This window comes from Homo sapiens, chromosome 10 (assembly GCF_000001405.40).
Source record: "Homo sapiens chromosome 10, GRCh38.p14 Primary Assembly".
Classification (NCBI taxonomy): domain Eukaryota; kingdom Metazoa; phylum Chordata; class Mammalia; order Primates; family Hominidae; genus Homo; species Homo sapiens.
Window position 1 is genome coordinate 28,004,279 of NC_000010.11, and position 418,925 is coordinate 28,423,203.

General features: G+C 39.4%; 1 protein-coding gene, 1 long non-coding RNA gene, 3 other non-coding genes and 2 pseudogenes across 23 annotated transcripts, besides 8 other annotated features; 2 read left to right on the top strand and 5 right to left on the bottom strand.

The window, feature by feature from the left end:
• On the top strand, positions 388-657 carry MRPS21P5 (mitochondrial ribosomal protein S21 pseudogene 5; annotated as a pseudogene).
• On the bottom strand, positions 46,715-330,925 carry MPP7 (MAGUK p55 scaffold protein 7). Of its 17 annotated transcripts, none has more exons than XM_047424648.1 (19): positions 277,732-277,845; positions 275,822-275,862; positions 250,496-250,598; positions 234,290-234,457; positions 197,881-197,993; positions 145,704-145,781; positions 143,205-143,285; positions 127,282-127,413; positions 120,732-120,813; positions 119,753-119,838; positions 116,316-116,390; positions 115,916-116,112; positions 115,373-115,437; positions 85,393-85,563; positions 65,494-65,574; positions 55,372-55,465; positions 54,217-54,325; positions 52,202-52,345; positions 46,715-49,966 (listed from the first exon to the last, which is right to left on the bottom strand). In XM_047424648.1, the coding sequence occupies exons 4-19, from the start codon at positions 234,324-234,326 to the stop codon at positions 49,787-49,789; spliced, it is 1,725 nt and encodes a 574-aa protein (XP_047280604.1). In that variant the 5' UTR covers positions 234,327-234,457; positions 250,496-250,598; positions 275,822-275,862; positions 277,732-277,845; the 3' UTR covers positions 46,715-49,786. The 17 variants fall into 17 exon arrangements, 14 of the variants coding, with proteins under 14 accessions (XP_047280604.1, NP_775767.2, XP_047280601.1 ...); NM_173496.5 differs by having other exon boundaries at positions 197,875-197,993; XM_047424645.1 differs by lacking the exons at positions 275,822-275,862; positions 277,732-277,845 and adding an exon at positions 298,583-298,786 and having other exon boundaries at positions 197,875-197,993.
• SNORD130 (small nucleolar RNA, C/D box 130) lies at positions 68,959-69,100 on the bottom strand. The gene has a single exon (NR_132973.1). It is a non-coding gene; the product is annotated as a small nucleolar RNA, C/D box 130 (small nucleolar RNA).
• Positions 84,529-85,728: an enhancer, noted in NCBI's record as "MED14-independent group 3 enhancer chr10:28377736-28378935 (GRCh37/hg19 assembly coordinates)". NCBI's record gives its function as "activates an origin of replication core promoter dependent on BRD2, BRD4, P300/CBP and CDK7 cofactors, and independent of MED14, by STARR-seq in HCT116 cells {active_cell/tissue: HCT116}" and the evidence as "EXISTENCE:reporter gene assay evidence [ECO:0000049][PMID:35650434]".
• Positions 114,917-116,116: an enhancer, noted in NCBI's record as "MED14-independent group 3 enhancer chr10:28408124-28409323 (GRCh37/hg19 assembly coordinates)". NCBI's record gives its function as "activates an origin of replication core promoter dependent on BRD2, BRD4, P300/CBP and CDK7 cofactors, and independent of MED14, by STARR-seq in HCT116 cells {active_cell/tissue: HCT116}" and the evidence as "EXISTENCE:reporter gene assay evidence [ECO:0000049][PMID:35650434]".
• Positions 207,400-207,994: an enhancer, noted in NCBI's record as "OCT4-NANOG hESC enhancer chr10:28500607-28501201 (GRCh37/hg19 assembly coordinates)". NCBI's record gives its function as "activates a minimal SCP1, AML or CMV promoter by ChIP-STARR-seq in primed H9 embryonic stem cells {active_cell/tissue: H9 hESC(primed)}" and the evidence as "EXISTENCE:reporter gene assay evidence [ECO:0000049][PMID:30033119]".
• Positions 272,142-272,436: a silencer, noted in NCBI's record as "tiled region #10737; K562 Repressive non-DNase unmatched - State 22:ReprW". NCBI's record gives its function as "represses a minimal TATA promoter and a strong SV40 promoter by Sharpr-MPRA in K562 cells {active_cell/tissue: K562}" and the evidence as "EXISTENCE:reporter gene assay evidence [ECO:0000049][PMID:27701403]".
• Positions 284,980-285,072, bottom strand: MIR8086 (microRNA 8086). Its single transcript, NR_107053.1, has one exon. It is a non-coding gene; the product is annotated as a microRNA 8086 (primary transcript).
• Positions 298,333-298,972: a silencer, noted in NCBI's record as "silent region_2249". NCBI's record gives its function as "represses an Ori minimal core promoter by ATAC-STARR-seq in GM12878 lymphoblastoid cells {active_cell/tissue: GM12878}" and the evidence as "EXISTENCE:reporter gene assay evidence [ECO:0000049][PMID:35858748]".
• Positions 298,891-301,993, top strand: MPP7-DT (MPP7 divergent transcript). Of its 3 annotated transcripts, none has more exons than XR_930772.3 (2): positions 298,891-300,151; positions 301,121-301,993. It is a non-coding gene; the product is annotated as an MPP7 divergent transcript (long non-coding RNA). The 3 variants fall into 3 exon arrangements; XR_930771.3 differs by having other exon boundaries at positions 298,891-299,321; XR_930770.3 differs by having other exon boundaries at positions 298,891-299,190.
• Positions 330,067-330,116: a silencer, noted in NCBI's record as "silent region_2250". NCBI's record gives its function as "represses an Ori minimal core promoter by ATAC-STARR-seq in GM12878 lymphoblastoid cells {active_cell/tissue: GM12878}" and the evidence as "EXISTENCE:reporter gene assay evidence [ECO:0000049][PMID:35858748]".
• Positions 330,762-330,881: an enhancer, noted in NCBI's record as "active region_3190". NCBI's record gives its function as "activates an Ori minimal core promoter by ATAC-STARR-seq in GM12878 lymphoblastoid cells {active_cell/tissue: GM12878}" and the evidence as "EXISTENCE:reporter gene assay evidence [ECO:0000049][PMID:35858748]".
• Positions 331,152-331,201: an enhancer, noted in NCBI's record as "active region_3191". NCBI's record gives its function as "activates an Ori minimal core promoter by ATAC-STARR-seq in GM12878 lymphoblastoid cells {active_cell/tissue: GM12878}" and the evidence as "EXISTENCE:reporter gene assay evidence [ECO:0000049][PMID:35858748]".
• Positions 334,999-336,787, bottom strand: ZNF101P1 (zinc finger protein 101 pseudogene 1; annotated as a pseudogene).
• LOC124902596 (small nucleolar RNA U3) lies at positions 403,761-403,973 on the bottom strand. Its single transcript, XR_007062425.1, has one exon. It is a non-coding gene; the product is annotated as a small nucleolar RNA U3 (small nucleolar RNA).
• Positions 403,974-418,925: the final 14,952 nt, after the last annotated feature.

The following is a 418,925-nucleotide window of genomic DNA, read 5'->3' on the forward strand; positions in this document are numbered from 1 at the left end:
ATCTAGATGGTTTCCTTGGTGGGGGTGATCCTGACCCTCACTGCTGAGTTTCTGGCATCATGCCCTTCTCAGGTGGTGACTACTCTATACCTTTACCATCAAAACTGGGAAAAGACATCCTTACCCCACTTTGCAACAGCAACCTCCCTCTTCCTGATGATCCAGGGCAGTTTCTTCTATTGGGATCATGACTCCTTCACTTGCCTTTTTGTCTCTTGCGTAAAGAGTCCAAAGTTATGAAATAGCCACCATAACTTAAAGTTTTATGTCCCTTGGTGGAACATTCTCCTCTAGGAGCCATGACCTCTAAATGTGCAGAATAGGCTTCAGGTTCACTGGATACTGAGTGCATGGGGCCCTGCAGAGTGTAGACTTAAATCCAAGGTCATGGTAAAACATCTGAAGTTCATTGCCAGGACTATGATGGTACAGGAAGGGCCGTGGAGGGTACAGGACCCTCAAAGGAATCCTCACTGTAGATGGACTCATTGAGGACATTAAGCATCGGGGATACCATCAGGGGTACGATGAGAAGCCATGCCGCTGTTGACAGCAGGAAAGCTATGAAACCTGCCGGCAGTCCTACAGCAAGAAATGACTCGCAAGATCAGATTCCTGATGCAAAAGAATTGGACAGACCTGCGTCAGGACTGCTGAAGCCTTTGGATAGGACTCCCAGCATGAAAACCTTGTCCAGTTTATGTCTCCACCTGTTTTCTTTCTACAACTCTATTTTCTAGTACCTTTCTCTACAATAAACTCAATCACTTATATGCAAGAAGGCCTGCACATAGAGAATGATCCCATTAGCCAGCAGTGCTCCTTTTCTTTTATTAAGTGAAAGAAGAAACTGAGTCCAAAAGTAGTCTAGGAGTACAATGGTGTTTGCCAGGGACTAGGAGAGGGGGCAGTCGGGAGTTATTGTTTAATAAGTACAGAGTTTCAGTTTGGGAAGATGAAAAAGTTCTGGAAATGGATGGTGGTGATGGTTGTGCAAAAATGTGAATGTACTTAATCCCACTGAACTGTAGACTTGAATGGTTAAGATGGTAAATTTTACATTTTTACTACAATAAAAATTTTTTAAATCTTAAGAAAATATAAATGTGCAGAGCCCAGATCTGTGGTGACAGGAAGCACAAATTTTCCCACATGATGGGTAAACTTGGCCACTTATTCCATCTCTTGGTTCTGGAACCCATGCAATTTACCCTTAGGAGTCATAGCCCCATAGAATGGCTGTTGATTTGGGGCATATACTGCAGCCTGTAGGATGGCACCCCACCCTCATGGGGCCCCACTATCAAGCTCGCATTTCAGCCACACCTCCTAAAAGGCTCCATGGCTCTATTAGGGCAGTAGCCAACAGTAGAAACTGGGAAGATCTACTACTTTGGAGTAGACCTAAGTGCCCCTTCACTGAAAGTGTTGAGACCGGATGACCAAATATAAGAAGAGATGTAGAAGGCAACAGGGATGGAGGCTATGCATGGGTCCTTCTTGCTGACACCAGTCTGACCAATGCCACTGATAGTTTCCAGTCCACCAACAGCAGAAACTGACCTTTAATATGGCACCATTCCTGGAGAGACCAACTGGGGCCTGGTAGCAGGTCAATTACATCATATCCCTTCTACCTTGGAGGTGGCAAAAAGCTTCCTCCCTACTAGGGCTGACACGTCTTCCAAATGTGAGTTTGCCTTCTCTGCACACAGTGCCTCCGCCAGCACCACCATCAAAATGTCTGCATCATGGGAGGATCGCTTGAAGTCAGGAGTTTGAGACAATCCTGGACACATAGTGTGACCCCTTCTCTACAAAACATTGTTTAAATAGCTGGGCATGGTGGCACATGTCTGTAGTCCTAGCTATGCAGAAGATTACTTGAGCCCAGGAGTTCAAGGCTACAGTGAGATGTGATTGCACCACCACACTCTAGCCTGGGCAACAGAGCAAGACCCTGTCTTGGGAAAAAAAAAAAAAAGCCTGATTCACCCACATGATTACCTCAGATTCACCACAACAATGTATACCTCAGAAAAAGAGACTCATTTGAGACATCAAAGATGCAACAATGAAAGACATGGAATCAACCCAGATGCCCATCTGAGTTGGATAAAGATGGTTGGATTGGATAAAGAAAATGTGGTACATATACAACATGGGATACTACACAGCCAAAAAGAAGAATGAAATCATGTTCTTTGCAATTGCAGACCATTATTCTAAGTGAATTATTGCATAAACAGAAAACCATATAGCACATGTTCTCACTTATAAATGAGAGCTAAGTATTGGGCACCACAGACACAAACATGAGAACAATAAACACTGGCAATTCAAAAATGGGGAGGGAGGGGGAAAGGGTTAAAAAACTACCTATCAGGTACTGTGTTTACTACTTGGGCAATGGGATTATTAGAAGCCCAAATCTTAGCATCATGCAATGTATCCATGTACCAAACTCTTACATGTACCCTCTGAATCTAAAATAAAACAAACAAAAAGAAAGATACAACAATAGGCTCGTGACTGTGACAGCCACCAGTCTTACCTTGGACCATGTCACCTAGAGACAGTCAGCCTGATAGCACGGAAGAATGACACATTGAGGGCTCAGGTAAGGTGCTAGTATGGCAGAACTCTTTTTAGGGCTGGGTCTCCATCCTCCAAGATGTGGCATATGCTCAGAATTAACAGTGGATATGTGATACGCAGTGCTGTTTTCCTTCATTGTTAGAATTCCTAGGTGTGCAAAACAAGGAGTGAATCTTCTCACCAGAGCTCTCAGTGACCTACCTGCTTAGGGAATTTGAGCTTCCAATTATCACTAACCTTGGGCTCTGCCAGACTAGAAGCTCTACTTGCCATGGGGAGACTCCATCCATCAGGGAATAGATTAAGGGTTCCATTGAACTTAAGGCTGTTACTACCACCTGGCTACATTGGGCTCCTCATGCAAGTAAACCAGCAGGCCAAAAAAAAAAGGGGGGGAGTGGGGGAGTTATTACACCCGTTAGGTCATGATTGGCCATGATTGCATGGGAGCTAGGGTGCTACCATCAGGAAAGAAGATGTTTAGAACCCAGGGACCCTGAGAATTCACTTCATTGCTCCTCCATGGCTTACAGTAACCACAGCATGATCAAGGCAAGGCAGCTAAGGGCTCAAACCCCTCAGAAACAGAGATCTGGGTCATCCCATCAGGCAAGCATCCCAGACCAGACAAAGTGTCAGCCTGAGGGCAAAGGACATTTATAATGTGTGATCACTTTCTTCTTTCTAGCTTGTCTTCACCATTTCCTACCTGGGGGTTCACTCTAACCCTTTGGGTGAAAAAGAACAGGGAAAGAAAAAAAAAAGGAACAAGGAACCTGTTTAATTGTCTGGTCCTGCCATAAGCTAGCTTTGCATTCTCTGAACAAAGCCGAGGCTGGCTGTCCCTCTTGTGGGTATTTTTCTCGGTTCTTCATAAACCTTGCCTGGTTGGTGTCCTTTCCTTTGTGTTTTGCTCCAACCCAGAACAAGCTTCTCTATTCTGGCTGTAGTCTTGGGAATCTGGCAGTTTACTGTCTGCTGAGGTCCTATAGCTGCCATCCCACCTCCATCTCCCCCAACCAGTGAATTTCCCTTCCCCCACCCCAACAGCCTAAATCTGATCCATGGGATGTACTCACACATTATTTGCCCAGCAAATTCTAGCAGTGCAGCTCGATGCCATCACTATAGAAGCTCTCTTGTTCTTTTCCATCAAAGCCACCAGACACAGCCTGTCTCTTAACCCCAAGAATTCTCAGCTGGGAGTCAGACACTTGTCCACTCTGTCCTCCCCGACCCCCAACCACACAGGACATATATTTTGCCCTCTGAGTAGTCCCTTGAAGTCCCTTTTCTCCCTTCCCCTCTGAATTGATGTTGGGGGCCAAGAGGGCAGTGAGTAGAGAGGCAATGCCTTGGATGACTCTCCAAAGAGCTCCTCCCTGGAAATCCACTCATTTCCCTTCTATAACTTCAGTGTGAGTGAGTCAGGTAATTGACTTCCCAGTTATAGCTTTTACAGTTTTGTATCTTAGCCTTGTACCCCACTGTGGAATGAATTGTCTATTGTATCTTGAACCAGCGAAACAATTCTAACATCCTCTTTCTTAGGTATACGTACAAACTGTGGATGGTTACACAACAGATCAATAATGCGTATATATATTGCCTTAGGAAGTGAATGGATGGGGAAGAACTGTTAATTTTTAAATTTATTTTCCTCTTTATCTTTTAACATGTTAAAATGAGCCTATGTTCCTGTAGTAACAAAAATTAGGATGGTATAAGAGACAATGAACGTAGAACCTATGAGTAAATTTAAATTTTATATATAATTAAAATTAGGCCATATATCAAATATCCAAGTATAATAGGTTATTTCATATATATCAAACAAAATGATTTTGGTTCTGAAATAAAGCTGTAGAATTTCCTTAAACATTTTGGCTTGAAGAAACTTCATGAAGAAAAAGTGTTCTCTCCAATCCTTATGTAGTATTTACATGTAATGCAGTTGGCTGGCCTTCTGACTAGGAAACTTGGGCAAGAAAATGATCAAAATGACTGGAATCTCAAATTGAATTTTGGGGGACAGGATAAGGATGTTATGAGCTTCAGTACTCTATTTAAAAAAAAAAAAGGAAATAAATCCAGGAAAGTATATTCTGTACTCGGTTTGGTCAACACCTCTAGAAATGATGAAAGTGGTCATGGGCTCAATGGTGTTTTAAACCCACGTGCAACATTACGAAACTTCCAGTCAAATACAGTTATTGTGCACATCCCAAAAGCCCACTAAAATGACAGTGGGGAAAGAGAATGGGAGGAAGGAAGAAATAGACAAAACATGTCAACAAAATGTGAACAATAGAAAGCAAAAGTATTAAACTAGCTTAGCAGATCAGAGAGAGATGAAACCTAAATGCTCCAAGGGGTAAAAGCCAACAAAAATATGTTTGTGAATCAGACTCTGGGAAGACTTAGAATTTCCAGGCATCTTTTTCTTTTTCCAGTTAACTGCAAATTAAATTTTCTTTGCCCAATCATCAAGTTTGACATAAACAATTTTGATATTTACAAAGATTCTTTCATACAAATCTGTCATAATTTCATATTGCTAGACATTGAGTTTAGTTGGTTTTTATTAGCAATAACCCAGAAATGAGTATATTTATTCTCAAATATTTATTATTATTTGGAAGTATATGATCCTAGAAGTTGAATTGGGTCAAGGGACATAAATACTTCTAAAGTTTTTAATGAATTTCACCAGATTGCTTCTCAGAGTTTTCGTCAATTTGTTCTCTATCTTCAGTGTTGGATATTTTTTTTTCTCACCGTGAACTATCCAGCACTGAAGTAGTCTTCTGAATTTCATAGCTCATTCTTGCTCTAATTTGAATTTATTTGGTTGTATCACTGGTAATTTATAGCATTTCAACGTACTCTTAATTTTAGTATTTTGTCTTCTGTAAATTTTCTGTTCACACTTTTGGGAATCATCTCTTACGGCCAGGATAGAGGTGGGCTGAAAACAGGAAAACTGCTTGAAAGTCTTGTTCAAAGGGTAGCAGAAACCCATTTGTATTCTTTTTCTCATTAGACAAGTTTATAACCCAGGGCACCAGGCACAGCCATGAACACTGTACTAAAACAATGGGCATGCTGAATGCTGAGAGCCCCCTCAACCCCTTCTCCTGGTCACCTTCCTCGCACTAGAAACCCAGTATACATCAGCAGGCAGATCTGAGACTGACCAGCCTGAAAGCAAAGATCTATAGGTGCTCACATATAAGAGTCTTTTCAATCAAATATGCAAGTCTTGGAATAGGGCAAGTGTGTGGGTAGAGTGGGGAAGGAGTGATGGAACAGAATTATACCATCTTCTTCCAGAGTAAGAAGTCAATGATAATCTCTTAAAAAGAAAAATCAGAGCTGGATACAATGGGACATTCCTGTAATCCCAGCACTTAGGGAGGCTAAGGCAAGAGGATTGCTTGAGCCCAGGAGTTCAAGGCTGCAGTGAGCTATGATTGCACCACTGCACTCCAGCCTCGGCAACAGGGCAAAATCTTGTCTCTTAAAAAAAGATTAAAATTAAACAAAATAAAATAAGGAAAACAATGGCAGTTTAAGCATGTAATTTGGAAATGTAGAAATGTTTGAGCAATGCTGAAGACAATGGTAAGAGTTGTCGTCCATCACTATGACTTTCAGGAAAAGAACAATCAGGAGCAAATCAACTTCTCAAGAAGAACCAGCATCAACCACTTTGTAGAAGGCTTGCTCTCCATTATCCAGGCTGGGCTAATCATCACAAAGGCTTAAATAGATTCAGTCCTGATGAACACAGACCGTCAAAGGAGCTGAAGCTTCTGTGAGAGTCAAAGACAGCTACAACAATACTGCATAACAAACTGCCCCAAAACTCAGTGGCATGTGTGTATTTATGCTCACACTCCAGAATCTATAGGACATTTGGAGTTTCAATTGCAGTTTGGCTGATCTAGGCTGGGCCTGACTCAGAGGCTCTGCCTCAGGCTATATTTCTTCTGGGCTTGGTTGCAGGTTGTGAATCTGCTCCACAGGTCTCATTCTGGAACCTAGATTCAGAGGCGTGACTACCAGTGACATGTTCTTATCATGGTGGATCACTTCCATGGACATTCCAAATCTCTGATTGCATCATATCCACTGACATCCCATTGACCAAATCAAGTCATATGTCAAGCCCAAAGTCAAAGTGTGAGGAACTATTATTTGCCAACCATGAAGCCATGGCAAGAGTGTAGAGACATGACATCACTGTGAGAGAGTGAAGAAATCATTGAGACCAACAATTCAATCTGCCAAAGCACCCTTCTTCATCATATCATTCATCATTTATCAAATATGTTCTGATCTTGGTCATCATTTCCATTATATTACCATGGTGGTTTGGTCGCTTTATCCTATTCCAGCCTCTTAGCAAGAATATCTAGGATGAAGAGCAGAATTAATGACTAAGTGTACGAATTTGCTTCTTTTTTATGCAGTTATTTAAAATATTATTTAATATTGTTATAAATCATTGTATTTAAACACTGTTTTATTCTAAGCTCTCTTTTTTATCTAAAAAATAAATAGGAATATATTTTACTCTTTAAAAATGTTTGAACTCATTGTATGTCAAGTGGAACTTTTTCTGGATTTTTTAAAAGTCGAAACACACAGCAAAATATCTTGGAATGTAGGGAAAGTTATTTGATATAGAAAATGTGTAGTCTAGCCAAGAAGTGATTACTCCAGAAAACCTCATGGAGGATAAAGGATTTAATGTGAGACTTGATATTTTGGAAAAACAAACTGAGGATTAATAATATCCGGGTGATGTCTCCCAATAACACCAAAGGAAACACTGAAGACGTCTTAAAAGAATGGCTTCCAGATGCCTAGTAAATCATGTGTCCATATACCAAATGAGAACATGGCTAAGGGAGAATGTTTCTTATTTTGAGAAGGGATGCATTCTTTGGGTGACTAGTAGTATTTTGCACTTCAACTTTGTAATATTATTAAAGAGATAAAAGCCACGGGCATTATCCTTTTCAAATAATGAAATGATGAATAAACTATTTGCAATGAAAATCAGTTTTACCATACAATGTGATTTATTCATAAGAACATAAGTAAATCAGGGTTTATGGTGAGATGATTTGTTTATTTCACTGACTGGAATATAGTTCAAAATCTTGTACAGTGGAAGGAGGATGACTGTAAAAAGGAAGGTAGAACAAGAAAACCGGGATGACGCTTTGCACACAGGAACGTTCTTAGAAAAAATTTTTTGAAAGAACTGGAATTTGGAAATTGATTTCCCGTAAACCATCTTATACCCACATACCCTTTGAAAAAAATTCATGTGTACGTCAGTTTGGAGGCCACTTACTTAGTTCATTGATAGAGTTCCCGTATTTCTATGCCCTTCGAGGTCTTAAGTCATTTCCTCCTACACACTCCATTATAGATTTGCACCAATCAAAATGCACCAGAACCTATTAGCTTTCAGAGCTAGCATCATGAAATGCATTTAGTGAGGTCACTGGCTTTTAGTTTTCTATATTGAAATCTTCCTTTGACTTACTCTGTGGTTAATTTTCACATCTCTTTATTACCTGGCAAGAGTTTGGGCTTGAACAATTCTTCTCTGGGTCTTGTCACTGGATTGAAAAACAACAGCAGCAGCAACAGCAGCAGGAGCAAAACGAGTTTTTAAGGAACACAAACAGATTGTAATCCGATATCGTAGAACAGAAATTCGAATGTGTGCATTCTCTGAGGGATATTTCTCTTAATCAATTAAATTTCCTATAGAGGATATTAAGCACAAATGGACCATTTGGCAATTTCCATGGATATTAAGTGCTTGAAGAAGAAAGAAAAAAACTGGAAGTCTAAATGAACCAAACTAATCTTCTAATTTTCTATTTCCTTCTTAACTGGTAAATCAGCTGAAAGTAGGCGGCAGAGCACAGATTAATAACCATATGCAATATATTGCCAGTTGTCATTTGAGGGAACTATTTTTCTTCTGTCATATTGATTACCTAAGTGTTATAATAATGTCTCAGGAGTACTTTGGGATTAGGAAAGCAATGATGATTTTTTTTCCTTCCTTTGCAAAAGTGTCTACTTCCTTGGCTTCTGGAAACTCACTCTGTATTAATTAAGATTAGGTTCCGGTGTGAGAAACAGACTCTAAAAACAGAGCCTTACAGAAGACAGAAATTGATTACTTACAACAATTGTCTGGAGTTAACAGTTAAGGTCTGCAGCAGTGGCTCGACTCTGCAGAGTCACAAGGGACCTAAGCTCCTCCTCCACTGTGCAAGACCCAAGTTTCCAAGATGTGCTTTGTCTCCAGCCATCATGACTACATTCTAACCAACCAAGAGGAGGGAAGCCTCAAGAGAAGGAGCAAAAGTCCCAAACTGACTTTCTTTCTGGAAATTACCACACCACAATTCTATTTGTATCTCTTTGGCCAAAATGAATCATACAAAATGTTTTTGTTTTTTATATTTTGAATAATTTGAAGCTATGTCTTTTTTTTTTTTTTTTTTTTTTGAGGGAGGATATCACTCTGTCATCCAGACTGGAGTAGAATGAGGCAATGATGCAGCCTCAACCTCCTGAGCTCAAGCAATCCTCCTGCCTCAGCCTCCCCACTAGCTAGGACTACAGGCTTGAGCCATCACATAGAGACAGGGTCTCACTACGTTGCCCAGTCTTGACACTGTATAACAGGTACACAGAAATTTAAATTTGTTATATTTTCCTGGGATTGATCCTCTTATCAACATAAAGTGACCCTATTTTTCTCTAGTAATTATTTTTGCCTGAAAGTCTAATTTTTCTGATTTTAATAGAGGTACACCAGCTTTCTTTTTGGTGTTTTCCAGGTATGTCTTTTCCCATCTTTCACTTTTAACTCCTCCAGAAACTTATATTTTAGACATGTTTATTGTAACAGAATATAGGTGCTTTTAAAAAAAATCTGGCTTGACAATCTTGGTGTTTAATGTTGGCGTTAATTTACTTGCACTAACTGCCATCTTATTATGTGCTATTTGTTCTGCCTTTTGTTTGATTCCTTTTCTCTCCTCTGTTGCCTTCTGTTTAGATTTACTGTTTTTTCTAAATTTTATTTTTTCTGCTACTATTTGGAAGTCACACACTCTGATACTGTTCTTTTAGTGTTTATCGCCAAAATAACATGCATTATTAATTTATCAAAGATTCAAGTTAATCAATACCTACCTACAGAACATTGCCTTCATCCCTACTAGAATTATGTCTCCCTCTGAAATAAGATGCCATTGTGGTCATGCATTTAAATCCTTTTATTTTTTTTACTAGAAACACAAAGATTTCTGTTTTATACAATCATTATATTGTTTGTATTTATCCATATATTCTCCAAATTCTCTGGCCTTCCATTTTTTTAAAAAATAGAATTGTTGAGGCATGAATGACATACAATAAACTGCACATATTTAAATTGTGTAATTTCGTAAGTTTTGACATACGTGAAACAATTGCTACAATCAAGAGAATGATCATATCCTCAACTCCAAAAGATTTCTTAGGTCCTTTTTTAATCCTTCACTTCTGCCACTGCACTCTATTGTTGGTAGTGGTGGTGTTTCAGGCAGAAGCCTAAAGCCAAATCCTGTTACTCCATCTTGGCTATTAGTGAAAGTCCCTCTCCATCAGTTTGTATCTCAGACATTGAATATGAGATCACTTTCTTTGTATCTCTAGTACACTGTTTAGATTTTCCTTTAGCAAAGATCTGCTAATGGCAGACTCCCCTAAGTTTTTGATGGATTTAGAATGTCATCAGTTTGGCTCTATGTACAAAAAAAATGTTTTCTAAGTATGGAGCTTTGGATTGAAGACAGTTTTTCCTTTGCACATGAATATGTTATTCCACTGTCTCTTAGAGGCTTCCCTTGTTGTGGTCAAGAAATGAGCTGTCAGTTTTTTGCTCCTTTGAAGGTAACATATATCCTTTAAGACCTCTTCATCTTTGTGGCTTTCCAGTTTCACTATGATTTCTGTAGCTTTTGCATTTCTTTATATTTATTCTGTCTGATTTTTGCTGTGCTCTTAAATCTAGAAGAATATATTTTTGATCCATTCTGGAAAATTCTGTCATCTTTTCTCAAATATTACCTCTGTCCCCCTTTTCTCTCTCTTTTCCATCTAAAATTTCAATTAGGCACATTTCTACTCTATCCACCATTTTTCTTAGCTCCTCCCTTCCCCCCACCAACATTTTTTGCATCTCATTTCTGTGCAACATTTTGGATAACTTCTTCACACCTCTTTGTCTTTAAGATCACTAATTTTTTCTTCAGCTACATCTGATCTGCTGTCAAGTCCATCCACTGAGATTTTTGTTCATTTTAGTGAATATATTTTTCATTTCTAGGTGCTCTGTTTGGTTCTTTCTCAAATGTGATTGATCATTCTATATGGTTTATTATTCTCTATAAGGATTTTTAAATTTTATTTATATAAACACACTAAACAATTATTTTATCATCTACTTCTCATTATACAATATCTGAAGTATTTTTGTTTCTGTTATTTGTATTCTTGCTGCTTCTTACTCTTTGTACCTTGTTTCCCTATATTTTGAAAGCCTTTTTGACTGTAAGCTGTTCATTTACTTGGAAATTTATTTTTCAAGGAAATTCCTTAAGAACTGAGAAAAATAAGCTGCCTCTAAACAGGATTGGCATTTGCTTCTGCCAGACACTGGGGGCCACTACATATTTAGGACCACTTTAAACTACTGGTGTCATTTTATGTATGTGGTCTGCAATTTTTCGCTTAACAATATATCATGAAATGCTTGTCATTGCAAGTAAATTTATCTACTCATTATTTTGGCTGCATAGAATTCTATAATAAAGATATATTGTAATTGATTTAACCCTTCAACTGTTGATGGACTTTTAAGTCATTTCTAAATTTTCACTATTAAAAACAGACATCGCTTCAAATGTGCATTTCTTCTTACAGACACATACACACATATGTCAGTATAAACATTCCTAAAAGTGGGAGCGCTATGGCAAAGAGAATGTGCATTAAAAAATTTAATTACACACAATTTTTCAAAAAAACTCTATCTTTTTACAGCTCACCAATATATAACCATGTCCTTGAAAGCACTGGATGTCATCAACCTTTACATTTCACTGATCTGATGAGAATCTTACTGTTTTAATCTGCTCATGTCTTACTACCAATAAGGCTGAACATATTTGCATATATCCATAGACCATTTGCTTATCTTCTGTGAAATTGCTGCTCATTCACTGCCCATTTTTATAATTTTTTTTGGACTATTTTCTCGCTAATTTGAACTTTAAACTTAAGAATTATAATATCTTTCTTTTAAACATTTTACTGAGGAATAACTTTTAAAATATAAATATGAGCTAGTATAAATTAGTATTGAAGATTTTTCATAATAGATAATGTTTTAATGCAAAGATAAGCATTGTATAATTGTCTTAAATGGTGCAAATTATAATAATTTCCTCCATTAGTTCTTTGCTATTCTTCTCAAGTTATACAACCGTGCTTTTTGTGACTACTTTTGGAATTGATATTTTAAAAATTCCTGTTTCTGGTCATTACCTAAAATGAGTGCTTTACTTGAAATGTGTGGGTATTCTAGTTGAGGCAAAAAAGCCTACAAGTTAGTAGTGATTGTATATCTTATTGATGAGAAAAATTCAATCTAATTACTTCTTCAATCTTTTTAAAATGTTGGAGATTTGTGTACTAATAATCATAATTAGAGAGATATTTCTAATCAGGTTTCTGTTTTACTAGATGGATACTTATTTTCAAAGAGTTTTTTTTTAATTTCAAGGGCTTAACATATAACTAATTTTCACCAGCTATTTCCATCTTCTTCATTTATCTAGAGCAGTTACATTTATATTTAAAAACTATGCAGGTGGGAGTTAACAGCATTGTTGAAATTTGAAGTTTTACTAATTAATATTTTACTGTTTTAGAAAATGTGTATGACAGTCATATCTGTGGGTTCCGCAGATTCAACCAACTGTGGATCAACCAACTGCAGATTGAAAATATTTTTAAAAAACAGTAAAAAATAACACAAATAAGGTCAGTCACAATGGCTCATGCCTGTAATCCCAGTGCTTTGGGAGGCCAAGGCAGGGAGATTACTTGAGCCCAGGAGTTCGAGGTGAACCTAACCAACATAAACAAGGGCCCATCTCTACAGAAACATGTTTTAAATGAGCTGGGTATGGTGGCGGCATGTACCTGTAGTCCCAGCTACTCAGGAGGCTGAGGCAGGAGGATCACTCAGTCCCAGGGGTTAGAGGTTAGAGTGAGCTATGATTTCATCACTGCACTCCAACCTGTGTAACAGGGCAAGACTCTAGCTCTAGAAAAGAAAATTAATTCAATCTGATCAAGAACCAAAATACTAACTTTTGTTAGTGTAGCTGCAAAAGTTGTATCTGTAAAAGTTGAAGGAGTAGATGTTTCAGTCAACACCACTTTCTATATTTAGAACTGAAAAGTGACATCAACAGCCCTCAGCAACTTATTTATTGTCACATTTTTTATCTCCAAACAAGGCTGTGTAACATATGCACTGAACTTTCAACCCTGAGAACAGAATCCCAAACATTCACTATATACATATGTCTATAATTACTTCTGGCCACAATAAAACCTACAAATAAAAGTGAAAAATAAGAATATAAAAGGTTTGTTTCTCCATGTTGTAATTTTGTTTTATCAGTACACACATACACCTGAACAACAAATTTACAAAGCAGGATGCAAAATTGCATATAGACTATGATTACAACTATGTAAAAATGCATAGGAAAATAAATGGATGGCCAGGAACCAAATAAAATTGTAGTCATGGCTATGTTCGGGTTATAGGACCATGGCTGTTTTGCTTGCCTTTGTCTTGATTTTCCAAATGAAATGCAATGTAGTCAGACTACTATAATGCTGATGCCTACTGGTCCTTTGTCTTTTTGGCTGAGCTCTCTCAAAAGAATTTACTGAAAAAATAAGTTAATGATGAACATGCAAGTTGTTGACAATTTGGTAAGGGAGAAGAGATATTTAACATTATCTTCTGTGGGACAGAAGAGGTGTCCCACATCAGAGAATCTGAAAGCCCCTTTGACAGCCTTTTTCCCAGAATCCCTTCTGTGCTGTAGTGCCATGAAAACCATTCTTTCTTCCCTCCTTTAAGCACCACATCACCACAGGTCCAGATCTTACTCCAGTCTTTGACCTCCAGAATTCCACCTCTCTCTTTGGGTTTCTCTCCCCTGAAATTATTCAAGAAGATTTAACTGTGCTTTAGTTCCTGCCTCTAAACTTGCTTACTGGCCAGGTGCACTGACTCACACCTGTAATCCCAGCACTTTGGGAGGCCGAGGCAGGTTGATTATTTGAGGTCAGGAGTCTGAGACCAGCCTGGCCAACATGGTGAAACCCCATCTCTACTAAAAATACAAAAAAATAAAATAAAATAAATTAGCCGGGCATGGTGGCACATGCCTGTAGTCCCAGCTACTTGGGAGGCTGAAGCAGGAGAATTGCTTAAGCCCAGGAGGCAGAGGTTGCAGTGAGCCAAAATCGCACTCCTGCACTCCAGCCTCGGCGACAGAGCAAGACTCTATCTCAAAAATTAAAATTAAAAAAAAATTAAAAAATTAAAACTTGCTTGCCAAACCAATCTTATAAGGCACTCAGAAAACAAAAGGATTCTGCAATTTCCAGGAACTACTCTCCTTTAAAACTGATTTTAAATAACCAAGCTACACAACTTTAAAAACTAAAAAGAAACAATAATTTTTACAAACACACTTATGTTTGTGTGAGTATAAAATGGCCTAATATGCCACGAATACACTGCACGATATCTACCAAAATGTAAAATGTTTATACCCTTTGACTCTGAAATTCCACTGCTAGAATTTCATCTCATAGAAGTAGTCAAGAAAATTCACTGAAGAAAAATGTTCATAGATATTTACTGCAACCGTGTATGTAAAAGTAAAAAATGAGAAAAATCATAAGTGTTCACCAATATGCCATGAATTTAAACAAATACCTTATATCCAGGTACGTGAAAAACTATTACACAGCCATTTTTTTTTTTTTTTTGAGATGGAGTCTCACTCTGTCACCCAGACTGGAGTACAGTGGTGTGATCTCGGCTCACTGCAACCTCCACCTCCCGGGTTCAAGCAATTCTCGTGCCTCAGCCTCCCGAGTAGCTGGGATTACAGGCATGCATCACCATGCCCGGCTAATTTTGTATTTTTGGTAGAGACGGGGTTTCTCCATGTTGGTCAGGCTGGTCTCGAACTCCTGACCTCATGATCCTCCCACCTCGGCCTCCCAAAGTGCTGGCATTACAGGCATGAACCACCACACCCAGCCTACACAGCTATTTTAAAAGGTGACAGAAATCATATAGACTAATATGGAAAGCTTGTGCATATATATATATATATATATATATATATATATATATATAGTCAAGATTAACAATCTTAAAGTATTTTTAATTTTTCAATTAATTAACTAATTTATTTATTTAGAGACAGGGTCTCACTGTGTCACCCAGGCTGGGGTGCATTGGGTGGGATCATGGCTCACTGAAGCCTTGATCTCCTAGGCTCAAGAAATCCTCCTGTCAGAGCCTCCCAAGTAGCTGGGACTACAAGTGCATGCCACCATGCCCAGCAAATTAAAAAAAAAAAAAATCTGTAGAGACAGGGACTTGCTATGTTTCTCAGGCTGGTCTTGAACTCCTGGCCTCAAGCAATCCTCCCACCTTGACCTCCCAAAGGACTGGGATTACAGGTGTGAGCCACTGGTGAATCTTCAAGCATTTTTTTAGAGGGTGAAGTGCAAACTATCTACTAAATCAAAGACACTAGAGAAAAAAATGGTCTGTGGAGGAATACAGCTGGCCCAAAGGCACAAGTCAATAAGGAAGTCTCTTGGTGCTGAACAATATACAGACTGAAGAGAAAAGCAAGGCTTGTGGGGTCTCCTAGCCTTTTTGGCCCAAGCAGTGTGACCACGTGATCTCCCTTGGGGACAGTAAATAGCATTGGTGGTACAAGTGGCTGATGTGTAGTCACAAAGGTGAGGAAATCCCACACCTGCGGACTGCTCTCTGGCTGCCCTATGGGGACTCACAGAGAGGCACCGTGGCCAGCATGGGAGCAGATTGAGGCCCGCCCGCAGAGAAAGGGTCTGATGAATTCTGCCACGATGTGCACTTTCATTTCTTTGGCGGGCCTTGGACATTCCTGTTTTGTGCAGAGGCCAGATGGGCTTGATTTCTCTGGTGAGTTACCGTAAAACATGTGACCTATGTTCTTCGGTTTCTTTCATTCTATCCCTTTGAGATGGTGAAACATCAACCCTCTATTTTAACAAATAGCACCTGGACTTTCTCATCTTGTTTCTTTCTTAAGCAATCACAAAACACTTTAGTATAAAAGATTTATGACAACTTCTCTGGGTTTTTTTCCATTTTTATACATCTGCTAAATTCCATTTTTTAAACATTATGGAGAAAGCCACTGGTGGAATCACCATGTCTAGAAATGTTAACTTCTCTGTAAAAAATAAGGCCACTCAAATCTTGTTAAACTGATATTGTATTCATTGTGCCTCTTAATGCCCACGTTCATTCCAAAGGACTTATAAAATGAAATCATCATAAACTTCCCAGCTGCACAAGTCTTTTGAAACTGTTCTGTCGTAACGAAGTCTGCGTTCCACATTACAAAAACACGCAAGGAGACTTAAAGATAGTTTAACAAAAGACTAGAAAGGGAGAATATCCAGGTGGCTTTTTAAGTGTGGAACATAATAAAACAGTGTTTGGAAACTATTATGCCAAGATGTAATAACTAGAAAACAAGAAAGTCCATTTATAAGCTGAAGTGCAACTTCAAGTCGTAAATAGAAGAAATATTGAGAATGCAAGGGGGAAAATTATAACATGAGCACTTATGAAACGGGAAACAGACTGAAAACCTTCAGATTTAGAATAGCGACAGGACGATATATTTTGGACCCATCCTTCTGAAGCTCTGTACTAAGCCTTTGCATTATCTACTTATCAGTCAGGGACCTCTCAAGAAAGATAAACCACTTGAGTATTAAAACAGAGGGGTCTGGTGCAGGAAACTGATCACCCAGGAAAAGGAAGAGCTGAAATGCTTAGCAGCAAACAGGGAGAGAACCTAGAGGTAAACACTCCCAGAAAACCACAACCTCCTCTGGGCCAGAGTGAGGAGGCAGAGACTAAGGTCCTTAGATGGGGGCTAGAAGAGACTCAACTATTGCATCAGATGTTGCCAGAAACAGAGAGGGAGTGGGAGAAAAACCCTGGCTTCTCTCTCCAGCCTCCTCCCCCATCTGCCTCTCATGTCTACCTGGGCCATTCCCATCCTGGAAAATAGTCTGCAGTGTTCTTTCCTTGTGCAAGGGGATGGGTGAGGAATGGATCCAAAGGCAAACAGGCCCGGGACCAGCACAAATATTGTCTGCGTGAGCAGAGGCATGACTCTACATTCTGGTGAGGACATCCCCCTGGGAGAGCTTGCATCATACCAGGATGACCACAGGACGCCCTCCTGATGCACAGTGCCTTTGCTCAAAGTAAGTAGATTCAACCCGACTTCTCCTTGTGATCTTGACAGCATTGGTCTGCTGCATTGCTTAAAGTAATAGTTCATTTTGTCTATGCACATTTTTTAAAGGGCCCATCAGGCTGATAGTCTGGGTGTCCTGCTATAATTCATCCACTGGCCTTTGGGCAGAGCAAACTTTATTAACAACATCAGAGACCGGATAAGTGGAAGTCCAGCTGGGCAGTTGTCCATGGTACTAACCTGTGAAGGGCACTGAGAGATCTATGGTGCATTAAGACATCTCTGGAAATGTTTCTAGCTGGCAACAAACAAATTTGCATTTCTTAAAATTCCTCTAAGGGAGATATGCACTTTATCTGGTTGGACTTTTCAATCCACTTTAAGACACTTTCTCCCCACCATGCCCCAAGCCAAAAAACTGCTCTTGTAACTGTTTGGAAACAAACAACCAAATCCAAACAGTGAAGGAAATATGTTGGCTCAGGTAATTTAAAAAGCAAGCATCTGTGTTAACTTCAGGCTGGTCTTAATCCACACTCCAATGATGTCACCAAAGTTCCTGCCTTCTTCATTGTTGGCTTCGTGGTTGTAGGATGGCTCCCAACAGCAAGCCCAGGAGGAGAGAGAGAATGTCTCTTTCCTCAACACTATACCTTGAAGATCACCAATATTTATCAGCCAGGCTTGGAATTCCTTTGGAAATAACACTCCTTTAGAAATTTAGCAATTTCCTCCCTCTGCCATTCATATGGTTACTAATGCATAACCTAAGGATTTTGAAATGAATGTGGGGCATGGAGGCATGAGTGTCTGGCCAAAGTTATTTGCTATTACAGATAACTCCCACCTTTCTGCTTTCTCTAGGACCAACCTTAGTTTGTGAAAGAGAATTAAGCTTTTCCAACCTTGAAAGCCTTCAGATTACTGGATCCCCAGATGCTATGGATGGCCAGCTCCATAAAAAGGTACCTCTTAGTGAAGCCAGAAAGTAGAAACCTCCTACCCAAAGTGGTAGAACTACCTGTTGGTCTATTTAAGTTCAAAGGGAAGCATAAATGAGTAAACATTTTATTTTAACTAATCTCCTATTCACTAATATTTTGGTATGGGACCAGGGCCTTTTCTGTGAGCATGGGTCTTTTTCACATAAACCTTAGCCACAATGCATCAAAGTATCTAAGGTTTCTAGTTTCAGTTTCTTTTTTTAATGAGGAGTGAGAATTTGAAGACCCTTGTGAAATACATGAGAGTAGAATCTTTTTACATTTTCATAATTTCTCTCCAATTTTTATAATTTGAGAGCAATTTTTAAGCAATTGACCTTTATCGAGTCTTTCCAGAGCATTTAATTTAGCTTTCATAGGAAGAAACCTCCTATTTTCATAATCATAGTTCCTTGGTTTTTGTAATATTGTATTAAATTATATAATTATAATAAACATAATTGGCATAAATAAGTTTGGAAACAAAGACAAATAAAGTAGCTAGTTATAAAACTCAGTTTGTGGGAACAGATGTGCTTGGTAGGTTAAAGGTGGTACCCATAGCCAAGAACATCTGAGGACCGTGGGATGTAGTCAGGATATTTTATAGAAGTGTGGAGCACATGAAGTGGCCAAGCAAGTCAGTTCAACAGAGATTGGTTAAGAAAGTAACTATTAAATTAAGTTCCTTTCTGCTTTCAGAAGAGGCACTTGCAGTCTAAATTTGTATTGCTTGTGTAAGACCTAACTCAAAGCCAAAAATTGTATTCAAAATCTCCAAAATCTGATTTTTTTTCCTCTTCCAGATGTCTTTATGCTATAGTCCTGGTAGAAATGTGGTCAGCATTCCAAAGTATGATATAAAAGATTTTAAGCAGCTCTTTTGTTGCAACATACAAAGGTCACCAACTCCCCTGCTTGGAGTAGAGAAAATCATTCTCATTACCTTGCAGCCTACCTTACTAGTTCAGATAAGTACACATTTTAGGATCTATTATTTGTAACATCCTATTTTCTAATAGCAAATTCCCTATGATTATGCTACTTTTGATTGCAAGTAATATAAAAGATCTGACTTAATCAATAAAATGTATTAGCCCGTGTAAAAACTCCAGAGGAGAGCAGGTTTCAAGGCTCAGAGATCCACTGTTTGTTTACATAGATTATGTCCTGCACAGAAGTGCCTGGGCAAGAGGTCAAGTGGGAGCTGAATCTAAGCTTGGGGCTGCATCCAACCCAGAAAACAGGGTACCATTTTAATTACATCAAGGAGCCTCTAATTAATCACAAAGCCATTCTCCCGCAAGATCATTTGCTCAGTTAATGCATCCAAAAGTGACTTATGTTAACAGTGGGAGCCTTTAGCTCAGCAATGTCAGCCAAGAATCAGTTTATTTTCACCTATCTGTTCTGCTTTTCCTTATGTCAGCTACATCCACAGAGAACTGCCTCCATAAATTGGCTCCACTCATGTTCGCCAGAGGGATGGCAGCATCAACCAAGTCTTCCTTTTTCCTGTCCAGTAGGAGACTGGGCTCCCCAGTCAATGAATGGGCTAACCGGCTAACCTCACATTATAACAACCTGAGTCACATGCCCAACGCTAAACCAATCAGTGGCACAGGTCTAGAAATATGCTGATTAACTAAAGTCGAATTTACATCTGCCATCTTGCTACTTGTTTTCTTTCATTGTCTTTCTTTGTTTCTCTGTTCTTCAGTGCTCCCTTCTTTTGTGTAAAATAAATATTTTCTAGCCATTTTAATTTCCTTGTTGCTTCTTTTAGTATATTTTTCTACTTATTTTCCTCTTGATTGCCTTAGGGTTTGCAATTAACATTTAATTTAAAATGATCTCGCTCAGATTAATACCAATTTAATTTCGATAATATCTTAAAAGCTTGTTCTAATATAGTTCTGTGACCTTCCTCTTTGTGCCATTATTATTATATGAATTACATTTTTATACATGATAAACCCATCAACACAGTTCTACTATTGCATTATGTGTTTTTCTTTCTTTTTTTTTCTTTAGTTTTGAGCTAAGCATAGATTCCCATGCAGTTGTAAGAAACAATAATAGAGGTCTCATGTACTGGTTACCCAGCTTTTCCCAGCTTTTCTCATGTACCTGTTACCCAGCTTTTCCTAGCTGTTCCCAGCTTTTCTCATGTACCTGTTACCCAGCTTTCTCCCGCTACCCACCTTCATAACTGTGGTATAATATCACAATCAGGATACTGACATTGACAGTGTCAAGATACAGAATACTCCATCTCCATGAAGATCCTTCTTATTGTCCATGTATAGTCACATGCACTTCCCTCCAATTTCTATCTTCCCCTTAACTTCTGGCAACCATTAATTTGTTCTCTGTTTATACAATTTTGTTATTTCAATAATTTTATATAAATAAAATTTTATGTTATGAAACCATTTAGAATTGGCTTGTTTCACTCAGCAGAAGTCTCTGGAGATTCATCCAGACTGTTGTGTATATTGACAGATTATTCCTTTTTAATGATGCAGAGTAATATCCAATGGTATAGATGTACTTCAGTTTGTTTAACTATGTACCCACTTAAGGACATTAGGGTTGCCTGTAGCTTTTGGCTATTACAAGGAAAACTTTATTATAAACAGTCATATATAGGTTTTTCTGTGGACATAACTCTATTTTTTTCTGAGATAAATGGCCAAGAATGCAGTTTCTCAGAAGTATGGATCTTGCATGTTTACTTTAAAAACTGCCAAACTGTTTTCCAGAATAATTTTGCCATTTTACAATTCCATCAGCAATGTATGGTAACTTATTTTCTCTGCATCCATACCAGTGTTTTGTGTTTGGGCTGCTATAACAAAAATAACCATGGGCCCTCTCTCTGGCTTGCAGACAGCTATCTTCTCACTGTGTCCTCACATGGTGGAGCAAGAACAATCTCTTTCTCTTCCTCTTCTTATAAAGCCACTAATCTCATTATGAGGGTCCCACCTTCGTGATTCATCTAATTCTAATTACCTCCTAAAGGCCCATCTCCAAAGATCATCGCACTGGGGGTCAGGACTTCAACATCTGAATTTAGGGAGACACAATTCATGAAGCACATAGCTTTCTGCACCTGGCCCCTCAAACATCATGCCCCTCTCACAAGCAAAATTCCATCCCAACATCTCCAAAGATCTTAACTCATTCCACCATCAACTCCAAAAGTACAAAATCTACCAAAATATCTAAATCAGACATGGGTAACACTCAAGGTACAAATCATCCTGAAGCAAAATTTCTCCCCATTGGTGAACCTGTGTGAAATCAGACAAGTATGTGCTTCCAAACATAATGGTAGGACAGCTATAAAATAAACATTGCCATTCCAAAGGAGAAAGAAAGAGGTGATGAGTCCCAAGCAAGTCCCACACCTAGCAAGGCAAACTCTGCCTTAAGGTGTGAGACTAATCCTCTTTGCCTTTTTGTCACTTTCCGGACCTACTGAGTTGGTGGTCCCACCTCCTTGGCTCTGCTGGGTGGAGGTCACACCACCAAGGCTCCAGGTGTTCTGCCCCCAAGGTTCTACAGGGTGGTGCTTAAAACAACTGATTTTGTCACCCAAAGTTCCTGGTATACATAAGGGTTCACTCTTGGTGCTGTACATTCTTTGCGTATTGACAAATGTGTAATGTATCTGCAATAATAGTATCACATGTAATTATTTCACTACCCTAAAAGTCTTCTGTGTTCCACCTACTCATCCCTCTCTACCACCAATCATGGATCTTTTTACTATCTCCACACATTTGCCTTTTCTAGAATGTTATGTAGTTGGGATTACACAGTATGTAGTCTTTTCAGACTGACTTCTTTCACTAATAGTATGCATTTAAGGTTCTTCCATGCTATGGTCTGAATGCTTATGTCCCCTCCCAATTTTCATGTTGAAATCCAACCCCCACAGTGATTGCATTAGGAAGTAGGGATTTAGGGAGGTGATTAGGCCATAACGGCTTCAGCCTTTATGAATAGAATTAGTACCCTTATAAAAGAGATTTCAAAGAGCTCGTTCATGAATTCTTCCAGGTGAAGTTATAGAAAAAGATGGTTGTCTAGAAAGTAGGCCTTCACCAGATACCAAACCTGCCAGTGCTTTGATCGTGGACTTTCCAGCCTCTAGAACATGAGAAATAAATTTCTGTTATTTATAAGTTACCCAGTTTATAGGTTTTTTGTTTTTGTTTTTGTTTTTTGTTTTGAGACAGCCTTGCTCTGTCACAGGCTAGAGTGATCTTGGCTCACTGCAACCCCTGGTCCCTGGATTCAAGCAATTCTCCTGCCTCAGCCTCCTGAGTAGCTGGGACTACAGGCAAACGCCACCAGGCCCAGCTAATTTTTGTATTTTTAGTAGAGACGGGGTTTCAGCATGTTGGCCAGGATGGTCTCCATCTCTTGACCTCATGATTTGCCTGCCTCGGCCTCCCAAAGTGCTGGGATTATAGGCATGAGCCACCACGCCCAGCCTATGGTGTTTTTTTATAGCAGCCCAAATAGACTAAGACACTCTATGTCTTTTCATGGCTTGATAGTTCATTCTTTCTCAGTGCAAAAGAATATCCCATTGTCTGCATGTACCATAGTTTATTTACCCATTACTGAAGGATATCTTGGTTGCTTCCAAGTTTTGGCAATAATGAGTAAAGCTGCTATAAGCAATCAGTCTTTCACATGAAGTGTGATGCTGGCTACAGTTTTATGTACATATTCTTTATCATATGAAAAAAGTTCCCCTCTTTTCCCATTTTTCTGAGAGTTTTTTAAAAATTATAAATTTGTGTGAGATTTTATCGAATACTCTTTCTGTATCAATTGATATGATCATGTAATTTTTCTGCTTCAGCCTGTTAATGTGGCAGACACATTGATTGATGTTTTCAATATTAAACCAATCTTGCTTCTTGGAAATAAAGATTTTTAAATAAAGATTTTTAACAAAGTTTTTTAAAAAAACTATCTTTAGTTTTGGTGTCAGTAGAATAATGGCTTAATAAAATAAATTGACAAGGGTTCCCTCCCTTCTGTTTTTCGGAAGACATTGTGTAGAATTCATTTTAATGTTTTATAGTATTCTCTAGTGAAATGATCTGGATATGGAAATTTCTTTCCTGGGAGTTTTTAAATTTGAATTCAGTTTCCTTAATAGTTATAAGGCCACCCTAATTATCCATTTTATAATTCATAAGACTTGTGCTCATTTTTATTTTTCAAAGATTTAGTCCATTTCATCTAAGTTGTCAAATGTATATATTTAGAGTTATTTGGAATATTCCTTCATTATCTTGTAAAATTTGCATGGTTTCTAGTGATAGCCCACTATTTCCTTCTGCATGTTGGTCTTCAGTCTTTTTATCTTTGTCAGTCTTGTTAGAGGTTTGTCAATCTTTTTGATTTTTTTAAAGAACCAGCTCTTTGTTTCTTTGTTTCATTGATTTTTCTTTCTTTTTTCTGTTTTTAATTTCATTGATTTCTGCTCTTAATTTTATTAGTTCCTTCCTTGTGCTTGATTTGGGACTATTTTGCTCTTCGTTTCTTAGTTCTTAAAGTGAGAATTTAGATTATTAATTTCAAACCTTTCCTGTTTTTCTACTGTATGCATTAAGTGCTATGTATTTCCCTCTCTGTACTGTCTTTAGTTGCATTCCACACATTTTGTTATGCTGTATTTTCATCCAGTTTAATGTACTTTTTAAGAAATTGAAGAAGACACCAAAAATTGAAAGATATTACATGTCCATGGATTGAAAGAATCAATATTGTTAAAATGTCCTTACTACCCAAAGCAATCTACACATTTAATGCAATCCCTATCAAAATACCAATCACATTCTTCACAGAAACAGAAAAAGTAATCATAAAATTTATATGGAATGACAAAAGACCCAGAATAGCCAAAGCTATCCTGAGCAAAAAGAACAAAACTAGAAGAATTGCATTACTTAACTTCAAATTATAGTACAGCTATAGGAAGAAAAACAGCACGGTACTGGCATAAAAACGAACATATACACCGATGGAACAGAATAGAGAACACGGAAATGAATCCACACATCTACAATGAACTCATTTTCAACAAAGTTCCAAAGAACATACACTGGGGGAATGGACAGTGTTTTCAATAAATGGTGCTGGAAAAACTGGATACCCGTATACAGAAAAATGAAACTAGACCATCAGTCTAGTTTCTAGAATCATAAGTCATTCTACAAAAATGACACATACATTCGTATGTTTACTGCAGCGCTATTCACAATAGCAAAGTCATGGAATCAATCTAGGTGTCCATCAATGGTGGATTGGATAAAGAAAATGGAATACATATACAACATGGAATACTATGCAACCATAAAAAAGAATGAAATTATGTCCTTTACATCAACGTGGATGCGATGCAACTGGAGGCCATTATCCTAAAAGAATTAACACAAGAACAGAAAACCTGTGTTCTCTCTTATAAGTGGGAGCTAAACATTGGGTACACAAGAACATAAAGATGGGAACAATAGACCCTGGTGACTACCAGAAGTGGGAGAGAGGAAGGGCACCAGGAGCTGAAAAACTACCTGTGGGGTACTATGCTCACTACTTGGGTGATAAGTGATAAGATCATTCATGGTGATAGGTGATAGGATCAAACCTTGGCTTCATGCAATAAACCCATGTAACAAACCTGCACATACACCCTCAAATCTAAAATAAAAGTAGAAAAATTTTTTAAAACTTACATAATATAGTTAACCTTAAAAATTATTTTTGTACACATAAGGTATTAGAATGGTAATTACAAGTGTAGAATTTGTAATAACTCTCATTTTCTAAGTAAAAGTAAAACTTCTGTTCTCTAACATTCACAATGGCCTTTTTCTGAGAGCACGTCTCATGAATTCTAAAACAAGTATTTGGTATCATTCTTGTGCTTTGGAAAAGTTGAATTCATTTTTTTACTCTATAATTTTTTGTTGTTTTCAGTCTGAAAAAAAAGAGAGAAAATACAGACTAGCATAAGAAGAGAAAAGATCATCTCTGAATAATTTCACCACCCAAATTTAGTTATAATTAATATTTTTGTGTTTCCTCCAAGAGAAAAATAATAGGCAAAAGGTCTGAATTGACGTTTCTCAAAAGAAGGCCTACAAATGGCTAACAGTATATGAAAATTTGCTCAATATCATTGACCATCAAAGAAATGCAAATCAAAACCACAATGAGATAACATCTCACTCCAGTTAAAATGGCTTCTATCTAAAAGACTGGCAATAACAAATGATGGCAAGGATGTGGAAAAAGGGGAACCTCCTACACTGTTGGTGGGAACATAAATTAGTACAGCCACTATGGAGAACAATATGGAGGTTTCGGAAAAAACTAAATAAAACTACCATATGATCCAGCAATTCCACTGCCAGGCATATATTCTAAAGAAAGGATATCAGCGTATTGAGAGATATCACCACTCCCATGTTTATTACAGCACTATTACAATAGCAAAGATTTGGAATCAACCTGTGTCCATCAATAAATGAATGGATAAAGAAAGTACGGTATATATACGTAATAGAATATTATTCAGCCATACAAAAGAATGAAATCCTGTCATTTGCAACAACATAGATGAAACTGGAAGATATTATGCTAAATGAAATAACAAGCACAGAAAGACAAATTTCACATGTTTTCACTCATATGTGGGCGCTTAAAAAAACAACTGATCTCATGGAAATACAGAATATAGTGATGGAAAGGGTAGCAGGGAGAAGGAGGTTAAGTTGGGAATGATTAATGATTACAAAAACATAGGTAGATAGAACGAATAAGATACAGTATTTGAAAGCACAAAAGAGTGAGTATAGTCAACAATAATTTATTGTACATTTTTAAATAACTGAAATAGTAGAATTGGAGTATTCCTAACAAAAAAAAGATAAATGCTTGAGAAGATAGATACCCAGATTACTCTAATTTGATTATTACACATTGTAGGCCTGTATCAAAATATCACATGTACCTCATAAATATATTCAATTGTTATGTGCCCATAATAATTAAAAATTTATTTTAAAAAAGGAAAACATTTCAAAAATAAGGTTAAGAAGAAGCAAAAGTAAACTTCGCTCTTACAAATCAGGCTTGTGCTCACTGTGGGCATGAGTAAGTAACTAGAGGGATAGAAAGGGCCTCTGGAAATTGTAATGTTCTAAGCCTTTGTTTAGAGGCTGTGTTCTTGCTATTGTCCGAATGTATCTCTCCAAATTCATGTGTTGGAAACCTAATCCCCAATGCAACAATGTTGAGAGGTGGGGCCTAATGGGAGGTGTTTAGGCCATAAGGGCTCTGCCCTCATGAATGAATTAATTCCACCATGAAGGGCTTGTGGGAGTAGTTTCACCTCCTTCCACCATCAACCATGTGAGGATACAGCCAGTGCCTTGATCTTGGACTTCTCAGCCTCCAAAACTATGAGAAATAAATTTCTGTTCTTTATAACTATATATAGGTATACCTATATATGACTATATATGGTATATTTTAAAATTGTATAATATAATATACAATTAATTATATATAAATACATTAAAATAATTATATTATGTAATTAATGAATATTATATTATACAATATAAAATATGTGATTAATAATCTATCATATATCATATAATTAATACTATATAAAGTAATAATATATAATCAATATTTATTAATAGAGAAATATATAGTTATAAAGAACTATATATAGTCATAACTATATATAGTTATAAAAAACAGTTAATTTATAAAGAACTATATATTAACAGTGAACCGAGTTCTGTTCTCTATAACTACATATAGTTATATATATGTTATATATAGTTATAACTTAAATATAGTTATATATATTAGTTATATATAGTTATAACTTTATATATATATATTTCCCTTTTTATTTCTCTTGAGACTTCATGTTTGATCCATGGCTTATTTAGAAGGACGTCATTTAGTTTCAAGTTTTTGGAGTTCTTAAAACAATGTCTGTTATTGATTTGTAGTTTGATTCCATTGTGTTCAGAGAACACAGCCCTATGATGTCAATTCTGTTCAACTTGTTGAGGTTTTTTGTTTTGTTTTTTTGATAGCTCAGCATGTGACACATCTTGGCCTGTATATTCCACAGCTGCTTAAAAAGAATGTGTATTCTGATGTTATTGGGTGGAGAATTCTCTAAATACGGATTCCATCCTGTTGATTGCTGGTTTTTCAATTCCATAATGGCATATCTTGTGTCTAGTTGTTCTATCAATTGTTGAAGCAGAGGTTTTGTTCTATCAATTGTTGAGACAGAGGTTTTGAAGGTTTCAACTATAATTGTGGAGTTGTTTACTTCTTACATCTGTTTTAGTTTCATATAATTGGAATCCCATTTTTTTGTTTCATGCACACTTATGATTGCTAGATTTTCTTGGTGGATTGATTCTTTCATCATTATACCATTCCTGTCTCTCTTCCTGATAATTTTCTTTGCTCTGAAGTTCATTTGATCTGCTGTTAAGCCACTCTGCTGTCCTTTAATTAATATGTGTTTAATATAATTTTTCTACTCTTTCACTTTCACTGTGTCTGTATCATAATATTGAAGTAAGTTGTTGGTAGACAGAATATTGTTAGATCATCTTTTTCAATCATCTCTGTTCACCTGTCTTTTGATTGGAGCATTTAGATCATTTTCACGTAATATAATTATTGATATGTTTGTAGACCTAAATCTATGATTTTACTTTTTATGTTTTTTATTTCTCTGTCTTCTTTATCTCACTTCCTATGAGTTACTTGAATATGTTTTAGAATTCCATTTTATCTATAAGGTTTTTGAGTATATTTCTTTGCACAGCAGTTTCAGCAGTTGCTGTGTATGTTACATAACTTATGCATAACTTCTCAAAGTCTATGAGTGTCATCAATTTACCAATTTTAGTGAAATTTATCAGTTTTAGTGAAGTATAGAAATTTTTACCTTTCTTTTAACCCCTTTACCTTTCAGATAATTTCATTATCTTAAAAATATTTTTTCTATATACATTTAGGACCACATCAGAGAGCATTACAATTTTTTGAAATGTTAAATAATCTTTGATATTACTCATAAACCACAGAAATGCCTTTCAATAAGTAAAAGGAACCATTTTAGAAACACAGAATTCTAATTAGATTAGCATAAGGCCAAAAATGTAAAGTTGATATTGCTACCTTATTTTCAGCCCTTTCCTTTAAGAGAGGCAAATGAACACAAAACACAGGTGAATCTTGCTTGGTTCTAAGACAGTGAAGGAATTTCTCCAGTATTTAAATGTATTCATATAACCAGTTAAATACATATAAATGTAAAACCAATCTCCAATAGGTTTTAAGATCTCTGTGAACAGTCGAACTTTACAAAATGATCTTTGCTGGCGTTAAGATGAAGCAGAAAGGGCAGACCTGATAGCTTACCTCAAAAAAGCTACTGAGCAATAATTGGCTACTGCCTTATTTATTTCAAAACAGAAATGTCCCATGACTTTTTAATGTGTACCACAATTTAATAGATATCCTACACCAGAATTCAGATCATGAATGACTTACAGAATATTTTTGTTGGGCAGTCCTGATTTAACTAAGACTGGCTTATGGTTAAAAGAATATGTTCAGCTTTTTGAATTTTAATAGCAATTACAATTCGGTAAATGCTATCACTTTTTACACATTCTAAAGATAATTTTTGTTTTGGTCATCAAACATAATTTAGAAAATTCAAAAGGATAAGGAAAGTCTATTTATTTACTCATATTTTTGCTTACTGTGGCATCTCTGTCTTTTTAAAATTCAAAGTTTCCTTCTTTGTTTTTTTTCTATTCAGAGAACTTCCTTCAGCCATTGTTTTAGAGTAGGTCTGCCGGTGACTTCTCTTAGCTTTCCATCATTTCAGAATGTCTTGATTTCCCCTTTATTCCTGGATATTTTTACTGGGTATAATATTTGGACTGACAGTACTTTTTTTGTTATTACTTGGAAAATATTTTGTCACTTTTGGCCTGACAGTTTTGATGAGAAAATGGTTGTTGCTTTGTTTGTTCCTTGTAAGCAAGGTTTTGTTTGTCTCTGGCTGCTTTCAGGATTTTTTCTTTGCCTTTTAGTTTTCAGAACTTTAATTTTGATGTGTATTGGCATGAATTTCTTTGGTATATTCTGTTTGTCATTTGCTTACTTTTGAATTACATCTCTTGCCATATTTAGGAAGTTTTCAGGCATTCTATCTTTGAGTATTTTTTTCAACTCCCCCTTTTTTCTCCCCTCCTTTGGGACTCTGATGAAATACATGTTAACTCTTTTGTTATCACACAGGTCCCTAAAAGGTCTTTTTTTTTTTAACTCTACTTTATCTCTATAGTCTAGATTAATTCATTTTTATTGTCCTATTCTCTAGTTTACTGATTCTATTATCTGTCTCTCCATTCTGCAATAAAGCCCATCAACTTAGCTTCCTACCTGGGTTATTGCATTTTTCGCTTCTAAAATTTCCTTTAGGTTCTTCCTTATATGTTCTATCAGTTTACCGAGACCTTCTATTTCCTTTTTGAGACTTTGTATTTCATTTGTTTCCAGAATGTTTGTATTTGCTGTTGAAGCTTTTAAAAATTATGGTTGCTTTAAAATTCCTGACAGTTAATTCTAACATCTCTGTCATCTTGGTGTTGTTACTCATTGATCAGATTTTTCCATTCAGTTTGAGACTACTCTTTGTTGGTATGATAAACGATTTTTTAAAATTAAAACATGGACATTTTATATTATTTTATAAGACTCTGGATCTATTTTTTAAAACTTCTGTGTTGCCTGGCTTCTCTGACATCACTCCAGCAGGGGATGAAGGTGGCACGGCCTTACTCCTTAGCAATGATGAAAGTCCTGACTTTCCACTAGGTCCCTGAGCAGGGAGGAGAAGCGGTATCTGCCATAGGAGTGAAATTCTAGGCTTCCCTCATGATTCCCACTGACATCACCAGGGACTCATCACTGGGCAGTGGGAATGAGAGTCCTGCATCCTTTGTTGGCCTTCTTTGATACCTCCCCAGCATGGGTGTGGGATACTTCACTTTAGTTTCGGGAGGGTTATAAGTCTAGGTTCTAGCATGGATGGGAGTGGAGCCACAGTTTTTTTTCTAGGATCTTTGGCTGGAATAAAGCAATCATTGTCTTGACTTTTTTTTTTTTTTTTTTTTGTCTTGCTAGGCTGCCCCTATTCTGTTCTTTTGGCAAGTAAGAGCAGGCCTTTGTTAAGGTTTTTTGTTGTTGTTGTTGTTGTTGTTGTTGTCTGCATCCATTGGAGTTTCTGGGTTGCTAGCTTCTTCAGTTCCAATTCTGGGATATATGAGACAAAAAGAAAATACAGGGTTCTCACCACTGTGTCATTTCCCAAGTCCTAAGGTCCCTTGTCAGTCTGTCTTCTTTCCAACTTTTAGAGTCTTGTAATGTTTGTTATGTATGTAACATCTAAGGTTTTTAGTTGTACATAGAGGAACAGGGTAAAATACATCTCCATGTTTCAAGAAGCAGAAGTCTCCAGAATTTTCTTTTAAATTAGACAGGAGAAGAAAAATGTTACAAACAAAAGTATATTTATAGCATCTTTTATATTTCCTTATGCAATTACTTTTATCAGTGCTATTTTTTCATGTGGATTCAAGTTATTGTTTAGTGTACTTAATTTCAGTCTGAAGGATTTCCTTTTCTTTCTCTTGTAGGGCAGTTCTGCTAATATAAAATTATCCAGTTTTATTTATCTAGGAATATCTTAGTTTTTCCTTTTTACTGAATTATAGTTTTACTATATATGGAATTATTGGTTAACATTCTTTTTCTTTGAGCACTTTGACTAAGTTATCCTGCTGCTTCTGGCCTCCATGATTTCTAAGTGAGCTGTGAATCTTATTGAGGCTTCTTCTTTATATAATGGGTCCTTGGCCTCTTCTAACTTTTCAGGTTCTCTCTTTTTAATTTGACAGTTTGATTATAATTTGTCTAGATGTGGATCTTTGAGATTATCCTACTTGGAGTTTGTTGAGCTTTTTAGATATGCATATTAATGATTTTTTTTATCAAATTTGGAAATTTTTCTGCTCCTTTCTGTTGCTCTTCTCATTAATGGACTTTCGTTATGTATGTGTTAATATTCCACAGGTCTCTGAAGTTCTGTTCCTTTTTCTTCACTCTTTTTTAAAAATCTAGCTCTTGGACTGGAAAATTTCAAGTGACCTTCAAGTTTGCCTATTCCTTCTTTTGATAGTTCAAACCTGCAGTTGAGTTCCTGTAATAAATTTTTCATTTCAGTTATTGTATATTTTGATACTTTCTGAATTTCTATCAGGTTATCCCCTATAATTTCTATGTCTTTATTGATATTCTCTACTTCATAAGATGTTGTTCTATACTTTACTTCTTTAGATATAGTATTCTTTAGTTCTTTGAACTTATTTATAATAATTGACTTAAAGTTTTTAATCTAGTAAATCCAATGTCTAGGCTTTCCATAATGCCACATTGGAGAATAAGATTCAACAGGTGTTTTAGAGGCTACAGATATTCAAACCATAGCACTCACACTTATTCTAGCTATGTTGGTCTTCTTGCTATTTCATGATCAATGATGTATGCTCCTACCTCAGGGCGTTTGTACTTGCTGTTTTCTTTGCTTGACACACTTTGCCCCCAATGTCCACATGGCTCACTCCCTCACTTCCTTCACGGCTTGGCTCAAATGCCTCTTATTAGAAAAGTATTCCTCAAGAATTAATTATTTAATTATATTTCACCTTATCAGTGTCTCTCTTTAATATCTCATCTTTCTCTCCTATATCTTCAACTTCTCTCTAAGGAGTCTTTACCCTGAGTATTTTTAAATGCTCAAGTCTTTCTTCTTAAAATAAAGTCTTTTATCCCCATTTTCCCATCTAGTTTACCTTCCTCTCTCTCCTCTACTTCAGACCTTAATTTTTTGAAAGGCTTACACTTAATTCCTAAGAGGTTTTATGCTTACAGCTTCTACCTTCTGAGCTTCCACTCACTTCTTAAGCATCTATAACCTTACATTTTTTGCTCAGCACCTCATTTAAACTCTCAAGATCACTAACAAGCTTCTTGCTGCCAGACGCAATGAATGGTTTTAAAATTTGACCTTTTACCAGCATTTGGCATTGTTGGCCACCTCATCCTTTAAACATTCACTTCAGGAGCTTGAATGATACTATACTCTGCTAGCTCTCCTATGCTTGTTGCTGACCTCCCCGTGTCTCCTTTGCCACACTTACTCTTCTGTCTGTCCCTTAAATTCAGACAACTCTCAGAAGTCCATCCGGGGCTTATCTTTCTTCTCATTCTACACATTATCTGGGTGATTCTCTATCCTTAGATTTCCATTTTCATGCTGATGACTCCCACATGTACAACTCCAAAGAGTTGTAGATCTTGTTATTTCTCCAGGGCTTCAGATCCATATATCCAAGTGTCACCTGGTTCCTACACAGACCCCTGAAACTTAACTATATTTAAACTTGAACTCATCTCTCCCTACCCACTTTAACTTGTTTCACTATCATCCAGGCACCCATGGTAATAACTGCCTTCTCCCCCACCACCTACTCCTCCAAAACACCATGATCTGTTGATTCTAGCCAAGATTCTCCACTATCTATTGAGTTTGCTCCATTTCCATGGCTGCCACCCTAGTTTAGGCCACCATCATTTCTTATCAGCATTATTTCTTTTCTCTTCACTTTTAAAGAGCATGTTAATCTCCACTGAGTTTATGAAGCCTAGCATGATATGACCCTGGCTTATTTCTTTGGTTTCATCTTGTGCTGCAAAACACAAAATCCTGTAAAATCTGTGATCCAGTCATGCTATAAGAAGTCCAGCTTCTGGCTCCTGAACCTTCAACCAGTTGTCCTTACCCTCTGGTTACCTCTGCTGACCATATTCAGATCTTGAGTCAGACTACCTTCCTCCAGGAAACCTTCCCTTACTCCACACATCTGGATTATGTGCCATGTTATTATACAAAGATCTCTGTGAAGTGACCTTAATTGGGGTGGAGAAGTGGTTGTTTTATAGGACTAAAAACCTGATGGGAGTAAATTATAAAAACCCCAATGGAAGGAATTCAGGCCCTATTCCTTAAAATAAAATGTCATCAGCATCTATTCAGGTGGACTGGGGTGGCTATGCCTAAGGTTCATTGGCAGAAAATGGAAAAGAGACTTCAGATTTATGGTCAATGTGAAAACGAAAAATTAACAGGATCAGTAAAGGGACCAGGACACCACGTCTAAGGGCAGAAGGAGCCAATCAGAGAACTAACTGGGAACTACATCGTTCTAGGCACTTGGCTTTTGATTTGAAAATCTAGGGCATGTAAATCTCCTAGATATCCACAAGGAGCTGGACCTCCACCATCACAATAATCAAAATTAAGCCACAGATTCCATGTCCAGATTTGTACTCATTACTAGAACCAACATTCAAACTCAGGTTTTGCGCATGGAATGGTTATCTGTGCATGCCCAGCTCTCCCCTTCTATCCATGCCTTCACGCTCCTGCTGCGTGCCTGACTGGAGAACTCTGCCTTAGTCAGAAAAGGACTCCAACCCTACAGAAGTGTCTCTGGCTACTGGTCCACTGGGAGCTGCTTTATACTTCATTTAGCACCCAATGGTGATGATTTCACTATGGAGATGACAGTAACTTGGATTTTATTTGAAAATTAGGGATTAAATAATAGTATGAGGATGGAAGAAAATCCATTCAAATATGAGTAGAAAATCTGAAGTTAAATTTGTATTAGTTCATCTAGAGTGTGTGTGTGTGTGTGTGTGTGTGTGTGTGTGTGTGTAGAAAGGAGGGCTTGAAAATGCCCATAGATAAGACATAAACTTCTGGAAGTTATTCAGCCAACCAATATATTTTATTTTAGACTGTTACATTAACTTAAAATATGAGGTTGGTGAAATATAAGAAGACACAAATAGTATATATCATGTATAGGAATGTCAACATTTATAATCTAAACAGGAGACTTTTTAAACTGACTTCAAGAGCAGAAATCCACACATCTGGATTTCAACAACAAGAATCTTTTTTTCCCTGTGCTGCCAGCAAGCAGCTTGGAAGAAATCTTCAAAAACTACAGCTGCGAAGAAAGCCACTGTCATGTCATTTGAGTCAGGGAGCTGTGCTTTGTGCTTTGGCACTTCTCATTGACTTCTTTTTTTATTTTTAATTTTTTTATTTCCATAGATTTTGGGGGAATGGGTGGTGTTTGGTTACATAAGTTCTTTAGTGGCGATTTGTGAGATTTTGGTGCACCCATCACCCAAGGAGTATACACTGAACCCAATTTGTAGTCTTCTATCCCTCACCCCCTTCCCACCCTTTTCCCCGAATCCCCAAAGCCCATTGTATCATTCTTATGCCTTTGCATTCTCATAGCCTACCTCCCACTTATGAGTGGGAACATACAATGTTTGGTTTTCCATTCCTGAGTTATTTTACTTAGAATAATAGTCTCCAATAAAATGCAGGTTGCTGCGAATGCCATTAATTCATTCTTTTTATGGCTGAGTAGTATTCCATCATATTAGTCTTCCATATTAGTATTAGTATTCCATATTAGTATTCCATCATGCACTTTAGTCTGACTTCTCCCTTCACCATTTATCTGAAAATGTCCTCATTAGAGTTGCCAATGGGCACCCATGCTGAATCCAAGGGATGCTATTCATCCTTACTTTCCTTAAGTTCTCTGTTGTACTTGACATCATCAGTTATTCCTTTTTTCTCGATGTCTTCTACTCCTGTGGCTTCTGTGGTTCACTCCCTTTCTCTTCACCCTTCTAGCTTTTCCTTGACTGCATCCTTTTATCTCTTCTCCTCTGGGTACCTCATAAAAGTCAGTGCTACCTGGGATCCTGTCTTTAGCAGGTTTTTCTTTTCCTCTTACACTCTCTCCATGGATGATCTCAACCACTCTCATGCCTCCACAAGGACCAGTGTTCCATGGACTTCAGAATCTTGATACCCATGCCAGATCTTCCCCTAAGCTTCAGGCTCATGCAACCAACTGCCTCTGGGACATCGCACTGCTGTTCTATATGTACTTCATGTTCAATATGTCCACAACTGACCTAATAATCCTCCCAACTCCACCAGATCTTCCTTTTATATTTTTTTATTCAATGGGCAACAGCATCCAATCACTCATGTTAGAAACTTGTCTCTTCCCTCTTTTCACCTCTCTAATCAAGCATACATCCTACAGATTTTGCCTACCAAAGAGTTCCAGACTCTGACTTCTCCTGTCCTTCTCCAGCACTAGTTTGGATCATTGTTCCTTTCCCCATGGATTAGGTCTTTCTCCTCCTTTTCAAATCGAGCCCCTTATAAGCCTCCAGAAGGCATAATATGTAAACATAGCAAAAAACAATCCCACCACTTCCCACTATGTTCAGATTTCTTCATTGTCTCCCCATTGCTAACTACAGTGTTTCTCAAATTATCAACCATAGAACATCTGCATCAGGCTCACCTAAGAGTTTGTGACAAAGCTGATTTCTGAAACTTACACCAGTCTTACCAAATCATGATCTTACCAAATCGTCATCTCCAGCTTTCCTAGAAATCTGACTTTCCCATACGTACCTCAGTGACGCACATGTTAAAGTTTTGGACACTCTGTATACAGCAAACCCTCCTGATCTTGGCTCTTGCCTCTCCAATCTCCCTTTGGTTTATTTGTTTGTTTGAGAGAGTTTCTCGTGCTGTTGCTCAGGCTGAACTGTAGTGGTGCAGTCACGACTTAATGCAGCCTCAACCTCCTGGGCTCAAGCAATCCTCCCACCTCAGCCTCCTGAGTAGCTGGAACCCAGCACCACCTAGCTAATTTATTATTGTTGTTATTATTATTTGGTAGAGATGGGGTCTCACAACATTGCCCAGGCTCATCTCAAACTCCTAGACTCAAGCAATCCTGCTGTCTCCACCTCCCAAAGTGCTGGGATTGCAGGATTGAGCCACTGCACCCAGCCCAATCTCATTTTTCTTCTTACTAGTCCCTGACTTTAGCTCCATACTTTGGTAGTCTTAAATGCCTGCATTTTACTATGCTAAGTGCATCTCACTTCCATGACTTGGCTCATGTCTCTATATGAAATACCCCCTGGTTCCTGCCTTTCACCCCCACCCTCCCTTTGCCTGGTAAACTCCTATTTATCCAATGACATTCAGCTCACATCTCCTCTCTTACAACAATCCTTAATTTTCTACCCTCCCACCCCTCTTCTCTCCCACCTCTTATCCCTTTATTCAGTGGGTTAGATCCTCTTTGGAGCTTCCACATGCATATCTCCATTAGTGCTCTTACCACCCAATCTCATTATTCCCAATCTGGGTGCCTATTTCTCCCTTTACAACATGAGCACCTTGAATCAGGGACTGTCTGCTAGTCAGTTCACTAATCCCGGCACAGGCTGGATGTATAGCAGGCACTCAATAAATGTTTCTTCCGTAAATGAAGTATGCATACTTGCTCTATCTATCCTTGTTAGCTGCTTCTTTGCTACAATAGCAAAGACTTGGAACCAATCCAAATGTCCAACAATGATAGACTGAATTAAGAAAATGTGGCACATATACACTATGGAATACTATGCAGCCATAAAAAATGATGAGTTCATGTCCTTTGTAGGGACATGGATGAAGCTGGAAACCATCATTCTCAGCAAACTATCGCAAGGACAAAAAACCAAACACTGCATGTTCTCACTCATAGATGGGAATTGAACAATGAGAACACATGGACACGGGAAGGGGAACATCACACACTGGGGCCTGTTGTGGGGTGGGGGGAGTGGGGAGGGATAGCGTTAGGAGACATACCTAATGTCAAATGACGAGTTAATGGGTGCAGCACACCAACATGGCACATGTATACATATATAACAAACCTGCACATTGTGCACATGTACCCTAAAACTTAAAGTATAATTTAAAAAGAAATGGAAACTTAAAAAAAAATGGAAAACTGTTCATAGTGCAAACAGGCAAAGACACAGAGATAGGTTCCAAATGGTAAGACAGCAAGGAGGAGGTGGAAGGTGAGATTAATAGTGGTGGTGTTTAGGATGAACAGAAGTGTAAGATGCTCAAAAGGAACATTAAGCTCATTGCAGTGGTTGAGGAAAGAAATGATGAACTTTTGCACAAAGGCAGCAGCAGAGAAGGTGGAGAGGAGAGGATGGAGCTAAAAGACTTCTCATAGGACTTGGTGGCTGAATGTTTGCAGTGAGTTAGTGTACTGGTTTTCTACTGCTGTGTAACACATGACCACAAACTTACCAGTTCAGAACAACATTCATTTTTGGCTCACAGTTCTGCAGGTCAGAAGTCTAGGCATGGCATGACTGAGTTCCCTGCTCAGGGTCTCACAAAGCTTAAGTCACGGTATGAGCAGGGCTTACTGCTCATCTCATTTGGAGCTCACGGTCTTCCTCCAAGCTCATGTGGACATTGGCAGAATTCAGTTTCTTGCAGCTGTGGGACTGAGATCCTAGCATTCTTGCTGAATGCCAGCAAGTGGGAGGATAAGGGGGGGTCTCAGCTCCTAGAGGCCACTTGCATTTCTTGCATGTGACCTCCTCCATCTTCAAAGCCAGCAACAGAGACATCTCCCTAACGTCAACTCTCTCTCATGCTTCCAATGTCTTTCTTTAGGAAAAGCCTGACCTCTTTTAAGGTCTCACCTGATTAGGCCAGGTTAATCTCCCTTTCTTAAGGTGGACAAATTTGGAAACTTAATTGCAGATGTAAAATTTCTTCCTAGCAGTATCTAGATTAGCGCTTGGTTAAAGAACTGGGAGAAGGTGTGTGTACATCACAGGAGGAGGATCCTGGAGGTCATCTCAGAATTTTGCAACCAAGGTAAAGGATAGGTAGTGCTTCAGTTAGACTGTGAGTGTTCTAGCTGGACACATTGGAGGGACAATGGAGCCCTTAGCAAAGCTTGAGAATACAGGAAGTGGAAGAGTTCTGGTGGGAAGGTGAGTTAAAATTTAGATTCGTGAAATACAGAGGTACAGAGAAAAAAAAATATTAATTGAGTAATTTTTGTATATAAGAAGTGCCTCTTGGCAGCCTACTTGGTAAGGGCTGAGCTCCAAAAATATTATTTTCAAGAATATAAAGTTATTGGTGGAAAAAAATAAATTGTTAAAGGGAAGTGATCTTTAGGGATATGGGGCTAAAAGAGGTATACTTTATAAAAAATATTTTGCTCAGCTCAGCTATCTAAAAGTTCTCAGGAATATCGTCGAACTCATAATGGGTTGTAAAATGTGCCTGAAAATTGGGGGTCAGATTTTTATTCCCTAATTCTTAAGAGAACCTAGGCCGGGCACGGTGGCTCATGCCTGTAATAACAGCACTTTGGGAGGCCAAGGGGGGCAGATCACCTGAGGTTGGGAGTCCGAGACCCTCCTGGCCAACATGGAGAAACCCCGTCTCTACTAAAAATACAAAATTAGCCGGGCATGGTGGCACATGCCTGTAATCCCAGCTACTTGGGAGGCTGAGGCAGAAGAATTGCTTGAACCTGGGAGGCGGAGGTTGCAGTGAACTGAGATCGCACCACTGCACTCCAGCCTGGGTGACAGAGCAAGACTCCATCTAAAAAAAAAAAAAGAGAGAGAGAGGCTGACCCCAAGTTTTCATTACAGTTGGTATTTCTACCTCATGGCAGGAAATGGCAGCCAGCTGGATAATGGCCTTGCATATTTCCATCCATTGAAGACCTCAACGTGAAAAGTTACAAGGTGATTTTCCTTCTTCCTCAAACCTACCCATAAGTCTAAAATATCAAGGTCACACAGCAGCAGCAGCACTTCCAGACTACTGAATGGTCTTGCATTGTCTAGTTGAATACATTTCCATGATTCCTCCCATGTTTCCATGAATTATCCAATTCCAGGTATTGCAGGCAGGAGAGAGGAAACCAATATAATGAAACATTTTCTGCATTCATCTTGCAGGCATAGAGACGAAAGGAAGATAAAGTTAAGGGCAAATAATTAGATGCAATCTGACCTGAAGCTAATGGAGATATAAATAGGGTGCTGGGGAGCTCCAAGGACAAAGATGAGGCTCAAAATCCTACCAGAGAATGGATTATAAAATATTTTTTAAAATATCAGGTTTGGGTTGTCTTATCTTGTTTTGTTTTGTAGATGTCTGGAAGCCAAACCTCTACATTGTTTTTCCTTTTCTTTTTTTTTTTCAGAATTTTTATCTCATTTAAAAAAACTTCATTAAGGTAAGTTTTGAGTACAAGAAACTTCAAAATATTTATTTTTAATTTTTCTTGAACTCTAGATCCTCATTTCCAAGTGAATCAGATTTCTTTTTTTATATTTTTGGAAACAAGGTCTTGCTCTGTCACCCAGGCTGGAGGACAGTGGCACAATCACAGCTCACTGCAACCTTGAACTCCTGTGCTCAAGCCATGCTCTTGCCTCAGCCTCTTGCACCATGAGTAAAATTCCCTGAAGCCCTCACCAGAAGCAGATGCTGGCACCATTGAAGATGGTATATACACCAGGTGTATATACACCATTAACAATTGGTTTGTACCTTTCCATACCATTTAATATGTATCTTTACACATGAGAATGTAACATCCTTCCACGATTTTTATGTACATTATAATATATATTATATAATATTAATATATAAATATATAATAATATTAACATATTATATATAACACATTACATATAGTGTACATATTGTGTATAATAATATATAATACATATATTTTTGATACATTACTTATAAGTAATATTATATATTGTATTATAATATATAATATTGTATACCTTTTTGCATTATATACCTTTTGCATTTTATATATATACCTTTTTGCATTAATAATATAATGCAAAAAAACCACCCCATATTTTAAAACAGTGATATAGTAGTCAAAACTATATTATACCAGTTTATTATTCCCTCACTTACAAGAGATTGATTTAAATTTTTCCCACAATAAATTCTACTGCGATTAACATTGCTACACAAATATGAGTGTGCATGGAAGCTGTTTGGTTCAGGGGCATGGCATGAGTATTATAACATTTGATGGAACTGCAAAATTGGCTACCAAAAATTATTTAGCAATTTGAAGCCCATCATTGATTATAATAATAGCTAATATCTACTGAACATTTACCCGATGCCAAACACTGTCCTAAGGGCTTTAGGTAGAGTATTTTAGTGAGCCCTATTGTATCAGTCTTATTATTACTTCTGTTTTATAGATTAGGAAATGAAAGTTCAAGAAGGTTAAGTAGTTTGCATTATGTAATAGCTAGGAAGTGGTATAGCAATGATTTGAACGTAAATCCTTCTTATTTAGTATTGTCCTAAGTTTTCCTGATTCTTTTACTTATTTTGCTTTTATTCATGCCTTCTTCATTCATGAATTTATTTTCAATGCTGAAGTGCATCTTTGAGCCTTTTCTTCCAGGAAGAATATAGGGGTGGTAAAAACATCTGAGCTTATTTACTGTTGCTCCTAATGGTAGTCTGAATGGTTACAGAACTCTAGGCTTAGACTTATTTTCCCCACAGTATATGATATGGGTTTTGTCATCTACTATCCTATTGCAGATGAGATGTTTGAGGCCTAGTAGATTTTGTATTTCTTTATAAGTAACATTTCTCTCTCCTCTCTCTCCTCTCCCCACCTCTATAACTATATACATATATATATGTACATACACACATATATATTAGTTCATTCTCACACTGCTATAAAGAAACACCTGAGACTGGGTAATTTATAAAAGAAAGAGGTTTAATTACTCACAGTTCCACAGGCTATACAGGAGGCATGGCTGGGGAGGCCTCAGGAAACTTACAATCATGGTGGAAGGGGAAGCAGGCACATCTTACATGACTGTAGGTGAGAGAGAGAGTGTGTGTGGAAGTGAAGGAGGAAGAGCCCCTTATAAAGCCATCAGATCTCCTGAGAACTCACTCATGATCACAAGAACAGCATGGGGGAAACTGCCCCCATGATCCAATCACCTCCTACCAGGTCTCTCCCTCAACACCTGGGGATTACAATTCAAGATGAGATTTGGGTGAGGACACAAAGCCTATCCATATCACTCTCTCTCTTTCTGTTTCTCTGAGCTTACAGGATTCTCTATTACTGGAGGTCACAAATTCCAGGAAGAAGTGTCTGGATCTTTTTGCAACACTGTAGTTGGTCAGTGAATGGAGATTTTATTTAAGTCTGAAGATGTTATCTTCAATTTAGGGAAATTTACTGTATTGTTCATTTCATGTCTTTAGCTTAACAGGAAATCCTATTAGGTGGACAGTGGGTCTCTTGGATTTACTATCCATGTCTCAACATATTCTCAATCTTCATCCCTTATCTTTTAAAAATTATGTTCTCAAAGAGTCTATCAGTTTAATCTTTTGATCTAATATTTAGGTCTGTGGTAATTTCCATGATTTTATTCAATCGTATTAGATATTTTCTGAAAATATTTTAACTTTACAGTTATTTTCGTCTTTAGCAGTCTGTTCATAGCAGTAGTATGTCCGAGGATACTAATCTATGCTGTTACATATTAATCATCTTAAAATATTAAAACAGGATGAGCCAGTGAACCTCAAAGGGGAAAAATAGATGAGATTTAAATGGCCATATATCTGAAGCAGCGAGACTCCACATAGCCTACACAGGGGTCCCTTTCTGTAAGAGAAATGTTGTAATATTCCTTTTGCTGTCCTGAAATGAAGTTCACTGAAATAATCTACATAATCAACAAGAAACCCCATTGTAATGGAAGAGATAAATAAAAGGAAAACCATTGAAAATATGACATATTTTCGTACATAAAGGCTCAAGCAGCACTGCTGTAGAAGAAAACAGAAATCGAATGGATGTAGTTACTGTGTGTGCCACAGCAAAGGTGTGGACAAATGAGACAGGTCAGTGGAGACTCAAATGCTATGAGTTGTATTGCAACTGGTGACATGATGTTCCAAAATGGTAAAAAACTGTTAGTATTCTGAAAAAAAAATGAAGTACAATCTCCCTTTGATTTACATGGTAGTGCATTCCTGGAAAATTCAGTGTATACAATAACCTAGCCAAAATACAGTACCACTCATGTTATTCTTTCCCGAGTTGCTTGAGCCAATGTTTATTTTTATTTTTTTCTTAGAAAAGTTTTTAAAGCAACGAATTTTCTTGAGCTCAGTTTTACTCAGATTCCATAGATTCTGATTTCAGTGTTATTTTCTGGATAATCTGCAATTTCATTTTTATTTTCTGGATCAGAATACTCTGAATTTTTTATTTCTAGGTCCTTTTTCAGTTTATATTTGCTATTTGCTTCTAGTTCTATTGGACTACGGTCATAAAATGTAATTTGAGATATTTAAATATTTTAGAGTTTTAATGAGGCTTTTCAGTGGCCTACTTTAGAATTTTGTTTTATAAATGCCCGATGAGATGTAATCTCATTTTCAGGACAAAATTCTCTTTCCATAGCTATGACATAGCTATGAAAACGATTCCCTGTGGGACTAAAATTAAATACAAAGAATCTAAAAGAGAATTCATAAAATGCTATGACATCAGCCTGAAGAATTAGGATATTCAGACCCTCTATAACCATTTTTCTTCACGGTCTAAGAGATGTGTTTTACAGATTATCAAGTAATGTGGTTTTGGTGATTATGTTTCTCATGTTTTGTTTTAGGCCTTCAATGCTCTTCTTGTAGTGGCTCATAGCATTAATTACTAAAGAACGACTTTTTGACCCAGTTAATAAGCATTGACTTCAACTCTGGTTTTTTGTTTTGTTTTTTTTGTGCTCTCTGCTTTGTTTGCATCTGCCTGGCATACTGTAGTTAATCTTCTCACTTAAAATCTTTCTCATCTGGAAGCATACAGTTGGTTTCATTTTTCAATGTAGTTGAAACGTTGTCTCAATACATGAATTTATGCCATTTAAATCTCTTATTAGAGATACAGTTGGTCTTGCTTCTGTCATCTCATTTTATGGATTCTCTTTTTGATTCTTCGTATTTAATTATAGTCTCACTGGAAATTGCTTTCAATTTTTTTGTTTTGTTGTTTTTTGAGACAGGGTCTCACTCCATCTCCCAGGCTGGAGTGCAGTGGCGTGATCAGGGCTCGCGGCGGTGACTTCCCAGGCTCAAATGATCCTCCCATCTCAGCTTCCTGAGTAGCTGGGACTACCAGTGCTCACCACCATACCTGGCTTTTTTTTTTCTTTTTTCTTTGTAGATAACGAACGGGGTTTCACCATGTTGCCCAGACCGGTCAAATTCTTAAAAAATAATTACTTAACTGATATTTACGTACATTTATATTGCTTCCTTCCTTCTTCCATCCTCCATTATTGTGACATCATCTAGATTCCTAATAGTAATATATTTTCATAAGTTTTTACTTTATGCTACATTGCATCCCTTTAACATTTACAGCAATAGATGTTTTGTAGCTATATTTTGTAGTTATCCAAATATATTTCTATTTAGAACTTTTCTATGTTTAAGTGAAACTGATTACCACAAACAGCTTATCTACTACTAAGCAGCAATGCCTGGCACAGAGCAAGGGCTTAACAAATGGAACCTTTTGGTATAATTCTTGCCCTAGTCAAATTAAACAATTAAACAAGCATTACTTTGTTTGAAATGGTAGACTCTGCAGTGTTTAGTCAGCCTTTTAATTTATAACATATTTTGAGTGACTAATAGAACACAACCATCATAAATTTGTAAATCCAAAAACATTAAGGAAGAACAACTTTTTTCTGAACTTGAATTTTAAGGTTAAATTGTTATCCATATTGAGCAGGAAAAAGAAATGAAATCTGAGAAAAATAAAATTTAAATGGAACGTCTTGCATTGGACCATTCTATAGAGTGTATTAACACTCAGTAATTGTATCATTGCAGGGTGTGTGACCACTGAGCAAAAGGACAACCTTTGCTAAGTGAAAAGTAGATATTGAGAATGGCCTGAGTTGCTCATGAATACTGTTTCAAATTAGGAGTGCTTTCAGCAGCAAGGAAGCAATGACTTAAACCATCAGAACTTTTTTTTTTTTAATTTAACAGTTAGAGGAAGGAAGTCCCAGGATTGGTTCAGCAGTTCAATATTATGGATTTAGGATCTTTTTCACTCAGTCATCCTTAGTACATTGGCCTTTATCATCCTCTGATGTAGGGTTAGGATTATGGCCGTCATATTGACAAGCACCACAACTGAGCATCTCAAGCAGAAAGATGAGGGCAGGACTATAAAGGATTTTCATTTCATGCAGTTGTTTCTTTACATCAGGGAAATGTGTCTTTCTCATGGCTCCTCCAACAGACACGACCTCAAACTGGTAGCATGACTGGCCCAGATAAATCACTACAAAAAGGAGATTATCATGATTGACTGAGGCCAATCTTGAGTAGGGACTGGAACTCAGGCAGACTTAACAGAAAATTTCATAGTATGCTATCTAAGGTTTTTATACATTTCTGATAATAGCCATTGTTTGAAGAGGAACCCACTTATACAGGCATGGATACATCAAGTTGTATCTGACTAAAGCAACAGTGTTTTGAGAAAATTATTTGCCAACTGCATGTGCATAAGTATGAACAATCATTCCTCTAATTACCCAAATCTTAACCTGTTCCCAGCTTTACCTCAAGTTACAGAAACATGATAAAGCACAATGCAGTGGAAACAGCGTGGAGCTGGAGGATGCCAGACGACATTCCAGCCCTGATTCCACTGCTCATCACCAATGTCACCCTGGGCAAGGTACTCCAGCCCTGCTGCTCAGTTTGCTCCACTGTAAAATATGAAGATAATATCTTCCATGTAAGATAGTTGTGGGATTAAATGAGATCATGTATGGAAATTATAAAGATGTTCTATGATTAATAAGTACAATTTGGCCAGGCAGTGATTAGGCCTGTGTATGTGTATAAGATAGCTGTTACAAAAGTAAAATATTTTCTGTCCTCCAGAAGCTTAAGTGTAACTGAACACGCATTTGGGGATAAAACGGTGGCAGTAGAAGAAATGGCATTAATACAACTAAGGGACATTCCTTTCTAATTGTTATCAGTTACACTGCATACCCAGTGGTTGAAAATAAAAATTGGTTCACTTCCTATTGGGGATTACCTAATTAGTTCCTGATGTGTCACTTGGTAGGAAGCTATGAAATTTTTAAAAAAATGATAAAGCTTCTGGCCAGGCCTGGTGGCTCACGCCTGTAATCCCAGCACTTTGGGAGGCTGAGGCAGGCAGATCACAAGGTCAAGAAATCGAGACCATCCTGGCTAGCAAGGTGAAACCCCATCTCTACTAAAAATACAAAAAATTAGCCGGGCGTGGTGGCGGGCGCCTGTAGTCCCAGCTACTTGGGAGGCTGAGGCAGGAGAATGGCGTGAGCCCGGGAGGCGGAGCTTGCAGTGAGCCAAGATCGCGCCACTGCACTCCAACCTGGGCAACAGAGTGAGACTCCATCTCAAAAAAATAAACAAAAAAAAAAATAAAGCTTCTAAAAAATGATTTATTGTAAACTTCCAGTGGGCTTACTAATAGGAAAACTGTTTATGTAGGGTGATTGAGAATACTTACACAGCTATTTTTAAATTGTGTGATGTGATGATAATGACCATTATACAACAGGAGCTCACAATTACTGAACACTTCTGTCCCAGGTTTTGTTCTAAGTATACATGGATTCTTTCATTTCATGCCCACACCAATCCCATGAGGTAATCACTGTTCTTGTCCCTATTTTTTTCTGATGAGAAAATGAAAAACAGAGAGGTTCAGTGTTTTTCCCAAGGCTGCAGAGCTGGAAACAGGCAAAATCAGAATGTGAACTGAAGAATTCTGACTCCAGATCCCATGCTCTTAAATGCTTTTAAATGCTCTTCAGAGCAACCTTTCTATGGATGCACAGCTGGGGCTAACTGGCTCGAGGACTGAAGCAAGGCCAATGCTAGCTAGTTTGCATAGCAGATGACAATCTGTTCCTATATGCACAGTTGAAAAAGTTGAGTTTCGCCTAACTGGAGCTCAGGAAGAGGATATGTGTGACACTGATTCCTAGTGGGAGGGAGGGAGAGGAGGTGGGGAGTGGGGGAGGTGTGTTCCCATCATTGATGGTCCTAATTCTTCCTTCCCACTAAGGTTCTCCACATTTTTAAATTGCTGGAATGTATGGGTAAGAACAACACTAGTGAATTCCATCTCTCCAACAGCCTCGATGAAAGCAGTGTTTGATTGAAAAAAATATGAAATTTAATTTTAGACATGGCAAGTTCAATTACATCACTTCATATCACAGTAGAAAATATAATTTGTTCTACCATGGGAAATAGTATAATGGAATAGATCACAATAGTAGTATAATAAAATAGAATATCCAAGTGCAAAAACAATTTTCAAGTAAGTACACACACTGTTTGAAGGTACTTTATTAAGATCAAAGATTTTTCATTACATTTATTTATAAATCCTTCCTAGTCAAAATAAAATAATAAAAATCTGTATCTTTAGAAAGAACATAGTTTTGTAAGTCTGAGAAGGTTATGTTTGTCAGTTTCAAATTATTACAGTTTAGATACATTCAATCATTACACAATACCAGGAAGGTCAGCCTTAAAGATACCAAGAACTTCCATATTGGTCAGTAAAATAAGGGTAAAAAATTAAATTTTACTTTCACCTTTTTATGTTTGATTGACTACAGTCAATAATAGGAGTACAGAATTTACTTTTTGGTCTTGATTTTTAAATATATGAATTTTAAAAAGTGAACGTTCCTCTTCTCTTACATAGTGGCTCCAACTTAGGGAGCTGGCTTCTGGAGGGAGGAGTGCTATTCTCCTTGCTGGAGAAGGAGGCTGGGGGAAGAAAGTACAGAATTCAGGGCCTTTTTGCTGCCGTTGTCAATGAACTCTCGGAGTTGGCCCTGCCTTATTAAATTTTAATCAATTATCTTTCTAAGCATCAAGATGGCCATGTAAACACTGTTTTTAAGACCACGTCTACCGGCTGGGCACGGTGGATCATGCCTGTAATCCCAGCACTTTGGGAGGCCAAGGCAGGAGGATTGCTTGAGCCCAGGAGTTCAAGACCAGCCTGAGCAACATGGCAAGACCCTGTCTCAAAAAAAAAAAAAAAAGTATACTACCTGATTTCTAAAATTACCAAAGTGCCCCCTTTTCCCCCCATTATTTAAAAAATATTGTTCTAGCTCTGCGCTTAAGGTCTGGACCTTTCTTTTTTAAAATGTTATATTTTTATAACATCTTATTATTACCACCACCAAAAAAGGACTCAGTTTCTCCCACTTTACACTATATCTCTGTCCCCAAAGTAAATAACTGAAGCAATTATCTGCAATTTTTTTAAAATGTGGGTATTTCAGGGTAAAGAATTTGGACTGCCTAAATTACTCAGGTGATTGCCTGAATTATTACATATGTCCCATCATTCTTTGTACAAGAAGTCTTGATTTATAGAAAATTTCAGACAATGTTCAAAGAAGGAAATATGCTACCCAAACAATCTACTTAAGACTTCAGGTTGGCAACCCTCCCTCTTTCATTTTTTAAAAACAAAATTTTTTGCTATTTAATTAATACACTTAGAACTCACTGTCTGGATCACGTTGTTATATAATACTTAGTCTGATTATCTATTTTGGTGTGACTATGTGTCAAGGCCATTGGAGTGGTTTTTGTCTCTGCTTCTAATATGAACTTGACAAGTATGAAGGAAAACCAGTGAATAATGCTATCAAATGTGCAGTGCACAGATCGCACACTTGGATCTATCTTTGTAAAGCTCAAATATTTACATGGAATGTTGACCATGATTTATAAAACTACTCTTTTAAATTAGGACATCTTGACATACAATCAGTTTATTTTATGAATAGCCCCGTTTGATATTTAAAAAAATATGCCTTTAAAATATTTCATAAATATATAGAATTTTACTACATTCTATTTTTTTTCACATGACATTTAAACTCTCTTTACAAATCAACAAAAAAATAACATTTTTTTTTCCACTTTGAAAGTCACAGATGCAATGATTTTCGACGGGCAGGGCTTCACTGCATGCAAGAACGGCAGGATATGCTCTCTTATAGAACGGATAGACATTTCTAGCATTTTGAATTATATAATTCACTTGCTGAAAATCAGTAGTATCAAAGAAAAGTGAGAGAACCCATCTAAATATTTACAATATAAGAGTCTTTCCTAAACTTCTTTAACAATGGCAAGGTTAGGATGGTGTCTGGACAGTGTTAACAAGCATTTTGATGACAAAGAAATAACATCACATGAAAAGTTTTCTAAAATAAATCTTAGAGCAATTTAAAGAGGGGTGATCTATTGCACATAGATGAAAAATAATCTTTAATTGTATCAGTAATATGTAAAACAGGTTTTACATGTTTTAGAATAGAAATCCTTCTTCTAATTTATTGGAAAAATCCAAAACCAGCTAAAATAACATTTTGGGTGACTTCATAAATTGTCTTCTGAGGAATTACAAATAAAAATATCCTTTGTAATCATTTCTTGCCACAAGGCTACCATTCTTACTTATATTAATCCCAAAGGAAAGGCTTTTCGTTACATATATAATAACTGTTAAAAGTCTACTTTCCCTTATTAAATGTTGTTGAGTCACTGACAGGTACTCAAAAGGACTTCTCAAGCTATATTATGAAGGCCATTCACTCAAGGTAAAATTTCAGTTACTCCTTTAAGAATTATTTTAAAATGCACACACTGTGAACGTATTGCGAATATGTAAGAAAGTCTACACTTTTTGAATAGTAAGAGGACACCTTACTGCCTGCCCGGCTAAATCTGTGATGATCCACCCAGAAACAGCAGAGCTCACCTGTCTGTCTGGAGCTGCTCATGGCTGCTGAATTGATACCTTCAACAGCTAACATTCAAACTCGACAGCAGCAGCCACACCTGAGACCAGCAGAAGCGCTGAACTCCCATACATACTAAGCCTCTAGCTAAGTCTCTCTGAAAATTTCAGCCTCATCTTGGAGATAGAGCGGTATTGAAGACAACGAGAAGGTTTGAGGTTTTGCTTAGAATACAGTACTGTGCATATTTTGATTTCGGATCTTATACTAACACATGGCGTTTGAAATAAGGCTGTAAAAAGATACAAACAAAACCAGCATTCAACTTGAACCAAGATTGTACATCTATGACAGTGATATAGATTTAAAAACCCTACTACCAAAACTGTAATTGATTTCATCATGCACTCTATAGAAAAAGACAATTATGGAAATTTCTCTTAGTTATGAATGTAACCAGCTCACTGGCACCCAATGGGTCTCTGTCTCTAATTTGTCAAAAGTTGTTTTGAGCTCATTGAATGCCACAGTGAGGTCATCATTTATTATAATTTTGTCAAAAAGATGACCATATTGACTTTCCATTATCTGTGCAGATTTAATCATTTCTTGAAAATCTTCTTCCTACAAAAGGAAGTATTAAAAAAATAATTGGTTAACCAGGCCATTACCTCACTTCATATCAATGCAAACATTCTACAATTGGTTTACCTAATGCTGTTCTGTGTTCAGTCTTTCCCCTCAGCCAGAAATAAAAGTCATCCTCTTTAACCACAAGTGCTTCAGAAGCCATAATTTCTAATACTATTTCTATGATTTGCTTGTAACAAAAAACTACTCTGGCAAGAGTCAAAACTCCTGCCTTAACTGAATTGCAGGATAATGAGTCACTAGTCATCATTATGGGGAAATGTCAGTATTAAAATAGCTATTGGAGAAAAGAATTGTTTACTCTGATGTTTTGGCTGCATTATTTATGCTTATTCATAGGAAGGAATTTATAATATAAACTCCTTTTTCAGAGTTGGACAAATTTGTAAAAGGATGATTACCATGTTTTTTGTTTTTTGTTTTGAGATAGAGTCTCACTCTGTCACCCAGGTTGGGGTGCAGTGGTGCAATCCTGGCTCACCGCAACCTCTGCCTCCGGGGTCCTAGCAATTCTCCTGCCTCAGCCTCCCGAGTAGCTGGAATTACAGGAGCGTGCCGCCACACCTGGCTAATTTTTGTATTTTTAGTACAGATGGATTTTCTCCATGTTCACCAGGCTGGTCTGGAACTCCTGACCTCAAGTGATCCCCACCTGCCTCGGCCTCCCAAAGTGCTGGGATTACAGGCATGAGCCACCACGCCCGGCTGATTACCACGTTCCTTCGATGTCTCATTAAAAGTGTTTCAGGAGCCTTCGTGTCTCACATTTTTAAAGCCAGGAAGTATTTTAGTTGGCTATATAACATAAATGTAAGAGAGCCAAATCCTAAGAATATGTGATCCTTTCTTATCTTCGTTGAGAAACCTTTAAAATGTCTAAATAGTACAATAAATCTTTATGTTGCAACATGCTGAAATAATTTGAGTCTGCATTTCATTGTCACATAAGATTTCACAATAACAGAAAATTTAATTTTAGTGTTGATCAAGAGCCTGAGTAACTAACATTGTATGACAGTACCTACTCAGAACGGATATGTACTGTTGGCATGTAAAAAAAGGTATTTATCAAATATACTGGGAATCAGAAATGTGATCTGTATTTTGTAACCACAATGAACAGTTCATAAATTAATATAAACTAAAGTTAATGATGAGCTAATTAAGAGGGGCAAGAAAAAAATAAGCTCTTCACATTTAATTTCTTTGCTTTTGATTTTTGGTCCAAAGGTAGAATATATTAAGATTAAGAAGAAAAACAATAAAAGGTCTTGCCAGAACCCATAATAGTCATGAATATACCACAATCATCATTTCCAATAACACTCATAGAAAATACAAATATTATTGCTGAATAATATTGGTCTACTTATCCTATACCCAAAATAGTGATTTTCTTTTGCTGTGCTAAATATAATTGTTGACACAAGGAGACAAGCAAGGCACATTATTAAATTTTTCATTTGGACTCTTAATGAGTAACAGTTACTGATGGTATTTTTAGCTTTAAAAATAAGGCTGCTCTGAAAATTAATTGGTCTAGATTTTATACAAATGTTCAGCCTACAATAGTATGAAATGTTCACATAATAGTATACAAAATAGTTTTGAGTCAATTGAATATGAAGATCCATTCACCAAAGCACAAGAAGTGTAACTGTTCAAAAGGTATGTACCTAAATACAATTCTTTCACTGATTTTTGTATCTATTATACTCTTCCCAAGTACATGCAGCTGTATATATGTTTTCATATATACAACTGTATCTTACATCTTATCTACTGCTTATATCTTATCTCCAAGCTTTTTGTGGTTGTTGTTGAGACAGGGTCTCACTCTGTCGCCCAGGCTGGAGTGTAGTGGTGTGATCTCAGCTCACTGCACTCTCAGTCTCCTGGGGTCTTGTGATCTTCCCACCTCTGCCTACCAGGCTGGAGTGTAGTAGTGTGATCTCAGCTCACTACACTCTCAGTCTCCTGGGGTCTTATGATCTTCCCACCTCCGCCTCCCAAGTAGCTGGGACTACAGGTGTCCAACCATCATGCCTGGCTAATTTCCATATTTTTTGTAGAGATGGGGTTTCACCACCTTGGCCAGGCTGGTCTTGAACTCCTGGACTCAAATGATCCTCCTGCTTCGGCCTCCCAAAGTGCTGGGATTACAGGTGTGGGCCACCACACCTGGCCCCCAAGCATCATTATACTTACTGTGAAGGGTTTTGCAGCACCTTGGTCATCTCTGCTTGAAATAATCTTTGCATTTTTTCTTGTTTCTCTCAAACGCTCTATTGATGGAGGCTTTATAAATATCACATAGGGCTTAAATTCTAGTGTCCTTAAATGCTTCACTGTCTACAAGGAAGAAAAGAAAGTTTTCTCACATTTCTCCATAGCATCATGAATTACTGAATTTTCTTTCTAGGAGAAAATTCCTCAAAATTATTCTTTAAGGTCAGTAGTCATTTCAATATATTATTATTCAATTAACTGTTGACAATTAAATGTAACAAACACTTCTGAAAAGAAGCTGGGGAATGTAACTTGGCATTTTAAAATGTTCTGAAATACATCATAATTAACATTGAACAGAAGTGACTAAAAATATCACAAAACTGGTTTTTAGATCAAATATTCCAAAGGTGTGATGAGTTAAATAACTTTCTGTCCACAAATGTCTTCCAACCATCCCTTTTAAGCCCCTTTCTGATTTCAGGCAGGAGTTCTCCTCTTTCACCCTATCCTTCAGAGTACCCTACAAGGGCAGCCTCCTGCTCTCCATGATGCCTGTCTAGATTCCTTCATCAAATCTTTGATGTTCTATACTCTATACTTCTGGGGACCTATCTACAGAGGGTGAGAGCTGAAAGTTATTATTCATGAGCTGATACTACACTGTGGGAGTCTGACAGCAACTGGACCTGGGACACCAGCAGAGAGGCTCTGCATAAGCAGGACTGTCCCATTCACTGTTGGTGCCTGATATGGTTTGGATCTGTGTCCACACCCAAATCTCATGTTGTAATGTAATCCCCACTGCTGTAGGTGCAGCCTGTGGGAGGTGACTGGATCATAGGGGCATTTTCCCGGGGTTTAACACCATCCCCCTTGGTGCTGTCATCACAATAGTCAGTTCTCGTGAGACCCTGTTGTTTAAAAGTGTGTGGCACCTCGCTCCTCTCTCTCTCTTCCTCCTGCTCTGGCCATGTGAAGTGCTCAACCCTCCTCCTTTGCTTTCCGCCATGATTGCAAGTTTCCTGAGGCCTCCCCAGAGCTGAGCAGATGCCAGCATCACGCTTCCTGTACAGTCTGCAGAGCAGTGAGCCAATTAAACCTCTTTTTTTTTTTTTTTTTTTTTTTTTTTTTTAGTAAATTACCCAGTTTCAGGTATTTCTTCAGAGCAGTGCAACAAGGGACTAACACAGTGCCCAAGTCAGGAGGCAGCCTTCCTGATTCTTGAAACACTTTTACTCCAGATTCATCTTCCTTTAGAGGTCCAAAGGGCTTCCGCAGGTCATTCTAGCATTTGGAGGTTTTGCACCCCAGGGTACAGCCATCAGTGGAAGGAGAAACCATGGTCCCTGGGGGATGAGGAAAATGCTGTGGGCTGGGGATCTGCTGGAAGATGTATGGTTTGATAGGGAATTGAATGGCCTCATCCACTGAAGTTCTCAGTTCAGAATGTTCATAATGGAGTTTCCAGGATGACAGGTGCAGACATGGCAGTTGCAATGGGGCTTTCATTCAGTACATTTCCTGCAAAATGCCCTTCAGTTCTAGTGGGGGGTTATTTGCTAGGATATATACAGAACCAAAGTCAAAGACTTGGAACCAAAATGTCCATCGTTAAAAATTATAGACACTGTTACTAATACATAACACATAAGAATGCATTATGCATGTAACAATGTGATGTATTTTTTAAAAATACAGAATATGTAGAAACATCTAAGAGTTGCTTTACTTGACAAAAACTGAATATAAATAAGAGTTACAAACACAGGTCTTGGAGCTTCCTCCACTTCTCTTTCTAATAATATTATGGGCTTTTCTTTTTCTCCACCAAAGATGTCTCCAATTATATTTAAATGCTTTTGCCATCTCAGAAAAGCCACATATATGCCAAAAGTGAGTTGACTTCATATTATTTCATACTGAAATGCTCACATGAGGTGCTGTAGATGACATGGGTCAGAAGGGTATTGAATAGCTCATTGTTTACTTACATGAGGCTGAACATCCAACAAACAAACTTTGTTTTTAGCAAGGACAGACCGAACTGAGTCTATACTTGTGCCGTAGTAGTTGTTTTTATATTCTCCATATTCAATAAACCTGTAAAAAATTAAATGCATTGGAATCATTTGTGAATTTAAAACAATTATAGGTGGCAAGATAAAATTCATAGGTAAAAGACGTTTCTGCTGAACACGTAATTTTTTTAAACTGTGTTTAATAATATAAACAGAGCCAAGTATTTCAAAATGTCAGTTTTTAAAAAATCTTTTATTATACATTTTCAAATCAGTAACACTTGCTTAAATTACACTTAAGCAGAAAAAAAGTACTTTAGTCTAGTAGGGCTCTAATGTTTTCCATCACCCCCTTTTTCTTCAGAACTAATGCAATGCAATAAAATGGTGAATAAGCCAAACAATAGAAACTACTGGAATTTCATTGCACGCTACGGAGTAACCCAGCCCAGCTTCAGAACTAGAGGCGCTGGGTGGTGGCTAATGGAGCCAGGGCAGTCGATCATGTGCTATAAAAACACAATCACTGCGCCAAACACGAAAAAAGCATTTCGATGTTTTAATAAAATCCCACAATCCTGCATTAAAACACATATTGCTTCTGATAGCCTAAAATATTTGTGCCTCAGCAGATGGAAAACCTGGGCAGGGGGCACTGGGGTGGGCTTGGAGCTAGCTAGAGAAGACGGTACCAGCAAGTTAATTATCATCATTTCAATTTTTTGAAGAGCCAATGAGAGAATGAGATGCAGGTGTGTGAAGCAGACGCTGGACCTAGTGATATACTACATAGTTGTTGGTTTTTGAAGTAAAATTCTATCCAAATTACATGTTAAGATTCAATTAGTGGGCTGGAAGGAGGTCAGAATAAGACACTTGCAACCTTCCCTCATTCTGCAAAGCAGTGTCTACACATTTTATAGAAATGAAGCAAATCCAGGTTACTAAAAAATTAGAGGTGAAGATTAACAATAATTACCAACCAAATTATTACCTTTTCATCTGTTTCAAATATTATTATGATAATTAAAATACACTTCAAATGGAGAACTCTCAGTTGTCTAAAACGGGACAGGCATGTGCTTATAAAAAACAGTCACATGAAAATTCTCAAAAATGTCCACATACTTGTTATTTTGTACATCTGTCTCAAACAAATGCTTGGAAATGAAAATGTATTCAACACCATCACTCTCCTGGCTTCTTCTTGCTCTGGTGGTATCTATGATTTAATGAAAAGGAGTTTAGAAAAGCCCACATCAGCCACCTTAAGGAAAATACTAAAAAAGAAATCAAGGGTATTTAATTAGTTTTTTCAACAGGATTTAAAAATGTATTTAAAAAGCAAATTAGCTAATAAAATACAGTAAGCTGTTATAAATCCAGATTTTCCACTGTTATTAAAATTATATTGATTTGAAGATGGGTTAAAAAGTTAATTGCATTGTATGTCTCTGCTATTATTTGCTATTTTGAAGGCTCTCTAACCTGATACAAGAGTGCTATTTAAACTCCTGAGGAAAAAAACCTTTTTTTTTTTTTTGCAAATAATATGCTTATTATCTTTATTGATCTTCATTCATTAAAGCAAATCTATTAACCACTAAGTTGTTAGATAAACTCTGAAACTGTTTGACTCTCTTCTTCTCATGGGACATAGTGGGTATGCCATCAAAGTTTTGTTTTACCAGCCAAGTGAAGCCAAATACTTCTGTGTGCTACTCATTCCTCCTTTGCAAAGTCATAAATAGCATCATCTTAGAATACTATTGAACTTCTAACCTTTCAGTAATCTTGCCTAATTATTTATTAACGAACTAAAATGGAGCAGAAAATATAGGATTCATTAAAACGACAACATGAACAAAGCCCAAGGCACTCCAGTGCTGACATGGCAAATGTAAACCCACTACAGGCCATCCTTCCTGCAGATCCCAACTAAAAACTATGGATGCCAAGAAACTACCCGAACACTTTGAAAATAAGTAAAGCAGGTAGACTGTAGAGGGGAGTCAAACTGCACGGGGAGGAGTTTAACTCTATTTTCCTCTTAGCTTTGCCCCAAGGGTGGGAATCCTTCGCAGAGCAGCATGGTAGAATCTGCAGCAAAATGCCAAGAGAAGCCCTAACGTTCTGGTGCAAAGAACTTGGGACGGGGGGTAGAAAAAGTCCTTGTGGGCTGTAAAGTGTGGAGGAAATCCAGGAGAGAAGAAAGCTGGAGAAGAAAATACTTCACTTCTGTGTATGAGTCAACAATAGTCTAAGAATCCTCTCTGTGCTACACACATGTAGTTCAAACTCAAACCAGCACGGCAAAGGCCTTATGAACTGAGAGTGGAATGTACAGGTTTCAGCCTAACCCCTGAAAAAGAGTATCGCAAAACATATCTAAGCCAATGAAGAAAAGGCTTAAAGAACTGAGCTGAGATCTGAACCATGCACACAAGTCTTAGACTAATCCTTGCATCCTAACAGACCCAAATCAATATAACAAAGGTGAGATAAAAGAAGCTGGCAGCTAAAATAAAAACATCAACATTCTCCCGAATATGGTAACAAGACCTAGTGTTAATACAACATTATATTCACAATGTCCAAAATGCAATCTGAAATTATTCAACATGAAAGAACCAAAAACAAAAAAAAACAAAACAAAACAAAAAAAACACCAATTTTCAAGGGGAAAGATAACAGATAGCAACCCTGAATGACCTGGAAGTTAGATTAGACATAAGTCTTTCAAACAGGTACCATAACTAAGCTTGAAAAGGTAAGAGAAAATATACTTGAATTGAACAAAAATATAAATTCTTAGCAGAAGAACAGAAACTATAAAGAAAAAAACAAATAGAAATTGTAGAAATGAAAAATAAAAATATCCAACAGAAACAAATCACTAGATGGGCACAATAACAGAATGACAGAAAGAAAAGCCAGTGAACTTGAAGACAGAACAATAAAATTATATAATCTAAACAACAACAACAACAACAAGATTTAAAAAATATAGATAGAACTCCAGGGACCTATGAGAAAACACATATGTCATAGGAGTACTAGAAGGAGAGGAAAAAAGAGATTGGGGCAGAAAAATATGTTTGAAGAAATAAAGGCCCCAAACTTCTATAATTTGGTGAAATACATAAACTTACCAATTTCAGCAGCTCAGCAAATCCCAAACAGGATACACTCAGAAGGGAAAAATTATGCCTAGACACATTATAATCAAACTATTAAAAGCCAAAGATAAATAAAAAATCTCAAAGCAGCTAGGAAAAAACACTGAACACATAAGTGAATAATGATTTAAACTGTCACAGATTTATTATAAATCATAAAAATAAGAAATCAATGAAATAATATCTTTAAAGCACTAAAGGAAAATACTTAATCAAAATGTGTTTCAAGAATAAAGGCAAAATAAAGACCTCCTCAGATGAAGAGAAACTAACAGAATTCACAGCCGACTGTTCAAAAAAAATATTCAAGGAAGTTTTTTAGGCTGAAGATAAATGATAAAAAGGAAACTTTTATATTCAGGAATGAGGAAAGAACAAATAATTGTGTAAATGTAAACGTCTACTTTTTTCCTGTTAAGTTCATTAAGATATATATGACTATTTTAAAGAAAAGTTATAATATTGTCTGATAGTTTTCAATGTATGCAAATGTAATACATTTGACACCTAAAACAAAAAGATTAGGCTGGGGGAAAGGGTCTTAAATGGCTGCCAGGTTTCTGTATTTTATGTGAAATGACACCAAGTTAAACTGCAAGCAGGTCATGAATGGTTAGATATGCATACATTAATATTCAGAGCAACCAGTAAAAAGCTAATCCAGAGATACCACCAGAGAGTCAACAAGTAGATTAAAATGGAAATTAAAAAACACTAAAATAATCCAAAAGAAGGCAGAAAAAGAAGAAAAATACAATAAAATACAGAAGAGACAAACAGAAAACAAATAATAAAATAGTAGCTTAAATTCAATCATTTCCATAATAGTAAACACACACACACACACACACACACACACACACACACACACACACACACACCAAAGGTTGGCTTTAATATTAGAAAAGCAGTAGAATTCACAGCATTAAGAGAATAATGGCAGACAAAACAATCATCTCAACGTATGCAAAGAAAGCATTTTTTAAAAACTTCGACACCATTCACAACAGTCTCAGCAAACTAGGAGTAACAAGAATGTCCTCAAACTGATAAAGTCAACGTTATATTAATGGTAAAGGATGGAGCTGTTTTCCCCTGAGATCAGGAGCAAGGCAAGTTTGCTAAGTAACAACATGAAAAATAACTCGAAATGGGTCAAGACCTAAATGTAAAACCTAAAACTGTAAAACTTCGAGAAGAAAACAGGAGAATGTCTTTGCAACCTTGAGATAGCAAGGAACTTTTACATAGAACAGAAAAATTACAAAACATAAAAGAAAGATTGATAAATTAGATTTCATCAAAATTAAACACTTTTGCTTTTTAAAAGACACCATTAAAAAAAAAATGAAAAGGTCAGCCACAGACTGGAAGAAAATATGTGTAACACATTTATCAGATGAAGGACATGTATCCAACAGTATGTAAAGAACTCTCAAAACTCAGTCACGAGACAAACAGTCCAGTTTTTAAAAATGGGCCAGGCACAGTGCCTCATACCTGTAATCCCACACTTTGGGAGGCTGAGGCAGGTGGATCACTTGAGGCCAGGAGCTCGAAACCATCCTGGCCAATATGGTGAAACCCCACCTCTACTATAAATATAAAAATTATCCAGGCATGGTGGCACACACACCTGTAATCCCACCTACTCGGGAGGCTGAGGTGGGAGAATCACTTGAACCCAGGAGGTGGAGGTTGGAGTGAGCCAAGATCACACCACTGCACTTCAGCCTGTGTGACAGACCAAGACTCTGTCTCAAAAAAAAAAAAAAAAGTCAAAAGATTTGAACACGCACTTTACCAAAGAAGATCGGGGGTCCCCAATCCCCAGGCCACACCAGTCTGTGGCCTGTTAGGAACCAGGCCACACAGAAGGTGAGCGACAGGCAGGCAAAGGAGCATTACCACCTGAGCTCCTCCTCCTGTCAGATCAGCAGCGGCATTAGGTGCACAAACCGAATTGTGGACTGCACGTGTGAGAGACCTAGATTGGGTACTCCTTATGAGAATCTAATGTCTGATGATCTGAGGTGGAACAGTTTCATCCTGACACCATCCCCTCCTGCCCTGTCTGTGGAAAAACTGTCTTCTGTGGTTCTGTGAAACTGGTCCCTGATGCCAAAAAGTTTGGGGACCGCTGCATAAAATTATGCTAGTCATTAGTTAATGCAAACTGAAGTATGAGATACCACTACGTACTTACTACATTGACAAAAGTTTAGAAGACTGACTACACCAAGTGTTGGCAAGGATGTGAAGCACCTGGAGCTCACATACGCTACTAGAGGTTTGTAAGATGGTATAACCACTTTGGACATCAGTTTAGTAGTTTCTCAAAAAATTAAACCGTATGGCCTCAGCATTCCACTCCTACATAGTTGGCCAAGAGAAACAAAAACATATTTGTCAAAAGACTTGTACAAAAACCTTGTAATAACTTTATTTATAATAGCCAAAAATAGGGGTAGAGGAAGAAACCCCTAAATCCTCATCAACAGGTGCATGGATAGACAAATTGTAGTAGTTCTATACAATGGAATGCTATTCAGCATGAAAAGGGATGAAAAAGAATGAATTATTGATGTAGGAGACAACATGGGTGAATCTTACATTCATTATGCTGAGTGGAAAAAGTCTGGCAAAGAAAAAAGTGGATGCATACTGTATAATCCTATTTAGATAACATACTAAATCATTCCAAATAATCTATTGTGACAGAACGCAGATCAGTGTTGCCTGGGAACAGGGTGGAAGACTGGATTACCAAGGGCACAAGGAAATTTTTTGAGATGGAAACATTCATTATGTTGACTGTGCTGATGTTTTCACATGTGTACGCAGATGCTAAAACTGATGTAATTGCACATTTTAAATATGTGCAGTTTATTCCAATTACATCTTGATGTTATAAAAAAGAATCTGAGAAGTACGGAAAATGTAACTTAATAGAAAAAGTAATGAATTTATAAAATCCAACTAATTTAAGTTATATCCCAAAGCTTAATTCCCTTTTATTTAGTTAGCAAGAATATTTTAATACAATGCTCAGATCTCTTGAAACAGTTTTTCATACCTGTTCTGCAGGTGGTGCACCAAGAGGTAGTGCTAGTCTTTAAAATGAAATGTCACACTCTTTACAGGAATAGCATGAAGTACTGGTGCACTGTCTTCTAAACTGGTACATTGTACTCTATCACAAACACTAAAGTTTTGCAGCAGAAAAATACCCTACTGAGGGTATATAACACGATTAATATCCAAAAACATGAGATATATTAAAATTAGTATAATGCCCTGCTTTGGAGTTTAGGCTTAATATTCATTCATTACTTAATCAGTTGTGTTGTTGCTATTTGCTAGTGTGTTCCTTTAGCAAATAGTAAGCCTAAGTAAAAAGTATTGTTGAAAATCAAATTGAGAATTTTCTGTGCATTGATTTCTTTCTTACGGACAGAGAAAAGATTGTTTTTATTCAATTATGATGGCAGGACACTTTGGTTGAAAATCTGCAACACATGGTTGAAAGATCACTTCCCTGACACACGGCATCCCACAGCAGGGTTAAAATACTTTTAGAACCACATCAAGGGGTAATTGAACAAGACATTTATGACACTGCCACATGCATTTAAAAGGTAATGTGTCTACAACCAAATTGTTTGCTTATCATAATCAACCTGAATTACCTAGGTCTGATGTTATTTTACTGACAAAGAATGTCAGTGCCTAATTGTAATGAGTTCCACAGGAACCTCATGAACTCATTCACAACAAGGAATACTGAATAAGAGATCTGAAATTCTTATGTGAAGGAGATTCCAAGGGAAAGATGTGCATATTACCCACAAGGCAGGCACGACTCCATCACAGCTCACTGAGTACCCACTATGTATACCAGTTAAGGCAAAATAGAAAACAAAATAGGAGCCCTCTTCCCATGTCCCCAAAATATCCCAAAATAGCTGTCCTGGGGAGATACGGAAAAAAAGTTTAAACTGGTACCCTAGTTATAATGCCTTTTTTTTATTTTTAAAGAAAATTCAAGTGAAGTATTGTATGGACAAACAAGTTGTCTAGAACATGGATGCTTTAAAACCTACAAAAACACAAAAACTGCAATATACATCTTTCTGAGAACCACAGAAAGTGATTAATAGATGTGGTTGACTTAGAATGCCCAAATTCTAGACTACAGAGATTTTGGAAGCTATCAAATATTTGATGTCTACCATAATAATTTTTGTTACCTATTTTATTTTAATTTAATGTACAAGAGACCCTTTTGACTGGTTGTATTAATAGTCATTCAGATTTATTGATGATAACCTATACAGCCTTAAAACAATGTTGATGTTGCTTTTCAAGGAGGAAATTTCCCACAGGCTGGGCATGTTGGCTCACAACTATAATCTCAGCACTTTGGGAGGCTGAGGCAGGAGGATCATCTGAGGCCAGGAGTTTGAGATTAGCCTGGGCAACATAGTGAGACTCCATCTCTACAATCAATCAATCAATAAGAAACTTCCCACAGAGGAGCAAAAGACAGAAAGCAAGGGTTTCAGCCACCACTTTCTTGAAAAGCAACTTTGAATGTTTAATATTATTACATGGATAATTTTTAAACATTTCATATAGCTCATTCAGCCACTTTAGCTCGAGTACCTGATTTAGCATCCATTTAAATAATGTTTTTAAATTAAAGTAATTACAAATTCACAAGTAGTTACAAAAATAGTACAGACAGGTCCCATGTAAAATCACTCAGCTTCCTCTTGAAATATTTACATAACTATAGCACTTTAGGAAAACCAGAAAATCAGCAAACTACAGTTAAACTATTATTTCTTTTTAACATTTAAAGCCTGAGTATTATACAATAACTGATATATATACACATAAAAGTGTTTAACACCCCCATGTAGCCAGCACTCTAACAAGAAGCAGAAAATTGCTAGCACTCCAGAATCACCTCTTGAGTTCCTGTTCTAACCCAAATCCTTGAGATTTCTAACAGCACACATGAATGTTGCCTTTATTGCAATTATAAAAATGAAATCACGCTGCCTCATTCATTCTCTTGTGTCTGCCTCCTTTTGTTCAACACATTTGCGGGATTCATTCTTATTGTTGCATGTAGTTGAAGATTGTTCATTCTCATTGCTTTACAGTATTCCATTGTATGCATATACTATACTTTGTATGCATATACTATACTTTACTTCTCCATTTTACTTATTCATTCAAATGATAAGCATTTGAGTAGTTTCCAGTTCTGAGCTCTTATGAATAATGACTAAGAATAGCTCAGTACGTGTCTTTTGGTGAACGTACTTATGCATTTCCATTGGGTGTGCAGTAGGAGCGGAATTGCTGGGTCAAGGGTATGTGTTTGCTCAGCTTTAGTGGATACTGCTACTTAGTTTTCCAAAATGATTGTGTTAATTTACATTCCCATCAGCAATGTGCAGGAGTTCCTTTGCTCCATAACTTTTTCTGGTGGATATGTAATACATGCTTTCAAAAAGAGAATTATAGAAATAAACATCAAACAATACTGGTGGTATAAGCAAAGCAATCATTTTTCTCCAATATTCAAGATTCTGCCCAAAGTATTTTACAAAGCAAAACTACCTGAAATTCTAAAATTACTCTTAAAATATATTCTTCTTTAATTAATTAAATCACGCTGGTTTGATGCGGTATTTTCCAAACATGCTATAAATACAGATACTTGGGCATATCTTTTTATAGAACTCCATGAGAATCTTATCATCAGGCAAGCCAGTGAAACATTACTATATGAAGACATTTTGACATTGATATCTGTCTAAAAGTAAATCAGAGTGAAAAATAACTACTTTGGGGATTTCTTTGGAGAGTCCCAGTCCCACAACCTTTCTGTAATATTGTCAACTTCTATAACAACTTCAGAGGCAAACATTTAAACAGCTGGGTAAATTGAGGCTAAAGTATGTTTGTTGCCCTAGGTCCTTCCATAATATCACATCTCTCATAGGGAGTTACATGGGATAGATTGGCTTATGGATATTTCTCATCTTCAAAAGAAGTCAGTTTTGACTACTTACTGGAATACAACAAAGATAGTCTGTAGTTTTAAAGGATTGCTAGTGTTAATATAGGAGGAAGAACATGAGAACTGGTATCAAAAAAAACTTGGTTTCGAATCCAAGTGCACCTATCATCTATGGAACTCAAGTCAACATATCCTTTCTATCCCTATCTCCTTCTCTGTGAAATAGAGATAATATCAACCATCTTATACTTGACTGGGAAGGCTACAAAAATTAAGACAAACAAAGGAGATGAATACACAGTAGGAAGTTTAAAAATTCGTTTTTTTTTCTTTGTAATCTGTTTTTGCATCTTCTAGGTCTCTTCTATAATTGCTCACCTGTAAGCTTAAAAATTATTTTGTAAAATTTTCTAATAACTTATATATTGCAATTCAGCTTTTGTAATTGAGGTGAATAATTACAGGCAAAAAAAATGTCTAGTTCCACATTTTCATTAACTTTCATCTCTGTTGGTAGAAAGCAGCAGTCCTATAACTTGTGACTGAAAATGATTACAAGCAATAATTTAGAAAAATGTAAAAAGAAGGAACTTGAGGTCACAGAAAACTATAATTTTAAAATAAAGTTGAACTCTTCCAAAACTAGAGAACATCGCTAAGGGCAATATACAAGTAAATTTTTTAAAACAGTACTAAAACTGCTTGAAAAAAGCCAACATTTCAATTTAGCCTTTTAGACAGCTTTCTATTATCAACATATTAAGTAGTCAAATGGCCTTTATTCTGCAGATCAAAATGTTTCAAGCATCACATTTTATTTGTAAGAATGCCTATGAAAACCACTTTTATAAAAATAAATCTAATTCTGTGTACTGAAAAGAAGCTTACCATATTTAAACTATATAGCCATGAAAAGCCCATTTAACATCATCTGCCAATTACTACATATAAAAAGTAATTAAGAAAGGTTTATATTATAATTAAGTCTCCTTCAGCTCTCTGTGATTTGATTCTTCTAATCTTAAAGCTGGTGAAAAACTCTGGAAAACATTAGCACTTATTTTAGGAAACAGAATTGTTAGACTTTTATTTAGAAGAAAATTTGTAAGTAATAATTTGATGTCATATGTGTACTAAAATTCATCATAAAAACCTAAGAGTAGGGAAGCTGTGATTAACAAATATTCTGCCAAAAATCTGTGTAATTTAGCGCAAATCCTTTAACCATTTTTGCCTTGGTTTCCTCCTCTGTAACATGGGGATAATGTCACTATATACTTCTTGGGGCAGCTGGGAGGTCTAGATGAGTGAGTGCTCAGAACAGTGCTTGATACCATACGTGCTTGGTAAGTACTAAGCAATCATTATTAACGAGTACAAAAAGAAAATAGTTACAAAGAATGAAGAAGATCTATTTGATAGCACAACAGGGTCACTATAGTCAATAACAACTTAATTGTATATTTTAAAATAATGAGTGTAATTGAATTGTTTGTAACTTAAAGGATAAATGCTTGAGGGAATGGATACCACATTCTCCATGATGTGCTTATTTCAGCATTTCATGCCTGTATCAAAACACCTTGGCCAGGTGTGATGGTTCACGCCTGTAATCCCAGCACTTTGGGAGGCCGAGGCAGGTGGATCACAAGGTCAAGAGATCAAGACCATCCTGGCCAACATAGTGAAACCCTGTCTCTACTAAAAGTACAAAAAATAAGCTGGGTGTGGTGGCACGTGCCTGTACTCCCAGCTACTTGGGAGGCTGTGGCAGAAGAATTGCTTGAACCCAAGAGGCAGAGGTTGCAGTGAGCTGAGATTGCGCCACTGCACTCCAGCCTGGCAACAGAGTGAGACTCCATCTCAAAAAAACAAAACAAACAAAAAAAAAACTCACATGCCCCATAAATACATATACCTACCATGTACCCAAAAAATTTTAAAAACAAGTTAAAAATTTTTTAAAATAATTTTTTAAAAATTTAAAATTATCGTAAGTGTAGTCATAGGAACACTGAGTAGCGCAGAACTCACGGGGCACTGTCACGCCATAGTGCTGGGTGTCACTGATCAGCAGCTTTCGTTTCAGTTCATTCAGCCCTACTCCCACGGGACCTGAAAAACAGGGTAACAGAAATTCATTATTGGACAAAACACCACATAAACATTTCTGTAACTGACATGAGTCTCTAAGACAGACTGAAAACATGGATCCAGCTTTGCATCCTAAGTAAAGAGATTATTTTCTGTTAACTTGAACTTAAGAAAATGCTAGATTTCTTTTGTTGCTTTTTTACTTTTTCAATTGAAATCCTCACCTTTTCCTCAAAAAGGATAGAAAGATTTATGTTTAAATGAGATATGTTCTAGAGTATTTAGGCTGGATGTGGTGGCTCATGCCTGTAATTCCAGCACTTTGGGAGGCCGAGGTGGGCAGATCACGAGGTCAGGAGATTGAGACCATCCTGGCTAACACGGTGAAACCCCACCTCTACTGAAAATACAAAAAAAATTAGCCAGGCATGGTGGCGGGTGCCTGTAGTCCCAGCTACTCAGGAGGCTGAGGCAGGAGAATGGTGTGAACCCGGGAGGCGGAGCTTGCAGTGAGCCGAGATCGCGCCTCTGCACTCCAGCCTGGGTGACAGAGTGAGACTCCTCAAAAAAAGAGTATTTAAGTATTACCAAATAACAAGCTACCCACAAGAGCCTAAAAACATGTCTACCTAAGAAAATTCAATTGCATAATGCAGATAGTGAAAATGTCAATTTTAAATGTTTTTAAGTGTTAATAAAACAAAACCTTTCACCCTGACTTTATTTGGGATGCAAATTCAGTTACGCATTTTACATCTGCTAAACAATCAGCCACATTTACATGTGCTGAGACCTTTTCCTGTACTATAGACTTCCTTAAGCATTTGAAAACTTGCCTAGACCTTACACACTTTACTCAATCAATGTATACACACTGGACATATATAAGGAGCAAGGCATACAGTAGATTCTGCGGACAACAAAAGATGACAAATTGACTCTGATCTTAAAGGAAGTCACCGGTTAATTATGAGTCCGGGACCAGAAAAACAAAAAACAAAGAGCAGTTTCAAATATGAGTCTGAAATCAAAAGTTAGACAGGCATAAGTCCCCCCTTTCCAGCATTGCTTTCCACCTAAAAGCTTCTCACAATGCTGCCATCAGGGTCCATTTAAGGATGGTGTGGTTCAGCGGGTGACACAAGCTACCACACTGCCCTCAGGTAGAGTCCCATCTCTTCCCATCTGCTATGCCCTCACCTGGTGACACTGGAAGGCAAAGCCAGGGGCGTAATTAGATTTCATTTTATTTCTAAAAGTGTGCCTGTTCCTTTTCCTTCTTGGGCAGAATGAATGAGAACTGAGAACGCATGCACAGTGGCTAGCACAGTGTCCAGGTACTTGACTGTTCACTGCCTTGCCTATGTCTTCTTCCACCCTGAGGAGGTCACAGGAGGCTTTGAAAGAATAAGGTTTTACACCATACAATGGAGAACATGCAGGTGTAAAGAGAAGTAGGGTGGGCATCCCAGGTGGAGGGAAAAGGATGAGCAAAGACAAAGTGGGGGAAGTTGGGGACTGTGCTGTTCTTGCTCTAATGCCATTTCTAGGTCCCTGACCCTTGTATAAAAACACCTGTCCCGAGGTGGTCATTCACTACCACCTTCAACCTTTCTCCACACTGCTGTCCAGTATCAATTCTCTGGCAACTTTCCCTTTTCTGTAAGACAGCAACTCTCAATTCTCCCTCTTATAATAAATATGCCATAATACCCCATTTATATCCTGAAATGGAATTAATTGCTAATATAACTTATCGACATAATTCTCCCTTCCAAATTAATACATTGACCTAACTAAAAATAATATATGAAAGGAGAAAAAATAATTTATAATAAAGCAATATGTATTTCAATATGTAAATTCTTGGCATGACTAGAGCAGAAAACCTAACCAAGTCAGATGTTTGCACCTACTTATAATAAATAAGTTTGGATTTAAAAGATCAGGAGCTATTCTGCACAAGAAAGAACAGGAAAACAAAAGCCCAGTGGTACATGTAAATCCAGGAATAAGAACTAGCATTTGGATAGAAACCACAGATCAGACTTCCTTGAATATGATAAGGAAAGAAGGAAACAACTAAGGATAGCATGTCAAGGCTATCGAAGTGAAGAAAACAATACAAATGACCTGAGCTTACCCAAGAGTAGTATATGGGGCCTGGCGCGGTGGCTCACACATATAATCCCAACACTTTGGGAGGCCGAGGTAGGTAGATCACTTGAGGTCAGGAGTTTGAGACCAACCTGGCCAACATGGTCAAACCTTGTCTCTACTAAAAATACAAAAATTAGCCAGGCATGGTGGCAGGCACCTGTAGTCCCAGCTACTCGGGAGGCTGAGGCAGGAGAATTGCTTGAACCAGGGAGGCGGAGGTTGCAGTAAGCCAAGATTGCACCACTGCACTCCAGCTTGGGCGACAGAGCGAGACTCTGTCTCAAAAATAAAATAAAATAAAGAATAGTATGTGGGATGAGACAGTGCTTCAGTGCACCAGACAGTTTGCTTTTCTAGAAACCCCACCACAGGCTGCATCATCTCCTCAGTCCTTGAAAGTCTAGCACAGCATGTTGAAGTAATGTGGGATGCAGTCAGATCTTTGTTCTATAGAAGGGTCAAGTCTACATCCCTCTACCCATCAGCCATTTTGACATCAAAAAAAGTTCCCTAACAATGTCCATAATGCACCCCAGTGGGCAGTCCTGCCCCTGTGGAAACCACTCTCTATGACTTTAGTACCTGACCCTTGTCATTCTCTGCACCCCAAATCCTGCCATCATCTTGGGTGACATCAATATCCATGTAGAAATTGCTTCCAAATGCAGCCTCTGACTTCCTGATCTCTGGTGACCTCCCTCTCTACTTCACTTCAACCATGACATGGCACGCCTGGCCTTTGCCATCACTAGGAGCTGATTCACTATGAAAATATTAAATCCAAATTCCCCAGTATGGTATCATTCTCTGATCTTCTTGGATCACTCACTCAGTTATTCTTCCCACACCTATGGTCATATAAGGACATTTCACTTCTATGATTTTGTTAATGTCTTCATCTCTCTTACACTTGTCCTTTATCACACTTGCCAATGAAACCACCCATCTAAGACCAACCCAATGGCCTCTCTCCATACCCACTGCTGAGCTGAGTGCAGAAAACCCATGCAGCCCCTGGACAGCAGTAACATCACGCATTCCTGGTCTCCACGCATAAACCAGGACCTTCATGTGCTCCAGCAACCATTTTATGTTTTCCTTATCATCTGGATTTCTTAGATCCCCATGATGGCAATTTCGACTTTTCTCCAGGCTCCTCTCTACCCACACCTGGGAGCCTCCTGGTCACTTCTCTCTTGTATATCCCTAGAATCAACCACCAAAGGCTGCCAATTTCACCTCCTAAACATTCTTCAGATCTATCAGATCTATGCTTCCCCATTGCCACTGCTGCCACAATACCCCTGTTTTGCCTCCTGTCCCGAAACAGCCTTTTATCTGCCTTACATCTGCTGTCCTTCCATATTATCTAGCATCACCTGGCAGCCAGAAAGGTCTTTTCAGGAGTTATTCTGGTCCTGTTGCAACCATGCTTGACATTCTTGGATATGTAGTTTCCAGTGGGTCTCCCAAAAAAGATTAAAATCTTTACATGGAGCTGAGGGGAGTGCCTCACACCTGTAATCCCAGCACTTTGGGAGGCCAAGGCAGGTGGATCATTTGATATCAGGAGTTCGAGACCAGCCTGGCCAACATGTCAAAACCCTGTCTCTATTAAAAATACGAAAATTAGCTGGGCATGGTGGCGGGTTCCTGTAGTCCCAGCTACTTGGGAGGCTGAGGCAAGAGAATCGCTTGAATCTGAGAGGTGGAGGTTGCAGTGGGCCAAGATTGCATCACTGCACTCCAGCCTGGTGACAGAGTGAGACTGCATCTCAAGAAAAAAAAAATATTTTTTTTTTACCTAGTCTACAAGGGTCTGTGTGATCTGAACCCTGCCCTGTCTGCCTGCAACTCTCTCCTTTACTTGAAGCTGAGAGGAATTCTGATCTATCCTTCAGAGCTTGGCTCAAACAGTGCTTCCTCCAGAAAGCCACCCCTGATCCTAGAGGATCAGGGTTCCCACTTTCATGTTCCACAGCATCCTGTACATCTCCTTCATAATACTTAAAAATCATAATCAGACAACTAGCCAAAACACTGTTTAATGGCTGTATCACCCACCAGATAGAGGCACCATGAGGGCAGGAGTATTATATTGTTTACCATCCCCACCAAATAAATCCTTAATAAACATCTGCTGAATGAACAAATAAAACATTTAGTGTTGTTATCACCACCTCATGCTCAGCAGAAGACCTCAACTACTTCAGAAAACATAGAGGCCAACACATGGAAATGTTTTCAAAGTCCTTCCTACAAAGTGATGCATCTAGATCCACCTAGAGCAACCTTTTTTTTTTTTAACTTGCTTATTTTTATTTTTGAGACAGTCTCACTCTGCTTCCCAGGCTGGAGTACAATGGCGTGATCATGGCTCACTGCAACCTCCGCTTCCTGGGTTCAAGCAATTCTCATGCCTCAGGCTCTTGAGTAGCTGGGATTACAGGTGTGCACCACCATACCTGGCTAATTTTTGTAATTTTAGTAGAGGCAGGGTTTCGCAATGTTGGCCAGCTGGTCTCAAACTCCTGGCCTCAAGTGATCCACCCACCTTGGCTTCCCAAAGCGCTGGGATTACAGGCATGAACCACAATGCCCATTCTAAAGCAGCCTTTATCCTTCCTTCCAGCCATATACTCTCACATCTTCTCTTAGAGATTGCTCTCCCTGAATCTTCACTTCTCTTGCTTCTAGCTCCTTTCTATCAGCACTTAAAACTGATAAAGCCTCTCTTACCTTAATACAACAAGAACAACAATAAAAGCTCCACATTTCCCTTAACTCTAAATTCTTCTCCAGCCCTTAATTCAACAGCCCTTCATGTTTCCACTTTCACGGGCCATGGTGTCTTCCACTCTTGCTAATATCTTCAACTCTTTTACACACTGTCCTTTTATCACACATTAGTCTGTTCTCACACTGCTATAAAGAATACCTGAGACTGGGTTATTTATAAGGAAAAGAGGTTTAATTGGCCCACAGTTCCGCAGGCTGCCTGTGAAGCATGATTCTATCCTCTGCTTGGCTTCTGAGGAGGCCTTAGGAAACTTACAGTCATGGGGGAAGGTGAAGGGGGAGTGAGGTGTCTCATATGGCGGGAGCAGGAAGAAGGGGAAGAGGGGAGTGCCACACACATTTAAACAAACAGATCTTGTGAGAACTCACTATCACGACACAGTACCAAGGGGAAAATCTGCCCCCATAATCTAATCGCTTCCCACCAGGCCCCACCTCCGACACTGGGGATTACATTTCAACATGAAATTTGGGTGGGGACACAGATCCAAACCCTATCACGTGCCAAGGAAACATCCCATCTAAGATCAACCCATTGGCCCCTCTCCATACCCACACCTGAACCACAGAGTGCAGAAAACCCACACAGTAGTTCACCCTTCTCTCCACCATCCTGGTTTATGGCCCCGAAACTTCTCACCAGCACCTCCCACTTGTCTTATCCTGTGTCCACAGTCAAGTGTAAATTTTTTTACAGGTTTATATAGATTGCACGACGCAAGTTACTATGATCTCTCCTCTTAATTCTTGCCACTCCTTCCTTGCACTGTACGCTGCAGCGCCATGAAATTTCTCCTGCTTCCTGAAACGTGGCCACTTCTCCTTGTGTTGGGTCTTCATCACGTGCTACTTGCTCTTTTATGCACACTCCTGTCTTCTCACCTGACTAATTCTCGCTTGTTGTTTAAGATTCAGCTCAGATGCACCTTAAGGAAATATTCTCTGACACTTTACATTTGGGTTAGGTTCCCGAGTTCATGTGTTTCCTGTACTTCCACTTCCAAGGAATTATCACACTGCATTGTACTTGCCTGCTTCCTTGTCTTGATTGTCTAACAGACCGTGAGTTCTGTGAAAACAGGAATGCCTTCTGCCTTATTCAACAACGGCTTCCCTAGCTGGCAAATTGAAGGCCCTAGTTAGATTATTTATTTAAATTATACTCAATAATGATGCTATTATGCAGGTGAAACTTTGTTGAATGAACCAAAGGAGTGTGAGAGAAAGTTAAAAAGTATTTGCCCCTAGAACGTGTGGATATGAAAATTAGATAATCTGCTCAAGTTAACCAATAGAAGTTGCTGGAATTCACATCTGAACTTGGCTCTTTATCTTAAGATAAAAGGGGAGGTGATGGATTCACTCTAGGTACAGTGAGTTTACAGAAAGAAAATCTTGCTCCCAAAACTCAGACAAGAGCTGCCATGTAACAGAGAGGACAGGGCTAGGGTTCCATTGTGAATGTATTCACATCAAGGTAAAACCTGAGACTGCATTGACAGGTGAGACTTCTGAGGGAAAGGGCGAAAGACATAAGTGCTTATTGGTTGTCTATAATATGTCAGGCACCATGTAGGGGCTTACATATTTACCTACTTTAAAGGTTCAAAAAGTATTCAGAGTAAGTTCTAAAACTCACTTTTTCAAATAAATAGAGAAAATACAAGGAAAACAAGTGGTGTTGCAATGAAGGTACCTTCTAAGTACAAATAACGCAAACCCAATTATATATGTTCCCACACACATGCGCGCACACACACACACACACAGAAGCAAACACAGCAAAACACTATTATAAAATCCAAATAGAGGCCAGGCCAGGCCCAGTGGCTCACGCCTGTAATCCCAGCACTTTGGGAGGCCAAGACAGGCGGATCACCTGAGGTCAGGAGTTTGAGACCAGCCTGGTCAATATGGTAAAACCCCATCTCTACTAAAAATACAAAAATTAGCTGGGCATGGTGGCACACACCTGTAATCCCAGCTACTTGGGAGGCTGAGGCAGGAGAATTGCTTGAACGTGGGAGGCAGAGGTTACACTGAGCTGAGATGGCGCCATTGCGATCTAGCCTGGGTGACAGAGTAAGACTCCGTCTGAAAAAAAAAAAAAAATGCAAATAGAGTGTCCCAGCCTGCCTTGTCCCTCAAGACAACTAGAACTACAGGAAGGGATGTAAATTCACCATTTCCTTAGAAGGTCTCAGCTCCGGAGTGACTGCTAGAGTGTGAGATACTTTGCCAAGTGAGATAGGTCTAGCACTTCCTTTCTTATTCTTAAAAATCTCTAACTACAAAAAAAAAAAAAAAATCAACTCTCTAGGGAAAAAAAAACTAGGTATATTTGAATTAGTGGGAAAAAATATGCCATCTCTAATGTGATATCCTTAAATTTTGACTATATTCGATTTTGGGCCTAGGTAATATGCTAACTTTATAATCTAACCCTTACAAGCAAGCTCACGACACCCATGTAGGGTGCCAAGAACATTCAGAGGCAAATGACTTTATTTGGAAAATTTTCCCTAAATTAGGTTATTCTAGGTCATCATCTTCAAAGGTAGAAGTATCCTCCCAAGAAAGGTTAAAAATAGAGACATAATTTCAATCATTCTTACTGCCAAATTGTCCAGTGGGCCTACAAACAGCATTTTCCCAGTCAGGCCCTTGGATCAATCTGCCATCCCCACTGGAGAAGTTCTAGAGTCTCCCCTTGACTTTAAAAGACCACAGCTCAGATGCACCATCCTGTCCCGTATCCTCTTTCTAGGGTTAGGCCTAAGTTCACAACATTTTTAGTTGTCTGGTTTGTATTTGGAATACAAAATCTATTTACATTCCAAGCAATTTAGGGATGCAAACTGAGTTAGGTTTATTCATACGCCTCTGCAATAGGATAGCTTCATTTACCCCTTCGATAAAGAAATTTTTATCACAATTGGTGAAATACACTTACACGGGCACATATAAGTAGATTACTCTGTAGTTCGTTTTCAGCTGAGCTTGCTAATGATAAAGCGAAGAAGAGAACAGAATCTAAACAGCCCATCTTTAAATCATAGACAACAGGCTGTGGCATAATTATGATGATGACATAGTGAGTTCTTTTTACATGACAGGCATGTGTGACATGGTTCACATACACTGTTACTCATCCTCAGAACATCCCTGCAAGAAAGGTATCATTATCCTCATTTTACAGATGAGAACACTGAGACAATGAAAGGTGAGGTAATTTCCCAAAGGTCACACATCTGGCATGTGGCTTAGCTGGTGCTCAAAAGCCTGTCTGTCTAACTCAAAAGTCTGCATTCTTTCCACTCTACCTATGATCTTATGAAAAGAATATGCCAATAAAACATGAACTCGGGTAGCTGTTGCTCTGCTGTCTGTTTATGGCTGTGAATTGGAACTTCACGGACTCTCTCATCCCCAGTCCACGCAATCCATACTTCGTGATGACTAATTATGCTCCAGGAATAGGCAGAGATTCAGGCTACAAAAAGTGGCAGAAGTCAAATCTGGTGATCTCAAAGCTCACTCTGTGCAGAATCTCTGAGAAGTCTAATATAAACTGAATGAGGATGATGTGCAGACCAGGCCTGGGCCACAGACACTGGGCATATGTGTTGGATTCTCAATTCAGGACTGAGGAAAATCAAACACAAAGATGATATATGTAAGTAAAAGCCAAAAAGGCACATTAAAAATGATTTTGGAGCTTATTAATCTGGAATTCAGGCAGTAAACTAAAGTTGGTGTGTCTCTTAGCTTTGAAAAGAATGTTTATAGCCAAACCAGAAATGTAAGTAAGTATTTATCTGCTTCATCTAAAAAATATTTCATAAGAATTTATAAAACCATGTTGGAAAGGAAGAATAAAGCTGTGTGTATCAATTTGTATTACGTGAAGGTCTTGGGAAAAATGTGTGTCAATTGGATAATTAAGATAATTAGAAAAGCATAATACTACTTTAAATTCCTTTTTATGCATTTAATTAGTAACTCCTTATTGAAAGTAAGCAAATGTGTTGCATGGTTTTATAAAAAGTTTCATTCATTTTAACCAAAGTTACGTAGCCCATTTAAGGTGTCGATAAAATGTTAATACAATTTCTATTTAAGATTTTAAATTTAAGAAAACAGTCACTGTTAACTACATGCAAAGATTCTTTTATGTTTATCTTAAAAAGGTTAAAAATCTATAGCAAATTCTCAGCTTTAATTTACATAGAAGAAGGTAGACATACATGACACCTTTTCCCCAAATGATCTTGAAATTGGTTGACATTATTGCCTCATTTCATGTAATGTAATTATGAGACGTAGGGTATTTTCATTGTTCTGTTTCAGATTTTCTTTGTATTCCCCAAATATGTTTAGGTGTTTATGATTTGTAACAAATGTTTATGTATAAAAAACAAAAAGTATATTTTGATTAGAATGCTAGCACAGTATACTTTCAAAATTAATTCACAGTTGATGCATACAAGTTTTTCATTCTGTAAACATGGTCTCCCCAAATAATCTACTTTTTTAAATCTGATACAGACATATACCACAAAAAAAAAAAGAAAGAAACAAGCCAGGTGCAGCAGTTTGCACCTGTAATCCCAGTTACTTGGGAGGCTGAGACAGGAAGATCACCTGAGACCAGGAGTTTGAGTCCAGCCTGGGCAACATAGCAAGATCCTCTCTAAAAAACAAAACAAAAACAAACAAAAAATAAAACAAAGCTAAATGAGTAGAAAAAGATTTCAGGCAATAACATCAGCGCCTAGAAGCGCACCCAAAACCATACATGCACTGAAAGAATGATTTGAAATACCAGGTATAATGTTCTTATACTGACAAAAAAACAAAAAACCTGTTAATGGCCATGGTCTCAGGCGTTGTGTTTTGAACCTTCAATTCTGTACTTATTTACATGTTAGTGCACATTCTGAGCGAATGAATAAACATTTACTTGAACAGCAATATGTATTACTATTGTGAAAATAATTACTGAAATCAATGAAATGTGGCACATGTGTATATTTTAAATGACAGTCATAAAGAATAAGCATATGGATGGGCATAATCCTATCACTTAGGAAGGCCGAGGCGGGCGCATCACCTGAGGTCAGGAGTTCCAGACCAGCCTGGCCAACATGGTGAAACTCCATCTCTACTAAAAATTTAAAAATTAGCCAGGTGTGGTGCGGGGTGCCTATAATCCCAGCGGAAGAATGGCTCAAACCCAGAAGGCAGAGGTTGCAGTGAGCCAAGATTGGGAGGGGGAGGGGGAGGGAGGGAGAGGGGAGGGGAAAAGGAAAGGAAAGGAAAGAAAAAGAAAAGAAAGAAGAGAAAAGAAAAGAAGGAAGGAAGGAAAACAAAAGAAAAGTAAAAAGTGGGAAGCTTATTGAAAGAGCACCATTTTTTCCAGGCAGCTATTTACTCTACGCTTATATAGACTGACTAAAATACTCATCTCACTCTACTTCAAAACTATGACAAGAGTGCAATAAAATTAAGAGGTCAAAATAAAATCATCCCTGAGTGTTCCGTGGCTAAGTAGACGGGGGCATGAGAAACTGCCTTACTTCAGAGTTTGCTCAGAATGGGGCCACCAAGCTCCCAATTCAAAATCTATCCTGTCTGTGTCCCCAACTCTCCATTCCCCTTATCCCATTCCACTTTACTTTCTTCCATAGACTTATCGCCTTCTAACAACTGTACAAGTGATTTTATCATTTCTTACTAATTTATTATAAATATGGTTTTGGTCCATCTTCTCCCATTAGAACATAAATGGCACAAGGGCAAAAATGTTTGTGTGCTCAGAACAGTGCCTGGCATAGCTGGTACACCGTAAAACTCAGTTGAATGAACAGATTTGTGGTTTATGCCCAGAAATGAAGTCTGAAAATAAATATTTAAGATTGGCCAACGGCATAAAAAGCCAACTGTGACTCCAGTGAAGATCACATTTACCTTTTACATACAAGGGTTATAATTTTAAATCCATCACATTCTCAGGAATTTCATTATGACTTTCAGTTTTACAGTTATCTATATAAAATCCTCCAGAGCCAACTCTAATTCTACAAGCCTTCCATCAAAGTGCAACAAAAGATATGAGAATTCTAATAAACACACTAACACATTTAGTTTTGAGCACTTACTTTGCACTCTGCTTTATGTGGGAGGCTTTGTGTTATGCCACAGTTTTATGAAAAAATAGTGACAGTCTTATAATAAATGCCTGTTTATTCAAATTACCTCTGCAAGCAGTCTTTGGGCAGCACATAAGATTCAGCACAAAGGAGAGCAGAATAGTACTGATGCTCAAGCTAAAAATGTGAAATATACAGAAAGATTTATTATTAGTTTCTCTTGTACCTCCCAGCCAGACAGAACAAGTCGCAAATTGTCTGAATATCCACAAGATGAATTTTTGCTCTTGTTTTGGCTTAAACGTGAAAAGTGTTTTAGTTGCTTTTTAACACCTAAGTCTTCTCCCTGCTCCCTCCCTCACCCACACACACATTATTTGACTTTATTACTTTACTTTTCAAAAAGTTGGGTTTCACTGAAGATAAGACTTGTCATGTAGGAAAATGTATTAAAAGCCTGACATTTGGTTTCAACATACTTTCTAGAAAATGCTTTTAAATGCAGAAGGAAATTTAACAGAAACTGTCATTGAGATGTTTTGGTGGCTAAAATGAGGCTTAAGAAGAATACATTTTCAAAATGAAGAGAAAATTATAATACTTCTGATCACAGCTCAAAGTCCTCCATTATTGTATTTTTGCCATGGTAACAACTTGGTCTATTATTATTTCTTGATCATTAAATATAAGAATAAAAACCATATAGCATTATGATAATATAGAAAAATAATATTTTGTATTTTCTCAACAATATTTATGAAACGGTTTCAAAGCAAGTGTCACTTTTCCCAATGGCTTTGGAAACACTGGGCAAAAAATTATTCTCTTTTTTTTTTTTTTGAGACAGAGTCTTGCTCTGTCACTCAGTGGCACAGTCTCGGCTCAGTGCAACCTCCAACTCCCAGGTTCAAGTGATTCTCCTGCCTCAGACTCCTAAATACCTGGGACTACAGGTGACTGCCAACACATCTGGCTAATTTTTGTATTTTTAGTAGAGACGGGTTTCACCATGTTGGCCAGGCTGGTCTTGAATTCCTGACCTCAGGTGATCCACCTGCCTCAGCCTCCCAAAAAGTGCTGGGATTACAGGCATGAGCCACTGCACCCAGCCAGAAATTATTTCCAAGGAGGACTATGACACTTATACTTTTTCCATCTTCCTACATAAATACACATTGTAGGAGCCAAGGAAATAAATTCCTATGTATACAACGTTTCTATAATCATAAACTAAACAGTAAACAGTTAATTCAGGAATAACCCAGAATTTCCAAAATTTGTGTCCATGGCTTCATTACCTATTTCAGATGATAAACTTCTAGATAATCTAATAAGTGTTTTAACACTGAGGTTCAAAACCAGTAGAAGCCTACTGATATTTGAACATTTCATGTTTATCTTATTATGTTTAGTTAATATGTAAGTCCTCCTCCTCCTCTTCCTTCTTCTTCCCCTTCTTCTCCTTCTCCTCCTCCTCCTTCTCTCCTTCTCCTCCTTCCTCCTCCTTCCTTATCCTTCCTCCTCCTCCTCCTTCTTCTTTTAGACTCTGTTGCCCAGCCCAGAATGTGCAGTGGTATAACCACAGCTCTCTGTAATCTCTAATTCACTGACTCATGCAATCCTCTCATCTCAGCTTCCCAAGTAGCTGGGACTACAGGCACACACCACCTTGCCTGGCTAATTTTATTTTATTTTGTTTTGTTTTTTATAAAGATGGAGTCTCACTATGTTGCCCAGACTGGGCTTGAACTCCTGGCCTCCAGCACTCTCCCTGCCTCAGCCTCCCTCAGCGCTGGGAATTCAGGTGTGAGTCACTGCGCTCAGTCTCTTTTTTTATTTTTAGAGACGAGGTTTCACTGTATCTAGCTGGTCTTGAGCTCCTGGGCTCAAGTGATCCTTCTGCCTCAGTCTCCCGAACAGCTGAGACCACAGGCATGCACCACTATGCTGGGCAATAAATATTTCTTATTAAAACCATACTAGGTGCATGAATTGGCCTGCATCTTTGCACAGATTATTTTGTTTAACCCTCAAAACAAACCTAGAAAGTAGGTGTTTTTATTATCTCAAATTTTCAGATGAATAACTGAAGCCCAGAGAAAATTTGAATTGTTCCCGTGTCATGTGACTACTGAAGGGCATCACAGGACTGGAAGGCAGCCATCTTGTCCCAGAGGCTCATCTCTCATCTTCTATATTATCCTGCCTCACAGGATATAAAGAGATGGGGATTTCTCCACGTAACAGGCTCTAAGCTTCTGATACTTCCAATGTGCCATACACATAAGCTGAAAGGGTTTCTGAGTAAGGAATACAAAGAAGAAAGCAAATAATAGGGAATACTTCTGAAGGACAGTTACATAAAACCGCCTTGGCCATCACCAGATCCCACTGTACAGTGTCGTGCTGTACACAGGCCACAGTGGGGTAGAGGTGGAATGTTCTGTTAATGACACCAGGGGGCTGAAATTTCCAAGCCTCCAGCTGTACAGGCATTCTTGATTCTGGAAAGTTTCTAGATCTTTTCTTTAGTAGAACTATTACTAAGAAGTTTGCATTAATATACCATGCTTACATGATTTTCTTCCTCTTTTTTTTTTTTTTTTTTTTTTGAGATGGAGCTTCGCTCTTGTTCCCCAAGCTGAAGTGCACTGGCATGATCTCAGCTCACCGCAACCTCTGCCTCCTGGGTTCAAGTGAGTCTCCTGCCTCAGCCTCCCGAGTAGCTGGGATTACAGGCGCCCGACACCACACCTGGCTAATTTTTGTATTTTTAGTAGAGACAGGGTTTCACCATGTTGGCCAGGCTGGTCTCGAACTCCTGACCTCAAGTGATCTGCCTGCCTCGGCCTCCCAGAGTGCTGGGATTACAGGCATCAGCCACCGCACCTGGCCTTTACTCTATTTTTTATATAGAGACACAGGAAATACAATTCGCCTGAAGAGAAAATGTGATCTAACATGACAAAAAGAATAAAATGAATATTCTCCATTAAGTCTGTTCTGTTATAATCCAATTGTCACAGATTTAAGAAATACTGCCTTATACCAGCAATTGCTCCAAAATAGGAAAAGAACGTGTTAGGGGCTAAAGAGTTTCACATAAAGTTAATTTTCCTAGAGGAATTTCAGACTAAAGGCTAATAATCATAACAAATCTGTTGATCAAAACAGACAAGCCAAAACCTGAAATATTGCTGAGCAAATCCTGAACAGCAGAAAGATTAAGAGGAAACCAAAAGTTTCTAAGCCATCATTATAAGGCATACATGAGAAAGCACAAAACTGAAATACAATGCCAAGAAAAGTAGAAAATCAAAATAAATGGCAGCCAATTCACAATCACTAACCAAAGAAGGCAATGGCAACTGAACCCATTCAAACAGAGCAACAAGGCTTCTCCCTGTGTGCACAGCACCAGACCTCACAGCATCTGCATCTGAACCAGCAGCAATAGGGGAAAAGCAAAATGTACCCTAATTAATCAGGCCAGCAGCAACAGCATCATCTGGGAGCTTGTTAGAAATGCAGGCTCTCTGACCCCACCTCAGGCTACCAGATTAGAAACTGCATCTTAACAAGACCTCCAGGTGACCAGAATGCATGTTAAATCTGACAAGCCCTGGAATAGGGTCTGGAGGTCAGAGGAGAAGGGCAGGAGCTCCTCCCTCTGTATATTCTCCAAGACTACCTCTATCTATGGCAATCAAAAAACTATTGAGAGACAATCTCTGAACTCTGAAGGCAGTAGACAGATTATGAATATAACCTTTCGTGGTAAGTGGAAGACTTATCCCAGGTTGACCATGGGAAATGTGAACAAATTTGAGAGGGAAAGACCAGGAAAATCAGCACTTTAGGAATTTATTGAAAAATTTTAAGGAGCAGGGCAGTGAAATAGTAATGACAGGTGCAGTAAGAAACCCTGCCTAGACAGTGTGCAGAATTAGCGTGTAGGAAAGAGAGAGGTGAGCCCACCAAGCCTATTGAACTGACCTAGGGAGACCTACATTGGAAACTCAAGTTGTAGACGTGGGCAGGATTCAAGTGAACATAAACGCTTTCACTAGACTCACATCTAAACTTTCACAAAGCAAGGAGGTATCTGTCAGGAAAATGAATGAACAGTCCTTTAATCAAGGAGATTTTTTAAAAAGTAAGATATTTAGATCCAGCACAGTGTCAAGTACTGCCCTAATTTTAAGATTGGAAGCCATATTCTACAGTAAGATAAGAAGTAGGGTTCTGGTGTCCACCTGCTGGGGTCTGAATCGGTTCTGTAACTTAATGCTTCAGGATCTTAGACAAGTTACCTACTTCTCTCTGTGCTTCAGTTTCTTCATCTGTAAAACAGGGAATAATAAGAGTATTTACCATGTAGTCATGATGAGGACTGAAGGAATACACTCATAGCTCTTAGTTACTGTTATTATATAGCATGGAGGAAGGACAGGACCCTCTTAAAAACAAGTTAAAATTTAAAAACTTGCTTGAGACTGTTTGAAAGGAGTTGGGAACAGCAGAGGGTAGTGAAACATGACAGTTAGATCTTAGTAGCAGAGAAACCTAAGAAGTTCAAACAGATATTTTGGTTGTCATTGAAGCAATGCAATTAATTATTTACTTAAGGCCTGGAAATCTATAGAGAATGAGGAAACACTCATTGGCAGAAGCACCTATCAAAGGCAATATAAACGTTCACTGACTGTGCCACTTGGGAGCATCAGTATTTAGCATCTCCAGTTTAGGACTATGTCGAGGGAATATCCCTGTTGGAAGACAAAGGGGAAATCTCTGAGAATCAGGAATCAAACTTAAGGAATTTCAAACAGGAGACAGAAACAGCAGTCATTGCAATAGGATTGATATCACAGGGCTAGAAAAAAAAGGCTTTAGGATTCTGCTGGGAATTAAAAAATAAAGTGAGAAAAGGGAGGGGACCAACCCAAATACCCATCAATAATACACTGGATAAAGACAATGTGGCACATATACACCATGGAATACTATGCAGCCATAAAAAAGGATGAGTTCATGTCCTTTGCAGAGACATGGATGAAGTTGGAAACCATCATTCTCAGCAAACTAACACAGGAACAGAAAACCAAACACCGCATGTTCTCACTTATAAGTGGAAGTTGAACAATGAGAACACATGGACACAGAGAGGGGAACATCACACATCAGGGCCTGCGGGGTGGGGGCAAGGGGAGGGAGAGCATTAGGACAAATACCTAATACATGCAGGGCTTAAAACCTAGATGACGGGTTGATGGGTGCAGCAAACCACCATATGGCACATGTATACCTATGTAACAAACCTGCATATTCTGTACATGTATCCCAGAATTTAAAGGAAAGTAAAGAAAGAAAGAAGAGAAAACAATGAAAGAAAAAAAGCAAAGCACTTGGCCCCAAAACAGAGTCCACATTCAATTCAGAATTCGGGTACCAGGAACCCAAAGGCCAAAGGGGAAACAGGGCAACTGAAGTGCATACAATTAATCTCTTTACTGATGATTTCAGCCAGATGAATTTTAGTGCAATCAGTGATCACGGATCAGGACAATTAGCATTCAGACAGGAGAAGCGAAAATACCTCAGGTCATTCTATGATTTTTGGCTGACAATAGAATGTGGTGATATATAATTCTGGGAGCATTATTTTGCCTCAAAAGGTAGCTGGAATGATGCTGTGATATTCTTTTGTCCTGACGACCGTTTCAACTGCTGACCAGTAGGGCTGGGGTTCCATTACACAGTTTTGAGGAGGCTGATTAAGGCACACCCATGAAGAAAGGCCAAGTTGTGTCAGAGGAGTTTAAAGCTTCAGAGAGTTCCAGATCCACTATATCGGGGAAAGCCCACCAGAGTCTATCCCCCGCTGAATACAGCCCAAACCTCTGGACAGCGCACAAAAGGCAACAACCTAGGGACTCTGAAAGGCAAACAAAACCAGGCAGAGTGTAGATGGAGTCAAATCTGGAGAGGTGGCCTCCAAGATAATGAAGTTTCCCATTTTATTTTTCCCTCTAGCTATAGTCTCGATGTTTGTCCCCCCAAATTGCGTGTTGAAATTTGATCCCAGCATTGGAAGTGGGGCCCAAGGAGAGGTGTTTGGGTCATAAGAGCAGATCCCTCATGAATAGATTAATGCCCTCCCTGGCGTGAGGCAGTGAGTGAGTTTTCACTCTATTTGTCCCCCAAGAAAGCTGGTTGTTAAAAACAGCCTGACATCCCACCACTCCTGCTTCCTCTCTCTCCACGTGATCTCTGCACACACAGGATTCCCTTCGCCTTCCACAAGTCAAAGCAGCATGAGGCCCTCGCCAGATGCCCAAACTTCCAGCTATTAGAACCATCAGCCAAACAAATCATTTTTCTTTATGAATTACCCAATCTCAGGTATTCCTTTACAGCAACACACAACAGACTAACACATGCCTTTTTTTTTCTTTCTTTCTTTTTTTAATTAGAGAATCTTGCTCTGTTGCCCCGGCTGGAGTACCGTGATGCAATCTCAGCTCACTGCAACCTCTGCCTCCCAGGTTCAAGCAATTCTTGTGCCTCAGCTTCCCAAGAAGCTGGGACTACAGGCGCCTGCCACTACACCTGACTAATTTTTATACTATTAGTAGAGACAGGGTCTTGCCATGTTGGGCAGGCTGGTCTTGAACTCCTGACCTCAAGTGATCCTCCTGGCTTAGCCTCCCAAAGCGCTGGGATTACAGGCATGAGCCACTGCGCCCAGCCTCAATGCCATTTTATTACATGTCTTTCCCCTTGGCTGAGGAGAAGAGGCAACAGGGACAGAAGAGATGTTGCTGTGATCTGTGCTGGTGAAGGAGGCAGCACAGAAGGGACAGTGAGGTGGGAGAGGAGCAGGAGGTCTCAGGTAGCCCCATTGAGCTGGGAAATGCATGTTCTCTCAGCACACCTCTATAAGGATGAGAAGCAGGGCACTGTAAGCTATAAATAAATTCTTCCTCCTCCTCCTTGAGGAGGCTCAGTATAAATGAATTAGGAGATGTGGACATTATTAATAAAGGAAATTTTGAATTTCTTTTGAAGTATGTGAATATGTGTTTCAAAATAATGCAAACAATCTTAATATGTAATGATGCTAGTGTTCACTTCCAGGACCTACAGATGTGAGAAATTGCATCATTTCCCATGAGTCACCCACCATTTCTCAATGAACAGCATGGGTTGTAACCTTTCAAAGGACTCCATCTTACTAAGATGGGGTAATTCTCAGGTTCTCCATTGATTCTCATTTCCATAAGTATCATCACGAGTTTATAAAAGAACAATTAACAAGAGTGATATGGTTTGGCTCTGTGTCCCCACCCAAGTCTCATGTTGAACTGTAATTCTCAATGCTGGGGGAGGGACCTGGTGGGAGGTAGCTAGATCACAGAGGTAGATTTCTCCCATGATATTCCCACGATAATGAGTTCTCAGGAGATCTGATGGTTTAAAAGTATGTGGCACGTCCCCTGTCGCTCTCACTCTCTCTCTCCCCTGCTGCCATGTGAAGCCCGCTCCTGTTTCCCCTTCACCTTCTGCCATGCTTGTTAAGTTTCCTGAGGGCTCCCAGTCATGCTTCCTATATAGCCTGTGGAACTGTGAGTCAATTAAACCTCTTTTCTTCATAAATTACCCAGTCTCAGGTAATTATAGCAGTGTGAGAATGTACTAACACTAAGAGACACCATGCTCTTCTACTCCAAAACTTTTCTAAAATCATTGGCTTTGATCCTGGAAGTTTAAATATCTCTCGCTACATTTTTAAAGAAATGCATTGAGGATGAAGTGAAGATACATGGAGCTTGTGGCTACTCACATCTGTGAAGGGTGCACAAGATAGATGCTAGGATGCAAATCTGAGTCAAGGCAATCGATGTTTGTGAAAATACCCACATTCCTTTATTAACTGCCTTTTTATTTTGAGACAGAGTCTCGCTCTGTCACCCAGGCTGGAGTGCAGTGGCGCGATCTTGGCTCACTGCAACCTCCACCTCCCAGGTTCAAGGGATTCTTCTGCCTCAGCCTCCTGAGTAGCTCGGACTACAGGACTGTGCTACCACGCCTGGCTAATTTTTGTATTTTTGTAGAGATGGGGCTTCAATGTAGAGATGGGGCTTCACTGTAGAGATGGGGCTTCACCATGATGGCCAGGCTGGTCTCAAACTCCTGACCTCAAGTGATCCTCCCACCCTGGCCTCCCAAAGTGCTGGGATTAAAGGTGTGAGCCACGGCACCCAGCCAATTATCAACTTTAAAGCGACTTTGCTGACTCTCTAGCTTGAAATATCCTAGAACTCTGCTGTAATACTTTATTTCACTGAAGGTCTAAATGCCATCTGAAGCTTGTACCATGCTGCTGCCTCAAAATGCTTTGAAACGAACTTGCATTGTGTTCAAAAATATTCACTTCTATTATTTAATTGCCCTGATGTATGCTTCATATATTACAACAGTGTTTGCTATCCCCACTTGACAAAGGTTCCACTAAAACGACAGTACCGTTCTTCAGAAATGTCTTAAAAGTCTCTGCAAGTCAATTACGTACAAAAAACTAAAGATTTTGTTTCAGAGACAAGACAAAAGGTGTTGAAGGGGAGGAGATTTTTAGCTTGAAAACTTCAAGTATGATTCACTTTGAAGAGAAATTCTTACTAGCTCACTCATTTCCTCAGAATTACTCACAGAAACAAGCACTTACCAACCAAGACAACGAGTCTGTATTTTTCATTAGTTTGTCGCCGATACGGTGTCACTTCTTCGTATGTGGGTACGTCAGCTGTGTCGTACTGATCACTCTTCTTGCATTCATACATGGATTTATTTGTTTTCTTATCTTTTCTACTAAGACGAAAACTTTTTCTAAAACCAGCTGCAAATATTAAAATAAATATATTTTTAGTAACATCAACCAAAAAAGAAACCCTCAAAAAAAAAAAACCCTCAGAGTTGGGTTGGATTTTATTTACCATAATATTGGGTTTTTAAAGTTAAAACCCTAATGTTTTAGAGACAGGGTCTCACTCTGTTGCCCAACCTGGAGAGCAGTGGCGCCATCACAGCTTACTGCAGTGTTGAACTCCTGGGCTCAAGCGATCCTCCCACCTCAGGCTCCCAGGCAGGTGGGATTACAGGCACACATCACCACGGCTGGTTAATTTTTAAAATACTTTGTAGAGACAGGGTCTTGCTACGTTGCCCAGGCTGGTTTGAACTGCTGGCCTCAAGCAATCCCCCCAGTTTAGCTTCCCAAAGTGTTGGGATTACAGGCATGAGCCACTGTGCCTGGCCTATTCATCATAATATTGTTAGAAATGCATTCAGTAAGAAAAAAATAATAGTACACAATTTTATAAAAACAATAACTTAGATTTAATATTTATTTATGTAGTTATAATAATGTAAATTTTATTTGGTTTAAACAATAAAGAGCTCTGTTGAAAAATCATTGAGTAAAATAACTATAATAAAGCAAAATAAGTCAAAAATCATAATTTATCAAGAACTGATTGGTAAACACATTTGATATGAAAAAGTTAAAAACACTGTAAAAGCATTTTAAATGTAAACAATAAGTTCTCTCATTCATGAACATGAACAAAGTTTCTATTACATCCTAAGCATAACCTCACAACGTACCCATGGCACAGGCAGCATCTATTGTTAAACAAAAAGAAAACTAAATTAGGGAGTGTGTAGTGTAGCGTGTGCTTATGCGTCAGTCAGGCTGACAGAACAAAGCTCACCCAGTCAACAATTAGTTGATCTTCAGCAAGTCAGTTAACTTTAACTGGACTCCAGGGGATGGAATAAATCATCAAGCCTCAGGTTCTTTTCTCTAATGGAAATTCTATGCTTTCATAATGTGACACATATGAAATTAAGAAATAGAGCCAGCCACGGTGGCTCATGCCTATAATCCCAGCACTTTGGGAAGCCAAGGAAGGAGGGCAGATCGCTTGAGCCCAGGAGTTTAAGACCAGGTGGGGCAACATGGAGAAACCCCATCTCTACTAAAAATACAAAAAAATTAGCTAAGTGGTGGTGCACACATGTAATCTCAGCTACTCGGGAGGCTGAGACAGGAGAATCGCTTGAACTCAGGAGACAGAGGTTGCAGTGAGCCAAGATCGCACCACCGTACTCTAGCCTAGGTGACAGAGTAAGACTCCATTTCAAAAACAAAACAAAACAAAAAAACCCTTATATATATTTTATATCAGCTGCAAAGTTCAAAATAAAATGCAAGTACATTTTAAAGGTATAAAAATACATTCTCTTCAAAAAGAATATTCATCAACTTTGATAAACAGATAACTTTTTTTTTTTTTTTTTGAGATGGAGTTTTGCTCTTGTTGTCCAGGCTAGAGTGCAATGGCATGATCTCGGCTCATTGCAACCTCCGCCTCCTGGGTTGAAGTGATTCCCCTGCCTCAGCTTCCCGAGTAGCTGGGATTACAGGCGCATGCCATCACGCCCGGCTAACTTTTGTATTTTTAGTAGAGACGGGGTTTCACCACATTGGCCAGGCTCATCTCAAACTTCTGACCTCAGGTAATCCGCCCTTCTCAGCCTCCCAAAGTGCTGGGATTACAGGCGTGAGCCACCATGACCAGCCATAGATATCTTTTTTATAAACAGAGGTATTTTGTAACAAAATGAAAAAAATGTAATAACTAATCTGTGTGGATTTTAGTGAATATAGTCAGCTGTCTGAATCTGTGGGTTCCATCCATGTGGATTTAACCAATTATGGACTGAAATTTTTTAACTGTATCTCTATTGAACATGTATTGAGTGTTATTTCATCTGTATTGAGACTTTTGTCCTTGTCATTATTCCCTAAACAATAGAGTATAATAATTTACATAGCATTTACATTGTATTAGGTATTACAAGTAATCTGGAGATGATTTAAAGTATACAGGAGGATGTGCATAGATTACATGCAAGTACACATTTTATATCGGGGCTTGAGCATCTGCAGATTTTGGTATCCAAGGGGGTCTTGGAACCAATCTCCCATGGATATCATAGGATGACTGCATGAAGGAAATGAATAATTGTTACCATTGGGTTTAAGAAATTAACAGGATTCAAAATAAAGGAAATGTGAAACAATTACCAATGACTAACAATGGTTTTATGTGACTCACCTTATGGATTCAGAGTTTGATAAAAATTGATCAAGATATTAAGGACAGAGTGACTAAAGTTTATCTGATAACATGTTTCTGTGGCCCTCTAAGAGTCACTCCGATTTTGAGAAGATATTTGAGTTGAGAGAAAAGGTTATTTATAAAGGATCTAAAACAAGGAAGACAGTTGTTCTAAAGCTCCTTTACAAAGGTAAAGAGGAGAAGAGAATAGGACAAGTTGTAAACACATGGGTGTCTTATAAGACAAGAGATGACATCTGAGGAAAGCTAGAAGGTAAATACATCCCTCTGGCCCTAGGATGAGAAAAAGAGGTGGAATTATAAAATCACACATGCAGAGAGGATTCAAACTTCTATGTAAAGCGCCAGAGAAAAAGTTATTTATTACTTTTTGTTCATCTTGTTTTCTAGGTTGTAGGGAAAGCTTCATAGAACCCAGAAAAGGGACCTTTTTTTTTTTTTGAGACAGGGACTGGCTCTGTTGCCCAGGCTGGAGTGCAGTGGCAGGATCTCGGCTCTCTGAATCCTCTGCCTCCCAGGCTCAAGCCATCTTCCCACCTCAGCCCCCTGAGTAGCTGGGACCACAGGCATGTGCCACCACACCTGGCTCAATTTTTTTTTTTTTTTTTTTTGAAGAGATAAGGTTTCGCCATGTTGCCCAGGTTGGTCTTGAAGCCCTGAGCAAAAATGATCCGCCCACCTCAGCCTCCAAAAGTGCTGGGATTATAGGCATGAGACACTGAACCCAGCCACCTTCCTATCACAGACATAACACACTACACCAGAAGTAGCCAAGGTCTTTACAACTACCCCTTGTGCTTGAGCACAGTGGTTCTCAGACAAGGGTCTCTTTCTAATTGCAGAATTTAGTTATCCCAAACCAACCCCAGCACCTACTCTGTCACGGATGTGTGCTGGCCCAGACTGTAGCCCAGTATTAGCACGGCTTCTGGTTTAGAACAAAGATGATACATGAGCTACTCTAACAACAAAAGTTAGAATGCTGATATTTCACAGCATTCTAATTTCATGTTTCCACAGCTCTTGCCTCATGAGAGGCAATTACAGAATAAGCAGGTAGAACTATAAATTCCTTTATAATTATTCCCTGTATGGAGGGAGGCTTGCTGTCAAGTCTCTACAAACTTTTGGCACAGGAATGGATATAACAAGAACATAAATGCTTCATCCACAGGAAATAACATCCAAAAGTAAAAACCTGACAAATTTCTGATGAGCAAATCACAGCTAAATCTTGAATTTCAATGTGCTTACCTAATTGAGCCTTTAAAATTCACTTAAGTTTTTACTTTCCTTTTTTTTTTTTTTTTTCTTGAGACAGGGTCTCACTTCTGTGGCTCAGGCTGGAGTGCAGTGGTGCAATCTCAGCTCACTGCAGCCTCTGCCTCCCAGGTTCAAGCGATTCTCATGCCTCAGCCTCCTGAGTAGCTGGGACTACAGACGCCTGCCACCACACCTAGCTAATTTTTGTATTTTTAGTAGAGATGGGGTTTCTCCATGTTGGCCAGGCTGGTCTCGAACTCCTGACCTCAGGAGATCCACCCGCCTTGGCCTCCCAAAGTGCTGGGATTACAGGCATGAGCCACCACACCCAGCCAAGTTTTTACTTTCATCATAAACAATGAAGAGTTAGTGAGGAAAAGAGAAGGTAATCAGATCTCTTAAGGTGATGTTGCATGAGTGTCAAAGATGGGGACCATGTTGCATAGATAGTTGGGTGATGTCAGTTGTGCAAGGCTTGCTACAGAACAGTTGCTTGATAAACGTTTACTGAATGGAAGTAATTTTAAAAGGCAGCAACAAAAACCCTACTATTATTCCTGTTTCATCTGCTTCATGTAAATTTCAACAAAGAAAGCATGACACATTAGGCATTTTCTAAGAGTTAAAATTCTAAAAGGTGTCAAAGGCTAACGCTCTGCAAACAAGAAAGCCTTAGAGCTGGAAGAAACTCTGGAGGTCATCTGAGTCTGCTCCCCGCGGGGCAGCCATACGCTGCACTTGTTCACATCGGTTTTTCAGTAGCAACAGCAATCAATTCACACAGGTTATGAAGCTTCAGTGCCTTAATGCACAGGAATTCACACAGGTTATGAAGCTTTAGTGCCTTGAACGATATTTTACAATGCAAAGGAGCAAAGGCAGTGAGGTCGCAACAGGGGTTCCATGGGAGCAGCTGGTCACTGATTGTTACCAAGCAGAGGCTGGCAGAGGATCCGGACCAGTACCTAGGCTCTGCTGACTTACTTCTCCACAAGGCTCATTTCCTCTACTTTAAAATACAGATTATAGTAGTAGCTGCCTCACAAGGTGGTTAAGGATTAAATAATTCATGTAAAGCTTTCGGTCCCATCTGTGGCATATGGTAAGTGCTTTACATGTTAGCTACAGATTCATGCTGCAATGCCTCCAACTACTTAAAAGAACCTTGAAGGCAGGAACATGTATCCCTTGTAGTCCCATAGCATGGTGTCTAGCAAAAATAAAAAAAAGCGGGGTGAGGAGGGGGAGTTAAGAGGCTCACTAATTAGTTTCAAATTGACTAATAGTATAAAACAGATAAAATGTTAAAATTAAAGCCAGATTTAAATATGTTAAATATTGTAGATGCCTAAAGTACCTTATTAAGTATTAAGACATTTTAAATACAACAGAAATAGCCAGATGTGGTGGCACATGCCTATAATCCCAGCTACTTGGGAGGCTGAGGCACGAGAATCACTTGAATCCAGGAGGTGGAGGTTGCAGTGAGCCAACATTCCGCCACTGCACTCCAGCCTGGGCAACAGAGCAAGACCTTATCTCTAAATAAATAAATAAATAAGTTTAAAAAATACAACAGAAAGGTTTAGTATGTATTAACTATTTTTTCATTTGTCTTCATAGATTCTCTTTCTAGGGATATAGTTATTTGTTACCATATTTACATTGAAAGAAAGTATCCTTTCCTTTGGTCTTACTTTTTACTTACTCCCCTGATTCACAAATACATATTAATGCTCATATTTACATACACACATATCTGATATACATACACACATATGCATATATATATATATATATATATATATATACAGAAACATATATACATGTACAGACATATATATGTATACACATGCACAGACAGGGTGAAAAGAAGGAAAAATTGCCAGCCCAGACAACCAATAAAATAGCCAGAACAAAAGATACAGCAAGAGTTATGAAATTCAGAGTATTTATTTGTGATGATTTTTCAGCCTGCCCCATACTCCTAACGGCAATTTTTCTAGATTCTGTCCCCCATGGGTAGTCAGAGGTGATAGCACACTTCACATGTCCTTCAAGGCAGTACAGAGGCTGTAATTTTCCAATTTCAGTAAAATAATGAGCGATGTGTCAGTACACCTTAGTTAAGTCTAAGCTTAAGGGAGAGTAATTCTGTGTCAGAAAAAGGGAGTTAATCGTTTCTTGCCTTCAGATCTTACTTCTCGTATTAAAAGGAAGACCAAAAAATGTGACCTTAAACTGAAAGTACACAGAGGATTCTTTTAGATAAATGTGAACCTGTTTGATTTCAGTTCACTTTCAGTGCAAAAGTTTTAGCAAGAGCTGGCTTTTAAAAAGACGGAAGGGAAAGGGGTACATTAACAAGGAATTTAGAGTAAGGGAACAGTTTTACATAAAAAATATTTTTCCTTACATTTCATGTTTTTGCAATTTATAATTGGCTCAACATTTTTATGGACAGGCTTTTTCCAGGGAGCTTACCCACAGCTGCTAGAGATTTGTGTTTTTGAAAGGAACGGCACGTTTAGTTTATTACAATAGGAAAGTGACTTCAGAGTTAAGACTGCAGCTGCAGGTCAGTCCCTAATCACAGACACCGCTTATCTAATATTTTCCAGTAGAAAATTTATGATGACTTGTTCATTTATCATTTAATTTATAGCTTTGGTGAAAGTTAAAAATTTAACTGTAAAGGGAGAGATCTGAGTTGCTCGTTATTTGCTTCTTAGTTCAATAAGACTGCAATAAACATCCCTTTATCCCATGTCACTGATGACTTCATTAGGGCAAATTGCTAGAAACTAGACAGATCCTGTCCAAATGCTTCTCGGATTGATTAATATCAATATCCATTCCCACCAGCAGTATGTACAGTGGCCCATTTCACCATTCTCTCATCAAAGGACTTCTAATCTCTTCTTTAAAATCTTCAGTGATTTGACAAGTGAAAACTGTACATCACTGTTATTTTAACGGTTAGTGGAGTTGAGGGTATTTTTTTCATGTTTATTACTCACTTGCATTTCTTACTTCTGTAAATTGTTGGTTTATAAATTTTGATCACTTTTGGAGTAGAGTCTTCATAAATACATATACATAGGTATCTTTCAATAAGGTCACGAGCCCTTTGTTCTATTTGTTAAAAAGATGTAAGGTTTTCAATTTTCCTTTTAACTGTCATCATAAAGAAATTTAAACTGTTTACGTGTTTGAATTTATAAATATCTTTCCTTTGTGATTCCTTCCATTGTTTCTATAACTTTTCCATCTTAGTTCTGATAAATATTCACCAATATTTTCTGAAGTGTTAAAAAGTGGGTTGCACAGCTTTACACTTAATTTTTTAATTCCATCTGGAATTACTGACATGTAATCATGATGAAATCAGGCCTGGGAAGTGTGGCTGTAACTTTATATTTTTCTAAATAACTAACCAATGGTCTCAGAAATACTGAACAACCCTTTTACTACTTTATGTTGACATATACATTGTATTGAAATACCAGATGGTACATTATTATGCCATGACAGAAAAAGGTGATTCTTGGTCTAAATTTAGCTTCTCTTTTTATTTTTATTTATTTACTATTTTGAGAAAGAGTCTCATTCTGTCATCCAGGCTGAAGTAAAGTGGTGCGATCACGGCTCAGTGTAGCCTCAAACCCCTGGGCTCCAGCGATCCTCCCACCTCAGCCTCCCAAGCAGCTGGACATACAGGCACACGCCAACACACCTAGTTACTTTTCAAAAACTGTATTTTGTAGAGATGGAGACTCACCAGGTTGCACAGGCTAACCTCAAACTCCTGGCCCCACTTCAGCCTCCCAAAGTACTAGGTTTACAGGCATGAGCCACCATACCTCGCCTTTCATTCTCTTTTTAATAATATCAATAAATTCTCTTTTTAATAATAATATCAAATAATAATAATAATATCAGTATAAGTGGTGGTAGTGGTTGATATTTGTCGGGCACATGTTAGATGACTGGCACTACTCAAAGCACTTTATGTGTGATGAATTTATTTAATTCTCACAGCAACCCTATGAGGTGGGTATAACAATCCATGTGTTTAAGTACACTCTTCAGTGTAATCAACAAAGATGGCCAAAGCTTTGGTTCAAGTATTAAATGATAAAATGAAGTCAAGAAGAAAGTTTCAGACATTACCCTATATACATAGATGCATAATAGAAAAAAAATGAATTTAGTTCATTTCTATTACATTATGTTAGGTATGAAATAATTTAATAGAAAAAATTAACAAAGGACCAACGGTTTAACTTAGGGATTAAAAACATAATTTTTTCCTGATAGAAGACGTTTTCCAAATAAGGAAATAAGGAAACACATTTTAACACTCCCCTGTATTAGAAATACAAAAATATGTAAGGCAGTGTCATTGGCTCCCAACCACTAGGGGACAAAAAACTTATTCTCAAATGCTTGTAATTTAAGGTGTTTTCACAATGCAGGACCATGACTAGAAAATAAAGACTTTTTGCAAGTATTCCAGTCACTCCAATTTCTCTTAAGTAAAAAATTTTAAAACTTGGACAGTTGCAATTTGGTCACTTTCAAAGCTATTTCTCGACATTGCATTTGTAAAACATTATTCACCAATACAGTATTAACCTTAATGCTTACATACATAAATTAAGAATCATTTGTTATTAAAATAAGTTTCATATTATAGATAAATATTATAACTACCTATACTATAATTTCAAATGTTAGCAATATTTTTTAACAATTAAAAAACTTGGAAGTAACCAAGATATGCAGAAGTATGGAAATGATCAATTAACTTATAAAACACCTTCTCAAAGAAATGAAGTTGAAACTATTAAAATTATAAAACTACATAGTACCATAGAAATGCATTTCATACAATAAATGGGAAAAAAAAGACAGGATACAATCATCATACTTACACTATGAGTTTTACTTTTTTTAGTAATATAAAGACTGTTATGGATACAGAAATATAGAAGAAAATATGTTTTTTAAAAAGACAATGGTTGTGTTAGGTAGAGAGGGCTGTGGACAATTACTTGTTCTATTTTTCAAACTTACTGTAATATTATATATGTTTCAAAATTACTAGATTATATAATTATATAAAATTACATAATTTCAAATTTATAATTTTAAAAAGAAAACATAAAAATATATGAACCAACAACAAATGAAATGAACAAACAAATGAAATCCGTATTGGCAGATGTAGTTGTGTGGTTATATCAGCACGTAACACAAAATACATATTGGTTATGTCTCAGAGGCAAGTTCTAATCATCTATATTTTTCAGTGATTATGGTAATAGACCAAATTTGTATATTAACAATAGTTAGGAATAGCCACATAAATTCAAGCATAAAGCAAGCAACAAAAGCAAAAATCATGGAAAAGTATAAAAAATAAGAATATAATATAAGAAGTTAAGAATAAGGGCAAGGAAGAGAGAGAACCAGAAGTCTCACCTAAGTAGTAACGATGAAAAAAAGAAGTACTTACAGTTTCGAAACTTACAACCAAACTAATAAAATGGATAAAAATCCTTTCTAAAATAACAAATTATTATATTCTTTGGCTCTCACAAACACATAATTTCAATGTAAACTTATAATGTACCTATATTTGTAATTTTAATGATCTCACTTTTTAATAAAATATTGACCTTTAAGATGGCATTTTATTAAAAATACATGATCATTTTAGCTACAAACATGGCCATTAACATAAAAGGCCCTCAAGCAAAGTCAAGATAACTCACCACCCATACTAACAGCCTCCAAAAAATCGCACATGTAAATGAGGGGGAAGTGGGACTTGGCTTTCTGTTAACTCAAAGAAAATCAATACTACTACGTTACCACCTGTAATTTTTCAAATGGGACAGTTTAGATCTTTGATTATATTTCTTTTACATAACCAACCTGGTCTAATAACATCAGATAGTATGCATTTCTAATGTTAAAAATAAGCTTTTAATATGTTTAAATTTTATATGTGTTGATAGCATGGGAAAAGAGGTCCTAGTGAAATAGTCTTGACTCATAACAGAGGATTAGAGAAGGAGCCACTCTAAAGTTCCTAAGGTTTAGGCCGGGTGTGGTGGCTCACGCCTGTAATCCCAACCCTCTGGGAGGCCGAGGCGGGTGGATCACCTGAGGTCGGGAGTTCGAGGCTAGCCTGACCAACATGGAGAAACCCCGTCTCTACTAAAAATACAAAAAAATCAGCCGGATGTGGTGGTGCATGCCTGTAATCCCAGCTACTCGGGAGGCTGAGGCAGGAGAATCACTTGAACCCAGGAGGCAGAGGTTGTGGTGAGCCAAGATCGTGCCATTGCACTCCAGCCTGGGCAACAAGAGTGAAACTCCATCTCCCAAAAAAAAAAATAAATAAAAAATAAAGTTCCTAAGGTTTTAAGGAATACATTTGTTTGATACAAACAGTCTAGAAAACTGCTTCATTTTTTCAACGGAGAAAAAAAAACATTTAAATTCTTTTTTTCTCACCTTAAAATTACTAAAATGCATATTTTTTTAATCAGAAGATTTTTTAAAATCATTGTATGAGTTATTTTTTGCATCTTAAAAATCGGATTCATTTGACCAAGCAAATATTTAACTGATTCAATAGGTACCTTAACTACAAGGAAAAAAAAAATTTACTATAAGTGAACTTCTTAAGAAGATTAAAAAAAAAAAAAACACGTAGACATTAATAAAAACTAAGCAGCTGGAAATTATTATATGATATTAGGTTTCTGACAACCAAACATTGAACATTTCTACTAATAAAAACATTTTGAATATAATGCCAATGCTGTTATAATAGTGCAAATCATAACCAACATAGTAACATGATCTTAATAGAAAATTATTATCTAAATGATGCTCTCATTATATGCCAATCATAAAATTATCCCAAAGACTATGGAGGATAATTAAGAACATCTTACAGTAACAAACAAGTAAAAATCTTGGGAGGAGGTTTAAACTGAGAAGAAATGCTAAATCTAGATTTACTGAAGTCTAAAGGGGCTAGGTTAGTCAGCTTCCGTATTGATCTTACAAAACAATGTCAGAAAAAAATCACCAAAGAAAAATGAACATTTTCATGGATTATATTAGCCAATTATACACATGCTAATTTTGTAGATAAAGGGGAAAAAGGCTTTCAAACATACTATTAGAAAATTCATCTCTGCAATGTTGCAGGTTCAAAGTTGCTCTCAGTAAAATGTAAAGAAATGTTCACATGCCATAAACACCCTTGAGTCTTTCAGCTCATCTCAGGCTAAAAATAAAAATAGAAACTCAAAGTACCTAATGAAACCACAAAAGTTAATAAAAGATATCAATTTGCAATTTTCAAAGAAAAATATTACTTAGGTCTTTAAAAGTTTTCCTGATACCACTTACAATTCGTTTTTAAAGTACAGCACAGAACATCACCATAAAAATGGAGAGAGAGAGAAGAAACCATATGAGAATTTAATTTTTTGTAAGCCGGCTAATAAAGAAATAAGCTCTTACTTATACCTTCAAAATTATGAGAAAATACAGTTATGCATATGTAAAATTGTATATAAAAATATGGTTCTGAACAGAGAGAAAAACTGATTTGAAATTTTAATATGTTTTCTCAGTTGAGTCTGTGCAACTTAAAATTCTCCAAACACAAATGGTTTCTTTCTGTCAGAAAAAAATATTTCCAAGTAGTATTCCAGACATGCTGAGATTATGCAGCGTTCTTTCATATTCAAGAAAGAACCTGTGTCACTTCTGAAAGAATACCTCTAAGTGTTCCCTATGCATAAATATAATGTTTAGGAAAAATATTAAGGCAGTATATTTAGACATAGCTGTACTTAATTTGCATGACATTCTTTAATAAAATGATTGAATATTGAATAAATGGAATATTTACTGGATTTATAAAACATGCAGATAACTTGTTGAAGATCAGTGTTGCTTCAACATAGGAGGACAGACAGAAATAAGAAACAGATTAGGAAAAAACACCTAGGAGTAGATGTGGGTAAATAATAACATTTGAAAGAAATAACAACAAATGGACAGTTTCATTTTTATTTAACTTTATGGCAAACCCCTCTTAACTTACATTAAGTCCCCAAACTGATCTTGTTTTAAAAGAATGTATGAAGTACTCCAGAGCAAGGGAAAAGTAGAGAAAGAGTGACTTTTCAGGAAATTATTTGTAAGAAAGTATGTTAGAAAAGAGATGCATGGTAAGTGATGCTTTGTGAATTGATTAGAACAAGTTTTCTATAATGAATTAACCAGAGGAAAACAGTCTGTAAATCTGACCAATGTTACAAAAGAAATTACTCTTCATATGGATTATTTTGTACTGCAGTAGGAAAAAGGAGAATTTTTAATGCTGATGGTTCGACCATCGAGAAGCAATTATACTTTGGAAGCAAACATACTGTTCTGAAAGACCAAAAATAAACTAACTTCTATGCCATCCACCAAAGCTAAGCAAAATTTTCAAAAGCCTATAGGAAGAAATGAATTTTTCCTAATAATTCATATATATGCAAGCATATACATATATAAACATATATGATTTGACAGTCTTTATATACAGGCAGCCCTTGACTTGCGGACATTCAACTTTAAATGGTGTAAATTTCTGCAATTCATGCAATTCATGTTTACAGCATACTAGCAATTCACCTTCATGTTATTATTACAATTTAATTTATTTTTAAGAGATAGGGTTTTGCTCTGTCACCCAGGCTGGAGTGGCATCATTGTAGATCACTGCAGCCTTGAACTCCTGGCCTCAAGTGATCCTCTCGCCTCAGCCTCCGGAGTAGTTGGGATTACAGGTGTGCACCACTGCGCTTGGATTATTACAAAATTTTATGCAAACTACATACAACTTCCATTGCCCAGTGAGCTTTTTCCTTTCTTTTAATAATAACAGCCAAACCTCTTTCATTAATAAACATGCTAACCTCTAAGAAATGAGGTATGTTACAGGTCAGTAAGAATCATACCACATAGTGTACTTTCACACCAGTGATAGCTTATTAAATATGGTTTTAAAGTATAATTCTCATAAAAATTGGCATTTAAATCTTGGAGTGTCATAGATCTCTATTTGGATGTCAACTCAATACGCCTCAAATGGAATCCCTGAACTTTTCCTCAGCCCAACCTACTCCTCTGCAGTCTTTCCCATCTCAGTAAATAGTAACTCCATCTTCATAGTTACTAAATCCAAAAACCATACACCCATCCTTGGTTTGCCACTTTGTAGGGAAATCTCCTCAGTTCTACCATCAAAATATATCCAGAATGGGACATTTTCTCACCACCTCCACAGATAATATCTGCTTCCAGCCACCATCATCATCTGCCTGAATGACTACAGGAGCTCCCTGCTTCTGCTGTTTCTCCCTTACAATCCATTCCCAACAGATCAGCCAGCGTGACCCTTACACACAGAAGGCAGTTCATGTTACGGCTCTGCTTAGAGCCCTTCAATGATCTGGAGTATAAGAGCCAAAGTTCCTCCTCCCACAAACATTCTATTATCTTGACAACCTCAATTCCTATCACTCTCCCCATTCACTCTGCTCTGGTCACTCTGGTCTCTTGACCCATCTTTAGGGCCTTTGCACACACTTGTGCACAATGCGTCCTGTCTCAGGGCCTTTGCACATGCTGTTGGGGGGTCAGACCGTGCACATGCATCCTGTCTCGGGGCCTTTGCACACACTGTGGGGGCCTGTACACATGCATCCTGTCTCAGGGCCTTTGCATACGCTGTCTGGGGCCTGTGCACATGCATCCTGTCTTGGTGCCTTTGAACACACTGTCAGGGGCCTGTACACATGCATCCTGTCTCGGGGCCTTTGTACACGCTGTTGGGGGCCTGTGCACATGGATCCTGTCTTGGGGCCTTTGCACATGCTGTCGGGGCACCTGAACACATGCATCCTGTCTCAGGGCCTTTGCACATGCTTGTACCACTGCTTGGAATGCTTATTCCCAACAAGCTCACTTCAGGTTTTTGCTCAAACGTGGCCTTCTCAAGGAGGCCTTCTTTGACCACCATATTTAAATTTGAAATGCCCATTTCCCCAGCTCCCTCATCACCCCATCTTCATTTCCACCTTACTTTTCTTCTTAGCACTTATTACCATCTAACGAATTATTCAGCAATTTGTCTCCACTCCTACTCCCAACACAAAAGTACTAGAAAAGGAGGATGTTTGTTTTGATTTCTGTTGAAACTCCAGTGCCCAGAACAGCATCTAGAATGTAAAAGGCACTCAAAAATATTGTTATAAAATCCAGAAATAGCATTATAAGAAAGTTATATGCTACAAATACCAGAAGAAAATGGCAACCAGAGCTAAGGTGGTTCTCTCTCGAGAGAAGCCATAGGAATGGGGAGGAGGAGGAGGAAAGGAGACTCCTGCTTTGGGTTGCTGGACTTGCAATACTATTTGACTTTTCAAACAATTTATTAAATGGAACCATGTGAAATTGCTGGCATTGTTATTGGTTTTTGACTGACAAAACAGCAATTTCATCTGCTTCAACCAAATGCATATAGTACTTTGGAGAAAACATATAATTTTAAATTATTTTAAGTAATTTTGGTATGAGGAATACAAAAAGAAAAGAGAAGACAAAAGGGAAGTGATTCACAGATTTGGCTAGGTGAAAAGAAAAATACCTACATGCTCTAAAATTTAGCAAAGAAAAAGTTAAGACACAACCAGAAGACCAGAAGAAAATGTGGGCAACAGAGAAGGGATGAATATTCATAATATAAAAAGAGCTCATCAAATTAACAGAAGACTGATGAATAACCCAACAAGAAAAGGGGGCAAAGAAATGGTTAAGAGGAAAAAACAAGTGGGATTGGGAGGAAAACTACTAAAAAGTCCCACAATTACGATAAGTCACAGAACATTTTAACACGTTTTTTAAATACATATGTTTACCATAGAATAGTTTTGCCATTTATGTTAGCATGTTGCTTATAAGCCTTGTTTTAAAAACACATAAGATCTGTAGGCATTTTTAGGATTTGGCTTTTGGGGGAAAAATAGAATTCCACAAGATAATTTTCTCAAGCTATTTGTAACAAAGTAACTTTTTAGCAATATATTCTTTTTTAAATGAGAGACTATGATCAAACTTGCTTATTCTACAAAAGAACTAACGTCAAATCTTTGGTCATTAGTTGAACAGCTTCCATAAAAGAAGATACTTTTATCAGCAACACTATTCATTTATCTGTCCTATTATTTCACTGTGGAAGGATGTATTCTTTTTAAAAGTCTTTTTATACCGTATGACTCTCTTCTCAGGTACCCTCCTAGGTTTCCTAATCTTGGTGGTATCTCAAGGAACTTCCAGGTGCACTAACCTTGTGGTTGTCTCTTGCACACATTAGAATAAGTATTTAGACCAGGAGGACATAAAGAAATGCTGTCATGGTGCACATATACTAAAACACATTGGTCACATTTCTCCCTTTGCCATACTCAAGGATGGAAATGAAGCTATTTTTTCTAAGACCAAGAGTTGAATGGAGTGAATAGCTGTACTCTATAATCCCAGCTAGTCGGGAGGCTGAGGCAGGAGAATCGCTTAAACCAGGGAGTTGGAGGTTGCAGTGAGCCAAGATCGCGCCACTGCACTCTAGCCTGGCGACAGAGTGAGACTCCATCTCAAAAAAAAAAAAAAAAAAAAAAAAAAGCAAAAACCCTGTCAAAGCCAGGTAGGCAGAAAGACCTTAAGTTATCCATCTGCCAATAAGAATACATTTTGCACAACATCAGCCCTTGAAGAAACATATTGTCTCATTTTTCTAGAAATACTCTTGGGTTACCTTTACTTTCCCATGGTTGAAAATATGGATACAAAGAAATACTTTGCTATTATAGCACAAGCACCAGTACAACTGTTAGGAGAATGGTAACTGACAACCTGTCTCAGAATTGGCAAGTAATGAGGAATGGTGTGGACTGCGATGAACTGAAGTGCTCTTAATCTCTCCATTAAGGAATCAGTTATAATGCAGCTCAGCTAATTATTATTATTTTGAGACAGAATCTGGCTCTGTCACCCAGGCTGGAATGCAATGGCGCGATCTCAGTTCACCGCAATCTCCGCCTCCTAAATTCAAGCAATCCTCCTGCCTCAGCCTCCTGAGTAACTTGGATTACAGGTGTGCGCCACTATGCCCAGCTAATTTTTGTATTTTCAGTAGAGAAGGAGTTTCGTCACATTGGCCAGGCTGGTCTTGAACTCCTGACCTCAGATGATCCACTGGCCTTGGCTTCCCAAAGTGCAAGTGCTGGGATTACAGGCATGAGTCACCACGCTCTGCCTCAGCTAATTATTAACATCGGGAAATGAAGGCCTATTTTGCACAAACCTTTTGTTCTGCCAAATGAGCCAGAAATTTTCATATGAAATTTCTCAGTTTGTAGGTCTAACAAAAAATATGGATCTTTGTCCCAACACAGTCTGCAGAGTGTCTGTGAGCCACCAGTTTGATATGAATTATTACATGATTCATGCTATTCTCATTCTACTTAGATGGTCCCGTTTTCTTCTATAATTGTCTGATGTAGAATGGTCTCTTGGAAGCACAAAGCTCATCACCTTTTCCAAAGAAATAATTTTGCTGGGCCATGGGATATCTGTATGCTTAACTTCACCTGCTAGTGCCAAATTATTTTATCTAAACCCTCCCATAGTCTTAATTCCACCCAATCTAGTCTTATTTGGACTTTTTTCTCTAACGGAATTGATCGCTAAAACTGTGCTTCTAGACTATTACCTCTCGCTACTAAAAGCAGAGAACTTACCAGGATACCTATCTACAGCAGTGGGGAGAAAGTCAGAAGAGAAGTGTAGGTGAAGATAAGATGCCTGTAACAATTTCTAGGTAGTCCTGCTTTTGTTTATATTAATAACATCCCTTGGCATCTCCAAACTGGAGATTTCCTTAGAAAGTTAATCATAAGTTGATTATATTGGGGGCTGTTTAGCCAACGGTTATTTAGAGGGGTTATGGGAATAAGAAGTCATAAGGAAACATAATCAAAAAGATATTTGAAAGAAAAAGTTATTTAGAAGCTTTGAATCATTTACAGTTAACCACAATTATTTCCTTTTTCAGATATTCAATTCTTTACCATTGGCTCGGTCATCTCTGCCTATAAAAATGATCATATTATCCTCTCTCCCACTGGAGCACTCCTATCCTCAACTATAAAAACTGCCTCGGACTCAACGGCAATCCTTCCTCTGCTGTCAACTCTGTCACTCCTTGACACCTTGCAATTTGGCTTCCGGTGAAAATGTTTCTCAGATGTTATCAGTGATTCCGCGTTGCCAAATTCAATGGCATTTTGTCAGAACTCATTGTCTTTATGTGCTCTAAAGAAACCCATATTTCTGATCACCCCTTCCTTTTGCACATCAATGTATAATATAATACATCTACTGATTAAATACTCATTTTACAAAACTCCTAAATGCTAGAAGAGAGACACAGATTTAAAATCCATATTTTGTTCTTTGGACGAAATTTTACACAAAGAATAACACTGAGTACCAAAATCTGGCAAAACTTTAATAAATGTGTCAATTACTTAACCTAAAACTTATGATCTCACCTTATCCAGTACCAAACTAAATTTCCAGGCCCACCATCTACATATCATCGAACTTAAATATGTCCAGTGCTCTTTCCGTGCTATTTTCTTCTATCTTTATCCCCCATGCTACCTGGAATTACAGCTAACCCTTGGTGCCCAGCTCTAATGGCCTCTCTTGTGGGACTGGGTCCCTGGTTGCTTCAGGCTACGATGATCACCACCTTCTCTGAATCACAGCATTTTATGTGACAGTCATCAGATAGTGCTTTATGCCACAGTTTTCTATAATCCCTACTGTCTGATTGACTGAATATAGGCCCTTAAAGTTAGGGAGCAGGTACCATTCTTTCTATTTTTGAGAGAAGCAGAAGCATGCAGTGATGGCCATCCATGTCTTCACACCTCCCTGTATCCAAGCTCTCAGGGGGTCTCCTTCCACAGTAACCCTGGCTTGGCCATGAGACTTGTTTCATCCAATGAGATATTAGCAGATTTGATGCAAGCAGAGGCTTCCTGAGCATTTACATCCTGGAGACTGTTTTCTTTTGCTGTTCTCTGGAACTCTGAAACCACTGCATGGGCTAGCTTTGCGAAAGGTGAAACACTCCATGAAACAGAAACAAGTTCACCCACCTGAGCACCCCCAAACCAACCAGACCCCAACCAAGACCCCAGCCTGAACAGATCCACCAAGCTGACCCAGGCCAGAAGAACCACACTGCTGACCACAGTATCATGAGAATAAATGCTTGCTGTTTAAAGCCATTACAGTTTCTGGTGATGTAGGGGGAGGTGTTAATGGATGTACCGGGTATCTGGCACACTGTATTATTCTGAAATGAGTAAAGAATACAATTTTAATAAAATCTCTCTCATCATCCAATTCTTACTTAGTAGATTTTCTCTAGCCTAGAAATTGAAATACTCCATATGTCTGCAAAGGGTTTTCTAGTTTGTTTTGTAAAATGAAAAATCAAAAGGCAGCAATTGTAAAAGACACAGTACAAATATTCTGTCTCTGCAGATGGGGATGTGACTTCAGGATGCTCCATTTACCATCTTTGAGTCCTCGGGTAAATACTGTAAACTTTCTAGACCTTTGTTTCCTTTTCTTAAAATAAATACAATACCACTAACCTCACAGTATTAGAGAAAATACACAGTAAATACCAAATACAGGCTCTGGTGCATTTCTTCAATAACCAGGAGATATTATCATCATACATAATTATTAATCTTAAAATAAGAGAGCTGAAGCAGCTGATCTCTAAATGTGTTTCTGGTTGGGCACAGTGGCTCATGCCTATAATCTCAGCACTTTGGGAGACCAAGACAGGTGGATCATTAGAGCTCAGGAGTTTGAGACCAGCCTGGGCAACATGGTGAAACCTCATCTCTACCAAAAATACAAAAAAATTAGCTGGCCGTGGTGGTGCAGGCCTGTAGTCCAAGCTACTTGCGAGGCTGAGGTGGGAGGATGGTTTGAGCCTGGGAGGCGGAGGTTGCAGAGAGCCGAGATCATGCCACTGCACTCCATACTGGGTGACAGAGCCAGACCCTGTCTCAAATAATAAAATAAAATAAAATAAAATAATATAAAATAATATAAAATAAAATTCACCATTCATTCCCTCTCACTACTAAAAGTAGAGAGTTTGTCATGATGCCTGGATGTGGCAAGAGTGGGAAAATTTGAAGGTAAAATGTTGGGGAAGATCATTTTAATGCCTTGAGCAATTTCTAAATATTTTCGTGTATAACAACCCTCGGCATCTCCAAACTAGAATTTTTCCCTGCCAGTACAGATTAGAAAGTTGGTCATAAGGCTTAATTATATTTGGGGCTGTTCAGTCAATGTTTACTTAGGAGGAGGCTGTGGGAATAAGAAGTCATAAAAAAGCATAAACAAAAAGTGGCCAGTCTCGGTCGCTCACACCTGTAATCCCAGAATTTTGGGAGGCTGAGGCGGGCAGATCACTTGAGGTCAAGAGTTTGAGACCAGCCTGGCCAACATGGCGAAACCCTGTCTCTACTAAAAATACAAAAATAAGCCAGGCGTGGTGGTGGGTGCCTGTAATCCCAGCTACTCAGGAGGCTGAGGCAGGAGAATCACTTGAACCCCGGAGGCAGAGGTTGCAGTGAGTGGAGACTGTGCCACTGCACTCCAACCTGGGCAACAGAGTGAGACTCCATCTCAAAAACAACAACAACAACAACAAATAAGCAGAAAGTTGTCGGGAAGAAAAAGGTTATTTAGAAGTGTTGATTAATTCACAATTAACTAGGTAATTAGAAAAGTCCAGATGCCATTAATTGTGTAAAATTGCTTAGTGCCAATAGGATGCTTTTCCACCGTCTATCAAAAATTATACAATTATTTTTATCTTATATCAAAAATATAAATTAGATTAATATAAAGATAGGGCATCTGGCAACGTTTCCGGAATATAATAACCAAAGCACACTAGGAAACCCTTTGTGTCCAGCCCATTGAGCCTGTGTAACGTGAAGGTGCATGCCACCCCCACCGAATCTCAGAGCATGCGAGTGCAAATGCGCTCATTTCAGATAAAACGAGGTAATGACTTCGAGGAAAGCAACAGAAAGAAAGAGATCCTCCTCCGTGGCCAAGTGCTCACCTATATAGGTTCCACTGTTGTTACCAGCATAGTCAGCATCTTCTGGATGGAGTGTAAAAGCATACAGAACAAAAGCCAAGAAATAAAGCAGAACAGTTAGAAGGCCAGCCGCAGACGCAAAAAAAAAAAAAAAAAAAAAAAAACACTTAAAACAATTAGGTAAAGCACAGCATAGAACAGCCCTTGCAATGCCACTCTTAAACATAAAACAGTTTGTTTTATATTTAAGTTTAAAGTGATATTTTTAAACATCATGCAGGGTTTTTTTAATTCCTCCAACTTTCTTCAGTGGTTTCTTGATGCAGTTCCAAGAAAATTATACGAGACTTGTCTGAGAGGTTTATATTTTCTTCTTTTTTCTTTTTTCTTTTTTTTTTTGAGATGGAGTCTCACTCTTTTGCCCAGGATGGAGTGCAATGGTGCAATCTCGACTCACTGCAACCTCCGCTCCTGAGTTCAAGCGATTCTCCTGCCTCTGCCTCCTGAGTAGCTGGGATTATAGGCACGCACCACCACACCCGGCTAATTTTTGTACTTTTAGTAGAGACAAGGTTTTGCCATGTTGGCCATGCTGGTCTCGAAATCCTGACCTCAGGTGATCCGCCCACTTTGGCCTCCCAAAGTGCTGGGATTACAGGCGTGAGCCACTACGCCCGACCTATATTTTTAAAGTTAAGAAAATGATGCCACCTGATCCCCCAAAGTACATTTACTTTTGTAAATCAGGCTCTTAGATAATAGGTAAAAATACAGCACTTATTTTGGCTCATTGGATTAGACAGAAAGGTTAAGATGAAAATATGTCCTTTCTATTGATAAGAAGAGATTTCATGTTGGGAGTAACAGGGGAATGAAATATTGGTATTTCTTTTAAAGAACTGATAAAAACATTTGTAAAGTAAGCAATGTGCTAGTATTTTTAAGTCACATGAATACTAGGCTATACATATCTTAAAAACTTTATTTAAGTAGTGGGGTACTTAATATTTTAGGCCTCTTTCTTGTGGAACTAGCAGCATAGACTGCACAGAAATAAATTAATTGAGAAGGTTCCCCTAGATCCTACATCAAAATACGTCTGTCAATACATTTGAATAATACTGTTTATTTCATTCACATTTAAGACTACTGACAGAATAAAAATATAATGTATTATTTCAGATTACATTCTATATTTCTGCTGCATAAAGCAAAAAAATGCATATTTCTTTCTAAAACAAAGTGCAACCACAATTTTTGGTATTGTAACGTCAAGATGGAAGTTTGGATGTACAACAGAGTACATTTGTAAGTTGATTGTTATATTCAATTTAATCCTACATATATGTGCACTAAATAAAATGACTAGACTATGCAGGGTAACTTATTATACATGTACCTTTAATTTCCTCTGAGAAGCACAAAGAAAATGAGAAAGGAAATGATTAAATGTGCAGAAAATGCAATTAGAATAGGAAGATGTTGCACCCAAAGGAAAAAAAAAATCCACCTACCACACTCAACTGTTTCCTCATCTTAGCAAAGCCAAAGGAAAAAACAAATGTATTTTAAATGTTTCAAAATTATCAGTCAACAAATAAATAGAATTTATGAAAAACTACATTTTAGGCTGCACTGCAGCCTTGTTTTAAAAAGAATGCATACACTTAAGTTGTCAAAACATAGTCCTTACATAGCTTATTAAATAACCAAATGGGAAAAATAACCAGAACAAAAACCTTCAGCATTTTTTTCAAAATAATGTCTTTAATAAGGGGATTACATTTATTTTCATAGAACAGTTTTGTTTGTAAATCAATCTGTTCAACACTTAAAAGAAATTTCTCGATAAAAATAGTGGAAAGAAAAAAGGATATTAGAAACAACAAATTTTGTCCTTAACATATCTAAATATCCTGTAAATTTAACAATAACCTGACAATTATCAATGTTATATACATATCAAATGAGTTATGCAGAATCATTTATTTTTATTCTGTCTATATTATCTGATGAAAGGTATTTTAGAAAGTAATCCTAAACAGTTCCTAAATTACTAAGAGGATAGCAATTTAAAAGTTAAATATGACTTCAGAGACTCGCTTTCAGAAGGGTGGAAAAAATACTGGCAATATTACAGAGGCAAATCTAACTATGAGTCAAGGTACAAAGCATTTCACTACAATGACCTCAGAGCAAATAGGAGTGATCAGAACAGTTCTCCCCTCATCCATCCAAGCTACAGAATAGTGGCCAAAGAAAACACTTCCAGGAAGGTGTATACCACTGTATTTTTATTTTTCAAATACCTATGGATCCTTAAACTATGTTGGCTTGGTTTGACCAGTATTAGCAAATATCACAAGCAAATCATTATTATTATTCAGGCTCGTGCTTTGAATCACCCAAGTTGTGACTTTATTTAAGCACATGTCTTAGTAACTCTGACCTGTCATGCGCATCTAAAGCAAACGGTTAGAAAACAAGAAATAAACGATATGATGTGGCTTAGGCAAACAGCTAGGCATGATGGACATCAGATGGGTCACTTTGAAATCTCAGGTACTCCATTATAAAGTGGGTTGTTAAACATAGAGTCTATTTTTTTATAGGACCAATGGGATAGATTAAATACTACACCCTCGATTAAAGACTTAGCGCCATGGAAATCAAATGATAAAAGCCATACCACAAAAACCAACAAAAAATTAAAACACCAATGCCAATCCACAAAAAAATCTGTAATTTATATCACATATAGTACATATTTCACATTTTAATAAAATTTCATGAATATGCTGTATAAATTTGCAAAAGAATGTTTCTCCATAAAATTTTTAAGTAGAGAGAAAATGATATTTTTATATCACTGATATAACCACACACATATATTCAGTAGCAAGTATCATGCTTAATGAACATCCAGTAAGAAAAGGAAACAGAATTTCTCAGACTTAGCAAGTTTGAACAAAGAGGAAAAAATATATAAAACGTTGATCTCAGAAGAGAGTTGGGATAGTCACATGATTATTACTATGTGGAAGGCACTGTTCTGTGTACACTACAATACACAAACTTATTTAATTCCCCAACAATCTATGAGTCCAGTACTATAATCCCCATTTTTTTCAGATAAGAAAGAACCCTATAGTGAATTCTCATAATTTTATGTTGCTTTGGCATCCATTGTGAATGCAGGCTTAACTTTCTCATATCAGAAACAGGGCTTAGTCGCCCTTGACATGGCTTCAAGCTCTCTGCCTCCTCCCACTTCCTCAAGGCAGCCCATCCAGATATCTGCCTTATACAACTGCCTGCTGGTGACCACCTCACTATGGGACATACGGATACAGCCTATTTGACTCACTCCGTGACCTCTACACCCCACGTGGACCATGCAATTATGCTGCAGTGACCACCTCTCAGTCACAGCATAACTCCACGGAACTCATGCCTGCTTTCTTTACACCCACTATTTAGAACTCCCAGAAGGAAAGCTTGCTTGGGTAATGTCCTGGACCCCAGTGAAGGCTTTGGTCCCCCCATCTCTCTTGCTCCCCACACACTGGTTGAGTCTGCATCCCAGACAACTCCCCTCTTCCTGTTGGCCCTGCGAGGTATACTGCTCTCCTCTCTGGGATCTGTGAGTAATACACTACCTCTGCTATTTCATGCACCCCTGCTATTTCACGTTGCCTCCTCTGTGTCTCACCTGCCCAGCACACCTGAATCTACAGTATTTCCTGGTCAGGGCATTCCTAGAGAGTGGCTATCTTGGTAGGAATAAACCGGAAACAGGTCAGACAAGAGCCCCAAGAGTGTCTGTCAATATAATCAAGTCCTTATGAGAGAGGACATCTGGTCACAGGTGGACACTTAGGCATTAGGCCTTCCACCAGAAAGAAGTATCCCAAGAAAGGCACACTGCAGACAGCCACGACCACCTCCCCTGCATCAGAGCAGGGCTAGAGTTTATAGCCACTTTCTAGAGAGAGCTCAAGAACTAATTAGAAAGAAAAAAAAATACAACACACTTGTCCATGTTAAAACTGGGATTTGGACCCATGCCATCTGGCTCGAGTCTGAGTTTTTAATTCAATGCTATGCTAATCATGACAAAATCATGTTTTGATTACTCAAGTCTCAGACTAGAAATGGGCAGGAGAGAGGTCGAGGGACATAAAGTTTCTTACAAGTTTCCTACTGACTTAGCATGACCTCCCATGGCCCGCCATCCCTCCCCAAAGCTTCGGTATTCCAAGGGAGAGTCTCCTGCCAGGAGTGGCCAGGGAGGGCCAGCTCCTCTCTCCAGTGTTATCAAGAGTCCACCATCTGCTATCTTCAAGTACATTAGAGCAGGAGAGGAAAGTTAGAAAAGTGACAAAGGGGAGGCCAAGAAGATCTCAAAAAGATGAATGTGGCTGAGCACAGTGGCTCATGCCTATAATCCCAGCACTTTGGGAGGCCACAGAAGGAGGATCACTTGAAGCCAGCAGTTTGAGATCAGCGTGAACCACATAGTGAGAACCCATCTCTACAGAAAATTTTAAAAATTAGCTGGGGGTGGTGGCGCATGCCTGTAGTCCCAGCTACTCAGGAGGCTGAGACAAGAGGATCACTTGAGCCCAGGAGTTCAAAGCTGCAGTCAGCTATGATGGTGCCACTGCACTCAAGCCTGGGCAACAGAGTGAGAGCCTGTCTCAAAAAAAGGAAAACCTTTTTTTTTTTTAAAGAGAAAGATAAATGTGCTGTCTTAAGAGAATGAACTAGAAAGGTTCTGTGAAAAGCACGTGGTGAGTCCTGCACACTGGGCAGTAGTAAACGTCCCATTCTGCTGGATGTCACTCTGCAAGGGACATGTGTGACACTCCTGACAAGTGGAGAAACTGTGTCTATATTAGTGTGCTATTATTCACATGGGCAAGGTTAAATCCCCATACTAGAAACCACTTTCCTAAATTCCCCACCCCCTACCGCAATCCGTCCTAAAAGTCTGCAATAATCCGCAACCACAGATCAGACCCCTAAGAGTTAACCAATGCTTTCCAACCTGCATGGCATTGAGTCCCCAGGACAAAATACAAGAGACAATAGGGCTGAGAACGCTTCCAATGGAAAGACTAGAAGCATCTACTCTGATAGTGTTTGAGAAGCAACATCTTGGGGAATCCCAGGAGAACACAGTTCACTGAGACTGAGTGTGAGCAGTAACAGTTAGAAGGTTCTTCACCTCAACCATCTTCGATTTAAGTGATCAGATATGAAATTTACAACTTAGTTCATCTACACCTCTTTCCACCCAAACTCTGAACTCTGGCATCTTCCAGATAGTATTAGTATTAGGGGAAAAATACGTTAGGTTTTTTGTTTGTTTGTTTGTTTGTTTTGTTTTTTGTTTTTGTTTTTTTTTGAGATGGAGTTTTACTCTTATTGCCCAGGCTGGAGTGCAATGGCACAATCTCGGCTCACTGCAACCTCTGCCTCCCAGGTTCAAGCGATTCTCCTGCCTCAGCCTCCCGAGTAGCTGGGATTACAGGCATGTGCCACCACGCCTGGCTAATTTTTTTGTATTTTTAGTAGAGACGGGGTTTCACTATGTTGGTTAGGCTGGTTTCGAACTCCTGACCTTGTGATCTGCCTGCCTCGGCCTCCCAAAGTGCTGTGATTACAGGCGTGAGCCGCTGTGCCCGGCCAATGTTAGGTATTTTTTAAAACCCCACGTGTTTCTGTTTATACAAGACCCCACCAATATTAAGAAAATGTTTGACAATGTTTTAGACATACAAACTTCATGTAACAACATAAGCAATGTGTTTGTTTCTGAATTAACTTTATGTATGAAAACAACAAATAAAATTACTTAAGAATCCAGGAAGAAGAAGCTTACTCAACTTGAAAAGCTTTATTACAATGACTTGTAGCATCCTGTGATATATTATTCCTAAGTGTTAAGACATTCCAAAATACCGGTACCGTGTGCAGTGAATTCGTTATTTTACTCAATGCTTAAATTCTTTTTTGCCTATTGTGATTATCAACTGACAAATGTTTGCCTTTGAATGAACTAAGTTACACCTTGCTTAAATGGATACCCTTTGGCTTCAGTTAAATGTTTTCTTTTTACCTGCATAATAATAATCATGACTAGTTAAAACAAATTCTACAATAAAATATTTTGTGTTTTCCTTTCTAATCTTTAAATGGTTGAAAAATTGTACATTCTTGTTTCTTTGACTGCAAGAATTTTTTAAGAGTTATTGTGTAAAACAAAAATTTTGAATTAAGGTTATTCAGTCAGCAATATTAGAAACTTTTAGGTTCTTATATTTTGATAACTAAAAAAAGGAAACAACACTATAAAAACTCACACTTGAATATTCTGTTGTAAAATACACTACCTGAATAACAGCTTTTTCTTACTCCTTTCTGAAGACAATATATACTGGATTTAAATATTTAATATAAATCACATCCTACTGAACTTAAATTAATTTGATGTCATTAGGAAGACAATTCTTAACTTGTATTTAGATTTCAATAGAAAAGCAACAAACAATACCACAAATGAATTCCTATTTCTTTCTTAACGGTTAGGTAGTACATGCAACCAAACTATAAAAATAAGTTTTAGGCAGAAAATTAGAATACTTTAAATTATATTGACACAAGAAATGCAAGCTGCCAAGTTCCTGTCATGCAAAAGTACTCCTACATTCTATCTGAGACATAAGATTCACTTTTACTCATTTCCAGAACACTTAAGCTACATCTTGTATATAATAATCTAAAAGCTGGTCATATAAAAGAAAATCTATCAGACTTTGAGGCCTGCTTTTCTCTCTGCATTACTAATATAAATCCATTATGTGGGAACCTATCATTAGATGATGGAGAGGGAGGGAAACAAATTTCCATTACAAATATCTTTGTTCGGTAAGCAATTCTTCCAAAAAATAGGGGGAGGAGACAAGTCCTTATATCCAGCTACTTAAGACTTAGAAATATTTTAGGTTTAAGAGGTCATGTTTTAGTTTTCAGGAATTTTTTAAGAGGTAAATTATTTTTTTGTTTGAAAAGCCTTTTTATTCTTCTGGGTTTGTATTAGATACACAAAGATTCTTTAGGGGAGGACATAACCAAGCAACAAAGATGAATATGACTTGCACTTATGAATTTTGCATAAGGAGGCTAGTTTCAAAGCCTAAAGAGGTTGTTATTATCATGGCTCCTGATTTTACTTACCTTGGAGCCAAGAACTAGAGCTCTAGCACAAATATAAGTGCAAAAATGCAAAGACAGTAAGATTGGGATGTGCCCTTCCTTATTTATTTCTATGTTGATATTAACTGAAACCCTATAGTTCCAGAACCATCTTCCATGAACTTTTCCCCCATGCAAACTCAAGTTATGGTGATACACTACAAATGAAATAAAAAGCAAAATAAAGATTTAGAAAAGAGTAATACGAGCAATCACTTTGTATAAAAAGTTAACTGGCTAATTTCGTAAATGGTATTATGTGACTAAATTCATTATTTCAAATCCTATATTTGCAATTTCCTCCTAGATGTTAAGTACACTTGTAAAAATTAGTGGATAAAGTTTTTATCACTGTATTTTTAAAATAAATTTATAAACATTGACATGATAGAATTATTCTTCCTTTATAAATTTTAATTGAATCAGAAACTTTTTTTACAACCCTATTCTATTAATATTCAAAATCATAAAAACAAAAGATTTTATACCAACTTGCTGTTTTTCTTCATGGCATTTTCCTATAATTCAACAAAGGGCATGATAACGTAAGTTTCCTATTCCAAAACCCTAAGTACCAAATATTGAAATCCAGAAAGTAGTGGATCAGATGGCCTTTACAAGTTTTAGTTTGGTAAAGAATCATCATCAAAACATAGGTTAAAGTGTTTTTAAATGCCATTTAAAATGTTCAGAATCAATACAATGATTTATGCATAACTTTTAACTTTATGTGAGACAATATTCAAGGAAATTTCAAGTAGAATTTCAATTCTTTGAGAATAAAGACATTAGCTGCCTATTTGTCACAGAAATATATTGTCTCTCTGAACAAGTCCATATCTGTTATATGTTTATGATTTAATAAGGATAATTTTGACCAGATTTATTTGAAAATAAATAACATATATAAAAACAAACAATGCATCTCTCAGTGAATCAAACTCTAGTTTAATAAGAGAGACAGAGAGAGAGGAGAAAGAAAGAGAGGAGGACCAGCAAACATTTCTGAATGGTATTCAAGAGGCAGAAAAAGCAAAAACAAAAACAAAAAAAAACAAAATTAGTCAAATGAGGACATTTCAGTAAAGATAAATGCTAGAATAAATATTTATCAGATCCAAATATTGAAGTATTAACATAAAAAAGAAATCATGCAAATCAACATACAAAAGGACTCCGTTACAATTAATACTTCTACATACACACACAAACAAACACACATACCCCCACACACACCTCACCTTCCTATGCATCTATATAGAAACCAGTTTGAAAGAGCTATTAAAAAGCAAAATATCCCTTTTGTATAGTTCTTTTAAAGAAATACATATACACTTATCAAAAATTTTCAATCAATGAAAATTTATAATAATATCAAACTGTACATTTCTAAGTTGCCTAGGACTGAAAAAGAGTTGAGTATGGATCCAGATTCGAGTATAATTACATTTATTTCATCTTTAAGTGACACATTATCTTATCCCACATATGCCAAATATATTAGAAATGTGTAAGCCTCCTATTTAAAAATCCCTTTGAGAGCCAGTCAGGCAAGGAGCCTCAAAGCTCCTTTCTGTTAGTGAGTTGGCCAGTGAAAAGTCATCACGCTTAAGAACAGTGCAATATTCTCACGAAAGCTTTAAGTTTTCTGATGTCAGAAGACTTGTAGCATTCTGTGACAAGGGTTTTTTTCCTTGTGCCTAGACTTAATGTAGCAAGGACAAGCAGGCTTTTGAATGAGTGCTCCACTTTAAGCATTTGCCTGCTTGTGAGATTTATACTCGACTACAGTTTGGCTCCCTTCTAATGTGATTCCTGGGCTATATGCTTCTGCAAACTGACAGAAATCACAGGAGATGTGAAAAATGCAACAATACTAAAAACAGATGTTGGTGTAAAATTCCAGGGCCATTTATTTGGTCATTTCGCTGTTTAATGTACAGTTTCTATGCTAAAAACAAAGGGTTGGTTTTTTCCTCTTAAAATACCTAGAACCATGAAACATCTAGGCGAGGTGGAACAGGGAATTTATGGGATGCAGACTTGAAGAGCTGGGTGGTGGGAAATAAAGAAAAGCTGACAGAAGATTAGGCTGAAAGAGAAAAAAAAGTATTTAAATGCACACTAAGTTTTTCAGTAGTCATACGGTAGCCATCCTTTGTCTTTCTCTCATTTTCTTTTAATCTAGTCTGGTAATAACTCCAAAGGGATAGGCTAAAGGTCAGAAGTATTATGATCTGGGGATAAGAAAGGAATTAAGAACAATTGGTCTTGAGCACAATTGCTTTTGTACCCAAGAAAATGGTAGATTTTTTTTCTCCCTAATCTTTACCAAGAAATACCTAACCCAAACTTCCTGGCTTTGAAGAAGGAAGAGCTGTATTTTAGGTGACATTTAATAAAATAACTATATTTGGAAATCAAAGACAGTAGTAGTAGTAGTCACTTTCTTAAAGAGTGAGTCATGGATTTATTATTAACAACCTCAACCACCCCTTTCCTCAAAAGATTCATGTTAATATTCCAAATATGAATCTCATATTTGTTTGTTCCTGAGAACTGATGATCCCAAAGTTATTGCTAGGGTAATAGGACCCTTTGTTCTGCCATGAGCACCTGCTTTAATAGTCAAAAATAAACATCAGGGTTTGGTTTCTCTGCATTCTTATTAACAAACTTACATGATTTCCTGTTGGAAACTTTCAGGGGCTGAACCAATATTTCTGGTCGTCTCAAAGCCAATCTCCTGGGAGAAAGAAGGTCAACATACCTATCAATTTTCAGCACAGGTCCGAGGTGAATACAATATCAAAATATTTAGTCTTAAGAAAAAACTTAAAGGTTAGAGAAAAAAATGAATGTAATGCAATAGATTCAAATTAAGAAACAAATCGCCCACTTTCAAATTTTTGTAAATTATCTTCCCTCCCTCCAAAACCACTGGTCTTTTTTTTTTCCACCTTTCATATCAACATGGTTTCAAGATATTAATGTGCTATTTTCCATTTGCTTCATAACAAAAATCTAATATGACCCAGTACTGTCATATTATTTTTGGTCATTCATCATACTTAGTTAGACAAAACAGAAATCCAAACCCACAGGATAAAAAATTCTAAGGCAAGGTTTTATAGCATATTTTATCACATCAATGCCAGAATGATATTTTGCAGAGAACAAAAGGTCAGCTGGAGAAAAGCCATTATTATGTACCAGCAGCTCACCTTTCCTGGAAATGCTTTGAGGGGATCAAGCCTGCCCTGGGGTTGGCATCAGCTTCGTGTTTCGCTTGCCACCAAGTTGCATCATCTTGGCTCATAATCTGAAGAATATCTCCCTTTTTGAAAGAAAGCCCAGCTTCCTTACATGGAATTGCCTTATCCTCATTAGGATTATAGTCAAAGAGGGCTTTGATAAACATCTGGAAGAAAAGTTTCATTAAAGATGAATAAAGATAAAAAATAAATGTGAAATGGCCTATATTCTCCTAACTCCGACTCCAAACATAGTAATTTTAAAACTGGAATATTGAAAGAAATGTGTTGTGACAAAGTGGATATGTGTTGGATGGAAAAACATGACTTCCCTCCCACGCACGAAGAAATGTTTTTAAGCAATAATTACCTTGCCTTCTTTTGATGGTGTCTCCTCTTTGCTGCCGGGTATAATCTTAAATGTAATTGCTCCCTGAGACTGAGCCTGGTAACAGATAAAACAAGGAGTTATAAGAAAACCAGACCCAAGGAAGAATAAGGTAAAATAGGTAGAAAGTGAAATGCATCTGAAAATTTACAAGCTTGGGGCTTCTACTCTTAGATAGACTAAACGGAGGAAACTATTTTTGTAGAAATTCCTGTAATGTGAGAAAGAAAGCTCTGAAGTTTGTAGAATAAGTTAAAAAACATTAACTCCTAAATCCACTTTTACTTCCTGTGTACTTTTAAGCTGTCAAGTAAATACATTCCCATCCAAGTTTCTTCGAAATAGAAACACACAAAATATGCACAACACCTTAAATAAACACAGTATTCAATGACTAGAACAGATAATGTATAAAGGTCTGGGTGCAGTGGCTCGTGTCTGTAATTCCAGTGTTTTGGGAGGCAAGGTGGCAGGATCACCCAAGCCCAGGAGTTCAAGACCAGCAATATAGCAAAACCCCTGTCTCTACAAAAAAAATTTTAAAAATTAGCCAAGCGTGGTGATGAAGCTAAGGCCTCTTGAGCCCAGGAGTTCAAGGCTGCGGTGAGCTGTGATCGCACCACTGCACTCCAGCCTAGGTGACAGAGCAAGAAGCTTTTTTTTTTTTTTTTAAAGAATAATGTACAAGGTTCATACAGTTACATTTAAGTATCAGCATCCATGTTTTGGGGGACAAAACACCTATAATGTCAGTAGTGCAGTTACAAATACATGATTCAATTAGTGGCAATGCCCATCAGAAAAAAAAAATAAAGAACATTCATATCTATTGTATTCTGGTGAGCGAGTAAAATATCCAACGTAATAGATTAATTGAAAGATGAAAAGACTGAGTATCTATTCTAACTTCATTAAAATAAGTACCAGCACCCACAAGTTTTTGTTATCTCAGATAGGATTTCTCTTTAAATATAGTCTCATGTCATTCTCTGTCTCTCTCTTTTTACCATGTATTGTAGCCATATTTAATTATTTATGCCATTATTTCATAAGATATGTTACTCCTGCTAATTTGTAAGCTCCATAAAAGCACTAAATACTTGGCACATTTGAAAGATATGAAAGGAAGGGGGGTAGGGCAAGACATATCTCTGAGTCTCACTATCTGTGGTGCACTGGTAAACCAGGACTCCATTTATTTAAAAAAAAAAAAAGGCTCTGATGTGTACTGTCTGTCAATTTCCATGGTATAAATACTTTCACTATAGTCAATTTCAATTCACCAGCATGAAGTTGCTGAAAGCTGAGTTGGGAAATGGTGCATCACACAGTCAGCTCTGGGCCGAGCCTTAAGAAGGCAGCTCTAGTGCAACACAGCAAGTTAAGTAAAATGGGATTCTGATAGTTTAAATAATAGAATTTTATAAAGGGTTGATTTATTTCAAAATGGTAATATCATTGCTATTGCTTATTGTAGAAGGCGCTCACAAATCTTATAAAGAATTCTCATACTGTAATACTGAATTACATTGGTAGAGAGAAAACAAAAGTCTTTTCTATAATCTCCTCTTATTTTTCTAGTTTGTGTCTGTGTGTTTTTTTTTAAATGGATCTATGGTCCTTACAACAGTGTCATTTAATAAGGACTCAATTGTTATTACTATTACTGCTGAGCCATATAGGTCTATCTCTCGTGATTGCCTCACAATAATCTAGCATATGGATGAATGATTATTTGATCAACGCAACTTTCTTGGTAGTTTCCGAATATTTTTGAAAAATTTTGTTTATACACATTTACCAAATTATTGCTTGAGGATTAATTTCCAACTAAAGGGTATGCACATTTAAAATTTTGATAGTTTCAGATCTCAAAAAGTTCTACTAATAATTTATCCCATCCCCAAATCATATAAATATACCTATTTTCCTATACCCTGACCAACTCTAGGCATTATCAAGCTTTCCAATCTCATATCCTGAAAATGCTTTGAGGGGATCAAGCCTGCCCTGGGCTTGGCATCACCTTCGTGTCTCCAGACATCTATGTTTTCTTTTGTAAAGTATTTGTCCATATGCACTGCTGATTTTTCTGTAAATGTTTTTCTTATTGATTTTTATCATCTCTATATATTTTGAAACATTAGCCTTTTATTATATATACTGAAAATATTTTTCATACAATCTCATTTGTCTTTGATGTTTCTTTATGGCACCTTTTTTCTATAAAGAAAGTTTTGAATTCTAGTAGACACATCTGTTATTTTTCTATTTGACTTTCATATCAAGGTTAAAAAGTCTTTTTCTACCTTATAATTATAGAAATTGTATATTACCTTTTATTGTGCAATTTTTGTTTTTTTTGCACTTATTTAATTTGTTGGGAATTTATTTTTATGTATTGTGTAAAACAAGGATTGACCTTATTTTTTCTGCGCCATTAACCTGATACCATCTATGAAATGTTCCACTGTTTTCCCACTGATTTAAAATGCCACCTTAACCATATACTAAATTTTCATATATACAGAGATCTGTTTTTGAGACACACTCAAACCTCTTCTAGTTGGTATAGGTTTCCAGTATGTTTTCACATATAAAAGAGAGTTTCCCTTCCTTTTATCTTACAAATGAACTTTAGAATTAATATTTCCAAGGCATAAAATAATTTTATTCAAGTGTCAGATTTCAAAAGACATCTAAATTAGTTTGACTAATTTGTATTGCTATGATCTATAGCATGGAATGTGACTGTGTCAATGGGAGGAAGACAAAGATAAATGCATCACCAGCCACAGTGTAGATGCCATCTGCTAAGTATAGACTTGGGACAGGGACAGGTACTAAATTCTTTTTTTTTTTTTTTTTTTTTTTTGAGACAAAGTCTTGCTATGACGCCCAGGCTGGAGTGCAGTGGTGTGATCTCGACTCACTGCAACCTCCATCTCCTGGGTTCAAGCGATTCTCCTGCCTCAGCCTCCCAAGTAGCTAGGACTACAGGTGACTGCCACCACGTGCAGCTAATTTTGTTTTGTATTTTTAGTAGAGACGGGTTTCACCATGTTGGCCAGGCTGGTCTTAAGCTCCTGACCTCAGGTGATCCACCTGTCTCAGCCTCCCAAAGTGCTGGGATTACAGATATAAGCCACCACACTCGGCCCTAAAACTCTTTATATATACTATCTCATTTAATCCTCAAAACACTCCAGATGGATAGTTACCTCTTATTCTCATTTTGCAAATGAAAACACTGAGGCATGAATAGATTAAGATATTTTCCAAGAACACACAGGGATTAAGTGTTCGAACCCTGCACTGCTTAATACAAATCCTGTCTATGTCAAACCAAGTCTAAAAGTCTGAAATACAGTGATTCGATTTTATTTTTATTGTACCTTTAAAAGAAATTTACAGCTTACCAAAATCTGTATTATTTCCTCAGGCCTTTTATCCTCCACTGGTATCCCGTTGACTTCCCTAAGTTCATCACCAACATGAATAAGACCTGAGAAATAGGAGATTTGGTAAATTAGCAGTGTTACCCACAACCAAAACTGTAATTTGCAGCTGTTTCCATAAGTAAAGCATTGTTAGGTTCCCTTAATACACTTAACGAATGGAAAGGAGACCTTCACACATCTCAGGTTTCAGCCTCTATGCCTCTCCATAGCAGTGACTCAAAAACCACAACATAGTAATGCTGGCCAAGAAATGGTAACAGGAGCTTGGTCTTTGTCTAGAAATGCACATTACTGATATCTTATACTAATATACTAATAAAATAATTTTTATTTATCTTAAAGGCTGCATGCTCTTAGCAGTACTTTTCAATTGAGAAATACAGAAGAAACAAGATTTTTTTTTTTTTTTTTTTTTTTTTTTGAGACGGAGTCTCGCTCTGTCACCCAGGCTGGAGTGCAGTGGCACAATCTCGGCTCACCGCAACCTCCGCCTCCCAGGTTCACACCATTCTCCTGCCTCAGCCTTGCAAGTAGCTGATACTACAGGTGCCCGCCACCACACTTGACTAATTTTTTTTTTTTTTGTATTTTTAGTAGAGACAGGGTTTCACCGTGTTAGCCAGGATGGTATTGATCTCCTGACCTCGTGATCCACCCGCCTTGGCCTCCAAAAGTGCTGGGATTACAGGCGTGAGCCACCACGCCCGGCCCACAAGTTTTAAGATAGCTTTGGATGCTTGTGTACAAGAAGACCATAGAGTAATGTTTATCTATCATTTATTTAAATAGGCTCTCACATTTCAACACAGAGAAAAATATCTTATTACTTGTTCTGCTGTATTAGATCCAAAGATGGTTATCCTCTTAGTTATCTACTGGAAATGCTACACACGAAACACGTGATTAGTCTGTACTTGGTTAACATTTAAAGTCTCACCACTTCTATCTGCAGCTCCTCCTCTCATGATTCTGGCCACAATGATCGCCCCGGTCTGTTCATCCTTCTTAATGGTAGCTCCCTTTTAAGACAAAAACAAAAAGCATTTGTGGGTAAATGTGTGTACTAGGTGTTAGAAAAGGAGGAAATAAGGACATTCATCTGAAAAAAGAGAAAACAACTACAAAAACGAAAAAAAAGAAATGAGGCAGGAAAAATAGACATCATGCCATTTGTCTTAGAATGTCTATTCTCATGACTAAATAGAGGAAATTCTATCTACATAGCATCAAAGGGTTTCAGCCCAATTTAAGGATTTTTGAAATCTTCAACCTCTTCAAAACTGTGTAAAATAAACATACCTTCTTTCCATTATAAAAATACCTTGTATTTCAATGCTGTTTGGTTTTTATCCTTTTAAAGCAATTCTTCATTCATTTCATCCTTATAGTACCGCATCAAGAAAGTGGAATAGTGACAATTACACTAATAGACAAAAGATTCTATATGTTAAAAAACTAAAACCCAGATCATTTGACTTTTAGTTAGTTCAGTGATCCTTCTATCACCCTCAGTTATCATAGTAAAAAAATAAAAATTTAAAAATTAAAAAAAACTTGGGCGATAATTATAAAGAAAAAGAAAAAAGTTAAAACCCAGAAATTAGTTATATTTGTTGCCTAAGTCTAAGACAAATGATTAGAAGAAAGAGCTCTTACTCCATGGTTTTAGTGAACTAGGATTGTAACTAGTACAAATAGAACTAAGTATTGGCATAAGATTAGGAAACAGTCTCAAAAAGAAGCCAAAAATTCTTCACTTACAGATACTCAGAAGCAAATTAACTGCTGCCTTGTAAGAACAACAGGCACAAGTGGTTACTTTGAAAGCCTTTCCATGACTTTCCTTTTAAGAATCTGGCATTGGTTTTGCAAAGCCATCCAACATTGCATAATACTGCTAAAAAGGTATGCTTTTCAGTGGCAGCAGAATTCATCCAAAAGAAGTGAAATTTTTCTCCAGTTTGTCAATAAACACATTTATATCATTAAAGAACAGATATGTAAACAAAGTAAAAGTCCATCTGTAATAAGTATCCTTTATCTATAACTATCAGATACATAGCCAATAATAGTAAAAAAGTCAAAGAATTAAGTGACAGGCATTTTACGGCATTTTTCATCACCTGTGCATGTATTCAAGGCCAGAGACTTGAATGAGCATCACTTCATGGTCATAAAGCTTAGACTCACCAACTACTAGTATTTTCTGCTTTTATTTCAATTTCTAACTTGTTTCCAAAATGACTGGAAATGTAATATTCTCAATATAACTAATTAGTTTGATTAAATCAACTTTCATTTTCCTTAATGACATGTCTCAAATTTTCCCACCAAATATGCCCAACGGCAGAAAAGCCTAGTAATCTAAGTTTACTTATCCATAGTTTCTGGATGATAAACTGAATATTAAATGGTCGTAATTTGTCTAAGATCAGATAACTAGTATATGGAAAAATCAGGACTTGTTTAAGGTAATCTGACCAGAGACACAATCATTCATCTCAATCATCATCCAATACTGCTTAACCTCTATCTTCCCATAACCTTTCGTTCATAAGTTCATTCTGTCTATGAGTTCATTACTCTTGGGGGAGATTGTCTCTAAAAGGGGGATCACCAATTCCTTCCCTCCTTGTATGTGCATGCCATATTCCCACATTAAGTGGTAAAAATGGTTTTGAGGCTTCAAAGGCTATAAGAAGATCTGTAGCTGCCACTTGGGCCTCTTGAAACACTTGCTCTATGCGAATCTCACTGCCATGTAAGAAATCATGACCACTGCTATGCTCTGAGGAATCCCAAGCTAGCCAAGTAAAGGTAACAATTAGAGAAAGAGACACTTGGCCAGCCCCCAACCTTCCAGCTCCAAGCCCAGGTAACAGTTGTGTAAATGAAGGAGCCCTCAGTTCACTCCAGCCACCACCATCTGACTGTATGTATGAGGAACTCCAAGTGAGAACCTCCCAGCTGAGCTCATCAACCCCCAAAATAATATTGTTTTCGCCACAACATACAGCCGTGGTTTGCAACATAGAATTAGTTAAGTGGAACCAATCTCTCTCTGTACTATGGACTGTACAGTTTTTCAGTATAGGGCTATCTAACCTGTTTGTTATACTTAATGCTAGTTCCTTTGACTTATTCTGTATTCAATGAAGTTGACCAATGTTTATTGAGAACTTACTCTGTGCAAGGCACCGTTCTAAGGGCTTATAATAAACTGATGAAAAAGAAAAAAATGTCTGCTTTCTCATCCCAATGGGGGAGACAAGACAATAAACAAGAGATGGAATAATTACATACATTATACAGTATGTTAGAGAGTTAGTCTGTTTTCATACTGCTAATAAAGACATGCCTGAGACTGGGCAATTTATGAAAGGAAGGTTTAATGGACTTATAGTTCCATGTGGCTGGGGAGGCCTCGCAATCATGGTGGAAGGCAAGGAGGAGCAAATCACATTTTACATGGATGGCAGCAGGCAAACAGAGAGCTTGTGCAGGGAAACTCCCGTTTTTAAAACCATCAGATCTCGTGAGACTTATTCACTATCACAAGAACAGCATGGGAAAGACCTGACCCGTGATTCAATTATCTCCCACCAGGTCCCTCCCACGACACGTGGTTATTATGGGAGCTACAAGATGAGGTTTGGGTGAGGACACAGAGCCGAACCCTATCAGGTGGTAAACACTGTGGGGGTGTGAGGGGATGTAGGGCAGGAAATAGAAGACCAGGATGCCAGGGCAGGCGGAGGAAAGACAATGTGAAGACACAGGACTCACTGAGAAGATGATGTCTGAGTGAATAAAGACTGGACGGAGGTGAAGAAGTTAGCCAATGGGAAGGAACAGAAGACACAGCCAGTGCAAAGGTGCCAAGGGGAAGGCTGTGAATAAAATGCTCAAGAGCGAGCAAGGCAGCCTGTGTGGCTGGAGCCCAGTAGCAGAGGAGCGGCAAGAGGAGATGAGGTAAAGGCAGAAGGGAGTCAGCTTATGTGCTTTATGAGTCACTGTGAGGACACTGGGCTTTACTCTGAATGAAAGAGGGAACATGCAAGGTTGTGAACAGCAGGAGGGGCACAACCTAGGAGGACCACTCCACCCACTGTGCTAAGAGTGAAGGATGGCAAGGGCTAAAGCAATGAAATTAATGAGAGGTTAATCCCTTGTCTGAAATGCTTAGACCAGAAGTGTTTCAGATTCCAGATTTTCTTTTCAGATTTGGGCACATTTGCATTCTTATTGGTTGAGCATCCCAAATCCAAGAATATGAAATCTAAGAGTCTCCAATGACCATTTCCTTGGAGCTCATGTCTGCACTCAAAATGTTTCAGATTTTGGCACATTTTGGATTTCAGATCTTCAGATTTGGGATGCTCACTCTGCACAGTAATTCAAGGGAAAGATGATGGTGGCATGGATCTGACTGGCAGGAGTAGAGGTGATGAAAGGGGATCTGGCTATATTATTGGTGGAGTCTAAAGGATTTCCCAACAGATTGCCTATGGAATGCAAAAGAAAGAGAGGGATTAAAGATAGGCTCAACTTCTTTTGGCTGAGCAGCTGGAAGGATGGAATTGCCATCAACTAAAAGGGGTTAAGACAAGGGTGGAACAGATTTGGGGACAAAGATCAGCAGTTTATTTTTGGATATGTGAAAATTGAGATGTCTATTAGACCTCCAAATGGAGATAACAAATAGACAGATGGATATACGAATTTAAAGATTAGAAGAAAAGACTGGAAGAGAAATAACCCTGGGAGTCTCTGGCACATAGACGCTTTTTAAAGCCATGGGCAGAATAAAATCACTTTTGGAATGTATAGATAATGCAAAGCACTCCAACGCATAAGGGTCTCATTATAGACAGAGATAAGTGCCCTGATAGAATCTTCTTGCTATCCCCTGATTCTACTTTGCTTGGAGGGTAAACTACAGACTTGAAGAATAATCTCTCACTTTCTACATGATACTACCACTTGAATCAATCTTCACTTTGAACCCTTCATTCTTGAAGACTTCTATTTCCATATTGTTTTCCAAACCTCTCTTACCACAATTGTTTGATGTATTCCCAGTGCAATATATTTCCATGAAAATAAGATCAAATCTCAAAAACACAGAGCACATTACACGTGATACTGTACAAAAGTCATCAATCCTATAGCATAGTCTGCCAACACAAAATAAATTAAAATTGGATCTAATATTTTAAAAATTACTTATTTTCCTACATAATTATTTTGAATTTATTCTATGTGATTTTGTTTTAAAAACAGAGTATGGAGAATTTCAAGTTAGATTGAAAAAATAAATTCTGGTCAGATTTTTCTTAATTATTAATTCTGTAAAATGGTTTATAAAAGGGGACTGCTTACTGGGTTATCATGATTTCCTTAAACAAAAAATTTATCTCCTATAGAATTGCTTGAATCCAGGAAGCGGAGGTTGCAGTGAGCCGAGATCACGCCACTGCACTCCAGCCTGGGCAACAGAGTGAGACTCCGTCTCAAAAAAAAAAAAAAAATTTACTTTATTTATTTCCTATAAACTGCCGTATTGCAAGGTCTCCTCAAGTAGGTGGCACAGTGAATTTCAGATTGAGCCTTTGAAACAAGTGTTTTTGAAGTGTGATCTACCAAAAACTTGCACCAAGAACATCTGAGACGCTTTTTAAAATCAAGATTCCCAGGCACCAAAAAAACCCTCCTGATATAAATCCCTTGGGATTCAGCTCAGAAATCTGCATTGTAAGTAAGCATCTCAGGTCATTCTTCCAATACCAAAATCTGAGAACCACTGTTCTCAAGGAAGCAAGAGGACAGCCGATGCAAGTAACACTGAGAATTTAGGATCGAAATCTACTCACCAACAAACAGAATTTCATTTTCAAGGGATCTTGCCCCTTAAGTAATTACCCTTTTTCCTATCCATTATCTAATACCCACATAACCTGTGTTCACAGCCTGTTCTCTGAGGTAACCATTCTCTCCTTGAGCAGATGCAACCTAGCTTTTATAAGTATTAACTAGAATATAAATTCTAATATCTTTTAAATATTAGATGGAATATATTCTAATATCTTTTAAATATTAGATAGAATATATTCTAATATTTACATAATGTTTGCATAATGCTTCAGAACTCATAAACCATTCCAAACACATTATATCTTAGCTGATGTTCAAAAACACTTGCAAAGAGGTACATTTCCTGATTTTCTGATAAGGAACCTGAGGCTGAGATGGTGAGTGGTTTGCTCTATAGGATACAGGGCAAAGTGACAGGATCCCAACTCCCACTTAGGTCATCCAGTGCAAGCTCAGTGTTCATGTCACCACATTATGGATCCCAATAAACAAAATTGCATTTTTAGATAACACTGGTAACCTATCCCTTGGTTGCCAAACGTTACAGCCTTTCCTCATGAATCACTTGCCAAGCATTTCCTGACCATCCACTTGCTAGAATTTTATTTCAGCTTAGCTTCCAGCACTTTGCCTACTTCTGATTCTCACGACTGGGGCTCATTCTCCTAAAGATATCTTTGACTCTTAATCTTCTCTCTGTGTGTTTTTCATTGCGCTTTGACAGTCTTGTGGCTTCTCCAACAATTCCCCGAACTAACAAATGTCATTTGACTGATGTTAAATAACAAATTTGTTGAAAGTATTTTCTATTCTTCTGGGTAGTGTATTTTTTAAACTTTAAATTTGTTCACACAATAATCTTACTTTACCTTAACAATAATTGCGAAGATAATACACTAATTATATATTTGAATGAGAAAAATTTCAAGACAAGTAATTCTATTCATTTGATTTCATATTCCAATATTTAAAATGACATTTTAAATCTTAATACTTTATTTAAGGAATAGCTAACAAATAATTTTGGAAATTTCTTCATTGCCATTAGAGGTTCTATTTTTCTATATTAAGCTTTTTTTATTTTTAAAAATAGAGCTACTTGGACATAAAATAAAATTAAATTAAACAAATTTAAGTTCCACGCCTCCTGACCAAATAAGATCTTCAAAAGATGTTTAACAAAGAAATTAGATGTTTACTTCACTGAGACTTCTCAAAAGTTTTGTTGGACCTGCTGTAAATTAGTTTAAATTTAAAAAGCAATTGAATTAAGTATATAAAATAACTTAAAGTTGCGTTCCCATAGACAATAGCAATTTTTTTAAGTTGTACCATGTAATCTCAAATCAACCATGCTTGGTACATGTTACGCCTTCTTTCATAAATGTCAACAGGTTACATTTTCAAAATCATTGCTATTTAAATGTAGCCAATAAAATGTCTATTAACCTTCACTTTCATTTTTCAAAAGCATGTTCTTTAGACATCAATGTTCCATTTCTTTTAAAGTTTAAGAACATAGAGGAAGTATATTTTAAAGAGTTATACATGGTATGCACCATCAGATTTGGCCCTATCATGGTATCTACTCATATCTGAGCACCAAAACTCACCAGTGGTTCTCTATTTTTGACCAGACGGATTATTTTTACTGAGTCTTCCTCATCGTCAATATCTTCAGGCATAGGAGGCAACACTGGGTCGTAATTCTTCTGAGCCACAGTATCATGTACAGAGAGCAAAGCCTGTAATATTCAAAGGTTGATTTAAATAAGTAAATATACATACTTATATATTATATGTAATATATATAAAATTTCAAACACATCAAACTATAAGGAAAATCAAAACAGTGTTACGGTTTTGACATAGTAGTGGTAATAAGACAATTACTTGAATAGGTTCCTCTTACAAATGGAATGGGAAACAGTGCTTGTCCAGAGAGCAGATAGCAGCTCTACTTAGCAGCCACCTCTGTCCCCAGTGTCACTGATGTATGTAAAGAATCAACAAATAATCTCCTCTAAGTTGTACATTCTCTGGTTTATCCTTAAAAAGGTAGCAATTTGGGGCAAGAGTGCGGGGGATGTTACTTTTGGGGGAAGGGAGAACATGAGGGCTAAAGATGCAATGTCAAATAGAGTCTGAGAATATTCTATATTTTGTTCTTTCCTACTATTTTTTCTCCTATTAGCAGAAAATACAATGATGATCAATATGACAGATTCTTTTGTCTTTTTCCTCACTTTAATTGTGTGTGTAATTGGTGACTACTATGTGTATAAAAGAATGTAATTCTACACCAAAGATGAAAAGAACACCAGAACTTTGACATGTCACAATTCACTATTTTAGATGAGTGAGTTTTGGACTTTCAACAAACTTGACCCCTAATAAGCAACACCACTATTCATAAATTACTCAAGCCATCCTTGAATCCTCTCCTCTTACTGACATTCTCAATAACCAATATATATTCTATTTTTTAAAAACTTTTTTTTAGACACAAGGTCTTGCTCTGTTACGCTGGCTGGAGTTCAGCGGTGGGATCATAGCTCACTACAACCTCAACGCCTAGGCTCAAGCGATCCTAATTCCTCAGCCTCCTGAGTAGCCAGGATTACAAATGCATGCCCCAATGCCCAGCTATTTTTTTTATTTTTATTTTTTTAAGACAGAGTCTCGCTCTGTCGCCCAGGCTGTAGTGCAGTGGTGCAATCTTGGCTTACCGCAACCTCCACCTCCCAGGTTCAAGCAATTCTCGGCCTCAGCCTCCCAAGTAGCTGGGATTACAGGCGCCCGCCACCACGCCTGGCTAGTTTTTTGTATTTTCAGTAGAGATGGGGTTTCACCATTTTGCCCAGGCTGGTCTTGAACTCCTGACCTCATGATCCACCTGCCTTGGACTCCTAAAGTGCTGAGATTACAGGCATGAGCCACTGCACCTAGTGCATATCCTATTAAATCTGCTTCCAAAATATACCTAAAGGTTTTCTTTTCTCCACTTAGATCAGAGATTGGTAAACTACAACATCTGTTTTTGTAAATCAAGTTTTACTGGAACACAGGCCATGCTCATTCATTTATCCATTGTCTATGGCCGCTGTCATGCTACAGTGGCAAAGTTTAGCAGGTGGAACACACACTTTTTACATAAAAAGCTGTCAGGTCCCTGGTCTAGATTATGGATGCCATCATTTTTTGCCTGGAGCACTCCAGTATCTTTAAATGGTTCAGCAGCATTCAACTCTGGCCCATTTTCAAGTCTGCAATTCACAGTGTAGCCAGAGTGATTATTTTAAAAACTTAAATCACATAACTACCCCTTAATAGCCCTTCTAAAGTTGCCCATCCATTGGGATGACCAAACTCTCCAGGATGTCCTAAAAGTCCTGCATGCCTCTCCAACCTTATCTTACACTGCCCTCCTCCTCATTCAACTTGAATAACTCTTTCTCATAGAGGTCTGGCCAAAACATTACATAAAAGCAGATCCCCTGGTGACTCAATCCCATAGCACCTTGTTCTTTGCCTTCATACATGTCCATAATTTATAATCATATGTGCATTTTTATGTTTATATGGTTTATATTTGCTGTCTACTGAAACAGAAGCTCTAAAATGGCAAATAGTGTCTGTTTTAAATCAAACTTTTGAATTGACTATAACATATATACAAAAAGTACAAATCATAAGTGTATAGTATAAATTTCAAAAATGAATATGCCCAAATAAACACCCCGAAAACAAGAAATACAACATTAACCAAACTCCAGTGGCCCCCACTTATGCTCATTCCTAGTCATCATGCCCTCCATACCCCCCAAAGTGGCGATCTTTCCCTTTATTTGAAAATTATATAATTAGAATTACAAGTGAGTATTCATTTTTCCCTAATATTAAGTTAGTGAAATTCACCCATGCTGTTACTTATGGTAGAAGGAATTCATTTTTCATTGCTATATAGTTTTACAACATATAAATATGTTGCAATTTCTTTACCCATTATGCCTTTGAGGGGCATCTGGGTTGTTTTCCGTTCTTGGCTAGTACAAATAATGCTGCCATAAATGTTTCATATCTTTTGATGCATATATATATGATGTTATTTAAGTATATTTAAGAGTAGAATGTCTGGGTCATAGATATATAGTAAGCCCATTCAAAATTAGTAGCGTTTTTCAATTATACTTCTACTAAAAATGTGAGTTCTAGCTTTCTAACATGATCCCAAACATTTTACATTATTAGTCTAAATTTGGCCATTCCAAGTGTATAGCGGTATCTCCTGTGGTTGAAATGTTCATTTTTCTTAAAATGAATGAGAACGAAACCCATTTGTGTTTATTGGGCATGTGTGTCTCTTGGTGAGATGCCTCCTCAAGATATTTGCATGGTTTTCTATTGCATCTGTCTTTTTCTTATTAATTTGTAAGAACTATTTATAGTATGCTGGACCCAGTCTTTATCAGTTACATGTGCTAGAAATACATTCTCCCTTTTGGTAACTTGCCCTTTCACTCTCCTTCTTGGTTATTTTTGCTCAATAAAGGATTCTAATTTTAATGAGCTCAATAAATGTTTTTTTCCTTTGTGGTTCATGCTTTTTGTATCCAACAAGAGTTTTAATGGGGAAGAAATAAACAACATCAAGATGATAAAATACCTGAGAAGATAATGGCTGCAAATTTTTGAGAAGTGATGAGAGAAAGACTCTAAACGTTCACGAAGCCTGATATATCCTTTAGGAACAAGGAAAGATAAAAAGAAACCTATGCTTAATACATCACAGCAGAAATACAAAATGGCAAAGGCAAAGAGAAGATCCTAAAAGTACTCAGAGCAAAAAAAGATAGATCATGAGAAAGGAAAGAAGAAAACTGATTGACAGCTGATTAACAGCAGCAGTAGACACCAGAAGACAGTTCAAATACCTTCAAAGTGCTTAGAAAAAATAATAGCCAGTCCAGAATTGTGTACCCAGCAAAAGTATCTTTCAAGAATAAAGATGAGGACCAAGATGAGGTTAACAGGAATCCACCTGAAAAAACTAGAAACTAAAAATAAATAAAAATAAAGGATAATGAAACCATAGTTTTCAAAGATGCTGGGTATCAAGCAACAAAGGACAGAGATCACTGAGAGACAGGAAACAATGTGAGCCTATGACTGCCCCAGCATTGCAGCCTAGAGTTTCCAGGCTGTGATGGGGAAAAAGAAACACAGGCAAAACTCAGTCGTCTCCTTGAGTTGGGAAAACAGAGCTGGGAATCCAGAGACGTCAACTGACTAGATTCTCAGGTAAGCCTATAGAAGAGGAAAGGGTGGCAGATACAGAATTTGGGAGATCTGTAGGAGGTCTCCCTTGAGTCCTGAGCAAAGTCCTTAGCCATGGCATGCATATAAGAAAACTACCAGAAAGAATTAGAGCAGTGGCTCTTAACTGAGGGCAATTGTACTCCCTTGGAGCCATTGGCAATATCTGGAGACAATTTTTGATTGTCTTAATTTAAAGGATGTTACTGCCATCTACTGTATTGAGGCCAGGGATGCTCCTAAACATTTGGTCATATACAGGGCAGTCCCCTAAACTCCAGAAATAATTATCCAGCCCATAAATGTCAATAATTCTAAGGTTGAGAAACTGCATTACAAGGAATAATCCCTGAAGTTTGCATAGGGCAGAAATAGTTCTTGTTCTCATCAGTTAGCAGGAAAATCCTCATAATTCATAGGCACTGAGAAGAGTTATGGGATGGGTATTGTCTCAATAGTGGAAAAAATAAGCCCAAGATTTAATGCTATGATCTCACCTAAAAAAAAGCTAAAAATAAGCCTCTGAAAGATCAAAATGTTTCCAAGTAATTTAACTGTATAACAAAATAAAGCTCAAGAATACTATCTATAGCAGGGGTCTTCAACCCCAGGCCACAGACCAGTACCCGCTTATGACCTGTTAGGAACCAGGCCACACAGTAGGAGGTGAGTAGTAGAGACTGAGCAAAGCTTCATCTATATTTATAGCTGTCCCCCATTGCTTGCATTACCACCTGAGCTCTGCCTCCTGTCAGATCAGCAGCAGCATTAGATTCTCATAGGAGCGTGAACCCTATTGTGAACTGAGTATGCGAGGATCTAGGTTGCATGCTTCTTATGAGAATCTAATGCTTGATGATCTGTCGCCGTCTCCCATCACCACTACATGGGATCATCTAGTTGCAGGAAAATAAGCTCAAGGTTCCCACTGATCCTACATTATGGTGATTATGTAATAATAATAGAAATAAAGTACACAACAAATGTAATACACTTGAATCACACTGAAATCACTCCCCAAACCCCCATCTGTGGAAAAACTTGTCTTCCATGAAGCCGATCACTGGTGCCAAAATGGTTGGAGAAGGTTGATCCAAAGAAACACAAAAATACCCAGCATCCAACAAGATAAAACTCACAGTAACTGGTAGTTAATCAAGATAAAACTCACAATGACTCAAAATTACTAGGTATGCAAAGAAAGCAGAAAATACTGCTCATAATGAAGAAAAAAATGAAACAATGAAACCAAATACTGAAATTACACAGATGATAAACTGGATAAAACCAAACCCTAAAATTACACAGATAGCAGACAAGAAAATTAAAAGTTATTATTTAACTGTATTTCAAATGCTCTAAAAAGTTAAAGGAAACACTGAACATGAGAAATAGAATATATAAAAATTACTCAAATCAAACTTCTAGATATGGAAAGTATGAAATAAGAAAAAAGTACACTGAATGAGATTAATATAGATACTGCAGAAGGAAAAGTAATACTGTAGAATAAGCAACATGAGCTGTCCACAATGAAACACAGGGAGAAAATATACTGAGAAATTATGAATAGGACTGAATAGGACTTAGTGATCTGGGCAACTACTTTAAATGGCCTAATATACATGTTAACTGGCATCTCCAAAGAAAGGGGGCAGTTGCTGGAAACTATTTAAAGAAATATGGCAGAAAATAGTCCAAATATGATGAAAAAAGTATAAACCCACATGTTCAAGAAGCTCAATGTACCCAAGCACAAAGAAAACATAAAACACCACCAAAATGCTTAAAACCAGGAAGAAAATATTGAAATCATCCAAAAGATTTAAAAAACACATTATATATAAAACAATAAGGATTAAAAACGACAGCACACTTCTCATCAGAAACAATGTGGGCCACAAAACAATGGAGCAACATCTTTAAAATACTCAAAGAAAAATACTGTTAACTTAGAATTCTATACCCAGCAAAAATATCTTTTAGAAATGAAGGGGTATTGAAAAGTTTTGAAAAATATACACAAGCTGAAAGAATTCACTGCCAGCAGACTTGCATTGCAAGAAATGTTACAGGAAGTCTTTCAGACAGGAGGAAAATGTTGGCAGATGGAAATGTGGGTCCATACAGAGGAATAAAGAACACTGGGAATATCTACTATCTGTGTATCTATGGCATATCTTGCACATAGTAAAACAGAGATAGCTGAATAAAATGTTTTTAAATGAAGCAATTATGATAATTGACAGGCAATATTAAGAACATCAGCTAAATATTTTTTCTACTTAGCTTTGTTCCATGTCTGCATTCCAAAATAATTTCATAGGCATTAAGTTTGTAATTTTTAATAACTTTGTTTTACAAATATTGTTGGATAGCAACATTTTTAATTTTGGACAACTAAAATTTTGCATTCCATTATCCTGTTTTAACTGAGGTGATTTTATTCTTTAATATACAGACTTGCCTTTAAAAAGGCAATACTTAAATGGAAATTGTGTTTCCATATGCCAGAGCCACCAATCACAACTGATGGGTTTACCTGTTGCTCAGAAGAATCTGCAGGAAATTGAACACTAGGCCTTGTAACTCATCAGACTCACAAGCACTCACTGCACTGGAACCCCTGGAGTCAACTTTATGTTCTAAGTATCTGTCAGGTTCACAGAATTAAGTGTCTAGCTTATAAGGATGAGCAACATTGATTTATCCCTCCAGAAGGAGCTTAACTTTTTCCTTCAGCTTGCTTTAATGAAGCTTCATTCATCTTGCATGCTCAGGCAGTGAGTAATTTCTCTTAAGTGAATGTTTGGAAGCTAAAAATTACAACAAATCTTCTTATTTTATTGCCTTTTAAAAAATCTACCAAATTTTCCATGACTGCCTAAATTATAATGCCATATTCTAGAGATGATGTCACTTCACTGTTTTATCAAAAGTGAGCCCCCGGAATGATGACTCATACAGTTTAATTTGCCTTTAATGTGGCAATTTGATGGTTAGAAGTGGTTTTGATTTATTAATGACTATCTCTGCTTCCCCTAGAAACAAAGTCTCTATATAGAACAATATCCCTCCATCAATGCCCCTAAATGCCACCAACATTATTGATTTTGCCTATTTCATCACTGCAGGAAGTATTCACATTCAATTAATCTAGTTAGGCCTTTGGCTACTTACTTTTACATTTTCAGACATCTATTGTTTCTTTTATACTGCATTTATTTTCCTGAACTGGATTTTGTAGACATTATTGACTAATAAGAATAATCTATTTTTCAATATGGCAATTGACTGATCAATTCATTCTGGGTATAATCTTTCAATTTTTGACAGTTCTCCAGTGACACTATTGTTACAGAATGACAAGTCATTTCCTAACTATCAAAGACTTGAGGGCAACAGGTTATACAAGAAAAGTGTTGGCATTCTTCTGAACACAGCAAGAGATTCCTAAAGAGTAAAATGAACAAAATCACAATCTTATACTATTATGAATTAAAGACTATGAAAGAAAAGTTTGAATGTCATATAAATGTACAGAATTATCTTATATGTAGAGACAAAGAAGGCTATAATGGAATAAAAATTCCACCAAACATTTAATAATTTACATTGAATTCCGTTTACTGGGAATCCCAATGTTGCAATCACAGTGCTATGTGCTAGAAACAAAGATAAGAAGACCATCCTGTGTATCATGAAGTGTGGCAGACTGCCACTGTTACTGCCTGAGACCCTCATTACAGCAGTTACCACTGTTACTGCCTGAGACCCTCATTATGAGACTGAATGAAGGGACGAACATAGAAATGATAACAAAAAACAAAAGAAACTATTTTAAGGAAAGGGCCAGGGGAAGAAGAGAGCTCCCCGCTTCTAGTGAGCAAAGGCAGCCCCTGAGCTCCTACCACCCTTTGTATTTATTGGGTAGAAAGAGCATGGAGGAGGTAATGATTGGTCAGCTGCTTAACTGATCACAGGTTCACATCATTGCTAACAGGCTTCAATTATGCCTAATCACCAGAAACACTTGAGCTTGGGGCATGAATGCCCTCAGCATTCCTTCTGGGCAGCGGACATAGTTGTCAGCTTGCCCACATCCTGCATTTATGAGAAGTTTGCTGTTTACTCATATAACCTCCAGTGGTATACTGAGCTGATCATGACCCTCACACTTTCGGCCTCCAACAAATAAGAAAGATATACTTTTGTTCTTTATTAGGTACAGAACACAGAAAATCCCTGAAACACACATACATACACACAAACACACACACACAAACATCTGTTAAAGGTCCAGTTTCGTTTCTGGATACAAGTTTTTGAGCTTTAATTTTCTTAATCTTTAAAAGAGTTAATATTAGTACCTACTTAATAGGGCTTCACAATGATTAAAGAGATAATACATGAAAGTGCACGGCAAAAAGGCTGCTCCATAGTAAAGACTTCGTATTGTTGGCTTATTAGCTATTACAATTAATTTAATGATTATCTTATTTCAGGAACAGTCACATTGTATATTTAACCTTGTCTATAAACTTGTAAAGGACCATATATAAATTTTTTAAAAATCCTTTCCATATAGCTATTCTTTTCCTTCATATATTTGCAAAAGTTGGCCAAACTAGCAAGCAAACATTTTAAACAAATTTTATATTAAAAAGGTTAACAGGTTGTATATTGTGATAAAAATGGGTCAAACTAGAAATTAACATCTGTAAATATAAAAAATGAAACCCAAACAACCTCACAAATTTAAATAAGTCAGGATATTGAAGTTATCAAAATGTATTATAGACAATCAAGAAGTTAATATCAATGCCAATATGACATACACAATGTCCATGGAAGGTGACCAAATTTAAGAGAAAGCCGCATACTCTTAAATGTGTTTGTAATTAAACAAGCGTGACAGCTAAGGAGCCCACTATCTAATCAAAGATAGATATAAAGAAAAAAATCAGACCAGATGCGATGGCTACCGCCTATAATCCTAACACTTTGGTAGGCTGGGGCAGGCGGATCACCAGACGTCAGAAGTTCGACACCAGCCTGGCCAAAATGGTGAAACCCCAATCTCTACTAAAAACACAAAAATTAGCCAGGCGGGTGGCATGTGCCTGTAATCCCAGCTACTTGGGAGGCTGAGGCAGGAGAATTGCTTGAACCCGAGAGGCTGAGGTTGCAGGGAGCTGAGATCGCGCCACTGTACGTCAGCCTGGGCGACAGAGTGAGACTTAGTTTCAAAAAAAAAGAAAAAAAAATAGAATTGATAATAATGAGCCAGTTCTTTTGAGAGATTAGATAATTACTCATTTCTGGTATGCAGAGCAAGAAACTAGAGAAAAATATGTATATTAATAGCACTGAGAAATGGGACAGAACTTTGGATACAAATCAACAGGATAAATTGAACACCATTCCAACATGCTTGAAATCTTAATAAAATGTTAAGTTTCCTAGGAAAAAATAAATAATGAAGTAATTCTGGAAGAGCTTGAAAGCTGGATTAAATCAATAACTACAGAAGAAATTAAAAGCACTATCAAAAAACTTTCCCCAGAGATGGCACTGGAACCAAATGAAGGGTTGTATTAAAGTTTTCTGTGTTATTTACAGAATTCCAACACATAGTAAAATGTAACATTTCTTTTTCAAAGGTCTCACAACCCAAATGTAAAACCTAACCAGAAAGTATAAAAAGATGACAGCACAACTTTGGTCTCAGGATGATTTTTTTTAAATACTAAAGTAAAATATTACAAAATTAGACATAAAAATCTTCTTTTATCAAAAAGAAGTTTTAATCCCAAGAATTTAATGTTTTATCACATAAATATCTGCAGTTATTTATGCTAACAACTAAAAAAGTTTCTATGATCACTTTGATAAGTACCATAAAGTCACTTGACAAAATTTAACATAATTCTGATTTATTTTTTTTAAATGAGACAACAAAACTTTGTAAAATATTCTATCAGAAACCAGCCACAAACATCATACTTATTAATAACAGGAAGCACAGAAGTATCCCCATAAAAGTACAGAAAAACAAAAGCATATCCTGTTTTTACTACAAGTTTTGAGCATTTTTTCCTGCAAGTCATATCAAGGCAATAAGGTAACGGGGGAAATTATCTATAATTACTAAACAGGAAAAGATTTTTAAAAAATCTTGTCAATAACATTGAAAATTAAATGAGATACTTCGGTAAGGTGGTATAAAATAAGTATTATGGAAATTAACATGTTTACTGTATAGAAACAACATACTTGTTAGAAAATACTCAGTAAATAGTATACCATGGGGGAAAATTAATTTATACATATGTGTAGATGTGTGTATACATATAAATATATGCATGCCGGCACACACGCGTACACATCAGGCCTGGGAATAGACTTAGCAGGAAATAGTCCAGGGTTATATAAGGAACAATTTGATCTAAATAAATAAATTGCCACTGTCTCTGGAAAATTTAATTGCATCCCAATGGTTTTTTTTTATGACATAAAAGAGAATTCCAAATTTCTTCTGGGAAAATACATTTGCAAGAATAATGATAGGAATTTGGCCTTAGAAGGTATCATGCTACAATTACTAAAACAATAAGATAACCAAATTAACAGCAATCAAACCAAGAGTTCAAAACAGATTCAGATATATAATAAAGATAAATCAAATTGTGAGAAAATTACCATCCACTTGAATAAAAAAAAACTAGAACCACATCTTATACCATACACCAAATTTTCATACAGAGTGATAATTTCAAACTTCAAAAAATCACATTTTTAAAAAGCCAAAAGAAAATAGGAAAGACAATTTTCGTAAACTCATCATGAAGAATACAAGTCCTTTCCAAGCTAACTCAGTGCCCAGAAGTCATAAAGAAAAAGAATGCCAAATTCTACTATATAAAAGTACATATTTCTACCCAGTCTTAGAAAATGCATGTAAGATTAAAGAAAAATAACTAAGGAGAAATCTATAATAATGATTTTATATTCTTATGTCACTCACAAGTCATTAGGAAAAACACAAAATTTTTACTAATCATTATTTAATCACACAGTACTCAATGAAAGCCTGCTATACACCTGCAATTTTTATTCCCTATTCTCATGTGGCTTATATTCTAGTGGTACTCAACTAGCAAAGCTAAAAAAGAATATTAGTTGGGGCTGTGCATGGTGGCTCACCTCTGTAATCCTAGCACTTTGGGAGGACTAGGTGAGTGGATCACTTGAGGCCAGGAGTTCAAGACCAGCCTGGCCAACATGTCAAAACCCCGAATTGTCAAAAAACACAAGAATTAGCCAGGTGTGGTGGCGTGCACCTGTAGTCCCAGCTAGTTAGGAGGCTGAGGCAGGAGAATCGCTTAAACTTGGGAGGTGGAGGTTACAGTAAGCTGAGATTGTGCCACTGCACGCCAACCTGGGTGACAGAGCGAGACTCTGTCTCAAAAAAAGAGAAAGAATATTAGTCGAAAAGAGCTTATGCAATTAATTGCATATAAATTGCAACAGCATAGGGAAACAGGCCTTCTCATGCACTATACTGCAGGTGCTCGAGAAGGTCTGTCTTAACAACAAGCTGGAAACAATGATCAAAACTGTAAAATGTACAAACATTATGTATGCCCCAATAATTTACTGTCCTAATTAAAGTATATTTTGACAAAATATTCCATAAAATCCTCTAATATACAAAAGATGTGCATCATAGTGTTATTTAAATAGCAGAAAAGCAGAAATAACAAAGGTTCGTCTGTAAGTTAAAATAGGTAATTTTGTTGACACAAAGAGAAGGCTACAAAATGCCAAAAATATTAAAAGAAAAAAAAATCACATTAAGTAGTGCATTCTATGATCCCACAGAATATACTGGGAAAAAACATTTAATATTTATATATACAGAAAGGGTTGAAAGGTAATGCAGCCAGCCAAGAGCAGTTATCCCTAGAGGTATATGAACATGCAATTCACAGAAGAAATAAAAACATATAAGCATAGGAAAAGATATGCATCCGCACTAATAAAGCAATGACGATAGGGGCTTCTACTTTCTTTATAATTTGAATGAAAAATACAATTACGTATTATCAAAAAAGAATATTTCTGTTTCCTTTTAAGTCTTTATCAAGTCACTCTGCAAAAAGTAAAAGTGAACATAATAAATTATCACATCTTATTAAGGACAGATATCATAAATCATGTATATTAATAAATGTTCCTTCTAATCTCACTTATGGATTTTAAAATATTCTTTCCTTTATGGGTGCATGTTTGTGTCTGTATGTGTGTATTCCTATCTTTGTGGATCAAATGCTTTTCTATTCCATGATAACATAACTTACAAATTTTCTTCTAATACATATTTTTTCAATTAAAAATATTCTTATGGTTCAACTTTTTACACTTAAATTTTTAATCTATTTGAAGTTCACTCTAGTGGTGACTTTTCTCATTTTTTCCCAAACTATTTGTTATTCCAAGACCACGTATTACAATTGTCCCTCAAGCTGCCCATCCCCCGTGCTTCCTTCCACCCATCCCACACTCTTTCATTAGGACCTCAATCGTGTGCTGTGTGTGTGTGTGTGTGTGTGTGTGTGTGTGTGTGTGTGTGTGTGTGAGACTGAGTTTCACTCTTTCACCCAGGCTAGAGTGAAGCGGCGTGATCTTAGCTCACTGAAACCTCCATCTCCCAGGTTCAAGTGATTCTCCTGCCTCAGCCTCCCAGGTAGCTGGGATTACAGGCACCTGCCACCGCCACCATACCCGGGATTTTTGTATCTTTAGTAGAGATGGGGTTTCACCATGTTGGCCAGGCTGGTCTCGAACTCCTGACCTCCGGTGATCAGCCCACCTCGGCCTCCCAAAGTGCTAGTGCTCTATGTGAATTATTCCTATAGGCTCCCACTGGCCTTCCTCCATTCAGTATTGCATTTCTCCCATTCTACACCACCCAATGCCTCAAAAGCTTGGTCTGTAGACTACATAGGGAGTGACATGTCACTTCCTGCTTCAGATCCTTTCAATGGCTTTCCACTTTTTTATAAGCTCACGATTTCAGGTGTGGCCATATAATTTATCACCCAAATAGGGAAACAAATGAAAGTGGGAGAAAGGCTATTACTAATAATGCTGGAACTGCAGGCATGAAGCCGACTATCCTGGGCAAACCCTACTCAAAAGGTCGACTCCCCAGCTCCAAACTCTCACCCCTTCTTCCTTCGCAAGCCACTGTTCGCCCGTTCTGAGGCTGCTTTTGCATTTTTACATCTTCAAACTTAAAGTTTTCCTTTATGGGACTTCACATGCTCTTCCCTGTACCTAAATCATTTCTTTTTCACATCCCACCCCCAACCCATCTCCCACTCCTTTGTCCCCTTGCTGATTCCCTCAAACTGCAACGTAAGGTCTCAACTTATATGCCACTTCCTCTGTAAAGTTTTCTTCAATATTCTCCCCCTGCCCAAGTTTGGGTTTAGCGCCATTCCTATGTATCCCATATCATTTCCATACGCTCCCTCTTTTAAATCAGTATTTCTCCTATCACCTTCACTAGTGTACGTATATCCTCTATAATCTGCATCCATAGGGCCTGGCACACACTAGGCATTAGAAGAAAAAAAATCTAAGAATAAATGAATGAATGAAGATCCGTTGCTGGTGACATTTATAAACTGCCAAAGAAAGTTATAAAAATTTTCAGAAAGAATTGGCACACCTCCTGGGTTCACACAATTCTCCTGCCTCAGCCTCCCGAGTAGCTGGGATTACAGGCACACACCACCACACCTGGCTAATTTTTTGTATTTTTAGTAGAGACGGGGTTTCACTAAGTTGGCCAGGCTGGTCTCGAACTTCTGACCTCGTGATCCGCCCGTCACGGCCTCCCAAAGTGCTGGGATTACAGGCTTGAGCCACCGTGCCTGGCCGTATCTGTGTCTTTTTAAAGTTCTATTACTTTGAAGATATATTTCAACTTCCTTTTCAGTCCAATGAATTAAGTATTTAAAATGAAATAGGAAATCTTTAAAAAGTAAGTAACTTCCCTAATCCACTAGAAATTAAATATTCAAATTAACACACTAGAGTTACATTTTTCATATTTTAACTGTCAATTCAACTAACAACCTACATACCTTGCTTCTGTTTAAAAGGAAAACAATCACAAAAAGATTTTAGTTTACTCCCAGGACAAAAATAGATTAACTGATTATATCCTGAAATAGTCTAAAATTTATTTGGGGGCTTAACTTGTTAAAGTAATATGGAAATGAGGTCAAAGCAATGGTAGATAATAAGAATGACTTCAAGAAAAGCAATGTTAAATGTTAGATCAAAAAAGGAAAAAAGATACTTTATTCCCAAGACTAGCTAACTACAAACTGACATTGCCAAACAAAACATCATGTATCCTGGAATATTACCTATTTTCTACACATATGAATATACGTCTTTCATGCTAACTTTACACAATTCTTTAGTCACACTGCTAGATAAAATGAAAAATAACCAAATTATCCACCTAAAATATTTTCCACATAATAAAATTTAACTAATTATTATAAAATTTTATCAAATGGCCCTTCTTAATAACGTCTAAAGTCATACCTCCCTCTTGAGCCAAATACCAGTTCTCATCCAGTATAATATTGCATAATTAGCTATTCCATTTGAAACACTCTTGAACCAAATACCATAATCGGGGATTTTTTTTGTCTGAAACATGCTGCTTTCATTTCTAATACCCTTGAACCAAAACAATAATTTCAAAAAGGAGTTTAACAAGATATTCATAGCTAACCTCACCCTCCCCTGGGTGATACTAACTTCTCAGGTGCAGTCTAAGACCAAATGAAGAAATCTTCAGAACGTTCTGTGGCTAAAAATCTCCTTAACGTTTTTACACACTTTGTATTTAACATCAAGGAACTTTTCTGCTCTAATCTGATCCTTGTTCTTTCAGAACAAAAATTTAATAAACTTCCTAAACCACTACAAATCAATTACCCTCACATCATTAATCATAGCCTGTTTAGCTTTTACAGCAATACATTCATGTACTTACATTTACTTATAGGGATTAGGGTTTATAGTCCACGCATGTTTTTTTTTTGTTTTTTTGTTTTTTTTTTTTTTGAGACGGAGTCTCGCTCTGTCGCCCAGGCTGGAGTGCAGTGGCACGATCTCAGCTCACTGCAAGCTCCGCCTCCCAGGTTCATGCCATTCTCCTGCCTCAGCCTCCCGAGTAGCTGGGACTACAGGCGCCCGCCACATGTTTTTAACCTCATCTTTTATTTAATACCATCTCTCTTTTTATAAAAATAAATTTAAAACCAAGTTTTAAATTCTGAAAGCTATTTCTCAAAAAAAGTAGAAACTAGTTTTTACATCTAGGAAGAAATTTTCATTCAACACTCTACATATGCTCACCAGTAATCATCACAAGCTAAATGATCATTTTAATTATGTAATTATGTAACCTATATGTAATTCTGACTCACAGAACAATATCTGACACATAATTGCCCCAGCGTCAAGTCCAAAATGTATACAGTGCAGGATTTAGTGCAGTAATGACTTCAGAATAATGTAGGAAAATTCTGAAATGCCTGCTGTAAACTGATCACATTTGGAGGAAAAATAAGTGATAAACTTAGGAGGCAATGGAAAGGGAGAATTGAAATCTGTCTGCCAATATTTTATGGGTATTTTACACTGGAAAAGTGCTCTTCTCTGTAAAATGGAATGACATTTTGAAACATAAATTAGTAAAGGGACAGGAAATGGGGAGGTGAAAGGGGAAAGAAAGAGGAATGCTGAAATGACCCTATAGAAAAATAGGTATGTTTGTCAAACATATTGGAATCCCATTAACTACCCAAGTAAAATGGACCTAAACAAAATTACTAGTAGGTTCTGTATAGTGTACTCTTAACTTTACTTAAAACAAAAATGACCTTGAAGCTACATTTGACAGAACTTAAATTCTGAGCTTCCCAATAAGAGTATTTTGCAGTTTCTCATCACATTATAATCAAAAGCTCGCCTCTTTCTCATTAATAGGATTTAGGCTATTAAAATACTGTGCCCTATTCAAAATACATTTACTTGAGAATTGATGCTCGAAACAAAATTCATCTGAAGGCTCAGAAAGTGGCCCTGTTTGAAGGTATTTATTACCGGCGTAACATGTCCTCACCTTCACATTGGGTTTTGACAGTAGTTTCAACAGCTCTCTGATCTCACTGTTTAATGGCTTGTTCTGAAGCTCTTCGGCCAGCTGCAACGGAGATTACATTGACTTAAAGAACATTTAGTAAGAGCATTGTGGGATTGGGTGTGTGACAACTGAGAATCTAACTTGCTCAAGGCTATTACTTTCCAATGTTTAAGGAGAGGTCAGCATAAAAGAAAACAGATCATCAATCATTGCTCTTCTTTTTAGACCTTCGGTAGTCCAGATCCGAGCCCAGGCTCTCAGCTGAGTACAAATCAAGTAATCGTATCAGCCAGATCACCTTCTGATTTATTGCAAGGAGGGCAAACCCCAGCACTTCGTCCATGTGAATGGTCTTTTGCACCTAGACAAAGGACCACTTGTAAGAAGAACTGGATAAAGCTTTGACACTGTAACCTCCCCCAACCCCCACAAAAACAGAGCTTCTGAATGAGGTGGTGAAATCCACAGGGTTTCCAAAAACCCATGGGGATTCCAAAAACCCACAGTAGCTGTGCTGTTTAGAGCTAGGGTAAAAATAATTAGAATGCCCCTAATAGAGCAAATGGCCTGAAACTTTTATTATGTTTACCTATACAGATGAAGAAATCTGTTAAATACCAACCAATCATAGTACCAATTGTAAAATGAGCTATAATGGGTTGACAGCTAGCTACCCTGGTACCAAAAATGCTGACTGTACTCTACTATAATAACCAAGAATTCCCATTTTGGGTTCTACATAAAGAAGGTGTTACAACTTCAAACCTGCCCCATATCTTCCATTAAGAGATATTCCTATCAAAATTCCCATTCAATTTTAGGCTATAGGAAAGATCTCATAATTTTCTTTAAAAAAGCAAGACTCAAACAGGAAAAAAGATTAGAATTATGAAATACGTGGCATATGTATAGATGCATTTTTATTTAAAAACCCGTCTTAAAACCTTGCATGAAATTTCCATTTGCCCCTACTTTTTCTAACAAGCTAAAAATAATTGCTCTTATCTCTGGAAAAGGAATTTTCTCTAAAAGAAGGGCATAATATAAATTGTACACAAAAAATAAAATCATAGAAAATTATACAGTCATTAATTACCTTTCAAACACTGCTTTACTTTTTTGAGGTAATATTTCTACAGCATTTTTAACTTACAAAAAGACATAAAGGTCATTTGCACACTTTAGTCACTTAAAACATAATATATTTTAACATTTAAATATACTGCTCTGACAAATTATAAGATACTATGGTTTATCATATTTATATAGCAGTCTCTAACTTTTTATAAAGGAATATTTTTGCAATATGATTGGGCCACAACAACATTGGTTTATAAACAAATGTTTCCCAAAACTCTGAATAGTAAATGTTTTAAAACTGATTTTTTAAGGCTTTCGTGCCTTACTTGAGCAACTGTATCTACAACTTTATTTGCCTTCATTTAAAAAATTTTGCTTCAATAATGCAGAAGTAAGCTTCCTCATTAAATATATACTGAAACATACTTGTAATCTTTGTAGATAAAAACAAAAAGAAAAATGGGAACTAAACAAATAGCACGCAACTTGCAAATTTATTACATATGTGTTTTTTCTAAATTAGAATGCAAAGTAGTTCAAATAAAATCAACTTCTCAAGATGGCCAATTTTTTAATTATATTATGGCCTGGATATTTTACCACACTGAATTATATAGCTTGTCTTAAAAAATAAAGGAAAGAAATATTAAAAGCAACAAATAAGCTACGGGTTATCACTAAAACCAGCCTTCGCACTAAACATATTTCTCTTCCAGCTTCATGTCCTTTATAGTTTATCCAGGTGTGTTCTCAATTCATCCGAGTCCGAAAGTTAACAGTAAGAATCAGCAAGTTAGTTACCTTCCCCCAAGTTCAAAATAAAATTATAGCTACAGGAAATTAACTACTCCATCAATGCCAACTGCTTCTAAAATTTATTTTTTGGTTATGAAGGTAATTTGGAAAAGTCTAATATCCATAAATCATTACTATGTTTTATAATCCATTATAAAAACAATCCTGTCTTTTTATGTATTTCATATTATTTCATATGCCTCGTTCGTATCCTAGTATCTGTCATTTTTTAGTACTGTCAGCAATAGAGCTATCTCATTTGTCTTTATTTCTCCAAAGCATTCCTCTTGTCTGTGACTTTCTCAGAACACCAACAGCTGACAGCTTCTCTCTCTCCAGAGTTTAAAGCCTAAAATGTCTATTACGAAGTTACGAAAGCAGAACAAGAGAGTAGCTACATGCAAAATTTTTAGAACAGAAAAGTGAATGGAAATCAACATAATATTAACATAAGCTCAGTGATGACAGGACTTTTGGAAACATTTGTAACCTCTTCTGCTTTTCACTCATAGGATCACACGCATCTGTCTGCACTAGGACAGGTTCTGCCTGGGCCAGGTCTGCAGCAGACACATCCCAGTGAGCTCGGAGAGTCACACTTACATCATCGGCCAAGGCCGCCGCACCATGGAGAATGGGCACCGGACTCTGCTTCTCATAGTAGTGTAGTTTTTCATGAATCTGGAAGAAAATCAAATGCATATAAGTTCACCTGCTAGCAAACAATCTCAGATAGCTGCACATTTTTATACTTGAAAAGAGAATCTGAATCCTTGAATATCCTAAAGTTATATGTTTATGACATATTACACACATGTAATATGTTTGTACATGCTAATATAAACCCATAGGTGACACGTATGTGTGCCTAATTCATCTATTACTATGGCCCAGTGTTTACAACATGGAGTCAAATGGAAAAAACAGTCTTAATCAAACAGAACCCACTTGAAAACTAAGTCTTTGTCTTTCCCCTCAATAAGCATGTTAAGTTTTGTGATGTCTATTATATCTAAAATCTATTGCTGCAATATTTCAAGTATCAGTTGCAGCTTATATTCCTGCTAAAAATGTAAATTATGATTAAAGCAAAGCAATAAACTGTCAGCCACATTTTGGCAGGTTGGTATGGAATCACTGTCAAGAGGGAAGGAGCTGGCACTATTTGTGCCTGGGTGCCACATCCAGGAACATCTGCTCAAGCACACTGTTCCTTTTATTATACTTATTCATTCTTTTTTTTTGAAATTGCCAACTTTCCCCCTCAACTTCAAATTTCTAAGAAACGAAGGGATTTTTCATAACTAGTGGCATTTCTTATAATTATTTAGCATAAATGAGATCATTTTTCATATTGTAAAATAATTATAATAATAAATTTTAAAAAATTTAGCCCTTCATTTCCCATTATTGTGACCCAAGAAACACAAAGGCAAGAATCTACATAAATCCCATGTAAGACACACTGAGTTCCTTGAAAAATCTAGCAGAAAGTTGAGAAACAAAAGACGTGTTGACAAACACATAACTGTCAGCACTTAAGTTTCATCTATTTCAGCTCTTGTGTAGGTGTCCTTTCATATTTTATACTTGAAAACTCACTTTAGTCTCTTTTTATTTATAGTTGAAGAAAAATGTCCCCCACCATATACAAAAAACAGTTGCACCTCACAATTTCCTGTCTTTAACAGGTATCAAGTAATACACTCTTTAATTATACTCAAAGCTAACCAAACTCCATTGTAAAAGTCTGGAAGATAAATTTTATTCTGATTAGCCAGATGCTATTGCTAAGAGAGGATTCTATTACCTTTTTGGCAACCCAGTACACAATGTAAAGCTTCAGGGAAAGAATTTTGACACTTATGATATTACCAGAATGATCAGAGCCACATTTTTACTTAACATCTTGGAAATTTTAAAGATGTATCATAACAAGGTAATAAACTTTAAAGACTGTAAGCTATAAAAAGAGTTAGATTTGATTTGAGAAACTATGAACATTTAATTTAAAACAAAAACCAATCATACTGAGCTAAATTCACTTTGTTTAAATAATTATCGAGAATTAAGACATCTCAACATATAGTATCACAGAATACTTAACTTACCCTATCACAAAACTCATCTAACCTGACTGCAGTTACTTGTTTAAATGTCTGCTTCCCTGCTATAATAAACATAGAGACTTATTAAGAACTTACCAGGTGCCTGTACTACCCACCTAATAGGTCAGTAATACTAGTAACATAGTCTTTAATGAGTTTAAAATTTGAATTCCTCAATTCTCACAAGAAAATAAAGAGGTAGACAGCGGGACCATCTCATTTTACAGATAAATAGGAGTTAAACAAGTTGCTATGTTCTTGCAGACAGTAAGAGGCAGAGCTGAGATTTCAAGCTCAAGCCATCTGGCTCAGTGCTGGAGCTCCTAATCACCCACTTTTCCTCTCAGACTGACATCTCATCTGTGTTCTTCACTGCGATCCTTGGCTGCCTAATGAATATGGCCAGTTTGTAGGGCATAGAAAGGAAGGCTGGAAAGATATATAACAAATCGCAGTGACTGCTTCCACTGACTAGAGGATCATCAGTGGTTCCTCTCCATCCCTTATATTTTCTTTCTCATTGGTGGTTCCTCTTCATCCCTTGTGTTTTCTTTCTGATGGCTTCCAATTTTCCCAGGTTAATTTCTATGAATACTCTAATTATAACATAAAATTATGTGCCTCAAATAAACACATTATTTCTCCACTTCATTTGCTTCTTCTGAGCGTCTTTCACAAATAGTCAGTTTCTCTTCCATCATCTTCTCCAGATCCTGACCCAATTGATAGAGTATCCCACCCCTAGCCTGCCCACTCCTGGATTTTGTGCCATATCAAACATTTTTTAAATGTTCTAGAATTTCAAAGTTCTGGTAACCCTGTGTTGCGTATGTGTTTTACTTTACCGCATCATTTTAAAAATTAAGTTGGTAGGGGAGTAAAAATTTACTCTAAATAATTTTGAGCTGTTCACTGTTTCCAAAAATATTGACAGAAATTCTGCTTTTTATTACTATTTATGATAACCAAAAGAAAAAAATGATTTTTCAATTCTAATAAACAGGCAACACATATAGACTTCACCCCAAGGCTATCCAACAGAACTGCCTGTGATGGTGAAAATGTTTTATAGCCGTTTGCCCAATATGGTTAGCCACTGGCCACGTGTGGCTTTTGAGCACTTGAGCTGTGGCTTGACTTGAGGAACTGAATTCTTCATTTTATTTAATTTTATTTACTTTACATTTAAATACCCACATGGAGCCAGTAGCCTTCTTCTTGGAGAACATGACATAACTTTATGCAGTCTATAATTTCTCTTTATATCCCAGAAAAATTTACTCTGATACAGGGTGACAAATTTCCCTAAGTGGGAACATTTGGGGATCTAGTAGACAAATATATAACCAAAGATGTGGCTTCATCATCAATGAGCAATCTAGCATCAATTATTAAGTATCAGGTGTAGCCAAACCTGCAAAACCTCATTTATTTTAACTACACATTTCCCTTTGCAGATTCAAGACATAATAAAAGTACACTTCAGACCGAGTGTGGTGGCTCATGCCTATAATCCCAGCACTTTAGGAGGCCAAGGTGGGCAGATCACTTGAGGTCAGGAGTACAAGACCAGCCTGGCCAACATGGTGAAACCTCATCTCTACTAAAAATATGAAAATCACCCGGCCATGATGGCGCATACCTATAGTCCTAGCTACTCGGGAGGCTGAGGCAGAAGAATGGCTTGAACCCGGAAGGCGGAGGTTGCAGTGAGCCGAGATCTCACCACTGCACTCCAGCCTGGGCTACAGAGCGAGACTCCATCTCAAAAAAGAAAACAAAAAAAAAGTATACTTCATTTTTCTCCCCTGAGCAACTGGAAGAGGAGGAAGCAGAGAAGGAGATGAGGGAGGAAAGGAGTTAGGAGTAAAGAAGTCTGGAGAAAAGGGGAAATCTGGTTAAATTAATTTTATATAACAGTTATTCAAAAACAAGATCCTAAAAGTCAGGACACGCTAAAATATATTAAATGCACTATTAAGAAAAAAGGACATTTCAAAATCTATATACATTATGCTCTATGTATATGTCCATAAGGGTTTTTTTCCTATAATTACATTTGTAATCAGAAAACATCAGTAAAAATAAAAATAATTTTAATATGTAAGCAGTTCTCATAAGGAAGCCATAGTTACCTTCATTTACATACTTCCTAAAAATAAATGTTTAATTTTAGTGAGGAAATCTGTTTTACTTACACATACAATAGAACTTTTAAAAATAAAGCTTCAATAATTAAACTATGAATAAAGTACCCCCCAATGCAGTCATGTGTTTTATACCTGTCAATGATGTACAGACTCCACCATGGTCATCTGCATTACATTACATTAAGTAAACTAAAGCTGTAATCCTTTTATTGGCTTCTATTATGAGTACAAAAAAGTACTGAAAATTACTGCCCAGTAGTTTGACTCTTCAGCATGTTAATTAATGGTACCAGATCTAGAATTAGCACATGCATGCATACACCTATCTACCTCCATATTTTAAATACTGGGGGTGGGGAGAAGATTCTGGGTACTAAAAAAAGAAAATCCATGGGACACGATCCTTTCAGAAACATGTATTTATTTCTGATGCATGACCTTGAAATATCACTGGCCACTTTGCTAACTTTACAATGTAGGACTTGGTGGATAAAACTCTCAAATCCTAAGCCATGGACCAACAAGTCCATGGATGGTTACAAACTCTTAAAGCAGACTTTCTTTTGTTCCTACCTAATCCCAGGAAGAGCCAGACCAGCTTCTTTGTCATCTCCCTAGTAGTTTAAAGTTTTCTCATCTTCCCACTCACTAACAAAGTAGCCCTAGAAAAGTAGCTATTCTGTGTGTGTATATCATAAAGCCTAAAAACTTGGAGGCTGTACCTTTGCTCAAGCTACACAGTCAGAAGTAAAAATGTAAAGAAATAAAGCCTTCCCATAGGAATCGCTGGGAGCAACTGGTACTTTGCCTTCAATTCCAGCCAGGGTGTTTGCAACATCTCTACACAGATGCATAATTCTTATAAGGAACATGTCTATAAAGTCTACAAAATACAAAGCACCAAAAACCGTTTTTAGGCTTAAATTAAATGATTAAAAAGCAACAAACCATCAACATTTTCATTTTGGTTGAAAATGTAGTGATACTATTTGAAACCACTTCTCAGAACATTTTCTACAGATCAAATTCCTTTAGTTCCCAGAATAATGTTCTAGAGAAAGTAGCCAGGGCATTAAACATTTCTTTGGAAAATCTGAGTTAGTTGGGGTGGGGGGTGGTGGGGAAACTTGAATTCTCCAATCCAGAGATATATAATCTGTCCCATTTTGAAACAACCCCAAATTTCTACATACATTTATTTTTCACTCCCCACATATTACAATTATGAGAGCTGCCATTCTTCAAAAATCTGTATTTCAGTAATTGTTTTTTTTTTCCAGTAATTGTTGATGAAGTGGGAACTGTTAAATTTTTGATCAGATAGCTGTTACTGCAGATGATGTCATGGAACTCAGACAGGTTTCAACATACAAGTAGCAATCAATTACCTTGTATACTTGTTTGCAGTTTACATTTTAACAAACATTAAAACTGTAATTACAGCTTAAAACTAGTTTTGTAACAAAAGATGGAATGAACCGTCTTAAAACGTGGCGAGTCTGGGATCTATGGCTAGGAGAGTTCATGTGTGACTCAGTTGATTCATGAACTCCTGAAAACTATATACAATTTGTTTGCATGCATTTTCTAGGAAAATACCCAAATACAGATGGGTGATTTATGCTAAAGGACTTAAGACTTTATTCAGTAAATAAATAAATAGCCATTAAAGGCCAAGTGCGGTGGCTCACACCGGTAAGCCCAGCACTTTGGGAGGCCAAGGCAGGCAGATTGCTTGAGCCCAGGAGTTCAACACCAGCCTGGGTAACATGGTGAAACCCCAACTCTACAAAAAATACAGAAATTGGCCAGGCATGGTAGTGTACACCTGTAGTCCCAGCTACTCGGGAGGCTGAAGTGGGCAGACTGATTGATTGATTGAGCCCAGGAAGTGGAGGTTGCAGTGAGCTCAGATTGTGCCACCACACTCCAGCCTGGGCAACAGAGCCAGACCCTGTCTCCAAAAAAAAAAAGAAAGAAAAAGAAAAAGGCATTAAAGAATAGGAGACCCTTGGGCCAATTTGTGCTTCACTCCATTTTCCTTGGACAGATTTGGGGAGGAAGGGAGGTAGCAGGTAAGACGAGGAACAGAAAACCTGTTAGGAGGATATTGTGCTAGTGGTCAGAAACTTAAAAAAAAAAAACAAAACAAAACAAACAAACTGGTCACTGCTCAGTGCAGATGACTTTGGGGTTCCTCAGGTTTCCCTTTCTTTGCAAACACAATGGACTTAAGCAGTTCCATCTCCTCTCAGCAGCCACCACACTGCCTCTATCCCCAAATCTGTTGTGAAATCAGATGTACTCTTCCAGCTATTGTTTTCCTTGCTGCCTCCAAGATAAACATATAGGCCCATTGTACGTTAGAGATTTAACTGTTATCTCCATAGAGAAAAGGAAAAGCACTAAAAAAAATGAAGAATTTATAGTATTTTCACAGTTTTAAAAGATGAAGTATCAACATAATTTACTGAGAGTCTTGAAGTCAAATACATGAGTTTAAATCCCAATTCCGCCCCTTACTTATGCTTAAGCAACTTATTTAACTTTCTATGCCTTAGTTTTCTCATATTTAAAACAGGATAATAATCGTATCTATTAACTAGGGTTACTGTGAGAATGAAAGTCACCATTAAAAGAGTTTCACGCAAGTTCTGGAAAATAGAAAACACCTAATAAACAGTATTTATTTCCAATTCCCCTGCTCGCTTCCACTGGTGTTCCTAGTAAGAGGAGATTCTCGTCTCCCTTTGACTACACCATGTCGTGTATACATATGATACAATCAAGACCTAAAGATCAACATCAAAGATTAATCGGTATCACCTATATTCAAGAAGAGAATTTCTGAGGTCACGCAACCAAATGCCATCTCTATTGACATTTCTTCAAAAACAGTCCAAGTAAAAAGAGAAGAGGACCTGAACAAAGGGCTAATGGAAGCCTGGATGGACACAGGAAAGGCAGACAGTAACTGTGACCACCAGATACGGACACAGGAAAGGCAGACACTAACTGTGATCACTGCAAGTGGCAAATGATGGAAAGGGTGCAAGACCAAGCTGAGAGTATCATAAGGAGGTTTCCTGGAGGAATGAGGGGTGTGATGAAAAACCTAGATCTACATGTTTATTAACAGGTTCAAAAAGAATCTGTCTGGACGCACCCACAGCTCTAGCTGCCCTGTTCCCAAAGAAGAAAGTTCTATCTTTGGTGAGAAGACAGAATGAAACCCTCACACAAGAAAAAGTGTAACAGTGAGGTGGAAAGATTCTTAGAAAAAGAGTAATCGGCCAGGTGTGGTGGCTCACACCTGTAATCCCAGCACTTTGGGAGGCCGAGGCAAGAGGATCACCTGAGGTCAGGAGTTCGAGACCAGCCTGGTCAACATGGTGAAACCCTGTCTCTACCAAAAATACTAAAATTAGCCAGGTGTGGTGCAGCGTGCCTGTAATCCCAGCTACTCGGGAGGCTGAGACAGGAGAATCGCTTGAACCCGAGAGGCAGAGGTTGCAGTGAGCCGAGATCATGCCATTGCACTTCAGCCTGGGCAGCAGGGCGAGACTTGGTCTCAGAAAGGAAAGGAAAGAAAAGGAAAAGGAAAAGAAAAAGAGTAACCGTCAGAGTCACTTCAAAGACGATACAGGGCTAGCTATCACTGTTGTCAGCTCTCATCTGTCTATCATTTGGGAATCCAAAGACCCTCTGCCCACAAGCCCAAATTCTGTTGAAATTAATAAGGAAGCTCACATAATTTTGAGATGAGCTAGGATCTGGTTAGGGAATGTGGAGTGTATTCCAATGTGACTGTATGGAAAATGACTATTAGACAGGAATCAGACTTTATTCACAATGGAAATACCCAGCAACCATAAACTGGTTGTCACTTCCTTATTTAAGCCCTTTGGTGGCTTGCCATTGCTCTTGAGATGAAGGGCATGCCTGCCAATGCACTTGAAACTCAAGCCTGTTCTGGGGCTCTGCATGCCCTGGACCCTGCAGACTTCCATCTCAAGCCATTCTCCATCAGGTTCCACCCACAGGGACCTTATGTTAGACCCTCAAGCACCCAGAGTCTCTCCTACCTCAAGGCATCCTCTCTGCCTGCAATGTTCCTGAGTCTTGGGGGTACCCACATTCATCTCTGAGTCTTAGCTAAAATGTCACTTACACACAGCTTTTCCCAACAGTCTTACCCAATCAAAACCAGTTCTCCTTCATTATTAGGTCTGATGGCTTCCTATTCTTTTTGTTCACTATCCTTATCAGACTTTGTATTTATAGATTTATCATATTTATCTGTTTACACCCCCATCGGTAAGGAAATTCATAGATCAGGGACAATGTCCCTAGAGTTCACCACCAGATCCCTTGCTCATAACCCAATGCCTCACATAAAATAGATGTTAAAACGTTATTATTAGTTAGTGATAAGTGGACATATAAATCCTCTAATCCTGCACAGTTGGTAACACCCTGGGATCACCGTGGAAGAGGATGATAAATGCAATGATTTTCTTCTTGCCCCAAAACTGATGACTAGTCCCCAAAGCTGAGGAAAAAGAAGTGTTAAGTCTCATGTTCTAAGAAAAACTCCAAACAGCTGAAACATACACTTCTCTAGACTCAAAGAGATGGGTGAAATGTAACCATCAACTATCTTCTATCTGCCACTTCCCAGAATGTGTGTGTGTGAAATTTATATATGAAATATAAATTTCATATATACATACATACATAGGACTACAGAGTGGAAATTGTCTTACGGAAATAGGAAAAGAGGGGACAGCCGGCAGGGGGGCCCACAGCCTAGTGAAGAGTAGAATAATGGAGGTAAGTCTCTGAGACAATCCCTCATAGAGAACAGGGGTACAGAGAAGACGACAGAGGACAAACTCTAGCTCCTATGCAGGCAGCAGACTAGCTGATTTTCCTTTCGTGTTTCTCTAATCAAGGTGACAAGGGAAATGAGGCAGGATGGCAGAACAGAGAGAGGGAACAGTAGAGGCCGACAGTTGCTTGGCCTACAAATGATGCATGAGTTACCTACAGGTCACATGGACCCCACTGAAAGTAGTTGGGCTGGAGCCACCCTGCAGATAATCCAGCCTACAGCACTACAGGAGGTTTTGGGTTACACAAGCCATGCACTGTAAGAGAAATGCAACATTTGAGCACTTCCACAAAGAGTAAGAATGCTGGTCAGTGCTGGCCTGAGAAGAGGCAATAATGTGGCCAACTTCTGTCTCCCTGTCCCAACACAACAGAAGAACTGGATCTCCTTTCAAAAGCAAACCGATCCATCTTGCAAAGGGTATTGGGGGAGTAGGGGTAAAAGGAGAACACACTATCCCCCATCCCCAAGCCAACTCCCCTACCCCTGGCTGACACTAGGGACAGGAGGAGGTGAGACTCAGATCAGAGATGACCACAAAGGAATACTAAATTGAGCTTTTAATAATTGAAAATGTCCTGGAAGCTACAGACTGCCAGAAATTTTGTTAAAAGAGATAGAAAAGTTAGCTTTGATGTAACATATTTTGATGCAGTGATTGGAGAAAATTAAAACTCCCTCTTTGAGCACTGTTTGATTTGTTGTCTAGAACAGTATAGCCCAATAGTTCTCAACTTTTTTGGTCTCAGAACTCGTCTTAGTTTCTTAAAATTCACTGAGTATCTTAAAGAGTTCTATGTGCTTATATCTACTGATAATTTGTAATACTGAAAATAAAACTAAGAATTTTTAAAAATTTATTCACTTAAAATAACAATAAATGTGTTAAAATGACATCTTACCAAAAATCAGTATATTTTCCAAAATAAAAGTTTTTGAAGAGTGGCATTGTTTGACAAATTTGTAAATATCTTTCATTTCTGGCTACAAAGGAAACAGCTGAATTCTCCTATCAGCTCCTGCATCCTATCTACTGGGACACGCTGCTTTGGTTGAAGTTCATGAAGCAAATCATGCCTCCCACAGACTTGCAGTTGGAAGAGAGAGGAATATGTTCAGAGCCTCTTTAGCTAAGTGTAGATACTCACTGATACTACACCAAAACTCTGCAGCTGATACTTTCTTAGAGGTGAGATGCAATGTGGACCCTGCAGCTGCATCACTGGGCTTTCCATATGCCTTTACATTACAATCCTTGTTTTCTCTTGCATTCTACATGGCGCTTACCCATGCATAGTTTCATGATATTATGCATTGATCATTTGGAAAATACTGCTTCACTAAGTTATGCAGATTTTCCAAACATTTACACATTTCATGGTACAACAACAAAAAGCCACACATTAATATCACCACCAATCTCATCAAAAAAAGTTTTTAAGTACTAGAAAGCTGGCAATCTCAGAGTGGCAGAGACAAGTTTTTCAAAATTCTAATACTTGCTCAAAAGCTTGAATTTTATTCATTGGCAACAATACAGTTTGTTGTTGGTTTTTTAATGACAGGCAAACTTTGATCATTAGAAAAAAAAAAAAAAAGTCTTCCAAACACCACAATCTGCATAGACACAGTTTCTAATGGTTTCCTATGAGAAAAAGAAACTAGTTTAGTTCACAATCTCACAATCCTACAGCTACTTGTCCTCTGCTAACCAGAACTCTGGTTTGCAGCCAAGTGCTTTCTGAGTATTCCCCTCTTCCTTCTAGATTAAAAAGACTTGACAGTAAAGAGATGTGTACCATGGTTAAGATTTAATGCAGCCAACTATTCTTGATTGTGAGTGTGCCATGGTGAAGAACATGACAACTCACTAACTAGTACCACTTGGTGCCATGGCCTTGGTTTGTGTGACAGCATGAGCAGTTTTACCCATCAGTATTTTTAACCATCAGTACAGATGCCAACTCAGTGAAAAAAGCAAACAACATCATAATATTATCAGGAAAATAGTTTAGACCTTGAAGAGCCTCCCCACAAAATAGTCTCAGGGATCCCCAGGGGTCCACAAGCCACACCTTGAGAACCACGACTACCTACTATCTCTGAATACATGAATCTAACAAATAAAAGGAAATCTAACATTTCTTTGTGGCTGCAGAACTCATGGTGAACTATATGACTTTGGTATAGGAATATTAATACTTTTTCCCTTACAAACACGGTCTTCTGAATCTGGCAATTTACCTGAAACCACTGGTCCAGGCTTGTGATGTGTGTGACTCTCAGAACCAGGTGTTACTTTTCTAAAAAACCATGATTTTGAGGTCTGAAAAGTAGCTTTGGGGAAAAAACTAGTATATTTTTAAAGAGTTCACTTAAAAAGAGACACAGAACAGGTTTTAGCATTTCATGAAACTGAAGTTTGCTCAATCCCTTAATGTTTCATTATTCACATTTTTTCCAAAGTTCTGCCTTTCATGCTTTTCATGCTGGCTGATTGCTGCCACCGTTAGCGCATTTAAACCTCAGCGATTTATAACATGGTCCCAGACTAAGAAGCTCTGGCATTGGCCCAGTGCTGCTATTATCATCTTCTTTTATTTATGGCACTATTTCAAAATCGTCCTTTCACACACTAACATACATTTTTCATTTACTTTCATGCACATTTATGTTCTAAAATGCTACTCTATATTGCTGCTTTGTATAATAACATAAAATGTAATTTGCTTACACTGCTACCATCACAGCTGGGATATTTTAATGCACTCAAATATATACTGTAGCATGTCCAAAAAACAGCGTTCCCCACCCCCTCCCACCCCCCGCAGGTTTTATATAATACACTGCTTCCATTCCCTTCTTATTCCTGGCAGAGTTATCTAAAATGTTTTTCTTCCTATGAAAAACATTTTTTGCTATGAATTCTTTTTTCAATAGAACATGAAAGCTGCTATTATACAAGAAGCTTTGCAGGCATGAATAATCAAATATACCCCTTGGTCAGTAAGAAACAAAAACTTGTAATCATTTTGCATGTAAGAATACGGTCCCTAGGTGGAGAGAGGAAATTCAGACCGAAGCTAAACATTTCATTCCTATTCCTAAACAACATTTCCTACCACCTCAAAGCTAAACATCCTCGATTTCTGAAGTCTAAGTGAAAATATTCGCAATTTATTTTTAACATAAAATAAAACCTTTATTTTCTAAGAAAATTATTTCCCCAACTTTTCACTCAATAGAAAATTCTAATTCAAATAGATTCTAAGTCCTTAGAATCATATGGCTATACGTTAAAACTTATTTACAGAAAGGAAATTGTAAAAATTGTTATGCCTTTCTTCTAGCTTTTAAACAATCTCTTGGTTCATTCCAACAGATAGGTAAAATCTGATTACTTTCAAACGGCAGATGGTTAATACATTCTTATTGATATAGTTTACACACCCAGAAAATCCAAGTCACAATTCAGAAAGCAATTGAATTCAAATCTGTCAAATTCTACTACTCTGAAATCCGGCTGAAGTTTCCTCTCAGATCAGCTATAACAAAGCACTGCTTAATAATAAAACCTAAATGAAGCTTTGGACTTCAGGGATACAAAGACAACTCTCTGAAGAAGCAAAGGAAACACTGTTTTCCATCAAATTAATATTTTACATGTGGAAATATCAACAATTCCACTAAAGGTGGGAAGAATTACCTTGAAAACACAGAACAAGGCCTTGCAGTTTCAGATGGTGAACTGAGCCCACGAATTGATCACACACCCTACTCAGAATCCCACTGAAATAACCAAATAATATACAGTACAAATTTTTTTTAATGCATGGTAATAGCAGAGAAAAATGCCACCCACAGGTCAGGAGACTCTGAAATATTTCTAAAAAAATACAAAGATAAAAATACTATGAAAAGTCTATCTGAATCATCGTATTCTTCTATACTTACCGGGAAAGAGAGACCTGCTTAGGAAAGAAAGTGGACAAGTATGGCCACCAAAGGACCAAAGAACTCCAAGTTCAGAGAAGCAGAGGTTCAGAAAAACAGTGGGGAGCAGGTTATTAATTCGTTGTTCAATAGTCATCTACTAGGTGTGCAGCAGGCGGCCTCTAAAATGGCTCCCAAAGATTCTCCTTCTCAGGACTTACTTCCTGGTGTCATCTTTTCTCCTTGTTGGGGGGTTGAACCTACTGACTTGATTCTAATGAATTGAAATATTCAGACAAAAGTGATGGGAGGTCCCTCCTGAGATCAGGTTATAAAACACCGTGACTTTTGTCTTGCAGGTACATGCCTAAGCCCCCTCCATATTCTTTCTCTCACTCTCTCTCTCTCTTTCTCTCTCTCTCTCTCATATCTCTGCTTCCATTTTTGAATCTCCTTCCTATGACCCTCCTACTTCCCCGTTACACAGAGCTTGTGATTACATTGGTTGGACCCAACTGAATAGTCCAGGATAATCTTCCTATCTCAAGGTCCTTAACGTCATTACATCTGCAAAGTCCCTTTTGTCATGTAAGGTGACACAGTCATAGGGTCCAGGGAGAAAGACGTCTTGAGGGTAGTGAAGGGGTGGAGGAAGGCATGAATCCACCCAGCACACAGCACCTCCAATCCTCCCTGTGATCTGGTCTCTCTTTCCTGTCTGAACACATCCCTTCCTCTCCCTCCATTCATGACACTCTGGCCACCTTGCACTTCACAGTGTCTTGAATCTAGATCCAGAGCCTTTCCCAACTTAGGGACTTTGTACTTGCTGTTCCTTCTGTCTCCAGATCTTTAAGGCTGACTCCTTGACATTAGATCTCAATTAAAATGTCACCTCTTCAGAGAGGTCTCTGTGATCCCATCTTACTATCTTACCTATTCACCCTTACTATTGCTTTCACAGCACAGTACCATAGAAGTTGTCTTGCTCACTTTTTATTTATTTAACATAAGTTCTCTCAGAAAAGAGGGCTGCCCTGGTTTATCATGTTCACACCTATACACCCAGGGACCAGGATAGGCAAGAAACTTAGTACATACTCAAATATTTTCAAATAAATAAATCAGGTTAAAAAAATAGTACTTGGAATTTGACTGCCTGTAGTGGGAGAAAGAAGTGTCTGGAATGAGTACTATATTTTGGCCAGGCACAATGGCTCACCCCTGTAATCCCAGCACTTTGGGTGACCGAGGCGGGTGGATCACCTGAGGTCAGGAGTTTGAGACCAGCCTGGCCAACATGGTGAAACCCCGTCTCTACTAAAAATACAAAAATTAGCCGGGCGTGATGGCAGGAGAATCGCTTGAACCCAGGAGGCGGAGATCGCAGTGAGCCGAGGCCGCGCCACTGCACTCCAGCCTGGGTGATAAAACTCCAGAGCTCCATCTCAAAAAAAAAAAAAAAGAATGAGTATTATATTTCTATAAAAACCAGAGGAACGATGCTGCCATTTACCGAAACACAGAAGTCTGAAGAAGTAGAGATCAAATGTAGAGGAGATACACTGAGCATAAAGGCTTGTGAGACACCCACGTGGAGAAGTGGGACAGGCAGATGATGATATAGGCCTGGCTTTAAAAAGAAAGATCGAGACCGAAGACAAAGATTGGGAGAGTCAGGGGATGTAAATGGTAACTGAAATGAACTGAAGAGAAAGAAATCACCCAGGGAGAACCGACTGTCTGCAGTTTGAGAAGGGAAGCAGGGTGGAGGAGAGGCCCAGGAGACCTCCTGAGAGGGGAGGGAGAGGGATAGGAGACCCCGCAGATGCTGGCATCTCAGAGTTCTGGGAAAGCGCTTTTTAATGGTGAGCTCACCATGAGGTAAAATGAAGGTGTTCCAGAACTGAAATAGCACCTCTTCACACTGTATAGCTAACTATCCACTATTAGGCTTTTCTTGGTGAGAACTACTTGGTAGCTAAGTGGAGGGCTGCAACAGGGGACTCCAAACACAGGTAGGTAGAGAAGGCAGGTAGTCACCCGATAGAAGCTTCCATTAAAAAAGTGTGGGTAAGCGCTCACTTATGAATAATGTGTACACATGGACAGTGTGGAATAATAGACCAAGAGTGTCCAACCTGTGGCCCATGGGCCACGTGCAGCCCAACACAAATTTGTAAACTTTCTTCAAACATTATGAGATTTTTTTTTTTCAGCTCATCAGCTATCATTAGTGTTAGTGTTTTTTATGTGGGGCCCAAGATAATTCTTCTTCTTCCAATGTGGCCCAGGGAACCCAAAAGATTGGACATCTTTGTAAGAGACATTGGAGACTCAGAAGTGGGGCAGGGCTGAGGGATGAAGAATAAGAAATTACTTAATGGGTAAAATGTATGTTGCTGTTTGGGTGATGGTTACACTAAAAGCCCAGACTTCACCACTATACATATATCCATGTAATAAAACTACATTTGTATCCCCTAAACCTAAATCAAAACAGAAACATGGGGGAATTATGAGTTAATGAATGGCTTAACACAATAATGGCATTTTGAATGCCCCTGGCCAATATGGTGATTCTCTTCGCCTCACTAATACCTATGGCTCCAAATGAACACAGAGATCCCACCGTTCCCAGCTGCAGCAACAATAATAGAGCATGTGGTGTCTGGGTAATGGCCCCCAAAGATGTCTGCATCCAAATCGCCCGAGCCTGTGACTATGTTACCTCACATGGTAAAGGGACTTTGCAGATGACTCTTTAAAATAAAGATATTGATTGGGCACTGTGGCTCACTCCTATACTCCCAGAGCTTGGGAAGTCAAGGCAAGAGGATCAGTTGAGGCCAGTTTGATATCAGCCTGGGTAACAGAGTGAGAATCCTATCCCTATAAAGAAATTTTTAAAAGTTAGCCAGGCATAGTGGTGCCCACCTATAATCCCAAATTCTCAGGAGTCTTAGGTGGGAGGATTGCTTAAGCCCAGGAATTCAAGGCTGCAGTGAGCCATGACTGCACCACTGCCCTCCGACCTGGGCTATAGAGTGAGACCTTGTCTCTAAGAAAAGGAAAAAAAAAAAAAAAAGAAAGAAGCCTCATTCTCTGCTGTATGGACCAGATGACTTTAGCCTCAAATATTTTAAAGGCAGCCATGATAAGTTCATCACATCAAACCTGAAAAAACATGGGCATGACATCTTCCAAAAATCATTTTGATAAGCACTGACTCCTGTCAGGCCAATTAGAATAAAAGTAAAATTTAGAATTTAGTGTCCTGGCCAGGCGTGGTGGCTCACGCCTGAAATCCCAGCACTTTGGGAGGTTAAGGCAGGCAGATCACCTGAGTTCAGGAGTTCGAGACCAGCCTGGCCAACATGGTGAAACCCCGTCTCTACTAAAAATGCAAAAATTAGCTGGGCGTGGTGGCGCATGCCTGTAGTCTCAGCTACTTGGGAGGCTGAGGCCGAAGAATCGCTTGAACTCCAGAGGCAGAGGTTGCAGTGAGCCAAGATCGCGCCACTGCACTCCAGCCTGGGCAATAGAGCAAGACTCATCTCAAAAAAAAAAAAAAAAAAAGAATTTAGTGTCCCACATGGTCCTGAAGGTGCTTATCTTCCAGGCAAACCAACAAATGAAATTTAAATCCTGATGTACCTTAACTACATAACATCCTTAATAAAACTGTATAATCTAGTCAGAGCTTTTTTTCTACTCTTTTATTCTTTATCTTATATCATTCAGTACATAAAAGAGCATGTAAGCATTTTGCATATTAATAAGTTATAATTTACTAGGAACATCTAGGAACCTACCAACAAACCATCCACTAGAATAGTACAAATATTTTACATCTAACCCTGTGTGCCCCTTTCCCCTCCAAACTCCTCCATCCTCCAAGAAATAACCATTACCCAGATTATTTTTTACCTTTTAATTTTTTTTTTTTTTTTTTTTTTTTGGGACAGAGTTCTGGTCTTGTTGCTCAGGCTGGAGTGCAGTGGTGCAATCTCGGCTCACCGCAACCTCCACCTCCCAGGTTCAAGTGATTCTCCTGCCTCAGCCTGCCAAGTAGCTGGGATTACAGGCATGCACCATCACACCCGGCTAATTTTGTATTTTTAGTAGAGATGGGGTTTCTCCATGTTGGTCAGGCTGGTCTCGAACTCCCGACCTCAGGTGATCCGCCCATCTCGGCCTCCCAAAGTGCTGGGATTACAGGCGTGAGCCACCACACCCAGCCTTATCTTTTAATTTTTAAAAAAAATCTGGTCTTACAACTCTTGTGTGAATGTTTCAACAATATATTGTTCTGTTTTGCTTGTTTTTGAGCTTCATAAAAATGGTATCGAGCTGTAAGAACTTTTCCAACACTTGCTTTTTTCCCCCTTCAACATTACGGTTTTGGAGATCACTCATTTTGTTCCATATTCTATAGATCATTTATTTTTCACTGCTACATAATACTTTGTTCTGCAGAAAAGCCACAAATTATTTACCTATTTTGCTATCAATAGATATCCCAATTGATATAGCTTTTCTGCTATTATGAACTCTGCTAGTGGGGCCGGGCATGGTAGCTCATGCCTGTAATCCCAGCACTTTAGGAGGCCAAGGAGGGCGGATTACTTGAGCTCAGGAGTTCGAGACCAGCCTGGCCAACATGGCAAAACCCCATCTCTACTAAAAATACAAAAATTAGCCAGGCGTGGTGGCATGCACCTGTAATCCCAGCTACTCGGGAGGCTGAGGCACAAGAATCACTTGAACCCAGGAGGTGGAGGTTGCAGTGAGCCGAGACGGCACCACTGCACTCCAGCCTGGGCAACAGAGTGAGGCTCTGCCTCAAAAAAACAAACAAACAAACAAACAAACAAACAAAACACTCAAAAGAACTCTGCTACTGAAACAGAAAGCCAAACTGCATGTTCTCACTTATAAGTGGGAACTAACCACTGGGTACACGGGGACATAAAGATGGGAGCAACAGACACCGGGCCTGCATAAGCGGGAAGGAAAGCAAGGGAACAGCGTTTGAGAAGGCCTATTGGATACTATGTTCACCATTTGGGTGACCGGCTCAACAGAAGTCCAAGCCTCAACATCACACACCATATCCATGTAACAAACCTACACGCGTACCTACTGATCTAAAATTTAAAAAATAAATAAGTACTTGGCTGATAAAAAATATTCTTGTAAAAGTTTGCTGGTATATATATATGGAAATGGTTTCCTCAGATAAATTCTCATGAGAAGAATTGCTGGGTCACAGGATATAAATATTTTTACGTTAACATCAAATGTTTTCTAAAATGGTGTTATCTATTTGCACCCCACCAGAATAACATAAAAGTTGTTCCACATACTCACCAATACTTGAGATTTACAGATCTCTTATATTTTGCCAATCTAGAGGACCTAAGTGAATAGCTAGCTCACTGTGGCACTAATTTGCAACTCATGCTTACTGGTTAGGTTATATTTTCTAGGCCAGGCATGGCAGCTCACGCCTATAATCCCAGCACTTTGGGAGGCCAAGGTGGGCAGATCACTTGAGGTTGTAAGTTTGAGACCAGCCTGGGCAACATGGTGAAACCCCGTTTCTGCTAAAAATACAAAATTTAGTCGGGCATGGTGGCGCATGCTTGTAGTCCTAGCTACTCCGGAGGCTGAGGCTCAAATCGCTTGAACTCAGTAGGCGGAGGCTGCAGTGAACCTAGATCACACCACTGCACTCCAGCCTGGGCAACAGAGTGAGACTCTGTCTAAAAAAAGATTATATTTTCTATATCTACTGGCCCCTACATGTTTCTGATGTTTTCTACCCGTTTTCTCTTAAATTGTTTTTTTCACTCTTTTGTAGATGTGCTTTCTATTTTCAGGAAGCTAAACCTTTGTCAATTATATGTATTACAATTATCTTCTCTCAAATTACGGCTAGTTTTTTCACTTATTTATGGGACACCTTGATGAACTGAAGTTCTTAGCTTTAATGTGGTAAAATTTTCACACCAATTTTTATGGTAAGTCGAAAGATATTCTTTTACCTCACCTTCTTTTTTTTTGTTTTGAAACAGAGTCTCGCTCTGTCGCCCAGGCTGGAGTGCAGTGGTGTGATCTCAGCTCACTGCAAGCTTCGCCTCCCGGGTTCACACCATTCTCCTGCCTCCACCTCCGGAGTAGCTGGGACTACAGGTGCCTGCCACCATGCTCCGTTAATTTTTTGTATTTTTAGTAAACACGGGGTTTCACCATGTTAGCCAGAATGGTCTCGATCTCCTGACTTTGTGATCTGCCCACCTCGGCCTCCCAAAGTGCTGGGATTACAGGTGTGAGCCACAGTGCCCAGCCTCTTTTATCTCATCATCTAAGAGTTTTCAGGTTCTGCTTTTCAAATTTATATTCATAACCCATCTAAAATTGATTTTGGTTTATGATGTGAGGTAGGGATCCAAATCCATCCTTTTTTATATGTATAAACTATTTATTTTAGCTTCCTTCTTTTTCTACAGTACTGTCCCAGTTCCATAGACTTACAAGTCTGTAACAAGGAGTTCTTTTGTTCCTTTGTTCCACCTGTCTACTCCCATGCCAATACCATGCCATCTTCACTATTGAGACTCTATGATAAAACTTGATATCTAGTGGGAAGAGCACCCCCTATGCCATCAGGTGTGGGTTGGCTTGTGGTGACACTTTGCTGGTATCTATAATCCAAAGCTCTAAAACACATTAAACCACTAGCCAGGCATAGTGGTCCGAGCCTATAATCCTCACTACTTGGTAGGCTGAGGTGAAGGGATTGCTTGAACCCAGGAATTCAGGACCAGCCTGAGCAACACAACAAGACCCTGTCTCTTAAAAAAAAAAATTAATTAGCCAGGAAAGGTCCCCAGCTAATTAAAACAAAGGTTGATATGGGAGGATATCTTGAACCCAGGAGTGAGGCTGATGTCGGAGGTTCTCTTGAGCACAGGAGTTCAAGGCTGCACTGAGCTATGATTGTACCATTGTATTCCAGCCTGGGCAACAAAGCAAGACCCCATCTCTTTAAAAAAAATAATTAATACACGTTAGATAATTGCCATCTTTACAATACTGAGTCTCCCTATTTGTGAACAAGTATCACTCTCCACTTGTGCCTCAGTAAAGTGTCATAATTTCCTGCATGTAAGCCTTGAACATTTTTTGTTAAATTTTTACCTAGCTAACTCATGGTTTCTGCTGCTATTGTAAGTAGGGTTTTTTTGTTTGTTTATTTCATTTCCTGTTGGTTGCTGGGGTTAGAAACACAGCTGACTTTCATATACAGACCTTGCAGTCAGCCACCCAGCACTGACCACTCTATTAACTAGTATGTAGATTCCCGTTGGGTTTTCCATACAGAGATAATCCTATCACCTGTGAATGACAGTTTTGTTTCTTTCTTTCTAATCCTTATCCCCACTCTCCCTTATCTTGCAACGGTGACTAGGATCTCTATTCCAAGATTTTTTTAAGTGGCGATAGAAAGCACTTTTTATTTGTTTCTTATTTTTAAAGGAATGCTTTTCATTTTTCCCCATTAAGCATAATAATTACTATAGATTTCAGTAGATATCCATAAGTTTCCTCCTTTTCCTCCCATCCTATTATCTAAGAGTATTTTTCTTCTTTTAATTAAAAAATGAGGGTGCTCAAAATATTCTAGTTCTGCCTTTATGTATATACATATATATGTTTCTATTTATGTATATGTTCTGTTTATGTATATGTTCTGTTTTGGGTATATTGTGATTCCTGAGTCTGTGGTGTCATGGGTCTTCTCCAGTTCTAGAAAGCATGTAGTCATTATCCCACAAATATCACCTTTCCTCTATTTTCTCTTTTTTTTAATTTTTTTATATAAAGATGGGGTCTTGCTATGTTGCCCAGGCTGTTCCTGAACTCCTGGGCTCAAGTAATTGTTCCACCTCAGCCTCCCAAAGTGCTAAGATTACAGGGGTGAACCACTGCATCCAACTTCCTCTATTTTCTTTATCATCGCTGCCTGGATCCCCAGTTGAGCACACATTAGACTCTCTCATTCTAACTTTCTTACCACTGGGAATTTCTTTTGTATTCTCTATCACTCCTTATTATTACATAATTATAATATTTATAATATATAATTATACATGTATTATTATTATATGTCTACTTTCTTGTTCTTCAGATAATTTTTGAGGTCACTAATTCTTTTCAGCTGTATCTAATTTGCAATTGAAGCCATTTGATCCACTGAGTTTTTTATTTCCACAATTAGATTTTTAGAAGTTCCATTCACCACTGAATCTGTCGGTTTCTTCCCAATGCCCATTCAATGTTCATTCATAGCTCATCTCTGCAACAGCAACTCATATGTCTTCATTCATTTCTTCCCTTTTAGCCTCAGACTTAGGTTACAATTATAGAAAAGTATCCTCTCACATGACGAGATAACAGTGATAGAATAACCATATCAGTATATCATATAATAGTTACATAAAATCCTACACGCTCTGAGGAATAGCTTTATACAACTTTAGCATTCCACAAATTGTTCCAAAAGGTAAGTTTAATTATAAAAATTCTCAAAATGTCACACTACATCCAAAAACACAAATTAATAAGTGTCTATTAGGTGTCGAGTAATGTGCCCTGTCAGCATCGAGGGTACAGAAAGGACAGACACACCTTCAGTCCATATCTTCTTAAAGTTTATAGTATACTTTGTGGAGGCGTTGACATTAAACAACTAATTACATTGTTTTAACTTGCTTTTTAGCCAATTTTCTCAAAAAAGAAAACAAACATGTTCTGTGAGCAAAAGAAAATGAAAATTAATGAAAACCAGAAGAGGGAAAGTAAAGAAAATTTTTCTCTCTGCCACCTTTACTTCCTTTTTATTTTTAACCTCAGAATTCTATGCTGTGGGAAAAGTCTATTTTCCTTACAGTTTTCTATTTTAATAGCTGCCGGTTAGTCTTGGTTGCCAATATGGGAGGGAGGCCATACCATGGGGTCAACAGCATTTCAAATGAGCCCAGAGATTTTAAAAAGTGAAAATATGCTAAACTCACTGGAAAGAGAAACTATAATTTCGCTGAGTCTTCTCTACACATTTACTGAACCTCTTTCACGGGTATGTTGATAAAAGTTTATGCTTGCAACCAAACTTTTTAAGTGTACCGTATTTGAAACTTGGCAGGCAGTTCTAGTATATTGCAGAATCCTCAGATAAACAAATCAAGGGTAACAAAAGCACACCCTCTGTGTAAATGTGGATTATGGTATCAAACGCCTGCACTTCTCTAGTTTTGTTCATTCTTTGTATAGTCTTTCTACACAGCAGACTTTCTGTAGTTTTGTTATGTCTTTACTTTTTGCTCGTGCCATGTTCCAAAGAGAAGAGGGGAGGATGGATGGGCTCTTGGTTTCATGCAGTTATTCAAAAGCCGAGCTTCTTTCCATCTAAGCAGCTCCACTATCCCCCAGGTCCTCATAGTCTTTCCCTGGATACACTGAATAATGTTGCCAAAGCAGCAGTCATCACTATCCCAGCAGCACAAGAGCCTGTGCTAACGTCTTTGCAAATCTCACAAACTGCCAGGTCTAGGATGATGCAATGTACTTTCATTGGCCTACGGAGAAGGACGATGTCATGAACTTTGGCAACACATTTTCATGAAGTTGCAAGATACCAAATCTAATTGTCCTATTAATTTCAAGAGGATATTTTACTAAAATGCCAGGTAGGACCTCAACATACTACAGATTTTTAAAATTCAGCACAAACAAATACATTGTTAAGTAAAATACGTGATTTAGAAATAGGTACTGTTGGAATGGTACGAAAAAATCTTAAAAACAGTCAGACACTATTCAATCCTCTCCCACTGCTGATTTATGTAGGAAGGTTAAACAGCTCCACGTGGCACACGCCGAAGTCTTATTTCATTCTAGACACTTGGTCTACCCTAAACATACATGTATTGTATTTCTACTCCCGAAGGCAGTTACTGTGGAAATATCAAGACTCTACTACACCGACTCAGACTGTGGGTGTAAGAAATATTTGACAATGAGCGGCAGCAGAAAGTTGATTTTCCAGCTAGGACAAAATAATGTTTTTCATCAAGTTCCAAAGAAGAAAGATAAATCTAATAAAGCATGAAAGAACTCGATATCCAAAAAAAGACTTTCTGAGCTATAGAAATTACACCGAGCTATAGAAATTACACCAATTACACTAATGATTGCTTCTCGTGTATCTAATTACACATTTGCCAAAAAGTGAGTCAGACAAGCAATAAATTAGTCTTATTCTCAATGTTTTTCTTTCAGTCACTACCAGCTTTAATATTATTTATTGAAATGGTTATTTTGTTGAATGAGTGAAAGAATATGATATTTTCTCATTATTACTAATAATTACAACATAAACAGTGAGTGCTTACTATGGCCGGACTGTTCCAGGTGCTTCATGTGGACTGACCCCTTTAATCTATTCAACCATCCTATGAATACCAAGACTTTCACCCTATAGATATCACAAGTTTGGTGGACACAAAATAAAATGTTTGATCGACTTTTAAATAAAATATAAGCCGGGGGAGGAACAACAGTGGCAAAACATGCTTTCCAAAAGTAGTGGTTCCCCAGACAGGAAGGGAACTTCTGAAAGGAGAACCAGGGTGAGCAGGGCAGGAATACTAAAGCACAGGGGAGAGAAGGCTCAGACTCAATAGGTGAGTAGCGATGAAAAAAAAAAAAAAGACAAAAAGAATTTGAAGGAAAAGAGACAAGCAGATCCATTATTACAGATCTACCATTACTACGGATTATCCATTATCACGGATCTACCCACTCAACAATGTACTTAGAGGTCCCAGACTGAACAATAAGGCAAACATAAATAGATGGATAAAGAATTGTCATGGAAGAAATAAAATTGGCATTATTAACAAACAAAAGAATCTACAGATAAAGGAATAAATGTTCTAAGTGCACAATACTGCAGTAACATGAGGCATTTCTATGTATCAGCTCTGCTTTGCCTTCCACTGTAAGTGGAAGCGTCCTGAGACCCTCATCAAGAGCAGATGTTGGCACCATGCTTCTTGTACAGTCTGCAGAACTGTGAGCCAAATAAATTTTTCTTTATAAATTACCCATCCTCAACTATTCCTTTGTAGCAACACAAAACAAAGATAACCCGCAACCCCATTCTTAAGTAGCAAATATTTAAAAATCATTTTCTCAACACCTAGGAAAAACACTAGTGAAAGATATGCAAGATCTATAAGAGAAAATTAGAAAGTGTTACTGGGAGAAACTGAAAACCTAACTAAATAGAAAGAGTCACCACACTTGTGAATTATAAGACTCAGTATTGTAAAGATATTCATTCTCACCAAATTAAACTATGAATTCAATGCAATAATCATCAAAATGCCAACAGATTTTTCTGCAAATAAGACACTGTGGTACTGACATAGCGACAGAACAACAGAAAAGAGCAGACGGTCCAGAAACAGTCCCATACGAAACATATGAAGAAGTACTCAACCTCATTAGTCATCTGGGGATCCAAATTTAAAACCAATGAGATACCACTACAGCCCCCAAAGTGGCTTCAAAAACAAAAAGCAAAGACAAGCCCCACCATACCAAGGGCTAGCAAGAATGTGTGTGTGGAACAGCAACGACTGTCATACACTGATCGTGGCAATACAAACCGCAACAATACCCAATTACCCAGTGCTATGGTTTGGATATGGGGAGCCTTTTGGCCCCACTAAGTCTCATGTTGAAATGTTGGAGGTGGGGCCTGTTGGGAGGTGTGTGGGTCATGCGGACAGATCCCTCGTGAATGGTTGGTGCCATTCTCTAGAGAGTGAGTTCTCACTCTTAGCTCCCATGAAAGCTGGTTAATGAAAGGAGCCTGACACCTCTCCTCTCTCTTTCTTGCTCCTTCTCTCACCATAGGACACGCATATGCCAGCTCCGCTTTGCCTTCCACTGAAAGTGGAAGCGTCCTGAGACCCTCATCAAGAGCAGATGTTGGCACCATGCTTCTTGTACGGTCTGCAGAACTGTGAGCCAAACAAATTTTTCTTTATAAATTACTCACCCTCGACTATTCCTTTGTAGCAACACAAAACAAAGATACCCCGCAACTCCATTCTTACATCATACCTTAAGAAAATACATATACAAAGAGTTGAATGAAAATCCTATTTCCCAACATTTCCATTCCTTAGTATATACCCAACAGAAACACATACACATTCAGGCAAAGACCTGTACAGGACTGCTAACAGCAGTGGCATTACCAAAGTGGTCAAAAATCAGAAATGGTAAAAATGTCCATCGACAGTTGAATAGATAAATTGTTCTATGCTTACAGAATAGAATACTGTTTGGTAACAAAAATGAATTAATCTAGTAACAACATAAATGAATCATATAATTTGAGCAAGAGAAGAAAGACACAAACAAAATACATCCTGCATGGTTCCATTTAAAGAAACTTCCAAGAACATGGCTGAGCATGGTGGCTCATGCCATCCCAGCACTTTGGGAGGCCGAGGTGGGCGGATCACTTGAGGTCAGGAGTTTGAGACCAGCCTGGTTTACATGGCAAAACCCCATCTCTACTAAAAATCCATAAATCAGTTGGGCGTGGTGATGCGCACCTATAGTCCCAGCTACCTGGGAGTCTGAGGCATGAGAATCACTTGAACCCAGGGGGCAGAGGGTGCAGTGAGCTGAGATTGCATCATTGCACTCCAGCCTGGGTAACAGAGTGAGATGTCGTCTCAAAAAAAAAAAGGAAAAAAAGAAACTTCCAAGAACAGGCAAACCACCCATAAACTTTAAAGTGAGCCGAGTGATTTACTTAGGAAGTAGAGTTTGAAGTAAAGGAGCAAGAAGATGGGGGAGAGGAGGGTACATTTTGGGGTTCTGCAGGAATTTTTTTAAAATGCCATGAAATAAAAGTATGTGAACATACATGATTAAAAGAACATACTGAATATCTGGGAAAACTGATACTAAACAGTCAACACTGAGAAATATTTTTTAAGAATCAGAAATTTTAAAAAACATTCTTTAAACATCAAGACAAAAACACTTATAAAGGAAAGAAAGTTATATTGACACCATACTTACGAACACTTTATACCAGAAGCTGAAGAAGTATGATACTTAAGATATTCAAAACAAGAAGCTATGAACCAAGGATTTTAACTTTAGACAAACTGATCTTCAACTATTAATGTAAAGACCACAAGAAAAACTTGTAAGAGCTCAGGGAAAATTGCTCCCTGAGCCCTCTCCATGGGAGAGCAACTAGGGGATGAATTTCTGAAATAATCAGAGAAGCTTTTGGATAAGAAATGATAGTTACCATCAATATACTGTATTTAACTAAAGTTAAACAATGGGGCAGAGTAAAAAGTAGAATGCAGCTTTTTTAGAATCTAGCAATGCAGGTCAAATACAACTACCAAAAATTAGGAAGAGAAGGGAAATAATATATGTAAAGTAAATAAGTTCATTGATTACCTTTAATTGGGAGTTTTAAAAAAGTATATAGTAGTTTAAATTAGAAGTTGGGAAGAGCAGGGTAAAGGAATTCCTATTGGTCACTGTTAGGAACCAATACAGTATTTAACAAGAGATTCTAGAATTGAGAATCACTTGAACCCAGGGGGCAGAGGGTGCAGTGAGCTGAGATTGCATCACTGCAATTCTCAATTCTAGAAATCTACCTTAAAATATACAGGGGCAGGAAATGTGTAAAATAAGCCTGAGAGACCCTGTCAGGCCAAAAAGCAAAGAAGCAATCAAAGCCCAGTGCAGTTGGGTCAAAAACAAAACAAAACAAAACAAAACAAAACAAAACACAGGAGTCAACTTGAAGGCACTCCCAATGGCCAAAGCTGGGGTCATTTTAGCATCAAAAAGAATAATAATTGCACTGGCTGGGCATGGTGGCTCACGCCTGTATCCCCAGCACTTTGGGAGGCTGAGGTGGGTGGATCACAAGGCCAGGAGTTTGAGACCAGCCTGACCAACATGGTGAAACCCATCTCTATTAAAAATAAAAATAAAAAATTAGCCAGGTGTCATGGCACATGCCTGTAATCCCAGCTACTAGGGAGGCTGAGGCAGGAGAATTGCTGGAACTCAGGAGGCAAAGGTTGCAGTGAGCTGAGATTGTGCAACTGCACTCCAGCCTGAGCAACAGAGCAAGACTCTGTCTAAAAAAAAAGAAACCATCATTCTGAGCAAACTTTCGCAAGGATAGAAAACCAAACACCACATGTTCTCACTCATAGGTGGGAATTGAACAATGAGAACACTTGGACACAGGACGGGGAACATCACACAGCGGAGCCTGTCGTGGGGTGGGGGGGTGGGGGAGGGATAGCATTAGGAGATATATCTAATGTAAATGATGAGTTAATGGGTGCAGCACACCAACATGGCACATGTATACATACGTAACAAACCTGCACATTGTGCACATGTACCCTAGAACTTAAAGTATAATTTAAAAAAAAAAAAGAAAGAAAAGAAAAAAACAAGAATAATTGCAGTGGACTAAAACTCATCAAATATACAAAAATCTTTGTATTCATACCGATAGTAAAAAGAGTTCTGGCCGGGCGCAGTGGCTCACGCCTGTAATCCCAGCACTTTGGGAGGCCAAGCAGGCAGATCATGAGGTCATGAGTTCGAGACCAGCCTGGCCAACATAGTGAAACCCCAACTCTACTAAAAATGCAAAAAAAAAAAAAAAAAAAAAAAATTAGCCAGGCATGGTGGCGCGGCTGAGGCAGGAGAATCACTTGAAACAAGGAGGCAGAGGTTGTGGTGAGCCAAGATCACGCCACTGCACTCCAGCCTGGGCAACGCAGTGAGACTCCATTTCAAAAAAAAAAAAAAGAGTTCTTACTGATTCACTTTTGGAGGGTGCAAGGGCACCAAAACAACATTGTGAAAATTCGTAGATTAATTGTTCCTATATAAGCTGTATTTCAAAATAACCTAAGAATTGATAAGGAAAAATTGTTCTGTACAATGATAAGAAAATGATTAAATAAACCATAGCATAAGCGGTTGATGGATTACAATAATGCCACTAAAAATTATGATTACAAAGTTTAGTGATTAAAGATACGGATCTCTTCTCTATCCTAAGTTGCACTAAGATGATTTTTCAAATTAAAAATAACAGAAATGAGACAGAAGACTAGAGAGTTCAAAAATTTTTAGAAAAAGGAAGCCACCGCATAGAACCAGACAAAGTGGGGAATTGTTTAAAAGAGACAATTTGACCCAGGGAACACTGTCATGCTGGCGGATCAGGGATGCCAGGCATGCAGGTGCTGAAACCCTAAATACTGTGAGGGGCTCCTTTCCCTTGGCTGATCCAGAATGTCAAGCAGCCAGCCACCTAAGGCCCAGGCAGCAGATTCCAGGTCTCTCTGATGAAAAAACTGAAGAGCCATGGAGAAAAATGGCTCTTTATTCTGGGATTTGCAATCTCTCCTCCTGTAACCAACAGTAGCTGATTTTTCATCCTTTCCCTCTGAAGCAGAGTTTTTAAGTTCTGGCACTACTGACATTTTAGGCTGAATAGTTCTTTGTTGTGAGGGGCTTTCCTGTCTATCGCAGGATGTTCAGCAGCATCCCTGAGCTGTTCTCCTAGATGCCAGCAGTACCCCCTCCTCAAGTCATCACCATCAAAGATGCCTCCAGATGTTGCCAAATGACCAGGAAAGGCGAGAAGGAATCCAACTCAGTCGAAAACCACTGTTCTACAGAGATTCCACCTGTCACCAGGCCCTGCTCCAACACATAGATCTTCCAATCAGCTCTTTTAACAACTCACTATTAAACACAGGCAGACAACCAAGAATAAGCAGACATTTGAGGAAAGCCCCCACAGGATAAACACCAAGCAGGCAAAACAGGAAAAAAAAAGTCCCAGAGTAAAGAAAAATTGTGAACAAAATGAGGAGAATTGAAAATGAAACCGAAACCATTCTACTGAATACTCATCAACAAGCAGAGTAGCATGATAGTAAAAATGTAGAACTTGAGTCAGACCACCTGGGTTCAAGACCAGCTCTACCACCTAACTGGCTGTGTAATCAAAGTGGTACCTCATTCTTCTAATCTTTACAATGGGGTAAAGATTAATATCTATCTAAAGGGTTGCTGGAAGAGAGAAACAAGGTACTTAGAACTTTGAAAAGTTCATGGAACACAGAATCAACAAAAAGGGGGCTTTTGTTTTGTTTAATTATCCTCAGAAAGATTCTATAGTGTATCCATGGAATGAGACTAAGATGTTACAAAAAAGAAACAGAGACATTCTTCTCAAATGTACTGGAATTAAAATAGCAGCAGCGAATTTTTAAGATTTTAAAGAGAAATGTAGTAAAAGTTGAAGAAATCTCTTTAAAAGCAAAGGTAAAATCCAGAAAGGCCAATATTCACCTAAAAGAACTTCTAGAAAGATGGAAGAGGAGAAGAGCTGAGGGAAGGAAATTATCAAGAAATTAAAGCTGAAGAACAGATGTCTCCAGGACTGAAAAGGTCCATTGGATCCAACCATTACAACGACTGGGGTGCAGATAAAGAACTCCTTGCAACCCCACACTAACCTCATCACTGTGAAATTTCTCCTCCAACACACTCACACTGGTTAATTCTTCAGCAACTTTCAGATCTTATTTAACTAGATCAGTGATCAGTTCTTCAATAAAACTTCCCAGAATCTTGGAAAATACCCCCTTCTCTGCCCCTTATACACTCAAAGCACCAAAAACCTGTCCCTATCTCAGTAATAATTACACACTTACTCAAGTGATTACTTGAGTGTTGATTCCAAGAGTCATATGGTTTAAGACCACCGTGTCTGTTTTTCACCATTGCATCCCCATCATCTAACACAATCTATAATAACTATTTAAATACATTTTATATAAATGAGCCATATAATAAAATTACTGATTTCTTGGAAATATCATACATTAATAATAATAAATACCTCTACTACAGAGTTTCACAACTCATTACATGAAATAAAAAAATTTCACAAGTTTTTCGTACTGCTTTGGCCTGAATTTGCTTCTTTTATCTTTAACCCATCAGTGACAGAACTAAATTCTTTAAGCTAGGTCTCAGATGTCCCGAAGGAATGAGCACCACCTAGTGGAGGCACATAATATTAAAAAGTGGCTTGAAACACTACCTAAATTTACTAGGCACACAATAGTGGCTAGCCAAATATTTATTCAAATTAAAAGACAAAGATACATGCCAACTTTGTCAAGTAATGAAAATCAAATTTTTACCATCTGTATAATTTATAACATTCCAATTTAAACAAATGAAATTCACAAATAAAATGTATTTTTAAAGTTGGCAGTTAACATCCTTTCATTTAGCTTTTAACTGAACACAGAAATGAAAACAATGAGGAAGAAAGCAATTCTAGATGCTATGCTTCCAAAGTGAGAAAGAAAATAAAGGTACAATTAAAACACTAATTGCATATGAAAATACACCATTTGATACACTCAAGCCTTTCAAAAAAAATAGGAAAGTTTTTTATCAGAAGGGAGGGGGTGTATTATACTTTGATATTGATAGCCCTCGCTTGCTAAGCAAAAATAATTGTGAAATGTAGTAATGAAACAGGGGACTCTAAGAACAATGTAGATACATTTGTCTTCTAGTTTTATTAGTGATGAAAGGAAACACAAATCAAAAGTATCCAGGATAGCACACTCCTGGGTTAATATATTAATATTAAACTGGAATAATCAAGTAAAACAGGGACATCTTACAAGACATATCACCCTTTCTCAAGCCTTGCCACAGTGGTTGCAGAGGGGAGATGCATGTCTATCAAAGAAGAAAATGTAAAAATTACCAAGTTTTGACAAGAAAATGAATATGAACTTTCTACAGCGCAACTGTTAGATCAATAGCAACTACCTAAAAGTAATTAGCCTCATGCAATGTTAATAACTATTTATTTTAATTTCTACATCACTAAGCCATATTTGAAAAATATATTTGAAATGTAATATAGTGAAAATACTTGTTAAAATTAAGTTATAAATAATATTGTGGTAATAAGCAATGCCTAAACCTTAGCAGCATATAACAACGAAAGTTTATATTCCCCCAGACACTCTCTGTCTACTGCATTTCCTCTGTGAACTCTGCTCCACAAGCCCACGTGCTCAGACCCAGGTGGGGAGAACTCCCACCACCTGGAACATCAGCAGTCAGCAATGGGGGCTGGAGGGTAGGAAGAAGAGACAGAGTGCACTGACTGCTAAAGGCTTCTGCCCAGCGGTGACACACTTCACTCCCACTCACATTCTATTGACTAAACAAGTCATGTGGCCATAACTAACATCAAGAGGTGGAGAAGTGCAATCTTACATGTACCTGTAAACAGCACTACTGCAGGATATACGGATGGATGGATGGATGAATGGATGGACCCATGGGTGGGTAGATAAATATAAAATAATTTTTTGATTCAGAATGGATCACCTGCAACTAATTTTACATATACAGAAGCTTATTAATTTTACTTTTAGGTTCTTTATAATAAATTAGATTTACATTAATGTCTTATAGAATTATAATAAAGTATTTTAAATAACATTTTGAAACATTTAAAAATACTCAATTTTAAAATGTTAAAGATTTAAAGTATTTTACGTGAAAATGGAAAGAATGATAAAACCAATCTAATTCAGTAATTTCCTTTGATAGTCTATTATTGTTAAACCGTGATCATCATAGAACATTCCTAATTCCTATTTTATTGACATGCAGAAATATCAACAATAAACTTCATTTTAAACCAGGTGGATAAAAATATCTTTCTTTATTAACTATCATCTGTCTGTAATAAAGATGATGCAACTTATGCCACAACTTGAGCTGACTGAAAAATCAAACTACATTCATCAATTATTTGTGAATAACCATAATACTTCAATAAATGAATCCAATGAGATGTGAGCATCTATTATCGTGCCCCACGATGGGCACTCAAGTATTTGTGAAATGAATGGAAAACAAACTGGGCAAGACAGAGCCTGGAAGGGCAAGTTATTCAGTTTCCTTTAATCAGGCAATCTCCCTTGAACACCTACTACGCTTTGAGGTAACGCAGAATAAACAAACAAAAAAAACACTATACACAGATTCTGCCTGAAAAGAACTTTACTCAATGAACAACTATACCCATAATTAGACTAGGTGCTAAAAATACATTCTATAGATGCTTACAACCAAATGAGAATATTAGATCAGTTCAAACAGTCCCAGAGGACCCCGCTAGAGCCAGCACATAAAAATAAACCAGACCTCAGACTTGGCCAGGAGCTACATAAACCTCCGACTCATACATGCTTTCAGTAAGACCCAGTGAGCTAATAAGGATTTTGTGTTAAATGGTGAGTCTGTGAAGATGCCTTTGCTTCTGCATTTAAGACAGAGAGAAGACTTTCTGCATGGATGTATGTTTTAACACTTATGATAAATTATCGGAAAGAGTGGAGTGAGCCCAGACCAGGAGATAATTTACAATACATATAAACAAAGATCCAGCATCAGAATGTACAAAATAATTCCTACGAATCAACTAGAAAAAGACAAATAACCAAAGCAAAAAAAATAGCAAAGGATATAAAAAGGAAACTGGAATGACTCAAACATATGTTCAACCCCTAATATTCAAATAAATATAAACTAAAACAAGGAGATATTATGGTATTTCAAATTGATCCTGTTGGTAAGTATTTTAATTAATGGTCTGGATTGGAAGTTGGCAAAAATTAAAGTCTAACAATTCAAAATGCTGAAATAAATGTGAAGTAATTGGAACTCCTGGATTATAATATGATACAATCCGTTAGAAAAGTAATTTGGCAATATCTACTAAAGTGTAAGATGTATATATTTATGGTCCAGCAACTCCATTCTTAGGTACGTTACTTACAGAAGGGACTGCATGTGTGTACAAGGGGAATCCACACAAAAGTTATCTCCTATACTGTTCCCAATAGTGACATGGAGATAAAGATGATTTCCAGACATATGACTCTTGTACTCACAAGCCAACTTTCAATACAAATATTCATCAACATGAGAATAGATGATTTGTTATCTAGTCACATAATGCCATAGATAGCAATGTAAACAAATGAATTAGACCTATTTATATCACCATAAATACAATAAATTTCATTAACAAAATGTTAAGCAAAAGAGCAAATTGAGCCGGGTGCAGTGGCTCACGCCTGTAATCCCACCACTTTGGGAGGCCAAGGCGGGTGGATCACCTGAGGTCAGGAGTTCGAGACCATCCTGACCAACATGGAGAAACCCCATCTCTACTAAAAATACAAAAATCAGCCGGGCGTGATGGCGCATGCCTATAATCCCAGCTATTCAGGAGGCTGAGGCAAGAGAATCGCTTGAACCTGGGAGGTGGAGGTTACGGTGAGCCAAGATCACGCCATTGCATTCCAGCCTGGGCAACAAGAGCGAAACGCCATCTCAAACAAACAAACAAAAAAAGAGCAAGTTGAGGAAAGAGGAATGTGTCATGTAAATATGATTCTATTTATAAGAGTTTTAAAACAGACGAAATAATATCTCACATTGTGAATACAAACTCAAGATGAAGGTTATCACTGGCAGGAAAAGGAAAAGAATGGGAACAGGAGGGATGTTCAGACTTCAACTGGATCTACAATATTTTCTCTCTTAAGCTGTGTGTTGGAACACATGGATGTTCAGTATATTGTTCTCATTTTTAATGCCCAAAATATTTCATAACATTTTAAGGGAAAGAAAAGTTAGAAAACACACTTAGCCAACTCAAGAACTTTTTAAAGATTTCTAATCACAGACTATTAATTTTCACTGTAATTTTAAAAGAGTGAGAGCAAAGAAATAAAAAAGCCAGAAGAAAAGTTTATTAAGAGGCCAGGTGTGGTGGCTCATGGCTGTAATCCCAACACTTTGGGAAGCTGAGGCAGGAGGGCTGCTGAGCCCAGGAGTTCAGGAGCAGCTTGGGCAACATAGCAAGACCTCATCTCAGCAAAAAATAAAGAATTAGCTGGGCACAGTATTGTGCACTTGTAGTCCTAGCTACTTGGAAAGCTGAGAAGGGAGGATCATTGAGCCCAAAAGGTTGAGGCTGCAGTGGCCTATAATCAATCGCTCCACAGCACTCCAGGCTGGATAACAGAGCAAGAATCTATCTCAAAAAAAAACAAGTTTGTTAAGACAAGAAACTATCATCCTGAAAAAGCAGCAATGTAGCCAAAGGGATACTGAAAATGGTGCAAATCCTGGCGTATAGCATGGAACACAGCTAACAGAAAGAAAGAAATTGAGGATGAGGATGATGATAATGATGGTGACTTAATATGTTCCAGACAATATTTAAAGCACATTTCATCTATCAATTCTTTTGATCCTTATAACAACCACACAAAGTAGGTACTATTATTATCGTCATTTTACACTAATATATAAGGAAAGTGAGGCACTGTGAAGTAAAATAAGAAGATATTTATATATAAAGACAATATATTAAGATATATATCTTACATATAAAGATATATTATCTTAGTATATATTAAGATCTATGTCTTTATATATCAAAATATATATATCTTTATATGTTAAATATACCTTTATCTTAACATATTATTATAAAATACATATTAGATATATTCCATCATGTTAAGATATATATCTTACATATAAAAATATATTTATACATTAAAATATATATCTTTACATATTAAATGTATCTTTATCTTAATATATTATTATGATATATATCACAAGATATTATTAATATATTACAATATTAATATATTAAGATACTATCTTGATCAGGCATGGTGGCTCATGCCTGTAATTCCAGCACTTTGAGAGGCCGAGGTGGGCAGATCACTTGAGGTCAGGAGTTTGAGACCAGGCTGGCCAACATGGTGAAACTCTGTCTCTACTAAAAATACAGAAATTATCTGGGCGTTGTAGGGGCATCTGTAATCCCAGCTACTCGGTAGGCTGACACGTAAGAATCACTTGAACCTGGGAGGCAGAGGTTGCAGTAAGCAGAGATCATGCCACTGCACTCCAGCCTGGGTGATAGAGTGAGACTCTGTCTCCAAAATGAAAAGATATTATCCTAATATATAGTAATATAATTAATATATATCATTAATATATTATTTATATATAGATATTATCTTAATATATATTAATATTACATATTAATATATTAAGGTAAACATATCTATTTATTTTAACTTAATATATTATGATTTTTATGATTTTTTATAATGTAATATAAAATAAGTTCTTTCAAATTATTATAAGTTATTATATTGTTATATATCATAATGTAATAATATAATATATTTATCTTAATATATTATTTATTAATTGATATATTAATATGTAATTATTATATCATATATAGTATTTATAATCATAAATATATCATTGGCCAGGTACAGTGGTTTATGCCTGTAATCCCAGCACTTTGGGAGGCTGAGGCAGGTGGATCACTTAAGGTCAGGAGTTCGAGACCAGCCTATATTATATATTTTTTAATAATGTAATTATTATGATGAAAATAAGTTATAAATTATTATGTTGTTATATGATATAATATAGTATAATATGATATATTAAGATAAATATAATTGTATATTGTTACATTATTATGATAATAATATAAGTTATTATCTTATTCTTGGCACAGCCAGAACCTGAGTCCAAGCAATGTGGCTCACAATGCCAGCTCTGAATTCTGACTACAGTTGCCTCTTTGCAAAAGGGTGGGACATGAGTTTCTGGAAGCACAGAAAAGTACTCAATATACCTGACTGTCCATAACTGAGACAACACAAAAGGGTGAATAGACAGACTCAATGAGAAGCAAATGATCACTAGACTCAAAAGAAAACAGGATGCAGACAGCAAAAGGTCCCAATTTGATGTGAAGGAATCATGGAAGTCGTTGTCCTCTCTCTAGAAATTACCTGTCTCCTTCAGCCATACATTATTACACTCACACATCCAATCATTTAATGATTATTAACCAAAGGCCTAAAGTTCCAAACTACACTTCAGTGAATATTATCCAGTCCCTCCACTCCAAATCAAGCAGAGTTTACACAAAAAGTGTGCTCGTAATTCTTATTTTTTTCTTAGATCTTCAAACACATGCTCTAGAAATATAATTAAATGTGGTGGTGAATAGGCCTCCAAGCCAGCCCACAAAAACATGTTTAAATCTATCATGTGAAATTCCATGCTGACACTAAGTTTTCCTTATGCAGAATGTGTATTCCTGTATACCTTTTTACACAACCACAAGAAGTGTGAACTAGCCTCCACACAGCCTTGACACAGCAGATCCCACAGCACTCCCTTGTTCAATTTGAGTTATTCGTCCTGTCATTTCCAAAGCTCTGATAGTCACTTTCATGCTGACTTCCATCAGAAGCATACAGTATTGGCCGGGAGTGGTGACTCACGCCTATAATCTCAGCACTCTGGGAGGCTAAGGCAGGTGGATCACTTAGGCCAAAAGTTCGAGACCAGCCTGGCCAAAATGGTGAAGCCCTGTCTCTACTAAAAATACAAAAATTAGCTGGCCATGGTGGCAGGCGCCTGTAGTCCCAGCTACTCAGGAGGCTGAGGCAGGAGAATCGCTTGAACCCAGGAGGTGGAGGTTGCAGTGGGCTGAGATCGCACCACTGCACTCCAGCCTGGGTGACAGAGCAAGACTCCATCTCAGAAAAAAAAAAAAGAGAAAGAAAGAGAGAGAGAGAGAAAACAGCCTATTTTGAAATTATTATAATTCAGTTCTATACTTTAAAAATAATTTACTTTAAATAAAATAAAACAAGGATAGCCTCCAAGGAAGTTGTAGATGGCAAGAACTGTGACGTTTTAAAATCATTTTACTATAGATGAAAACAAACATTGGAGGTTTATTTGCTGCCAATGGTTCTACAATTTGCTGTGGGAAATGGACTTTGAGAACCAACTGGGAATGTCAGGACCACACTGCACTGCCCAACACCTTTGTGGCAATAGGACGTGAAGTGCCACCTGTCATGGCATTAAAGCCAGATATCCAAAAATAGCACAATCCAGAAATGCGGGTGATAAAGGGAGATGACCCAAGGTCCCAGAATTGTAAATATACATTTCACTGAGCCAGTCAATTCACTTAGTAGAGCAATTTGGTTAAGACCTACTGCAGTGGGAAACGCTCATCTCTGTAGCCCAGAGACTCCACTGTTAGGTATAATACCTAGAGAAGCTAGATGTTTCCCTACTGGAATTCCTATCCTCTGGAATTAGAGAACAGCAGGAATTGCCCAAAAAGGGAAATAAGTGTTACAAATTTCCTGATTCCATACATTCTAATGAATGAACTGTTCTTAAGTCAGAGATTTCTAGGTAAGAAACTCCCCACATTCATTCTGGTAGAGCATATAGACTTCCTATTACGAAATTATGAATAAATATAAGACGGTTGTTCTGAAACTAAGTATATTTGAATCACCATGTAAATCTCACAATAACTTGACTGTTACATTACATAAATGTAGACCACGCGGGAGGGCACAGTCGCACTAAATATTCACAAATATGGCTCCCAATTTCTCATCCTTACTCTCAAGGAAATCTCTGAAAAGGGCAACATATGGCCACCATTTTTAGAGTATGAATTACAAAGGCAACAATTTACTCAGGGTCTCAGGAATTCTTCAGCAGACTTTACATGTTTCTGTGCCTGAAAAAATGTAAACTATAACGTAAGAAATAACTTCATCTGGCTTTTCCAACAGAGCTGGCCTGACAATTACCTTTGATTGGCCAAGGAGCGTTACCAGCTGCTGCTACCCAAGTCTCCGCTCTGTCAGACCAGGTGGCCATGGATCATTCGCAATGTCTGGCTGTCTTTTTGTTTTTCCTCCCACCCAAAGCAAATGATATGTCAGAGGCAAGTAACGTAACCTCCCCAATGGGTTTACTCTCTAAACTTAATACCACCTCTCCCTTCCCCAAACAGCACTGTTTCTAAAAGGGCCTATTCCATGAGTATCTTATAAAATATTAATAGTTCTTCAGCCTTGAATCTGATTCACTAATATGTAAATATCTCCTTTTGCCCGCAAGTATGATGCTTTTTGTTGCTTCTAGATTAAAAGGTGAGGAACTTAAAAGTGCTTGAACCAAAAAGAGTTTATAAAACCATTCCTCAATAAAATTATCCCTCTTTTTAAAATACCTTGACTGGATCGATTATCCTGGAAATAACTACTTTCTATGCAAATCTCATAGTGCTAATTTTAGTAAGAAAATCTGAGTTATTGAAAGATGAAGATCAAGAATTACCTTCAAACTGGTTTTTCACTTTCTGAAATTTCCAGGTTGGAGAAATAAAACTTCAAAAGTATATTCTTGTTCACAGGTTGCTCTATGAGCCTCTGTTCAGGATTTATTTAGACTCAAGATTAAGAAGATTTTTCCCTTTGAGAATTCAACCTAAATTCATGAGCATTAATTTCACTTTACGAATTCATATTAATATGGAGATTCAAAATAAACTCCCACCAAGTGTCATCTCTCATACTTCACTTCTCCTAGGTGACTAATATGCCCGCGACTTCATAGGTTTCATTAAAAACAAGACTTCAGGGCATTTTTAAGAAGATAAATTGTATATTTTGAATTAAAAATTACTCTTGATATTAAATAGTGGGCATTCCTTTTAAATTATAGCTAATAAAACTAGGAATTTATCTTACCTGAAAAAAGTGTTCATCTTTATTAAGGTAAAGGGGTAGGCAATTAAGAGGTTATCATGGCACTTCCAAGTCGCATGATATGTACTCCTGTGCTTATAATAGGCTAATAGACAAAGGACTTTTCCATTTGTAGGGGAAAAGAAAAAAGATTAATCATAACATTATCATGAGATCATCTACTGAGGAATATGGAGGCCTCTGATAAGGCTTCCATGTCTTTGAGTGAAAAGGACCAAAATAGTAAGCAAAGTTTACCTTAGTTGAATTTGTAAAGTTTTCAAGTTCAGAAGTAAAGCCCATTGAAGACTACTGCTAGAGAGCAAACATCTTGAAAGAAGCTTGAGGGAAAAAATACTTTACCTCTAGAGGACAAGGATAAGAATTACTTCAGGCTTCTCATCAGAAACCACGCAAGCAAAAAGAGAGTGGACTGAAATATTTTAAGTGTTGACGGAAAAAAAAAATGCCAGTCTGGACTTCCGTATCTAATGGAATTACACTTCAAAAGTGAAGGAGAAATAAAAACTTTTTCAGACAAACAAAAACTCAAGGAATTTGCAACCAGTAGACCTGCCTTGCAAGAAGTGTTAAAAAGGAAGTTTGTCAGAGAGAAAGAAAATCATGTAGGTCAGACCCTCGGATCTACACAAAAAAAAGGAAGGACATCAGAGAAAAAATAAATAAATATAAAGCAAAATATTTTATTTGTTTTATTCTTAATTGATCTAATAGATAACTGTTCAGAGTAATAATATTAGCAAAGTACTGGGGGATTACATTAGCATAGAGATAAGTAAAATGAATGACAGAAATGTTATAAGAGATAGGAAAAAGGGAATTGAGAATACTCTGTTATAAGGTACCTGTACTACCTGTGAAATGACAGTGTTATCTGAAAATAGACCTAGGTCAGGCATGGTGGCTTATGCCTGTAATCCCAGCACTTTGGGAGGCTAAGGCGGGAGGATCACTTGAGCCCAGGAGTTTGAGACCAGCCTAAGCAACACAGCAAAACCCTGTCTCTACAAAAAAATACAAAAAAAAAGTTAGCTGGGCATGGTGGCGCACGCCTGTACTTCCAGCTACTTGGGAGGTTGAGAAGTGGGAGAAATACTTCAGCCTGGGAAATCAGGGCTGCAATGAGCCAAGATAACACCACTGCACACCAGCCAGGGAGACAGAGCAAGACCCTGTCTCAAAAAAAAAAAAAAAAAAAAAAAAAAAAACCTGTATTTGTTGTAAATGTGTGTTGCTAACTGTAGGGCAAGCACACATAGAAAAAAAAAATTAAGTATAATTGATTTGATAAAAGAAGAGAGTAAATGGAATAATATAAAATGGTCAACTAAAAGCAGAGAAGGAAGGAAAAGACAGGATAATTAAAATCTTAGAAACTAACAAGTGCAGTGAACAGAAATCAGTTGTAAATATGGTAAATATTAACCAACTATATCAACAGACACTTCAAATGTGAATGATCTAAATATACCAATTAAAAAACAGAGACTGTCAGAATGGATAAAAAGAAAGACCCAACTCCCAACTATATGTTGTCTATAAAAAACTCACATTGAACATAAAGATACAGACACACGAAAAGAAAAAAGTAGAGAAAGATACACTAACATTAACCCAAAAAAGATGGAGTACATATGTCAATTCCCAACATGGCAAATTGGCAGAACTAGAAAAAATTATCAGAGATAAAGGTATTACATAATGAAAAGGGCATCAATTCCCCAAGAAGACATAACAATCCTAAATGTGTATGCACCTAAAAAGAAAGCATCAAAAGACATAAAGCAAAACTGATAAAACTACAGAGAAATGCATGAAGTCACTATTATACTTGGAACTTCAACACCCGCTATCAGTCAGTAATTGACAGATCCGGCAGGCAAAAAAAAAAATCTGTAAGGATATAGTTGAACTGAGCAGCACAATCTACCAACCAAATCTAACTGACATTTATGGAATACTTTATCCAATTATGGCAGTATACACATTCTTCTCAAGCTCACATAGACCATTCAGCAAGATAGACCACATCCTGGGCCATTAAACACAACTTAAATCTAAACGAACAAAAACCATACAGCATGTGCTTTCAGACCACATGGAATTAAACTAGAAATCAGTAACAGAAAGACAGCAGGAAAATCTCTAAATATTTGGAAATTGGACAACATTTTAAATAACACATGGGTCAAAGAAGAATTCTCAAGAATATTTTAAATTAAGTGGAAATGAAAATACAACTTACTAAAACTTGTGAGATGCTGCAAAAGCAGTGGTTAGAATTTATACCACTGAAAGAATACATTCAAAAGAAAGAAAAATCTAAAATTGATAATCTAACTTTCCAACCTTTGGAAACCAGAAAAAGAAGAGCAAGTAGAAGAAAAGAAATCAGACAATAAGAGCAAAAATTAATGAAACTGGAACAAAAAAAAACAGAGAAAAATCAACAAAATCAAAAGCAAGTTCTTTTAAATGATTAATAAAATTGATAAATCTATAGCCAGGGAAAAAAGAGATAAGATACAAATTACGAATATCAGAAATGAAAGAGGAGTCAACAGTACTGATGCCAAGGACAATAAAAGGACAATAAAGAATTGTGATGAACAATTCTATGCCCTCAAATTTGATAAGTTAGATGATATACACCATTCCTTGAAAGACAAGAGTGACAAAATCTCACAAAAGGAGAAACACAAATCTGAATAAGCCTATATTTATGAAATAAATTGAATCAATAACTAGTTAACTTACAAAACAGCAAGCACCAGGTCCAGATGGCTTCACTGGTGAATTCTACAAAACACTTAAGGGAGAAATTATACCAATTCTCTGCAATCTCTTCCAGAAAGAAAAGGAAAATAGCAAGCAGAGTATACTTCCTACCTCATTCTACGAGGCCAGCATTATCTTATTATCAAAACCAGATAAAGACATGACAAGGAAGGAGAATTACAGCCTAACCGTACTTACAAACAGAGATGCAAAAAAACTCAACAAAATATTAATAAGTTGAACCCAGCAATAGATCAAATTAATTATATACAGATTGAGCATCCCAAATCCAAAAACCTGAAATCCAAAATGCTCTGAAATCTGAAATGCTCCAAAATCTGATACTTTTTGAGTGCTGACAAGGACATGATGCTCAAAGAAATGCTCACTGGAGCACTTTGAGATTCTGGACTTTCAAATCAGGGATGCTTAACTAGTTAAAAATCTGCAAATGTCCCAAAATTCAAAACAATCTAAAATCTAAAACACTTCTTTCAGATCACAAGCCTTTTGGATAAGGAATCCTCAACCAATACCACGACCAAATAAGACTCATTCCAGGTCTGCAAAATCTAGTTAAACATTCATAAGTAAATTAATGTAATCTATCACATCAATATGCTAAACAAGAAAATCATATGATCATATCAACAGAAGCAAAAATATTTTTAAGGCTGGGTGCAGTGGTTCACGCCTATAATCCCAGCACTTTGGGAAGCCAAGGCAGGTGGATCACTTGAGATCAGGAGTTCAAGACCAGCCTGACCAACATGATGAAACCTTATCTCTACTAAAAATACAAAAATTAGCCAGGCGTAGTGACGCACACCTGTAATCCCAGCTACTTGAGAAGCTGAGGCACGAGAATCGCTTGAACCCCAGAGGCAGCCTGGGTGACAAAGTAAGACTCTGCCTTTAAAAAAAAAAAAATCAGTACCCATTCACAATAAAAACTCTGAGCAAACTGGAAATAGAAAGAACTTTCTCAACTTGATGAAGAACATGTATAAAATACCTACAGCTAAAATCATACTTAATTTTCCCTAAGATCAGTATAAAGAAAAGATGTCTGTTTTCACCACAGCTATTCAACACTATATGAGAATTCCTAGCTAATGCTATAAGACAAAAAAAGATATATACAGATTGAGAACAAATAAACAAAACTGTCTTTGTTTACAGATGAGAAAATCCCAAAGAATCAACAACAGCAAAAGACCTTGGCCACAAGCAAACGATTATAGCAAGGATGCAAGACAGAAGCTTAACATCCAAAAATCAATTGCTTTCCTGTATACCAGTGCTGAACAGCTGAAACTTGAAATTAAAAATATAATACCACTCCAAAGCCATAGCACCAAAAATAATAAAACATTTAGGTATAAATCTAACAAAATATAGTGTGCAGAGAATCTAAATAAGGAAAACACAAACTCTGGTAAAAGAAATCAAACAAGATCTCAATAAATTGAGGAATATTCCATGTTCATGGTCAGGAATACACAATATTACTAAGATGTCATCTCTTCACAAATGGAGCCATAGAATACACAGTCCCAATCAAAATCCCAGCAGATTATTTTGTGGATATGACAAACTGATTATAAAGTTTATATGACAAGGCAAAAGATTCAGAATAGTCAACACAGTATCAAAGAAGAACAAAGTCTGAGGGCTGACGCTACCCTACTTCAAAACTAACTATAAAGCTAAGGTAATCAAGGCAGCATGTGTTGATGAAAGTATAAACAAATAGATAATGGAACACAATTACCCAAAAATAGACCCACAGATATAGAAGCTAATCTTTGACAAAGGATCAAAGGCAATTCAATAGAAAAAGAATGGTCTTTTCAACAATTGATGCTAAAACAATTGGATATTCATATGCAGACATTTTAATCTAGACATAGAACTCAAGGTGGACAATAGAGCTAAATGTAAACGCAAAACTGTAAAACTTCTAGGAGATAACACAAGAATATCTAAGTGACCTTGAGTTTGACAATGAGTTTTTTTGGGTTTTTTTGTTTGGTTGGTTTTTTGTTTTTTTTTTTTTTTGAGACGGAGTCTCGCTCTGTCGCCCAGGCTGGAGTGCAGTGGCACGATCCCAGCTCACTGCAAGCTCTGCCTCTCGGGTTCAGACCATTCTCCTGCCTCAGCCTCCCGAGTAGCTGGGACTACAGGCGCCCGTCACCACTGCTGGCTAATTTTTTATGTTTTTAGTGGAGACGGGGTTTCACCATGTTAGCCAGATGGTCTCAATCTCCTGACCTCATGATCCGCCCGCCTCGGCCTCCCAAAGTGCCGGGATTACAGGCGTGAGTCACCATGACTGGCCTGACAATGAGTTTTTAGATATAATTCCAAAAGCACAATCCATGAAAGAAAAAATCTGTAAGTTAGACTTTAGTAAAATGTGGAACTTCTGCTTTGTGAGAGACACCACTAAGACAATGAAAAGACAAACTGGGAGAAAATATTTGCAAATACATATCTGATAAAAGACTTGCATCTAGAAAATACAAAGAATTGTTAAAGCTCAACAACAGGAATATAAAAATAAAAATAAGCAAAAAATCTGAATAGACACCTCAGCAAAGAAGATGTATAGATAAAAAATAAACGTGTGAAGATATGCTTAACCTACCATGTGCAAATTGACACAATAATGAGATACTACTATACACCAACTAGAATGGCTAAAATTAAAAAAAAAAAAAAAATGACCACACCAAACGCTGACAAGGCTATAGAGCTACAGGGACTCTCACTCATTGCTGGTAGGAATTCAACATGGTACAGTCACCTTAAAAGACAATATGGCAGCTTCTTTTTGTTTGTTTGTTTTTGAAATGTTTTTGAAACAGAGTCTCACTCTGTCACCCAGGCTGGAGTGCAGTGACACAATCTCAACTCACTGCAACCTCCGCCTCCTGGATTCAAGCGATTCTTCTGCCTCAGCTTCTCAAGTAGCTGGGACTACAGGCGCGTGCCACCACACCTGGCTAGTTTTTTGTATTTCTAGTAGAGATAGGGTTTCACCATGTTGGCCAGAATGGTCTCGAACTCCAGACCTGGTGATCCACCCGCCTCGGCCTCCCAAAGTGCTGGGATTACAGGCATGAGCCACCACACCTGGCCAGCAGTTTCTTAAAAAGCTAGTCTTACCACATGATCCAGTAACTGTGCTCCGTGATATTTATCCAAATGAGTTGCAAACTTACATCTACACAAAAACCTGCACACAAATGTTTATAGAAAGTTTACCTGTAACTGCTCAAAACTGGAAGCAATGAACATGCCCTTCAAAAGGTTAATGGAGAAACAAACTATGGTGCTTATCTACAACTAAATCCTATTCAGCAATACAAAGTAAAGAAATGGGCTATGTTGCCATGAGAAGACTTGATGGAGCCCTAAATGCATATTACTAGGTAAAAGAAGCCAATCTGAAAAGGCTACATACTGTATTATTCCAACAATATGACCTTCTGGAAAAGGCAAAACTATTCAGACAGTAAAACTATCAGTGATTGCTGAGCTGGGGAGGGAGGACAGGTAAAGCATGGGAGATTTGGAAACGTAAAACTATTCTTCATGACAATGTAATAATAGATGCAAGACATAATGCATTTGTCAAAACCTGGAAGTATACAACACAAAGAATAAACCTTAATGTAGATAATGGAGTTCAATTAATAATAATGTATCAACCAACATTGGTTCGTTAATTGACAAATGTACCATGCCAATGCAAGAGGTAAATAATAAGAGAAACTGGGAAGGGGAGAAGGGGGATATGGGAGCTATCTGTACCATCTGCTCAATTTTTCTGTAAATCCAAAACAGTTCTACAAAGTAAAGTTTATTAATTAAAAAGAATCCAATGGGAGAAATGATGGGCAAAGGATCCAATTGGACATTTCTCCAAAGAAGACATACAAATAGCCAATAAGCACATGAAAAGATGGTTAACATTATTTAGACATCTAGAAAATGCAAATCAAAATCACAATGAGGTACCACTTCATACCCACCAGGACAGTAAGAATCAAAAAGTCAGATAAAAACAAATGTTGGTGAAGATACAGACAAATCAGAACCCTTATACACTGCTGGTGGGAATATAAAATGGTTCAGCCACTTAGAAAAATAGTCTAACAGGTCTTCATAAAAACTTAGAGCTACCATTTAACCTAGCAATTCCTCTCCTAGATACATACCCAGGAGAAGTGAAAATATACATCTATGCAATAACTTATACACAAATGTTCTTAGTAGCATCACCATAACAGCCAATAGGCAGAAACAACCCAAATGTCCATCCATGGATGAAAGGATGAACGAAGTGTGATATAGCCATACAATGTTATTCAGTCATAAAAAGGAATTAAGTACTGATACATGCTATAATTTGGGTGAGCCTTGAAAACATTAAGCTAAGTGACAGAAGTCAGTTACAAAAAAGCCACAGATGATGCCATTTATATGAAATTTCCAGGATAGGCAAATACATAGAGACAGAAAGTAGACTGGCAGTTGTTTAGGGATGGGATGGGAGAGAGAATGCAAGGATTGAAGAATGATGGCTAGGGGTGAAGGATTTATTTTTGAGGTGATAAAAAGGTTCTAAAACTGATTGTGGGGATAGGAAAAGAACAAAATAAACAAAATAAATAAAATTGATTTTGGCAATGGTTGCACAATCCTGTGAATATACTAAAAACCACTGAATTGTATGTTTTAAGTGGGTGATTTGACAGTAGGTGAATTATATAGCTCAACAAATCTGTTCCCAAAAGAATGTTACCTTCTAAACGTTGATGACTCCCAAATAAGAGCTGTCAGATTTCAGTAATGAAAATACAAATATTGCATGGTTCACACTTATAACAAAGACCATTCATTGCATATCTGAAATTCAACTGTAAGAGGATGTCCTGCATTTTATCTGGCACCCCTACTCCCAAATCTATTCTGTCCAATCCAGAACATAATTATCCTCAGTTCAATATTCACATATCCAGGCCAGATGCGGTGGCTCATGCCTGTAATCCCAGCACTTTGGGAGGCCAAGGCAGGTGGATCACCCAAGGTCAGGAGTTCAAGACCACCCTGGCCAACATGGTGGAACCCATCTCCACTAAAAGTATAAAAATTAGCTGGGCGTGGGGGCAGGTGCCTGTAATTGCAGCTACACGGGAGGCTGAGGCAGGAGACTCCCTTGAACCCAGGAGGCAGAGGTTGCAGTGAGCCGAGATCACACTACTGCACTCCAGCCTGGGTGACACAGCGAGACTCCATCTCGAAAAAAAAAAAAAAAAGATTCACACATCCAATAAGTAGCTCTATTTGATTATGCCCCAGATATCAAACATAACCAAAACTAAAATTACCTCTCATCTCCTCTGAGGAGATGGTCAAAATATATAAGAACTGGTACCTGGTATTGGTATCTTAGGGCTTATACAGGTCTCCTGGTATCCTCTTCCAACCCGCAATGGCCTGGCATAAACAATAGTTGGTGGCTTACAACAGGAGAGTTTCATATTTCAATGAAGAGCCCACAGGCAGATGAGAGCACACTGAACATCAGCCTCCCTCTCTCAAACTAAAATCAGTGGCTCTTCCAACACTTTGCCACCATCATCTCTGACCTGGGAATCTCATGTCCCATCCAGTCTTCACTGTTTACCTCTAAAAGAAAAACCTGATATCTTCACTGTTCTTGAAACCTTTCCATGCAATGGTTCCCACTCTCTTAGAAGAAAGCCCATTTACCTTCTGTCGTTTACAAAGCTATTCAAGAACAGGTCACTGTTCATCTCTCCTGCCACCCTTGGCTGCCCACAGCCTTCCTGGTGTCACAGATCAGCCAAAACAATCTGTTGACCTCAATCCTAAAGGTGGATTGTTCGCTCTTGCCTCCAGGTGTTCGCATCCATTATTCCTTCTGCCTGACCTCCCATGCCCTCATCCATCCCATAAACTCTAACCTGAGCAACTTCCTTTTTTTTTTTTTTTTTTTGAGATGGAATCTTGCTCTGTCGCCCAGGCTGGAGTACAGTGGCACGATCTCAGCTCACTGCAACCTCTGCCTCCCAGGTTCAAGCAATTCTCATGCCTCAGCCTCCCAAGCAGCTGGGATTACAAGAATGTGCCACCATGCCTGGCTAATTTTTGTATTTTTAGTAGAGACAGGGTTTCACCATTTTGACCAGGCTGGTCTCGAACTGTTGACCTCAAGTGATCCACCTGCCTCAGCCTCCCAAAGTGCTGGGATTACAGGCATGAGCCACCACACCCAGCCTAACCTGAGCAACTCCTATACCGAATGCAGGTTCCAACTTAAGATACCAAATCCTCCATGAACCGCCCCCTCTGAGGCTAGTGTTGAGTGAGGTACCTTGTGTCTCTCCTAAAAAGCTCCAAATGAGGCCTATCTTAGAATACTGTAATCATCCATCCCTTCATTTATAAACTCTCTGGGAGACTGGAGCCCCCACAGGCAAGGGATTGTGCCCACCAAGTTGAACATCTTGGCCCTAGTGGTCCATATAGTAACTGGCATAGAGTATGTACCCAACAAATAGTATCAATCAGTCCATCAAAACTCAAAGTTAAATAGATGCTTGAGGTGATGGATACCCCATTTACCCTGATGTGATTATTATATTGCATGCTGGTATCAAAATATATTGTATACTCCATAAAAATATATACCTACTATGTAACCCCCAAAATTAAAAAATATGCAAAGCTAAAACAATGTAACCAGATGTTACAGGGGTCTGAGTATTTATCATTACTTGTATAAGGCTGAAATCACAGAAACACACACAATAATTCAATCATATGAGGAAAATTATCTGGAAAATATCAATTTGGGTTTGTTGAAATACTTCAAAATACCAAAAAGAATAAAATTCAGATTGCTACATTTTTTCCTCCTGTTCCCAAATATACACACAATTACTTTAAAGGGTAGGGGTAAACATAACACAACCATTTAAAAGGTACTAACAATTCCATATTCTTATCCTAGAAATCTAACATAGTTGTGAGTTAAAAACAAAGATTTCTGGAGAAAACAGAACTACAGCCTTATTTAAAAGAAATATAGGCCAGGCGCAGTGGCTCACACCTGTAGTCCTAACACTTTGAGAGTCCGAGGCAGGTGGATCCCTTAGGTCAGGATTCAAGACCAGCCTGGCCAACATGGTGAAACCCTGTCTCTACCAAAAATACAAAAATTAGCCGGGACTGGTGACAGACGGCTGCAGTCCCAGCTACTTAGGAGGCTGAGGCATGAGAATCACTTGAACCTAGGAGGCAGAGGTTGCAGTGGGCCAAGATTGCACCATTACACTCCAGCCTGGGCAACAGAGCAAAACTCTGTCTCAGAGAATTTAAAAAAAAAAAAAAGAAAGAAAGAAATATAGTATTTAAGCAAGTTTTTGTGCCATATCTTGTTCTAAAATGAACTTAAACCAGATTACAAAAACACACAGAAACATAACTAAAAAAAATAAAATGTAAAATAAGTAAAGAGATCTCAATAGGAAAAAAGAATCCACAAGAATAGAAACTACATCTAGAAATGAGGTTGGGATACAAAATATATGGTCCTGGATATTTGCAAGAGATGGGTCCTGGATGCAGCTCTACCCTTGCTGATGGTCTATGCCATTCCCTAGTTCATGTGAATTCTGATATCCTTCTATTTCCACCCTCATAAACAATGTATTTCCATCCCACAGATATGTGTATTTGTCAGTTTTCACATACCTGAGACTGGGTAATTTATAAAGAAAAAGAGATTTAATGGACTCACAGTTCCATGCGGCTGGGGAAGCATCACACTCATGGCAGAGGCGAAAGGCACATCTTACATCGTGGTAAGCAAGAGAGGATGAGAGCCAAGCATAAGGGGTTTCCCTTTAAAAAACCATCAGCTCTTATGAGACTTATTCACTACCATGAGAAGAGTATGAGGGAAACCACCCCCCACGATTCGATTATCTCCCGCGGGGTCCTTCCCACAACACATATGAATTAAGGGAGCTACAATTCAAGATGAGATTTGGATGGGGACACAGCTAAACCATATCAATATGAGACTTCTCAGGCATTCTCTCAGTATCATCTTCCCTCTGATACTTCTAAAGTCTCATGCTCACCGTTTTTATTATTCTTCGTTTCTATTTAGGCGTTTTTCTTTTAAAAAGCATCCTCAGCTAACACCCTAGAGGATCACCATATTTCCTTTTTAGTGACAAGCTCCCAGCCTACATATACTTGCACTGTAGCCAGATACCCCAAGGTGGCTGAATCTGTCACAGAGACTGTATTACTCAAACTTCCTCTTTATAAGTATATTTTTTCCTAGTCCAAAGAGGTCTATGTATTTAAAATTGTGTTGTGATTTACAACCTGCCCCCAAACTTTTTTTTTAAGAGACAGAGTCTCTGTCATCCAGACTGGAGCATAGTAGTGTGATCTCAGCTCACTGCAGCCTTGACCTCCCGGGCTCATGCAATCCTCCCACATCAGACTCTTGAGTGGCTAGGACTGCAGGCATACACTACTATGCCTGGCTAATTTTTAATTTTTTTTTGAGAGAGAGGGTCTTGCTGTGCTGCCCAGACTGGTCTTGAACTCCTGGCCTCGGATTACAGGTGTGAACCACTGCACTCAGCCCATTTAAACACACACACACACACACACACACACGATCACACGATAACAACTATGAAAATTCTGTACTAGAATAAAATCAAGTTTTGTGTTCACTCAGTTCTAAACCACATTCTAACAGCTTCGACTGCAGGCAGAAGAGCATAAAACCAAAGCGATTTTGATTCACTCTACCACAAATCTTTTCATACAAATTCCTTCAGCTCTACCAAGATTTACGTACAAAAGCTGAAGGCTTCTATCCTCCAAGCTTAAATAGACACGCTTGGAATACAGTTAAGCGGTTTGTTCCAGCTGTTTAAAGCTCCAGTCCCAGGAACCTGCCTCCTGAAAGTATTGCAGACTTTACATACTTGAAAACGAATAGAATGGGTCAGTCAAAGGACACACTTGAGGTCTGTGTCTGATAAAAGTTGGGGGTGGGAGGAACTATTAAGACATTGAGAATGTACTAGAGGTACGTAATAAAACTAATTTTGAAAATACATTTTACAGCAATTACTGGAAAACATTTAGAATAGTACATGTGTTATTGTGCTATCTAAATACTAGCAACATGAGTTTATTCGCTCCACTGTTTTTATGAAATCAGATATCAATACCCTCCGCTATGCTTTCTAACCACTTAGTATTGACATATACTTTGAAAAACAGCCTCAGCTTAAAACTCAAGCCAGTGTAACTAAGAATTTGTTTTATGCATTAGTTTCATTCTTTTAATAGAAATAACAACCATCTCTGTAGTTCCTTTTTGGTCTTTAGCGTGCTACGATAATTAACTTTTTCCTCAATACTTAATAATGCCTACTTAAATTTGTCTAACCCCATTATATAACTACCAAAAAACTCAGATCTTCGCTATTTTATTTGAAACTCACAAACAACCCTGTAAACAGATATTATAACTTTAATTTTATAGGTAAGGAAACTGAGATAGTAGCTATTTGTAAATACATACAAATGAATATGCATCCATTGTTTGGAGGCATGCTTATTTAATGATTAAAGGATGATGATGACACCTCAAATATATTTTATTCCTGCTATCAAAAGGTCAACTCAATCTAAATAAACCCATAGCTATCCAACTTCCACACAGTCAACTTAAAAATATTTTTATGATTGTATTACCAAGTCATAAACGTCATCAGTTATAATCCCAAGACCATGCCTAATAAATCCCCAGAGGGCAACTATTATTTAGAGCACAAGGATGCCTTGGAAATTACACTGTTATGAAAAAATAAAGAAATGAACAAATAAACATGGTCTTTAAATGTACTGCTAGGGAAATGCCACATATCAACACTTCCATTTCTTAAGAATTGTCACTGCTGCAAGTACACAAATTTCAGTAAATTTGACAAAAGAAATATAGGAATTCTGTTCTGAAAAGCAATTGCAACTCAGAAATTGCTCATTTTCTAATACTCTATATCAATTAAAAGCCTCTTATCATGACAGGCAGCCATAACAAAGTTAGCTGAATTTAAAAATATAGGTCCAGTTATCATTGAGGCACTGGTTTCTACCTCCTCATAAACTCCAGAAAGACTCTAAATTTCTTTCAGCTTGAGTTAGATGAGAGAAAATGCAATTCATATTTCCAGAAGCACAAGTGGCATATTTTCCAGTAAGCTTCTTGTTCTCATTTTACTATTTTAGGAGTTCTGATCACTCCCAATGTTGCTGTATGGCCAGACCCGATTTCTGCTGGCTGATCATTTTCATGGCATGATGCTTTACTAAAACTGTCTCCAAAAACTGTTTTTACTCACATTCGGCTTCAGTGTATTTATATACAAAATACCACTTCAATGGAGTTCTGCCAATAAAAGGAACAGCTTACTAGAATTTCAGTTGACTTTGTTAAAGGAAATTATTTTAAATTAATGTGGCTACTGAACTGCTGCCATCCTTGACCTCAGAAAATAGATTCCTTCTAATTTTTGCTGTGAACATTTATTTAAGTTAAATTCCAGCTCATGAATGTTGACCGTAAAAGAGTCTAAACCTTCCTGCTACTATTTCATATTCTTTCTCTAAACAAGGGGGTGACCACATGGTTGCTACATTAGTATACAGAGCCAGCTCACCACCATTAAGTGAAATCATCTATGTATTTTTGGTAGAATCTTTAACAACTTCCACGCCCGTCGGTGAATGGAACAAGGCTGTTTTGTTTTCAGAGAGCAACAATTTGATCTCTGGTTTACTTGGTGGTGCCCCAAATATTTTTCCATATGCTTTTCGCAAAGAGAATCTGACATCAGCATGGTTTACCTTTACCAATGAATGCAGGCTTTTTTCACCAAACATATCCCAGAGGAAGGTCAGGTCTTCCTGGCTATCCACATGTGGCTGCAGCTGGGCTGGCAGAGCAGCCAACAGCTCATACAGACCTATAAAATGAAAATAAAACACAAAGTGTAATCTTAGAGTGATCTCATTAATTTCGCCTAAGGTGTGTGTAAATGACAGCTGGAACATGCCAATTTTACTGGATTTGTATTCCGGGCCATCAAGCTAAACACTTCTCCAAAGAACCAAAGGGGAATTTTCTGGCTTTTAAATTCCAAAGCAGTGGTATGTATTAACAGACTCATTTTTACCTCTCACAGTTGTCAACATTCTACAGCCCTCCAAGTTTACATAATCCGAGACAGAAAATGTGTACAGGTTTTCAGAAAAAGAAGAAAACGCATACATTCCTTTCCTTAATCATTATTACATTTCCCTCAATCTGAGCCAAAGAGTGAAATGAGTTATGAATAGGAAAAACTTCCTTAGAAGAACAGAGAATTGATAGGGTGGCCCATTAAAAGGGTTTTGTAGTGTCCAAATAGTTCCTAATAACATATAGTTTCAAAAATACTTGCATTATCTAACATCCAAAAGAAAGTCCTACAAAGTACGGGAAAAGAAATCATAAATGGTTCTACATTACTATAGTCAACTATCAAAAAAAAAAAAGCTACGTAGAACTTAGTTTAAAATTGGGGGATGTAAAGCTTATGTAATACCCTCTGAAAGAGTTAAAGTAACAGATGCGGGTTACTCGTGGCGTCCTCACTAGCCACTTCCTAGGGGCAGACAGTAGTGCAGTGTTCCACGGTAGCGTACTACATAAACCATCCATCTCCATCACAGCCCGTCACACTCCTGTCCAAGAAATGTTGCAACAGTGCCTGCCCGAGACTCTTTAGGGAGGTGACCTGGCAGGAGTCAATATCAACTCATAGCACATGTTTCATTTTCCAGTGGGATTACATGAGGTAAAAAGGACAAAATTCCTTTTATTTCTTGTCTGCTGTCTACAAAAACACCAAGACCTCCTGGGACCTACAACACATGGGACTGTTGTTATTTTTGGTCTGAATAAGTGCTGCTGTTCATCACAGGGACAGCTTTACAAGAGATTTAACTAGCAAAGAATAGTAAATTATGGGCTGATGATTCGTATATCTATTATCTTCCTGAAGCATACTAATTCTGCTTATCAGTGATAACTTACAACCAAAGGCATTAGGTACCATATTGAAAATTAAGATACATAACTTGGGAGATCTGATTAAATTGAAACATTTCTGGGGCCTTATTTGGCCAAAAAAAGCTAAAACAGTCTTTAAAAAAAAAAAAAAAAAAAACCTTCTCTCAATTACATTCTGAAGTATTCTTGGTATTTTACATCTATTCCCTTAAAATCCTGGCATTCTGCCTACACCAGCTCTTATTTACAGTTTAGTAAAATTATTTGTAAGGTATCTCAGCCTAACTCAATCTATAATAATACAGGTTTCATTATATATATGAAAGTAATCAACAATGGCCAAGATCAGTGGTTAAGGTCGGAAGTCAAAATGTGAAATTATGTAAAGAAAGGGTGAAATTTCATTATTTTATTATTGATTTGGGGAGTTGTAAAAATAATTACCTATTCCTTGGTAACATGACTTACAGTTTAATTAAGGAGACTAATTCAACTGTGACATAATTTACATGATAAAAGTTGTCAGGAGGATTAAATGACTCAATACCTTAGAACAGTCCCTGTCACATAAAAAGTACTCAATACATTTCACATGAAACTCAGTAAGTTTCAGCTATTGTCATAATTATTACTGTTATTAATCATATCGTTACAGAAAAAGCAAAAGTGTGGATCAAACACAGCTAGATTCAAACTCAAAGTCTACACTTAGAGCATTTCACGTAACTTAACTGAGCCTTATTTCCCTCATGTGTTTAAAAACAAATGGTAACCTACAGGTGTGGTAAAATCGCATAGCACGGCCAGGCATAATGGCTCACGCCCATAATCCCAGCACTTTGGGAGGCCGAGGTGGGCAGATCACTTAAGGTCAGAAGTTCAAGATCAGCCTGGCCAACATGGTGAAACCCCATCTCTACTAAAAATACAAAAATTAGCCCAGTGTGGTGGCACACACCTGTAATTTCAGCTACTCGGGAGGCTGAGGCAGGAGAATCACTTGAACCCCGGAGGTGGAGGTTGGAGTTAGCCAAGACCACACCATTGCACTCCAGCTTGGGCAACAGAGTGAAACTCCGTCTCAAAAAAAAAAAAAAAAAAATGCATAGCACTAAATACGCAAACACACGGAGACACACACAAATAAGTGCATATAAAATGTGAAATCTGAAAAGGTCAAAGGATTGTACCAATGGCAATTTCCTAATTGCAAGACTCTATTATAATTATGCAAGATGCTACCATCGGAAGAAAGTAGCTGAGGGGTACATGAGATCATAACATCAATCTACAATTATCTCAAAATAAAATGCTAACATAAAAAAAATTATGGCAAACACGGTTGTTGTAAGAATTCTATAGAGCAATTCATATGGCAGCATTTAGCCCTGTGGCTGGCACAGCGTAGGCAGTCCGTTGCTTAACATGTCTTCTTCTAGAATGAAAATGTCATTTCAATTCAATGGTTCAAAGTCAAACAATAGCTTAGCTGTATATTGCAATTGGATACAATACCATACTCAGAAATAAAACCACGCTAGTCTTTTACATATGGAAAGTGTTAACTTTACCCAAGTACTGCTTACATTTTGTGGGAATAAGCCATATTATATTTAAGTTTTTATAAAAAATAATTTTTCTGTTAGCAGAAGCTCATAAACCAGAGTTCTCTGGTTTTTACTAGTTTTATGTAATCCTAACTAATATCCCACCACAGTTTGGCACTCTAGTAACAAGAGCCGTACCTTCCCTTCAACTACCACATCTGGTAACCATGACCACAGCAAGAAAAGACAGCACAGTGCCAACCAGAAATTAAAGACATGATTAAAGGAGCCACCAGGCCAGAGCCGTGTGCAGTCTCCATGAAGGTAAATAATATAGACAACTACTTCCACTCAAATGAATTATAAGGGCCCTAGAAACCATCTCTGGCCATGCATAAAATGGGGCCTGTGTTTTAACATGTTTTTTAAAATACTCCTATACTCAGTTCCTAAAGTTCTAATGGTGAAGAGTTTTGTGAAATCCAAATGGTTTGGGTCATGGAGATTCAAGGGCAAATGATGAGAGTTTAGATAGCAGCAGATATTTTTTAAGAATTTACCTAAATCTACTTGGTCTTTGGGCAAGAACTGAGACAATGAGATACCCTATACTCTGTAGTCATTCAAACTCATTGATTCCAGTAAACAGTTATGGTAGCTATGAATGAAACACTCCTCAAGGCTCTAAAGATCTAAGAAAAATCAGTCACAGCTCCTGTCCTCAGGAGTTGGCAGTGCAGCAGACAAGCACAGACAGGTCTATTCGTAAGTCCAGGACAAGGTTAGAGTGCTGCGGCAATGGCAAGGGAAGTGGTCAATTCCTGCAAAGGACGAAGAAGACATCAGGAAAGTCTTCAGAAAAGAAGTAAACACTTGAGTTAGGTCTTTGCTGTGGTTTGAATGTGTCCCCTAAAAAGCATGTATCAGAAACTTAAACCCCAATGCAAGAGCGTTGGGAGGTGGAGGCCAGTGAGAGGTTATGGATAGATTAATGCCATTATTGTAGGAGTGGGCTCATTATCTTGGGAATGGGTTCATTATATGAAGGTGAGTCAGTCTTCTTCTCCCTCTCTTTGCCTTTCTGCCATGGATGACACAGCAAGAAGGCCCTCATCAGATTCTGGTTCCTCGATCTTGGACTTCCCAGCCTCCAGAACTGTGAGCCAATAAAATTCTGTTCATTACAAATTGCCTAGTCTGTGGTATTCTGTTATAGCAGTACAAAACTGACTAAGACCCTCTTTAAAGGCAAAGTTCCTAAGAATCAACATTTACTGAGTTCTCATATTCAGGGTACTATGCTTGTCACTGGAGATACAACTTATAGAATATATGACTATCTCTGCCCCCAGAGGTCTTATCATCTTAGATGACACAGAATATGCCCCAACATAAAGCAATCCTAAATATAAGGCTCTCTTATTTGCCCAAGAAAAGATCCAAAACACATTTTCTTTCAAATAAATACATGAACATTTAATGTGACAATGAAATACATACCTAATTAATTATTAACATCTGTTTATGTCTAATAATTCAAATATCTAATTGACTTTTACAGATGTTGATAAAATGCTCATGCCTGCTTCTAAAATTTACATTGCAGTTTAGTTAGGAACACATACCTTAAATTACCTATGAGGTAAAATATATTAATTTAGATATTAGGTTTGGGCCCCACTTGCATATTTCATGAAATTGTTTTATTTAAATTATTTACAATAACTTTGTAAATAATTTAAATTTCAGAGTTAAAATACATCATTTTCATTTCTAGATAAGCTATAAGCTGTTTGAGATGGAGCATATTTTTGATTATTCGTGAGATGCTGTCATGGGAAATCTACATAAAACTGATCGGTTTTTCATTTGTCCTGTAACTGTATAGTTTTTATCTCTACAACAGAACCACTAAGCTACTCTTTAAGTATCTTTAACGTTGGCAAATGTGAGGTCACAACCTTTCCCTAAGGAATAATAATTAAATCTGGCTTAAACTTCTTTGCAACGTTTTTTTTCTCCCATTGTCTTGATGAATAGTGTCCTTTTTTAAAAAACAATTCTGTCAGGTGGCCTCTAAAACCATACCCAAAAATTTTGAATTTAGGTTATATGAGAACAATGTGCCTTCTCCATTCAACAAATTTTTGAGTAAGTGAAATAACAGAAAGTTACCTATAAGAGATTTTGTAAGAACTTCAATATAAAGCAGCTCTCTCTTCTCTGAGAAAGAATTTTAAGGAGGAAAAAAAATCTCACCTTATATTTGGGTACATGGAATAGACACTGTCAAAGATGCAGGTGAAGCATTTCAATAAAATTATTTCATAAAATTCTCCAGTATATAAAAAGCAATATTTTTTAATTTGCATATTTTATAACTGAAAAAAAAAGAAAGCACCACAGCAAAACTAAAATATGTCAAGGGTCAGTTGATTGATACGTACAAGAACTGTAATAATTTAAAGATGAGACCAATCATTGAAGGTCAGAAAAGGTTATATTGGGGGCTGGGCACAGTGGCTCACTCCTCTCAGCACTTTGGGAGGCCAAGGCAGAAGGATTGCTTGAGTTACAGACCAACCTGGGCAACACAGTGAGACCCTGTCTATATAAAAAATTTAAGAAATTACCCGGGCATGGTGGTGCACACCTGTAGTCCCAGATACTCAGGAGGCTGAGGCAGGAGAATCACTTGAGCCCAGGAGGTAAAGGCTGCAGTGGTGTGGTGACTATAATCACATCACTTTACTCCAGCCTGGGCATCAGAGTGAGACCCCATCTCAAAAAGAAAAAAAAAAATGAAAAAAGAAAGAAAAAGAAAAGGCTATACTGGAACTTGCAGGACTTGAGCTAGGATCTGAAAAAGGAAAACAGAACCTGCAAGGGTACATTCTAGGTTGGAGAACACCCAAGGTGGAAAGGCAGTTATAATCACATAAATCTATAGATTTTTAAGTGCACTAAATTTCCGTAAAACTGAAGAAAACACTAGTGATTTATCAAACCCTAATTTCTGCCTTTTATGTTTGCATCAGTCATGGTCCAACCTGGAGACAGGAGCTCTGCAGTAATTTGAACAGAGAAGCTTAATATAAATAATTATTACCTATAACAGGGGCTTATCTGTAAAGTCAGAGAGAACTCTAAAGAATACCTAGGACTGAAGGAGATTTTTTCCTGTTATCCAAGGAGAAAACAACCTTGGAAGAGGACTCCCTCCCCAAGGCTAAGACTCAGAGCTCACAGGAGAACGTGTGTTTGCAGCTCACAAGATGGTTGGGTTCCTTGGGCCAAAGATTCTCCATTATCATTGAGCAGGCAAGAAACACCCACCTCCAGGATGCAAGTGGACAAGAAACTGTGCCTGGGACTAGCAAGCAGGAAACACTTCTCCAGTATACAGATGGTTTGAGGCTGGCAGGCAGGAAACCATTTTTAGTCCTGGCATAGCAGGACTAAAAAGCCAGAAATATCCTGGGGGTGTATATAACAGTGACAGGAACTGTCAAGCAAACACCCCCTCCAGTACATAGGCAGGGTGAGGCTAGGAAGTTGACCTCTGGGATGCCCACAAGACTCACTGGGAGTCTGCCCATGGGCGTGTCACTAAAACTCAAAGAGGATAACTACCACTGGATACTCCCACAAGTGCTGTTAGAAATCCTATGAAAGGAGAAAGAAAAAGCAAATAAGAAAACACAAGAATAAGGAAGAGATGCCTCCGCCTCCTCTTGCATTGTCCCATCCAGTGCCCTCATCTGACAAAACTTAACGTCAGGCCAGCAGCAAAAGAGAAATACTTAAAGGGCCTAGCTCTATCTTCATAGTGCAGACAATGAAGTATGAATTTGGAGCTAAGAGGCAATAAAATGATAACTGGCTCAATCTTCTATATGGAGATTTATGTATGTACATATGAGGCTGATATAGTTTAGGTATGTGTCCCCTCTAAGTCTCATGTTGAATTGTAATCCCAAATTGGGACCTGGTGGAAGGTGACTGGATCATGGGGGTGGATCCCTCATGGCTTGAAGCTGTCCTCAAGACAGTGAGTGAGTTGTAGTGAGACCTGTTTGTTTAAGTGTGGCACCTCCCCCCACTCACTTCCTTTGCCCCTACTTTCACCATCTGATACACCTGCTCCCCATTCACCTTCCACCACTATTGTAAGCTTCCTGAGGCCTCCTCAGAAGCAGATGCCAGCTCCATGCTCCTGTACAGCCTGCAGAGCCGTGAGCCAATTATACTTCTTTTCTTTATAAATTGCCCAGTCGCAAGTATTCCTCTAGGGCAATGCAAAGAACGACCCAACACAGAGGCCGAGGCAGGAATATCGCTTGAGGCCAGGAGCCTGGGACAAGCCTGGGCAACTTAGAAAGAACCATCACTACCAAAAAAAAATTTTATGTTAGCTGAGCATAGTGGTGTGCACCTCTATAGCACCAGCTACTTGGGAGGCTGAGGAGGGAGGATCCTTTGAGCCCAGGAGTTCAAGGCTGCAGTGAGCTATGATTGCACCACTGCACTCCAGCCTGAGTGACAGAATGAAATCCTATCTCCAAAAAAAAAAAAAAAACTATGTGTGTGTCTCTTTCTGGGGGAGAGGAATATTGTCTTTCTGCTTTGTTTTCGATGTTCTTTCTGTTGTTTGGCATTGGAGATACAATGAAAAATATTTAGTGATTAGTGAAAGTAAAGGTTTTTCTAATACAGATTTGAAAGGGAAATACTATTACATCAAAGGCTTGTATTGACAATGTTTGCCTGTCTTAACAATATGCTAAGCCTGACCCCAACAGCTCAGGTGGAGCACTAGGCCAAAGTTCTAAGTTCAACAAATGACAAATAAACAGTCTTGAGATGGTTAATTTTATGTGTTAATTTGACTGAGCTAAGAGATGTCCAGATAGGTGGTAAGACATTATTTCTGGGTATGTCTGCACGGATGTTTCCGAAAGAGATTATCCTTTGAATTGGTAGACTCAAGAAAGAAGATCTGCTCTCACCAACATGGGCAGCATCAGCCAATCTCACTGAGAGTCCAAATAGATCCAAAAGGCAGAGGAAGGGCAAATTCCCCCTCACTCTTATTGAGCTGGGACACCCATCTTCTCCTGCCCTCAGGTATCAGGCTTCCTGGTTCTTGGGCCTTTGTGCTTTGATACTTACTTATACTGCAGCCCTTTCCCTTCCACCCCATAATCTTGGCTCTCAGGCCTTCAGACTCAGACTGAGTTATGCCACCAGCTTTCCTGGTTCTCCACGTTGCAGATGGCAGATCACTGGACTTCTCGACCTCCATAATCACGTGAGTGAATTCCCATAATAAATCTCCTATAAACACACACACCTATATAAGTCAGTTGGTACAAAAGTAATCACAGTTTTTACTACAATGCCAAAAACTGCAATTACTTTTGCACCAACCTAATATATACCTGTCTCCATGTGTGTACGTATGTGTGTGGGGATGTATATTATAATATCTCCTATTGGTTTTGTTTATTTGGAGAACCCAAACACAGCTCTTTTCTATCAAAAGAGCACTCTCTTAATTTCAACTTTCTCATAAATGTATGAAACTTATAAGAGAAGGTCAAGATAGATTGTGGTTTTCTAACATTAAAATAACATAAAACCCCTAAACATGGAAAAATGATAGAAAGTACATAGTGGGCAAAAATTTTAGGGGCTAAGAAAGGCGCTTAAAATTAAAGGAACTAATTGCAAAGACACATAAAGATGTTTTGAGATTTTTAAACAGGTTACCAAAGCCTGCTCTGTGGAAAATAAATGTTGTAACCTATTCTCCCTTTCCAGAGGAATTTTATATGGCAAATTCTGGCTGTATGAAATTATAAAAAGTAATATACTAATGAGAATGCTTTCAGTACAATATAAATACCTCACTCTGTGAGCCGGTTCATTAAGCCATCTCATATGTAAGACCATAATCTTAATTTAACTACACTGACTTATTTATTTGATGGGATTTAAATGTGCTGTAGCGGGCTTCCCTCTATCCACACTATACTAGACGATAAGTACATGTGCCACTTACTTTTTGTTAAAGATAAAAACTATATGCTTTGAGATCACTGAGTTATTTAATTGGACTTAAATAATATGCCGTGATCATCTTCCTGAACCCATGCTACACTGCAGGAGAAACATATGTCACTGTCTCACTGTCTTTTCTTTTTTTTTTAGATGAGGTCTCACTCTGTCACCCAGGCTAGAGTGCAGTGGCACGGTCACAGCTCACTGCAACCTTGAACCCCTGGGCTCAAAGGACCGTCTCACCTCAGCCTCCCTAGTAGCTGGGACTACAGGAGTACACCACTGCACCTGGTATCATTGTCCTTACAGATAAAGGTATATGTGCTTTTCCCCTCTAACGACTTACAATCAGGGTATGTTCTTGGGGCTTTAGTAGCCCTGGGCAACACACTGAGATGGTATGTATTTTACACACACTTTTAGATACTCTGATGCTTTGAGCAACTTCAAGTTGTCTTGCAGTATATTTTTTGCCATATATATATATATATATAGAGAGAGAGAGAGAATTACTGTAAAACTAAAGTCATGTTTTCTATCAGAATATTATCTTTATATAAGATATATATAACTAACAGGCAGGTGAGTTGACCAAGGATTGGGGAAGATAGACAACCTGACCTATCTCATAAGGAAATGTATTCACATTGAGTAAACAATTCACCCAAAGTTATAATTCATTAATCAGAAGATAATTACAAGCTGTCATCATTTCGAATTAATAAGATTGCATTATCTTTTAAGAGTATATAAACCACCAGAGTACATCAGAATACTTTTAACTGAGGAAGATGACGGGCAAGGAGTCCCATATGACAGGAGCAGAGGGAGCAAGAAGAAGAGGGGATATAAGGAAGGATATGGGAGCCCAGATCACACAGGGCCTGAAAGGGCAAACACGAGAAGGAGCTTCACTTTTACTTTAGAGTGAAAGAGCCACTGCAGAGTTTTGTGTAAAGGGGTGATTAGATCTAACTTACATTACAAAAGCATCACTCAGCCAGGCGCAGTGGCTCGCCTATAATCCCAGCACTATGGGAGGCTGAGGCAGGAGGATCATGTGAGCCCAGGAGATCTAGGCTGTAGTGAGCCATGATTGCACCACTGCTCTCTGGCCTGGGCAACAGAATGAGACCCTGTCTCGTAAAAAAAAAAAAATAAATGAGTGAATGAATGCATCACTCTGGCTGCTGAATTGAGAACAGATCGCAGGAAGCCGAGGGCCGAGGCAGACAACTATATGGGAAGATCAAACACAGCAATCCAGGGCAGAAGGTGAGGGTGGCTTGGGCCCATGCAGTAGCCAGGGGAAGTTGTGAGAACTACACAAGTTCAGGTGGATTTTCAAGGAAGAACTTAATATGAATTTCTGTCTGACTGAATGAGGGACATGGGGGAAAAAAAATCAAACATAACTCCAACAGTTTTTGAAGTTGCCATCACCTATAATGGGGAAGTTCAGCCTTAGACATACTGAATTTGGAATGTCGATTGGATACCAGTGGAGATGCAGTGGGCAGTTGAATATGGGGTCAGCAGGTCACCAGACTGCTCTGGACTGAAAACTTAATCCCTGGGAATCACTGGCACATGATTTGTACTTAAAGCCATGAGGTAAAATGAGATCCCCAGGAGCATGAGTGTAGACACAGAAGAGAAGAGGAGGCAGGGGACTGCGCCCTGAAGTCTCCAAAGTTAGGCGATGCAGAAGAGAGGAGGGACCAGCAACCACTCCGAGTGCTGTAATCTCACGTCCTAGAAAGAGAGTGTCAAGGAAGAATGAACCATCCACTGTGTAAACGCCACTGATAAGCAAGTACAATGAGGACTGAGAACTAAGCGTTGGATTTAGCAATGCGCAGGGTACTGACTACCTTTGGCAGAGTGACAATGTAGAAGACTGAATGAGGAGCACTAAAAAATGGGAAGACAGAGGAGAGAGCAAATACAGACAACTCTTAGAAGGAGCTGGGTTTGATTTTTTCCTAGAGATAGGGTCTTGCTCTGCCACTCAGGCTGTAGTGCAGTGCCATGATCAGAGCTCAGTGCAGCCTTGACCTCCTAGGCTCAGGTAATCCTCCTGCCTCAGCCTCCCGAGTAGCTGAGAATATAGGCATGCTCCCCTAGATGTGACTAATTTTTAATTTTTTTTGTAGTGACAGGGTCTCGATGTTGCCCCAGGCTGGTCTCAAACGCCTAAACTCAAGCAATCCTCCCACCATAGCCTTCTGAAGACTTGGTTCAACAGAGAATTGATCCTTGTACGGGAAGTGGGGTAAAGAAGTTTTAGCTGGAGCTGTCATTCAGTAGTTGTGAAGGAACAGGGTCAAGCGCGCAGGTGGATTAAATCCAAGAGGGCAGCTCCTCTATGGTCCCACAGAGGAAGGCAGGCAGCAGATGCCCCACGTGGGGCAAATGTGGTTGAGGGAACATGTGATAATTCCCTGAAGATTGTTTCGCTATTTTCAGTAAACTAGGAAACAGGGTTTCATGCTGAGAGTGAGGACATGGAAGAAAATGTTTGCATTTAAAAGAGAAGGTTGGGCTGGCTGTGGTGGCTCATGCCTGCAATCCCAGCACTTTGTGAGGCCAAGGCGGGCAGATCAAGAGGTCAGGAGTTCAAGACCAGCCTGGCCAACATGGTGAAACCCTGTTGTAAAAATACAAAAAAAATTAGCCAGGTGTGGTGGCACATGCCTGTAACCCCAGCTACTCAGGAGGCTGAGGCAGGAGAATTGCTTGAACCTGGGAGGTGGAGGCTGCAGTGAGCCCAGATCATGCCATTGCACTCCAACCTGGGCAACAGAGTGAGACTCTGTCTCAAAAAAAAAAAAAAAAAAAGAGAGAGAGAGAGAGAGAGAAGGTTGGTCAGAGCCTCTGGGTTTCCCAGAGGGAATGAAGGATCCAGGGAAGTCATAAATTGGTATACATTGTTGGCAATATGAAAATTGAAAGCTTGCATTCTCTTTGATCTGAAATTCACCTTTATTCACTCATTCATTACAGCTCTAGGTGGCCGAGAGCCTTCTATAGTAGGATCCATATCTAACTGTTATCAATGTTTAATCTGGAAGAAAAACCAAAAGGAACAGGAGACAATTACTTTCATTTTTGCCATATATATTTCTACACTGCTTGAGCTTTTACAAGATAAACAGCAGTTTTATAAATTTCCAAATTGCATTTTTATGTAATAATCTGCTGTAAACCTTGTTTTCAGCAGTATAGTTTACAACTTCTCCTCAAATTCTTTTCCAGCCACAGTGAATTGTTATTTGCTGTACCCTGAAATTACAACTGTATCCAGGAAACTTTACACCAATTCACCAGATAATTAATTTCCTGATGACTGCTACTGCTGTCATGTTCCCATTCTTCAGGATCCCTGAAACTACCTGAAAGATGAAAGAAGCATGGTAACATGCTTACATCAAAGTTTCATTAACAGGTTTAACTTAACACACTTGCCAACATTTCAAGAGGCGTGTTTCGGAAGCTGGCAAGCTCCCAAGTCCCCTCCACACTTCAAAACTCCTCTTGAGCCTTTCTCATCCCTACCCCACAAACACCGAGTGCTTACTATCTATGTGCCAGGCACTATGAAGGGCTGGAGATGCCGTGACGATGAAACCGCCTTTGCAAAAGTATAACTGAGGAAAGTATGACAGTGAAAGAAATCAGACCTAACCGACTCCATCTTGTTTCTAACCTTTAAGCTGTCCTTGTTTGTTCTTGGGCATAGGCTGAACTAACTTTGGGAAGGGATTCAGTTCATGGTTTGACTCTGAAGCAAAACTGATAATAGCCCTTTCCCAGAAAGACCCCCTTCTTGCCTGGGGACCAGTCCACCTTGCAGTACTAACAAATTAGCTACAAGATTAGAAAGTACAGTGTAGGGGTCATGCAGCCTCTGGTTCCAAGAGTCTGAACCTCTCCACGTGGCTCCTGGGGGTAACATCACTATTGAAAAATCTAAGATCAGTGCTTGAGATATTTTGTAGACCCTGCACTCGATGGATCAGCTGACACCACCCAGACAGGTAATCTGGCTCAACCAGTTCTGCCATCTCACCCAGGAACAGAAAACAGCAAGAAAACCTCACTTCAACCCCCTATTATTCCATCTCCAGCCTGAACAATCAGCACTTCTCACTTCCCAAGCCCCTACCCAAATTTCTTTAAATTATCTTTAAAAACTCTGCTCCCCAGTGCTCAGGAGATTGATTTGAATAATAATAAAACTCCGGTCTCCTGAACAGCCAGCTCTGTGTGAATTACTCTTTCTCCATTGCAATTCCCCTGTCTTGATAAATCAGTTCTGTCTAGGCAGTGGGCAAGGGAACCCATTGGGCGGTTACAAAGAAGGGAGGAAAAAAAAAATAAAAGCAAACACAAGTTTTTTCCCCAGTGTAGGGTAGCAGCCAGATATCGATAATCATGAAAATAAATGCAAAGTGACAACTCTGAAAAGCCCTATACAAGAGGAGGTTGTTGCACCAGGAAAAGTATAAGAGAGAGAGATGTGAACAACTCAGGGACAGCGTTCTCGAGGAAGCGACAATTATGCTGGGATCTGAAGGAAGCACAGACATTAACTTGGAGGTGCTGAAGTGAGGAACAGAAAGAGAACCGCACTTACAAAGGCCCTGGGGTAGCATGCTTAGACTCTAGGCTCATGCTTAGACTCTAGAGCCATGCGACATAATTACAAATCCCAGCTCTGCAACTGGGCATATTGGTAAACATCTCTGTGTATCCATTGTTTATTGTGTAAAACAGGTATAGTCATGCTAACCTTACAGAATTGTTATAAGGGTTAAATGAGTTATTTGTAAAGCTTACAATGATGCCTTGCTTTGCTGAACAACTTATGTAAGCATCTTTTAAATAAAAATAATTCCAAATTAAATGCTAAAACTTATTAAGTATGTCCAAGCATTAAGGAGGCAGATGACAAAATGTAAGTTTATCCTGCTGGATGCATTAAGGGGAAAAGAAAGCTTTCACAATAGGCAATAAAGACAGGCAACAACAGACCCCATGTATTGGGTAGAGTGAACTGAGAGATGAGAACTTAAAAATGTGATCACACCTGCCGCACCCTCCCCCAATTGACCTTTGGCCAGGCACAGTGACTCACACCCAGTAAACCCAACACCCAACACTGGGAGGCTGAGGCAGGAGGATTGCTTAAATCCAGGAGTATGGGACCAGCCTGAGCAACATAGCAAGACCCCGTTTCTAAAAAAAAAAAGGAGGATTGCCTGAGCCCAGGATTTGAGGCTGCAGTGAGTCAAGGTGGTGCCACTGCACTCCAGGCTGGGCGACACAGTGACACCTTGTCTCAAAAAATTAAAATTTAAAAACAACTTTCAATATAAAGATAATGCAACATATATTTGCAAGAGACAACTATAATTTTGGTGATATCAATAGTATGTATCTATTAACAATATACTGACAATATTGGCTGATGTAAACTGTACACCAGTGCACATTCTATATCAAAATCCAAACTGAGACTCCAGGGAACCAATCATTTGTCATTAACACTAACCACACTGAAATAGTTGCAGAGTCATTTTAGACAATGTTTCAAGTGATACAGAAAAATAATATTAATCCCTTTATTGAGGTAATTAGAAATAATTTGCACTTTCCTCCAGACTACCAGTGTTAGACATAATAAACACACACACTGGAGATGACCAGCTATGGCATACAGATGTGGGCTTATTGAAACAATTATTACTCAGAACAGACCTGCTGACAACAAATGTGCATTCAAATTATTCGATCTGTCTGGATCTCTGGGTCCCTAACTCTTGAAGTGACAGCACAAAACAGTTCATTAGATATAGGGTCAATGTTGTTAGTATTAAGCATTGTTATCCTCATTTTTTTTTTTGGCAGAACGAAAACTTGGAAAATCCTGGTTACATTCAGAGATGGTGGCAAAAAGAGTCAGCAATATAATTCATCTAGAAGTATTTTTAATACTCAAAGTCTTGATTTTGAGCCTTTTAACATTAATTCTCCCAGCAATTTTTCTAAAATTTCTGGATGTAATTAAGATATTCAGAAAAAAAATGTAGAGAACTCATGCTTGCAGGTTCCTGTTTATAGTTTCAGTGCTTTAAAGTTTTTAATACACTTTTATCTTCCATTTCAAAGGCTATATTAATTATATAGGAAAAAGCTGACAGAATTTGCAACTCAACAAGGCTATCCTTTAGACAAGGATATAACATACTCAGAAGTCAGAAAAACTGAATTAGTCTGGGCCCAGTGGCTCATGCCTGTAATCCCAGAACTTTGGGAGGCCAAGGCAGGTGGATTGCTTGAGCCCAGGATCTTCAGACCAGCCTGGGCAACATGGTGAAACCCTATCTCTACTAAAAACACAAATATTAGCTGGGTGTACTGGTGTGTCTGTAATCCCAGCTACTCAGGAGGCTGAGGCACGAGAATCGCTTGAACCCGGGAGGCAGAGGTTGCAGTGAGCCGAGATCGCACCACTGCACTCCAGCCAGGGTGACAGAGTGAGACTCTGTCTCAAAAAAAAAAAAAAAGAAAAGAAAAGAAAAGAAAAGAAAAACTGCATCAGGGAAGAACTTTTAACAAAAAAAGTCACAAAAAAAGGCTTTACCATTTGCTAGGAACCATTTCACAAAACCCACCTTTATTATAGAAATTATCTTCTGAATTACTAAGATGAGGCAGGGGAAGGGAAAAGGAAGTAGTAAGAAAAAAGAAGCCAGGAAACATATTTTCTTCCTAAAAAGATGAGAATAAAGTCCTCATGCTTTGTAAAAGGGAAAATTACCAGGGTTGTCATGTTTGTCAAACAATAGAGAACCGTCTTTTCATCAGGAAAACTATAAAGCAAGCATACACCAGCTGGACTACATCAAAAGCAATCAAAGCAAGGCAAAAAATAAAACCTCCAACTTACCCAAATGCTTGTGGTTCAGAACGCCTAAAGAGAATTAGGCAAAGTATGTGAGCTCTGATTTACTAACACATATTGGGTTGATGATTCATAGCTCCTCATGGAGACTTTACGCCTAAATGAAAATAACGATGTGTAATGCAACTGAAAGTTACTGAGGAGCCTGATCAAAGTGATGAGTAGATAACAGTTGAAAGTAGCAGTGATAGCTAACTTCAGATCAGTAGGGAGGAGGCCAAAAGAGGCCGGTGGAGAATTGGCTATGGTTCAACTGAGGCAGTGTGATAAATAAAATCGGACGCTGGAAAGGAGTCGGGGGTAGGGCAGCGGTGGTAGAGAGGTGGTTGGGGGAGAACTAGAATACAGAGCAAAGGGATTTAGTCGTAGAGGAATTAATCTTCAGATTAAAGGATCAATATGACACTAAAACCATTTATGCACTTGGCAAGCTGTGATCCTGCACACTTGAGCAGCAAAATCGTGTGTGGAAGAAAGAAATGCAGCTTTATCAGCTCCATGTTTAGTCTCAGCAACAACAGGTGAGACAGACAGGTAAAAGATTGGCTAACTAATGTTAAACGGAGGCAGAAATATCTCCCTTAAAGTAAATAACTGACTTTCAAACATATGTTAGTCACAGGCCACGAAGACACTATAAGACCTAATAGGAGGCTTTCTAATCAAACCATCCAGGCCATATTCTAGGCAATGATACCTACTGCCATGCGATCACAGTCTCCAAACACAAGGAACCAAAAAAAGAAAATCAAGATTCAGGAAAGCCTAATTCAAAGTAAAAAATTACTAAATAAAATAGAAGTTTCTGTTGTCCAAAACAAAATTTAAAAACACCAGAATTTTTTTTAAAAAATAAAACAAACATGTAACTTACACCAACAGATACTTATTTTAAATACCCAGCACGACCTAGGGCCGATTAGAATCTCAATTCCTCATTTCAGAAATGTTTGAAACAAAACTAGAGAAACTAGAGAATTTCACACTTTCCTTCCCTCCACCTCCACAGCACTTTTTCAAGAAATACATCTATGCCACAATCAAGGCACAAGTATCTAGATCTATTGATCTAACTATATATCATAGATATTCTGAAAATACAAGGAAAATGATGACAAAGTACGGAGCATAGATCCACCTATACAAACTATAAAGAGAATTTCGTTTAGAACAACTTATTTCCTATTGCTTTCTCACAGAATTTGAACAAATATAACTTATTGCTTTTAAACCTAAAAACATAAATTCAATGCTAAAATGTGACACTAAATTTCAAAACAATGACATATCTAAAATGGGAAAAAATTTAAAAAATACAGAAGCACAAGAAGGAAAGACATTTTTCCAATTCCAGAAAACTGCTTCTGTAAAAATATAATATTCTGTACAAGACAGTAGTGGTTCCTAAGAGAATAAATGGCTCAGAATTTGATGAAAGTGTTCCCGCAGCGAACAATTCACTCTGCTTGCAGATTCCAGATGCTCAACATTCCTGACATCAGAACGGAAAAATTTACTGTTAGTCTAGAGAAATTTAATATCACCATTCTTGTCATATCCCTCATAGCTTCATTATTAGTACAAGTCTGGGGAAGCCATAAACCTATGTTAAATGATAAAAAAAGATGTTCTCTGGGTTCAATCATACTCATATAAGCAACCAAAATATCTAGAAGTCATATGGAAAAAGACTTGAGGGAAAAACAAATATGTATTTACGTGTTTTTTGTCTTAGTTCTCACATTTGCATTCTGTGCAGTATGGTCAGGCATCGGACCAAAACGTTTTACTATAACCTAGGGCTAATAAACACTAAAGAACATATATCGACGCCCAGAACAACACTATAAAATTTTATTATATTAATAAAATAGGATACACCAAGCTTTAAATTTTCCACTTTGTCAAAGGTAAAATAATCAGCACTGTTCGGTGCCATTCATAACAGGCTGCAATTTTTCCCATTTAAAGTATGTTTTATTTCCAAAACTACCTATAGTACACTAAAATACTAACACAACCCTGAGAGAGGCAATCTCTTTCTCACACTTTCCCTCAACTGCAAATAACTTATTAAAGCATTGGGCCAGCTGAGTTTGTAAATATGTAAAACAATCTAAATAATTATAGTATTGCAGCTTGCTTGATAACACTTTATACAATTATCTTAAAGTCCATAAATTCAGGGTGAGTTAACAGGGGAACATGCATACAACTTTACCTAACTTTCATTTGTACATGCCATCTCTAAGCTTTAAATAGGTTCCAATTTGTAATTAACTGTCAATAGTCTGTAGCTCTGCACAAAGTATTCTCTACTACCAAAATAAATACGATGGTAGTTTGATTTTTAGCAGTATTCACCCAAAAAATAAAGCCATAGAAAAATGAAAATTACTTCTAAAGCTCATAAATTATGGCCTATAACCATCCTTTCCAAAAATCGATTACATTTACGTTACATTAAAACAATTACAGGCTTTCCTACTTGAAGTAATTGGCTATAAAAGCTAAAATGCAGTATTGGCTTTATGATATTCATAGTAAGATAGGACTTATCTCAAGCATAACATGTAGTTTGACCAAACTGGACAGTAAATCTGGATTTTACATTACATTGCAAGGTAGCAATTCAAATCTTACCTCTCATCACATTACTGTAGCCAGCATTCATTGTATTAAGTGGTAAGCAATCAACAGATCAGTAGGTGCTAACCTTGATCAGGAAGTATTGGTCATGGCAAGAGAAACCATGGAAGCAGAAAGTGGCCTATTTGGTTGTAGAGATGATGTAGTAGAAAGAGAGGTAGGCTTTTCTCCTAGAGCTGTTATCATAGTCAACAGAGATAAAGAATGAGTATGTAGCATCTAATTAATGCTTCCCAGTTTTGCAACGGGACAAAAGCATAAAAAACATCAAGCACAAGGTTGGCCCTTAATAAGCAGTAGCTTCTATTGTCATCTTTATCATATCCTCTTAGAGGCTTGTTAGTGGAATTAAAAAGCATTTAAGTGAAAGGAAGGCTCTTAGCAGAGTTCAAGGGATAAAAGTATCTTAAATGGCTTTCTTTGCAAACATTCTCCAAGAACAACCTGTTACACAATAATGCAGCGGCTGAACTCCTAAGAAACCTCAAGCTAACAAAAAGACGAACCCTCATTTCAATAGGGAAAGACATGGTAGGTTAGAAAGTTTGCAACTAATAATAACTAAGGTCCTTCCACCGTGAATTTTAGAAAAATAAAGTAATCTAAGCTGTAAACGTTTTTTCTTTTTAGCTAAAAATAACAAACTGGTGGTTCACTACTGATAACTACCAAGTTAAATGCTTCCCAGCCTTTCAATCCACACTCAAGTATTCTCTAAACAGGTGACATTTTTTTTAGCAACAGAATTCATAACTATTGGGATTAAATCCTTCCCACCCAAAAGAACAAAGGAGCAGCCAGCAAAACTTCCTGACACATAATGAAATATCCAGAAGCAGACTGGTGATGCATAAAGAACTGAATACAAGATAAGAGTGGCACTTCAAATCAGTTATGTGGTGAGGAATTATTCTACCAAGAGCAGTAACTGCTGGTTCACCATTTCAGAAACAAGTGAAATCAAATAAACTAGATCCCCACGTAATGAGGCGAATCCCAATAATCTCATTACATCCAAATCATGTTATGAAAATTCAGTCTAAGAGACACTTGCTAGAGTAAAAATCCCTTCAAGATACGTACGGAGGTGATTTTTCTACAACCCCTAAATTTGTCAAGAAGAAACAAAGCAAAATATATATACCTTAGGTAGTCTGTGCCTTATCTTAAAACATGTTCACTGGAGCTCCCTGGGCAATATTTTTAAAATCTAGGTGATTCGAGTGCTGCACTATATCGGAAAGAGAAGTTTAACATTTAATGTGAGTGCTAGCAAATAAAATATTTTAAAGTTTTTATCAGTATTTTCAATAGTGCTATGCTAGCTATTTAATTTCATCTTAACAGAATGAAATCATCTTCTAGATATGATCTCCATTTTTATTGGAACTGCTTACTATCCATCCCTAAAGTTCTCTTCTAAGAGGAAAAGGTCATGTTGTTTGAAGGACAAAAAAGTTCATATTCACAAACAGAAAAGACTATTTTAATATTGAACAATTCTACATCAACAGGAATCTGAAATCTACCAAGACAATTCTTAATATATTTGGTCACTCAAGCCATCACAAACTCTTTTTAGGACTGAACCCTAAGATTTGTACTACGATTAAAAAAAAAAAAAAGTGGCCAGGCACAGTGGCTCAGGCTTGTAAATCTCAGCATTTTGGGAGGCTGATGCAGGAGGGCCACTTGAGCTCAGGAGTTTGAGACCAGCCTGGGTAATATGGTGAGACCCCATCTCTACGAAAATAAGAAATCAGCCAGGTGTAGTGGTATGTGCCTATAGTCCCAGCTGAGGCAGGAGGATCACCTGGGCCTGGGAGTTGAGGCTGCAGTGAGCCCTGATTGCGCCAATGCACTCCAGCCAGGGTGACAGAGTGAGACTCTGTCTCAAAAAATTAAAAATTAAAAAACAATAAAAAAATTTAAAAAGCAAAACTTTTTTGTGGCAATGAATATTACAATTTTTAAAACCTAGTGATGGCCGGGCAGTGGTTCACGCCTGTAATCCCAGCACTTCAAGAGGCCGAGGCAGGCGGTCACGAGGTCAGGAGATAGAGACCACCCTGGCTAACATGGTGAAACCCCGTCTCCACTAAAAATACAAAAAATTAGCCAGGCGTGGTGGCGGGCGCCTATAGTCCCAGCTACTTGGGAGGCTGAGGCAGGAGAATGGCATGAACCCAGGAGGCAGAGCTTGCAGTGAGCCAAGATCGCGCCACTGCACTCCAGCCTGGGTGACAGAGCAAGACTCCATCTCAAAAAAAAAAAAAACCTAGTGATTTGGCTAATTTTAGGTAGTATTACATACACATAAGCATACTGGGGATCTAGGCTATAAAAATAGCTTGGCCAAGATGGTGAAACCCTGTCTCTACTAAAAAATACAAAAATGAGCCAGGCGTGGTGGCAGGTGCCTGTAGTCCCAGCTACTCAGGAGGCTGAGGCAGGAGAATCGCTTGAACCCGGGAGGCAGAGGTTGCAGTGAGCCGGGATCGCACCACTGCACTCCAGCATGGGTGACAGAGCGAGCCTCTGTCTCAAAAAAAAAAAGCCTCCCAATATAACTATTCAAATGTATTAATATTTTATAAGACCACTGAAATATGCTCTCTTAAATTTAAGAGTCACTTGTTATAGCATTTTCTCCTGAGCAAGAAACTGCTAGGAAGCGAGGATGGGCATTTTCCACACTAATCACTGAGCTCGAATCTTCTGAGGAAACAGTGCAAGAGACCAGATTAATTCTTGTTTCTTAAGGTGTGGCCTGCCAAACAATGCGGGGTCCCAATAATCTTTCAAGTGGTCCACAAGCTGCTTCAGTCAGTAAGATTTTGTTCACCTATGCTCAAATTTGCAGCATGATTATAATTTTTGCAGAAATCTCATTCCATCATCGTTGCATAAGGCTATACAAGTACTGTAGAGATTATGTTTGTCAGAGTTCTTCTAACTAACTTCCACTGTCATTTGCTTATTGCCATTTGTGTTTGGAGAATTACTGTTTTACAAAATTACAATTATATTGAGCCATACATTCTACTGAGTAAAACAGATCAAAGACAGGATTAGTTTACAGTAGTAATCAAAAATAGTAATGCAAACATAGAGGCTCCCAATCTTCTGAGTATTTCTGATCTGAGTCTCAAGTGTTATAAGGCTACAAAGGAAAGTAAATATAAGGCTATTCACCTATAAACTGAAATGTATAATATTAGGCTTCATTCCAACATCTCTTCCCACCTAACACATGCTCACTCTATTAATGTCATTGGTCTTTATCTTGGATGCCATAAACGTCATTGCAAAAATACACAATTTTGGCCAGGTGCGGTGGCTCACACCTGCAATCCCAGCACTTTGGGAGGCCGAGGCAGAAGGATCACTTGAGGTCAGGAGTTCGAGACCAGCCTAGCCAACATGGTGAAACCCCATCTCTACTAAAAATACAAAAATTAGCGTACACGCCTATAATCCCAGCTACTCAGGAGGCTGAGGCACAAGAATCACTTGAACCCAGGAGGCAGAGGTTGCAGTGAGCCGAGATCATGCCACTGCACTCCAGCCTGGGCAATAGAGTGAAACTCCATCTCAAAAAGAAAAAATAAATAAATACACAATTTCACAGAGGTGAGAAAATTCAACTGTAAGCAATGCTGGAGATGAATTAGTTTCTGAAAATCTTACCCAGTTAACAACTAGAAGAAAAAACTAACGTGCTTAACAACATATTACACTTGAAAAGAGAACAATGTGAATATCAAAGTTAAAAAAAAAAAAACCTAGAGAAACTGAAGACTGCAAATTTTTTTGTTAAAATGCTCTTTTCATTGACTTTCTGGAAGTAAAACAAAGTGCTGTCACAAAATGTTGTGAGCAATATTAAGCCAACAAAGAAAAATTCAGCAGAATCCATTCTACATTCTATGAATTAGTACAAAGCTAAAATTATAACCTAATATGTCCTTCATTAAATTAAAAACATGATAATTTGCTTCCCTTTTCTGGATAAAGTTCTGATCATTTTTGCTACTATTTAACATGCTCTTTCCATCCCCCATTTAACGTAGATTAATTTTATATGGCCCTTTTCTTCCATCCATTACTATTAGATAACAAAAGCATCAATGGAGAAAGTTAACAGGATTCCAACCTTAAAACACAGCATGAATCTATCTGTGTTAGGAGAAGTTAAACTAAAAATGCATTTAGGTAACCAAAAAATAAACGACCAAAACATGACCATAAGAATTAGATTTTGTTTATCAAAAAAATAAAAATAAAAATTTTTTAATTCTAAATTTAAAAATTGTGAGAGCCACTCTCCCCTATCCCCAGTGCTCTGTCAGTTGAGAAATTCTGTCAAACAGTGGTATAAAGCCATCAAAGTTCTCTAGTAACTTTTAAATAAAGAATAGTGATTTATTCTGCAAATAAACACAAACTAGTGCTTCCCAGGATAAAAACTGGTAGTCACTAAATGCAGAGATGAAAAACTACATACAGTGCTGGGACAATGGAATTTCCACATACAGAAGAATGAAGTTCAACCCTTACCTCACACCACATACAAAAATTAGCTTAAAATGGATCAACAACCTAAATATTTGAACTAAGACCATAAAACTCTTATAAGAAAACATAGGAGTAAATTTTCATGACCTTGTATTTGATCATGGATTCTTAGATATGTCACCAAAAGCATCAACAACATAAGAAAAAATTGATAAACTGAACATCAAAATTAAAAACATTTGTCCATCAAAGGACATTATCAAAAAAAGTGAAAAGACAACCTACAAAACAGGAGAAAATATTTGCAGATCATAAATGTGGTAAGTGTTTAATATCCAAAACATATAGAGAACAGGGAAACTCAACAACAAAGACAATCCAATTAAAAAATGGACAAAAAACTTCAGTAAACATTTCTCTAAAGAAGACAAATGGCTAAAAAGTACATGTAAAACTGCACAGTGTCATTAGTCATTAGGGAAATGCAAATCAAAATCACAATGAAATCACTCCACACTTTCCTACAATGGCTATAATCAAAAACTATGGGAAATAACAAATGCTGATAAGGATGGGAAGAAATTGGAACCCTCACATATTGCTGGTAGAAATGTAAAATGTTGCGGCATCCATGGAAAATAGGTTGGTGGTTCCTTAAAAAGCTAAACACAGAATTATCATATGACCAGGAAACTACACTCACAGGGACATACTTATTTTTGTGACAATGAATATTATATTTTTTAAACCCAGTGACTTGGCTAATTTTAGGCAATATTATATTACACATAAGCATCTAAATCAAGGACTCAAAGAGATACCTGTACAGCAATGTTCACTGCAGCATTACGCACAATAGCTAAAATATGGAAACATCTCACATGTCCACCAACTGATAAATGGATACACAAAATGCAGTATATACATACAATGGAATATTATTCCACCATAAAAAGAAATTAATTTCTGATACATGCTACACCACAGATGAACCTTAAAAACATTATGCTAAGTAAAATAAGTCAGTGAAGAAAAAAGGCAAATACTCTATGATTCCACTTACATGAAATATCTAAAATAGACAAATTCTAGAGACAGAAAGTAGAATGGTGATTGACATGGGCTGGAGGGAGAGGGACAGGTAAAGTTAATTTTTTTTTTTTTGAGCCCCACTCTGTCACCCAGGCTGGAGTGCAGTGGTATAATCTCGGCTCACTGCAACCTCCACCTCCCGGGTTCAAGCTATTCTCATGCCTCAGCCTCCTGAGTAGCTGGAATTAGAGGGGCACACCACCATGCCTAGCTAATTTTTGTATTTTTGGTAGAGACAGGGTTTCACCATGTTGCCCAGGCTGGTCTCGAACTTCTGACCTCAGGTGATCCACCCACCTTGGCCTCCCAAAGTGCTGGATTACAGGAGTGACCCACCACACCCGGCCAGGTCAAGTTACTCTTAATGAGTACTGAGTTTCTGTATGGGGTGAAAAGAATGTTTAGGAAGCAGATAGTGGTGATGATCATAAAACATTTTGAATACAATTAATTACACTAAATTTTATACTTAAAAATGGTAAAAATGGCAAATTTTATATCACACATATTTTATCTCAATAAGAAAATCTTAAAAATGAAAAATAAACTACAAAGACATCATTAACGGTTACACTCCTTACAGCAAAAGCAGAACTCGCACTATTCCCATAAAGATTCTAAAATGAGCAATGAAATGAAACACAAATATTATGCACTGATAAAGATTACTGGTAAAATTCCTATATGAAAGGACTTTTTTAACAGTAAAGGCATGCAATGTAGTAAACTAATCACTATTATGTATGCTTGCTAGCAGGTATTTTACCTTACCATTAAAGGAAGCTACTGATATGACAAACATTGAGGCATACTCTCTGCACGCAGGAGAAACATTGTAAGAAAAGAATACTCAGTGATTTTCTTTAGTTTATCACTGAAAACCCCATAATACCTGAAGAGGACTTTTTCACTTAGTTCTAAATATTTTGTGAGTAGTGACAAGGACAAGAGTAAGTGTACTGATTCAGTGTTAAAGAATACAAGCTCTGTGTACAAGGAAGTACATTACTCCCAAAAAGAAGGTTTTCCCAAATGCCAGTTCACACACTGCTTCTTGTTCACAGAGAACAGCTTGAGGTCAACTACATGGATAACGATCTTTTTTTAAATTTAATTTTTATTTTCAGTTCCAGGATACATGTGCAGGACGTACAGGTTTGTTACATAGGTAAACGTGTGCCATGGTGGTTTGCTGCACCTATCAACCCATCACCTAGGTATTAAGCCCCACATGCATTAGCTACTTTTCCGGGTGCTCTCCCTTCCCCCACCCCCAACCCCCGACAGGCTCCAGTGTGTGATGTTCCCCTCCTTGTATCCATGTGATCTCATTGTTCAGCTCCCACTTACAAGAGAAAACATGCAGTGTTTGGCTTTCTGTTCCTGCATAAGTTTGCTGACAATAATGGTTTCCAGCTCCAACCATGTCCCTGCAAAGGACATGGTTGATCTTGTTCCTTTTTATGGTTGCACAGTATTCCATGGTGTATATGGACCACATTTTCTTTATCCAGTCTATCATTGATGGACATTTGAGTTGATTCCATGTCTTTGCTACTGTGAATAATGCTGTAATAAACACATGCATGCATGTATCTTTATAACAGAATGACTTATATTCCTTTGGGTATATACCCAGTAATGAGATTAGTGGATCAAATGGTATTTCTGGTTCCAGATCTTTGAGAAATCGCCACACTGTCTTCCACAATGGTTGAACTAATTTACACTCTCACCAACAGGATAAAAGCATTCTTATTTCTCTATAGCCTCACCAGCATCTGTTGTTTCTTGACTTTTTAATAATTGCCATCCTGACTGAACTACTTGCCCAACAATCTTAATTTGCTCTGCAAAGAAACCGAAAAGTATGAATATGATCAAATCAAATCAGCAAAGTATACTTTGGGTGGGGGAACTGTTGGAGGAAAAAAGCAACAAGTTCAAGACCTTGCTTTTCCACAAGGAAATATATGAATTACCAAGAAGAAAAAAATGTTAACATGAGATTTTTTTTTATACGAAAGATGAGAACAAAGTAATTTCATGACACTGACGATATCAGTAAAATCCACTTTTGTTTTTTAAACTGGATTCCTTGAGTGGTAAATCTCAGTGATATATTCATTACCTTCAGTAATTTGAATCTATCACTTTAAGGATAAAGGATCATGATTTTGGTACCAGAAGTGAGGTTAACGAGACTTCCCTAAGCAAACTGATCTATAGTGCAAACAACTTGAACATGGGCCAAACATTTTTAAAAGAACTAAGCAGCACTTCTTGGCCAGGCACAGTGGCTCACACCTGTAATCCCAGCACTTTGGGAGGCCAAGGTGGGCAAATCACCTGAGGTCAGGAGTTTGAGACTGGCCTGGCCAACATGGTGAAACCCTGTCTCTACTAAAAATACAAAAATTAGCCGGGTGTGGTGGCACATCTGTAATCCCAGCTACTCGGGAGGCTGAGGCAGAATCGCTTGAACCCAAGAAGCAGAGGTTGCAGTGAGCTGAGATCACACCACTGCACTCCAGCCTGGGTGACAGAGTGAGACTCCATCTCAAAAAAAACAGAAAAAAAGAAAAGAAAAAAAACTAAGCAGTTGCTTCTTATAAAAATCATCATCATCATTGAAATTAAAAACTCAGCCCCAGCATGTAAAGGAGAGCAATAAAGCTCAAAAAAGAATTAACCAAACAAGATAGGTGAGAATTACTCAAAGGGCTGATGGCTGATGGAAAGACCAAAAAAGACTGAACTATATAAGAGGGTTAAGAAAGATAAGGGATAGAAGAAATGTCTTAGGCATATTTAACTGGAACACTAGAATGATAGGAGAGAGGAAGAATGAAGTACAGGTAACATCTTAAAAGATTAACAGCTGAAATTTTTCCAGAATTCATGAAATACATGGATTTATATGCATTCAAAAAGCCAAATGAATTCTGGATAAGGCATAGAAAATGAAATTCCACCTAGACACAGAATAGTGAAAGTGCAGACATCTAAGAAAAAAAGAAAATAATAAAAACAGCCAGAGAAAGAAGCCAGATTACTTCCAAAGAGAGACTCTGACAACTGACTTTTAAATAGCCACTTTGAATATATAATTTCATTGCCTCTTGCTTTCAGCGCACTGAGGAAAAAATAATAACTGCTAACCTAGCGTTATGTGCTTGGTAAAAACTACTTCCAAGAATGAGCACAAATAAAAACATTTTCAGCAATAACAGAGACAGTTTGATAGCAGTAGACCTTCAAAACAGGAAATTCTAAAGATTTTTACTGTAAGCAGATGGAAAAACCATGGTGGATGAAAATGCTGAGTTGTGAGTTGGAGGTAAACAAAGAAAATGGTAATATGTGAGGAACTCTAAATGAATACTGATAGTATAAAACTGTGACAATGGGCCAGGCACGGTGGCTCATGCCTGTAATCCCAGCACTTTGGGAGGCCGAGGCAGGCGGATCATGAGGTCAGGAGATCGAGACCATCCTGGCTAACACAGTGAAACCCCGTCTCTACTAAAAATACAAAAAATTAGCCAGGCGTGGTGGCAGGCGCCTGTAGTCCCAGCTACTCAGGAGGCTGAGGCAGGAGAATGGCGTGAACCCGGGAGGCGGAGCTTGCAGTGAGCTGAGATCACGCCACTGCACTCCAGCCTAGGTGACAGAGCTAGACTCCGTCTCAAAAAAAAAAAACAAAAACAAAAAGAACTGTGACAATGATATCTTCAAGGTCTGGGGTTTTTTATTTTAAAAAGAGAATGAAAATACATGACACAGTAGCATGTAAGTTGGGAACATATGAAGTAGAAGTCCTGTAAGGTCCTTAGCTTGTCCATGGTGACAATGAAGGTAGAGATTAATGTTGAATTTTTAAAATAAAGGATTCAAGTAGTAATTTTGAAGGAAACTACCAAAACAACAGAAAGAGAATGTATAACATCAAGACATAGGGGAAAAATGAAAATGATAGAAATATTCTAATCAGTCCAAAGAAAATATAAGTAATAGAAAGAAAGAATAGGACAAAGAGAAAGCATAAAATGGGATGGTAGATTTTAAATTTTAAAAGTCAGTCATTACGTTAACTGTATTGAAAATACTCTAGTTAAAAGCAAAGATTTGTACAACCCCAAAAAGCTTCAATTACAAGCAATTCACAAGAGCTCCATCAATACATTAGGAACACAGAAGAGCTGAAAGTAAAAGGACAGAAAAAGATAAACTACTCAGTGCTAACAGAAAAAAAAAGTATATACTTCAATATAAAATTTATTTAAAAGGCTTAATATACCAACAAAATAACATATTTAAATATACAAAAGAAGGCCAGGCGCAGTGGCTCACGCCTGTAATCCCAGCACTTTGGGAAGCCGAGGCAGGCAGATCACTTGAGGTCAGAAGTTCAAGACCAGCCTGGCCAACATGATGAAACCCCATCTCTACAAAAAAAATACAAAAAATTAGCTGGCATGATGGTGCATGCCTGTAGTCCCATCTACTCCAGAGGCTGAGGCAGGAGAATTGCTTGAACCCGGGAGGCGGAGGTTGCAGTGAGCCAAGATCATGCCACTGCATTCCAGCCTGGGAGACAGAGCGAGAATCCATCTCAAATAAATAAATAAATAAACTAAACAAAAACTGATAGAACTACAAGATAAATCCATAATCGCTGAGGGAGATTTTTAAAAATACTTCTCTTGGTAACTGAAGGAATAAGCAGCAGCAACAAAAAATCAATTAGAATACAGAATATTTGAATGACTTAATCAATAAGTTTGGCCTAATAGACACATATAGAAAACTACAGTCAATAATTACAGAATATACCTATGGTTAAACATATTCAGAATACTTATTGAAATTAACCATATGTCTAAGCCATAAAATAAACAAATTTCAAAGGGCTAAAATGGTGCAAATTCAGCTTTCTGACCACAAAGCAATTAAGGTAAAAAATCAGTAACAAAAAAAAAAAAATGAAAAAAACTCTTATGTGAATATTTTTTTAATTCTAAATAATCAATTACAAAAATTCTAAAGCAAACACTTAATAAAATTAGAAAATATTTTTAAATTATAGCACAAATAGAGCCAACAAAACTTAGCGAGAAATAGTCCTAAATGTGAACATTAGGAAAAGGGAAAGATTAAATATTTATAAACAAAGTATTTCTAGAAATTAGAAAAAGAACAGTAAAAATTAATGAAATAAAAACAAATGTACAATAGAGAAAATAAAGCCATAAGTTTTATATCTAAAAAGACTAATAGAATTGACAAAACTCTCACAAAATTAAGAGGAGAGAGGAAGAGAGTGCGAAAATTACCAACATCAGGACCAAAAAAAAAAAAGCATCAATGTAGAAACTACAGGTACGAAGTAATAATAATACAAATAATTCTTTCCCAACAAATTTGAAAACTCTGATAAAATGGACAGTCTTGGAAAACTGTAAATCACCAAAATTGACTCAAGAAGAAACAGAAAGCTAGAATATTCTTTTAACCTTTAAAATAAATGAATTAGTTACCAAAAATCTTATCAAAAAGAAAATTCCCAGGCACAGGTGACCTAACAGGTAAGTTCTACTCAAGTAAAAGTTAATATCAATCTTTCACAGACTCTTCCACAGAAGAGGAAAGGCTCCTCCCAATACACTACACGAGACCAGCATGACTTTTTGAAATTCGGTAAAGAATGAAAAAGTGAAATTACAACTGAACTCACTCATCAACATAGATCTCAAAATTCTAAACAAAATACGAGCAAACCAAATCCAGAAATATATAAAAAGGATAGTAAATTATGACCAAATTGGGTTTATCCCTAGAATGCAAGTTGGTTTAACATTCAAAAATCAGTGTAAGGCCAGGCACAATAGCTCACACCTGTAACCCCAGCACTTTGGGAGGCCAGTGGTGGGACGATCACTTGAGCCCAGAAGTTTGAGACCAGCCTGGGCAACACAGGAAGACTCACAGAAGTCTCTACAAAAAATAAAAAATTAGCCAGGCATGGTGGCATGCGCCTAAAGTCCTAGCTACTTGAGACACTGAGGCAGGAGGATCCTAGGAGTTTGAGGCTGCAATGAGCTACAACTGCACCACTGTACTCCATCCTGGGTGACAGAGTGAGATCCTGTCTCTTAAAACACACACACACACACACACACACACACACACAAATTGATTGGTAACGTAAGATGGATTGGATTGCTTTTCTCTTCTTTTAAAGAAAATAGTACACATGAAGAGGCAAGCAAAGAGTAGACAGCCAAAAATATAGAAGAAAAAGCTTTATGGAGGTGTGCTAGGGAGTTAATTTTTTTAAAATAATACTTTTCCCCTGGATTCTATAATACGTGTTATATGTAGCCACTTTCGAAAATTTACAATATGTTTTCATTCTAAATAAATATTCACTTTCAAACTAAAAACTGCTTATGGTGTAATTCCATTTATAAAGTTCAACCAGCAAAATTAAACCACATTGCCTATGAATGCTTATACAAATCATAAACTATGTCTTATGTGTAGTCTGACGTAGGAGTCATTAAGGGGGTTGGGAAGATTGTGACTGAGAAGAGATACACAGGCTGCCTTCAAGGTGTTGGAATTTTTGACCTAGGTGGATGATGGTCACATGGATATGACCAGGTCACATGGATGCTGGCTTATAACCACTTTTAAAACTCTACTTATAAAGGTTTTTTATGTGCATTTCTGTACCTATATTATATTTCACATTATATGATGCTTGTAAAAATCATAATGAAATTATAAAACTAAAACTAATATAGGTATTATGCAGGAAAGGAATGATTCCATAAGATTAAAAACTATAAAGATAGTATGGCACTATCCCGGGAATAAAAATAAAATCAACTCTCTAGCTAATAAAAGTTGTTTCCCATGGGTTAACAATTCTGATACTGCTATATTGGTACACGTACACTGGGACTGAACAATTAAGTAAATCGATGGTGGATGGTAGTAGCAGGTTTTCCACTGTTGGAGGGGGAAGAGGCTACAATGATCCGTTTGCTAAGGATTAGAGTTGAAAACATCAATGAGAACTCATATTTAGTTTAGTATAGTTACAGATGATTACACATTGAAATGTTCATATACGTTTATGTGTGTTTACGCATGGGTTAACTTACACACATACACTTCTTTGCTTTGTCAGCTGAAAGAGGCTTAAAGAAACAACACTCCGGCCGGGCGCGGTGGCTCACGCCTGTAATCCCAGCACTTTGGGAGGCCGAGGCAGGCGGAATCACAAGGCCAGGAGACCGAGACCATCCTGGCTAACACAATGAAACCCCGTCTCTATTAAAAAAAAACAAAAATACAAAAAATTAGCCGGGCGTGGTGGCGGGCGCCTGTAGTCCCAGCTACTCAGGAGGCTGAGGCAGTAGAATGGTGTGAACCTGGGAGGCGGAACTTGCAATGAGCCTAGACAGCGCCACTGCATTCCAGCCTGGGCGACAGAGCGAGACTCCGTCTCAAAAAAAAAAAAAAAAAAGAGAGAAACAACACTCCAAGGCTGAGTGCGGTGCCTCATGCCTATAATCCCAGCACTTTGGGAGGCTGAGGCAGGAGCATCACTTGAGCTCAGGAGTTTGAGACCAGCCTGGGCAACACAGGGTACCCCATCTCTACCAAGAAGAAAAGAATTGAAAAGAAAAAGAAAGGAAAGGAGAGGCAGAGGGAAAGAAGAGAGAAGACAGAAGAGGGAAGAGAGAAGAGAGAGGAAGGAGGAGAGAAAAGAGAAAAGAAACGAAATGAAACAAAACAAAACGAAAAAGAAACAACACTCCAGCAGCGATAAGCAAACCTATTGCCCAGATCTTGATTTCTAAGCCCATCCCAACAAAAGGAACTAGAGCCCCTTAGAGAAATGTCTACTTCTAGGACTGGGGCAGGAAATACACAAGATGAGCCAAGAATATTTGTAGTATCAAAAGTAAGGAAGTGCTAAAAACCAATGAGCCCACATTGATGGGGGTTATCAAGGAAGCCAACTCAAAGAGCTCCCAAGGGCCAAAGCTGGAACAATTTGAGCAACAAAATAAAGTAGTCATGGCTTATAACCCAAAGTACAAAATAAGTATCCATGACTCCATACTGATCTGAATGACTGAATAAATTAATAAATGGGAGAGAAAAGACAAAGAATTCCAAATAATTTAGATAGCTCCTTTACCCTAAAGGAGGAGAAACGACACATGCTACTGTAAGTGTGGGCTGCACAAAGAGACTTTTTCCAAAGATTACAGTATGGAAAGGATGAAAAAAAGAGTAATCTTACAGTGGGGAAACCTGACACACAGTACTTTAGGCAGGTCACCAACATTAATGTCAACAGTTATAAATCGAGTTGACAGAATATACCCTCAGTGTGATATGATGACAATGGCCCTTCACCGCTCTGATCTTACCCCACAAACACATAACCCCAATCTTTTCACAAGAAAAATATCAGACAAATTCCAGGAGAGGGGAATCCTTACAATATACCTAACCAGAACTCCTCAAAACTCTCAAGATTGTCAAAATCAAGGAAAGTCTTTTGGATTTTGTTGTTTTTTGTTTTGTTTTGTTGTTTTGTTTTTTTTGAGACAGGGTCTCACTCCATCGCCCAGGCTGAAGTGCAGTGGTGTGATCACTGCTCACTGCAGCCTACACCTCCCAGGCTCAGGTGATCCTCCCACCTCAGCCTTCCAGGTAGCTGGAACTATAGGCACATGCCACTATGGCCCTAATTTTTTGTATTTTTAGTAGAGATGTGGTTTCACCACGTTGCCCAGACTGGTCTCAAACTTCTGGACTCAAGAGATCCACCCACCTCAGCCTCCCGAAGTGCTGGGATTAAGGTGTCAGCCACTGTGCCTGATTTCTAAAGTCTTAGAAATCATTATGGCCAAGAGAAGCTTAATGAGAGACGACAACTAAATGTAATATGGTATTACGAATGAGATCCTGGAACAAAAAAAAAATGACATTAACGGAAAATGAAGGAAATCTGAATAAAGTACAGATTTTAGTTAATAATAATCATGTATCAATATCATTTCTCCAAATGAAATGAATTTACCATACTAATGTAAGATGCTAATAACAGGGGAAACTAAGGCAAGGCATATTGAAACTCTCTGTACTGTCTTCGTAATTTTTCTATAATTCTAAAATTGCTCTAAAAATAATCTATAAAAAATTAAATATAATCAACAGATCATACAGCCAAGAAAGAGAACTCAGAAAATATATGTAATGCTGGATTATGATAGAGGGGATATTAAAAATATACATGGAAAGGACAGACTATTGAATAAGTGATCTAGGGACTTGGTGGACTACATGAAAAAATAAAATCAGGTGAGATTAGACTACTGCCATGCTCCACATACAGATTACAGTTGGATTACAATTTCAAATGTGTAAAAACAAATCTTTAAGATAACTATTAAAAATCTTAGAGAATATCTTCATAATCTTGGGATATGAAAGGCCTTCTTAAGCAGAAGAAAGGTAGCATGCACCATACAGAAAAGATTGATTTGACTACAAAAAAGTTTTCAACTATTATAGAAGAAATGTTATTATTTAAGGAATAAGAAGGACAAATGACTGACCAGAAGAAATGATGTTCAACCTATAATGGCTCAAAGGATGAATACACAAAATGTAAATAAATTCTGCAAGTAAATTAGAAAATGACGAACCAGTACAAAAATGGGGAAGAGATATGAAGAGATGAATCACAGAGGAATGACCATTAAACAAATGGAAATACGCTAGCTATCACTAGTAACGCACATTTCACACTTAAGATTTTATGTTTTTCCCAACAGATCGGTAAAAATTACAAGGATTGACAATATTTAATATTGCCAAGAATGTAGGGGAAAGCATCTTTAATACACTGACTGTAGATCATTCGGTGGTTTAACCACTCTGGAGGACAATTTGACATCATTAAATGTGTACATCTTCCCTTCCAAAATATTTACAAAAGGAGCAAAACCAGGCTTTTGTTAACAGCAATATGGTTCACTAAACAGCAATATGATGGAAAAGTATACATTAGTTTAAAAGAATGAGATAAATACACAGATGTATAGAGAGATATAGATAAACGTGCGTAAACACACCAACACTTTTCTATATTTAACACGGAAATATCTCTCCAAGAATATAGCTTGGTGTAGAAAAAAAGCTGAAGAATAATAAATAGGGCATAACAAAATCTGTGATTAAAAACAAAAGGAAAAGAGACTCAAAAACAATGTATTAATGACATATATATGCAAGTATTGAATGCACAGGAAACTCTTACAGGCTACTTATCAAACGGAGAAAAAAAATGAGATCGGGGGAAAGCGGCATGTTTTTATGTATTACTTGTATAATTAGTTTTTTTTTTCTTCGTGAAATAAGCAAGAAGGGAAAGAAGAAGTGGTAAAAGTTTTACACAGAACGTATTTTCCCAAATGAGCAATCCATGCATCTAGGCTGCTGTGAGTCGGGTGCCTTGCTCCTGTGGCACAAGGGTCTGACTTCAACTCTGTTCCCCTGGAACTAATGGGACGACGTCAGCGACACTGCTAAGCAACGCTGCTTATGGGAAAAATGACCCGACTGGCCAGTTGCAAACATCTGATGCATACGCCGTACTTTGCGGCTTCTGTAAATGCAGAGACTCTTGTCTTCTGTGCTTTGCTCAAACCTTGTGGGGACATAAGGTCAGAAAACATCATAAAGCAAGGTGTCACTCAGATCAGCACTTTAGATTTGCACTGCAGCGAGCTGGCTGTGTGTGGAAAAGCTCCTTTTAAATTCTTAATAGCCTATGCTATTTTTCATGACTGACACCTAAACTGCCTTATAAACTATAAATACTCCATTTTAATCCTCCTTCAAGTTATATGTAAGCAACGATATTTTGCATTAAATTAAACTAAGGCATTTTGGGTGAACAGCAAGGTTTAAAACATATTCATTACACGACTGTAGTAAATTTATGGTTCACATAAATTTTATCCATAATTTCCCAAAGCACTATGGAAAGTTAAATCATTCATTTTTATAAAGTAGAACACAATGTGGGACTATATAAAACCTAAAAAGAAGAAAAAAAATTTCCAAAGGGTCTGGCTTCCAAGTTAAGGTCTTGAGAAAGAAAAGCTTTACATAATCTAACAATCAAAACTTCTTCCTGACAAAAACGAATCCTCAATGTAAATCACAGCGGAAAAAAAAAATCATTCTTGATGGATAAAGATGAGACAAAACTTGCCAAAATATAACTATGGATATGCTTGAAATAGCAAAGAATTATATTTGCAAATAGTGCAAATGAAAATGCCAGTGTAACATAATACAAGATAAAACTGAATTTCTGTTTCGGTGTTTTTGAGATTATAGCACCAGTCATTGTAATTGTCCAATCTGAGACAGCCACCTCAGCTGGTTTGAGAGCTATATCAACCAAATTCAGGATGGCCCATATAAAACAGAGAACATTCCTTTTCGTCACACTATGTTACCACTTCTTTCAAGGGGCTTTAAAAATGCATGACATAAGGCCCCCAACCCCATTTACATTTTGTTTTAGTAGTTCTTAGAGGCATCCAGGATTTTACACTTTGAAAAAGTGCTGATTCTGGTCCAGAACAGGACCTCAAAGAGGCATCTACCACCACACTTCTACTTCCTGAATCAGATCAGAAGGGGAGGATTTTATGTACACATGTGTGTGTGTTAGTTTTTTTTTCCTTTCTTATAAATACCTATTCTAGGTATCTCAAAGTCTTATAACTGATAATAACATAAAATATGTTTGTTTGTTAGTTTTAATTGAATCCCTTAATGGTATGTATCAATTTCAGGATAGTTTTACCTCTGGTGACAGACAGAAAACAGAGAATTGGGGTAAGGATAATGTTTTATTTCTTAAAGAAAAAAAAAAGAGAAAAATATGAATCAAGTGTGGCAAACAGTTCCTAGCTGTTATACATGAATGAAGGATAATATGGGTATCACAGTATTTGCCATACTTTTCTATAAGTTTCAAATACTTAATTTTTTAAATTAAATGCACAGAATTATTCTAAAAGCAAGACAGTATGAGAATATCTGCACATGCCATCACTACCCAGAGAAAGAGGCAATGAGTCCATGTCCTCCAGTAACTTTTACCTAGGAGGGCATCCCTGAGTTGATCTTATGTCCCTAGTGTTGGTGACAGAAAAACAAGCATGATCTGCCTGCATTTGCTTAAAGCATGCTGTATTTCACTGTGAACAAGATTTAAGCAAAGATGGAATGAGAACTGCCCCTCTTGGGGTCACATACCAGTGTCACTCCCAGATCCCGTTGACAAAGCTGGCATGATGCAAGGTGTAGGAACAGGTCAGCCCACCGCTCTCCGGACACCCTGCCTTCGGACAGCCACAGGGAATTCCAATTCAACAGCCTGCAGCCACGTTGTCTACCAAGATCTGTATATTTTGTAAGCCGTTTCTAGAAAGGAAAGAAACATTTATATTTTTTAAAAAGGGACCATCACCAAATCACAACATTCTGTAACTAATTCAAAATTCTCATCCCAATCACTATTGGAGAGATCGCAACTCTTCAGAATTTTTTCTACAGACCACATGCAAGTACAAACTGTGAGAGTTTCTGATCTTGACAAGCAACTTCGAATTGAAAACATGAATGTTCTGCATGCGTGTGTTGAGGATTCCTTAAAGATTTTTACATTTGGGTTGAGGAACACTGATTGGATACGTGGATAATTTTAAGAAGCTTCTGTAAGTCAATGTCATTCTCAACTTCCTTCCCTGTGTTACTATAATTCTCAGCTACATTTCTAAATGTAGAACAGAGACTATATAAATTGTCAGCAACTTATAATTTTTATTTTTTTATTTTTATTTTTTTTTTTGATACGGAGTCTCACTCTGTCACCCAGGCTGGAGTGCAATGGTGCGATCTGGGCTCACTGCAACCTCCGCCTCCTATGTTCAAGCAATTCTTCCTGCCCCAGGCTCCTGAGGAGCTGGGACTACAGGGGCCCGCCACCAAGCCTGGCTAATTTTTTTTTTTTTAATAGAGACGGGGGTTTCACCATGTTGGCCAGGCTGGTCTTGAACTCCTGACCTCAGGTCATATGCCCGCCTTGGCCTCTCAAAGTGCTGGGATTACAGGTGTGAGTAACCGGACCCAGCCTAATTGTATTTTTTTAAATAGCTCATCCTAATATGACAAATGCATGGTTCTCTAACTGATGTCTGCAACTAACCTTGAAGGAATATTTACTAGAATGGAAGCAAGATGTTATTATAGATTTACAGAAGTGTTAGTAATCCAAAGTAAATCTAACAATCCAAGCTAGCATACATAAGTAAATTCTTTTAGTAAAAACTAACCTTTGCTTTATCTGGAAAAATATTAACTTTTTTTTCAATAACTATCTTAACTAATGTTTATCCTCAAATAAGCAGTAAAGGCAGTATAGCATAGTAGCTAAGAACAAGGGATCTAGAGTTTGACCTAATCTTTAATGCTGCTAGTTCTGTGATCTTCAACAAGGTATTTCATCTTCTTAAGCCTTAACTTCCTTATATGCAAATAGAGACAATAGTAAATTAGAACTATTTGGTAATTAAATATACTCAGACATATAATGCAGTGTCTGACACATGGTAAATAAACAAGAAACAATGGTTGTTAGGGTTTTTTTTTAATTCAGGTAATGAGATTATACAATGAAAACACAAAAGAAAGTAGCAAGATTAAAATTTACATTGGCCTAACACCTAGAGGGAGGCCATCTGGTTTAAATTTGGATCACCCCTGGCTAATAACAGAGAAAGTACTCCATTTACATTTTTGTAGAAATCAGAAGAACCATACACTGTGTTTTAAGTTCATTTTTAATGCACTTTCCTCAATTCTCTATAAAGCAAATTCAGTAATTTAGAAGCATATTTTTAACATATATTAACAACAACAAAAAAACATTGGAAACACTGGAAAGACTGGTTCACATCAATTCTGAAAGCCTTTAAGTTGCTGATTCAAATTGCAGAATAAAGAGAAATGAACTTGCCAAATTTTACTTTAAAAAATCCAAACTGTAAGATTCTATTAAAGCCTTCTAAATTTGCTTTTTAATTGTTAAAGTGAAAATTCGTATTAAAAACTTCACCATCAAATGGATTATTTTAGACCAGACTATCTGCTGTAATACCTTGAATTTTCCTTTATGTTATTGCAAAGGCTGACATAGTTAAAACATGCATACAAATCCATATAGAAAAGAGTGCTAATTTAAAATATAAGAATTGTTATTTGAAATGCCAAATGAAAATATAGCTGACTAAGCTAAAAATTAAAAATGTGAGGCAAGATTTCACTAATGCACACGTATGGAGCTGTTTTTTCTAACAATTTTGAAAGCAACTTTGCTTTGCCTTCATAAATTATTCTAAAAAATCAGTGTGATGAATTCAACTACAGGAAAATGTTCCTTATATAAAGCAAGGCTAGAAATGAAGTAATTCAAAGTCAAAAAAAGACTGTATAATTTAAAGAACACAGTCAATTAGTAGACTTTTGTTTTGCTAATATTAAAAAATGAAAATCAATTAAAATTTCTAAAATGTCTGCAGACACATTTGTACCATTAGGCCAATATATATGCATGTATGTTTGTGAGTAGGTATTTATTATATGTGTGTGTATATATATGTAATTTAAGTTTCTTTATGTCATGAGAAAAGCCTAAATTTATATGGTATAGATTGCACATATGCTATACCATGTACACCATGCAACCTATCACTTTCTTCACAGCTTAAAGAACTTACAATGTTTCATGCTTGTAAACCATACACACCATATAATAAGACAACATATGCTTATATCAATTAGAATTTCATACAATTTGAAACATTCACATTCCATTAATACTAAAGACCTTACATTCCAAATCAAAATATCCTTTTGAGCTGATATTGCTGCTGTTCATCTATGCCATATACAAAAAGCCCTCATATTTCTTGTTTTTTATTTCATAATGAACACTCAAGGTTAAATTTTTCCAAAGCTGTATCATTTACTACAAAACAATTATCTTTTAAGTATATATACTACAAAGTAATCACCTTCTCAGACCATATACAAGCATATGAATTTAAAAAATGGTTTGACAGAATCCTAACCAGTAATACTTTGTATTTTGTGGAATGAAGCAAAGTTGCTAGGTTTAACTTTCAAACTGAGTTAAACTTTTGTAGTAATGATGTTATTTTCTTTGGCAAAATTCATTGAAAATGCTTTGGAATTTGTCGGAACGCAGCCATAATTATTACTGACTGTTGTATGGAATCGATTTACTACAACACAAAAATACCAGCTGTAAAGTATGTCCTAAGAGGGATTACCGAATATTCTTAAATTGAAGTTCAATCCATCTTTCCATAAAAAAGAGAAAGACCCGAAAGCCAGGAACATAACAGCAGTATCAAGTGCACCTGAAGCATTTACAATACCCAATAGAACGATTACAACCCTCCTTTAAAAGGGCTTATTTTTGAAATTTCATTATTCCAGTTGTACCTTGCTTCTATATATCACACTGTATCAGGTTCCTCTGGCACTGATCATGTGGAAACAGTGAACTATGTGAAGGTCTATGAGCTTACAACGTTCAATTTCTACCCACTCTGGGTAACTCTTAATGCTCCCGTGGCACTCATGACATCTAGTGGTCAACCACAGAAGTGCAAGTGTTTAAAACTTGTTTTCAGTAAATAATTAATTCCATAGTCTGCAACATTTTTTATTAATGTGAACATATACACACACACACAGTTAATATATATCAACAAGAAACCAAGTACTTTTCAAATACATTTCCTCTAAATTTGGGTAAGTGTTCAAGAATATGAAAACTTGTAATTAACTGTCATCATAAACTACTTTAATAATTATGTTAGCAATCTATCATTTCAGAAGAATAAGTGTGCTCAGAAATCCAACTGTAGATTATTTCACCAGATACACATACTCAAAAGTTACATTTTCAAAACCTAATAGAGCAATAAAATAACACAAACAAGAGTAAACTTTTTAAAAAAAAATCTATCACAGATTTTTGTAAAAGCTCAATCTGAAAGACTCATTAGTTCTATTAGCCAGTGCAAGAAGCAGACTTATATCTGTTAACATATTTGGACCCTCATAAATTATAATTGTAAGAATAAAAGGAGGCAACATATACTAAGTGGCAGACATCTGCTTATATAAAATGGTACTTGTACCTTTTATACCAGCCATTCTCAAAGCATGGTCCACAGACCCCTAGTGGTCTCCAGGACCCTTCCAGAGGGGTCCATGAAGTCAAACTATTTTCATAAAATTACTAAAGAAAGTACTGAGATGTTATTTGTCTTTTGCACTGTACCAGCATTTGCACCAATGGTGAAAAGCAATGGTCACAGTTGGTAAAACCACTGGCACCTGAGCATGAGTCAGGATAATGGCACCAAATTGAAACTATTCAACATTGTGTTCTTCACTGCCAAGGATGCTCATTCAGAGTAGGAGGAGGAAAAGGAAGAAAAGCAGGAAGAGGAGGAGGGGAGAGGGAAGGTTCATTATAGAATATCCTTAATGAAGCAGTAAAAATTAATATTAATTGACTCTTGAGTACCCTTCTTTTTAACATCCTGTGTGAATAAGGGGAAGCACACATAAAGTAACTGCTGCTATAAACAAAGGAAATACTGTCTCAAAAGAACACTTGTGCAATGATTTGAGTTGTGAGTTATACTGGCTGCTTTGATCATGGAACTTTTTTTTTTTTAACTTAAAAGAACAACTGAAGACAAACTATGGTTATTCAAGCTTCGGTATTTGGCAAACATTTTCTTGAAGATAAATAGAGTCCATACTTTCAAGGGAAACCAAAAACAGTATATGTTGCTAATGATAAAAATGAGCTTCCAAGCAAAAATCAGAATTTTAAAAACTTGCATCCACTAGAGGCTCATTTTGCTATGTTAACTGAAATACACGCATGGTGGAACCAAGTCCCCACTTTGCACTGGTTCTATCAGCTTCTCAATGCCCAAAGCCTTTGCTGAGAAGACCCACGGTGGTATTAACAAATGTGATTTTTTTTTTTTTTGGCATTTTGTATCAACATTGGGAAGATCTGCATGATTCGGTGAACCAATATTTTCCCATTTTCTACTAACACATTAGAAAATCATGCATGAACGACATCCATTAAAAGCTCAAGATTGATCAATGGATTTAAAGTTCCAATACAATAATTTTATTTCTATACTTTCAGATTTTACACTGAAACTTATCTTTAAGAAACTGCCATATATCTTTGGTGTAACAGCAAATATCCACAGTTAACTGAATAGGCTATTAAAATACTCCTCCCTTTTCCAACTACAGATCTCTGTAAGTTCAGTTTTTCTTCATATCCTTCAACCGGAACATACAGCAACAAAATGAAAGTAGACACAGATACAAAAATATAAAGGTCTCCTGTTGAGCCAGGAATTAAAGAAATTTGCAATTCACTCATGTTTTTGTTTTGAGGGTAAAATTATTTTTCATAAAAATGTTATTTGTGTTAACATGAAGCAAATTTAATAGTTATTTTTAAATTAATTAAACCAATATAACCCACATAATCAAAACTCTTTAGAGCCTTCAATAATTTTTAAGAGTATAGATCTGAGGCCCAAAAATGTTGAGAATTGCTTCTCTAATGCCAAGGTTTGGCAAACATTCTCTGTAAAGGGCCAGACAGTAAACATTTTAGGCTTTGTGGTCCGTATGGTCTCAACCTAAACAATAGGTACATGAGTATGACTGTGTTCCCATAAAACTTGATTTCCAGAAATGAATGAGGGCCAAGTTTGCTGACCACTATTCTATATCCTTACATCCTATCTGCTAGTGACTTAAGGATCTAGAAGTAGCATGCTTTCTAGTAACATTTTTACTGGTCATTATTTATACATTCAAAAAGAAAGTTAAAAAAATCTATTTTGTTTTGTTGTGCAAAACTGTGAAAATTTTTAAAGATTCAGTTCTTAATCATAAACAAAATTGCATTTCAATTTTGGCTATCTCAAGTATCTCAGACTCGTCACTATACATAAAGAATTTAAAAACAGACTTACAACTGGCCAAGTATTAGGATGTTGTATGTAAGAAAAGATGATTTATACAACCAAAAACAAAAATTCCTAGTTTTCAAGAAAAAAAGATTATGAAGGATCAAAATGTCTCACATTTTACAAATCCAATGGGGTTCAATGATTAATATAAAACCAACATATGTCCTTTCCACACATGGAAAGGGAAATGCTGAAGCAACAGAAAAGAAGAATCCCACTAAAAGAATCCTATAAACCTTTAAAGACTTCAGAAAGGAAACAAGAGAACATGCTGCTTTATAATCCCCAGGCGAAGAGACCCAGGCTTCAAGGCTGCTAGGAAAGTCTGCCGGGAACCCTGGTCCATTTGCCAGGAAGGAGTATTAACCACAAGACCCTTAGGGACTCATCTAGTGCGGGCTCGGGAAGGCACACAACCGCCCCTTCTCTGCAAGCATAGGTGTAATGAATGAACTAGCACTTGCAGGCAATGAACTCATTCCAGACTACCCAAACCATCTACAACAATGAGTGCACCATGACCCCATTTTCCTTTTTTACTCTCCTTAAGCAAAAATGGCAGCATTTATAGTGTTGGCACATCCTCCACACTTCTCCTCTGGGGTACTTCTCTGATGATGACTGCCTTTCCATTGCATTTATATTCTACCACTTACTGCTAAAAAGTCTTGGCTAAATCTTCAAGATTACACCACTGACCATCAATGACCCACTATTTTTGCTCTGTATCTCTTTCCTCTAATTGTTGGGGGCAGAGAAGAGTGATACAACTTCTTGATTACGTTTTCCTTGACTAATTCTCAATTTCAGATTCATCTCAGCATTCCACTGGCATTCCCTTAAGTCCTCTCTACCGCAGAAACCAGTCCTTTTTTGTAATTAACGTACATCAATATAATTCTACATTTTTTTGTTCAATCAATGTCCCCCACTAGATTCCTTGAGAATGGAACCCATATCATCATATGTCCCTAAAAACTGAATAATGATCCGCTGTCTTTCCCTTCCAAGTCAGAGTCACCTCATCATTTTACCTATAGGGAGATAGCACAGCCTAACAATGAGAGCACAGATTTTGAAATCAGACAGACCTAAGATCACACCCAAGCCCCGCCTTACTGACTCCATGATCCTGGCCAAGCTACTTAATGAAATGAGATTAAATGAAATAACAAAAGTAAAACATCTAACCCATATATAGCAGCCAATCAACAGATGGCCGCTTTTATCACATTTTTTTTTTCAAGACAGAGTTCCGCTCTTGTTGCCCAGGCTGGAGTACAGTGGTGCGATCTCGGCTCACAGCAACCTGTCAGGAAAGGGATGCATGAACAAAATAACAACAGAATCAGAGAAACAGAACTATTAAAAGTTTCTATTTCTAGAAACTCTGGAGCTTACAAATACAATAATGGAATTGAAAAATTCACAAGAGGGGCTCAACAGCAGACTTGATCAAGCAGAAAAAAAAAATCAGTGAACTTGAGTATAGATCATATGACACTATAAAGTCAGAAGAGCAAAAGCGAAAAAACAATGAAGAAAAGGGAAGAACCTAATGGGACACCATCAAGCAGATGAATATACGCACTATGGGAGTCTGAGAAGAACAGAGAAAGGGACATGGCTGAAAATTTCCCAAATGTGAGGGGAGAAATGGACACAAAAATTCAAGAAGCTTAAGAAACTGAATTGGATAAAGCCAAAGATACTCATGCTAAGACATATTATAATTAAATTGTCAAAAGTCACAGAGAGAATCTTGAAAGCAGCAAGAGAAAAATGACTCATCATGTACAAGGAAGCATCCACAGAGGATCAGTGAATTTCTCAGCAGAAATTTTGCAGGTTGAAGTAAGATGATACAATCAAAGTGGTGAAAAAAAAAATCTGCCAATCAAGAAGACTACATCTGACAAAACTGTCCCACAAAATGAAAAATAAATTAATCCCTTCCCAAATAAACAAAAGCTGAGGGAGTTTGTTGCCACTATGCCTGTATTACACATACTAAAGGGAGTCTTTCAAGTCTAAATGAAAGAACGCTAGACGGCAACATGAAACCACATGAAAATATAAAGCTCTTTGGTAAAGCTGAATATATGAACAAATATAAGATACAGTAATATTGTAATGATGCATAAATCACTTTTAATTCTTTTATAAATTTTCAGGCTGGGCAATCATAGCAGAAGGTGAAAGGGAAGCAAGGCATGTCTTATGTGGTGGCAGGCGAGACAAACAGAGGATAGGGGAAACTGCCAAACGCTTTTAAAGCATCAGATCTGGTAAGAACTCACTATCACAAAAAGAGCATGGTGGAAACCACCACTATGATCCAATTACCTCCTACTAGATCCCTCCCTTGACACATGGAGATTACAATTTGGATTACAATTCAAGATGAGATTTGGGTACGGACACAGAATTGAATCATATCATACATCTTCTCCTTCCCAAGTTGTCTAATGTTTCCCATAATGACAAGTCCATCAGCTCAAGTCCCTGACATAGAGCACAGTACCCCACCAACATGTGATGGATATACAGCAGCAGCAAGAAATAAATGTGTTGTTGGAGTTATTTGCTACTGAAATACAACATAGCCCATTATGACTGATATACTGCTCATTTACAAATATCAATAGTATGATTTTAAAATAAAATAAATCATTCACTCTAAGTATTTACATTGTTATTTCCTAAGTACTAATTAATATTAAGTGGTTCAACACAATAGTTCCAAAAATTTGTGGGCTACTAGAAACATCTGTAATAAATCTGGACATTCACAAAGATGATTTCATGTGTTTACTGACAACAGACTCATGTAAATTGTCTAGTTTTGTCAGTTTCCTAGGCCCTATATCAGAGCTATCAAAAAATACACTTTCTAAAAATTGATTCGTTTGTAAATAATTATGTCATAATACTAAAGTTAACTGTATGCATTTTCAAATTAAGGACAGCACTAAAAAGTTAAACTAAATGTAACACACAATGGTTGCAATCATGTATATTTATGTATGTATGTTTTGAAGCTATCTTAAACAGACAGTGATAAAAGGAAATATATAATCCAAAGCATTCATTATATATAACACAAACAACTTTATATTAAGTTAGGTTTTTCTCCATGGTGGTCTATCTTTATACTCCTAAAGGAAATCCTCACTTATCTGTGTATGAGCTTATACCCATGTTTCCATTCTTCTAGCATATTCATCTATTTTATTTCCAATGCTAAGAACAAACCAAGATAAGCCCTTCAAACAATTCAAAATCCTAATGTTATATTGTAGAGAACAGTGCATCCTTTATGAACTAGAAGAGAATCTATTCTGTATTAGCCCTTTATGTATTAAACGGTAGAGACTCTTACATTTGAAGTCAGCTATACCCAAGAGAAACTTTAAGAGCACTGCATTGTTCATACACCTTTTAATGTCACTTTCTTCAATAACCTCAATTTTTATACTTCATGAATATTAGCTGCTGGAATCTATTGAGTATACTTTGTAAATTTTTAATTTGTATGTCATAGCTCTGAATAGGAGTATTTTCATTTCTACAGTGAAACAAATGAACAGAAAAGGGGAAAAGTTAACATTTCCAAAGAGTTATGTAAAGACGGAGCAAAAATTAAGTTGCTAAGGAAAGTAACATGCCAGTCATTGTCCAAAAACCACGGGAAATGGTTACAGAAAAGAGCATTTCACAGAGCTGTGCACAGCCTGCTAGTGGACTGCTAGCCAAACTCTCTTAGACTAACACACCCTGGAATGAATCTATCTGATTAGGAGAACTTACTTTATGACCAATTTAGTGTCAAGAAATCTGAGGGCTAGAAGGGGAACCTGGCTGGGAAAAACAGGGCCTGCTAAGACCACATGGAAGCCAGCTGTCAGCCACTTCCTATTCATACACTCCCGGGAGGAGACATGCCCTCACAAGAAACGGAAAATGATGTAAACGCCAAGCAGGAGGCTTTGTGCACTCCGACGCGGCTCAAGTGGTTCAGGTTTCCCGGGTGTTTCCCCAGGTGGCATCTTCTCAGCTTCCTTGGCCTCCCTTTCTAAAATCTCCCTCACACCTTCCTAATTCCACTTAATGATCTTTGCCTGTGCCCATCCCAACTTCATGAGCTATGCGTATTTCACTCTTCTTGTCTAGAGTCTGTCTTTTACTAGAATACAGTCAATGCGATGCAGGGCATAATGATGTTTCTGTCAATCACACACCACATATATGGCAGTGGTCTCATATTCTTACTCTTCCCTTTCTATGTTTAGGTATGTTTAGATACACAAATACTTACCACTGTGTTCCAATTGCCAGAAATATCCAGTGCAGTCACCTACTGTACAGGTTTCTGGCCTAGAAGCAACAGGCTGCACCATGCAGCCTAGGTGTGTAGTGGGCTCTGCCATTTGGGTTTGCCTAAGTGCACTCTAGGATGCTCCCACAAGGACCAAGTCGCCTAACAACAAATTTCTCAGAACGTCTCCCTGTCGTTAAGCAACGTATGACTTACAGAAACTATGAGAGGGCAGGGAGTTTGGTCTGCATTATTCACTGCTGAATTCCTGGTGTCTTAGAATAGTGCCTGCCATAATAATATGTGGCTCCAAACATTAATTGAATAATGAATGAAAAAATGAATGAGTGACTACTGGAATTCCTACCAATTTTAGCTATGATAATATTATATATTTTATATATATTATTTATTTTGTGTTTCTGCCTGTCCTCTTCTTAGTTCTCCTGTCCAAAGGAAAAAGACTGCTAATCTCATTGATCACAACCTAAAAATATTTACTAGACCAAAAGTATAGTAGGAAAACTGTCAACAAATTAGATATTAAAAGGTCACTATCTGGCCGGGCACAGTGGCTCATGCCTGTAATCCCAGCACTTTGGGAGGCCAAGGTGGGGGGATCACATGAGGTCAGGAGTTCAAGACCAGCCTGACCAACATGGCGAAACCCCATCTCTACTAAAAATACAAAAATTAGCCGGGCATGGTGGCACACGCTTGTAGTCCCAGCTATTCGAGAGGCTGAGGCAGGAGAATTGCTTGAACCTGGGAGGCAGAGGGTGTAGTGAGCTGAGATCCACTGCAATACAGCCTGGGCAACAGAGAGAGACTTTGTACACCGCCAAAAAAGGTCATATGTGCCCAGTCCCCTTGACATCTCGTGCTCCCTTTTCCCCGAGTAAGCAGACTCTGCTAGTGCCAGTCAGCTTGCCGGCTGCCCACTCTCACCATTTCACTGGGTTTGGGTCACACTTGTGCTGGCTGCGTGCCTTTCTCACACAAACTTCTGCTGACCTGGGCTTCTGATATGATAAGAGAGCCTGCACCTTCCCCTGGTGGGAGGAGCCTAGCCCACTCCTCTCTGGAATGGCTCCACTTCTCTTCTCGCATGGAGAAGTCTAGCATGGGCCATTGTTTTAGCCAAGAATGATGTCCTCTTCAACTTTTGTGCACATTTGAAATTTTTGTTGATGAAAAAAGTGTCCTTTTCAACATTTTGATTTAAAATGTAATAGCATTTACTATATATCCATCTCTTGAAAGTCTCAAAAAAAAAAAAAACTGTAGAAAGAAACTATTATATAACCACAAATTACTAACAGTAAAAGCAAGCCTTTGTGGTTCTCCTATTGGATGTAACAGAACCCATTATCTATACCACCAAATTCTAACTTTCCTGATTTTATTTCCCTAAACATCTCTCTCCTAACATCCTTTGTTTTGGAGAGATGCTCAATAGAGTATTTAGGGGTGTCAAGTAATGGTGTCTGTAATTTATGCAAAAATACTTCAGCAGAGAGGCGGAGGAGAGGGAGAGAGAACATATGGCCAAATGTCATCTGTTGCTGGATCTAAGATGGACATATGGGTATTCATTGTACTATTCTTTCTACTTTTCTATATATCTTGAAATTTTTATGCTAAAACTTTTTTAGGGGAAAAAAAGAACTTCCACATCTCCCAGCCTCTTATATCCCAGAATTATGTGCCTTCTGAGAACCCTAATAAGCCCATCGGCAAACACAGTAATCCTCAAATTGGTCTGTTCCCACCTCCAACCCATCCTACACAGGCTGCCAGCATCATCTTTCAAAGATCCTTACGTGATCACTTGACTACTCTAAATAAACGAGCTGATGATTCAACCGCACTTTCATGATAAAGTTTAAATTCCTTAAATTGAGACATGCTCTTGGTCCTTTCTTATTGCTTTCTTTGCAAAAATCACACCAACACCCTCTCTCAAGTTTTCTATAAAACTACAACCCTGAACACACTGTGTTATTTCATGCTTCTTTGAATTTGATCACTCTAGTTCCTCTGCCTGCTTCAAAATATAGGTTTAATTACATGTATGTTACCACACTGCCTAATGAGGAGCCTGTGAGCAAAAAGGATCATAATAGTAAGTATAGGTGTCAACAAAGTCTAATCTATAAAGTCATACAGTCTTTTTCAAACCTGCATATGACTATTCAGCAATTCCTTTCAAATTCAGTAGAGGGTGCCATGATTTAATTTTTAAAAGGAAAATGGAATTCATGTTAACAAAGGCAACTTTCACAAGCTTTAGCTGATGTGTTAAAGCTATAAAAAATATATTTCTAATAAGTAAGGAATGTGAAACTAAAAATAAACACCCAACATTGTCTTAATCTGAACAAATAACATATTTTTGATTTAAGAAAGAACCATATAAGAATACATCAAAATTCTGGTTGGGCACAGCGGCTCAAGCCTGTAACACCAGCACTTCGGGAGGCCGAGGTGGGCAGATCACTTGAGGTCAGGAGTTTGAGACCAGCCTGGCCAACATGGTGAAACCCCATCTCTACTAAAAATACAAAAATTAGCCAGGTGTGGTACATGCCTGTAGTCCCAGCTACTCGGGAGGCTGAGGCAGGATAATTGCTTGAACCCGGGAGGCGGAGGTTACAGTGAGCCGAGATCGCACCATTGCATTCCAGCCTAAGTGACAGAACAAGGCCCTGTCTCAAAAAAAAATTAAAAAAATAAAATAAAATAAAAATTCTAATTGTGATTATACCCTCTGAACCAACAATAGCTTGTAGGAATACACCCTAAGAAATAATCATACAAGTATGCAACAATGAGCCAATCAATCTACTGTAAAATATAACAGAAAAGTGTTCAAGTTTTTAAAGAAAGTATCTTCATTGCAGAGTTACTACTTCACTTCACTCACAATATCAACACAGAACTGATGCAGGCACAGGTATTCCGACTTCAATACACCAACACAGGAGGCCTCTATTCCCTGGCACCTCTTTATTCACTTTTGCCATTTAGCCAGGCAGGATAGCACACACCTGTAGTCCCAGATACTTGGGAGGCTGAGGTGGGAGGATTACTTGACCCCAGGAATTCAAGACCAGCCTGAGCAACACAGTAATGACCCCCATCTCTAATATATGTATACTTAACAACAACAAAAAAAAACTTTTTCCATTTGTTTCACTTTGGGTCTTCTAATCTATACTTTCCTACGCTAATTCCTGGTCCATTTTTAGTTTTTCTTTTGCAGTTTCAGAAAGGTGCTAACAATCAGCAGTGACTACACTTGAGACAAGACAACAGACCTCAAATTATCGGTTACTGCCAAAATCAATCTTTTCATTTTGTGACTTAGCTTATACATTGCTTAGTTATCAAATGCTTATCAAACTCCTGTGATTAGCAAAGTACTATGTCAGGGGTATAACAAAAAATATCAAACTATAAACATAGTAGATTTCATTATCTTAAGATCAATTTCACTTCCAAAATTCAGAATCTATGAGTCTAGATTGTATTCTGCCGTTTTACTCATTAACTTCAAGGATTTGGGTAAACGGCGACATGTCACACACTCAGAGTATTCCATAGTAGGGCATTCCCCCACAGGGGAATCACTGCTACAATCACTGCTCAATTTCTTCCTTACCTGAAAGGAAGCCAAGATGGTACTGAACAAGAATGGAACCACCACAGTACATAGGCATTTATTTAGCTTTCTGTGAAGCATTAAAAAATCAGATATTGCTCAAGCCTGGGTTGTAATATGAGGAAACTGGCATTAACCCTCATGCATTCAGTCTCTCCATCTAGGTCCCCCGTTTTCTAGATACTCTCACTGTTTTCTTCAATATGTGAAAAGGCAAGAAGTACACCTGTATCTAACATCATACAGAGGCGTTAAAAGGCAACCAGATGAGATTTTTTTTTCCATCTTGGCAAAATCAACTCTTCATAGCGGACATTCAACAGGCTCTTAGAACTGTTTGAAATTTGAACCTATTTAAGTAACATCAACCAGCAAATATTTCTCCTGATAATAAAAGCTTCCATTTCTGACATCCACGTGTGGCAGAAATTCCCACTCCTTAACAGCTGCAAGTTTATTCTCTGTGTCCTAGAAAGGGTCTTTTCTCATCTGCATTTCTTTTTTTTTGGGAGGGGGGGGCGGAGTCCCACTGTGTCACCCAGGCTGGCATGCAGTGGCACTATCTTGGCTCACTGCAACTTCTGCCTCCCTGGTTCAAGCGATTCTCCTTCCTCAGCCTCCCGAGCAGCTGGGACTATGAGCACGCACCACCATGCCCAACTAATTTTTGTATTTTTAGTAGAGATGGGTTTTCACCATGTTGGACAGGCTGGTCTCGAACTCCTGACCTCGTGATCTACCCTCCTCGGCTTCCCAAAGTGCTGGGATTACAGGCGTGAGCCACGATACCCGGCCTCATCTGCATTTCTTTAAAGATCAGAATGGTTTTTGATTCTTGGTAAAAGATGAGCTGGCAAGTGGGAAATTACTGAAATGCCAAGTAGAGTTGCCGGCCAAATATGAGCTGGGGAGTTTAAGACTAACGAGGATTTAGAGCTTTAAAGGTTGCTGAGTAAGCTCAAGTAGTGAGCCCGACAAATGTAAAACAGAAAAGGAGCCTACAAAAGATGGACTGACTTCTCTGCAGCCGGAGAACCAGGGCCACACTCCAGGTTTGGATTAATCAGAAAGAGGAAAAATAACAAATCTGTGCTAACACTATTTCAACATCAAGGAAACCTACAAGCATCAGGATGTAGAAACAGTGTTTACTAATATATTTCCTTATAGTTGATAGGTCCTATGTAGATTCGTGAAAAATCATCTTCCTTAATTTCTGCACATTACACAAGGACAACCAAGTAATTGTTCCTACTTGACTGCTCAAGACATCATTTCTCAATTATTAAAAAGACATACTTTTGGCCAGGCACGGTGGCTCATGCCTGTAATCCCAGCATTTTCGGAGGCCAAGGCGGGTGGATCACTTGAGCTCAGGAGTTCAAGACCAGCCTGGTCAACATGGCAAAACCTCGTCTCTACTAAAGATACAAAAATTAGCCGGGTATGGTCGGGGGCACCTGCAGTCCCAGCTACTAGGGAGGCTGAGGCAGGAGAATCACTTGAACCTGGGAGACACAGGTTGCAGTGAGCTGAGATTTCACCACTGCACTCCAGCCTGGGATACAGAGAGAGAGTCTGTCTCACAAAAAAGAAAAAAAAAAAAAAAAAAAAAAAAAAAGACATACTTTTGCTATATCCATTCTTATGGGAATTACATTCAATTGCACTATAATCTCCTTGAATTAACAAAATGGGACAATGTTTCAAAAGATTCTTTTTACTCTCCTCTAAACCATTTGAGAATATTTCTAAAGCCATTAATTTCACAAACTAGCCAAGATTACTGAGAAAAATCATAGCTGTACAAGTTCTGAAAATCTTGCTGAATATAACTATCTTGTGGTCCAAGGGCTGTATTTCTTTGCCTGAATCCCTGAATTATAAATGGCTATAAAAAGAAAACAGGAAAGAAAAGGGCCCAACAAAATAAAAGGTTCCCAAGTGAAAAGTAATGATGTTATATTGTAACAAACATTTTGGTGACTGGGATTACCTGAAACCTCTGGGCTCCTGCTCTGAAGTACTAATTTGCCAAAAGCATGGCAAATCCAACTCTTAAAACAGTACTGACTCATCCTGAGTTCACAGCTTGATCTTATCTATTTTAATATCAAGGAATCCAAGATTTGCTATGCCTCATATCATAAATGAAAAGGAAATACTGAAGATAATTACTTAAAACCTATCCAACAGAATTATCTTCGGTGTAAGTTTTAAGTATAATGCAGATAACCACAATATAGATTTATCTCAAAATGAAAACCTGGGCAGATGATATTTAACTGAGTAATTATGTTATCTGCACTCTAGATAGGAAGGGCTGAGAGGAAAAACAGGGAGAAACTTGCCATCTTACTCACCCGCAGTGGAGTGCTGGCTGTAAATCAAGTCGGCCTGCCCAAACACACACAGGACTTAATGACGACCTCAGTGAGAGCAGTTGAGTTTATGCAGTAAGGAAATCTGCACAAAATTAAAGGGAAAACTACTGAGGCCCCACATGGACATAATCGCTACAGACCGTGGATGTGAAAATGATGACATAATGGTGGGGAGTAGGATTCCAGTAGGAAGCTAATAATAAAAATACATTTGTTATAAAATGGAAACTAGAAGTTACTGAATTTCTAGCATTTTCCCCTGTTGTTCTCTAAATGTATGCACTCACTCTAACATAGTGCAAACATACTTTGAAAAAACAAATGTAAAGAAAAGGGATAGGAACTCATCTTTTCTGTCACCCAGGCTGGAGTGTAATGGTGCTATCTCAGCTCACTGCAACCTCTGCCTCCCAGGTTCAAGTGATTCTCCTGCCTCAGCCTCCCGAGTAGCTGAGATTACAGGTGCCCGCCACCACGCCTGACTAGTTTTTGTATTTTTAGTAGAGACGGGGTTTCACCATGTTGGCTAGGCTGGTGTCAAACTCCTGACCTCAAATGATCCACCCTCAGCCTACCCAAAGTGCTGAGATAACAGGCGTGAGCCACCGCCTGGCCCACCTTTTTCTTTTTTTTTTTTTCTGCAACGGAGTCTCACTGTCACCCAGGTTGGAGTGCAGTGGCGTGATCTTGGCTCACTGCAACCTCCGCCTCCTAGGTTCAAGCGATTCTTCTGCCTCAGCCTCCCAAGTAGCTGGGAATACAGGCACGTGCCACCATGCTCAGCTAATTTTTAGTAGAGTCAGGGTTTCAACATGTTAGCCAGGATGGTCTCAATCTCCTGACCTCTTTATCCACCTGCCTCAGCCTCCCAAAGTGCTGGGATTACAGGCATGAGCCACTGTGCCCAGCCCATCTTTTTCTTAATTCTACATATTTGTTACTGAAATATAGTTTCCTAGTCAATTTTAACAAACAAAATTCCAATCACAGAGTGCAATGAAATACCTATGAGGATCCAGGAGCACTCTCAGGTTTATGGACTAACTATGAATATGTCAAGTACTCATTAGTGGTATCCTAAAAAGTTTGTAGAGAGGCACTGGGAGGTGAAGAGGAGAGGGAAGAGACCATAGTATGAGTGTTTTACTTCCTTTATACTTAGTGAAATATACTTCATACAAATCATCCTTTGGAACTCATGGAATACCCTGAAAATTCTACTATCTGGAAAGACATACATGGTTAATTTTCTTTGCTCTGACAATCAAAACTGTGCCTACCTGAGGTCAACAGTATACTAGGAGTGTGAAAAGGGAAATTTTGGAATATGGAACAACTTTGGAGAGGGAATTTCTAGATAGGGAGGATATGAAGACAGCAGCGGCTCAAATGGCAGAGAGAAAAGTTACCAAGGTCAAACACCACTACCCAGACACTTTCTATATAAAAGACCTATGCAGATGCTGTAGCTAAACCATTAGGACTACTGCCCTGCAACTCCACATTGCCATACATTTTCAGTTGCTTTCAGGGAAAAAAAAAAAAAAAAAGCCTATTAATTCTAATATTAATATGAATTCCAATAACAGATTAAATGCACCCCCAGAAAAATACTCCAGCCAAGATTCTACTTCTAAGAATTTCACTGCAGACATAATTCACACAGGTAAACAAATATATATATGTGCAAAAAAACTGACTAAGCATCATTAGACAGGAAAAAAAAGTAATGACCTAAAATGTTCATCAATCAGGCAATGGTTTTAAAAAATAATAATAATGAAAAGTGGCACAGGGAGGAGGATGGGATATAAAATTGGACTCGTTTTTAGGCTATAATCTTTCTACCTTTCTTATTTCACAATGAGTATTTATTCAAGTCTTACGTATATAACTAAGAACAGAAAAATCATACATTCTATTAATTTTTTAAAATTCAAATGGCAATCATGGCCCACAGTTCCACTGTAAGTCTCAAAGCCTATTTAATCTATCATTGTACGCCATCCATTTATATGAGAATCTGTGTGTCTTTCTCCTCCATTAGACTATAAATTCCTTAAGAACCAAGACAAATAATAAGTCATCTTCCCCCATGCCCAGTACAGAGATGCTCATTCAATGTATGCCGAGTGAGTAAATGAAGAGACAAATTCCTATTTGATCTAAGCCTCTGCAGGTAACCACAGTTGGCTACAGTCATGATTACAAGTGCTCTGAGTTATGTCAGCCTGACCCACAGAAAGGAGAAAGATAGTTCTCAGAAACAGCATAAGTTTCAACATATTCCACAATCCCTGAGAAGGTTCTAGGCTACCTACATCAAACCTATCCCTTTCCAAGATCACCCACAGATTAAAACCAATGACAGCAGTTGAGATGTCACAGTATTAAAAAGCAACAAGCGCAATTCAGCGTTTCATGTCATGACACGAACTGGAAATAATATCATTTATCTGGTGCCTGGGAGGGAAGGTCTGAGCTTGGTGAAACCAATCAAGTATGTCTTCCTTATATTCTTTAATTATGATAAGGAAACTGAAAACCAACATATTAAGGAAGATATTAAACACAGAATTTATATAAAACTCCCAAAGAAAACCTTCTCAGATATCTTCATAGAAAATAAAGCTTGTTCATGTCCTTTGTAGGGACATGGATGAAATTGGAAATCATCATTCTCAGTAAACTATCGCAAGAACAAAAAACCAAACACCGCATATTCTCACTCATAGGTGGGAATTGAACAATGAGATCACATGGACACAGGAAGGGGAATATCACACTCTGGGGACTGTGGTGGGGTGGGGGGAGGGGGGAGGGATAGCATTGGGAGATATACCTAATGCTAGATGACGAGTTAGTGGGTGCAGCGCACCAGCATGGCACATGTATACACATGTAACTAACCTGCACAAAGTGCACATGTACCCTAAAACTTAAAGTATAATAAAAAAAAAAAAAAAGAAAAGAAAGCTTGTTTCCATGAACGTAACTCTTTTTTATAACAGGTTCTATGTCTGTAATAGCTACATGCAATTCCTGATCAATACAATGTGATATCTCCACATTTCTGACAAACCCCCATGAACATTAAATTTTGTTTAATGGGGGGCTCTGTTTTGGCTTCTCAATGAGAAAAGGGCAGACATTCTGCGGGGAGTAAATATAATCATTTCTAGGTAAGGTATTACAGTCCTGTGCTGACACCTTACAGTACACAAATAACATAAACATACACATCTGCAGAACTTGACAATATTGAGTATTTATGCAGCTATTATTTCACACTTAACCCACACCTTCTAAGGTAGGTTACACCTCCATTCCATCCTTCCCATCCCAGATTCTATAAGAAGGGGACAGACACAAGTCTAGAACCCGATGTTCCTTCCACTTCGTCACACTCCTGTCACCTTTTCAAGTAGAGTCAAGGTGAGACCACCAAGAAGACAAGAAAGGTTAAAAAAAAAAAAAGGCATTGCTGCTATTAATACCAAAAGTCTACAGTTTGCCTATATATACTACTATCTAGTAAATTTCCTATTATACTTAGGACTGATAAGATATAAATAACATATTAAATATTATATATATATATATATATATATAAATTTTTTTTTGAGACAGAGTCTCACTCTGTCACCCAGGCTAGAGTGCAGTGGCATGATCTCAGCTCACTGAAACCTCAGCCTCCCAGATTCAAGCAATTCCCCTGCCTCAGCCTCCCAAGTAGCTGGGATTACAGGCATGCCCCACCACACCTGGCTAATTTTTGTATTTTTAGTAGAAACAGGGTTTCACCATGTTCACCAGGCTGGTCTTCAACTCCTGACCTCAAATGATCTGCCCACTTCAGCCTCCCAAAGTACTGGGATTACAGACTTGAGCCACCGCGCCTGGCCTAAATATATATTTAAATAAAATATATTACATTTTACTCCTATTAGTTTTACTAAATGGCAATTACAGGTATCCAAAGAACATTTACTGAGCAACCACCAGGCACTATGCTAGAATCAGAGATATCACAGTGTATCTCCTGTCTCTACTCCTGTGGAGTGGGAGAGAGAGCTCTCCACACAGTGGAAAAACAGAAATCCCTATTTCTGTGAAAACACCAAGTTATTACTGCACTAAACAGCTGCTAAAGGGAAAAAAGAAAGAGCCTTTGTGTAACATGTCTCAGAACTTTTACTCAGAGAATGAGAAGGCTCAGGACTCAAACTTACAGGTGAAACTGCACCTCTAATGTAGACAGCCCACCACCATTCATCCTCCACCAGGTTTTTTTTTAACTCTAAAATATATTAATGAATTTAAACAGAAACAGCTGTTTATCAGTCACCTAAATTAGTAGTTCTCACACTTTTGATCATTCATATGCCAGCCTCACAATTTTTACATTACATACAAAACTACTTTTTTACTTAACAATTTTCTTACACAGAGTTATTTTATTTAAATACCTATTTTAGACTCCTTTTAAATACCTACAGTGAGGCCAGGTGCAGTGGCTCACACCAGTAATCTCACCACTTTGGGAGGTCTAGGCCAGCGGATTGCTTGAGCTCAAGAGTTCGAGACCAGCCTGGGCAACATGGTGAAACCCTGTCTCTGATAAAAATACAAAAAATTAGCCAGGCGTCATGGTGCACGCCTGTAGTCCCAGCTACTTGTGAGGCTGAGGAGGGAGAATCACTTGAGCCCAGGAGGTGGGACTGAACCACTGCAGTGAGCCGAGATTGCACCACTGCACTCCAGCCTGGGTGACAGAGAGAGACTCCATCAAAAAGAAAAAGAAAAAGATGAGGGGAGGGGGAGGGGAGAGAAGAGAAGGATGCAGGGAGGCAGGAGATGAGTTAGTTATGTTTTCTAATATGCATGAAAATAAAAGCATATGGGCAGGTGCAGTGGCTCATGCCTGGAATCCCAGTACTTTGGGAGGCTGAGGTGGGAGAATCGCTTGAGCCCAGGAGTTCTAGGCCAGAGCGTGGGCAACATGACAAAATCCCATCTCTACAAAAAAATACAAAAAATTAGCCAGGCACGGTGGTGTGCCCCTGTAATGCCAACTGCTCAGGAGGCTGAGGTGGGAGGATCACCTGAGTCCAGGAAGTCAAGGCTGCAGTGAGCCATGATTGTGCCACTGCACTCCAGCCTGGGTGACAGAGCAAGAGTCTGTCACTCTGTCCCCCATAACAAGAAAAGCATAGTGCTTAAAACAAAAACTCTTCATTAGAATACTTCAGAAATAACCCTGCATGTCCATACTTAGGAAACATTGATATTTAACAAAACAAACAAAAACACAGAAAACACTATATTAGCAGCTATTTATAAATACTGTTACAATAATTTTATGGCATTATCATCATCGACATATTTGAGTCCATCCCTCTTTCTACTTGTTAATTAATACATGCTTAATTATCTAAAAAGTATTCAATCATTTCCAGTGGCAATTCATCCATTCCAGTCTCCCTGGCTCTCTATAAATGATCTATGTATTATATTATGTATTAGTCTATATGTATGCATTAGTTAATGATCTGAAGCAGTTATACAAAGCTTCCTTATACCTACAGACTATAAATGGTTCTTTCCTTCAATCACTTGTCAAGATAAAGAAATCTAAAACATATGAAAATACCAGAGACTATATTTAACTATGTTCTAACCAAATAGTATGTTTCTGGCCAGGCATGGTGGCTCATGCCTGTAATCCCAACACTTTAGGAGGCCAAGGTGGGCGGATCACCTGAGGTCAGGAATGAGACCAGCCTGACCAACAGGGCAAAACCCTGTCTCTACTAAAAATACAAAAATTAGCCAGACATGGTGGCACATGCCTGTAGTGCCACCTACTCAAGAGGCTGAGACAGGAGAATCGCTCGAACCTAGGAGGCGGAGGTTGCAGTGAGCCAAGATTGTGCTGCTGCACTCCAGCTTGGGTAACAGAGAGACTCCATCTCAAAAAAAAAAAAAAAAAAAAAAAAATTTTTTTTAAATAGCATGTTTCTTCTGGCACAATTTAAAGTGAAAGTGAAAAGGCTCTGTTTTCTACATGATGCATTTCAACTCAGTGTGAGTTGATTTATTTTATGCCCAATTGATGTTAGAGAAAGAATTCAAATGGTTTTTCCAAGTATGTAAGGTGCCTACAAAATTACACTATAAAATTTATTCTTTAATAGCCTAGTTCTTTACCAAAGCAATTAGTTTTCATAAGTCACTCCAGCAAATCACAAAGCCAGATGGGTCCCCAATTCAATCAATTATCTTTAATCTTTCAACTAAGAAAAATTGCTCTTTATATACTTTGTCTCTGTAGTTCTCTTTCCAGAATTAACCATTTTGGCAGTGATGTATGCTTGTTAGCAAAAGTAGATCCTACACACAGGTGAGAAAACACAGAATTAACTGTGAACACTTTCCTTCCTAGCAAGGTGAGCAGAACACTGAACCATGACTTAACGAAAGACTGCCCAAGTCATTCACTGGGGTGGAACCCTATGGTGTTTATCACAAACATACTTCCCACCAACACGGTGGCTTTGCGCTCCACTGGCCAGTGCTTTTTATATTGAAATGAGTCAAAGACCAGATCCAGCGCAGTCACCATAGTTCCACTAAGATTTAAGCGAGGCAAACCATTGTCCCTGCCATTCTATCCTAAATGTGGTCATAAGTGGGACAGCAGAGAAAGCCACAGTACTTATCCAAGGTTGCAACACCTCCACTCTTCTGCTGACCTCCAAATACATACCTAGGCAGCACAGCCTTCTCCATCAGGTGACCCCAGAGTACACAGAGTGTGGATATCAGACACACCCCAATGACAATGACGTAGAACACCCTCCAATGTAGTACAAGAAACTGATCATACAATATACTCACAAATACATTTCTCTATCCTGAGAGAGAGACCGGTTTATCTCACTTTCTATCTCTCCATTTATAATTTTTGGCCAGGTGCCAATGGCTCATGTCTGTAACCTCAACACTTTGGGAGGCCGAGGCAGGAGGATTGCTTGAGCCCAGGAGCTCGAGACCAGCTTGGGCAACATAACAAGACCCCATTATGGCTCACACCTGTAATCCCAGCACTTTGGGAGGCCGAGGTGGGTGGATTGCTTGAGGTCAAGAGTTCAAGACCAGCCTGGCCAACATGGTGAAACCCCATCTCTACTAAAAATACAAAAAATTAGCCGGGCATGGTGGCGCACACCTGTAGTCCCAGCTACTCAGGAGGCTGAGGCAGGAGAATCGCTTGAACTTGGGACCAGAGGTTGCAGTGAGCTGAGAATGCACCACTGCACTCCAGCCTGGGCGACAGAGCAAGACTCTGTCTCAAAAAAAAGAAAAAGGAAATAAATAAATAAATAAATTATATATATATATATATATATACATATATATATATATATACATATATATATATATATACATATATATATATATGTATATATATATATATATATTTTTTTTTTTTTCTTCACCATGTTGGCCAGGATGGTCTCGCTCTCCTGACCTTGTGATCCACCGGCCTCGGCCTCCCAAAGTGCTGGGATTACAGGTGTGAGCCACCATGCCCAGCCAATAATATAATTTTTGACTGAACTAGTAATTTATAATGAAACTAACAGTATATCCCAAAGAGGCACAATGCATTAAGCCAGTAACTGCAAGTCCTTTTAAAAAGTTGTCACAAATATTTTAGGTTACTACACAGGTGTCATAAATAATACTCTAGTATAAATGGCCTTTGGCCCTTTGGAAGCCACAGACATTTTTTAATCTGATGAAAACTATGGATCCTTTCTTTCCTAAGAAACATTCGCTAGTTACACAAAAAGCTGCACCTATTCTAAACAGGTTGTACATTCATTAGACTCTAAAGTCCAATCATGTACACAGCTCAGGAACTCTTACTTGAGTGGCTTGAGGAGACTAATACAATGCTAAATCTCACATTTAGCCGGACGCAGTGGCTCACGCCTGTAATCCCAGCACTTTGGGAGGCCGAGGTGGGCAGATCATTTGAGGTCAGGAGTTAGGCATGAGCCTGACCAACATGGTGAAACCCCATCGCTACTAAAAATAAAAAAATTAGCCAGGAGAGGTGGCATGTGCCTATAATCCCAGCTACTCAGGAGGCTGAAGCACGAGAATCGCTTGAACCCAGGAGGCGGAGGCTGCAGTGAGCTGAGTTCGCACCACCGCACTCCAGCCTGGGCAACAGAGCGAGACTCCGTTTCAAAAAAATAAAATAAAATAAAAATAAATCTCACATTTAAAAAGAAACATAATGAGTCTACCTGCACTCAGGTGTCTAAGTACCTGACCACATATAAATCAGAGGCAATAATAAAATATTTTAAAGAAAACCCAAATTTCTCTGGTGGTAGTGTATTCAAATTGCTTTCATCTAAATACGCTGAGTGAAAGGGCCACTACCATCTGGTAGCAGCCAATCTTGAATTTAAGAAATGAGGAATGTGACCTGATGGGCCTGGGGAGGGTAAAGTCACAAGGTTTGAAGCTGTGTTTGCATAGTTCTGCAAATAAATATTCAGAACACGGAAACTGTTCATGTCAAATAAAGGAGGTGGGGTATTACAGAAGGGATAAAGCCCCAAAAGTGTCCCCCGACCTTGATCCACCACTGCCAGTTGGCTCTTAAAAGTTCTACAGAGCTACATTTTTCCCGTCAATGTAGATTGTGATGAAAAATTAAATTGGCTCATGAGCCATATACAGAAGACTTCTAAAATCAACACTGAAGTGTTTCCCTTTCTCAGGATTTGGCTGTGAAGCGTGACCAACCAAGCCAGGAGGAAGGGGAGGGATCTTGGAGCTGGCCCACGATCTGCAAAGAGGAAAGGATGGCAGGGGAGGGGCAGAGAGGAGCGGCATATCTCAGCTCAGAAGCAGACGGAGGAGCTGCAGCTGAAGGCGCCAGGTGAAACATCCGACACATGTGGGAACCTTAGTGGTGATGCAGGCAACAGCAGGTACCAGAATTTCCAAGACACAGGAATAGTATCCAAATCTCACAGATGGAAGATAGCAATGGGAAGTCTGGCAGCTTGGGAGTCAGGTAGGGAAAGCGTTCTAGCTCCATACCCAATTCCAGAGGCAGAGCTTCAATCCCCAGAAAAAAGAAAGTTTGAGAGATAGGCACAGTTTCAGGAACCAAATAAAAAGCCCCATTCTAGGCCAGGTACAGTGGCTCATGCCTGCAATCCCAGCACTTTGGGAGGCCGAGGCAGGATGAACGCTTGAGGCCAAGAGTTGGAGACCAGCCTGGACAACATAGGGAGACCCTGTCTCTACAAAAAAATTTTGAAAATTAACCAGGCAGGATGGCACTCACCTGCAGTCCCAGCTACTTGGGAGGCTGAGGTGGGAGGATGGCAGGAGTTCAAGGTTACAGTGAGCTACGATTGCACCACTGCACTACAGACTGGGTGACATAGTAAGACCCTGTCTCTTTTTTTTAAGTCTCATTTTAGCTAAAAATTGGGGCAAAGAGCAGCAACAGGGACAAAGAGGAGCATCAGAGCCAGGAATGACTGGCAAAAAAATAAGGAAAAATGCAAGAAATCTAGTGCCCAGCCCTGAGACCACAGATCCTCAGGATGGGGCGCTGGTGGACCAGAAACCCCACCACGTGAGAAGGCTGCACTTTAAATTAGACCGTCCTGGTGTCTGCCTTGGTCACAAAATTAGAGTGGAGATAAGCAACACAGACACCAGCCCTGGCCTCAGGGAGCTTTTTTTTTTTTTTTAAATAAAATATAATCTCAAACGATCAAAGAAAAAGACAGAAAGTCTGACTGAAGAGCCCAAGCATTAATTTCCACCATCTCTCAACAGCTTGAGCAAACATATGGAAGTGGGAAGCACAGAGCATGTGAAGGAAACTGTTTATTACAGTTGGGATAAAATAAAAGGTAAGTGTTGGAATGAAAGAATGATTTCCAATGCTGGCCTAAGGATTTTATGGTGGCGGTGGGTAAAAAGGACATGTTCAGAATGGTGTCTTGGAAGATTAATTCACCAGTACCATCTTAGAAGCCAAGGAAGAGAGACTTTCAGGAAGAAGGCACAGTCCTCATCTCCAAATGCTGTTGATATTGAGAAATATAAAAATACTAATTAGAAGGCATCCTCTCTACCAGTTTCATTAGTGGAGATTATAGGGTAGACAGACAGGACAAGGGCAGAATCAATTCAAGAGATAGAACAGTACTCAGGATGCACCTCCCATTGAGGAAGTTATGTATAAAAAGAGACAAGAGATAGGTCCCTGAGTTCCCATCAGAGGTATTGCTTTTACTGTTGTTGCTGCTGATATTTTTAAAAACAGGTAGACCTGAGTCAACAGGTTAAAGATGCAAAAACGAGAAGGGGTAATTGATAAAGAATGTTTAAAAGAACAGAATTATGAGCTCAGCTCATATCAAAATGCATTTACGCTGGGCATGGTGACTCAAGCTTGTAATCCCAACACTTTGGGAGGCCAAGGCGGGGGGACTGCTTGAGCTCAGGAGTTCGAGACCAGCCTGGGGAACTTGGCGAAACCCCATCTCCACAAAAAATGCAAAACTTAGCCAGGCATGGTGGTACATACCTGTAGTCCCAGCTGCTTGGGAGGCTGAGGTGGGAGGATTGCTTGAGTCCAGGGGGTCAAGAATGCAGTGAGCCAAGATCATGCCACTGCACTCCAGCTTGGGCAACAGCATAAGATCCTGTCTCCCCACCCCACCCCCAAAAAATGCCTTTACATCTTAAAAAAATTCCACTTTGAAACTCTTTTTCCAACAAATGGTTTCTCAGTGTAAAATGTCTATAAATTATTCAGTGTTGATAATGTGTCTGTTCCATTGTTCAATAACCAAGAAATACATATCATAGCTTTTTTAACTTTATCGAGTTAATAAATGTTGGCACAAACTGTGCTTTCTTTTAATGAAATCCAATAAGCAGAGTAAGTGCAGAGGAAAGGGAAAGAATGGGTTTTAGGATTATCCAGACCTGGGTTTAAATTATATTTTTAAGAGCAAAAAAACTACATTATTGCTTGAATACTTAGGTAAGCATAAGTACTTACATGCTAAGGGATTTACAAGACTCTCTCATCTGACCTTCACAAGGGCCTTCTGTTCTGTTTTGTTTTGTTTTGGAGACAGGGTCTCACTCTGTCACCCAGGCTGGAGTACTCAGGAGGCTCACTGCAACCTCCGCCTCCCGAGTTCAAGCGATTCTCCTGCCTCAGCCTCCCTAGTAGCTGGGATTACAGGCGCCCACCACCGTGCCCAGCTAATTTTTGTATTTTTAGTAGAGACGGGTTTTCACCATGTTGGTCAGGCTGGTCTCGAACTCCTGACCTCAAGTGATCCACCCTCCTCAGCCTCCCAAAGTGGTGGAATTACAAACTTGAGCTACTGTGCCCAGCCCACAAGGGCCTTTTCAGTTTAGAGGTTCAACAATTTACCCAAGTCAATAAAGAAGTAGAGCAGGGATCTGAACTTGAGCCTGATTCTAAAGAGAAATGCTTTCACGGTCCTCAAATTGTAACATCAAGCTCTGCCACCTCCCACAACTTCTGCGCTTCAGGTCCTCATAACATATAGTTTTGCCATGAAGAATTAGAAAAAGTTAACATATGAGGCAGAAGGATCTCTTGAACTCAGGAGTTGGAGGCTGCAGTGAGCTATGATCATGCCACTGTACTCCAGCCTGGGTGACAGAGTGAGACCCTGACTTTAAAAAAAGAAAAAAGAAAAAAAAGTGAATGCATGGATAACACAACAGAGAGAAGTTCCTCAATAGATGCTGGTTTCCTTATCTCCTTCCTGTTTCATTTTTGTAATCACTTTCTTAAAACCTTGCTCTTTCTAAGCTATGGTGCTGTCTCTTCTATGTCCCTCTGACACCATATGTGTACCCCAATCAGCATTGTCCCCATGTTATAATTGTTAGCTTGTCTGTTTCTCAATAGTCAGTAAACTCTTCAAGAACCACAGCCTTTGAGCATCATTAACTTTATGTCTCTAGTTTCCAGTGCATCTGGCATGCAGTAAGTGCTCAATAAGTGTTTCTTGTTCCAACTAATTCTGGTTAATATTTAATCCAAGTGTGCTATCTGCTTAGGTTGCCTCTAAAACCTTAGTCACTAGGCCCATCAACATTGTCACAGATGTCAAAGAGCTAAGGTATGCCGTGTGCCATCTGTTCTGCCATATGCGTTAGTTCGGGGGCCTAAAAACTACAGCAAGTTGGCCCACCATCTGTTCCTATAAATAAAGTTTTATTGAAACACAGCCAAGTTCATTCACTTATATATTGTCTACAGCTGCTTTTATGTTACAATGGCAAAGTGGAATATTTGAAGCAGAGACCACTGGACCTGCAAAGCTTAGTACATTGCATCTGGCCTTTACAAAAAAAATATTTGCTAACCTCTGCATTAGTTGGATCCATTCAGTAAGTTAACAAATATTAGAATATTTACTATGAGGCAATTGCTGCCTTTAGATGCTGGGTATAGTGTGGTGAACAAAACAGGCACATCCCTGACCTTCACAGAGCTTATAATCTAGCAAGCAAAAAAGACAACACACTCAGGTAGTCAAATAAATAAACAAAGAAGCAATAAATACCACAGGTTGAGCATCTCTAATACAAAAATCTGAAATCCAAAATGCTCCAGAATCCAAAATTATCAACATGATGCTCAAAGGAAATGGTCACTAGAGCATTACAGATTTTGGATTTTCAGATTAGGGATGCTTGAGCAACTGGTATAATGCAAATATTCCAAAAGAAAAATAAAATAAAATCCAGAACACTTCTGGTCCCAAGCATGTCAGATAAGGGATACCCAACCTGTATAAAATGTGATCAACATGGTAAAAGAAAAGTAGATAATACTATTTGAAAGAATAACGAGCCAGGCACGATGGCTCACACCTGTAATTCCAGCACTTTGGGAGGCTGTGGCAGGTAGATCACTTGAGGTCAGCAGTTTGAGACCAGCCTGGGCAACACGGTGAAACTCCAACTCTACCAAAAACACAAAAATTAGCCGGGCGTGCTGGTGCATGCCTGTAATCCCAGCTATTCGGGAGGCTAAGGTGGGAGGATAGCTGGGACGTGGGAAGTCGAGGCTGCAGTGAGCAGTGAAGTACCACTGTACTCCACCCAGGCTGGTGAAGTACACCCACCCTGCCTCAAAAAACAAAAACAAACAAACAAACAAACAAAAATTACATTAAAATAAAATTAAATAAATGAAGAATAACAAATGTGAGTAGAGAGGAGGCATACTCTATATTGGGTAGAAGGTGAAGTTTCTCTAAGCAGGTGCAATTAAGCTCAGCCCTGAATCACTGTGGGGCAGGGAACCGCCATGTGAGAGACAAGGGCATCCGGCAGAAGGTACAAGAAGAATTCAGGCTGGGAAGAAGGAAAGAGCCCAATATGTTCTAAAGAAGATGTGGCTGGAACAAAATGAGCCAGAGAAATTTTGATAAAGAAGGAACTGTAGGCAAAGGTTACATCATAGAGTACGTTGTAAGCCACTTTAAATCTGAATTTTAATTTTTACATTTTTAAAAACCATTTTTATTATAAAGACAATTAGGGGCCAGGCGCGGTGGCTCATGCCTGTAATCCCAGCACTTTGGGAGGCCAAGGCACACGGATGACTTGAGGTAAGGAGTTCGAGACCAGCCTGGTCAACATGGTGAAACCCCGTCTCTACTAAAAATACAAAAGTTACCCGGGTGTGGTGGTGCACACCTGTAATCCCAGCTACTCAGGAAGCTGAGGCAGAAGAATCATTTGAACATGAGAGGCAGAGAAGATTGCAGTGAGCCGAGAATGCACCACTGCACTCCAGCCTCGATGACGGAGTGAGACTCTGTCTCAAAAAAAAAAAAAAAGGCAATTGTAGAAAATGGGGCTAATCAGGCGTGGTGGCAGGCACCTGTAGTACCAGCTACTCGGGAGGCTGAGGCAGGAGAATGGCATGAACCCAGGAGGCAGAGCTTGCAGTGAGCCAAGATTGCGCCACTGCACTCCAGCCTGGGCAACAGACCGAGACTCCGTCTCAAAAAAAAACAAAGAAAAAGAAAATGGGGCTAATATTATAGACTCATGAAACTACTCTTCCTTCAGGAATATTCATGAATATATACAGCAAATCCACCTGTAATTACATACACCTTTTACTCAAAAGTAAGGACTTTCTTTCCCATAACTATTTCTACTTCCTTAAACATTTTGATTACTTATGACTGAAGCCATGGATTCAGTGTGATATAAATACTTTACGTCTCTAAAACCCTGCTCATCTGATTGATGCAGGACCTTTGGGAGAGGCAGGTGAGGAACATGCCCTGCTATCCTAACCCCATTGCTCCAGCAAAGAATAGAAAAGGAGAACAAATTAGCTCATTCAATGCCATAGCCTCAATGCCCAGATAGTGATGACAACAGTGAATGCTCAACAAACTGAGGTCGATTTTAACTCAATTCTCTTCTAATCTAGTCCAACCTTGCATAAGCATAAATTGGGTAGTGATTATGCCCCCAAACTCTTCAGCTATTACCACAAAAGAAGCCAATCCATCATCATTCTAAAGTAAATCTCCACCAACATTAAATCTTCAATTGGCTGGAGAACTTCACCTTCACAGTTTGAATATTTGTTTTTATCTTTTTTTTTTTTTTTTTAAGAGATGAGATCTTGCTCTGTCACCCAGGCTGGAGTGCAGTGGCATGATCAAAGCTCACTGCAGCCTCCAACTCCTGGCCTCAAGTGATCCTCCCAGCTCAGTCTCCCAAGTAGCTGGGACTAGAGGCACGCACCACCACACCCAGCTAATTTTTTTAAATTTTTTTAGAGATGGGGTTTCACAATGTTGTCTAGGCTGGTCTCTAATTCCTGGCCTCAAGCGATCCTCTTGCCTCAGCCTCCCAAGTACAATGTTTGAATATTTTAAACATAAAATTAATAAGTAGTACTTCAAAGTACATAAGATTAGATCATTTTCCTTCAAACTTTGATGAACAGACAGTGCTTAAGATCGGGGTATTCTGCAAAGACAGGATATCAGGACAGAAAGAGACCTGAGTTGGAGTTAGGGAATGTGGAGTCTAGACCTGGTTTTACTGGTTCTCTTAAAAACAGCAACATGGCCGCAGCCAGTCCCAGAATCCCCTAGGCCTCTGGGTATCCCCAAACCACAGGATTCCCAAGACCGCATTACGGCTTCACATGCAATGACTTGTAGGCTGGTAAATGCCACGAGACTAAGATGGCGCGTTAAAAGAGTGACAAGCTTGAAGGATGATGAGGTGTTTGACACAGTCCTTACGGAACGGGAAGATTTTCACAGGCATAAAGCTAAGGTCAAGGCAAATCTCAGCAGAGAGAATTGCTGACTATGCTTTCATTCAGCAAAACATCACAGTGGTTCTCCTCTAATGCCTAATACATTGACATGGTTATAATCACAATACACAGCAGCCCAGCAGTTCAGAAGCTTTAAATCATGTTTAAAACTATTGTTTTAATTGAAGGGGAGTAGGAGGAAGCCAGGGCAGTGGCACCCACCTGTAGTCCCAGTTTCTTGGCAGACAGAGGCAGGAGGATCACTTGAGCGCAGGAATTCCAGACCAGCCTGGGCAACATAACAAGACTATCTCTTTAAAAAAAAAAAAGGGGGGGGGGGAGGAGGGGAGCTGGGGAGGGGGCGCAATCTACATCTATTGCTGGGTGGGGAAAGGCACGTGTGCCTACTTCAGTTCTATCTGCAGCGCCTGTTCAACATCAACGCCCTCTATCCTCGTTTTCTTAAACATGCAGTAGGAAATGGAAGCAAAATATTTATCATTAAAAATGCATGAAAATGTTAAACTGTCTTTGGGGAACTTATTAAATCAGAGTTCATCAGAAACCTCTGGCTGTAATGCCTAGGCTGCTGTTTTTGAAGAGTCTTGAAGCCTGAGAGCTCTTTCTGAAGACCACGGTTCTTTGAAATAGCGCATGTTGCCTTTCCTCCAGGGACATTAAATGATGATGGGATCTCTCAGTGGGACTGCCCCAGCCATTTGTTTTTTGGACTTTTTAGTACAATAGTAAGCTAAATAATTAGCTGGTGATGTACACTGATCTAGACCCATAATAATTACAGGCAGAACTGTTGTACCTTGTCATGACCAGCAACTGGTGTGTTTTAATTTTTTTAAGAATTATATCAATCAAAATGGTTTGTGTGCATAATTCGAAACAATACAAGAGGTCCCAAATATGGTTTCTAGGCAAAAGGAAGTTAGGCAAAATTTGCAATGTATCTTTCCATCTTTGCAGATGTGCTGCCTATCTTTTTGGAAGGAGCAGAGAAACCAAAGGAATATTTCATTTAAAGTCAGACAACAGTCACATCTCTGAAAAACATTTGTTTTACTTGAGAAGAAAAAACATTAAGTGCTGGGACAACAGGATTTATAATACTATCACAGGATTTTTGGAGTATTAGCCATTGCAACACCCACTAATATCACACCAGCTAAAAATTCAGCAAAAGCTTGTTGGTATGCCAATCAAATATGACATAAAGACACTGTTCTCTTGCTAATCTGGCTTGATGCAGGAGCATAATTTGAAATACCTTGTCTAATGTATGAACTGCAGATCCTTCAGGCACTCCTCCCTAAATATTGCTTCTTTCAAGCAAGATTTCCATAAATTTTGAAAGGTAGGGAGCCCTGTTTGTACTCCCTGGGAAATGTCTGGAGAGTACCTATTTGAAATTCATAGATATATAGACAGATGCAGCTGCCTTAACATGCAGTCTAAGGGCAATTAAAATTCTTCTGTGAGGCCTGGGGCAGTGGCTCACGCCTGTAATCCCAGCACTTTGGGAGGCTGAAGCAGGTGGATCACGAGGTCAGGAGATCAAGACCATCTTGGCTAACATAGTGAAACCCTGTCTCTACTAAAAATACAAAAAATTAACCAAGCGTGGTGGCACGTGCCTGGAGTCTCAGCTACTCGGGAGGCTGAGGCAGGAGAATCACTTGAACCTGGGAGGCAGAGGTTGCAGTGAGCCGAGACCATGCCACTGCACTCCAGCCCGGGTGACAGAGCGAGACTCTGTCTCAAAAAACAAACAAAAAAAAGATTCTGGGGCACTTACAAGGATGCATGTTTGAATAAAAAGCCAGCTCACTGCAGCTTCTGAAAAGCTGAAGAAGACAAGGTTCAATATTCTCCTCTGAAAATGAGGCAGACTAATGAATGATCAAGACCCAACATTCTAGTCCATATAGTTTGACCATGAGCACCTAAGCCTGAAAAATACCTGAAGTAAGACTATTCACCCATCTTCAGCCAAACTAAAATGCACTTTTAGATTCGTGACTTAGATCAAAGTTTCTTCCTGTTACATAAAACCAGGGAAAATTATTTGTAAAATATATACCAAAATGTGCTATTTACACAGGTGTGTCCAATTTGTGAAAATTCATCAAGCTCTACACTTAAATGTGCACTTTTTGGCACATATTTTACTTTTAATAGTTTTACTTATATCTGTACATATATTGTGTGTGCATATATAGTTATAGACATAAGTATATAAAATAATAAATAGAGGTAATTCATTAAGGTATTGATAGACCCTCAAATAATGAAAAGAAGTGCTTTTCATTGGGGCTTTTCATTTAATGGCTAGAAACATCTCTAGAAAGTAATTTCATTCCAGTAGCAATTGCTAATGAATAATCAACAGATATAGTTAATGACTCAGTCAACTAAACGTCACCTTTTCATTAACTGAGTTTTCATAAAGATTTGCTCGGATCTTAATTTTATATACACTGTTGATTTTTAAAAAAATGTATATAAACTCTTAGTTTAAAAAAAAAGAAATGGAACAGGAGGGGAAAAGTATATGTGGATACTGATGCCTGGAGATGTTGGAGTCATTTTTTAAATTTAATACACTTACTTATTAAGTCTTACTCACCTGTTACTACTTCCTATGAAGAATAATGATTTTATTATAGACCAAGTAAAACAACCCAAAATGGTTTGTTTTTTTTGTTTGTTTGTTTGTTTTTGAGATGGAGTCTCACTTTGTCAGCCAGGCTGTAGTGTAGTGGCGCGATCTCAGCTCAATGCAACTTCCACTCCTGGGTTCAAGCGATTCTCCTGCCTCAGCCTCCCCAGTAGCTGGGATTACAGGCACACACCACCACACTGGGCTAATTTTTTGTATTTTTAGTAGAGATGGGGTTTCACCATGTTGGCCAGGCTGGTCTCGAACTCCTAACCTCAAGTGATCCACCCACCTCGGCCTCCCAAAGTTCTGGGATTACAGGCGTGAGCCACCACACCCAGCCCCAAAATGTTATTTTAAACCATAAACAGTATTAGCCAGTATTAACAGTTCAAAAGCAATCTGGAATCATCTAAAAGAGACTACAAGTCAATCTGCCCTAAATTAACCAGGAAGTCTTTTCCATATCTTATGGTACAATTACAAAAGAATTCTATCTAGAAAAAGAACACAGCCTACAAAAGATTAAAGGCATTCAGATCAAGGTGTTTTGTCAAGATTTCCTAGGTGTCCTCTTTATTGGTGCCGTTACAAGGTAAGTGGAGACAGACATAAGCAATTGCTCGGCGTAGCCTCTCCTACAGAAGAGTTACCTCAATGAACTGAGAACATTCTACCCACTCTCACATTCCAGCTTACTCACCCACATCTACCTTCATGTTTAAGAGCAGCATTCAGAGACTATAAAAGCAAGGAATTTAAGTCTTCTGCTACTTTAAGGCAAATTGCATCAAGAGGACTATCACAAAATGCAAACACGATGAAAGAATTTCCTCTTCTTTGCAGAACGCAATTATTCTGCATTAACAATGTCAAGTTCTGCATTCACTAGACCTCCCAGATTTTTATTCTTATCCCTGTATAAATAATCAAAGCTGCATGTATCTCAGAATGTTGATTAGAAAATACTACAAGGCAGGCATGGTGGTGCACACTTGTAGCCCCAGCTACTCAGGAGGCTGAGTTGAAAGGATTGCTTGAGCCCAGGAGTTCGAGTCCAGCCTGGGTAACACAGATACCATCTCTAAAACAAAACAAACAAAGGCTGGGCACGGTGGCTTATGCCTATAATCCCAGCACTTTGAGAGGCCAAGGCAAGCAGATTGCTTGAGTCCAGGGGTTCAAGACCATCATGATACCCCATCTCTGTAAAATAAAATTTTTTTCTTTTTTTTTTTTTTTTTTTGAGATGGAGTCTCACTCTGTCACCCAGGCTGGAGTGCAGTGGCGCAGTCTCGGCTCACTGCAAGCTCTGCCTCCCAGGTTCATGCCATTCTCCTGCCTCAGCCTCCCGAGTAGCTGGGACTATAGGAGCCAGCCACCACGCCCGGCTAATTTTTTGTATTTTTAGTAGAGACGGGGTTTCACCGGAGCCAGGATGGTCTCAAGCTCCTGACCTCGTGATCCGCCCACCTCGGCCTCCCAAAGTGCTGGGATTACAGGCATAAGCCACCGCGCCCGGCCAAAATTTTTTTAAAATATTACATTTATAGTTATCAAAGCTCCCTAAACTCTGCCCATATTCTTCAACAATCAAAAGAATTTCACACAACATTAACATCACAGAAACAAAATAAATAATATAGTTTCACAAAATTTACCAATTTTCTGATAGCCCTCTAATAAATTAGAAGATTCTTTGGCTCCCAGAACCAACAAAACAAATGAAAAAGATTTATAGGGCAATCATATCCATCCACCCAGTGTTTACACAGTGCCTACACTACACAGACTAAAGTATAGCACAGCTCAAACCCTGGACTACATAGGAGGCTGCCTGGATGACTTCCTCTCTACTTCCTGCTACAGAAAGGTTAAAAAATCTAAATGCCTCTGAAAATAAACTCTTCATCACCATCCCTTCCTCTGGCTTTTTTTTATATGCCATCAATTTCACAAATAATGAGCAAAAATAAGCTACTCTCATTATATGACTTTCTAGTCACATTTAATTTGCTTTAGTTCAATTTTATCCTTAGATTCTAAGGTCTCAAGATGGAAACTAGACAGTATTCACCTTTGTATCTGCCCAGAGCTTAACACAGTACATTCAAATACTATAATCAGAATTCAATACATCTTGATGAAATCGGCTTAAATGTCCATAGTCCAGATTTAGTAAAAGGCATTGTTGAACCTGAAAATGCTGCCACTAAAGAACAAGAAATTTGGCTGCAATTATCACCTTTAAGCTGACATCTCCAGTTCTCTGTCCCTAAGCTAGACCCAACATATAACCATGTGTCATCTTCACTTAATGTGTAGGCATCTCAAACACAACATGTTTGAAAATGAACATGTCTTTCCACTACCTCCCCAAGACGTGCTCTTCTGCCGGATACCCTCTTCTACATGAACGGCATGACCATTCACCTAGATGCCCAAGGCAGAAATCTTAGATGTGCTGTTGAGTCCTATCTCTCCCTTACCTCTTACATCCAATAATCACTGTGTCCTGTCACCTTCCTAATATTTCTTTTTTTTTTTTTTCATACAGAGTCTCGCTCTGTCACCCAGGCTGGAGTGCAATGGCGCAATCTCCGTTCACTGCAACCTCCGCCTCCTGGGCTCAAGCAATTCTCCTGCCTCAGCCTCCCGAGTAGCTGGGATTACAGGCACGCACCACCACGCCTGGCTAATTTTTATATTTTTAGTAAAGAAGACATTTCACAGTGTTGGCCAGGCTGGTCTCAAACTCCTGACCTCAAGGGATCCACCTGCCTCGGCCTCCCAAAATGCTGGGAGTACAGGCTTGAGCCACCATGCCCAACCCCTTCCTAATATTTCTTGAATCAGTCTTCTTCCCTACATCTGCATTACCACCAACATGCCAGTCCAAGCCACTATTCTCAAACACCTGAACAACCTCCCAACCAATCTCACGACAGAGCCATTATGATAGGTCTCCAACTCACTGGTTACACAGCAATTTTAAAGAGCAATCTTTAAGTTAAAAAATTGTGGATATGTGTGTATCTGTGCAGAAACCTTATGTATCTCATAATCATTATACCTCTTGGAGAACCTAGCACATAGTAGGTCTGCAATAAAGATGAATACTCACCCATCCTCTTGACCAAAAAGGCCATCACATACTTTTTTTTTTTTTTTTTTGAGATGGAGTCTTGCTCTGTTGTCCAGGCTGGAGTGCAGTGGCATGATCTCAGCTCACTGCAAACTCCACCTCCCGGGTTCAAGCGATTCTCCTGCCTCAGCCTCCCAAGTAGCTGGGATTACAGGCGCCCACCACCACACCCAGCTAATTTTTGTATTTTTAGTAGAGACGGGGTTTCACCATATTGGCCAGACTGGTCTCGAACTCCTGACCTCAGGTGATCCACCCGCCTCGGCCTCCCAGAGTGCTGGGATTACAGGCATGAGCCACCGTGCCTGGCCTTGTCACATGCTTTTTACAACAAGTATAAACATTACCAAGTAGCAAGCTATTATGAAGACATTAATAAATTTTAGCATTGGTTAGGCTACCAAAGTAATCTAATATAGTCCAGCCCAGATGGGATTTACAGCTGAGATGAGAAATAGCTTCTATATACAAGGTAGCAAACAAACAAGATGAAATTACATAAAGACAAACAGAACACTATATCACTGTAAGAGTCTTTGAGTCGGATTACTAAAGGATCAATAGAATGTAAACAAAACAGAAGACACTACAGATGAAAAACTAGGGAGGCATCACACATGGGTGCGTTTGTTTTCAGGAGCGCAAGTCATGCACACGTAGGTTTGATATGAAGGGAGAAGAATCAAAGGACAAAGTCACTGATCTGATCACAGAACAGGTTTATGTTTGGAAAAGTTTAAAGCTGAATATTTTGAGAACAGCACAATGTGAAGAACAATGGGATCTGGGTAAAGGGATTAAGACTTGATAGGATTAGGAATAATAGCCCTATCGTTTGACTGTGCCAGCTATAGGACTTGACACATATTCTCTGATTTAAAACCTTCTACAGGCCAGGTGTGGTGGCTCTTGCCTATAATCCCAGCACTTTGGGAAGCCAAAGCAGGAAGATCACTTGAGCCCAGGAGTTTGAGACCAGCTTGGACAACATAGTGAGATGCTGCCTCTACAAAAAAAAAAATTCATTAGCCTGGTTTGGTGACACACGTCTGTGCTCCCAGCTACTCAGGAGGCTGAGGATAGCTTGAGCCTGGGAGGTCAAGGCTGCAGTAAGCCGTGACAGTGTCACTGTACTTCTACCTGGGAGACACAGCAAGATCCTGTCTCCAAATCAATCAATCAATCAATCCTACTACAACCCTATCATCTAAATACCATTACTACTGTCTCAGTTTACTTATGAGGGAACTGAGTCCAATCTTTTGGCTTTCCTGGGCCACAGTAGAAGAATAATTGTCTTCAGCCACACATAAAGTACACTAATACTAATGATAGCTGACGAGCAAAAAAAAAAAAATTAATTAAAAAAATAAATTTTTTAAAAAATTAAAATCACAAAAACGATCTCCTAATGTTTTAAGAAAGTTTAGGAATTTGTGTTGGGCCACATTCAAAGCCGTCCTGGGCTGCATGCGGCCCATGGGCCGCAGGTTGGATAGGCTTGATTTATAACATATTTAAGGTCATACAGTTGGCAGAACTGGGGTTTCAATATAGCAACCTCAGAGCCTTTACAAGTCCACAAAGAAGTCCTCTGCAAACATGATGTTATGCAAGGAAAGCTTTAAAACCTAATAACAGGGTACGGGGTAAACCGAAGGCTGCATATATACTTAGCAAAGCAGCAGCTGTAGTAATCTAGGTCAGAAGTGAGCATAATTAGACTAGAATGATAGTGATGAGATTAGAATACAAGAGATTATCGCACAAGAGAATGTCAAAGGGGAAAAGAGCAGGTCTGAAAGTGAAAAATTAAAGAGGTATTGGGATTCGAAGGTAAGTCCACGGTTCCAAATCTTAGATACAAAAAGAATAATGGTACCCTAAACAGAAAAGGAATCCATGAAAAAGTGGACGTATTTTTCCATTTTTGATCTTTTGAGTGACATGAAGAGCTATCCACGTGAAATTGTCCAACAGGCTGCCAGGGCAATGAGACCAAAGCTTGGTTAGAAGAACAGGGCCAGATTAATATTATAAATAACAATTTTATATCCATGCATATTTCTTAAACCAAAGAGAATATTGTTTTAATATAGAAAACTAACACTGTTACCAAAAAAAGAAAAATAAAGCTTTTAATAGCATAACACTTTCCCACACAATAACAAGTTCCCAAAGTGGCCCTAGCAACAGCACTCCTATGTATGTTAGTACAAGTCAAAAACTCCCTGCCACCTACTCAAGTCCTTTGCAAACGATTCCATACCCACTGCATTATCTTCGCAGCATCTTTTTGGAACACAAAATATTGAGACAGCCTGCTAAATTGCATATGGAAGTTTCCACCAAACATCAGACTTTCGACTTACTGGTGGTATCCATTTTTAAATTCCTAATCAATTTAAGGCATACAAACAAAGATTTTTAGGAAATGTTAGAGGTACTGATGGATTTACATGAGCAACCAGGTACTTACAGAAAACACCTGAAGACACCACAAAAAACTAAAATGTCATCTGGTCTCTATATCATCATGGCTAGATATTATCAAAATGATAGATTTTTAAAAGCAAGTAACAGAATGAAACACACAGTGTATCATTTATGTTAATGAACATGTAACACTGTATAGGTCCTTAAGGAAATATTCATATATAGTAAAAGTAAATTTAGAAAAAGATAAAAGGATATATACAAATTCATATTAACTACTTCTGAGAAGAGAGGGAAATAAAACTGGAAAGGGGAACAAAGTATATTTCAAACGTTATCCGTAACATTTCATTTATTCCATTTTTTTTAATCTGAAAAAAAAAAAACACCAAAATGTTAATGGAGGTAAAGGTCATTTATTGCGTTCTCTTTGCCATTCATTATTTCTGAAATGTTACCCAAATTAAAAAAAGAAGGAAAGAAAAGGATCCATATCTCTTGCCTAATGAAGATATCACATGAAACATATCTGACATATTCTGCCTGAATAACTCCAGGGTGAACAGGGTGAAGCAAGCAGTCAATCTCTATTTTGGACTCAACGTATTTCTTGAAATAGAAATGGCATAATTAGCAGATCTAAATGCTGGTTTGATCTCCCAGAGTGAATCTACAGGGTGGGCCTGAGCTACGGGCAAGTTCTCCAGTGGCAGCAACTAGGCAAGGGCACTAAGGCTCAGTATCTCCTAAGGAAGCTAAGAGGAAGATTCAGAAGGACGAAGCTACTAAAAGTTCTCCCAAATAAATCCATGCCTTCCTTCCTAACCCTTAATTCTCCCTGTTCCCTTTCCAAGTCCTTCCTCAAGTCACCGATAGAGACGTTCTGCAGGTTAGTGGATCTTTTTCCTTCTAAGAGGTGAATCTCTGATTGGTCTTTCGGGTTTGTCATTGGCTCACTACAGAAATGCACAGCATGCTCTTTAAGAATTTCGGACAGGCGCAGTGGCTCATGCCTGTAATCCCATCACTTTGGGAGGCCGAGGCGGGTGGATCACCTGAGGTCAGGATGGCGAAACCCCATCTCTACTAAAATACAAAAATTAGCTGGGCATGGTGGCACATGCCTATAATCCCAGCAACTCAGGAGGCCGAGGCAGTAGAATCACTTGAACCCAGGATGTGGAGGTTGCAGTGAGCTGAGATTGCGTCACTGCACTCCAACCTGGGTGACAGAGCGAGACGCTGTCTCAAAAAAAAAAAAAAAGAACTCCATGCATTCTTTCAATATCACTTATTCCGCACAGGCATCAGGGATGTAAGTTTAAGGACGGAATTCCTACCTTCAAAGACACGTCTATTAATTTTTCTTCCACTCAATTTCTTAGTCTTAAAATGTTCCCACCATCAAACACAAGAAAAATCAAGTCTAAACTGTGGCTGAATGATCCCTTAGAATTATTATGACTGTCATGAGCCAAGGTAAGAACTTGATGTGTGAGATGAGGCTATCTGAATGGGGCAACCACTTAGGAAGGTCTCTGCCTCCCTAATGTGCCCAAGCCACCACTGGTAAACCAGGACAATGAGCCATTACAGAGAACAAGGATGAATGCATGCTCATTCATATTTGACTACACTTCTTACCAGCCAGGAATTCAGTTCAGCAACTGCCAAGACTGCTATACCTAACAGGACAAAAATAAAGGGAACATTACTGTGTACCTGCTCTAGATTTGTTTTAGGAACAATACGATATAAAGAAGTTATACAGTCGTTCCTCTGTATATGTGGGCGAAAAGTCTCCCGATACCAAAACCTACTGATTCTCAAGCCCCTGATATAAAATAACCCAGTGTTTGCAAATAACCTGTGCATATCCTCCTGCACACTTTAAATCATCTCTAGATTACTTACAATACCTAATACAATGCAAATGCTATGTAAATAGTTGTTATATTGTTTGGGGAATCATGACAGAAAAAAAGCCTGGACATATTCAGTACAGAAAGAACCATTCATTTTTTTGTTAGTATTTTTTATCTGCAGTTGGTTGAATTCCCTGATGCAGAACCCATGCATACAGGGGCCTGACGGTATAGTGATGTCATATGCAGTCCAAATTTCAGGAACAGAATTCCTTTTAACAGGGCTTAGGCATAAAAAAAATGGTGTGATTTCTAGTACTCTTGACTCCAGATTAATAAATAGCAACAGAGTAATAAAGTTTCCCAGAATCTAGACTCCTAAAGGCAGGCTAGGGCGCAGCCTAGAGGAGGTGCAACAGCCAAGACCCTGATCATCTCAGACCCTGGGAAAGCGCAGGCCAGACAAAGGTCACATGCGACCTCCACATAACAGGGTCAAAACTGTCCCATGAGAGACAAATGGGCATGTGCCTGGCAAAGCAATACAGGGTGCCAATTTAGACAAAAAGAGAAAGAAAAATGCATGCCTTGTACACATTCCTGTGTCTGACTAGAGTGGAGGGTATGTAAAAGAAAAACAAGAGTAATGGAAAATACCATATACAGGCCTCAATATGACAGGCTTTGAAAGGCAAACTGAGTAATTTAGACTCAGTGTGGTAGAGTAGATCCAAAGAATAAATGGTCATTTCTTCTTTTTTTTTCTTTCTTTTTTTTGAGACAGGGTCTCACTCTGTCACCGGGGCTGGAATGCAGTGGTGCAATCTCTGCTCACTGCAACCTCTGCCTCCCAGGTTCAAGCAATTCTCCTGCCTCAGACCCCCAAGTAGCTGGGATTACCAGCGCACGCCACTACACCTGGCAAATTTTTGTATTTTTTGTATTTTTAGTAGAGATGGAGTTTTGCCACATTGGCCAGGCTGGTCTCAAACTCCTGATCTCAAGTGATCCACCCACCTCGGCCTCCCAAAGTGCTGGGATTACAGGCGTGAGCCACTGCACCAGGCCTAATGGTCATTTCTAAAAAGGAAGATGACTTCTGTACCAACATTCTGTACACACAATGAAGTGGTAATGAGTATCTGCTCAAAGAAGGTAGCAGCAGTAACTCAGAGAGACAAATGACAACATGAGATTCTATGAGTAGGAAGAGATGACAATATCAGGTTATTGACCAGATAGCAGAGACAGAAAAAATAAAAACAGCTTTTTTAGGGTATTTACCAACAATACTGTTAATTAATAATAGCAATTAGCATTTACTGACCTTTGGTATGTGCCAGGCACTGCACTAAATACTTCTAATGTGTTATCGGATTTAATTCTCACTACCAACTTTTGTGGTAGGTACTCTAATTAGCCTGTTTCAGTTAAGAAAATGGAGGTTTGGAGAGAATAAATAACTTGTCTAAATTCATAAAACCAGCAATAAGCAGGGCTGGAATTTAGAAGCCAACATGTCTAGTTTTACGGTCCACATTCTTAACCATTAGGACGTATGGCCCTAACGTTTTCAGTTGCATGCCGAGGGCAGTGTACACCAATTAAGCAAGGAAGACAGCTGTGGAAACCAGCGTTGCAGGACACTGGAAGGCTACAAGCAGAGTCATCGTTAAGAAGAACACCCACCTTTCTTTCTCTTCACAATGAGGCTTTTGGCCTTGGAGAAGCTAAATTTTGTTCAAAGCCTAGGAGAACCTGCTGTTTATGAACATTCCTGTAAAAGGAAGTGCACAGGTGGTTCCTGTTAGTTCCATTGGCACTGTGATGTAATCTCTGACATTATCACAGACAGCTGTGTGCCTCACAGGGCACCAAGGGGCCAGAGAAAACTACACCTCAGTATATTGTCTCTTTTCCAGCAAATGTGGCTGCCCGCTTCCAGGGCAGTTCAGCAACCTTGGCTGATAAAATAGGAACCTGAGCCTCATCTACAGTGGATCTGGGAATGTTCTCTTCCTATCAATTTGTGTACCACTTAAAAATGCTTACAGCTGGCTTTGGAGGAAGAGCGGTTAAAATCAAACGTACTCACTCTGAGACATTCAAATATCCAGGATATAGCCACTGAGCAACTGCAAATTTGCTACAGCAAATTAGGGCTCAGGTGGATTCACTGAACTGGAGCTCATTAAAGCCACAGGCAGTTTAGAAGCCACTCAGACAGAAATGAGAGCTGAAACCAAGACAATGGGCAAACGCACAATTGGGGCGGTGGGGGTGAGTAAGTGGGAAAAGGACTGAAGACACTCCCACAATTAAAGGACAGGAGCGTAAAGAAAAACAGTGGCAGAAACCAAGAAGAAACCAGAAATGGAGGAACTAAGCTCCCCATCTCCAGTCATCAAATCTTCTCCCTTACACTGTTCGGATCTGTGTTACTCCTCAGTTCAACCCCTCGCTATTGCCTGCTTGTTCTGTGTCGGTGACCTCCTCCCAACCTGACCCCCACAACAACAACATAGTGAATTAACTGAACTCCATATATGATTATGACATGACTGGAAAGTTCTATAGCCTGTGTCTCAACCTGAGGTACGGTGTGTGGATAGGGGTAGGCATTAAAAAAAGATACCTTTTTCTGGTGTGTCAGTTGCGCACAGTGGAAAGTAACTTTTAATCTTTTACATGAAACATAAAATTTCATAACAATGTCATGCCTGCAGTGGGCTACTTTTCAATGTGACCCAGTCTTCTCCTGGGAAGAGGTGCACGTTGGTGGAGTAACTTAAGGCACTGGCCAAAATAGGTGAAACTTGTGCTTATCCAAATTATGTGAAGGAGCCAAAGAAAGAAAGATTAAAGATCCATAAAGGGGAGGAAATTTCCAATATGAATTCAAATCCTACAGTTCTTACACACTGGTCTCTGATGTATAGGAGAATGGGTAACCTGGGTTTGAATCCTGGCTCTACCAGTTCCTAGTTATATGACCCCAAAGGCAAATTACCTAACTTCTCCCTGACTCCATTTTTCTACTTGTAAATGTAAATGGAATACTCAAAGAGCTGAATTAAGCATGGACATCTAGGGAGGGTTTGCATAACACAGCACCTGGCATACTGTAAAGAACCAAGAAATGACCGCTCTTAATCTGTAAACACCAAGTTCATACCACTCTATTAAAACATTCCAAAGCTTTTGTTTTTTGTGAGACAGAGTCTCACTCTTCCACTCAGGCTGGAGTGCAGTGGCGCAATCTCAGCTCACTGCAGCCTCTGCCTCCTGGGTTCAAGCTATTCTCCTGCCTCAGCCTCCCAAGTAGCTGGGATTACAGGCGCCCGCCACCACGCCCAGCTAATTTTTGTATTTTTAGTAGAGACGAGGTTTCTCCATGTTGGCCAGGCTGGTCTCAAACTCCTGACCTCAAGTGATTCACCCACCTCGGCCTCCCAAAATGCTGGGATTACAGGGGTGAGCCGTCACGCCCAGCCCCCAAAGCTTTTTTTCCATCCAAAATTGTTATTAGACAGGAAAATGTCTATTTTGATAAGCAGACTTGCCATATCATACACAGCCTGTCCCAAAGGATACTTTTAGCTCCATATGCAAAAATAAGACTAAATTTAAATACCCAGTTTCAGACCCATCTGGAAATTAGAAGCACCCAGGATAACAGAAGCCAAGTCAAAATCACTTTAGTTATCATTTATTAAGTGTAAGACACTGAACTGAAAACAACTGAAATCATTTATTAAGTGTAAGACACTGAACTGAAAACAACTGAACAGATCTTGGTGGTGAGATTAATAGTTGGTATGAACACCAATGATTAAGTAAAGTACTTTACTGAGGATACCACTCTGAAATGCACATGAAAGGAAGCACACAGGAAAAACCAGTGTCACCAAGATCCCTGCTGATCAAGGACAGCTGTTAACTGGTTCCCAGGAGGGGTACACAAATGTACACAGACATTTATATAATCTTCTGTTGTCTAGGCACCAAGTCTTGTGTATTCAGTAATCACTCAAATCATGAGAAGGAATTCAGGGAGGGAGCAGCAGCTTAAAAACAGGTCTGGCCTGAAGCAGGAGGACCTGTTTCAAGTCACAGGCAGCATTAGCAGGAAGAAGCCAGTGAAGTCTGCAGCTGAAGACTGAAGAAAGTTGCCTTCCCTTCCTTTCTCCTCTCACCCTAATTCCAATAGGACCTCTTCAGTCTCATCTGACTGCCCCCTCTACATAATAGGTTTCACTGACTGCTTCCATTTTTTCCGAAGAAAACTTTATCTTATTGTCTATCAGACATTTCTCAAAATTATGAATTTTAAAGTGGGGGGAATATTGGAGTAAATAGAACTTTTGTTTGCATTCCACCCATGGAATGATTGTAACAAATCAATGTAACAAGAACAGAGGTCAACTTTTCACTTACTCTATTATGAACCTTGAAGGCAAGGATGCTTTATACATTTTTGAATCTGATCTCAGAATACAATATAAGATACATAAAAGGATAATGACATGCAATGAATACATCATTCTAAAGACAAGAACAAGTGTTTTAATTTTTTTATTCCCATTTAACAGCCCCAAGATGTCTCAGCCATTATTTTTTTATTTCAAGTGAATTAAGCTACTTTCAGAATAGAACAAAATGACTTTTCTATTAATAGTTTCCTTTAGATTTGCTTCTAAAAACCAGACAATTTAGCTTGGTGTTTCCAACAAAAATGCTGTAGAGACCAATTTAATTTACACAACCTGAACAGTCCTGTTCTAAGGGACTAATCTAAGAGACCAGCTCATAATATTGAAAACTGATGTTAAAAACAAAAACAAAAAAGAATCAGGCATTTAACCTACCTTTTCTTTTTTTGAGATGAAGTTTCGCTCTTGTTGCCCAGGCTGGAGTGCAATGGCGCAATCTTGGCTCACTGCAACCTCCACCTCCTGGGTTAAAATGATTCTCCTGCCTCAGCCTCCCCAGTAACTGGGATTACAGGCAACACGCCACCACACCCAGCTAATTTTGTATTTTTAGTAGAGACGGGGTTTCTCTGTGTTGGTCAGGCTGGTCTCCAACTCCCGGCCTAAGATGATCCGTCCACCTCGGCCTCCCAAAGTGCTAGGATTACAGGTGTGAGCCACTGTGCCCAGCCAACCTACCTTTTCTGTACTAACTAGATCTCAAAGAGTTGATGAGGGGAAGTTTCTCTTCATAAAAATATTCTAATAACTAAAACAGGAAAACAATAAAAATATCACCATTTTGCAAACCCTTGATAAAATAATGGATCTAGGCAATGGTTATCAATGGTCATGAACACTACAAAAAGTGAGACAACCAATATTACCTGACTGGGGTGAGAAGTACAGGCCACCACCTACGAAGTAGTTTTGCCAAAAAAAATAGAAACTGAATCAAATCAAGATCTGATTACTATTTACAGGCATTAAAAGAACAAAAGAACATGTTAAACCATTCATTAAACAAAAAGCATTACAACAGGTGGTAGCCTGTTTTTTTTTTTATTTAATTATGATAACCAAACAAGTACTTTTTGATAAATGAACATAACTTTCTTCATGTTCTCTTTGTGATTATCTTCATCTTAAAAGATGAGGAAAGTCTATCAAGTACAAGCATGTTTATGGATGTGCTTATTTATTGTGTAAGACAACAAAATGTACAACTTTGTACAGGTCAGGAGTTGCCTATCTCAAAAATATTTTCTTTCGCCCGGGATGGTGGCTCATGCCTGTAATCCCAGTACTTTGGGAGGCCGAGGTGGGCGGATCACAAGGTCAGGAGTTCGAGACCATTTTGCCTAACACAGTGAAACCTCGTCTCTACTAAAAATACAGAAAAAATTAGCCAGGCATGGTGGTGGTCGCCTGTGGTCCCAGCTACTCAGGAGGCTGAGGCAGGAGAATGGCGTGAACCCGGGAGGCAGAGCTTGCAGTGAGCCGAGATCACGCCACTGTACTCCAGCCTGGGCAACAGAGCGAGACTCCACCTCAAAAAAAAATAATAATAAAAAATAAAAAAATAAAAATTTCTTTCCTAGCGTTACTAAACTTCCTTTCACTTGGAAAACTACAGCACAGCTGAGCCAAGAAGTAACTGGTCCCTGCTTCTAAAATGACAGCTTTAGGAGTAATAAGCAAAGAAGAAGCTGGATGCAGTTGAGCAACCTCAGAGGAGACAGATCACTGTGAGGAGCCCACTTTCAACTGAACTGGCACCAGCTGTTCTCAAAGTGCTCCAAGACACCCTGGGGGTCCTCAGGCACCTTTCAGGACGTCCATGACATCAAAATTATCATTATAATAATGCAAACAGGTCATTCACAACTTTCATAGGCTGACAGGAAGCACTGATGATCAAAGCAAGGGTGTATAAAATTGCTGGCCCCTTAGCACAAATCAAGACAGTGGCACCACCAGTATAGGTCCTCATGACCACTGCGAACTCACAGTGGGAAAAAAAAAGGACGGTTTCATATAAAAATATCCTTGATGAAACAGTGAACATTAGCAATTGCATGAAATCTCAACCCCTGAGTATGTGCCCTTTTGACCTTTTTAATATTCTTTGTGCTGAAATAGGAAAGTTCACATGAAGGAGCTGTGCGGCATACTGAAGTATGGAGGTTGCCTGAAGGAAAAGAATTTATGCCAACCGTTTGATCAACAAGCTGAACTAGCAGTTTTTGTTTATAGAATATCATTTTTACATGAAATAAAAACTAAAAGTATTAGTATTTAAAGTTGGGTATTTGGCACACACTTTCTCAAACGCAAAATTAGCCTGTTGCTTCAAAAAAAAATAATAACTGACCTATTTGTTGCCAATGATAAAAGTCAAGCCTTCAAACAAAAATTAGATACTTGGAAAAATTGTATCTGCCACCAAGAGTGTGACAGCTTTCCCAATATGCAGACGGTTAATAAGACGGTATTGTGTCCTTAAAAATTTGTAGAGGGTAGATCTCATGTTAAGTGTTTTTAATACACAAAATAAAAATAAAACACAAAGACACAAGGAAACTTTGGAGGTGATGGACACGTTTATCACCTGGATTGTGGAGATGGTAAATGTAATATAAAGTTTATTTGCAATGTGGAATATGGAGCCATATGAGTGAATGTTTCTCACTTTGTGGTATTTAAATCCATTGGTCTTTCTTTCATTTTGGATCTTTCTTATTCATGCATGATTTGGAAAATACTGGCTCATGGAAATAAATGTTAGCACATTTTATAATGCCAAATACAGGAGTGTATACATTTGTCCAAACTCAACAAATTCTATACATTGATTATATGCAGGTTTTTGTATACCAATTATATCTCAATAAAGCTGGAGGGGAAGAAGACTTTTCAAGAGATGACCGCTGATTTCAACAAATGTAATTTTTTTCTAATGGTATTATAAAATGTGCTAACATTTAATTCCATGAATCAGTATTTCCCAAATGATACATGAGTAAGAAAGATCCAAAATGAAAGACAGGTCAATGGATTTTAATGCAACAAAGTAAGAAAAGTTTACTGATATGGTTTCAGATTCCACACCGCAAATAAGCTTTAAGAAATGGCCACTTGCAGAGTTTGATGTAGCATCAAAGGGAATATCCACAATTATCAGAAAAGACTATTAAAACACGCCTCCATTTCCAACTACAGATGTGCCTGAGGTTGGATTTTCTTCACATATTCCAACCAAACAACAAATCACAACAGATTGAATGCAGAAGCAGTTATGAGAATCCAGCTGCTTCTACGAAACCAGACGTTATAGAGAACCGCAAAAATGTAAACCACCACCACTCTTTCCCTAAACTATCTTTGTAAAGGTATTTTTCATACAGAAGTATTATTTATGTTCATATACAAAAGGGTTATTATGTTTTGATTTTTAGTTTTTATGAGACAGGGTTTCGCTCTGTCACTCAGGCTGGAGTGCAGTGGTGTGATCATGGTACACTGCAGCCTCAACCTCCTGGGCTCAAGCAATCCTCCTGCCTCAGCCTCCCAAGTAGCTAGGACCACAAGTGCACACTACCATATCCTGTTAATTTTTTAAATTTTTTGTAGAGACAAAGTCTCACTATGTTGCCCAGGCTTGTCTCGAACTCCTGGCCTCAAGTGATCGTCCCACCTCGGCCTCCCAAAGTGCTGGGATTGCAGGAATGAGCCACCACACCCAGCCAGGTTATTATGTTTTATTGAATTCATAAATACTCTAAAATTTCCCACTTATATTTCTAATATGGTAAACATTGATAGATATAACTCATGTAAAGCAAAGGTCTTTGAGGTCCTTAATAATTGTTAAGAGCGTGAAGCGGTACTGAAACAAGTCTGAAAACTGCAGCTCCAAGGATATGGAGCTGAGGTCAAGGCTGTGCTTGTTCAAGTGAGCCTTCAGGAATTACCTTATTCTTTGAGTTCCTGTTTGAACAAACGCTAAAAGTTGGAAGCTCAGCAGAGCCCAATGTCTGGCCTAGAGCACCAAGAACCACCAGCCACAGCCATCCTGAGAAAGGGCCTTATGAGCAGAATATTTTGTATTAGGCTCGGGTGTGAGGTTAGAAGACCTCGGGTGGGGGAAGTCAGCAGCACTTTTTCCTTCTTAGCTCAGCACATACCTCTTTCTTGAGATTCTGGTCTCAAAAATAGCTAACCAGGCCAGGCATGGTGGCTCACACCTGTAATCCCAGCACTTTGGGAGGCCGAGGTGGGCGGATCATTTGAGGTCAGGAGTTCGAGACCAGCCTGGCCAAAATGGTGAAACCTCGTCTCTACTGAAAATACAAAAAATTAGCCAGGTGTGGTGACACACACTTGTAGTCTCAGCTACTCAGGAGGCTGAGGCAGGAGACTCGCTTGAACCCAGGAGGCGGAGGTTGCAGTGAGCCAAGACCATGCCACTGTACTCCAGCCTGGGCAACAGAGCCAGACTCCATCTCAAAAAAAAAAAAAAGCTAACCATATCAGTCCAGACTAGCAGACTAGTGGATTAAGGAAGCTGAGATGAACTGTTTCCCGTGCGCTTCCTCCTCTGGTTAACTCAAGAAATATCAAAACAGCCATCCCAACCAACAGAAATCTCTGCCTTTTTAACAGACTGGTAAATTCTTCAGGACCAGACTTAACACAAAAGTCACTTAAATCTTAAGAACTGGGGCAAGAAGTGCAGTCTCAGCTCTCCAATATTTTTTTGCGTGTTTAAGAGATGTGTGGCCAAGAGCTCACAAATACAGTGTCTAAGGTGAGTGGGCCACTATGGAGACTTTGCCCTTGAATCTGCGTGAAACGGCAAGGTTCTGAGCAAATGAGTGACAGGATCCACCCGAACCCACTCTGGGCTTTGGGTGGAGAAATGGAGAAAAGGTTTTAGGGGCAGGGGCAAGAGCAGAGAAGTCACTACAGTAAGCCACATGACAGATAATGATTTACTTCTTCCCAAAAAGGCCGAAACATTGATTTTATTTTTTTCCTCTTTGAGACAGAGTCTCATGCTGTCACCCAGGCTGGAGTACAGTGGTATAATCTCGGCTCACTGCAACCTCCGCCTCCCTGGCTCAAGCAATGCTCCCATCTTAGCCACCCAAGTAGCTGGGACCATAGGCATGTGCCACCACGTCCAGCTAATTTTTGTATTTTTTGTAGAGATGGGGTTTCACTATGTTGCCCAGGTTGGTCTCAAACTCCTGAGTTCAGGCCATCCATCTGCCTCGACCTCCCAAGGTGTTGGGATTACAGGCGTGTGCCACTGAGCCCAGCCAAACCATTGATTTCTAATGCTATTACGCTACTATTGATACATACAGTACATAAAGATCTTCTATTAGTTTCTCTTGGAGCAATAACAAAATAAAAGTATGCCTTGTATTGATGCCCTATATCCTTTACTAAGTGGCCCCACTCACGAATTACAGTCTTTTTACTTTCCTTTTTTTTTTTTTTTTTTTAACATAGAGAGTATTTCCAGCATATACTAAACTGGAGGAAAGAGTATAATACTACAAGGAAACTTCTTGAACTTCTTACCTACCTTCAATTTATGGCCAGTCTTACTTTATCTGCAACTGCCCCACCTCCCCATCCCAGCTTATTATAAAGTCATTTTTAATCAGATTTTGTTTTGTTTTGTTGAGATAAGAGATTCGCTTTTGTTGCGCAGGCTGGAGTGCAATGGCACAATCTCGACTCACTGAAACCTCTGCCTCCCAGGTTCAAGCGATTCTCCTGTCTCGGCCTCCCGAGTAGCTGGGATTACAGGCGCATGCCACCACAACCAGTTAACTTTTGTATTTTTAGTACAGATGGGGTTTCATCACATTGGTCAGACTGGTCTCGAACGCCTGACCTCAGGTGATCCACCCACCTCAGCCTCCCAAAGTGCTGGGATTACAGGCATGAGCCACCACGCCCGGCCCCAATCAGTTTTCTTATTAAACAAAAAGGATTTTAGGAAAACAGACTAACACGTGAAAGAAGTAACTCACCTAGAATCTTAATGCCCATTACTGATATGAATTGAACTGTTTTTATTTGAACATTCACACTCATACAGATATGAATTAACAGTACATGGACAATATAGAGTTGTACATGAAAATTAACTTATTCTCTTGTTACAAAATTAGGATTATCCTGATGACACGATTTTGTAAACTTTTGCCACCATATATTAACAATGTCCATGGAGAAGAAGAATAAATGCCTACTGCTGCACAGTTTAGGATGTTTCTAGTATTTCAGGATATTAGAATATTATCATGAACAGCTACATATATAAATTTAGTGAACATCTACTAACATGTACTAGCAAATGCCAAACATGCAATAATGTAAAGAAAAATGGACTCCCAGGTAACGCAAAATACAGCAACTGCTATAACCACTGATGCTGGCAAGACCAGGAAAAGTAGCTCCTTTGGATAGGATGACAGCTAGAAACATTAACTAGGGATTAAGACTGATATTGGCAGGGTACGGTGGCTCACGCCTGTAATCCCAGCACTTTGGGAGGCTGAGGCGGGTGGATCACTTGAGGCCAGGAGATTAAGACCAGCCTGGACAACATGGCAAACGCCGTCTATACTAAAAATAGAAAAATTAGCCAGGTGTGGTAGCACATGCCTGTAATCCCAGCTGCCTGGGAGTCTGAGGCACGAGAATCCCTTGAACCCAGTGGGGCAGAGGTTGCAGTGAGCCAAAGATCGCACCACTGCACTCCAGCCTGGGCGACAGAGACAGAGAGAGACACTGTCTCAAAAAAAAAAATTAAATAAAGACAGTAATACTGATGATCCTGACCCTGTGTAGGCCTAGGCTAAAGTGTGTGTTTGTGTCTTAGTTTTACATTTTAAAAAATTTTTTTAATAAAAGAAAATATATTTGTACACTATAAAATGTGCTTGTGTTTGAAGCTGTGTTATTACAAAAGAGTCAAAAGTTAAAAACCATTTATAAGTTTATCAGGCAAAAAAGTTAAGCTAAGCTTTGTTTATTACTGAAGAAAAAACACTTTTTAAATGAACATAGTGTAGCCTAGACATAGTGCTTATAACGTCTACAGTAGTGAGTGTACAGTCATGCCCTAGGCCTTCACATTCACTCACCACCCACTCACTGACTCACCCAGAGCAACTTCCAGTCCAGACACATGTAACGTGTCCCATGCAGGTGGACCATGTTTAATCTTTTTTACCATATTTTTACTATACTTTTTCTATGTTTACAGATGTTTAGATATACAAATACCATTATGTTCCAGTTGCCTACAGTATTCAGGACAGTAACCTGCTGCACAGGTTTGTAGCCTAGGAGCAACGGGCTATACCATATAACCTAGGTGTGTAGTAGGCTGTGTTATCTACATTTGTGTAAGTGCAGTCTGCGATGTTCACACAATGACGAAATCACCTAATGACACATTTCTCAGAACATATCCCTGTTAAGTGATGCATAGTTGTCGATATATGTAGGATTCCCCTACACCAGGGGAAATAAACAATAGAAAATACAACAGAAGAAAAAATGGCATTCACAGTAGAAACAGAAGCTGAACTAGGGTCTCTTACTGTAACAAAGAAGACAAGATCATTACGGAAAAAAAAAAAAAATCTGACCTCCATTGAATAAAACATTAATACCACTGATAAGTGGTTTCCACTCGGGATATAGATCAGTGTCACCAGAGGAGATTTTAAAAAATACAATTGCTAGACTCCACTCTCTAGAGATTATAATTCAGTTCATCTGTGGTCAATGGGACATATTTTTTTAAAAGCTACCTAGCAAATTCTAATATAAAGCCATGGTTGAAAACTACCAGTTTAAATATGTTTTTAAAATAACACAGGAGGGAGTCATTCTTCTAGATATCAAAATATATAAACAAGTTGTAGCAATAAAAATAAAAGCAAAATCCACTGTGAAATTAGAACAGAAACAGACAAATTGATCAGAACAGAGCAGGGAGCCTAAAAAGGTGAGAGAGAGAGAATGTGTGTGTCTGTGTCTCTGTGTGCATATATACGAGTGTGTGGATCTTGACATATGATACAGGTAGCATCACAAACCACTAGGTTATTTAGTAAATGAGATTTGGGAAAATTCGTTTGCCATAGAAGAAAATACAGAAACATAACTTTGTTAACTAGGAATGGAGAAATATTTCCTACACAAGACCCAGAAGGTTAAAAAAAAAAAAAAAAGGTTGGATCATAACAAAATTAAAGATTCCGTTTAATGAAAGATTTCAAAGAAAAAATCTGACAGGTGAAAAACAAAAGATGCGTATACCATTTAAAATCCAACGAGAGACTGAAAAAAGAAGAAAACTGCTATAAATTAGGGCAGAAAAATGGGAAACAGATATGAAAAGCTAACAGAAAAAGAGGCAAAGGATATATAAATGGCGAACTCAACCGAGGAAAAACACACACAGTATACGATAGGATATTCCACTGCATTAGTAATCAGATAGCTGCAAATAAGAACAATAACATATCACTTTGTGCTGGATTGCTCCATCTGTTGCATCAGATTGGAAAAAATTATAAGGTCAGAAAATGCCACATGCCAGCAAGAATGCAGGGAGCAACAGCTGGTGAAAGTGTCAATGAGATAACAATCTGGTCGTACTTAAGGGAATTATGCATATGCCAGAGAGAGGGTCCCCTGGGGGCAAGGAAGAACATGAATGGGGATAGGTGATGAAGGGGAAAGATACAATAAAATAAGGTGGGAGACTCTACACGGACCAATCATGACAGTGTGCCATGAAGTGAGTGCTAACTCCAGTCCGAGCCCCTGAGCTGGGGAGGGAGCGGAGCGGGGCAGCTCCGCGTCACAGGTCCCTTCACCCAACCAGCAGGTATTCAGTCTCTACATACCAGGAACTGCATCCCATCCTAGCGACCGAGTAGCAAAAGATCAAGCCCTTACCCTCATAGGGTTTATGTCCTAGTGAAGGAAACAATAAAAAGGAAACAAATAAGATAATGATAAGAGAGTGTTAACAGCTAACAAGTAAGACAGTGATAGTGACAGAAAGTGATGGAAAGAGGGTTTCACTAATGAAAGGATAGCCAGAGGTGAGATCCCGCAGGTCTGCAGAAAGAAAATGAACCAGGCATTCAGCAAGCCGAGAGATGAGATCCCAAAGAATTGCGTTCAAGGGCTGGGCGTGGTGGCTCACGCCTGTAATACCAGCACTTTGGGAGGCCGAGGCGGGCGGATCATGAGATCAGGAGATCCAGACAATCCTGGCTAACACAGTGAAACCCTGTCTCTACTAAAAATACAAAAAAATTAGCCGGGTGCCTGTAGTCCAGTTTAAATATGTTTTAAACTGGAGGCTGAGGCAGGAGAATGGCGTGAAGCCGGGAGGTGGAACCTGCAGTGAGCTGAGATCACACCACTGCACTCCAGCCTGGGGGACAGAGCAAGACTCCGTCTCGAGAAGAACTGCGTTCAAGGTCATCAAATACAAAGTTGTCATAGTACAGGCGACAGTGTGTTCTAAAGATGACTTTCAGGTACTTCCTGTCATTCAGCTCCCAGAAGCAACCTTCAAAATACCTGTTATATAAAATGTAAACTATAAGGGTTATTGTGAGAGTCCAACATACGGTGATTAAAGAATGCAAACTTTTTGAAGGGGAAGAGGGAGGAGGCAGCATCGATATGAATGTGCTATGCCTCTAAAAAATGTTTCTGGAAAATTACTAGGATCCACAAACTTTTCCTTCACTCCTTAAAAAGTAATTGAGTAATCATATTTTTTCCCCAGCACAGTGCCAGGAAATGAGGTTAAGTATTAAATTTTCTGTCTTTGCTTCAATTGTATAAGATGCAGGATCCTATTTATTTTATATACGTACTGTTTTTATGGATAAAAGAAAACATTTATTGCATGCTTGCAATCTGCAAGGCCCTGTTCCCTGAGCTTCTACACATTGGAGCCCACTTACATTCACAACAAAATACTATATTATTTCCACTTTAGAGACGGAACAACAGAGGTTAAGAAACTTGCCTAAAGTCAAAGTACTAGAAAGCAGCAGAGCAGAGATTCAAACCCAGGTCTTTCAAAGTGTTAACCACTACACTTACGTTTCCCCCTAGAGTGGCTGGCCCCTGCAGTGGCTGTAGCACATGGCCTTAGAACTTATTAGAAATGCAAATCGCCAGGACCTCCCCTCCCAGACCGACTGATCAGAAATTCTGGGGCTGGAAGGCAGCTGCCTAAGGTTTCACAAGCCCTCCGTGTGATCCCAAGGTATGCTAAAGTTTGAGAACCACTGGTAGAAATTTTTCATACTAAGCATAATGTGAAAGGTGAAATTACTACCATTTTGAAACTTCTAAAATATAAAATTTGTATCCTATTTAAAATGACTATGAAGAAACGAAAACAGTGTTAGTTCATTTCCTCACTGCTCAACTTCTTTCTCCCAAACTTGACAAAATGCCTAATCTCTATCCTGATTATACTATGTACAAAAAGGGTACTCTGATGAGCGTTAGAGCACAGAGGTCTGAACTCACTCTTCAGAAGTAATCAGAAGCCATAATAGGAAGAGAAAAAAACAATATTTTGAATATCAGCAGAAGCTTGATAAATCTTGGGCCATAACTCCAAATTTTGATCCCAGGCTCAACTCCAAATTTTTACAACATGACTTCAACAGTCTTCCCAATGCCAAAAAAAGAAGTTACAACCCCGAGAAATATTTGATTAACAAGATTCAAACTGCTTTAAGTGCACATACAGAGAAACTGTCCAAGAGTGTGTTTTTATCAGGAGTGAAGCTAAGGAATGCCTAATTACACATCAGACCCTCTGACAATATTCACAGCAAAAGGGGTTAACGTTATCCCTGTCCCTGCACACACCTGCCGTGTACGGCATCCTACCTGATCCTTCTCTTTTCAAAGCTATATCTAGACCGGGAGACTTTTCTCCCCAACTCAAGTACTCAATTTGAGCAGTACAGCTCTATGTGTATTCAAGTTTGCCTATTTCTAATAAGGCCTTTTTTTGTTGTTAAAGGGATGGAAGAAAGAGTATGAGAAATAAGTATATTCAAGCACCTACCATAATCTGAAATCTTCCATAAGCCAAATAACTCTCTGAAGCTATTCACTCGCATACTCAAGTCATTAATTTTATAAATTTCAGGTTTCTACTTATTCCAAAAATTTAAAACATAAAATTGAAGATTAAGGAGTACTTAGTCCAAGCTTGGACCACAGGAGAGCTATAAACCTGTCTTAAAATGCTTAATGACCTGATTAAGGTCATCAAAGGTAAAGAAAACTCTAGGAAGCAGCCTTTTAATCTGCCTGGCTACTTACAACCACCCACCTTTTCCATGCCCACGCTCTCCTAAGGGCTGAAGGCACTGCCAAGAATGACCTTCCTAGAAGGGCTGAATCCTATTTATTTTCTCTCTCCCAAATCTCCACCAAATCCCCTAAGAACTGGCAGTGTTCTGGTAAGAAACAATTTACTATTGCTCTCCTCCCCACCCACAGTTCAGTGCAACTGAAGTGAACACACACACACCCCAACCACTGAAAGACTTTCTCACTTAGATTCCTATCCTGCATTTTCAAAGTCCAAAGTTGTCTTCAAAATATCTTGCAAAATGCAGTCGTACCAGCTAGTCTTTAATCTCCACTAACATTGCCAGTTCTATACCCAAAATGGATATCGCAACTGCTATGTATTTTCATCTCCCTTCTCTAACAATCAGTAACAAGCAACCCAATCAGTAATAAACAAGCCTGACAAATAGCTCCTAAATTCACAGAGAAAAGAATGGTCTCCTCTCTTTCATAAGTAAAGCAAGCTGATAATGTTCTAGTAAATAGAAAGACTAAATGCCTCTTCAAGAAAAAAACATTTATATGCCTGGAAAAAACATCTTGGGTTTTTTTGTTTTTGTTTTTTTACTTAAGTATCTGTTCATAGTAGGTAGCAAATAATCTTTCCACACATATGCACTTTACCAGTTCTTTTAAAGACTCAGTAATCTAAGAAAGCAAAGCATAAGACTATGCTGAAAGAGCTAAGCCGCAGTTTACATAAAATTTAAACAAAACACAAGACATTAAAAAAATTCAACTACTCATAAATAAAGACCAATAAATCTACACTTTGGTCTGGGTTTCTGAACACAGGAAGAATCAGAGGGTTCAATAGGAGAGGTTATTTCTGAAATCGTAGGCATACCTTGAAGATATCACATGTTCCATTCCAGACCACCTTAGTAAAACTAACACTGCAATAAGGTAACAGAAATGTTTCTGCTTTCCAAGTGCATATAGAAGTTATATTTACAGTATACTGTAGTCTATTATGTTGGCAATAGCATTAGCTCTTAATTTTAAAATGCTTTATAATTTTTTTAAAATGCTAGTGATCATCCGAGCCTTCAGGGAGTCATAATCTTTTTGCTGGTGGAGGATTTTGCCTTGATGTTGATGGCTGCTGACTGAACAAGGTGCTGGCTGCTGAAAGATGGATGGCTGTGGCAATTTCTTAAAATAAGAAAACAATAAGGCCGGGCGCTGTGGCTCACGCCTGTAATCCTAACACTTTGGGAGGCTGAGGTGGGTGGACTGCGTGAGCTCAGGAGTTCAAGACCAGCCTGGTCAACAGAGTGAAACCCCATCTCTACTAAAATATAAAAAATTAGCCAGCTGTGGCAGTGTGCACCTGTAATCCCAGCTACTCAGGAGGCTGAGACAGGAGAATCTCTTAAACCTGGGAGGCGGAGGTTGCAGTGAGCCAAGATCGTGCCATTGCACTCCAGCCTGGGCAACAGAGCGAGACTCCGTCTCAAAAAAATAAAAAAAATGAAGTTTGCCACATCAACTCACTCTGCCTTTCAGAAAAGATCTCTCTTTTGGTAGCATTTCACCCACAGTAGAACCTCATTCACAATTGAAGTCAATCCTATCATACCCTGCCACTGCTTTATTAACCAAGTTTACAGAATATTGTAAATCGTTCATTGTCATTTCAACAATGCTCACAGCATCTTCACCAAGAATAGACTCTCTCTCAAGAAGCCACTTTCTTTGCTCATTCAGAAGAAGCAACTCTTCATCCATTCGAGTTTGATAATAAGATTGCAGCAATTCAGTCATATTTTCAGGGTCTACTTCTAATTCTAGTTCTCAGTATACTATTTCCACCACATCTGCAGGTACTTCTTCCACTGAAGTCTTGAACCCCTCAAAGTCATCCATGAGAGCTGGAATCAACTTCTTCTAAATTCCTGTTAATGGTGACATTTTGACCTCCTCCTTTGAATCACAAATGCCCTTAATGGCATCTAGAATTGTGAATCCTTTCCAGGTTTTCAATTTACTTAGCCAAGATCCATCAGAACAATCACTATCTATGGCAGCTATAGCTTTACAAGATGTGCTTCTTAAATAATAACTCTTGAAAGTTGAAATGACTCCTAGATCCATGGGTACAGAGTGGATGTTGTGTTAGCAGGTATGAAAACATTAATTTCCTTGTACATCTCCATCAGAGCTCTTGGGTGACCAGGTGCATTGTCAATGAGCAGCACTTGTTCAATGGTACCCTTTCTTCTGAGCAGTGGGTCTCGACAGTGAGCTTAACAGATTCAGTAAACCACGCCATAAACAGATGTACTGTCATCCAGGCTTTGTCGCTCCATTTATAGAGCACAGGCAGAGTAGATTTTGCATGACGCTTAACAATTTTTGGAATGGTAGATGAGCAGTGGCTTCAACTTAAAGTCACCAGCTGCACTAGCTCCAAACAAAAGAGTCAGCCTGGCCTTTGAGGTGAAGCACTGACTTCCTTCTAGCTAAGAAAGTCCGAGACGGCATCTTCTTCCAATATAAGGCTGTTTCATCTACACTGAAAATCTGTTGTTCAGTGTAGCCACCTTCATCAGTGATCTTAGCTAGATATTCTGGATAACATGCTACAGCTTCTATATCAGCATTTGCTGCTTCACCTTGCACTTTTACATTAGGGAAGCAGCTTCTTTCCTTAAACCTCATGAACCAACCTCTTCTAGCTTCCAACTTTTCTTCTGTAACTTCCTTACCTCTCTCAGCCTTCATCGAATTGAAGAGAGGGTTTTGCTCTGCTGGCTTAAGGGAATGTTGTGGCTGGTCTGATCTTCTATCCAGACCACTAAAACCTTCTCTATATTAGCAATAAGGCTGTTTCACTTTCTTATCATTTGGACGTTCAGCAGAGTAGCACTTTTAGTTTCTTTCAAGAACCTTTCCTTTGCATTCAGAGCTCGCTTGTTTGGTGCAAGAGGCCTAGCTTTTGGCCTGTTTCAGCTTTTGTCATGACCTCCTCACTAAGCTCACTCATTTGTAGCTTTTTGATTTAAAGTGGGAGACACGCGACTCTCCATTCACTTGAATACTTAGATGCCAATGTAGAGTTATTAATTGGCCTAATTTCAATATTGTTGTGTCTCAGGGAATAGGGAGGCCTGGGGAGAGGAAGAGAGTTGGGGAATGGCCAGTTGGTGGAGATATCAGAACATATGTAACATTTATCAGTTAAGTTCACCATATTATATAGGTGCAGTTCATGGAGCCCCAAAACAATTAGAATCGTAACATCAAAGATCACTGACCAGAGATCACCATAACAGACAGAATAACAATGAAAAGTTTGCAATATTGTGAGAATTACCAAAATATGACAGAGACACACAAAATGAACATACACTATTGGAAAAATAGCACCAATCGACTTGCAGGGTTGCCAACGAACCTTCAGTTTGTAAAAAACACAGTATCTTCAGAGAGCAAGCCTGACTAACAATTTCCTTCACTTTAAATTCAAAATGAAGGAATACCCTTTCCTTCCGAATGTATCTCATTTAACAAAATTCAAGACTTTTTTTTTTTTTTTTTGAGACGGAGTCTCGCTCTGTGGCCCAGGCTGGAGTGCAGTGGCACGATCTCAGCTTACTGCAAGCTCTGCCTCTTGGGTTCAGGCCAATTCTCCTGCCTCAGCCTCCCGAGTAGCTGGGATTACAGGCGCCCACCACCACGCCCGGCTAATTTTTTCTATTTTTTAGTAGAGACAGGGTTTCACCGTGTTAGCCAGGATGGTCTCAATCTCCTGACCTTGTGATCCGCCCGCCTCGGCCTCCCAAAGTGCTGGGATTACAGGCGTGAGCCACCATGCCTGGCCAAAACTCAAGACTTAAGTCATTCATTACAATTTTGTCTGAATTGCAATTAGGAGAGAAACAGCTGCAGTACCTTTGTATCTTTGTCAGTGAAATGTTTATAACAAGGAAAAACAAAAATCTGTTTGAAATCTCCAGTAAGCGCCCCCCAGTGCACCATCTAGTGGAAGTCAGGTAGTGTCATAATTAATTTAAAGAAAAAAGTCACAGAAACTCTGAAAACCATTGGGGGAGGGGGAGAAGTCAAAGCTTCAGGTAAGAATACAAGCAAATACTTTACAAACAGCCAAAATATCTTTCCAGTGTCCCACAATGCAAGAGGGCTGGGCTTATGAGAATAAATGATTCATTTTCTGTATAATCAACAGATGATAAAAGTTCCTTTATGGAAATTTTTGCTTGGGTGCTAGAAATTTTGACAGGAGAGTAAAAGTTAAATAAAGCCACTAAAACATAAATAAGTAAATAAATGCTGGGCTAGAGTGACAGCCTTGTGTAAGAAGAGTTGCCTTATATGTTACATGAATATGTTAAAATGTACATGTGAAACAGAGGTATTAGCCACAAAACAAGAGATAACTTCATGATTAGAACAGTTACATTCAGGCTGGGTGCAATGGCTCACGCCTGTAATCCCAGCACTTTGGGAGGCCAAGGCAGGCAGATCACTTGAGGTCAGGAGTTCGAGACCAGCCTGGCCAACATAGTGAAACCCCATCTCTACAAAAATATTAAAAAAAAAAAAATAGCTGGGCGTGGTGGCATGCGCCTGTAGTCCCAGCTACTCAAGAGGCTGAGGCAGGAGAATCACTTGAACCAGGGAGGCAGAGATCACAGTGAGCCACAGCACTCCAGCCTGGACAACAGAGTGAGACTCCACCTCAGAAAAAAAAAAAAAAAGAGTTCCATTCAGTAATCCATAAGACATTTTCATGTTCCTGATAACTAGTAAATTTAACAAAACCTAACGATTCTCTAGAATTCCCTAAGCCTTAACATCATACAAGCGGCTACTCCCAACTACCCATTTCAGCCTGTCCCACACTAATGCCCAAACTCCTTTGGTCAAGTTATTCTAATTAAGAAATTATTCTTCAATCCGTCTATAAATTTACAGTAAACACTTCCCGAAACAAAGTCATAAGTCATGATCAAAATGCATTACACTTCATTAGTATTTTCCTTCTGCATATCAATTATTTCTATTCAATTCAAAAAAAGGTACCGAAATTCAATGCTGAGCTAGAGATGCAAACACAAATAAGGTTCTCTAATTTGGAAAGCTTCCCAAAATTTAAAATAGAGATTTTCACACAGCATTCCTAACTTTTGTTTGTTTTGCCTGTGTGGAAAATTACCTTTCACCTGAAATTCAAACTAGCTAAGCAACCTGAATGGAAAGAAAAACCTCGCAGATAATATTTCTTTACTTGAAAATAACCATCTCCACCTCTGACCTGTGTATACGGGATCAAATTGGTATGCAGAAGTTGGCTTGATGGCGGGAATCTTACCCAGATTTTGGATTAAATCCATTATAGGTATAAAATAAAGTAGGAGTAAAGTGGGGCAGGATTCCTTTCATTTCTAGGGCTTTCAGTTGACATACCTGTAAAATGGACATGCTATGCACAGCCTGCCTCAGAAGAGTAGGAGGATGGCATACTATATAATTGATAGAGTGCTATGAGCTTCACGATTAAATGGAAATACTGTTTTTATAGAACCAGAGTGAACCTGAGCATAGAAAACTCTCCAAGGGCCATCGCTGTGACATTACCGCTAAAACTCAGTGACCTTCATCAATTCACTTGTAAACAAGCAATATATTGAGCAAGTCAAAGGAAAGGCAGCAACAATTCAAGATACTTCTTTATAAGTAAATCAAATTACGTAATTAATAGCCCAGGATTTACCTGCAAACTATTACTGCCTGACTAGCAGGTGCATCCCCAAAGCCTCGAGTACAGAGACTGTTTTTAGAGAGCCCCCCCTTTTTTAAATGTGAATATTGCTTTTAAAAATTAGAAAAAGAAAAAAATCACAATTCTACTCCCACCCATGGCACAGTGACAGAAACAAGGTCCCACCCCCACAATCCTTTCAAACCTGCACAGGCATTCCTCACGAACACTCCTCCCCCTCATTCCTACCTCACCGCTCCCCACTTCAGCCCAGACAAAGCTGAGTTACTCGGCTGGGTCTACCTGTCACTTAAGAAAAAGCCCCCAAATAGATTCACGCTAAATGCTGCTTTTAATTTTTTAAATAGCAAATAAGTAAATAAATAATGCTATCGTGTAGATTACACGGCCAAACGCCTGTTCTCAGAAAACATGTAATTAACACGACCCAAGTGAAGACGCCTTTCTGGCTTAGGGAAAGAAAAAAAAGAAGCCAGCCAGCTTATCGCTCCCTTTCAGTCGGTTCTTTTCCCCGGGGAGCCGGACTCTGACTCAACTCCGCAGTTTTTCCTCCACCTGTCGGTTCTCCCCGCTCTGGGTCTGCCCCGCCGCCGCCCCCGCCCGGAGTCCCGCGCGTCAACAGGGGTCTCCAGGGGTCCTCAGGGTCCCGCCCGAGGCGGCCCCGCCCCTGCCCCGGCCCCGCCCCCACCTCCTCACAAGGTGCCCGCCGCGGGCTCCCAGGCTGAGGCGCCTAGAGGCCGGCAGGAGGCTCCGGAGGACCGCGGCACCGCTCGGCCCGGTCGCCGGCGCAGGGAGCAGCTTCGGGGGCCGACCCCACCGCCCGAGCCTAGCCCTGGGCTCCGACAGGCGCTCCCCAGAGGCGCCCCATTACCTGCTCTGGGCTGCCGCGGTCCGCGGGCAGGAGGCGCACTCGCTCTGGCCCCTGCAGCCCCGGGCCCGGAGGCAAGGAGGCAGCGACCGCCACCGCCGCAGAGGACAATCGGGAGCCAGCGGGCTCGGCACCGCCGCGGCGGGCGCAGAACGCACGAGCCCAGTGGGAGCCCGGCCCCCGCCTCCAGCCCGGCTAGTAACCAACACGGCCCCCACCCTCGGAGGGGCGGGACCGCGGTTGGAGGGGCGGGGCGGGGCTGCACCGCCCGCGGGTAAGAGGGGCCTGCTGATAGGCTGCGAAGGCGATAGGCGTCTCAGACTTGAAGACGCCTCTCCAGCAGAACTCCCTCATTGGTCGGCAAGAGAAAACAAAGCTGGGCTCTGATTGGTGACAGCTCTGTAGCTCCTCCTCATACCCGCAGTCCCCGCAAGTTCCACCCCTGCCCGCCCGGTTCGCTCGCCCTTGGTTCCCACTCCCAGGTGGCTGCAGACTGGAGTGTGTTTCATGGACGAGCAACCTCCCTGAGGAGAACCCCGGATACGCAGGTTCATTCGCCAGATGCGAGTTTTCTTAAGCCGCTGCGATTCTCTGATTTCAGTATGAACTTGGTGAATAACGTAATCTTTAACTTCCTTTGGATTCAGACAAGTCTCCTAGGTTTAAAAATGCTGCATAAGATTGAGAGGGATATTGTTATGCACGAAAAAAGACATAAGGTGTTTTCACCTTTGGCGACACTGTAGGTGACTTTTTCTTATTACCTTTTTGTGTTCCATATTGAACATGTACTACATGATTAGAAAAAAAAATTCTTAAATAGAAAAATGAGTAGGGTGCGGAGAATGGTAAAGACAAACTTTAAGGAAATCCAGAGAACTGATTCTTTCACAATAGAAGAAAATACAGTAAACATGCTTAATATCTGAGGGCTACCCCGAAAAAACATGAACTGGTATCAGCGCCCTTCAGCTCTCTTAAAGAACTTTACATATGTGACCGAGGTGCCCCCATACTCCTTCCTATCATGTAACCAACACATAATGTGGACAGCACTACACTGCAAACAGAATTACAGGAAGACTCTTATAGGAAGAATTAGAATCCAAAGTACACAATCAATAAAGCTTTAGAAAAAGGGGTAGTAAAAAGCAGAAGACAAAAAAAAATCAGGTAATATAAATTGGAAAGCTCAGCTGATGGAGGGAATCATCAGAAAAAAAATAATGTGACAACACTTCAAGATGTGATAGAGACTTTGAATGGAAAGCTGAAGGGAGAGGAAGGGGATTGAGATAAGGATCAATGACCTGCAGTTAATATGAGCTCTCAGAACACATCCCCCAGAACTGGTGTCAGCCTAGAAGGCAAGAAGCATTTCTCACCTAGGGACCACTCTCACTTAACTCTCTCTAGCTGCCTTAACATTCTGTTTGTTCTTGTCATTCTCGCAAAGTTCTAAAACAGGCTATTTGAAATTAAGCACTTCCCCCCAGCAACTCCGTGAATTACGTAATAGTGAAAAATGGAGATAGACAAAAAGCAAACCTGAGGAAGGAAAGGAATGTTAAGGTAAACATAAACTTAAAGAGAAGTAAGGGCAAAACACCTGATAGAAAGAAGACAAGAAATTCTTTTTTCTCTCTTACTTCCTGAGAATAAAGTAAAGGTCTTTGGAGGACAGAATAACCTTATTGCCTAACAAAAAGAGTTTTTACCAAACCTTTCTAATAATAACTGTAATTCTAAACTGTAGTCTAAAAATACGTGTCCTAAAGTAAGTACTTTGAGCAAATAGTTTTGAGATCTAATATTTTTACATTGTGTAAGGAAAAGAAGAGGAACTTAGCCTAGTATGAACAAACTGTAGGGAATACCCTTCAAAAGTTTCTTCTACAATAACACCTGAAATTCCATCACTAACATTCTTTCACTGGGATTAAATAATGTATGTCTAAGATTATTCTTTTATTCATTTACTCATCAAACGTAATCAATATTAATCATCAAATACTAGATACTGCAATGAACGAGGCTTTCTACTAAGCACTCAGAGTATAGCCTTGAACAAGACAGACTTGCAGCTGTTTTTATCAGAAGATGGACAATGATCCAATAAAAAGATAAACTTCCAGACCGGGATCAGGGCAAAGAAGAAAACAGTGACCAGAGGGATGGGAGACACACTTAATTTTGGGAAAGGAGAAAAATGCTTTAAGGAGAAATGATCTAAGAGAAATGCTCTAAGATTTGAGGCACCACCTAAATAAGAAAACACCAACTTAGCAAAACTCCAGGGCAGATAAAATAGCAAGAACAAAGGACTTGAAGTAGGAAGAAAAGTGATGTATAGCAGGAACAGAGAGAAAGCCAGCATGGGTATCATGGTGCATAAGGAGAGTGCTACTAGACAGGTTGGAGAAGGAGGTGAGGACCTCGTAGGCAATGGTAACTTTGTATTTTGTTACAAGGATTCCTGACGGGCAACATCGAGTTGCTGATAGTGGAGTAAAATCATTATTTTTTTTTTTCCTTTTTCAGAGTCACCAGTAAAATGAGCATTCATTCATTAAGCCAATCATCAGGAATGGATCTAGGAAGAACCTACTGTTTACTAGAAATAGGTTAGATCTGTGGATATAACAATGAATAAGACAAGACTGGTGGATCTATAGAGAAACTATTACTGCACAGGTGATGGGGAAATCAAGAGTACTATGGGGCCAAGGAGACTGTCCTGCAGCAAATGAGGAATAAGCTGAAACATCAGTAGGAGCCATCCCAGAGAAAAGGGACAGGGTTCTAGATCCAGAGAACAACAGAAGAGCATTCAGCGCCTGCAAGGGAGCAGGGGATCTAATGCAAAGCCATTGCATAACCAGTCAACTTTCCCCACATCACAAGATTGCCTAGCCTGGATGGCCCCAGAATGTTGAAACAAATGTCTAATTAGTAACGACATTCTGAATGCTTGGGAGCTGAGCAAAATATGAGGAGAAGCAACCTGATTTTTGTTTCATATTATCATCTCCTTTATTCCAGCAACAAAAGACACTGAAAATAGTAAATGCCCACTTTCAACCATGACAGCCCTTTTAGGATAGTAACGGTGAGCAGTATTAATCCTATTTGACCAGAACTAGGGCAGAATTGAAGCCCCTGGAGTAGAGATCTGTTCTATTAGCCCCAGCCTTTCCGCCTGCTTCTTGGGATGGCTATCTTTACTTTATCAGTTGAGCCTCCAGCATTAGCAGATACCTATAAGGGAAGAGATCCAGCCCTCACTATGGAGGGCCAGAAAGAGAAAGCACCAGACATTAGGAAATGTCAAAGTATCTCAGTACATCCAGCTGATTAGTGACAGATAAGTCAAAATTTGCAGCAACTAAATAAATCAAAAAGTAGATTTTAAAATGTGATCTTTGAAATATTTGGCACAATGCTTCAAAGCCACTGAAAAGCTATCTCTTCACCCTAATAGAGGACAGAAATTCATTAGATAGACAGAAGAGGCTGCATACAGTAGCCCATGCCCATAATCTCAACAACTTTGGAGGCCAAGGTGGAAAGATTACTTGAGGCCAGGAAATCAACACCAGCCTGAGCAACATAGCAAGACATCTTTACAAAAAATTTAAAAATTAGCCAGGTTTGGTGGTGTGCAGCTGTAGTCCTAGCTACTCGGGAGGCTGAGGTGGGAGGATTGCTTGAGGCCAGGAGTTCTAGGCTGCAGTGAACAGAGATTTTGCCACTGCGTTCCAGCCTGGGCAACAGAGTAAGACCCTGTCTCTAAAATAGATGATAGATAGATAGAGAGAGAGAGAGAGATGATAGATAATAGATAGTTGATAGATAGATGATAGATAATAGATAGTTGATAGATAGATAATAGATCGTTGATTGATAGATTAGATAGATGTATAATAGAACCCAAAGGCAAAAATAAGTTAGTCCTCAGGAAGACCCAGATCGCAGACCTGAAAAGCCAGGAGGAACTCAATGGAATTTTTTTCCATAGCAGGTGCTCTCTCTACACCTGTGCTCTATTCTCCTATTCTGATAACCAGCCCCTGGCTCCTATGTCCCAGTGTCAGAGAAATGATGTTCCAGAGCTGCACCCACAAGGACTAAATCACCTGCCTAACCCTAACCCTAATCATAGATGATGGGGGCTGCAGGGGACCAGTATGGCTGCCAGGGCCCATCCCTGTTTATGAGCAGAGGTTTCCCAGAGAAGACACACTGGGCAGATTACCAGACACGCATTCATTGCACCCCTGACATTTTCAATCGCCAGTCAATGAGGCTTCCTTTCTAGTTACTGAAAGTCTTCACCTGCTGTTTATAGTAAACTGGAGACCTAGAGGCCAAGGCCGAAGGCTTGGATGGTAATTTCCCACATTCTCTGGAAATCTTTCTACTTCAGTTGGCTTCCAGACACCCAGTACCCTTGTGTGTTCCAGTTTCAAGTTGCCATTCTTGTTCAGGTCTTCTAGTAATTTCCTGTTTCCCTATCTGAAGTGTACCTCCTGACATCAATGTATTCAAAGAGCAAATGCTCCTGCCAAATCTATGAGTGTCAGTGAACTAGCCTGCTGCTCTGGGCTCAGATGAGACCAGCTTGCAGAACAAGCAGGACAGAGGCGTGAAGGGAAGCAGATGGCAAACCTCGATCTGCCACCATCCCTTCCACAGGCATTCCGTATGAGGACATCTGTCCCCACCCCTGGATGAAAACTTGGGTGATCCCGAAATTTTTCTGATTGCTCACAGGTAATAAAAATCATTTGGTCAGTTTAAATCACAATATACAGCTTTAATTTTAATGTAAATGCCATTGATCAACACTTTCAAGCTTCATTCACAGTTAAACTTTCCCTCTGCTTCCCCAGAAAGGGTCCCATGCAGCCAAGCTATGGAACTCCAAAAAGGGGGAAAGGATCCTTCTCTCTATCCCCCTAGAATCCCCTTCAAATTCAGGTTGCAAAAAGAAGGGGGAAGAGTCCAGGACTAGCAAGTTCATGCTTAACTGGTGCATTGCTAGCAGGGGTTGCTCTCCAAGCCTGGACAATGACTAAAATGTGCGCTTCCTTCTTGGGTCTTTTCTTGGGTTCTTAGAGACCTGTACTTGAAACATCCAACTCCACTTCTCTTGACCTGAGCAATGCAATTTTCTCTAACACTTCCCCTCGCTTTCTCATTCCCTGCCAGTCACTTTATAGTCTCCTGTTGCAGGGGAAGAAGGGAAATGGTCGCTAGGCTGCTCCAGGTGATCCTTGTAGGCAGGATTTAAACTCCTTCAGCCCAGCTGTCTCTTAACAAACAGCTGTTATCTGGTCCTTCAGACATTCATCCATACTTTACGCCCATGGTTGGTAAAAGTGCAGCTGGCTGTGTGCAGACTGGTCTTCAGTGTTCTCTCTCTCCACCACTGCCCCACTGCTGCCTCAAGCCAGTATCTTCAGCCTCTCCACTTGAGATTTGTCTCCAAATACCAGGGGACACAAATCAAGTTGCCTTCATGGTCTGCCTCACTGACACTGCCTCTCTAGTGAGTTTAAGGAGAAAGGTCTCAAAGAAGCAGGAGTAACAGAATTGCTTTCTTCAGAGAAAACATCTTCATAGATTCTTTCCTGAACTCCACTTCCTCTGCCCTTTTATGATCCTATTTTGGGTGAGGCACTTTTAAGAGTCACCAAGGGGCTAGGATATTTCCTTTTAAGATTTGCTTCTTGCTCTGACAACTTATTTTGGAATGTCACACCTATTAATTATCTTGGTGTGGTAGTGCACACCTGTAGTCTCAGCTATTCAGGAGGCTGAGGCAGGAGGATTGTTTAAGCCCAGGAGGTTGAGGCTGCAGTGAGCTATGATCACGCCATTGCACTCCAGCCTGGGCAACAGAGTGAGACCCTGTCTCAAAAAAAAAAAGACAACAACAACAAAAAAGAATTTCACATCTATTGTCTCTTCCTGCTTCAGTCAAAACTTTCTTTTTACATTTTTCTATATTGATGTGAATCTGTAAAAACTGCTCTTGTTAATTAACACCAAGGACACGGACTAAGAAAATTGGAAAACTCTAAAACTAGTCAGAAACTGCTATTTGATGATCAATGAGAATGGAACACCCACTCTTGCCTGGATGATTCAAGCCTGAGGATCACTTGACCCAAGGAAGCAGTCTTTATTTCCAGCCTTCAGTTCAGAGATGTGGGGACCCAGCATTCCACATTTAACTTTATGGTCTCCAAGGAAACAGAACTCTGAATCTGTCACACCAGAACTCATGTTAATAAAAATATTACTAAATGTTAAGAAGATACTACTCACATCACCTGAGGTCAGGAGTTCAAGACCAGCCCGGCCAACATCGTGAAACCCCATCTCTACTAAAAATACAAAAATTAGCTGAGCGTGGTGGCAGGTGCCTGTAGTCCCAGCTACTCAGGAGGCTGAGGCAGGAGAATTGCTTGAACCCGAGATGTGGAGGTTGCAGTGAGCCAAGATCCCACCACTCTACTCCAGCCTGGGCAACAGAGTGAGACTCCATCTCAAAAAAAAAAAAAAATGCTACTCACAGCCTTGCTCTGCTTTCAGTCTATCACAACACTGTTTCCTTCCAATTCCTTCTCCCAGTTCCTACAAGAAGGCTACTTTTTCCCTTGGTGAGACCCTCTGTGGGTTCCTTGGAGCACTCCCCCTTGTTACAAGCTCATAAACCCAACCAAGTTAGACTGCAGGTTTGTCTCTGATGGTGTTTGGCTGTTGAACTTTATCATTAACAACCTGATATCATTTGGATGTTTTCCCCTGAAAATCTCACATTGAATTGTGGTCCCCAGTGTTGGAGGTGGGGCCTGGTGGGAGGTGTTTGGGTCGTGGGGGCGGATCCCTCGTGGCTTGGTGCCATCCTTCTGACAGTCAGTGCGTTCTTTGGAGATCTGGTTGAGTAAAGTGTGTGGCACATCCCCTCCCTGGGGATTGGCTCCAGGGTTGGCTCCAGCTGTCATCACATGATATGCCTGATCCCCTTTCCCCTTCTGCCATGAATAAAAGCTCCCGGAGGCCGCCCCAGAAACTGAGCAGATGCTGGCGCCATGCTCATCCAGCCTGCAGAACTGGGAGCCAATGCCAATTAAACCTTTTTTTTTTTTTTTTTTAAACGGAGTCTTGCTCTGTCACCCAGGCTGGAGTGCAGTAGCACAATCTCGGCTCACTGCAACCTCTGCCTCCTGGGTTCAAGCAATTCTCCTACCTCAGCCTCCCAAGTAGCTAGGATTACAGGCACCTGCCACCACACCCGGCTAATTGTTGTATTTTTGGTAGAGACGGGGTTTCACCATGTTGGCCAGGCTGGTCTCGAACTCCTGGCCTCAGGTGAGCAGCCCACATCGGCCTCCCAAAGTGCTGGGATTACAGGTGTGAGCCACTGTGCCTGACTCTTTTCTTTATAAATGATCCAGTCTCAGGTATTCCTTTAAGTAGTGCAAAAATGGCCTAACACACAGCCAGTTCTTCCCAGCTCAGGTTCCTGCTCCACTCTCCCATGTTCTGTCTTCATGCCTGCATCTCCTCCTGTTGCGCTGTCACACGAACTCGTTGCCACCATGGTACCATCACGAATCACCCAGAATCCAGCAACTTTCAATTATATACCATTAAAAATACCATAAACATGTGCATATGCAGGAACAATCATATTAATAGTTTCAAACATAAGAAAAAACTAATTTCCTTATACCATTAATTTGCAACAGTATTAAAATTACCTGAAGAGCCTTTTCAAATTATACAAGCACTGAGATGCTAATTCAATGCTTCTTAACAGGCTCTCCCCAAATGCACACACCTGGATCTACCTCATTACAGCAGTGATCCTGTTGGTGATGGTAGAGGACCCTCAGGTATTTTTGGGAAAAAGCTATAAACCACTTTACCCTGCACTGATCTGATAGACTCATTGGAATTCTAAGTCTATAAGTGTGGGGAATATATTTGGTTGGTGCAAAAGCAATTGCGGGTTTTGCCATTTAAAAGTAATGGCAAAACCCTTAATTAATTTTGCATCAACCTAAAATATTTTTCTCTTAGCTAAAATTACAGGTTTGATCTTGCTTATAAATAAAACTGTCCCCACAATGTCAGGGGCTTTGACTTATTCACTATGGGATCCCCAGTGGCTTACAGGTTGGAGACATAGCAAGAATCTAGTGAAGATTTACTGAACTAACTCATTTGGAACTCATTTTAAAATGAAAGAGTTTTCATCAACCAGTTGTACCTGAGCAAGAAACATTTATCTAAAGTATTAGCAGTGACTGTGATCCATTATATTTATTTTTTTCTATTTGGCAACCCTTCAAGATTGATTTTCCATGTGGTTTGCAATTGGCTGCATACTCAAGGACTTCTGTATGTAAACTGAGAGTGATCTAATAATTCTGAGGCATACGGGTGTGAATGACAGCATGATGTGTGGGTGTCTGAAGTTGGATTGCTAGCGACCTCATGAATACCTCTATACCAATTTATATGTGGTCCCCAGCATAGTATGTGACCATATGTGTTACAGTAACATAGTCAAGAACTTCTTAAATAAAACACAATAAAGAGACTGATAATTACGTAAATGCTGGTATGCTAACCTGAGGAGCCTCTGCCTGTTTGTGATTTAGTCTTTGATTATTCAAACAAGTTGTGTCCGGTAATATATATGTCCATTTGATTGAAATATACATATAGCTGAGCATGGTGGCTCATACATGTGATCCCAGCAATTTGGAAGGCTGAGGTAGGAGGATTGCTTGAACCCAAGAATTCAAGACCAACATGGGCAACATAGCAAGACCCCATCTCTACAAAAATTAAAAAATTAAATAGAATGCATAGATGTGTTAATACACACACACACACACACACACACACAAACACTGAGATTCTCATGTCAACTAATGCTCCGTCCTCCCTCTTGCCCATGTCTAGAAAGCTTTAAGTTGAACCAGTTTGGATACTTTTAAAATACTCTTTTATCTATAGTGTTTGAAGTTGGGATTATAAAATAATTTTTTAACTTGCATTTAGCTTTTTTAAAAAAAAGATCAATTTTTTTTCTGGCATTGTGTCCAGAATTGGTTCCTTCCAGCAGGTTTACGGTCTGGCTGACTTCAAGAATGGAGATGGTCCTTATTAACAGCTCTTAAAGATGGCACGGACACAAAGAGTGAGCAGCAGCAAGATTTATTGTGAAGAGCGAAAGAACAAAGCTTCCACAGCGTGAAAGGGTACCTGAGCTGATTGTCGCTGCTGGCTGGGATGGCCAGCCTTTATTCCCTTTTTTGTCCCCTCGCATGTTCTGTTTCTGTCCTATCAGAGTGCCCTTTTTTCAGTCCTCCCCACGATTGGCTACTTTTAGACTCCTGCTGATTGGTTGTGTTTTACAGAGCACTGATTGGTGCATTTTACAGAGTGCTGATTGGTGTGTTTTACAGAGCACTGATTCGTGCATTTTACAATCCTCTTGCTAGCTACAGAGCGCTAATTGGTGCATTTTACAATCCTAGCTACAGGGTGCTGATTGGTGCGTTTTACAATCCTCCTGTAAGACAAAAGTTCTCCAAGTTGATCCAGGAAGTCCAGCTGGCTTCACCTCTCAGCATGATTATAAATTGAGAACACTTCTACCTTGTACCAAAAAAACCAGTCTCAACACTTTTTAGCCATACTCATTAAGAACAAAATACGTGAACACTTTGTAACACGTATAATTGGAATAAGCATTTTATATTCAGAAAGAAGGCCAGTGATGGAAACGTTGAGAAAAAAATACATAGTGAGATGAGTCATTCAGAATTTAGATTTAATTAAGCTCAGTCATCTTTGTACTTACCATGTTGATCTCCCAAGGGAGCATCGCAAGCAAAGTGACTCTTGCACCACTTATGTTATCCTAGAAACTATGCCAGCATTAATTAATTTGTGCTGACCTGGAAAGCAGAAGCTTCCTTATCTCGCCACTTGAAAACTAAGTAACTCCTTGTTCCACGTTGAAGATTAGGAAACTTGCAAGGATGAGCTACAGCAACATAGAAAACAGCACCCCCACAGCAGGAGGGGCAGTTTGAGGATGTGCACACAGAGGGGATGTTTCCAGGACCCAGGCTTCACTTCCAGCAAAGATGTTACTTTAGAAGATGGGACTCTTTCACTTAATTGTGTCTATTTTCTTAACTCACAGCTTTCTCCTGTCTAGCACCTTTATCCAAAAATTCCCTGTCCCTGGTATATGAGCAGAAAACAAAGGAACTTAATAGTTAACTCTCTGATACATATGAGTGCAAATTCTACAATTAAAAAAATAAAGCCAGGCTGGGTCTGATGGCTTATGCCTGTAATCCCAGCACTTTGGGAGGCCGAGGCAGGAAGATCACTTGAGGTCAGGAGTTGGAGACCAGCCTGATCAACATGGTGAAACCCCGTTTCTACAAATAATACAAAAATTAGCTGGGCGTGGTGACACACACCTGTAATCCCAGCTACTCAGGAAGCTGAGGCAGGAGAATCTCTTGAACCTGGGAGGCAGATGTTGCAGTGAGCCTAGATTACACCACTGCACTCCAGACTGGGCGACAGAGCAAGACTCTGTCTCAGAAAGATAAAATAAAAAAAAAGGAAACAAAAAGACAGAGATATCCTAAATAGTGACAAATTTAAGAATGTAAGATATACATAATATAGCTGAAGAATTGACTAAAGAGGTTAATATCCCCGCAGAGAAGAACGATTTATGAAATTTATAATTTAAGGCTCTAATTATGCTCTGTAAACAACCAAATAATAACTTTTTTTGAGACAGGGTCTGCTCGGTCCCCCAGGTTGGAGTACAGTGGCACAATCTTGGCTCACCGCAGCCTGAACTTCCTGGGTTCTGTTGATCTTCCCACCTCAGCCTCCAAAGTAGCTAGGACTGCAGGTGTGTGCCACTATACCTGGCTAATTTTTTTTTTTTTATTTTTTTTATTTTTTTTTGGTAGAGACAGGGTTTTGCCATGTTGCCCAGGCTGGTCTTGAACTCCTGGGCTCAAGTAGTCCTCCCGCCTTGGCCTCCCAAAATGCTGGGATTACAGGCATGAGCCACTGTGCCTAGCACGGAATAACCTTGTAAACTAAGAGCTTCCATGCTGTTTAGAATGGCTGGCTCCTGTTAGCAAATGCTAAATATTCTAATTTCCACACTATTTGATTTTTCTTAGGTTCTATCAATATTATTATGCATTACGATACTTCATCTTAAGTCATTAATAACTGTCATTCATTCAACAAACATTTACTGAGCACCTACTATGTGCCAGGTAGTGTGGTGGGTTCTGGATTGGTGGGAAAGAATACAAACATGTTTAGGCCAAAATCCATAGCCTCTCAGAGTTCACAGAATTCTGATTTGTGCATTTGCAATCATTGTCAAAACAGGCATTTGCCTCAGGCCCTGTCCATCTCCAGTGTAACATAAGGATTATACAAGCAAATGAACTGTAGAATGCAGCAGGAAACAAAAGAAAACAAGGCAGATAGTTTCTGAATAGGATTAATGGCACCGCCTCCTGGAGTGGGCTTGATGAAAGAGCTGGTGTTGCAGGAGTTCTAGCTTCCGCGTATGTTCACTAAAGGCAGAGAATCTAGAATGAAGTCCAAACGATTTTGAGAACAATCGCAAAGTGTTGAAGAATCTCCAAAGAAGAAGCATGTTCAGTAAGATTGGAACACTGAATGACAATTCTACCTTAGACACTAAAGCTAGTGGTGTGAGCTTGGACATCTCATTTACTTTTCTGAGGCCATTTCCTTATTAATAATTTATGTGCAGTGATTAATCCACCCAAGAAGTTACAAACTGAAGTTATTCAGGGTGAGCACAAAGTTTGTAGAAATTTTGATTTGTTGCCAACATTTCAAAATCAGGAGATTTCTTGGAAAAGTTCAACTCACAAGTTTCTATTTTTAAGAAAAAAGGCCGGACACAGTGGCTCACACCTGTAATCCCAGCACTTTGGGAAGCCAAGGCAGGAGAATCTCTTGAGGCTGAGAGTTTAAGGCCACCCTGAGCAACATAGCAAGACCCAATATCTACAAAAAATATAAAAATTAGCCAGGTGTGGTGGTACACACCTGTAGAACCAGCTACCTGGTAGGCTGGGACAGAAAGATTGCTTGAGCCCAGGAGTTTAAGGCTGCAGCAAGCTGTGATTGCACAACTGCACTCCAGCCTGGGTGACAGCCTGGAGACCCTGTGAAAGAAAGACAGAAAGAGAGAGAGAGAAAAACAAAGAGAAGGAGGGAAGGAAGGAAGGAAGGATGGAAGGAAGGAAGGGAGGGAGGGAGGAAGGGAGAAAGGAAGGAAGGGAGGGAGGGAAAAGAAAGAAGGAGGGGGGAGGGAGAGAGGGAGAAAGGAAAAAAGGAAGGAAGGAAAGAGAGGGAAAGAAGGAGGGAGGGAAGGAGGGAGGAAGGAGGGAAGGAAGGAAGAGAGGGAGGGAGGGAAGGTTGACCCACACCTCCGTGTGGCAGTGTTTACCTGAAGCAGAGCGTTGTGCCCCCTTTTCGAGCTGGCATGTGCTTTGCAGTCTGTGGCGCACCCTGCCCACTGGCCTCACTCATCCTCCCACTTCCCTCCTGGCCACTGCAGACATTTGAGTTTGCGTCTCCTGAACTGGATGGTTTTTAAGGGCTTCTTTTAGTTGTTGAAAGCTACAGGAACTGTTTCAAGGTAATATAAATTAAAAATATGTATGTTGCTGAGAGAAGAGACAAATCACCCATGCAGAAGAATTTTAAATCATTTATGTAAATACTCCATCCTCAGAGAGGTGAAGAATACCTCCCCATCCCTTAAGTGTGGCTGCCCATAGTGACCTCCTTCCAAGAGTATAACACAGAAAGGTGGGGCGGGGAGAGTAACTTTACAGTGGAAAAACCTGACCAGCACTATCTCAACCAGCTGATCAAGGTCAACATCAACAGTGATGAGAAGTCATGTTGCCTGTGTGCATGGCCTTCCTCCCCTAAACCCCTATCCCCAGTCATGAGAAAAACATCAGACAAATGCCAATCAAGGGGCATTTTACAATAGGCTTGACCAGTACTCCTCAAAATTGCCAAGGTAATCAGAAACAAGGAAAGTCTGAGATGGACATAGCTGAGAGACTGCCATAGTTTAAAGAGACATGACAAGTAAATGTAATGTGGTACCCTGGATGGGATCCTGAAACAGTAAAAGGATATCACATAAAAACTGAGAAAATGTGGCCGGACATGGTGGCTCACGCCTGTAATCCGAGGACTTTGGGAGGACGAGGCAGGTAGATCACTTGAGGTCAGACATTCGAGACCAGCCTGGCCAACGTGGTGAAACCCCATATCTACTAAAATTACAAAAATTAGCCGGGCATGGTGGCACGCCTGTAATCCCAGCTACTCAGGAGGTTGAGGCAGAAGAATCGCTTGAACCCAGGAGGCAGAACCTGCAGTGAGCTGAGATCGTGCCACTGCACTCCAGCCTGGGCAACAGAGTAAGACTCTGTCTTTAAAAAAAAAAAAAAAAAAAAAAAAAAAAAAAAAAAAACTATCTGAGAAAATGTGAATAATGTATGGACTTTAGTTGCTAACAATGCACCAGCGCTGATTCATTAATTATAACAAATGCACCACAGCAATATGTTTATAGTAAGGGGAACTAGGAGCAGAGCACATGGGACCTCTCTGTACTATCTTCTCAATTTTTCTGTAAATCTAAAACTGCTCCAAAAAATAAAGTCTATTTTAAACAGATGATATATACGTATGGAGTTGTATGTAGACATGCATATGAAGGATACTGGTGTATCTCAAGGAATCAGTGGAAGATTTGAACACTCAAGACTTGAGTAGGAAAAGTTAAGTTTTCAGCAGCTCTTTCCTGTACGGCGCTCGCTGCCTTTAACGTGACTCAGCTCTGTCCTCTGTCAGGCTTTGAGTCTCTCTGTTCCATATTTCAAATTTGTCAAAGAGAAAAGCTCATTACTTCAGCCTGGGGAGGAGTCTGAGCCTGGATCTGTGAGTCCTGGTCAGGGTTCTGTGGGAGAATCCTGCTGCTGTACCCACGCATGTATGTAAGTGATCATTTTCATAAAAGGGGGAAGAACTGTGAGCCAGAAAGTTCTGAAGTGCCAAGAAGGTGATGCAAGGGAAAGGCTTCACTGATGAAGTCAATATCCTAAAAATTAAGGGCAGATATTCCAAAACAAAGAGCATCCTTGTCATTAGCATCTGCCATTTATACACGCTAGAAAAGCTTCTATGCTAATCCCAGAATTTACAAAATTTTAAGAAATCAAGATATATAAAAGTTGTTTATTTGGCTGGACACAGTGGCTCACACCTGTAATCCCAGCACTTTGGGAGGCCAGGATGGGAGGTTCCCTAGAGACCAGGAGTCCAAGACCAACCTGGGCAACATAGGGAGAGCCCATCTTTACCAAAAATAAATAAATAAATAGCCGGGTGTGGTGGTGCATGCCTGTAGCCTCAACTACTTGCGAGGCTGAGGCAGGAGGATTACTTGAGCTCAAGAGTTCGAGGCTGCAGTGAGCTGTGACCATACCATTGCATCCCAGGCTGGATGACATAACAAGACCCTGTATTTAAAAATAAAGGGTAAAAAATTGTTTTCGGTAAAGATTGATTTAGCTCCCAAGTAGTCATGTCAGCTCTCCTGACTTCTAACCACAATTGCTTTTATTTTTAAATAAAACCATATTAAAGGAAAAGTCTAAAGTAGTCACATGTAATAGTAACCTTGCAAATTTCACCACATTGATACAGTGGCAGGAAAGTGAGTTAAATGCAGACCAGCTAAGAGAGGCATGGGGTAGGTCACGATTTCAGGGTGGCCGCCATGCCTGGTCCAAGCAGTTGCTGCCTTGGCACTAATTAGGAAAAGGCACTCTTCCTCAAGATGTTTTCCTTCCATTTGTTGGAAAATTCTTATGCTATGCTGCTTCGATTAGAGCAAGACACTTCACTGACATCTGCCAGGAATGTGTCATAATAAAAATACAAATGTGTGATGCTTACGCCATGACTGCAGTACCCTGTGCAGTACACAAGCTGCACAACCATATGCTGTTGTTCCGGGTGCCATCGCCTATTATGAGCATGTGTCATCTATTTAGAGCCTTGGCAACCTCAAACTTACTTTCATGCCTCACTATATATACTTCTCCCAAAAGAGCGGGCATTCCAACTACCATGGGAAATCATGATTTTGTTTACCTTGAACTGAAATAAAGAATCCCACTCTTGGACTGATCTATAATTGCAATTTCCTCAACCGTAACAGAGGAAATAATAACACCCATTGAACAGGGATGTTATGATCATTAAATGAGACGACACTTCAAAGCACTGAGCACAGTGGCTGACAGATAATGAGGTCTCCACTGAGGCTTGGTTCTTCTTCCTTCTCTGTGTAACATAACACAGCACAGTCAAGCTTCTCTGTTGAAAAGCAATAGGGGTCAGGCATGGTGGCTGACTCCTGTAATCCCAACACTTTGCGAGGCCAAGGTAGGTGGATTACTTGAAGTCAGGAGTTTGAGACCAGCCTGGCCAATGTGGTGAAACCCATCTCTACTAAAACTATAAAAATTAGCTGGACATGGTTTCGTGTGCCTGTCATCCCAGCTACCCAGGAGGCTGAGGCAGGAGAATCACTTGAACCTGGGAGGTGGAGGTTGCAGTGAGCTGAGATCATGCCACTGCACTCCAGCCTGGGTGACAAGAGTGACACTCCATATCAAAAAATAAAAGAAAAGAAAAGCAATAGGATTATTCTTGTGAAAGTACTCTTAGATACATAGCCCTGCCCTTCTAGTTGTCGGATGATGGAAAGGTTTTTTACTTGCCTTGCTTAAGTGAAGCCAAATTCAAATCTCATACACCATCTGTAGACAAGCAGTGTGTGTTTTCTCTTCACAAGTTACATGCAAGAAGCAGTTTATAACTTCTATTTGTGAAAGAACCAATTTGTAAATGTAATATGATGCTTTAGAAATCTGTGTCAAAGACATATTTTTCCTTGAAACATATTTGAATGTTTGTATTAGTCTGTTCTTACACTGCTATAAAGAAATACCTGAGACTGAGTAATATATAACGAAGAGTTTTAATTGGCTCACAGTTCTACAGGCTATACAGGAGGCATGGCTGAGGAGACCTCAGAAAACTTACAATCATGGCAGAGGGTGAAGGGGAAGCAGGCATGTCTTACATGGCCAGAGCAGGAGGAAGAGGGTGAAGGGGTAGGTGCTACACACTTTTAAACAATCAGCTCTCATGAGAACTCACTCACTGTCATGAGAACAGCAAGGGGAAAATCCACCCCATGATCCAATCACCTCCCACCAGGTTCCTCCACCAACACTGGGGATTACATTTCAACATGAGATTTGATTGGGCACACAGAGCCAAACCATATCAATATTTTATCTTCCTAGATGGGAATTTTAGGCTGGCATGGTGACTCACATCTGTAATCCCAGCACTTTGGGAGGCTGAGGCAGGTGGATTGCTTGAGCCTAGGAGTTCAAGATCAGCCTGAGCAACATGGCAAAACCCCGTCTCTACAAAAAAATACAAAAATTAGCCCAGCATGGTGGTCTGGGAAAAAAAGAGAGAGAGAGAGATGATATATCTTCAGTTAACTGTATTATGACTTACATTTGGCTACAGTTCAGTAAATTCAGGACATAAATTCTGAGGGGGTATTTAAATGTTGACACTGCCATTTATAAAAACACATATTGTGGCTAGGCATTGTAGCTTATGTCTGTAATCCCAGCACTTTGGGAGGCCAACGCAGGTGGATCACTTGAGGCCAGGGGTTCGAGACCAGCCTGGGCAACATGGAGAAACCCCATCTATACTAAAATACAGAAAATTAGCCGGGTGTGGTGATGCACGCCTGTGGTCCCAGCTACTCAGGAGGCTGAGGCAGGAGGATAGCTTGAACCCAGAAGGCAGAAGTTGCAGTGGGCTGAGATAGGACAACAGAGACAGACTCTCTCTCAAAAACAAAAAAAAATACATATTTTATTCACCCAAATTATTCTTTCGGTGCCCTCTATACCTCAGTAAGGGAAACTGCTCTATTGAAGTTCCCAAGGGAGGCCCATTACTTATATTCCCCAGTCACGCACTGAATGTCTCTATGTAAAGGAGTCAGTTAGTGACTCTGGAGAAGATACGTGTGAGAGATCAACAGGAATTGAAGAAAAGGAAACTAGTTTAAGGAGAGAAATGGGCCGAGAAGGTACCCTGGAGGAGAGCATTCCTTTTGGGATGCATCATGAATAAAAGGTTTGAGGCAGCAATGAGCTGTATATGTCTAAAGGAAAACGAGGATGCCAGCTGGAACAAAACATTTCTGTAGGGAAGGGTTGGACAGCCATGGAATGACCTAGATTGTCAGGCTGGGAAATTTGGACCAGATTCTAAAATCAATAGAAGTTACTGAAGATTTTTTTTTTAGCTTGCCAGGAAAATGGTATTTTAGGACAATTAATCTTATAGGGGAAAAAAGAGAGACTATTTCCAAGTCAAATAATTAAAATTATTATTTTATTTTTTACAATGATAGTGAAAAGAGGACCTTTAGAATAAGCCTTCTTAAGAAAAAAATAGAAATAAAACTATCGAAGTGACCGAGTACTTATCAACAGTGGAAGGGGGGTCAACTTGAAATCACTACACATCGTTTCATATCAATTTTGCTTGACATAACTCTTCATTATTCAGGGTGGGCGGTCCAAAATCTTTGTTTCATAATCAGTGTTGTTCAGTTGTCAGTTTTCACTAATTTAGAATAATTACTTAATATCTACATCAAGCCTACATCTCCTATTTTGCCACTTCCAATTTTTAAAACTAGTGCAGTTTTTTGTTTGTTTTTTTTTTGTTCCTCTGCAGTGGTTTGGAACAAAAGGCAGCACTGGTAATAGCCCCTGACGAGGTTCATCTTCTTAACTGTAACAGTGAGGCAATTCAGGGGCAGACAGAGTGTCCCCCAGAGCTATGCATGGCACAGGACATGCTCAGGCCCCATGCCCACTCTGACAATGCGCGGTGCTTGGAGAAGCTTCCTCCCCACCGGGGAGATAGGCAGTTCCTCACTCCCAGAGCCCTAGCTCAGGCCAAGACTTGGATCTAAAAGGTTTGAAACCTTAATGGGGCTGGTAGAAACCAGAAAGAAAAGCTGACATCTCAAATATATATGTAGTTTCCTCTCCTGCAAAAAAATAGAAATTAGGATATATATTTGGGGCATATTGTTCTGGAAAATGAACAAAAAAAGGTTAATTTTAGATATGAAAATAGACACCAAATGAGAAAAGCTCTTTTCATGTTACTGCTCCAAACATCTAAATTGTTCCATGTTAAGTAACAGTAACAGAGAACACCCAATACACATCTTCCTGGATTATTTTATGCAGTCCTCACAGTTGACATCATGGGATGGATGTTATTATTCCTATTTTATAGGTGAGAAAACTGAGGCTAGAGCAATTATTTTAATTGCCCAAATTTAGATGATGAATAATTGGCAGAGCTGGGAGTCAAACTGGTCTGCCTCATGTCAAAGTCAAAACCCTTCACTGTCATTCTAAATCCTTCAGATTAGGGTATTTTTTAATAGAAATTTTTTTGTTTTTGTTTTTGAGACAGGGTCTTGCTCATCACCCAGGCTGGAGTGCAGTGGTGCGATCTCAGCTCACTGCAACCTCCACCTCCCATGTTCAAGCAATTCTCCTGCCTCAGCCTCCTGAGTAGCTGGGACTACAAGCATGTGCCACCACACCCGGCTAATTTTTATATTTTTTAGTAGAGACAGGGTTTCACCATGTTGGCCAGGCTGGTCTCGAACTCCTGGCCTCAGGTGATCCACCCACCTTGGCTTCCCAAAGTGCTGAGATTACAGGTATGAGCCATGCCTAGCCAGAAAATTTTTAGAGAATTTATTTAGACTGCATTATACCTGTAAGCTACAACTTGTTTTTGTAGACGTGTGTGTGTGTGTGTGTGTGTGTGTGTGTGTGTGTGTGTGTTTAGCTGTACAGATACTCACAGAAGATAAAAACCTGCTTTTCTGAGGAAACTTGGAAAGACATTAGATGCATTTTGTGCCACTTCAGGGCCATGTGACAAAATGAGTCACAGATCCAGGGAGGTGACAAACGTTCCATTTATATAAGGAGCCCTGCACTCCAGGACTTGCAATCAACTTAGCAGGCAATTGACCATGGTAAGGAGAAGTGGGAGGAAGAGATCAAGTACAGGTGGAGATGGTGTGGTGCTGAAACAGATGGGATATTATTATCCATATAAAAGCTGGATGTCTTGCGGTTCCTGCTCTGAAGAAGTAGTATTAAAAGAAACATTAGATCAGAGGTTGTCAAGTTCAAGTTATTAACATTTTTCCTGCTTTTCTAAAAAAATAAAATAAAATAAATAAAAAATAAAAGCTCATGACTCTGGAAGGATCAGAAGATTTGCACAAAAAACTTTGAAAAACCCTCTCTCCCCATCTGAAAAACCCACTCTCCATAAAATGGCAGCCAGGCCCCAACCTTTCTCTGTTACTTTTGGCTGTCATTGACACCCCGCTCTTGGCGGGTCTTGTCTCTCTTCGCCGCTGTCTCTTTCCTTTGATTTCTACTCTTTGACCTTTCCCAGGGGTAAAACTCAGTGCTCTCTAGAGCACAGCCACACTCTGTCACTTCTCCAGTTTCTCCAAGCCCAGATCCTGCACCATAGAAGCCCAAGAACCAAGCTGAAGAAGACAAAGTTTCCTTTAGCAGCTGTGTGAGGGGAAAGCTAGGAGCACCCACGTGTTAATATGATTTTATTTGTGTTAAATTATTGATAAGACCTGGTGAGATTGGGGTTGCTCAGTTCTGTACATCATCTCAAAGTCACCTTCTGCCTCCATTGTTTCATTAAGCAGTCCCCTGTAGTTCTAACACTCTGGGAGGTCGAGACAGGCAGATTGCTTGAGCCAGGAGTTCAAGACCAGACTGGACAACATAATAAGACCCATCTCTACAAAAAAGAAAAATAGGGGCCGGGCACGGTGGCTCACACCTGTAATCCCAGCGGTTTGGGAGGCCAAGGCAGGCGGATCACAAGGTCAGGAGATTGAGACCATCCTGGCTAACACGGTGAAACCCCGTCTCTACTAAAAATACAAACAATTAGCCGGGCGTGGTGGAGGCGCCTGTAGTCCCAGCTACTCAGGAGGCTGAGGCAGGAGAATGGCATGAACCTTGGAGGCGGAGCTTGCAGTGAGCCAAGATCAGGCCACTGCACTCCAGCCTGTGTGACAGAGCGACACTCCATCTCAAAAAAAAAGAAAAATAAATCAGCTGGGCATGGTGGTGTACACCTGTGGTCCCAGCTACTTGGGCGGCTAAGGTAGGAGGATCAATTGAGCCTAGGAGTTGGAGGCTGAAGTGAGCTAAGATCGCACCACTGTACTCTAGCCTAGGCAGCAGAGTGAGACTCTATCTAGGAAAAAAAAAAAAAGAAAGAAAGAAATCCCAGCCAAAACCGGGCTTTGTTTTCCCCAGTATGCAAGTTCTAAGCTTAGGAAAAATTGCTGCTCTAAGAATTGTGAAATGGGCTAGGCACAGTGGCTCAAGCCTGTAATCCCAGTACTTGGGGAGGCTAAGGTGAAGGGATCACGTGAGGCCAGGAGTTCTAGACCAGCTTGGGCAACATAACAAGGCCCTGTTGCTACACACAAAAAATAATAAATAAATAAATAAATAGAGAGAGAGAAAGAGTCATGAAATGACTGGGAGACAATGAATGAAGTTCAGTCTCCAGTCCTGGAGCCACACTGATGGAGCTTGATGGTTTGGATGCCGGGTGACTGAATATGGCATAATACGCCACCTCTTCAAGTCATGGTGTCCTCTTTGCAAAATTGGGATGTGGACATTCATTAGATATTATTAAATATCTACTATATGCCATGCACATTTTGCGTTCTAGGGATACACAATGAATAAAACAGAAAAAATATCTGCCTTCATAACCATATATCCTAGTGAGATGATAATAGCTATATTCACCTCTTCAGTTATTATGAGGACTAAAATGAGATAATAACAATAGCTGTGACGGTCTGTCTACTGCCAAAATTCATAGGTTGAAATCTTAACCCCCAAGTTGATGATATTAGGAGGCAGGGTCTTTGGGGCTGTGACTAGGTCATGAAGGTTCTGAATGGGATTAGTCCTGTAGTGAAAGAGGCCCCAGAAAGCTCCCTGGCCCCTCTGCCACGTGAGGGCACAGAGAGAAGACGTTGTCTATGAACCAGGCAACAGGCCCTCCCCAGACACCAAATCTGCCAGCGCCTTGATCTTGGACTTCCCAGTCTCTATAACTGCAAGAAAGAAATTTCTGTAATCTGGAAGCTACCCAGGCTATGATGTTTTGTTATAGAAGCTCAAACAGACTAAGACAATAGAAAACACAGATAGTAAGATTATTATGTACCACGAATGGTTCTAAGTACTTGGCACATGTTGTCACTCAAGGGTTCTTTAATTTTTCTGCACTACAGGCCCTTTCTGCAATTTAGTGGAGCATCTCCACCCTTTCTCAGAATAAGAATTCTATATGCATAAAATAGAACATATAGGATAACCAAATATACTGAGACAGCTGCCAAAAGAATAAAAAGTAATACGGTAATAAAGATTCTTCTTTTTAAATACATTTCATAATGAGAACTGGAGACAGGTTTAACAATGCCATGACTTTGAAAAACTGATGAGCATAGATGTAATTAATTTTTCCTATTCAAGTTCACAAGTATCCAGAACTCTACCCACTGGTTTATACATCCCGGAGTGAATCTAGTCCTCACTATAAATCCTAGGAGATCAGTTATTAGCCCCTTTTTAACAGTTGAAGAAGCTGAAGCATGGAGAGGTTAGTTGACTTGCCTAAGTCTATAAGTGATAGAGCTGAGATTTGAACCAATAGTCCAGTTCCAAAGCCTGTGTTCACAGCTCGCTGCAGCCTTGACCTCCCAGATTCAAGTGATCCTCCCATCTCAGCCTCTCAAGTGGCTGGGACTACAGACACATGCCACTTTACCTGGCTAATTTTAATATATTTTGTAGAGATGGAGGTCCCACTATATTGCCCAGGCTGGTCTTGAACTCCTGAGCTCAAGTGATCCTCCTGCCTTGGCCTCCTAAAGTTCTGGGATTACAGGTGTGAGCTACTGTGCCAGCTGCTTGTGTTCTTAACCACTATACAGTATGTGGCTTAGCACAGGGCTTGCCTCATGGTCAGAGTCAATAACATTAGCTAGTATTTGAAAGTAGTATTGTAATAAGTAGTAGAAGCATTTGTAATAGCAGATATCTAGGGAATAAGGAATAACTTGTACTGATATTAAGAACATTTTTGGCCAGGTGCGGTGGCTCATGCCTGTAATCTCAGCACTTTGGAAGGCAGAGGCAGGAGGACCACCTGAGGACAGGAGTTTGAGACCGACCAGGGCAACATAGTAATATCCCATTTCATTTCTTTTTCTTTTTTTTCTTTTTTTGAGACCGAGTCTTGCTCTGTCGCCCAGGCTGGAGTGCAGTGGCGTGATCTCAGCTCGCTGCAACCTCTGTCTCCCCGGTCCAAGGGATTCTCCTGCCTCAACTTCCCGAATAGCTGAGATTACAGGCATGCACCACCATACCCGGCTAATTTTTGTATTTTTAGTAGAGAGGGGGTTTTCCCATGTTGGCCACACTGGTCTCAAACTCCTGGCCTCAAATGATCCACCTGATTCAGCCTCCCAAAGTGCTGGGATTACAGGCATGAGCCACCGCGCCTGGCCGCAAGACCACATTTCTACAAAAAATTTAAAAATTGGCCCAGGTATGGTGGTGAACACCTATAGTCCCAGCTACTCTGGAGCCTGAAGTGGGAGGATAGCTTTAGCTCAGGAGTTCAAGGCTGCAGTGAGCTATGATCGTACCACTTCACTCCAGCCAGGGTGACAGAGTGAGACCTCATCTCAAAAAAAAAAAAAAAAAAAAATTCCTTAAAGAGAAAAATCTGGCCTGCAGTAATTAAGTTAACTTTATAGGACACGGCATAGCCCATCCTTCTCCATCTCCAGGCATGTAGAAGCTCACTGCTTTCTGTATGTGGTTACCCTATTCTGGAGCTGCACACCAAAGATTTGGGGTAGACGTGATAATGCAGAGAAACGTTTTTCAGGTGTGAAAATCTCTTATTTTTATTTATATAATCCCATATCAATTATTGGGGTTTTTCTGTACTTCCGGGAGACACTGTCACCAAAAGACCTTTAGGAAATCAATCAGTGTGGCAGAATAAAAAGACCGCTGTTCATCTTGCAGAGAAGGGCTGCTACAAATGAAGGCAGCTGCTGTTCCTCCTTGCTACCAATTGTAAATGTGAGAAGTCAGAGGTGTGGGTACGACATTGATCCTTCAGGCACTCTATAAATATTAATTGAAGGAAGGTGTTGATAAGGCAAAGAAACTTACACTTCTACAAATGGTGACAGTCAATGCTCCGGGCTCAATTTTAAAAAGAAAAAGACAAACAAGGAAGTCCAGATCATTAGAAGGGCTTTCTTGGCAGTGCTAAGTTACAGCCATCAGCAGAGCAAGCCCTGGCTAAGGCTAATGTCACATGGTAAGATGATTTATTCTTTCCCCTAAGTCAGCCTTGAAAATACATTTTTCAAATTGCCTGTCCACAGCGTAGTTTTACTGTGACAAGGCACTCAGTTCCTTAACATTCACCTGGCACAACGCTCTCAACAGCAAAGCCAAGTGGCAGAAAGTGCTGGGCCACATTGCCAGGGTACATGCCAGTCGGTTCACCAGAGAGTTTGCAAACCCCAGCTCCCGGGCTCTGTCTGCTGCACTGATATTCTATTAAATCCCATAGACCAGAAAAAGCTTCAATGCTTAGATGCAAGAAAGAGTTGAAGTGTTCGTGGCCACTAAGCCCAGGACTCAGCCATGACAATGAACGGTATCAATGACCAGGGAAGGATATGGTGAGGACGGAGATGCCAGGAGAGTCTGGATACATTCCTCCCCAGGTCACCAGCATTTACTTGGGAAAGCAAAGCACATGTGACCAGCTGCACTGAAAAACACCAACGTGAACCTTCAAAGGGAAACCAGATGGCTCTAAGCCAGGGGTAAAAATAGCTCAGCATCCAGCAAAGCCCAAACTAGGAACTGGGAAGTCTTAGAGCCTCTCAGGTTTTGATTTCAACTTGTCAAAGAAGTAAAAAAAAAAAAAAAAAAAAAAAAAGTCTTAACTGTGAGAAGTTGTTTTGGAAAGAGATATTCAAAATGCAAATATTACCCCTTCTACCTAGCTCGTTTCAAATTCATTGGACTGTCATTTGCAAAAGAATTGAAAAAGATTTGCAGCTGGAAAAAAAAAATTTATATTTCTTCTCATCTGACCATAAAAAGAAAAACTGGCAAACCAGCTTAGAAACTTGATAAAGAACTTCTTCAATTCGTGGACTAATAGGAAGAGCTGGATAAAGACAGAAATAACAACTTTTGATTTTTTTTAATTTAACAGTTTTTAAAGACCCAAATATATGGATTTATCTGAGTTCTAGTTTATTTATTTATTTATTTTACAGAAGCTGTTTAATCTAGCTCCTATTGTTCCAGCGAGGTTTCTATTTTTAACCAATGGGGGTGAATCATGCTGAGACCATCTAGGGACATGTTTAGAACATGAATTTTCAAGTCAAGAACCAAGTGAAAATTTTATTCCCAAATCAGGGCCTGGCTGCTCAGCACACTAGCAGCTATTGTGCCCTGACATTATATTCGTGAGTGTGCACTGATTGTGTCATTCAGAACAGAGGTGACTGGAAGAATTCCATGGACCAGAAAGAGCTCGGATAATAACTCCTTAAAGATAAGAGGAAATAAATGGCATTTGACTTGGGGTTCCCTCAGTCCCCTGACCTGTTGAACAAGGAAATGTTTTTGTATCTTTCAGTTGCTGAAATTGATGCAGGCTTCTGTCTCCATCCAATCAGCAAAGACGTTTTTGTCCTCATGTACAGTGTTGTTCTGTGCTGAGAACCATGAATCCTTTTCTTATTTGACTCAAACTTCTAGTGCTTCATTAATATAATACAGTCTTGGTACTTGGCTAATAAAAAAATCTCAGCTCAGTCAGATTTAATTCTGATTTTTTTAAGAAAAAAATAAAAATCTAATTACAACTGACTTTTACCTACATGCGAAGGTTCAATGTTCAAATTCACACCTTAAAAAGTATAGAATAACTGTTTTTTGAGGTCTATTTCATAGTTTTTAAATTTTGAATCTCTTGAAATTGAACATTAACTCTAGTATTCCCTCCTTTTCAGTAGGGCAGAATTTTAAATATGGCAAGGATGAGATTAATAAGCTGTAGTAAAATAAGCCCTAGTAGAGTTTAAGTTTATAAGCCCTAGTTAAGTTTATAAGTTTAAGTTATGAGCTCTGGTAGAATTCTTAGCTTTTTCTCTCCAGGTGTCAAGAGCTTACTCATAGTTAAGAGGGAGGAAAAAAGTGCTTCTGTCTTGAGACTTTTCCTTAACTAGCAAGCACTTTTTTTTTTTTTTTTTTGGATTAAAAGTTTGTTTACATTCCAAATAGAGTAGAAAGGCTTATGTGCTTTTCTGTTACACTGGAAAGATATTATACCAAAATTATAACTATATTGATTCATGTTTTCTTCTAATACCTTTTAGTTATATTTGCAGCGTTTACATTTTCTGTATAGCTGGCACAGATTTTGTATAAATTCAGCTTTGTTTAATGTCTATTTGTCGAAATACCATGTGACACTGATTTGAAATACTTTTATTACATATTAAACTTTTCTACATACTGTCCTCACTATACCATTACGATGTCTCTTTCTTTTTATTGCCCCACTGTTTTCACCATTATAGCTTTTATGTTGCCACACTGTTTTACCATTGTTGTATATTGTAACACATTTTATTTTTATTGTGCTACATAGTAAAATGTATTATAAAGGTACTGATATTTTCTGTTCATTTCTAAAATTGCCCTGGCTACTTCTTGAACCTCTTAATGACCTGTAAACTAATCTATCAAGTCTCCTTGCCCACCTCCTTGCCTTCAATTGATTGGAATATCTTTTGATTTATTGGTTAATTTAGATAGTATCAATATTTCAAAACATTGCTTGCTCTAAAGCATTAAAATAGTCAACATTTCTAGAATATTACCTTATTAATTCTCAAGGATTTTATGTTTCTGGTTTGTTGTTGTAACTGAGGGAATGCTGTCTCTCTTACTTGATATTTTCATTTTCTATTGTGAGCTTGGAAAAGTATCGATTTTTACATGTTACCTTAAAAACCACTACTTTACACGCCTGTAATCCCAGCACTTTGGGAAGCCGAGGCAGGCGGATCACGAGGTCAGGAGATGGAAACCATCCTGGCTAACACAGTGAAACCCTGTCTCTACTAAAAATACAAAAAAATTAGCTGGGCGTGGTGGTGGGTTCCTGTAGTCCCAGCTACTCGGGAGGCTGAGGCAGGAGAATGGTGTGAACCCAGGAGGCAGAGCTTGCAGAGAGCTGAGAGATCGCGCCACTGCACTCCAGCCTGGGCAACAGAGCGAGACTCCGTCTCAAAAAAAAAAAAAAAAAAAAAACCACTACTTTACTAATACTTTTCTAACAGTTTTTCAGCTGAGAAACTTTCCTTAATGAATAATGCAAAATTGAGTCGCATTTGTAGTTTAAATTAAATGATCAAAATGTAGAATCTGAAATGAGGATTTCCAGTAACTGAGGATATGCACATTTATATAAATCTGATTAGCTTTAACAGCTTTATAGATTTTAACCTTGTCCAACAAGAACAATATAAATATAAAGGCTTGGGGTCTAATCCCAGCTCCTGACTAAAATGCTCTAATGATAAATACCTTTCTCCCTTCTCTTTATTGTGAGTTTTCACATTTGTGCAGCAAAAAGAGTGATACTTCTCCTTTTCTTCCTGCTTTGAGGTAAAATAAGGATAAATGAGACAATTCGGTGAGGTGCTGTTAATAGCTTCCCAACAGGTACCACATAGCATCTACCAAACACACCTGCCATACTCACTAACAAGAATACTACTTGCAGAGTTTTCATGTTGGTAATAGTGGAGTACCTTATATCAGCTGAGCTTCCTTTCAACGACAACTATAAATGCTGAAATAGTTTTTGAAAATGATTTGAAGGCACTGGAGGGTGACTAAAATCAGGTCAAAACTGAACTGTGCAATGGCACACACCTGTAATCCCAGCTGCTTGGGAGGCTGAAGGAGAAGGATGGCTTGAGCCCAGGAGTTGGGAAGAGAAGAAATTCCAAAATGTCTAAAATAGGCTCAAATAGTACACTGTGATCACACCTGTGAATAGCTACTGTGCTCTGACCTGCCCAACTTAGCAAGATCTCATCTTTAAACAGAAAAGATTTTTTATTAATTTTTAGACTTTTTTAAAAAAAGCAGGAAGAGACTGGGTAAAAGCTTCACTTATGTGGCTTTTCCTCTAAGAGCACTCTCTGGCCTATGCAATATGGGGTGGCTAGAACTCAGGAAGAAAGCCACAGTCTTATTGAATTATTGGGGGATCAGAGGATAAAATATGGGGTTGCTTTTTTTGTTTTTTGGTTTTGGTTTTTTAAGATGGGATCTTGCTCTGTCACCCAGGCTGGAGTGCTGTGGTGCAATTATAACTCACTGTAAAATTGAGCTTCTGGGCTCAAATGATTCTCTCACCTCAGCCTCCCAAGTAGCTGGGACTACAAGTGCACACCACTATGCCTGGTTAATTTTTTAGAATTGTTTTTCGTAGAGTTGAGGGTCTCCCCATGTTGCCCAGACTAGTCTCAAACTCCTAGGCTCAATTAATCCTCCTGCCTCAGCCTCCCAAAATGCCAGTATTACAGGTGTTAGCCACAGCACCTGTCCTGATCCATCTTGTTATTCTTTAACACAGTACCGTATTCATTTTGTTGCACTGAGGACAATTTGAAATTATGTGTGTCATACTTGTTTATTTACCATCTACCCCACTAGAATATAAATTAAATGAGGGCAGAGTCATATCTACTTTGTTCACTGTTTACCTAGCTTGGGATCTAGCATCTAGCAGGTGCTCAACAAATATTTGATGAATTAATGAAAAAAGGGAAATGTCTTCAGAGTCCATTTAGACTTTCTCTGGCTTCCCATCTCAGTGGCTACTCATTGAGTGGGTCCTGCCTTCAATTAACTTCCTTCTTCTCTTCCTTTCTACACTAACCTCACTGAGGGGAGGAGCCTCAGGGAAGTTACAAGGGTAAGTTTCTAATGTCAAATGCAGGAGAAGGTCTTGGAAACTATTTTAAGTAATTATAAGTATGAATTATGATATGAATTATAAGGCAAGAAACCACATATGCAATATAATAGTACAATATTTAACCCTAATTGTTGGTCTCGCTCATAATTTACCCAGTCAGCCTGTGATGAGAGTTATAATACAAGCTAAAGAGGATATTTTTAAAAAGCAATTTTCAGTTTGTAGGGTTTTTAAAAATTATTAGTATTATTATTATTATTTGAGACAGAGTCTCGCTGTCACCCAGGCTGGAGTGCAGTGGCATAATCTCGGCTCACTGCAAGCTCCACCTCCAGGGTTCAAGCGATTCTTGTGCTTCAGTTTCCTGAGTAGCTGGGATTACAGGTGCACACCACCATGCCCAGCTAATTTTTGTATTTTTAGTAAAGATGAGATTTCACCATATTGGCCAGGCTGGTCTTGAACTCCTGGCCTCAAGTGTTTCAGCCACCTCAGCCTCCCAAAGTGCGGGAATTACAAGCATGAACCATCTTGCCTGGCCTTAAAAGATATTATCTTTATATAGAAATGAGAACAATTTGTATTCCTACAATTCATCTCCTTGGTATTGCTGAAGTCACAGGCACTAATTCCAGGTTGCAGATGTTTAGAAATTGTATTTCTGCCCTCTATAAGAGAATATAAAGCTACTGACTCACTGGTAATTGAACAAGCATTTGCTTTGTTTATTCAGCTGTGGTACTGGTGTGGGTTATTCCTTCAACCACAGTTCTTGAGCTCCTTTCCCAGCCACCAGAAGAAATTGAGTTTTTTTCTTACAAAAAGCTGCAAGTCTTCATTTCATTAACACCACGTTTTAAGCAACTTAGATAATGTTTGAGACACGTACATTGCCAGTTTGTCAAATGTATGCGTGTGTGTGTGTGTGTGTGTGTGTGTGTGTGTTTAATAAATTGCGGCTAATCTTGGGTACAGAATTTCCATTTCCCATCTATTTCTCTAAGGGCTGTCCTAACTATATTTCCCTCTTACTTATGATGTAACTTAAAGTTGAAAGGATATCATTTAAAAATTTCAAAGCATGGGAGTTTTAAAGTTATTATTTTACAGTTGGCAGTTTACACACATTTTGTGATCTAAATAGTGCAATGGCATGAATTAGAATATAAATAGTATAAACCTGTTAGAAATAGGTATAGTTAGAAAACTTTATCATAGTATTGTGCATGTGTATAAAATCAACAGGTTTTGAGCACTTAAATTGTAGCACTTACTCTCCAATATGTTACTACATTTAACTCTGAAACAACTCTGTAAGGTAAGTTATTATTTGCCCCCCATTTTTTGAGATAGGGTCTCACTCTATTACCCAGGCTAGAGTGCAGTGGCACAATCATAGTTCACTACAGCCTTGAATTCCTGGGCTCAAGCAATCCTCCCACCTCAGCCTTCTAAGTAGCTTGGACCACAGGCACGTGCCACCATGCCTGGCTAATTCTTTTATTTTTATATAGAGACAGAGTCTCACTATGTTGCCCAAGCTGGTCACAAACTCCCAACCTCAAGCAATCCTCCCACCCCAGCACCCCAAAGTGCTGGGATTACAGGCATGAGCCACCGTGCCTGGCCCTATTTGCTTTGTACAGAGGAAACCATGTCAAGTGTCCAACAGCTGATACACACATCTAAGATTTGAATCCATTCATGTCTGGGGACACAGGCTATGCTTATGGCATTGTGAGAATTCTACTTAACTTTAACCTAATGTGTTAAAATTTCAATATTCTGGAATACACTATTCTAATTCTTTTTATTTATTTATTTTTTAAGACAGAGAGTGTCACTCTGTTGCCCAGGCTGGAGTGCAATGGCACGATCTCAGCTCACTGCAACCTCCGCCTCCCTGGTTCAAGTGATTCTCCCTGCCTCAGCCTCTGGAGTAGCTGAGATTACAGGCACCCGCCACCACACCCAGCTAATTTTTGTATTTTTAGTAGAGACAGGGTTTTGCCATTTGGCCAGGCTGGTCTCGAACTCCTGACCTAAGGTGATCCACCCATCTCAGCCTCCCAAAGTGTTGGGATTACAGGCGTGAGCCACTGCGCCTGGCCGCTATTCTAATTCTTGAGTTCTGCAATTATACTATCCTGTTTAGCACACATCATAAATTTTCAGCTGAAGTAAATCACTCAGAAGTAACAGGAAAAGGTTACATGTAGGTCTCAGATGTTCCGTTATGCAACGTTGTACATTTGTGAAACTACAACAAGCAGGAAATACTGCAACTAAAGTCTAGTGCAAATTTGGCAGCACAGATAATTACAGTCTAATTTTCTACAATGTAACTTTTTCAAGTATTTTGCAGGAAACAGTTTCCATTTGAAAAGAGATACATGTAGCCACATTTCCCAGTGAGACACATGTAAAGTAGGTGGAATTAATTTTTTTAAGTCTATCTAGAAACAAAGGAAAAGCAGAGGTTTCCTCCCAAACATCCAAACCCAGATGTAGATGAAAAATTTGGGCCGAGAAATTTTTGTATGGGCTGCACAGTGGAGACATAATAGTAGCCAAGGGGGCCGGCTGCGGTGGCTCGTGCCTGTAATCCCAGCACTTTGGGAGGCCAAGGCGGGCGGATCACTTGAGGTCAGGAGTTCGAGATCAGCCTGGCCAACATAGTGAAACCTTGTCTCTAGTAAAACAAAAAATACGAAAAAATTAGCCAGGCATTGTGTCACACACCTGTAGTCCCAGCTACTCAGGAAGCTGAGGCAGGAGAATTGCTTGAACCCAGGAGGTGGAGGTTACAGTGAGCCAAGATCATGCCACTGCACTCCAGTCTGGGTGACAGAGTGAGACCTTGTCTAAAAAAAGAAAAAAAAAATAGTGGCTGAGTCATCAAGGAGGTGAGATGAAGGAGAAAATGAAAGATGAAAAATTCCTAAAACAAAGTTTTAGAACAACTAAAGGAGCAGAATAAAAGTAATCATTTTAATTCAAGATATTATACATAAGAATAACGTGATCTGGACAAAACAAGAGAGAACATGATAGTTGACTCCCCATCACCACTAAATACTCAACTGTTAACCACAGCAATTGCATCCAGGATGAGATGATGGTTACGGTGTCTGAGTGAAGCTACTGTTTTGCTTCTTTCTTTAGTTGCCAAGCAACCTGTTGACCTCAATGTTCTTGTGTTTATACTCAAGTCAATGTGCTTGACGTTTATTTGTTCTGATATAAATAATTGTGTGCCCTAGTAGAGATACAAATCTACAAGGGTTAAAATGCTGTGTGGAATTTAAATATTAACACTTTCCCTTTAGGAACATCTGTTTCTCCCAGTCTTTTTCTCTTTGTGAATATCAATGTTTTATTTACACAGTTAAGACCCTGGTGATGGGAAATATTTTAAGCTAAAGACAGAGTGGGATTCTGGTTTAGGAAGACAGACTCATCCCATACATTTTCTTTCTCACCCTTCCAAAATCCTATTGAAATGAGATAAAATATTTTAAAATTATATTACTTACCTATTGTTGTGTAACAAATTACCCCAGAACTTGAGGGCTTAACACAAGCAACACGTTTTTGAATCTCAGTTTGTGTGGGTCAGAAATGAGGAGGCAAATTAGCTGAAAGTTTCTGTTTTAGGATCACTCACGAGGCGGCAATCAAGATGCTGCTGGGGCTGCTGTCATCCGAAGATTTCACTGTGCTTGGGGATTCACCCTCAAGTTCCCGACACGGCTGCACGGCTGTGGGAGGAGATCTTAGTTCCTCATGGCACTGAACTCTCCACAGAGCTGTTTGGGTGTCCCCTTGACATGACACCTGCTTTCTCCCAGAGGGAGTAATCCCAGGGACAGAAGACAAGGCAGAAGCCACAGGTTTTTTGGGGTTTTTTTTGAGACGGAGTCTTGCTCTGTCACCCAGGCTGGAGTGCAGTGGCGCGATCTCGGCTCACTGCAAGCTCCGCCCCCCGGGTTCACGCGAAGCCACAGGTCTTTTATGAGGTAGCCTCAGAAGCCACATGTCATCATTTCTGCCATCTTGTATTAATCATGCAGACTAACTTGGATCCAGTGTGGGAGATGACTACCTAAGGGATGTGGGCTATCTTGAAGTCTGGCTACCAAAAAGCTAAATCCAAAACAGCATAGTAAAAGGGAAATGGTAGCCATCAGAAGATCTTTTGAATGATAGATATCAAGTGGAATTATAGGATATTAGAAATAAAAATTAGAGTCCTGGATCTAAAAACTTAAGGATGTAATCAAATTAATTCTCAGTGGAAAATGTATAGCCTCAATTTATTATTAGAAAAACCTAAAAGATAGAAAAATATATTATCTAAATATTCAACTGAAGTAATTATAAAAACTTTTACTGGCCAGGTGCAGTGGCTCATACCTATATTCCCAGTGCTTTGGGAGGCCTGGTGGGAGGATGTCTTGAGCCCAAGAGTTCAAAGAGGCAGTGAGCTGTGATCACACCACTGCACTCTAGCCTGGGTGACAGAGCAAGACCCTGTCTATTAAAAAAAAAAAAAAAAAAAATTCGCCCAGACTGGAGTGCACTGGTGCGATTTCGGCTCACTGCAAGCTTCGGCTCACTGCAAGCTCCGCCTCCCAGGTTCATGCCATTCTCCTGCCTCAGCCTCCCAAATAGCTGAGACTACAGGCGCAGGCCACCACACCTGGCTTTTTTTTTTTTTTTTTTGTATTTTTAGTAGAGATGGGGTTTCACTATGTTAGCGAGGATGGTCTCAGTCTCCTGACCTCATGATCCACCTGCCTCGGCCTCCCAAAGTGCTGGGATTACAGGCGTGAGCTACCGCACCCGGCCAGAAAATTCTTATTAACTTCTGCTTCTATCTGAAATCAGAGTTTTAGAAACATCTGTTTCTTTTAAAAAGCCAATAAAATTAGCAATCCTTTAAAAGTCTACTCAAGAACAAAAGAGAAAAGATACAAATAAAAACTAAAACCAGACAGGGGAATACTACTTTAAAATTATAAGAAAGTGCTGGATGTGGCAGCATGCGGCTGTAGTCCTGGGTACTCAGGAGGCTGAGGCGGGAGGATCACTTGAGCCCAGGAGTTCTAGGCTGCAGTGAGCTATGATGGTACCACTGCACTCCAACCTGGGTGACAGAGCAAGACCCTGTCCCTAAAATAAATAAATAAGAAACATGAAAAGAAAGACTGTGTGTATCATTATGTTAATACATTTGAAAGTCTAGGTGAAACCAATTACTTTTCAGAAAAATATGAGTAACCAAGTTGTGGGGGTGCACGTCTGTAATCCCAGCTACTCGGGAGGCTGAGGCAGCAGAATTGCTTGAACCTGGGAGGTGGAGGTTGCAGTGAGCCGTGATGGCACCACTGCACTCCAGCCTGGGTGACAGAGTGAGACTCTGTCTGGAAAAAAAAAAAGAAAAAGAAAAATTCATAACCCTAGAAGTATTTGAAGAAGTAGCAAAACACCACACACACACACACACACACACACACACACACACACACACACACACATCAAAAACTCACAGGAAAGAGCACCACATTCACATCTGGTATAACCTACCAATGTTTTGAGGAAGATTCATTCATTTTACTCAGTAACTATTTATTGAACTCCTTTTATGTTTTAGGAGCTGGGGATACAGCAGTAAGCAAAAAGAAGTTCCTGCCTGCAGAGATTCTTTGTTTTACTGCAGTGAGCAGAGTAACAAAACTTTCTGATTCATTTTTCTTTTTTTTTTTTGAGACGAGGTCTTGCTCTCTCTGTCACCAGGCTGGAGTGCAGTGGCGTGATCTTGGCTCACTGCAACCTCCACCTCCTGGGTTCAAGCGATTCCCATGCCTCAGCTTCCTGAGTAGCTGGGACTACAGCACCACCACGCCTGACTAATTTTTTGTATTTTAGTAGAGATGGAGTTTCACCATGTTGGCCAGGATGGTTTCAATCTCCTGACCTCATGATCCACCAGCCTCGGCCTCCCAAAGTGCTGGGATTCAAATCAACCTAACCCTGAAGCCAAAACAAGACAAGCACAATCTTATATAAATCATGAAGGAAGAAGGAAGGAAGGAAGGGAGAGGTAAGAGAGGAGAAGGAAAAGGAAGGGAAGAGGAAAGAAAAATATAATGGAATTACAGACTAATCTTATTTTTTTTCAAACTCAATTAAGGAATTTATTTTTAAACCACAGCTAACATCATACTTGACCATGAGACTAAATGCTTTCTCCATCAGATTAGACACAAAATATTGTGATATCACAGGTCTGTCTTTAATTCAAAATGAACTATCCAAATAATACTCAGAAACAGTGACAAAAAAAAGGACAACAAATGTAAATGACTCCCATGACACAATGGTGTATGATAAACTTGACGTACTTACAAATTGACACCAGCTCTTCATTAGCAAAGAAAATGGAATAAAGAGTCATGTCAAAGCAGTAGTTTTCCCCATAATAAAGGAAAACGGAATATACATACTGGGTTAGAAATATCCAGAACTTGCCACATAACACCAATAAGAAAATCTCAATTCACAAAGTCTCATTTTTCAATGGCCCATTAATCACAGAACAATTAAACACTGCATAAAAAATAAATTTCAATTCACCTATAGATCCAACACACTTTAAAATGGATAGAGAAAATCTTTTTAACTGTATTAGGATAAAAACACTTCCTATTAAGCCTCAGGTACCATGGCTTAAAGAGTACATACAGAATTCTCAACACAATGTTTCCTTGCAAAAGAAGTAGAAATCCAGCTGAGCAGGGTGGCTCAGTCACGCCTGTAATCCCAGCCCTTTGAGAGGCCAAGGTGGGCGGATCACCTGAGATCAGGAGTTCGAGACCAGCCTGGCCAACTTGGCGAAACCCCATCTCTACTAACAATACAAAAATCAGCCAGGCGTGGTGGCAGGCACCTGTAGTCTCAGCTACTTGGAGGCCAAGGCAGGAGAATAGCTTGAACCCAGGAGGCAGAGGTTGCAATGAGCCAAGATTGCTCCACTGCTCTCCAGCCTGGGCAATAGAGCAAGACTCCATCTCAAAAAAAAAAAAAAAAAAATAGAAATCCATCTTCCAGAAATCCTCTTTAAGAATGAGCCACTGATAAACACCATATATTGATAACTTTGTATCATAATTCATTTGTGGAGTTTTTAGCCTTTTACAATAATTAATTTACATCAGGTTTTCCAAATTACTTACATTTGCAGGATTTCTTTCCAGTGGGAGTTTTCACATGATTTTTAAAGTAAATATTAAAATGGAAAACTTTCCTGTATTTTCCATATTACTAAGGTTTCCACCCAGCATTCATTCTTCTATTTTATAATGTCCATCTCCAGCGTGCATTGCGGTGTGTCTTTGAATGGAGATGACAGCAAGGAAAGCATCCCCACATTCTGTATATTCATAGGATTTTTCTCCAGAGCCCTTTCCCATGTTGGAAAGCAACTGAGAACATTAAATGCTTTACCATATGTTTTACATTTAGGGGGGTTTCTCCAGTGTGAGTCCTTTTATGATTTTGAATGGAACCAGGACATCTGAAGCCTTTACTACACTTTTTATATTCTTTGAATTGTTTTCCAGGGTGGGTCTTTTCATGTCTTTAAAGAAAACTGGGAAAATTGAATGCATTCTGTACATCCACAGGATTTCTCTCCTGTATAAATGAGGTTCTTTCTTTCTTTTTTCTTTTCTTTCTTTTTTTTTTTTTTTTTTTGAGGCAGAGTCTTGCTATGTTGGCCAGGCTGGAGTGCAGTGATGTGATCACAGCTCACTGCTCACTGTCACCTCCATCTCTCAGCTTCAAGCAATCCTCCTGCCTCAGTTTTCTGAGTACTTGAAACTACCAGCACATACCACCCGACCCAGTTAATTTTTTTTCTTTTTTCTTTTTTGATACAAGGTCTTGTTATGTTGCCCAGGCTGGTCTCAAACTGCTGGACTCAGATGATCCTCCTGCCTCAGTCTTTCAAAGTACTGGCTGCACTGGGCAAAATGAGTTCTTTCCTGTAGTCAAAGGTAATTTTAAAAACTGAAGACTTGCCCACATTGTTTACAGTCATAGGGTTTTTGTTTAGCGTGAGTCCTTTCATGTCTTCCAAGGGAACTGCACGACCCAAAGGTCCTACCACACCTTCTACATTCATAGGATTTTCCTCCAGTATGAGTTTTTTCATGTCTTCAAAAGGAACTGAGATAATTAAAGGTTCTGCCCCATGTATTACATTCGTAGGGTTTCTCTCCAATATGAGTTCTTTCATGTGCTTGAAGGGACGTGGGACATCTAAAGACTTCACCACATTTTTTACATTCATGAAGGTTTCCTGCACTATGCATTTTTTTGTGTCTTCAAAGGAAACTGGAACAATTGCGTCTTTTCCCACATTCCTTACATTCATGAGATTTCTCGAGAACATGAGCTCTGATTTCATATGTCCAAAGGTAAGTTGAAGAAATGAATGCTTTACCACAGTGTTTGCATTGGTAAGGGTTTTCTCCAGTGTAAGTTCTAACATGTATTTGAAAGGAACTAGGGCCAGGCGCATTAGCTCACACCTTTTAATCCCAGCACTTTGGGAGGCCAAGGCAGGTGGATCACGTGAGGTCAGGAGTTCAAGACCAGCCTGGCCTGGTTTCACCTGATGAAACCCCATCTCTATTAAAAATGCAAAAATCAGCCAGATGTGGTGGTGCACGCCTGTAATCCCAGCTACTCGGGAGGCTGAGGCAGGATAATTGCTTGAACCCAGGAGGCAGAGGTTACAGTGAGCTGAGATCGCGCCACTGCACTCCAGCTTGGGTGACAGAGTGAGGCTCCATCTCAAAAAATAAATTTAATTTAATTAAAAATTAAAATGAAAGGAACTGGAACAATCAAATGTTTTTCCACAGTGTTTACATTCACAGCATTTTTCTCCAGTGTGAATGTTTTCATGTATTTGAAAGTAAATGAAAACAGTGAAGGCTCTCACAATTTCTCTACATTTATAGAACCTCTTTCCAGTGTGAGTTCATTGTGAAATAAATACTGAAATTAAGGGCTTTGCCTCATAGCTTGCATTTATAACATCCCTTTCTAGTGCATATTACCATGAGTCTTGGACCACTTCTGGGAGAAATGGAGGCTCTCCCACATTGTTTATGTTTATGGGGCTTTTCACCATATTCCCCACCACACTCATATTGTTTGTGTCCAGAGTGAGCTCATGTGCCTATGAAGGAATGAATGATGTACAAAGACTATTCCACACACACTGCCTTGCATGGTTTTACTCCAGTACGAATTTTCTTGTTCAGATGACAATCTGCTTTCTGGCTGCGGGTTTCTCCACATTGACTCCTTCTTTACATCCACAGAGTCTCTCCACCATATTATTTCGTAGCTTTCTCCCAAGATTTTGGGACAGATTTTCAATGTCCTGGCTTTCCATTTGATTCCTACAGACACCAGATTCCTGAAGGCTTCCAGCATTGCATTTCTGTAGAGATTCTTCCAGGAAGGTCCCAGCAAAGCCCACTCCTCCTGGGTGAAGTTCACAGCCACATTCTCAAAGCCTACTGAGTCCATTTCCAGCTTCCTGGTGTCCTGGCATCCTCTCTACGATTCAGGCAGCCACAGCAGGTCCCATGCAACAGAAGCTGCAGTATCAGGACCACCAGTGGCCTCCCAGAGGAATTGAAATCCCCTAATCTTATTTACAATCTTAAATGCAAAAGTCATAAATAAGTTATTAGAAAATTGAATCCTACAGTACATAATATATTATGATTAAAAAGTTCTATCCAGGAATCAAATAATAGTCCAAATTTTAAATGAATTAATTTTTTAAATGAATTTATGTAACTGTGAAACAACATTAATAAACTAAAAGAAAAAATTATATAACCAACTCAAAAGTGCTAAAGAAGGATTTAATAAAATTCAACATTTTATTCAAATTAAGTAAGTTAAAACTTTAGTAGCTCATAGTAGACATTTTTTAAAACTCTGCCCAGCACTCATTCACTCTTTTGTTGGGTTTTTAGGGAACCACCATGAGGTACACTGTATTTTGGGGGTCCCAACGAACCATACCTCCCATGCTCACACCTTTGTGTATTTCTCTCTCACATTTACTCTGAACTTGGCCATGTGACCAGTTTGGGCCAAATTAATTTTTAAAAAACTTTTATTTTAGGTTCAGGGGTAATTGTACAGGTTTGTTTTATAGATAAACTCACGTCACGAAAGATTGTTGTACAAATTATTTCATGACCCAGGTACTAAGACTAGTACTCAATAAGTATTTTTTCTGATCCTCTCCCCCTCGCACCCTTCACCCTCAAGTAGGCCCCCACATCTGTTGTTTCCCTCGCTGTATCCATGTGTTCTCATCATTTAGCTCCTACTTACAAATGAGAACATGTGGTTATTTGTTTCTGTTTCTGGGTTAGTTTGCTAAGGATAACGGCCTGCAGCTCCATCCATATTCCTGCAAAGGATATGATCTTGTTCTTTTTTATGGCTGCATAGTATTCCATGGTGTACATGTGCCACATTTTCTTATCCAGTCTATCATTGAGGAGCATTTGTGTTGATTCCATTTCTTTGCTATTGTGAATAGTGCTGCAATGAACATGCACGTGCATGTGTCTTTATGATAGAATGATTTATATTCCTTTGGGTATAGACCCAGTAATGGGATTGCTGGGTCAAACGGTAGTTCTGTCTTCAGCCCTTTTAGGGATTGCCACACTGCTTTTCACAATGGTTGAACGAATTTATGCTCCCAAAACAGTATATAAGTGTTCCCTTTTCTCACAACCTTGCCAGCATCTGTCATTTTTTGACTTTTAATAACAGCCATTCTGACTGGTGTGAGATGGTACCTCATTGTGGTTTTGATTTGTATTTCTGTAATAATCAGTGACTTTCTTTCATATGCTTGTTGGCTGCATGTATATCTTCTTTTGAAAAGTGTTCATGCCTTTGCTCACTTTTTAATGAGGTGATTTGTTTTTTTCCTGTAAGTTTGTTTAAGTTCCAATGTAGATGCTGGATATTAGGCCTTTGTCAGATACAGTCTGCAAAAATTTTCTCCCATTCTGTAGGTTGTCTGTTCACTCTGTTGATAGTTTATTTTGCTGCGCAGAAGATCTTTAGTTTAATTAGATCCCATTTGTCAATTGTTGCTTTTCTTGCATTACTTTTGGTGTCTTCATCATGAAATATTTGCCCTTTCCTATGTCCAGAATGGTATTGCCTATGTTGTCTTCCAGGGTTTTTATAGTTTGGGGTTTTACATTTAAGTCTTTTATCCATCTTGAGTTGATGTTTGTATGTGGTGTAAAGAAGGGGGCTGGTTTCAATCTTCTGCATATGGATAGCCAGTTATCCCAGCACCATTTATTGAATAGGGAGTTCTTTCCCTATCGCTTATTTTGTCAGCTTTGTTGAAGATCAGATGGTTATATGTGTTTGGTCTTATTCCTGGGCTCTCTATTCTGTTCCATTGGTCTATGTGTCTGTTTTTGTACCAGAACCATGCTGTTCTGGTTAATGTAGCCCTGTAGTATAGTTTGAAGTCAGGTAGCATGATGCCTGCTTTGTTCTTTTGCTTAGGATTGACTTGGCTATTTGGGCTCTTTTTTGGTTCCATATGAATTTTAAAATCATTTTTTCCACTTCTGTGAAAAATGTCATTAGTAATTTGATAGGAATAGCAGGCAGTATGATCATTTTAACAATATTGAGTCTTCCTAACCATAAGCATGAAATGTTTTTCCATTTGTGTCGTCTCTGATTTCTTTGAGTAGTGTTTCATAATTCTCATCGTAGAGATCTTTCACCTTCCTGGTTAGCTATATTCCTGGTATTTTCTTCTTTTTGTGGCAATTGCGAATGGGATTGGGTTCCTGATTAGGCTCTTGGCTTGGCTGTTGTTGGTGTATGGGAATGCCAGTGATTTCTGTATATTAATTTTGTATTCTGAAATTTTGTTGAAGTTGCTTAAAAGCTCAGGGAGCTTTTGATAAGACTATGGGGTTTTCTAGATATAGAATCATGTAGCCTGCAAAGAGGGATAGTTTCACTTCCCTCTCTTTCTTTTTGGATGCCCTTTATTTCTTTCTCCCATCTGTTTGCTCTAGCCAGGACTTCTAACACTATGTTGAATAGGAGTGATAAAGCAGGGCATCCTTGCCTTGTGCCTGTTTTCAAGGGGAATGCTTCCAGTTTTTGCCCACTAAATATGATCGTGGCTGTAGGTTTGTCATAGATGGCTCTTATTATTTTGAGGTATGTTCCTTCAATACCTAGTTTGTTGAGAGTTTTTAACATGAAGGGATGTTGAATTTTGTCCAAAGCCTTTTCTGCATCTATTAAGTTAATTATGTGGTTTTCATCTTTAGTTCTGTTTATGTGATGAATCATGTTTATTGATTTGCATATGTTGAACCAGCCTTGCATACCAGGGATAAATCCTACTTGATCATGTTAGATTAGCTTTCTGGTGTGCTGCTGGATTCTATTTGTTAGTATTTTGTTGAGAATTTTTGTATCAATGTTCATCAAGGATATTGGCCTGAAGTTTATGTTTTTTGTTGTGTCTCTGCCAGGTTTTGGTATCAGGATGATGCTGGTTCATAGAATGAGTTGAGGAGCAGTCCCTCCTCCTCACAAATTGATATTATTAAATGTTGCAAAGCAGAGGCTTCATAAGCATTTGCATATTGGTGATTGTTCTCTAAGAATGCCCATTCTTGGAACCTAGCTGACATATTCTGAGGAAGTCCAAGCAGTCACATGGGAGAGATCCACATCAAAGAAAAATGAGGGTTTCAGCTGACAGCCCCATTTAAGACCCAGGTAGAGACCAACTGTCAGCCATGGGAGTGAAGCAATTCTGGACCTTCCAACCACCAAGTCTAGCTCCCCAGCCAATACCATGTGACACAGAAGATCTACAATCTACAAATCATGAACAACAACAAATGATTGTTTTAAGCCACGAAATGTGGTGGTAGTTTGATATAACATGGCAGAGAACTGAAACACTTTCAACATAAACATTGTCACAAAAAATGTAGAAGTTGTCAGCAAATAAATGTTGCAACATAAACATATGACCCAACCATAGTTCAGGTTGGGTCAGCGGTATTCCAGCCGATTAAAAGAAGGGTTGGCAAACATTTTCTATAGCGAACACAAGATAGTAAATAGTTTAAGCTTTTTGATCTCTGTTCCATATGATCTCTGTTCAACTACTCAGCCTGCCATTATAGCACAAAAGAAGTTATAGACAAAACACAATTGAATTGTATGGTGCTTTCCAATAAAACTTTATTTACAAAAACAGGCAGCAAACTGGATTTGACCAAGGGGCTATAGCTACCAACGCTTCATTAAGTGTATCACATTACTTGGCTGTAGGGTTTGGTTTATACAAACCCACTGTGGAAGCGAGAGGAAGAACAGAATCCTGTGTGAGTTATAGATTGTGGTATAAGCCAATAATAGTGTCATTAGCTAAGAAAGGAATGCTGAAAACGGAGTAGACTTGGAGGCAGGGCTCAGAATTAAGAGTATGATTTTGGCTTCATTAAGGTTGAGATGTCTCTGAGATATCCAAATGGATATAGGAGTATGTATTTGAACACTCTAGAAAGAAGTTTGGCAAACATAAATGTAGAAGTTGTCAGCAAATAAACTGTACTTGAAGCCATCGAACTGGGTAGAAAAGAGGGCTGAGGACTAAGCTCAAGCTCACCAGGACTTTCCACATACAGAGACAAAAATGAGGAAGAGAAGTAAGTGATATAGTTTGCATGTCTGTCCCCTCCAAATCTCATGCTGAAATGTAATCCCCAGTGCTGGGGGTGGGGTCTGGTGGGGGGTGATCGGGTCACATGGCAGATCTTTCAGGAATGGCTTAGCACCATCTCCTTGGTGATGAGTGGGTTCTCGCTCAGTTCACACAAGATCTGGTTGTTTAAAAGAGTCTAGGACCTCCTTCTTCTCTCTCTCTTACTCCCTCTCTTGCTCCTACTCTTGCCATGTGATGCACCCATTCTCGCTTTGCCTTTCGCCATGAGTAAATGCTTCCTGAGGCCTCCCCAGAAGCAGAGCAGATGCCAGCACCGTGCCTGCACAGCCTGCAGAACTATGAGCATATTAAACCTCTTTTCTTTATAAATTACCCAGGAGCTGGTATTTCTTCATAGCAGCACAAGAACAGACCAACACAGCAAGTAAAGAAAACTAAAAAGGAGTGGCCAATGAAGAGGGAATAAGGCCAAAAGAGCATGATGCCCCAGATGCCAAGCAGAGAGAGGGATTGAAGGAAAGATGGTCAAGTGGATAATAATAGGTAATGCTCTGAGATGAGGACAGTGAATTACCAAGTGGATTTGGCACAATAGAGGTCTCTGATAACTTCAACTTGAGGAGTTTTAGTGGTGTGGGGTGGGTACAGGGAACAAAAGCACATATGGCATAAGAGTGGCATAAATTGACATAAGAGTAATGATGGGCTAGGGAGTAGAAACAAGGAGTATAGGCATGTTTTTTCAGGGAGCCACAAGAGGTGTTTTGTTTAAGTGTGATGTTGTGCCAAGTGTTGCTAGGTCTCTGGAATCCATATGTTCATACAATTTGGAAGGAAAATAAAGAATTGTAGAAAATGGAAGAATTTTTTTTAATAGGAAATTTTCCTAGAACCAGCAGCAGAAGTTTCCTATTAGTATGTAGGAAGGAAAGTATTCAAATGAAATTCCAGAACTCTCACTAATATCTACCAGAAATCCAGAACAACATCATTTTTAATAACAAAATAGAAACATTAAAATTAGGATCAAATCAAGAATGTCGAGAAACACTGCTGTTATTCCACATTGTATTAGAGCCCTAGCCGATGCAGTAGATGCAAAAAATAAGATAAGATGTAATATTTGAAAGAGAGACTTTCATTATTTATATGCTGTAAAATCAGTGGTATGATGATATATGATAAACAACTGGTTCTGAGTGTAGTTTCCAGTATGAATGTTGGTTGATGGTTTTATTTATATATGAACAACTTAAAATTAAAATGGAACAACTTGAAATTAAAGTGAAACAACTTGCCTGAACTTCACTTGTTGGTCAATGATATGAGCAACTTCTTGGTTAAATTGAAAAATCGTTTTTGAATACTTCAAGAGTATTTATTTCCTCAATTTTTTGTGTTTTTCACAATGTAATGACTACAGGTATGACACATTCACAAGTTTAATCTCTGTGTTGTCTGTTTTGTGTCATCCTAACAAAATATCTGAGACTGGGTAATTTATAAAGAAAAGAGATTTGGCCAGGTGTGGTAACCCACACCTATAGTCCCAGCACTTTGAGAGGCCAAGACAGGTGGATTGCCTGAGCCTCAGAGTTCAAGACCAGCCTGGGCAACATATTGAAACCCAGTCTGTACAAAAAAAATTTACAAAAAATTAGCTGGATGTGGTGGCACACACCTGCAGTTCCAGCTACTTGGGAGGCTGAGGTGGGAGGATCGCTTGAACCCAGGAGGTGGAGGTTGCAGTGAGCCAAGATCATGCCACTGCACTCCAGCCTGGGGAACAGAAGAAAGAAAGGAAAGAAAGGAAAGGAAAGGAAAGGAAAGGAAAGGAAAGGAAAGGAAAGGAAAGGAAAGGAAAGGAAAGGACAGGAAAGGGAGAAAGAAAGAGGAAGGAATGAAGGAAGGAAGGAAGGAGAAAGAAAGGGAAAAGAAGAAAGAAAAAAAGAAAGAAAGAGAGAAAAAAAGAAAGGAAAGAAAGAAAGAAAGAGAAAAGAGAAAGAAAGAAAGAGGAGAAAAGAGGTTTATTTAGCTCACACAGTTCTGCAGGCTGGGAAGTTCAAGGGCATGGCCTTGGTTTCTGGCAAGGTCTTTTGTACTGCATCATAACGTGGTAGAGAACATCAAAGGGGAAGTGGACATGTGTGAAGAGAGACAAAAATCTGAAACACATCCTGGCTTTATAACAACCCACTCTCTTGGGAACTACTCTGTTCCCTCGAGAACTAATCCAGTCTCATTGGAGTGAGGACTCATTCAATACTGTGAGAATGGCACCAAAACATTAATGAGGGACCCATCCCCTGACCCCCAGCACCACCACATTGGGGATTAAACTTCACCATGAGTTTTGGTGGGAACAAACACAAACCATGTCCAAACCATAGAAATTTCCATTATTAACATTTTCTCCATTACATTATTAAGTCTAGACAGTTAACAAAACAATAAATCAAGACCTAAATGGTAACATTTGCTGGTTTCTGTAGTGTAAATACAGTACTCCTGTGATGGTTGCTTTCAACCTACCAGAGGGACATCACTGAATGTGGAGCTGGAAGAGACACAATAGCATACTGTCATAAAGAATTTCCATTATATAGAAACAGAAGAAATAAATAACCTCAAGAGCATAGATAATAGTAAAATGTAAGAAAACAATTAGGACATGATGAGTTTTGAGCATTTATTACCTTAGTCTTTTATATAATCTATTTAATTGTAAGTTTACATAATTTAACTCTTTTTTAACATTTTTTGCTTATTTTAAATTATTATTGGCATTCTAATGTATTTTTTAGTTTATTTACATAATTTAATTCTTAATAATGGCTATGTTTAACAACCACCTCACAAAATTTCTGAAAACTTAATAATCAAGTCTCATAAACTGGCATAAGCCAGCTCTATGGCATCACATAATTGTGTATCCAGAAAATCAAAAATAATCAAGTGAAAAACTAAAGAACCAAAAGAACATTCAACTAAGTTGATTGGATACAACATAATTATAAAACATAGAGTTAAAAAAATCAATTCAACATCATCAATGTTTCTTTCTTGTAACAAGAACAAGAAAATCATTAAGAAAAATCCTAATACATAAAGCATAAGGCAGATATTAAAATAAATATAAAATTTTATTGATTCACATTTTAAAGACATAAATAAATGAAGAGATATATCATGTTCCTGCATAGGAGTAATATTGCAAACATGTAAATTCTCCCTCAAAGTAATCTATATGGTCAATGCAATCTCATTCAAAATTCTAACAGAATTTAATTTGGATATTGGTAAACTGATTCTGAAGTTTGTTGGAAAAGACCATTCCTATGAATAAATCTGTGAAAAGGTTTGATCTCCTAGATATAGGAACATTCTATAAAATATTGGTAATTAAAATAGTGAGAGTCTGGTGCAGGAATAATCAAGTATACTGATGAGACGGAGGAAGAGTTCAAAATGCTTCATTTGTTACAGAAATGTTATACTGCATGTGAAAAGAGCCAATTCACATCATTTGGAAAAGCAAGGAGTGCTCAAAAAATGATGTTAGGAGAATTGGTTTTCATATGGAATAAGCAATCCAATGACCATCACTCACTGAAAATCCAACTATGTACATATCTGATGTGTGTTCTTTTGTCTACCTACCCTATAATTTAATACAAATTTTAAAACTTCTGCTATTTCACACCAAACAAACAAACAAAAAAACTCAGGTACCTAAAAGAAGTAAACATTAAAGAAAGAAATGACTTTAAGAAAACACAGGAAGTTATTTTTGTAATTTTGGCATGGTGGCATGGTCACTCTGTTGCCAGGCTGGAGTGCAGTGGCACAATCTCAGCTGACTGCAACCTCCGCCTCCTGGGTTCAAGCAATTCTCGTGCCTCAGCTTCCCGAGTAGCTGGGAGTACAGGTGCGTGCCACCATGCCCTGCTAATTTTTGTATTTTTAGTAGAGACGGGGTTTCACCAAGTTGGCCAGGATGGTCTCAATTTCTTGACCTCATGATCGGCCCGCCTTGGCCTCCCAAAGTGCTGAGATTACAGGCGTGAGCCACCACACCCAGCCAATGGGCAGATTCTTAAAAACTTACAACCTTTGTATGGCAAGAGGCTCCATAATTCAAGGTGAAAAATAAGTTACAGATGGGGAAGAAATATTTGCTATAAAAATAGCAGTCAAAAAATATGGATTAACAAAATATCAAGAGCTCTTATAAATCAATAAGAAAAAGACAATCAACCCAATTAAAAGAAAAATCTAAGTCATCTCTGTCCAATAGAAATATCACGTGAGCTACATATGTAATTTTAAATTTTTTATTAGTCACATTAAAATTATTTAAAGCAGTATCTCTTATTACATTGATATGTAATCAATATAAGAATATTAATGAGATATTAAGATAACCAATATAAAAATATTAGTGAGATCTTTTGTTTAGACCAAGTCGTTGAAATTTCTGTGTATCTTACACTGACAGCACAACCCAATTTAGGCTGTCCACTTTTCAAGTGCTCAGTGTCCACATTTGGCTGGTGATAATCAAATTAGACAGCACAGGTCTAAGCAATTCACAAAATAAATATGAGTGGCCAGTAGACTAAACTATTTCTTCATTGAGGAAATGCAAATGAAAGAAACAAGATGCCACATTTCACCCACCGCATTGACCAACACTGAAAAACCGAAAATTATTTAAAACTTGTCTTAGCTACAAAGAAGTTTGTTATAGGATTGCTTGTAATAGCAAAAAGAAGCCTAGGCAACATGGTAAGATCTTGCCTCTACAAAAAATTTAGAAACTAGGCAGATGTGGCGGCATACAACTATAGTCCAAAGCTACTTGGGAGGCTGAGGGAGGAGGATCACCTGAGCCCAGGAGATCAAGGTTGCAGTGAGTCGTGATTGTGTCACTTCACTCCAGCCTAGGTGATAGAGTGACACCTTGTCTCAAAAAATATAAAATAAAATAAACAGCAAAAAGGAAAGAAGAAAATGAAGAAAAGGGGGAGGAAGGGGAAGAAATAGCTCAAGTAGCAGACCGAGTTAAGCAGGTTAGAGTGCACTCCTGCAATGGAACCTACTTGGTGATTTTAATACATTATTTCAGCTATGGATATTGACATAAAAAACTCTCTTAAAAAAAACAGTAGACAAACCAACTTGTGGGACATTTTATGTAATATGATTAATATAACATACAACATTTTTATGTTCATATATACATAGATTCCTAAATGCATGGAAAGGTGATCTGAAAGGCTGTAAACCAAAGTATTAATAGTCCTCTAGGGTAGGAAGGGGTATGGTGGATGGGCCTGTTGACAGTGGGAGTGGGAGCTTTCATTTTGCAGTGTATAAATTTTTGCATTAGCACATGTCATATTTGCAACTGGAAGAAGTTTTAAATATGGGAGGCTCAATAAGCCACAGTTGAGAATTCAGAGTTCTCTGGCATCCATGTTTTATGGAACCAGCCCCCTCAGTTGTTCCATTTCTGAGAAATATGCTGAGGCCATCCTAGGAAAGGATCACTTAGAATCCCATTTTTTTTTTTTTTTTTTTTTTTTTTTTTTTGAGACAGAGTCTCGCTCTGTCAACCAGGCTGGAGTGCAATGGTGCGACCTCAGCTCACCGCAAGCTCCGCCTCCTGGGTTCAGGCCATTCTCCTGCCTTCTCCTGCCTCCGCCTCCTGAGTAGCTAGGACTACAGGCCCCCGCCACCATGCTTGGCTAATTTTTTGTATTTTTAATAGAGACAGGGTTTCGCCATGTTAGACAGGATGGTCTCGATCTCCTGACCTCGTGATCCGCCCGCCTCGGCCTCCCAAAGTGCCGGGATTACAGGCGTGAGCCACTGCACCCAGCCTAGAATTCCTATTTTTGACAATTGTTGCAAGCAGCTCAGCATTGAAGGTATTTCATGCAAACTAAATTTTCTATGTTATTCAACTACCTTTTTCTGAACCGTATATATAGGCACTGATAGAATATTAAGATTTAAAAAATAGAAGTACTCATCTTACCTTGTGTATTGTTTTACGGAACAGAAAAGTAAACTACTTTGGTTTTCCTATCAGCAGAGTGGTACTGAAGTATACACTTTTCAACAATCCCAATTGTTAAGAAAAGGGAAGATTGAGTTGGCATGTGTTTTTTCCTTCACTCGTCTCCATTTCTTTGATCCTGGAATAAAGACATCTCCGAAGACAGGACAGAAGCCACATCTAAAGATAGTACTCAAACCCCCAAAATATCACCAGACAACCTATAATAAAACAAAGCTACATGTATCAGAACTCATTGCAGGAAAAGAGAGAAAACACTACCTCAACAGTCTCCATAGAATCTCCAAAGGGGAAGGTCAGAGAAGAACATAGGATTTTGAGTTTAGACTCAAGTGGTTTAAGGTGGATCTTTAGAGACAGGGAACCAATTGAGATCAGGCCAAGTTCAGGACATAATAGCTTAGAAGAGGTGCACATAGCAAGGTGAGGGTCTTGAAGTAAGTCTTGGTAAGCAAACCGTTGTTTTAAGTGAGTTGTTTGCCCAGGTGAATAGACTGCTGCTTCAAATATAGCGATGTGCAGAAATTTCCTGCAGCAAACAGTGAAGTTACCTACTGATTACAGTCTTTTCCTGGGGCAACAACTAAGCAGTGCTGAATTGGGCATTTCCCAGAACGAACAACTAAGCCATGCTGAATTGGGTATTTACATACTCAGTCTTTAGCCTTAAATTCTCTCTCTCTCTCCCCCTTTTTTTTTTACCAGAAGTTGACACAGGTGTTCTCAGTTCTTAAGCCTAATAGCTATACTGTTGATGTAGCTGGTTGCAGTTCTTAAGAGTAAGCAAGAGACTGGACAGACTCTGAGTCCATTAAAACTTCTTTAACAGCTCAACAGGGTGGGCATGGTGGCTCACGCCTGTAATCCCAACACTTTGGGAGGCCGAGACAGGTGGATCACTTGAGGTCAGGAGTTCAAGACCAGCCTGGCCAGTGTGGTTAAACCCCATCTCTACTAAAAAAAATACGAAAATTAGCTGGAGGTGGTGGTGCATACCTGTAGTCCCAGCTACACTGGAGGCTGAGGCACGAGAATCGCTTGAACCTGGCAGGCAGAGGTTGCAGTGAGCCGACATCATGCCACTGCACTCTAGCCTGGCCAACAGAGAAAGACTTGGTCTCAAAATAAATAAATAAAAATAACAAAAATAAATAAAAAAAATTTTAAAGACCCAGCTCAACAAGCTCTGAACTGCTCACCTCCAGATTTCTTGTTAAGTGAGGGGAAAAAAATTGACTAAGCCTATGTAACTAGGTTTGTGTTACAGGCAGCAAAATTCAATTCAGTCAATAGACCTTGAGAAGGAAGAAATATCACATGTTAAGGAGCCCCAGGCTCTTAGAGGATTTTCTGGAGAAAGAGAAGTGAACATTGGCCAAAGCTGAAAGACATCCTAAACCATGCTAAGAAGATTAGGTTTTCTCTGGGGTGCAATGGAAAACCTCTTAAGAATTAGCCAAAAAAATTACACGATCAGATTTGCATTTTCCAAAACTCTATGGGCATTTTGGAAAATAGATTAGAGAAGGGCAAGATTAGCATCAAGAAGACCCCTAAGAAGGATGCTGCAACAACCTAAAATTAATGCTAAGAATCTGAACCATGAGGATCACTCTAAGGAGTCATTCATTCATTCCTCCTTTCCGTAAATATTTCTTAAATGCCTATTACTTGCTAGGCACTGTGCTCAGCACTGGAGATTCAATAGTAAACAGCCCAAACAGACCCTGCGGGTTTACAATGGAACACATGTTGAGTTCCTACTGTACACCAAAGGCTTTATGTTCATTATGTCAATTATCTTCTAACTGTGTATGTGTGTGTGTAGCAGGGTACTATTATTATCATTTCTGTTTACAGATGAAAAACTTGAAGCGGGGTACAGTGGAAAAGCTGAACACAATGGTGTGCACCTGTGGTCCCAGCTACACAGGCGGCTGAGGCAGGAGGATTGCGTGAGCCCAGGAGTTTGAATCCAGCCTGGGCACCATAGTGAGACCCAGTCTCTTGAAAAAAAAAAAAAAGAAAGAAATAGAAAAACCTGAGGACATTAGAGAAGTGTATGAATTAGAGAGGTATTAAGGAGGCTGACTAATTTTATTTCTTCTAACAGCATGTTGCTCTGTGATCATACAGGCTTTTTATTCTCCGTCTTTCCATGTGATGCTTTATGTTGTATTGTTAATCTGCTAGCCTCCTCTGGGAAACATCTTTCTTTCTTTTTCTTTCTTTCTTTTTTTTTTTTTTTTTTTTTTTGACAGGGTCTCCCTCTCTCACCCAGGCTGGAGCACAGTGGTGCCATCACAGCTCACTGCAGCCTCAACATCCTGGCTTCAGGTTGTCCTCCTGCCTCAGCCTCCCCAGTAGCTGGACCACAGGTATGTCCCACCATGCCTGGCTAATTTTTTAAAAATATGTATTTGTAGAGATGGGGTCTCCCTATGTTGCCCAGACTAGTCTTGAACTCCTGGGTTCAAGTGATCCTCTCACCTCAGCCTCCCAAAGTGCTAGGGTTACAGGCATGAGCCACTGCACCTGGCCCATTTCTCCTGAATTATTGAACCACATTCCCCAGCAGGGCATCTATTCCCTCTTCTAATTACCCAATTCTCCGTTTCTTTCTTAGCCTACTCCATTCATGGTCTCCATTCTGCAATTAGACCTTGTTCTAGCAAAGCTCCTTCTATGATCCCTTCCATATCCAGAAGGCCCACCTTCTGATATTCATGTATAAGCATAGGAAAATATCTAATATAGAGTACTGTATTAGTCGGTTCTCACACTGCTAATAAAGACGTACCTAAGACGGGTAATTTATAAAGGAAAGAGGTTTAATGGACTCAAAGTTCCACATGGCTGGGGAGGCCTCACAATCATGGTGGAAGGCAAAGGAGGAGCAAAGTCATATCTTGCATGGTGGCAGGCAAGACAGAGAGCATGTGCAGGCCAACTCCCCTTTAAAAAACCATCAGATCTCATGAGACTTATTCACTATCACGAAAACAGCATGGGAAAGATCCACCTCCACGATTCAATGATCTCCCACTGGGTCCCTCCCATGACACATGGGAATTATGGGAGCTACAAGTTAAGAACAGATTTGGATGGGGACACAGCTAAGCCATATCAAGTACAAAAGGGAATGAAATGTACTTAGCTTTTTGCCTCTCACACATGACTTACCTGGTGAGGCTTATTATGCGTCAGGCACACCTGCCTACCTTCTGTTCCCTGAACCCTCCCCAGTCCTTCCCATCCTAGGGTCTTCAGCCTTGCTGCTGCCCTCTGCCTGGCTCTCTCTTCCTCCAGATTGGCACCTGCTGAGCTCCTTCTTGGTATTCAGCTTGGGGCTTAAATATTAACTCTTTGGAGAGGCCTTTCCTGACCACTCAATCCAGAATGATCTCAAATCTCTTTCTATCACGGCCTTCTGCCACGTCTGCATTTTTTTTTCATCACTGCACATATAACCATTGGATATTTCCTCACTTATTTGTTTGTTCATTACCTCCAGTAGAGATAAGCTGCATGTGCAGTCGTGTAGCAAATGTGTGTTGAATGAATGGCAGGGCAGCCCTGCTGCCGACCTAGGCTAGAAAGCTTTACTGTGTATGCACCTCCATCAAAAGGACATTTCCACTAGTGATTCCTACAGCACTTTCCCTGCCAGGCATTCAGCAAGCACTGAGGAGCTTCAGTTCAAACCCCGCCCCGGGGCATACTCGCTCCAGCTTTTGTCCTTAAACACTTACATCTTTTTCACCAAAGCAGTTCCAAAGCTTGAGCTTAGTATAATGAGATCTTCTTGCCATGGGTGAGCAGTCTAGACTTTTGCAGCCTTAAATTATTTTTGGTTGTTGTTAAGACGGAGTCTTACTTTGTCATGCAGGCTGGAGTGCAGTGGCACAGTCTTGGTTCACTGTAGCCTCCACCTCCTGGCTTCAAGAGATTATCCTGCCTCAGTCTCCCGAGTAGCTGGGACTGCAGGCATGAGCCACCACACCTGGCTAATTTTTTTTGTATTTTTAGTAGAGACAAGGTTTGGCCATGTTGGCCAAGCTGGTCTCGAACTCCTAACCTCAGGTGATCCACCCACTTTGACCTCCCTAAGTGCTGGGATTACAGGAGTGAGCCATGGCAACCAGCCCAGCCTTAAATTCTTTATCTCTACAGGGATAATAAATTTTGTAATCATCACACAGAAAAGGGACAGCACATAACAGAATGGAAGCAAAACGGAGACCAAGAATTTCAAAGAATCAGGAAATCAGAGGTAGAAACAGAAAGTAGAAATGTGAGACTCCTGAGAATTCCCCAGAGATGTGAGGCAAGAGCAGGGATTGGGGAACACTGGACTTCATAGTGTCAGATGGATGAGGGACTCAACGCAGTTCTGCTTTCACATTATAGAATGGAGTAATTGAATAGTAAATACTGAAATCCTTCTGCAGGATGACTATGTTTATTATATATGTATATATTACATATTATATATGTATATATTATATATGTATCCAGGTAGCTACCATCTATATTACTTAAATACCAATAATTGATCTATAGCCCAAGCTGGACCTCTCTTTTAAACCTTAAGCTGTATTTCCAACAGCCTCTTGTGAATCTCTGTATCTATTTTATCTCTATCATGAGCATTTCTCTTTTGGGATTTTTTGTCTACTCGGTATCTCAATGTTGGTCTCACTTTGGGGAAATCTTTCTTTTCATGGGTCTTTGGAGGAGATAGACTTCTACCTCCCACTTTAGAAACAAAAGAATCAGAGAGGGTGGGGAGACATCTGTTCTACATCACAAGTAGGGTACGGGTGTGTTACCTGTGGTTCCTCATACTCACACCCATGACCATGAGAGAGTGACCCAGGAATGAAGAGTCAGCTGGGTTTCTGCTCATTTTTCAAGCCTCATTGTGAGCCTCCTCATCAATCCTGTGAGCTACTCACAACGTTCCAATCAAGCCCTTTTCTGCTTAATATAGTCAGAAATGGTTTCGTTTGTGTCCAAATAAGCACTCTCACTGATATCTGTCTATCTATTGAGTCTGTCTCATAAATATATCTTAAACCTGTGTCCATGGGCCAGATATGGTGGCTTATGCTTGTAATCCCAAGATTTGGGGAGGCTGAGGTGCCAGGATCGCTTGAATCCAGGAGTTCAAGACCAGCCTGGACAACAGAGTGAGACTCCATCTCTACAAAAAATAAATTAGCCAGGTGTGGTGGTGTGTACCTGTAGTCCCAGCTAATCAGGAGACTGAGGCAGGAGGATTGCCTGAACCCAGAAGTTTTAGGCTGAACCACTGCATTCCAGCCTGAGCGACAGAGTGAGACCCTATCTCTTAAAATAAAAAAATAATAATAAAAATAAATGAGACTGAAAGAAACAAAAAGAACACATGTTGACTTCTGCCTATGTGCCAGGCATGTTCTGGTTATTATGTTTGTATCGCCTACCTGTTCTTTCAGAGAGATTAGAGGGTCTTTTTGTTTGTTTGTTTGTTTTGAGACGGAGTCTCGCTCTGTCGCCCAGGCTGGAGTGCAGTGGCATGATCTCGGCTCACTGCAAGCTCCGCCTCCCGGGTTCACGCCATTCTCCTGCCTCAGCCTCCCGAGTAGCTTGGACTACAGGCGCCGGCCACCAAGCCCGGCTAATTTTTTGTATTTTTTTTTTTTTTTTTTAGTAGAGACGGGGTTTCACCGTTAGCCAGGATGGTCTCAATCTCCTGACCTCGTGATCCGCCCGCCTCGGCCTCCCAAAGTGCTGGGATTACAGGCGTGAGCCACCGCGCCCGGCTGAGATTAGAGTTTTTATTGGTTTCCAAAGTGAGTGTAGGGAAAGGCTCTCCGAAGACTTGGCCGAAGAGGAAGACAGTGGATAGTTTCTGATCATTGGCATGACTGCAGAACAAGGAGATGCTATTCCCTAGATTGTGTGGACTCCTTTGTTACCGTTTTTGAATGAAATGTCCCTTAGTAATCCCCTCTCTCTCTCATCAGCTGCAAAGCTATTTCCCTACTTATACTTGTGACCTCGCTACCTATCTCCTTTGGTTAAGGGTTTGGCCGGGGGCGGGGGGAGGGTTTTTTTTTGTTTTTTTTTTTTTTTTTTTTTTTTTTTTTTTTTGAGACAGGGCCTTGCTCTGTCACCCAGGTTGGAGTGCAGTGGCTTGATCTCAGCTCACTGCAACCTCTGCCTCCCGGGCTCAAGCGATCTTCCCCTTTAGCCTCCCAAGTAGCTGGGACTATACACTTGTGACATTATGCCCGGCTAATTTTTGTGTTTTTAGCAGTTGGGGTTTTGCCATGTTGCCCGGATTGGCCTAGACTTCCTGGGCTCAAGTGATCCTCTCGCCTTGGCCTCCCGAAATGCTGGGATTACAGGCGTGAGCCAGTGGACCCAGCAAGGTTTTCTTAATTGCCCAATTCTCCATCCTGGAAGCGATCTAGTATGAAGCGAGTTAATACTTGGTGCTCTTAGGATGGGTATTTAGGGAGGCGTATTATTATTACTATTATTTTTTTTTTATTTATTTATTTTGAGACAGAGTCTCGCTCTGTCGCCCAGGCTGGAGTACAGTGGTGCAATCTCGGCTCACCGTAAGCTCTGCCTCCCGGGTTCACGCCATTCTCCTGCCTCAGCCTCCCGAGTAGCTGGGACTACAGGCGCCCGCCACGATGCCCGGCTAATTTTTTGTATTTTTAGTAGAGACGGGGTTTCACTGTGTTAGCCAGGATGGTCTCGATCTCCTGACCTCGTGATCCGCCCGCCTCGGCCTCCCAAAGTGCTGAGATTACAGGCTTGAGCCACCGCGCCTGGCTCCAGGGAAACATATTATTTTTAAAAATACCTATGGGCTCTCTAAATTCCAGGTAAAGCAGACCAGAAGAATGACATACTCCCATTTCTGTCTAGCACAGTTCTTCAGGTACACCTTCTCTTCCCTTCCCTGTCCCTGTATCTGTTCATTCTCTTACTCGGCTGAGGGAATTCTGCAGTATCACTTCAACTACACAACTACATAATTGTTCCCACCATTTCACATCTCAGTAATAATAAGAGGACCGTCTTTGACCTTGGCTTGCCCCCTGGTGATGGGACAGAAATCCCCAACAGCATTCCTCTTTTCGCCCAGAGATCTTTAGGTAATAGACTGTCAATTGACCAACTCCAGTTCCTCCCTTTTAGTGCCTGCATTGTGGGCCTCGTGCAACTGCCTCTTGGAATCATCTCATAGATCTTATGATTAAGATTTCTACAACCAGGCCAGGCACAGTGGCTCACGCTTGTAATCTCAGCACTTTGGGAGGCCAGGCGGGCAGATCGCTTGAGGTCAGGAGTTCAAGACCAGCTTGGCCAACATCAGGAAGCCCTGTCTCTACTAAAAATACAAAAATCAGCTGGGCGTGGTGGCAAGCACCAGTAATCCCAACTACTCGGGAGGCTGAGGCAGGAGAATGGCTTGAACCCAGGAGGCAGAGGTTGCAGTGAGCCGAGATTGCACCACTGCACTCCAGCCTGGGCGTCAGAGCCAGACTCTTTCTCAAAAAAAAAAAAGAAAAGAAAAGAAAAAAAGATTTCTACAACCAATCTCCTGGGAGCTTATTAGAAACAGCAAACTGTCCTTTGGTCCCACAGTTTGTCCCATTTTCCAGCTTTTTTTTTTAAACATCTGCTGAATTCCTTTTACTCATTTGGAACCTTAATGAAAGGAGCAGATGTCAAACGGGTACTGTTCCCTCCAGCCCTATCTACTGCCTGTTAATGCACTTTCTTTCTTCACTCCTCCCCACATCACTTCCTCCATGATGTGTCTCTTTCTCGCATCTTCCCGTGGCAGGCCTGTGCCCAGTCCCTACACTCCACACACTGCCACCCTCTCCTCGCCTCCAGACCTTTCCCCTCTCCAATATCATCTTCAATTCCTCACATGTGCACCCCGTCATCTTCCCCAGTCCTCTTTAAATAGATGGGAGCTCTCTTTCAAACAACCCCTTCCCCAAATAGGCAGCTTATTTTTCTTTTATAAAAATAGGATATAAAGCCGAGGCAGGTGGATCGCTTGAGGCCAGGAGTTTGAGACCAGCCCGTGCAACATAATCAGACCCTGTCTCTACAAAAATAAATTAAAAAATTAGCTAGGCATGGTGGTGTGTATCTGTTGTCCCAGCTACTCAGGAGTCTGGGGGAGGAGGATCACTTGAGCCCAGGTGTTGGAGGCTGCGCTGAGTCATGATTGCACCACTGCACTCTAGCCTGAGGGTACAGTGTGACACTCTGTCTCAAAAGAAAAGAAGAGAGGAAAAGGGAAAGGAAAGGAAAGGAAAGGAAAGGAAAGGAAAGGAAAGGAAAGGAAAGGAAAGGAAAGGATGTACTCACTATGATTATAACATTATCTCACATTACCTTTTAAATAAATTTTTATTTTATTTTATTTTATTTTATTTTATTTTATTTTATTTTATTTTATTTTTTGAGACTGAGTCTCTCTCTGTCGCCCAGGCTGGAGTGCAGTGGCAAGATCTCGGCTCACTGCAAGCTCCACCTCCTAGGTTCAAGAAATTCTCCTGCCTCAGCCTCCTGAGTAGCTGGAATTACAGGCACCTACCACTATGCCCAGCTGTTTTTTGTATTTTTGGTAGAGATGGGGTTTCACCATGTTGGTCAGGCTGGTCTCAAACTCCTGACCTCAGGTGATCCACCTGCCTTGGCCTCCCAAAGTGCTGGGAGTACAGGCATGAGCCACCACAGCTGGTCTAAATGAATAATTTAAATAATTTTTTGCTCTTATGTATGAGCCTATAGACTCTAACATAGGAAATAGCAGAGGCAGATATGTCATATTATTATAATAAATCTGAGTATATCACCTGGACACTTCTTTTTCAACCTTTATTTTTATTATTCTAATCTTTCTCTTGCCCTTGAAAGTCAGGAAGGGGAGATATTGAGGCTCATCTGCCTATCTTGTTGGTGACTGGGAGATTTCAAGTGAGAAAATGGTGAAAGCCCTCTAAATACAGCCAAACTTTACAGAAATGCGATGCATTGCCACATAACTTCTCTCTCCTGTAACATGACGGACCTTGTACTCTTGCAATATCTCTGTGTTACCAGTGGATTTATTCCCATTTTATAGATGAGAACACAGGCAGGGATTGCCCACAATCGTAAGGCAGACTAATTCCGAAACTTGTATTTTATTTTGAAAGTCAATTAACCCTGTATATGTGGATTTATTTTTGGACTCTACTCAGTCATTCCTGTTTTATAAACTTCCTATGTTTAAACATATGGTGCTGTAGTAAAAACGTTATTTGGAAAATACATGAGGTCTGCTTTTTCTCAAATCAATGTCTTTTAGTGCCACATAAGCATCACAATGGTACTTTTTAAACGATCAGCAGCTAGATAAAATAACTGTATATGCAGAAATTAAATAGCATAAAGCACTAACCAAACACAAGGAAGGTTTTGTTGTATATCTTTTAACTCTTGCACCCAAACGTACTCACTCTCCTCTTTATTCTGATTAGCCAAGGAGATCCCACAACAGGACAACCATTTCAACAAAGCAGAAATTAATTAAAATATTAACATGAATATGTATTAATATTATGCATTCGAGCATTTATTAGGTAATGTGTGGAGTGATATGTGTCTGAACACACAAATTTAAAATGAAAACAAAATGAAGAAAATTTTAAATCTTTAAAGCCCACACTAAAATTGCTTTGTTGATAAATTCAATCACCTATGCTTTAGTGAACCAACAAAAGAAAATCACTTCTTCAAGTTAGAAAGAACAGAGTCAGTGTTCATACTATTTTGTATTATATAGTATTTTTCTTTTTAGAATTGCAAAGTTTGCTCTGCTTTTTCCGTTAAAAAGCCCCATTAATCTTTTAAAGACACCTTTAAGATTGTTTAAAAACAATCTTAACTCTCAAAACTCAAGAAGAAAATAAGCAAGACAGTTTTTTAAATGGGCAAAAGAGTTGAACAGACACTTCACCAAAGAAGATATATGGATGGCAAATGAGCACATGAAAAAACACGCAACATCATTCATCACTGGTAAGATGAAAATTAAAACCACAGTGCAAAGCCAGGTGCGTTGGCTCATGCCTGTAATCCCAGCACTTTGGGAGGCCAAGGCGAGCAGATCACGAGGTGACCAACATGACCAACATGGTGAGACCAGCATGACCAACATGGTGAAACCCTGTCTCTACTAAAAATACAAAAATTAGGCCGGGCGCGGTGGCTCACGCCTGTAATCCCAGCACTTTGGGAGGCCGAGGCGGGCGGATCACGAGGTCAGGAGATCGAGACCATCCCGGCTAAAACGGTGAAACTCCGTCTCTACTAAAAATACAAAAAATTAGCCGGGCGTGGTGGCGGGCGCCTGTAGTCCCAGCTACTTGGGAGGCTGAGGCAGGAGAATGGCGTGAACCCGGGAGGCGGAGCTTGCAGTGAGCCGAGATCCCGCCACTGCACTCCAGCCTGGGCGACAGAGCGAGACTCCATCTCAAAAAAAAAAAAAAAAAAAAAAAAAAATTAGCTGGGCGTGGTGGCACCCACCTGTAATCTCGGCTACTTAGGAGTCTGAGGCAGGAGAATCGCTTGAATCCAGGAGTTGGAGGTTGCAGTGAGCTGAGATCAAGCCACTGCACTCCAGCCTGGGCGTCAGAGCAAGACTCCATCTCAAAACAAACAAACAAACAAACAAACAAACAAACAAACAAAACAGGCCGGCGCGGTGGCGCACACCTATAATCCCAGCACTTTTGGGGGGCCAAGGCGGGTGAATCACGAGGTCAGCGAGGTCAGGAGATCGAGACCATCCTGACTAACACGGTGAAACCCCGTCTCTACTAAAAATACAAAAAAAATTAGCCGGGCCTGGTGGCGGGCGCCTGTAGTCCCAGCTACTCATGAGGCTGAGGCAGGAGAATGGCGTGAACCCAGGAGGTGGAGCTTGCAGTGAGCCGAGATCGCGCCACTGCACTCCAGCCTGGGCGACAGAGTGAGACTCCGTCTCAAAAAAAACAAAAACAAAAACAAAAACAAAGTGCAATACCACGACATACCCAGTAGAGTGGCTAAAATGAAAGACACCGACCATGCCAAGTGTTGGGGATGATGAGCAAGCGGAACCCTCATACAACGCTGGCAAGAATGTAAAATGGACGACTACTTTGGAAAGCATCATACGTGAAAGTTTACAGGTGTTTTATTCACCATTATCCCAAACTGGGAACACACAAATGCCCACACAGGTGAGTGGATAAACAAACTGTGGTGTATCCATACAATGGAAGAGTGGTCAGGCATTTAAAAGAAATGGGTTACTGATACACACAGCAACATAATTACATTATGCGGAGTGAAAAAAGCCCGTCAAAAAAGAGTACATACACTATATACACAGTATTTGATATGTGGATCTAGTTCCACTTCCATAAAATTCTAGGAAATACAAATAAATCTACAGTGACAAAAAGCAGATCACGGTTGCCTAGGGACAGGAAGTGAATGGACAGGGACAGGAGAGAAAGATTACATGAGGATGAGAAGAATCTTGTGAGGGTGATGAATACATTTATTATCTTAGTTACAGTTCTGGTTTCAAAGGTATATACATATGTCAGAAGTATCTTACAGTACACTTGTGTACTGTTTGTTGTATAAGCTGTAGGGAAAAATGCAAGGGTCTTTTTATTTTTTATGTTTATTTTTAATTTTTTTAAGAGATAAGGTCTCACTCTGTGGCCCACGCTGGAGTACCGTGGTGCAATCATAGCTCACTGCAGCCTTGAACCTCTAGGCTCAAATGAACCCCTTGCTTCAGCCTCCTAAGTACCTGGGACTACAGGTGTGCCACAATTCCCAGCTAATTTTTTTAGTTTTTGTGTAAACATGCTGGGGCTGTCTCACTATATTGCCTAGGCTGGTCTCAAACTCTTGGCCTCAAGCCGTCTCACCTCGACCTTCCAATGTGGTGGGATTACAAGCATGAGCCACCATGACCAGCTCAGAGCACTTTTCATATATAGTAGTAATGTCTTTAGTTAATATAATTGATTTCGACACTGAAATCTTATTATATTTTGGCCCATTCTCCTTCTCTCTTTCTCTTTCATATTATTGAATTTCTAGAATGCTATTACAACCTATTTAATGTATTTTATGTTATGTATTCATTCAAAATGAATAAAGAGCCTGTTATGGCCAGATACTTGCTATGCCCTGAGAAGATAAAGATAAGGGAATCCAGTCATTATGGTAAGGGCCTATTGTCAGCATTATGTTGAGGAAACATCTGCTAACTTCAAACCACACCTTATTTAGGCCTTTTCTTTGGAAGATGACACCACATGTTATTTTATTTTTATACTTTTCTCCATGTAGAGACATTTCTATGAAGAAGAGGAATGTATCAGAACATGTACTTCAAGCCAAAGGACAATTCTGCAAGAGAGAATGAGAAGTCCTCCCCTGGATCTGATTCTGAATCTTGATTCCAGAATTCACAAGTAGGCTCGGTAGTCACACTGGGTCTCACATGAGTGGGATCTGAGCCTAGGCCCCCTGAACCAACGGGGAAGAGTGTGACCCCAGCCAGGCTGTGATAGGGAGGGTTATAATAACACATACGCAAAAGGCCCCTCAGAGAACACTGCGGAAAGATGAGAAACTTGCATCCAGGACCAGCCTTTCCAGAGGGCAAAAAGGAGACTCTCCCAGCATTTATGTAAGAGTGCACTGCAACACAATTAATAAATATTCTGAAGAAGAGTAAACCCATGGTGAAACCCCTCTACTAAAATACAAAAAATTAGCCGGGCGTGGTGGCACACGCCTGTAGTCCCAGCTACTTGGGAGGCTGAGGCAGGAGAATCGCTTGAGCTTGGGAGATGGAGGATGCAGTGAGCTGAGATCATGCCACTGCACTCCAGCCTGGTGATGGAACAAGACTCCATCAAAAAAAAAAAAAAAAAAACGAAGAAGGAGGAGGAGGAGGAGGAGGAGAAACTACAGTGTGATGTCAACTTCTTTCTCACAACTTCACATCACTGGATAATTGTTTTAAAAAACAGAACAATAAGGCTAGGCATGGTGGCTCATGCCTGTAACCCAGTGCTTTGGGAGCCTGAGATAGGAGGATCACTTGAGGTCAGGAGTTCAAGACCAGCCTGGGCAATGTAATGAGACTCTATCTCTACAAAAAATTTAAAACAAAACAGGCTGAGCATAGATAAAAGTCTACTGGGGAGGCTGAAGCTACTGGGGATGCCAAAGCAGGAGGATTTCTTGAGCCCAGGAGTTCGAGGCTGTAGTGAGCTATAAGCATCACACCACTGTACTCCAGCCTAGGCAACAGAGCGAGACCCTATCTCAAAAAAATAAAAATAAAAAAACAAAGTCTACCACCACCCTATCACCTAAAAGCCATTATTACTGCCTCAGAAAAGTTAGCCAACTTAATGATTATAATTAAGAAAACTTTTCTAACAGAAAGTGCTATGATGATCTATTACACAAATTATTTTGAAAAACATTTTTTAAAAAATGATACTAATGAAAAAAAATCACAACAGGTATAATACAACCTAAACTCATTTACAAGTATGAAACCCCCACACATCCTAGCCTTGATTTTAAAATAATACTGAAATATTTACAAGTCAAACATTCTTAAGTTTATATATATATATATAAAATAAAATACATATATTTTTACAGACAGAGTTTTGCTCTGTTGCCCAGGCTGGAATGCAGTAGTGCAATCTCAGCTCACTGTAACCTCTGCCTCCCAGGCTCAAGCAGTTCTCAAGCCTCAGCCCCCTGAGTAGCTGGGACTACAGGTGCACACCACCACGCCCTGCTAATTTTTTTATTTTTAGTAGAGACAGGGTTTCACTATGTTGGCCAGGCTGGTCTCGAACTCCTGATCTCAGGTGATCTGCCTGCCTCGGCCTCCCAAAGTGCTGGGATTACAGACGTGAGCCACTGCGCCCAGCCTTAAGTTATGTTTAAAAAAAAACATTATAAAAGTGCAATTTTTAAAAATCCTAATGCAAGAAGACAATATGGAGACAATAAAGGGGTTTTATCCTAAGTACTACTTTGGGACCCTGGAAATGTTTTAAAAGACTCAATTGTTGCTACCACGTGACCTGGCTTCATATCTTTTTCCAGTCCAGGTTGTGGCACATGAAATCTAGAGCTCTCCTATTGCCTGCTGTGGAAGACAGAAATTACAGAGGAAGGAGAGGCTCACAGAGAAAAGAAGGAAAAATAATAAGGAAGAGGAAAGACAGAATAGGAAAGAGTTGGAGGAGAAAAACAAAAATAAAACAGGTTGAGAAAAATAGGATAAGTGAAAAAAGGAGGAAGAAGGAGAAAGAGTGATGAAAACAACATATGAAGGAAACTGAAAAGTGAGCTGCTTATGCAGATTTAGGGGTAAAGGAAAAGCTTCACCTCCGCCCTCTGAAAGATGTGCTGAACATGAATGGACAATAGCCAGGTTAATAGAAGAAAACAGCAAACAAATGTATGTAATGTGCATTAGCACAGGGGAGTCACAGAAGGATGATTACCCAGTAACCCAATGAGGCTCAGTTGCTTTTATATCCTTCTTTGTGGAGGAATGGGAGAAAAGGGAAATATGGCTATTTTTAGACGTAGTGAATGATTTATAGGGGAGATGAATGAGCCCCATGCTCAGACAATGGTAAGTAAATGATTCTCTTTGGAAATTGAATGGGATCAGAGAACAGATGATAGTTTGGGACAAAGTTCATCTGGGCTCCAGGTGTGGTGTTTCACTTTCAGTCTCCTCTGTGATACAAGCTTTAATCTTCTCAGGTTAATGAAATTTCAGGGAGGATATTGAAGGCAATTGTGTTCCTTTTTGGCGGGTCCAGTTTCTACCTAGATTAGGGAACTTCAGAGAACATTCTCTTCTTGTGCATTTGGGAGAGACAGAAGGTGAAGAGACAGGAGTTGGAGGTGGGGAGAAGGTCAGAGTGAACTTGAGGCTGCTTCTTTATTTCAGTATGTCAAAGCACCATATTTTGGGGTATCGTTTGCTGATCCCCAACATGTATGCAGTGTTTACATATAATTTGCTTCTATCTTTATAGACTGGGGTGTATAATCCAGTGGTTTTCAGATTTGCTTTCATTGTTACTATTTAAAAAGCTAAAGGGTACAACGTTCATTATTTGGGTGATGGGTAAGCTAGAAGTCCAGTCCCACCAGGATGCAACACACCCATGTAACAAACATGCACGTGCACCCCCTGAATCTAAAATAAAATAGCTAGAAGCTGGGCGTGACTGTTCATACCTGTAATCCCAGCACTTTGGGAGGCTTGGGCAGGTGGATTGCTTGAGCTCAGGAGTTCAAAACCAGCCTGGGCAACATAGCAAGACCCCATCCCTACAAAAAATACAAAACTTAACCAGGTGTAGTGGTGCACACCTGTGGTTCCAGCTACTCAGGAGGCTGAGGTGGGAGGATAGCTGGAGCCTGGGAGGTTGAGGCTGCAGTAAGCCATAATTGCACCACTGCACTCCAGCCTGGGTGACAGAGCAAGACCCTGTGTCATAAAAAATAAAAATAAAAATAGATAGAAAGTCTTATAATTTTCTTTTTCTTCTCACCCACCCATGACATTAATCTAGAATTAGGTGGAGCAGGCAAAAGAGGAGAGATTGGGCCCCTGGGAATTTGTACCGAGTCGCAAATGGCTCATGAGTTACTGAGAACCCTCACTGGAGAACACGTGCCTTGTGGAAACCCTCTTGTGATATAAGCAGCAGGGGCACCCCTGCCAGTTTCAAAATCGTGTGACAAATGGACACAGACCTGTGCCCCCCACTGTCAGAGCCTATCTGCTCTCTACAGGGGCTTCCTTTTGAAGAGTCAAGCTTCTTGCCAAGCTATCTTTCAGCCAAAAACCATTTTCCTCTAGTTTACAGGAAAAAGAGGAAGAAAAAGCCCACCCATCCTTTTCTGGGTTGATTATTTTCCATTTGAAATTAACGAGCTTCCCACGATGAAGCCAAGTTGTTTTGTTCGGATAATGAAATTGCATTTTTGCTTCACACGCAGCAATTCAAACTAACGTGGGCTCCAGCCATTTAGGGAACAGGTCCTTAGTATGGCCAGAAAGAAGGAATGCTACTGTTTTACAGAGATAAAAGTTACATTCAAATTCCTCTCTGAATTTCCCTGCGTATCATGGACAGACAAACTTACAGAGAGACTTTGTTTGTTTTTTGTTTTTTGAGACAGTTCTTTCTCTGTCGCCAAGGCTGGAGTGCAGTGATGCAATCGTGGCTCTCTGCAGCCTTCAATTCCCAGGCTCAAGTCATCTTCTCAGGTTCCCGAATAGCTGGGACTACAGGTGCAGCACCATGCCCGGCTAATTTTTTTACTTTTGTAGAGACAGGGTCTCACTATGTTGCCGAGACTGGTCTCAAACTCGTGGCCTCAACTGATCCTCCCGCCTCAGCCTCCCAAAGTACTGGCATGAGCCACTTTGCTTGGCACAGAAATACTTTAAATATTTACCCAGGATATTTCAAATATGAATCTGTACTTGACGTGTCTACAAGTGGCTGGCTAGTGTTTCCAAAGACGCACTGAAAACGTTGAAAAAATAAAATGGCGACTCCGGATAAGGTATCTGTCACCATGCTATGTTGCACAGAATGCTCACAGGAAAAGCCACACTGCTCTGTGACATTATGATCAAGGAACACGTGCTGAGTGGAGGCTCAGACCATATGGGCCTGTGCATATGGTAATCATTAAAGACTCACAGCTTACAAGAGTAACTGACAGAAAAAATATATATAGTGAGAGTCTCAGTGGTATAAATTCCTCTCTAGACCTCCCACCATATGGGGATATTTAAGTCAAAAGAATTAAGCATCAGAGCTAGAAGCTATTCCTGCACACAAGTAGAAACTACTTTCAGTGAGCAGAATCAGGAAATACGATGACTTGTCTACTCAGGCACATACTTAAAGAAAGTACCCAAACCGAAGGAACTAGAAAGACTTTCGCTTCTTTTGAAAAGAAGGGAAGTGGTGAGTGAGCTTCGGCATTCAGCCCCACCCAAAGAGCTCCCCAGACCTGGGCCACAGTGTCAGGAAATTGCAGCAGAGAGTTCAGAGAGACAGGACTAGGTCCAGCAAAGGAAAAATGATTAAGGGGTCAAAGACAGGGATAAAAGTGGCTTTTTTTCCCCAAATATTGAGTTGGAGTCTTTATTTTTATTTTGTATTTTTATTTATTTTTATTTTTTGAGACGGAGTCTCGCTCGTTAGCCCAGGCTGGAGTGCAGTGGCACAATCTCAGCTCACTGCAACCTCTGCCTCCTGGATTCAAGCAATTCTCCTGCCTCAGCCTCCTGAGTAGCTGGGATTACAGGTACGCACCACCACACCCAGCTAATTTTTGTATTTTTGGTAGAGACGAGGTTTCACCATGTTAGCCAGACTGGTCTTGAACTCCTGACCTCATGTGATCCACCTGCCTTGGCCTCCCAAAGTGCTGGGATTACAGGCATGAGTCATCCTGTCTGGCCAACTTGGAGTCTTGAATGAAAAATAAGAGATACATTTTCAAATTCATGCAAAGTGCAAGCATTTATCTTTGGTAAGCATGGGTTTGCAATCTGAAGAATCTGTAGATTTTTCAGGTGAAGATGAGCAGAGTAGGAAGCAAATATTGTACTTTGACCGATTTTTTTTTTTTTTTTTTTTTGAGACGGAGTCTCACTCTGTCACCAGGCTGGAGTGCAGTGGCACAATCTCAGCTCACTGCAACCTCCACCTCCTGGGTTCAAGCCATTCTCCTGCCTCAGCCTCCTGAGTAACTGGGACTACAGGTGTGCACCACCGCACCCAGCTGATTTTTTTGTATTTTTAGTAGAGACGGTTTCACCATGTTGGCCAGGATGGTCTCGATCTCCTGACCTTGTGATCCACCTGCCTTGGCCTCCCAAAGTGCTGGGATTACAGGCGTGAGCCACCGCGCCCTGCTGGCCAATTTGATTTTAAGCAAAAGGTTTCATTTTGTTACATACCTCACCGTGCTCTGGCCACATCCTAGAAGATGGTGACACCATAAGAAGGGGCCAGAACACATCCTGAAGCAATATACTAGTCACTGTCACCTTCACCCCCATGCCTCAGAAAGTAAATTTACACCCCACCAGGGAGCAAAATTACACTCACATACACAAAACATGAAACGCCGAAGCATCCTATTGTGGAAGTCAGTTTTAACATAAGAAGAAAAGTCTATGCCTTCAAGAAATATTTATTAGGGCTGGGCCCAGTCCCTCATGCCTGTAATCCCAACACTTTGGGAGGCCAAAGTGGGAGGATCACGTAAGGCCAGGAGTTTGAGACCAGCCTGGGCGACATAGCAAGACTCCATCTCTAAAAAAATAAAATAAAAATTAGCCAGACAGGGGCTGGGCGCGGTGGCTCACACCTGTAATCCCAGTACTTTGGGAGGCTGAGGCAGGTGGATCACGAGGTCAGTAGGTCTCTACTAAAAATACAAAATTTAGCCAGATGTGGTGGTGCGCATCTGTAGTCCCAGCTACTCGGGAGGCTGAGGCAGGAACATTACTTGTACCTGGGAGGCGGAAGTTGTAGTGAGCCGAGATTGTGCCACTGCACTCCAACCTGGGTGACAGAGTGAGACTCCATCTCAAAAAAAAAAAAAAAAAAAAAATTAGCCAGACATGGTGGTGCACACCTGTAGTCCCAGCTACTCAGGAGGCTGAGGTGGGAGGATCACTTGAGCCAAGGAGTTTGAGGCTGGAGTGAACTATGACCACAGCACTGCACTCCCTTCTGGGCAACAAACCAAGGCCCAAAGAAAGAAAGAGAAAGAGAGAGGGAGGGAGAAAGAGAGGATGGAAGGAAGGGAGAAAGAGAGAAAGAGAAAGGAAAGAGGGAAGGAGGGAAGGAAGGAAGGAATGAAGGAAGGAAGCAAGCAAGCCAGGTGGTGGGTAGTGGAAACAGTGAGTGCAAAGGCCCTGGGGTAGGAGGTATGTGCTTGAGGAACAGCAAGAAGGCATGCAGGGCTGGAGTGGAGTTAGTAACAATGAGTTCATTTCACCTGAAGTCTCCCTTTTAAGCAATGAAATTGAATGCCAAAGAAGTGAATTACCTAATTAATTGTAGCTTCTATCCAAAATGATAAGTGGTAGCAAACCTGAATTCACACCCTCAGTCCTTGGCAGAACCATGCTAAGTCTTCTGGGACTGTTGCTAGTCCATCTGGTGCCTTTGGGCAAATTAGAAAATGGTGTTCCTTCCTCCAGGCAAAGGCCGCTGCATGACCAGGTGCACTACTTGGCAGATGGTGCTTGGCCTGGACTTCACCTGTCATTTGCCCCCACAGTCAGGCACTCTCAGCTGGGCCCAAACTGCACAGCAATATGCATTGGCCAGAATCAACAGCATCTTTTCCATACTGTTATATCTCCCCTAGTATTGATCGAATCATTCCCCAAGCCAATGGTTTCAAGTTTGAACTCTTAGTTAATTCTCATCATATAGTTCATTTTGCAAGAGGTGTGCAGCACCATGCTGCTTTGAACCATTTGGTAGGTGTTGCAAATAGTTGAATGGTGGAAAAGTTGAATCTGTTTGGCCACAGATGGACTGTAAGATGTGTATTGGATTCCCTTTGCTGCTGTTAAAAATTAATGCAAACTTAGTGACTTAAAACAACACAAATTTATTATCTTATGCTTTTGGATGTCAGAACTCCCAAATTCAAGGTGTCAGGAGTTGCATTGCTTCTGGAAGCTCAGTGGGACAATTCATGTACCTGCCTTTTCTGACTTCTAGGAGCTGCCTGGATTCCTGGACTCCTTGACCCTTCCTCCAGTTTCAAAGTCAGCAATGCAGCACCGTCAAAGGGTTCTCTCTCCCTCTCTGTCACACACACACACACACACACACACACACACACACACACACACTCACCCCTGCTTTCATCATCAGGTTGCCTCCTCTGACTCAGACCCTCTGCCTCCCTCTTATAAGAACCCTTGAGATGACACCGAGTCTGCCTGAATAATCCAGGAAAATCCAGGATAAGCTCGCCATTTGAAGATCCTACATCTAAAAAGTCCCTTTGTCACATTCGGTGACAAGGCAGCGTCTGGGAATTAGGATGTGGACATCTTTCGGGGGCATTATTCTTCTGACCACAAGATATAATAAAAAAGTACACTCCCTGAGAAGGCCCCTTGTTTGACACTGTTCCTGGCCTTAAGAATTGTTTTAGATGTTCATTCTTCACCTCTTGAAGGCTTTCTGATTTTTAAAGAATTCACTGATAAAAGACAAATGCTGTTGGGAGCACCATTCATGGTAGCAAAGATATGGAATCAAACGGTGCCCATCAGTGGTGGACTGGATAAAGAAAATGTGGTGCATATACACCATGGAATACTATGCAGCCATAAAAAAGAATGAGATCATGTCCTTTGTACAACATGCATACAGCTGGAGGCCATTATCCTAAGTGAATTGATACAGGAACAGAAAACCAAATACCACATGTTCTCACTTGTAAGTGGGAGCTAAACATTGGGTATATGGGGACATAAAGATGGCAACAATAGATGCTGGGGACTACTAGAGAGAGGAGAAATGAGGAGGGCAAGGGTTGAAAAACTATTGGGTGCTATGCTCACTACATGGGTGATGGGATCAACTGTACCCCAAACCTCAGCATCACACAATATACCCAGATAACAAACCTGCACATGTACCCCCAAATCTAAAACAACAGTTGAAATTTTTAAAAATTAAAAAAATAACCCAAATGCTTCTGGGAGGGAGAACATGTTAAGTGTTATCTGTTAAGACTTGAGAGAGACGAAAAAGACCCAGGGAAAGAATTAGAGAATGTAAGGAGGGGTGTTTGGGCACTACGGGCAAAAAAAATAATTAATTTTCAGTTTTGGCCAAGAGCTAACTTGCCGCCTTAGAAAGAGCAACGCGTCTGGGAATAAGGAATCTCAAATTCTAGTCACTAATTAGTCGTTAATTGCAGAAATTGCATTTAGTATCTTTGTGTCTTTCCTCACGATGAACTGAGAATAATAGCTAATCCCTTGGGCAGTGAGATGACACTTAAAAACCTGAAGTAGAGCTGGGCACAGTGGCACACGCCTGAAATCTCAACTACTTGAGGGGCTGAATCGGGAAGATCCCTTGAGGCCAGGAATTTGAGACCAGTCTGGGCAACAATGTGAGACTCTGCCTCTTAAACCTTTTTTTAAATTCACCATGTGTGCTGGTGCACATCCGTAGCCCTAGCCACTTGTAAGGCTGAGGCAGGAGGATCACCGGAGCTCAGAAGTTTGAGGCTGCAGTGAGCTGTGATCGTGCCACCATACTCCAGCCTGGGCAATAGAGCAAGACCCTGTCGTAAACAAAAAACAAAACAAGAAACAACCCTGTATGTAAAAGCCCCTAGAAAAGCTTAACAAACTAGCAAATATTCCTTTTGTGATAGGTCTTTGACATACACCATCTCTTTTCATGCTCGGAAGTGCTATTTGAAGCAGGTGCTATCATGACCCTCATCTGACAGGTGAGGAGACTGAGGCTTGGGCTAAATAACCAGAGAAAGGTCATGCAGCGAGGAAGTAGCAGAACTGGGATGTGAACCTGGAATTATGTAACTTCAGGGTCGCTACTTTCTATCACTATAAAGTATTCTGCCTGCAGGCTGGGCCCAGTGGCTCACGCCTGTAATCTCAGCACTTTGGGAAGCCAAAGCCAGCAGATGGCTTGAGTCCAGGAGTTTGAGACCAGCCTGGGCAACATAGCGAGACCCCATCTCTACTAAAATTACAAAAATTAGCCGGGCATGGTGGCGCACGCCTGTAGTCCCAACTACTTGGGAGGCTGAGGCAGGAGGATTGCTTGAACCCGGGAAGCAGAGGTTGCAGTGAGCTGAGATTGCACCACTGCACTCCAGCCTAGACCACAGAGTGAGACTCTGTCTCAAAAAAAAAAAAAAAGAAATATATATATATACACACATATATATACACACATATATATACATATGTATATATATATGTATGTATATATATATATATTCTGCCTGTAAAACCTAGGTGGGAAATCTGGAGACAGCATTTGGGTGAGGTCATGGCAAGGTGGCAGAGAAAACAAAGCAAGCTCGTATTTTAAAATTCCAAAAGGGGGCAATTCCAAGGTGGTTGATGTTTGAAAGAATATAGTTTAGGATTTGGCATTGTGAGCCATTTTAAAATCCAGGCAAAAGAGATGGAAATTAGCAGCACCTGCTCTTCCCTGGGTCCCCTGCCTCTCCCTGGGTCCCCTACCTCTCCCTGGGTCCCCTGCCTCTCCCTGAAGCCTCTGAAGAGACCCCCAAAAAAGGCCAATTTCAGGAGCCACACAGTTATTTTGTCTGTTAAATTATCAAACACTCACATCAGGACTCTAGAAAAGAAGAAAAGGAAAGAATAAAATCTTGAAGATATCAGAAGAAAGAATTTATGAATGAAAAATTACAAACCAGGCCATCATTTAAATAAACAAATACATTCGAATGGAGTTATTTGAATAAGAAAACTCCTCCATCGACATAGTCTAATTTATGAAATTGTCACTGAGAAAAACATAAATGAAAGAAGAAAAATTGTAAGAAAAAAATCAAAATCATTGGAATAGATTAGACAAATAAGAGACCATTATGGACAATTTATATTTTAAAATAGACAAATGCACATTTTCAAAAAATTAACAGCAGAAGAGATACAAAACTGGAAAAAAAAAAACAAAACAGGAATGTATTTCCCTGACCTGGGTCCCACTAAATCCTCCCATGAACATTCCAATGAGAACACAGTTTCCATCTCTGTAGCTTGAACTCCTACCCTTGGCTTCCTCCCTTTCTCCATCCACCCTCTCTTTGCCCAGCACAGACCCCACCTCACCCCACAGCCCTTCCTGCACCGCCACCCCATCCCATCCGCCCCTCCAAAGCTACCCTGGCATCTTGTGGAACTCAGGCTCAATTATAAACAAGTTTCCTTACAAGTTAATGTATTCTATTAGTCATTTACTTTTTAAACTATTGTGTTAATTGTGAATAAAACAGAGCAAAATCCTTGTTCTCTGATAACTTACATTTTAGTTGTGGAAGGCTGATAATTATAATTATGATATAAATATATAGGTACAAGTATTATACATAAAATATATAAATATATAATATAATGCATAATACATAAATTCATAATCAATATATTTCCAAATGGTTAGCATTTCACCATTCAGGTGCACTTACCCTTCTGAGACCTTACAACTACACAAGTTCTGTCTGCACACAGGAGAAATTTTATTCTGGAACTCAGCTAAATGCTACTTGAAATTTTTTTTTTTTTTTTTTAACGGAGTCCCTGTCACCCAGGCTGGAGTACAGTGGCACTATCTCAGCTACTGCAACCTCCCCCTCCCAGGTTCAGGCAATTCTCCTGCCTCAGCCTCCCAAGTAGCTGGGCCTGGCTAGTTTTTTGTTTGTTTGGTAGAGACAGGGTTTCACCATATTTGCCAGGCTGGTCTCGAACTTCTGACCTCCAGTAATCTGCCTGCCTTGGCCTCCTAAAATGCTGGGATTACAGGCATGAGCCAACGCGCCCGGCCTAAAAACACTTTTTTTTTTTAAAGGTGCAATCCGCCATGTGACTTTCTCTTAGTATTGAATATTTTTGTTGCATTAGTTTTAACTTGATGTTGGAATGTTATTCCTGTAGCAGAAAATACTACACAGCTGTCAACTGTGTTCCTTAGTGCCTAGCCAGAAAAATATTTGGAGGCTATTTCAAAAGTCCTTCTTCATTTATGTGGCTTTGCTGATCAACTTTTCAATCAACTACTGAAATTATAGTTTCCAGTGAAGAGAGAGAGAGGGGGTAAAGTGGTGGGAAGTAACCCATCTAGATGTGCAATAATATCAGAAAGAATTTTCGAAGAATTTATTTGGATTCTAGAAGATAAAAGGAACTATCTCATTCTCATTCAAAAAGATTCTCAGAACAGTGAAGACTTTTAAAATACATGTGTTTCTCTCTCCCCCCCACACACAAAAAAACGTTAAAAAAAAAAATCATAATCAGTTGGTGATAAGGCAACCGGAGAAAAATAAAGCAGGCACTGAGTCTCCTTAGCGCTAAATTTCTGGCTGCCTGAAATGCTGTCAACAATTGCTGGATGGAGTTTCTTCTGCCTCCACCCCCTGCATTTTGCCAAGGTCACCTATCACACCTTTACCTAATTATCTAGAGCAAATATAGTTCACATGTAGATATAGTAATGCATTTAATCCCTATAACAAGCCCATGAGGTAGATATTATTATGTCAATGTCACTTTTTTTTTTTTAACATACACAGAAACTGAGATACAGAAATTAAGGACATTTCTTAAGGCATCACAGATAGAAAGTGGCTGAACTGGAATTTCAAGCCCAAATGCCTGTCTCCAGGGTTCCTGCACTTTACCACTTCAAGTCTGTCCACACTCCCGCTGAGTCATCTCACAGCCACTCCTCCAACTGACCTCCTCTGCTTCAAAATGTTGAGGTATGTTCAGTCTTCCCTATATTTAGAAGTTGTCATTCCTCTTTTCCAAGCCTCTTTTCCTGTGCCTTTACCCTACTTTGTACCTCCAATTATATACCCTTCTTTTACGAGGCACTGTCGTAAAAATTAATATGCCACGTTTTTGCCCTGCTTAGTACATGAACCCTTGCTTTAGTTGTCCTGAGGGATCTGTAAACCTGGAAGGAGATTAAGATTATTGTCACCAAAGCAGGCCGGGCATGGTGGCTCATGCCTGTAATCCCAGCACTTTGAGGAGCCAAGCGGGCAGATCACTTGAACCCAAGAGTTCAAGACCAGCCTGGGGCAACATGGTAAAGCCCTGTCTCTACAAAAACTACAAAAATTAGCTGGGCGTGGTCATGTGTGCCTGTAGTCCCAGCTATCTGGGAGGCTGAGATGGGAGGATCGCTTAAGGCCAGGAGGTAGAGGCTACAGTGAGTCGTGATTGTGCCACTGCACTACAGCCTGAGCAACAGAGTGAGATCCTGTCTCAAAAAGAAGAAAAGATGGTTGTCATCAAAGGAATGGCAACAATTTCTAAAGAGAGTCATGGGTCATCCCCTGTAGCCCCTACTCTTGCCCACCTCCATCCCTGCATTTAATCCGCTAGGCTCTATGGAATCAGCTCACAAAGGTCTATTGTGCGAGAAAGCCCTAAGCAATGTAAGGTTTAGCAGAGCTCCAGGGGACCAAGCCAGGAAGCAGGAGAAGGGGGCAGTGGGTGGGGAACTGTGAGAAGAGGAGAGAAAGGCGTAAGGCTGGGTGATTCTGTGTTCTAATGCTCCCCTTCCAGGCTCTGCCCTGGAAAAGGGGAAGAGGTCAGAGGAGAGGCTCCTGCCCACTGCCCATTTAGGACTCCAGGGGTTCAAAGGTGTTACACTGTGAGATTCAGCCACATCAATTGGCTTCCATGAACAAACTCCATCACACCCTCCCTATCTTTCTCATTTCCTCTTCTGATTTTTTACCTCTTCTTCCATCTCTCCTAGTTCCACTTCCGTCTTTCAGTCTTTGCATGCGGGTGTTCTCCAAAGTTTTGAACTCAACACTTTTGTGATCTCATTTTTTTTCTTATGATATGAACTGTCACCTGTAGACAGATGTTCCCTAAATCCAGATGTCTGGTTATAACTTCTCTCTTTTGAATCTCTGTATTGTATCTCAAGCCCTCTTAGATACTTCCACCTGTTCTCTTTGCCTGTAACTTCAATTTGATACAATTAAACCCACATCTATTCCTGCCACCTTCCAAACCATCCTTCCTTCTTTCCTGTAAATGTTAAGGGCACCACCACTCTTTGTAAATTTCCCTACTTTCTATGTTGAGTGAAAATCTTCAAACCATTCCAACACACGTTTACAATAACTTAGTAAAATGCCCAACACATATAATTACTATATGCCAGATGCCAAAGGCTTTCCATATAGTAATACATTTAATTCTCACCACAACTCTATGAGACTGCTACTATTATTACTACCATTTTATGGCTAAGTAAACTGAGGCATAGAGAGGTTGTCACCCAGCTAGTTAATGGCAGATGTTGGCATTTGAACCCAGGCAGTCTGGTTCTGCCATGTATTCTTAATAGATGTCTGTATTCTTTTATTTTTTATTTTATTTATTTATTTATTATTTTTTTTGAGATGAAGTCTTGCTCTGTCGCCCAGGCTGGAGTGCAGTGGCACAATCTCAGCTCACTGCAACCTCCACCTACTGGGTTCACACCATTCTCCTGCCTCAGCCTCCCGAGTAGCAGGCACTACAGGTGCCCACCATCATGCCTGGCTAATTTTTTGTATTTTTAGTAGAGATTGGTTTTCACCGTGTTAGCCAGGTTGGTCTCGATCTCCTGACCTCGTGATCCGCCCACCTTGGCCTCCCAAACTGATGAGATTACAGGCGTGAGCCACCATGGCCAGCCGACGTCTGTATTCTTAATTCTTATTACGTAATAAGGCCATGTTAAATAAAAAAACTGATATAAAATTGTATACATAACATAATCACAACTAGTAAAACACACAAGCAAAACACAATGTAAATAATTAGGTAAAGAAAAAAGACAAGAACGAAATATACCAAGATATCAATAGTGGCTATACTGGTGCAAAAAGGACTGAGAACAATTTTATTTTTTATCCTCTATTTTTTTTTATTTTTCCAAATTTCCTATTATGGGTATAATAGTTATAATGAAAAATAAATTAATACATTTTATTTTTAAGTGACTGCAATCAATTGAAACATGGAAATACAATTGTGGCATACTTCCCTCTCTCCAACAAAAAAATAACTTATACATCTGAATCTTGCATTCAACTTCACCATTCTAGTTCTGGCTATTATTTTCTCCCACCTACTTATAGACTCTTATATTTATAACCATCCTACATGCTGGATTAATCTTTTTTTTTTTTTTTTCTCTCTGAGACAGTCTTACTCTGTCACCCAGGCTGGAGTGCAGTGGCATGATCTCGGATCACTGCAACCTCCGCCTCCTGGGTTCAAGCAATTCTCCTGCCTCAGCCTCCCAAGTAGCTGGGACTACAGGCAGCGCCACTGCACCCAGCTAATTTTTGTATTTTTAGTAGAGGCCGAGTTTTGCCATGTTGGCCAGACTGGTCTTGAACTCCTGACCTCAGGTGATCTGCCTGCCTCAGCCTCGCAAAGTGCTAGAATTATAGGTGTGAGCCACCGCACACAGTCTGGATGAATCTTTTAAAGGCAATGTTTTCTTTATATCACTTCTCTATTCAAGAGATTTCTACCTTCCTGTTAGTCATGGAATTCTACTCAGGCTCTTTAGCCTGGCATTGAATTTGTCCGCAAGCTGGCCCTAACCTTCCCTGCAACCTTTTCTCCCATTTTTTCCCTGTATGTTTCCCATGATCCTATCAGTTTCATTTCGTTTCTTTTGCCTTGGTCTCTTCTAGTTCCATGCAGCTCCTCAGGTGGCGAGGTAGCCCTGACAGAGGTACATCAGCAGCCTGCACCCAACTTCTGGAGTGTTTTGGATTGGCTTATGCTTCTCAGGGACCCAAGTCCACTGGCCTGGTCAGATCTCCTGTGCTCCTGAGCATGGCCCTGCCCAGTAGCCTTCCCTGTCAGTCAGTGCTGGGAGCCAGGGAGCCAGGAGGAAGTCAGGAGGGAGCCTTCCTTCCAGAGCATTGCCAACCCTCTTCCAGACGAGCAATCTGCCTAGTTTGTGGGTTCGTTCTGCTCTTTGTGTTCTATTTTTCTTCACGTTTTTCTGGCAGAAATGATGGCTTGGTGTTCTGCACAAGTCTAGCCAGGTTCAAGCTGGATCCTTCCCAGCCCTCTTGACTTCTGTATTAGACTAACAACTCAATTTCCGAAGCATAGGACTCTGCTCATTGAATTGGACCTCACTGAACGACCTGACCCATGCCCAAGGACACTGGGTCCTAGAGATCGCAGGACTTGAGCTACTTAAGTGTCCGCGCTGAGCCCTGGCTCTGCTGCCTCAGAACCTCTCTTCCAGATCTGCCCCATCACCCTGCCAGCCTGCATTGCCAAAATTGCATGTCAGGGTAACTGGGAGCTTTTCTGAGATTAAAGTTTCTCCCAAAATATATCCTCCTCAATCTTTCCTGCCCCTTGAGCCTTGGATTATGTCGTTCCTTTTGCTCAGAACTCTCCTATGAACACTTATAACTTTTCTGCCTTTTTTTTAAACCCCCTTTTTATTGAGACAGGGTCTCACTCTGTCTCCCAGGCTGGAGTGTGGTACTGTGATCATGGTTCACTGCAGCTCCAAATTCCCAGGCTCAAGCCATCCTCCCACCTCAGCCTCCCAAGTAGCTGGGAGCACAGTGGCATATGCCACCAGACCCAGCTAATTTTTTTTTTTTGTAGAGATGGGGTCTCACCATGTTGCCCAGGCTGGTCTTGAACTCCTAGGCTCAACTGATCCTCACGCCTTGGCCTCCCAAAGTGCTGGGCATGAGTCAGTGTGCCTAGCCTAAAAAAATGTTCTTTTATTGTGGTAAAATATACATAATATATAATTTACTATTTAAATAATTTTTAGGGCAGAGCTCGGTGGTTCACACCTATAATCCCCAGGGCTTTGGGAGGCCAAGGAGGGAAGATTACTTGAGGCCAGGAGTTTGAGACTAGCCGGGGCAACATAGCGAGACCCTGTGTCTATTATACATAAAAATTAAAGTAAAAACAAAATTAGCTGGCATGGTGGTGGTACCTGTAGTCCTAGCTACTCAGGAGCCTGACATGGGAGGATGGCTTGAGCCCAGGAGTCTGAGGCTGCAGTGAGCTATGATCACGCCACTGCACTCTAGCCTGGGCAGAGTGAGATCCTTTCTCAAAAAAAAAGGAAAAGAAAAAAAGAAAAATTAATCATTTTGAAGTATATAACTCAGTGGCATTAAGTACCTTCACAGTGTTACACAACCAACCTTCACCATATTCATTTCCAGAACTCTTTCATCATCCCAAACAGAAACTCTGTACACATTAAACAATAGCTCTCCATTTCCTCTCCCCACAGCCGCTATAACCTTTAATCTGCTGGTTTTTTTTTTTTTTTTTTTAGACAGGGTCTCCTCTGTCCCGCAGGTTGAAGTGCAGTGGCGTGATCTCAGCTCACTGCAACCTCTGCCTCCCGGGCTCGAGTGATCCTCCCACCTCAACCTCCCAAGTAGCTGGGACTACAGGCGCACACCAACACATCCAGCTCATTTTTGTATTTTTCATAGAGATGGTGTTTCACTATGTTGTCCAGGCTGGTCTCAGACTCATTAGCCCAAGCAATCTGCCCAACTCAGCCTCCCAAAGTGCTGGGATTACAGGCATGAGCCACCATGCCTAGCCTTTAGTCTACTTTTTGTTTCTATGAATTTGCCTACTCTTAAGTACCTCATATAAGTAGAATCATACAATATTTGTCCTTTTGTGTCTGGTTGTATTAGGGTTCTCCAGAGAAATAGAGCCAATCGTAGATAGATATAGGCAGAGACAGAAAGAAGGAGATTTATTATGAGGAATTGGCTCATGATCTTATAGAGGCTAAGAAGTCAGCCGTTTGTAAACTGAAGACCCAAGAAAGCTCTTGTGTATTTCCAAACTGAGTCTGAACGCCTGAGAACAAGGGGAATCGATGGTGTAAAGCCCAGTCCAGAGACAGGAAAAAGACCAACGTCCCCTCATGCTCATCCCAGAATAAACACCCAGCAAATATTTAATGTATTAAATACATGAGACGTTAATGAGTGACTCTAACAAATACAAATCAGAATCCTTCATTTTTTGACATTTGTATTGAAAGCGCCTAGTTTTTACTTACTAATTTCTACAATTTTTTTATTTTAAAAACTCTTAAAGAAGCATGTGTATATTATCTGATGTCGTTTTGCCAAAAATAATAATCTATTACAATCCTATAATAAGCTAGATATTATCTAATTATTCTATTAGGTTGAAATAAGCCAATGTTTGTCAGAAGGAAAAACTGACCCATGTAAGTGTTTATTTCAAGGGTTTTTCTTAACTGTGGATATCTGATCTTTGAGAGCTGCTGGTTTTAATTCTCATGCATCCTTCTGAGAAGTCACATTCTCAGAAGTTATTTAATTATGGAAAATGAAGAAGCCATAGGCTTATAGCATGAAATTCTAAACCTTGCCTGTCATAAATGTTGCTCAACAAAAGTTTCATATTTTGCAAACCAAGTGTTCCTCAGTAACACTCAACTACATAAGTTATGCTTGTCAGAGAGCTAATGGCATGGAAGAAAGAGGAGAAAAGTAAGGAACATTTAATAATAACTGGAAATGTACATTATTTCATGTCTTTTTTAATTCTATGATTCTTTTGAGCTGAAAAACTAAATGTGAAAAAGCAATCCAAAAAACAGTTTGAAATATGTTAAAAGTGAAGACAGAGATTTATATTGCAATACCCACCTCAGCCTTAACTGCGCTGTCTTCACCACAATCCTATAATTGTCTCATAAACTCCAAGCAAAGACCAAACGTTGACCACTGCTTTTCTCAGCAAAAAACATGGGCCTGAAATGTATCATGCAAGGTGTTACACTGCCACCTGCTGGTACGCCATCAATATGCATGGGAAAGAAAGGATCCAACACAGGACCTTTTTTCTCCTCCTTTCTCTCTTAGGGGTAATCTCCCAGAGGAGACAACGGTAAACTAGAAGAAAGGGAACGTGGAGGCCATTTTTCTTGGTCCTGGCAGTATAATTCAGCCTCCGAGATCTAGAAAGATTCTTTTTTTTTTTCATACGGAGTCTCGCTCTGTTACCCAGGCTGGAGTGCAGTGGCGCTATCTCCGCTCACTGCAACCTCCGCTTCCCGGGTTCAAGCAGTTCTCCCGCCTCAGCTTCCCGAGTAGCTGGGATTAGAGGTGCGCACCATCACACCCAGCTACTTTTTTGTATTTTTAGTAGAGACGGGTTTTACCATGTTGGCCAGGCTGGTCTCGAACTCCTGACCTCACGTGATCTGCCTGCCTCAGCTTCCCAAAGTGCTGGGATTATAGGCATGAGCCGCCGCCCGTCTAGAAAGATTCTTAAGTAAACAACAATACACTCTAACACTATTGAGTGGTACCATATTCCTCTAAGACTTACAGAATTCGAAAAACAAACAAATCCAGTTCTAGTCTCACAGCATTGACGTTAGAGTTTCCAGAGAAGGGGTGTGGGACATGGGAATATGAGTCAAACTGTAGAAAATTACTTCACCCTTATAGTCAACATTGTTTCATCTGCAGCTCTTCCGTAAAACAGGATTAGCTGTAAGGCATGAAGAGCTTTTCCATCTTGAGTCCATCTGTGCGACTGCCAGAAAGGAGCTTTGTGCAGTTAGAGGGTCATTCTGTGGGAATCAGAGACAGATGTTAGACCTGTGCTATCCAGTACAGTAGCCACTAGCCACAGGTGGCTACTACGCATTTGGAAAGTGGCCAGTCTCAATTGAGATGTGCTGTAAGTACAAAACACTTAGTGGATTTCAAAGTCTTAGCATTAAAAAATATATAAAATATCTTTTTATATTGATTATATATTGAAGCGTAATATTTGGAATATGTTGAATTAAATAAATATATTATTTAAAAATAATTTCATCTAATTTTTTTTTTAAGACAGGGTCTTGCTCTGTTGCCCACGCTGGTGTGCAGTGGCACGATCACAGCTCACTGTAGCCTTAACCTTCTGGGCTCATGTGATCCTCCCCGCTCAGCCTCCCGAGTAGCTGGCACTACTTGTGCACACCACCATGCTCAGCTAGTTTTTGTTTTTGTTTTTGCGAAGACGGGGTTTTTGCCATGTTGGCTAGGCTGGTGTCAACTCCTGAGCTCAAGCTATCCACCCGCCTCGCCTCCCAAAGTGCTGGGATTACAGACTTGAGCCACTACTCTAGGCTATTTAAAAATTTTTTTTAATGTGGCTTCTAGAAGATTTGTAAATTACATATGTGGCTCACATTATTATTCAATTGCACAGGACAGAGTTTGACAAACAATTATGACTAAGGTTAATTGAGTGCTTACTGTGTACTAAGGGTTACCTAGCAGGTATACTATGCCAAGGTTTTTGTGCACACTGGTTTTTCATTTAATCATCATAATAGCAGTATTAAAAAATGTATTATTATCATTTCAATTTTACAAGCCAGAAGACTGAAATTCAGAGAGAATAAGGGATAAGTTACCATAGTTGGTGAGTGACAACACCTGGACTTGAACCCAGATGCTTAGAAATCCAAAACCAAGGATCTTATCCACAATGCATGCAGTCTTCCAGCAGGGCTCTCTTTGGTCCTACCTCTATTGAGTTCCTTTTCATGCTCCTGTTCTGTGGCTTTGTCATAGAGTATTTTCCCCTCTCTATAAGACCGTCTTGGTGTAAATTCTATAGTCAGGTAAAAAGAGGTTTCTCTCCTTTACATATTTTCCTATGCCCATATTAAATAACAAACTTAGAGGTGGAATGGTATATAAGGGTAGAATTCTTTCCAACGACTTCTTTTAATTTTTGTCCATCTTGGCTTTCAGTGTCTCGAAGTATAAACTTTCTCAGACATCATAAATCCTTGAGAAAGTGCTCTAAGAGGTTTTAGACAAAAACAGATTTTCCAGATTTGCCTGGAATTTTTTTTAGCTTTTTGCAAAGAAGGAGAGTTCTGTTTATACAAAAGCACTGGCAAAATTTCTGAGTCTAAAATCCTTCTGTTATTTAGGTACATGGCAGCTATACGTGCACACAAACACATATACATACACACTCATGTGCTCGCACAAACACAGAAAGCCACTTATAATCTCTCTTACAAGGAAATTAGGCTTTTGATCTTTTTAGTTTTCGTGAGGCAAGTTATCAATTCTAAAGCAAATAAGAGTTGTTATTTCTGGAGTAATTATTCAGGAATGAATAAATGTGACCTCTCCTCCATGTGTAATTACTTCCTGCTTTGTCTCACATTGCTTTGATTCTCTCCAGTTGTAAAGGGTCAAGAAATGTTTAGTGGTGGCTAGCAGAACAAAATCCAAATAAATTATATGTTAAATAACATAGTTTTTTAGAGTTAGCAGAAAAAGCAAAGGCTAGGTTTTGGAAAACTTGGCCATCCATCCATCTATCCATCCACGTATCCATCCATCCATCCACCTGTCCATCCACTCATCCATCCACCTATTCATCCATCCACCAATCCATCCATCCATCCACCTATCCATCCATCCATCCATCCACCTATCCATCCATCCATCCATCCATCCATCCATCCATCCACGTATCCATCCATCCATCCATATATTCATCCATCTACCCACCTATCTTTCCATCCATCCATCCATCCAATCATCTATCCATCTATTCATCCATCCATCCATCCATTCATCCATTCATCTATCCATCTATCCATCCATTCACCCACCCATGCCAGGTATGGGGAATACAGATTCTACAGTAGAACTCAACCGTGACCATATGGAGCTTGTACTCTTGTGGAAAAGGCAGGCAATAAACAAATTAAAAACTGTTAATTGCAAAACCAAACTCTGTAAAATATTTTAAAGAGGGTTATTCTGAGCTAATATGAGTGACCATGGCCCAGAGACAACAGTCCCAGAGGTCCTGAGAAAGTGCACCTGAGGCAGTCAGATTACAATTTGATTTTACACATTTCAAGGAGACAGAAATTGCAGGTAAAATCATAAATCAGTACACGGAAGGTATACATTGGTTCAGCCTAAAAAGGCAGGACATCCCGAAGCGAGGGGCTTACAAGTTGTAGATGAGTTTTAGGGATTCTTTAGTTGGCAATTGGTTGAAAGAGTTAAGCTTTGTCTAAAGACTTGAAGTCTTTAGACAATGCCTAGCATTCCCTTCTATTGACTTCAAGTTAAGATAAGGAGGTCTGCTACCTGTCATGTGATGCTATACCAGAGTCAGGCTGGAAAGTAAGCCACATTATACCAGGCTAATGTGAAAAACGAAAACAAAAACACACATTTAATGAGCTTTTGTGGTTTGTAGGGCATGACTTAACCCTTGCCTTGCATGCGCTTAGGTCTTGTTTATAACTTGGTATCATATTGCCACAAAGAGTCCACTCTGTCAGTCTTATAATCCCTATTTTAACATTAACGCTGGTCAGTTGCGCCTAAACTCCAAAAGGGAGTGGGTATCACAAAACATGTGGGACCTCCCTTCCCATCATGGCCCAGAAAAGAGTTTTTCAAGTTTCTCTGGGGTCCGTTTGGCCAAGTTGGCTGGGGGGCTTAGGATTTTATTATTAGTTTACAGAAGCAAATAAAAACTATACATTGAAATGAGTCTTATGAAGGAAACAAACAGGGTGCAGAGATAGAGGACAGTCTGCTTTAGAGAAAGTGATCGGGAAGGCCTTCAGCTCATTGAGAACTGGTGAAGGAAATGATTCAGCAGCCCGGGCAGAAGGAAGCACAAGCGTCAAAAGCGCTTGAACCAGAGAGACTCCATTTTGAATAGGGGCTGGGTGAAATAATCCTGAGACCTACTGGGCTGCATTCCCAAGAAGTTAGGCATTCTAAGTCACTGGAAGAGATAGGACGTTGGCACAAGATACAGGTCACAAAGACCTTGTTGATAAAACAGGTTGTAGTAAAGAAGCCAACCAAAACCCACCAAAACCAAGATGGTAACAAAAGTGACACCTGGGCATCCTCACTGCTCATTATACACTAATTATATTGCATTAGCATGCTAAAAGACACTCCCACCAGTGCCAAGACAGTTTATAGATGCCGTGGCAATGTGAGGAAGTTACTCTATATGGTTTAAAAAGGGGAGGAGCCCTCAATTCTTGGAATTGCCCACCCCTTTCCCAGAAAACTCATAAATAATTCACTCCTTGTTTAGCACATAATCAAGCCCAAGCTGCTGCTCTGCCTTTGGAGTAGCCATTCTTTATTTCTTTACTTTCTTAATAAACTTGCTTTCAGTTTACTGCAAGGATTCCCCTCCAGTTCTTCACTGTGTGAGATCCAAGAACCCTCTTCATGGGGTCTGGATCAGGGCCCCTTTCCAGTAACTCAAGTGCAGCAATTTTGAAGTTATCAAGAGCACACAGCTTTAGGGAAAGGACAGTGAACAGTGACAGAATGCAGCGAACTAAGGTGAGCATGTGGGAGATACGCAGGCAGAAGCAGTTAGCATGGAGAGATCATCCAGGGATTCTCAGCAGAGTGAGGAGTTAGGGTTTTGTTCAAAGCTCACTGAAGAGCTACTGAGAGGTTCTAAGGAGAGGAGTAACACGTTACGATTTATATCCTTTTGAAAAGCTACTCTCACTGCTGGGTAGAAAGCAGATTGAAGAGGTAGGAGGCAAAGTTAAAAGTGTTTCCTGTCATTGAGTATTCTTTTATCTCCTGACATTTCTGTTCTCCAGTATCATGCTATTGACAATTTCATGTTCCACTTCAATTCCCAAAATGCTCCGTCCTTTTTACAGGTTAAATTTTTTTTATTTTCTTTCTTGCTATTTTTGTTTGTTTGCTCTCTGACTGCATTTCTAGAATCTTAAAGCTCCTGAGAATAATGTTTCTTTCTTCAGGGCATCCTAAACATCTGGATAGGATGCAATAACCAAGTGTAGCCCTGGCCCAGGTGCGCTCATAGCACCGAGGATTGTGTCCTAGGCCCCCACATCTGCTTGGAGACCTATAAAACACTCTCCAGGGAGCATTTGAATGCTTCTTTACTTCCAAGCACTCTAGTTTGTCAGCAAAGGTCTTTCCACAACAGTGATGAAATACTGCGTGTGGCTCCCTGACAAAAGTCTCAGGACACACCCTGCCCTGCCTTAGGGATGGGCACCGACTCTCCCTTAAGCTCAGCGAGCTCGCACAAGCCCTGCCAGTGATCTCCACAGGGCTTACTTGGCTCTTTTTCTGCGCTTCTCAAGCAATGTGCTGACCTGGTCTACTGGGCTGCTGGGATGTCTCGGCTGCCTTGTGCTCCTGGCTGGACATTCTAGGATTAACATTCCTGTACTACCAATTTAGGAAACATAAGTTCACTTGGTGCAGGGCAGAGACACCTTTTTCAATGAGTGAAAATGCCTCTCATCCTAGAGATCTTTCATTTGCCCCTCCAGACCCATTTGCCACCCTTATGAGCTCTCTCAGTCCACAGGAGGCTCTCTGTGGGCACTACACAGTTGTCCTTTAGCATCTGGCTGGGTTAGGCCAATGAAGACCCCAACAGATCAGTGGGAGCAGACTGAGGTCAGAGTTCTTATTCCCCATCGGAGCACAGTGGCTCATGCCTGCATTCCCAGCACTTTGGGAGGCTGAGGTAGGATGACTGCTTGAGCCCAGGAGTTCAAGACCAGTCTGGGCAACATACGGAGACTCTGTACAAATAATTAAAAATAAATTAGCTGGGCATGGTGGCACGCACCTGTAGTCCTAGCTACTTGGGAGCCTGAGGTGGGAGGATGGCTTGATACTGCAGTTGAGTCTGCAGTGACCCATGATTGCACCACTGCACTCCAGCCTGGGTGACAGAGTAAGACTCTGTTAGAAGAACAAATGAAACAAAGGAAGAGAGAGAAAGAGGGGTGGGAGAGGAGGGAAGGGGAAGAAAGGGGAAGGGAGGGGAAGGTGGAAGGGGAAAGGGAAGGGAAGGGGAGGGGAAGGGGGAAGGGAAGGGAGGGGAAGGAGGAAGGGAAGGGAGAGGAAGGGAAGGGAAGAAAAGGGGAGGGGAGGGCAGGATCTTTTTTTTTTTTTTTTTTTTTTTTTTTTTTTTTTTTTAGATAGAGTCTCGCTCTGTCGCCTAGGCTGGAGTGCAGTGGCCTGATCTTGGCTCACTGCAAGCTCCACCTCCCAGGTTAACGCCATTCTCCTGCCTCAGCCTCCCGAGTAGCTGGGACTACAGGTGCCCGCCACCACGCCCAGCTAATGTTTTGTATTTTTAGTAGAGACGGGGTTTCACTGTGTTAGCCAAGATGGTCTCGATCTCCTGACCTCGTGATCCACCAGCCTCCACGTCCCAAAGTGCTGGGATTACCGGCGTGAGCCACCGCGCCCGGCCCGGGGAGGATTATTTTTAAAAAGTAATTTTATCCCCTCCCTGAAGGTTGCTCTCAGGGTTGCAGCCCATCCTGCCCCACAGCCCCCTCTACAAGGCTGTCTCTAGTTCTCCACCCTCCCCTTCCCCTTCCAGGCTTAAGGACAGTAATGTACCTCTGTTGTTACAGGTCCCGGGATTCCCTATTCCTCACCATCTTTGTCCCTTTATAAAATGCTCCTAAAATTATCCCAGTTTGAATGTGCCATCTCTTTCCTGCTAGGACCTTGACAGATACAACTCTCTCCTTGAGAGTCCTTCTGGCCCTCCCGCTGATGGGACATAAGGACATCTGACCTTCAATTGAGAGCGACTTACATCTCACGCCATGCCATTCCTCCTTTCAGCAGGATAGTCCTTCCCAACAGGACCACACTTTATGTCTCCCCAGTCTTTAGGACTGCTTAATTCATTCCACAGAGGACTGTGCCATGTCACACAAATAAAGCCCCACAGTGCACCTAAAGAAGTCCCCTCAACAACCACAGGCTACATGTGCTATTTATGATCTCTCCTTGACAATTACACGACAATGAATGAAGACAAACACTTGGGGGTGTATTACTACACAAAGAGATGAAAAGATGGTGAACCACATTATTAAAGAATAATAATGTCGGGCTCAGTGGCTCACACCTGTAATCCCAGCACTTTGGGAGGCTGAGGCAGGCGGATCACCTGAGGTCGGGAGTTCGAGACCAGCCTGACCAACATGGAGAAACCCCACGGCTACTAAAAATACAAAATTAGCGGGGCATGGTGGCACATGCCTGTAATCCCAGCTACTCAGGAGGCTGAGGCAGGAGAATTGCTTCAACCCAGGAGGCGGAGGTTGCAGTGAGCCAAGATCTTGCCATTGTACTCCAGCCTGGGCAACAAGACAGACGCTCCATCTCAAAAAAAAAATAATAATAATAATAATAATAATAATAACATTAACAACAGTGTTTATTACATGTATACCATGTAGTAGGTGCTTAGTCTAAGCATTTGCCATGTATTAACTTCTTCAATCCTCACAACAATCTTATGAGACAGGGACTGTTGTCACCCTCATTTAATAGGTGAAGAACCCTAGACACAGAGAGGTTGTGTAACTTACCCAAGGCTATACAGCTAGTAATGGCAGATATGGAATTTGAACCAAGGCAATTTGGCTATAAAGTTGATGCTCTTAGGTACAATACTATAAATAATTAAATTATGTGAAATCTTAGTAAGGGGTCCTGGCTTCAATGCTCAGAACTGGCTTGATATTCCTTATGATGGGTTTTGGTGTCCCTTATTATGAAAATATTGGTAAGGAGCAAATAAAATAAATACTGGAAACCTAGACTGCTTAAGACATCAAAAGCACAATAAGAGATTTTAAAATACAATCAATGGCCAGGTGCTGTAATCCCAACACTTTGGGAGGCAGAGGTGGGTTGATCACTTGAGGTCAGGAGTTCGAGACCAGCCTGACCAACATGGTGAACCCTCATCTCTACGAAAAATACAAAAATTAGCCAAGCATGGTGGCGCACACCTGTAATCCCAGCTACTTCGGAGGCTGAGGCAGGAGAATTGTTTGAACCCCTGAGGCAGAGGTTGCGGTGAGCCAAGATTGTGCCACTGCACTCCAGCCTGGGTGACAGAGCAAGACTCTGTCTCAAAATAAAAATAAAAATAAATAAATAAATACAATTAAATACTGTGACATTAGAACACTGGATTTGAGCAAAAGGCATACTTTAAATCCTTGTAATCATTGATTTTGATAAAACAAATTTAGGTTTAAAATAAGTTGTTGATGCACTTATTAAATCTCCTAGGATGCTCATCTTTTTTTTAAAAAGCATATAATTATTTATAGTAATGATCCCCAAATTTTTAGTGCAACAACCAGCAGGGGCTTCGTCATATATGAAGATTCCTGGGCCCCACACAGAATTTCTGAAAAGAAATCCCTAGGGCATCATAGCAGGTGCAATAATGGCCCCTCACAGATGTTCATCCACAAAATACATGAATATATTTTCTTATATGGTAAAAGGGACTTTGCAGATGTGATTACATTAAGGATGTTGAGATGAGGCTGGGCACTGTGGCTCACACCTGTGATCTCAGCACTTTGGGAGGCCGAGGTGGGTGGATCACCTGAAGTCAGGAGCTTGAAACCAGCCTGGCCAACATGGTGAAACCCTGTCTCTACTAAAAATACAAAAATTAGCTGAGCATAGTGGCAGGGACTTGTAGTCCCAGCTACTTGGGAGGCTGAGGCAGGAGAATCGCTTGAACCTGGGAGGTGGAGGTTGCAGTGAGCTGAAATCATGCCATTGCACTCTAGCCTGGGTGAAAAAAAAAAAAAAAAAAAAAAGGATGTTGAGATGAAAATATTCACATGCATTAACTGGGTGGGACCAATGTTATCACAAGGGTCTTTATAGGTGAACGAGGGAGGCAGGAAGGTCAGAGCAGAGAAAGAGATGTGGGCATGAGGATGGAAGCAGAGACCAGAGAGATGCAACCTCCAGCAAAGGAATGCCGGCAGCCTTTATGAGCTGGAAAGGCAAGGAAACAGATTCTCCTCTAAACCATCAGGAAAGCAGAACCCCTGACCCATTTTAGACTTCTGACTTCTGGAATTGGAAGGTAATGAACTGCTGTTGTTTTAAGCCACTAAGCCTTCTTCATTACAGCAGCAAAGGGAAACTAATAAAGGGGTCAGTTCAGAATCTACATTTGTAACAAACCCCCTAGGTCACGGGTCCCCAACCCCTGAGCCATGGATGGGTACCAGTCCATGGCCTGTCAGGAACTGGGCCACAGAGGAGGAGGTGAGTGGTGAGTGAGCAAGTGAAGCTTCATCTGTATTTACAGCTGCTCCTCATTGCTCATATTACCGTCTTAGCTCCACCTCCTGTCAGATCATTGGCAGCAGCATTAGATTCTCATAGGAGCACAAAACTCATTGCGAGCTGCGTGTGCTAGTGATCCAGGTTGTGCACTCCTTATGAGAATCTAATGCCTGATGATCTGTCACTATCCTTCATCACCCCGAGATGGGACCATCTAGTTGCTGAAAAGTAAGCTCAGGGCTCTCACTGATTCTACATTACGGTGAGTCATATAATTATTTCTTATATATTACAATATAATAATAATAGAAATAAAGTACATAATAAATATAATGTGCTTGAATCATCCCAAACCATCCCCAGCCTCCAGTCCATGGAAAAATTGTCTTCCACAAAACTGGTCCCTAGTACCAGAAAGGTTAGGGACCTCCTGCCATAGGTGATTCTGCAACAGTTGGTCTTTGAAGAACTTTGCCTTATAGAAGTAGCCTAGATACAGGCCTCTGACAACAGAACTAAAAAAGGGATTGATGCTTATCTAGCATTTCCTCTTTAAAATGTGTGCTTTTAGAAATCTTTTAAAAATAATACTCTGGTCAATTGTTTTATTTGTTTTAAAAAGCCATTGATTTACCATGTAGATTAGTAATTGACCATGAAATAGTCATGAAAGGAAGTATAGTTAAAGTAGAAAAATCGTGGCATTTCCAGTCAGTGGGACCAGGACCACCCATCACTCCTGAGCTGTGTAAGCTTGTACAACTGTCATAGGTTTGTTGCCCAATGCAAAGTGAACCAATATACCAAGACTCCAGGGGTCACAGCAGAGAAAGAGTTTAATAATAATAATCATAGCCCCGCTGGATGACAGGATGGGAGCAAACCTCAAATCCACCTCCCCACAAGGTTTGGGTATGGGGTTTGTAAGGAGTCTAGACAGGTGATGGGCTAAAGCATGGCAGTTGCTCATTGGTTGAGAAGTGACGGATGGAGTCACGGGGCAGGGAGATGAAGAAACTGCATCCCCGTGCTGAGGTGGCTACTTGATGGGGGTCTTCAAACTGGATGGTGTCAGCTATTTTGCTGGAATTCAGGATCAGAAAAAATATCTTAAGCAATTCTTAGGTAAAAAGGTCCAGTAGCAGCCAGGAGTGGTGGATCACACCTGTAATCCCAGCACTTAGGGAGGCCAAGGCAGGAGGACTGCTTAAGGCCAGAAGTACAAGACCAGCCTGGGCAATGTAGGGAGATCCCACCTCTACAAAAAAAAAATAATAATAATAATTAGCTGGGCATGGTGGCACACACCTGTAGTAGTAGCTACTCAGGAGACTGAGGCAGGAGGATCACTTGAATCCAGGAGTTAGAGGCAGCAGTGAGCTACGATTGCACCACTGCACTTCACCCTAGATGACTGAGTGTGACCTTGTCTCTAAAAAACATATAAATAAATAAATAAATAAAGGTCCAGTGCCAAAGATTCTACCTATAGGGACAATGGGGAGCAGGTGGTCAGCATGCTACATGCCTCTTGGATAGTTAGCAGCTGCAGGGAGGTGGTTTGAAGTGTATCAGAACACCCTGGCCAAGGCCTAACTATAATTCTGCCTAGAGCTGGCTAGTAATTCTCATTAACCTTGTGATGGCTGCTTCACTTCACTTTCATGAGCTTCAGTTTTCCCATTTGTAAACTCTAGGATAATATCATCCCAAATATGTATATTTCAAAGAGCCTGGCATAGCAGCTATCATTGTTTAATATAACCTACCTTATTAATAGATTAGGAACAAAGTCATAATCTCCATTGACACAGAAAAGGCATCTGAGAAAACAGAACATTCCGTTTAAAAAAAAAAAGTTAAATTAGAAATTGATGGAAAATTTCTAGTAATAGATGCTCAGGAAAATTTAAAGTTCCATCTGTTCTCTATCTTTCCTTCCCCTTCTTCTTTCCAGAAATAAAATGACAAAACACTAATAGGATTCTATGTATGTGAGTCTTCGTATAACAGGATGGTTTTATTATTTGTTTTTGTCGTCGTTTGTTTCCTGAGATGGAGTCTTATTCTGTTACCCAGGCTGGAAAGCAGTGGAGTGATCTCAGCTCACTTCAACCTCCGCCTCCCAGGTTCAAGTGATTCTCCTGCCTCAGCCTCCCAAGTGCCTAAAATTACAGGTGTGAGCTACCACGCCTGGCTAATTTTTTGTGTATTTTTAGTAGAGATGGGGTTTCACCATGTTGGCTAGGCTGGTCTCGAACTCCTGACCTCAAGTGATCCACCCGCCTTCACTTCCCAAAGTGCTGGGATTACAGACGTGAGCCACGGCACCTGGCCAGGATGCTAAGATCAGACATTACCAATCTGTTTCTACAGAGCCCCCAAGATGATGATGTTAGCTACTTCCATTTTGCAAAGTGAGGTGCCAGGACACACAGTCAGAACTTGCAAAGCAGATATTTAAAAACAGTTTTGTTACCCTTTACCGAGATCCCACCTGGAAGTTATGAAATACTTGCAGGTAGAGATTAAACAAGGTGTCTCTGGAGGGTATGACGGATGTGCTGTGAACGTCTCTCCACCACATGGGAAGCTTGACAACTGTCTCATACAGATGGAGCTTGATGTGTGCTTCAAAAGTAATCTACAGGCAACAGCGTAGCTGAAAATCCTTGGCAGGGGAAGAGGTAAGTTTGGGAAGTGCCTGTGCGCCCTCTAGTGGCAGATCTAAGGGGAGCGTATTCTATGGGCCAGATGTGGCCACGCAGAGCCCACCTGGGGTTTTCTTAAATCCTTTGGGGCCAGGAGATCTTATCAGAGGGAGGCTAAATCTGTCCTCCCAGAATCAGAGACATAAGATGCAATTCTGCATGAATCTAGAGAACAGCTTGTGAGAGAGGGCTCTGAAGAACCCACAAATTACCCCCACAGAATGGGCATGAGCAGATGGTGTGGGGCATGGGAGAATGAAAGTGTTTGCAGATCACACCCCAGGAATCTTGCTTGTTCAACATAACGACTTTTTTTTTTAACTTGGTGTAAAGGGAAAGTTATATAATATTAAAATTTTTCATTAAAAAATCATAGTCTGACGAATCTTTTTTTAATTTCTGGGAAAATGTAAACCCTATTTAATTCACCCTGTGACCCATAGAGAAGTCATTTGTTCACATTTTTTATGCTCACATTTATAGATCCTTTTCCTTTGCTCGGAAGGAAACAACTCAAGTGATTTTCTAATTGTAAAAAAATTCACCAAGTATAGAAAAAGTCTAAATAAGAAAGTAAAAAGGCCGGGTGTAGTGGCTCACGCCTGTAATCCCAGCACTTTGGGTGGTCGAGGTGAGAGGGTTGCTTGAGGCCAGGAGTCCAAGATCAGCCTGGGCAACATAGCAAGACCCCAACCCTACTAACAAAATAATAATAATAATAGAAGTAAAAATAACTTATAACTTTAACTCTCAGTGTTAAATACTGGTAACACCTGGCAACATTTTCTTTTGTTTTGGGGGGTTGTTGGATTTTTTGTTGTTGTTGTTTTTTGTTTCTTGTTTTGTTCTTGAGTCTTGTTCTGTCACCCAGGCTGGAGTACAGTGGCCCAATCTCGGCTCACTGCAACCTCTGCCTCCTGGGTTCAAGTGATTCTCCTGTTTCAGCCTCCTAAGTACCTGGGGTTATAGGTGTGCACCAACACGCTTGGCTAACTTTTGTATTTTTAGTAAAGACAGGGTTTCACCATGTTGGCCAGGCTGGTCTCGAACTCCTGACCTCAAGTGATCTGCCCACCTCCACCTCCCAAAGTGCTGGGATTACAGGTGTGAGCCACCACGTCCAGTTGAATTTCTCACATTCTAAAGTGCATTGATTATAACAGATTTTGGAGAAAAATAATGCATTAAATATATGCATTGATTTTTCTGGTTCATTCTGTCTTTGCGTGCTGGCTTATGACTTACTCTGGCCACACACTTTATGGCAGAAAATGCCCACTCTTTGCTCTCACATTTATATGGTACAGCTACAAGTCACATAAACAAACTAATCTCTTTTTCTTTTTATCTTCCACTGTCTTCTCCTCCTCCTCTTCCTTCTTTTCCTTCTTCTCCTCCACTACTTCTCCTTCCCTGCCTCTCTCTCTTTCTCTATTTTCCCAATTTAAATTATCAACAGGTGATTCTGGCAAGCCTCATTTGAGTTAAGTGCCCACTTAGTCAAAAAATCAACCAGGATGCCAGAAGCCCCCTTGTGTATTGTGGGGGGTAGGTGGAGTGGCAGAGGGCATTTAATTTGGGAATGAGGCAGACATTCCAGAATTCGTCTGCTATGAGAGCAGTGTGACTTGCACTTGATTGATGCTCGATATTTTCAATTGATTTGAACCAAGTTGAGAGCTTGTAAGAGTTTAATAATTCCCACGATGATCTAATTTCGGGGTCAATTTCATTTTGAACAGTTATGTAATAGGAATACTAAATAACCAACATTTTTTTTTTTTCTGAGACATTGTCGCGTTCTGTCACCCAGGCTGGAGTTCAGTGGCACGATCTCAGCTCACTGCAACCTCCACCTCCCAGGTTCCAGCGATTCTCCTGCCTCAGCTTCTCGAGTAGCTGGGACTACAGGCGTGTGCCACCATGCCTGGCTAATTTTTTGAATTTTTAGTAGAGACGGGGTTTCATCTTGTTTGCCAGGCTAGTCTCAAACTCCCGGCCTCAGGTGATCCACTTGACTTGGCCTCCCAAAGTGCTGGGATTACAGGCATGAGCCACCACACCCAGCCAATAATCAACATTTAATGCAGCTATATTCATGTCATCATTTTCACAACTCATCATCCCAAGTTGTAACTAAATACTAACACAGTGATAAGTGAAAGTCTACGTGCTTCCTTAAAACAACTCTCAGAATGTTCAGTGAACAAAACCAAATTTCTTAGTTCTTGGAAAACAAAACAAAAAAACAAAACTTCAGAGTTTGTTAGGAAATTTGCAAAATTCTTGGCGTTCAAATCACTCGCACAAAGCAATACTGGGATGAGTCAAGTATAATTGAATCAGGAACATATGGATTAAATTCTCCTTTAAATACACATGGATATAAAGACGAGGGGAAAGAGAACCTGCCAAGTTTGTTACCAAAACAAAATGCTTTCAAAATAACTTGAGACAGTCAACAGACCACAAACACAGCTGTGTTCTCTTATGTCTAAAAAAAAATGAATTTTCCCTTCAATGTCTAGATATTTTAATTAGATTTTTGTTGAGTGCCTATGGCGTGTTAGGCACTTTAGAGAGCTCATCAAGTCATGTTCCCTACTTGGGAATGTGAAGTCTTTTTTAAAAAACTTCAACTTTTGGCCGGGCGCAGTGGCTCACACCTGTAATCCCAGCACTTTGGGAGGCCGAGGTGGGCAGATCATGACATCAGGAGATCAAGACCATTCTGGCTAACACAGTGAAACGCCATCTCTACTAAAAATACAAAAACTTAGCCAGGCGTGGTGATGGGCGCCTGTAATCCCAGCTACTTGGGAGGCTGAGGCAGGAGAATCACTTGAATCCGGGAGGCAGAGGTTGCAGTGAGCTGAGATCACACCACTGCGCTCCAGCCTGGCCGACAGAGCGAGACTCTGTCTCAAAAAACATTTTTTTTCCACTTTTATTTTAGATTCAGGAGGTACATGTGCAGATGTGTTACCTGCGTATATTGTGTGATGCTGAGAGTTGGGGTGTGACTGATCCAGTCACCCAGGTAGTAAGCATAATACACAATAGGTAGTTTTTCAGCGTTTGTACCCTTTCTCCCCATTCCTGCTCTATTGGATCTCAGTATCTATCATTGCCGTCTGTACGTCCATGTGTACCCAATGTTTAGCTCACACTTATAAGTGAGAACGTGTAGTATCTGGTTTTCTGTTCCTGCATTAATTCACTTCGGATAACGGCCTCCAGCTGTATCTATGTTTCTGCAAAGGACATGGTCTCGCTCTTTTTTATGGCTGCATAGTATTCCATGGTGTATATGTACCACATTTTCTTTATCCAGACCACCATTAATGGGCACCTAGGTTGATTCTATGTCTTTGCTGTTGTGAATAGTGCTGCAATGAATGTACAAATGCATGTGTCTTTATGGTAGGACAATTTATTTTGGGGAGGAGTATATACCCAGTAATGGGATTGCTGGATAGAATGGTAGTTCTTAGTTCTTTGAGAAATCTCCAAAATGCTTTTCACAGGAGCTGAACTAATTTACATTCCCACCAACAGTGTATATGCGTTCCATTTTCTCTGTATCCTCACAAAAATCTGTAATTTTTTGACTTTTTAGTAACAGCCATTCTGATAGCCATTTTGACTGGTATGAGATGGTATTTCATAGTGGTTTTGACTTGCATTTCTCTGATGATTAGTGATGTTGAATATTTTTTCATGTTTGTTGGCTGCTTCTTTGTCTTATTTTGAGAGTGTCTTTTCATGTCTTTCACCCACTTTTTTTTTGAGGCAAGGTCTCACTCTGTTGCCCAGGCTGGAGTGCAGTGGCATGATCATGGCTCACCATAGCTTCGACCTCCCAGGCTCAAGCAATTTTCCCATCTCAGCCTCCTAAGTAGCTGGAACTATAGGTGGCTATATATCTGGCTAATTTTTAATTTTTTTTTGTAAGAGTGGAGTCTCCCTATATTTCCCAGGTTGATCTCAAACTTCTGGGTCAAGCAATCATCCTGCCTCAGCCTCCCAAAGTGCTGGGTTACAGGCATGAGTTACTGTGCCTGGCCTGCCCACTTTTTAATGGGGTTGTTTTTTGCTTGTTAAACTACCGAAGGGCCTTATAGATTCTGGATACCAGACCTTCGTTGAATCTGTAGTTTGTGAATATTTTCTCCCATTCTGTAGGTTGTCTGAGGAAACATGAACTCTTAATGAAATGATTAGCATCATTCTCTTCCTGGTGTTAAAGCAAGCCAAATATGGCCTGAGAAGGACTCTGTATTTCTCCATTTTTTTTTTTTTTTTTTGAGACGGTTTCGCTCTTGTTGCCTAGGCTGGAGTGCAATGGCGTGATCTTGGCTCACTGCAACCTCTGTCTCCCGGGTTCAAGTGATTCTCCTGCCTCAGCCTCCCAATGGGATTACAAGCATGAGCCACCATGACTGGCTAATTTTTTGTATTTAGTAGAGACTGGGTTTCACCATGTTGGTCAGGCTGGTCTTGAACTCCTGACCTTAGGTGATCCACCCGCCTCGCCCTACCAAAGTGCGGGATTACAGGTGTGAGTCACCGCGCCTGGCCAGGACTCTGTACTTCTATATTTGAGTCCTTGTGGATGAACTGTAACCTAGCTTAATAATCAGACAAGAATGAAAACCTAACTTAGGCGTGTGCACCTTAACAATAACTGAGTCTTGGCCCATCCCAGTGGCCGCACTTCAACTACTCATACACTGCTAAGTGTTCAGACTGTGTTCAAATAAGGCAAATGCCAACCTGTAACCAATCCAGCTGTTTCTGTACCTCACTGCCAATTTCTATACGTCCTTTCCCTTTTTTTGTCCATAAATCTTCTTCCACTATGTGGCTGCGCTGGAGTCTCTGTGAATCTGCTGTGATTCTGGGGGCTGCCCGATTCATGACTCATTCATTGCTCAATTAAACTGCTTTAAATTTAATTCAGCTAAAGTTTTTCTTTTATCACTGGTTTTCCACATCTATTTGAATAATTACTTTTAAAAATCTGTGCAGCAAGAGGCATTCCTCTCAGCCTTGCTTCTGCAATTGATTTTTATGGCCTTAACTGACATGATGGGAGTAAACTTCCTGGAGTGGGTACGCTTGGATTTGGTGTTAACCAGAGAAGTGGTGGATGGCAGGCAAGGCTGGGCCACATGACGAGAGGAGGAACCAACACCAGTTTTACAGACACCAATTTGTGGGGCTGTTTATTGCCACGACAAGGCAATCAGCTTTGCTGATTCATGTTGCTTTTTTCTTTCATGTTTTTAAGACCAGAGTTTTCACAGTCTGGGCAATTTTAGGAGGTTCCAAATTTTTCCATCATTTCCATGTTTGTCTTTGAACAGAGTAAATGATGATGTGGGTCAGGTCACAGATGAGAATTATCCAGCTCTTCTGGGTTATACATCGGTGATGTGTGGCCCACCCAGGCAGAGGGGAGCCTTGTCAAAGCAGCTTTCTGGAAGTGGAGTTCCTTACTTCATTTTACTCACTGTGATCACCAGATTCCTGATGGCAACCGTTAATCAGGATCCTCCAAGTCAGATGCTTCTAGAGTAACATCTCAGGGTGTTCATTAATGCTGAAGTTTGCAAAGGCAACAAAAGATGAGTAGATCACAACCGATCACTACATCACATTACATAATTACAATTAATAGAGTTTTTACTATAGAGGAAGCAAGCAGAAGTTCACATATCTAACTACAGCTAGCAGGCAGTGGGGCCTAGAAAGCAGCTGGAAACGCTTAGTGATTATGGCTAAGAGAACAGTTTTCTTCTCAACCAAAATCCTTTCCCTGCTCTTTCCAAGCTCTGCTGATACTTGTCTGCCTGCTCCTTATTGCATCTGTGCGGAGGTGTCGCTGCCTTGCATCGAAGTCCTAACTACTATTTGCACAAAAATTTCAGCGTGTGTCTATCAATTTCCCAAAAATCACAGTTGACATCGACTGTATCAGTGATATCCCAATGCTACCCCAAGCATATTGCTCTCTATAAAATGACTTTCCGAAATGCATTTCAATAGTCCTCTTACTCTGGGACAGTTTGTTCTTTCCATCAGAGAGGGCTACACACCGGCCGGTTGCAATTTGAGGGCTCTGTGCTCTGTACAACTTGTTCTGCTCTCATGGGTTTTGCTCATCCTGGAGCAATGAACATTATGATCATAGAAAGGGTAACTTCTTGAACTGAAAGTAGATTGCTCCCCATTAACATGCCTCTTGCCCTGCCTTTCACACTGTGGGGCAGTTTCACTTGCAAAATATTTATGAGGTGCTTGTTACATCTGGCTAGGTGCCAGGGAGATAAAGAGGAACAGGGCCGGGTGCGGTGGCTCACGCCTATAATCCCAGCACTTTGGGAGGTCGAGGCGGGTGGATCACCTGAGGTCAGGAGTTCGAGACCAGCCTGACCAACATGGAGAAACCCCATCTCTACTAAAAAAATACAAAATTAGCCAGGTGTGGTGGCGCATGCCTGTAATCCCAGCTACTCGGGAGGCTGAGACAGGAGAATCGCTTGAACCCGGGAGGCAGAGGTTGCGGTGAGCCAAGATCACACCATTGCACTCCGGCCTGGGCAACAAAAGCAAAACTCTGTCACAAAAAAAAAAAAAAAGAAAAAGGAACAAGACATGGTCCCTGCCTTCAGGCGCATATGACCTAATGAGGAAATAAGAAATGTGCAATTAGTACAATATGGTGAAAGTATGCTGTTGATGCTATGTATGCACAGAGGAAGGGTCATAGCTGGTTGTACTGGGGAAGGAAGGGAGGTATATTAGTTCCCTATGTGTCATACAAAGAATCACAAATTTGGTAGCTTAAAGCAACACACATTTATTTTCTTACAGTTCTGCAAGTCAAGAGCCTAAATGGGTCCACTGGCTAAAACCAAAGTGTTGGCAAGGCTGTGCATCCCTGGAGGCTTTAGGGGAGAATGCATTTCTTGCCTTTTCCAGCTTCTAGAGCTGCACTCCTTGGCTGATGGCCCCTTCCTCCATCTCCAAGGCCAGCATCTGCAAATCTCCCTCTGTTCCAGCTCCACATCATCTTCTCCTCTTCTGTGGAGTCTGAGTTCTGTCTCCCTCTCATAAGAACACTTCTGCTTGTATTTAGTGTCCACCCAGGTAATCCAGGATCATCTCCCCATTTCAAGCACTTCACAGCTGCAAAGTCTCTTTTGCTATATACGGTAACATTCACAGATTCCAGAGATTGAGACCTGGATTTTTGGGGGACCATCAGTCAGCCTTTCCAGGAGGTAACATGAGGGAGACAGGCACAGCATTTCTGACAGGAGGGAAAGCATAAGAGGGCACAGTGGCATGACTCAGTACAGAGCATCCAGAATCTGTGTCGCTTAGAGTTGTGGGAGCATCAGGTATGAGGCGGTGGGGATGAACCAGGCTGCAGAGGGTGTCATGCTCCATGCTAAATCATCTGGGTTTTATTTCATAGGTTCCAAGGAGTCTTGGAAGGTTTGTAAGCAGGGCAGTGATGTGGTCAGCTGAGTGGTTTAGAGGGATCATTGTGGGGGATTCAGGCAGGCAGATACCACTGACAGATCATGAGAGTCAGAACCAGGATGGGGATTAAGGTGAGAAATGTGTTAAATAACAAAAGAAGTTCTCCAGGTGAAATTAACAGGAATCATCACTAATTGGATGGTAGGGTGAAGGGGAGAGAGAAATCTGGGATGATCCCAAGCTTTTTTCCTGGGTAGATAGTGTCCCATTAAATGTAATAAGTACAGGAGAAAAAAAAAATATGCTCAAGGAAGGAAAAACTGGCATTTAGTTTGAGTCTGTAGAATTTGAAGATTACTTGTGGGCAGGATTGGCTTCGTGGGTGTGTGACTTGTGCAGGCACACAGGGCCCCACACTTAGGAGAGGCCCCCAACTTAGCTAATGCTCTGCTATCACCATCTTGAAAGTCTTAGTAGTTTTTGAATAAAGGGCACCATATTTTTATTGTTCACCTGGTCCCACAAATTATCAAGTAGTTTCTGCCTGTGAGTGATCTAAGAATCCAGGCAAGAGCCTCGGTCTTCAGAGGAAGTTTTCAGCAGAGGTTCCCTTAAGCAGACATGAGGACTAAGCACCTCCTGGATAGACTATTAACTCTCTCCTGGGCTGCAGCAGCTCAGAGCTTTCTCAATTAACCACTTCAAGTGCAACAGTATGTGCCATAAGAGAAAGCCGCATATCCCGAATTAAAGGGCTCTTGATCAAAATTTAATAAACAAAAAAGGCCTTGATTTGGGCTTTTTTCCCAGCAGCCTCAGCTCTGATGTGAACAAAAGTTAAATACCTGAGTCTGAGGGCTTTTTATGTGAGTAACTTTGGTGTGCAGAGGAGCTAATTCTTACAGAACTTGTTAATTTCCCTAGACTGAATACTAACACCTCCCAAGATGACAGGAGAACAGAAATTCACATTCAGAGGTGAAGAGCGCTAGATTTATCTTGATGTGAAACTGGAAAGTTCCTAGAATAAGGGGAAGAGGTACTTTTTCTGTTCCCTACTGTATTAGTTCATTCTCACGCTGCTAATAAAGACATATCCAAGACTGGGTCATTTATAAAGGAAAGAGGTTTAATTGACTCACAGTTCAGCATAGCTGGGGAGGCCTCAGGAAATTTACAGTCATGGCAGAAGGGGAAGCAAACACGTCTTTCTTCATATGGTTGCAGCAAGGAGAAGTGTAGAGAAAAGGGGAGGAAAGCCCCTTTTCAAACCATCAGATCTCCTGAGAACTCACTATCACGAGAACAGCACGGGGGTAACCACCTGCATGATTCAATTACCTCCCACCGGGGGGATTATGGGAACTACAATTCAAGATGAGATTCAGGTGGAGACGCAGCCAAACCAAATCAGCTACTCCACCCTAGGTTGCTGGCTCCTCAGCCCTCCTTACTCTTACAGCAGTTGGTAAACTAAGTTTGCCTTTCTTTGCAAAGTCAGGCTTTCTGGCATTCTCAGAGTAAGTCCTAGCAGATGAGCACCCCTGCTTTAAAAGGGCAATGATGGGCCTGACACAGTGGCCCATGCCTGGAATCCCAGTGCTTTGCAAGGCTGAAGTGGGAGGATCACTTCATCCCAGGAGTGGGAGGCTGCAGTGAGCTGTGATTGGGCTGCTGCCCAAGAGACAGCTAATAGTCTAACCAGGAGATGCTGAGTCCATGTTTCTGCTTAAGGGAAAACTTTCTTTGAAGACCAGGGCTCTTAGCTGCACGCCAGCCTGGCAATAGAATGAGAACCTGTATCTAGGAGGAAAAAAAAAAAAGAAAGCGAAAGAAAAAGGTTGATGCCTAAGTATCCAGCCCCATTTCTGCTTTACTTTGATATTAAAATACATTTCAGGGCCGGGGGCAGTGGTTCATCCCTGTAATCCCAGTAGTTTGGGAGGCCGAGGTGGGCGGATCACCTGAGGTCAGGAGTTTGAGACCAGCCTGGCCAATAGGGCAAAACCCTGTCTATACTAAAAATACAAAAATTAGCTGCGCATGGTGGTGCGTGCCTGTAATCCCAGCTATTCAGGAGGCTGAGGCCGAAGAATCGCTTGAACCCGGGAGGCAGAGGTTGCAGTGAGCTGAGATCAAGCCACTGCACTCTAGCCTGGGAAACAGAGCAAGACTCCGTCTCAAAATAAATAAATAAATTAATTAATTAATTTAATTAAATACATTTCAGACTCTTTTCCAGCTTTGAAATTATGGGCTCATGGTTTTGGTTCTGATCCAGCCTTAATTAATTTTCTGGACTTGATCTTCTGCCTTCTGCACGTGCTCCAGCCAGCCCCACTGGATGCTCCAGTTTGCAGTTTGAGTGAGATGATGCCAAGGGATGGAAACATAAGGGACCCATGAGACCACAGAATGTTCTTGTGGCCACCGAGCTTCAGGTCCCACTCTAGCCTTCCAGGTCCAGAAATGCTACAGAGTGAACTCAAACTCAAAATTCACAGATACATAAAACAGAAAGAGAATTTACCGAAACAGTAGAGAGAGAGAGAAAGAAACAAATTATTTTCTAAACACTGGGATTCTGGCCTCATCTGACTTCTTCTGGATATCAGGATACGTAGGACACTAAACTATTTTTTAGAAAGTTGCTTAGGGCCGGGCAGGGTGGCTCACACCTATAATCCCTTGGGAGGCCAACGTGGGCAGTCACTTGAGGCCAGAAGTTTGAGACCAGCCTGGCCCACATGGTGAAACTCCATCTCAACTAAAAATACAAACATTAACCAGGCGTAGTGGTGTGTGCCTGTAATCCCAGCTACTCTGGAGGTTGAAGTAGGAAAATCTCTTGAACCTGGGAGGCAGAGGTGGCAGTGAGCCAAGATCATGCCACTGCACTCCAGCCTGGGCTACAGAGCGAGACTCTGTCTAAAACAAAAAACAAACAACAACAACAAAAAAAAACAGTTGCTTAGAAATCTGGACGTGGTGGCTCATACCTGTAATCCCAGCACTTTGGGAGGTGAGGCAGGAGGATTGCTTGAGCCCAGGAGCTTGAGATCAGCCTGGGCGATATAGTGAGACTTTGTCTCTACAAATAATTATTTTTTAAAAATTAGCCAGGTGTGGTGGCTCACACCTGTGATCCCAGCTACTGTGGAGGCTGAGGTGGGAGGATCACCTTAGTCCAAGAGGCAGAGGTTGCAGTAAGCCAAGATCGTGCCACTGCACTCCAGCCTGGGTGACAAAGTGAGAGCTTGAAGAAAAAAAAAAAAGAAGGAAGGCGGGGGGGTGGGGCGGGGGGAGAGAGAGAGAGAGGAAAGAAAGAGAAAGAAAAGAAAGAAAGAGAGAGAAAGAGAAAGAAAGAACAAGAAAGGAAGAAAAGGAAGGAAGAAGAAAGAAAAAGAAAAGAAAGAAAGAAAGAAAGAAAGAAAGAAAGAAAGAAAGAAAGAGAGAAAGAAAGAAAGAAAAAAAGAAAAGAGAAAGTTGCTTAGAGCAACATGAGATAGTATTTTCTTAAGGGATATTTTATCCAGGCATGGTGACGCTAAAGATTTACTTTTAACCATATGAGAGTAACTAAAATATGGGCATCTGTCAGATTCAAGAACTTTCTTCCGTGAACAATTAGCAGAACCAGTTTCCTAAACCAGTTCATCTTCCTCTTGGACACACAGGAAGGCTACATTTCTTGGTGTTCTTGCATCTAGGTGGGGCCATGTGACCAGTGCTGGCAAATGGGATGGAAGCAAAAGCGATGCCTATCATATCTAGGCCTGGCCCCTGGACTTCCCACTCCTGCCCTCTGCACTGGCTCACTCTCTCTCTTCCCTGTCCATTGATGAGACACAGAGATCCCATAGTGGAACCAGTTTTGGAAAGCCTGGCTCCTTGAATGAGTTTGTGGGGACCCACCCCTCACTCCCAGTGGACAGCAATGTGAGAGGGAACTAATTCTGTTGTGTTTAGTCATGCATATTTCAAGATTGTTTGTTATAGCAGTTAACTCACCCTAAATAATACAGAAAATATCAGATTAAACTCTACCAACTATTTACTTTTGGGGATCCCCTATGAAGACTGTGCAAACAATTTCCGTTCTATGAATATGCTTTTCTTTTTTTTTTTTTTTTTCCAGACAGAGTCTTACTATGTCAAGTAGGCTGGCGTGCAACAGTGCAATCATCGTTCACTGCAGCCTTGAACTCCTGGGCTCAAGCAGTCCCCCCATCTCAGCCTCCTGAATAGCTGGGACAACAGGCATGTGCCACTATACCTGGCTTTTTTTTTTTTTTTTTCTGGACACAGGGTCCTGCTCTGTCACCCAGGCTGGTCTCAATGGATATGCTCTTCTTAAAAACAAAGTAAAATCCAATTGAATCATTTTACACTTCAGTCAATTCACCTTTTATTTCCTGCGAATACAGCTTATTCTGATGGGGCTGTGTGCTTCCTGAGACTAGCCCTCGTTACTCACTGGGCATTTCTGCTATGGAAGCATCACAGCTCTCTGGCCTCTGGAGAGTGGGCTGGTTCTCCAGAAAACTGATCTCAACCAGTACATGTTTTGTTTTTAGTTTTCAAAATTAAAAAAGTTTTCTTTGAAATAGCTTCTTTTTAAAATGTAAGTACAATACGCTTTTTTTTTTTTTTTTTTTTTTTTTTTGAGACAGAGTCTTGCTCTGTCGCCCAGGCTGGAGTGCAGTGGCGCGATCTCGGCTCACTGCAAGCTCCGCCTCCCGGGTTCACGCCATTCTCCTGCCTCAGCCTCCCGAGTAGCTGGGACCACAGGCGCCCCCCACCACGCCTGGCTAATTTTTTTGTATTTTTAGTAGAGAACAGGGTTTCACCGCGTTAGCCAGGATGGTCTTGACCTCCTGACCTCGTGATACGCCCGTCTCGGCCTCTCAAAGTGCTGGGATTACAGGCGTGAGCCACCACGCCCGGCCTTTTTTTTTTTTTTTTGAGATGGAGTCTTGCTCTGTCACCGATGCTGAGTGCTCTGCTCACTGCCACCTCCACCTCCCAGGTTCAAGTGATTCTCCTGCCTCAGCCTCCCGAGTAGCTGTGACTACAGGCACCTGCAGTGACACCTGGCTAATTTTTGTATTTTTAATAGAGACGGAGTTTTGCCATATTGGCCACGCTGGTCTCGAACTCCTGACCTCAAGTGATCCGCCTGCCTCAGGCTCCCAAAGTGCGGGGATTACAGGCATAAGCCACTGCACCTGGCAAAAACTGCTTTTTTTTTTTTAAGTTATTACAAGCAACACTGCTCTGAACATTCTTATACAATCATCTTTGCATAATGGTGGAATTATCTTCTAGGGATAAGTTCCTAAAAGTGATAATGATATGCATATATTATATTTGGATAGATATTGCCAAACTACCCTATAAAAGCATAACAATGTGTAGTATCACCAATATTTTATGGTACTGTTCATTTTACCATATATTTGCCAACAATGTGTTTTATCCAAAGTATTCATCATGGCAAATCTGATGTGGGAAATGCTCTTCTGATTTATTTGCATTTCTTTGCTTTTCAGGGAGATTGAATGTAGTCTCATATCTTACTGGTAAATTTCCTATTCATGTCTTTTGCCCATGTTTCTCTTGTCTGTCTTATTATTTTGTAAATGCTCTTTGTATAGAAAAGATAATCCACCCATTGTCTCTCATATCTGTTGCAGATTTTTTTCTCATTTTCCTATTTTAAAATTTTATCTGTGTTTTTTTCCATATTAAAGATGTTATGCAGACAAACACATCCATCATTTTTCTTGGACTTCTGGATATTATGTGATGCTTTCAACCTCAACTCTATGTTTTCTTTCTTTCTTTCTTTCTTTTTTTTTTGGCTTTGTCACCCAAGCTAGAGTGCAGTGGCTCAATTTCAGCTCACTACAACTTCTGCCTCCCAGGTTCAAGTGATTCTCGTGCCTCAGTCTCCTGAGTAGCTGGGATTACAAGTGTGCACCACCAGGCCCAGCTAATTTTTTTTTTTTTTTGTACTTTTAGTAGAGACAGGTTTTTGCTATGTTGGCCAGGCTGGTCTCAAACTCCTGACCTCAAGTGATCTGCCCGCCTTGGCCTCCCAAAGTGCTGGGATTACAAGCATGAGGCACTGAGCCAGGCCTGTATTTTCACCCTGTTGGCCAGGCTGGTCTGGAACGCCTGACCTCAAGTGATCCACCTGCCTCAGCCTCCCAAAGTGTTGGGATTACAGGTGTGAGCCACCGTGCCTGGCCCAGATGTATGTATATGATACTGAAGATGCATGAGAAGGGCTTCCTGGGCAGGGTTCAAAGTTCAAAACGAGAATTTGCATCTGTGCCTGGTCCCATGTTAGTGTTCTTGTTTTGTTGTTTGTTGTTTGTTTTTTTAAGAAGGGAAACCACTTGGACTGCGTCCTCTCCTTCTTACCCTACCGGAGGAAAGAAAGAACATCATCAACGCCTAATGGCAGGTGCAACAAAACAACTCCGAGAGCTGGCTTCATGCTCAGGAAAGAACACAGTGTGTCCTGCTCCTGGCATCCAGCTCCACACGATCAGAGAAACTGCCCCCGCAATGAGCTGTGGACATGAACTCTGAAAGCACAGTCCTCACACATGCGTGCTCTCAGGGAAACAGCCATGTCTGGGCTGATTATGATGTGCAGAAAGTTGGCCTTCGTGGCCTCCTTTCTCTCTGTCTCTCTCTCTCTCTTTCTCTTTATCTGTCTCTCTCTCCCTGTCTCTTTCTCTGTTTGTCTCTCTCTCCCTTTCTCCGTCTCTCTCTCTTTCTCTCCCTCTCTCTGTTTCTCTCTGTCTCTCTCTCCTTTTTCTCTCCTTCTCTTTATCTCTCTGTTTCTCTCTCTGTCTCTGTCTCTGTTGATATGTGTGTCTCTCCTCTTTCTCTTTCTCTCTTCTCTTTCTCTTTCTTTCTCTCTTTCTGTCGATGTCTCTCTCTGTCTCTTACTCTCATCTCTTACCTGTCTCTCTCTGTCTCTCCCTGTCTCTCCCTTTCTCTTTGTCTCTCTTTCTCTCTATTTCTATTTCTCTCCCTCTCTCTGTTTCTCTTTCTCTCTGTCTGTCTCTTTCTGTATCTCTCTGTCTATCCCTCTCCTTTTTCTCTCCCTCTCTTTGTCTGTTTCTCTCTCTGTCTCTGTCTCTCTCCTTCTTTCTCTCCCTCTGTTTCTTTCTCTCTGTGTCTCTGCCTCCCTCTCTCCTCTCTCTCTGTCTCTCTCTCTGTCTCCGTCTCTCTGCACTCTGGCATCTCCAAACCTGCCCACCTCCTGCAGTATCTTGCTCTCAGCTAACTGCTATAAAACAACTCTTAAGACTCTCCATGGTAAAGGCTTAAGAAACTATTCTCTCTTCAGAGGTACTTTCAGGATTTTCTATATACCTGTCAGAACCCGTTAGTGAAAGACACTGCTTCCTGCCCAGAGCATCACCCACCTTGACAGCTACCTTCTTCAAGGAGAAAAACACCTCAAAAAATTACTGTGTATGTTTTTATGCCCGGTCTGGTTGGTGCAAGGAGGATTCATCTTATTAAATGTCAGACATGCAAATTCTTCTTAAAGAATCATGCCTAGAAATTGGGCTCAGCTATTTAATGCCATCTGAATATGATGTCCCAGTAGGAGCAAGAGTGTCTTCCTGGTTATTTTGATGGGGAGAGGGAAATGAATTTGGGTAAAAACTAGCAGTTATGGGAGCTGGTGGATTCTGCAAAGCAGAAAGTAGGAGATAACAGAGCTGGGAAGAGCCTAGGACGTGCAGTGATAGAAATTATGGGGTCTGCCTTGCAGAGGAGGAAACAGAAGAACGAATGAATGAATGAACAAATGAATGAATAAATAAATAAGATTATGAAGTGATTTCTCTGGGAAGACTTCAGATGATGGCTAGATTGTATTTGCCTGAATCCAAAATGTTAGATCTTGGACAAAAAGAGAGGAGGAGCTTGGCACAGTGGCTTACGCCTGTAATCCCGGCACTTTGAGAGGCCAAGGCAGGCAGATCAATTGAGGTCAGGAGTTCAAGACCAGCCTGGCCAACATGGCAAAACCCCATCTCTACCAAAAAAAAAAAAAATTTAAAGTTAGCTGAGCTTGTTCACACATACCTGTAATCCCAGCTACTCGGGAGGCTGAGGCATGAGAATTGCTTGAACCTGGGAGGTGGAAGTTGCAGTGAGCCAATACCACACAACTGCACTCCAGCCTGGGCATCAGAGGGAGACTCTGTCTCAAAAAAAAAAAAAAAAAAAAAAAAAAAAGAGAGAGAGAGAGAGAGGAGGAAGGGGGGTGAACCACCACCCAAGAGATCAGAGTCAGCGCAGGACCCAGTCATTGGAAAACTTCCATGCCTAAGAACAGCTTGCGAGGGCCTTCATCGTTTGCTCCTAGTTTATTTTCTCTCTCCACTCGGTGCACTTCAGCCACACCTATGTTTTTTTTTCTTTTCCTTTTCAGAGGCAGGGTCTTAATGTAGCCCAGGCTGAAGAGCAGCGGCTCAGTCATAGCTCACTGCAGCCTTGAACCCTCAAGTTCAAGCCATCCTCCACCTCAGCCTCCTGAGTAGCTGGGACTACAGGTACATGCGACCATGCCTGGCTATTTTTTAAATTATTTTGCTGAAACAGAGTCTCACTATGTCGCCCAGGCTAGTCTTGAACACCTGGCTTCAAACGATCCTCCCTCCTCAGGCTCCTAAAGTGCTGGGATTACAGGCATGAGCCACCGCATCTGGCCCACAGCTACTTTTTCAAAGGCTTCCAAGCACAACTCGTGGTCTTTGTGTAATCCATTCTCCTGCCTGAAATGCTGTCCTTGGGCTGGCTCTCTGAACTCCTGAGCATCCTTTAAGAGTTAACCAAAATATCCCTCCCTGCCCCTGAGATGCCTCCCTGACCTGTGACGACTCCTCTCCTCCGGGCATTCTATTTCTGCTGTGCTTTCAAAATACTGGGTGTGTAGGTCTATTAATATTTAGCACTCTTTATTACATTGTTTACTTGGTTTATTTGATGTAAGCTCCTTGACAGCAAGGAGCACACGTATTTTATCTTGGAGTATCCAGCCCCTGGCATAATGCCTAGAAATCAGTGAATGTCAACAAATTCTCCATAAATAAGGAGAAGAAAAGAACAGGAACATCCCAGAAGAGAAGGGGGGATGTTTTGTTGATTTGATCTGATGAAAATTATGATACATACCTTTCATTTAATTCTGTGTAGTTGATGCTCAGAGAGTCCTGGGTATATTCTTATATTTTGATATAGTAAAAGTCAAAATGCTTGGAAAGAAATCTGAAGAAGAAGAGGGGGCATTTGGCTTTGAATTGCAGTGGTCCCATATCCAGGGGGAGAAACTGTGTCCTCTTCCACAAGGTGGTGATAGTGAGAAGTTCCATAAGAGAAGAATTGGCTGATCAGCCATGAAGACACCTCCACTGTTGGCAGTTTTAATACAAACAGCACTAAGAGTCTGGGTGAAGCATCTCTGTGAATACCTTGCTCAAATGCCAAAGGCTTCCCCACCCTTCCCAAAGACTGGCAGGGCAGACCATTCCCAGGAATCAGAGCAGCTTGCACATTCCTGAGAAGTAGCCCTGGCACGTCGTCACTAACTCTAGCTTGAAATTGGTGGCTCTTGGATGGGTGTGGTGGCTCACGCCTGTAATCTCAGCACACTGGGAGGCTGAGGCAGGCGGATCATCTGAGGTCAGGAGTTAAAGACCAGTCTGGCCAACATGGAGAAACCCCATCTCCACTAAAAATATGAAAAATTAGCCAGACGTGGTGACAGGCGCCTGTAATCCCAGCTACATGGGAGGCTGAGACAAGAAAATCACTTGAACCTGGGAAGTGGAGGCTGCAGTGAGCCGAGATCACGCTACTGCACTGCAGCTTGGGTGACAGAGTGAAACTCCATCTCAATTGATAAATAAATACATTGGTTGTTCTCACCCGGAGAAGATTTCGCTTCTTCCCCCAAGGGATATTTGGAGATGTCTGAAGATATTTGGCGGTGTTATAACCAGTGTGTGGGGAGTTGCTACTAGCATCTAGCAGGTGCAGGTCAGAGATGCTGCTAAACATCCTACGGTGCATGGGACAGCCCCCTCTCCCTTTCCCAAATAATGATCTGGCCCCAAATGTTAATAATACCAAGACTGAGAAACCCTGCTCTAAATGATGTCATGGGAGATGTTACTCATTCTCAGAAACAGCATGACAGAAACTTTCAGCTCTAAAATGCCCCACCCAGTGAGTTGGGATCGACACACCCTGAAGCATCCTTAAGCAACCTCAGCAGATTCTGGGTCAGGTGATGCAACCACTCCAAATAGTCACAGTGGTCATCACCTCCCAGTTTCCCCGTTTACTTACTCTCATGTGGAGGCCTTGCCTTATGCTCTATTGAGAAATTATTGGCATGTCTCTTATCTTTCTTTCTTTTTTCCTGTTCACCTGCACTGGCATCTGCTCTCACCTCTGTATCTTCAGTCTCCATGTCTGAGATCTCCACTTGAACTAGAACCCATCCTCTCTGGACTCCTCCAAGATCTTGCTCTACCACTTTCAAGTCTTTTTATGTCCAACTTCTTCAGAATCTTTGGCTCCTTCCCTTAGTCTATAAATAGGGATTAGACTGCATCCTTTAAAAAGAAATGGCTGGGCATAGTGTTTCTCACCTGTAATCCCAACTACTCAAGAGACCAAGGCGGGAAGATCCCTTGAGCCCAGGAGATTGAGACCAGCCTGGGCAGCATAGTGAGACCCCATCTCTAAAAAAATAGTATTAAAGAGTAGAACATTTTAATGTTAATGGAGTCTAGCTTATCAATTCTTCTTTACATGGACTGTACCTTTTGGTGTTGCATCTAAAATGTCTAGAGTCATCTAGATTTTATCCTGTGTTATCTTCTAAGAGCTTTACAGTTTTGTGTTTTACACTTACGTCTGTGACTCTTTTTGAGTTATTTTTTGAAGGGTGTAAGGTCTGTGTCTAGATTCATTTTCTGCATGACAAAGAATGTTTCAACATTCTTTGTTTAAAAGACTATCTTTCTCCATTCTATTGCCTTTGCTCTTTTGTCAAAGAGAATGTCTAGGGCCAGGCACGGTGGCTCACGCCCGTAATCCCAGCACTTTGGGAGGTCAAGGCGGGTGGATCACCTGAGATCAGGAGTTCGAGACCAGCCTGACCAACATGGAGAAACCCCATCTCTACTAAAACTACAAAAACTTAGCTGGGCGTGGTGGCGCATGCCTGTAATCCCTGTAATCCCCTACTTGGGAGGCTGAGGCAGGAGAATTGCTCAAACTCGGGAGGCAGAGGTTGCAGTGAGCCAAGATCGTGCCATTGCACTCCATCCTGGGCAACAAGAGCAAAACTGTCTCAAAAAAAAATAAATAAATAAATAAAAATAAAAAAATTAAAAAAAAAGAGAGAGAGAGAAAGAGAAAATGTCTGCTGTCAAGAGGATAAAAAGACTAGCCATAGATTGGAAGAAAATATATGCAAAAGACATTTCAGATAAAAGATTGTTATCTAAAATATACAAAGAGCTGTTAACCTCAGGAATAAGAAACACAAACAGGATTTTTAAAAGGGCCAAAGAGCCAGGCATGGTGGCATGCTCCTATAGTCTCAGCTAATCAGGAAGCTGAGCTGGAGGATCACTTGAGGCTAAGAGTTTGAGACCAGCCTGGACAGCATAGCAAGAACCTATGTCTAAAAATAAAAATAAAATAAAAATAAGTAACATATAAATAAATGTTTAAAAAATATTTTTAAAATGGGCTAAAGACCTTAACAGAAACTTCACCAAAGAAGATATGTAAATGACAAATAAACATATGAAAAGATGCTCCACCTCATATATGATCAGGGAAATGCAAATCAAAACAATAATGAGCTACTACAACACACCTATTAGAATGGCCAAAATCTAGAACACTGACAACATCAAATGCTGACGAGGATGTGGAGCAACAGGAACTCTCATGCATTGCTGGGAATGCAAAATGACAGACAGTTCAGAAGACCAGTTAGCAGTTTCTCACAAAACTGGGCAACAGAACAAGGCTCTGTCTCAAAAAAAAAAAAAAAAATTAAAGTGCTTTGAGAGACCAAGTGGCTGCTGCAATATAATGTTATGAAAGACTAAAAGCATGGTGCATGGGTTGGTTGCTTTGATCACCCTGTAGAATAAAAGAAAGGAGGCCGGGCTCAGTGGCTCATACCTGTAATCCCAGCACTTTGGGAGGCTCAGGCAGGTGGAGCACAAGGTCAGGGGTTCCAGACCAGCCTGGCCAAGATGGTGAAACCCCGTCTCTACTAAAAATACAAAAATTAGCCAGGCATGGTGGCACGTGCCTGTAATCCCAGCTACCTGGGAGGCTGAGGCAGAAGAATTGCTTGAACCTGGGAGGCGGAGGTTGCAATGAGCTGAGATCGTGCCACTGCACTCTAGCCTAGGTGACAGAGCAAGACTCTGTCTCCAAAAAGGAAAAAAGAAAAAGAAAGGAAACAGCGAGCTCAGCACTTGACATTGTCAGCTGACTTCCCGGACAGAGGACCAGAGAGCATCTATGACTGCCCTAAAGGAGCTGGTCTCTTGTGGCTGTCAGGCTAGCACATGTAAAAACGAGATCCAAGGTTTGATCCTAGGAGTTGCAAAATTACAACCTAAGGTGAATTCACTGCTTCTCAAGGTCTTTTTATGCTAGTTAGGGACTGATTTGGAAAGTACGGCATCCTAGTGATTACAGTGAGTTAGAATAGGAGGAACCTCACTTTCCTCTGTCTGAAAAGAAGCTCCCTCTTGCTTGAAGACCCTTGTAGGGTCCTCATCTGACATAGTTTTTATTTTTATTTTTATTTATTTATTTATTTTGAGATGGCGTCCCGCTCTGTCGCCCAGGCTGGAGTGCAGTGGTACAATCTCAGCTCACTGCAACCTCCGCGTCCTGGGTTCAAGTGATTCTCCTGCCTCAGCTTCCCTAGTAGCTGGGATTACAGGCGCCCACCACCACGCCAGCTAATTTTGTATTTTTAGTAGAGATGGGGTTTGGTCGTGCTGGCCAGGTTGGTCTCAAACTCCTGAACTCAAGTGATCAGCCCACCTCGGCCTCCCAAAGTGCTAGGATTACAGGCGTGAGCCCCCACGCCCGGACCTGACATAGTTTTTATACAAGGAGATGCCACACTATCCTTGAGACCCACCCTTCCCCATCTCAAGACCTCCAGACCCATAACTAGAGTCAGATCCCAGCCAACTTTGGAGGTCAAGTATAGACACTAACCGTGGAGAAGACAGAAGGAACAAGGAAAGAATGCACAAGATTTTTGACGGTACAGGCATACTTCATTTTATTGCATTTTACTGTGCTTCACAGATATGTTCTTTTCCAATAAACTGCAGGTTTGTGGTAACCCTGCATTGAGCAAGTCTATCGAGCCATTTTTCCAAACAGCAAGTGCTCATTTTGCGTCTCTGTGTCCCATTTTGGTAATTCTCACAATCTTGCACATTTTTTAAATTATAATTACATCTGTTATGGTGGTGTAGGATCAGTAATTTTTGATGTTACTATTCTAATTGTTTTGAGAGGCCATGAATCAATACCATATAAGACAGCAAACTTAACCAATAAATGTGTGTGTTCTGACTGCTCCACTGACCAGTACCTCCCCAACCTCTCTCCGTCTCTTGGCCTCCCTATTCCCTGAGACACAACAATATTGAAATTATGCCAATTAATAACCTTACAATGGCTTCTGTTTGTGCAAGTAAAAGGAAGAGTTGTATGGCCTTCACTTGAAACCAAAAACTAGAAATGATTAATCTTAGTGAGGAAGGCATATCTGGCTCTTACTGAACCCATCACATGAATAGCGAACACCGTACCCAGTAGGTAGTTTCCAACCCTCTCCCTACCCATCCTTCCACCTTTGTAGTATCCAGTGTACATTTTTCCACTCGACGTCCATGGATACCCATTGTTCAGCCCCCACTTATAAGTGACAGACAGTATTTGACTTTCTGTTTCTGAGTGATTTTACTTAGGATAATGGCCTTCAGGTCCATCCATGTTCCGCAAAAGACATGATTTTATTCCTTTTTATGACTGAGTAGCATTCCATGGTGTCTGCATACCACATTCTCTTTATCCAATCCTCCATTGATGGACACTTACGTTGATTCCATATCTTTGCTATTTTGAACAGTACTGCAATAAACATATGAGTGTAGGTGTCTTTTTATACAATAATTTCTTTTCCTTTGGGTAGATACCCAGAAGTGGGATTACTGGATCAAATAGTAGTTCCATTTTTACTTTATTGAGAAATCACCATGCTGTCTTCCATAGTGGTCATTCTAATTTACATTCCCACGAACAGTGTATAAGTGTTTCCCCTTCTTCATATCCTCACTAACATCTGTTGTTTTTAGCCTTTTTTTTTTTAATCTGTTTTTAAGAAATAAGGTCTTCCTCCATCACCCAGGCTGGAGTGCAATGGTGCCATTATAACTCACTGCAGCCTTGAACTCCTGGGCTTAAGCAATCCTGCCTTGGCCTCTCCAGTACACCATCACTCCCAGCTAATCTTTTTATTTTTGTAGAGACAGGATCTCGCAATGTTGGTCAGGCTGGTCTCAAACTCCTGGCTTCAAGAGAAAGCCTGCTGCTTCAGCCTCCCAAAATGCTGGGATTACAGGCAGGAGCCACTGTTCCTGGCTTGTTTTTAGACTTTTCTTTTTTTCAGACGGAGTCTTGCTGTGTCGCCCAGACTAGAGAGCAGTGGCGCAATCTCGGCTCACTGCAAGCTCCGCCTCTCAGGTTCACGCCATTCTCCTGCCTCAGCCTCCCAAGTAGCTGGGACTACAGGCGCCCACCACCACACCCGGCTAATTTTTTTTTTTTTTTTTGTATTTTTAGTAAAGCCAGGGTTTCACCATGTTAGCCAGGATAGTCTCGATCTCCTGACCTTGTGATCCACCTGCCTCGGCCTCCCAAAGTGCTGGGATTACAGGCGTGAGCCACTGCGCCCGGACTTAGACTTTTTAATAATAGCCATTATGACTAGTGTAAGATGATATCTCACTATGTTTTTAATTTGCATTTCTCTGATGATTAGTTATCCTGAGCATTTTTTCATATATTTATTGGCCACTTGTATGTCTTTTGAAAAATGGCTGTTCATGTCCTTTGCCCACTTTTTAATGGAGTTATTTACTTGTTTCTTGTTGAGCTGAATTTCTTGTAGATTCTTTCTCAGATGCATAGTTTGCAAATATTTTCTCCCATTCTATAGGTTGTCTGTTTACTCTGTTGATTGTTTCTTTTGCAGAAGCTCTTTAGTTTAATTAAGTTTCATTTGTCTATTTTTGTTTTTGTTGCATTTCCTTTGGAAGACTTGGTCATAAACTCTTTGCCCAGGTCAGTGTTCAGGAGGGACTTTCCTAGGTTTTCTTCTAGGATTTTCATAGTTTCAGGTTTTACATGCAGGTCAGGGGTATCCAATATTTTGGTTTCCCTGGGTCATGTTAGAAGAAGAAGAATTGTCTTGGGCCACATATAAAATACACTAACGCTAACGATAGTTGATGAGTTAAAAAAAAAATCTAAAAAAAGTCTTATAATGTTTTAAGAAAGTTTACAAATTTGTGTTGGGCCACATTCAAGGCTGTCCTGGGCCACATGAAGCCCACAGGCTGGGGGTTAGACAAACTTGATTTAGGTCTTTAGCCTACCTTGAGTTAATTTTTGTATATGGTAAGAGGAAGAGGTCCAGTTTCATTCTTCTGCATGTGGCTATCCAATTTCCTGGCACTATTTATTCAATAGGGTGTCATTTCCCTAGCGTATGTTTTTGTTGACTTTGTTGAAGATCAGTTTGTTACAGACAGATGCCTTTATTTCTGGGTTCTCTATTCTGTTCCATTGTTCTATATGTCTATTTTTATTCCAGTACCAGGCTGTTTTTGTTAATTTGAAATCAGGTAATGTGATGCCTTGACTCTGATTTTAAAAGAAGTTCTACTCTGGGTAAAATGCTATCAAACAGTATCACATGCTACAGAGAAATCTTTCATGAAAGGAAGAGTCCATCAATGTGACAAACTTTATTGTTGTTTTATTTTAAGAAACAGTCACCCAAACTTTCAACAACCACCATCCTGATCAGTCAGAAGCCATCAGCATCCTGGCAAGACCCTCCACCAGCAAAAAGATTACAGCTCACTGAAGGCTCAGATGATCATTGGCATTTTTTTTAGCAATAAAGTATTTTTAATTAAAGTGTGTACCTTTTTTAGACATAATGCTATTGCACATTTAGTGACTACAGTATAGTGTAAACATAACTTTTATATGCACTGAGAAACCAAAAAATTCATGTGATTCACTTTATTGTGATATTTGCTTTATTAGAGTGGTCGGGAAACTCATCTGCAATATCTGTGAGGTGTTCATGTATGTATCAATGGAAACCTGCAGTATATGTGTGGGAATGAGTTCTAACAGTGTTTGTGGCTGTTCATCAAATTCATTTCTCTTTCAGCTTCTTTACAATTCGACTACATTTCCCAGCTACCCTGAAATTAGACATGTTCATGTGACTGATTTGGGCCAAAGAAATACAGGCAGAAATGATGAGTGCCACTTCTAGGATTGGCCCCTAACAGTCTCCCTCAAGGAATTCTTCCATTCTTCTCTATCTGCTGGCCAGAGGCAGATGCTCAGGAAGACCTTAGAAAATGTGACTGGAAGATGACAGCCCAAGGCCCTGAGTGACTGCAAGGAATGGATCTACCCTCTCCTTTACTGCAGACTGTATTTTATGAGTAAAAAATAAACTTCCATTGTTAAGCCCTTGAGATTTTGATGTTTACCTATAATAGAGGTTAGTATTTCCTTAACTAGGAACTGTATTCATTTAATTAATTTATTTATTTTTTTGAGACAGAGTCTCCCTCTGTCACCCAGGCTGGAGTGCAATGGCGCGATCTCGGCTCACTGCAACCTCTGCCTCCCAGGTTCAAGCGATTCTCCTGCCTCAGTCTCCCAGGTAGCTAGGATTACAGGCGTGTGCCACCACGCCCAGCTAATTATTGTATTTTTAATAGAGACAACGTTTTGCCATGTTGGCCAGGATGGTCTCAAACTCCTGAATCTCAAGTGATCCGCCTGCCCAAAGTGCTGTGATTACAGGCTTGAGCCACCATGCCCAGCCGGTATATTCATTTCAGAATTTATCTTGGATATCTTTTCTATCCAGTACCTCATTCCTCTTAATTGCAACACAATGTTCCACAATATAGACATACCATCATTTACATTACTATTTTCCTGTTTCCAACTTTTTGCTATTAAAATGTTGCAAATAATACCTCTGTCTAGACCTCTTTATATAGTTGTTTCTTCACATCTAAAGCAGATATAAAGAAATGGAATCACTTGAACAAACAGTAGGTTCATGCTCAATTGTTGCTGATACTGCCAATTTGTGTTCCAAAATGTCTGTATGATTTATTCTACCATCAGCTGTGTATAAGAGTACCTGTTTCCCTGGTCTTCTGCCAATTTCAATAATGAGAATAATAATATTTCGAAAAACATTAAGCAAATGTGTTTTTCCCTAAATTTCTTCCTTAAACCGTATTTCCTTGCAGACTTCCATCCCTAAGGCTGATATACATGGGGCTTAATATCCTAGGAAAGGGAGAGCAGGTCTGATGGAAGAAAGGCTCATCAATTCAGAAGCTCACACCTGATATTTCTGAATCAGAAGCAAATTTCTGAAACCTGTCTTTGTCAAGAGAGTTTTTTCACATCCTATTGATATTTTAAGAGCCAAGCCTAGAGAGTTACATTATCAGTTTGCTTTTGCTGCATGATAAACTACCCCAAAACATAATGGCTTTGAACAACCATTGATTTGATCTTGATTCTATGGACCGGTGATTGAGATGGGCCATAGCTAGGAAGACTTGCTTCTGTTCTGTGTTGTACCAGTGGGGCTCACTCATGCACTGAGATTTCCACTGGGAAAGGCGGGATGGCAGAGGCCCTCTCCACCTGCTGACATCCTCCAAGAGGCTAGGCTATGCTCTTCACATAGTGACAAAGCATTCTTAGAAGCAAAGAAGGGCAAGTCTCAAGGCTCAGGCACTTTTGAAGCCTATGCTTGTATCCTTTGTCTGTAGCTCCATTGGCCAAAGTCACATGGCTCAGCCTAGATTTAAGGGTTGGGCAGACAGACCCTCATCTATGACAGGAGGAGCAGCAAAGATGCATACAAAAATTGTCACACCCACCGGGAATGTCATTTCACATGCCTCTACCCTAGACCTCCATGTCTCCAATCTTTCAGTCCTTCTGTTTCAGTCTGCTGGCAAACCAACCAGGCTATTCACCATTCCCGCGAGCTCTCGTAAATTCTCACCTTGGGCTACTTTTCTTTCTGCATAAAGTGGATGATCAGGTGATACTCAAAGTTCTACCCATTGGAAAGATTTTTCTCTCAACACTTTTTTCATTTTTTGTTTGTTTTTCTTGAGACAGGGTCTCAATCTGTTGCCCACACTGGAGTGCAGCAGTGCAGTCATAGCTCACTGCAGCCTTGAACTCCCAGGGTCAAGTGATCCTTCAGCCTCAGCCTCCCAAAGTGCTGGGATTACTCAGCACTGTCTTTTAAATTTCCGCCTGAGTGTGACTGTAATGCATCTGCTATTCATTTTAAACTTTCACCCACAAAACAATCTAAGCTAATCTATCCATAAACCGAGTTCAGGCTTTTTCTCCTCTTTCAGCATCTCTTCCTTTGCCCTCTATGGCCAAATGTGTGAGTTGGAGGGGGAGATGATGGTACAGCTCTAAAGAAAAGGGGAGTCTGGGCTAGCTTCTCACACATCTTACTGTGCTGCTCAGGCTCAGTCACTGACATTGCATTTCCGTCTTCATATAGACAGCGGCTGGGACTCCCTGACTCTGATTGGTGGGTTCAAGAGAACCCAGCTCAGGCTGGGCATGATGGCTCACAGCTGTAATCTCAGCACTTTGGGAGGCCGAGCAGGGAGGATCACTTGAGGTCAGGAGTTTGAGACCAGCCTCGCCAACATGGTGAAACCCCTTCTCTACTAAAAATATAAAACTTAGCTGGGCGTGGTGCGGGCGTCTGTAATCCCAGCTACTCAGGAGGTTGAGGCATGAGAACCACCTGAATCTGGGAGGCAGAGATTGCAGTGAGCCAAGATCGCACCCTGGATGACAGAGCAAGACTTGATCTCAAAAAAAAAAAAAAAAAAGAAGGAGAACCCAGCTCATAATGAGCATATTCGTGTTCATGGCCATGTAATGCTCCACGGTAAAGTGCTGCCTTGACTGGGGCCCATAGCACACCAGGAATTATTCTAGAAAGACAAAAGCACTCTTCCTCTGGAGCTTGCCATAAGCTCCACATGACATAACTTTCCAGCACTGACCTTTCCAAGGTCTTCCATATTGAATGGGCCAAGTGGCAGGACTGCCTGTAGTGCCACCTGGACTCACTGCAGAGCCCTTTTTGCTGCAGGATTCACTCAAAGCTGCCAGCCTTTCAGGTAACTCAGTATGTGAACTAGAGCTGTGTGCCCAGGTGTGGAATGGGAAGAGGCCTTCAGGGCTAGTACTTTCTTCTTGTGAGATGCAAGATGCAGCAATTTGTCTTTTAATCTGGACACCCAAAATCTTTACCTAAGTGGCAGTTCCATGAATATTCATAAAGATGATCTCCTGCCCTATGGAGCACATGTGTCCTGCCAAGGCCTCCTGCTGTTAGCACCTCTTGCTCGTCCTGTCCAATCAACACATGTCCTCAGTGTAACAGATCCATTTTGTGTTCTACAGGATAACTAGGTAATCCAGATCTCTTCTTCCTCTTTTTTATGTTTTTTATTTTTTTGAGATGGAGTCTTGCTCTATTGCTCAGGCTGAAGTGCAGTGGTATGATCTCAGCTCACTGCAACTTCTGCCTCTTGGGTTCAAGCAATTCTCCTGCCTCAGCCTCCCAAGTAGCTAGGATTATAGGCACACACCACCACTTCCAGCTAATTTTTGTATTTTAGTAGAGATGGGGTTTCACCATGTTGGCCAGGCTGGTCTCGAACTCCTGACCTCAGGTGATCTGCCAACCTTGGCCTCCCAAAGTGCTGGGATCACAGGCATGAGCCACCATGCCTGGCCTAATCCAGATCTCTTCTGATTATATCGTGAGTTATCTAATAAATGTATTTAAAATATCAGCTAGGATTCAGTTTACCAAATGGGACTGATTTTAGTTTATTCCATACCAGCCCCCTGCAGTTATCAGATAAAAGGGAAGTTCCCCTAAGATAAAAAGAGCATTATAGAAAATAATGGAGCTAAATTTTTTTCCTAGATGTCACCACACTTGATATTAGTAAAAAATTTTGTCAGTCTCTGGAGGAAAAATTGGATCTCTTTTGTTTTGTTTGCATTTCCTGACGGTAAGTTTGATGTTGTTTTGACATAATTATTGGCCTTTTATACTTCCTTTTCTGTGAACTACATACACTTATCCTTTGCCATTTTTAATGGGTTATATTCCTTTTTCTTATTAATTTAGTAATGTTAGTATTAAGTATATTAATCATTATAATTATTAGAATAATTAGAATAATGTAAATATAGTTATACTAATATATCAATTGTGCCTTTTATATTGATATATAATTCATTATAATGTATATAAAATAATGCATGTTATGCATATATCACTAATCTATAATGCATGGGTTATGTAACAATTATGTATAACATTATGATTATATTAATTATAATGTATTGGTATAAATAGAAATTGATAATTTATAAATATAATTATATCTGGATTAATATAAGTAATATCACATTAATATAATAATTTATGTTAACTAATATTATCACATTGATCTATTATTAATATAATAATATAAAGAATATTAATTGATTCTTGTTATATATGTTGCTAAACGCCTTTCAATAGGAGTCAATATTCATCAACTTTGTTTACCTAACTTCTCAATGTTTGAATAAACTCTTTATCATCTGGCTTTTGATCCACTACCCTCCTGATATTTCTCTAACAAAAGTCTTAAATGATCTTCAAAAGTTAAAGCTAGGCCAGGAACGGTGGCTCATGCCTGTAATCCCAGCACTTTGGGAGGCTGAGGCAGGTGGATCACCTAAGGTCAGGAGTTCTAGACCAGCCTGGCCAACATGGTGAAATTCTGTCTCTCCTGAAAATACAAAAATTAGCCAGGCGTGGTGGTGTGCACCCGTAGTCCCAGCTACTTGGGAGGCCAAGGCACGAGAATCACTTGAACCTGGTAGGCAGAGTCTGCAGTGAGCCGAGATTGCACCATTGCACTCCAGCCTGGGCAACAGAGTGACACCCTGTCTCAAAAAAAAAAAAAAAGTTAAAGCCAACCAGTGATTCGGTTTAAATCTTCATCTGATTTATCAGTAGCATTTTGCACTTCTTGAAACTCTCCTCTTTCTCAGCTTCCAGCC

Excerpts from the sequence above, each read along its gene's own strand:
- MPP7 (XM_017015741.2), bottom strand. The coding sequence starts at position 276,052 with ATGCACAGGTTATTTGCAAACACTGGGTTATTTTATATCAGGGGCTTG. Across the intron at positions 145,782-234,289 it reads GGGATCTGGGAGTGACACTG|ATTCATGAAAAACTACACTA; the intron begins GTATGTGACCCC and ends ATTTTCTTCCAG. Across the intron at positions 116,391-119,752 it reads AGGAAATAATACAGATTTTG|GCTCAGTCTCAGGGAGCAAT; the intron begins GTAAGCTGTAAA and ends ATCTGTTACCAG.